This window comes from Pristis pectinata, chromosome 29 (assembly GCF_009764475.1).
Source record: "Pristis pectinata isolate sPriPec2 chromosome 29, sPriPec2.1.pri, whole genome shotgun sequence".
In the NCBI taxonomy this organism is placed as follows: domain Eukaryota; kingdom Metazoa; phylum Chordata; class Chondrichthyes; order Rhinopristiformes; family Pristidae; genus Pristis; species Pristis pectinata.
This window is the reverse complement of record NC_067433.1, coordinates 15,548,231-16,039,678: the sequence shown is the minus strand read 5'-3', so window position 1 is coordinate 16,039,678 and position 491,448 is coordinate 15,548,231. Positions and strand designations below refer to the sequence as shown.

General features: G+C 42.2%; 1 protein-coding gene across 3 annotated transcripts; it reads right to left on the bottom strand.

The window, feature by feature from the left end:
- Positions 1-70,705: 70,705 nt before the first annotated feature.
- On the bottom strand, positions 70,706-425,146 carry LOC127584425 (phosphatidylethanolamine-binding protein 4). Of its 3 annotated transcripts, none has more exons than XM_052041227.1 (7): positions 425,005-425,146; positions 422,501-422,626; positions 409,735-409,867; positions 309,144-309,242; positions 194,078-194,123; positions 170,673-170,789; positions 70,706-73,093 (listed from the first exon to the last, which is right to left on the bottom strand). In XM_052041227.1, the coding sequence occupies exons 1-7, from the start codon at positions 425,019-425,021 to the stop codon at positions 73,002-73,004; spliced, it is 630 nt and encodes a 209-aa protein (XP_051897187.1). In that variant the 5' UTR covers positions 425,022-425,146; the 3' UTR covers positions 70,706-73,001. The 3 variants fall into 3 exon arrangements, with proteins under 3 accessions (XP_051897187.1, XP_051897190.1, XP_051897188.1); XM_052041228.1 differs by lacking the exon at positions 70,706-73,093 and adding an exon at positions 147,004-147,118; XM_052041230.1 differs by lacking the exon at positions 170,673-170,789.
- Between the last annotated feature and the right edge of the window lie 66,302 nt (positions 425,147-491,448).

The following is a 491,448-nucleotide window of genomic DNA, read 5'->3' as shown; positions in this document are numbered from 1 at the left end:
ATAATGTGCAAATGGCTATAAACATATATATTTAAAAATATAAATAATTGCATATATATTTTAGACAAACATTTCAGGTGCAATACACCTGGTTGAGAGGTCATTTAACATGTGATATTAAAGGTTCCCCTTTCAACTTCAAGACACCCTCCCGCCCATCAACTCTCTCAGCCCCACAGTTTGGCAGTGGTTACCAATAGTTTAAGTAGTTTGCAAAAGATATGGCACAATCTTAATCGCCCCTTCATTAAAAGAGGAAAACAGGATTTTCACTTAATATTGAGATGATTGATTACACACAGGACTCGGTGCCACTGTTTCCACACCTTCCATCCCCTAATGGCCACACTGAAGCCAAAATGATCCAAAACAGTCTCTAAATATCGGCGATGCATTTCCGAGGCCTGATGCTGGCCGATGGGGCTACAGGTGTACGCGAGACCAGATGTACAGATGTACACAGTCGTCTTAACAAAGGCGATGAACTGAGGGTCCGTGCAAGCAGTGACTGTCCGCAGTAACCCAAAGGAGTTTGGTGTCGGATGCCACTTTCTCAACCTGGCCGGCAGTTCCCACACCCCCGCTGCTCCCAGTTGACGTTGTTCGGGCGAAAGGGAGTTGCCCTGGGGACCCGCTCGCTGTAGAGTGAACCACGATTTACTGAATGACCCTTCGCTGATATTGGCTTCCATGTGGCTACTGATTTCAAAACATTAACGTGCAGCGATAGAGCGAAGCCATTGGTCTACTTTTTCTGACTCTTAAGTATGTGGAACTCTATCAGCTGCAGGTAATGAAAGTTGTGGTAAAAGGTTTTGAATGAATGATTTTGCCAGAGTTGCAAAATGAAACGAAGCAAAATTGTACGGAAAGTGATACAAAATCAGAGAGTGCTGGAAATATTCAGTCAATCAACAGCGTCTGTGGCGAGAGAAACAGGTTTCAGATAGGATGAAAAGTGATCGACCTGAATGAAGTTCATGACAGAAATACCATTACATTGCAGATCACAACACATTGAATCTCCTGTTCCCGCGAAAGCTCTTTCAATAATAACAGCTGGAATATCCTACAATACCAGGAATTGTTTCAGATTTCCCAGTGTTTAGTTCCTAATTGTAAACTCACCCCTCTCCCTCCCTCCATGCGCTTTTGGTGGCTTGTGGGGCCCATAGATCTGCAAAGTCAACATCCACGCCAGGTAGTTTTCAAATGATGTGTCTTGTCCTCAGCCTCACTGCTGTAGTGTGAGATGGCTGAAGAGTCCTTATGTGGAGTCTACAGATGCTGCCACAGAGGGGGCAGGGAGTGTTTGACAGGACGGATGGGTGAGTGGTGTGGGATGCTGAGCACTGCTTCTCCTGTTGACACTCAAGGAGCCCCGTGCCTTCCCTGATGCCCCTTCACCAATGTGAAGGGTCTAGGGCCAGAGATGTCAATGAATGAGAGAACAGGGTATTTTTTTCAGGGAGACGTTAATAATGTTATTGAAGCTTTTACTATGCCCTGGGGAATTCAGAGTGCATGGGAGTGTGCCTGTTTTAGGAGTCTGATATGTAGCCTGCCCTCCAAAGGTGGAGACTCAATGCTGGCCCGGGAAAAGATGCTGACGTTGGCTTGACTATCTTGCCAATGGATCTGGAGGGTTTTGCAGAGATCTCCCCAGTGTCCGAGGTTCCTGCTGCAGACTGTCCATCAGTCCCAAGCACACACGAGAGCAGCGATCACTGCTGCTCAGTAGACTTTAGTGTCACCTGCTATCACCTGAAGACTGTGCTAGCACGCCTAAAGCAGTGGTCAATTTCAACATCAGTGTTGCTCTTTGCTGAGACCTGGCTCCTGAGATATGGAGAGCGATCCATATTTTGTAGGGTCTTCCTGTGGTATTGATTTTCAGAGCATTGGGGGAGGGTTGGGACAGGGCAGTGGGACAGATTCCAGATAATTATTACAAGGCACATCCTCTCCCCTGTTCAGTGAAGAGTCAACATTGACTTGGAGCCGAGCACCTGAGTGTGCGCATATCAGGTATTATCTTCATATTGTAAATCAGTAAGAGAGAATGGGGTGATCTTGGCTCTGGAGTGGACTGACAAAACTTGAAGATTTTCCTGTTAATCCCGCAGATTAACTCCACTTTTCACTTTATTGGAAATAATGTGCAATATTACAGCAAAGAAAATAGAGGAGGTTTACTGCAGTAATGCAGACTTATTGAACTCTATTTTCATTGGGTGTATGGTAGACCCATTGGCTGCACATCAGGATAACACATTTCTGAGGACAATTAACTATGAAAACTCCCTTTCCATTGACAGGGGCGAGGGTTTTTGTGATGTTGAAAGAGGCCTTGAGGTTGGTGATGTTCTCTGCAGTTTTCTTCGGTTCATCACACACTAAGTCCATGCAGCAGTGGCTGGTCTCTAATCACCTTGGACCTCCTTGCCATTAGACCAAGACCTCACTTTGTCGAATCCGTGACATCGTCCGTGTGACACCCAACAGAAATCACGATTAGGCATTTTTCCACTTCTTCAAATAAGCAACAAAACCAAGACAACAGAATGGATCTTCAGTGAAATCTCCCCGTTGCAAGTGGAATTTGCATCTCGTCAAGGGATTTGCTGCATTTTCATGCCTATGGTTTTGCCTTCCAACAGATTCAGGTGCATTCAATGTCCCCCTTTTTATAAATAGCAGAGCTCCCAATCTTACTGTAATGTTTGGTATTTCAACTGCATTTCATGGGATGTCTTATTGGTTTGATGCGTGCCCTGCACCCTTCCCATCATGGAACTAAGAAACGAGGGTTCAAGTCCCATCCCTTGAGGCTTGAACACAAAACTGTCGGCTGGGTCTTCAGCGCAGTACTGAGTAAGCACTGCATTGCCGAAGGAGCCAGAAATTTGCTGCACAAACACGAAAGAGGCTTCTGCTCGCCCTGGTCGATATTGACCCAACAATCAACTTCAGTGAAACAAATTCATTCTCACATTGCTGCTTGTGGGAGCTTGCTGTGCGCCAATTGACCGCCACGGCGAAGCTCAGTTTCCAAAGAGCTTCAAAGCGTCTTGGAAGAGCGTGGAAGTGCGCTGGAGGACTGCTGTTTGAAGAAGGTCGGCGTGGGGATCCCCTTGCAGCGCGCGTCAAGCTGGCCTGCAGAGGGCAGCACGTCAAGCTAAACTTGACCACGCTGGTGTCTCGAAGGAGCAGACGAGCACTGCACAGCGCGAAAGCAGGGATTCCCCCGAATGACGTCTGTGCTTGCGATGCTCACAGGTCGAGGCAGGATTCGGATACCTGACCTCCCACGCACTGCAATGGAAAGGTCTCCCAAAGCAGTCTGTCGGACCGCTTTGACTCTCACTCTTAAAAGGGCAATATCTGCTCGGTAAAAATTGAGGGCTTTACGTTAGGTTTTGCTTCACGGGATCTCGAGGTTAAAAACTAAAGCGAAAAGATGAGAAGAAAGCAATAGAGCTGAGTTCGGGAAAATGAACTATTCAGGGATTCAGTTAATGAATACTTCGAGATTCCAGTGATAATGTTGTCCCGGGAGGGATCTCCCCGGGTGTAGTTTAAATATAACTCATTTACCTATTTGTGTGACTGGGTAAGGTCCGCACGGAATCTGTACCAGCTCAGCCCCAGTTGGTACAATCTGGTGTGAGATCTGATTACTCACAGATGAACACACATTCAAATTCAAAACAGTCCACATTCTGTGAAATTTCTTCGCGACCTGCCAAGTGAAAGCTGGTGTTACCCATGTCTGACGGGTTCACTTTATAGATGCTGCTCTCTGGAAAGCAACGTGCTCGGAGCAGAATTAAAATTTATGAATCGTTTACCTTCAAAATACCAGTCTTAGTGCAAGGGCTGCGACGTGGAGAACTGACCTCCACCCCAGTTGAACTCAGAGATCAAGATACTCACCACTGAACGGCCATGGCTTACACTTGCTGTACTGAGTCAGAACAAATGCCCACACTGCTCAGTGTAGCTACTTTGTAAAGATCAGCATGATTACCTTACACCGACCAGTGTAACAAGCGTATTAATTATTATAACCTGGTAAAAGTTAGCTCTACTAATTGATAAATGATTATAACCAACCTATACCAATTAGTAGAGCTAACTTTTACCAGTTATTAATGCCAATTTATTACTGATCAATATATACCAATCTGGGCAACATTTTTACTAAACACCATTTACTAAAACAATTTATTCCATTTAGTATAACCAACAGTGCTGACCAGTATAATCACCTCATACTGATGAGTATGATGAACGGGATGAGTGCAGTCATATTTCATTCGAAGGTTGTACTGACACTGGCTCAAGTACAAGTCTGGGCAATTGTACAGCAAATTAAGTCAGTTTACTGAATAAAATGAGCATTTAAAAGCCAACTACAGCAACTATTCCTAATTTTAAAAAAAAATTCCAGGAATTGCAAGGAGACTAGAACAGTGGAGCGTATAAATTGTATGCACGTTATCAATCTCAATCACAGCAGCGCAGGTACCCGCTTTGATTGACAGGGGAAGTACCCAATCACCTCCAGCCTGGCAGGGAATAATCATGTCACCGTACACCGCCTTGATTTTCATGACTGTTAATGACATGTTTACATATTCCAAATACACGAGCATGTTCTGCATAACCGGCCCTCCTCTAATTTTCAGCATTGTAATGAACCAATTAACAACGGGAATGCAGAGTTGACAAAGATGAAAGTGGAAATACAAATAGTGACTATCTTAATTAGAGAGATCACGAATTGTTCAAAAGAATGTGAAAGTGGGTGTCCTGACAAGGAGAGATTTGCTTCTGATCCTGTGCATCACCCACTGATAAGACTGATTTGAATTTCTTTCGGTTCAATTTGCCTATCTGAAGGAAATACCCTTCACTTGTTAAATGCATAATTTCATCCGCATGGGTAATATTTGCAAATTAACGACTGTAATATCAAAGCACAGAAAGAGCTCATTTAGCTCTTCATGCCTGTGCTGTATCTGTTTCTTCCCAATAGCCCAGTGGCAGAGGACGATACAATTACAATGTTTAAAAGACATCTGGAGAGGTAAATGAATTAGGAAAGGTTCAGAGGGATGTGGGCCAAATGCAGGCAAATGTGACTAGCTCTGGTTGGCAACTTAGTTGGGCCAAAGGGCCAGCTTCCATGCTGTATAACTCTACCACTCTATAAAAGTTTCACTTTGGAGCATTTAAACAAATACCTTTGAAAGTTACCACTGAATCTGCTTCCACTACCTTTTCATACAACTTGTTGCATGATTGGGGGAATGTTGTGTAACAGAGAGTCCTTGGAGTTCAGGTACATGGTTCCCTGAAAGTAGTGTCACAGGTAGATAGAGTGATAAAGAAGGCATTTGGCACGCTGGCCTTCATCAGTCAGGGCACTGAGTACAGAAGTTGGGAGATTATATTGCACTTGTACAAGACACTGGTGAGGCTGCTCTTGAAGTATTATGTTCAGTTTTGGTCACCCTGTTATAGGAAAAATGTTATTAAACTGGAAAGAGTATAGAAAAGATTTACAAGGATGTTCCCAGGACTCGAGGGAGAGTTTGGACAGGCTAGGATTTTTTTTCTTGGAGCGTAGGAAACTGAGGGGTAATCTTGTAGAGGTGTATAAAATCATGAGTGGCATAGCTAGGGTGAATGCCTTCAGTATTTTTCCCAGGGTTGGGGAATCATGAACTAGTGGGCATAGATTTAAAGTGAGAGGGGAGAGATTTAATAGGAATCTGAGGGGCAACTTTTACCCACAGAAGGTGGTCCGTATGTGAAATGAGCTGCCAGAGGACGTGGTTGTGGCAGGTACAATAACAATTTTTGCTTCTTGGTAATTTTAGCACCCAAATAAATGTTAATTGCCTATAAATTGGGACTTGCATATTTAATGAAAAAAGCTCAAGATTTAATCTATAACCAGAGAAAACACTAAACTGAGCAACCAGTGATAATGCTGCAGGGATGGATTTCTCAGTGTTAGAGATATAAAGTAACAGGTCATCTGCATATAGTGATATCTTATGGGTCCCCTTTCCACAAGTGATGCCAAATATGTTAGAAGAGTCCCAAAAGGTTCCAAGGCAATATCAAATAATTAAAGGAATAAAGGGCAGCCCTGTCTAGTGCCTCGAGAAAGCCTGAAAAAGGGGGATCTCTGATTATTAGTAAGTATTGAAGCCAAACGAGTATGGTATATCAATTTAATCGTGGATACAAAATATTGGCTTCTAGAGTGGAAAAGGTACTTCCACAAATTATTTCTGATGACCAGACAGGATTTATCAAAAATAACAATTTTTAAAAGGCAGTTAGACAGGTACATGGATAGGAAAGATTTACAGGGATATGGGCCAAATGTGGGCAAATGAGACTAGCTTGGATGAACATCTTGGTCGATGTGGACCAGTTATGCTGAAGGGCCTGTTTCCACGCTGTATGACTCTATGATTCTATGTATTTATAAACCTCTCCTGTTAAATTTCTGTCCCCTGGTTACCAACACTCATGCCACTCCATTTAATCCCTCCTTAACCTTCAGTACTCGAAGGAGAATGTTCCCACCTTCTCCAATCTCTCATGTTATTGAAATCTCTCAAATCAAACCTTCCAGTAAATCTCTCACAGGCCTCCTTCACTGAATCTGAGCCAGTATCTCACCACTGTTTAGCACTACAGCCATTCAGTTGCAGACTTTCATGCAGATTCCAGATTATTCATGCTGCAGCTTTATCAAACGGAATAGGAGATGGTGGCACATCTTAAAACTTTACTTTCCAATTCAAAATATATCCTGCTGTGGAAACAATAATATGTCAGCACAAAATACAACATTTATATAACCAAACATATAGGCAAATCAGTTGAAACAATATATTTTGTACATCATTCATTGATGATTATTAATTTTTAAATTATAACCACAGGAATTTTTGTACACAACAAGGAAAGAGTTGCATTAAGAATTCTCAGTGTAGTTTAACCTCAAAGGAAAGAAAAGTGACAAATTAATCATAATTTCAAGCAATCTAGCCTCTCTCTGTATATAAAATATACAATTTCCCTGTAATCAATTGGAAATTATTTTTCAATAACCTTTGGCATGACGTTAGAAGACTGCTTAAGCCCTCCCATCAAGATTATACTGGTCTGTTCTCATATTGCAGTGATTAAAATAGCAACATTTCAACCGGCATTAGTGGCAATTAAGAACCTAATTAGATGCATAAACCTGTTCTGTATTTGTTATATAAAAAGAACATGCAACAGGCCCTCCTTCGAAGGCTTTAACTTAATCAATGGGTTCAGATCATGTCTGTAAATTGCTGAAAGTTTCCTTTGGAGGCAACATCTGATCAAATGATAACCTCGTCATTCATCTTCTGCTGATTTTCGTTTTAAAAAAGATAAAAAAATGTTCATATTTCTCTTGTGTCTTTAAGATTCTTTTCAGGCTGTTCCAGAATCATGCATTTTTCATGTGTAATTACTGGCGCCGTGTAGAAAATGCAGCTGCTTATTTGCGCACAGCAAGATCCACAAATCATCTATGTGTTATCACCCATGTAACCTGCTCTAGCCACTTTGACTGAGAGCTCAGCGTTGGCCCATTGAGCACCACAAGAGTTAATTGTATTGCTTTGCTTTGAAATATGCCATTGTGTTTTATACATCTCAGCCAAGAGCTGGCATCTCCCACAGTGCCTTCATACACATACAAAGTACGGTGTTGTACCTCCTGGAGCTCTGCATCAGTTTCACAACAGTGCTAGCACTTGTCCCGTTCCAGGATTTGAATGTATAACTCAAGAAATTCCACGGCATTAGCAAATACAAAAGCAGGAACACATTGGATAAGGCAAACAAAATCGTAGAATCGGAGTATCATTCAGCATAGAAACAGGCCATTCAGCCCAACTTGTCTACACTGCCCAGCGGGACCCAACTGTATTCACCCCATCGCCCAACACTTAGCCTATAGCCCTCTATGCCTAAGTAATTCAAGTGTTTACTTAGAGGCTTTTTAAATGTTGTCAGTAGCCCAGCTTCCACCAGTCTCTCAGGCAATGCGTTCCAGGTGCTCACCACTCTCTGGGTGAAGAAGGTCCCACTCACTTCCCCTCTCTTCCCCCTTATCCTCTACCAGTGTTCTCTAGCTTTATCTACCTCTGATATGGAGAAAAAGTTCCTAAAGTCTACCTTATCTACACCCCTCACAATTTTATATACCTCAGTCATGTCCCCTCTTAACCTCCTCCACTCCAGGAAGAACACACTTGGCCTCTCCAGTCTCTTCTTATAACTGAGCTGCTCCACCCTGGGCAACATCCTGGCAAATCTCCTCTGCACCCTCTCCAGTGCTATCAAATCTTTCCTATAGCATGGTGACCAGAACTGCATGCAGCACTCCAGCTGAGGTCCGACCAAGGTTTTATAAAGTTGGAGCATAACCTCCCTACTTCTGCATTCGAAGGCCAGTATCCCATATTCCTTCCTAACCACATTATTTAACTGTATTGCTGCCTTCAAGGATCTATGGACTTGTACTCCAAGCTCCCTCTGTTCCTCAATACTCCCTAAGACCCTACTATTCACAGTGTATGTCCTAGCCTCATTAGTGCTCCCAAAATGCACCACCTCACATTTGTCTGGATTAAACTCCATCTGCCATTTTTCAGCCCATTTCACCAAAGCATTGATATCTCTCTGCAGTGTAAAACCATCTTCCACACCATCAACAACTTCCTGTCCAGGTCCACATTGTACTCGCACAGATATCAAAAGTGTTGCTGCTGCGCTTGACCAGATATAAGACACTTTCTATGTCCAACAAGGAGCTTAAAGCCAGTTTGATTTCTCCCTTGGATTTATTTTCTCCCCAGTCCTGCCAATTTTGGGTTGGCTTGTTCAGTAAAATAGGCTTTGTCAGTGGTCCTTTAAGGAACAGTAACTGGTCACCACCAAAATTGGTAATTGGTTTATTATTGTCACATGTACCGAGGTACAGTGAAAAACTTTCTTTTGCATGCCATCCATACAGATCATTCCAAACATAAATACATCAAGTTAGTACATAGGGAAAATTGAATACAGAATGCAGAATGTAGTGTTAGAATTACAGAGAAAGTGCAGTGCAGCTAGACAAGAAGTTACAAGGGCCATGATAAGATAGATTGTGAGATCAAGAGTTCATCTTTGTTGTACGAAGCCCATTCAAGAGTATTATAACAGTAGGTTAGAAGCTGTTCTTGAGCCTAGTGGTATATTGAGGTCACAGAAGGTTATAGACTCAGCCAGCTTCATCATGGACTCAGCCCTCCCCGTCATTGAGGGCATTTTCACGAGGCGGTGCCTCAAGAAGGTGACATCCATCATTAAGGACTCTCAGCATCCGGGACATGCCCCCTTCTTGTTACTACCATCGGGAAGGATGTGCAGGAGCCTGAAGACCCACACTCAATAATTCAGGTGCAGCTTCTTCCCCTCCGCCATCAGATTTCTGAACGGACCATGAACCCATGAACACTACCTCGTTATTCCTTTTTGCTTGTGGCTATTTATTTACTTTTGTAATTTATAGTAATTTTATGTCTTTGCACTGTACTGCTGCCACAAAACAGCAAATTTTACGTCATATAAAGTTAGTGATAATAATTTTGATCATGTTTTCAAGCTTCAGGAAGCATTATGTGAAATATATTGATCTGTATCAGGAGGACCATGGTGTGTTCTGATAGGCTCCATTGCTAAGTTCAACCTCACCCCTCTCCAGTTCACTCCTTCTTTCACATAGAAACCAGAAGAGACTATTCATTCCTTGGTCCTTCTCCTCCATTCACTGTCATGGCTGAATGAACACCCAGTTCCACTGATCTGCCTCTTCCTCTTATTGTTTAATGGCTTAATCAATAACAATCTGTCAGTATCAGATTTAAGATTAATAAGTGACCCATCATCAATAGCCCTTTGTGGAAGAGAGTTCCAATTCCCACCACTCTTTCTGTATTGCAGAGTTTTCCAACTACACTTCAAAGGCTGGGCTCTGATTTATACACTTCCCCATCAGCTGGTATCATTTTGATCAACTGTATCAGTTCTATTTAATATCTTGAAAACCAGGATAAAGTTATAAATTGGCCTTATGTAGAGTAGGGACTGGAAGAATTGTTTGTCCCATCTCTTCAAAATGTAACCCTTGGAATCCACAGACTGTTTTGGTAAATCGACACCGCACTCCCTCCAAACACTCTCCTGGTCACACCCTGTCCTCTCACTTGTTGCCCCTCTCCCAGCACCCACCCAAGGCCACTGCCGGGGACAAGTGATCCTGAAAGTGGTTTGTCCTTTGTCGGACAGCTCCAGCTACCTTGGGTCAGTTCCGACTCTGAGCTACTTATGTGGAGTTTGCACATTTTCTCTGTGTCCAGCAGATGGTCTCAGGGAACTGAAATCCAAGGTCACACACAATGCCTTGGTTTTGGCCCCAGCACTTTGGTGCATGATGGAGGGAATGTTGCATCGCCTGAGATAATGGCTCTTAGCTGGCCTGTGAACCAAAGGCCCCATGTCTTTCTTACCTGGTTGAAGAACAGAAATGTTCCTCACCATGTCCTGGCTGAGACATCCCTAAAGCAACATCACTAGAAGAGTTTACTCCAGAACACTACCGCCTCCCAAGACATAGATCATGCTGACTTGGAAATAAATTCCCGCTCCTTCATTGTCACCGGATCGGAATTCTGGAACTCTCAAACCTGTAGCAGTATGTCCATCAGAAGGACTGGAGGTGCTCAAAGAGATGACTTACTACTCTCCGATGGGCAACTAGGGGTGGGCAATAAGTGCTGGCCTTCTCAGTGACCCCCACATCCCTTAAATATTTAAACATAACAATCTCCTTACTGTTTGTGGGATCTTGTTGTGTGAAGATTGGCTGCCATGTTTGCAACAGTGGCTACATTTTAAGATATCATTCATTAGCTTCGAAATCATGAGTGTGTGAAATACATTCCATAATGTAAGTTCCTTCCAGGTTTGACTTTTGCAACAACTGTTATTATTCATGGAATCTTTAATATTCATGAGAGAGAAGAGGAGAATAGTTTAAATCTCATCCAGCAGCTCCAAGAATGAGGCACAATCTTCTACTCATCGATACAAGGACAACTCAATGAGCCATGGCTTCCATACCTTTAACACCTGGGACCAGGAATAGATGCAGTTGCAATGACACATGTCAGGTGTTTACCCCGGCATTGACTGGTTGACCAGTCATGTTCATGACCGATGTCTTACACAAACAGTCAGCACTTTTTTTCTGCATCCTGATCTGAACAATTTGTACTTGAATAAATAGCATTACTTTATTAAAATAGAATTGTTCTATTTATTGAAATAAATATTGCAAACTATACAAGACTTCCGAGTCAAAATGAGTCCCTGGACATCCAGGGTCAGTTTGCCAAAATAAACCCAAATACAGACATTCTCACTTTATTTTCCAAATAGCCGAAAGGGCTTTTTATGTTAATAATGAGGAAACTGTGGGAACTGAAATGCAGGAGTGTGTGATTTGTGAGAATGGAAACCTTCAATGGCAGTGAGTAGACTGAGAAGCCAGGTGTGATGCAGCTGTAAAGATGATCTTTAAATGCTGTTCATGCAGGTCATGACTTTACTGATAGAAATATTGAAATGGCCAATAAGTTAAACATTGAATGGATAAGTGGTGGTAGACCTACAAACCTTGACTTAGAATGTTGCTTTACTTTAAATCACCTCAATGTTGGCTCCTTTGATCACAGTCTTTACCCAGGCCTATAATCAAGAAACATATTGAACTGGAGCTTGCTGGGAGATGCTGGCAGTCCTGAACTTGTTGGCCAAACTCCACTGGCAATCTCCTGGTTGCACTCTGATGTTGGACTAGGGGGAGCGGAGAACCTGGAGAATCTGCCTGCTTGTCTAGAACCTGCTTTAAAAGATCAGCAGCAGCTCAGTGTCAAACTTGCAGCCAGAAAACCAAGGTCAAATCCCACCTAGGTTTACTTGCTGGCTCACCCCAGTTTATTGGATAACGTTTACCTTTCAACCAACATCGGTAATAAATCAAAGTGTCTAACCATTGTCATACTACTCTATTTGGAGCTTCCTCTGAGCAAGCTGGCTGCTGTGCTTCAGTATATTGCCTCCAGATACTTCAATATTGGCCAAGTGTTTTTGAACATTCTGAGATATTGAGGGGGGCTCATTACCTTGGAAGAGAAACAACTCCGGTGAAGTTGGTAAATTGGTAATTGGTTTATTATTGCCACATACACAGTGAAAAGCTTTGTTTTGCGTGCCATCCATACAGATCATTTCACAACATCAGCACATTGAGGCAGTACAAGGGAAAAGCAATAACAGAATGCAGAATATAGTTTTACAGTTACCGTGAAAGTGCAGTGCAGGCAGACAATAAGGCGAGAGGTCATGACAAGTTGCTGGCTAATGTCACTTTTGAGTTCGACAGAATACCTGAAGGATGACCTCACTGGAAATCTTTAAATGATTTCTTTACTCTCAGACCTTCGATAATTGTTGCTTGAAGAGAAAGCTGTCATTCACAATGTAACAACATATCATCCTCTCTCTATTAAAGCCAAGAGTATCAAGGACTGTAAACCCTAATATTACACTCCCAGTCCTGCTCAAAGATACACCTGGGCATAAGCAACATTGGGCAAAGGATTCAAATGCAACATCTGTAGCTTGGAGATTCACATGAACACGTTAAACATGAATCCTCATAAAATTAGCCAGTGAAGAGGTAAGTGTTAATGGAAGATGAAGTTTGAAGGACAGATGTTGGGTTTGTTTGGGAATGTAGGATCTTCATCATGTCTTGGCCCCAGCTTATTGCTAATTAAGTCAGCCTTTAAGTTATCTGCTAAAGCCCAACAGTGCTGAGTGATCAGCATACAGTCAATTGCCAGTACTGCCAACATTTCATCTAACAGTTTAATTTTGATTAATATCATCAACACTACTTAAGTGTATATCACAAGGATTAATTCAGTAATCACCGAGTGTTCAAGTGCTGTACACACAGAGCACGCACAGGAGCTTCTGATTCTGCACTGGTAGTAAAGTCAGTGGAACATTTCGGTGAGCTTCATTAGTGCAGCTCCTCCACTGATATGTTGTGTAACTTACTCAGTAAGTTCCCTCACGTTGCCAACAATATTGTTTGAAAAGGATTGCTTCAAGAAACAGTGAGACGTTGAGAAGGACAATTGTTCATATTTAATTTATTTATATGAAAATATAATTCTGGTAACTGGACACTTACTGTCAATGTTTTTGAAGAATGTGGGTTTCTCAGTTTATGTTTGTCTAACTTGACTCATTTCTCCTGCATTGTGACCCCACATTATCAGCACTGTAATGAATGACTGATCTGTCGAACATCACTGTGCAATTATCCTCACAAGATGTGTTTGACAATTTTATTTTGTTCAGAGGGGAGAGAAGAAACACATATCATTTTCAACACTGACATCCCCTGAAAGTGATGGAATGATGCTGGAATTTACATTGTTCAGAAGCACCACAAAAAGATCTCTCAACTATTTTTTTCTTGAGAATAGAGTCTCTTCAAAGCTGATCAAAACTATCACTTAATGGAAGTTATTGACAGAAACCCATGAAAACTTTTCAAGCTATGGTTCAGTGTAGTACTCTTACTTACTTATGACACAGAAGGAGGCCATTTGGCCCATCAATCCATGCCAGCTCCCAACAGAGCAATTCCATCTGTCCCACTGCTCCTTCCTTACTTCCCTTGAACCCTCTAACTTACCCTCTCTCACATGGCCATCAGTTGCCATTTGATTCTTTAGCCACTCACCTATACCAGGGGTAGTTTGCAGTAGCTAAGTAACATATCAGCATGTCTTTGGGATGTGGGAGGGAACCAGAGCACCCGGGAGAAAAATCCATGAAGTCACAGGGAGAACGGGCAAACTCCACATAGACAGCACCGGAGGTCAGGCTCAAACCCAGGTCCCTGCAGCTGCAAGACAGTGGTGCTAGCTGTTGTGCCACTGTCTGATTCAGAGGGTCACTGAGTCTATTCTCACTCCAGATAATCTTGGCTGGTACTGGACTGTGGGAGCACTTCTGTGACAGAGGTGCCGTACAAGATCCCACAAACTACCTGCTATAGAGCAGAGAAGCTCCTCCAACGCACTGGCCTACATCTCATTCCTCCACGGGCTTCATCAGGAACTGGTCTGTTCTTTGTTTGATCCTGTAAGCTGACCAAATACAGAGAAAAGTGTAAAATGGAAGCACATTGACAAGAACTAACAGCCCCAGTGACTTTGCTTCACTTCTGACCTCCAAGCTACCTGTGTGGAGTTTGCAGGTTCTCCCTGTGACTGCGTGGGTTTCCTCCAGGTGCTCTGGTTTCCTCCCACATCCTAAAGGCATAGGGGTCGGTAGGGTAAATGACCACTGTAAATTGACCCAAGTAGGTGGATGAAAGTAGGAGAATCAGGGGGAATTGTTGGGCATGCAAGGGAGAATAGGTTACAGGGAAGTAATTGTCATATTGGGATTGGTGGGATTACTCTGAGGGTTGGCATAGATTCAATGGGCTGAATGACCTCTTTCTATACCCCCCAAGGAAATATAAACAAGAGGCATTATGTAATTTTATTGATTGGTTATGTTGCTCTGTCACTCATATTTGATTTAATAGAGAAATTGAGGGGCAAAGTTGAGGCAGATACATTAGGGACATTTAAGAGACTCTTAGATAGATGCATGAATGATAGAAAAATACGGGGCTATGTGGGAGGGAAGTGCTCAGCTTACAGGATCATACATCATAGAGCAGGATAAAACGTCGGCACAACATCGTGTGCCGAAAGGCCAGTACTGTGCTGTAGTGTTCTATGTTCTATGTTCTATGTTCAAAAGAAACAACTGATATTGAAGATAACAACAATTTGCATTTTTATAGAACCTTCAACGCTAAAATGATCCAAGGCGCTTGATCAAATGAACATTGACACAAGGCCTCATAAAAAGATAAGAACATAAGAAAGAGAAACAAGACTCAGCTAATTGGCCCCTTGAGTCTAGTCTGCCACTCAGTCAGGTTGTGACTGATTCAATCTTTGCCTCACCATTAGTGAGGCCGTATTTGGAACATTGTGTTTGGTTTTGGTCACCCTGCTGTACGAAAGATGCCATTAAACTAGAAAGAGTGCAAGGGAGATTTACGAGGATGTTGCTGGGACTCAAGGGACTGAGCTATGGAGACAGGATGAGCAGGTTGGGAATTTTTTTCATTGGAGTGTAGGAGAATGAGAGATGATCTTATAGAGGTGTATAAAATCATGAGGGGCATAGATAGAGTCAATGCACACAGTCTTTTTCCCAGGGCTGGGGAATCAAGGGCATAGGTTTAAGTTGAGAGGGGAGAGCTTTAATAGGAGCTTGAGGGGGAACTTCTATACACAGAGGGTGGTCTGTATATGGAATGAGCTGCCAGAGGAAGTGGTTGAGGCAGGTACATTAACAACATTTATAATGTACATGGACAGGTACATGGATAGGAAAGGCTTAGAGGGATATGGGCCAACTGTGGGCAATGGGACTAACTTAGATGGGGATCTTGGTTGGCATGGACCAGTTGGGCCGAAGGGCCTGTTTCCGTGCTGTATAACCCTATGACTGTAAAACACCAATTCCCCTCCCCCAATTTCTCTTGACTCCCTTGTATTTCAAATGTCTGTCCCTCTCCACCTCGAATATATTCAGCAACTTCACCTCCACAACCCTCGAAAATTCCTCCTTGTGTCTCTCTTAACTGGTGACCACTTGTTTTGCAACTATACCTCCTTGCTCTAGGTACCCTCACTCTCAACACCCACCTCGTCAATCGACACAGAACCTTACATGCTTCAATAAGATCACTTCTCATTCTTCTGAGCTCCCCTGACTATGGACCAAACATGCTTACCTTCCCTTCATACATCAACCCTTTCACTCCAGGAACTTTGTTCCACTGCCTTCAATACAAGTGTGTCCTTCACTAAATATGGAAATCAAAGCTGTTTGATCCAGACAATAGTGGAGGTGGTCAAATCTTTTTCCCATGGTAGGGGTGTCAGAAACAAGAGGGCATGGGTTTAAGGTGAGAGGTAGGAGTTTTAAGGGGTAATTATTTTCCACAGAGAGTGGTTGATATCTGGAATGTGCTGCCAGAGGAGGTGGTGGAATCAGATACAATTACTCCTTTTAAGAGGCATTTAGACAAACACTTAAATAGATTGAAGGATATAGTTCTAATGTGAACAAATGGGATTAGTGTCAGTGGGCAAAAAGGTTGGTGTGGACATGGTGGGCCAAAGGGCCTGTTTCTGTGCTGTATGACTGTAGCATGATAACTGTATTTAAGTAACTGAAATTAAACTCTCACCTTGAGAGGATTCAAGCTCAAGTTTTGTATCAATACTCAGGCTCTTGCTATTAGTCCAGTAAATTAACTGATGTGATATTGTGCCCAATAGCTCCACTACTGTTCCTTATGTTTAACCATATGGGGGTGTCTAGAGCATCAGCAGTGCCTCGTCACTTCTGTCGGAGAAATCTTTGTTTGTAAGGCAGAAGCGGTTGGTAATTAAATACAGGCTGGACTTCCCGGTACTTCTCTGTTCTGGAAGCGTGAATCAGACCCGGAGTGAATTATGCCAAAGTGCCTGTTCTGTATGCCAACGCACCCAGCCTTGGCACAAAGCAAACCCAACCTGAACACTATGGTGCTGAACAACATCTGAACAACAAAGACAAAACCCATGACCTTCAAGGTCCTCAGCTTTGTGCTTTATGGCTTAGAGTGAGTGAAGCTCAAGAGAGAGCTGAATTTCCATGAGGATGTACCAGTAATTGTACATTTTGGCTATCATCCAAAACTACGTTGGGTTGGGTGTGCCTGCCGATGTATAACCACTGGCAACCATAGCCCTGGAGTTCCCTCCCTTAACCTTTCCCTTTGTGAACTCTATCATCCCTTCAGACACTCCTTAAAAGCTGCATCATTGCTCAATCTTTGATCAACATCCACAGGGTGGATCAAGGGAAAACAGTGAATGTAGTGCATTTGGACTTGCAGAACACATTCGGTATGATCCCACATGAAAGGTTACTGCACAAGATCAGAGCAAACAGGGTCAACATTAATGCGTTGGCATCCATGGCGAATTGACTAACGGAAAATAGAGAATCAGGATAAATGGATCATTTTTCAATTGGTGATCTGTAACCAGTGAGGTGACTCAAGGATCAGTCTTGAAGCTTCCACTATTTGTGCACTGTGGCATAACCAGTACCAGTGACAGGCAATGCACCAAGCACATAAACGTTATTCTCTTCAGATATAGGAAACAGAGTTTCAAATCTTTAAATCAACATTCATTTCCTTTCTAATATATTTCTGATGATGTGTATCAGTAGGGCAGAGATGATAGTTGGTTCACTGGAAAAGGAGAGCTGACAGAAAATTTAAAAGGAACCTATGGCATTTGGGTGCAATGTGGGTAAACACTTTTATTGTAAAAAACCTACTCTGTGATTGCTTGGAACTGCCTTTCTCACCTTAATTGATGGCATAAGGCAGCAGGAACTGAGAAATAGTATTTCTTTTGATATTTGTATATTTTGGCAGAGTAATGAGTAAAAGCAGTGGATGGAAATTCAATTTTGGTCAGTTGTGTTAAACAGATAAAACAGAATTACAATTATCAGAAGATGTGTGCAATAGGTTTCTGATATTCCAGCACCAGTATCCCAAGATGAATTTCTATTCCATTCTCTGTTACAAATGATATAGATAATTGACAAATTTGTGAAGAAATAATTTGGCAACTTAAATAACACAGTAAAATTTATCCCTGATCATGGGAAGAAAGAACTATGGGCAATTCCTTCTTTGTGTTACTAAGTACATGTTGTTTTCTGAGACTAATTGTAGTGAGACTGCTATTGCCTGAATTGCAACATTGGCAAACTTGCAGCAACACTTTGAATTCTATCTAACTGGATTCAAATCCAGTGAACTGTTATGATTCTAAGCTGACATGCCTGCGGCAGCACAGGTAGACAGGGTGGTGAAGAAGCATTTGGCACGCTTGCCTTCATTGGTCAGAATATTGAGTACAGGCGTTGGGACATCATGTTACAGCTGTACAAAATGTCGGTGAGGTACTGACTACAGTTCTGGATGCCCTGTTATAGAAAGGCCGTCATTAAACTGGATGTCATTTATCTCTCTGGGATTGGAGGGTTTGAGAAGAGACTGAATAGGTTAGGGCTTTTTTCCCTGGAGCATAGGATGCTGAGGAATGACTTTATAGAGGATTATAAAATCATGAGGGGTGTGGATAAGGTGAATGGCCACAGTCTTTTCCCCAGGTTAGAGGAGTCCAAAACTAGAGGGCATAAGTTTAAAGTGAGAGGCTAAAAATTTAAAAGGCACTTGAGGGGTAAGTTTCTCACACAGAGGGTGGTGGTATGTGGAACGAGCTGCCAGGTGACGCTGTAGAGGCAGGTACAATTACAACATTTGAAAGACCTATGGACAGATACACGGATAGGAAAGGTTTAGAGTGATATGGGCCAAGCACAGGCAAATGGGACTAGATCAGTTAGGCAACTTGGTCAGCATGGACGAGTTGGGCCGAAGGGCCTGTTTTCTGTGCTGTATATCTCTATGACTTTACCAGGACAGGACTGAGGAAGTGCCACACCATTCAAGGTGCTGTTGTTCAGATGAGAGGTTAAACTGAAGCCCTGTTTGCTTTCCCAGGTGGACATAGAAGATCCCATGGAACTGTTTTGAAGACGATGGAGTTATCCCTGGTGTCCTGTGTATTTATCCCTCTCTCAAAACGGGTTCTACTGTTGAGCTGTGTAGCCTCCCCCGCTCTCATGTAAGATCATCATATTACCAATCCCAAGGGTTTAGATTGACTGAGTAAACAGACCAAGAATAGATTGGTAAGAGACTTTTTTATTCCAGAGAGAGTTCAAACAAAAGATACTTCTCAAGTCACAGAGATTTCTGGGGCTGTGTTCTATGATTCACGGTGCCTTACTCCGATTCTTTAAAGGGGGCAGGGAAGTCTCATTAACTGTGCACTATCTAAAAATAAAGATTTCCATTTTCACAGCACTTTCACCACGAGTTTATCCTGAAGCCTTTTATAGTAAGTGAAGTATAGTCACTGTAGGAAGGAGATCAGTGAGATTTTGAACAAGAGGATCCCAAGACTGAACAATACATTCACCTTGCAGGGCCTTTGGTTAAGGGCTAGCTATTGGCCAGCACAATGGGGGAAATTCCCCTAATTCCCCCCTGAGTAGAACAGCCAGATGCCACAAACCTAATTATGATGCTTCAAATAGGAGGTTTTTTGTAAATTAATTAATTTTTTACTGAATTAATGCACTGGTGTGAAGGAGACACTGATAGAGCAGAGAGTGAGGCATTGAGGGTTGACCATTGTGTCTATGTACCAGATCTTCCCCAGGTGAGTGAGATGATGTGTTCAAATGGCTCCTCACCAGAAGTATCACTGAAATGAGCTTGAGCGGTCTATAACCACCGTGAAACTGAGGACCAGTTGGCACTGAATTTGTCCGGGAATATTAAGACAGGGTGGAGAACGCTTTTCTTCTGTAGGGACAGGGATGTCAGCTCTGGAGACACATATTCCAAGAGCTTTCTATCTGCAACCCCCACCCCTCCCTCCCTCTCAACTCTTGCCACTGATTGTACAATATCTTCATCCTCTTGGCTCCTGTCTTCAGTGCCAGGTGAGCCTCTGTGGGAAGCACTCTCAGCCAATAGTGAAAAGGTTGTGGCTCCAAGTCTCACACTCAGGATTTGAGCAAAGGGACCTGCAAGTGGTGACGGAGAACTGGCTACTGGGATTATTCTGAACCATCCTCCCTGGCTATGATGGAGCGAGTGATTTCCTTCTGTGTGATTCAAGACTGACAGAGTAAAGCATTGATGAGGGATTGTACACTGCTGACTTTCAGATGAGATGTTAAACCGAGGCTCTTCTCACTGGACATATAAGGTCCCAAGGCACTACTTTGAAGTTATCTCTGATGTCAATATTACTATAACAGACTTTGTTGCTGTTTACACATTGATGTTGGTTGAGTTAGTTATGTCCAATTAGACCTGTGTTATGTCAGTGACTATATCTCAAAACAAACTTCACAGTTGTAAAGCACTTTATGAACGTGTGAAAGGGACACACATTTTGTCTAATTGCAAGTTTCTCTTCCTTTCATATCCAGGCCTGAAGGCTAAGGAAATTCAGCATATCCCCATTGACCTTTATCAATCTTTAGAGAGGCACCATAGAAAGCATCCTATCTGGATGCATCACGGCTTGGTACAGCAACTGCTCTGCCCGAGACCACAAGAAACTGCAGAGAGTTGTGGACACAGCTCAGCACATCACGGAAACCAGCCTCCCCTCCACAAACTCTGTCTACACTTCTTGCTGCCTTGGAAAAGCAGCCAACATAATCAAAGACCCCACGCACCCCAGACATTCTCTCTTCTCTCCTCTCCCATTGGGCAGAAGATACCAAAGCTTGAAAACACACTCAACCAGGCTCAAGGGCTGCTTCTATCCTGCTGTTATAAGACTCGTGAATGAACCTCTTGTACGTTAAAGATGAGCTCTTGACCTCACAATCTATCTCGTCATGGCCCTTGAACCTTTTGTCTACGATCATTACACTTTCTCTGTAACCGTAACACTATATTCTGCATTCTGCTATTGCTTTTCCCTCGTACCACTTTAAAGTATTTATGTTTTGAAATGACCTGTATGGATTGCTTTCAAAACTAAGATTTTCACTGTATCGTGATACATGTGACAATAATGAACCAACAAACCAATACATGGTATGAAAGCTAATAGCCATGGAAGAGATGAGGGAGTTGAAAGGGGAAGTGATGTATAGTGGCTGATGGATAGTGACCGAAGTGTAGCGGAGGTGGGATTATAATCACTACATTATTGGAGATTACTGAGGAGTTAAGGTTGCAGCATTAGGACCTGGTTGTTTGAATTATGGTAACAGACACTGACCAGCAATGAGACGTGCATCATGTGTTCTGACAACATTTCTACCTTAGCTACATGCTGATCCCTGCCAACATTTAGTGCTTCAGCAGATTAGGGATAAACAACTGGTGCCTCCAGAGGAAGGATATCAGTGCAGAGTTGTATATGTTTTGCATTGTGCCACAGTAATATTTCATTCTCCCATGGCCCCTGCCCCAATAAACTCATTGAGTCACTTGTCAGCATGTTTGTTTTGTGAAGTAAAATTGGATCATGATAGGCTGGTGTATTGGACCTGAGCGAATTCAGAGTTCCACTCCATCCAATGTGAAACAAATGTATAATTAGTGAAATCAGCTTTTGAAGGGAAATTGAAGATAAAAGATAATAAAGCTGAGTTATTAAGAGATATTCCCTTGCTCCCTATACTATAAGGTAGATTGCCTTGAGCAAACAAATATTGCTGTCCATATGGTGAAGGTGTTCCCACTTTCTGGTGGGTAGAGCGGTCCAGGATTTAGATCCGGTGGGCATGACACGGTGAGGGCACTAGGATTACATACCAGGATTACATGTACAATTGAGACAATGCTGAGTGTACCACATCATGCCAGCCAAAAGGCTAGAAGATCAGACAGACACAGCGTTGGTGCTGAGGATGTCTCAGGAGCTCCTTCGATACTTCTATCTAATTATCAGAGGCTAGAGCATAGAACCTAGAACATTACAGCACAGGAACAGGTCCTTCAGCCCACGATATCTGTGGAAACCACGATGCCAAATGAAACTGAAGTTATTTGCCTGTACATGATCCCTATTCCTCCATTCCTTCCATGATTATGTGCCTGTCCAAATGCTTTAAATGCCACTATTGTATCTGCTTCCACTTCAACTCCTGGCAGCGTGTTCCAGGCACCTACCACTCTCTGTAAAAATCTTAACCCATACATCTCCTTTAAATTTTCCCCTTCTCAGCTTTAAAGCTCTGCCCTCTAGTATTTGCTATTTCCACCTTGGGAGAAAGACTCTGACTCTCTACCTTTGATCTATGCCTCTCATAATTTTATAAACCTCTATCAGGTCTCCCTTCAGCCTCCAGAGAAAACAACCCAAGTTTTTTCCAACCTGTCCTCATAGCTAATACTTGATAATCTAGGCAACATCCTGGTGAATGTCTTCTGTACCTTCTCCAAAGCCTCCACATCCTTCCTGTAATGGAGCGACCAGAACTGCAAACAATGCTCCAAATGCAGCCTAAAGTTTTATATCGCTGCAATATGACTTTCTGACTCTCATACTCAACAACCTGACCAATGAAGGCAAGCGTGCCATAGGCCGTCTTTACCACCCTATCTACTTGTATTGCCACTTTCAGGGAGAAATTGTAACACCCAAAATTGCACATCAAAGCAGCCTTCATTGCAGGGAAGACCCTGGCTATTTACAGGCAAGACACACAGACCGGGATATTGTATTAAGAACGAACTGCAAAGTGTTGAGTGTGGTAAAGCAGTTCTTGTAGTAACGAGCGTGCACTAGGGCCCTTGGTCCACAGTCTGCCACAACTGTGAAAATCGGTGATCATGAGGGAACAGAGTTAAAGACTTTATTGATGTTGGGAGGGTGGGGGTGGGGGGGGATTTACTTCTGTGCTAGGTGGCTGGGGAATCGAGGAGTGAGAGAGCAGACCCTGGGGATTGTGGAGAAGGGGCAGGAGATGATTAGGGTGGAGGGAGGGGTGAGGCTGTGGAATGGGCAGATTGGGGCAGTCAGTTCTAATGAGGATTAGGTGTGGGTGGGGGCCAGTTAGAGAGATGATGGGGAGGAGGCCTGAGGGGTCGGCAGGGTGGCAAGGATCAGTACAATGAACAGTTAAGCAAGGACAGATCCGAAGGAAGATGGTGGTCTCGGATTTCCTGACAGTGACCCACATCAGGCTGGGCCAAGGCAGGACTGACCCTGAGTCGGGGCTGCAGGTAACATATACGGTTCTGTAGCTGCTGGAAGTCACTGGGAGAGGTGTGTGGTCACTTGGAGATGTCAGAGATCACAGGAAGAGATGGGAGGTTACAGGGAACAGTCGAGGTCACAGGAAAAGATGGGGTCATGGGGAGAGGTAGAGCTCACAAGGTAGGAGGTCACAGGGAGAGGTAGAGGTCACAGGAAGAATTGGGAGGTCAAAGGGAGAGGTGGGAGGTCACAGGGAGAATTGGGAGGTCACAGAGAGGTGAGAGTTCACAGGGAGGTCACAGGGAGAGGTGTGTGGTCACAGGGAGAGGCGAGAGCTCACAGGAAGAGGTGGGAGGTCACAAAAAGTGATAAGAGCTCACAGGGAGACGTGGATGCATTTGAAGCCAGCGATATAAATTTTAAATTCTCTGCTTCACTGGCCCACGTACCAGCACTGGTCAGTGAACACAGGGGTGAGGGTGAGATGGCGTGCACTAGGACCCCTGTGGCACACCTTTTGGACCACCTCATGCTAATGGCAGGCAGAGTATGGACAAGTGGACCAAGAGTGCATCAGCAACACTGGGGAAAGCAGATGCTGGAAAGTATAACAGCAGATGTTCATCGTTTGCTTATACCGGTGTAATATAAATATGTAAATTACCAATGCAATGCTAAAATAAATCCAGACTCTCTAATTTGTCTTGCTGTTCTGCTCAAGCCGTTTGCTGAGCTTGATGAGTCATGTTCTCCAACATTTAATGTGTAATTTGGAGGCTGTAATAAGCTTGTGGGCGGGTTTACCACTCCTTATTAATTTTTTCTTCAGTAATTTATTCTGAGTTCTGATCCACATTTGCCAAAAAACCAGTAGGTAAACACTGAGCAAGTAAGAAAGGGAGTGTGAGGGGGCGGCCAAGATAATTGAAGGCCATGGACTTCAGGTTTAAAGGTTGCACAGTGTTTTTTTTGCCACATGTTTGCAAGTCCCAATGAGACGAGGCTATATTGAGGTCTGATGGTCAGGAAGAAGGAATTATTGTATTGGTGAGAAATCAGTGCAAGAGAGAGGGATAAATATACAACGTGACACAGAAATATTCAGAGAATACTGGAGAAAAGCACGCTCTGACAAAAAACTGGCATAAATTCAGAAGCCTGGAGATTGTTACTTTCCACTGGATTATAAAAAGGAAGTAAAGGTATTCTTTTTCCTCTCAAGCAGGATTTGAAGGCATGGTTTTGCAGTGGCCACCCTTCTGATACCGCAGCCCAAGGAGACACTATCAGTGCATCATACTAATTGGTAATTGGTTTATTATTGTCACATGTATCAAGGTACAGTGAAAAGGTTTGGTTTGCATGCCCCCCAACAGCTCATTCCATACATAAGTACAAAAGGAAATAAAAGACTGATGAGCAAAAAGGGACTGCAGATGCTGAAAATCCAAAATAAAAACAGAAAATGGCAGAATCAGCCAAGGAAGTGAAGTCAGAGAGAGAAACAGAGTCAACAGTCAGGTCAACCAGCAGATGACAGTTCATTGACTTGGGGTGTATCCATGGATACTGCCTTACCTCCTGGTTGTTTCTGGCACTTTCTATTTTCGTTTCCAATCTAACCTTTATCAGATGTACAAAGAAAGTCAGGCTCTGATGACAATCAGTGAGTGGGAGTAAAATTTCTGGGAGATCTTGGTTTCTCTGTGTCAGAGATATGGTGATCAGTCCCAGCACCCTGAAGGCTGGGTGTGCCACAGTTTCCAGCAGTTTGCTGATTGAAGCAGGACCTTTGTTCACTACAAGAAAGAGGAGAAACATCTGAACTCTACGGAAGCAAAATACTGTGGTTGCTGCGGACAATATATGCAGGAAACTCACAGCTACCATCGTGCAGGAGGTACAGAAGCCTGAAATCCCACAATAATGGTTCAGGGACAGCTACTTGTCTTCAACCAGTGGGTTCTTGAACCAACCAGCACAACCCTGATCACTACCTGAGTATAGCAACACTATGACCACTTTGACCACTTTGCACTAAAGTGGACATTTTTTTATTCAAATTGCATTCTTTCCTGTATAATTTTGTATAATTAATGTCTGATTTATGTTTTTCTTGTGAATGTTGTGTCTAATGTTATGTGACTGTGGTACTGCTGCAAGTACATAAAACATAGAACATAGACCAGTACAGCACAGGAACAGGCCCTTCAGCCCACGATGTTGTGCCGAACTAATTAAACTAGTAATTAAACGCCTAACTAAACTAATCCCTTCTGCCTACACGATGTCCATATCCCTCCATTCTCTGCACATTCATGTGCCTTTCTAAGAGCCTCTTAAACGCCTCTATCGTATCTGCCTCCACCACCACCCCTGGCAGCGCATTCCAGGCACCCACCACTCTCTCTGTGTAAAAAACTTGCCCCACACATCTCCTTTGAACTTACCTCCTCTCACCTTAAATGCATGCCCTCTGGTACTGGACATTTCAACCCTGGGGAAAAGGTACAGGCTGTCCATCTTATAAACTTCTATCAGGTCAAGAAAGTTTTTCACTGCCCCTGTGCATACACGTACTTGTACATATGACAATAACCTCGACTTGACTTGAGGTCAGGCAAATTTGGTAGAAAGAGAAATGAGTTAATATTTCAGCTCAATGGCCCCCCATCAAAACAGATAGGATACTCCTGCACAGTAACAATCTGAAAAGTTGCTGGCAGCACATAATTTAGCGCTTAGTATATGTCAACCAGCATTAATGTTGATGTTTGAGTGAATTAACAGGAAGTTTAAACAGGAACTGATCCTTCAATTGCAGTCACTTTAGGTTCTGATTTCTCACTGAACGGACAGTTTTGCAACTATTCAGAACCTAAATGGAAGCTCATTGGTAAGTTTTAGTTTCCATGATATCAAGAACATCATTCGATTGTTTCACTGGCTCAGTCAGATGAGCAAAAACGTTACTCACTGCAGTGGCTCTTACTACAAAGGGCTTTATTTGAAAAGACATTTTCAAAATATCTGCCCCATTAATACCAAGTCAATATTCCATTTCGTCTGATTACTGTGCTATGGACTGTTCAGAGATACTTTATTATGTCACACACTATAAAAAGGGAGAGTTGTTATACTGGTAAAAGGCACACCCCTTCATCCACAGAGACACGAGAGATTCTGTGGATGCTGAAATCTGGAGCAACACACACACAAAATGCTGGAGGAACTCAGCAGGTCAGGAAGTGTCTATGGAGGGAAATAAACAGTCACCAGCTTGTGCTCCTCCACCCCCCCCCCCCCCCCCACCTTCTTATTCTGGACTCTTCCCTCTTCCTTTCCGGTCCTGATGAAGAGTCTCGACCCGAAACGTCGACTGTTTATTTTCCTCCATAGATGCTGCCTGACCTGCTGAGTTCCTGCAGCATTTTGTGTGTGTTACTCCTTCATCCAAGTGACTAAGTGCTGAGTACTGAGACACAATGGCTGCGACTCTACAACTCAACAACTCAACACTACTCTCCCTCGTAGAAATGTTCCTTTGACTACAAGTCCATCGGACAGTGGTCAGCACAGAACATCCTGCAGTCCCTGTGGGACAAGAACACGGTGGGTCCTGTGAGACGGTTCCCTGAGCAGGCTGTCAAAACCAGTTGGCAGAATGCCTCGTCACCAGAACTCACTAAAAGTCACCAAGACCTCACTTGGCTGGCAGTGAGAGAGGTCCTCCCTGTCAGATCCTGCCCGCATGGTCAGAGTCTCACTCCCAACACGGGACGGCTGTTATGAGGATGAGACAATCGCCCTCGTCTCGCAGACTGTGCGTTTGCAAAGAAGGTCTGGGAAAGGAAGCAAGGGGCCTCGTCGAGATTTGTCCCAACCAGCTGCCTGCCAGAGGCTGTTCCCCAGGGACACTCTCCGAGACAGACATCATCTCCTGCTGGAAGATCGTCAACTCAGTGAAAAGTGCACTTTGGTCTGCCTGAAACCTGTTGGTCTTCCAGCACAGCCAGACATCCATAAGGGAATGCTGCTGACTGGCACATTTCACGCTGCAGGAGTACATGTTTAGAGATGCACTGAAGCTCGGTGCAGACAATGCAAAGTCTCTGTGGGGAAAGATTGTAATCTACAATCCTGCCACCACTGGACTCCGAGGGGCTGGTCCCTGTGTAACAGCCTCTCAAACACTGGATGGGTGTATTGTTCAAAGAGGCCACATGAGTGGCAATAATTAGAATATATTAATTTGACGGCACTACAAATGTATTGGCTTGACGACGCGATGAATGTAAGACTGGACAACACTATAAATGTAAAGAAAGCATACACTGCTTTGTATTCCTTGTATATATATTTTTTCCGATAAAGTTTATTTTTAAAATAAAAAAGGGACATATATAAACCTCACTCTTGCTTTTTGGACTCACATTCCGAATGACATCAGATTCAATTCAGGCCAGTAAGAATGTTTATTCCAGTTGAGAATTTAAACCAGATTTCCTTTCTATGACCTGCTTCTTTTCAGTGTTAAATTATCCTAGTGAGTCAACTGGAGACAAGCTCATTTGATTCACATTCCCATTCTCTTGTTCACCAATTCCAAAATTTGGTTCTCTGACAGGTGTCAAAGAGAAGCAGTGTGTCGATGTGGGTTTCAGTTTCTATGGAGAAGTGGGATAAAAGATTACAGCAGTGGAAAATCATTTCTCACTCTCACTGGGAAAATACGGCTTCTATAGATATTGGAAAAAAATCCAACATAATTAAAAAGCATTTGCATAAAGGAAACATTTTGTTTTCAAATTAAGGGTTTATAACAAATGACAGGAACTGCTGTGATGCAACATCTGTTCACCCAGATGTTCTTGTTTAGTGGAGCCAGAAAATATATGGATACACCAGCATGAGTTGCGACAAAGTTCTTAATCAGGATATATCATCTCCTTTAAGTGACACCCTTCATCACAGGCACCTTCAGCCTTTCTGACGTTACTTCTAATTGTGGTTAATAACTAAGCATCCTTACAGAAAACAAGGCAAAAGAAATGAATACTAAATGAAAAAGAGCTGTTCATGTTAGAAAGAATAACTCTCAAGCAATTGAAACAATTGTAACCAGTAAAATATGTACATTTGATCGCATGTCTTTCTGAAATTGGGATTAATATTTGACAGGACTCTGCCCAGTGTTTGCGGCTGCAACATTTGGCCAGATAACTCCATTTTATTCAACCATATGGGCGTGGATTTGCTTCCAATTTTCTTTGTGAAATGAAAGCTTACATTTTTAGCACAAATCTTGCAACTTGGCAAATTGGCTGGCGCAAGTGTAGGCGCACACTCTCGAAGAGTGCGGAGCTGGCATTCCGTGACGTTAATGATTTGTGCAGTTGGGCTAATGTTGGACAGGAGCAGGAAGAGCCCACACCACCACTCCCGGGAATCTTCAATGACTTTCCATCTGTCTGGGATTAACTGAGAGGGGAGTTAGAACATAGAGCATGGAACAGTACAGCACAGGAACAGGCCCTTCGGCCCACGATGTTGTGCCGAATTAATTAAACTAGTAATGAAACGACTAACTGGACTAATCCCTTCTGCCTACACATGACCCGTGTGTAGGATCATGTGTAGGCAGAATGATCCATTCTCCCTCCATTCTCTGCCCTGTTGTATCTGCCTCCACCATCACCCCGGCAACACATTCCAGGCACCCACCACTCTCTGTGTAAAAAACCTGCCCCGCACATCTCCTTTGAACTTACCCCCTCTCACCCTAAATGCATGCCCTCTAGTGTTAGACATTTTGACCCTGGGAAAAAGTCACGGACTCTCTGCTCTATCTATGCCTTAGTTGGAGTGTGTTGTGATGGCTGAGTTTTTGGGGAAGGTTTGAGGTCTGAAGGTGCTGTGACTGGGGCTGAAAGGCCAGTGGTCATCTTTCTGGGGCAGAGGATGAGAGGGAGGAGGATTCTGGCCAGGGAGTATCTCCAGGACCTTCCAAAAGCAGGGACCCTGGGCCTATGTACTCAGGAAGCTAACCTAAGGGGACTGAGGTGGTTTCAGAAGGTGGTCAACAAGGTCCTCTGAGTTGTAGCCACAGAGGCATGCCTCATCTCTCTGCATGTGTACCTTCAACTGCCTCCAGAGGAAGCAGTGACAGACCAGCCACAATTCCCACTCTGCAGTGCTCAAGGGAAGTGGTAACCTCTCTACTTGGGGAGGGGATGAATACATCTCCTTCATCGCAGTATTGGTATTGGTATTGGTTTATTATTATCACTTGTACCGAGGTACAGTGAAAACTTGTCTTGCACACTGTACAAGTCAATTCATTACACAGTGCAGTGAGGTAGTGCAGGGTAAAACAAAAACAGAATACAGAGTACAGTGTCACAGCTACAGGGAAGTGTATTGCAAGTGGACAATAAGGTGCAAGGTCAAACAAGGTCAAGAGTCCATCTCATCATATAAGGGAACCGTTCAATAATCTTATCACCGTGGGATAGAAGCTGTCCTTGAGCCTGGTGGTACGTGCTCTCAGGATCCTGTATCTTCTGGCTGATGGGAGAGGAGAGAAGAGAGAATGACCCGGGTGGGCAGGGTCTTTGATTGTGCTGGCTGCTTCACCAAGGCCGCGAGAGGTATAGACAAGACTCCAAGGAGGGGAGGCTGGTTTCCATGATGTGCTGGGCTGTGTCCACAACTCTCTGCAGTTTCTTGCGGTCACAGGCAGAGCAGTTGCCATACCAAGCCATGATGCATCCAGATAGGATGCTTTCTATGGCGCATCTCTAAAAGTTGGTGAGTGTCAAAGGGGACAATCCAAATTTTTTTAGCCTCCTGAGGAACTAGAGGCACTGGTGAGCCTTCTTGGTTGTGGTGTTTACCTATTTGGACCAGGACAGTCTATTGGTGGTGTTCATTCCTAGGAACTTGAAGCTCCCAACCCTCTCGACCTCAGCACAGTTGATGTAGACAGGTGCATGTACACCACCCCCTTTCCTGAAGTCAATGACCTGCTCTTTTGTTTTGCTGACATTGAGGGAAAGGTTGTTGTCATGCTACCATGTCACTAAGCTCTCTATCTCCTTCCTGTACTCCAACTCATCATTACTTGAATACGGTCCACTACGGTGGTGTCATCTGCAAACTTGTGGATGGAGTTGGAGCAGAATCTGGCCACTATGACAGCATAGGTTCATGGGATCACTAACAAGGCAGGCTTCCCCGTGGTGAAGGGGATAAATGATTGTACCAACGTGGCATTGAGGAGTACACAAAATCACTCAGATCTTCACCAGAGTACAAATTGTGCACAACCACACATAGAAAGTCCCCACGGTCGATATGTTGGGAGGTTCTTTCACCTTGCAATAGATGCTGTGCCCTTCATATTCCAGTTATTGTGTCAGTATTGGAGAACAGGGGTTATCCCCTAAACACCTTGGGCTTTACTCCAGTGGTGTCTTCAATGTCGCAGGAATGGCTGCCCCAACTAGTCTGCAAGTGCACTTGGATCCACTGCAGAGAGAGGCCCTTTACCTTTGCTTGATACCCACTGCACCATCTTCCAGGTGTTCAAACTCAGCTCTTGTGCACAGCTGGAAGGAGAGACAGAGGAAGAGGGAGCTGCTACTGAGGAGACCCCCTCACTCGGTGTCATGTGAGGGACCAGCAATTCACCCTTCATGTCCCATGAGGGGCTCAGCAATATCAATAAAGGTTCATTTAATGTTGAGTCATAGAGTTAGACAACACAGGAACAGGCCCTTTGGCCCAACTCATCCATGCTGACCAAGTTACCTAGTCCCATTTACCTGTGTTTGGCCCATATCCCTTTAAACCTTTGCTGTTCACGTATCTGTCCGAATGTCTTTTAAATGTTATAATTGTACCCACCCCTACAGCTTCCTTTGGCAGCTCGTTCCACATGCCCACCACCCTCTGTGTGAAAAACTTACCCTTCAGAACCCCCTTAAATCTTTCCCCTCTCACCTTCAACCTAAGTGCTTTAGTTTTAGACTGCCCTATGCTGGGGAAAAGACAATGACCATTCACCTTATCTATGCAACTTTCAGACATGGACTGACAAATTGCGAGAAAATTCCACTCCTTCCAAGTTTCAGGCAACAGCCACCACCAACAAGAAAGAATCTGATCACTTCACCTTGACATTCAATGACATTATGGTTACCAAATTTCTCTACTATTTACAATCTGGAGATCAGCACTGACCTGGACCAAGCACCTAATTACTTCAGCTCAACCAAAGGCACATTATATCCCAAGACTAGCTATCCTATAGTAGGTAGCTCATTTCCTGATTTCTCGGAGTGTGGCAGAATACTCTCCACTTGCTTGGATGACTGCAGTCCTCATGCACTAAAAGATGTAATCTTGAACTTCTGATCTCCCAATCTACCTCATCATGACCCTTGCACTTTATTTGTCTACCTGCACTGCACTTTCTCCATAACTGCAACATCTAATCTGCATTATGTTTTCTCCTTACTACCTTGATGTAATTGTACATGGATGGCAGGCAAACAAAAGCTTTTCACTGTATCTCAGTACATGTCACCAACGCCTATATCTCAACACAATTGGCACCTTGACCAGTTTGCTGCAGTGGGAGCATCTGCAATACACATTACAGAAATTTGCTGAGGTTCTTTGCCATCACCTCCCAGACCCCCACAACCCCTTCCACCTGGAGGACAAGAGCATCAATCGCATGGACACACCACCACCCACAAACCTGCCTCCAAGTCACACAACATGGACACTTGCAAAACTATCTTCACTTCTTCCTAATTGGAGTGCAAACCCAGCAACTCCTACGTAACCGCACCACGGGAGCTCCACAAGGATTGAAGTATGTCAAGGAAGTGGTTCCCCTCCTCCTGCTCCAGGGATGATCTCTTAAGGCTGACCTCCCAGTGACATGCAAAAGGAAATTTCCTTCTATCACAGTCCCCGTGTTACGTTCCTTCTGATGCGGTTAACCTCAGGATTCACTTGACCACATGAATATGTGGCCCAAGAAAATTGCCCATCAAAGCTAATTTTTAAAATGTCACATCAAGATCAAAGCCATTGATCAGCAGCATGTTAAGCCCCCTCTGTGACCTCTTTCTACTGTTTTTGTCTTTATTACTGTGGGTGGACAGTTAGCTTGTGTTTGACTGACCTCTGTCACTTGCACAGGCAGCACCTCCTACTGGGGAACAGACTGAGGAAGTAGCACCACAGACTCAAAGTCCCGCCAGACAATGGAATCCAGAGCTCTGACAGCTGCAGTCTTATCTTGCACGCTGGAAGTCAGAGCTTCCTCTGTGGCCTCAGGAGAAGGGTGCAGTGAGAGCTATCAGAGACTGCTGTATGGGTCTGCAAGTAATGAGATGGACAGGTCACCAACTACAGACTGGGTCTAGGCTCTACCCAGAGCTGTGGACAATTGGGATCTCCACCCCACCATTCTCCTCAGCAGCTGAGCCCAGGTGTCGAGTCAGACATGGGTTCTGCTCCTGGGGTCTCCAAGGGGAACCTGGTAATGATTGAAGCTGGGCCCGTATCTCTTACCGAGGAGGTGCTGACTAACTCCAAATACTGGTAGAAGTCATTCCCAAGGTTTTCCATAAGATATAGGAGCATAAATAGGCCATTCGGCCCTTTGAGTCTGCTCTGCCACTTAATTTTTAACCCCATTGTCCTGACTTCTCTCCATAACCCTTAACCCCCTTTACCAATCAAGAACCCATCAATCTCTGCCTTAAATACACCCAATGACTTGGCCTCCACAGCCCTCTGTGGCAACGAATTCCACAGATTCACCACCCTCTGGCTGAAGAAATTCCTCCTCATCTCAGTTTTAAAGGAACCTCCCTTTATTTTGAGGCTGTGCCCTCGGATCCTCGAGTCTCCTACTGATGGGAACACCCTCTCCATGTCCACTCTATCCAGGCCTTTCATAGCTTGGTTTTCAGAGCTTGTTGAAGCAGCAAAGTCTCCCTGGTATTCTGACAAGTGTTCTGGGCAGTGAAGGAGCTAGAGTGGAGGAGAGTAGGCAGAGGACTTCCTGGAAAACCCAAACATATCCCACATCCTTAAACGGCCTCCTTAACGTTCTCAGTGGAAGCCTCAGGGCAGAACCCAGTCTCAGGAACTGATACCTGGGCTAGCTTTTCCCTCACTAGGCTGCAGTCAATTCAACCCATGTGGATCTCTCATGTAAACTACTTTCTATAGTACACAACTGCCAGCACTTGAACAAGTGGCCTCTTGCAGCAGATCAAATGGCTTCTTCGCTGCCTTGATATTCAGGGCCAACGGGAATTCATGGTTATCCGAAAAGGGGGGTATAATGTTGAGGGGAGAGGGCAAGTGGGAGGCTCACATCTACACCAAGGTGAGCAGTGTTATTGATGAGGATACGGATCTCTGCTCACTGGTCCAATAAGACCATCTCCTCCAGGCTGCCGAGCCACTGAACATGGGCTGTTCCCCACACTTGTCTACAGGAGGGAGGGAAGAGTTCCCGTGGGCTTGTCCAACGTGGCTGGGTGAAGTGCTTGTTACTGTTGAATAGTTGAATGTGTGAAGAAGGTGTGAGGTGTGGGTTGAGCCTTGACATAATGCTATTGTTAGGGTGAGGTGGGGAATTTGAAGAGGCGGTTGGTACAGTGTTACTAGACGTGTAGTAGAGGAAGCAGCATCCTCAGTGACGTCTCACAGTCACCTGGTGATTTGGATGCAGCTGGGTCCATGCACATCATGGACAGCTCTCCTCCTCTCCAGCTCCTTCATCGCCCAGAGCCCTGTCAGAACATTAAGGAGACTTTGCTGCTTCAACAAGCTCCAAAAACCTTTGGAATAACTTCTGCCAGTGTTTGGAGTTAATCAGCACCTCCTCAGTAAGAGATACAGACCCAGCTTCAATCATTACTAGGCTCCCCTTGGAGACCTATAAAACTTTGGTTAAGCCACATCTGGAGTATTTCATTCAATTATATGATAAGATTTCTCTATTAGTCACATGTACATTGAAACACACAGTGAAATGCATCTTTTGCGTAGAGTGTTCTGGGGGCAGCCCGCAAGTGTTACCACGCTTCCGGCGCCAACATAGCATGCCCACAACTTCCTAACCCGTACATCTTTGGAATGTGGGAGGAAACCGGAGCACACGGAGGAAACCCATGCAGACACGGGGAAAACGTACAAGCTCCTTACAGACAGCGGCCAGAATTGAACACCGGTCGCTGGCGCTGTAATAGCATTACGCTAGCCGTTACACTACCGTGCCTGCCCTAATTCTGGTCACACCATTAAAGGAAGGGTGGGGAGGCTTTGAAGAGGGAGCAGAAGAGGTTTACCAGGCTGCTGCCTGGATTTGAGGGCAGGTTTTATAAGGAGAGGTTTGTCAAACTGGCGTTGTTTTCTCTGAAGCGGCAGAGGCTGAGGGGAGACCTGATAGAAGTTCATAAAAATTAAGAGAGGCATAGATAGACAGCCAGTATCTCTTTCTCCCAGGATAAATATGTCTAATACTAGAGGGCAAGTATTAAAGGTGAGAGGGAGAAATTTCAAAGGAGATATGCGGGGCAAGTTTTTTTACACAGAGAGTGGTGGGTGCCTCAAACGCTCTTCCAGGAATGGTGGTGGAGGCAGATACGATAGGGGTGTTTAAGAGGTTCTTAGATAGGTATGTGAATATGCAGCAAATGGAGGGACATGGGCCATGTGCAGGCAGAAGGGATTCGTGTAATTAGGCATCAGTAGCTTAATTGGTTTGACACAACATTGTGGGCTGACGGGCCTGTTCCTCTGCTGTACTGTTCTATGTTTTATGTCCTACCTCAAAAGCAGAAGCCATGTCTGACCTGACTCACTGTGAGCCGACACCTGGGCTACTCTTTCCCCTGACTAAACTAGGCCATTCACACCCGATTCGACCGATGTTAGTTGTTTGTCAATAAACGCCCAAGGTCATTAACAGTGTGGTTGGGACTGGTTGGATACCACATTCAAGATAATAATGCAAACCTTACACTGGATCAGAACATCGTGGGTTAATTGAGTGTCAGTCCCAGCACATGCTCTCCAGTGCAATCCGAATACAGCCCCTGAATTCCAATCCTCTGCTGAGCCTGTTGACACGTCCTGTGTCACAGGGAGTTTATATTCAAACTGCGCTGGGGAATTAAGCACAGAAAGCTCATTCAGTTGTACACCTGTACTTCCACTGCTGTGAACAAACACATTCACCAGCCTGTCCTCAATTGCACTTCCAGTGAAATGGAGCAATATCAGAAAACACATCCCAACAAACACAGGCGAGTTATGGGGGGGTCCATTTGTAGAAATCCGTCCGAATCATGATTTCCTCTCACATCATCTGCACGTGCATCAAGAAACGAGAGTTGAAGCAAATACACTTTACTTTTATTTATTTATTTTTTTACATAACTTCCATGAGAGTGAATTTTATTCTGTATCTCAAATCTTTGGGTAGTGATTTGTGAATTCTGTAAGGGCAAATTTCCGTTACTCCATCAGCCATAACGTGGGGGTCGCCTGTATGGGACAAAACTGAACCAAATAGATCACAAATAAGTTTGAATTTCCAGAGTTTGTCTTTTTTTGGCCTTCTATTTTGATTTAAAGGGATATATTTTCAAATTTTGTAGTTGGTCTGAATTCCACTGACACACAAGTTGGCCTCAGAAGAGCTGCGATTGGTTAAGGTCTGCGGATTTTCAAAGCTGTGGTCTGGAAATTGCGGTGACCCGTGGAGTGAAGGTGATTGGGTTATCGCAGGGGCGTCCATCACTACCCTAGGCCTTGCTGTTGAACAGCTGTGGCCTGTTTTCCTGACATATAGTGGGACAAGTACAGACAAAAATCTGCATTTGGGACCAAGGCTGGGTCTGGGGGGATGGAAGAGGTCCAGGGGTAAGACAGGTCAGGGGCTGGAATGGGGCAAGGGGAGGAGAGTGTGGCAGGCCAGAGATCGAGGTCTGTCGGAGGGGTTGGAGGACGATCAGGACTGCAGTCAGAGGAGGGCAGTTTTTGGAAGGAGAGAACTGGAGTGGTTAGAGATCAGGGAGTCAGGCCATCGAGAAGCTGTGGACTGTGGTGACTGAACAGTGAGATTGGTTGGTGAGAAGTTGGTTACCACTGGCACTGGAGAGTGTTGAAGGAAAGGAGTTAATCAGTGGAACGTACCCGCCCAGAATTCACACTGTTATAATTTGCTTGTCCTAAAGGTGCCCAAAGGCAGATGCCCACAGGACAATGTGAACTAATCTCCATGGCAACACTCCAAAAGCAAACTATGTGCGCGAGGGTGATTCTCATCCGGAAACACCAGTCAAATTTCCTGAAGGGCGTGACTGGAGATGGAAATAGCGGCAGTCAAATTCCATTTTGTTTTAACCCCTCCCCCATTCCTTCCCCATTTGGGCTCTCACACCCTCGCCCATTTCCGAAAAGGCTTCCCTCTGAGTGGTGAAAACTCTGCTGCGGCCACAGAGTTTGGCTGGCTCACAAACCAGGAATGCCACAGCCAGTGTCTGCTCCCCAACCATGGACCAAAGGCATACCATCAGGTTGCGAGTTGGCAAGGTGACATGAGCTGGAGTCCAATGTGGGAAAGTGGGAGACTGATAGCAAGAATAGGAAAAACTGGCTTTTCTTGGCCTTTGAAGGCAAGAAAATTGAAAGCATCCATACAGAGGGACAGAGTAAAAACAGGAAGTAAACACATCGCTTCAGGAAGCAATTAGAAAGGTAAATGGGATGTTGACCTTTATTACGAAAGGAGTACAAAAGTGAGGAAGTCATGTTGAAATCATTCAGGCCTTTAACAAAACCTCATTTGGGGAAGAATGTTTGGTTTTGGTGTCTGTATCTGAAAGACGATGTCCTTGTTTGGTGAATTTAAATCATGTGAGAGTCTCTGCCTCCACATCCCCTCAGGGCAATGAGTTCCAGATTCCAACCACCCTCTGGGTGAAATAATTCGACCTCACATCCCTGCTAAACCTCTTACTCCTCTGGTCTTAGACACCTCAGGTTTAACTATCCCTTTCCCAGTGCACAAATGTACAAACTAGAGGCGGGAAGAGCAATTTGGCGCCTCAAGCCTGTTCCGCCATTTAGTAAGATCGTGGCTGATCTAATCCACAAAACTCCACTATTCCTCAAAAGCAAAGCTTCTCTGATGTCACCTTGTTCCCACTCTTCTGCATCCTTTCCGGCGTTAACACTGGGTAAGGCGTCTTCTACTCTTGGAACAGGTTCCTGAGTGTAGTCTTCCACAGGGATCTGGCTGCCAGCCAGTGAGAGGGCACGGTATCTCAAGCCTACCTGGTGTGCTCTCTGCCCCCAGTGGCCGGTGAAGCCTTGCCCCTAGCCCATCGGCTACCACATGGAGCAGACTCGACGGGCCCAATGGCCTACTTCTGCTCCTTTGTCTTGTGATCTTGTGATCTTGTTGAGATCGAATGGTTGTGAATGCCTTTGGTCATGACAACTGACAATAAACACCCAGGCACTATTACAACAACAAAGGTATTATAAAAGATTTGAAATGCTGAAGAACTCTGGAGCACAAACACACTTAATGCAGCTGAATTAAAGAAGAAATTAGCAACAGACAATCACCCCTGTCTCACCCCTCCCTCTCTGCTCTCAGTCCTGATGCAGGGTTTCCACCCAACACGTCACCCCCCCTCCCCTCCCCCGCAAGGATGAGTTCCTCCAGCAGAAAGTTTGTTCCTTCAGGTTCCAGCATCTGTGGTCTCCTGTGTCTCTAAAAAGGAAGTTAACTTGTACTTTCCATTCTCCCCCCGAGACACTTCTTCTATTGAAATCAGCGGGCCAGTTGAACATACCAGTTATCACGGCCTATGACTCGGGGAATGCGGTGTTGTGCACACGTTGGCTGTTGAGCAGCCAAGCGGAAGGCTGGATTACCGGCTGTGGTCAGGAGTCTCAACATCCGTCCAGTCTAAGTCAGGAAACGCTGGCAGTTCCAAGCAGAACTGTAAGGTGCAACAAACAAGATGCTGGAGGAACTCAAAGGGTCAGGCAGCATCTGTGGAGGGAAATGGACAGTAAACGTTCGGGTTGAGACCCTTCATCTGGACTGAAAGATAGAGGGGAGATGGCCGGTATGAAGAGGTGAGGGGGAAGGGGTGGGCAGGAGCTGGCAGGTGACAGGTGGATCGTGGTGAGGAGGGGTGATAGGCAGATGGAGGAGGGGGGAGTGGAGATAGCGACAGAGGCTGGGAGGTGACAGGTGGAGGCAACAGGGGGCTGCAGATGGTGGAATCCGATAGGACAGGACGGTGGAGCATGGAACCAAATGAGGGAGGTGGAGAAGGCAGATGGGGACAGTGGGGAGGGGAGTGGACCCTGTGAGGGGGGGTGTGGGTGACGGGTAGTTGGAGTGAGTGGAGGAGGGGAAAGAAACAGGGTGATGGGGGGCAGGGGTGGTGTAGGAGGAACTGGGTAGATCAGGAGGAGAGAGAAAAGGGACAGAGGGGGAGCGGGTCACCTGAACTTGGAGAATTCAACGTTCATGCTGTCAGGTTGTAGACTACCCAGCTGGAATATGAGGAGCCCTTCCACTCATCTGCACTCACCCTGGCAGTGGAGGAGGCTGAGGACAGACGGGTCGGTGTGGGAATGAGGAGGGGGATTAAAATGGCCGGCAGACTGGGAGCTTCAGAAGGCCACGGCAGACAGAGCTCAGGTGCTCGGCAAAGTGGTCTCCTCATCTGCAGGTGTGGAGAAGAAGATCTGCTGCATGGTTCCCATTTTAAAACTCATTCATGGAATGTGGAGTCAGGCCTGCTTTTAAGGCTCCTCTTTTTTTTGCTCTCTAAAGTACACCTTAAATATAACATTTGCAAACATACTGCAGAGGAGAATCATCTGTAGGTACTAGCATTGTGATGTGAGGTCAGCATGACATTGTTTTCCTTTCCCAAACGTTTCCTCAGTGGTGAATCCAGGAGGGCGTTCCACAGGTCCGTCTCCTCAGTCTTTGTGTGTGGGGAGGGAGTGGGGGATGGTTCTGAAAGTGTTGCCCTTCCACACAGACCGGCAGCTGCCTCGAACTCAATGCTTGTCCCAGCGCAACGTCCTGCAGCTGGGTAACTCCTGCGGTGGAAGTGGGGAGGGTGAGGGTGGGTGGGTGTTGGTGGGAGAGGGTGTGGGGGATTGGAGGGTGAGGGAGGTGGAAGGTGAGGGTGAAGGTTATTGGTGGGTGAGGGTGAGGTGGATGGAGGGTGAGGGTGTTGGATGGTGAGGGGATGGGTAGTGAGGGTAAGGAGTGTTGGAGGGGAGGGGGAAGGGGGTGAGTGAAGGTGTTGGAAGGTGAAGGCGAGGGTGTTGGAAGGTGAGGGTGTGGATGAGGGGGATGGTGAGGGTGAGGGGTGCTGGAGGATGAGGGGATGGAGAGTGAGTGAGGAGTGTTGGAGGGTGAGGGTGTGGAGGGTGAGGGGGTTGGAGGGTGAGGGTGAGAGGAAAGGTGAGGGGGATGGAGGGTGAGGGAGATGGAGGCTGAGGATGAGGGGGGTTGGAAGTTGAGGGTGAGTGGGATGGAAGGTTAAGGTGAGGGGTGTTGGCAGGTGAGGTTGAGGGGGTTGGAGGGTGAGGATGAGGGCAATGGAGTCTGAGGGTGAGGGGGATGGAAGGTTAGGGTGAGGAGAGTTGGAGGGTGTGGGCCACACACCCCTTCCATTGATTAGGACTGCACTACATTCTTCATTCACTTCACTGAGGGGTCAGCAGTGGAAAGCATGAGCAGCTTCAAAGTTCCTAGGCTTCAACATCTCAGAGGACCTACCTGATTCTGATTCTGATTCTGTGAGAACATGCACGTGTGCAACCGTCCATTAAAGGCCTTCAGCAGGTCCAACCTGCCTGAGGGGATTATAATCCCAAGATGTGGAAGCTGTCCTAGATCTTCCCGTTGGGATGGAGGGATGTGGACCTGGTAAATCACTGGCCCCAGAGCACACTTGAATCCACGGTGGGGGGCGACTGTGTAATCCTTATTATGTGGCGACTCACCGTCCGAGCAAGGGAACCGGCTTGGCGGTCAGGTCACGCGTCGTCAGAGCGGCGAGGCCCAAGATGGCGCTGGGCCCTCGTCTTCCCCGAGCGACGGGGAGAACCCGCGCGTGGGAAAAGTTTGATGACGTAGCGCATACGTCATTTCCGTTTTCGGTGGGCGGGAACCGTTCGCCTTCAAAGGCCCACACAATGCGGGAAAAAAAATCAGTTTTTGTTCTGTAACTCATCGACTAGTGTCTTACTTTCACATTGCGGTAGCAGCCGCTACAATTAAGCAACTTAATTAAAGAATCTTGGAACTGCATTAACCAGTGAAATTTCTGATCTCTTTGGGAAGTACAGTGGCACAGCTGGTAGAGCCACTACCTCACAGCTCCAGAGATGTAGGTTCGATCCTGACCTCGGGTGCTGTCTGTGTGGAGTTTGCACGTTGTCCTTGTGACTGCGTGGCTTTCCTTCGGGTGCTCCCAGAGAACACATGGGTTGGTAGTTTAATTGGCCGGTGTAAATCGCCCTTTGTGTGTAAGTGAGTGGTAAAATCTGGGCAAGGGGTGGCGTGGAAGATAATGGGAATGTGGGAAGAATAAAATGGGATTAATGTAGGATTCGTATAGATGGGTGGTTGGTGGTCAGCATGGACTCAGTGGGCAGAAGGGCCTGTTTCCCTGCTGTATGAATCAAGCCTCTACTCATTCTGTTTTTATTTCAAAAATAGACTTTATTCATAATAAAAATATATACAAAAGTGGAAACAGTGCAAAACTTTTACATTCATGGTCATTACATTTAGTCGTGTAAACTTATTTTTTTTTAAATCCATATCGTCACTGCCACTGATGTGGCCCCCTGGGTGATGCCCCTTTCATTGTTCGAGGGGCTTCCCCACCCGACTCTGCCCCTCCGTGTGTGGTAGCGGAAGGAGCCCAGACTGTGGTCCTTCCCCACAGAGCCTCAGCACTGGCTGCACTGAGCTTCAGTGCGTCCCTCAGCACGTACTCCTGCAGTCGGCAGCATTCCCTTACGGACATCTCACTGTGCTGGGAGACCAACAAGTTTTGGGCAGACCAAAGGGCATCCTTCACTGAGTTGATGACCTTCCAGCACCACTTGATGTCTGTCTCGGTGTGTGTCCCCGGGAGCAGCCCATAGATCAGAGAGTCCTCTGTCATGCAGCTGCTGGGGATGAACTGGGACACAGACCCTTGCATCCGTCTCCATACCCTCTCAGCAAATCCACAGTCTGCAAAGAGGTGGGTTACCGTCTCTTCCCCACCACAGCTGTCCCGAGGGCAGCGTGCATTGGGGGTGATATGTCATCTGTATCGGAAAGATCTGACTGTGAGGGCCCCTCTCACTGCCAACCAAGCGAGGTCTTGGTGCTTGTGGGTGAGTTCTGGCGATGAGACATTCTGCCAGATGGTCTGGACAGTCTGCTCAGGGAACCACCCCACAGTATCCATGCCCGTAGATCCTCTTTTTTTTATAAAATAAACTTTATTCATAATAAAAGACAAACTATATACAATTACAAAACAGTGCAAACCTTTACATTCTTGTACAAGTCATTCATTAGTGTTACCTCTTTATATAGAAAACAGCACCGATACCACACATGTGGCTCCCTGGAAGCTACCCGGTCCCGTATTTACAATATTTAGGGGCTTTCTCCCTGTCCCCGCCCCTCCCTCTCCAGTGGCAGAAGAACCCTAAACTGTAGTCCTTCCCCACCGAGCCTTTGTGTTGGCTGCGCCCAGCTTCAGTGCGTCCCTCAGCACGTACTCCTGCAGCCTGGAATGTGCCAGCCAGCAGCATTCCCCTGCAGACATCTCGCAGTGCTGGAAGACCAACAAGTTTTGGGCAGACCATGCCTGTAGATCCTCTGCCTTGGAAGAGAGTACCTTTCTGGGCCATCTCAGATAAAGATCTGTGAGCTAAACATTACTGTGAGCCTGCAATCACATCAAGGTCAGATCGGGTAATGAAGACAGATTTACTTCCCTGAAGGACATGGTGAACCTGTTTTGCTTTTGGGAAATCTGATCGATTCATGAAACCATCATTGAAAATAGACTTATTTTCCAATAGAGAGAATTTTAGTTCACCAAACTTGACTCATTTCCCTGTATCCATCAATTTAGGGATTGGGATTGTTAATCCAGTAATTTAAATACAAAGTACTCTATCTGAAGTATACAACCTTAGCAATGATTCACAAAGGCTTTTTGTAAAGATCTATTTTATAATTTCACCATCTGATTTATGCAACTTAGGATCACATATTTTCAATTTCAGCTCTATTATCTTTCCCTTTAAAGCTTATGTTTCTGATTTTAATAATTGGGATGAACTTGAAGACTAATTCAGAACAGGAGTTTGGTGTTTTAAAAGTGGTGATAAGATTCTAAATTTAAAATTAAACTCCCCTCAACAGACTTAAATATGATAAATATAACTGGCGTGTCAGAGCTATCAAGAAGGTGCATTAGCAGGCTGTGAGATTTGGCAATATTTACAATTCCCTTCATCCTCGTTAGCCATCAATGTGAATATTCACAACCTGTTTCATCAACACTCCTGTGGAAAATGAGCTTCCAACAAATTCATATCTGCCCAGGAAATCAAAAGGAAGACAGTGAGCAGCTGGTAAAGGGTGCTCTGGCGTTCAGATGCGGTGTGGTCTTCTTTATGAAATTGCAAGCCACTCGTGGCCACCACAATATCTCTAGAAGGAGACTCCTGAGTGACAGCAAATGCCTTGGCAACTGGATCCCTCACTGCCAACTGGTGCTCCGACACTGTGCAGAGGTGGTGTCCATTACACATTGTACAGCTAATAGAAAAATTAGAACAGTAAGGTACTTAAAAAGATGGGTCAGGAGGGAGAGCCAACTGGAGCTACCATTACCTCCGAGTGATGTTGCAAGAAGAAAGCTGACTTTAGGCTTCACTACCCACTTAAAGGGGCAGATATATAATTTCAGGGAAAGAAAGGAAGCTAGATTAACATTGCTATTGCACCTTTCAGGATATCATAAGGGGTTTACAGTTGATGAAGGACTTTAGTTGAAGTGCAGTCACTGTTATAATACATTGCACCCTGCAAGCAATATTAGTCATGGAGCCAATGCTGACCGTCAAGTTTTGTAGCACTACCAATTGTTCTTATTTCTTTTGATGGTGTTCGACTCCGCAACTTTGTAAGCTGCTTCAGAAAAATTAAAGGGTTTCCCACTGTTGCTAATAGAGTGGACATCGCAGGAGGCAGGAGCTCAGTTCTGTGGCATTCCATTCACAATGAATTGAGAAAGCCCAATGGTCCCAATGACTATATGGCCAGGACCACCAGCAGATCTGCTTGCTAATGTGCTGGTACTTCTGATTTCACCACTTGTGCGCTCCACACTTGGTGAGGAATAATGAGAAGCTGGGATTGCTGCCTATTCATTGGCAGAGCTCGAAGGATAACAATGTAGCTCTGTCTGTAATCAGCATTCAGGCATCCTTAATCGGGTCACCAACTCAGGTCAGATGTATTCCTGGAGATTTTACTCACAGGCCTTCCCCTCTCCCTCCCCCTGTCCTGCCACACAATCCCACTGTTGCTCACACTGAGTACAGGAGTTGGGACGTAACATTACAACTGTACAAGACGATGGTGAGATCACACTTTGGAGTATTGTGTGCAGTTCTGGTCGCCCAGCGATAGGAAGGGTGTCGTTAAGCTGGAAAGGGGGCAGAAGAGATTCATAAAAATGTTGCCGGGACTGGAGGGCTTGAGTTATAAGGAGACACTGGATAGGCTGGGATTTTTTTATCCCTGGAGTGTAGGAGGCTGAGGGGTGAGGTGCGGTCCTCATTGTGAGGTCTTTATTGAGGTGCATAAAATCATGAGGGGCATAGATAAGGTGGATGGTCACAGTCTGTTTCCCGGGTAGGGGAGTCTAAAACTAAAGGGCATTGGTTCAAGGTGAGAGGGGAAAGGTTTAAAAGGGGATGTGAGGGGCAAGCTTTTCTCACAGAGGGTGGTGGGTATATGGAACGAGCTGCCAGAGGAAGCTGCAGAGGTGGGTAAAATGAGGGGACGTAATTTTAAGGTGATTGGAGGAAGGTATGGGGGGGTGTCAGGGGTGTTTTTTACACAAAGAGTGATGGGTGCGTGGAATGCACTGCCTGCAGAGGTTGTGGGGGCAGATACATTAGGGACATTTAAGAGACACTTAGAAAGACACATGAGTGATAGAAAAATAGGGGGCTATGTGGGAGGGAAGGGTTAGATAGATCTTAGAGCAGGATAAAATGTCGACACAACATTGTGGGCTGAAGGGCCTGTACTGCGCTGTAGTGTTCTATGTTCTATGTTCTAAAATTACAGTGTTTAAATGACAGTTAGACTGGTACATGGACAGGAAAGATTTAGTGGGATATGGGCCAAATTCAAGCAAATGGAACTAGCTCCAATAGGCAACTTGGTCAGCATGGATGAGTTGGGCCGAAGGGCCTGTTTCCATGCTGTATGACCCCATGACTCCATATTATATACACATCAATGCAACACCCTGCCTCTCCTTTCCCCAGCCAATTGGAAAGTGTGGCCTCTTCTTGCTCTTTGATTAGAAGATCCTGGATTGTTAGTCAAGCAGCCCTTCCTTTCTCAATGCCCACATCTTTGTGACTAACATGCAAAGTGTTGATAGATTATGATTCACTTACTAACGCCTCCATGACTTTTCTGCTGGGTTGCCCTGGAGATTAATCTGCATGTCCTGAAGGTTACAGGTCTGTGCTGGGTAGAAACCTGACGATGGTTTCTCCACAGGTTCCAGGCAGCTAACTTTGGGAACCTGTCGCCATGAACACATTACCTCACTCAGTCAGGGATTAAGAACCAAAACTGAGATCACAGGCACTGACCCGTTACACATGTGTCTGAGATTAGCTTAGTTTCCAAAACTATTATTGGAAAAGGGAAGTGAGGCTTTGATGAATATGGCAGAAATAGAAAGACAGAAAAAAAAACAGATCTCAACCACTTCCCATGTCCCCACGTCACAGGTGTCATCACATAGTTCACAGCTAAAAACGAGACAATAGCAGCAGCCACTACAACAACTTCCTGCAATATTTTCCTATTTTCGAAAGTAAACATGCACGTCAAACCCACTGCAAACAATACATCCTCATAAGGCTCTGCTGTTACAAACAGCACTGTGAGCTATTGAGTAAAATCCACTTAACTCCTTTAGCAGTGATACAACATGCCAAGGTTCAAAACACTCACATAATTGAGGGCCCAGCTGAAAATGCAGCAATGCCCTGCTGTGTTGTTGCTGGATTGTGGAATGTTTGGTCGGAATTTGTTGTGGAAGTTCTCCAGCTGTGCCTAGTGTACAGCTGCAATAAGGCTGCACGGAAGGTAACTGTTTTTGAATTTAGTGGGAATCTCAGTAAACTACAGCACAGAAGGAAATTATTTTGTGTGCATGTCGGTCAGTGTACAGCCTAAGTCCATTCCCACCCTGGTTCCATTAGTGAAGCAACTCCCCACGCTGGAGTGCTGTGGATTATGTACAGGCTTACTAATGCTGGCATGGAGTTGTTTCTATTTTGATCTTCCTTTGGCATCCAGGATCTTTTGATTTCATTTCTCCTTTAAAGCAAGATTGTCCCAGGTTGGTTATAAGTGAGCCCTTGTACGTGGACCTAAGGTACCAGGAATCCTTTGTGAACAGTAACTAACATCAAATGGAAGAGGGCAAAGCACCGTCCTTCTAAACTCACATCGCATTAGTCTGAATGCTGCTGTCATTGGCTGAATGCACAGAGCTTCGCTAACCATCTCCCTCTCTGTTTTATAGGGGTATCGTGCTCTGGCAATATCGTCCTGCAGTCTCTGATCACACCTCCCAACCTTTGGCACAAGTTGCTTACATTAACAGGAGACATTAAATAGTTGTTTGGCATGTTTGCCTTTATTTGTTGAGGCATTGAGTTCAAGAGTCAGGAAGTTATAAAACTCTGGTTAGGCCGCATCTGGAGTCAATTTTGATCGCCCCATGTGTGGAGGCTTTGGAGAGGGTGCAGGAGAGGGTTATCAGGGTTAGGGGGCAAGTGCTAGAAGGAGAGGTTGGAAAAACTATGGTTGTTTTCTCTGGAGCGCTGGGTTAATTGTCCACTGCAAATTGTCCCTGGTGTGTAGGCGAGCATTGGGAGAACCAAGGTAGAGTAGGTGGGTCTGTGAGACAGAATGGGTTACAGGGAAATAAATGGGGGGATGGGACTGCCATGAGAGCCAGCAGGAACTGAAAGGACCGAAAGGCCTCCTATGTTGTAAAGAACAGTGGCTTAGCCAGTAGAGCCACTGCCTCACAGCTCCAGAGACCCGGGTTCAATCCTGACCTCAGCTGCTGTCTGTGTGGAGTTTGTACATTCTCCCTGTGACCATATAGGTTTCCCCCAGTGCTCCAGTTTCCCCCCCCACATCCCAAAGGTCTGCAGGTTCGGAGGTTAGCTGGCCACTGCAAATTGCCCCTAGTGTGTAGGATTAGTGTGAACAGGTGATTGAAGGTCCCCTGCAGCCTGTTTCTATGCTGCATGACTTCATCCATAACTCTAAATATCTGGCAACTGTTAATAAGCAAAAAAGACTTAAAACCCAAAAATTATCAGCAACTGCCCCAACACATAACATTTGGATGTGGTGAACAGAATCCATGATCTACACCCTCCTGTGAAAAGTATGCCTCTATTTTGGCAGATTTTGATTTGTGGCACTGTCTCTCATGTCCCTGTGACTCAATGAAAGCTTTCAACCCTTGATGAAGAACTTTGGCTTTGAAGTGATTATCTGGCAGACTCTGACAGAACAGGCTGCCCGAGTGTGATCTTTGGCCTGGCTGTCATGTGGCAGAAGCCATTCCTGGCAACATATTTACTCCTTGGGACCAACACCAAACAAAACAACTGAAATACTGGTGAGCTGGTCTGAGTGAGAATGTGCAAGAGTGTGTGAAACCTAGATTTTCCCTCCTTTCTGCTATTGAAGTTATATTTGGTTTATTTTATAAATTACAGCCTTATTAACAGTGTTGGGTTGAATTTATTTAGAGAAATAACTGTTGGCGAGATCTCTTAGTGCCTTCTTGCCAAAGCAAATCGTAAAATCATTCTGAGCCAGTGGTGTAGAGGAGGTGACAATGCAGGAAAAACACACACTAGAATGTTTTTGCATCGATGGTATTTTAGTTTGTGCATGAAAGAAGAGCCTTGCATTCTTATAACAACTTTCATGTCATCCGAAAGCACCTTACAGCTGTTTAAGGTTACGCTACCGTTAGAATGCACGCACTGTGGCAATGTATGAAACTTGGCAGCACGGTAAATTCCCACAAACAGCAGTGTGATAATGAGCAGATAATCTGTTTTAGTGATTTTGGTTGAGGGATAAATATTGGCAGAGTTCACTGGGGAGAACTCCCCTTCTCTTCTTCAAAATAGTGCCATAGGAGTGATCGCATCCAGCTGGCAGAGCAGATGGCATCTTGGTTGAGTGCCTCATTTGAAAGACAGCCCCTTTGAGGGTATGGTGCCCCCTGATTACTGCACTGGAGTGGGTTTTGAACCGAGGACTTGCTAGCAGAGGAGGGAGTGCTTCACAATGAACCACAATAAAGGTAAAGGGACGTCTGGCAAGTGGGGCGATCTTAAAGTGAGATAGGAAGAGTTCAGGGTCGGCATGTTCCTGTTAGAGTGAAGGGCAAGGCCAGCAAGATTAGGGAATCTTGGTTGATGAGGGATATTTAGGCTCTGGTTGGGAAAAAGGAGGCATGGCAGGTGTAGGAAGCTGGGATCGTGCAAGTCCTTTGAGAAGTCATAGAGTCATAGAGTTGTACAGCAGGGAAATAAGCCCTTTGGCCCAACTCGTCCAATCCCACCAAGTTGTCCACTTGAACCAGTCCCATTTTCCTGCATTTGGCCCATATCTTTCTAAATCTTCCTTTTCATGTACTTTCTAAATGTCTTTTAAACATCGCTGTTGTAAAAGCGATGTAGGGGTACACTTCAGAAGGAAATTAGGAGAGCAAAAAGGGGCCATGAGATCACCCAGGCAGATAAAGGAGAATCCTACAAGATTCTACAAGAATATTAAAGGTAAAAAGATTGCTGAAGCCACAGGGAATTGGGAAAGTCTTAAATGAACACTTGTTGACTTCATTAACCATGGAGAAAGACATGGAAGCTATTGAGTTCAGGGGAGGGAACAGTGATGTCCTGGAGCATATCAAAATTAGGAAGGAAGTGCTGTTGGAGGTGTTGAAATGCATAAAGGTGGGTAAATCCCCAAGGCCTGACCAGGTGTATCCATGGATGTTATGGGAAGCAAGGGAGGGGATTGCTGGGGCCATGGCAGAGATTTTAGTACTTTCCTTAGCCACAGGTGAGGTATCAGGTGACTGGAGAATGGCTGATGCCGTGTCTTTATTTAAGAAGAACAGTAGGGTTAAGCCAGGGAACTACAGGCCAGTGAGCCTTACGTCTGTGGCGGGAAAATTACTGGAAGGGATTCTGAGGGTCAGGATTAATTTGCATTTGAAAAGGCAAGGACTAATTAGGAATGGTGAGATGGCTTTGTATGTAGGAAATTGTGTTTCACCAATCTGATTGAGTTTTTTGAAGAGGTGACTGGATTGATGAGGGCAGGGTGGTGGGTGTTGTCTACATGGACTCTAGCAAGGCCTTTGACAAGATCCCACATGGCAGGCTGGTCTGGAAGTTTAGAACCTGTGGTCCAGTGTGAGCTGGAAAATTGGATAAAAGAATTGGCTCAGCGGTAGGAGGCAGAGTGTGGTGGTGGAGGGTTGTTTTTCAGATCAGAGGCCAGTGACCAGAGGAGTGCTGCAGGGATCGGTGCTGTTGGTCTGTTAGTTGTGGTCTACATTAACGACTTGGATGAGAATGAAGGTGGCATGGTTAGTAAGTCCGCAGATGACACCACATTTGGTGGTGCGGTGGACGGTGAAGAAGGTTGTCTAAGGTTACAACTGGATCCCGATCGACTGGGAAAGTGGGCATGGGAATGACAGATGGAATTTAACTCGGACAAGGGTAAAATGAGACACAAGAAAGACGGCAGATGCTGGAGATCTGCAGCAACACACAAAATGCTGGAGGAACTCAGCGGGTCAAGTGGGAACACAGTGGGTTGACCTGTTGAGTTCCTCCAGTGTTTTGTGCCTTGCTCCAAGTGTAAAATGATGCATTTTGGAAAGTTAAACCAGTCCACGACATACACAATGAATGGCAGGGCCTTGGGGAGTGTGGTTGAACAGAGGCCTTGAAGTACAAGTACATAGTTCCCCGAAGGTGGCGACACAGGTTGACAGGGTGGTGAGGAAGGTGTACGGTGTGCTTCCCTTCATCAGCTGAGGCACTAAGTGTAAGAGTTGGGACATCATGCTACAGTCGTACAAAATGTTAATTAGGCCGCACTTGGAGCACTGTGTGCAGTTCCGGTCGCCACCCTGTGGGGAGGGATGTGATTAAGCTGGAGAGGGTGCGGCAAAGATTCATAAGGATGTTGCAGGGAGTGGAGGGCTTGAGTTATAAGGAGAGACCGGAGAGGCCGGGTCTGATTTCCCTCGAGTGAAGGAGGATGAGGAGTGACATGTGTTCTATAAAGTTATGAGGCGGAGACAGGGGAGATAGCCAGAGTTGTTTTCCCATGGTAGGAGTGTAGAAAAATAGAGGACATAAATTTAAGGTGAGAGGGAGGAGATTTAAAGGGGATCTGAGGGGTAAATTTTTCACAGAAAGAGTAGCTGTTAGCTGGATTGAGCTGCCAGAGGAGGTGGTGGAGGCAAGAACAGTAACAAGATTTAAGAGGCATCTGGACAGGTATTTGAGTGAGCAGGGCATAGAGGGAGATGGAATTAATGCAGGCAGGTGGGATTAGTATAGATGGATATGATGGTCAGCATAGATGTGGTGGGCCAAAGGGCCTGTTTCTGTGCTGTACAACTCTATGACTCTATGACACAAGTTTGTAACACTCAATATATTCTTACAGTACAGCAGTGGTTTGTCCGTCAAGTAATACTCAATTAGTTCTAACTGTTTTGAGACATGAAGTGTGCAATAAAAATTAAAATGATTTCTTGTTATCCCTACTGACACATTCGTACAGTTTGCAATAATAGTGGCTGTACATGTTCAACTCGTGTTGTGTTTACAGCAACACCCATGCAATGGAAATAAATGCAAATGTCAAACACCAGTCCCTGTCAAAGGAAATATCACAGGACAATCTATTAAAAATCAATAAGTAATGTAACTGACAGAAATAGATTCAGAATAATCATTCACTAACACTGTTCCATTACAGAAGCAAGTTAACAGTCTGTGATGAAAGCTCGGCTGCCCACTTCCTCTCCAGAGTTGCGCATTTCCTTTAGACGTTCAACAAAATTAGCAGCAGAAGATTTCCACATTTAGCACCTAGTCATTGTGATCGTTGTATAAAAGGAAATTTTGATACAAAATAAATATCTGAAGCTATGTTTGATTTTCAGCAGGACTCTATGGTTTTGCATTAATTAGTATTTTTGAACAGCCTGGGGCACTGTGGCAGAGATGTTGCCTGTAAATGAAAGAGAAGCAAAAGGTGCGGTCTGCAGTCAGACAAAAGCACATGTGTTCTTATGTGGGCAGTGGAAGAGCAGAGGCCACCAGGTGCTCAGAATACACCACTATCTCATCACACAACCCTACCCAAATATACAACTATCCCCTCTCCTTTCACACCCACATCTTAATTAAAAACCTTGGATGAATTCCATTTACTATGTTTTTCCAACAACTGGCATCTGCACCTGTTCATTTACATTCAGATAAGTCTTTGTGTTATCACATTTCCTCTTTAGATTAATTCGTGCAGTAAACATCACATACATGCTGTATGAATTATATCAAGATGGACCAATTGGGATTGGGTCACGTTTTGGAATACACCACCTGCCCACCTGTCTCTAGATGGAAAACAATTGGGCTGCAGGGATTGGACAAGAATAAGGTATGTGCACTCGGCAAGGCAATACACAGGGCCCTGGTCGTAAAAATTCACCTGTTGCAAGCGTTTTTGATGGTACCATTGAGTTAGCCAGCAACGGAATGAAAGCTGATGAAGATGCCACCCAGGACATTTATTTATAAATTGCCCTCTCTTATCTCTCAGCGAGGTCCCAACGGGTTCCCCAGACAATGAATTGCTTCTGTAATGCAGTGGAGATTCTTATGTTGGGAAGATACTGGCAGCAATTTTATACAAAACTGAAAGATTATTAGTCCGTTGTGAGAATAAAAACAGAAAACGCTGGGAATCAGTGGATCAGCAGCACCAGTAGAAAGCGATACAGTTCACATTTCAGGTGTGGGACCTTCCATCAGAACTGAGAGAGAAGCAAGTTAGTCAGGGTAGCAGAGAAGGTGGGAGAAGGCAATGAGTGGATTTGGTTTTCATGAGTCTGTTGTTGTGTTTCTTGATGGAGGAAGACTCTCGCCAGTGCCTGAGAACTCCAGAACAAGCCAGCAACGCTTCAGTTTGAAGACTCCATATTGAATGGTGCCAGAAAACCCTAACTTAACACAAGCACACACACAAGGCAGTAACTGGCATCATGTGGCCAAACGTCAGAAAATGTGACAAGTTTTCTTCCTTGATTAAAGAAGCAGAGTGGCAGGAGGCAGCAGTGGTGAACTTAAAAGAATTTCTGTCAATGGATCAGGAAAGCAGTGACTCAGCACTCAACCATGACCCAGCAGTGGAACTGTTGGGAGCTGGAACGAGCTGGCAGCTGCCGTATTAGACAATAGAATTTTGGGCAGTTTCCATTGGATGTTTTTGTTCTGCTTTCTCTGCTCTGGGAGGGAGCTCAGTAGAATCCTCCAAATCACCAGGTGAGGACAGGTAGCTCTAGCCTTGTGCCCCCCAGCCCCCATCACCTGCCACCTGGCCAACACCGAGTGTGTGTGTGTGTGTGTGTGTGTGTGTGTGTGTTTGTGTGTGTGTGAGTGAGAGAGAGAGAGAGAGAGAGAGAGAATAAAAATGCCATAATTCTGACCTGCTCCAACTTGAACTTCATTTAAACTACAATTTGCCTATAACTTGAACCTCCAGAATGTTCTACACTTTTATCACACCCTAATCACCACCAGGGTTGTGCTTTAAAGGTCATTAAATAAATAATTTGCCGAAATTAAAATGCTCTTCCGTTCTTTATTTAACTCAGATTACATGTAGTCTTTGTTGCCCTGTGCTGTGGCACATTGCTTTGCCGACTTCCCTTATTATTATGCTTACAACATCCCGGTAATGACCATGCTCTTCATAGTGGGAATTTGTCCTGGTAATGCATCTCCAACTCTACTGCTGTACATTTATTACTGGGTTTGATAATCTGTCTCACTAGTACGTTGCCCTTCTCAGGACTTGTGTAGGGTAGGTGTTTAGTATTAAGATTTGCTATATTCCTAACTTTCTCTACTTGTATTAATCCACATACAGCTCACCATTCTACATCCAGCAAACTACAAACTCCATCTGCCGTTCCCTTACCCACTTTCCCAGTTGACCGAGATCCTGTTGTAACCTTAGTTAACATTCTTCACTGTCCACCACACTACCAAATGCGGTGTCACCCGCAAACTAATTCAGTTATCTTCTCCTGGGTGGGAACATTCTTACTTACGAGCAGCTCTCAGTAATGGGACCCCAGTGGTAACCTGGGGACTGCCTGTGATACAATATACATATTTTTTCAAACAAACACACATGTTCAAAGTCCAGCTTAAAAAGCCAGTTGCTTCATTGCTCTTCCTTCAAAGAAAACAAGACCTGTCTTTCTATAGTATCTTTGACACATAACCTTGTCCCAAAGTGTTTTTACACCCAATAGCGTGTAATGATTAGGGTTTAAATTATTGTTTATTTTTCTGGCTTAGTTCAGGGGTGTTCCCTCAATTACCATCACTATTCAGTTATTTTTTTTATAAATAAACTATCGTCAGCAGTTCAGCTTTTGGTCCTGACAATAAATGAGTAAATAGCTACAGATTCAGGCACGCTGAGTTCCTCCAACAGATTGTTTGTTGGGTCACGTTTTACATCCTGGTTATATTGCTTTTCAATGAAGTGGATTGGAAGGAAAACTGTGCAGAGTTTTTCATGGGAAGCCGATGTCATTACGCTCGATTCAGTAAGATCACTTCTGGTTCTTCTGATCTCCAGGGATACACATCCTCCTCGATCTTCCCTCTCATCCCAGAAATCTCTTGTATTGAGCAAAGACTAACTACGTCGAAAGAGGGACATTGACCAAGTGACTGAAAATATTCCATCATCTTTTTTCTTTGGTATTACATGGGTATCCTGGAATTAGGGGATGTCACTCAACTCTATTTGTACACATTTTGTGATGACAGTTCTTATAAAAATTACCACCTGAAATTTTTCCCTACTTCTGTTCATGGCCTTGAAATCTAATACCAGAATCTCCAACTAAGTGGCTGTAGTGAAGTTATAACACGCAAGTATTGGTGATTCAGGTGTACTTATGTAACAATGAACAACTTCTCAAATTAAGAAAAGGATATGAATTTTTAAAATCTCTCTGTCCTGCTACTTCATTGATCCCTGTAATCCTCACCAACCCTACAACAGCGAGCTATCTGTACTCTGCAGTTCATACCCTTGTCCGCCCCTGAATTTGATCACCCTGCCACTGGTGGCCGTACCTTCAACTGCCAAGGCCTGAAGATATGGCTTCCCAAACTATTTTCCAATACAACCACATTGTAATGCTTGAAATGTCTCACAGTACCAGAAGACAACCAAAACAAAGTGAAAATCAAGCAACAAAAGAATAGATATGAAGCAAGATCCCATAAACAGCAGGACTGTGATGACCAGATAATTTATCACAGTGATGTTTATTAATGGATAAATATTAGCCAGGACACCGAAGAACACTGGGTATGGTTTGAGTGGTGTATGGATCTTGTACAACTGTCCACGGGAGGAGTTCATACCTCGGCTTAAATCTAGACTTCTGCACTCAGATCTCTGCACTGCAACCCAAACCCTTATTCAGTGCAGAAGGGGGTTCCAACTCCAGACATATTTGGTAATGTTTGGATTCAGCTGACTCCATGATCTGTACATACAGATATAGTCAGACGCCCACGCATTGCAATTCTTGGCAAGGGACACCTCAGCCTAACAGAAGCCCTGGACTCCCAGCCAATGGGCAGGAAGTGGGAGCAACGCAGGGACTCTTTCTCTTGCTGTCCTATCTCCCTCTCTCCCTCAGAGACTCTCGCCACTCAGCAACACAGGTAGGCAGCACTTCAATCCAACTTCTTGCCCTCCCTTTCTCTCTCTCTCCTGCTTCTTCTCTCCTTTTCAAACTCATTCACTCGACCACCTTTCTGTGTCTCGCTCACTCGCTCCTTCCCTCATCCTATCTTTCTTTATCCATCTGCTTCTCTTTCTCCCTCTCCTCCTCACCCCCACCCCCCCCCCATTTCCTTTTCTCTTTCTCCCCCTGTATCCCACTCTCCCTCTCAGATGCCCCTGCCACTGACCAGATCAGGCAGGTGGCTCTTCAATCCCTCTCTCACCCTCAACAGCAGCTCTTGCTTCCCAGCAGATAACAAGGGGTAAGAGATTGAAGCAAGCTCATTGGTTCAACACCTCTAATTCAGAACTACCTCATGCTATCATGACCTGATCTCTCTCTCTCTTCTGATGGAGTAGGTCTTAGTGTAAGCAAAAACTGCTGAGTTTGTATCTGAATCTCTAACAACACAGCAATGAGAGAAGAATTCAGCTAATTAACCACTTACTAAGATTACTCAAACCATTTTGGTGTATTTATGAGGAGTGACATACATTGTAGCTGGCTGTGAAGACCAAAGTGGGTAAAAACCACACTTGACATCAAAATAAACCCAAGAGTTACACTGATTGGAACAAATTGGATGTTGTGTTATTTTTGGCCTGTTATTACTTTCTTCCTCTTTGTGTAATTAAATGTCATACAGTGTATGACCCTTCATGGCTTGCAAAAGAAATTTTTTCACAAGTGGGAACAACTCATGAGTCATGAATGATACAGGCACGAAACAGTTGTCACACCATTCTGTGCCCAGTAGGAGAAAGCTGGTAACACACAGACACTGACACTTTGATCATGCATTTTCAGTTTATAGATCACCTACAATAATGAATGAATCCATTTGATTTCATTGAGCTGAATGATCATTCCATTACACACTGAGTTTTGATCAGGCTGTAGGATGCTTTCCCAATTTATACTCTGGGTCAGGATTCCAAGAATTGGAAACTTGTCAAACTTGATCAGTTTGCAAATTAGTGGAAAGTTTCCTTGGCTGTTGCCCCTTCAGCTTCAGTAATTTGCATATTTATGACAATTAAAAAAGTAACATGGCATCACAAATATTTCTTAATCCAGGAACATTACTTGTGCTGACTCTCAGAGTCATAGAGTCATAGAGTCATACAGCGAGAAATGGGCCCCTTGGCTCAAGTCGTCCATGCTGACAAGATGCCTCTCTAAGCCAGTCTCATTTGCCTGTGTTTGGCCCATATCTCTCTGAACCTTTCCTATCCATGAACCTGTCCAAATGTCTTTTAAATGTTGCAGTCGTACCTGCCTCAACCACATCCTCTGGCAGCTTGTTCCATATACCCGCCACTCTCAGTGTGAAAAACTTGCCTCTCAGATCCACTTTAAATCTTTCCCCTCTCATCTTAAACCTATGCCCTCTAGTTTTAGACTCCCCTACCCTGGGAAAAAGGCTGTGACTACCTATCCTATCTATGCCCCTCATAACTTTATAAACCTTTTGTAGGATCAGATGCTGTTCTCACAGTTCCACTGTCAGGTATGGTAACAGCAGCATAAGGGGCTGTCTAGAGTCCATCTCCAGTGAGAGATTCCCATGTCTGAGCACTATTATACTGAGAACACTGAGCTTTACAGAGATAGGAATAGGTGCCAAGTATTGGAATCTCTGGGACAGAGGGTCAGGAGCATTGAGGGAGGAGGTTCCCTGGTTTGGGAGCATTGAGGGATTAGGCAATTTGGGGAATACAGTTTAAGGCATTTGGCAAAGTGGATTCCAAAGGAAAGGACCCCTAAAGTTCAGCTGGTGGTATGTATGTGGGGGAAGGAGAGAGGGCATGAGTGTGGGGTGGGGTGGGTTGCTAGGGGGCTCTGTATTGGTGTGAGCAGGTGCTGGAGAGAATAACCGAGGGCAAGTAGGGGCAATGGGAGGGTGTGAGAGGGTAAACAGGGCAGAGGGAATCTCCCTCACATCTAAACGACAGAGATTTTGTCACCAGTAGCAGATGTAGGAGCAGGGAAGTCCCCATCAGCTTTACTAAGGTCAAAGAGACACTGCAGAAAATACAAGGTAGCAAATGCCGACCTCTGGCCCAACAAGTTAATTGATTGCACAGAGTTTTAAACAAGGTAACGGTTAAAAAATTCCCAGTGGAGTCTAAAACCGATCCAGTAGAGAAAAGTACTTTACCCGAACCTTCACTTGTTCAACAGAGAAGAGAAATCCCGTCTCAAGGTAACAGTTAAACTAAAAGCACAGCTGATACTCCTCCCTTGGGTGTCCTAATCACACCTCTTAACTGCCTCACTACTTGTTCCTATTTTAAACAGACCCAGCTGACATCTTCTCTGGTTTGTTTCAAAATCTCTGGGGATTATAAGCAATTATTTCTCAAATCCTTGCAGAATGAGAAGTCATTTGTAATTGTTGGACTTTTTCTTTTCTTATATATGAGTTTTTCATATTGTAAATTTCAGAAGAGAAGGAAAAGTTACTGAATGAAAATCTTTATGATAAAACCTTTTGCAGGATTTCATTGGTTCATCAACAAAGAATTGTGGTGGTCATTGACCAAAGGTCCACTGCTATATATTGGCATTAAAAAGTATCACAAAGAATTAAAATGTGCTTGCAAGATTTTTAACAAAATTGAACATGTTACTTTCAGAGAATGGAGTAAGGTTTGGAAAATGATGTTTTGCAGTGAGTTTGACTCCAATATTAAGGGAATGTTACATTGTCAGAAGAATTTGAATGAAATATTCAAATACAGTCTTCCCAGGTAGATGAGACAACGCCCCAATACTTGAAGCAGGGCTGGGGATTTTGTTTCCCCTGTGTCCTGGCCAACATTAATTCTTCAACCAACATCACCAAATACACATTAGTTAGCCATGCCTGTGGGATCTCCCCACGTGCAACTTGGTTGCCTTATTTTCCTGTGTAACAACACTTCAAAAGTAACTCAGTGTTGTCCTGTTCTTTGGACTGAAAAAAACCCAGGATGTCGAGCTACATTTGGGCTTATGCAATAGAGCTAGCCAAATGGATATTTAACAGAGAGAGACAAAGAGGGATACGGCACAGAAACAGGCCCTTCAGCCCATCAAGTCCACACCAACCATCAACCACCCAGTTTTACACTAATCCTGCCCTAACCCATTTTATTCTCCCCACATTCCCATCAAACCTCCCTTTCCCTCAGATTAGACCACTTACCCACACACTGGGGCAATTTACAGTGGCCAATTAACCTACCAACCTGCTTCTTTGGAATGTGGGAGGAAACTGGGAAACTCACAGAGAACATGGAAACTCCACACAGACGTCACCGGAGGGCAGGATCAAATCCGGGTCACTGGAGCTGTGAGGTGGCAGCATTACTTGGTGTGCCAGTGTGCTGTCCCTGTGTCCATGAGTCAATGTCTCATGGGTCACCAGTTGCTGACACAGCCGAGTTTGGAGTAACCTGATCTGGAAGGTTAGGTGGAGGGAATGAAGAGCCGGAAGGGGTGATATAAGTCACCAGGTTCAGTCAGATGGTTTCACCTGGTCAACACTTAGTGAACACTCCAACTACAAGAGAACAGAGGATTGGCCAGGTAGAATTGTGGGGAGATTAGTACCGGAAGTTGGGAACTATGGAGAAAGGTCCATGTCATTCACTTGGTGCTCAGGATGGTGGTTGAGAACATTGGGCATTGGATGAGTTTGGGTTTGCATTACAATCGATCTCTGATGCAGCTGATGGTGGGCAGGACTTAGATCAGGAGGCACCAGAGACCCGAAATCAGGTAAATGACCCACCACCAGCAGGAGGGGGGACTTCATTGGGATGATGTCTAGAGTGGAGTAATGACAGAAACACCCTGGCAGTTGAAGGAATCAAGGAAACCTGTAGGTCGATGAAAATGTATAGCTGTGTAAGTATTTCTATGTATATATCTGATCCATATTTACAAATATATGTCAATAGTGGTGTAATATATGAAGACAATTATCATTAATACAGTTGCTACTTTTATGGGATGGAAGTAGTGATGTATATATTGAGTGTGTATGTACCCTTAACAATTATGTGCACCACATGGAACACTTTGGTATATAATTGCGTCAACCACCGTAGTTGGATGAGTGTTGCTTGCCTTCAATAAAGGATGTTTGGTTGAAAGTTCTATCCTCATTATTTGTCTTTCTAACTAGCAATATGGAAGAACCAAACAGATGTAACAATACTGCTAAAGCCTCATATGATTATGTAGAGTCAATTAATTCTGTATACTTCAGTGTGTAATTGAGTGTGGATTGAGAAACGCAAAACCTGGCATCATATATCACTAAAGCAAGGTCAAAGTGAAGAATTCAATGTTTGGCCACCTCAGAGTGGTGGATTGCAATAAGTGGCCTTTAAACGAACCTTCTCCATGACTGTCTGATTGAACTCTACAGTGAGTCTATATAGAGAGGGCAGTCATTTAGGGCTGGTCTTTATGTAACTGGACACAGTTGGTGCACTTGTTCACACCTCCAGCCCAGACTACCCTGGGGCACTAGAATGCAAAGTGTTGCACTGTTTCATTCATTGTTAGCAGCATTAATTTAAATATGTGGACAAAATTCATTTAAATATTGTGGAGCGGCCATTGTGTGAGTGGCTCAGTGTAAGAGTGGGATCTTGAGGCTTTGGCTCAAGAGGCTTCGGCATGAAGAGGCAGAGTAAGTGAGAAGAAGGTAAGGTGAGGCTCAGGTGAGGTCTTTTTTTTCTCTTATTGCATAGTTTAGAGCACTGGGAATGGCAGGCAGGGCAGTTGTTTGCTCCTCTTGCAGGATGTTGGAAATCAGGGAGACCTCCAGTGTCCCTGATGACTACACCTGCGAGGATTGCATTCAGCTGCAGCTAATGAATTGACCTGTATGATCAGCATGCAAGACAAGTTTTTCATTGTACCTCGATACAAGTGACAATAAATAACCAATACCAATACCTTACAGACCGTGTCAGGGAACTGGAGCTGGAGCTGGATGAACTCCAGATCATTCAGGAAACTGAGGAGATGATAGACAGGAGTTACCAGGAGGCAGTCACACCTAGGTTGCAGGATGCAGGCAGCTGGGTGACCATCAGGGGAGGGAAAGGAAATAGGCAGTCAGTGCAGGGTACCCCCGCAGTCGTTCCCCTCAATAACAAGTATATCATCTTGGATACTCTTGGTGGGGATGACCTACCAGGAGAAAGCCACAGCAGTCATGTCTCTGGCATTGAGTCTGACTCTGTGGCACAGAAGGGAAGGGTGGAGAAGAGGACTGTTGTAGTGATAGGGGGTTCATTGGTTAGGGGAACAGACAGGAGATTCTGTGGATGAGAACAAGAGTCCTAGATGGTATGTTGCCTCCTAGGTGCCAGGGTCAGGGACGTCTCGGATCGAGTCCACAGCATTCTTAAGGGGGAGGGACAGCAGTGAGAAGTCATGGTCCACATTGGTACCAACGACATAGAAAGGAAAAGGGATGAAATCCTGAAGAGGGAATATAGGGATGAAAAATACTATGATGTTGGAGGAACTCAGCAGGCCAGGCAACATCCGTGGAGAAAGGATGCTACCTGGCCTGCTGAGTTCCTCCAGCATCGTAGTGTTTTTCATCTCGATTCCAGCATCTGCAGTCCTTTGTTTCTCTAGGGAATACAGGGGATTAGGAAGGAAGTTAAAAAGCAGGACCTCAAGGGTGGTAATCTCTAGATTGCTGCCTGTGCCACATGCCAGTGAGGGTAAGAATAGGAAGATATGGCAGACAAATGCATGGCTGAAGAGTTGGTACAGAGGGCAGAGTTTCAGATTTGTGGATCACTGGGATCTCTTCTGGGGAGGTCTGACCTGTACATAAGGGATGGGTTACACCTGAACTCTAGAAGGACCAATGTCCTTGTGGGCAGGTTTGCTAGAGTTGTTGGGGAGGGTTTAAACTAGGATGGCAGGGGGATGAGAACCAGAGTGTCAGGTCAGGAGCAGTTGGTGGGAAGGTAGATGCATTATGCAAAGAGACTGTGAGGAAGGATAGGCAGTGGATAGGGCATAAACGCAGTCAGTTGGATGGCTTGAAATGTCTTTACTTTAATGCGAGAAATATTAAGAATAAGGGTGATGAACTCAGAGCACGGATCAGTAAGTGGAACTACGATGTTGTGGCCATTACAGAGACTTGGCTGTCGCAAGGGCAGCATTGGCTGCTCGATGCTCTGGGGTTTAGATGTTTCAAAAGGGATTGGGAAGGAGGTAAAAGAGGGTGAGGAGCGGCATTGCTAATCAGGGACAGTATCACAGCTGCAGAAAGGGAGGACGTCGGGGAGGGAACATCTACTGAGTCAGTGTGTGTGAAAGTTAGAAACAGGAAGGAAGCGATCACTCTATTGGGAGTATTCTATAGGCCCCCTAGTAGCCATCGGGGCACTGAGGATCAGATAAGTAGGCAGATTTTGGAAAGGTACAAAAATAACAGGGTTGTTGCCAGGGGAGCTTCAACTTCCCTAATATTGATTGGCACCTCCTTAGCGCAAAAGGTTTAGATGGGGCAGAATTTGTTAGGTGTGTCCAGGAAGGATTCCTGACACAGTATGTGGACAGGCCGACTAGAGGAGAGGCCATACTGGATCTAGCACTAGGCAATGAGCCTGGTCAGGTGACAGACCTCTCAGTGGGTGAGCATTTCGGAGATAGTGACCACAACTCCCTAACCTTTTGCATAGCCATGGACAAGGATAGGAGCAGGTGATATGAGAAAATTTTTAATTGGGGGAGGGCTAATTACGATGGAATTAGGCAGGATCTTGGGAGCATAAATTGGGAACAGATGTTCTCAGGGAAATGCACAGAAGAAATGTGGAGGCTGTTTAGGTAACACTTGCATGGGGTTCTGGATAGGTTTGTCTGACTGAGACAGGGAGAGGACGGCAGGGTAACGGAACCACGGTTAACAAGAGAGGTGAAACATTTATTCAAGAAGAAGGAAATGTACTTAAGGTTTAGGAAGCAGAAATCAGGTGGGGCTTGTGAGAATTATAAGGTAGCCAGGAAGGAGCTTAAGAAGGGACTTAGGAGAGCTAGAAGGGGACATGAGGAGGCCTTGGCGAGTAGCATAAAGGAAAATCCCAAGGGTTTCTACACATACGTGAGGAACAGGAGGATGACTAGAGTGAGGGTAGGACTACTCAGGGATAAAGGGGGAAACATGTCCTGGAGGTGGAGGAGGTCCTTAATGAATACTTTGCTTCAGTGCTCACTAGGGAGAGGGTCTTTGATGAATGTCAGATCAGTGTAGAACAGGCTAATGTGCTGGAGCATGTTGAGGTTAAGAAAGAGGCAGTGTTGGAGCTTCTGAAAAACATTAGGATAGATAAATCCCCAGGACCAGACGGAATATACCCCAGGTTATGACGGGAGGCGAGGGAAGAGATGCTGGGGCATTGACGATGATCTTTGCATCCTCCCTGGCCACAGGAGTGGTACCAGAGGATTGGAGGATGGTTAATGTCATTCCCTTGTTCAAGAAAGGTAATAAGGACAATCCTGGGAATTATAGACCAGGGAGTCTTAAGTCAGTGGTGGGCAAACTATTGGAGAGGATTCTTAGGAACAGGATTTATGAGAGTTTGGAGAAGCATTGTCTTATTAGAGATATTCAGCATGGGTTTGTGAGGGGCAGGTCGTGCCTCACGAGCCTAAATGAGTTTTTCAAGGAGGTGACAAAACAAATAGATGCAGGTAGAGTGGTGGATGTGGTGTACATGGACTTCAGCAAGGCGTTTGACAAGGTTCCCCACAGTAGGCTCATCCAGAAAGTCATGAGGCATTGGATCCATGGAGACTTGGCTGCATGGATTCGGAATTGGCTTGCCCACAGAGGGTGGTAGTAGATGGAGCGTATTCTGCCTGGAGGTCGGTGACCAGTGGTGTTCCACAGGGATCTGTTCTGGGACCCCTGCTCTTTGTGATTTTTATAAATGACTTGGATGAGGAAGTGGAGGGATGGGTAAGTAAGCCTGCAGATGACACGAAGGTTGGAAGGGTTGTGGATAGTGTAGAAGGTTGTCGTAGGTTACAACGGGATATAGACGGGATGCAGAGTTGGGCGGAGAAGTGCCAGATGGAGTTCAATCCGGAAAACTGAAGTGATGCACTTTGGAAGAATGAACATGAAGGCAGAGTACAAGGTTAATGGCAGGATTCTTAGCAGGGTGGAGGAACAGGAGGGTCTTGGGGTCCAAGTTCATAGATCCCTCAAAGTTGCCGCGCAAGTTGATAGGGTGGTTAAGAAGGCGTATGGAATGTTGGCCTTCGTTAGTCAGGGGATTGAGTTCAAGAGCCGCGAGGTAATGTGGCAGCTCTATAAAGTTCTGGTTAGACCACACATAGAGTATTGCGTTCAGTTCTGGTTGCCTCATTATAGGAAAGATGTGGAAGCTTTAGAGAGGGTGCAGAGGAGAGTTACCAGCATGCTGCCTGGATTAGAGAACATGTCTTATGAAGAAAGGTTTAGTGAGCTAGGGTTTTTCTCTTTGCAGCGACGCAGGATGAGAGGCAACTTGACAGAGGTGTGTAAGATTATGATGGAAAGAGACAGTGGACAGACAGCACCTTTTCCCCAGGGCAGCAGTGGCCAATGCCAGAGGACATCAGTTTAAGGTCAGAGGAGGAATGTTCAGGGGAGATGTCAGAGGTAGGTTTTTTACACAGAGAGTGGTAGGTTCCTGCAATGCACTGCCGGGGGTGGTGGTAGAGGCCAATACAACAGGGACATTTAAAAGGATCTTAGATAGGCACAGTGAAAGTAAGAAAAAATGGAGGGTTATGAGCTGTGCAGGAGGGAGGGTTAGATTGATTATGGAGGTGTACATATAGGTCGGCACAACATTGTGGGCCAAAGGGCCCGTATTGTGTTGTACTGTTCTATGTTCTATGTTATAAAAGTAATAGCATTGGGGGGGCGGGGGGGGGGGGGACATCTATGCAGCAATATTTAGCTCCATGCATTATTCCTAGCAGATTGAGATCCCAAACTCAGCCAGGGTATTAATGAGAGGCAATTAACATTTGCTAAGTGCTTCAAACTGTGAGGAAGAGTCAGCTTGACCCGGGTTTGGTATCCACTCAGACCAAACAGCAACTTACACCATTGCACAGGTTGAGGCTAAGGCCCAATATACCAACGAGTCTCCTGATCGGGAGACCTGTCCTTGTACGTTGCAGGAAAATTCCGAAACAGAAGGAGCCAGAGGAAACAATAGTGATGCAAACCATGAACACTGCTGTCTGATGTCCTTCACACTGCTACAGAAATGCTGACTAACTTCAGAAACAGCTGCTGCAAATTCACATCTGTAACACACATCTCTGGAAGCAGAAGGGGAAAGATCTGTGATGGGTGGAGGGTTCTTGGGGGCAGCAGTGGTGGGGGCTGGTCTGTTTATTTCAGTAGGAATTACAGTTGCAAAAGATTGGGTGCCTGAGAATGAGATAAACCAGGAGGATTAGAAAGTCAGTGGGAGTTGTAACTGGGCTTGCAAACAATGTGGAGGAGTGTAGTAATCTGAATAGATGTGGTTTGGATACTTTCCAACATGCATGATCAGACTATTACAGTACTGACTGAAAAGCTGGTTCCTCTGAAAGACAGATGAATGTTAATGAGTTTTTCACCATTGCTGGCCAGGTCTGATATTCCATGTAAAGTCAAACAGTTTCATCAGAAAATAAATCTGCATACAGAGATGAACCTATCTATTCATTAAAAAGTAGGAGTAATCTAGGAGGTTATGATGGGTAATGAGTTGGGTATGAGTAAGAGGTGAATATTCCTTGTGCAATCAATAAGGAGCAGCATTACAGCAACACTTCTTAGAAAAGAGATGCACATTACAGAGAATGGTGGACAATGATCGGGAATAGATGAGAGACTGAAGTTAAGGACATTTGGATGGGTTTTATTACTCATTTGTAAAAAGTAGTAAGGTTTATGGGGGGAACCTCAAGGAGACAAGCTTTGCTGATGTTCAGTGGTGGTGTGGAAGGAACGTTTTCAACAGGCGTTCAAGAACTGGAGCAAACATTATGGGATGGAGGGTTGCAGAAGCTTATTCAAGGAGCATAGAAGTGGAGGTCTGGGAAAACAAAGGCAGGTATACCAAAACTGAATCACCGGGGAATGGGAAGTAGTGGAGTTCAGCAAGGACAATGGTGATTAGTGATTGGAAAAACACTTCAAGTTTCAATACAGTGGGAGATTGGATTGGATTGTGCCAGGCTTTGTACATTACACAATTCAATTTCAATGCAAAATAACATACACAGGAACATTGGGGTCTCACTGAGACTTGAACAATTTTTATACTTCTGGAAAATCATGGACTTTGTGCAACCCTCTGTAAGTCCATGATTTATCCTTCACATTTTATTTTTCATTGAAGTTGAATCGATTTAATGTACAGGTATCCAATGTTGTACAAAACATACAGGACTTCTACGAATGTACGAGTGACCTGCTGATGGCATGGGTGATTTGTGCAGAAGTGGGACCTCATGGCATTTGCAGGACCTGATTCAGTGGTAATGAACAAAGGACCTCCCTGAGCAGCCTTGAGCCCCTGGAGTGTAGCATGGAAACTGGGCTGAGGTGAGTCCTGATTAAGTAATGGGTAAGAGTCTCATGACAAATGGGCCATTTTCAAATTGGTAAACAGTAACTAGTGCCACAAGAATATGCAGGGGCCTCAACTATTAATGAGAGGATGAACTTGCTAATAAAACATAAATAGATGGGAATCAAGTTATGAGGATTGCAAAAAGAATATTGATAACAGCTACGTATGGGCTAAACGTTCAGCAAATGGAAGACAGCAACGTTATCCACTTCAGTGGGAAGAATTGATCGGAGAAATATTGTTTAAGTGAAGCATTCATAATGTTGCTGTACAGAGGGAGAGCTATGGAGGCTGAAATATTTAATATATTCCAGGCGGAGATAGATTGTTGGACTGTAGGGGAGTCAATAGTTATGGGACGCAAGCAGGAGAGTGGAGTTGAGACCCGGATCAGATCAGACTTGAATGGCCATGTTTCTTAACCTTGCTCCTACTTCTTATGTTCTCAGTGCACTGAGCTGGCTTTCCCATGGGTAGAACTCTGTCCCCAGCTGGTGGCCCTTCCCCAACTCTCCACCAAACTGCTTATCTACTGATGTGTCCTACCAACTCCCCCCACCCTCCCTTCCAACTATCTCCCTTCCAATCTCCAGCAGCCAACCTCAGTCCGGAACCCCTATCACTATGCCAACCAAACCTTTCCAATACCTGGCCTAGTGTCTTTACCTTTACCACTGATCTGATGGCCCCCTCTCTGGCCCCCTCTCTGAATCCCAACTGTCCCAGTCACGGCCACAAACAACCCCCACCTCCACCAAACCTTCCAAAATGTCAGAGTGTACAAACTTTGCAAGTGGGGGGGCCACGTGCCCTATTAAAGCTGGCTACCTCTCTTCTTCCACCTTCTTTCATCTCACATGGCCTTCTTTCCCTTCTCTTACTTTCTCTTGTGCTCTGACCCTAACTTCTTCATTATATCTATACTTCCACTTTAACCAGTCCACAGACTAAAGCATTTAACATTTTATTCCCTCTCTGGATAAGGATGTTTCTCCAATGTTCTTTTCTGGATTTAAGTGTGATCTCCAGTTTTAAACTTCCCCCATAAGTGAAACATTTTCTTAGTGTCACTTTATAAAAAACCTTCAGCAAGTTAGGGACCTTTATGAGCTTAACCAAGGGTCTGTCTCTTTTCTTGAGGAATGAACCCCACAGTCTTCAACATTCAACTTCTTATCTAAGTTTGTAAAAGGAGGAGTGAGGAGGATAGCCAGGGAAGGAAGACATGAATTTCTATAGCACAATCACAAGGTATACCAAAGTGACAAAATCGGTTTTAAGAATTGTCACTGTTATAACGTAGGAATCATGGGTTTGTGTTTAGCAACATCTGGATAAGAATGAATGTGCTGGACACTGAATCTGTTTAATGAGCAGAAGATAAATATTGGCCAAGATATCATCGGCATTTCAGTGAAACAGTGCCTGGAAATCTTACAAATCCACCTGTAATGGTAAATGGGACCTCGTTTTCATGTCTCATCCAAGTCAGCACTCCTCTGGTATGGAGAATTAGCCAAGACTTCAGAACTCAAGCTTCTGGAGGGTGGGACTTAATCTCACGGCTTCTGACTTGTAAGCAGTTGTACTACAGTCTGAGCCATAGCTGACAGGAGACTGATTGGTTAAGTACTGACTACAATTGCAACATTGGTAGGGAAAGCTGAAGGATGGGAGGTATTGATCTTCAGTTTAGATTGGCTCTGGGCTAATAGACCCAGCCTTGTGTGAACTCTAATCCCAAAGCTGCCAGCAAACAATTTCAACCTGAACAGATTGTCAGGAAGCATGTTAAAATGGGGAACAAATGTACCAGCAAGAGCCAAAATGCTAAACTTTAAGTTTGTTGAAATTGAGTTAAGAGAGATTTTCACTTACTGTGGAGATAAGGGTAGACATTCTGTTGGAGACTGCTGAGCAACAGGAGTTACTTGTGGCAGCATAGAGAGAGACTTGAGTTCCATTGATACACATGTTTAACATCAGACCACACTTTGCTGACGATGTCAGTGATAAGTAGGATGTTGATGATAAATGGGTGTATTTTTAGGCCACAGTCATGGTGACTGTGCAAGGCCAGGAGCAGAAACAGCTGAGGACATTGCCAGAGGAAACAGTGCAGCCATGCATAAAGCAGTAACAGAAGGAAAACTCTCTCCAATTTACGTTGTTACTCACAGATAACTTTGAGATTTCCTCACATAAATTTGACAAAGGCATAGTGATGAAACCAGCAAAAGAAAAACACTCCAAGGAGGCCCTGTGCATGCTCTTGTGTATAATGTACAATCAGCAAAACCTGAGTTCAGGTCAGAACTATGCAGCCAGGTTTCCTGTTCAGTTATTGTACTGGCAACAGGACAGCGAGCCAGCACTACCTCTCTCTCATCCCCTGTCTCCAAGACCACTGCACTGAGGAAACAGCAGTTTTTTTCTATTTTCACATCTGTGCACTTCAATTTTTCTTGGTAGCATCTGTATGTAACTGGACTTTGGTGGTCTTTGCTCTGCCACCTCTTTTCTTGGTGGCTAAAAGAGCCTCATATAAAAATTTATCCTCTTCTGATTATCCAACATATCATGGTTTGAGCTTTGAATACCACTTCTGAAATTGATTCCCATTACTGGACTGTGCACTCAGGACATTCAACTGCAGTCGGTTGTCCATCTCCGTTCTGCTATCAGGTGTTACCCCATCTCCTGTCCCCCCTTCCCCCTCCCACATCTTCCTAGGATTGGAGCCACACAACCAGTGGGTAAGTTGGCAGAGGGCACAATCTGTCATTAACCTTCCAATCGATAAGCGATTGCCCACTCCAAGATGTGCCCATTCGCCAGCCCTGATTTGCTCTCCTGTAGAAAGATGGGATTGGATATAGGGGAGGGAAGGGTGTGGGTTGGTGCAATGCTTCCATAACTCCATTATTCCTGGACTAATGACCCAATGTCAGGAGTTCAAATCCCAGCATGGCAACTGGGGGAATTTTAAGTCATAGAGTCATACAGCACGGAAACAGGCCCTTCGGCCCGATTGGTCCATGCCGACCAAGATGCCCATCTAAACTTCTCCCTTGTGCCCTCATTTGGCCCTCTAAACCTTTCCTATCCATGTACCTGTCCAAGTGCCTTTTAAATGTTGTTAACGTACCTGCCTCAACCACTTCCTCTGGCAGCTCATTCCATATACAGACCACCTACTGCGTAAAAAAGTTCCCCAAAAATTCCTATTAAATCTCTCCCCTCTCACCTGAAACCTCTGCCCTCTAGTTCTTGGTTCTCCAACCTTGGGAAAAAGACTGAGTGCATTCACCCTCTCTATGCCCCTCATGATTTTATACACCTCCAGAAGATCACCTCTCGGTCTCCTATGCTCCAAGGAAAAACGTCCAACCCCCTGTCCAACCTCTCCCTGAAACTCAATCCCTTGAGTCCTAGCAATATCCTCGTAAATCTTTCTTGCACTCTTTCCAGCTTAATGGCATCTTTCCTATAATAGGGTGACCAAAACTGAACACAATACTCCAAATTGGCCTCACCAACGTCTTGTACTACTGCAACATAACGTCCCAACTTCTATATTCAATGCCGGACAGATGAAGGTCAGCGTGCCAAAAACCTTCTTCAAAAGCCTCTTTGAATGAAGTTAACCAACTACACCTTTGTGTGACCACAAAACTGCTGGATTGTCATAAAAAACTATTTGTTTGACCTTTGTCCTCCCTGATTCTGGGTCTATCTGTGACTCTGGATTCACCGCTATAGTTAACTCATCACTGCCCTCTTAAATAGACCAATGGGCAGTCAGTTCAAGCTAAGCTGGATAAGGGGAATAGACAGACCTTGTCAGCGATGGGCAAATTCCATGAATGAATAAATGGATTGTATTAGCTCAGCAGGTACTGGTGAGTCACATGCATTGCAAGGCTGCATGTGCTGATATTGTTGCACAGTCTGTTCCTTTTGTGTTTCCATTGGTGTCCCTGAAGAGCCAACACATTTGCATGCCCACAGGGCCTGAGCCTCCCACTTTATGACTCTCGAAGCACCTGCTACGGAGGAATACAGACACTGGGGAATCCCAACTGAGAATTGAGAAGGGAGCACTGAGCAAGTGAGGAGCAGGCTCAGGTTGGCAGCAGATGGACAGCGGTGGCCTGGGAGCCTGCCTCTCAGGCTGGGACTTCTGAAGTGGAGAGATCGTACACAAAATAATGCTGACTTCTAGGGTCACTGAAACTAGCTGGAATTCATTGCAGAGTATGGCGAGTCTTCTGGTCAATTAGTGATTGTTTTCACAAGAAAAAGAAGAGGATGGGGCAAAATCCTAGGAAGTATCTGATGTTTTTAGAACCAAAGTAGATAACCTCACGTTAATCCATTTCAAACTACATATTCCATGCATCTTCCTACTCACCCAATATATTTTAACTGCACTGGAGCCTCTTTGCATCCTCCTTACAGTACATATTCTACTCCCCCAGCCTTGTGTTGTCTGCAGACTTCGAGATGATACATTTAGTTCCATCATTCAGATCACTGATGCATATTGTAACTAGCTGGGGGCTAATCAATAATCCCTGTGGCACCCCACTAGTCACTGCCTGCCACCGGATAAAGACCTGTTTATTCCGACTCTCTGTTTTCTGTTTACTTCCTAACTTACTGACTGCACATCAAAACAGTTCCAAAAGACCTCTTGTGCCCACCTGGGAGACACAGAGCCTGAAGGTAATGTCTCATCCAGAGAGTGCTCCTTCCAATATCCAGTACAGGGGCTCCCTGGGTTACAGAGGACCTGGTGTACAAAAATGCAAATTCTCCCATACATTTTTAAAGCATTCTTCAAGCTGACAATAATACCATAAAACATTTTATAATTACTAACTGATGATTGGATACAATATATATTCCATTAGTTTAATTATGGGTAGTGATAGGGTGATTATTCAATGAAATGAAACAATTATAGCGAAAGAATGTGAAACAATATAACATGGGGAGCTATAGAAAATGGGTCTGACTTATGGAGAAATCAGTGTACAGACAATTCTCAGGAACAGAAGCCTCATGTAACCTGGGACTGCCCGCACTTCCTCAGTACCCATGGAGTGACAGGTGAGGATTTTGTGCCCCAGTCTCTGAAGTAGTATTTGAACCTGAAACTTTCTGACACAGAGGTAGGAGTGCTACCCACTGGGCCACAGCTGACGTAAAGGTGCAAACATGCTTCATTGAACTGCCAACACATCTTGAAGAAGAAGCACTGGATATGATGAGTTGTTTAACCACTGCATAATCATTCTGCAGACCCTGCTATGTTGGCACACTTGGCTGGTGATTGATAATGGCCATTCTGTACAGTGGCTACCCTGCCATTACTGACCCTTCAAAAGAACGTGTTTAAATTAAAGACAGTGGGAGTAGAGGAGGATTTTTATTTTATTCATTCAGTCACTGTCAAGGTGATTGCTCATCCCTTTGAACTGCCTTTGAACTGTTGGCTTGCTGGGTCATTTTCAAGGGCAATTAAGAGGCAATAGGTGGGGAGGTGGAGTCACACATAGGGCAGGCTGGGTTACAACAAATGACTTCCTTTTATAGAGGATAATATGAACCGCTATGATTTTTCAACAATTCAGTAGTTTCATGATTTCCAGTACTGATACTACCCCTCCCCCTTTCCCACCAAGTCCCGATCCTCAGTGAAAATCTCTCTCCTGGCACTGTGTTAACCTGACTCAGGCCCTGTCTTGTTCTCTGGGGAGTGGCCCTCTCTCCACCTTACCTCACCCACGGACTTGGCATTGGTCCATGGGGGCAGTTTCCACCGCAGAAAACTTGTATCTTATTCAATGTGTCCATTTCATCCTTTTGATAAGCTACACCAGAGTGGATATCCGGGTTGTGAGGTGGGAGGAAGATGAAATATATTTTGTCTGATTTAGTTACGTCTTTGTAATTAACAGGCTGGTGGCATTTTTACTCCATTAAGCGGAATTTTATTCATTGTTTTGACTAGGAACTATAGAGGGGGTCACAGAAAGGAAAAGTGAACCCAATTGAAACTCCATCAGCAGAATAAACTAAGAGCGGTTCAGTAGTTTGCATAAAGATCCCCCAGCTAAATCTATGATAGTATTTTCTCTTGTCAACTTTAAAAGTTTTATCAAAAGCCAAAGGAACTTACAAAATGCCTGAGTTTTGTTAACCAAATCTTGAAACTTATAAAATTATGTTCATTTATCACTTAATAGGCAATTAGTTTAGTGGCCTGATGAGCCAATCAGGTAGCTAAGCAACTTTCTCTGCAGCCTCAAACTTTGTTTAAAAAGCAAACTCGCAACTTTTCATTACTGAAAGAGCAAACAGGAAGTGAGATAGACTGGTATTCAGTTCCAGATATCATGCAGGTACTGAGGCTAAGGATGAGTGTTCACATTCTCAACTAACCTCATTTGCTACGATGAATGTGGAAATAGCATTCAAAACAGAGAATTCTTGGCTTTCCATTCTAGAATGGAGGCAGTTGAGATGTGGTCTTACTAAGGTATGTAATTGACAAGGGAAAGATAAAACCAGAAAATTAATATAACTAAATCGTGGGAGGGAACGAGGATGCAGAGATTCAAATAAGTGGAAGGTAATGTTTGGCCTGAAGTCAGGAAATTCTGTTCTTTATCACACTGAGGGTGAACAACATATAACATCAAATTCTAGGTATGATAATAAGGGCAATCATACAAACAGCAATCAGATGTTGCCATGGGAGAATTTCCTCATACAATGAACTAAGATAGAGTGAACACACTTCTTCACTGTAATTGTCTTACAATACGATCAGAGTTATGGCTAAAGAGACATATGTTCATCCTCACCTGTTGTGTGATAATTATCCCTTTTTTAAATACAAGTTTGACCTAAATTTTACCGCATGTGACAACACTGTTCAAGTGTATGGCCAAAACACAACAGAAACAGGAAATGTTATATTCTTAATACTTAGCATAAATTCATTGCAAAATCAAAGCAAACACAAAAACATTTCTCTACCCATCAAGCTAGTGATTTATCTAATGAAGATCTGATGGAATTAAATTTAATTAAACATCTCACCTCAACTTATCTCCCTAAAACATTTTTGTAACATTTCCTTATCAGCAAATATTTTTTCACATTAATATTGCCCAATGTTTTCTAATTAGTAACTATACTGAAATCTGTATGTCGTCACTGAACTCAGCTCAACCAGTATTCTTGGTAACATTGAGTCAGGAGACCTTCATCATCACAAGAGATCTATCTCATGATTTGATAATGTCTGGAAGAAAGTGCGATCTATCATTGTGTTTCAGTATGAACATGTAGAGATTTAATCTCCGAGTTACAGACTGTATATCTAAATATCATGGAAATTTCTGTTCTTGTTATTGATGGTAAAATATCTTCAATGCATCAAGTTCTAATTGCAATCATGACAAGGGTGTGGTATATACATTGTTTTTGGTAAAATCTGTGTGGTCAAACAGCAAAAAATACCATCTTATCAGGCCTTGTTATTTGTTAAGCAACAGCAGTGAAGAAGTAGTTCTGGCAGCAGGTGTTATTCAAAGATGAACTTCCTCTTTGCAAACTTTTGGAGAAACGCCCTCCTTTTAGTCTTTATAGTTCTGGGTCATGAATTGGGTTGATGCCACTGGTTTTCCAAGATTGGATCTGGTAATGAATGAATTCAAGTTCCAGTAACCTAGGCCAAAAAATAAAGCAGTATTAGTATAAATCAAGCATGAAGAGAAGAGTTTATGCCAACACTCTAAAATGGAATCCTGCACATTCATTTGTATGTTCATAGGCAAGTTATATCTCCTGCAGCATATAAAAGATATATTCCAACTTGCCTGTAAACATACAAATGACTGTGTCAGGATGAGCATATCAAGGGATTTGTAGATATTCTCCTGCATTCAGATTGTATGTAAAATGGAAGTTGCATAAGCTGTTAATAGATTAAAAATACTGAATGCTGGTTTAAGACGCCCTGAGGTTTCAGCAAATCTTCAAAAGGAATGTATGTGGCTCCACATGTACCTCCAAGATATGACTTCCACCTTCTTAAAATATCAGCTACTTAATGACATGTTGCTTTTGACTGGTGAGATTTCCTATGATTCCTGCTTGTAAAGTCACAATATATTCTTTATATGTGTCTTAACAATCTTGCTACGAGTGGTCAACAGGGCAAACGACTCAACCAAATCTGTTATTACTTAACTACTGCTACTCTGGTATTGTTGGCAAACATAGTGTTAAGCTTGGAACTAGCTTCATTAATACACTTCCAGCTAAGGTAAGGCTGGAGTTGTGGGTTGGTGGGGTAAGAAATGAGGGTAAGAAACGATCTAGAGGGAGCGAACAGTGGCCAGCAGGAGCTGGAGCTAGGAAGAGCACCCTGCTCCTCTGCATTCAATGAAAACACACGCTATGCACAGCTTTTAAAATACTTGTTGGGACTTCCATGCACTTGACATGCCAGAACACGAAGCACGTAGAGCGTGCATGGATGATGTAAATCATTGAGCAACAATCTCTTTGAGCCACCCTACTGGACCAGATCACGTGACTGATTACAAGGTAGCCTGAACTGGTCACAGCAAACCTGCTTTAACTGTGTTCCCATGCAAAGTACCCGGATTATTTAAAGGGGAAACCACTCACAATTCTCCTTGTTAGGAACTCAGTTACTCATCAGCTCAGAGCTTTGAGGGGCCAAAGTTCATCTTTTAAGGGGAGGAAATAAAATGTTCTCTGTTTTTTTTCCCCTTTTTGGGTTGGCGAAGAGGGGAAAAAGGTCCAAAGGGAATGCAGACTTGCCAGAGAGCCCCCAACGTGGGTGGGATGAGGGATTATTTCCCAGACACCCCACCCCTAAGAACCTACAGGGGTTGTGCCCCTACCAAAGACATACCTGCCCTGAAGGGAGTGCAGAAAGCCTCAAGATAATGGACCTCCATGTCAGTCTGTGATGAGGAGGAAATTCTTTTCTCACAGGTTTATGAATGCTGAGTCACTAAATATATACAATGCTGAGACAGATATTTAAATTTCAGGATAATCAAGGGTTAAACCAGCCATGACATGAATGAGTGGCAAGGTGATGTCGAGGGTATCTATGGCTCACTCCTGCTCCTGGTTCTTATATTCGTATATACTCCAGCTCTCCAGGGATCAATGTCTCCAGAAGATAAGTCATGGTGTCATCTTCTGCTAGCAGCGCCCCAGGCATGCCACCTTATCTCCATGCACAGAACCTTCCAGGTTACATTACTTCTAAAGTCATCTTGGAGCCAATCCAGGTGTAGACCAGCAATGTCAGCTGCAATTGAACTGATGTGATGCTTAACTTGGTTTTAACAGTCCTTGGCTGGGTCTGAATGTTGGACCTCCATTTTTACCAGGAATATAATCCTGACACTTTGCACGAAAGGTCAATGGATATATAAACAAAAATGTTTCTCTTTACAACAGGACTTCCTTTAAACGTTTGCCAGACAGGCAAGGTTTCCAGTGGAGTGGATCACTGTTATGTGCAAGCAGACATATTTGGTTTCATCTCGTTTTCTGCACAGGATATTGTTTTCCTATTAGATTTCTTACTAACCACTGTTTTTAATGCTGAACCATAGAACCATAGAACCATACAGCACAAAACAGGCCCTTCGGCCCACCATGTTGTGCCGTCCATCAGACCACCCTCACACTACCTAACCCCTTCCTCCCGCATATCCCTCTATCTCACGTTCCTCCATATGCCTATCCAACAAGCCCTTGAACCTGTTCAATGTATATGCCTCCACCACCACCCCAGGCAGTGCATTCCATGCACCAACCACTCTTTGGGTGAAAAACCTCCCTCTGACATCTCCCCTGAACCTCCCACCCATAACCTTAAAGCCATGACCTCACGTCTTGAGCATTGGTGCCCTGGGAAGGAGGCGCTGACTGTCTACTCTATCTATTCCTCTCAATATTTTATATACCTCTATCATGTCTCCTCTCATCCTCCTCCTTTCCAGTGAATAAAGCCCTAGCACCTTAAGCCTCTCCTCATATTCAATACTCTCCAATCCAGGCAGCATCCTGGTAAATCTCCTCTGCACCCTCTCCGACGCCTTCACATCCTTCCTATAATGAGGCGACCAGAACTGAACACAGTACTCTAAGTGTGGCCTAACTAGAGTTTTGTAAAGCTGCATCATCACCTCGCGGCTCTTAAACTCAATCCCACGACTTATGAAAGCCAACATCCCATTGGCCTTCTTAACTGCTCTTTCCACCTGTGAGGCAACTTTCAATGAACTGTGAATATGAACCCCCAGATCCCTCTGCTCCTCCACACTGCCAAGTACCTTGCCATTTACCCAGTACTCTGCCCTGGAGTTTGTCCTTCCAAAGTGTACCACCTCACACTTCTCTGGATTGAACTCCATCTGCCACTTGTCAGCCCAGCTCTACATCCTATCAATATCCCTCTGTAAGCTCCGACAGCCCTCCACACTATCCACAACACCGCCTATCTTAGTGTCGTCCACAAACTTACTAACCCAGCCCTCCACCCCCTCATCTAAGTCATCTATAAATATCACAAAAAGTAGAGGTCCCAGAACCGATCCCTGCGGGACACCACTAGTCACTGCCCTCCAATCCGAGGGCACTCCTTCCACCACAACCCTCTGCTTTCTACATGCAAGCCAATTCCTAATCCACACAGCCAAGCTTCCTTGGATCCATTGGCCTCTGACCTTCTGAAGAAGCCTACCATGAGGAACCTTATCAAATGCCTTACTAAAATCCATGTAAACCACATCCACCGCACTGCCCTCATCAATCTTCCTGGTCACCTCCTCAAAGAACTCTATCAGGCTTGTGAGGCAAGATCTTCCCCTCACAAAGCCATGCTGGCTGTCCCTAATCAGTCCATGATTCCCAAGGTGTTCATAAATCCTATCCCTTAGAATCCTTTCTAACAGCTTACCCACCACAGACGTGAGACTCACCAGTCTATAATTCCCTGGCCTATCCCTATTACCTTTTTTGAACAAGGGGACAACATTCGCAACCCTCCAATCCTCCGGCACCACCCCCGTAGACAATGAGGACTCAAAGATCCTTACCAGCGGTTCAGCAATCTCCTCCCTAGCCTCTCGAAGCAGCCTGGGGAAAATCCCGTCAGGCCCCAGAGATTTATCTGTCTTAATATTATTTAACAACTTCAACACATCCTCTCTCTTGATATCAACAACCTCGAGAACATTACCCCTACCAGCACTCCCTTCCGCATCATCAAGACCCCTCTCCCTGGTGAATACCGAAGAGAAGTACTCATTCAGAACTTCTCCCACTTCCGCCGCCTCCAGGCAAATTCTCCCACTTTTGTCCTTAATCGGACCTACCTTCACCCTAGCCATTCTCCTACCCTTCACGTACTTGAAAAAGGCCTTGGGATTTTCCTTAACCCTACCAGCCAAAGCCTTTTCATGTCCCCTTCTAGCTCTCCTCAGCCCTTTCTTAAGTTCCTTCCTCGCTACCCTATATTCCTCACGGGCCCTGTCTGAACCTTGCTGCTTATACCTCACGTATGCTACCTTCTTCTCCCTAACAAGTCGTTCCACCTCTCTCGTCACCCATGGTTCCTTCACCCTGCCATTCCTTCTCTGCCTCACCGGGACATATTTATCCCTAACATCCTGCATAGGATCCCTGAATATCGACCACATCCCCTGGTACATTTTCCTTCAAAAAGGACATCCCAATTTACACTCCCAAGTTCTCTCCTTATAGCCTCGTAGTTCGCCCTTCCCCAATTGAAAAACCTCTTGTCCTCTCTGCACCTGTCCCTGTCCATGACAATTTTAAAGGTTATGGAGCAATGGTCACTGTCCCCCAAATGCTCACCCACCAATAGATCCTTCACCTGCCCCTGTTCATTTCCTAAAACTAAATCTAACATGGCATTCCATCTAGATTATGATGAAGTTTGGATGTTTTACCATTGGAGTTGCTGCTTGTCTAATTGTTTAAATCCTGCCTAAAATTGCACGGTGTACTCTTGGGTGCACCCCTAATCTATGTTGTTCCTTACCTCCACTGGCTATTTTATAATAGAGTACAATCACATACGGCTTCTTATAAATGCATAAATGGGAGAAACAGCTAATATTCTCATTCCAATGATAGTCAGAATTTTTCCAACGAGGTCTCTCCAAGTTACATTTTGCTTTGTACATTTTGTTTCATTTTTCCACATCCTATGCCGTATTTCACAAATCATTCAAGTTAAATGCAAATTTTTTCACAGTAATTTTTCAATTTGCATGAAGAAATGTGTCTATTAACTGTTGAGGTGTGAATTCTTTTTCTTCCCATCCACTTCCTTTAATTAATTTTATTTTCATCCTCCTTTTGGGTTACTATGAAAGCTGAACTGACAGCCAGCTGTCGCATCCCTGTTTATTTTGACTTTGAGACAAGTTGTAATAGGTGTGTGAGACAGGTTGTGGGTGTTTCACCAAAGGATATTCCCTCTCCCACTGTAAGCATTTAGCACTGGTCTGACCTTTCACCCTCAGGCTCCTCCCACACTCACCTGGCTCAGAATCTAACATGAGGGAATGCTTCATCTTGCTGCAGACTGTCTAGTTGGAAAAAATGTCAACCACACCTTTTTTCTTTGTTGAGTTGCATTTGATCACCTCTTCCTTGCCAGTAAACATGAGCTTTCAGTTAGGATGGGAATAAACACTGCTTCTTTCCTAGGTCTTTGCCAAGGTCACGCAATGACATTTTGCAAAGACAAGTGCACGAGTAACTTCGGGTAATTCAACTGCTGATATCTCAACCTCACCTTTTTTTAAGGGCCCTTGTTTGTGTCACAGATTTTGTTAGAAATATTTTGTTTCAAAAATAAATTTTATACATAATATACTGTACATTGTAAATACAATCCAATCAGTAAATGTCTTCCTTTACATTCATTGTGCCATCAAACCAGTGGATTCTGCATACCAAGCTCCACTGCCGCACATGTGGCCTCTTTGAACAATCCAGTGTTTGAGAGGCTGTTACACAGGACCCAGCCCATGAGTATCCAGTGACAGATTGCAGTCCTTCCCCACACTGCCTTTGCGTTGGCTGTACTGAGTTTCAGTACATCACTTAGCACATATTCCTGAAGAATGTGCCAGTAGGCAGCATTCACTTATGGACATCTTGACACTCTGGAAGTCCAACGAGTTTTGAGCAGACCAAAATTTAAGGAATTTGAACAGTTCAATTGACATAACTTACATGGGTTCAGTGAAAGGCTGGGTATCTTATCACACAATGACCCCCTTCTCTAGTCTAAACTTCTCTGATTCTATCAAATATTTATCCTATAACTCCTTGGCACAGTATCCTTTAATACCAAGTGGCTGCATCTATAAAGATACTTATATAAAATTTACATAAGATATGTAAAATAATTCAGTACTAACTTGAGCTGAATGGCCTTGTTCTTTGCTTTACAATTCTATAAAAGTTTAAAATATAATTTTCCTTCTTGACTTTTATATTTATCCTTCGAATGATTTAAGAAGTTTTATGGCATTATTTATCTTAAATAATAAGAAGCTTTTCAGGGCCAAATTGCGAGGAGGTTTATTGCCTGTAGTTTAATAAATCACAGGGGACTAAATGTGCATTTTTGGACAGAGGTTCAATAGCAACAGTGGGTAAAAAAGCTTAGTCGGCACAAGTAGAAAGATAGGTGCATTTTCCACTCATTTCATCTCCAATATTAAAATAATAAAATTGACCCAAGTCTCAGCAAGAAATATAATAGTTAAAAACAAAATCCTACTCAAAAATTAGATGAAAAGATCTATAAACAGTCACTTTACCTACAAGTAAGCCAGTTGCTAGGAGATTCTCTTCTCCTGCTATGGTGATGTTTTTAGTTTCACATGCAAGGCTGGGGCACCATTTAAACAACCGACCACAGTAGAAGTGCTACATCTCCTAGCAACAGTAACAGATTGGTAAGCTGCTTTCGTGTGTTTTTTTTTCCCAATTCTATGACTATGGAAAAGTGAACAAGCTATCATGCATTAACTGTATGTTGTTATGTACTCAGAGATGGCGTGAGAAAGGTTGGGATCTGCAATGCACTGTCTGCAAGGGTGTTGAAAATGTATTCAATAATGGCCTTCAAAAGGAAACTGATATATCCTTGAAAAGAAAAAGAATTACAGAGCTCTGGCAAAAGAAGAAGGGAATGGGTCTAAAATAAAAGAAAGGCTGTGGATGCTGCAGCTCCCCTGGTCCTTATTTTCCACCCCACCAGCCTCTGCATTCAATGGATCTTGCAATTTCCGCCGGCTGTAACAAGATTCCACCACCAGACGCATCTTCCCTTCCCCTCCCCTCCCCTCCCCTCCCCTCCCCTCCCCATTTTGGAGGGACCAATCCTTTTGTGAGTTCCTGGCCTGCTCTTCCATCACAACCGATCGCTGGTCTTCGTACAGCACTCTCCCGTGCAACCACAGGAGATGTAACATCTGTCCTTTCACCTCTACCCTTCAGGGATCCAGATATTCCTTCCGGGATGAAAGTGATGCACTTGCATTTCTTCCACTCATGCGTGGTACAGTCTGCTTTCAAAATGTGGTCTCCTCTACAATGATTGGATAATCACTTTGTAGAGCACCTGCATTCAGTCCAGGGGTGGCCCTCAGCTTCTATTCCCTGACACTTCAATTCTCCATCCCACTCCCTCTCTGACCTCTCTATCTGTGCCCTCCTGCACTGTTACAGTGAGGCCCAATGCAAGCTTGAGGAACAGCACCTCATCTTCCATCTATCCATACCCCAACTTCCTCTGCAACTTAAAACCAACTTGTTTTTCTTTCTTTCCCAGTTCTGACGGTAGGACTTTGACCTAAAAGGTTAAACTCCATTTCTCTTTCCTCACTTGCTGCTTGGCCTGCTGAATGTTACCAGCATTTTCTGTTTTTTATAAGGGAGTGGAATAATTGGACAGCTTTTTCAAAGCATAAACAAAAGCATGATGGACCAAATTGCGTCCTGTAGTGTAACATTCTGGTGACTCTATTTATAGGCTGCTGTATAATATTCTAAAACCTTTAGTTGCTTACAATGGGACTGTGGAGACTTATGTTAGTTTTATTTAATTTTAAATCCTTAAGACAGAAGTTAAATGCATACTCCCCCCTATCTGTTTAATGGTCCTGTACTTTTAATTGGGTAAGGAACTGTTTGGGGTATATATAGTCTTCTTGGCATTAAACAGACAGGGGAATAAGTAAGCCAATAAATCAGAATCTAAATGGATAAATCAGTGAAGTATTGCAAGTAAGACCTTAAAGGACCCACTCTGTTCTCATGACATTGTTCATACCATTGTAAAGCTGATATACTGGTGTCCTGGCCAATAATTATTCCTCAACCAACCAAACTAAAACAATATTATTTGGTTATTGCCCTAGCTGTTGCTTGTGGGATCTGGTGTGCAGATTGGCAGCTACATTTGGCCTGCATTGAGTCTGCATATGGCAAATTGGAATGTGGTTCAGGTATTAAAACTGTCTTGTCAGGTTTACAGTGCTCTTGCTGCACGCATGGATTTATTGATGGGGGTCACTGTGTCACTGGTACAGGTCTAACGTCAATGCCTGCAGAATGTGCATCCACATCAGTACAATTTTATGACTTGGCATTTAAAACCACACTTATGCTAAGTAAAGGTGTCCACAATGAATATATCAAAATTACCTGCTTTCTTTTTATGACAATTTGAAGGAAATTTATTTTTCACTCTGCATGCTTCACTCAGCTATTTCTGATACAATCAGTATCCTCCAAAAATGCCACATGGTACCCATAGCTGGCCACCAGAACATGCTAAAGACCACTGCTGTACAGCCCATGTTGCCTCCCCTTCCCCTCCTCCCCCCTCCCTGTAGAGAAATACTCTGCTAGCCTTCATGAGGTGATTCAATACACTGGTTATAGTGGAAAATGTACATGCACCTTTTACCTTGCAACTTTGAACATTTTATGCATGTTACATCCCAAAATAAAACTGCTTAAAACATAAAGTAATTTAAAAAGCACAAACAGCAATTAATTTGAGTCTCCATTTGCCAAAATGACAGTTCAACAAAAAAGGCGGTTAAAGATCACTGAAAGTCATGCTGGGATCATGACAAGCACCATTTAATGACCTCGTGTACACATGATAAGCACCATTTAATGACCCCGTGTACATGGCCTCACATACATGCTCTTCAAGTTTATCCTTCAGGAGAAATGGCAAAAAAATGGCTTTCTACCAGTTTAGCTGCAACCCTGGAAGAGAATAACACTGGAAGAGTCTACAACATGCATTTATGATTTCCTTGTCAACAATAATTAAGGAAACTATTTCTGCATAGGAGCTCCCAATGCCAAAGGAACAATGCTGGTAATATAACAGAAGACCTCATAAGAATTCAATTTCCTATAGCACTGACATGTATTAGCCATTGTTCTTTTATATTTCATTGTCAAAACAATACAAGACATGTAATGAGATTCTTTGAAAGCTGTTAAAATATTAAAGGTTATAAAGATTTCTTATTTGTTACTTTTCCAATCACCTACCATCAATGACACTGATTCCAAATCAGCAATTCAAGCAATGGCAAGGATTTCACCACTAGAAACTGGTGAATAATTTGGTAAAAATAAATTGGTAGTCCTGAAAAAAATCGATTTATAATAATCACTGACATACCAGGATTAAATTATAGCCTGAACATCAGTGCAAATCTGTCACTTACTTGGTTTAATCTGTCTTGTCCCCCATTGCTTTAGCATGTTTGATTAGTGCCTAACACCATGCATCAGTACTTAGATGCTTGATGGTGGTTATGAAAAGGCATTAATGCTGCTCTTTGCCTTATCTGTATTATTGGCCTTTTATGTTGCAGCTGATTATCAGAATTTACTACCTTTGATATTGCAGTTGCAAAGTTTGAGTCACTCATTAGATATGCTTAAATATCAGACTGTGCTGCATGCAAAGATAAAATCACTTCCTTGACTCAATTAACAGCATTGTTCTTTTGACTAAAGAGAACAGGATTGCCCTATTTTGAGTGTTTGTATGCTCAATGTAGGTTGCAAATTATTCTCATCATCCTCTAGACATATTAGATAGTCACCATTATATTTGTGACCTTTGGTATACTATTGTTAATTGGAAGGACATAATTATATACAGAAATTGAAGAAAATAAGGCCTATGATTTTGCCACTGTGCTGTGGAAGCCAGATTTAATTGTGCAAAATTAGCAGATGGGTATCACTCACTCGGTTCCACAGTAATTCATATCAAGATGAAATGGAGGTTCTGCTGTAAGAATAGAACTGTACATGAGAACAAGTACCATGTGTTGCTGAGGGACACATTCCTCAGAATTACAACATGCCTACTAAAAAGAAGGCAGACCCATTCAAAAGTGTGTACACTAACCCCCTACAAGATGCACAGGAACATGTTATTCTTAAAGGAAGTTGCAAAAGCAAGCCTAACTGGTATCTCTATTTATCAGGTTCATAGCTTGTTATGTTACACAGGCAACTTGTTAATACTTATTGATGCAAGAAGCTCTCACTGACCAGAAGTCATCCTAGAGCAAATGTGTGAGCAGTCATGTAACTCAAATTTTACCTTTGTATATAAGAATGCAATAATCATAGAAACCATTGAAAAACTACAGCACAGAAAACAAGCCATTCGGCCCTTCTAGTCTGTGCCAAAACATTATTCAGCTAGTCCCATTTACCTGCCCCCAGCCCATACCCCTCCAGACTTCTCTCGTTCATGTATCTATCCAATTTACTCTTAAAAGTTAAGAGCGAGCCCGCATTTACCACATCAGATGGCAGCCCATTCCACACTCCCACCACTCTTTGAGTGAAGAAGTTCCCTCTAATGTTCCCCCTAAACCTTTCCCCTTTCGCCCTAAAGCCATGTCCTCTCGTACTTATCTCTCCTAATCTAGGTGGAAAGAGCCTACTTGCATTAACCCTGTCTATGCCCCTCATCATTTTATAAACCTCTATCATATCTCCCCTCATTCTTCTCTGCTCCAAGGAATAAAGTCCTAACATGCTCAATCTTTCCTTATAACTCAAATCCTGAAGACCCGGCAACATTCTTGTAAATCTCCTCTGCACTCTTTCAATCTTACTGACATCCTTCCTGTAGTTCGTCGACCAAAACTGCACACAATATTCTAAATTTGGTCTCACCAATGACTTATACAACCTCACTAAAACATTCCAATTCCTATACTCCATACTTTGATTTATAAATGCCAGGATTCCAAAAGCCTTTTTTACAACCCTGTCTACCTGTGACTCTACTTTCAAGGAATTATGTATCTGAACTCCCAGATCCCTTTGTTCCTCCGCACTCCTCAGTGCCCTACCATTTACTGTGTATGTCCTCCCTTGATTTGTCCTTCCAAAAAAGCAACACCTCACACTTGTCTGCATTAAATTCCATCTGCCATTTTCTGGACCATTTTTCCATTTGGTCCAGATCCCCCTGCAAGCTTTGAAAGCCTTCCTCACTGTCCACTACACCTCCAATCTTAGTGTCATGCACAAACTTACTAATCCAATTTACCACATTATCATCTAGATCATTGATATATACAACAAACAACAATGGCCCCAACACAGATCCCTGAGGCACACCACTAGTCACAGGCCTCCAATCTGAGAAACAACCATCCACAACCATTCTCTGTCTTCTCTCACTCAGCCAATTTCGAATCCAGTTTACAACCTTTCCATGGATACCCATTGACTGAACCTTCTGAACTAATCTCCCATGTGGGACCTTGTCAAAGGCCTTACTAAAGTCCATGTAGACAACATCCACAGCCTTACCTTCATCTACTTTCTTAGTGACCTCCTCAAAAAACTCCACAAGATTCGTTAAACATGATCTACCACGCACAAAGCCATGCTGACTATTCTTAATCAGCCCTTGGCTGTCCAAATACTTATATGTCCTATCTCTCAGAACACCTTCCAATAATTTACCTACTACTGATGTCAGGCTCACTGGCCTGTAATTACCTGGTTTACTCTTCGAGCCTTTCTTAAACAATGGAACAACATGAGCTATCCTCCAGTCCTCTGGCACCGCACCTGTGGCTAAGGACGTCTTAAATATATCTGCCAGGGCCCCTGCAATTTCTACACTAGTCTCTCTCAAGGTCCGAGGAAATATCTTGTCAGGCCCTGGGGATTTATCTACCTTTATTCGCTGCAAAGCATCAAGTACCTCCTCCTTTTTAACCTCTATATGTTCCATGACACTAGTGCTTGTTTCCCTTCCTTCCGTATCCACAATGCCAGTTTCCTGAGTAAATACTGATGCAAAAAAAACTGTTTAGGACCTCCCCTATCTCCTGAGGCTCCACGCATATATGGCCACTCTGATCTTCTAGGGGACCAAACGAGCACGTTTCCTTAATAATGCAATAGGCTGAATCTTAAGCAACATCTGTCACTATGCATTTGCCTCTTAAACTTCAAACACATCATGGCGATTTCCCTGCTTTGACAGCAGTTGGTACACCGAGTGTGCAGCAGACTCAAACTAAAAGAGAGCAAAAAATTGCAAGTCCATCATTTCTGCACAAACTAACTACAACAGTCTCTCAGGGGTAGGGGAAAGTGAAGCCACCGGCTTTTCCAGAGTAATGGGTCCGCACCATCCAGTGGTTATATTTTGTACCCATTCCCATACTCTTCCAGAGCATTTGCTTCAACATCACCATTTCCGAGGTGAGGTAAGCCACATTTTGGAGAATGCAGTGTAAATGTAGACAGAGTGAAAAAGTGAACAGTCAGTGGATCATTTTATCAAAGCACTACACAGCACCCTGCATTCCTCATCTCAAACTTTCCTACTTACAGCACCACACACATCTGACATGATTCAGATAGGAGGTGGCATCTGGTAAGGCAAAGGAACAGATCCACGGCAGTAAGTGGTGGTTCCTGCGGACTGCTAGTAAGGACATTCTGCAATTTGTTAAGTGCACTGCTTCTGGTAGTACCAATTTTATGCCAAAGTTTGGCTGAAGATATTCTTGCATACATAGATACGTTCCGAGATACGTTTCATGAAAATCTTGGACATTTCAACTGACCCAACATCCACGATGTTTTGGAGCAGCAACTTCTGTTTTCCACCACCCTCTGTGGGAAAAATATTTCCTGGATGTTTTGCATTTCAGACTATGTATAAAAACAATCCCTGGTTGGTGACTAAATAGTAACAGCACAGTGACTTCAATAGATTGGAGTTTCAGAAGTGGAATAGAAATGCAGTTGCAACCATTGACTAGGTGTGAATTTCCAGGCATTTGAAGGTATTACTTTAGTTTGTGAAATAATATTTAGGACTGTCTAAATAGTGATCAAGAACAGAGGCTTCAGTGACTTTTTACCTTTTTGGAATGAGACTGGAATACAATCACTCTGTTCCTACATTCACTCCAGTGACCTCATGAAAGATAGGACATGCAAACCTTACAATACATAATGTCATGGAAGTTCTGTGGCTGAAGGCTTAGATTCTTAGCAAAATGCCTGAGGTAACGAAGGATTGGACACCAAGGGGGAGAAACCTTACTTTTATTCTTTTAATTGTAAACAGTTGTGCACATAATTTCTATTTGACTCTTAACAGCTCATTAAATGGTTGTGATTTGCTAAGACATAAAAACAGGGGTTTATTAAAGACCTGAATATCAGATGGAAGTGTTCAAGTAAGAACAGTAGATGTGTCTGATGGTCCAGTCAGCTATGGTTCAATATGTTGACACATAACTCTGAGTTAAAAGGCTGTTGGTTCAGGTTCTGCTTCAGAAACTCCAGCACAAAATACAGGCTGCTACTCCAATGCAGCAATTGGGGCATATTTACTGACCTTGCAGGTAGATTTAAAAGAACCTTTGGCATTATTTTGATGAAGAGAAGGTGAGTTCCCCTAGGTATTCTCCCAATATTCATCCCTCAAACTAGACATCTGGTCACTATCTAACTGGTATTTGTGGGAGTTTGTTATGTGAAGACTAAACAGCCCAATTTGCCCCATTCCAACAGTGGTAATTGGTTTATTATTATTGTCACATGTACTGAGATACAGTGAAAAGCTTTTGCTTTGTGTGCCATCCAGGCAGATCATGCCATTCATAAGTACATCGAGGTGGTACAAAGAAAAAACAGAATGCAGTGTATAGTGTTGCAGTTACAGAGAAAACACAGTGCAGGTAGACAATAAAGTGCAACAAACTTCAAGTATTTCATTAGATGGAAAATGCTTTTGGAACATCCAAAGATTGTGAATGACAATATATCGCTAAGTTATTTTTTTACTTTGTCGTCACCAAAAAATATTAAATAGTGTTTTGTCAACAAAATGAGTTTGCTAATGTAACAACACACATTCTACATTAAAGTAATGCATATAGGTTTGCAAGGGCTGTTCATCCTTCTGGTTATTGTTTGCACAGCATCACTTTGATCTCCTGTCTCCTGAAACGCTGATCCACCTGGGCCCTTCTCTCTGGTCTCGGACCCTCTCGAGATATATTCACAGCTAACTGCCAAGTGACATTGAGCAGCTTGGTTTCTCCACTTCCCTCACTCACTCTTACTGACCACCTTCTAAACTTGCAGCACTTCACTCACTAAAATCCAATTAAGATATTTATTTATTAGTCACATGTACATCGAAACACACAGTGAAATGCGTCTTTTTGTGTTACTGAAAACATTCTGGGGGCAGCCCGCAAGCGTCGCCACTCTTCCGGCCCCAACAAAGCATGCCCACAACTTCCTAACCCGTACGTCTTTGGAATGTAGGAGGAAACCCACGCAGACACTGGGAGAACGTACAAACTCCTTACAGGCAGCGGTGGGAATTGAACCTGGGTCGCTGGCGCTGTAATAACATTATTCTGATTGCTATAATTGTCATCAAATGCACCATTAAAGGTGGTGTTGTAGTGCACTGAACTCCCCTCATCCCACAGAGGCCACATGTCAGCTCTCAGACACATCATCATACCTCCCTCTGAACCATGACCCCACCGCTAAATGTCAGGTTATTGTGTCCCACACAATCAGAGCCCTCATTCCTCAGAGATCTTCCCTCCACAGCTTCCACCATTCTAGTGTCCCAGCACTGCACGGTCATTTCTACCTCCTGCCCACGATCCACAAACATGACCCATTATTGCAGCCTGCTCTTGCCCCAGTGAACTCATACCCTCCTACCCTGATTCCATCTTTTTGCCCCTGGTCAAGTCCCTTCCCACTTACATCTCTGACACATCTGATGCCCTTTGACAGTTTCCAATTCCCAAATGGCTCACCTTTGCCATGGATCTACAACCTCTCTATATCTCCATTCCACATCAGGAGAATTCTTCTCTGAATGGAGACCTAGGCAGTTCCCCTCCACTCTCATTGACCTGGCCGGACTCATCCTCAGATCGAACAACTTCTCCTTCAACTACACTCACTTTCTCCAGATCAAAGGTGTGTGGGAAGTTGCATGGGACAAGCTACACCTGTCTTTTTTGTTGGACAAATGGGACAGATTTTGTTTCAATCCTACTTGGACCCCCTCCTTCAGTTCTCTGGCACATTGACGATTGCATTGGTGCTGTTTCCTGCACTCACAGAGAACTCGAAAAATTCATAACTTTTGCTGCCAATTTCATCCCTGCTCCCACCTTCATTCAGTCCCTTGCTGACCCTTCCCTTTCTGCACCTGCCTGTCTCCATCTTGGCAGATAAGCTAGCCATTACGTATCCAGAGATCACACAGCAATCAGTATACATCCTTCCACCCTGCCTCCTGTAAGGACTCTAATCCACTCTCGCAGTTCCTCAGTATTTGATCCATTGATGGTGCTTCAGAAATGTCTTCCTTCTTCCTGAACCACAGCTTCCCCTCTGCTGTAGTGGACAGAAGCCTTGACCACTTTCCGACATATTCCTCTCTCACCTCCTCTTCCTCTGGAACAAGTCAGAGAACCGTGAACCACGGTCCTCACCTTCCACCACACCAAGCTCTGCATTCAACAGACCATCTTTCGCAATTTCCGAGATTCCACCACCAGATATGTACTTCCCCCTCCCGTTCCCTTTTCGCATTTTGAAGGGTCTGCTTCCTTTGTAAGTCCTGGACCACTCTTCTGTCCCCACCTATCACTCCCCATCATGTGGCACTTTCCCAGGCAACCACATGAGATGCAACAACTGCCCCTTCACCTCTTCCCTTTCCACTATTCAGGGACTCGAACAGACTTTCCAGGAGCGGCAGTGGTTCTCTAGCACTTCTTCCAATCTGGTGTCCAGTATTCAGTGTTCATAATGTGGTCTCCTCATCACTGGCGGAACCAACCGCAAGATTGGGTGATCATTTGCAGGAGCAGCTGCATTCAGTCTGCAGGGGCAACACCGAGCTTCTGGTTCCCTGCCACTTTAATTCTCCATCCTGCTCCCACTCTGACTAATCTCTCTGTGGCCTTCTGTACTGACTCGCTAGTGATTCTCTGGCGATGATCAGATGGATAAGCATGAGGTGAGTGCCCCTCCACCCAGGCTGAACGATGGTGGTCAAAGTCATAGACAGATACAGCACGGAAACAGGTCCTTCAGTCCGCCGAGTCCGTGCCGACCGTCAGCCACCCATGTACACTAACCCTGCATTAATCCCATTCTCCTTACATTCCATCAACTCCTCCCAGATTCTACCACTCACTTACTTTTGAGGCTTTTGAGGAATGGGTGATGATGATAGTTTTGTAGGACAATGAGATATAAATGGTATGTATAATTTATATATGGACAAATTATACATATTATACATATGTATCATATATAATTTATGTTAACTTATGTTTGTCATGTTTGTAATATATTGTGTAATATACTGTCTAAAATATACTGTGTAAAATATACTGTGTAATATACATTGTAACATACTATGTAATATACTGTGTACTATACTGCGCTGTTGCTGCAAAAAGCTAATTTTCATGACACTTATATCCTGTGTATGTGTGCCTGTGACAGTAAACTTGAACTTGAGCCTGTTCTTGAGGAGAAATCTGTTAACAATATCAGTTACAGATTCAGGAAGAATGCTGAGTGGTCAGCAGTTTAATGGCAATAGGATTGAGGGAGCTGGAGGCAGGTCTCATGGACGGGACGAGTCTGGAGAGTGAGTGAAGGTTGAGAAACACAGATCTCAATCTTAGTGACGTTGAGTTCCTTACACTTATTGGATGTGAGGGTACAGGAGGTAAGCTTCAGAGGTTTAAGAAGATAATTAGCAGTTGAGATTAGCACTGCCAGGTGAGAGAAGATTATGGTTTTACTGGGAGGTTATATTATTAAAGGTAGCTTTTTTTATTATTAACAGATTAATAATAGTAGGAAAGAGGACAAAAATGGATTTGAGGCCAAAGATCAGATCAAACACGATCTTACTGATTGGAGGAGATACAGCTGATTCCTGCGACTGATGGCTTATGTTATAAAGGTTACTAGATGAGATTTTGAAAGAGGTGAGTGAAATGAGAAAGGGGTTTTTTTTCCATGAACAGACACAAAAAGAGGACGGAATGGGGTTTTGAGATTTCTCTGAGAAGAGCGATACAAATCATAAAAGAAGACCCACCAGCTACGAATCTTTTAGGAATGAAAGGTCTCCAGCCAGTGGTGATGACCAATATTTCAGGAAGATTCATAGTATCAGATTAACTATTAAGTATTCGTAAAGCTCTCAATTAGTTACAATTCATGATAGAGTCCAAGACAAATATGGTGTAACTCAGAGTGGTTCAATTTTCCGCATTAATGCAAGTGTTATAAAACTAATTGATTCCCAGGCAATGTTTGAAGACTCACTGATAATCTGTGTTATAAAAGAAATACCCATAATTTCACATAACAAAAACTGGGTAAGGCACTTGGTCATGCTGATTTTGTACAAAAGTATGCGCTCCTTTTGTATAGTAAGATCATACTAACTGTACAATTTCACATTTGTTTTAGCTTACCTCTTGGCAGTGAAGAGGCATAAGGCCTGATTATAACTGACAGCATGTGTCTTGCAGGTGGGGGTCTGGGGAGGATGGGAACTTATTTGCTCCCCCACACACACAGAGCTGAGGCCAGGAAAACTCAGATATCTGCACCTTATCTATACTGGGCCTTATCCATGTGGCGCACACGAACATCCGCAGGCTACCAGAGGGACTGTGATATTAGGACAAGAACAATGATACTTATAGCAACACACTTGTATGAAAAGCAATCAATTTCTTCATTTTGAAATCACAATTAAGTAGAAGGCACCAAACATGAATAAACATACAGTTACACAAAAAATATCTGCAGATGCTGAAATCTGGAGCAGTACACAAAAAGCATACAGTTAATTGTGATAAATATGGTTTTCAGAATATGACACAGCTGTTCCACTGAAGCTGAACACTACACTGCAGGGTGGGTTTGTGCATGAAACAATGGTTCTTGCATGTGTTACCATACTTCAGGATACAATTGCCTGGGAATTGGATCCCACCCCCACCCCACCCCGCCCCATGGTAGGAGTGGTAAATGGAAGCTGGAAATTTGGTTTATTATTGTCACATGTACTGAGGTACAGTAAAAAAACTTTGTTTTGCATGCCATCCATACAGATCATTTCATCACATCAGTCCATTGAGGTAGTACAAGGAAAAGCAATAACAGAATGTAGCATAAAGTGTTACAGTTACAGAGAAAGTGCAGTGCAAGCAGACAATAAGGTGAAGGCCATAACGAGGTAGATTGTGAGGTTAAGAGTCCACCTTACTGTACTAAGGAACCGTTCAATAATCTTATAATAGTGGGATAGAAGCTTTTCTATCTTCTGCCTGATGGGAGAGGGGAGAAGAGAGAATGTCTGGGGTGGGTGGGGTCTTTGATTATGTTGGCTGCTTTACCGAGGCAGCGAGAAGTTGCCTGGAGTGCTAAAGCCAAAGTGGAAGTCAACAAAGATATTGCAAAGTTGGGAATCCTTGGAGGAACAGAGGGATCTTGGGGTCCACGTCCATAGGACCCTCAAGGTTGCCGTGCAGGTCGATAGGGTTGTTAAGAAGGCATATGGTGTGCTGGCCTTCATTAGTCGGGGTATTGAGTTCAAGAGCTGCCAGGTAATGTTGCAGCTCTACAGAACTCTGGTTAGACCACACTTGGAGTATTGTGTTCAGTTCTGGTCACCTCATTATAGGAAGGATGTGGAAGCTTTAGAGAGGGTGCAGAGGAGATTTACCAGGATGCTGCCTGAATTGGAGATCATGTCTTATGAGGATAGGCTGAGTGAGCTAGCGCTTTTCTCTTTGGAGAGAAGGAGGATGAGAGGTGACTTGATAGAGGTGTACAAGATGATAAGAGGCATAGATTGAATGGACAGCCAGAGACTTTTTCCCAGGGCGACAATGGCTAACACAAGGGGGCATAACATAATTTTAACGTGATTAGAGAAAGATATAAGGGGGATGTTGGGGTAGGTTTTTTACACAGAGAGTGGTGGGTGCGTGGAACGCATTGAGGGCAGAGGTGTTGGAGGCAGATACATTAGGGACGTTTAAGAGACTCTTAGGTAGACACATGAATGATAGAGAAATAGGGGGCTATGTGGGAGGGAAGGGTCAGATAGATCTTAGAGCAGGATTGTGGGCCGAAGGGCTTGTACTGTGCTGTGATGTTCTATGGTCTATGTCCTAGTTCAACCCAGCTACCTGCTGGGCAGGCAGTAACAATGTCATTTGTGCACTAGCCCGTAGGAAATGGGCCGGCACAGTTACTGTTGGTGCCAACAAGTGGGGTGGGGATTCACAATAATGAAAGAAAGAGATGGGAGGCTAATTTGGGGAGGTGGGTGGAGGGACATGGGTCTCCCAGGAGGATCACTCCCTGAGCATGTACTGAGCAAATACCCGCAACATTGAGGCCATGTATTGAGGAAGCTGTGAATTGCAGTTACCAGCTCACAGAAGCCTTGCTTAATAACAAGTCCTGTACAAAATGAATTTTTATATGAAAAAATTACAGAGCATGAATTTTTTATAACATTAAAATGCTATCCTGGTGGTACACTTTAAATCATCTATAGTTTACTACTTCAAGCACTCCTTGTTGAACTGAGAGTTATTCTTTTGATAAGTAATGGTAATTTGGTAAGTAATGGAAATGTTGATAATGTCCTCATGGATCTCAGAGTGACCGCCTTTGACATCAAGGCAGCATTTGACCACATGTGGCATTAGAGAGCCCTGGTAAAAGTGAAGTTAATGGGAATCAAAGGGAAACGAGCCACTTGTTGGAGTCATACATAGCGCAAGAGAAGCTATTGGCAGTCAATCATCTCAGCCCCAGGATATTTCTCTATGGCCGTCCATTTTTAGTTATCAGTATATTTCCTTCCATGTTAAGATCATCAATGAATCTGTCCATGCCTGCATGCAGTAAGACAATGATATCATTCAGAAGAAGGACGGTAAGTAGGAAATAACATTTGCACCATACAAGTTATCAGGCCACTTCTACAGAGTGTCTAACCAGCTACCCTTCATGTTTAACAGCATAACCCCATCAACATCATGGGACTCACCACTGATTGGAAACAACTGGACATGCCACATGAATACTGTGATTACACGAGCAGGTCAGAGGCTGGATATTCAGCAGCCAGTGACTCCCCGAATTCTTTTAACATCAACACAATACAAGAGTGTGGTGAACTAATCTTCATTGGTCTTGATGAATGCAGCTCCATCAATACTCAAGAAGTTAGGCACCGTCTTGCAAAAAGCAGCACACTTACTTACTTTAACGTCCACCAGACTAAACATTCACTCTCTCACCACCGGTATAAATTAGTTGCACCACCATTTACTTCAGCTGCAGCTGCCAAACCCAGGACCTCTGTCACTGTGAAAAATGAGGACTACAGGTATTTGGGAATTACCTGGAGCTCCCCCTCTAAATCACACACGATCCTGACCAGGAGATATATTACCATTCCTTCATTGTCGCTGGGTCTAAATCCAGGGGCTCTCTCTCCAATAATACTGTCGAATAATCTTCACTGTACAGGCTGTAGTAGTTTACCATCTCTTTCTCGAGGACAATTTAGATGGTCAGTAAACACGCACATGTGGTAAATGAATAAGTGACCATGAAATTTATAGAAACATAGAACAGAACAGAACAGGAAGTATTTATTTGAGTCACTGGGCCTGTGTCAGCTCTTTCCAAGACTAATTGACCTGACTAATTCCTGCTTCTTCTTCCACACATTTTTTTCCCCTGAAGGGCTGAGTATTTCTAGCATTTTCTGTTTTAATTCTAATCCCACTCATCTGGATTTTCCCCATATCCTGTAATATTATTTTTCATTCATTTATTGAATTTCCTCTGGAAAGCTACTGCTGAATCTGTTAGGCAGTACATTTCACATTCTAACTACATGACGATTAAAGATAGTTCTTTTCCTAATGTCTGATTCATGTCTTTGCTTCTGATTTGTTATTTACTCACCCTAAATACACTGGCTTTCAGACTCTTTATTTAACCTATCTCAACCCTGCATGATTTTAAATGACTCTGCCCTCTTAACCTCCTCAGACTGAAGTGATGAACTGCAAACTTGATCCACATAATTGAATTCCCTCATCATTGAAACCATTCGCATAAATCTCTCCATATCCTTTTCATGGTCCGGTGCCCAGAAGCTAATCTCCAAACGTTATGAAATTTGAGCCTTTCTTGGGTTTGATACTTCATGCCTCTGCTCACAGAATCACATCAGCTGTGCTGTTAATCTATTCTGCAACCTTTCAAGATTTGTATACAAGTTCTTTTGTCTAGGAGTCACTTGAGTCCAACTTACATGCAAGAAATCTGATAGAATTTGGTTTTCCATCCTTCCTGATTTTGATCTGTCTCCACTGATCACAATAACTTGTGAAAAGGTTATTAGCCAGCAGATTCAGCTGCAAGGACATCTTGGGAAGAGAAAGATGACACAACACTTTCGGCACAACATCGTGGGCCAAAGGGCCTGTTCCTGTGCTGTACTGTTCTATGTTCTATGACAGTTGCCATTAAACTGAGAACAGTTGTGTCCATCTGAAAAATTTGGACCATTGTCAGTCATAGGGTTATACAACACGGAAACAGGCCCTTCAACCCAACTTGTCTATGCCAACCAAGATGTCAGGAAGAGACACAAGTTCCTTATTGATTTCAAACCAGTTTCATCTATTCTGTGCAAGAGATGGAATAACATCATGTTGTATTCTGGTTTTGTAATGACCATACAACAGGGTGGCAATTAACTGCTTCTGCACCAGTCTTCCTGCAGGGAGCTTCAGAGCAGAAAAGATTGCCGAGAATTATAGTTTTCTTTTAAATTCCTCTATAACAACAAAGCCTGAAATCTAAACTGAGATAAACTTTCAAAGCACCTTAGTTGTAGGAAACAAAGATGAATGCTTATGTTTAGGTATTTATAAAATAAAAGTTATATATTCAAACCCAGACACAGCAGCAGGAAACCATATCCTAATAATAAATGCTTATCTCTGTAACAATTTGCCTCAAATTTATTTTTTTCTGTGGTCTATGACATTGCAGCACAAATATAAAGGTTAAATAAAAAGTCTGAAATTTTGTGGAGGTGTCTTGAAAGCCTGTGGTATCCTGTTGAACTACTACAACCTACTTGTGACATTTTCTTGCTTTGCTGACTTCTGCCTTTCATGATCCAAGCAGTTTCTTCTCAGTCACCCTTGCAATGAGTAGATCAGTGAGACACACATACACACATCTACTAGGGTGACTCATACTCTAACGTACAGTACTGCCGTCTCCAGTCAGATGCTACACTGCTGGGTAGTTGGGGATTTCCAAATCTCTGCACTGGTGAATTCAACTTGGTGGGAACAAGATTTTTAAAACAAAAATGACTTTCCTGAGCCGATCTTGAAATGTGAAGATTTCTAATCTTTTAGTACTCTTTTGAAATTCAACTAGATGAGTCTCAGTTTTGGAACAATCAAATATCCAAGCTCTGATGAACAGGCCCAGACCTGAAACTGTAACTGTTTCATTTTCCATTGATGCTGCTGAACTTGCTGAGTGTTTTCAGCGTTTTCCGTTTTATTTCAGTTTTCCAGCATCCACATTTCTTGATATTTAAACATTCACGTTAGTTTTACAGCCACACTTGCTAGTGTTTGGTAACCCCTCCCACCTCCAATTTCCATATAAGAATTATATTTTTTTGTACTTGAACTGCCTGCAGCATATAATGTCACTGCTACACTAATAACACTATAAACTCATTTTTAAAACAAATCTTTGTGAAATGAAATTTGAAGAGTTACTGGGTGGCAGAGTAAGTAAGTACTTTAGCCTCTCAACCCCGCATAATAAGGTCTCAGTCTAACACAAGTGATTGGATTAGAAGTCATCTGTATCTGTTGTTTGGGTGAATTTGATGTCAATGACATCAGCAGTTTCAACCAAAAGGAGAAAGCTAATCTTAATTTATCACTAATCAGCAATTGCATTTAGACAAGTGGAAAGTGGTCTAATGCGGAGCATTCTGTTGGGGTTTGGGTCAAACCAGATTTATTTAGTCGGGTAGAGGTAATGTTACTTCACTCCTGAACAGTGTTCCCCACTTCTCCTTCTGCCCTTTCCTTTCTATGCTTCCTTCACAAAGAAAGATGCTGATTTCATCTCAAGTCACCTGAATGCAAGATCCTGACCATCAATGCCACAGGCTATTCAAATGTGGATGTATGGGAGGGGTGTCACAATCTTCAAATCCAATCTTATTCTTACCACAAGCATTTGCCGATCAAAATTGATGGACAGCGAGGGGGTTGAAACCAGACAGAAATGACCTTCCCAGAAATAATTTTGCTAATAGCAGCACATCGTCTACTGCAAAAGCTTAAGCTCAGGGTCAGAGAGAAATAGGTTGCATGCAAGCAGCCAACCTGTAATGAGACCCGACGCATTGGGTGACCGCTTCGTCGAGCACCTTCGCTCCATCCGCCACAACAGCCAGGACCTCCCGGTGGCCACCCTCTTCAATTCCACATCCCATTCCCATACTGACATGTCTATCCATGGCCTCCTCTACTGCCACGTTGAGGCCAGATGCAGGTTGGAGGAACAATACCTCAAATTCCGCCTTGCGAGTCTCCAACCTGACGGCCTCAACATCAATTTCTCCAACTTCTGGTAACCCCTCCCCTTCTTTTTCTTCCCTCCCCCACTCCTTTGTCTTCCCTTATTCCTTTGGCTCCCTTCCCCCGCCTTGATGACCTGCCCATCTCCTCTCCTCCCCTCTCCCATCCTTTATTCTATGGTCCACTGCCCTCTCCGACCGGATTCCTTCTTCTTGAGCCCTTTGCCTCTTCTACCAGTCACCTCTCAGCTTATAACATCTTCTCCCCCTCCCTCACCCATCTACCTTCCCCCTCTCACCTGGACTCGCCTACCACCTGCCTGTGGGTGCTCCTCCCCCTCTCCCCACCTTCTTATTTTGGCTTCTGCCCTCTTCCCTTCCAGTCCTGATGAAGGGTCTCGGCCCAAAACGTCAACTGTTTATTTCTCTCCATAGATGACGCCTGACTGCTGAGTTCCTCCAGCACTTTTTGTGTGTTGTAATATAGAGATGATCTATTAATGACAGTCAAGGGGCAGTGTGAAATTAAATACTGTAATCACTCCGTGATTTGTGGTATATACTCAGCAGCCTGAAGCATGGAACATACAGCATTGCAGCAGTTAACCATAGGGTACACTGTCTGCCCGTGTGTCCCTGGAGAAGGAGCACACGGTATCCACGGGTACATTGGGGTCTTCTGGGACCGGTGGGCACCTCAGGGGCTCGAGTGTGTTCTGGACAATGATGACCATGTTATAACTTGAAACTATAAATTGTGTGAATCACGGAATACTGTAATATTGTAATAATGTGATACAGTAATCACTGAATAAACCTCAGAGAGCCAGAGCACTACAGCACAGAAACAGGCCCTTTGGCTCATCTAGTCTATGCCCACCTGATCTTCTGTCTAGTCCCAACTACCTGCACCCGGACCATGTCCCTCCAAACCCCTCCCATCCATGCACCTACCAAAACTTCTCTTAAATGTTCTGCATCTACCACTACCGCTGGCAGCTCGTTCCACACTCGCACCAGCCTCTGAGTGAAGAAGTTTCCCCTCAGATTCCCCTTATATATTTCACCTTCCAAGCTTATTGATATCTTTCCTGTAGGTAGGTGACCAGAACAGTGCACAATACTCTAGATTCGGCCTCACCAACGCCTCACCAACAATAAGCTTGAAAGAGTGCGGGAAAAATTTACATGGATGTTGCCGGGACTTGAGGACCTGAGTTATAGAGAAAGGTTGTATAGGTTAGGACTTCATTCCCTGGAGTGCAGGAGAATGAGGGGAGATCTTATGGAGGTATACAGAATTATGAGGTATGGACAGGGAGAATGCATACAGGCTTTTTCCCCTCAGGTTGGGTGAGACTAGAACTAGAGGATATAGATTTAGGGTGAAAGGTGAAATATATAAGGGGAATCTGAGGGGAAACTTCTTCACTCAGAGGCTGGTGCGAGTGTGGAAAGATGCAGAACGTAACATCCCAACTCCTGTACTCAATGCCCTGATTTATTAAGGCCAAAGTCCAAAAACTCTCTGGAAAAAAAGAAAAAAAAAGGGCACACTGTCTTAAGGAACTAAAAGCAATTTTCATACTTTACACTAATATACATTTATCACACTACTTTCCCTTTAAAAAATGTAAACAGTACTGGGGCCAATGTTCTTGGGAGAGTGTTTGCTGTGCTGGTGCTGTTGGGGATGGTTTAAACCGAAATACCAGGAGGATGGAAACCTCTGCAGGGAGACAGAGGATGCGAAAACTCAGATAGAAATAAACGACAGGAAGGGGAAAAACAAAAGCAGAAGGCAGAAAATCAAGGATAAAAACACAAACAGAGCCACGGTGCAAAATAATGCTTAGAATGTTAAAAAGAAGGACCTAAAGATTTTGTGTCTGACTGTGCAGAGCATTTGAAATAAGGTGGATGAATTAATCATGCAAATCGATATATCTTTGCATTACAGAGGTACAGCTGCAGGGGGTCAAGGATAGGCACGGAACAGCTAAGGCTGTTCAATATTCAGGTAGGAAGGACAGGCAAAAGTGAAAAGGAGATGGCGGGAAGACAAAGAGTGACTTTGTTGATTCTGAGACTGGTTCCCCAATCTAAATAAAGGAACCTATGATAGTGTGATGCAAGAGTTGGCTAAAACATCACTTATCGGATACCACAGGCCCCCTGATAGTCAACGGGGATTAAAGGAACAAATATGCAGGGAAACTGCAGGAAGTTGCAAGAATAATACAGTTGTCATAATGACAGATTTAACTTTCCTAATATAGACTGGACTGCCATAGTGTTCAGGGTTTAGATGGGGTGGAATTTGTTAAGTGCATTTAGGAAAGTTTCCTCAGGCAATATACTGAAGGCCCTACCAGGGAGAGGACAAAGCTTGACCTGCTCTTGGGAAATGGGGGCAGGACATGTGACTGAGGTGTCAGTGGGGGAGCACTTTGGGACCAGTGACCATTAATTTTAAATGTGTTATGGAAAGGTACAGATCTGGTCCACAAGTTAAAGTACGAAATTTAGGCAAGGCAAATTTTGATGATATTAGATAGGAACTTGAAAAAGTTGATTGGAGAAGGTTGTTTGCTGGTAAAGGGATGTCTGGCAAGTGGGAGGCTTTTAAAAGTGAGATATCAAGAGTTCAAGATCTGCATGTTCCCGTTAGAGTGAAGGGCAAGGCTGGTAGGAGTAGGGGACCCTGGATGACGAGGGATATTGAGGCTGTGGTCGGAAAAAGAAGGCATGGGTCAGGTACAGGCAGCTGGGATCAAGTGAATCTGGGAGGAGTCTAGAGGGTTGCAGGAGTGTATTCAAGAAGGAAATCAGAAGGGCAAAAAAGGGGGCATGAGATAGCGTTGGCAGAGAAAATTAACGAGAATCCAACGACATTTTATGTATATTAAGGGAAAAAGAGTAACTAGGGTGAGAATAGGGCCCCCCAAAGACCAAAGTGGACATCCTTGTGTGGAGCCACAGGAGATGGGTGAAGTCCTCAATGAGTATTCCTCCTGCTTTTACTGTGAGGAAAGGCATGAAGACTTCGGACTTTGAGGTAGTTAATGGGGAGGTCATGGGGACAGTCTGCATGACAGCAGAGGAGGTATTAGGTGTCTTAAAACGTATGAAAGTAGATAAATCTTCAGGGCCTGATCAGACATATCCAAGAGCAGTGTGGGAAGCTAGAGAAGAAATTGCAGGAGCCCTGGCTGAGATATATCATCATTAGCAATGGGTGATGTGCTGGAAGACTTGAGGGTGGATAATGTTGTGCCTTTATTTAGGAAGGGCTGCAAAGCAAAACCTGGGAACTACAGAACAGTAAGCCTAACATCTGTGGTAGGTGGGTTATTAGAGGGAATTCTGAGGGATAAGATATACAAGCATTTGTAAAGACCGGTTGATTAGGGATAGTCAGCATGGCTTTGTGTGTGGGAGATCATGTCTCGCAAATTTGACTGAGATTTTTGAAGAAGTAACCAAGAAGGTCAATGAGGGCAGGGCAGTAGACGTGGTCTATAGGGACTTCAGTGAGGCCCTTGATAAAATTCCGCGTGGTTGGCTGCTACGGAAAGTTCGATCGCGTGGGATCCAGGGAGAGCCAGCTAATTGGATACAGAATTGGCTTGAAGGTAGGAAGCAGAGGGTGATGGTGGAAGGTTGTTTTTCAGATTGGAGGTCCATGAATAGTGGTGTTCCCCAAGGGTTGCTGCTGGGCCCATTGCTATTTGTCATCTATATAAATGATCTGGATGAGAGTGTACAGGGCATGGTTGGTAAGTTTGCAGATGACACTAAAATAGGAGGTGTCACTGACAGTGAAGATGGTTATCAGGATTTACAGAGGGATCTTGATCAGCTGGGTACATGCAGCGAGGAATGGCAAATGGACTTTAATTCGGATAAGTGTGGGGTGTTGCATTTTGGGAAGACAAATGAGGGTAGGACTTTCACAGTGAATGGTAGGACCCTGGGGAATGTTGTAGAACAGAAGGACCGAGGAGTACAACTACATGGTTTCCTGAGAGTGGCGTCGCAGATAGACAGGGTGGTGAAGAAGGCTTTTGGCACGCTGGCCTTCATCAGTCAGGGCACTGAATATGGAAGTTGGGGTGTGATGTTGCAGTTGTGGTGAGGCCACATTTGGAATATTGTGTTCCGTTTTGGTCACCCTGCTATAGGAAAGATGCCATTAAGCTGGCAAGAGTGCAAAGGAGATTAACGAGGATGTTGCCAGGACTCGAGGAACTGAGTTCTGGAGAGACGATAAGCAGGTTGAGACTTTTTTCACTGGAGCATGGGAGAATGAGGGGTGTTCTTACAGAGGTGTATAAAATTATGAGGGGCGTAGATAGGGTGAATGTGCACAGTCTTTTTCCCAGTGTTGGAAAATCAAGAACTAGAAGGCATAGGTTTAAGATGAGAGGGGAGAGATTTAATAGGAAACTGAGGGGCAACTTCTTCATGCCGAGGATGGTCAGTATATGGAACGAGCTGCCAGAGGAAGTGGTTGAGGCAGGTACTTTAACAACATTTAAAAGGTACTTGGACAAGTACATGGATTGGAAAGGTTCAGAGGGATACGGGCTAAACACAGGCAGATGGGACCAGCTTAGATGGGAATGTTGGTTGGCATGGACCAGTTGGGCTGAAGGGCCTGTTTCCATGCTGTATGACCCTATGATTCTGGATTAGCAATGGGAAATATTTACTGAGTTCACAGATGAACTACAACAATTGTTCATCCTTGTCCGACACAAAAATAAAACAGAAAGAATGACTCAACTGTGGTTAACAAGGGAAATTAAGGATAGTACTAGATCCAAGGAGGAGACATATCAATAGTCCTGAAAGCAGCAAACCTGAGGACTGGGAATAGTTTAGAAGTCAGCAAAGGAAGACCAAGAGATTAATTAAGAGGGCAAAAATAGTGTGAGGTAAGATTGCAGGGGACATAAAAACTGACTGTAAAAGCTGCTGGAGAAATGTGTGTTTGAGGGAGTGCAGGAATCAGTAACCAGTCAGCCAGTTGCAGAACCATTGGGATTTCCGACTATTTCCAAATAGCTGTACAGCAGATTATCAGAATCTTACTGTAGTCTGTGTCCCAGAACAAATGGCCCTAGAAATAGTAGATGCATTGGAGATCATTTTCCAAGGTATTTTCCACGTCTCTGGATTAGTTCCTATGGAATGGAGATATCGTACCCCACTATCTAGAAAAGGGGATAAGCAAGGAACTAACGACTGGTTAGTCTATAATGGGGAGATTGGTAGAGTGTAGCAGCTGTTACCGCGATGCAAAAGTAAGACACTAGTCGATGAGTTGCAGAACAAAACTGATTTATTTTCCCGCCTTACGTGGGCCTTTTAAGAGGAACGGTTCCCGCCCACCAAAAACGGAAATGATGTATGTGCTACATCATCAAACTTTTCCCGCGCGTGGGTTCTCCCTGTTGCTCGGGGAAGACGAAGGCCCAGCGCCATCTTGGGCCTCGCCGCTCCAACGACGCGTGACCCGACGGCCGAGCCGGTTCACTTGCTCGGACGGTGAGTCGCTACACAACCCCCCCCCCCCTCCAGAACTGGCGATACGGTCCCCAAGGTTCGCAGGCTGTGCTAGCCATTGCTTGGGAGGTCAGCCTCTGTGTCGCGGTGTTGGGACCTTGACCAGTTGTTGTAGATCTAAATGGGCCGGTTTGAGGCGGTCCGTCATGAAGACTTCTTCCTTGCCCCCAATGTCCAAAATAAAGGTGGACCTATTATTCCTGATGACCTGGAACAGCCCCTCATATGGTCATTGCAACGGTGCCCGGGGTGTGCCCCTGCGAACGAAAACGAACTTACAGTCTCGTAGTTCCTTGGGCTCACAGGATGGGGCTTGACCATGCCGCAAAGTGGGAATCAGTGCCAAGCTGCCGAGCCTCTCGCACAGTCTTTCCAGGACTGCCACATGTTGTTCCTCCTGCCCCCGAAGGGTGGGTAAGAACTCCCCTGGGACGACAAGGGGCGCACCATACACGAGTTCAGCTGATGAAGCATGGAGATCTTCCTTGGGGGCAGTGCATATGCCGAGCAGGACCCAACGCAGTTCGTCGACCCAGTTAGGACCTTTCAAGCAGGCCATCAGGGCTGATTTCAGATGGCAGTGGAAACGTTCTACCAACCTGTTTGACTGAAGGTGGTAGGCCGTGGTGGTGTGCAGCTGCATTCCTAGCATGTTCGCTAACGCAGACCATAGGCTGGAGGTAAACTGTGCGCCCCAGTCTGAAGTGATGTGGGCCGGAACACCAAAACGCGAGATCCAAGTTGTGAGCAGCGCCCAGGCGCAGGAATCAGTCGTGATGTCGGATAGAGGGGTTGCATCTGGCCACCTCGTGAACCGGTCCACGATGGTAAGGAGGTACCAGGCTCCTCTTGAAACTGGCAGAGGACCAACAAGGTTGACCTGGATGTGGTCGAACCTTCTATGGGTAGGCTCGAACTGCTGTGGTGGGACCTTGGTGTGTCGTTGGATTTTTGACGTCTGGTAGTGTGGACAAGTCCTGGCCCATCCACTGACCTGTTTGCGCAGTCCATGCCAGACGAACTTGCTGGCGACCAGTCGGACAGTTGATCTGATGGACAGGTGCGCCAACCCGTGTACCGAGTCGAAAACGCGTTTCTGCCAGGCTGCAGGAACTATAGGGCAGGGCTGACCTGTTGCAACGTCACAAAGGAGGGTCTGCTGACCTGGACTGACTAAGAAATCTTGGAGCTGCAGGCCCAAGAATGCGGTTCTGTAGCTAGGCAGCTCATCGTCGGCTTGCTGTGTGTCAGCCAGGGCCGCGTAGTCTACACCCAGGGACAGGCTGTGGATGGTTGGTCTGGAAAGCATGTCAGCAACGACATTGTCCTTTCCGGAGACATGTTGGATATCCATTGTGAATTCGGAAATGTAGGACAAATGTCGCTGCTGACGAGCCGACCAGGGATCGGAGACCTTGGAGAAGGCGAAAGACAAAGGCTTATGGTCAGTGAAAGCAGTGAAAAGCCCGCCTTCTAAAAAGTACCGGAAATGCCAGACCGCCAGGTACAGCGCTAGAAGTTCCCAATCAAAAGTGCTGTATTTCAGTTCAGGTGGTCTAAGGTGCCTGCTGAAAAACGGCAAGGGTTGCCAACGGCCTTCAATTAGTTGTTCCAGTACTCCACCAACCACGGTGTCGGATGCGTCCACCGTGAGGGCGGTTGGGATGTCTGTCCTAGGGTGTACCAGCATCGCGGTGTCTGCCAGGGCGTCCTTGGCCTTAACGAAGGCAGCCGCAGCCTTGTCGTTCCAAGCGATGTCCTTGCCCTTGCCAGACATCAGCGAGAACAAAAGGGTCATGATACGGGCTGCTGCAGGGATGAACCGATGGTAAAAGTTGACCATCCCCAGGAATTCTTGCAGGCCTTTGACCGTGTTGGGACAGGCAAAATGGCAGATAGCATCTACCTTGGCGGGTAGGCGTGTTGTTCCTTCACTGGTGATTCTGTGGCCGAGGAAATCGATAGAGTCGAGTCTGAATTGGCACTTGGCTGGGTTGATAGTGAGGCCGAAATCACTGAGACGGGAGTACAGTTGGCGGAGGTGGGAAAGGTGTTCTTGGCGATCATGGCTGGCGATTAGTATGTCATCTAAGTAAATGAACACGAAGTCCAGGTCGCAGCCTACCACGTCCATCAGGCGCTGGAAGATCTGCACGGCGTTCTTAAGGCCGAATGGCATTCGAAGGAATTAGAAGAGGACGAATGGAGTGATAAGCACAGTTTTGGGGACGTCGTCAGGGTGGACGGGATTTGGTGGTATCACCGGACGAGGTCCACCTTGGAGGAGATGTGGGCCACGTGTAGGTTCGCCGTGAAGTCCTGGATGTGAGGGACGGGGTAGCGGTCTGGGGCGGTGGCATCATTCAGCCTGCGGTAGTCGCTTCAGGGCCTCCACCTGCTGGTGGCTTTGGGGACCATGTGCAGGGGGGAGGCCCAGGGGCTATCTGACCTGCAAACGATCCTCAGCTCCTCCATGCGGCAGAACTCTTCCTTTGCCAGGCGGAGGTTGTCTGGAGGTAGTCGTTGTGCTCAGGCATGAAGGGGTGGCCCTGTAGTAATGATGTGATGCTGCACCCCCTGTTTGGGCATCGAATTTGTAAGCTGAGGTGCCAAAACCGATGGGAACTCGGCTAGGAGCTTGGTGAACTCGTTGCCAGACAGGGAAACGGAGTCCAGGCGCGGGGCTGGTAGGCTGGCTTCTCCCAGGGAGTAGGTTTGGAAAGCTCTGGAGTGCACTAGCCGCTTCCCTCGCAGGTCGACTAACAGGCTGTGGGCCCAAAGGAAATCGACTCCCAGGAGTGGCTGGGCGACGGCGGCAGGGGTAAAGTTCCAGGTAAAATGGCTGTCACCGAATTGTAATTGAACTGTACGGGTACCGAAAGTCCGTATTGTTGTGCCATTTGCGGCTTTGAGTGCGGGACCCGGTTGCCTGCTATGAGTGTCATGGCCGGTCGGGGACAAAACACTGACCTCTGTTCCAGTATCGATGAAGAAATGACGCCCGGACTGCTTGTCCCAAACGAATAGGAGGCTGTGTTGGTGGCCAGCCGCCGTAGCCATCAGCGGCGGTGGCTGGCCCTGGCGTTTCCCTGAAACCTGCAGGGTGGGCGGCATCGACGGGCCTCCGCGCCCCACCCCTGATGGTAGAAACACAGCTGGTCGCCAGTGTCGTCGTCTGTATTTCTGGGGTGCGGTCACTCGGTTGCTGGGACTGGTTTAGGTAGGCGTTGGGCCTGCGGTCTGGCAATTTGGCCAACAGACGACCCACTCTAGCGTTTGGCCTTCCACAGGACATCTGCCCGGGCGGTTACCTCACGTGGGTTGCTGAAATCGGCGTCGGCCAACAGCAGGTGAATGTCGTCGGGTAGTTGTTCGAGGAAGGTCTGTTCGAACATCAGGCAGGGCTTGTGTCCCTCAGCCAAAGCCAGCATCTTGTTCATCAGGGCTGATGGGGATCTGTCCCCCAGGCCGTTTAGATGAAGCAGGCGGGCAGCGTGCTCGCAACGGGAGAGGCCGAAGGTCCTAATAAGAAGGTCTTTGAAAGCTGGGTACTTGCCTTCCTCCAGAGGAGACTGCATGAAGTCTCCAACCTGGGCGGCTGTCTCCTGGTCCAGGGAGCTGACTACGTGGTAGTACCGTGTGGAGTCGGAGGTGATCTGCCAAAGTTGGAATTGTGCTTTGGCCAGGTTGAACCAGATGCGGGGCCGAAGCGTCCAAAAGGTGGGCAGCTTGAGTGCCACTGCGTTGGCTGCTGCGTTGTTGTCCATTGTGTGGGTCCAAAATCCGTTTGGACCATCGGGGTCACCAATGTAGCAGCTGCTACCGTGATGCGAAAGTAAGACACTAGTCGATGAGTTGCAGAACAAAACTGATTTATTTTCCCGCCTTGCGTGGGCCTTTTAAGAGGAACGGTTCCCGCCCACCGAAAACGGAAATGACGTATGCGCTACGTCATCAAACTTTTCCCACGCGCGGGTTCTCCCCTTCGCTTGGGGAAGACGAAGGCCCAGCGCCATATTGGGCCTCGCTGCTCCGACAACGCGTGACCTGACCGCCGAGCCAGTTCGCTTGCTCGGACGGTGAGTCGCTACAAGAGACTATTATTAAAAACGTATTCGCAGAGTATTTGGAAATCAATGACAGGCTCAGTCAAAGTCAGCAATGATTTACAATAGCAATTTTTTTTGATGTAACTGGTAGAATGGATGGGGAGAACAAGTGGATATGGTGACGTTCAGAAGACTTCTGATAAGGTCCCACATAAGACAATAGTGTGCAAAACTAAAGCACATGGGATTGGGGTTAATATACTAACATGGACAGAGAACTGGTTAGCAGATAGGAAACAAAGAGTAGGTATAACAATCATTTTCCCACCAGCAGGGAATAACAAGTGGGATATTGCGGGGTTCAGAATTAGGACCCCAGGTACTCACAATATATATGAATGATTTAGATGAAGGAATTGAATGTAATATTTTCAAGTTTGTGGACAATGCAAAGCTGGGCAGGAGTGTGAGCTATGAGGAAGATGCAGAGAGGTGTGATCCTGTGTGTGGACAGATTAAGGGAGTGGACATACACTTGGTAGATGCAGTATAATGTGTGCTGGTGAGGTTATCCATTTTGGTGGCAAAAGCAGGAAGGCAGATTATTGTCTGAAAGATGACAGACTAAGAAGTGTCCTTGTACACCAGTCAATGAAAGTAAGCATGCAGCTGCAACAGGCTGCTAGGAAAGCAAATGGCATGTTGGCCTTCATAGCGAGGGGATTTGAGCACAGGGGTAGGGACGACTTATTGCAATGTTACAGGACCTTAGCAAGACCACACATTGGTCTCTTTATCTGAGGAAGGATGTTCTTGTAGTTGAGAGATTGCACCAAAAGTTCTCCATTCAGAGCCTTGGAATGGCAGGATGGACAAATGAAGAGAGGGCGAATTGACTGGGGTTATATTCACTAGAGTTTAGAAGAATGAGAGGGGATCCCATTAAGACATATAAAATCCTTATGGGACTGAACAGACTAAATGCAAGAAGGACGTTCCTGTTGGTGGTGAAGTGCAGAACTGAGGGTCACTGCCTAAGGATACAGGGTAAGCCATTTAGGACAGAGGTGCAGAGAAATTCTCCACCCAAATAGTGGTGAAACTGTGGAATGCTCGATCACGGAAGACAAATCATTATATATATTCAAGGTGGAGCCGGGTACATTTCTCATGTCTAGAGAGATCAGGGGAAATGAGGAGAAAGCAGAAACAGGGTACTGAATGTGGATGAACAGCAATGATCATATTGAATTGGAGGATTGTGTTCAGTTCTGGTCGCCTCATTATAGGAAGGATGTGGAAGCTCTTGAGAGGGTGCAGAGGAGATTTACCAGGATGCTGCCTGGATTGGAGAGCATGTCTTATGAGGATAGGTTGAGCGAGCTGGGGCTTTTCTCTTTGGAGAGGAGGAGGATGAGAGGTGACTTGATAGAGGTGTACAGGATGATAAGAGGCATAGATCTAGTGGACAGTCAGAGACTTTTTCCCAGGGTGAAAATGGCTAACATGAGGGGGCGTAATTTTAAGGTGATTGGAGGAAGGTATAAGGGGGATGTCAGAGGTAAGTTTTTTTACACAGAGAGTGGTGGGTGCGTGGAACACACTGCCTGCAGAGGTTGTGGAGGCAGATACATTAGGGACATTTGAGAGACTCTTAGATAGACACATGAATGATAGAGAAATGGAGGGCTATGTGGGAGGGAAGGGTTAGATAGATCTTAGAGCAGGATAAAATGTCAGCACAACATCATGGGCCGAAGGGCCTGTACTGTGCTGTAATGTTCTATGAATGGTGCAGCCGACTCAAGGGCTGAATGACAAAGTACTTTCTATGTACCATAGGTAAACATACTTACATACCAGAACTAGTATGTACCATTACTAAGGCCCTACCTAAATTGTAATGCTGCAGAAATTTTGATTCCACAATATCAGGGCTCACCATAGTGCTCTCCATTTATACCAATTAATGCTGTCTAGAGCATAAAAGATAGTGAAAGATATAGAGACTGATTCCATTGCATGTTTCCCAGGTGTAAAATGGCACACCGTGAACCAACTTTGGGGCAGAGTCATGGAGTAATACAGCATGGAAACAGGCCCTTCGGCCCAACTCAACCATGCCAACCATGGTGCCCACCGAGCTAGTCTCACTTGCCTGCGTTTGGCCAATGTTCCTCTAACCCTCTCCTATCCATGTACGTATCCAGAGTGCAGATGCCAGATCTCTAACTAAGTTAACAGCAGCCTATGCAAAGGCCTTTATTGGCTGAAGGCTGGCAAAGGAAGGTTAAGTATAATTCTTTTGATATTACATAAATATTCCTTCCAGCTCAATGGTACCACAGTCTTACAGTACTTGGCCCTCTCCCCACTCCCATTTCCTTGCTCGCCAGAACTGATGGCAGCCTGTGATAGCAGGCAGCTGGATTTTATGACCAGGGAGGTGATAGAGACAACCACGGTTCACTGGCAATATTACCACATGGATAAAGACCAACTCGGTCTGTGCAAGGAATAAGCCTTGCCTGGAAATGAGCTGTAAGTTAGCTCTAAATAATCACAATGAATGTCAAGCCTTGAATTTTCAAAATGATACAGTGAACTGACTCACTTTTCATTAACAGCTCCACTGGTAAACTCACTTGCTCCTATTATAGATCACATTTCCATATTTCCTGGATTATTTCCATATGTTTTGAAAAGGCCATTTGGCCCTCTGAATCTATGCCAGCTCTCAGAGAAACCCATTCCCCCACTAATTTTTTCTCAAACTTATTCTCTCTCAATTCTATCACCCCCACTACACTAGGGGCAATTTACAGTGGGTAATTAACCTACCAACATTCATGTATTTGGGATGTGGGAGGAAATGGGAACGCCCAGAGGAAACACATGTGGTCAGAAGAAGAAGGTGCAAACTCCACACAGACGGCACCGGAGGTCAGGATTGAACCTGGGTCACTGTAGCTCTACTAGCTGCATCACTGTGGCACTCAAAGGCCCAAATCTGGCCTAAGTTCTGACATGATGATGTTTAACATGTACTCCCTGAAAATCCAGGCCTAGACAAGTCATTTAACCATTTATATTGTCTCAGGTGGAAGTAAAAAAAAATCCCATGACTCCTCTTCAAAGCAGAACAGGGGAGTTCTGCCCAAAGTCTTGTCAATATTTATCCATCAACCAACATGTAAAAATGGATTATCAATCAAAATGTTACCGTTGGTTGAAGCTTGATGAGCACAATATGTGTGTTATGTGTCCACGTGCCACATAGAAATGCAAGTCTTTTTTTTCTTTTAATGAATGTTTCACACATTCGTACAACCTCAATTTAAGAGAAAAGATTTATAATTCTATTGAAGAACAAATCAGGACTCAAATTGTGAGATCATTGTCTTTATCCCAGTGGTATACTTTTCTACCTATTTTTATTGCCAAGCCCTATATTAATCACTTCACCATTAGTGGATGTACTTTTATCTAGCTATGGAATTCCCTCCCTTAACCTCTCCAAACTAAATCTTATTTATTGGTTCTGCTCTTTTTTCTTTCTCCTTTTATTTAATTCTTACATTACAACAGTGACTAGTTATAGACCAGAACGGAACAAACACTTCATGTTGACCATCAAGAACCCACCAGTCCTACACTAATTCCATTTTATCCTCCCCACATTCCCATTAACTCTCTCCAGATTCTACCACTTACCTACAGACTCAGGGCAATCTACAGTGGCCAATTAATTTACCAGTCCATAGTTCAAAACTGGTTGCTAAGTGTTTTAGGTCATTAAAGATAGTAGATATTTCTGTATTATCACTTCCCTTTTTCCATTTACAATATGTAAAAAAATATCCTGTACATTGCTGTATATTTTTTATCTACAGCTTAGGCACGAAGCATTTAATTCTGCTCCAGGGTAGTGGAAGAGGATTGGGGGAGAGAAGAGAGGGGGCGAGTTATTTTCATGTGCTCATGGTTGACACTGTGAGTCAGCAAGGCATTCCTCTGGGGGTGGAATGCTGCCTGCCTAAATCTCCAAACATCCAATCAGAAAAGGCAGTGAAGGTGGTGGAGAATTCTGTGTTTAAGACCTCCCCCACGCAATCTCTGAAAGAAGGAATGCTAGTCAGAGAGTTACAAAGGGATAAAAATAGCAGTTTAGTGGTTGTACAACTGTATCATTGTGTAAACTGAGGGGGAATTTTTTGATATTAAGCTTCAATGTACATAAAATAATACTGGCCAGATGAAATGTTGGCATTGGATTCAAATTTTGCAATTATTTCAAACGTTCATCGTTCATTCTAGCTTTTTACTTTTAGCTACCAGACTGATTATCCACAAAGTTAACACTTCACAATATCAAGCTTACTTTAAATAAAATATCTGGAAGTAAATTGTTTCTCACTTTTGGTTGATTTCTTTCTTCTACCTGGCAGCTAATAAATGAGATGCCAGGAATGTCTCCAATATCTCTGGAAGGTGCTTGTGTCTGTCCATGGGAGCCCCTCCATCACCCAGTTTCGATTCAAGTACTTTGGACACATCAGAATTGACAAATATATCTGTATTGAAGTAGCAAGTACTAATAACACCTTTGCAAATTTAATGGCCTAGAAATTGTTTGGCCCCTGTTAAGGTGTATCGAATTGGCAGCATGTAACAAGCCAACAAATATTTATTTTGTAGGCTTATCACTGCCTGTTTTGCCTTTTGCTTTAGGACAGGCTTTACCTGCTTCATGCATTGAAAAGGTCTTTAGTCACTGAAATGAAAAGAAAAGATTGAAAGTCTGAGCAGCAGGTCTTTGGAGCTCACTGATGATGTTCAAAAGCCTGAGGCCTGCAAGAACTCTTTAATTGGTGACACAGCAGGCCACGTTGTTCTGTAAGGACTGCTTCTGTGTGGGTGAGCCATGCTGTCTGTGGACCTCAGAATGCACGTACATTGTATTACTTGCAGAAGAATGCCAGTGAACTAGTCTGGGCACCACTATGCTAATGACATGAAGACAGATAAAGAAGTGGTTGTGAAGAGGAAGCTGTAAAGGAAAATAGATAGGTTAGGTGAGTGGTTAACGGTCTGGCAAGTGGAGTATAGTGTTGGAAAATGTTAAATTATCCATTTTGCCAGGAAAATAAAGAAGCACATTATCTAAATGGTGAGAGATTGTAGAACTCTGACATGCAGAGGAATATGGGTATCCTAGTGTCAATTAGCCAGGAACAGCAAGCAATTAGGAAAACTAACAGAATGTCATTGTCCATTGCTAGAGGAATTGAATACAAAAAAAGGGAGATTATTCTTCAATTGCACAGGACATTGGTAAGACCACATCTGGAGTACTCTGTAGAGATTTGGTCTCCTTGTTTAAGGATGTAAATGTTTTGGAAGCTATTCAGACAAGGTTTATTAGACTAATATCTGGACTGGGTGGATACTGAGGAAGGATTGGACAGTCTATTCTTGTACCAGCTAGAGTTTATTAGAGTGAGTGGGGACTTGATTGAAACATAAAAGGTCATTGAAATACTTCTTAAATGTTGTGAGAGTCCCTGTCTCCACCATCCCCACAGGAAGTGTGTTCTAAGTTTCAACCACCAACTGGATGAAAAAATTCTTCCTCAAGCTCCCTTTAAATCTTATGTCCTCTGGTTATAAATACCTGTAACACAGATACCCTGCACTGTAGGGCGACTATGAATGTTGTAGTATGAGGTTGACTGCAGCTGAGGACTGGAGGTGAAGACTGTACCTCCACCTGCTGCAGGGCCGGTCCCACCTGCTGCAGGGCCGGTCCTCAAAGCCAACCCACTTCACCCAGTCCATGGACCCAGGATCAGAGACCAGAATCTGGGGGACCCACGCAGTGTCTGGCCACTGGGTCTCACTCACTGTACCTGGTTTGTGTCTCACTGAACTAGGTCTAGTCTCTGGGCCACACTCAACAGACCAGGATCACTCGACCTAAGTCTGTTACTGAGCTTGGTCCCTGGCCCACTCTTATGTAGGGCCCATCCAGATCCAGTCTGTATCCAACTCAACCCCAGTCTATATTATAGTAAGCACAGATCTGTCAACATAACACTGGAGTACAATACTGGTGGATATAGTGCCTGCAATTACATAACACTAGGATACAGCGTTGGTTGGTACAGATCTGTAACCTGCAACACATGTCCAGTATTAGTTGGCATAAGTTGTCACTGTAATACTGCAGCACAATACTGCAGGGGACTGATCTATCACTGCAACACCGGTGCACAGTACTAGTGGGACTAGGTCTATCTCTGAATATCACTGGGTTTGAGTACTCATGATACAGTAAAACTCTGATATCTGACACCTCTCACCCTGATCATTCCCTCTTTGACCAACTCCCATTGGGCAGGTTCAGAAAATTGAGAACACATATCACCAGGCTCAATGGCAGCTTCTATCTCACTGTTATCAGGCCCTTGAACAAACCTCTTAAACCCTGAAGGTGAACTCTTAATCTCTGAATCTACCTCGTCGTGGCCTTTGCACTTTATTTGTCCACCTGCACAGCACTTTCTCTATAACTGTAAGACTATATTCTGCATTCTGTTTTAGTTTTTGTACTACCTCGATGTACTTATGTATGGAATGATCTGTCTGGATGGCATGCAGACAAAAGCTTTTCACTGCACATGTGACAATAATAAACCAATCTCCTATTACTTGGGCGATTCTTTACGGTCAGATTTTCCAGACTACTGGATGTTCCTCATACTAATACCCCTGCCATTTTTAATTCACTTTTTTAAGATGTCGTATATGAGTACAATTTCAGTGAACCAGGTAAGTTCAAAGAGAGCGCAAGAAATGAGATCCAGTGAATTTAAAGGGAGTGCTGGTAACAGGGCCCTGGTGGGTTTGGGGAATGCATGAGAAACAAGGCCCCAGTGGGTTCAAAGACAGCGTGGGAACTGGGTCCCACTGAGTTTATATGGAGTAGGGAAAACAGACCAGTGAGTTTATAAATAGTGTGGGAATGGGGCCCTGGTGAGTGTAAGGGGAGTGTGGGAATGGGGCCCTGGTGTGTGTAAGGGGAGCGTGGGAATGGGGCCCTGGTGAGTGTAAGGGGAGTGTGGGAATGGGGCCCTGGTGTGTGTAAGGGGAGTGTGGGAATGGGGCCCTGGTGTGTGTAAGGGGAGTGTGGGAATGGGGCCCTGGTGTGTGTAAGGGGAGCGTGGGAATGGGGCCCTGGTGAGTGTAAGAGGAGTGTGGGAACGGGGCCCTGGTGTGTGCAAGGGGAGTGTGGAAATGGGGCCCTGGTGTGGGTATGGGGAGTGTAGGAATGGGGCCCTGGTGAGTTTAGATTAGCCAGATTTCAGAAACAGATAATTGACACGTCCTCTATTATATTTTTTCCATCTTTTTAAAAATTGCATACACTGTCCACAGGTACAGGGACCACATGTCCATTGAGCCTATGTTGCTCCTGAGATCCATTTAAGTGCACCCAACCCACCAAAAGCCCAGTCCACAAGCTGACCTTTATTGTCGAGATAAAATGTGGGCAATCCTTGGCCTGGTGCATGGAAGGATTTCACTCTGGACAGCCTCACATCAAACCATTACGGATCACCCCTGCACAGGTTGTGGTACATTTTTTAGCTCATTGACTCCAAAATCTTTTCTATAAACTGAACCAAGTCTCCTGGCAAAGATGCCCTTTGCATTTGGATTGTGATTTCCTCTTCTCCATTTTAATTTATTCCACAAATGCACGTTGGCTCTGAGGTCAGGACTTAGGCGTATAGTCCTGTGATCTCCACTTAATTATTAATGCCCTGATCTCATGTGCTACCCTCCTTCTGGATGAGATCACCTGCAGGAAAGTAAACAACATGCAGAAGGAAAGCACACAGACATGTTATTGAATTTGGACAACATATCTTAGTGCAGAAGTTCCATAAAGCTGTGCAGCTGAGGATTAGCTTAACCCAGAGGAGAGAAGTATTGTGTCCATTTCTGAGTGCCTTACAGCTCACCAGAAATTTGATCCCTGACTTGTTGTGGGATTTTTCATTGGCACCAGCATCTTTTTCCACTGTAGATGATGTCAACAATAACTCAACAACCAAATTTCTCCTCATCATGATGTTCAATCTCACTGATCTGAAAAAAAAGACTATTCTTGTTTACTCTCAGAATAATTAGGTACCTATCACTGGAGGAATTAATCCTTTAGTAGAGGCTCTCTCCAGTTGCTGCAGGGAGCCGCTTCTATTATGGCACATTCCTTTAAGGGCCACTGTTGAGGTCTTTGCTTCTAAGCAAAATGCTGGACTTGCAAATATTTGTAGTAGATTGGTAGTTATAGCATCATACAGCACAGAAACAGGCCCTCTCGACCCATTATGCCCATGCAGACCATCAAGTACAACCTGTACAAATGCCATTTACCAGCACTTGGTGTAGCCTTCTATTTCCTGGCGATTCAAGTGCTCATCCAGATGAGGACTGAAATGTTGTGAGAGTATCTGTCTTCACCACCTTCTCAGGCAGTCTGTTCCAGATTTCAACCAACCTCTTAGTGAAAAAAATCTTGCTCTGAACTTCTTACTCCTCACCTTAAACCTATGCCCTCAGGTCTTAGATACCCCTACCATGGGAAAAAGTTATGATCTACACTCTCTGTGCTTCTCATAATTTTGTGTGCCTCTCACAGTTAGTCTTTATTCCAAGGAAAACAAGCCCAACTTATCCAGTCTCTCCCCATAACTGAAACATTCCATCCCAGGCAGCACCCTGAATCACCTCTGCATCTTTCCAGTACAATGACATCCTTCCTAAAGTGTGTCAACCTGAACTCCAGACAGTATCCCAGCTGGAGCTTAACCAATCTTTTATAAAGTTGTACCAAGACCTTCCTGCTCATATACTCTATGCCCTGGTTAAATAAGGCAAGCATCCTGGATGCCTTCTTCACCACCCTATCTACCTGTGCTGGCACCTTCAGGGATTTTTGGACTTCAACACTAAGGTCCCTCTGTTCCTGAACAGTTCATTGGGCCCTACCATTCATGGTACATGTCCCTCCCTTATTTGACCCTCCATTACTTCACATTATCAGGATTAAATTCCATCTGCCATTGCCCTGCCCAATTTACCGGCTGATCAATATCATTCTGAAGCCTAAATCTATCCAACTCACTATCCACACCACCAATGTTTGTCACATGAAATGAAAGTGATACTGCGGAATGTTATATGGAAAAATCAACCACAAACAGTCTTGTGAACATTGCAATTGAAGGTTACACCTCTAATGATAAAAGTGACAGGGTGATAAACTATACCACTTTAATGCTACTAAAATACAGTAAAACAATTTTGAGTTGACTAAGTATATAATTATAAAGGAAATTCTTGTCACAGTTACACACACCTGCCCCTGTACTTGTTGAACAATTAATTTTTAGAGAAATCAGGACATTTGGAATTGGAAAACACTTTAATAAAACAAATTAGCAGGAAAATGTGAAAATTAAGCATGCCTTGAACTGGTAGGATTTTCAGTGTAAGTCAAAAATGTAAGCCATTATGGTCTGTCAGCTTCAACTAATCTTATAGTCTCAATAATGGGTACTTAAACTGAGAAAGGAAGATGCTGCTGTGAAGACACACTGATATGGAACTCCAATTAACCCAAAGTGAACACATTATATGTAGGTGTACTTTCAAATCATGAAGCAAATCTGAATGTACTGTATGTATATTGGAGTTTCCCTCTGACCCATTACCTCAGTGTAACCTCGGGAGAGTTAGTTAAATATGCAAAACAAAAATGACCCATCAGATCTCTGTAACGACTGAACATGCACAACATGGGTTTGTACATTATGTTACATGCTTTAGATTAGCTCCTCCTTAAAGCCTTTTCCTGTTATGATTGATATCATGACTGAATATAGTCTGCTGTTATTTAGCAAAATGATGAGTTGGAGATACAAGAGACTACAGATACTTGAACCTGGGAACGAAAAGCAAACTGCTGGAGGAAATTAGCAGGTCAAGCAGCAGCCGTGGAGGCAGAGGGATGGTTGATGTTTCAGGTCGAGATCCTGTATCAGGACTGGTGTCATGAGTCATGAGCAATGAGTCATTTGTTTGAACCTGCTAACCAAAATGATCAGCAGTTTTGGTTCCACATCTCAAAAATAATTACACACTACCGACATGTTCCATGAGGCATCAATTCATGCTTAAGCTGCAACCAGGAAGTATTTGTTAATGGAAAGTTAAATTTAGAAATTAAAAGAAAATAAATTTATGGAAAATAAATAACAGGAAGTAACAATGTTTCAGTTCCTAAACCTAGCTGACGTTATCTTGTGTAATCTCAGTATTAAATATGCTGTGCCAGAATAATAATCAACAATTACAATTTCTCCACACTATATTATCTTCTTGATGTGATGGAAGAGCAAAATTATGCTTTGCAACCTAAGAGAAATCTTAAAAGGCACTAGCCTAAAAATTCTTCATTGCTTGGAAAGGAACGTTAAATGACGGCAGCCAGTTGTTGTTTTCTATCCTCATTGTGTGGGAACATTTGGCTTTTGAACAGGACAGTTTGGACAAGACTGGAAGCTAATGTTCATGGGAATCATGACACATGAAGCAAGAGTTTCAATTAAACTGTGCTGCAGCAACATTGCCCCTGCTTCATTCTATTCATTTCAATAGTAACCAGGCAGCCAAACTTCAGGTTATTGGAAACTAGTCAAAAGTTAAAACTTCTCACTGCTCTAGAATTTTTGCTAGGACTGTGAAAACAAATTTCTGAAAATAATTTGGAATTAGGAAGTTTTACTTAAGTTTAAAGTCAAAGTATTTCCACAGAGTCCCTTTCGACCTTTGACCCACTCTCTCTCTTTCTCTCTCCCTCCATCTCTTTTTCACTTCCCTTCCTCAACCATCTCTCTCTCTCCACCTCTCCCCTTCCCTCTCTCCTCTCACTTTCTCTCCCCCCACTCTCTCTCTATCCCCTCTCATACCCTCTTCCCCCATCTTTTCTGTCCTCTTTAACTGTCCTCTCTTCCTTGAAGTGGGTAAGGAAGAAAACATAATGGGATGAAAGGCAGGACAGCACAGGGTAGAGGGGAGGTGAGAGGAGGGGAGGGAATAAAGGAGAGGGGAAGGGCAAAAGAGGAAAGAGAGAAAAGGAGAGGTAAGGAGGGAGACCAATAGGGAGAGGGAGAGAGGTGGAACGGTGGGAAGAGAAAGGAGGGAATGGGGGAGGGGAGGAGAGGAGGTGAGGGCATGAAGGGAAGGGAAGGGAGGGGAAGGGAAGGGAGGGGAAGGGAGGGGAAGGGAAGGGAGGGGAAGGGAAAGGGAAGGGAAGGGAGGGGAAGGGAAGGGAGGGGAAGGGAAGGGAGGGGAAGGGAAAGGGAAGGGAAGGGAGGGGAAGGGAGGGGAAGGGAAGGGAGGGGAAGGGAAGGGAGGGGAAGGGAGGGGAAGGGAAGGGAGGGGAAGGGAAGGGAGGGGAAGGGAAAGGGAAGGGAAGGGAGGGGAAGGGAGGGGAAGGGAAGGGAGGGGAAGGGAGGGGAAGGGAAGGGAGGGGAAGGGAAGGGAGGGGAAGGGAGGGGAAGGGGAAGGGAAGAGGAAGGGAGGGGAAGGGAGGGGAAGGGAAGGGAGGGGAAGGGAGGGGAAGGGGAAGGGAAGAGGAAGGGAGGGGAAGGGAGGGGAAGGGAAGGGAGGGGAAGGGAAGGGAAGGGAGGGGAAGGGAAAGGGAAGGGAAGGGAGGGGAAGGGAGGGGAAGGGAAGGGAGGGGAAGGGGAAGGGAAGAGGAAGGGAAGGGGAAAGGAAGGGAGGGGAAGGGAAGGGAGGGGAAGGGAAAGGGAAGGGAAGGGAGGGGAAGGGAAGGGAGGGCAAGGGAAGGGGAAGGGAAGGGAAGGGAAGGGAAGGGAGGGGAAGGGAAGGGGAAGGGTGACAGGGAGGGGAGGTGGGCAGACAGAATAGATTGGAGGAGGACCAAAGAAGGAGGAGAAAATTTGGAGCTGGCAGGAAGGGGGTGAGGAGGGAAAATGGAGGGATGAGGTGGAAAGGTGGAAAACAAGGTGACAGTGGAGGGAATGGAAAGGAGGAGGGGAGAGGAGTCAGAGGTAGATAAATAACAGAGAGATGGAGAGAGTGAGGTGGAGAGGTGAAGAACGAGCTGATGAGAACAAAAGGGAGAGAGAAAGGGAGGGGGAGAGTTGGAGGAGAAGAGTGGAAGAAATAAGGGGAAAGACAAGGAAGGAAAGAGGGGAAATCCCTCCCCCTTCGCTCCCTTTCTCTCTCCTCCACCCTCTCTATTTCCCTTCCCTCTTCTCTCTCTTCCCATCCAATGTTATAACCTCACTCTCTCTTTCCTCTCTATTTGTCCATCTCTCTCCTATCTGCTCTCTTTCTCCTCACTCCTCTCCCCATTCCTGTGCCTTTCTCATTTCCCCTCCTTCTCTCTCTGATATCTCCTCACACCCTGTTCTCCATCTCCCCTCACTTCTCCCCTCCCCCTCCCCCTCACTCTTCTACCCTCCACTGCCTCCCCCATTTTGTCCCTTTCCCTACCCCCTCCCTCCTTCCCTTCTTACTCCCTCTCCATTCCCTCCAGTTGCTCTCCCTGCCCTCACCCCTCCTCCTCCTCTCCCAGATTGTCCAATCTTCCCTACTCCTCTGGTCCTTCGCTCCACTCGCCTTCTCTCTCTCTCCTCACCGTTTCACTCTCTACTCCTCCTTGCCCCCCTCTCCCTCATCCGTCCTCCTCTGTACTTGCTTCAAATCCTCTCACTTTTTCCTCCCACCTCTCTCCTGTCCCTTCCACTTCCCCGTCCCCCTCCTAGTTACACCATTTAACCTGTCTCCTCCCCTCTCACTACCCCTCCTTTCCCTCTCCTTCTCTCCCTGTCATCTCTCCCTCTCACACTTTTCCCTTTCCTCTCTTCCCACCTCTGTCTCTCCTTCCTTCTCTTTATGCTGTTCTCCCCACACTTTCTCTGCCCTCTCTCCGTCCATCTCCCTTCTCCTCTTGCTCCTTCCATTTTTCTCTCTTCCTCCCCCATCATTTATGCCCCCAAACTCCTCCTCACTGCCCTCTCTGCTTGCTCTCTCCTCCTGTATTCTCCTTTGCCCCTCTCACTAACCCTCCTCCCTGTTCATTCTCCTCCTCTTCCAAATCATTTTTTCTCCTCCCATCCACTTCTCCACCTCTCTCCACCTCTTTCTCCCCTTTTCTCTTTCCTCCCCATCTCTTTATTATCTCAGCTCTCTCTCCTTCGCTCCTCCATCTCATCTACATTCCTTGTTTTCCCTCACCATCCTTCTCTCCAGTCTCCTGCATCTCTTCTCCTCTGTCTCCCCCTCTCTTTCTCTCCTTCACTCCTTTCATCATGCCCTGTCTCCTCCTGTTCCTTCATCCCCATCTCCCCCTCCCCTCCCTCTTCCCTCCCTCCTCCCTCTCTCCCACACTCTCAGCCTCCTTTCCCCCTTATCATTCCTTCATCCTTTCTTCTCATCTCCTGTTCCAACCTCCCTCCCTCCCTCCCTTTCTTACCTCACCTCATATTCTGTCCCCACTATTTTTTTCACCTTTCTCTCCCTCCCTCTCTCTCTTTACCCTGCCTCAAGAAGGTGGCATTCATTACTAGGACCCTCACCATCCAGGACACGCCCTCTTCTTGTTACTACCATCGGGGAGGAGGTACAGGAGCCTGAAGACCCACACTTAACGATTCAGGAACAGCTTCTTCCTCTCTGCCATCAGATTTCTGAACTCATGAACACTATCTCATTATTCCTTTTCTTGCACTATTTATTTTTGTAGTTTATAGTAATTTTATGTCCTTGCACTGTACAGCGGCTGCAAAACAACAAATCTCACGCCATATAAGTCCGTGATAATAAATCTGATTCTGATCGTCTTTGTTCCCCTATCTTCCTCCTCGTCACCTCTCTCATACCTTCCCTCTCTCCCCCCCGCTCCTCTCTCCATCTGTCCCTCCGCCCATCTCCCCATCACCCCTCACTTCATTCCCTCCCTTCACTTCCTTCCCTCTTTCTCCTGCACTGCCTTACATTCCTTTTTATTCTATTTTTTGTTCAAAATCTCAAACATGTCCTAAAAGGCCTCTGTCTGCAGTAGATGTACTGCATCTTCTTTTCACAACAAATAATATTTTCCAACAGTGCAGCACTTCCACAGTGCAATAAAAAAATCACTGAATGAGGAGTGAACACATGGTCTTCTGACTTTGTAGCTAAATGTTAACACGTGGACCATGGCTGAAAGCCCACATGACACCAGTTCTACAACTTGTTTGACTCTAATGTCCACAGGTTCTAAGTCACGGTCAATAAATACAGTCCCACAGGTGCAGACCCAGACACAGATTAAGTTAAATGGGACTCCCAATATTAGTGCTCAATCAAACATGCCTCCAGTTAAATTAACATGTTGATTATGCAATGTCGTCCATAGCTACTTGTATATAATTTTTGCTCTGTACTTTTTGTAAGCTGCAGCTAATATTCTAAACTTATCTTACTATCTTCAGGCCAGAGAGAAAGGAAACTCAACCACAATACTGAACATTGGAAAACTTGCACCTTCTTCCTGAGGTTGAGGATGACTTGTTTCCCCTCCACTTCTCCACTTGTGTAGATCCTGAAGCAGCTGATGAGGCTGATGTGGGATGCACAGACTCTGACACCACTGTGGCAGAAGTTGCTTGTTGGGGTGGATGGGTAGGATGGGGGTGGTGACTGGTGCCATCTGGGCTTCTGCATATTCCTAATGAAAATGGTTAAGGTTCAGTAACATCCTGGATGTTCCATCTCCATTTTCAACAGTGATTGGCCAGGAATTCCCAGAAGCTGGTGAGGATGTTTCCCAAGGTGGCTTTGAAAATATCCTTGAAACATTTCCTATATCTTCCTGAAAATGGCTTGCTGTGATGGATCTCTAAGTACAGTGCCTGCTTAGAGAGCCTGGTGTTGGGTACATGATTGATGTGGCTTGCCAATTAGAGCCTGCTAGGTTAGTTAGACCCTCAGTGTTGGGCATGTTGACTTCAGAGAGGATGCTGACATTGCTTCACTTACTCTGCCAATGGATTTCAAGGAATTTGTGAAAGCAGCATTGGTGATACCTCGTCAGTGTTCCGAATGTGTCTTTTGTCGGTGGACTATGTCTCTCAAGTATATGGAATGGATGGGATATCTGCTGCCCAGATCATGAGCTTTGTGCCAGGTTTAAGGTCTTGATCAGTGGACAATTTTTTTCCTCAGATGATCAGACTGGGCTGCTGCAACCTTGCAGATTTAACACACCACATCCCCACCCAATTCTACTTCATGAATTAGGCATTAACTTCTATTTGCAGGAAAGGACAATAAAGAGGTTGAGAAAACAAATAGACCTGGGAAGTCAATCATAGAGTACTGTTTGTTTCCGTGCCTCATGATTAAAAATGCAGTTTTGCAAGACTGAAATGAACTCATGAAAAATTCCAGGTTGTTTCACACCCTTTTGGAGCATTACCAAGACGGTTCGATCTCATTGTTCTAAGTCGGAACCACTATTGGTTACTTCTGAAAAAACTAGGGTTTTCTAATGCTCTCCTGGACAAGGACCATACCAAGGTCAATGCCATTATTTATCTATATGTTTCTCCCCACTGGACCATGGCACCGACAACCCCACCCATTGATGGCCCCAATCCTCAAACCCCATTCCCTTTAAAGGCCTGACCCCTTTTTGTCCTGAAAACTCCCATTCTTTAATACCCTGATCTGCAACCTTTGGACCTCCTGGACCTTCCTTTCCTGTTCTGGACTTCTAAAGGCCGAACCAACCCTTGTGAATTCAATGTCTTGATCCTTAGCCAACTGCCCATTGCCTGCCCTCAGTTGGCCTAGAAGGGGTGGCTCTCTCCCATCTTTCTTCATTGCCTTCCCTCAAACGGACCTCTGACCGGGATGGTGCATTTTCTTCCATTGATTCAGTCACACTCAATGCCTTGGGCCTCAGTCACACTCAATGCCTTGGGCCTCAATCACACTCAATGGCTTGGGCCTCAGTCACACTTAATGCCTTACGCCTCAGTCACACTCAATGCCTCAGGCCTCTGTCACTAATGAGATTTGAAATAAGAACAGAAAATGCTGGAAATTCTCAACGAGTCAGGCAGCATTTGTGGAAAGAGAAGCAGAGTTGATGTTTCAAGTCAAAGACCTTTCATTAGAACTGGAAAAGGGAGAAGGAGAGAATTAGTTTTAAGTTGCAGAGAGGGTGGGGAGGGATGGATATGATAAAGGAATATCTCTGACAGAGTGAGGTCAGGGTTGCGGCGGAGATAAGTTGTTGATGAAGTTGTCTGGTTAATAGGTTAACAATTTTCACTGCTAACATTTGCTATGACAAGCCCATAACAAAGCCGGTGCACCATAATTCAAGGCCATACTGTTGGTATGGAAATGGAAATGTGTGTACTCTGTGTTAGCAGTAAACAACCAAGAGACAAATTTTGAGTTTGTTCAACAGTTATAAACAATGCAGAATTAGTCAACATCCATTGAACAATAAGGAAAATTGGGGGAAATGCACAGGGTTTGATACTGCCCAAAGTCAAAGTAATCCTCAAAGAGTCACGAGGCTGCAGACTAGTAATCGGCGATTTCCCTAAGGGAGTGTATGCCTCTCTTCATACTTTCTTCACGGGAATTGAGGATGAATTGCTTGCGTCTGTGGGCTCTGGGTGACTGATGAGGTCAATGTAGTACCTGCGGTCTCTTCCACAGATGGGGCAGGAGACATCTGATAGGGCTGTATATGAGGCACACTCCTTCTGCTGTTTAAGCAGGTTTTCTGTGTTCTTCTGATCCAAGGTTGTCAAAACAATCCTAAATGTGTCTTCTTCTGGTTATCGATACTGGAAATTAGAGTCACAGAGCATGGAAACAGGTCCCTCAGCCCAAATCCTCCATGCCGACCAAGATGCCCCATCCAAGCTCGTCCCATTTGCCAGCGTTTGGCCCGTGACCTTCTAAACCCTTCAAATCCGTCTACCTGTCCAACTGTCTTTTAAAAGTTGTTATTGTACCTGCCTCAACCATTTCCTCTGGCAGCTCATTCCATATGGATAGAACCCTTTGTGTAAAAAAGTTGTCCCTCAAGTTCCTATTAAATTTTTCCCCTCTCACCTTAAACCTACGTCCTCTAGTTCTTGATTCCCCAACCCTGGCAAAAAGACTGACCAGGAGGTATGAGCTAAAGATGCCCAGGAGTGATAAGAACGTTACACTTTCTCAAGGAGGTTGTGAGCACATCCTTGAATCTTTTTCTCTCTCAGCCTGGTAATCTCTTCCCAAGACAGAGTTTGCAGTAGTGTCTGTTTTAGAAGTCTGAGAAGCACGTATCCTGTCCAATGGAGCCAAATGAATTTAATTAGGGCCTCAGTGATGGAGGTACTGGCTTGGAAGAGGACCCTGATGTTGGTATTGGTTTATTATTGTCACTTGTATTGAGGTACAGTGAAAAATTTGCCTTGCATACCGATCGTACAGGTCAATTCATTACACAGTGTAGTTGCATTGAGGTAGTACAGAGTGCATTGAGGTACTACAGGTAAAAAAGAATAACAGTACATAGTAAAGTGTCACAGCTACAGAGGAAGTGCAGTGCAGGTAGACTATAAGGTGCAAGGTCACGTCAAGGTAGATTGTGAGGTCAGAGTCCATCTCATTGTATAAGGGAACTGTTCGATAGTCTTATCACAGTGGGATAGAAGCTGTCCTTGAGCCTGGTGGTATGTGCCCTCAGGCTCCTGTATCTTCTGCCTGATGGGAGAGGGGAGAAGAGAGAATGACCCAGGTGGGGGGTCTTTGATTATGCTGGCTGCTTCACCAAGGCAGCGAGAGGTAAAGACAAAGTCCATGAAGGGGAGGCTGGTTTCCGTGACATGCTGGGCTGTGTCCACAACTCTCTGCAGTTTCTTGCGGTCCTGGGCAGAGCAGTTGCCATACCAAGCCGTGATGCATCCAGATAGGATGCTTTCTATGGTGCATCGACAACAGTTGGTGAGTGTCAAAGGGGCCATACCAAATTTTTTTAGCCTCCTGACGAAGTAGAGGCGCTGGTGAGCTTTCTTGGCTGTGGCATCTACGTGATTTGACCAGGACAGGCTGTTGGTTTGCTGATCCTTCCACTGATTTTAAAGGATTTTGCAGAGATAAGATTGGCAGCAACTTTCAAATGCCTTTAGGTAGGCCGGGCCTCTGAAGCATGTAGGAAGGATCTGTAATACCACAGTCTAATTAGCATAAGGTTACATCTGTGTTCAAAATTTGCCATTGCTGATAATCCCTTTCCATACAAGGAAATGATGAGTATGAAATGCAGAAGTTCATGTCTGGCAATCTAAAATAAAAGCAGAAAATACTGAAAATAATCAGCAAGTCAGGAGCATCCGTGAAGTGGGAAACAGAGTTAATGTTTCAGTGGAAGTTGTATTTAGAGTATCCGCACATTTTCTTTTGAAAATAGTCAGCAAGTCAGGAGCATCCGTGAAGTGGGGAACAGAGTTAATGTTTCAGTGGAAGTTGTATTTAGAGTATCCGCACATTTTCTTTTGGATTTCTGTGTGACAACATTTATCTGGATTTTTTTAATATCTTTGTGAGAGTTCTTTTCTTTTGTTTTTTCAAAGTTTTCTTCCTTCTTTTTGTCCTCAACGACACACAGGAATTGTTTTGCTTATGTCTGTGTGTCACACTAGTAGGTATAATCCATATGAAAGGGAGTTTCGTTCCTATAATAGTCCTCCATTCATTCATTTTGAGAGGACTAGAATATAAAAGCAAGGATGTACCGCTAAGGCTTTATAACGCATTGGTCAGACCACATTTGGAATATTGTGAGCAATTTTGGGCCCCGTATCTAAGGAAAGATGTGCTGGCCCTGAAGGGGGTCCAGAGGATGTTCACAAGCATAATCCCAGGAATGAAAGGCTTAACATATGAGGAGCGTTTGATGGCTCTGGACCTGTACTCGATAGAGTTCGGAAGGATGAGGGGGGGATCTCATTGAAACCTACCGGATTCTGAAAGGCCTAGATAGAATGGATGTGGAAAGGATGTTTCCATCAGTAAGAGAGTCTAGGGTCTGAGGACACAATCTTAGAATAAAGGGATGTCCCTTTGAAACTAAGATGAGGAGGAATTTTCTTCAGCCATGAGGGCGGTGAATCTGTGGAATTTGTTGCCACAGAGGGCTGTGGAGGCCAAGTTATTGGGTGTATTTAAGGCAGAGGTTGATAGGTTCTAGATTGGTAAGGAGTTTAAGGGGTTATGAGGAGAAGGTGGGACAATGGGGTTGCAAAAATCAGCCATGATTGAATGGTGGAGCAGATTTGATGGGCTGAATGGCCTAATTCTGCTCCTATATCTTATGATCTCCAATACTTTGGAGAAATAGTCATTTTCAAATAGGAGCCCATACTGATTGGTGATTCTTAGATCTTATCCATACTCACTTTCAGCACATGCACACTTTGTGACAGTGACGACAGGATTATGTACAGTTGAAAAAATATTGAGATTGACCAGTCCTCCCTTACAAAGTTATAGGATTAGACAAAGGAGACTGTAATAGAGTAGAACAGAATAACATGAAACAGCGTTACATCTTAGCAACTGTTCTCATATCTTACTGCCTGTGGGAAGAGTCCCTACCTGAGAAGTGGCCATGATAACAAGGTACCAAACACGAAGCAATGAAACATCAGTAACCTGTCATTGAGGCTTAGGTACTGTCACTTTTAGACCAACATGTAACCAACAGCATGAGTACAGAACTCAAACAATGAAGGGAAAAGCTGCCGTTCAGCTATAATCCTCAGTGGGAAGGAACCATTCAATGAGAAACAGCCCGGAAAACCATCACCTGCCTCACAGTCATCTAACAAACTTCCTGGACAAGGCACAGGGTCTGGGCAACTGTGCCAGCCCATCGTCTGTTACACCTCGCTGAAAACCGATGTAATCACCAAACAAAACAAGTCATTTCTCATTTGTACTTGTATTTTCACAGAAATTTATAACAAAGCCACTTGAATTTAAACAGGAAATTAGAAAGTCAATCCCACTTTAAGATAAAAATCCTCATGCCCTTGAGTTTTGTAACTTTGTGTGAGTTTATAGTTCGCAGCACTTTGTTTTGCGGTGTCTCCTGTGTGGCTGCAGGTCTGCTTTCTAGAAGGTGATTCCCTTAGTTGAAGTGTAAACAGATGGCCTTTGCAGACCTATGAGAAGCTCTTGCCCTGGAAGCCCAGTTTCCTACAGCCAACCTGAGGAAGCAGTCTGGAAAGGCTGGCTGCAGGGAACAGGTGAGCATGCTGATTCAGAGGTTGTTGTGCCAGGTGACTTTGTGCCTAGTCTTTGCTCCACACCTAATTCCTTATGCCTTCTGCTAGACTCTTAGTTCATCTGTCAGTGCTCGATCACCATGTGACACACCTCCCTTTCACGGATATTTTGATTCTTCACAGTGCTGACCCCTGAACAGGCGCTGTGGAGTGTCAGATGCAAGACGCAAAGAGGAAGCTTTCATTTTTCCCCTCGGTCTCCAACCTCTCTCCAGTGTCCCCTCAGGTTCCTCCCCTCCCTCTGGTGCCTCGTCCTGCTTATCCAGTGTCCCCTGTGGATCCCCCTGCTCATTTGTTCTTTCTCTTCTGAGGAGAAGGAAGAGGAGGGGGAGGTCACCTCAGGCCTCCACTTAAACTCTAAAAATAGAACAAGGGATAGTAGGGATTGGAATTGGTTTATTATTGTCACATGTACCTAGGGAGACTGTTCATACAGATCAATTCATTACACCGTGCATTGAGGTAGTACAAGGTAAAACAATAACAGAGTGCAGAACAAAGTGTTACAGTTACAGAGAAAGTGTAGTGCAAGTAGACAATAAGGTGCAAGGTCATAATAAGGTAGACTGTGAGGTCAAGAGTCCATCTTATCATATTATGGAACCGTTCAATAGTCTTATAACTTACAAGATGTGGCATCTATGCATTACGTAAATGCAGCATCCAGATGTCTGTGATGCTGTGCACTGCCCAGGAATTCAATACCAACTTTGACAACAATGGGGCAATAACCTGGCTTGTTTCAGGTCCTGTCTCCACTTCCAGTTGCCTTTGGCTCTGGGCATCTCTGCCCATCAGTCTCAGTATGTTGGTGAGACACTGCTCTTAGTGGGGCCACCCCTCTCACGCTTGTTGCCTCCCGCCTGTCTGAAGGTAATAATGGGAATGTCAATGGTGGTGAGAGGATGTGAGTTACCATGGAAATGATAGCGAGAGAGAGAGAGAGAGAGAGAGAGAGAGAGAGAGAGAGAGAGAGAGAGAGAGAGAGAGAGACATTGTGACCAGACATCACCCTTAGCCACCTGTTCTAAACTCTCCTAATGCTATTCTGCAGAGTGTCCTGGGGCCCCCTGTAGCAGAGGAACTGCCTCCTCACCTGGGTGAAGCAAGGGATCAAGGAGCACTGATCTTCTCTCATGCAGCCTGCCTGTCATCCCTTGTCGCCGTTGCGTATACTTCTGTCGTATGTGTTTCCTGGGGATCGTGCCTTAAAGCTGATGCCCTTGTGGGATTAGGACAAAGCAAAGTCTGTGCTGATCTGCTAAATTGTGCTGTGTATCTTGTAAAACAGTGCAGATCCCATTTTACCATGTAATTCCTGGTTTGAGAAACACCAGTGCTTTCAGTCAATTTTGGCAAGATTTTCTGAGAATAACTGATTGCACAGCAAATATGCCTTGTCCAATTTGATCTGGTTGCTGTTATATTTTCTCTTGTGTCTCCATTGTTTTATTGCTGTTTGTGGGAGCTTACTGTGTGCAAATTGACTTCTACGATTTCTATTTCACAACTGGTGACTAAAGTATCTGAAAGCTGTCAAGTACTTTGAGTCATCAAGGTTGTGAAAGGTGTTACATAAACTGAAGTATATATAACACGCATTGTGTTTAAATAACACTTCAGTGGCGCCAAGTGGTACAACAAGGAACTACAATAGAATTGCATCAAATCTGTCTGAGGTCTGATGGAGGAGTGGGAACACTTTCTTCTATTCTGCAATCCATCCAAATTGAGACAAAGAGTTTACAGTATTTAAGACTCCTGGTTCCTTCTTCCGTTATCGATATAATTACTTGTCAAAACTGAGATATGGGACAATTGGCAATGTAAAATGTAATATTGCTAGTCTTGTGCGAGCTTTAACAGCTGCACGATTACTTACTAAGAAATTTACTCAAGATGACCCTAGTTATTTACGATATGATTTATGATCAATGGTCACATTTAAACAGCCACAACCACTAATGGAGTAAACTTCAGTCAGAACATAAAAATGCACAGATGTATATTTACTTCAAGCTTGCCAAGGGTTTCATTTCTAAATGACCAGTTGTGGTGTAAGGTTATTGACCTATAACAGTTTTTCCCTCTCCATACAAGCTCCCTGGCTATTTCCAACATTTTCTTTTGTTCCAGATTTCAGGTGATAGCCATGTTCTGCATCTCACAGTTTACTTTCCCCTCTCTAAGCACCCTCATTTATCTATTAACTAGATGGCACTAACAGCTTTGTATAACCTAGACAATTTTGGTCTCCACACTACCATAGATGTTTCCTGTGTTCTCGCTATCCTTTAATCTCTCTCCAGTTTAGCACATCTTTGTTCTCACTTTTCCAGTTCTGATGAAGGTCATTTACCTGAAATGTTAACTTTGTTTCTCTCACCATAGATGCTGCCTGACCTGCTGAGTATTTCCAGCACATTATTTCAGGTTCCGGCATCTGCAGTTTTTTTTGCTGTATCATGCAACACGTGCTTTTTAATCACTATGTGATTTACAAACTTTCCCTATAGTGCATGCATCATGCAATCTTATTGAAACTGCTTTTTTTTTTGGAAAGAATGAAAAACTTCAAGCAGCAGTGATGGTGTAAATCGCCAGTCAGTACTCTTTTGAACCCCCTCACTGAATTGATATCATGTCTTCCCGATTAAGAAAATGCATGGCCCACTCACAAAAAACAAGCTTTTAACGGCAGTCCCAAGGGAAAATGAACCTTCGTTACAGAGTCAGGTGCAGATAACCTTGCAGGGCCCTCGTGAATCTTGTACCAATTGATTTCTGAACTTCTGCTGAACATATAAAATATTTCTTTTTTCTTGGGTTGTTTTCTCTGGAGCACTGGAGGCTGAGGGGCGACCTGATAGAAGTTTATAAAATTATGGGAGGCACAGACAGGGTAGATGGTCAGAGTCTTTTTCCCAGGGTGGAAATGTCAAATACTGAAGGACATAGATTTAAGGTGAGAGGGGGAAAGTTTAAAGGAGATTACAAGGCAAGTTTTTTTACACAGAGTGGTGGGTGCCTGTAACATGCTTTCAGGGGAGGTGGCGGAAGCAGATACAATAGTAACGTTTAAGAGGCACTTAGGCACATGAACAGGCAGGAAATTGAGGGATTTAGACCATGTGCAGGCAGATAGGATTAGTTTAATTGGCATCATGGCCGGCACAGACATCATGGGCCACAGGGCCTGCTCCTGTGCTGTACTGTTCTATGTTCTACATTCTAATTCTTTGCCCAGAGTATTTCAGTGATGGTCCTGCTGTTATGTTGGGAGTACTATTGCAGTAAATGGAGACAGTTTGAAGGCAACACAAACTTGCCTAATGACCCTAAATAAAGAGAGGATGAAGGAATAGTTTCCAAAGATCTCATTCTCCCAGCAGCACATAGGAAACCTTGCTCCATATCCAATACATCTGGCAATGGTTAAAGTGGAGGTGGGTAAATATTTGGCAGATGAAGGAATAGAGAGATGGCACAGAAGAGGAGTTGAGGCCAACATAGATCGGCCACGATCATATTAAATAGTGGGGCAGGTTTGAAGGGCCTGATATGCTCCTGCTTTCCAGGGCAGTGCTGACAGAGATCTATCACCCTCTGCAGACAGAGCTCCAGCCACACACCCATACCTGTAGCAGTTAGGGTCACTGTCAAGGCAAACAGCCCAGCCCCTGGTTGCTGGTCTGTGCTGCACAACACAGTGTTCAGCTCACTGCTGCATTAGGCAGATGACTGATGCTCTCCACTCAAGGGGATGGATCCATCTCCTTAACCTTGAGTACATAACAGCAAACCTTGTGGGCACTCAGATTTTGCAAGAATTGTTATTTCTTCAGAGTAAGGGAATGATAGAGCGTATTTATGTGGCCCTTGGGGCTCCCCTCATGAATCAATCTACGTCAATCACAATGCCATCGCCCTGAACATTCAGCTCCTCTGCAACCACAACATGTTAGTACACATCTTGTCTTCCCAGGGAGCTTGAATGATTAAGTCCTCCTTTATCAGTGGCATATCAGTGTCATATTTCAGTCCTTGCACTGTATGAAAACTGAGCTTTTGAGAGACAAGATATCCTCCCCTTTCTTGTCTCTTCATGTCTCCCAGATTCCTTGGTTATGTTGCAGAGCCACTGGGGTACTAAAGACAAGATAGTGCCTGGATGATCAGGGGGAACCCTGCTGTACTATCTGGAGCATGTGTCATTTCAACATTGTCAATAACCTCATCACTACGAAGACACAATGCTTACCTGCTAACCTGTAGTACAATGGCAATAGCAGGAGGCGGAGGAAGAGGGGCAGTATATCAGTAGATAGGTACAATATGGTGCTATAGTAGTCTTATACAGAGGCACCAACTCCACTGACTCTGCACCCAGTGGCACATCTGCTTAGGCAATAGCCTAGACATTGACACTGCAAGGCTTTAGGATCTTCAGGAACAAGCTGCCTTGGTGACATTCCAGTAGATGGTGAGCACCCACAACACCACAGCCACATAATTATCCATTGCATGGCAATGCCCAGACTCTACTAAGCAAGCATTTTGAAACATTACCATCAGGAATTAAAATCACCAGCAACAACAAAATGGTTTCTGCAGAGGTATATGGAATGTTTCAAGGTCAAGCTTTAACTGTGACAATTTACCTCTCCAACAAAAAGATTCATATCTGAGGGGCATAAATCTTGCCAAGAATCAAAGATGCTGACTTAAGTCCTGCATACATCAATGTAGCACACAGCGGAAAGAAGCTGGATAGGAAAATATCTACTTCCCCAAGTGTAGGATTCATCACAAAGAAGAAGGGCTTCCATACAATTGCCTTCTGAGGATTACATGCATCACTAAATCAACATCAACCCACTTGCTTCCCCAAATGCAGAGCTCCCCATTAGAGACAGCTGAATACCTGTTTGTCTAATTGGAAGCCTCGTTAGAAAGGAGATATAATAAAACACTTGGTTGCCTGAATGTAGCCCACACCAGAAAATGTAGGTGACAACAAGTTTACCAGCTACATCATCAGCTAGCTGCCTTGTTATTCAAATACAGCATGGCTACATCCAATGGCTATATTATTGAACATCGAGGTCTTGTTGAAGATCTATTTCAATCATAAGAAAATGCCTTGACCAGCTGTAGCTTTCAAGCGGGTATAATCTGTCAATATAGTACAGAAGCGACTGCAAGATGGACTTCACAGTTCTTGTTACACTTCCTGCATGTCCGTGATGCCATAAGGTCCAGAACCGCTGATGTGACCTGCTGTCCTGCTCAAACACACCTCTATATTCAGAAGACGACTGATCAGCAATCTCGTGTTGATTTAGCCACAATCACAGCCAGCTTGCTCCCCTGCTAAGGTCAATATCAAACCAAATCATTGAATAAAGGAACAAGTAATCTGTAGGTGAACTTTCCATTTTGTGCTGTCTCTGATGGTCCCTGTGACCCCTGTAAAACAAGGCATGAAAGTAGTATGCATTTCAGGATAAAAATCTTTCTCAGTCACATCCATTCAATGCTGTTGGTTACTGGGGAATTGGTGGTAGAATAAACCCTTGCAATGGAGGAGGTAGCAAGCCGGTGGCCCTGAAGGTCGATCAGAAGCAGCTCCAAGCCAAGACGTTTTGGTTAGGTACTCCACCTTCTCTGGGCTCCTGAGCTAAACGGCAAATAAAGAGTTAAAGGTGACATTAGAGAGAATCACATGGTATCTTTTGAAGAGACCAATGTATTTTTGTTCCAAAGAGCCATTAGCAATCTTCTGGACCAGGACATCAGATGACCTTGTGAGATTGCATCACTTCCATATTGCCTTGAGGCCAATGCCAATCGGTGATTCTAGTGCTTTGATGGCAGAAGACTGAACAGAAGGATTGGGTCTAGGCACTGGGTGACCTCCATCTGCACTGCCCTCAGCCACTGCAGTATGGCTGGATCTGTGCTTGATGGCAAAGAGGTTTCCCACATATAAGATTGGGCTCAAACCTCTGCTGAAAGCCCTGCAAAAAGTTGGAGAAAGATGGTTTTACGCTTCTTAAGGTCCCTAGCAGATCTGGCATCACACAGAACACCTCCATATGAATCTGCACCAGCCAGCTCCTGTTTTTGAGTCCTCATTTGAGACCTCCAGAGCCGAATTAGTATAAGACCTTACTCTCCTGGATTGACACACTAATCTCTCCTGCTCTCAAGCCAGGCTGTACTTTGCTTGTTCCAATGAGAAGCAACTTACTACCCTCTATATTGAGCAAGGTGCCAGGACTAAGCTGGAGTTTGGACATATCAAGCACAACTCCAGTCTTTTCCTCCTCTTGCTTACCTTGGTGAAGGTACAATTAAGAAGTGCCCTTCTGAAGCAGAAAGTACAATGAAGGAGGGATTTGAAGGATTAAATTAACCAAATGTGTGCTGTCCACTATGAAGAGAGGCTTTCCAGAGGTTACTGATTCTGAAGCACAGATAACCATAATTTCAAACACTCACACCTCCAGCCCAGTAAGGCAATGGAACTTGGATGAGCAACCAAAACTGAAATGCATGAATGTGTGAATATTGTAGTGTCGTTTCCCTCAGTTGGTACTTTTGGGTTAAAACAGTAGCCTGGATCAAATGAGTCAGCTTATGGAATTTTCTCAGCAGTGCAATAAGATTCATGGTCACTCACTCCTGGCAGCTACTGCCCTTGCTGCTTCTTACCAGCAGCACTGTTTCACTTCTGTACAGGGCTGTGTCTGGGAACCATTGATGCAAAGTGATGCTTCTGCTCTCTTTAAGGTTCATGTCCTTGACGGCTCATGCCCTGTCTGCTGAAGATCCAAGGCAGCCACAGAACTCCAAGATGATGTCCAACAGTGGTGAAAGTGTGTGGCTAGCCTCTTTTAAAAGCTGGAGCCCTGACATTAATTAGTATGTGATCAAGATGGGAGGATACTGGTTAGATAACAAGTGCCTTACATATGTCTGCCAAAAAATTGAGACACAATGCATTTTAGATGTGCACACCTTCTTGCTGTAAACCTTAGTCCAGTGGTACTGGAAGACAAAGCAGTGCATTCTGTTGCATGTCAGCACATTTATTTAAGGGCAAAAAAATTTCTTGGATGATGTACCAAAAGGTTTTAAGGTAATGGTAGAATATGGACATTTTGGGCTGTATGTGCATCTGAACTCCTGCAGGATTTCAAAATCAATTCAAGTGTTATACCAAGGTTACAATTTGATACAATTTGTGGGTAACCATGGAAACAGTGTATGTAGCCATTGCTACATTCTCCGAATGATTCTTTTGCCCAGACTCTGTCAATCACAATGAACTAAAATGTTCTGGCGATCGTAGCCAGGGGAACCTATCTGCTGACGGGCTTTTCTGAGGTGCACCTGACAAATTCTATGTTGGGACTCATGGATTTCACAAAAGCTCATGCCTTGCATTCTGCCATGGACCTTCATCTACAAACTTGTCGTGTTCTCATTGGAAGATTGAGTCTTTCCATTCTAGGGCCTTATATACATCAGTGATGTCAGTTGTCATCAGCCAAATCGCTTTGTTTGCTTCTGGTTTTCAATGCTCCCTGCTAAAATTGAAGATCCTGGTCTTGCACACAGAACTAAGGGTGGCACTTCTCAAAGTCATGGTCGCATGGGGCTCCATGAGCTACTAGGTTTCAAAAATGACAAGTATAAAGCACGTACACATCTTCTGCTGTAAGTGCTCCACTCAACATATTGGGAAAGGAAGCAGGTGTTCAGCTGGTGTAAATATGCAAATAAGGGGTTGAGCATCTATTTAAGGTCCCTGCTTCATGACTGAGACAGCCAGCGTCACTATGAGCTACACTCAGGGCCTGACTGACATCAGAGTAAACTATCTGAATGTGTGACCAGGAGGAGCAGTAGTGTTACTTCTGATCTCTCATTAAATGAACCACTTAGAGATACTCCTCTCACGACTCAGGCCTAATTTGTGACACCCAATCTCTTCCATTCCTAACCATAAACTTACTAACCCCTCCAATCCCAAGGACCCCTGCTTCAAGCTCGGCCCACTTATCTTACACCTAAGCTTAGATTATCCACTGCACTGTGCTGACAGGCTCCTTTGCCTCACTCCCCTCATTATAATGTGGCCTGAGGCCAATATCTGGAAAGCTTTTGGCCTTGTCAGTCAGGTGCTGGATGAAGGTTCTTCATGCAGGGAAGTGCTCAGATTTTTTGGTCTCCAATGCTAAGTCACTTCTCTTGGGCACAGTATAACCTCCGAGGACAGTACATTGATAAAGTCATCAGCAATCGCTGCTTACTAACCTCAGTATTTCAAGTTATCAGACGATAATTTATTATCGTTATCACTAATGTTTCTGATCATATTTTTAAAGATTCTTGGTGGCATGACTGCTTAATGCGGTTAACAATAAATATCTCAAAAATTTAAGACCTTTAATTCAACCACAACACAATTCTGAAAGTGACAATCGTTGAAGTGCGACCTTGTGCAAAATCCATACCAGTTATCATTGCGGCTTTAGCTCATCAGCTAAACAGGTACGCTGAAAGAATGAGTTGAGGTAGCAATCCACCTCCTACAAAAAGCTGCCACCTACAGTTGTGGTCACAGAAAATCCCACTGTTTCGGCATGAGCACAAGCAAATATCTCACTGATGTGTAAGTACACAATATATTACTACTTTCTAAATCTGTTTCAATGGGGATTTCCCCACCATTGAAAATGAGTTTGACTTAATGGAACAAAGTGTACACATTTAATGCAAGCTCCACCTGTCACTGCTCACTGATGTCCACATTCTTTATTTGCTGACACAATGACTTTTAATAATTATCATGAATCAATATTAGAAAAGGAATCCCCAACACATTATTACCATGAACCATGTGAATAAATTCTAGCACTACGATTAATTTTACCTTTTAAAAAACAAACGTAGAGCAAGGACCTTTTGAACAGAAAGATGAAAGACACTTAATACTTGCGAGATCAGGCTTTGTGAAATTTCACACACACTTTTGCTCCTACTTGCTTACAACCATACAGGTCCTCCCTGGGTTACAAACACCCAACTTATGTGCAGCTCATACATATGAGCGAGTGTTTGGGAGAGCAGTGGGATGGATTTGCCGGCTGCTGCGGGGCTGCAGGCATCTTCTGCCGCGTGGGGACTTGGTTCGCGGCTGCATTTTCAACTTGCGAACTGCTCGGGTTATGAATTCACGGGAAAAGAATGCTGCCATAACCTGGGGAGGATCTGAAATTAATGGTGCACACAGGAACTTGTAGATTTAGAGAAGAACGATTAGACCCAGTTCTCATTAAGCAGTGTATGTGGACTCCTTACACATAGTAGGTGTGGTGTATTGGCTGGTATGATGCAGGATGGATCATGATTGAGAAAGTGAGCACACGGCTTCTCAGACCCAGCACTGGAGGTTCTGGTGGAGAAGAAATAAAAGAGGAGCAACATCCTCCATCCACAGAGAGGAAGGATTTGCTATTTCTCCCACAGCTGTTGCTCTCTGCTTCCTTATCCAGGCAAGTGGATACTCCAGTGAGATACCAGTGACAAAGCATTGCCGTTCTCCTGGTGGCTTCTGTAAGAAATACAAATGAGGCAGAACAGCATAGCACTTGATCTTTATTAGGGGAAGTCTTCAGCAAATTATAGGAAAAAGTGCGAGAGTGTTGGTAAGTTCTTAACAAAATGTTCCAGAGTCTCTGATTGCGTTTCAACACAACAATAACAATGGCTTTAAGAATGAGTGTGTGTGCCCACATTCTAAGATACTGTTCAGGAAGCCTTCGTAAGTTGTGGTTCTGTTTTTTGTAAGGAATATGCACTGTGCTATAGCGTGCCACATTGGCTTATGGATGATGGTGCCATTCATGTGGTCTGCTTTCTAGGTTGATGTCAAGCTTCCTGATTGCTGGTGCAGTTCCACTCAATCATATAAATGGAGAGTATTTCACCACAGTGCTGATGTGAGTTGTATATGGTGAAAGGGCTTTATGGAATGAAGTGTTCAGTTTCTTGCCTCAAAATAACCAGACCCTAATGTGCTCTTCTGGCACAAGTGAAACTTACCATTATCAGTCCAAGCCTGAATACTGTACAAGGTCTAGCCTGTACTGGAGTGGCAGTCTGGATTTTTGTATTTAAGTTCCTGGGCTGTGCTCAAGTTGTACAGCATGCAGGCGAGACCGCACTTGGAATACTGTGTGCGGTTTTGGTCACCTGGGTATAAGAAGGATGTCATTAAGCTGGATATGGTGCCAAAAAGATTCACGAGGATGTTACTAAAATGGAAGGGCTTGAGGTAGGCTGGGACTTTTCCCCTTGGAGTGTAGGAGGCTGAGGGGTGACCATATAGAGGTTTATAAAATCATGAGGAGCATAGATGAGGTGAATGGACATAGTCTTTTTCCCAGGGTAGAGGACCCTAAATCCAGAGGGTATAGGTTTAAGGTGAGAGGGGAAGGAGTTAAAAAGGATCTGACGGGCAACCTTTTCCACACAGAAGGGCGGTGGGTATATGGAACGAGCAGCCAGAGTAAGTGGTAGAGGTGGGTAGAATTACGTTTAAAAGACATTTAGACAGTTACCTCTCAGGGAAGGTTCAGAGGGATATGGGCCAAACACGGCGAAATGGGACTAGCTCAACTACACAACTTGGTCGGTGTGGACAAGTTGGGCTGTAGGGCCTGCTTCCGTGCTGTATAACTCTTATGACTCTTTGAAATGAATCTACAATCTTCTGAATATAGGCAAGAATGCCACCAAATTAGCGATAATTAATCTCTACATGATTTATCTATGTCTCCTGTCATCACTCCCTGCCAAAAATAGTGGAAGGAAAACTCTTCCATCTCCCAGCATTACTGTTGTTTGCCTTGAAATATATACATAATGAATAAAAAAGATATTTATTTGCCAAATTCCCATATCGTGGTTCTGCATGAAAACAAGACCCATACTGAAATGGTGGATCAATAAAAGTTAATGTTGCCATTGCTGCTTTTGAAACCATTTCAGCCGGGCACTGGGTATGATTAAAATATTCTTCCGGCAGATGTTTCTGTGAAATAAAACACACTCGTGATTTTACTTGTTTCTCAGATGAAGAAATGAGATAACTATTGGATTATTCCCGAGGGCGATGAACTACAAAGATGTCCCATTTGCTTATTTACCATTGTTCCTGGCTTTGTTAAAGATGTTATTTTCAATTTAATTTCAAGCAGAGTTACTGTGCAACAGACCATGAGCACTCAGCCAGACAAATGCAGATGTCAAACTCAATGTGTGGTTCCTGGTCAGCAGATAATGCAGAAACAATGTACCAACTTGTACACAAAACAGTCAATTCAAAATTTCTTAATTTAAATACTAGCAATTTATTGTCAATTTGACAGTGCTTTAGACTGTTCCAGATATTGGATTGTTTATCTTGTGAATGTGGGCCAAGGTAGCTGCAGAATCAATGCTAACACTTGGAAAATTAAAGAGAATTCCATAGAATTTCCAGCATAGAACAGACAATTCAAACTACTCTATTTCACATGTCTCATCACACTTCAAATTATTTAACCCTATCACTAGAACAGTGAGAAAAGAAAATTGTAAAATGTGTTGGCAGACTCGTGTTGTTTGCAATTGTGTTTTTATGCGAGAAATGCACTTTGCTCACTATCGTTACGGCCAGCTTTGCTCACCTCTGTACATTCGTACGATTGTGCAGGCAACCAAACATTTCATCACAAGTGGCGTCACAGGTAGACTGGGTGGTGAAGGCGGCTTTTGGCATGGAGGCCTTCATCAGTCAGGGCATTGAGTATGGAAGTTGAGATCTTATGTTGCAGTTGTGCTAGATGTTGGTGACGCCACATTTGGAACACCGTGTTCAGTTTTGGTCACCCTGCTATAGGAAAGGTGCCATTAAGTTGGAAAGAGTGCAGAGGAGATTTACAAGGATGTTGCTGAGACTCGAGGGACTGAGTTACGGAGTGAGTTTGAGCAGGCTGGGACTCCATCATTGGATCATTGACCAAAATCCTTTTTTCCAGCTCTCCACCTCCCCTAATCGGTCACAAATGACTTCTTCAGATTCGTGCATCACAAGATACAGTAAACACTCCTGACAGATTGGTCTCCAGCAGGTCCAGACAAGAGTTAAAACAGTTCATCCTGAATACGTGGTCAAAATATACAGCAGCTCTTGCGAAGATCCCACCCAAAAGGTGAAACTCTTTATTCTTTTATTTCTGATTCCCAGCAATTCATAGGTTTGATTTATTTTCATCCTACCTTCCAAATAGAAAGTCGCTACTGAAAAATGATTAGTAAAAGGCAGGAAAGTCCATCTTCAAAAAGTGTTTAAAATAATGACCAACTTTTGATGAGAAATTTATGGATGGGCACACCTGAAAATTGTTAAATTGTCCAGTGAAATATAAAAAAAGGAAGGTAACCTGCTTCAGTAAACTAAAAAAGCCGGTTTGTGTTCATTAAATAATGAAAGGGCTGGACCTCGTGCCATTTGATAGCTTATTTCACATGGGGGAGAACCAGAAGGTATATATATGAACTATGCAGCTGTCGAAATGGGCCAAATGTAGTGATCCAAGGGGTCAGAGGGACCTGGACACGTTGGTGAAGGACAATGCCTGCAAGGTATGTTCTCTGTTCATGAAGGTCACAGAAACCCTCCAGAGCTGGAGGCCAGGTGCATCTGGCAGGAACTTGCCAGGGGAATCTCTGCAAGGACATGAATGCAATCTGTGAATGCCTGCCTAAACCTGGTCCTGTAGGGCCGAGAGGAAAATAAGATGAAGTCTTCTCTCCTTAGATATGGACTTTGGGAAACCTCCCTGATTAGTGAGCAACAAAATGGAGACGAGGCAGAGAACAGCATTAGAAACCTGGAATGATCCTAAGGCTGGAAAGTTGAGGGTGGTTGTGATCTGACATCCCCAGGCAGAACCAAATGAGGTTGTACCTGATGTTGTAGGTCAGAGATGTCAGGAGGACAAAGAATCCTGCTTGAGAGTTGGTCCTTCAAACAGCATGGTTTCAGAGGCAATGTGGTTAATTAAACTTGACTGGAGACACAGGAGACTGCAGATGCTAGAATCTGGAGCAACAAACAACCTGCTGGAGGAACTCTGTGGTTCTGATGCAGGGTTTTGACCTGAAACATCAACAATTCCATTCCTCCCACAGATGCTGCCCGACCTGCTGAGTTCCTCTAGCAGATTGTTAGTTGCTGAATAAAACTTGGTTGTTCTGTGAGCAAATACAATCTGTCATTTTTCAGAGCAGGCTGGCTGATAATCTCACTGCAGAAGAACTTTCCATGTTTCACTGCTGTTGACATCACTTAATTAGAGTTCTAAGCTGGTAGAAAGGTGCCAGGGGGAATGAAAATCCCACCTAAAAGTTTGGAGTCAAAGCGAAGATATCCAAAAAACTGTGCAAATTTTCCTTCTTTGTGATGTCAATTTTCAAATAAACAGCATTGATTTTTCTGGGAGTGGTGAGATCAAATTTCTAGGCCCTTGAAGGGTGCACAGGGGTGAGAGTATCAAGCAGACGTGTCAAATTTTACTAGTTACATTGCACCGGATATAAACATGATGGATGGACCAGCTGGCCTTTTTGTACCAGAACATATTCGCACAAAGACAAATGTTATCACTAAAACACTTAAGAGCTGGAACATCTGATACTTCATTGACAAACCAGCTTCTTTCTTTACTTTCTAGCTCCCTCTGGTCATATACTGATGCCTTCATCTCTACCATTCTCACTTATGTTGGTTTATTCTTCTGCATGATCCATTTTCCCAAATCTCACCTAAAAGCATTTCCAGAGGAAACAGCTTACTAAGTTTGAAATGTAAGAATGTAAAAAAGAGGCAGTAGGAGGCCATTTGGCCCCTCCAGTCTGTTCCACCATTCGGTGAGACCATGGCTGATTTATTACCTCAGCAACACTTTCAAGCATTTAATACATCTGAAATTTAATACTGGCACTTCCCTGAGTGTTGTAACTATACCAAACCAGTTCTGGTCTGATCAGTGGAAGTAAAAAATCTTGTTGTGTAGGGCACTTGTGAAATATTAATCGTTTTTGAATAGACTCTGCTGGTGAGTGCATTTCTGCACTGATAAATGATCCAAATAAGTTTTATTTTATGTTTTTATGCAGAGTAATTTTTTTAACTAATCACTTCCAATTGTCTTAAACAAACAATTCTTTTTTAAAATTTCCTTGATTTTCAGAATTTGGCCTCACAGGTGAGGTCATCATTTCTTGCTCATCCTTAACTGCCTTTAAGCTAAAGGTTACTAGGCCATTTCAGAGGGCATTTATTGGTATTGGTACTGATTTATTATTGTCACTTGTACCAAGGTACAGTGAAAAACTTGTCTTGCATACCAATCATACAGATCAATTCATTACACAGTGCATTGAGGTAGTGCAGGGTAAAAACAGTAACAGAATACAGAATACAGAGTCACAGCTACTGGGAAGTGCAGTGCAGGTAGACAATAAGGTGCAAGGTCAAACAAGGTAGATTGTGAGGCCAAGAGTCCCTCTCATCGTAGAAGGGAACCATTCAATAGTCTTATCACCGTGAGATAGAAGCTGTCCTTCAGCCTGGTGTTATGTGCCCTCAGTCTCCTGTATCTTCTGCCTGATGGGAGAGGGGAAAAGAGAGAATGACCCAGGTAAGTGGGGTCTTTGATTATGCTGGCTGTTTTACCAAGGCAGCGAGAGGTATAGATAGAGTCCAGGGAGGGGAGGCTGGTTTCCATAATGTGCTGGGCTGTGTCCACACCTCTCTGTAGTTTCTTGCAGTCTTGGGCAGAGCAGTCGGCGTACCAAGCCGTGATGATCACATTGGTGGGTTAGGAGTCACTTACAGGCAAGATCAGGTCAGGTTAACAGATTTTCTTCTCTGATTCAGGTGGGTTTTTATGACAATCCAGTAGTTACGTGGCCATCATTACCAATGACTAACTCTCTTTAGATTCCCACCAGCTTCCATGTTGGAATCTGAACTCAGATTGTGGATTATTTGTCTAGGCCTCTGAACTGCTCATCAAGGAACTTAAGCATTACACCACTGTCACAGACAAATTATTCTAACAGAAAAATGCAAATTTTTAGTATGCAAATCTAATACAAGTAAGTGGGTAAAGAATTTAAATGGTGTTGACTTTCCCTCTGACAATGAAGCAAAATGCTACTGTGCTCATTTCTGCTTTATACAAATCTGGCTACAAACAGCCTTGGTGCACCCAAGCACATACACAACATGAGATTTTGCTCTCATCGATTAAAATCAAAAGCAAAATGATTTTGTTGAAAAATGTACTGTGAACACATTACTAGTTGTAAAGAGTTAAAATAATAGATGTCCCAAAATCACACAGATAAATGATAATGATAAGTCTGTGTCTATGCATGGAAGTAATCATTAACGATCTTCATGAGTCACACAAGCGTCTTCAAAAGTTCTGCTGAGGGAGGGGGTGGTGGTGGGAAAGGGGAGTATTACAGAACTCTTATCTACTAATCAAATAAATGCTTTTTATATTGCTATACAGGGATTTTACGCCAAAATACAGGACACATAAGAAAGAAAATGACCTTTTCTGAGAGGTTTTATTTTCCACGGAAATTCAAGCTTTGGTTATAGTGAAATTGAGAACGTAGGATGGGGGAAGGAAAGATCTACTATCTCCACTCTTTTCCCCTAATTCTCATTTTTTAAAGTTTTGCCCTCAAGAAATTTTGCCTTCAGACAAGTAAGTCATGGATTTCATTAGATCTTTAATGCTAGTGGAAATCTAACTTCAGAAAATGCCACCTGTCTCATCAGACTTGCTGCTTCCAAAGGTCCATCATCCTACCATGGACCCTAATTATCACAGAGTCTGAAATAGGCAAACACAGAAACATCTAGGCCAGGAGCTCTACAGCTAATATTTAAAGGTCCAAGTGATTCATAGCAGACTACTTAGCCCTAATAAATTTCACTTTATGGTCTCACAGTACAAGAAACAACAAGTCCAAAGAATATTTTGTTATTGGTCCCAGTTTTTATGCCCTGAATCCCATATCCCAAGACCACCTAAAATTGACAATCTATTTATAGCTACCTATGGGCGATGCTTGTGTGAGAATTGCTTGCAACATTTTCTGACAACTGTAACTACTCTGTAGTTTGATTTAACTTGCTTCAAAGTGCTCTGTGATGTTTTGAGGATGTGAAAGGTGAAACATAAAAGCTAGTTTCTTACTGAATTATGACCCCTTGTTTTAGATGTTCACAAACTTTAATGTATTCTGGGACAACTTTGAGTTGCCAGATTTCTGAGTGCAAATGATCCATAATGAACAGGGTTCCATTCTCCCCAGAAAGTACATTTTGAATTTTAGGGTGCTAAACTGTTAAAACCTGGTCCGACAAGTGGTTTCCTGCAGAGATCATAAGTGCCATGCGAGGAAACATGGGACAAAGGATACTGCATTTAAAAACCTCTCTGTATGGCAGCCTCGATACAGCAGCATAAAGGGCTGTTCGGGAGGTGATGGACAATGTGTGGAAGGACAGGGATGGGGAAAGAAAATGTCTTCAGTGTGTGTGTGGCCACACCAGCACCTAACGTAATACAGTAAGACACAGAAGCAGAATTAGGCCATTTGGCCCATTGAGTCTGCTCCCCCATTCAATTATGGCTGATATTTTCAACTCCATTCTTCTCCCTGTAACCCTTAACCCCTTTACCAATCAAGAACCCATCAATCTCTGCCTTAAATACACCCGATAAGTTGGCCTCCACAGCCCTCTGTGGCAACGAATTCCACTGATCCACTACCCTCTGGCTGAAGAAATTCCTCCTCATCTCAGTTTTAAAGGGATGTCCCTTTATTCTGAGGCTGTGCCCTCAGATCTTAGACTTTCCTACTGATGGAAACATCCTCTCCATGTTCACTCTATCCAGGCCTTTCAGTATCCGGTAAGCTTCAATGAGATCCCCCTCATCCTTCTGAACTCCATCGAGTACAGGCCCAGAGACATCAAATGCTCTTCATATGTTAAGTTTTTCATTCCTGGGATCATTCTTGTAAACCTCCTCTGGACCCTCTCCAGGGCCAGCATATCCTTCCTGAGATAGAGGGCCCAAAATTGCTCACAATTTTGCCCTCACACTGTTCTGCCTTCCAAAGATCTCCCTCATACGTTGAATCCTGCCTTGTGAGTTGACCTCTGCCACAATGGGGCAAAGACTATAATTTAGACAGAGATCACAGTGTATCTGAGTTGTGCATGATTTTTCTCCTTATTTTACTGGAAGTTCTAAACAAAGATCTTAGGTCATCAAACACTGCTCCAATTCCTGTTGGTAAGGCAGAGGTGAGCACCACACACTTTGATGATACCATCACAGGCAAAGTAATGTTGGTGAAACGTAAACTGCACAAAGATGAATAATGCCCGAACGTCCCTGATGGATGGGGAATGGTCATTGAAAATGGGTGCAAATATCTTCTGTTTCTAGGCAACAACTTCATTTGTGGTTATTTAAAGGGAGTTTCACAATGGAATATATGGTCGATCTGCACCCTCTGACAGCATCAAAAATTCACAAATTAATCACACATGCACTGAACACTCATAATTTTTTTCTCATTCTGCCATATCCTCCGTAAAATCCACCCAAACGTGTTTGGTGCAAAAATAAAACTTGAATGAATACCAAATCTGACAATGCATTTCTCTGTCTATAATGCATCTTGATTCATTCCAAGATGCTGTATTAACTTGATGAAAAACACAATGATGCTGGAGGAACTCAGCAGGCCAGGCAGCATCCGTGGAGAAAAGAAGGCGGTCAATGTTTCGGGTCAGGATCCTTCTTCAGGACTGAAGATAGAAAAAGGGGAAGCCCAATATATAGGAGGGAAAAGCAGAGTAGTGATAGGTGGACAAAAGAGGGGAGGCGGGGTGGGCACAGGGTGGTGATAGGTAGATGCAGGTAAGAGATGGTGATGGGCAGGTGCAGGGGAGGAGGGGAGAGCAGATCCACCGGGGATGGGTCAAAGGTAAGAAGAGAGAGGAAAAAAACAAGGCTAGGAGAGGGAAGAAGGGAAGAAGCATCGTGGGGGGAGAGGATTGTGGGGAAGGGGGGTGGGGATTACCTAAAGTGGGAGAATTCGATATTCATGCCGTTAGGCTGCAAGGTTCCAAGACGGAAAATGAGGTGCTGTTCCTCCGGTTTGTGCTTGGAATTCTCCTGGCAGTGGAGGAGGCCGAGGACTGACATATCAGTGACAGTGTGGGAGGGGGAGTTGAAGTGACTGGCAATGGGAAGATGCAGGTGCTGTATTAACTTTCCCTTTAGACCAATTCTACCCCTCTTCAGCCAGGTTTGTAACACTTAATGCTTGGTTTCTGGCTGACTTCATTTGCTGTGTTCTAGCAGCAGTCATTTGCTGCTAATGTACACCTTCCTTAAAGCACAAATAACAGGCCAATTACCTGTTGTAGTGGCACCTGTGGAAGTTTGTGATTAGTGAACAGGAGATGGACCTGCAAATGAACATACAGCGGAATCCAAAACATTGTTATGTGCAATGTGTGGAATAGTCAGTCCTAATCCATGTACACCGACATATGAATAGCTCAACCACAAACCTACTGAAGCATCATATTATCCAGTGAACAACTTGGTGTTGAGATCAAATTGAGCTAATAAACTACTACACACTGACACTCTTATGCAGCCTCAGGCCAGCAACCATATCATACCAAAAACAAGTGTTCTTTTTTTATTTGTTAGAAGTCTGGTTTTGAGTTTTATTACCAGGCTCAAATTATAACTATTTTCATTTTTCAATTACTGCCTCTGCTCACCAGAACTCTTTCTCCAGCTCCTTCCAGCTTACAAAAGAAAATAAATCAGCAAAACATTTCTCTTTGACCCTTCTTCCTCCCAACTTTACTGTTTTATTTTTAGACAGGAGTCCAGAATCTTTATTTCATGTCAGAATTGTTTAGAGATCAATCTCTGCTAGAGGAGCAGGACATGAACACAAGGTGCTTCAGTTAAATTTTATTCTCAACAATGTCGGCACCATATAGAGGAACTGAGGCATTTATTGTGATGGAAACCAGTCAGCAAACTTTCAATGTGCATGAAACTAATTTCCCTGTTTATTTTAGTCAGCCTTTTTACAACCTACTTACAGTACTGCAGATATTCCAATCTGATTAATACATTGCAGTTGAATTTGCTAGTTCATAGTATTGAATCATTTACAATAATAGTTAATGATGAAATTTACTCAACTCAAAGCTGTAACATGGTATGCACTGGAACATTATTATCCTTCATTCAGGAAGCTTTATTACCACTTCCTTGACTCTGATAGTGGGAGAAAGACGATTTTTTTTCTCAAGATATTTCTAGACATTTGGCTCAATCACTACATTTTCAGAACAATCAAATGTTTGGAAACTGGAGGCAGAATAAGTTAATTATTAATTCAACATCAGTTGCACATATCCTTTACTTCTGTGTTTGTTCCCCTTATGATTGCTCAGCATCCCAATCCAATCTGCTCCACACTCTCTTTTTGTGGTAGCAGGCTGGGAATGAATATCCTTCTTCGACTCTACCAATACCCAGCCTCAACTCATCATTCTGCAGTCTGGCTTTATTTAACTGATGGCTGATACCCAGAATACAGCAAGTGTGGAATGGCAAAATAACCCTTGATTCAGAAAGCACTGTTGCTCACATAAGTATTATGGAAATCTAGAGCCAGAAAGCTGAGAGACTAGAGTCAACTGAAAATTTAAAAGCTGAGTTTGTAAGTTTTTTTTCAGGTTATTAAAGGTTAAGGAATTAATGTACAACTCAGGACAGGATCTCACAGAATTGCCTGAGGGAGTGAATTAATTACACCCACTTCCAATGTTCCTTTATAACATTCCTGACAAGACATCTCTGGGAACTTCCTGGCTCTGTGCAAGCCTCTCTACCGCTTGCGGCTCTTGAGCCAGTAACAATCCTTGAAGGATTCACTGTACCAAAGTACGTACGACTTGCAGAACTACAAACTAAACTGAAGTGATTGGGACAACATTAAAAAACAGGTGCAAGTGTAGATTACATGGTCTCTTGGACCTGCTCAATTATTCTATACGATCATGACTGATCTGATCTTCACCTTGGCTCCACCTTCTTGCCTGTTCCATTAACCTAAAAACCAAAAATATGTCTACCTCAGCCTTGAATATAATCATTGATATCATCATCAAAACAATCTGAAGAACCTCACATTTCCACACATTATACCCCATTTGTCAAATATTTTCCCACTGTCTTTCATTTTGAAGACACCTTGCATCCTCTTCACAATTTGAAAGGTGGATTATCATGTTATTCACTCATTTTTTACTTCTATTGGTTCTTTTCTTTTATCTCAATCAATTGTTTCTATTTTAATCTTTTTAAATGTAGGCAATAAGCATTTGACAAAAGTGAGACTAATCTGACTGTAATTTACATTTTTAACTGTATCATTGTCTTAGAGATGGGAAAGCCTCAAACTGACGTCTGCATAGGACCCTCTGCAAGGGAAATGTGTCCGCTGCCCCAAGTTAATAAAGGAATTCGCAAATATTCCATTTTGCACAAGGAAGAACTGTGATTTTACTGAGGAATATGCTGTCTCCTGGGAAGGAATCATGTAAATCATGTATCCATGGAAACAAGGCAGTTGAGAACAGATCTTTAAAGGCATTAAAGAGTTTGGCATAGTATATCAACCTACCTTCAAATTAGGCAATAATGAATAGGATGGTGTGGTTTTAACCCACTCAGGATCACTGTGACATAAGGCAAAATTAATTCAAGAGATAAACCTTTTTATAAATATATAACAACAGAATCTCAGTATATAAGCTCTAAGATTCATTATCTCATTAAGATCCATTTTTAGAGAATTCCTCAAAAGATTAGGAATATATAATATGCATTTCCAAAAAGCTGTAATTAGATTTGGAAAGGATTGCTGGAATTTTCAAATAAGAATTAGTAATAATGCAAAAACACAGTATCCTTGAGCATCTGAAGATAAAAGATAGCCCTGACACAAAATTCCTGATCAACCAGGCAGCAGTCACCTCTGCCCTCTCTTCAAATTCTGAAATTTGGACTACCTACGGCACTGGCAAGATCCTACCAACCCGTCCAAGCTCAATGAAAGGATAAGCATCCCAATGTCAGTATCCTCTTCTGGGTCAACATCCCCAGCACCAAAGGCCTGGATACACGCTGGCCAGGCTATGCTGTTCACATGCCTGACAGCAGCCTCCTGAAACAGACATTCTACAGACACAGGAAGATATTAGCAGGTGGACAGAGAAAAAGATTCAACAATGCACTAAAAACCTCCTTGAAGAAATGAAACATCCCCATTACCTGCCTCATGACCACTCAAGATGAAGAAGGAGAATTCAGGATAGCATTGAGAGGCTCGAGCACACAGAAGCTGTGCATAAGCAGTGGAAATGCCTCATAAATTACCCACTCATCTGCCCTGTCAGGAACATGCAATCCCCACGTCAGCCACCTCAGAACCCAAAAAACTGAAGTGGAAACAGGTCAGCCTCGATTTCAAGGGACTGCCTCAGAAGAAAATGAATTTCATTAAAAATACGAACTTTAGCAGATTTAGTTGCAAGTGGCAAGAGTAAGTGAGGTGGACACATCTGAAGATTCTAAATGAATTAAAATGGTAGCAATTCAAACAAGTCGCTTGAACCAAAATGGAAGTACTCTATAAAATTATAAATGACATTCAGAGAGCAACATAACTGACTCATCACTGCTGTTCCTATTTTTATGGTGTCCAAAAGAACTACCCTTGGTACACCCCTTCAAATCTTGTTTATAATTTTCTTACTTGACATCTTTCAGATTAAATGTATCACATCAGTCTGAAAATAATTGCATACACAGAATTGGAACAATGAATAATATTGAACACTGTGAAATACACAACTGAGATAATGTAACACAGACTTCACTTTTTCCACAGTGAAGACAACTTTCCTGGTGAATAAATCTGAATTTACTTTACTGTGTGGCATGAACAGCACCACATCTAGAACTTGAATGTGATATTGCAAGATGAAGTTACAGAAATTAAAATGTTTTTGTTACAATCTATTAATAATTTCACTTGTTTCATTAGGAAGTAATTTCATTGTTTCTACCAATAGTGCTGGAAAAGTTACATTGAGACAGGACTTCATGCCACCACTGCAAACTACACTGTTGATTGTCTTTTTATCTCATCAAGGGCCCGCTTCCAAGCAACTGATGAGTAGCAGTTCAAGCCAGCTGGTGCTGAACAAGTCCAGCTTGGGGCAGTGCAACTGCAACCAGTAACGGAAGTCAATCTAGACCGTGGCAATTTGTTGGAAGAGACAGCAGGACACAGCTGACATCAGACACCCAGATTTTCAGACACAAAAGAGATTGGTTGATCAGGTAGAAGAGATCTATAGTAGGTCCCTGGTCCATTTAGTCTCTACCCTCTAATTCACTTCTATCCCCCAATTTCCTCCATATCATCACCTATTTCTTTTGTAACTTTAAAAGATTGCTGTTGAGACATCAACTTCATTCCAAAGAGCGCTCCTTGGTACAGCCATTATAAAGAAGAGATTAAAAGCAGAAAGGGGGAAATATAACTTTACACAAAACATTCTAATCATGGCTGCCACATGGAGACACAAGAGATTCTGCAGATGCTGGAATTTGGAGCAACACACACAAAATGCTGGAGGAACTCAGCAGGTCAGGCAGCATCTATGGAGAACTGATGAAGGGTTTCGACCTGAAATGTCAACTGTTTCTTTCCCTCCATAGATGCTCCCTGACCTGCTGAGTTCCTCCAGCATTTTACATGTTTTGCTCCAATCACAGCTGGCATGAATGGAAAATTGGACTTCATCAAGTGAATGAGACAAGATGTGACAAAATCTGGTGAATGGTGGTAGACCATTGGCTGTAGAGCAGTTTGTCACAACTAAATGTAACACACAGAGACTATTTTAATGGAGTATATTATACTTATATCAATGCAACTTGTGACCCGTTCATAGTGCCACAAGAACCAAGGCAACATGCTCCCTCATGTTCGAGAAATATGTGTTGCTTTATATGGATCTTCCTCCAGATCACACACATTCAAAGACTCTTTCATATTTTTGACATTCTATCAAACACAGTGATAAAATCAACTGGCATTCTCTCAATGTCCATTGCCCCCAGTTACCTGGTAGTTTCTTCATTAAACAAAGCAAACTCTTCATATGATGAGGAAGTACTTCACCCATTCCAATAAAAAACAGCAATTGATCGTAAGTACGCTAACAGCAACACATTGAATGATTGCAATGAAAACCTGTTGGACAGATGCTATTGTACTTTTAAACAATGTTAGTTTTATTTTTAGCCTTAACAAAGGTGATTTTCCTTTCTAGTAATATTTAACAAAGTACACTGTCTCATTTCTGAGGCTGCATATCAAAAACTGGAATGCTTTTTAGCTGCATTAAACAATCGGCCCATGGCAGGCAAACAAATGTTTTATCTGAGTGCTTGCCATTGGGAAACTTAAGTAGCCCACTAAGGTCAACATTGGCACCACTGAACATGCTGTGCAGGACAAAACACCTCTACATTGCATGCTCCACCAATGCAGAACATGCAAAAGAAATCAGTTAACTTTGTGGTCAAGTCCTGAGGGGCTGGTGGGGGTCTGTGTGAGGCCACAGGTTGGGGGAAAGTGTCGGGGGGCTGTAGTGTGAGTCAGGCAGAGGTTCGGGGGGGGGGGGGGTCAGAATCGGTAAAGGAGTTAGACTGGAGGATGCCAGAGGGGTTGAGTGAGAGTTGGTTGGTGGAGGCATTGTCAGCATGCGAGTTCTCTGCCTGTGTAGGGAGATCCAGAAATTGGACTGGTGGTGGTGAGTTACAACTGTGAGCTTCAGGAGGTGCTGGTTAGTACTGGATGGGAGGCAAATGGGATGGCGTAGAGAAGAAGTGAGGGGCAGTTGCCAAGGGAGAGCTAGGTAAGTACCTCACTTAAAGTGGAACAAACCAAGGTGGGTTTCCAGTGCCAAACTTTAACCAAGCAGGTCCCCTTTAAACAACAGTAAAGTGGATGGTGTGGGCCACACATGGATGGATGGAAGGTTCCATAAGTGGTATCTGTTGGATTGCACTGCGCCTGTCCGGGTACTTAAGTGCATTGGTATGTCAGATGCATAGAGGATTCAGAAGGAAATAGCAGAATTTTTTATTAAAGGAATCATTGGATACAGGGTTAGTGCAGGAAAGTGATGTCAAAGTAAAAGATGAGCTATGCTCTGTCATTCTAAAAATAAAGATACTGCCCAGTTCAATTTCTTTGAATTCTGGTTTGCTTGCAGCCCAAGATCAGATATTCATTGAAGTTCTATTTTAAGATTTATAATTATAGTGTTTCTGGCTCTTACACTTTAAATGTGAAGCGTACACCTATGGCAGCTGATTGCTTGTTGAAGAAGGTTTCAGCTGAAGCTGGGTCAACTGGTGAAGCCACTGACAGTGTAGTACTCTCCACAGCAGAGGTTGAAAAATTGTCGAATAAGCCCTTTGCTTTTGGAGAAAAGAGCAATACCCTCTTCTAAAAGACACAAGAGAGGAATTTTAAAAAGAAACAAACTGTCATTGGGAATCTTAGTTTAAATATAAGAATAAAAGATGGGTAAATTATGTGAGACACAAGATGGCAGATGCTGGCAGCTGGAGCAACAAACAATCTGCTGGAAGAACGCAGCAGACAAGCAGCATCTGCGGGAGGAAAGGAACTATCAACGTTTCGGGTCGGAACCTTGCATCAGGACTGAGAGCAGAGAGGGGAGATGGCCAGTGTAAAGAGGAGAAGGGGAGTGGCGAGAAAGGACTCCGAGGTGATGGGTGGACTGAGGAGGGGTGTAAGACGGCAGGCAGGTAGTGCCAGGTAGGGGAGGTGAGCGGGGGTGGAGTTGGAAGAGAGTAGCAGGTGAATGATAGATGGAGGCAGACAAAAGGGGAATAAAACAGGAAGCAAGGTGAGGGGAGAGGAGGGTGAAGGTCGGAGGCAGCTGCTGGAGGGAGATAAGCAGGAACACAAAAGGGCTACCAGTGGTTTACAGCGGTTGTGGTAAATTATGGGAATTTATCATCTGGTTCTAACTGCTGTTCACCTCTCCCCCCATGGTTCACATTCTCACCTCCTCCACTGATCAGAATCCAGCTCTGGTAGAGCTTTGTATTCCTGCTTATCTCCCTCCAGCAGCTATCTCTGACCTTCACATTCCCCTCACCCCCACTTTGCTCAGTGTGCCCCAATTCTTGTGTCAAATATTTTAAGTGATGAACAATATGAAAATAACAAGACCAAATGCTCCAATGTAGCTGGTTGCACCTTTTTCTGGCTCCTTTGATGAACAGGAGGTACGACTGAAAGCAGATGTCTCTGAGATGTCCTATCAATTGGTCCCCTTTTATGGCAAGACACCATTTTTTTCTCTAAGAGGTCAAGCAAATAAAATATTGACTTTTTTTTCCACACATGAGGAAGCAAAATAAAAGTGGGCTAAATATTCCAGAGTGCCCCAAAGGGTGGAGCAAAGACCAGTTTAGTCGGGTCTGTGGTTGGTGGAGGTGGGTTTGCAGGGCTACTGGAGCCCAGCATGTGGTTGGGTCTCGGTATCAGGCTGGCTGCAGTTTGGATGGTTGGACAAGCAAGACATGGAGATGAGAGAGTCTGGAAATCTGGCCATACAGACTGCAGGGTCTCGGGAGGCTAGCCATAAACGTGAGAGTGCAGTTGACCATGGAAAACAGGGAGGGTTGACCGCCAGCAGTGGTGGAGGGCAGATAGGGAACCTCATCAGCAAGGACAGCAGCATGGTTGAACGAGGGAAGGGGGCTGAGATCTTGGATCAGGAGCATCTACATTAGGATGAGACTGGGAGCAGGAAGTGGCAGCAGGGAGGAGGGGAAGAGCACTGGAGGTCTGCACATCGCAGGGAGGGAAGTTGGAGATTAGAGGTGTTGGGGACAATTCAGTGAGACCATAAGACATAGGAGCAGAATTAGGCCATTCAGCCCATTGAGTCTGCTCCGCTATTCGATCATGGCTGATTTATTTTTCCCTCTCAACCCCATCCTCCTGCCTTCTCCCTGTAAGCTCTGACACCCTTACTAATCAGGAACCTATCAACCTCCACTTTAAGTATTCCTAATGACTTGGGCTCCATAGCCATCTGTGGAAATGGATTCCATAAATTCACCACCCTCTGGCTAAAGAAATTCCTCCTCATCTCTGTTCTGAAAGGATGTCCTCCCATTCTGAGGCTGTGCCCTCTGGTCCAAGACTCTTCCGCTACTGGAAACATCCTAACTAGCCTATAATTTCCTGTCTTTTGCCTTCCTCCCTTCTTAAAGAGTGGAGTGACATTTGCAATTTTCCAGTCCTCAGAACCATTCCTGAATCTAGTGATTCTTGAAAGATCACTGCTAATGCCTCCACAATCTCTTCAGCTACCTCCTTCGGAACCCTGGGGTGTAGTCCATCTGTCCAGCTGACTTATCTAACTTCAGACCTTTCAGCTTCCCAAGCATCTTCCCCTCAGTAATAGCGACTACACTCACTTCTACCTCCTGACTCTCTCGAATTTCTGGCACGTTGCTGGTGTCTTCCACATTGAAGACTGACGCAAAATACTTATTCAGTTTGTCTACCATTTCTTTGTTCCCCATTACCTCTCCAGCATCATTTACCAGCAGTCCAATGTCCACTCTTGCCTCTCTTTAACTCTTTATATATCTGAAAAAACTTTTGGTATCCTCTTTTATATTATTGGCTAGCTTACCTTCATATTTCATCTTTTCTCCCCTTATTGCTTTCTTTGTTGCCTTCTGTTGGTTTTCAAAAGCTTCCCAATCCTCTAGCTTCCCACTAAGTTTTGCGATATTGTATGCCCTCTCCCTTGCTTTTATGCTGTCTGACTTCCCTTGTCAGCCACGGTTGCCTCATCCTCCCTTTAGAATGCGAGGTACGGGGATGCAGGAAAAGACTATAATTTATGCAAGTTTCTTTTTTAAACTGCAGGTCAACCTGAGTGCTATGGGATCAAGAGCAAGCACTGGGGTTGCCAGAGTGAATCACAACCAGTAGCTTCCAGCTGAATTTCTTGATTGATATCACTTAACTCAGAAATGGCTGCAAATGTGGTTTAAACTCTGGGTTGATTTTCAATCACATAGTAGTGAAAAAAAATCTGTGTTATGCGATCATAATTCCAGGTAAATTTCTTTTAACTACTGAATTTAATTCCTAGAACTTTTCCACAAATCTACGCAACATCTAATGTTAAGAAGAAATCACATATAAGAGTTCCTCACCAAGCAAGATAAATCCAATGCATAGAGAGTTCAGATGACTACTTCATGCAAAATCTAATCCCAGTGAAGAATTTTTGATGGCAGGCATAAACAAAGGACATTTTAAATGTAATGCGAAGGCTGAGAATTTTCCTGGATCTGCTTCGTCAGATATATGGTAGATAATATAGTTATGACTGCAAACATTGGGCTGAATCAAGCCAACTGATGTTCAGTCACTCCCAGGTAAGTAAGACCCAGACTTACTGTAAGCCTGAGGCATACTGAATGAGAGATGGGACCAGCGTACCTGTCATTCTGCTCTGTTGCTGGACTCCACATGGAAGTTAACAGCGCAGCCTGATTGTGGAGGATTCCCTGACCGCTCCTGTGCCATGGGCCGCCACTGGGTTACGAATGCCCGACTTATTAAATTCAAAAATCCGATATACGTACGTAGATTCGTTCCTACGAAGAGCAGAACTAGTTTCCTCTCTCTCTCCATTTTTAGTAATTGTTTTTATTATCAGTCTTATATGTTCTTGATGTCATTCATTTCAACACTGTGTAGGTCTGGTTAACATATCGAGTGATTTTTGTGTGTTTTCTGACTTATGAATGAAATCAACTTATGGACATCTGTAAAAAAACAGAACCTGTTTGTTACATAGGGACAGCTTATGATGCAGCAGGACTTGGGGTGGAGTAGAACATCCCATTGACTGAATGACAATCCCTGGCCCAGTACATGGATGCAGAAAGTGAAATAAGTTCAGGTTTTTGTTATTTTCCTTTATTTTAATGTTTTATTAATGTCTTAGTTTTTTAATGTGTCCTAGTTGATTATCAATTTCTTAAGAAGTAACTTGTTTAAAAAAATATTTGAAGTAATCTTAATAGCTTTTACGTGCCTTTGAACACCAAAGGAATTTATTGCAGATAGTTTGGCAGAATGCGAGGCTGCCTCCCAACCCTGCCTCCTGTCAATGACTGACAGGAGGCTCCCAGCGAGATGCATCATGTGGGTTTATTCACTGTTTAGGCCACACTACGCCTCCTACATTCAGGCAGATCAGCTCATTTGCCACTCTGTGTCCAGTCCAGGTGAGCGCAGGTGTGCAAAAAAAAACAGAGCAAGTCCAGGTGGTGAATGCATTTAGAGGCAAAGCAAACAGTTTTGAGAAACTTCCCAGTCAAAGTTAGTTGTTAATATTAACGGACTCAGCCATACCAACCTACATAAAACTAAAGGCAAAAAGTTCCTAAGTTTGTCACAGCTCTGCATGTTTGCAAGTTTATTTTTTTCCCATCCTGCCTTTATCTTTGCCAACAGTAAAATGGTCTGACGGATCTAACAAGTGAGGAACATTGTCCTCAATCACTTCAGATGCATTTGTCCATGAGTGTATTGATAAGACCGATGAGCACACCAGCCTTGTGGAGGTGGATTCTCACCTTCACAATAAGAAGAAGGTCCATTGTTTCGGATGGCACCACTACCATGCTGAATGGGATAGGTTCGGAATGGATCCATCAGTTACAGCAGAAATATATTCCATCAAAATCCTTAATCTCATGCCAATATGCAACATACTCTACTATCAGGCCAAGGTGTGAACCCGAGACCAGAAGACCAGGCCAGCGACAGCATTAGCATACCAAAAATCATGTTGCCACTAAATCTAAGCTTTGCCAGCACTGTCCAATTGGCACGGATGAATTAAATTGTACACAATCTCCCTTCAGCAGACAGAATCCAAAGCAAACAGGAGGAAAATGCTGAGCTGCTAGAAGAAGATAAATACAATACTTAAAAATAGCCAGTGGAAAAACTTAGTTCACTGGAAACATTTTGCATTTGCCACTAATATTGGAGCCTCTGACATTGTTAGAAAGAGGAAGGAAATGAAGCATTTTCATTTTTACATTGACAAAACACCAAGAGAAGCCACATACTTGGAAAAGAATCTAGAAAATAAGGGAGACATGCTGGAGATCAGACTGTGACAAAGAAGCCTCATATTTTGCATTAAGAAAGTTACCATACTTGTTAAACTAGGCCTAGATTTAAACTTGAGTATTTGCTGTTCTTTCAGTGACTCTTTAAAATTTTTCACAAAACAAAACATGTTGATGCAATTCAGCAAATCACTACATCCTTGGTTTTAATTTCTGTGTTTGTGCTTTTGGACAATCTGTGAAATTATGAACTCTTTGTCAAATATTTCAGCAGGTTACAGAGATATTGAATAGTTTAGTAACTTAATTTTGCTAGTTCCATTTGTGAAAGGGACCATTATAAAAGAAACCAGCAAGAACTCAAAAACTTAGAAGAAATGTGAGCTCATTTTCCTTTTTGTTTCTTTCCTTGCACGGTAGTGTAGCGGTTAGCGTAACGCTTTACAGCGTCAGCGACCCGGGTTCAATTCTGGCCACTGTCTGGAAGGAATTTGTATACGTTCTCCCCGTGTCTGTGTGGGTTTCCTTTGGGTGCTCCAGTTTCCTCCCACATTCCAATGACGTACAGGTTAGGAAGTTGTGGGCATGCTATGTTAGCGCTGGAAGCGTGGCAACACTTGTGGGCTGCTCGAATAACACTCTACGCAAAGAGATGCATTTCACTGTGTGTTTCAATATACATGCAACTAATAAAGATGTGGCTAAGCTGTTTCCCTTGGTGAGTGAGTCCAGGACTAGAGGGCACAGTCTTAGAATTAGAGGGTACCCGTTTAGAACAGAACTGTGGAGAAATTTCTTTAGCCAGAGGGTCATGGATTTATGGAATTCTTTGTCACATACAGCTATGGAGGCCCGATCATTGGGGGTGTTTAAGGAGGAGATTGATACCTATCTAATTAGTCAGGATATCAAGGAATATGGGGAAAAGGCCGGAAATTGGGGCTAGATAGGAATAGTTTTGTTTAGCTCATGAAGCAGACTCGATGGGCTGAATGGCCTACTTCTGCTCCTTTGCCTTGTGACCGTGTGATCTTATCTTATCAAGTAACAACTGGGAACATGAGTGATGGGGGTTAGGGGCAGGTCACAAGGTTATGGTGGTGGCAGTGGAAGAGTTTCACTAAGAGTTACCAATGGATATAGCAAGGGCATCTGGAATAGAGAGGGGCAGAAGATCGGCTGCTGTTCTATGCACATTTGGGGAGATTCCATTGAAAGTACTGCATTCAGTTTGAGATTCCACAGCAGGAAAGATTGAAGAGATACAGTACAAATTTACCATTGTTATAAGACTATTGAACTGTTCCCTAGTACAATAAGATGGACTCTTAACCTCACAATCAATTATGCCCTTGCACCTTATTGTCGACCTGCACTGCACTTTCTCTGTAGCTGCTGCACTTTATTCTGCATTCTGTTATTGTTTTACCTTTTACCAGCTCGATGCACTGTGAAACATGATGAATTGACCTGTATGAACGGTATGCAAGACAAGTTTTTCACTGTACCTCGGTACATGTGACAATAATAAACCAATTCCAATTCCAAAATGATCCCAGGGCTAGAAGTTTTATTCTTATGTGTATTGGTGGTTAAGGGATGATCTTGTTGAGTTTCCAGGATGACTGAAGGATTTGATGGGGAGACAGAATATTTCATCTGGGAGGAGTCCCAAAAACAGAAGGTACATCCCTAAGGTTGTTATCAGGCTGTTCAGACAGGACGTGGAAAGCTGGAATTCCGTCCCCAAAATACTATAGATGCTAAGGCAAGGAGGGCTGTTGTGAAACTGTTAATACTGCAATATATAATGTTTTTATTTGGTAAAGGTATTTAGGGATATAGTGGCAGGCACGGTAGTGTAGCAGTTAATGTAACGCTATTACAGCACCAGTGACCTGGGTTCAATTCCGGCTACTGTCTGTAAGGAGCTTGTACGTTCTCCCCGTGCCTACATGGGTTTGCTCCGGGTGCTCCGGTTTCCTCCCACATTCCAAAGACGTACAGGTTAGGAAGCTGTGGTAATGCTATGTTGGCGCAGTAAGCGTGGTGACACTTGTGGGCTGTCCCCAGAACACTCTACACAAAAAGGATGCATTTCACTGTGTATTTCGATGTACATGTGACTAATAAAGATATCTCTCTTATCTTATTGTGAGCAATTTTGGGCCCTGTATCCAAGGAAGGATGTGCTGGCCCTGGAGAGGGTCCAGAGGTGGTTCACAAGAATGATCCCAGGAATGAAAGGCTTAACATATGAGGAGCGTTTGATGGCTCTGGACCTGTACTCGATGGAGTTCAGAAGGATGAGGGGAGATCTCCTTGAAACCTACCAGATACTGAAAGGCCTGGATAGAGTGGACGTGGAGAGGATGTTTCCATTGGTAGGAGAGTCTAGGTTCTGAGGACACAACCTTAGAATAAAGGGATGTCCCTTTAAAACTGAGATGAGGAGGTATTTCTTCAGCCAGAGTGCAGTGAATCTGTGGAATTCATTGCCATAGCGGGCTGTGAAGGCCAAGACATTGGTGTATTTAAGGCAGAGACTGATAGGTTCTCGATTGTTCACAATCTGTATCAATGATTTGGATAAAGGGACAAACTGTAATATATCCAAGTTGGTGGATGATACAGTGTGGATGGTAAGCAGGATGCAGAGAGGTTTTTGGGGGATGGTTACAGATAAGTGAATGGGTGAATATAAAATGGAAATAGGTGAGGTCATCAACTTTAGTGGAAAAAATAGAAAGGCAGGTGTTTTTCAAATGGTGAGAGACTGAAAACTGTTGATGTTCAGAAGGACTTGGGTGTCCTTGAACATAAACCATTTAAAGTTAGCATTCAGATACAGCAAGTAATTAGGAAAGCAATTAGAATTTTGACCTGTATTGCAAGAGCATAGGGCAGTCCAGTGGCACAGCTAACAGAGTTACTACCTCACAGCACCAGAGACACAGGCTTAGTTCTGACATCTGGTGCTGTCTGTGTGGAGTTTGCATATTCACTCTGTGACTGTGTTTCCTCCAGGTGCTCTGGTTTCCTCCTGCATCTCAAAGACATGCAGATTGGTAGGTTAAATGACCACCTTAAATTGCCGCTACTGTGTAGGTGAGTGGTAGAATCCGATGGGAGAATAAAATGGGATTAGTGTAGGATTAGAGGTGGGTGGGGCAAAGGGCCTGTTTTCAAGATGTGTCTCTCTATGACATTTGAGTACAAGCATTAGGGCTTCTTACCGGTAATACGTAGAGCTCTGGGAAGACCATACCAAGAATATTATGTACAGATTTGGTATCCCTACCTAAGGAAGGATGTACTTGGGTTGGAGAGATTGTAACGAAGGTTCATTGGATTGATTTCTGGGTGGCAGGATTGCTTTACAAGAGATGAAGCAGACTGAGAGGTGAGCTCATTGAAACCTACAAAACCCCTTACAGAGCTTTCCAAGTTAAATGCTGGGATGATGGATTGTCTAGAACCCAGGTGCCACTCTCTCAAAATAAGTGGATACCCTTTTGGCACTGAGAAGAAGTCTCTTCCTGCAGAAGTGGTGAATCTTTGCATTTCTCTATCTTAGAGAGTTGTTGAACTTCAGCTGATGAGTGTAGACAGAGTTTGACAGATTTCATAAATATTAGGGGAATCAAAAGATATGGGGTTTGTGAAAGAAAGTGGCACTGAAGTTAACAATTTCATTGAATGGCAGAACAAGCACGAGGGGCTGAACATCCCACTCCTGCTTCTAGTTCTTATGTTCTCATCGTCTTATCTAAGTGGCGACTAAGCAATAACTTCAGAGGTTAAAGGATCAGTAAATAATTGACAAAATCAAAATCTAAAACAAAAAATGATAAACACATTTATAGAGAATTTGTGCAAAGGAATTGAATGCCATTTCATGAATTTTTAAAATCTAATTACCAAGAGAAGGCTGTGTTCATATCTCAGATCAAAGAAGTTGTGAATGAATTATGCTCTACTCTGTAAGTGCAACAAAAACCGATTCCACTGGTAAACAGTAAACAGTGTTCACACCATTGTATTGTTAAATAGATGTTATTACACACTATGTCATTTCCCTTAGGCACAAAACTCGAATAACTGATGATTCCAGAGCTTTTCTGATGACACTTTTACTTACACATTCTTTAGGGCCATACATCTGTTGTAAAAGCACAAGTCAGTATTTTAGTTTTGAAAACTAATCATCACAGGTTAAATTTTCCAGGAACTCCATCTTCTATTTTTTGTGACTAGTTTCACTTATTACTAGTTATTCCATATGATTCTAATTATTTTGCTGTATTTTGTACATGTTGTTCTTCCTGTTCACCTGGCCTCAACTTGTTGACAACTGATCCAGTGGTCCTTCTGCATGTCAGCATGTTGAAGGAGGTGGGTAAGGAGTAGTGGATGCACTGCTTGTCATCATCCAAAATTTCATGGATTTTAGAACAGTGCCCACTGACTGGAAGGTAGCAAATGTAGCTTCACTATTTAAGAAAGGAAGGAGAGAGAATAGACAGTTGCCTGACATCAGTAGTAAGGAAAATGCTGATCTGAAATGCTGACTCTGTTTCTCTTCCCAAGATAATTTCCAGCATTTGTTGAGGAAAATGCTGAGGTCCATTAAGTAAATAATAGGGCATTCAGAATTCAATAATACAATTGGTGGAATCAATATGGATCTATGAAATGGAAATCATGGCTGATAAATCTGTTAGTTTTGGAGATTGTAGCTCGCCAAATAGTTAAGAATGAATTAGACTTTCCGAGGGCCTTCGACAACGTTATTATTATTATTATTGTCACTTGTACCGAGGTACAGTGAAAAACTTGTCTTGCATACTGATCGTACAGGTCAATTCATGTTGTGAGTTACACTGGTGTGGATTGAAAATTGGTCAATGGATAGAAAACAGAGAGTGGTAATAAGTGGATCATTTTCTGATAGTGAGGCTGTAGCAAGTAGGGTGTGCAGGGATTGATGCTGGAGTCCTGACTGATCACAATTTATTGCTATGCTTTGGATAGGGGAGAGGGGGTTTGCTCATGATATAAACCTGAATGTCAATGTGGGCTGTAAACAGGACGTACAGAGGCATCAGGGGATATAGACAGTTTAAATGGATAGTCAAGGAGATGATAGATGAAATATAATGTGACAAATATGAGGTTATGAGATGAAGAGGACTTACTAAATGGTAAGAGATTGAAAGGTCAGAGGAACCTGGGCTTCCCTGTACAAGCATCAGGGAGAGCTGTATCCAATTAGCCACCTTTCCCTGGATTCCATGCGATCTAACCTTCCACAGCAGCCTACCATGTGGCACATTATCAAAGACCTTACTGAAGTCCATATAAACCACATCTACTGCCCTGCCCTCATCAACTTTCTTAGTCACCTCATCAAAAAACTCAATCGTTCGTAAGACATGATCTCCCATGCACAGAGCCATGCTGACTACCCCCAATCAACCCGTCTTCCAGATGTACATATACAGTATATTATCCTTCAGAATCCTCTCCAGTAACCTAGCTACCACAGATGTTAGACTTACTAGCCTATAGTTCCCAGGATTTTCTTGGCCATCCCTCTTAAATAAAAGCACAACATTCACTACCCTCCAGTCTACCAATACCTCACCCGTGGCTAACAGTGATGCATAAAATGGGACGACGACAAAAAGGGATTTGGATTAGGCTGCATGGAAGGAAATGGCTCTCTAATAAATTCAGTCAATCATTGCTTATGGAAGTGCAATGGAAGATACTGGATTCAGCTGAATGGGCGGGGAAATATGTGTCACAAGTGTTCCATAATACTGTAGCCAATTTATATTCCATCAATAAATGGCTAAGAGCTTTTGGGAAAGCAAGCATTAGTGAAAAGGAATTAGGGATCCGGAAGCATTAGTCAAAAGAAGCCCAGAGTGGAGTAAAGCCATTCTGGAATAAGAGGACACAGCATATACCCGACACAAACACAACTGTGGGAGAATATCAACAGAAGAAGTGATAGTTGGGGGAGAGCCAATGAAAACGGAGCAGACATAATAAAATTTCTCTAAAAATGCAGACAGAGATTTAAAGCTAGCAGTAAAATCTCTCACAGCCCAAGTGGTTTTACAACCTGTGGTAACACGCATACATTCACAAATTTGGACTGTTAAGGAACTAGATGGGCCATGGAGAATGACAATTGATTATAGACAGTTAAACAAGAACACAGCAGCATGTATCCCACAGGTGGCTGCTGAGATAGATCTAATCAGCATCATACCAAGCTCAGCAGCAGTAGATGTAGTTCTAGGTATCTTAGCTGGTTTTGATCTATTCTGATGAGAAGAGATGATCAGTTTATAAATGTGGCTTTGCCTTTCAGGATGGTAGTACATCTGGACATGCCTGCCACAAGGGTTCCATGCCAGCCAATCTATGTTCCATCAGCAAATAGCTAAAAGCTTAGAAGGATTTTCCAGGAGCGACAGACTGATTCATTATGTGGATGGTTTGTTACTATTTACAGACAATGCTGAGGAACATATGGTGCTGCTAACATGATGTGAGCTAAAGGTAAACTCGAAAAACGCTCAGGTGGAGCAAAGGGAAGTACAGTTTTTGGGGCTCGTGTTGAAATCAGAAAAGAGGAGTGTGGATAAGACAATAAGTAAAGCAGCGCAGTACCAATACCAGAGGATGGTTTGGCTTTGAGGTCATTTTGGGAAATTATAGGTATTTGCCATTGGTTTTCAGGGGACTGTGTGAGTAAAGCTTGTCCTTTGTTTGTGCTAACATAGGATTCCAATTAATGGGAGTGGACAGAAGAGTATGAGAAAGCTTTCCATGCACTTAACGGAAGGTTGTAGATAGCTCCAGCTTTCAAAGCTACAAGCCTTTGACAGGATTTTTGTCTAATATATACAGCTACTTTAGTGTGATACTGTTACAATATGCCCTCAGGAGACTTAGCACAGTGCGTGCAGCTTGCAGAGCTGCTGCCGCACAGAACCAGTGACCCAGGTTCGAACCCGACCAGGTGCTGTCTGTGTGGAGTTTCCATGTTCTCCCTGCGCAGGTTTCCTGCTGATGCTCTAAGTTTCCTCCCACATCCCAAAGCCGTGCAGGTTGGCAGTTTAATTGGCCACTGTAAATTGCCCCTGATGTAGGTGAGTGGTAGAACCGGGGCAGGGTGGGGGGAATTGATGGGAATCTGGGGAGAATAAAATGGTTAAGGTAGGATTAGTAGACCCAGTTGACCATCAACCACAAAGGGAACTGCTTCTATGACTCTATGAGCATGTGCCTTTTGGACTTTATTTCCAGCAGAGATGGCATACTCATCATGAGAAAGACTTTTATTGGTATTGGTATTGGTTTATTATTGTCATTTGTACCGAGGTACAGTGAAAAGCTTGTCTTGCATACCGATCGTACAGGTCAATTCATTACACAGTGTAGTTACATTGGGTTAGTACAGAGTGCATTGATGTAGTACAGGTAAAAATAACAGTACAGAGTAAAGCGTCACAGCTACAGAGAAAGTACAGTGCAATAAGGTGCAAGGTCAGAACAAGGTAGATCGTGAGGTCATAGTCCATCTCATCATATAAGGGAAACGTTCAATAGTCTTATCACGGTGGGGTATAAGCTGTCCTTAAGTCTGGTGGTACGTGCCCTCAGGCTCCTGTATCTTCTACCCAATGGAAGGGAAGAGAGAATGTGCGGGGTGGGTGGGGTCTTTGATTATGCTGGCTGCTTCACCTTTATTAATTACTTATTGGGTGGTTAAGCATTTTGCTGTGTTTACAGGAACCAGCGTAGTAACCTTAATAATTAAGTTCATTCTGACGTGATAACTGACGAATGGAATGATCGAAGAAGGGGCAACATCCAGCATTACTTTCACTGAATGGATGATGTGATCTGAAGGTAGAGCCATTGACCTTGACCGTAGACATGGGGTATGTGGAGAAATCACAGAAACAAAGAGTAGAAGGGGCATGGGAAACAAAGAGTATTTTAAAAGAAGTCATTCACCTACAGGAGAGATAGATCTGTGTAGATGGATCCAGTTATGTGGAAAAGGGAGAAAGGAAAGGATGTGGAATTTGGAATTTGAGTAATGAAGTAATGGTGTCACTTGAATTACCGAGTCATCTGAGTGCACAGCAGGCAGAGTTGGCTGCTATTGCATATGAGATGACTCACCCAACTGAGTTCCCGCCTCCATATACTATCTGTTCAGATTCTATGTCTGTCTACAATTCACTGACAGACTTGTTGGTTATTTGGAAATAAGTGAGGATTTAAATCAGTAGCTGAGAAGCTGCTCTGTGGCATAGGAGCAGCACAAGGGAACAGTTAGTGGAGCTACCGCTTCACAGTTTCAGTCACCTGGGTTCGATCCTGACCTCTGGCGCTATCTGTGTGGGGTTTGCCCATTCTTCCTGTGGCTGTGTGCATTTCTCACTGATGCTCCAGCTTCCTCCCACATCTTAAAGGAGTGCAGGTTGGTAGATTAATTAGCCACTGTAACTTCCCCAGTGCGTAGGTGAGTCATAGAACCTGGGTGGGGGGGTGGAGAGTTGAGGAGAATGAGGGGAGAATAAAATGGGATTAGTGTAAATGGGTGTTTAACAGTCTGCATGGACGGTGGACTAAAGGCCTGTTCACATGCTGCATTACTCTATGACTCTAGGAAAATATTGGGAAGTGGATAGATTGGCAAAGGGAGGTGGTATTGAAGGGCTGCTTTGGGATAAATAACAACATTGACTATAGTGGGCCCGGTGAGGGTAACTGATCCCATGGACATACAAAAGGCAAATTCAGTTCAGAAAGTGTTGGACAAGCAGAAGAAAGACGAAGCCATTAAGGTACCCTATGGGAGATCCAAAGAGATTATAAACGAAGGGATGTTATTTACAGATGATAAATTAGTTGTATCCTCACTCCAGAGGGAGAATTTCCTCAGACTGGTATACAAAGGAATGGGGACAGGAATGTGTGGTGCAGGGAAAATGGGAAACAGGATCAATGAATGGAATGGTGGCCTTGAAGTTGGAAGATTTTTGTTGCAATTGTTTAATCTGAGCAGTTTATAATCCAGACTCTCAAATGGGAAAGCATCACTTAGGGACACCCCCAAGGATTGGAGGAGACCTGGTAGTGCACACAGATAGATCGTCTTGAACCTCTCCTAATTCCCAGCAGGAGGAATAAACACTAAATGGGTAAAGCCTGTTACATGCAAAGCAGTTATTGTGCTAACACAGCTAAAATCTTGTTGTAGGAGGTATTCGCTGGATGTGAATACTCAGGATTGTGGAGTTAGATCACTTTACCAGACAGGTAATGTATGTGACCTTGAAATTGTTGAGTATTGAAGGGAAGTCACATGAAAGTCATAATTCGCAGATTTCAGGAAATGTTGGGTACATAAGTAGAATAATACAACAAAGACTGGAGAGGACTAGATGATCAGAAGAAAAAACTGGGATGAAGTGATAAGGAAAATCAGAGGAAGCATCTACCACACAGGATACTCATCCCGTGACTTAATACAGAATAACCCATGAGAACATCAGCACAATTGTTCATACATACTGTGGCTAAAAGGCAGGAGAATGAAGCAATTTAGGACAAGTTTTGTAGGAGAGCTAAAAGGACAATGCAATGAGCTTTATAAATATTGGCAGAAAATATCAAGCCAATAAAATGAAATTAGATCCACACAAATCACAAGAATGGGAAATAGGGAGATTAGGTGATGGTGAGAAATTATGTTTGCATATAAATCACAGAGTCATTCAGCACAAAAACAGGCCCTTCAGCCCACCATTTACCAGCAGTTGGTCCACAGCTTTCTAAGGACTGATGATTCAGGTGCTTGTCTAGACACTTACTAAGTGTTGCAAGAGAATCTGGCTCCACCAATCACCAAGGAGTATTTGAACCACCATATTAGGGCCCATACAAAATCGTGGAAAACGCTATCCAATTACCCAAGGAGGTAAAATCAATCTGGTGAAACTACACAAACTCAACAGAAGCAAAAGAGAGAGAAATGGATTGTTATGAAGGTGGTGATATGGTGGACCTTAGGGAAAGATGCTTTGCCTGTGGCAGTACTAGCATTGTTTTCAATCACAGCTTCTCAGACCACGACCACAGGATCTAACTTAAGAAGTCATAAGTACTAAGGACCCATTTGCAAATTTTCTAAATAAATAAGTAGCTCTTCTAACCAGCCAAATCTCTATGTACTGGATCGTATAAACAGGGCCAATGCTGAGCAAACTTATATTTTAATTTCTATGGGGAGGATGAGATTATGACTGCCAGACTGACTGTTACTTAACAGGGGAGAGCATCTGAAGTTGGCACATATTCCAAACAGCTGTATTACACATATTGTTTTAACAATAATGTCAGTTCTGGGGAAGGGAAAACAGGATGTGAGGGCAATTTAGCTTTGATACATGTGATAGAATTAAATGAAGACCAATAAATTTGGGTAAAATGTACTTCTGAATCATCCGGGGCTATCCACCAGTGCCACAGTACCTAAATGAAAAAAATACCACATACATAATGCTGCCCACGTGTGAAACAGAAAAAACCCATATGGGAAAGTTGAATGCAGAACTAGCAGCATCTGTGAGAATGCACAAAATCAGCCATTCTGAAAGCAATGATATAGTGTACTATTGGCCAAACTGGAATAAACTCTATGAACGCCGATATTATTGTGAGAATAATGCATTTGGGAACAAGAAAGCAGGAATAATTACAAGGAAACATGAAGTAACTATCAAACTATAATCATGTTACAGTGAAAAATGGCATCAATGAAAAAACCTAAACAAATTCTTTAAGGTGTCAAAAAAGATAACAGGATCTAAAAATAGCTGGTTTTGATGTTATATTGGATTGTACTTTATCAGACAATTACATTTATTTGAAATTTGGCCAAGGTTAAATTGCTCAGCTGGTGTAAAAGAGACACCTGAAGGCTTACAGACAAAATGCAGCAACAAGTGGCTAAAGATTGCTGGGGAATCACCAGAGATTTGCGTGAACTAAACACTTGGAAGATCAGTTTGAAGAGGTAAAAGGATGATATACTTCACCTGCTGCTGTGGCTATGACCCTGAGCCCAGAGGGAAGAGTGGAGGAGCAGTTTGATTACTGGTGGGAGTCAATCTTTCAAGGATGGTTCATATTCAAATATATTAGTAACAATAATTAAAGAAAGCAAAATAGCTGATTAAATGTATCTTAAAGTAAAGCAATCGTTTAACATAGCAATAACAATGTGAAGATCTAAGGATGCCTATCAAGGCTTACAGATCCTTCTTTAGATGTGGCTAGGAAGGTAGATCAACTTATAAAGGGAGATCAAAATGCCTGTTATGAATGATGTATGCATGATGTATACTAATTGGTTAACAGAAGAAACCTGTTCTGTTTAGAGGGATTGGAGGAGGGATATGTACCTCAGTAGACTACTGATGAACTTCTAACACAATTGACAGATTATGAAATTTCATCTGAGTGAGTTTGTTCAAATTAAGTAAGCTAATTAAAGCTCCCATAGTCTATCATAACGTGATGATCCTTCCAATGATACAATGTTAGACACAATGTTGAGATGTCCTCTTATCACTCAAAACCTGCTGGATATATTAGAGAATCAAGGGTCTAGTGAGAATGAGGAACCGAAGAAACTATTGGGTCTAAAAATTGTACTAGAGAAGTTGGTGAGCTTGAAAGCTGAGTATTTTTTTAAAGTGTGAGAGATTAGCTATTGCTAATGTTCAACAGGACCTGAACATGCCTGCACACAAGTCACTAAGGGCCAACATGCAGAGGTAGCAGGCAATTAGGAGGGCAAATATTTTGTTATCCTTTATAACGGGTGGGTTTGAATACAGAAGTAAGAAATTCTTATTGCAATTGTATAGGGTCTTGGTAGCTTTTGTCTCCTTACCTAGGAAATGATGTACTTGCTATTGAGGGAGTGCAGTGAAGATTCACTCAACTGGTTCCAGGGATGGTGGGTTTACCTTCTGAGGAGAGATTGAGTAAACTGGGACTGTATTCTCCAGGGTTTAGAAGAATGAGAGGAAATGTCATTAAAATGTATAAACTTGGTAAAGAGCTTAACAGGCTAGATGCAGAGAGGGTATACCCCTGACTGAGGAGTTTATTATCACAGGAGAATGAGGGGCAGGTCATTTAGGACTGATGTGAGGAAAAATAAACCTTTGGAATTCTCTGACCAGGAGGGTTGTGGAGGCTCAGTCACTGAGTTCATTCAAAACACTACAAACCATCCATGCCCAGTTCCACACCCAATATTGTGTATACAGCTTACTCTGGTCGTATTGATAGGACACAGAATCTTATAAACACCCTTACAGCAAGGAAAAAAAATTATTGATATACTTGACCAAATGACTACCTTAAATCTGAAGGAAAATGTTAGATATTGACTTGCTTGAACCTGAAGCCTTGGCCATAATGACCAAATTACTTGAAGTCACACAGCATGTACTGTGGGAATTTAAGAAAAGACACATTGAAGTGCGTGAAACATGCAGAACATCAGTAATACTTCATGATAGCAGCAAGTATGGAACGGGGGGGAGCAACAACTGTAATAAATCTGAGGATAAGGATAACGTGTCCTATAATGGCAGTGATCCAGTTGGTCATTGTAATATATTCGCTATATTTAGCAATGACAGAGAAATAGTAGTGAAGGAAGAATCATTGGCAAAGGTTAATGCATGAGCTTTTAGCTCACCAACAATGGGAGAAGCTGGTTAGAAGTGACTGATAGAAGTCATGAGCAATCAGACGTCAGTCACTTGGGGGCAGACCCCTGAAGCCAAACCTGCAGCAAGAATGAATTTAACCAACACTCACTAAGAAAATGTCCAAAATTTCTATCCCAGCATGTCACGAGGAACCATGGGTCTTTTAAATAAATATTTTAAACAGGCTGTGAACAGAAGGAAATCAACTGTTTGTTTCCCTCTCTGAACTCTTGGGGATGGCTGTCCACAGGACTCAGATTCATACAGAAACAGCAACCTTTTCCCACCAAACCCAGAGTCATTCCCAAAGCCTTCGGAGATATTAATTGAGAAATAGGAAAAATAATTAAAAATCCATTTAACAACCAAAAAGTCTAAAAATATTAAAACATTTTTAAAAGTGGTAACACTTTAAAGATATCTAAATAAGTTCAATTAAAAAAAATATATAAATCACCCAACACTTATCTCTCATAGCTGTCCCTCTGCAGTGAAAGTAATTCAACCATATGGAGCAGGCTGAGTGGGTAGAACCCCCAGCTTAAGTACTGAAGAATTATCACAAATTCACAATCCAGACTCCATGAAGAGTCCAACCCTGGAGTGCAGCCAGCAATACCCTTCTGAAAATCAGGCCACATACACATCTGTAGAGGTATCCTGAACTTGGTGGCACTTGTGAAGAAATGTTGGCAATTTTAATGTAGTCCTGCCAAAATTTCCAGCATATTGTAGCCCAACAAAACTTTGCAAGTAGCTGCTACATCTTTGGCTGTACATCATTCATAAAAAAAACACAATTACATCATCAAGATATCTTTAGTCAAGCTGAAATTTAAAAAGAGCAATTTTCAAATGGGTTAATGGTAAATTTACAAATGTGAGAAATTCTGTGTAAAACAGTTACATCACTTTAGTTAAGTTTGGAAAAATTCATAAAGTTATTGAGATATGACCTGGACATCAGTGTATCGGTGATAAAGATAACACCAATGGGATATTTCTATTAGCCTCAGTGGTAAGGCTGTACTTACTTCCAGGACCAATGCAATCTACAAATGAATAAAGTCAAACTAGGACCATATAAAATAGTGTTATTTTCTCAAGAGCTGTACCTCCCCATTAGGTAAATGGGATGCTGAACAATTACTTGGTCTGGTGTATAAAACTCATCTTTAGTTTCCCCTTTTTATTCAGTTCTAGCAAATATTATTGTTCCAAAAGCTTCCCGAGGCAATAGCACTGCCTCATTCAAATTTGCCCACCTCCACAGAAGTTTTTGCTGCATTTGGCAATATCAATTTAATGCAAATGCATCACAAGGGCTTAGATTCAGCTTTGCAACTGGAGGCTTTGCTGCAGTTAAGTGCCCCACTATTTCAAAATCCAGTCAGAATCAGTAAAAATTTCTGTGTGCGTCTCCACAGTGTCGAGGAGTTCTCCAAACACTGTACACATCCACATTTTTAACAACTGCAGAAGACTCTGTCACCGCTAGATAAAACAAAATGTTGCTCCTCACCTTTTTTTAATAGACTTACCAAAGGATTTTGTTTCATGTTCGTTCAGTGCAATGACTGCATCATCTGGCTGCTCATAAAGGAAGAACTGGTAACGGTGGTACCCTGTGCCAGATGGAGGGGTGGGTGGCCTATACTCTGTGATACAATGAAACAAAATTAAAGTAATAAAAACCAACATTAAGGGTTCCTTCACTGAGAAAGCAATTGTACAACTTATTTTGTAAATTAGATATATTTATCAAGCACAGCCATTTCCTCAAATGTGTATTACATTTATTCTGCTCTCTATTGTAATCAGCATAAAAGACGTCAATTGGTGCAGAATTTGTAAATATCTTGATATGATAACAATACTCATTGTTCATATAAACAATACAAAGCTGTATTTGAATGATGTGGGAGAATGCTGAGCATTTACCTTGAGGACCAGAACACAACACTAATATGATGGAAATTGAAAATCTTTCTATAAAATCTATAAGCATTCCAAATGATTATTAATTCAAATAATCATGTTATACTAAAACCTGCCTTATAATATATAAGGACAGTAATGCTACTCCATTGAATCTCTTCATTTGATATTTATGAGAAGATCTATTCCAAAGTAACACTGTAAGCCATTTTGTTGGCATTCACATTAATGCATTAACTCAACAACACATTTGTTGCAACTAAATTTTATTCTTTGAAATAATTCTGCATCTTACTTTTAGAAATATCTGTATGTTAGTTTACTGTAGAAATTGCAATACAAGAAGGCCATTCAACAAAACGAGTCCTGGCTGCTGACACCATTTACCATTCATCTGAGCCAACAGTTCTACTCATATTATCTCACTAAAGTGAGAGTCATACATCAGAGAAATAGGTCGTTCAGACCACCATGTCCATGCCAGCCATCAGTATACATCTTTACTAACCTTAAATACTAGTGCATGCTCAGTAGTCTTCTATGCCTTGGCAATTCAAGTGCTTATCCAGGTATATATTACATATTGTGAGAGTACCTGTCTTCAACACCTTCTTAGGCAGTGTTCCAGATTCCAACTACCTTCTGGGATAAAAAAACATCCTCAGATCCCCCTAACCCTCTTACTCCTCACCTTAGGCTCTCTGGTATTAGACACCTCAGCCATGGGGAAAAGTTTCTTACTATCTACACTATCTATGTTTCTTATAATTTTGCTTATCTCTATGAGGTTCACCATCAGCTTGCTCTGCTCCAAGGAAAACAAATCCAGTCCATCTAGTCTCTCCTCTTAATTGAAGCACTGCATGCCAGGCAAAATCCTGGTAAATCTCCTCTGCACCTTCTCCAGCGCAATCACATCGTTCCTACAGTGTGGTGACCAGAACTGCATAGAATACTGTAAGTGTGGCCTGAGCAATATTTTATAAAGTTGTATCAAGATCTCCAACCTCTTAAATTCGATGCCCTGGCTAATGAAGGCAAGCATCCTGTGTGTCTTCATCGCCAGAGCTTCCACCTTTAAGGGATCTGTGGACTTTTACACCAAGGTTCTTCTGTTCCTCGATACTCCCTAGAGCCCAATCATTCATGGCACAAGTCCTACCCTTATTAGACCTCCCAAAATGCATCATCTTGCACTTATTAGGATTAAATTCTATCTGCCATTGTTCCACCCAATACCAGCTGGTTAATACAGCGTCGTAACCTAAGCTTATCCTCCTCATTGTCAAAAACACCACGCATTTTCATGTCATCTGTAAACTTACTAATCATACCCTCTGCATTCATACCCAAATCACTAATGTAAATGACAAACAGTATGGGTCCCATCACAGATCCCTGTGGTACACCAGTTCTGGGCTTCACATCACAAAAGCACCATCACTCCCTGTCTCCTATTACCCAGCCAATTTTGGATCCAATTTGCTAACTTGTCTTGGATCCCATGGGTTCCAACCTTTTGGACCAACCTTCTATGTGAGGCCTTACTGAAGTCCATGTAGACTCAACTGCACTGCCCTTATATTTTCCTACTTCTTCAAAAAACTCAATCAAATTAGTGAGACAAGATCTATCACCAACAAAGCCCTGCTGACTGTCCCTGATCAACCACTGCCTTTCCAAGATTAATCCTGCCCCTCAGAAATTTTTCCAATAATTTCCCTTCTTCTGCCAACTGTTCTAAAGCTCTTTACTTTAAACTTCTTTTTTGTGGATATCATTTAGAGAAGCTTAATTATTACTGCCAGATTACTGGGAAGAGGCTGATACCCTTTGATGAATGGTTCATTTGGATCCATTGCAGCTTTTTCACCATCTGTGAAGTTGAATTCAGAGGCGTGTTGGAAAATTCATTTTGATGGATGTAGCCACGTCAGCACTCAATATCAGCCAGAACTGAATAGGTTACTTGATCGACAAGTCAGCTGTTGAAACCAATAGCTATCCTTTTCATTACTAATGCCAGGATCCACAAAGTGCAGTGCAGCAAGATTGCAGCATTTTTCTGCTGTTTGATCTCTGTCCCTGCAGACAAAAACACTAAATATTGCAGGAACTTCCAACACTGCTCCAACTTAAATATTAACCATCAGTTTTAGTTCTGCACCAAAGTTTTTAAAATTCCTAACTTAGATTATTATGGGAGCATCAATGTTACTGGAACTGCAGTGGTTCAAGGAGACCCACTCCACCTACGCTGAGCAACTAGGAACAGGCAACAACTGAACATCTGTCAGTACTTTCCACTTCCTGAAAAAAAAGAGGTTGAGAAGTCAAGGTGGATGCTAACCTTTTCAAAGGCCTTTGCTAGCAGTAATAATTTAGTGACGAGCAAGTGCAAGGTGACCAAATCACAATGGGAAAGAACTGAACAGCAAATAATTTCTGAACTCTTTGCAAAGCAACACTGGTAGGTATTGGGAACGGATTGGGTGTTTGCCCAGGCAGTACAACATGCATTGTATTAGAATGAATGGTCTGTTATTTCTCTTCTAAGTTGTTTAACCGCAGTGCTATTTATTTCACCATAATTTTTCCCATGTTTTTGTTCCATAGGTGAAGAGCACCTTGCTGTAATTTCAAACATATTTATTCATTTACCTACACCGTAGCAGATCAGAATGTCTATTTTGTTTTTGATGAAGCAGTTTTACAACAATACCAGTTCCTCCTTAAAGTCATTTCATTAGAGTTAAATATCCAACATGTTTACAAAGGATCCCATGATTTGGATACAGTAAAACTCTACTAATCTGGCACACTCAGGACTTTGATGGTGCCTGATTAGCAGATTTTCTGGACCATTCATTCTCCAACACACTTTAAATGGAATTTTTTTCAAGATATTACACAGTAGAATAGTACATGTTCTGGTGAACCCAGTAACTTTGAAAGGTGAGTGAAAAGTAAGGGCCTGGTAAGTGGCAAGATAGTGTGGGAAGCAGAACTGGCGAATTACAAAAGAGTGCAGGAAATAACAGGAGCTGGGGTCCCGGTGAGTTAAAGGGAGCACAGGGACAGGGGCCCCAGTGGGTCAAATAGAGGATGGGAACCAGATCCCCAGTGTGTTAGAGGGACGATGGGAAATATTTCCATTTCCCTGTATGTTAGAGGGAGGACAGTAAACTGAGCTCCAGTCTGTAGGAACTGGGACCCCGGTGTGTTAGAGGGAGCATGGGAACTGGGGCCCGGGTGTGTTAGAGGAAATGTGGGAACTGGGGCCCTGGTATGTTAAAGGGAGCATGGGAACTGGGGCCCAGTGTGTTAGAGGGAATGTGGGAACTGGGCCCCGGTGTGTTAGAGGGAATGTGGGAACTGGGGCCCTGGTGTGTTAAAGGGAATGTGGGAACTGGGCCCCGGTGTGTTAGAGGGAATGTGGGAACTGGGGCCCTGGTGTGTTAGAGGGAATGTGGGAACTGGGGCCCGGTGTGTTAAAGGGAATGTGGGAACTGGGGCCCTGGTGTGTTAAAGGGAGCATGGGAACTGGGGCCCAGTGTGTTAGAGGGAATGTGGGAACTGGGGCCCTGGTGTGTTAAAGGGAGCATGGGAACTGGGGCCCCGGTGTGTTAGAGGGAATGTGGGAACTGGGGCCCAGTGTGTTAGAGGGAATGTGGGAACTGGGCCCCGGTGTGTTAGAGGGAATGTGGGAACTGGGGCCCCGGTGTGTTAGAGGGAATGTGGGAACTGGGCCCTGGTGCGTTAGAGGGAATGTGGGAACTGGGGCCCGGTGTGTTAAAGGGAATGTGGGAACTGGGGCCCCGGTGTGTTAAAGGGAATGTGGGAACTGGGCCCCGGTGCGTTAGAGGGAATGTGGGAACTGGGGCCCAGTGTGTTAGAGGGAATGTGGGAACTGGGCCCCGGTGTGTTAGAGGGAATGTGGGAACTGGGGCCCCGGTGTGTTAGAGGGAATGTGGGAACTGGGGCCCAGTGTGTTAGAGGGAATGTGGGAACTGGGGCCCAGTGTGTTAGAGGGAATGTGGGAACTGGGCCCCGGTGTGTTAGAGGGAATGTGGGAACTGGGGCCCAGTGTGTTAGAGGGAATGTGGGAACTGGGGCCCAGTGTGTTAGAGGGAATGTGGGAACTGGGGCCCTGGTGCGTTAGAGGGAATGTGGGAACTGGGCCCCGGTGTGTTAGAGGGAATGTGGGAACTGGGGCCCTGGTGTGTTAGAGGGAATGTGGGAACTGGGGCCCCGGTGTGTTAGAGGGAATGTGGGAACTGGGCCCCGGTGTGTTAGAGGGAATGTGGGAACTGGGGCCCGGTGTGTTAGAGGGAATGTGGGAACTGGGGCCCGGTGTGTTGGAGGGAATGTGGGAACTGGGGCTCCAGTGTGTAAGAGGGAGCACAGAAACCATGGCCCAGTAAGCCAGATGTTGAACCATTCAGATATCCAAAGAGTCAAACAGCAGATTATTGGAGATTTACTGTATACTGCAATAGCATCATTGGAAAGGATCTTTCCAGGCAATTAAGCTGTTAATGCTCTATCAAAGCCAATGAACCATTATACACATATCGAAGATATTGACAGGAACAATAAGTTACTGCTTCCACTATTGGCACACTAAACATTCACATAATATTTCTCAGTTCACCTTTTTAACAGATATATTAGGCTCATTAGTTTAAAAAAAGTTAATTCCTTTTGGAAAGTAACAAAGGAATGTCAAATTTAATAAGTGTTCATTATTTAATTCAAAACAACCATATTTCTCACACATATTGGATTGGTTTCATAAATTAATTATTCCAGATGCCTTGAATGATATATCAACATTTGCAACATGATGGTGATTGATGCACTTGGTGGCCCATACATTCTACCATGCAGCTCTTGGATCTTAAGAACTATGCAGATTGCACAAAGACATTTGTAAACTATGAAAGCAGACAGTTAGCATGTACTTCACTTCACAAAAACTAGCTATGGACAGCTTGTGAGCATAATAAAACTAGTAAAAGAGCATTTAGAGTGCATGTGAGTATTACTAATCTCTTACAATACTCAGCGGAGGCTCCCTGTGAAGTTATGTTATAGATATGTAATTATGACAATGTGGACATGCACAAGAAAGCAGGTTTCAATATCAGGTGCTATTTGAAGGGATAACCACATTCGTGTTGTTCAGGAGTCATGTGGAGCAAAGCTTGTTTCAGTCCAAGGTCAGAAGCATGCAGGTAGGAGTCATGTGGCAAGTTTTATAGAGTCACAAGAGACTTTAGATGCTGGAATCTGGACCAACAAACAAGATGCTGGAGGAACTCAGCAGGTCAGGCAGCATCTGTGGAGGGAAATGGACAGTCTCGCCTTATTCTTTTAGTCCAGATGAAGAGTCTTGACACAAAACGTCGTTGTCCATTTCCCTCCACAAGTTTTATAGAGTCTTGAGTTCGTATATCTTTCATGTCCCATTGTGATGGTTCCACTGGGACTGGAGCAAAGAAAAGGACCCAAAGACAAAAGCACATTGGCTGAGGAACTGAGGAAGAGGGGAAGAACTCCTGTCAGGACATCAGATGCAGGTATGAGACAGTGATAGGCAGGTGCGTTGGAGGAAGGGAAAGCAGATCCACCGGGGGATGGGTCAAAGGTAAGGAGGAAAAAAGGTGGAGAAAAGAGAGGTTGGTTAGGAAAGGGAAGAAAAGAAGACGCATGGTTGGGTGGTGTGTGTGTGTGTGTGTGTGTGTGTGTGTGTGTGTGTGTGTGTGTGTGTGTGTGTGTGTGTGTGTGTGTGTGTGTGGGGTGTGGTGGGGTGGGGGGTGGAGGTTGAGAGGATTACTTAAAGTGGGAGGATCCAATGTTCATGCCGTTAGGCTGCAAGGCTCCAAGATGGAAAATGAGGTTCTGTTCCTCCGGTTTGCGCTTGGAATTCTCCTGGCAGTGGAGAAGTCACTATCTCTTACCTGCGTCTACCTGTCATCACCTTGTGCCCAGCCCGCCTCTCCCCTCTTTTGTCCACCTATCACTGCTCTGCTTTTCCCTCCTATATATTGGGCTTCCCCTTTTCCCATCTTCAGTCCTGAAGAAGGGTCTTGACCCAAAACATTGACCGCCTGCTTTTCTCCACGGATGCTGCCTGGCCTGCTGAGTTCCTCCAGCATCATCGTGTTTTTCACCTAGATATTCCAACATCTGTAGTCCTTTGTTTCTCTCTCTCTCTTTCCCCAACAATGTATACCTGCTTGAGTGGGGGATGGCCACTGGAGATCATTGCACTACGTGACCATGCCTATGACTTTTCCTGGTGGTCAGTCACCGCTTTTCCACCTATGCAGCCATTGCTTGCATTGTGATGAGCTCGTTGAATGTGTTATCCACAATGTCCTCAGCATCGTGAACGCTACATAGTGATTTCACCCTCAGCTCCCGCCGTGCAATACAAGAAAGTGCTGTCTCTCTCCAGTCACACTGAGAGAAATATTATCCAAACAACCTTGCTCTCCACTGTCTCATATGTTCCCTCACTTCTCTCTACCCCTGCCCATCTCTGCATCTTAAAACACACATTTTTTCTCTCACTTTTCTAATTTTGATGAGCTGAAACATTAACTGTTTTATTCCCCATGATGAGTTTGTGGCATTTTTTACATTTTGTTTCAGATTTCCAGCATCTCCGTTTTGTTTGCTGTGGTGTGTTTTCCCAGCACTGCTTGTGCTTCACCCTGGTATCTCAAGTAAACCTGCTGCAATGTTTTCTCTCCTTTCTATGATCTCTTCTCTGCAAGATCCTAGCACCCTGCAATATCTCTCCTGTCCGTCCAAATCCTCTTGAATGTTAGGGTCTGCCCCCAGCTGCTACTTTATCACCAGAAGCCTCTTGCCACACCTCCCATCTCTCGCAATCAATCTGGCTGGGAGGCATGTGAGAAACAGAGTAACTTGACTGGAAATGTTTTATGCCATTAAATTCACAGTATTTCTAAGTTGCACACAGAGTGATCAACCTATGAATAGAATTCCAAATACATTATTAGAGGCAAAAGTCTTTGTGTCGATTTGTAAAGCACTGGATTGGGCTAGTGAGTAGAATTAGAGTGGATGAATTATGATAGACCAAATGGCCTTCCTCATCCATAATCATTTTGTGATCCCGCAAAGAAACTACCAGTTCTAACTACCCAAGTACTGCACAGCAACATCACATTTGCTTGCTTTCCGTTGAAGTGATCATTGTTTAACGCAGAATTTCATTGTCAGCAGGCAGCAAATGCATTTTACAGAAACATGCTCACTGTGAGAAAAATGACTGCAATTTCCATGCAACATCAGTTTTCATCCCACAGTTCATTAAATTCCACCTTGTATTAAAATGGTCAGCTATATAAACTCAACAGCTTTAGAGAACCAGATAATGTTCTGAAGTAAATCAAAGTACTGTATTCCCTCTGGATAAGTTTATTTAACAATGTTTCGAGTAACTTATTCCAAGTATGCAATCAGAAATATTGACATAAAACCAATGAACATATTCAGATAATAGTACTGCAAACGGGGATATTCAATAACAGCACCATGGCCAGACAATGTAGGATTGATCTCTCATTCTGCACTGCTTCTATTCTGAGCCATGCCACAAAGGAAGGACAGAGAGTTGTTACTCATTGTGTGAATGCGACAGAAAGAGTTAATCTGCATCTACACTGAATACAATAGCATACAGAAAAAGTATTAGTTTTGATTGCTAGACAAGTTATTGCTCGCATTTTATGCAATTTCATTTCAGTATTTTAACTATAATTCATTGTAAGCTTGGTGCAGTATCTCTGCCAACTATTTGTATTTTTCAAGCACATAAGAATATCAGTATTTCATCAGGGTGCTCTTACTTTGCTCACATAGTAATTTGCATGTCAAATGGACCATTTAATATGCCATGCCACAAACACAAAGCACATTCCCATCACAAAGCACTTGAATGCTTGATGCTTGCAAACCTGCATAAAAAAGCTGCAACAGAAACGTCTACCCATTTCCCCTTTACGTTCAATGGCAATCCCAGCATAAAATCCCCACTGTCAAACGCTGGGTGATTCAGCTGATTTAGAAACACAACTAGACCAGACCCAAAGTTCCGTGGCTACCAAAATATCTCTGGGGTAGAGGTGCCTTACTCCTCACTGCCAAAGGTCTACCATTTATGAGGCATGTTAGGAGGGATAGAGTGATTGATCTTGCCAGGATATTGGAGCTCTAATATCACCCAGAAAGTTTGACATGGTCTGGTACAAAGCAGTCACATTGTTTGATAACATATCTACTTCCACGAACACTCCCATTCTCTATCCATGGCACACCAAGGCTGCCAACTGTACACCAGTGACAAAATGCACCAAATGCCTGACTACCATGAAAAAGGATAATTCATAGTTGGGAACAGTATCACCACTTGTAGTTTGGTGCCAAAACATAAATCGTCCTGACTTGGAAATACATGTGCACTGCCGGGTGAAAATCCTGCAAATCCCTACCTAACTACACAAGTACTGCAGCAGGTCAAGGCAGGAGTAACCATCATCTTCTCATAATCGTTAAAAGCTGACCTGACAATGACGCCCATATCCCATGAGTAAATGAAAAAACTGCAATACATCAATCCCATGTTATCTTCCTTCTGTTACTGATCATTGCAATGTCCATGCGATGACAAATCTTTAAAAGCAATGATGTACCAAATCATTCTTCAAAATCATGTTCATATATCCAATCAAGACCAAACCATACAATCAATGGCCAATCATCCTTGTCCACATGTTGTACTGATCTTCTGCCCACCTCTGTTTCACCTGCTATCTGTAGCTTGGGATCAGTAAAGGTCAGCTTCAGGAAGCACCACATCACAATAAGCAGCAGCAATCTCAGCCCATCGGTTAGTTGGCAGAGGGGCAATAATGAGATTCTGTATGCTGTCATCAGTGTGAAGATAGCTGATTTACTCTTCAATTTCTCCAGAGGTAAACATCTGTTATCTGAGGAATGTGTTAGGGAAAAAAATAGCTGCAGTGCCTTGACACCCTCAAAACCTATTTAAATAATGGTATCCAGAGCTAAAATAGCAAATCTGAGCTTTCAAGTCCAATGTTTGATCTGCAGCGCTTTAACAGAAGATGAATTTTATTGCTGCTACATTGCAAGCTCGGACCTTGAACATCAGACACCATGTGATGATTCAGTACTGAAGTGGAACTAGCCATCATTTTCATCAAAAGGTTGGGCTTTGGGCTCCACTCAAAGCTTCTGGCACAGTTGTAACTGGTCCACAGATTGATTCTGCTGGTTGACTTCAACATCAGGATGGGAGGACATGCGAACTCTGGCAGGGCATAATTGGTAAGGAAGGCCATCTCGAATGGGGACGTTCTCCTGACATGCTTGGAGCACAACAGCATGACAAACACTGTATTCCATCAGAGGGGCAAGCACAAGACCTCACTACAATGCTCTCATCCAAGCACTGACGCATGTTAGATATCATTGTCTGAGTGAGGGTGTCTAAAGGTGTCCGTTTCACCCATGCCATCACAGGCATCGATAACTGCTGGACTGACCACTGCCTTATCCACTTCCTTAATTTCAACACGGTCCCAAAATATCAACATCAACAAGTGTTACTGCAAGAAACTCTCAATGATCCCACAAAGGCAGCTCTTTTTAGACAGTACCTCATAAACAATTTGTCTACAGAAGCTCCAAAGTGTCTACAGGAGCTCTAGTGTCTACTGCTCATGGACTGCTCTGAAGTCCGCTGTAATTCAAACCTGCAAAGGGATTTTTGGCTTCTTTATGAAGAAACAGAATTGTTTTGTTGAGAATTACCAGGATTCTGATTAGTCATTTGTTGTTTTGCAGCAGCAGTACAATGCAAGACATAAAACTACTATAAGTTACAAAATAAACAAATAGTGCAAAAAAGGAACAAGAAAGTAGTGTTCATGGGTTCATGAACCGTTCAGAAATCTGATGGTGGAGGGGAAGAAGCTGTCCCTAAGCCATTGAGTGTGGGTCTTCAGGTTCCTCCCCGATGGTAGTAGCGAGAAGAGGGCATGTCCTAGATGGTGAGGGTCCTTAGTGATGGATGCCACCTTCTTGAAGATGTCCTCTATGGTGGGGAGGATTGTGCCTGTGATGGAGCTGGCTGAGTCTGCAACCCTCTGCACCCTCTTCCGATCCTGTGCATTGGAGCCTCCATACCAGACTGAGATGTAGCCAGTCTGAATGCGCTCCACCATTCATCCATAGAAATTTGCAAGAGTCTTTGGTGACATACCAAATCTCCTCAAATCCCTAATGAAGTAGAGCCACTGGCATGCCTTCTTCATGATTGCATCAATGTGTTGGAACCAGGATAGATCCTCCAAGAAGTTGACGCCCAAGAACTTGAAGCTGCTCACCCTTTCCACCACTGACCCCTCAATGAGGACTAGCGTGTGTTCTCCCGACTTCCCTTTCCTGAAGTCCACAATCAGTTCCTTGGTCTTGCTGATGCTGAATGTGAGGATGTTGTTGCAACACTACTCAACGAGCTGATTTATTTCACTCCTGTACACCTCCTCATCGCCATCTGCAATTCTACCAACAACAGTGGTGCCATCAGCGAACTTTTTGATGGCATTTGAGCTGTGCTTAGCCTCATAGCCAAGAGGGTAGAGACAGTAGAGCAGTGGGCTAAGCACGCATCCTTGAGGTGCACCTGTAGCAAATGTAAAGCTTTCCTTGATTGAAAACTCCACCATTCCATGAGGAAAAAGAAACCACACCACAGGTTCCTGAAGGCAAAAGTCCAGCTGAAAACCTGTGGCCTAAAGAACAGATGGTGGATGGAGAGAGTGCAGAAGGCTCAGCCACTCACTGACAGACGTATTACGGGTGAGCTGTTCAGCAATGTCAAGGCTGTCTGTGCTCTGAACACCCGAGACCCCAACCGAGAGCCAAGAATGGAGATGAACTCAAAGGGACAGAGAAGCAGTCAACACCTTCTGGAAATCTCCTCAGCTGTGACATTGTCTTTGACGTGAGTGCTTGTGACTCAATCCCACAGCAATCTGTTTGGTCCAGTCTTGCTGGCAATCTGACTTACGAGTCATTGAAAAAGTTTTATCCTAACCAAAATTATCATGACCTTGGGAGCAGACAGCATCCCTGCTGAAGTTCTAAAATACAGCAGTGAAGAGCTTCAGTCGTAAATCCACAATCTCATCATCTGCTTCTGGGAAGAGGAGGATACAGCAGGTTACATCAGAGGTTCTATGATCATGACCATATTCCGCAGGAGACGAGTTTGACTGTAGCAACCACAGAGGGGTCTCACACACAAAATGTTGGAGGAACTCAGCAGGTCAGGCAGCATCTATGGAGAGGAATAAACAGTCGGCGTTTCAGGTCGAGACCCTTCATCCTGACTGGAAAGGAAGAGGGCAGAAGCCAGAATAAGAAGGTGGGGAGAGGGGGAGGAGCACGCACAGGCAGGTGATAGGTGAGTCCAGGTGAGGGGGGAAGGTAGGAGGGTGGGAGAGGGGGGAGATGTAAGAAGCTGAAAGGTGAGTAGAGGCAAAGGGCTGAAGAAGAAGGAATCCGGTAGGAGAGGGCAGTGGACCATGGAATAAAGGGAAGGAGGTGGGGAATAGATGAGCGGGTCATGAGGGCAGGGGAGGGGAAAGAGGAGGGTGGAGCAGGCCACAGGAATGAGGGAAGACAAAGAGGAGGGCAAAAAAAGGTGGGGAGAAGAGGGGAGGGGTTACCGGAAGTTAGAGAAATCAATGTTGAGGACGTCAGGTTGGAGACTATCAAGGCAGAAAATAAGGTGTTGCTCCTGCAACCTTCTGTCTGCCACAGCAAAAATCATCATCAGGATCCTTCTCAATCACCTCCTCCCAGTTGCCTACTGCTGTTGCCCAAATCATATTGAGGATCCTGTCCGTTTAGAAACACTGTGGACATGAACTTCATCACATAACAAGAAAAATGCAAGGAGCAGCACCAGATCATTTGACTCTATCAATTAGAAAATCCTCCTCAAATTTGGCTACCCACTAAAATTCATCTCCATTTTATGTTTTCTCCATAATGACATGCACACCATGATATTCACCAATGAGTCTACAACAGCGCCAGTATCAATGGAGACTGATATCAAATAAAGTAGAGTCATTGCCCCAATACTTTTCTAAATTCTTTTTGCTGAAATGTTTCATTTCACCTTCAATAAATTTCAACATGGGTCTTCAGAACTAATGGAAAACTGTTCAGTCCAGCTTCACTACACTCAAGAACCAAAGTCACCCAAACCTCAGATGTCAAGTTGCAGTATGTAGAAGATGCATGTGCCTGTATGCAATCAAAGCCGAGGTCAAGTCACTGTCGATGTTTTCACTAAAGGGATGGTCCTCTGTCAACCTGTCCCTGCTGAACCATGCTGCCCTTGACAATTAAGTTCACTGTAAGAAATGAAGAACATGGGCCATTTCCCATATATTGGGAAAGAAAGACATTGGGGATGAAATTAACCATCAGTGGCACAACTTTTGATTGATTGAGAAAAAGCATATTTGAAAATTGATACCTCAGACCTGGCTGAGTCAATAAAGACAACATCTACCACCACACTCTCATCAGTCTACTTGGTTACCTCCTCAAAAACTCAATCAAATTAGTGAGACAGGGTTTCCCCTGCACAAAGCCATGCTGCCTATCCCTAATCAGCCTCTGCTTTTCCAAATGTACATAAGTCCTATCACGTAGAATTTTCTCAAATAATTTTCTTACAACTGACATAAAACTCACCAGCTTATAGATACCTGGCTTATCCCTGCTGCCTTTCTCAAATATGGAAACAACATTAGCTATTCTCCAGACTACTGGTACTTCACCTGTGGCTAACAAAGATGGAAAAATCTCTATCATGGGCCCAGCTATCTCCTCTCTTGCTTCCCACAGAAACCTGGGATAGTTGTCATCCAGCTCTGGGGAATTTATCAACTCTTATGCATTCCATCACATCAAACACTTCTTCCTTCTTCATACTGACATGCTCCAGACTATCCATGTGCCCCTCCCTGAACTGACTATCTTCCTACTCCTTGGTGAATAAGATTTCTTTATTAGTCACATGTACATCGAAACACACAGTGAAATGCATCTTTTGCGTAGAGTTTTCTGGGGGCAGCCGCAAGTGTCACCACGCTTCCGGCGCCAGCATAGCATGCCCACAACTTCCTAACCTGTATGTCTTTGGAATGTGGGAGGAAACCGGAGCACCCGGAGGAAACCCACACAGTCACGAGGAGAACGTACAAACTCCTTACAGACAGCAGCAGGAACTGAACCCGGGTCACTGGTGCTGTAATAGCATTATGCTAAAAGTTACTCTGCCGTAATACAGATGAGAAGTATTCATTTCGAACCTCATTCACAACCCCTGGCTCCACACATAGATTACTCCTTTGGTCCCGAAGGGGACCCACTCTTTCCCTAGCTACCCTCTTGTCTCTTTGAATCTACTTTTCAGTGCAGTGTAGCTTGTGTGAATTGCCTGTTGAAACTGCACGTCAGGTGTTATGGTCTGAACTACAGAATCAACAAAAGAGGCAAGCTATTCCATTGAAGGATTGTATCTCCCTGTTACCTCTTCCAGAGGTTTCACTTACATGATTGAAAATTACACTTAACCTTTAGCTGGAAACACAAAATAAAGATTTCCACCTAGCATAATACAAGAATATATCATATCTTATCCATCTAATTACGTCAACTAACCATGCATACTAGTCATAAGAATGCTTTCATCTCTAATACTTCATTAGTATCTACGTCTGACTTTTCTAGAGAGCATCATTACATTTGCAAGTGCTAGGAAAAGCCCTGCACATGTGCTTTTTCTGAGTATTACTTTAGGGACAGACCCTTACAGAAAGGGAAGAAATTCATTGACTCAGATGACAACATGAAGTTAAAACTCCTTGCCCCTAATCTCTTTATACACATCAGTCAGAAAACATTTCACCCTGTACCAGTTCCATTTCATTGTTGAAGGGGAATGCCAAGATCCTTTTGACCTTTGCACACATTGAACAGAATAGTCTGCAATATGCCCATTCTTACGTGCATAGAATAAATGAAAGCTGAGGATTACACAAAGTCTATTGCAACAAGCAGTATTCTATTTTTCAGAAGCTTTCCCTCAACACCACATCTATACAACTTACTGAAGTGTTTAAGCGGGAATGATTTTGAGAAAAGATTTTAATTAACATGTATCCCAGAACATTAAGGTGAAGGGAAACTTACTAACTGCAGAGCTTTATGAGCTGTTTAACTTATGTTTAGTTTTAATGGCAATTTTCTAACTTGGTTTAATGGCCCTTTAACTAATCAATTCGTCCTGTTTAGCTCCAGCCAGATTGTGATAAGTGTCATAGAGCCATTGATTCTCTTTCAGTGGTTAATGACTGCAGGTGGCCACAATGGACAAGCAAAATCAAATCTAGACCTGGAAGATACAACTAGGGTTTGCACCATCTTGGCTTAAACTGTTTCAATCTGGGTGAGCTGGCTGGCCACATGCAAGGGCACTTTCAGAGAACCAGTGGTAAGATGAAAGATGTTGGTGTCCTGAGAGAGAACTGCACTTTCTAGTTCCACAATGTTACTGGCCTTTTCCTGAGACCAGACATCCAACAGGCTGTGTATCTGGTATAGCCCAGACTGCACCACTTCTTGTAGAACCTGCACCAGCATACAAGATGAACTCTAACATGGCAGCAGAGTGCACCCTGATGACAGCAGTATGCTCACAGTTCACACCTCTCTGTTCATGAAGAACGGCAGTTTACTCCTGGGTGACTGTAAGCACAGCACTGTTTGGCATGACCTGGAAGTCTAAAATGTTGTATGACCGCTGTCTCTGCCTAATGGAAGCAGAAACTTGCTCCACTACCCAATGGACTGGGAGAGTATCAATGCTGAGGCATTATTCCTGACACTGGAGAAAGTCCCATGAGAGGTTAGGTTTGGACTCATTCTCTTTGGCATCTCTTGCATACTGTCAGGCAAGTAGGACAAAGCATTTGCACATCCATCTGCAGGAGTCTTTCCAAGTTTTCTCCCCTATTGTAGTAGTTGCAAGTTTTCTGAACTGATGTGTAACTTCTGCTCTGGAGAACTTGCACAGCAGCTTCCGTATCCCTCTGCCCTAACTGCAGCTGCTAGTGCCAGGAATCTGCCATTATGAAACAAGTTGTTCTAATCCAGCCTGTTCAACCCTTGCAATGCCAGTATTTAGAGCTGCAGCTGCGTGACATTTGGACATTTCCTCTTTCACTGTGGAGGCTGCTCCTGTGCAGAACATTCATTGTTATGGGAGGAACAGGTATGTAACAAGTCCTGTACAATTTAGATATCTTTATTGGTCACATGTACATCGAAACACACAGTGAAATACATCTTTTGCGTAGAGTGTTCTGGGGGCAGCCTGCAAGTGTCGCCACACTTCCAGCGCCAACATAGCATGCCCACAACTTCCTAACGCCTACGTCTTTGGAATGTGGGAGGAAACCGGAGCACCCGGAGGAAACCCACGCAGTCACGGAAGGAACATATAAACTCCTTACAGACAGTGGCCAGAATTGAACCCGGGTTGCCGGTGCTGTAATACACTAACTACACTACTGTGCCTGCCCATGCCCCTGCCAATTTACATGCCTTCTTCACCAAAATCTTCAGCTTTAGCAGGGGTGGTGGCCTGTGTGACTCCAATATCCACCAATAGGTCCCTCTCCTTAATCACTAATCACGACAAAATGTCCAAGGTCATGGAATTCCTTCCTGCACTGTTTTTTCAGGCACGGGAGGAGGCGAGAGTGGCAAGACTTACTTCAACCAATCACTTCATTAGTCACTTCCTTTTCATAGCGAATCTACGTGCTCTCCTGACACACAAAAGATAGCAGACCCTCCTGACCTTGTCTACAAGGATATGAAGGTACTTGTTCGTGAAAAGGGAGACAACCTCCCTCATTTATATGCTAACCCCAGCAAATATACTTCCCGCAATGCTGTGCTAGAATGGATTGGTGCCCATTAAGGACTGGAGCCCTGATATCATTTAGCAGCTGAACAAGTTGGCAGGTGTGCGGTTTTATCCCGAATGGCGACTAAACTGAGAAACTAGGTGTCGTGCACTGAAAACATGCACAGAATACATGGAAAACCATATCAGTGTGAAGAGGCAAGAGCAAGGGTTTTGCACTCTTATTTCAGAGTGAATTAATTTTGAAGCAAATATTTAAAGATAACTATAAGTTTGGTGGGCAAACATCATTCTCTCCATCTATATCTTCCTCTCTCCAGCTACCCCTTGCTAACCATCTTCAATCTCGCCGAAGGTTTGTTTCTTCTTTGCTGGGCTAGGCAGGTGTGTACTGCTGCCATCATGATTGAACCATTCCTCATCTCATTAAATGAGAATTTGTTCCCAGCCAATAGTTTAGAGAGGCTAATAACATCAACAAAACCATGGCAGTTTTTGGCTCAGTTAACTCATTTACAGCCAAATGATGATCTGCTGATTTTTCCCTTAATTCCCGAAGAGAGATTTGCCAGCTTCTTGGCAATGATGGAGCCTCATTAGCAAGTCTCGTTATGATGCAGTTTCCTGCTGGGGTATCTTGTGGTTTGAGAGATGCTGAATGGAGCAAAGAAATTTAGTTGTGTGTGTGTGTGAATACACCAGGAACTCATCAGGATCTTTATCAAGCAGCACTATATTCTTCCACAGTTTGTAAGTTTGTTCACATATTTGTTGATCTCTGGCTGGCAGCATCTTTAAAAATCACTTTAAAGTCGGCACACTTCCATGGAATCCATTTGAGCTGAAACAATAATAATCTAAAAATAGGGCAGACGAAACCACCTGTTGAGACTTGATGAAAAAGGGTGAAGGAGGCATTTTTGCATGAATACAATCATGGACCAGTTGGGCCAAATACACTATTTCTGCATCTGTATGTTTATTTATTCTTTAACATTCTGCTTTTGTTTCTTTAACTATACCGCAACAAGCATAATTCCATGACCAAATTAATGATCAGAGGTGTTTATTTGAGAGTACACATGATGCAACCAGCAGGTTCTGGAGTCATGAGAATGAAATAGATTTTAATCTAAATTCTATCAAAAAATAACTAAAAAAAGTTAATAAACTCTCCAAAAATCAAGTTATACATTATGTAATTTCAATAATTCCATCAAATTCTAGTTCACTGACTTATTTTCCAAAGTTCTCAATTCTTTCCTGCAGTTCCATGCTCACGTGACCCTTGTTGTTGTCAGATTGTGTCTATAACTATAAGATCTTTACATAAAGAATTCATGTGTACACATGCTTTTCATTTCGTTCTTTTCTAACAATGCAGAAGCAAAGATCAACAGCTCCCTTGAAACAGGATTCATAATCAGACACTTCATAAACTTCAGTAACAATCATTGACAAAACTGCAACTTATTTCATAGTGGTCTAATTTTGCAATAACTCATCTTGAAGTAAAGGCTGGTATGAACTGTATTTGTTTTTGTGTGATAATAAAGCATTACAATTTGTCAGTGTGAATGCCTGTGATCAATCAGTGAAAGGGGCTGTAAAAGGTAGAAAGGGAAAGACCGGAGCCGCTGGAAAACAAGGACAAGGATTTTGAAATCAATGTGATGAAATTAGAGAACCCATTATAAGGTGATGGATGAGCAGGAATCGTACCAAGCTAAAGGAGCAATATAAATGCAATGTTTTGTTCATACGTTGCATCATGTGTAACAAATGCGTGAATTAGTATATATGTAAAATGGAGTCAGCAGATAGAGGCATAAATTAGGATTAATATTAGAAATATGAAAAGGACAGCTGGATTCTGTTTTCAGGCAAGCATTCTTAGAAAGAGCACCCAAGTTGGTTACTTATGGAATTAATTAATGGCATTTGAAACTGAATTAGAAAATGCATAAAAGAAGAAAATAGTTAAGAATATGAGAAAAGAGCTAGGAAGTCAGTCAGTTGCACTGGGCTGAATCTCTTGCAGAAAACTATCACAATGAAATTCAACAACATTGCTGCATTTCATCACATTTGTCACAATTTTTCTGTATGCTGCATTTGAGAGCATTATCCATTTCTTGCAATGTTGCACAAAGATACCATCAATGTTCGGAGACGGTTGCTACCTTATCTCATCACATAGACACGTAGTCACTGTTTTGCTGTAGATTATTCACAGGATGAGATTATCACTGGCAATGCCAGCATTTCTTGCTTATCCCTATTTGCTGGCTGAATTGAGGAAGCAGATAACGGTTACTTTGGTACAATTGGGAAGAATCAAAAATGAAAACATCCTTGCTATCAAAAAGTGATGGGAGGAACAAAATTCGACTGATTGATGTTTATCCCCATCTAAATTTCACATTATTTGTTACATTCCTGAGCAAACATAAAAAGCAAAATCTTGCCCTCTTTGTAGCGTAGTGTTATTTTACTATTCACTTATGGTATGTAGGCTTCACTGGCAAGGCGAGCATTTGATACCTATTCCTTATCGCTCTTGGGATTGTGGTAGGGAGACAACCAAAAAGGTCCCAGATTCAGTCCCTGGATCACGCTGTTAGTGGATCTGAGATGCTTGTGAAACAAACCCAAACTAGCTTTCCCCCAAAGTTACTCTCACCATAGACCTGTTCACTCTTTAAGAATGGAATTCTCTCATTATGGTTTAAAAATGAAATCTACTTTTGTGAATATCACTCTGAAAAATAAACATAGCTCCATATGTTTAAGTAGGTTACAATCTGTGTCAGTCTTACTATTTGGAAATGCTACCAGTAACAGCTCTCTGTTGTAGTTACATTGTGAACAGCACAATTCAGATGGCTGTAGAGTGTAAAGGATAGGCTGTATAGTACATGATAAAGTGTATTGCAGTAAAATTTGATGAAAAAAACTCAAAAGAAGAGGTAATTTTTAGTTTCTTGTCTTGAGGCGAGAGAACAATGCAAGCTCGTTACAAATGTAAATATTGAAATTTAGAGCAGTAAAATTGGCATGTATGACAATGGAAGTAGATGAGGACAGACAGGCAAGTGCATGTAGATTTATATTTTAATGAAATACAATTAGATATAGAAATGCAATCTCAAGGTGCTGTGGTATGCAACTTGGAAGTGACAAGAAATTGGTTTGCCACTAATGTGAAGTGGTGGAGAAGTTGTGTTGATGGAATGAGTCTCTCCTTAGATTCTTCTTATGCACATGATAGGCAGCTTGAATGAAACCTAAAGATGCCTGGAAAGCACAGTACATGTACAGCATGAGGTGATGTGGGGAGGAATTATGGAAGAAGAAAAGAACAACTGGAAGTGCGTAATGTACTAGATTTAAATTTTGCCTGACTGTATCTAATTTATGGATATTTTGGTACAGACTTTTACATTCTCATATTTCTGTTGCAGTAAATGTATTCATTATTTTCAAAAATTATAACCAAAGGAATTTTGTACAAATTTAATTCCAACATTTTACATGAATTCTTCCCCATGTTTCTTTCAAGTTTTGCTTTAATGAAACATGACAAAAAAGGCTATCTTAACATAGATAGTATTCATCTTTACACAAAGCTTGCTTTCAGTATTGTTAACAGAAGTGTGATAATTGTAAATACCATCACCGCAAAGCATGCTTTCAGTCACTAAAGTTGCTGGTATACAAAAGCTGTGTGGAAGTTTAATGTAATTGCAATCTGTTAGCAGCAATTAAAAGTATGTATTTTTTTGTTTCAATCAAATCAAGTCACAGTAACTGGCCAGACACACTCAGTGTGACATCTTGTGGTGATTTAGTACCGATTTCCAATAATAGGAAACAGATAGTCATACTGCAGTGAAGACTGTCCACTCGGGGAGTTTGAATACTCTTTTACATTGCATGCATGATACAGGGAGTTACAGGAGGCCTCAAACCTGTCTTGTCAATTGTGAGTGTACTTCAGACAGAGTTAAAATGTTCAAATCAAAGTCCCCATGTAGACGAGGTAACACTGGCCTTTGATTCATAACATACTGCTGCATATTTTTATGTATTCATTCCTTGGGATCTGGGCATTACTGGCAAGGCCAGCATTTACTGCACATCTCTAGTTGCCTTGAGAAAGTAGTGATGGGTCATCTTGTGAATCGCTTAGTGAAAGAACACTCACCCTATTTTTGGGAAGGAAATTTTTAGGTTTAGAGCCAGTGACAATGAAGGAATGGTGAGGTACTTCCAACACTGGATGGAATGCAGCTTGCAAGGGAACAAGTGAGTGGTGGTGGCACCTGAAGCCCTTTTCCTTCTTTGTGGTAGAAGTCGTGGGTTTGGAAGGTAGTATCATTGTGGCCTAGGTACATTCTGAAGATACTATACACTGCAGCCACAGTTTGCCATTGGAAAGAATGTTTGCTTAAGGCGATGGGTGGATTACCAACCACTTAGGCTTTTTGAACTGGATAGTGTCAATCTTTCTTAGTGTTGTTGATGTGTATTCACCCAGGAAAGTGGCGAATATTTCCTCACACACCTTACTTTGCCTTGTACATGTGGGAAAGGCTGAGAGGTATCAGGCAGTGCGTCATTTGCTCCAGGATACCTAGCCTCTGAGTTGCTCTTATGTTTAGGAGGCTAGTCCAGTTGTTTTTCTGGTCAATGGTGATCACTAGGATGCTTATGGTGGCGGATCCAGCAATTGTAATGCCATTGAATGTGTCAGACGCTGCCTTGTTGGAGATGATCATTGCCTGGCACTTCTGTGACGTGAAATGTTATTTCCCACTTATCTGCTCATGTCTAGGTCTTGCTCCCCATAGCACAGCTTTAATTGTGGAGGAGCAATGAGTGGAATTGAGCAGCGTCCAATCATCAATGAACATTCCCACTCCTTATGAATGAAGGAAGGGCATTAATGGAGCAGCTGAAGATGAGTGGGTCAAAGCCAGTGAGTGCCCTGAGGAATTCATACTAATGTCTAAGGGCTGGGATAATTGACTTCCAATAACCACAATCATCCTCCTTGTGTGAGGTATGACTCCAGCCTCTGGAGTGTTTTCCCCTTGATACCTGTTGACTTCAGTTTCTCTGGTGTTCCATGATGCCACACTAAGTTAAATGTGGCTTTAGGGTCAAGGGCAGCCAGTCCACCACACACCTGGAACTAAGTTCTATTGTCCATATGTGGATAAGGGTTTTGATGACATTGTCAGGTAACTGTACTGGAAGAGTTTAGAGGCAAGGCCGATTCTAGAGCTCACATATTCAGTGCTAAGCCATGATGCCATTTGGTCCCATATCCTTTGCTGCACCTAGCACATTCACTTGATTTTAGCTATCACTTGGAATTGGCTGAAGACTTGTTTACGTGTTTGGGAGGTTCTCAGGAAGAAGTTAAGTTTAATCATCTACTCAGCATTTCTGAATGAACACAGTTGCACGTGCTTCAGCCTGGTCATTCACAATGTGCTGGGCCCTGCCATCATTGAAGAGAGGATGTTCTTGACACATACTCCTCCCATTAGCTGCTTAATTGTCCACCTCCACTAATGAATTCATGTGAAAAGCAAGACTGCAGACCTTTGATCTGATCTGTTGGTTGTGAGATCTCTTAGCTCTGTCTACTGCATGATACCTTTGCTGCTTAACACACATACAATCCTGTTTTGTCACCAGGATGGCAATTTATTTTTAGGCATGCCTGTCACTTCTGGCATGCCCTTCTGCAGTTCCCACTGAACTAGGATTGATCCTCTAGCTTAAAAGTAATGCTCACAGATAGTCCATCTGGTTTTATTCTTTCTCTATTTCAACACTGCAGTAATGGTAAAACTGGGTGGCTTTTAGAGGACGTTTTACCTCATTGGTGGATCTGGAGTGTTCAGTATCAAATTTCAGAAACAAATGTTTAAAATTGTCTTCAGACCACATCCTCATTATCACCGAGATCACTACTTCCATTTCTGTTATATTGCCCGGATCTATTCTGCCTCAACTTGCATGTTATTGAAATCCTCACCTGAATCTTTGTTACCTCAAGAGTTGACTGTTGTAACATATTCCAGACCAGCCTCTCCCATTCTATTCTCCAAAACCTTGAAGTCATTTAAAACTCTACAACATGTGCCCTAAGTTGCACTTGTTCCTGTTCACCCTGCTTCCATTTCTGAATGTTTACTCCAATTTCTAAACTGTCCAATGGTCTCCCCTTTCCTGTTTCTGTAATCTTTCTCCACCCCAAAAAAACTTGATGATCTCTGATTTTAATTACTCCCCCATGCAATTCTATTCACAAACCCCCTTGCCTTTTATCTCTGTTTCCTCCTTATTAAAACCTAGCTTTTGACCAGTATTATCTCCTTTTCTGGGTTGTTGCCAAAGCTTGTCTGTTATTGCTTCTGTTAAGTGGTTTGGGATGCTTTGTTACCTGAAAGGCTTCATATAAATGCAAGTTGCTGGTTCCAGAATGTAAATAAGCAAAACACTGAGAGATTTTTGTTGTACCGGAAAAAGGTATATTCGGTGTCCTTAACTTCACCTTTCCAGTTACAACTGCACACTGCATGAGTCACTGAAGTTTTTGTTTAAGCTTTATTCATCCATCCATAATGGTATTCAGAAACTGTTGAGGGAAGTAAAGCTGACAACATTTATCAGTGGGAGAATATACCTTTAAGATCACCATAAACAGCTTAGTTACTTTCCTTATTCGGTGAGAATTAATAAGCACACCTCCTCTTCTGACTAAATCACTGAGCAATCCTTATGTCACAGGACTGGAGGAGTATTGTGCCAGCCCAGTACTTCGAGCTATAGGTGGCTGTGTAGGGGTTATTGGCTGTGACGTGGGTGGAAAATGGCACAATAAGGGAATGGTGATCAAACATTGCTTACCTGAGAGAACCGTGCCTTTAATATTTCCATCCAGGAGATCTCTACCCTGTCAGTGGAAAATGAGAAGGAATAGTAATATCCAAAAAAAATTCCTGAAACTTCTTGTTAGAGTACAAAATCCAATATTAATTATCCAACATGGATTCAGAATCTCCCCACAACTTAGCATTGGATTCATTCAACATTCATCAGCCTTCTGAAGTGAAGGCCCGATTTGTTACCCTATGAAAGCAGTAACAATTCTTGGTATTATGCACAGCAATAGAATAAAACTCGTTCTTTCCAGGCCCAACAAGGAGCCTAAATCCAACTCAGATGACCAGTAGTTAACCTTGCAGAAACCATATCTGCAGACAATATGCCATTTTGATCCATCAGAAGCCTTGGTACACCGTGTCCCACTGACAGCGCAGGTCCACCAGAGAAGACATTCTCAACATAGTTTCCAAACCCTATGAAGTCTCATATGTCAGGACAAATGTAGGCAAGGAAACCTCCTGGTTACCATCCTCCCTCACCAAAACTTGAAGCAGCATGAAATGTGCAGCGTAGAGAGGAATTTAACTTAAACTGTGGTTTCAAGTCAGCTTTTGCACCAAAATTATCTTACCAAATACCATTTATTTCAGAACAATGGATAGTAACTTAGGCAACAAAATTGAGCTGATGAACACCACATTTTGAATCTAATGTGCCGCTTTGCTTCCAATTCTGTTTGTGAATTGCGAGCAAATATTTTTAACACAGCTGAAACTGCTTGGCAGACTGAGTTATATATAGGTTATGCATAAGTTGAGTGTGCATGCAGGCCGTATATTTAGTCGGGAATCAGTAACATTCTGTAGTGCTGATTTGAATCCACCCTTGCCAAATTGGGCTGCAACCATCCAGCTAACCTTGTGTTAAATCATGCAGGGAGAACCGGCTGTTTAATTGCAGGGAGAACCCTATCCACCCATGAGATCCTCAATGATGTAGCGATTCAGTTAGAGTTGAGTTCTTGGAAAGATCTGCAGATATTCACTTGAGAGAGAAGGTAACATTCTGTTAGTGCTACTGAGAACTGCGTGACTAGGATTGAGCAGCCAATCTCAAGTTATACCTTAGGAGCTCCAGTTCCTGGCAGTAATGGGTGCATTAGTTGTTGCTGCTCTGAGCTTCCAGCATTAAGGGGCAATCAGGCTGTTGGGTTGATTGGCTGGTATAAGTTACTTCCAGTGTAGTTGGCTGGTGGAAGAATCAGGCTGAGGTTGGCGTTGGGGTTGGGTGGGGGATTGAGGTAGTGTTAATAGGCATTTGTGAGAAAATAGGTTCTAGGGGAATAAGTAGGAGAATGTGATTGCTCTGAGAGCAGGCACAGATGACGGGCCTCCTTCTATATCATGATGAAATATGAAAGTAAGAGGCAGGAGTGGGATGTTTTACATGTACCTGACTGAGGAACAATTCCTACAGACACTCCACTTTTCCGAGAAGCTGATGACCAAGATCTGGAGCTGTAACTACACTGCCAAACATCCCAAAATCACAAGTGTGACTGACTGCATCCATCAAAAAAGACTTCATCTCAGAATGCAGAACTATATTGTTACTGTAGGATCTATACGCCTTAAATGTTCAACTTGTCTATGATCACACCCAGAAAATCCTGACGCTCACTGCCAGATGCCCAGAGAGATTACATAGTGCCTTCATCTTGCACCAGTTCCTGTGCCTACTCTATTAAGCCATATCATAAAGTCATAGAGCTATACAGCAAGGAAACAGGCCCTTCAGCCCAACTCTTCCGTGCCAACCAAGGTGCCTTCCTGAGCTAGTCTCATTTGCCTGCATTTGGCCCATCTCCCTCTAAACCATTCCTATCCACCATGTACCCGTCCCAATGTCTTTTAAACACTGTCATTGTACCCACCTCCACCACTTTCTCCTGTAGCTCCTTCTATTTATCCAATACCCTCTGTGTGAAAAACTAGCCCCACAGAACTCCTTTAAATCTTTCCCCTCTCACCTTAAACCTAAGCCCTCGGGTTTTATGCTGGGAAAAAGACCATTCACCTTATCAATTCCCCTCATGATTTTATACACCTCTTTAAGGTCAGCCCTCAGCCTCCTACTCTCCAGAGAAAACAGTCCCAACCAATCCAATCTCTCTTTATAACTCAAGCCATCCAATCCAGGCAACATCCTTGTGAATCTTTTCTGCACCATCTCAAGCTTAATCACATCCTTCCTATAGTATGGTGATCACAACTACACACAATATTCTAAGTGCAGTCTCACCAGTGTCTTATACAGCTGTAACATGATGACCCATCTCCTCTACTCAGTGTTCCATCTGATGAAGGCACGTGTGCCATATGCCTTCTTTCACCACCTGTCGACCTGTGTCACCACTTTCAGGGAACTATGTACTTGTACCCCTCGGTCTCTCTGTTCTACAACATTCCCCAGGACTCTGCACTTCACTGTGTGTGCCGTGCCCTGGTTTAACTTCCCAAAACGCATCACTTCACGTGCTCGAGTTAAATTCCATCTGTCATTGCTTTGCCAACTTTCCCTGTTGATCTAGATCCTGTTATCATCTTACGCAACCTGTCCACCACACCCCCAATTTTGGTGTCATCTGCAAACTAGATTCCTAACAAAATGTCCATATGACAAATAACAGTGGACTCAGCACTGCTACCTGCGGCACACCTCTGGTCACAGGTCTCCAATCTGAAAAACATTTCAGGAACAGCTTCTTCCCCTCCACCATCAGATTTCCGAACGGTCGATGAACCCACGAACACTACCTCGTTACTCCTCTTTTGCACTATTTATTTAGTCGTGTAACTTATATTAATTTTTGTGTCTTTACGTCTTGCACTGTACTGCTGCCGCAAAACAACAAATTTCACAACATATGTCAGTGATTCTGATTCACTACCACTCTCTGACTCCTTCCACCAAGCCAATTTTGCATCCAATTGACCAGCTCACCCTGGATCCCATGTGATCTCACTTTCTGGACCAGTCTACCATGTAGGACCTTGTCAAAAGCCTTGCTAAAGTTCACATAGACAACGTCTACCGCCCTGATCTTCTTCTTAGCTCTTCAAAAAACTCAATCAAATTTGTGAGACATGATTTCCCATGGAAAAAGCCATGCTGACTATCTCTAATTACTCCTTGTCCTTCCAAATGGAGGTAGATCCTGTCTCCGAGAATCCCCTCCAGTAACTTTCCCACCACTGACATTTGGTTCACCAGCCTGCAGTTCTCTGGCTTGTCTTTGCAGCTCTTCATAAATAAAGGCACTAACATTAGCATTCTCCAGTCTTCCGGTACCTCACCCATGACTAAGGAAGATACAAAGATCTCTGCCAGCGCCCCAGCAATTCTTTCCCTTGCTTCCCACAACATCCTAGGAGATGCTCAGTTAGGCCCTGGGGATTTATCCACCTCAAGACTGCCAACACTTCCTCTTTTGTAATATTGATATGTTTCAGGACATCACTGTTCTCTTCCCTGAATTCCCTAGCTTCTATAACCTTCTCCATGGTCAATACAGACGTGAAGTATTCATTTGACCTTACCCACTTCCCGTGGCTTCACATATAGATGACCACACTGATCCTTAAGGGGACCTACTCTCTCCCAAGTTAACCTATTGGTCTAAATAAACATATAGAATCTCTTCAGATTCCACTTTACCTTATCTGCCAAGGATATCTCATGTCCCCTTTTTGCCCTCCTGATTTCCTTCTTAAGAGTACTCCTACATTCCTTACACTCCTCAAGGGAGCTTGATCCCAGCTGCCGATACCTAACATATGTCTCCTTTATTTTTCTTGACCAGAACCCCAATATCGATCATCAGTGGGGTTCTCTAATCCTGCCAGCCTTGCGTTTCAATTTAACAGGAACATGTTGGCCCTGAATTCTCCCTAACTCACTTTTACAAGCCTCCCACTTGCCAGACATCCCTTTACCTACTAACAGCCTCTCCCAATCAACTGGCTGGTAACTGACCTGGCTTCTATCTTGCATATGGGTTCTATGCAAAAGCAGAACACTCATATAATGAGAGTTATGACTGGTTCAAGGAGCAGTTTTGCTGTTGGATTCACAATAGTGCCACACTCCAGTGCATTGAAAGGAGGGTCTCTGGGCTTGTGATGGTTTATGATGGAGATAGTTATGATGGGTGATGTATGGAGAGACTTATGGCGTTTTCTTCCAGCAAGGAAAAGCGTTAGACAAATTGCCAAAGCCAAGTTAAAGAAATTCCTGCCTCATACAGCAAAATCTGCGCCTTGTTTATACTCTGGTTGACAAATAGCAGGTAACATTTGTGCAGTGTAACACAAAGAAATCACTACTTCAGCAAAAGTAAGTCTGACCTCTGCCCCTGATATTAAACAGTATTACTATTGCAACTACCCCAACCGATCTCCACTCTGCCTCCACCACTCAGCGTCAACATTCTGATGGTCAATGATGACCAAAAACTTAACTGGACCAACTACATAATTAGCATGAGGACAGAGACACATTTAAGACTGGGTATTCTGTGGTTAAGGAATCAACTCTTCTCCCACAATCTACAGGCACAACAGGATTGTGTTGGTCCGGATGAAAGCAGCCTGCCAAAATACTGTTGAAGTGGCAATAAAGAGATCACAAATGGAATCACCACCTCTGCTTGATTACTTACCTGCATGTACCACATTTTGTAGCCACAATGACTTCTCTGCCCATACAGGAATAGCCCTCTATGGGAGGTCTAGAGTATAAATCCCAGCAAATGAATTAATCACTCCCTTTTTTTTACATTATTACAAGGGCTAAAATCCAGTCTGTGATGTTGCAGAAAGAAAGTTTGAGGTTATTACCAGCCATGAGGTTATTAAATCTTTTTCAATTCTTTGCCTTAATTATATTCTCTGAATCTGTTTAACAAAGCATTGGTAAATCACTTTACCATGCAAGTCTCTGCTGAAAACAATAAGAGAAGTATCTTATTGTAACACATCCTCCCTTTTTTCATCCTCTATGTTTGTCACAGGAGACCAAGGCAGGAAAACATTTTTTCATCCTCTATGTTTGTCACAGGAGACCAAGGCAGGAAAACATTTCACTGAGAGGGACTATCCTTACATTTAACCATCTGCAAATGTAAAATGAATGATTGCTAAACCTGTATAATTTAGCATTGTATTTCACTGCTGAAAGAAAACAGGTCACAAAATATTTACTGGGGTAATGGATAAATTGAAGTATCAAGCAACCCCTCGCAATAAAGTGGAGTATATTTAACCAAGAAAATTCTTTGCCCAAGTCATGATATCAGAGAAAACATCAAAAACATCTGTCAATTTGATGTTTAGTATCAGTTTAATCTGGTTGCAGATCTGTTCTGAAGATGACTAATGTGTTGTGGAGAACCAATGCATTTTTCTTCTGTCAAGGCTCCCCATGATGCCACATATTTTTTTGTGCCTTAAGGATGGCAATTTTACTCCAACAATACACACACATCAATGATTATCAAAAAGAATCAAATAAACGTAATTTTCTCATGTATCTCCATCAAAATGAAATAATTTTAAGGTAGTTTATTTTGCCAATATTGGCTCCTGGTGGAAGACATCATATTCCCCAAATAGCACAAACACACAGATAAAAGGAAAAATAAGACAAGACTAGGATCATTGCTAAACACAAGGCTCCTGATTTCCCTTGAGCTGCATGATAGGATCTTCAAATTCCACACAAGGGCTTGATGCTTTGTGGGCCTGCTTCAGATCTCCTCCACTTTCCTCTGGTAGGTGACATATTTACCCGCATGCATGTTTAAAGGTTAAAGATGTCAAGAGGTAAATAGTTATTCTCAAGTCAATATAGGTACGATTGCAAGGACATACATTAAGTAGCAATTTCAGTGAACCTGCTTCCTCCTAAATTCACCAACACCTAGCAAACTGATTAAGTCTGGGTAAATCAGCAGCATCTTCAATGGTATTTGGCAACTAGATGAGTGAATTCCAGTTGCAGATATATTACATTTCTATTCTCATCAGGATTGTGATCAGAATTCATGGACAAAACCAAATGCACACATGACTTTTGGAAATGCCTCTTGTTCATTTTTCCATTTGAATTCAAGTTTCTACCTAGATAATGGGTAAACTGAAGTAAGAGGAAACCTCTCATGATAAAATGGAGTATATTTTATCCAGAAAATTCTTTTCCCAAGTCATCTAATGTTCCTTCTAAAAGTGTGCCCTAGTGCTTTAAAAGCTTACTGGGATAAAAGTGCAAAGTTAAAAGCCAGAGAAAGTCAAGATGAATAGCTTTAATCATATCCATTTGATTTTCCCTCAGCAAATATATAAAGTGCTGCATCAACCAAGCAGATTTTACCAGTGTTATTTATCATTCCAACTCTCCTATAGATCCCCAGCTAATGGTCAGTACAGTTTCAGCCTTTAACTGGGCAATAATCAAGGCTAAAGTCTGTGAAGTGAAGCCTCTGACAGAGTGTGCATATTGCAGCAAATACTTTCCATCAGTTCAACTTCTCTTCCTCTTTTTTTCCAAAATTGCCTTCATTCATACATGACTCCGTACTATAACCCAACCTTGCTACCCATGGCACAGTGATAGCAGTCACAACTAAGCCATAAGGTTGTGGTTTCAATCCCCCTGGAAAAATCCACTGCATAATTCCCACTATTCACCATTACCACTGCTTTCTGTCCCTCAGCCAACTTTTATATCAATGCTTCTACTGTCATTCCATAAAGGAGACATGACTATATCTGTTAGTCAATGGTGCTTGGCTTGGGAGAAGATCCAGTACCATAAGACCATAAGATATAGGAGCAGAATTAGGCCATTCAGCCCATCAAGTCTGCTCTACCATTCAATCATGGCTGATTAATTTCTTCCTCTCAACCCCATTCTCCTGCCATCTTCCCGTAATCTTTGACACCCTTATTAATCAAGAACCTATCAACGTCTGCATTAAATATACCCAATGACTTGGCCTCCACAGCCGTCTGTGGCAATGAATTCCACAGATTCACCACCCTCTGGCTACGTGAGCAGCATACCTTCTCATAGTGACTACAGCTCCACTGGCCAGATGGAAGTTGCAGCAGACTTTGCTTCCTGGCTCACCTCTGGTTCTCTGCTTGGTGTTTCTGCTGGTTCTTCATGGTAACTGTACCAAGCCTTGACCTGGTTTCTCCAGAATGGTTGGGGACAGGGTTCTCCCATCTGTCAATGTGAATGCTGAGTTCGTTGATATTTAACTCAACCTTGTAATTGTATTAGAGCTCTGGCCTTCCTCCTCATCCATGGTGATTCTTGAGATGACCCACAGACCCTTCAGCAGATGACCTTGAGAAATGTGCCCCATATCTCACAGTCAACATAGCCTATGAAGTATCCAAAGATGACAGAGAAGATGTCATCCACAGTACTCCTTATAGTTCTGGTCATGACACTATAGGAAGGTCATGAAAGCACTTGAAAAATTGCAGAAGAGATTGACTAGAATTATTCCAGGACTGGAGAATAATAGTTATTAGTAAGAATAGTTATTATAATAGTAGACAGTAGCAACAGAAAAGACCTTTTCCCCTCAGCAGAGAGCGGCAAATAACTGGGGCTATAGATTTTAGGTTAATTAGTTGAATGATCTGAGGAAAGCTGGGAAAAGTTATTTCACTCAACAAGTGTTGGAAGTCTAGAATTCACTGCCTGAATGGATGGCAGAGGCAGAAACACTCATTACTTTTACAACTACCTGGGTCAGCACATCAAGAACCATAACCTGTAGGCCTATGCACCAAGGGTTGGGATGTGGGATTAATCTAAAATCCATTTTAGCCAGCAGAGTCACGATGAGCCAAATGACCATATTTTGCACCATAAATTTTGATCCTTTATTTAAAGTGACTCACATTATCCAAAGCTTCATCACTAACATGATTTTAGTTGAGACATTGCTGACATGACAACTTGATACTGATTATTATGCTGGAATGGGTGCATGCAGAGGAGAACTTGTTCCTCATGATCCATCACTCATCAGGTAAATTAGATACAAGTACGGTGAATAATGAACTGGGTGACATGTATTTTGTTGTGAAATCATCTACTATTCAATAAGTTGCAGTCCATCCTTGAGTGAATTAGTTAGCCGGATCCATCATTTCCAGAAGCATACTTGAGAAGTATTGAGATGCCAAACCATTTCCCAGCTTCCATCAATAAAGGAGCTGGGCGAGAAATGAACTCCCAAGGTGTAGAAAAAGCAATCAAAAGGTTTGTGCCTCAGAAGGCAGGAGGTAATAAACAACAACAAATTCCTGCAGATGCGAAAAAAAGAATGCAAGATGCTGGAAATATTCAGCAGGGCAGGCAGCGTCTTCAGAGAGAGACCATTTCAGGTTGAGGACCCATCATCAGAATGATAATGATCAGCTCTTCTGGAGCCCTTACAAGTTGTGACATCCGTGGATTACTGTCTGTAAATAGTAAGGAGAAAGCCACATCCCCCAAGGTCTAAAAAATGCAAAGATAGTTCTCTATTTAAAAATAAAAGGGACAAACCAAACTTCAACAGGTCAGGGTGGCACAACAATGCAGCTGCTAGAGCTGCTGCCTCACAGTTCCGGCGACCTGGGTTTGAACCTGGCCTCTGGTGCTGTTGGCATGTTCTCCCTGTGACTGCGTGGGTTTCCTCAAGGTGCTCTGGTTTCCTCCCACATTTCAAAGATGTGCAGATTGGTAGGTTAATTGTCCACTGTACATTGCCCAGGTATGCAGGAGAGAGGCAGAGTGGGAACATGGGGAGAATAAAATGGGGATAAGTGCAGGATTAGCGTTAGTGAATTTAGTGGGTTGGGGGGTTTGTTTCCTTGCTGCATGACTCTATGTTCTTCTCTCATTAGCGTAGTTGGCAAGGTTGTTGCACCAGTCCTTCAAAAAGATTTCTTGCTTAGAAAGTCTACACTGAAAGCCAGAACAGATTCTGAACTGGACTTTTCCTAACTAAATACATGTTTCACTCTATGCTTGATTTGTAGAATGAAATATTAGGATTCACAAGGCTGTGCTCATATCCTGCCACAGAATCCCCTCACTAATAAACACCAATTATGTACTGAGGAAAGACATCCTGACATTAAATGTTACATTGCATATCCTTAGTTCAATGTCAGCTTTCCCAACCATCAGAATCGAGAGGTTATTTCATCTAGTGATGAAGTTTCTAAAATTCTCATTTTGTTGAGGGTTGGAAAATCAATGCCCGAGTTACTGGAGTTCTCTAAACGAAGCTATTAAACGAAGTTCGTGTTTTCCAGTTCATCCAATTAACATAGAACAAATGTTCCCACAGGCAATGTTTGGAGCGAGGAAGGAGGAAATTCAAAATCATCTTTTTAGCCCACCTTTTCTCTAGCCTTCCAGGATTGGGGCAAGCAAACCATCCCTATATTAGGTTGCTTCCCGAACAGGACAGATTGTTAATCCTCTTCCTTCTTCCTTTCTTCGTTCTAAGCCATTTGCCTCATCTCCCTTCTTCCTTTCTCCCACCCTCCCTGCCACAACCCTTACTCTTCACTGTGAACTCCAATGACAAGACAAAGATCAAAGGTCAAGATGACTGGACAGACCTGCTGTAACATCTAGCCAGAACACCACACCAGATTGAATGAAATGCCTGCCTTATTATAACTATATATCTCTGGATGTCCGTGGTCCCTGAAGCATCAGCACCAATGGTCAAAAACCTGATTAGCTTTTTAGCTAAGTAACAACCTTAGAAAAATACTGTGTAACAGTCATCTTATTTCATCAACTGGCTGACAATCTTGATATCATTCTGTGCTTTGTGGTGATAAACACGTGTTGTTTCTGGAAGCTGCAATTTAGATATTGCTAGCCCTGATTATGTTATAATAGGTCTGTTTTATATTGAAGTTTTGTATTTTCACTCTTAGGTGATGAGGTTCTGGGCCCAGTGCCACTGTAGTTAGATCACTGACAAAGCAAGAGTTCAAATCCCATACAGCAGCTGAGAAATTAAAATTCAATTAATTCAATGAATCTCAAATAAGAAGTTAGTTATTAATTATGGCGGCAGAAATAGTGATGATGAAAAGACTGGGTTATTATAATAATTCACAAATGTTCTTTGAGGAAGGAAATTTGCCTTGCTTGCTTGGGCTTACATGCGATTCCAAATCTACAGTAATATGGTTGGCTGAAGTGGTGTAGAAAGCCACTCAGCTCGAGGACAATGAGATGATGGGGGTTGATGAGATCTTTAAATGGGTAGTTCCTATGGAGAGAGGGAGCGTGAAGAAGAAAGATAATGGGATTTACTTTGGTGTGCTGCCAGAGCACAGCAATGCAAACCCAGTTATCATATGAGTGCTCAATAATAGGCATTCCTGGGACAATGTGGCCTAAATTTCCCTCAGAATGCTCCAAAAGAAGCCCCACACAGGGATCAATATCATTTGATGCATGGATCAAACAGGAAATACCCAGTCACATTTTCAGTGATGCAAAATCCCCCTGAAATTGATATCATGTTTCATTCTCAGGAATGTCCAACATTGTTAAATTAAACAGTGCTACAGAATAATACTTCTCATCAAAAATAACTTAGAAACTAAATTATACCAAGGTCAAGAAAAAGGATCAATATGTGAGAATGCTGCATTATTAATCATGTCAATCTTCAGCCAATCACTATTTAAACAAAACCTACGACAAATGTACAGAAATACATATATTAAAGGGATTCATACCTGAAAACAATTTTGTTCTGTGTAATTTCTTACAGAAGGAAATTACATAAAGGCACAAAAATATTTACTAAAATATGGCTAAATGACCTGCAACAAGGAGGTCCTATTAATATTAATAAATTTAATTTTTTTCCTATTCTACAATGGTCAGTATAGAGTAATAAACTAAACAATTTATTTCCGTACAGTGCGATGTTTGGCACTGAGTAGTGAGCTTTATAAAGACCAGAGCGCAGAAATTCTTCAGCTTCTCAAAAGGCTTGTTAAACTGTGAGGCCCCCGTCAACAGTAATATTCACTCATGCACATGAAAGGCCTTGCACAAGGAAACTCTCAATAAAGCATTTTCTCTTTTAGCTCCATGATAGCAGAGTTAGCTGAGGATATCTAACAAGTTGCAGATCATAGGGAATGGAGGTGGGTGAGGTTGTGATTGAGAGAGTCTCAGGGTAAGGTGGTAGAGAGATTCAGACCGGTTATCATATTGGGAGGCTTGTGTGTCAGGACTTTGATGGTTAGGTTGGGAATAGGGATTATAAGGCTTGATGCAATGAAGGATTGGGAGTGGGAATGCCAGGGAACTGATCAGATCAGAGAGACAGAAGTGATGCAGATCCTGGAATCTGGAGCAGCAAACAAACTTCTGCAGGAACTCAGCGGGTCAGGCAGCACCTGTGGAGACAGCGATATAGATCCAGGGTCCCTCTGTCACCACCGATATTGCCTGACACACTGAGGTCCTCCAGCAGTTTTTTTTTTGATCAGATCAGATTAGTGGTTGGTGTGACTTGGGTATACAATGGGGATAGGTCCTGTAGCTGAGTGGGGTGGAGAGACGGGAAGGGCAGGTGTTGGAAAAGATTTCATCTGAAGCAAGTAACATTGCCAACTAGATGGGATAATTAAGTAACAGTAAGAAAGAACCTTAACAAGGACTTACCTGTCCGAAGAAAGACTTATCAGACGTGTGGGCACACACTGGATAACCTTGTACCCCCTTAAGATATAAAAGCAGATCTTGACTGGCTTGTTAAGACCTGCTTCAATATCAGTGGCCCATGCTGTTCACAGGCCCTTGATGTGCAAATGAATTTTGCCTAACTGAGCCCAAATCTATGTGACACATTTTTGATCTTACTAAACATCCAACAGCTTCCATGCATATGCACATTGTGGACACAGTTGACCCAGAACAAATTTGATAAATCACACATAAAGGACCTGATCATGTCTGGTGTCTGAACATCAGATTAAATTCACATAAATGTCAGCAAAGTAATTTCTTGGCCCAGTTCTTTGGTATCAAGTCTGTATATAAAAATGCTCCAAGTTTTCTCAATTTAAAACTGGCAATACTGCAGAGTCTTCAGAAAATGCAATTGAAGATTATTGCTGGGGGACAATGGCATAACTTTACATCCCCTCATGGTTTATTTGACCTTGCTGTGCTTGATACTGATACTGCAATCTTATTTGGGAAGACTTCTGATCTCCAGACTAATTGATTTCAAACAAATAGTTACACTTTGGTAAATTCATAATTTTGCCTGTGGTACTTTCCAGTAATACGAGGCCAAAACAGTTGATGGTCGATAATTGAGAAAGATAGTCTCGAGTTTTCATGACAATTTTAAATTTCGCTCATTTGCTATTGAATAGAAACAGTGCTTTGGCCTCAAATTTGTAGTCCACAAGTACTCTTCCACTATCAGTAATAACTGTAAACAATTTATAGGTTTCTTCAACAAGTTGAAATGTATCGTTTATGGATGATGCAGTGCAGGATGAAAGTCAACTTTGGGGGTAGAGAGGGTAAAGTATGAAATTGTCTGGCTTTCATTATTGCTCACTTTGTACCACTTTTTGTGAATTATGTGGTGATTCTTGCTGAGTTGACTTATCTTAACCACAGCTGCAGTTGGAATGCTATTAATTGGCTCTGAAATTCCTGGCAAGGGATGAATATACCCACTTCAGGATCCGATGACTTTTCTGGATGGGGGCGAAACTGACACCCCATACAACCAGAAAGCTAGATGCCACTCAGACTTTGTACACACACGAGGGCAGCCATTAAGACAAAAGACCCAGTGAACCAAATATCTTGCAAGATATCAATACTTTGGTTATATTCTATAGGAGTTCTATAACCTATAGGAGCAGAAAAGTATCAGTAAAAATATGAGAATAAGATGCAATTCCATTGCATAGTGATTAAGAAACTGCTTTCATACATCACTGTTGAACTCTAACAGTTACCTAATACACTAATTTGCCAGCCACAAGTCAAAAATAAAACTTCAGACTAAATAAATGTTTACACAAATAATAAACTGCAAATGTAGGAAGTGAGAAATTGGATTATGATACTCCAATATACCTCAAGTCTAAATATGCTCAGTGCAACTATTTATGTAAAAATCCAGTGGAATTTCCCTCTGTATAGAAATATCATAGCTTACAGGTATTTACAGTACAATTATTGACCCTCTTTCAGAATTAAATGTTTGAGGGAAATATGATATGACATAGAAGGTGTCAAAACCAAGAGCACTGCTTTCAAATGCATATGAGTAGAGTTTTGTGGAACATTTATGATATGTATTTTGAATGTTTGGTAATAAGTTTATTCTATACATTTATAGTGTGAGCACAACTCAGTAAATGCAATGCAAGGGTGATGGCTTCCAATTTGATAATCACGCAAGTGTGACCCTGAAGTTTGTCGAAAATGCAGAATTTGAAATCAGAGAGGTCAGAGGCAGAAGACACCTTCAAGGATTATATCACCATGTCTCTGACAACAGTGTCCCCTCCAATTGTGGTGATAATTGAAGTTGCAAAGGGGATGATTGTCATTTATTAGTCACATGTACATCGAAACACACAGTGAAATGCATCTTTGCGAAGAATGTTCTGGGGGCAGCCCGCAATTGTCGCCACGCTTACGGCGCCAACATAGCATTCCCACAACTTCCTAACCCGTACGTCTTTGGAATGTGGGTGGAAACCAGAGCACCAGAAGAAACCCACGCAGACATGGGGAGAACGTACAAACTCCTTACAGACAGTGGCTGGAATTGAACCTGGGTCGCTGGCACTGTAATAGCGTTACGCTAACCGCTACACTACTGTGCAGGATACCCACTATGACCAACTTTTGCCATCACTGAGATCTGAAGCTTTTTATGGTGGGCTGTAATAAATTATAAATTTGTACAAGTCTGTATAAATTTTACAGGCTGGGCTGCTGAGATTTTGAAAGTACATGCATAAATGATCCAGGAGAGAAATTTTTCCGGGGTGAACTTTGGTTATTGACAGGTTAAAGCGGGGTGTAGGTGGAGAAATCTGTAAGGAAACGATTATTGAAGGCAGACTGAGGTTAACAAAGGAGCTCGGCCACATGAGAGAGCAAGGTCAAGAGGTGACTGTAAATATGAGGTGATGTTTATATGGAGGGAGAGATTAAGAGAGAATACCTCTTATTTCTCTTTCTGTCACATCACCCATCTCCACAACTGCCTCAGCTGATCAGCTACTAAAACCTTAATTCATGGCTTTGTTACCTCCAGATTTGACTATTCTGGTACTTTTGGCTGGCCCCCTTTATCATCCATCTGATGTTATCCAAAACCTTAGTGCCCATGCCCCAAATTACATGGTCCTTTTCACTTATCACTCCTGCCCTTGCTGAATAACATCAGGTTGTTGCTACACTCGGAGCCAATTTTAAAATTTGAATAATTTTCTCATCTCTCCATAGCCCTACCCAGCAGTTCTGTAATCTCTTGAGCTTGACAACCTTTGGCCATCTTGGTGCTCCTCCACTGAAATACAGAAGGTACACATGTAGCTGTAAACAAAGCTGCCTGGAGGAATTAGGTAAATGTGTATCTTTTAGTTAATTACTGGCATTAGATATGAGAATCAGAGAATTCTTATTTACAAATGGAACCATTTGGACATTTTCTATATCTATGAAACTGAAGACAGCTGCCCTGGTGTAAAATAATACAGAATAATAACGCTTTAATAGATAACTAGATTTTCATGGAGACAACTGATAGGTTGTTCTCTTCTATTTGATATTTTTTTTATCTAACAGAAGAACATGAATTATGAAGTTTGAATAATTACTTCTCTTAGGCTGCTATATGTTTTCTTTAAAAATCTTATTCTGAGACAATCCTGTCCTTACACCTCATATAGGCATATCAACAAAACCAGCAATTTTATAAATAAAGACAAGTAGAAACAATTTTCATTACTTTTAAATTAGTCTTGACAAAAAAAATCCATCATTCTCTTTACTTTGGATTTATACCAATTCAGGGTTGACTAGTTATCTATCTCTTTCTCACACACACACATACACACAAACATACACACACCATAGCCTTGTTTCCATGACAGCACAGATCATAATGACAAACTTAATTGGACGACTGCCATGACAGTCACCACCATGTGTTTGAAGTGGGAGAAGCTATGTTGATGAGGGAAAATTCTGTGTTTTGGAAAGTGATTTTGGTGACAGCCAAGCTGCATCCATTTATCCAGCACGATATAAATAGCATACCTATCTCAGGCACCTGCTTGTCATTGGCATACCAATGTTAACTTGAGAATTTCAAGGCCGAGAAATTCAATTCCATGTTGGATTTTTAAAGTGCTACACGATTGATTTTGTGTGTAATATCAATCATAAAATTCAACTGGTAACCAATACTGATCATAGTGCACAATGCTATCTTCAAATGGCAGTTTGTGTGCAAGTTAACACACTTAAGCATGAAACACATATGTCCATCTTGTATTGGTTATATCAATGTCCAGGAAACAGTGGGCCTACCTACAACATTGAATACTTGAAAAATAATTAATACTCAGAACTCACAGAAAGCAAACCTTGGCAGCAGGGACATGCTCTGTTGAAAGGGATTATGAATTACTTACAGGTTTGTTGAGATGTCATTTGGAGCAGAGGCCATTTCATCCTGAAGTTCAGTAGATGCAAATATATTATGGACAACATCTGGGCTGAAAGTTGCCTTTCTTTGATACTTGTGATGGGGGCTTTAAGCAGTGGACTCAAGGAGCTGAGGGCCCAAAAGGCAAGGATAACTCATTAGAGAGCCCAAAGAAAGAGAGGAAGAATGTATTCCGCACGGAGGACCTTGCCAATATGTGCCTTCCAGGAATTATGCTTGTTTCCATCTGTCTACAGAGCAAAGCATCCAAAATCTGAGCTTTTCTAAGGCGGTGGTAACAGAAATATAACAGCTTCAACAAGTGGAAAGTGGTTACTATTTCCTCATAGATTGGGAATAACACAAATTGTGAAGGCAGCAAATTTTAATGGAATACTTAAGTTAGCTTTGAGAACAGAAGTATTCTAGAATCAATAAAGGAATAAGCTGTCCTATATTTCAGAGACAGAAACTAGGAGCAGGAAAAGGCCATTTGGTCCTTTCAAGCCCGCTGCACCATTCAGCCTGATTTTGGCTGACCATCTATTGAAATTCTATATTCTCACTCTCTCTCTAAAGCCCCTTTGCATTGATTAACCAAGCTGGAACTAATTGAAATTCTGGCTGAACAGAAACATTTTGCACACTGACCAAAATAATGAAATTTGAAGAAAAACTGAAAAGAAGCAAGAGCCAATGTTTAAACTAAGGTAAAACTGACTTTGAAGAAATGAGAAGTCAACCGGGCTGAACTGTTAACAGGTAGACAGTGGGAATTATTCAATTAAGTACTTAGTACAATAGAAGATCTGCATATAGGAATACAAAGCACTCTTCTTGCGTAATTATGTACCTGTGGTCCACAAAGGAGGAAGGCAGCAATAATCTAAAAGATGCAACGTCCATAAAGGTGAAAATCCAGCTATTGAACGCGACAAGGCAAGACAAAGAAGTTCTTAATAAATTTGTGAAAAGGGCATTGTTATAATGAGAGATGCTGAGGGAAATATGGGAACAGAAAGAAGTGACACTGTAATTGATAGTAAAGGATTATTGACTTGTTTAACAAGTACTTGCATCTGTCTGAGCAAACGGGAGGAGAAAATGTACAAGCTTTGCACAAGAATTAGATATCAATCAAAGGTGTTTGTTAGATGTGGTAAAGGTTTGTAAAAATACCAATAGAGAAAATCCTGAGATGCAAGGCAGAGAAATCAGCAGGACCTGATACGTTTGACAAAAGGCTATTTAAAATAAATTATAAAACTTTCTTTTGCTCCTGAATTAGAAAACTGCAGATATCAGTCCACTACTTAAGAACAGTTGAAGACAGCAATCAGGGAACTATAGATGAATAATCTAATGTCTGACATTAAGAAAAGTGATAAAAAATGAATACATTTGAGCAAAGCAGACAATTAGCATGGTAAAGAGTAGGTAGAAGTCACATTTTATTGAATGTTTTGAGATTACTGTCACAGTGGCAGAACCTAAAAGTGAAGAAGCAATAATTCAGTTGAGCAGATCCCCAACTGGAATTCTCCATTCAGTTCTGTGCTCTGGGAATAGTGCATTAGCTCCAGAGAACAGATTCACTAGAATAACAGAGGGGCTAAAGGCAAAAATCATTAGGATATGGGATAAATTTGGTTTGCATTCAATACTGAAGATCCAAGAAATGATCAGATTGAAAGGTTTACGATGATAAAAGGATTTCATAAAATAATTGAAACAAAATGTTTTCTGCTGGTGGGAATACATTGAACAAAAGAGGCGAGCCTTAAAGTTAGATCCATATCATTCAGAATGAAATCTAGAAACAATTCATTTCACTCGAAAGGGCAGCTGAAATCTGAGAGTCTGTCTTAATTTACAAGCTTACAGAACTGTGATTGATTTTTTTTAAATCAAGGGATCCAAATCAAAAGTAAATAAATGAAATACAAATTAGTGATAATCTTACTGAACATGCAAAGCCACAGGGAAATGAATTCCCCAAGCCTGTTCCTAATTTACAATTGCTATCCCCATCTTTATCAAATAAATCTTGGATTGAGTAAGCACGTCCAAAACAGCACTGAGACCCAATATCATAAAATAGTTACTTTTTAATATAATGCTACTCATAAGCTATTCACTCAATATTTTTTTTCAGAGGTAATCAATAATGTGCTCAAATGTGGATCACTCAGTAATTGAACTACTTTTGTAAACTTTGGTCTCCAAAAGCAAAATTTGAAACTGAGAAACATATTTACAATTTCCCTCCCTGAAGCTCTACGAATGAAATAGTTTATAAAAATCTGCAGAGAGACTTCCAGGTTTAAAAGTTATTGTTTAGAAATCTGTTTACACAGAATGGACTTAATTTCCCCAACTTTCATGGATTTTCTTCGACAACATTATTTCTTTATGTATTCTTGGAATGAGGACACAGCTCATCATTAATTGTACGGATCTCCTGGTGCAGTACGGAGTCCTGGTGAGTATTCTCAAAGAATACAGACTGAAAAGTGCACTAAAACATGAAAAATTTCATACAATTGGAAAGAATAAATCCAATAATAAAAAAGCAAAATAACATTGAACTATTTAAAGGAATTCAAAAATTTAGGGGTGATGGCATTTCATGCTTGAAAATAAAATCTGATAATTTATGCCTTACAGGGTAAACCAATTATACTTGTACAGAAGGGAAAAGCACGGATAAATGAAACCATTAATTCTGAAATATGCCACATCTACCTGAATTTGTTTCATTGGTCATTATTTGACCACGAATTTACTACTCCCCTTTTGCAAATTTACTTTTAAATGATTACCCCAAACGTATGTTGTTAAAAAAATAAAATGTAATTCTTCAAACTTATTTATTAAAGAAACATTTCAAGAAATGTTGCTGTTGTGCAAGTTCTGGCCAAATATTTCTAAGTGAGAAGAAATGTGGGACACAAGTTACTTCTTTACGAGAATGTGAGTACAATTTTAAAGCCCGCAAATGAAACAAACTAATAGAGTACAGCTTTGACTGTGAAGCACTATGTAACATGCCTTTAATTTACCAAGGAACATAGAATGAAAAGCAAACAAGTAGAAATAACATTTCAAGAGTAAATTCTGTTTCATCTTTATGTTCACCTGAGTCACTGAGCATGAATCATTGTTTTCCTTCCTTGTGGCTCTCCAAGTAAATGATAAAATATAGAGAGCATAAAGCAGGCAGAGGGATTTAGTCTGGGCAGACAGCAGTGGTGGATGCACTGGAATAAATAAGGGTAGGCAAAACACCAACAAAAATATGTTGTGAAGCATACCATGGCCTTACTAGAGGATGGAATTTTCAATTTTACATTATTTGGACTCTGGTCTTAACATCAGATTTCCTAAAAATGCTGCCTCTCCTATTATGTAGTTTTGGCAATAAATTTTCAGAAGGGTATTGATGATAGAATACTCTATTGTTCCCATGTTATTTTCATTCCTCGGATGTGGGTGTTATTGGCAAGGCCAGTATTTATTATTCATCCCTAATTACCCACGTGAACTGAGTCTTAGACAATTGCGGTTGTATATTGGCCAAAAATGGCAGATTTACATTGGTGAACTTAATGGATTTTAACAACAACCTGGTAGTTGCACGTTCATCATTATTCATTTTTGTTTCAGAGTTATCTTGAATTACTTGAATTTTTTAATTCTTCTTGTCATGATGACATTTTAACTTAAGCCTCCAGATTAATTGTTCATGAGTTTGGATACTAGTCCGGTTGAATAACCACTCTATTGCTGTCAGCATTCATAAGGAATACTGAAGGATGATGGAATATTTCTGAAATAGATTAATAATTAATAATTAACTGTGAAGGCTAGAATGGATCAGAGACGTACTTTTGGACATCAATTTCCAGAAGAATCAGGTGAACATCTAACCTGTGACTGAAAGTTGCCTGCCCAACTGAGACAAAATCATCAGCTTCAGTTCAGGAAAAACAATGTTTAATTTTCAAGGTACTCCCAATGAATTGATTTGGTATTAAGGTCTAGCAACTAACGGACATGATGAACATTTACTCATTCTGACATCTTAACAGATATTAATAGTTCATTTGTTAAGTAACAGAGACAATCCTAAATCAAGTAAACCTTAAGAAAACAGGAATTTCAAACAGATTTTTAAAAGTTTAATAATTACTTTTCACTCATTAAAGACTGCAGTCAGTCGTGTCATCAGTGGTCAGTAGTTTTCAGCAGCTCTTATAGAGTCATAGAGTAAAACAGCATGGATACAGGCCCTTCGGCCCAACGAGTCCATGCCGACCATGGTGTCCACCCATCTCGTCCCAATGTCCTGTTTTCACTCTAAGCCCTACCCATGCATGTACCTAACCAAGTGATTAAGAAAACAGGAATTTCAAAAAGACCAAAAAGAAAAGAGAATGTGAATGCCACATTAACCAAGCCGCTATCTTAACACTTTACCTCTCGATCCTGACCAATTCTGCTTAATGGGCATGATAATGTCCCGGTCATCTCCATTTCACCATTATTCAAAGTCACATTTCAAACATGGCTTTTCGAGGATCCTTGAGTTGTAAAAATGTCAAAATCATCAGAAGGGACTGCAGACAGGCTGTAGCTCATGGTATGGGCTGTGAGGGATTGCAGAGATATCCTAATCCCTGGTGGGGGGAAGAAGCTAACAAGGTATATTTGGTCACTGACCCATAGATTCGATGTGCCAGTGGTTTAATGACTCATCACACCAGGAAAGGCATCTGCAGTGGGCCTTGTGTTGACATCCTGCTGTGCCCCATCAGCAGTAGTAGAACTGTATCCAACCATAATCTGTAACCTCAAGGCGGGCCAGATCCCAGAGTCAAAGAACTAAGGGGCAGCACAAGGCATACTAACAACAAGAGAAGCTCCAAAAGTTCCATCAAAGGACTATTTGTGTGCTAAGCATCAAGCAATAGATGGATCTTAGCAAATCACACAACTTCTGGACCAGGTAGGAGCTCTAGTCATGAATGTTAATTGAAAAATGAACAGCTAACAGGAGTAGGAAGCTCCAGGTGGCAAGGCTCAGTATCAGAGTGCCAAAGAGAGGGCTGAATCATTTGCAACTGTCTTCAGTCAGAAGTGCCGATGATTCAGTCAGATGATCTAGCTCTGCTTCCTCCTGAAATTACTACCACCACAGAATCTAGTCTTCAGTCAATTCAATTAACACTACACGTAACATCACAAAATGGCTGGCAGCATGGCTAAAACAAAGGATAAAGGGCAAGACTGTAGTTTTAAATACTTACATTCCAAGATCAGCCCACCTCCACCCAAGTTGTTCCAGTACAATTACAACACAAGAATCCAAAAATATAGAGAATTGCCAAGGTATTCCTGTACATAAAAAGGCAAATCTCATCTGGCTAATTACCACCCAATCAGCTGACTGCCAATTATCAATGAAGTGATGGAAGGTGTCGTTGACAGACTACCCAGTGGCATTGAATCTCTAATAATATTTTCAACAATGCTCCATTCAAGTTTCATAAGGATCACTCAGCTCTAGACTTCATCACAGCCTTGGTCAAAACATACACAAATGGTTAAATTCCTGAGATGAGTTGAGAATAAATGCCCCTGACGGAACTTGACCTAATGTGGCATTACAAAGTCCTGTTTAGACAGGTCATTGGGCATCAGGGTTGGAGTCATATCTTTTGTTGTAGTAGCTGGAGGTCAATCATCCAAATCCCAGGACAAAGTGGTAGGAATTCTTCTGCACTGTGTCCTAAACCCAACCATCTTCAACTGCTTCATGAATGGGTTTCCTTACTTTACAACGTCAGGTGTTTGCTGATATCGACACAATGTCTAACACATTTACAACAGAAAATTAAGCACTCTACAGCTGCTTGCAGGCATGCCTGAATAATAGTCAGGCATAAACTGATGTGGCAAATAACTGATGCTACCTAAGTGCCAGGCTCCAATGAGAGAGAGTCTAACTACCTCTCCTTTACATTCAATGCCATAACCTTTGGGAAGGGAAGATCATTCACTGGAAACTGAAAATGACAAGCTGCATAAATACTGGTGCAAAAGTGCAAGTTAGAGACTGGTACACCATGGAAAGTGACTCATCATTAACACTCCAAATTTTTCCCACCATCCACAAGACAAAAGTTAGGACTGTGATCGGATCTTCTCTACTTGCCTGGATGAATGCAGCTCCAAAAATAATAAAGAAGCTTAATACCATTTGGAACAAAGTAATTTGCCTGAATGATACCCTATCCATCATACTAAATGTTAACTCCCTCCACCATCAGGACACCATGGTCACATTGTATACCATCTGCAAAATGCACTGCAGTTATTTATCTTGGCTACTCTACCAGCATCTCCAAAACCCACAACTTCTATCATCAAGAAGGACAAGGACTGCGGGTGCAAAAGAACACTATGACATACCGATTTTCCTGCAAGTCGCACACTATCCTGAGTAACAATATATCAGCAAGGAGTCTAAATCATGGATGAGACAATGCGAGAGTACCTTCAGGAGAAGGACTCAAGGAGTTTCAAGGTAGTAGTGCACCACCAACCTCTCAGGGTGGTTAGAGATGGACAACGATTGCTGTCTTTGCCAACATCTGTAACTCACAGAAAGAATCACAGAGTCACACAGCACAGAAACAGGCCCTTTGGCCCTCCATATCCCTGCTGACCATCATGTACCATCTATACTAATCCATTTACCAACACTTGGTATGAGGCTTTCTGTGCCTTGGTGGTTCAAGTGCTTGTCCAGATACTTCTTAAATGCTGTGACAGTGCCTGCCTCCACCACCTTCTCTGGCAGTACATTCCAAATTCTGGGTCAAAAAAAACTTTCCTCAGATCCCCTCTAATCCTGTTGTTCCTCACCTTAAGCCATGCCCGCTGATGAGATGTCTTTGTTTTGGGGAATAGTTTCTCATCCTAGCTCTGCCCCTCATAATTTTGAATAACTTTATCGGGTTCCCCCTCAGCTTCCTCTGCTCCAAGGAAAACAACTTCAGCCTATCCAGTCTCTCCTCTTAATTGAAACACCCCATCCCATGCAATATCCTGGTGAATCTCTGCACCCCTTTCAAGGGCAATCACATCTTTCCTACAACATGATGACCAAAACTGCACACAATACTCCAGCTGTGCCCAAACCAGAGTTCTATAAGATTATACAGTGACCTTCATTCTTATTTGCTGTGCCCTGGTTAATGAAGGCCAGCATCCTATATGCTTTCTTATTCAGCTTATACACCTGTGCCACCACCTTTAGGGTCTATAGATGTACAAAGCAAGATCCCACTTTTCCTCAATACTCTGGAGGATCTACCATTTATGGTGTATGTCCTACTGTTATTAGATCTCCCAAATTACATCATCTTACAATTAATGGGATAATTTTTTTATCTGCCATTGTCCTGCCCAGCCTACCAGTTGATCAGTATCGTTCTGTAACCTAAGACTATCCTCCCCGCTATCAACAGCACCACCCATTTTCATGTCCTCTGCTAGCTTACTAATCATGTCTCTTACATTTATATCCAAGTTGTTACTGTATATGACAAACAGTGAGGGCCCCAGCACCAATCCAAATGGTATACCACTGATCACAGGCTTTCAATCACAAGAGCAACCCTCCACCATCACCCTAGGACTACTATTATCAATTCAACTTTGCATCCAAGTCGCCAACTTGCCTTGGCTCAAACAAACACTAACCTTTGGAACCAGCCTTCTATAGGGGATCTTGTCAAAGGGTTTACTGAAGTCTGTGAATAAAAAAAATCCAGTACATCATCCTCACACCATGAAACTTTGCAAGTACAGAAGATGGTGGAGGCAGTCAAGTAGTGAAAATGTAAGACTGTCAAAAATCTGCCCATCCAGACAAAGATTCTACACCTTGGGGGCCTCAATAAACAAGATAATGTTGGGGTAGCAGTTGCAAAGAATGCATTAGGTGCTCTCAGGTGCTCCAGCTGCACTACACTGGCTGGTAGAGAGATTGGAGGAACTCTTCTCAATGTCATGACATCAAAGGTGTTTGTCAATGTAAAGTGTGGTTACATCCATGGAGCATATGGCAATTCAGGTCATCACTTAGCAGCTCATTGCTGAGGGCAATGAGAAGAATGATAGTGACTGGCAACATGAAAGACAGAGTTTTAATCAAAGCTATTCTCCTTCTCACCATCTCCCATTCATTTAGTACCCAATGCATGTTGCTTAGTGTCTTGATGGATGACGGACCCTGACAAATGTAGGTGGATTAACTCATGGGTTCCAAACCCCTGAGAACATTGTCCAAGAGCATCTCAGCAATAGGGCAGGGATCGGAACTGCCTGCCTCTATCTCTGCTAAAGTCACAGAGGTCGTACAGTAAAAAATTACTGGACATCAGCACGGAGCATAGCGGTTAGCGTAATGCTATTACAGCGCCAGCGACCTGGGTTCAATTCCGCTGCTGCTTGTAAGGAGTTTGTACGTTCTCCCCATGACTGCGTGGGTTTCCTCTGGGTGCTCCGGTTTCCTCCCACATTTCAAAGACGTACAGGTTAGGAGCTGTGGGCATGCTATGTTGGCACCGGAGGAGTGGCGACACTTGCGGGCTGCCCCCAGAACATTCTTAGCAATGCAAAAAGACGTATTTCACTGTGTGTTTCGATGTACATGTGACTAGTAAATACCAATATCAAAAAATAAGGCGCATTGGTGATTGTAGTATTACTTCCTGCATGTGCTTCTTGGATTGCTATATATGATCTTCCATGCATGTGGTCACTCACTACATTGAAAAACACTCCTTCCATTAGAATTAATTCTGGCAAATTTAAGCTTCGTTCATCACCGCTTATTAACTTTGCACCAGGATTAAGACTACATCCAACTGAAAAAAAAGGATGGAAATGCATGTAGGCTGCATGAGGTGGAGGAATATTTATAAACTGAGCAGAGATGCTAAAGCACTAGGGGAGTACAATTCAGAAATCATTAAGAGTAAACAAACACCTGGGTTCAAATTTCAAAGCACAGAAGATACGCTAGTCTTGTATAGAAATTTTATTGGACCACATATGAAATATGGAATACAATTCTGGACTCCAAATCACAAAGCAATGCAGAAGTACTAGAGAAAGTGCAAACAGCATTTAAAAGAATGATAGCAGAACTGAGAGAACATGCTTTTCAGTAAAGACAGAACAATCTGGGGATTTTTTTAGCTAACTCTGAGATGAAAGGAAGGTGAATCCACAGATAAAATTATGATTTGAAATTATAAAATAGCTTGATAAAGCAAAGAGAAAGATGTTTTCACGTTAGCAAGTACAAAGATTGATGCATACATCTAACAGTTATTAATAAATCTGAAAGGTAAACCAAGGAAAACTGTTACTCTGTCAGAATTTCAGCCTCACCAACTGTATAACTGAGGTTAATTGAATCTAAGGGCAAGCTAGATAATTACATGGCAGAGAAAGAAACAGAAAGATATGTTGTTTGGGTGAGATGAAGTAGGGTGAGAGGAAGTCCATGTGAAGCATTGACATTGGCACTGCAACCAAATGGCTCATCTTTGAGCTGTAAAAGTTGTGGCCCTGACTGTGGTTGCAAAGGCAGTTCAGCAATTAATACATGTAAAACATGCAACAACTCCGGGAGTACACACAAGGGCAATCCTGAAATTGCCGCCAGTGATTCCCTGCTTTTCCATGTGCTGCAATGTTTTGCAACCTCCTTGAGCTAATTTTCAGATCTGATGAGGTTATCAAGTACTTGCAAACTACTGCCAGTGCAGGAAAAAAAAGAAAATGCAATGCTTTGTTGCATGTTAGTGAGCTTCTAAATGGTATACTGATCCATGATTACTACTTAGCTGTCACTTTCAGACGTGTGGATCCCTCAGACTAGCACTTAAAACAAAATGAGGTAGCAATTCACCAGTAGTAACGTGCACTAAAAACACTATGTTAGTTAATGGCATATCTTAAATTCAGTTCCACTGAATTTTTTTTTATGTAATTGGTGTTAAACCAGCTTCATGACATCACTATTCTGGGGGGAGGGGGATATCTAGAATTGATATCTGACAGCAATCAATATTGGGAAAGGGGAAGCTTGCACCACAGAAATCGTCAGATCTTTATGGCCATCTTTCTTCAAAGTCAGAAGTGAAGGACATTCCACTATCATTGACTGGAAAAATCTGACTTCTAAAAATTTTCCATGGGGATTGCAATTCCCAATAAAACATGGTCAAGATTTTGAATTTGTCAGTTTACTTTCAAATGTAATATTAACATATACTATAATCAACTCAAGAACTAATGTACAACTTGTCTGAAGAAAATTAATTGCATAATCTGGGTTTTGTTCAGTGTGACAACATGATGTTAATGTACAAAACTCTAAATTCATTCAACCAGAATGTTTTATAGCTTGATAATGATTTAATATGCAAGAATTGAAAAAATATTCCAAAATAGCTGGCTAGCACAACTTTTAATATTCTTAGTGCACTGTTTCAGTCTAAAACTATAAAGCCTGGCAGAAACCTATTAATATTCTGCAATATTAATGGATACATATACAAGGAAGTAATGGAAGGACAGAAGATTCGAGAATTTTCTGAAAACTCTGGCATCTGCCACTTGATTTAATCATTGGTTAACTAAAACTGTTCGAATCAATGGGTGGCCATTCAGCTGTTTTTTCATCGGATTTGTCTTCAGGTTATCGTTGAAGCTTGTTAGGGTTCACTTAACTCGCACTTTACTACATCACACACATTCCAGGCTGGGATAATGGGAATTAATAAATGGGATTCTCAAAGAATATACGAAACAGCAAAGAAGATTTGTTATGTCCTTTTATTGCTGCTAGATGCAACCACTTCCCATCCTATCACTTGGGTAGTTTGGGATTAAAACTGGACACTGAAATTTAAGGTCTGTTGGTATGATTTATATTGAGAAAGTACACTTTGCTGCATACAGAGCTGCTTCCAGAATAAATGTGGTCAACTTTAACTAACTCTTTGGTGCAAAACCTATGGGATCAGGTAGAATGTTAGCTAAATAATCTGTTAGTATTTCCGGAGCAAGGCACAAAATGCTGAAGGAACTCAGCGGGTCAGGCAGCATCTATGGAGGGAAATGGACAGTTGACGTTTCGGGCTGAGATAGCCAGTATAAAAAGGTGGGGGCAGGGGGTTAACATTGACTGCCCATTTCCCTCCATAGATGCTGCCTGACCCGCTGAGTTCCTCCAGCATTTTGTGTGTTGCTCCATATTTCCAGCATCTACAGTCTCTCACGTCTCCAGGTTAGTATTTCCGACAGTCTTTCAAAGGTAGTGGTGGTGCTGATTTTCTGTAATGCATCAAATCCCAACAGTTTCCAAAAGACACTCTAGATGAAAATGACCTCACACAAACATAGTGCAGAAAGAGGGGATATTCAACTTACCATGCATGTGTTTATTCTTTGAAAGAGATATTTAATGATCCTGAATTATCCTGCTTTCCAGCTCTTTCCTTTTCAAGAATATATGCAAATTCCTTTGAAAAGTTAATATGAAATCAGTTTCTGCAACCTTTTCTGACGCATTTGGACACATTCCGGATCATAACAATCATGGCATAAAACAAAAATCCTTCTGGTCTTTAAAATTATCTTGCTCTGCCCTTTGGTTACCTTGATCCAATGTTAGGGTCAAATAAAGGTAAGATTGACAAAGGAACTCCTTTCTTTATTCATACTTAGGATCTGGGCATCACAAGCAAGGCCAGTACTTGCCGTCTACTCCTAATTGCCCTTGAGAAGGTGGTGATGAGGCATGGCAGTCTTTCTGGTGAAGTTGCTGTTAAGGATGGGATTAAAGGATGCAAGACCCAGTGACAATGAAGATCCAGCAGTATATCACCAAGTCAAGATGGGGTGTGATTTTGAGGGAAATTGCAGGTCATGGTGTTTTCATGTGTCAGCTTCCCTTGTCCTTCTCCATGATGGAGGCTGTGAGTTTGGGACATACTGTTAGAGTAATCAGGCAAGGAGTTAACAAGGTTAGTAAGTTTGCAAATGACACCAAAATTGGTGGTACAGTGGACAGTGAAGAATGTTGTCTAAGATTACAACAGGATCTAGATCAACTGGGGAAGTAAGCTAAGGAATGGCAGATGGAAGTTAACTTGGACAGGTGCAAGCTGATGCACTTTGGGAAGTTAGAAAAACAAAAAACTGCAGATGCTGGAATCTAGATGAAAAACACGATGATGCTGGAGGAACTCAGCAGGCCAGGCAGCATCTGTGGAGAAAAGCAGGCGGTCAACGTTTCGGGTCAGGACCCTTCTTCAGGACTGAAGATAGGAAAAGGGAAGCCCAATATATAGGAGGGAAAAGCAGGGCAGTGATAGGTGGACAAAAGAGGGGAGGCAGGGTGGGCACAAGATGGTGATAGGTAGATGCGGGTGAGAGATAGTGATAGGCAGGTGCGGGGGAGGAGGGGAGAGCAGATCCACTGGGAGATGGGTCAAAGGTAAGGAGAGAGAAAAAAAAGTGGGTAGAAAAAATAGAGAGAGGTTCTATTTTATGAGGCTGTTCAGCACCTCATTTTCCTTCTTGGAACCTTGCAGCCCAACTGCATGAACATTGAATTCTCCCACTTTAGGTAATTCCCACACTCCTTCTCTACACCCCACCCCCAACTCATTTTCACTTCCCTTTCCTAGCCTCTCTCTCTTTTCTCTACCCCATTTTTTCTCTCTCCTTACCTTTGACCCATCTCCCGGTGGATCTGCTCTCCCCTCCTCCCCCGCACCTGCCCCATCACCATCTCTTACCTGCATCTACCTATCACCACCTTGTGCCCACCCCGCCTCCCCTCTTTTGTCCACCTATCACTGCTCTGCTTTTCCCTCCTATATACTGGGCTTCCCCTTTTCCTATCTTCAGTCCTGAAGAAGGGTCCTGACCCGAAACGTTGACCACCTGCTTTTCTCCACGGATGCTGCCTGACCTGCAGAGTTCCTCCAGCATCATCTTGTTTTTCACTTTGGGAAGTTAAACCAGGGCAGGACTTGCATAATAAATGACAGGACCCTGGAGAGAGTTGTAGAATAGAGACACCTCGGGGTACAAGTACATAGTTCCCTGAAAGAGGCGATACAGGTAGACAGAGTAGTGAATAAGGCATTTGACATGCTTGACTTCATGTGTACAAGAGTTGGGACATCATGTTACAACTGTACAAGATGTTGGTGAGACCACATTTGGGGTACTGTGTGCAGTTCTGGTCGCCCTGCTATAGGAAGGATGTCATTAAGCTGGCAAGGGTGCAGAAAAGATTCACAAGAACGTTGCCTGTACTGGCTTGAGTTACAACGAGAGACTGGATAGGCTGCGGGTTTTTTACCCTGTAGCGAAGGATGCTGAGGGGTGATCTTATACAGGTTTATAAAATCACGAGGGGCAGAGACAAGGTGAATGGTCACAGTCCTTTCCCCAGGGTAAGGAAGTCTAAAACTAGAGGGCATGGATTTAAGGTGAATGGAGACAGATTTAAAGGGGATGTGAGGGGCAAATATTTCCACACAGAGGGTAGTGGGTATGTGGAACAAGCTTCCAGAGGAAGTGGTAAAGGTGGGTACAATTACATTTAAAAGACATTTGGACAGGTACGTGGTTTTGAGGGCTATGGGCCAGACACAGGCAAATGGGACTAGCTCACATACACAACTTGGTCGGCAGTATAACTCTACGACTCTAACTGCAGTGCATTTTGTAGGTGGTACATTCAGTAGCCATTGGTGGAGGAAATGAGGGTGGTTGATGTGTTTTCAGAGCTGCATTCAATGGAGAGTAATTCATCTGACTGGTGCCTTGTAGCTATTGAAAGGCCTTGGTAGGTCACTCCCCACAGAATCTATGTGGCTCATCCAAATGAGTTTCTGATTAATGGTGACACCCAGGATTTTGGCAGGGGGTGGGGGAGGACACTCAAAGTTAATGGCATTGAAAGTCAAGAACAGGTGGACTCTCTCTTGTTGGAATACTCATTGCCTGGCACTTTTGCCATCTATCAGACCATGCCTGAATATTATCTGGGTCCTGCTGCATGTAAGCATGGCCTACTTCAGTTACTAAGGAGTTACAAAATGGAATTGAACATTGAGCAATCAACAGCAAACATCTGTACCTTTGACCTAATGATAGAATGTCATTGATGAAACATTTGAAGATGGTTGGGGCTAGGACCATGCTGCTGAACTCCTACAGTGTTAACCCAGCACTGCAACGATTGATCTCTGACAACTTCAACCACCTTCTTCTTTGCAAGGTATAATGCCAACCATTGGAGTATTTTCCTTCTGGTGCCCACTGATTCCAGTTTTACCAGGGCATTTTGATGCCACACTTGATCAAATGCTGCCTTTCTGTCATGGGCAGTCACTCTCACCTCGTCTCAGGAATTCGGCTCTTTGTTCCATGTCTGGACTAAGATTGTGGTGATGCTGAGGGTAGTAATACAGATGAAAATCAAATTGGGTGTCAGTGAGCGGGTTATTACTGAAATAAGAGCTGCTTGGTAGCACTGTTGACAATGGCTTCCGTCACTTTGCTGAAGATTGAAAAATGAATAAATGAGTGGGAATTAGCCAATTTTGACTTATTTTTGTGAAGAGGGCACATCTGGCCAATTTTCTTTGTTGTGAAGTAAACGCCAGTGTTGTAATTGCATTGGAACAGCTTGGCTAGAAGTGCAGCTAGTTCGGGAGCACAGGTCTTCTGTACGACAGCTGGGACATTGTCTGGTTCCAAAGGCTTTGCTGTGGTCAGTGCACTCAGTCATTTCATGTTATAACATGGATTGAATGAATTGGCTAAAGTCTGGTTTCTGTGATGATCTCAGGAGGCAGCCAAGGTGGATCATCTATTTGGCAGTGCTGGCTGAATGTGATTTTGAATGCTTCAATCTTTTCCTTAGCACTCAGATGTTGGACCCAGCCATTGTTGAGGATGTGGATGTTCTTGGAGGCTCTTCCTCCCTTTAGCTCTGTCCACCACACTTCATAATCAGATGTGGTAGGATTGCAGAGCTTTTCTCTGATCTGTTAGTTTGACATTGCTTAGTTCCATCTATTCTGCTTTTGCTGTTGAGAATGCAAGTAGTCCTGTGGTGCAGTTTCACTAGGCATCTGATCAGTCTTCGGTATGTCTGTTTGCTGCTCCTGGTATGCTCTTCTGCACCTCATTGAATCAGGTTGATCCCCTGGCTTATAGTCTTGCTAGGGTGAGGCATACACTGGGCTACGAGATTACAGGCTGTGGTTTCTGTTGCTGTGAATAGTCTTCAGCAACTCACAGATACCCAGTTTTGTGCTGTCATAACTGTTCTGAATCAATCCCATTTAGCAGATTTCTACTGATACAAAACATGCTGGAGGGAGTGTAAAGATGAGATTTTCGTTCTGCGGGTACTGTTCAGTGGTTACTTCTACCTATGCTACCACAGACAGAAGCATCTGCACAGGTGACTAGTGAGGATGAGATCAAGTGGATTTATCCTTCCTGTTGGTTTACTTATTATTTGCCACAGACCCAGTTTGGCAGCCATATCCCTCTGGACTTCGCCAGCTTGGTCTGTGGTTGTGCTACCAAGCCACTCTTTTCGACAGATACTTATGTCTCTTACAGAGTACAATCTTTGCCACTGCTATTTTTGATGTTTCTTCCAAGCATTGCTTAACTTGGAGGGGCACTGATTTATCTGGTGTGGGATGACGTTAGATGGTAATCAGGAGAAGGCTTCCTTGCCTGCATATGTCCTGATGACATGGGGTCTGGAGTCAATGTCGAGGACTCCAAAGGCTACTCCTTCCTTACTACTTACCACTGTGTCACCACCTCCAATGAATCTACCCTGTAAGTGGGACAAGATGTATCTTGGAATTGTGATGGAAGACACAATTTCTGTAAGATACAATCCTGTGAGGATGATTATGTCAGATTGTTTCTTGACTTGTCTGTGGGACAGCTCTCACAATCTGTGCACCTGTTCCCAAATACTTGTGAGGAAGACGTTTCAAGGTTTCCTAGGCTGGTATTGACTTTACAATGTTCAAATTCAGTGCCTCGGTCAATGCTAGTAGATCCATCCACGGCCAACTACATGGCCTGGGACCAGAGTCGCGTGCAGACCCCACCAGGAAAGGATGGCAAATGCCCTCCCCTGTAGGTGAGTTTTATGTCAGTCTGGTGGTTTTTCACACAATTACATCAGAATTAGAAGCAGGAGTACACAATGTAGCTCCTTATGGTTTATTGGTATTGGTTTATTACTGTCACTTGTACCGAGGTACAGTGAAAAACTTGTCTTGCATACTGTTCATACAGATCAATTCATTACACAGTGCATTGAGGTAGTACAGGGTAAAAATGGCTGCACCACTATTCAGCAAGAACACAAGTCCACTTTGCCACATAATTTCCACATCCTCTAATTCCTTCCTTTTCACTCACACAAACTCTCCATATCCTTTTACAAATTCTGTGAATCCTCCTTAAAGCTCAATTTCCCACTTACCTTTGTATCATCAGTCCAGGACTGAGCTCGGTGGACTGGTAACTGTCAACCTGAAAAGGACCAACGTTGTTCCTACTCTGCCTTCCATCCTTTAACCTATTCACTATCCTTGCATTGACACCACCAATCCAATGAGCCCTTAATTTATATAAAAAGAATCATATTATAAGAAGGAAAATTAAACGGGGTCCTAGTCCTTAAATATGTTTTACTACTAAAAAGAAATTAGTGACCATTTCTGATCACATCTTTACGAAGTAGGTAGTGTGGTCAATTGGTCTCACAACATCTGCAATCATCTGGCTGCAAGGGTGTGAAGTTGCCCCATTTTTTACATAAATATCCAAACAAAATAAATTAAATTAAATCATTTCCAGGTGACTGAACAGATAGTAGCTAGGATTAATATTCCTCCTATGTAATAAGGTGTAATTCAATTTGAAAACATGCTTATTTTAAATTATAAGAAGAAAATGAAAATGTTTTATGAGCAATTGTTTAATTAAAACCCATGTGACATGTCTATGTCTGTCCTACTTCATTGAAAAGATTTAATTTAGTTGATAGAAATTTGGGCATGTTTCATTAAAGGCAATTGTCTTAGGTTGTAGTTTCAATTCCCACTGGTGAGACTTGATTTGGAGACCAGGCAGAATCTGAGTGGTGATCTGCCAGAGGTGCTGGCTTTCTGATGAGAAGTTAAACTATGGCAAAGTCTTCCCTCTTAAGTGAAGATAAAATATCCCATTGCAATAACGGCACTACTGAAGGTGCACAACATTTCTCCCCAGTAGCTCACCAATTTTCATTCTTTTGTTGGACTTTGAAAGTGATTTTGGAACTCGCCTTGTTTTTTGTTCCTGGTCAAAAAGACAAGTAACTAACTTTCCAGTGGATATCCTGAATTAATATATTCCTTGAAAGAAATATTTAGGTCAGGAAAGGTGATCATTTTCTCACAAGTTTTCAAGTTAAGGGATATGACTTTGGCTGCCTATCTTAATTCATTACATCAACCTAATTCCATTATTCCCAAAAGGGGCACAGATAATAATTTGACAAAACAACAATATTAATTTTACTTTACAAATATAAATCTTGAGTGACATCAGCTTTGTTTTATTGGAAAAGATAATGACTTCTTTCTCTTTGCAAATGTGTAATACTGAAATCGTGCATAATTAGGCAAATCATTTGTAATGTGTTAATTTTACAGCCCATGATAGAAATATTGTTTCAAGTGGGTCTGGATAGTGGGACTTTGGCCTGGTGTTTATATTTGTAAAGTAAAATTAAACAAATATAAATACCAGGTCAAAGTCCCACTATCCAGACCCACTTGAAACAATATTTCTATCATGGGCTGTAAAATTAACACATTACAAATGATTTGCCTAATTATGTAAGATTTCAGTATTACACATTTGCAAAGAGAAAAAAGTCATTATCTTTTCCAATAAAACAAAGCTGATGTCACTCAGGACTGAATCTCCAATCTGAATTTGAAAATTATCAGAAATTAAAATCCTGCAGGTATCACACAGTAGGAATTAATAAATGCCAAGAGCCCTTCTGGCATGCAACCTGTCCTCTGTACCAGCTGTTTGATGCAGGTAGAGGCAGGACCTTGAATGTGTAGAGCTACAAACAATGAATACATTTTGATGATTGCTGGATAAACTATATATTGTTGTAAGAATAAAAAAATGTCAGATTAAGAAACAGTCAACTACTATGAAAAGGATAGAATACAAAGACAACATAAATTGGGGTTGTGGGGTAGTTAGGATTGTCTGGCTTTACAGGGAACAAAATAACACACCTACGAGATGAGAGGAAGCAAGCTTGCCTCCCCTACCTATAAGGCTGGAATTTCCCATCTTCTATCAGATTTCCTGAGAAACCCAACACAGAGCTGTTAAATCCAAAAATCGTGGCACGGAATCAGATTTAAATATTATGTTTACTGGCCCATGTCAGGAATGGATAACTTGTCCAACCCTAAATACACAACAGAATATAGACAGCTTTGAGTTGGGACCTGGTTTCCATTTTTAACAAATTAAGCACTTCACACCCCACCCCTACCATTCTCCTGCCCATCCGGGGGAGGAGTTATAATTACTACAAATGACACCATAATGTTTGCAAGCATTAAGAATGCAGAATTTTTATGCAAGACTGCTGTAATTATACAAGAAAGGTTGCACATCACTCTCTGCTCCTTCATTCTGCGTGAGATAGAATTTTGAAGTACGAAAGTATTTTCCTCTGGAGGCTTCAATGTCAAAACCAATGGGTTAAATGATTTCAAAGCAAACGCAGAATAAGTCAGTCACATTGAAGGAGAACAGCTGTGTTCTGGTGCACTTAACACATCATGGTAGAAATTGGTGTATGCTATGCTTGTTTTGCAGGTGTAAAACAGGCGCTAAGAATACCAATTTAGTAGTGGGATGATCTGTGCAGGTGTGAGTCACACTTTTAAATTAAGAAGGCCAATTTTCTTTTAAAGGTGCATCCAAACGGGATTTAAATCCTTTGAATATGTTAATGTAGAGTTTAGGCCTTTTACAAAATTAATATTGATGACATATTGATGATGTTTAAGAGGCAGTTAGACAGATCAGGGAATGGAGGGATACGGACCACGTGCAGGCAGATGTGCAATGTAAATTGGCATCATGGTCAGCACAGACTTTATGGACTGAAGGGCCTGTTCCTGTGCTGTGTGGGGCAGATATTGGCTCAAAAGTTTACTCACCTAGTACAGTTGTTGTGTAGTATATTGGTGAACTTTGATAGTTTGATACGGAAATTAAGGAGATATATTCATTCCACACAAATCATGCGGTGTGACAGATTGTAAAACACAGAAGAGTCAGAACCAGAGTCCACAAGAGGCAACTGGAAACCATCTCTCCCATGCTGGGAGTGATACACCATAACTGCTCCAGTTATTACCTCTTTGCTATGCATATTTTTGATGTGGTCATGCTGGATGTACTGCATGAGCTAGAGCTACAGGACAGCTCCCAGGAGGTCAGGCAGCCACTCTACGAGAGGAGTGAAAGATCTGGCTGTACATCTGTGGCTGCACTGCTCTGCCCCACAGAGGTCAAGACATCAACACCTTACATAGGTTGCACTTGGGTATTCCAAGGTGCACCAGCTGATTTCTGTAAGGCCTTCAATACAAAAGATTAGAGCACATAGAATTGGGGGTGACATACTGATGTGGATTGAGAACCAGATTTTGCACAGAAAATAAAGTGTGGGAATAAACAGCTCCTTCCCAGACCACAGCTGTTACCGTTGTGCTTGGATCCTAGCTATTCATGATCTATAACAGCAATCTGGCCAACAGGATGGTACACCAGACTTCCAAGTTCAAGACATCAAACTAGGGATGGTTGTGAGTACAGAGGAGGGTGTAAATTGGCTTCAAAGAAACATGGACAAGGTGAGTGAGTGGGTGAGAACGTTGCAGATGGAATATAATGTGTAAAATTGTGAGGTTATCCACTTTGGTGCACAACAAAAAACGGAGAATATGGAGAATAAGAGATAAGATGAGGAGAAATTTCTTCACTCAGACAGTGGTAGACCTTTGGAATTCTTTGCCATCAATGGCTCCAGAAGTTCAATCATTGTGTTCATTCTAAGCAGATACTTATAGATTTCTGGGCAGCAAAAGATATGTGGAAAATGATATAGTGACATAGATCTCGATCTTGATGAAAGGGGCAGAACAAGTTCAAAGGATGGTTGGCCTGCTCCTATTTTTTATGTTTTTATGATCCATGCCAATTTGCTGCATATTAAGTTATGGAGGTCATCAATGATCTCTATTAGTTTGCTTTTCCTTCAGAAGAGAATATCAAGTGGAATGGGTTCATGGTTCTGAGAGAATTGGTGCATTACACCTTACCAAGCTTGTGATTATATTGATTCAGTTCTCAGGTACTCACCAACAACACTTCCAGTAGTGCTGTTGTTTAGTGGTTAGGCCCCCTTTAAGAGAAAGAACCATGACGTTAATTAGCAAAAGGCAGGTGCATGGTATTGAATGATTAATAAGCACTTACTGCACCGTAACTAGATAAATAATAACAATGTGCATACACTTTTACACCATAAAGCCATGTCCCAGTAGCACCACCATAAACAGACACATGTAACCTGCACAGAGCAGGCTTAGCAGACTTACCTGGGGGTATAAGAATTCCTTACCCATCAAATCTGCTCTGTTTAGGTTTTCTTAGTAGTTATCAGGCAATTACTAAAAGCAATTTTAAAACAGCTTTTAAATCCTATCCTTTTTATGGTGTCAGGAGGAGCAGGATTTACACAACACAGCACCTTGAGCATGCTCCACCATTCAATAAAATTCTACATAAACTCCACTTTTCCGTACACTTCTATCCATTCACTCGATTCCTTTAGTGCCCTAAAATGTATCAATCAATCTGTCTTGAATATATTCTATGAATGAGCATCAACTGAACTCTTGAGCATGGAATTCCAAAGATGTGCAACCCATTTCATCTCTGTCTTAAATGGTTGCCCTTATACTGAGAGGACACCCTTAACTGTAGACTTTCTAATCTCTCAACATCTCCTGTCAATCCTGTCATTTCTCTAAACCTGATAATATGGGTTGATTCAAATCAATTGCTTCTCAGAGAAAATTGCTCTTAACCAGGAGTCAAATAAGTAAAACTGTACTCCAACATCTCTAAGTATATACTTCTGAATGAATGAAATTGTACAGATTAGTCTAGACAGGTTCCACCAAAGTTCCGCATTAATTCCAACAAGATTTCCTTACACTTGTACTCCAACCTTTTATCAAGAAAAGCTAACATGTCATTTGCCTTCCTAACTGCTTACATGTTAACTCTCAGCTTGAGGACGAGGAAGCTCAAAAATCAGTCTAAGCAATCAGTCATAGTTGTCCATTCTAGCTTTTCTCGAGGAGAACACCCTAGGTTTACTTCAGGAACAAACAGCCTAAATTAACTTTTTTGAAGGATACTGTTTATGAAGGAACTAGCAGCTTGCTTTGATGTATGATTTCCTGCAAACTGGCCTGGCACATTCTGCAAGATTAAATTCTACCCCACATGTTTAAATGGGAACTTAAAAGGAGCAACATGACAATAATGTGAAGCACTGGGAGAAAGGCAATACCAAGTAATAGAAGTCAATTGGATAAAGTTGCTACAGGTCTTCAACAAGCTATGAACAACAAAAATTACCTTAAACTTCTGCATTGCTTCCCTCAATCTCATTGTTCGGTTTATGGTTTAGTCAAGCAAAGGCTTGCTTGTAAGAACAAAGAAAAAGCCTGACTGCAGTACTGAAAGCCTTTATCCTATTACGAAGGAACACAAGAAAATAGGAGCAGGAGTAGGCCATCAGGCCCTTTGAGCCTGTCTCACCATTTAATATAATCGTGGCTGATCTATGCTGGCCTCAACTCCTCTTCTGTGCCATCTCTACATACCCCTCTATTCCTTGATCTTTCATTCAGAAACTTTGAGAACAAATGCTCTAGATTTGATTCTCAGAAAAATCATGCACAAGAAATTACAGAATGTGAGAAGTAGAAATAAATGTCCACTAATGCAGGAGAGGATATTCTACTGAAGTTTCGGCTGAGGAACTTTATTGGGTCATAGTTAATGGAGTTTTATCTTGCTTGTAGCTAGGTAGTAATTCATGTGCTAGTTTAGCACAGACTGCTTCGATCTTAACACCCGATACATTTGAATGGCCATTCACACAAAAAAGCCAACAAAATAGAATGGTGATCTGAAGAAAAAATGAAAAGACTTTAAATCAGCAGTGCAGGAATTCATGCGTGATCACATGCATTAAGTGCACAATCTAAAAGTGGAAGTAGATCTTAATGTATTTCCAAAATTCGATTCCATTGAGAGGAAGACAATGTTATTATGTCTTTAAGAGCATGCACCTAAGAATGAATTTCTTTTACTTCTTGTTCTGATTTCAATCAAGTATATAGGATAATTAAATTAACTACCAGTGGAATTGTGTTATCTCATAGGTATTTTGCTTCAGTTTCAATTAAAATGATTTAAAATTTGATCTTTAATGGTTCAGACCTGTTCAGTTAATTATTTTTTGTGCACCTTAAGCAAACTTTGCCACATTTTGTAATGATCATGAATCAGATTTGTGCAAGTTGAGATGCTATGATTGAACAAAGATTCTCTCTCTTTCCACTATTGGCAAACAACACCCTTGTACCTTCATCACTAAATGCCAACAAGCTGTTAAAAATGAGTCCAATATGTTACCTCCTGAGTATAGTACCTGTTGGACATATTATTGCAAACAGAGAAATTTATATTCAATGTCTGATAATATTCTCTTTATTAGCTTGTTTTGCCATAGTGATCGAGAGATTGAGAGACTTTGCTGCAATAAATCAGAGCAAGGTGCTCTGTAATTTTGTTCAACACATAAGTGTAAGAGGTAACTTAAACAGTGTAAATATAACGTGTAAATGTTTCTGATATAAGTTGCCTCTTAATTCTTAGTGATAAAAATAAATGTTTCAAAAGATTTTGAAAGGAGCTGTTATGCGTGTTAACGTGATACAAGGCTGAGAAACAAAGCATGATGGTTAATTCAGTCAAAGATAAGGTTAAATGCAAAGAGTGTGCTGAAGCAGAAATATCGTTGAAGTCTGCAGGTTTTAAACGTCAGGGTACCAGGAATGAGCTGAGCTGAAACAGTGTTAAGTTTGAAACAGACAGTTAACGAGGGGCAAGACATAATTAAATCTACAAGATATGCACTAATGAAAGACTGTTCTCAAAACAAATGAATTAGGAGTTAGAGGACAATGGAGGAATTAAAGGTCTTTGCACTGGGGCAAGGATGTCAGTCTGGTCTGTGAAAGTCCCACATCAAGGGTAGCTAAGCCTGAGAAAGAAGACATAAAAGGTTGGAAACACTCAGCAAGTCAGGCAGCATCTGTGGAGAGAGACACAGTGAGCACTTCAGGTCTAAGACCCTTCATCAAAATTAGGAAGGAGAGAAAATAAGTCAGCTTTGAGCAGGAGAGAAGGTGGGGGGGGGGGGGGGAAATGGGTAGGACAAGACAGATTTCTCCGATAGGGTGAGATCAAATGACAATGCGGCAATTATTAGCACATTATGCTTTTTTTTATCTGTTATGTGTTGCTAACAGCAACACAACGGTACATACCCTACAGGCCCAAACAAACTAACAGAGAGAGAAAAAACTAACCTGAACTGATGACTGGTGGACACAACCAGTTCTGATACAGACAGAGAGAAAGAGCAAATTACCTGCAGTTGGTGAATTCAATATTGAGTCGGAAGGCTCAATCATGCCCAGATGGAAGATGAGGTGCTGTCCCTCAAGCGTGTGTTGAGCCTTGTTGGAACATGTGATAGGTCAGAGTGGGATGGGGAATTGAAGTAGCAGGCAACTGAAAACTCAAGGTCACTCCTGGGGACTGAACACAGGTGCTCCGGAGAGTGATCAGCCGATCTGCTTTTGCTTTCTCCGGTGTAGAGCAGACTACATTGTTAATACTGAATGCAGTACACTAGATCGGAAGGAGTGCAAGTGAATTGCTGCTTCACCTGATTAATGGGAAGGGAAGAGGTGGGAATGTAATGTAGGATAGGGAGTGGTAAGTGGGGACCAACACACTGACTAGGAAGTTGTGAAGGGAGCAATCCCTATGAAATGCTGAAAGGAGAGAGGAGGAGAAGATGCATTTGGTGGTAGGATCTCGTTGGCAGAAATTGTGAATGATGATCTGTTTAAAGCAGACGCTGGTGGGGTGGGAGATGAGGGCCGAAGGGAATCTGTTCTTGCTCTGTCCAGGAGGAGATGGCTTAAGAGCAGAGGCACAAGAAGTAGGTGAGATGGGGCCAAGGGCTCTGTTCACTATGGTGAAGGGGAAGCCACAGTTTACGAAAAAGGAAAACATTTCAAAGACACCATCATTGGACCCAAATGCAGTGCAGATAGAGGAACTGAAAGAAGGGAAAGGAGTCCTTACAGGAGGTAGGGTGAGAGGAAGTATAACCAAGATAGCTGTGAGAGTTTGTGGGCTTGTATTGGATGTTTGTGTAACTTGTCCCTAAGATATGGAGAGATCCAGAAAGGGAAGGGAAGAGTCCGAGATGGACCATGTGAAGTTGAGAAATTGGCAGCACAGGTGATGATATTTTCAATTTGTGTATTATTGCAGGAAGCAGCACCAAAACAGAATATCTGACAGATGGCATTCATTGGGCCCATCAGTAACAGGAAGAGTAAATTATCAGATGTGGAACAGATCGAGTCCAGTATGCGAAAATAAACTTTACAATGTTTCATTCATGAAAATAATTAAAAACAAATATGCCTGGAAACTGGGAAAAGAACCGAGAGTGTGGTCCTAAGTAGGACTGAATCAACGACTGTTCCACATATGCCACAAAGAAGAAACAGGGCTGAAAGGTGTAGATGAAGTAACGTAGATAAAGAAGCAATGCTGGGATTAGATAGCAATGAAATCCATGACAAGATTAAAGAGAAAAAGGTTATAAAAGTAGTCAGAGAGAATAGGTGTGACCAGAACAAAGAGACAATGCAGTTAACTGACCACAGGAGGAGGAAAAGGTATGGTACAGCAGTCACCAAGGTTCTGCCAAGGAACAGACTATTGTTTTTGGTAAGCATTGCTTCTTTGTACTGGATGCACACAGTTAATTTGCTGGTCAATATACTTCTAATCACAGTGGATTGTTGCTGTTACATACAAATAGCCTCAATTAAATTAAAGTGTAGTTGGAAAACAAAATAAAACTAGAATCAGCAGAAATGGAAAACCATACCAAAGATATATTTAATTTCATATATTTTTATATTACACTGGTACATGATTGAAAATTTTGCATGGGATTAGTACTTTTTCATACCCTGTTCTAGCTCACAAAGCAACAAGCACTGAACCTGTACTAAAGTATCTTAAGTTTAATGAAGTAGCAATTAGTGAATTTAGTAAACTTATGGGTACATAGTTTAGAAACCACTGGCCTACAAAATTCTATTTTTTAAAAAATTATTTTGAGGGGGCAAGGCAAATACAATAGAAAATATTGATAAGTTGAAATCAAATGGGAAAATGAAAATATCTGAGAAGCTGGAATTTGACAAAATGCAGATCCCAGGATTGAAGCCGGGGCTGCGACACCAAAGTCTTTGTTTACCTGTGTGAGGTGTTGCATTCTGGAAGGACAAATCAAGGTAGGACATACACAGTAAATGGTAGGGCACTGGGGAGTGCGGAGGAACAAAGGGATCTGGGAGTTCAGATACATAATTCCCTGAAAGTGGCGTCGCAGGTAGACAGGGTTGCAAAGAAGGCATTTGGCATCCTGGCATTCTGGCATTCTTAAATCAAAGTATTGAGTATAGGAGTTGGGATGTTATGGTGAGGTTGTATAAGACATTGGTGAGGCCAAATTTGGAGTATTGTGTGCAGTTCTGGTCACCTAACTACAGGAAGGATATTTGTAAGATTGAAAGAGTGCAGAGGAGATTTACTAGAATGTTGCCGGGTCTTCAGGAGTTGAGTTACAGGAAAAGACTGAACAGGTTAGGACTTTATTCCTTGGAGCGCAGAAGAATGAGGGGAAATTTGATAGAGGTTTACAAAATTATGAGGGGTATAGACAGACTTAATGCGAGTAGGCTCTTTCCACCTAGATTAGGAGAGATAAGTACAAGAGGACATGGCTTTAGGGTGAAAGGGGAAAAGTTTAGGGGGAACATTAGGGGGAACTTCTTCACTCAAAGAGTGGTGGGAGTATGGAACAGGCTGCCATCTGATGTAGTGAATGTGGGCTCACTCTTGAGTTTTAAGAATAAATTGGATAGATACATGGACAGGAGAGGTCTGAAGGGTTATGGACTGGGTGCAGGTAAATGGGACTAGCGGAATACTGTTTTGGCACAGACTAGAAGGGCCGAATAGCCTGTTTTCTGTGCTGTAGTGTTCTATGGTACCTTCTCATGATCACAAATGACAGCTCTTGCTGATGCAGCTCAAGGTAGATCAGACCCACACAGTATGATGTCATGAAAATAATTGAAAACAAACACCCCTAGAAATTTCACTCTTTTTCAGCGTGCTAAGTATGTGCTGCAACAGTGCTAACATCACACCCTCTGCAAAAAATTGTGAAATTGGCCAAAATATATTAGAAACAGTGCTGCAGTAGCTTGTATCCTGAATTCCAATATTTTCTATTGTATTTGCCTTGCCCCCTCAAAATAATTTTTAAAAATAGAATTTTGGAGTTAAAACGGAACCTGTGCAGTAACTAATAGGACCTTACACAATTTAGCAGAGCTGGAAACAGGTTGGTGGACACCAATGACAGGTGTTATCCCATAAAGACACCTTTCCTATGGCAGCCAGACAGCAGCAACACACGTTATGGTAGTTGTGGAGGGGAAAAGGAGGGAGTTCACTCAAGGAGACATCCTGATGGCAGAGCGAAGCTGGGAGGAAGATCTTAGGAGGTGGGAAGTCAGGATTATTTAATTTTTTTTCTGTTATGAAGGATCTGACAGACTAGAACTTCTGGAATGCTTCCTCATTTAGAGAAATGAAATATTGCTGTGCAGAGGGAATTGGCAACTGCTGCAGACCCAGCCCAGCTTCAGATGGAAAGATTGCCCATGGAGTGCACTGCCAGCAGTGTCATTACGGAGGCATCTGTGGAACGAATATGTCAGCAATTACAGGCTGAAGAAAAGCACTTCCTTATAGTTTAAGTGTGTGCTGTATGTTCTGCCGCTCCCCACTGGGGTAATTGTTTAATTGTTATCACGTGTACTGAAATACAATGGAAAGCTTGTCTTTGTACACCATTCACACAGATCATTCCATACATTGTACATTGAGGTAGTACAAAAAAATAGAATGCAAAATAAAATGTTACATTTACAGAGGAAGTGCAGTGTAGGTTGACAAATAGATGGCTTGAGGTTTGCAAAGCATTGCTTTAAATGGACACAAATGCAACAATGCAGCACAATTTACTCCAAGTTGTACTCTGACTGAACTCAAAAACTCCCAATTTACTATGGCAGAAGAGGAACTGTGCATTGTACGACACATGATGTCATTGGGTCTGCAAGCGAGACGAGGAAAACCTCTGGCATACCAAGGTGAATTGTGCCCAGAAGTGCTCAGGAGAATTTCCTGATGGGTGCAATTTCAACAAGAAATGATTGTTTGAGCAACCTACCCCAGGTACGATCACTTTTATGTGAGATTTGGACATGAAAAGCAGGCACTGATGGATCTAATTTCTAGGCTGTATTACCTCTATCACATCTACTGACATTGGAATGATTTCTATAACCGAATTATTTTGTGTTTGGGCCGATTATAATACCAAGAGCATAAATGTCCCACTGCATCTCCATCATAATAATGATGTGTTAGATGTAAAAGAGAAAGACGAAAGCATATTAAAAAAATGGCTGAAATTCTGGTGTACTAGCATGTTTTTACTAGCATGCAGATAAGGTTGGATTGAAGCAGTGGATGGCTACTTACTCATGAATTATTCCACTAAAAGTGTTTCGTACATTTTATTTTGCACATTTTGAAACTATTGTATTAACAGAATTAGGGAATGTTTAACTCTGAACATTAATAAATGTTGGTTTAAATCAAGAGTCAAAAATCTGAATTACTGCTTTAATTTCATTAAAATGCCGGTGTTTTGCTTTTTTGGCACTTTCCACATCTCTCACCAACCCGTGTGAGGGGAGTGGGGTGAGGAGACAAGGCACGCGAAAATGCCCCATTCCCACCTGCCAGGAGATTCCTGCAGCCCCGCAGCAGCCAGCAAATCCATCCCACCAAACACTCATTCGTATGGATGGGGTGTCCATTCGTCGAGTGTTCATAACCTGGGCAGGACCTGTACTACAGATGCAAAAGTTCACTCCAGCTAACTTTAATAACAGTTAAACAGTCCTAAAGAGCAAATGAGAGGTTGTGCAATGTTACCAGCAAGTCAAGCGTAGATTTAAAAAGCACAAGATTCTTTCATAATATTTCACTGGTGCACAAATTCATTTTGCAACAAAAACAGAAAATGCTGGAGATATTCAGCAGGTCAGCCGGACTTGTGACAGTTTCCAACATGTTGTGTTTATTTCAGGTTTTCAGTATCTGCAAGTTTTTTTGTTATTTTTATTTTGTAACAGTTCATTTGTGCTTAGAAGCAAACCAGTCTCACCTTCTACCCACCCACAATAACATTAATTGTTGGACATCCTGCATCCAATGCATATATCAGTTCAGCCCACACTTACACAATTAAATAACAAAGCACACTAAATTACTTTTAATTCTGAAGGTTGAGACTTCAGCCGGAATACTGGTTCACAACATTCCTTCCAAAGCTCACCTTCGTATTCAATTCTGATGAGTAATCTTCAAAATCTGAACCACGAATTTGTTTGTCCCTTTGCTCCTACTAATGGACTTGCCCAGTGTTTCCAGGATTTTCTTTTCCCTAAACAAAGTTGGTGATCTGACAACTGCCCACCCTTCTCCACCCACCTTCCAAAAGAGCAAGTTGTGCATATAAATTCCTGCTGAGTAATTGATCTTAGTCAGCAATACTGATCTGCAGAAGGTTTGAGACTGGGAACAGAGCTGGACAAATACTAACAAATTGATTATTAAATACTAGTTGATAAAATGTTAAAATGCAAAGAAAATAATAAGCATACTGTTATTTAGAACTTAGGATACTGTAGCCGCACGCAACGTGCTACTCAAGGAACACACGGAGGCAGAGAGTGCTGAACTCAAAAAACCTTTACTGACTCCAAATCACGCACTTAAATCTCCCATCCCATGGGCCCCTGCTACCCGCAGGGTGGACGTGACGTCCAACTGTCCCCGGAGGGTCCGCCCCGAGCGGGTAGTTCAAAACGCGCTACCGCGTGTCTGCCCGCGGCTCCCGATGGCAGTTCAAGTCCCGCGTGCGCAGGCCGCCACACCACCCCCCTCAGAAACGTCCATCGGGGGAGTGGAGCCCCCAGTCTGTGTGGCTTGCCTGGGTGGCCGGCCTCACTGGCGCAGTGCGGGTACCCTCACTGGTTGCTCAATGTCCAAGTGCATCGGTTTGAGGCGGTCCACTGTAAAAGTCTCTTCCCGGCCACCCACCTCCATGACACACGTGGATCCATTGTGCCGGATCACCTTGAAGGGTCCCACATACGGCCGCTGTAGAGGTGACCTGTGCATGACCCTGCGAATAAAAACATACTCACAGAGGTCTTTAGGGGTGAAGGATGGCGTGGGACCATGCCTGGAGGTCAGGACTGTGCCAGGGTCCCTACCTTGTCCCGCAGCCTCGTTAGCACCGCTGCTGGAGTTTCTTCCGAACCTCGGACCTCTGGTATGAACTCGCCTGGGACCGTCAGGGGGGCGCTGTAGACCAATTCCACAGAGGAGGTGCCCAGGTCCTCCTTGGGGGCCGTACGGATGCCCAGTAGGACCCAGGGAAGCTCATTTGTCCAGTTGGGGCCCCTGAGGTGCGCCATCAAGGCCAACTTGAGATGCTGGTGGAATCGCTCTACCAAACCATTGGACTGGGGATGGTACGCTGTGGTGTGATGCAGCTGGATGCCCAGGAGCTGCTCCAGTGCTGTCCACAAACCAGACGCGAACTGCACCCCTCTGTCGGAGGTGACGTCTGTTGGGAGGCCGAACCTGGCAATCCAGTTTGCAATCAGCGTCCTAGTGCAGGACTCAGTGGATGTGTCTGTGAGCGGTATGGCTTCTGGCCATCTGGTGAACCTGTCTACCATGCTAAGGATATACCCGGCGCCCCGGGAGACTGGCAGGGGGCCGATGATGTCCACGTGCATGTGTTGGAATCTCCTGTGCATCGGTTGAAACTGCTGGAGGGGAGCCTTCACGTGCCACTGGGCTTTGGGGGTCTGGCAGTGTACGCAGGCCCTGGCCCAGTGTCCGACTTGTTTGCACAAACCATGCCAGACGAATCTGTCCGCTACCAGCTTGATGGATGCCCAGATCGACAGGTGGGCCAGGTCATGCAGCGTGTTGAAAACCCGGCGCCTCCATGCTGCTGGTACCACGGGTCGGGGTTTGCCGGTAGACACGTCGCACAGGAGTCGATCCGCTGCTGGGCCGATGGGGACGTCCTCCAACTGGAGCCCTGAAACGGTGGTGCGGTAAGCCGGGATCTCAGTGTCTGACCCTTGTGTTTCCGCCAGTGCTGCGTAGTCTATTCCTGAGGACAATAAGCCCGCTGGGTGGAGGCAGGGGCGAGTGTTGGTGACAACGTTGTTCTTCCCTGCGATGTGGCAGACGTCCGTGGTGAATTCTGAAATATAGGACAGGTGCCTCTGCTGCCGAGCCGACCATGGGTCCGATACCTTGGCCAGTGCGAAGGTGAGTGGCTTGTGGTCCGTATACACTGTGAACTCCCTTCCCTCGAGGAAGTACCAGAAATGCCGGACCGCCAGGTAGAGCGCTAGCAACTCTCTGTCGAAAGCGCTGTACTTCACCCTGGTGGCCGTAGGTGCCGGCTGAAGAAAGCGAGTCGTCGCCACTGGCCCTCGACGAGCTGCTCCAGGACTCCACCGACTGCCGTGTCAGAAGCGTCGACTGTGAGTGCCATGGGTACATCGACTCTTGGGTGCACTAGGAGGGCTGCCTTTGCCAGCACCTCCTTGACCTGCTCGAATGCCTCCGTGGACTCCGCGTCCCAAGCCACCTCTTTGGCCCTGCCGGCCATCAGGCTGAACAAGGGTCTCATGATGCGTGCCACCGCCGGCACGAACTGATGATAAAAGTTGACCATCCCTACAAACTCCTGCAGGCCCTTGACTGTGCTGGGCTTGGGGAACTGGCGGATGGCCTGGACCTTGTCCGGTAGGGGAACTGCGCCATGTCGGTTGACTCTGTGGTCCAAGAAGTCGATCTCCGTCAGCCTGAACTGGCCCTTCGCCGGATTGGTTGCCAGTCCGTGGTCGCTCAGGCATTGGCAGAGCTGGCGCAAATGTGCCACATGCCCTTGGTGCAAACTGCTGGCCACCAGGATATCATCCAAGTAAATGAAAACAAAATCCAGGCCGCATCCCACCGAGTCCATGAGCCTTTGGAAAACTTGGGCTGCATTCTTGAGACCGAATGGCATCCTCAGGAATTCAAACAAGCCGAACAGGGTGATGAGGGCTGTCTTGGGCACATCGTCGGGGTGCACTGGGATCTGATGGTATCCCCTGACCAGGTTGATTTTCGAGAAGATGGTCGCTCCGTGCAGGTCCGCTGTGAAGTCCAGGATGTGGGGTACCAGGTATCTGTCGGCAGTTGTGGCGTCGTTGAGCCTTCTGTAGTCTCCGCAGGACCTCCATCCTCCTGCAGACTTGGGCACCATGTGCAGTGGGGATGCCCACAGGCTGTCTGAGCGGCGTACGATTCCCATCCCTTCCATCTTACAGAACTCCTCCTTGGCGAGGTGGAACTTGTCGGGTGGGAGCCTACGAGCTCGGGCGTGCAGCGGTGGTCCTTGTGTGGGGATGTGGTGCTGCACGCCGTGCTTGGGGTCGGCTGTGGAGAACTGCAGGGTGACTATGGAGGGGAATTCCACCAACACCCTGGCGAATTTGTTACCCGAGAGGGTCACGGAATCCAGGTGGAGGGCCGGTAGCTTGGCTTCTCTGAGCTGGAAAATCTGGAACGTCTTGGCGTGGACCAAACGCCGGCGTTTTAGGTCAACCAGGAGGCTGTTGGCTCGTATGAAATATGCCCCTAGTAGTGGCTGTGACAACGCTGCCAACATGAAAGTCCAAGTAAAACAGCTGGACCCGAAACGCAGTGAGACAGTTCGCGTGCGAATACCGGTGCTACTTGCAGCAGTGAGTTCGGGGCCTGGGACCGCATTACAAGTGTCCATGTTCAAGGAGAGAAGTACGCTGACTTTGGCCCCGGTGTCTACCAGGAAGCGCTGCCCGGAGTATCAGTCCCAGAGGTACAGGAGGCTGTCTCGGTGGCCAGTTGTCATAGCCATTAGCGACGGCTGGCCCCGGCGTTTCCCGGAAAAGCACATGGTGGACAGCAGCCGCGCGTGCCTGAACCCCATCTTTGGTGATGGGAACACCATTGTTCTGAACTTTCGTCTTTTTCCCACGTTGGTCTCGACGGCTTCGGTTGCGGAGCCTGGGCTTTGGGGCGCGCGCTCGTGGCTAGGCCAATGGAGGCTGCTCCACGGTGCTTACTCTGCCAAAGGACGTCTGCTTTAGCCGCGACCCTGCGTGGGTTGGTGAAATCCTCACTCACGAGAAGGAGGCAAATGTCCTCTGGCATTTGCTCGAGGAACAACTGTTCAAATAAAAGGCACGGCTTATGGCCATCCATGAGCACCAGCATATCATTCAGGAGCTCGGATGGTGTGCGGTCGCCCAGACCGTCCACATGTAAGAGCCACGCAGCCCGTTCGCGGCGGGAGAGTCTGAAGGTACGGATCAGGAGCGCCTTAAGCTTAGTGTACCTGTCCTCCGTTGGTGGCTGGCGTAGGAAGTCGATGATCCGGCCTGCCGTGTCCTGGTTGAGCGTGCTGACCACGTAGTAGTACCGCTTGGCGTCGGCTATAATGTTGCTGATATTGAACTGGGCCTCAGCCTGCTCGAACCAAACGTGGGGCTGAGTGGCCCAGAAAGTCGGGAGCTTCAGAGAGACCGTGCTGTGCGAGTTGCTCAAACTCATGGCTGGTAGCTGAGTCGCCAGCTCCAGATGCCGCCTGGAATGTCAGGGGTCACCAATGTAGCCGCATGCAACGCGCTACCAAAGGAACACATGGAGGCAGAGAGTGCTGAACTCAAAAAAACCTTTACTGACTCCAAATCGCGCTTAAGTCTCCCATCCCATGGGCCCCTGCTACCCGCAGGGCAGACGTGACGTCCGACTGTCCCCGGAGGGTCCGCCCCGAGCGGGTAGTTCAAAACACGGCTCCCGATGGCGGTTCAAGTCCCGCATGTGCGGGCTGCCACAATACTGTTATTATAAGATAATTGATTAAAGAATCACAGAAATGAAGGGTTTTTTTATGCAGCAAGTTATAATCTAGTATTCATGGGCAAAATGAGTGGTGCAACCATACAGCAATAATTTACAAAGGGATTTGAATAAGTATTTCAAATTTGCAGGGCTTTGTAACTATACATGTAGTTCTTTCATTGGTGCAATAGGCCAATCTGTGTTTTTTATATGCTGTGATGTAATGAAACCAACCAACACTCAACAAAACACAGACACAGCAAGGGGATAAACTATCGTTAACTTTTTTATATATATTTGACAGAGGGAGTACTGACGAGCACATGTTTTTCAAAATACTGTCATACAATCTTGAACATCCTGAATATCTTGATACTATTTTATCAATGGAATCCTCTGTGAAAGGGCAACAGTATAAACCATTAAATAACAATAGAAATTAAATGTAGAAGTTTGCAGGGTAATTGTGGACTACAACGGGTTGTATAGCATTTAAATAGTCTAGATGAGATGATCCCAATGTACTGTTTTGAAATAAATGTAGAAAGTTGGAAGAGGTGAAGGAAATAGCAATGAGTTGAAAAAGAATCAGTTTGGAATGTTTGAAGCAGAAAATAATTACTGCTATAAAGTTATAAGTATGTGGATTTATCCACCAACCAAAGATAACAGAGGGAAATAGTTTTGTGGTTATTCAAAGCACAATGATAACTGAGTTAAAATTCCACAGAAATGAGTTTCAATGCACTTTGACATACTCTAATTGTAATTAGCATTAATATTGAAATGATAAACTGAGAAACTACGCTATACAAATTAAGCACTTAAAATAAATTAGATTGTTAATTGATGAAATACTCATCAGCCAACTTAACATTGGTGTCAACCAGCATGGATGGGATGGTGAAACTTTTTTCATCCAGTTTTACAGACTGGAACATTCAATAAGGATTCTAACACCTTTCTGGGATGTCCAGTTTGTTGCCTCCATGCATAATAATTTGTAGATTTGTAGATTTCATCTTGTGTAGAGTTAACATGTGGTAATACTTAACACAAAAGTTAGGCAAAAACATTTTTATAGTGGTTCACGCTGTCCAAAAATGTGCCAGAACTAATATGTAGATTAAAAATATTTCACAATTTTAGAAGTAGCAAAGCCAAAAAATAATCAATTTTACAGTATTTGAGTTTATTCTAATACAAGAAAAAAGTCAATTTACACATGAATGGACAACGATACAAGGGTGATACTGAAGGCTGATGCAGGCTAATTATTGGAAGCAAAGTGCTACAGCAGATCTCTCAATACCTGAATTGTCAATATCCATTTGTGTGCCGATGACATTGACCTCCACGTCACCATCAGCTTTCTTGACCCTCCCTGTACCATCCCTAAGTTTTGAGTCTGCTTGTTCAACGAGACCAGATGGTGAGAATTTCCTTCCAACTAAATACTGAAGAAATCAAAGTCATTATCTTCATTCCCACATTGAATGATATCTTCTTTAACTTCATTCATTTTGTCTAAATTAAAAAATATAGGTATGAAAACTGCACAAGTCCAAGCTAAGTCTCTCTCTTTTTGGAATATGTGGAACAATCCTTGTGTCAGTCCTTCTCAGGACCCTCTCCCTCACCTCTTTTTCCAATACACTGATGACTATTGGTGCTGCAAGTTCATTATCTTTGCTGCCGTCTTCCACCCTTCTCTCATTTTCACAAGGTCCATCACTGACTCTTCCTTTCCCTTTATCGAATTCCCTGATTCCATTTCAGGTATTAGGTCAGAAAGCTACATGCGATATTCACGGCTTGGTTCCTGGCCTCATCACAGCCTTGGACAAAGGACCCGGATTCCAGAGGTGAGGTGAGAGTGACTGCCATAGTGTCATAGAGTAATACTGCATGGAAACAGGCCCTTCAGCCCAGCTCGCCCATGCTGACCAAGGTGTCCACCAAGCTAGTTTCATATGCCCACACTTAGCCCATATCCCTCTAAACTCCTCCTATTCATGTACTTATCCAAATGTCTTTTTTAAAGTTGTTATTTTACCTGCACCAACCACTTTCAGTGACAGCTCATTCCATATACACACCACCTCCTGTGTGAAGAAGTTGTCCCTCAGGTCCCTTCTAGACCTTTTACCTCTCACCTTAAACCTATGCCCTCTAGGTTTTTGTTCCCCTTCCCTTGGAAAAAGACTGTGTGCTTCCACCCTATCCATGCCCCTCATGATTTTATACACCTCTATAAGGTCACCCCTCAGTCTCCTGCGCGCCAAAAAATAAAGTCCTAGCCTGCCCAACCTCTCTCTATAACTCAGGCCCTAGAGTCCTGGCAGCATCCTTGTAAACCTTCTCTGCACTCTTTCCAGTTTAATTATGTCTTTCCAATAACAGGGCAACCAAAACTGAAGACAATATTCCAGCTGCGGTCTCAGCAACATCTTGTGCAAATGCAATGTAATGTCCCAACTTCTTTACTCAGTGCCCTGACTGATGAAGGCCAGCATGCCAAATGCCTTCTTCGCCACCCTCTCCATATGTGACACCATTCTCAGCACACTATGTACTTGTACTCCTTGGTCCCACTGTTCCACAATGCTCCCCAGGGCCCAACCATTCACTGTATAAATCCTACCCTGATTTGACTTCCCAAAATGGAACACCTTGCACTTATCCAAATTGAAAGCCATTTGCCAATCCTCAGCCCACTTACCTAGCTGATCAAAATCCCCCTATAATCTCTGATAACCTTCTTCACTGTCTATAGTACAATCTATTTTACTATCATCAGCAAACTTACTAATCATGCCTTGTACATGTACATCCCAATCGTTTATATAAATAATGAACAACAATGTCCCAGCACCGATCTCTGTGGCACACTACTAGTCACAGGCCTCCAGTCCAAGAAACAACCTTCAACCATCACTCTCTGCTTCCTCCCGTCAAGCCAATTATGAATCCAATTAGCTTTCTCTCCCTGGATCCCATGCAATCTAACCTTCCAGAATACCCTGCCATATAGGACCTTGTCAAAGGCCTTAATAAAGTCCCTATGGATAACATCCACTGCCCCACCCTCATGTATCTCCTTGGTTACCTCTTCAAAAAACTCTTAAGAGATTTGTCAGACACAATTTCCCACGAACAAAACCGTGCTGACTATCCCTAATTATACTATGCCTATCTAAATGTTGATAGGTCCTGTCCCTAAGAATCCCCTTCAGTAACTTACCCACCACTGACGTCAGACTCACCAGCTTGTAGTTCCCTAGCTTGTTTTTGCTGCCCTTCTTAAATAATGGTACAACTCAGTCACCCTCCAGTCTTCTGAACTTCTCCTGTGGCTAAAGGTGATGCACATATCTCTGCAAAGTGCCTCCGCAATTTCTTCCCTAGCTTCCCATAAGGTTTGAGGATGCACTTGGGCAGGCCCTGGGAATTTATCCACCTTAATATGCTTTAAGGCCGCCAATACCACCTCCCTGGTAATTTGTATGTAGTCCAAGACATTTGTTGCCCTAGATGGTTGTGGAGGCTAAATCATTGGGGGTATTTAAAGAAGTAAATCTATGGCTGATGGTGGGGAGTGTGAAATTATCCACATTTTATCAATGAAAGTCAAATCAAGATATTGCTTAATGGTGTCAATGTTTACAAATCACCAAAGGCTGTGACAGAGTAAACAATAAAATGAAATGATGGTCATTATTGGACTGGGGCGGAATATAAAAATGAGGAAATGGGGCTTTAGTTCTACAAGAGCCCATCTGAAATTCTGAGTTCTGGCACTGTATTGTGGAGGGTCGTGGCTGTCACGTGACAGCACTGCCCCTACCTGGTCAGATGACGGCAGTGCCCCTACCTGGTCGGAAGACACACCACTGCCAATCAAGGTTTGGCCCCACCCCGCCCCACCCCACCCCACCCCACCCATCAGTGCACACCTGACCATTGGCCTTTGTGATTGATTAGTCCTTGCTGGCACCGGGCCAATGGCCTTTTTAAATTACCTGGGCTGGACCCCGCAGCCCTCCAGCACTATAAAGAATGCCACATGTGCTTGGCGCTCTCTCTCTCTTTTGTCTCCTGCTTTGCTCCAGGCCAAGCACTGTGAAATGGCACTGGAGAAATCATTGATGAGGTGTGCACTGTTAAAAGGGTTGGGGGCATCTTAGTTAGTATCCCTGGTAGCATAGACCCGTGCCTGGACTGAGTCAAGGAGTGGCGAGTATTGTATTGTTTTTCCTTGATTGTCTGTACCTAGTTTGTTTTGTGTGTGTGTGTGTGTGTGTGTGTGTGTGTGTGTGTGTGTGTGTGTGTGTGTGTGTGTGTGTGTGTGTGTGTGTATTCTACCCGTTGCAATTTTCCCACGCTCGCTATAAACTGTGTGCGTGAAACCTCAAGCAATCGTAACTTTGCAGAGGTGCAATGCAAATTCATTGTGATTTAAAGGATTAAAATACAAGGACAAATTGAATAACTACCATACTTTGCCTTTAGTTTAGATAATTGAGAAGTTAATTAAATGGTGTTTAAAACAATGAAGGGATTTAATAGGCTGGGTATGGATTAATTAGTTGCTGAGGTGGAGAATCCAAAATCAGAAGCCAAAATCTTAAAATGAGAACTTGGCCAATTGGTAATGACATCAGATATCATCAGATCTACAAAGAGTTTTGACCTTTTTTTTCAGGTAAGCAACAGCAGTCCTATTACTTTCTAAATTGTGGTCAATTGTTTTATAAACTAGTAATGGAGTGGGTTATTTGGCCCCTTTAGCTTGCTCCTCCATTCAATGAAATCAACCCCAACTCCATTTACCCACTTTTGCTCCATTTTCTTTGATGTGTGCACTTAATTAAAATCCATTGATTCTGTTCTTGAAAATGTTAATTAACATACAACCAGAGACTTTGGTGGAGAGAATGGTAGGTTGTTATCATTTAGATACCAGGGCCATCGCAGAGAAGTACTGTGACATCCCAGCTTAGGCAGCTCTCATGCCAGCTATTTAAAAAGTAGTTCAAGTGCCGGACTTTAAACTAGCCATGGACTTCTAATAGAACATGCATCAAAAATAGAATATGAATCAAAGGAAAATAATATTTTTTGTTAAGAGCTCCAGTTGATATTCTGGTAACTGGATTCATGACAAATTGGCCATTATTTTAATTTAATAACCTACTGCAGCAAGTATATAAATATCTTGTTAATTTTGAACATTGCCAACACACAAATAAATTGCAGCTAATTTAGTTTTCTTTTACCTTCAGGCTATTTGCTCAGAACCAACTATAGTCATTAATGACAATAAAAAGGAATCATAGCTGAACAGTTCTGACAGGTGAAAATGTACAGATTTTGCACTCTACATATTTGAATATGGGTGCATACTGCACTCCTGCACTAAACAATCCATTGAGTGACATGAGCTGTGGATATGAACTGACCTGCAGCTACAGCACAGCTATATTCCTTATTGTAAATTTCTACACTCTGCTTTAAAGAGCTGTTACTTCAGGAATACTGCAGAACAGTTTCTAATTTAACGCAAAAACGTCTCAATGATAACAATGACTACACAAATTCTTTTGAATATGTCATTTAATTTAACATCAGTGTCTGCCGTGAATAGCAAATTATCTTCAGTGATTTTGATCTTCATCTCAGTTCTCCCTGCTTTATCTCTTCTCATTTCACTACCTTCCATGCAACCCACCTGCCTCTCTTACACAAGGATACCTCTTCGACCTGATATTCTACCAAGGCCTTTATCACACACAAGGCATCTTAGAATCTTCACACATCTAACACCTTACCTTTCCATTCCATCTGCCTCTACATCTATGTGTTTATGTATATGATACATGTGGTTGTTTGCAATGAAGAATTTTTAGAACTGGCATAAGACGTTAATAGTGAAGGATACAAGGAAATGGATAGAGTTTGCCTTTTAAGAAACACAACTTCTTTGCCTTGACTTTTTATTGATCACAACTGAAGTTATTACCTGTCCACATCAAAAATTGTAACATCCTGCTTGATCCATGGAATCGATTTCATCTTTTGATTCTCCAAGGCCAAGGGTTACAGGCTTGTTTGTCTGGCAAAAGTTAAGCATCCATCATAGATCTAGTGGTTCATTGAATGCATTATTGGGTGTCAATCTGCTCTACCACAACTGCACACTGCTCCAGGATCTTAATCACCAACTTCTTTAGGTTATTACCAACCATCTCCTTAAATGCAGTTTTCCACACTTTCCTCCAACAATAAATGCAAGTTGCTTGTGTACTTCAATGAGATTGCTTCAGTTGCTTCCTCACTATACCAAACCTATCCTAGAGTCTCCCTCCCTTAATCTTTTTTCATTCCATTTTGTCTCCCATCTGCCTTTGTAGTCTCCATTAAGCTCAACCAATAACTGCATCCTGAACCATTAACAGCATCTCTATTGAACAGAAAACCAAGGTTTCTTTCCTGTCCATCATACAAATGTGTTTGCAAATAATTCCCTGTCCTTTGCCACTGAATTAGAATAGGTTGATTAAAACAAGAAAGAAATAGTGATTGTAAAGTAAAATGACAAGATAATTACCTTCTCACAGATCTGTCTACATTCACGTTACAACTCAAGACTCTCCTCCAAATATTCTTCAGTTGTACCTGGATCTCATTTCAGTACAATTATCTGTTTTTGATCAGCTGTTTGGATCAGAATGTACAGATGGGTTTCCCCTATGACATTTAAATTTCCAACTTTTCACTTTGAACATGGCTGAAAACATACCAGTTTTGTCTTTCAATCTTCTCTATATCAAAGAAAGCAAGATCCATTTCAATTTTTCAATAATTGAAATCCTAATACCTACAAAAACCTAGCTTCTCTAGTATCACATTGCATATATAATGCTGCAGAATATCATATAATAAGTGCAAGATCACAATTGAAAATGAACACAGGATAGCAATTTAAAAGGTTCCGTACAGATAATATTATTAAATATAGTCAAGATGAACAAATTATACTTAAACTCCAAGGTATGAGAGCTATGTTCTTTCTTCCAAGATCTTAACCTAATTTTCAACCTTATTCACACTACTTCTACATGCAATATTCTATTAAAAGGATGTCCTATTTTCCATCCATACAAATGTCCTTATATGCAGTCTACTCTTGTAACCAAATTTCACATTCTTCAAAACTCAACAGGAACTTTATTTGTTCTTTTAAAGGATAAACATTTTAAAAATTAAAACATTTATGGACTTTTTTTGTATTTCTGTTTATTGTTAATCAATTTTTGTAAGAAAAAAGTTCGTCAGGCTAACGTACTGCCTGAGTAAAATTCTACAAAAATTTCCCTTAGCTGCCGGCAGAGGTTGTGGGGGCAAGTATGTTAGGGACATTTAAGAGACTCTTAGAATAGACACATGAATGATAGAAAAAATAGGGGGCTCTGTGGGAGGAAAGGGTTAGATAGATCTTAGAGCAGGATAAAATGTCAGCACAACATTGTGGGCCGAAGGGCCTGTACTGTGCTGTAGTGTTCTATGTTCTAACAAGAATTTCACAGTAACTACTCTAACAACATCATCACATTTCAGCCCTGAAATGTAATTTGTAAAGATAACTTTTATCTGGTTTTATTATCACATAAACCACAGTGTTATGTAAATTATTTAATGCTTTTCTTCCAAAGTTATCCCTGCCGCGTCATACCTAACTTGTTCAATGTTTGAATTAAGTGACGAGTATCAATTGCACTCCACATATCTGCAACTGTTTTTAATGTGGATACCAACATGATCAACTCAACTCTTAAAATCTCTCTTCTTCAGTTCTACAATATCTAATTATACACATCTTATTTCTGCCTTTCAACATATTATATAATATTCCATCACACTCATCATTTCTCTAAGGAAAAAAATCCAACCATATTCATAATTTGCATCCTAAGTTAGAGCACTAAAAGTATTAAATGTACATTTTTTATTAATTCACAGGAGGTGGGTGTTGCTGACATAGTTGACAGCTATTGGCTGTCGTTGTTACCCTAGAGTAGTGCCAGGCTGCCTTTTTGAATCTCTGCAACCTGTAATGAAGGGGTCTGCAGCCATCTGATACCACTGGTAAGCTGTGAGGCCACCTCAGAGTCAAGAGAATCAACCACTTGGCTGATGTCAGGAATTATGGATTTCACCTTAGAAGAATTAATTTTTTTTCTTACAAAAGGTGATCACCTGACATTTAAATAAGCCAATAATATCAATTCCAATACTCCACAAGCTCAATCAACAGTACATGTATTGTCAATAGTTAAGTTGCTGGACTAGTATCTGGAGATCTACACTTTAGATCTGGAGACACAAACTCAAATCCTGTACAATGGCAGTTCAAAGAATTTAAAAATCTGAATGTTGTTATCAGTAATATTGATAACAATATGACAGGATTATAATAAAATTTTCATCTAGTTCTCAGGGAAGTCTATACATGACTTCAGACCCAGGGACATAGTTGACTCAAAAGGCTCAGCAAGTCACTAAGTTCAATAAATGCCAACTGATCTTCCGTAAGTGCCCACACTAAATAAAAAGCCCTTCTGCAAATTATTGATCAAGTACTCCCAAATGAGTACAGTTTCTAAGACACTTCATTCATGTTACATGATTAACTGAAAATATCCTCTTCAGAATTAACTGACAATTCTGCACTAACCCTTCAACCTCAATAATCCACACTGTTCCCCACAATTGCCTACTTTTCAAAAATAATTAAAACACACCCATCTCTAGACTTCATCATAGTCTTGGTTCTAATGGAACAAAAATCTGAATTCCAGAGATGAAGTGACATTAAGTGTCCTTGAGATTAGATGATATTAAAGAACATTGGGCATCAAGGGAAATATTCTCCAAAGGCTTTGTGTAAAGGGAAATGGTTGCAATAGAAAGAAAACCATCTGAATATGGAGCAGGGAAAGATACTCTGCCTCTCAAGCTGGCTCTGCCATTTTAAGATACAGTAGATTGGTACCCAATAAGCTAGGGGTTGTTCTGATTGCAAACTCAACTCTCACTCCTTGTGTTGAATTCAATTCTCTTCACAACAAATGATAACATTCACACGCTTGTTGAATATCAAGTAACCACCCATCTCTGCTTTAGAAATATTCAAAGACTCTGCTTCCATGACTTTTGAGGAAAAGAGTTCCAAAGATTTATGACCATCTGAGAGAAAAAGTTTCATCTTATCCCTGTCTTAAATAGGCAACTCTTATTTTGAAACTGTGACCCCTGGTTCTAGGTTCTCCCACAAGAGGAAACATTCTCTCCACACCAACCCCATCAAGACCCCTCAGAATCCTATATGTTTCAATCAAGTCCCCTCTTGCTCTTCTAAATTCCGGTGAATACTGTCCAACCTTTCCTCATAAGATAAACTACTCACTCCAAGGGGCTGGTCAAGTAAGTCTTCTCTGAACTGCCTCTCGTGCACTAACATCCTACTTTAAGTATGGAAGTTATGCTTCAGTTACATAGAACACTGATGAGCCAGATGTAGGCTCATCAATGCCCTCTGTAAGTGAAGCATAACTTCCATACCTTTGTATTTAATGTCCCTCACAACAAATGATCACATTTTGTTAGCTTCCCTAGTTATTTGCTCTCTCTGCACACTAGCCTTATGTGAATCATGCCTAAGGATACCCTAGTTAAAGGTTGCTGAAGGTCAATCATCAGGACATCACTGCAGGAGTTCCTAAGGGAAGTTGTTCAGGTGCAGTGGACATCAGTGATGTACCTAATAGAGCTCCAGTGACCCAGGTTCAACCCTGACCCCCAACTTTATCTGAGTGAAGTTCACTCATTCTGCCTAACACCAAGTGGGTTTCTTCTGAGTGCTCTATTTCCTCCCACGTCCCAAAGATGTGCGATTGGTGGGTTAATTGGCTACTGTAAGTTGCCCCTAGTGTACAGGTGAGTGCTAGAATCTGGGAAGAGTGGATGGAAATGTAGGGAGGAGGAATAGTATTCGTACAGAATTGGGTGCGATAGGTGGTGGACTAAAGCGCCTGTTTCTATGCTGTCTGACTTTATGGCTATAACAACCAACCTCAGCTGGTTCATCAATGACCTGTTTCCCATTATCAGAAATGAAGATGTTAATGGATGATTTCACATTGGTTAATTCCATTTGCAGCTTTTCAGTAAACGAGGCAATCTATGCCTTCCTGCAGCAAGGCTTAGATAATGTTCAGGCACAGTCTGATAAGTGACAAGAAACATTTGTGGCACAAAATTGCCAGGCAACGGTCATCCATAATGGGAGAGAATCTAACCACTCACATTACCGTTGTGGAATTCACCATCACCCCAAGGATCATGCTGACCAGTGACTGCACAGTGAGGCAGCTAGTAGGGCTGCTGTCTCACAGCTCCAGCAACCTAGATTCAATCCTGACTTCCAGTGGCTATCTGTGCAGAGTTTGCATGTTCTCCCTTTCCTCTAGGTGCTCCGGTTACCCCCATATCCCTGAAAATGCCAGTTGACAGCTGAATTGGCCACTAAATTGTCCCTAGTGTGTAGGTGAGTGGTAAAATCTGAGGCGGGCAGGGGGCAGTTGATGGGATTGTGTTGAGAACGAAATGGATTATGGTAGGATTACTGTAAAAATGGGTGGTCCTTGATAGTTGGCGGGAACTCAGTCAGCCAAAGCCCAGTTTCTGTGCTGTATCTCTCCACAACTTTAAAATTCAACTGGACCATCAGCGTAAACACAGTGGCTATAACTGCTGATTATCCTGCAGCATGTGACTTGAGATCCCAAAGCCTTTCCTGACTTGTGTCCTGTTGATGTGGAATGTAACAGAACATATTCAACTTGCCTGGATGAGTGCAGTTCCAATAGTATTCAAGAATCTTGAGAGCAGGACAAAGCAAACCATTAATCAATAGCCCATCGACCAACCCAAATATTCATCCCTCCACTACCAGCACATGTGGTTGTAATGCACTTTAGTCAGTCACCTAGGCTACTCTGACAGCAAAATGACCTTTGCCAGTACAAGAGCAGCAGGCATTTGAGAGTATGGTCACCTGCAGCTTCCCCTCTAATTTGCACACTGAGCTTACGTAAAAATATACTACCCTTCCTTTATTAACACTAAACCCGGTAAGTGCCCTGTGGGGACAGTGAAGGAGTACTTTCACCAGAAGTTCAAGCAGTTGGCTTACCACCACCTTCTCAGGGGCAACTAGGGATGGCCACTAAATGCTGGCCTTTCCAGTAACACCCACATCCCGAACATTATGCATTATCCATTTCCACCTCTACAGGGTAAAGGCAAACAACGAGTTTTACTCTCCATACGCAGGATGTTTCATAAATGCAGAAATGATGTGAAACCTTCCAAGGAGTTATTTCAAAAATGCAATGTCTGTAAATGCCAGTGTTAAATCAATGCCATGATTTACAGCCTATACTCAGTATTAATCTGTGAAATGCCAGTTACATCTGATCACACCGCCCCCACAAACATTGTATTTTGGTCCCAGAATCTAAAATATTGAAACCATACTGTCAGAAGTAAAAATATATTTTGTTTTAAAGTACTTTGGTTCTCAAAGGGTAAATGCAAGAATACATTTGTTAACTTTGGAAAATAAGAGTTGGCCTATTCTAGGATGGTTGATTTTCAAATATTTGGTGACATTTCTAAAACAGTGATGCCAAGGAGGTGTCAGGCAGTGAACAGAAGGAGAAGGCTATACCTTGTAGGTGGAAGGAAATCCAATTAGTTATGCAGCTTCAATGTGTCTGTGTGGGAGTAGTTGTGTGGGGTGGAGGAGGGAGTTCCTGGCTCATCCCAGTGACAAATCATTAGAACATAAATTAACTAGCCATCACCTTGGGAACAAGATAAAGGGCTTCCCTGAGTACTGACATACTCCCAAGCATGGCTTACTTTAAGGCTGTGAAATCATCATCCGAAAATTAACACAAGGGAACACTGTGACTAAGCAGCAAGTACACTATGTTTGTGAAAGTTCTAAATGCTTAAAATAAAAACTAGTTACCTCCCACAGCATTATTCATCTGTATGCTGGGCCTAAAGCCTTATATTGAATGCTCACTGCAGCTTGTTTGAAGGTCACAGATAGACAATTGCCCTGTGCCCTCTAACACCTCCTGTTTGGGGTCCGTCACACAATACTTGAAAATTCATTTTATTTTCTACGGATGCATTAAACACACTTCACAAATTCTCCTGCTTTACTTCAGCCAAAGCAGCTTTCAGAGCACTCAAATGTTCCTTGTATTATTCTCCTCTTAAAGCATGCTATCTCCCTCTGGGTCATTTTTCTTCATGTTGCTCTCCCAATCAGATCTACATTATATCCCCGTGCTGCTTCAGAGCACGATCAGAAGATTCAAGCAAGTGCATAGGAATCATTGTACAATAGTCACCAAGGTGTCCAATAAGGAATTTGGAGGAAACTTTTTCACCCAAAGATTGATAAATTGGTTTGTTATTGTCACATGTACAGTGAAGGTCTTTGTTTTGCATGCCGTCCATACAGATCATTTCATTACAACAGTGCATTGAGGGAGTTCGAGGGAAAGCAATAACAGAATGCAGAATAAGGTGTTACACAGAAAGTGCAGTGCAGGCAGACAATAAGGAGCAAGGTCACAATGAGGTAGATTGTGAAGTCAAGAGTCCATCATATCGTACCAGGGGACCGTTCAATACTCTTATAACAGTCTTATAACAAGCTGTCCTAGAGCCCGGTGGTAGAAGCTTTCAGGCTTTTGTAACTTCTGCTTGATGGGAGGGGGGAGAAGAGAGAATGGGTGGGTGGAGTCTTTGATTATGTTGGCTGCTTTTCTGAGGCAGTGAGAAGTGCGGATGGAGTCCATGGAGGGGAGGCTGGTTGCTGTGATGTGATGTGCTGAGCTGCATCCACAACTCTCTATGGTTTCTCTCGGTCTCGGGCAGCGCAATTGCCATACCAAGCCATGATGCATCCTGATAGGATGCTTTCAGTGATCCATCGATAAAAATTGGTGAGCATCAAAGGGGACATGCCAAATTTCTTATGTGGATCTAGGGAGTGAACGAAGTGAGTAATAACGATACATTCAAAGGAAGGTAGACAAGTATATGCAACTGAGAGTGGATGGCGGGAAGATCTAAATGAGTAGAGATGGGAGGAGGTTCGAGTGGAGCAGAAACACTGGCCTGGGCTACTTGAGCCAAATGGCTGTTTCTGTGCCTTGTGTCCTTTGGCTCAGTCTCATGATTGGCAAACTGGCTGATTTCCCAATCAGCACAGACTTGGGAATCAGGACCATTCCCCTGATTGGTTTAAGGGTCCAAATAAAGCGAGAATGGAAGCCCAACTGCCAGCTCATACTGGCAAGCACAGAGAGCAGGGAACAGACTGGGTGGCAAAGCATTATGTAAAGCCAAGCACAAGGTATGGGAGAACAGGGAGCAGAGCAAAAACCATGTACTTCTCAAATCCAAAAACGGGTAATAATATATGCAAATAAAGCTACCTAACAGGACCAAAATGAGACCAAACTACAACTCAGTTCATTCTTACAACAGGATTGTCTAATGCGATTGAGTAGGATTGACATTTCTTACAACTACATGATACTTATTTCTTTAACCTGCTACATCACATAAATTCCTCTCAATCCACACACATAAAATCTTGCAGAGCGTTATTTTGCACATTGACCAATGGTCCAATGCCTTCCCTCATTAGTTTAACTGCCTGTAGCTATGAGTGCCTTCTAATAGCTGACTCTCAGCAGCTAAGAGTTCATTTAAATGTAGTCAAGTACATTCAAGGAAGAGTACAGTTTTTACAACAACAAGTTAACATTCCAAGCTAAGAAATCCTTTATTCAATCCGCAGTGAGAAAATCCTCACGGAAGTCAGATTTAGTCATGAGAGTCAATGATCCAGTTGAACTCTCCGAGTAAAACAATGGCAACTAATGATCCAGGTCCAACATCTGGAGCATTAATTTTCACTTCCTTCATACAAATTAATATTCACTGACCAATAATCCTTGGGGCAGATATTCATTCTGTAACTCTGACATACATATCTATTTATTTTTCACTTCTGACTAGGCAGAACTAAAGCTGATCATGCACCGCATACCCATGAGGAGATGCAGTAAATGTGACTGAGGTCTTTTTCACTGCCCTCAGTCCCTCATAGGTGAGCCACTTTCAAACAGTACCACAGTTCTAGGTCAAGCCATAACAAAACACATCAGGCAGGGGAAGTTACTTCAGATAGATGAGACATCTAGAAATCAATGGTCACACTGTTGCATCAGCACAATTGCATGACAGGTATAGAAACTGTGCAAGCTTTAACACACGTGATTGTGGAGCAATAAGGTACAAGTCTTAACATTACAAAAGCACTTTTGAATGAACATTGAATGACAGCGATCACACTGATATTCTCTCATATCATATGCACTTTCTCCATTGCAAACACCTCCTTATAGTGTTGCAGCCAGAACTGTACATAATACTCCAGTTAGCGTAAGCAATGTTTTATAAAATTGGATCATAACCTCCATGCTCTTACATTCTATGCCCCATATAATGAAGGCGAATATTCCATATGCCTCCCTTACCACCTTATCTACCTCTGCTGCCACCTTCAGGAATCCTTGGACTTGTACAGCAAGGTTCCTGTGTTCCTCAATACTCCTTAGGGCCTTACCATTCACTGTGTATGTCATACCCTTATTAGTCCTTTCAAAGTGCATCACCTCACACTTTTCAGGACTAAACTGTATTTGCCATTGCTCTGCCCATCTTACTAACTGATCAATATCATCCTGTAGCCTGCAATTATCCTCCTCACAATCAACAACACCATTGATTTTTATGTTATATGCAAACTTATTAATTATACTTCATTCATATCTAAATTATTAATGTACATAACAAACAGTAAAGGTTCTTTCACTGATCCCTGTGGTACACCACTCGTCACAGGCTTCCAATCACAAAAACAACCCTCCACTTTCACCTTCTTTCTCCCATTACCCAGTCAATTTTGGATCTAATTTGCCAACTTGCCCTGGATCCCACAGGCTCTAACCTTTTGGACTAGTCTCCTACCTAGGACCTATCAAATGCCTTAGTAAAGTCCATGTAGTCCACACCAAACACACTGTCCTCATCAATCCATTGTTACCTCTTTGAAAAATTCAATCAGCGTCTCCCCTTAACACTGCCATGTCAACTCTTTGATTAATTCCTGCCTTTTCAAACGCACATGGTGTCTCAGAAATTTTTTCCAATAATTTCCCTTCTATTGACTGATAGTCCTGTAATTACCTGGTTTACCCTGCTGTCCTTTTTGAATAAGGGTACCACATTTTCTGTCTGTACATTTCACCCTCACAGGAACACAGTGGCCCTGAATTTTCAATATTTCGCTTTTGAACGACTCCCACTTGTCCAATATAGATCTACCTGGAAACAGCTGCTCCCAGTCTACTTTTGCCCAATCCTGACTTGCGGTATTGAAATCGGTCTTGCCCCAGTTCAGGGAATTAACTTCCAGACCATTTTTACCTCTTTCCACAACATCCTTGAAACTCAGAGTTACATTTACCATCTTCAAAATGTTCTCCCACTGACACTTCAACCACCTGCCTGGCTCACTCCCTAAGATTATGTCCAGGACTTCCCTTTCTCCAGTAGGACTATCCACACACTGGCTCAAAAAGCTCTTTTGGAGCTTTGCAAATTCAAATTCCCCACTCCCTTTATGCCTTTCTCACTAAAGCAATCCCAGTTAATTTTTGTGGAAGTTGAAATTTCCTACCACTATAAGCCTATTCCTCTTGCAACTTTCTGTGGTTTCCCTACATATCTGCTCTTCTATCTCCTGCTGCCTGGTAAAGGGCCTGTAGTATAGGTGACTGCCCCCTTTTTTGATCTTGAGCTCTACCATAATGGCCTCATTTGAAGAGCATTCTAGGATATCCTCCCACATTACCGCAGCAACAGACTCCTCGATCAAAATTGCAATGCCACCTCCTCTTTTGCATCTGCCCCAACATGTCTGAAGATTCTATATCCTGGAATGTTGAGTTGTCAGTCCTGCCCTTCTTTCAACTATTCCCTGATAGCAACAATATCATACTCACATGTGCTGATGGAAGCTCTAAGTTCAAATGCCTTACTAGTCAAATTTTGCTTCAATATGGGGCTGTTGCTCGAAGGCCAGTATTACTAAATACCACCTTGAAAGGGTGAACAAAAGAATTGTAATATGTGAAGTACTAGCAATTTTTTCAAAGGCTTAAACAGAACTTTTCCTTTTAAAATTACTCTAATGACATTTCCTTGAGACTGCCTTACAGGTGGACATTAGTTCTCTGGTCTGCTGCAACCAAGACCACACTACCATCACTTTAACCTCTAAACCAGTGGCAGGTGAGGCTGACGGATCCGAACAAACAGTTTCAGATTCTTTTGTCTTCTCCTGTGAATCAGCTCTCTGCTGAATGTGACTAGGGTTCCACTCCAAGAAAGTGAATTCTATGAATCTGGGGAATATCTCTGCTTCTTGAGAAAAGAGGAGAGTTTACGAATGGCATTTATCCGTTCACGTAGGCAGTGGCCTGTTCACAGGGGTCATCCCTCTGTTCCTATATGAGAGTGAGTTGCTCACATGGAGCATCTCTCTCCTGGGGAACAGTGATCTGTTCACACGTAGCATCTCTCTATCCATGGAGAGCAGCAATCTGCTCAAGGGTAACAGACCTCAGCTTGCTGAAGACAGCAAGCTGCTAATCAGTGGCACTTTGCCACCCAGAAGAGCAGCAAACTGCCCCTTCTTCGATGTGCAAGGCAATATGACATCAAATGGCCTCCACCAGTGCTTCCTTGGCAGCTCCCACCTGACCAAGGGCCACTGTATGACAGGATTGTCACCATGCCTTTGCAGAGAAGTATGTTTCACCTCCACGATGAATGGGAAGCTCTTTTAGCTCCATACAAGTTACCACGAGAGGTGGAAAAAGGACTCCTCAATCTCCTCAGCATCTGCTGCATTCAGTCAGGCAGACCTGACATCCACTAATCACCTGTCATCATCTGCACCAGCCTTCTTGTGAATGCCTTCCAAATGTAGTCCTCACTGAAGTCCTGCAGGACAGTATGAATATGGGTTTACTCCCCTCCAGTGAGCAGACTGACTATGCTTCCAGCCCATGCTGTCCTCCTGTTCCATGTGTAACCCTAACCTGCTTTGTACATACTTTGCAATGTTCTAATACAGCAGCAGAGGCAATGACATCCTGTGGTTCCTCTTCTCTCTCCCCTCCGTCCTGCTTTTGCTGCTGCTTCTCTCGTTATTCCCCTTCCATCTCTGGTGGTTGTAACGTGGGCCTCCCCCTATACCTTGGGAAGACAAAACAAGAAAAAGATGCACACATAATGACCAGGCCCCATTGCAGGAATGGAGAAGCAAACATGCTGATAAAGGTGCTCACAATCGATCAAAAAGAGAAGAATTTATGATGAGGACACACATTTCACATGCACACCATCAGGATTTCTGGTCTTAGCTGAGCCTGGCTTTCAGTGGCGCCTTACTCACATGCAGGAGGATCCTCTCCTCCATCCTGGAGATGCATTGAGCTCAAGAGGGTCTCCCTCCCATGCCTCTTCACTATCCTTGCTTAAAATGAGATGAAACATTGAGTCTATATCAAGAAATAGCATCGAAAATCAGATGGAAATAAAAACAAAGTGTTGGAAATAATCAGCAGGTCAGGCAGCATCCTGACGAGTGAAACAAAGTTAACATTCAGCTTAATGACTTTCCTGAGTGATGACAAGTCAATGACCTGAAACTAATTCTGTTGCACTCCTCACAGATTCTGCCCAACTTACCCAATATTTTCAGCACTTTCTGCTCTTACTTCAAGTCACAGCAGACTATATGATGTGTGTGTGTGTGTGTGTGTGTGTGTGTGTGCGTGCGCGCATGTGTATGTCACAATCCACGGCAGTTCAGGTGAATTGTATTTTAATACACTACAGAACTTATCTTGAGGTACCTGGTAAGGTCATGATATTTCTTTCTATATTGTTCCTCTGTCTACTCTTATGCGACTTGGAGGCAGCATGTCAGCCACCACTTCATCTATGGTGAATGGCTCCCTTAGTGGGTCCCCTAGGCACCTTTGCACAGAGGGCAGGCACCCTTTCTGGCATTTATCTCATCAATCAAAATCTCCAAATCCCTCCTTGAGAATCTGGTGACCCTCTCCTTTCCCATGCACACTCTCTGTGCTCATAGCAGCCATTTTATGTATTGCTACTGTCTGGTTGCCATGGGGACAGTGTTGATAAAGTCTGAAGCCCTGCTGTCTGTTGTACTTGCTGCACAGCAGACTGATGACAGCAGAATGAAATTCAGTGTGCATCTGTTGTGACTTGTGGTGGCCGTTATCTAAGGAAGTGTTCAGCCTCAAACATATACCTGTGCAATGGCACTTCCATTGAGAACCAATATCACAAGTTTTTTCAGAGGACCTCAAATCTGCAAAAGCACACCACATAACAATGATCTTGCATTCCAAAAATGGAGTGAAATTTTTATTTTTAGGTAACAGAATCTTTGTCCTTGATATCCTATTTAATCTAAATAGGACCAGAGTACTATCAATCAATCCAAAACAAAATCAAGTCCTGGTGACTTGCAACCAACAATACAACAACAGAAGTATCATGTTTGTATTGCTTGCCAAGACATCTTACTACCAACAGATTTTTATACTGGGCTACGTGAAAGATGATCAAAGGCTTGATCAAAGAGTTAGATATTAATGAATCTCTAAGGAGCAAAGAGATAGTGGTGCAGCAACTTCAGGAGGGAATTCTAAAACAAGATCTTGGCAGCTAAGTGCATGGCTGTCAATCACGCAGGGCTTGATATAGACATGGTGCCAGAAGACTGGAAAGTAATGAATGTTTAAAAATGGAAAAAGCAAAAGACCAAGTACTTTAGGCCAGTCAACCTGATATTGGAAAAAGTTCCAAGGAACAGCACAACTCCATTTTTAGAAAAGCACGGGTTACTTGTGGATAGTCAGCATTGATTTGTTCAGGGAAAGTTGTATATGATTAAATTTATTGAATTTTTTTGAAGAGTTAATAAGGAGTGTCAATGAAGGTAGTACACTCAATGCAGTATATATGGATTTCAGCAAAGCATTTCTGAAAGTTCCACAAGCAGCTTGGTCAAGAAAGTAAAAGCCAATAGGATCTAAAGGAAAGTAGCTCATTGAATTAAAAACTGGCTCAGTGGCAGAAATCAAAAAGTCAACAGAAATTTTGGTGATGGGAAGACAATATATGGAGGTGTTCTGCTCACCATCCCTCACTTTGGTGTTATGTTTAAATAAATTGGACTTAAACATGGGGGCCACAATTGAAAGTTGGCAGTATGGTTGGTAATGAGGAAGAAAGTTCCAAGTTGCAGTTAGATATGAATGAAGGGGCAAATGAAATACAAACTACAGAATTGTGAGGTAATGTATTTTGGAGGGGCAAATAACACACAGGAATAATAAACAATAACTGATGGGATACTAAAAGGACATCTTGGAGTAAATGCCCATAAATCCCTGAAGGTAGAAAGACAGGAAGAAAATTAAGAAGACATAAGAGCTTCTTATATTTTATGCTTCAGCCAATAAAAGTAAGAAAAGGGAAACCATGCTAGAACTCTATGAAACATCAGTTAAGCACCGACTAGGGTACTCTATACATACTGAGGAAGGGAATTGACAAATTTCTTGTGAATTGTTCATTGGTTTTATCACTGATTTATTACTGACTACCTTATATTTATGGTCTATCTTATGAGTCGGATTTGGTCTCCTTTTCTACATCTGAAGTCCTTAGCAAATTTAAAAACCTCTATTAAGTTACTTCTCAGCCTTCTTACAAAAATGGCTGAAAAGGATGTTCACCGTACAAGGATTACATGGGAATGAGAAATACAAGGCAAAGCATTTCAGGATGATTTGATATTAATGGGATTAAGGGATTTTGCATTTATCTAGTTCTGTCTCTTAAGCATCCCTGATTTTAAGATTTCTTTATCAGTCACACGTATATCGAAACACACAGTGAAATGCATCTTTTGCGTAGAGTGTTCTGGGAGCAGCCCGCAGGTGTCGCCACAGTTCCGGCACCAACATAGCAGGCCACAACTTCCCAACCTGTACGCCTTTGGAATGTGGGAGGAAACCGGAGCACCCGGAGGAAACCCACGCAGACACATGGGGAGAACGTACAAATTCCTTACAGACAGTGGCCAGAATTGAACCCGGGTCGCTGACACTGTAATAGCGTTACGCTAACTGCAACACTACCGTTTTAATCACTCTGCCATTGGCAGCAAAGCCTTTAGACACAAGGACCCCTTTTTCAAAAAAAATTACTTGTCCCTGGACAATGGGGGTAAAGGTGTCTCCAATGTCGCCCTCATCCTGATGACCACCTTCGTCTGCGGCTGCATCAGGCTCTGCGTGGAACCCAGGTACATGGGCACCAAGTGTCACTACGTACTGAGGTTCTACCTGTCCTGGCTGTTGCGAAGGATGGGCCTGGCCCCGTGGCCACACAGCGTCCCAGTCAGCTGGACGTTGCCGCACTACCTGTCCTTCGTGGAAAAGTTCTTCCGGACCAATCCCTTGGACCACAAGTCCATCAGGAAGTGGTCAGCACGGAACATCCTGCAGACAATGCAGGAGAAGGACTCGATGGGCACTGTGGGGTGGTTCCCTGAGCAGACTGTCCAGACCATCTGGCAGAATGCCTCATCGCCAGAACTCGCCAACAAGCACCAAGACCTTGCTTGGCTGGCGGTGAGAGGGGCCCTCCCAGTCAGATCCTTCCTGCACGGTTGGGGCATCACCCCAGTGCGCGCTGCCCCCGGAAGGACTGCGCTGGGGACGAGACGGTCGCCCACCTCTTTGCAGGCTGTGGGTTTGCAAGGAGGGTGTGGCGAAAGATGCAGGGGTCCTTGTCACGTTTCATCCCCAGCAGCAGTGTAACAGAGGATTCTCTGATCTACGGGCTGTTCCCAGGGACGCACACAGAGACGGACATTAACTCCTGCTGGAAGGTCATCAACTCGGTGAAAGATGCCCTTTGGTCTGCCCGAAAATTGTTGGTCTCCCAGCACTGCGAGATGTCCGTAGGGGAATGCTGCCGACTGGCACATTCCAGGCTGCAGGAGTACGTGCTGAGGGACGCACTGAAGCTGGGTGCAGCCAGCGCGAGGGCTCGGTGGGGTAGGACGACAGTATAGGGTTCTTCTGCCACAGGAGGAGGGGCGGGGGTCAGGCGAGGAAGCCCCTCAAATGTTGTAAATATGGGATTGGGGTATCACCCCAGGGAGCCACAAGTGTGGCATCGGTGCTGTGTTTTTTATATATAAAAAAGTAACACTAAGAATTGAACTGTACACGAATGTAAAGGTTTGAACAGTTTTATTATTGTATATAGTTTCTTTTATGAATAAAGTTTATTTTGATAAAAAAAATGTTTTAAATTATTTGTTATCGGGCTGCTGTTTATATGAGCAAGGCCATAATAACTGGTGAGGAAGTGGAGGAGGCCCTCCTGTTTTGTACTGATTACCAGCACAATTGACTGCCTTGCCAGACCACTTCCGATACCATTAGGAATTAATCACATTATTTGCAACTGGTGTCATGTGTTCCCTTTCCTGAGATAAAAGAAATTTGGAATGATCCAAACACATTTACAACCACTTGTCTGCTGCCAGCCCAAAAATTAGTATATTTATTGAATAATGTTTCAGAACCGGCCACATAGGAAATGCGGGTGCAATACTTACAAGGCTCAGAAAGCCCTGCATTTTCCACCAGAGCTGTGAAGTGATTGATAACCTCTGATGTGTTCCTCTAACATAAAGGCCTAGCCATGAATTCTCACAATGCTTGAAAAGCACTGTTCAGCTGAAAATAGGTTTAACCCAGAGAGCAAAATTTCATCTATATCTGGGACTCTTGGTGCCTGGAAGGAAATTCAATCTCTTAATTTCCATTAGGATTTTCATTAGCACCGGAAATAGAGCCCTAGAGCAGTACAGCACAGATACAGGCCCTTCGGCCCAATGAGTCTGTGCTGACCACGGTGCCCACCCATCTCGTCCCAATTTCCTGCCTTTGGCCCATATCCCTCCAAGCCCCGCCCGTGCATGTACCTATCCAAGTGCTTCTTAAATGACACTATTGTACCTGCCTCAACCACTTCCTCTGGCAGCTCGTTCCATAAACTCACCACCCTCTGCGTGAAAATGTTGCCCCTCAAGTTCCTTTTAAATCTTTCCCCTCTCACGCTAAATCTATGCCCCCTAGTTTTGGACTCCCCTACCCTGGGGAAAAGACTGTTACCATCCACCTTATCTTTGCCCCTTATGATGTTATAAACCTCCAGTAAGATCACCCCTCATTCTCCCACGCTCCAAAGAATAAAGACATAGCCTGACCAACCTTTCCCTATAGCTCAGGCCCTCTAGTCCTGGCAACGTCCTCATAAACCTTCTCTGGCACTCTTTCCAGTTTAACCATGTCTTTCCTGTAACAGGGTGACCAAAACTGTACACAGTGCAGCCTCACCAATGACTTGTACAACTGTAACATAATGTCCCAACTCCTATACTCAGTACCCTGACTGATGAAGGCCAGCACGCTAGACATCTTTTTCACCACCCTGTCTACCTGTGACACTGCCTTCAACAAACTATGCACTTGTACTCCTAGGTCCCTCTGTTCCATTACACTCCCTAGTCCACTACTGTTCATAGTATAAATCCTACGCTGGTTTGACTTTCCAAAATGCATTACTTCACACTTCTGTATTGAAATCCATTTGTCAGTCCTCGGCCCACTTCCCTAACTGATCAAGATGCCCCTGTAATCTACGATAACCTTCTTCACTATCGACAACACCTCCTAATTTTGTGTAATCTGCAACATCAAATGCTGTTGCAATGTGAAATGCATACCACACCATCACCAATAGTACACCAGCTTTTTGTTTGGCTTTCCCACATGACTCTTAACCACAGTGTCTTTAAAAAAAACAAAGGCTCTGGTTTAGTAACAGAACAGCAACTTTTACTAATATTTCTTCTCCTAAAATCCCCTTAAAAGGCAAATCTTTTCCTGGCTGCCACTACACTCTCCAGCTTCACTGCTTTTTCTACATACTACTCATGCTTAAAACTGACCCTTCCTTAGGCCTTCAACTGCATTCCTGGACAAAACATATTTCTAGTTAAGATTGAACACTCCTCATACTGAATGGCCTGGAAGTAGAACATGGACATCAGAGGAAACCAGGCAGCCACATGGGAGGAAACACAAGATTATAACTGAAGAACTTGCGCACACAGGGCTTCCAGAGTCAATGTTCCATGCCCGTATCTAGAGGAACAATGTTTGTGCAAATGAGGCTTTACCAAGACAATTTTCACTGAGATCTGAAAATTCAAGTGACCTTATAAGAACAGCTTCACACTTGCAAATAGACTTCTCTCACAGATGAAATCAAAGTCATGGTCACTCTCAGGTTTTTCCTTCAGGATCATTCCAGGCCTTTCAACAAACATATGCCACATCTCACAGCTTGCTAATCACCACTACAATATGGAGGGAACACCCAAGCTCTATATACAAAGCAGGGGGAAATTAAGCCCAGAGGATGAGACAGACCATGCATGAGGATTTGTTAGCATTGCAAGTTTTTCTAGAAAACAGTAATTCATAGACTTTGTAGACTTGAAGTTTCACTCCTAACAGAGATTTCCCAACACAAATCCCTGCTGTCATGGTCCCAGCTCCTGGGGAGAGGTGATCTCTAATGAATGCATAGTTTTCTGTTGGTAAAAGTGGATGAACACTCCTCCCATCTCCTACATCTGTCAGCCATTCACCATACTGCATCCTTCTATGCCAGCTTTTGCAGTGGTGCTTGTGAGGTGCAGTCTCTTCATGGTCTGCATACCGAGATTTCAGCTGCATGGCTATAGATAATTTCAATAGTGTGTGCTGAACCAGTGATACCGCAATGTTTGACTGCCGAACCCAATAACACTTCATGATAAAACTTACTTTAGAAGGTCATGACCATGCTGGCACGTTACAAAAATGTGCCATGCTGCACTATTTCCATGCTACCAAATCAGAGATGAAGAGTTTTAGGCTACACAGAAACCTCTTCCTTGACTAACTCCTCCGAACGTGATGCATCCCCTTCCATTTGTATTATTCTGTAAATTCAAATTCAGAATTTCATATCATTGACAGCAAAAATGCAATTACCAGGAAAAAAGGAAAGCACTAACCCACTGCACTGCATGAAAGCATTTCTGGGTAAAAAAACACCAACCAGTAGAGAATTATTTAAAGTGATAAAGTGGATAAAAATTATGACCTGCTCACTGTTTGACCATGAACAAAACTCTGCAGAAAAGAGTATAATAAAGAGAACTGCAAAACTAGAGATCTCAAAACTAGGCCACTCTCTGTGTGCAGATGCACGAAGAAACACATTCTGTGACAATGACACAAATCTGATATCTCACTGCAATGATGTAAGTTAGTTGACACTAATTGGTACTAAGGAGCTTTTTGACATTAGCACTGAAGCTTTCTTTCCTGTGATAATATTGTCTCACCACAAGTGGCATCTCTTTGCATTGAGGTCTTCCATGACACAACAACATGATGACTGCCAAGTACATCTGAGGTATATCTATTAATCACTGCTCATTACCAGTGACTATTCACTCAGCATATATCTGGCTGATATAGATAAGCTGCAGAGTTATTTCTAAAATTGACAATGATGATTGTCACAACATCCAGTGACAATACCAGTATATAAAATACAAAAGCAGAAGATCACATCAATAATGCCCAATATCATTAAGGCATGCATGTTCATGAACATCTCGAGGAGCTCTTGAAACTTTCCTAGTTGCTCACCTGGCTTAAGTTTAACAGGATATAAAATATAAGCAATAAACAAAAACTGAAATTTCAGAAAAATCAAATATTTGGTTTTCTTTTCCATTTAGAATTTAGTGGTACCACAGTAGTAACAGTAGGGGGAGCTCTGATTAACATTTCACACAATACTACCACAGAAGTTTGAAAAATGTCCACCAGCATCACATTGATTTATTGACTTTTACCAGTAACCCACTTTCTCACCAAGGAATTAATTAGTCCCCATCAAAGTTTAATGCCACAATATTCTTGAAAAACAAAGAGTACAATGGAATTTGACTTAATCACACAGTAAACTAGTGCCCCTGCCAACATATAATCGTAGAATGATTTGGCATATTTTGCATACAGCACTGTCAAACCAGCTCCGTTGCTATGAAACTGGGCAATAACATGTTAGTTAGAGCTTCTGGGTTAAGACTACAAAAGCCCGACAGAACAAACCCACAATTTCCAGCTATCTGGTACTGGTTTATCATGTTAATTCATCAAGTTATAGATAATTATCCATTTTCAATCCTCTGCACTTATAAAAACCAATTGAGGGAAAATTTCATTGTGCTGTAAAAAAAATACAGAAAATCAGGAAGATGCAGCATGTTCCTTGGTAACACAAGCCAGTAACGTGCTCAGGTCTCCGTGATATTTAGCCAGAATCACAGCCAGGCATTTTTTCAGTACTCAAAACAGACTTGTAAAACTCCAAGGACATGGAAAATTATAACTTAAATTGGCTTAAATATAACTGTCACACATTGGAGAAGACAAAATTGCGGTGCCTCAAATAGCACACACCTTTTAAAAAATGTTTAATTTATAACTGGAATGAATAGTGAAAATGTTGGTAAAATAAAAAAAATGCTCCCTGCTCATTCTGGCTTTCAGTAAGCCCTAATTATATTGACATTAATTAGCTAACCCTTAAGTAATGTTTAATTAGGTTGCTAATCAATTGCAGGTCAGTCAGTAAGTCTACAGAACTAATTCAGCACACTAAAATCCTGTCTATTTTGCTCAGTCATGTGTCAACACTTGGAAGTGTGTTAATTCAGCTAGATATTGAATGTGAAACTTTTAACACGTTTTATGAAGTCCTTGAATAAACAAAAATGTGTTGGAATGTAACACATATAGTGTTAAATTCAACACACTGTTATTCAGAAGGTATAAATATATAAATTGATAACAGAGTACATTCCGTTTAAAGAAACCGTAAATTCTTCAGTTAACTAAATATGGCAGTTAGGAATAGGAAATAGGAAACCAGTGCACATATGCAAGTGACTGCTTTACCCGGGCCCATTTGCAAGTGCCCAATTAAAACAAAACAATTTCTGCACCCAGACGGTTTCAGCTCGCCCCCTGCAGCACCCAGTCTAATTAGGAGAATGAGAATGTGGATGGAGTCCAAACAACGTTGTTGCCATTTTTCTGAGCAAGATGGAATGGCACAGCCTGTGTGGCCATGGCAATGAACAAAACAGATTGTAAACCAAAAATCTAGAGCATTCTGATATAGGTTGTAAAGGATCAATTGAATATGGAATCTGTTTGCCACAAGTAACATGGACAAATGATATGGCACTGGAAAATGTGCACTGCAATCACGATGCACAAACACAAGCACATTCGACCCAGTGAAATGCGTACACAAAATCCATGCTCTGACCTCATTATCATGATTTTGTATACAGTGAACAATAAACACGCTGGAGGTGGCCTGATTTTGCGAGCGGATGGAAACATTTGAAACCAGCAAATGTTAATTAAGTCATTCTTGCACCTCAAGGGAAGGTGCTTTGTTCCTTTAACTGGCAGTGGAAGCCTGCAGAAGCCATGAGAAAGCACAAATGAGAACTGACAGCCTGATTTATCAGTTACAACAAACACTGATCCAGCTGCAGTCTAGTCATTGAACTGCAGATATTTGGCAGGGTTTCCTTCCCTGTGTGCTCTGTGCTTCTCTTTGTGCAACCAAGGATTGGGTATGTTTTCTTAACTCATACTTCAACTTTCAAGGATGTGTGACTCGACACAAACACTTTAAAACTGTACCATTTTGTTCCTATTACTTATAACACCTTGCCAAATAAACCCCTACCCACAATACCAACCCTTCTCACACACACACACACACACACTGATTAAGCTGAAAAATCCAGGTTACTAAAGTTGTCTTTGACTTGATGCTTCGTCTCTCCATTTTAGACAAAGACCGCAAGCGATAAGAGAGAGGCCATCAGGGTGGGAGGGGACCCACTGATGCGCAGCACTTCATCGGGGTGGGTCTTCCTCCTCCTCGTGAATGGAGGCCCAAACTCAATCAATGGAGATACTGATCCCACACTGACCATCAAGCACCCATTTAACATTCATCCTATATTAATCCCATTTTATTCTCCCCACGCCTGTTAACTCCCCACCCCTTGATTCTACCATCTTATACATTAGGTCAAATTGACCCATCAACATGCACGTCTTTGGGATGTGGAGGAAACTGAAGCACCCAGAGGAAACCCAAGGGGTCACAGGGAGAACGTGAAAATTCCACACAAACAGCATCGGGAAGTCAGGATCAAACCAGCTCTACCAGCTGAACCACTGTGCCCCTAAGACACAACTATAATTTGGCATTTGATCAATGATATCTCAGCTTCTATTCTACAGTCGCTCAACGTCTGACAGGCAAACTCAGGGTACAACTGTTCAAAGGGGCTTAAAGAATGTCACAGCAGAGCAGAAATCCGTCCTCCAGCAGTTCTGGGATGACTTAGGTATTGCCATAGGTAAGTTACAGTGGCTTTTGGAGCATGGATCCGGAGTCCTCTCTGAGAATAACAACATTTGTAACCCCGACCCTACCACTATCATTACTCTTGCTGTTACATATCAGCTATCCAAGACACCTGCTGCTCATACCAAGAAAACGCAGCCCAATACTAGACCGACTATGCCCAGAGTTCCTGGTTGAAGTTGAGGTGAAGTATGTGCATGAGAAGAAAAGTGGACATAAAATGGAGTAGCAATGAACAGATCCTTTTCAGTTTTCCAGAATGCTAGCAGTGGGGTCCCTGATACAACTGCAATTTACATTATTGACTTGGATGTGAAAAGATGGTATAGAGCATATCCAGATTTGTTGTTGTAAAGCTAGGTAGGAATCTGCCATTAGGAGGATAAGTCTGCGAAGGGACACAGACAGGGGAAGCAAGTAGGAAAGAGGGCGTCAGATAACGAAGAGAAAGTGTGACATTGTACACTTTAGTAACAAGAATAGGAAAAGAAGACATTCAACAACATTGACATAATGCAAACTTTGGCATGTGGTATAAGCTGTCCATCAATCAAATTTCACAGCAGCTTCATGGCTGTGACTTGTTCTAGCCTGCCCATGTCACCTGATTGTGCCATGCAAAGACCCTTGCACAGAGAATTGCTGATGAGGTTCAGAAGGTTTCATTCAACACGTTCATCTTTCTGGAAGGCCTCAGTGTGGACCACTGAGTATCCAAGTGGTTCCAAGAGGTAGGCCTAACTCGATTAAATCAGGGCAATTTTATGATAGGGTTTATTCATTTATGTTTCCTCAAAAAAAATCATTTTAACATTTAGCTGACAGATTATTCATACTTTAGTCAAAATGTATATTGATCAATGTTAGAGGGACACCATTGTCCCCAGAGCTCATTCCAAAACACAATAGTCAAATGATGACACAACAAGTGTGCAGCCTATAATACGCCTGTCTATTTATTTGTTGTTACTGCGCTTCAGTCACATCCCTCAATCCTTCCAATGCACCAAAATTTCCAAGAACTGTAGCCAATGAACCATTTTGATTACATTGCTATAATTCTAGCAGAATTCAATAAAATAAGAACAAAAATCTTTTTTTTTATATAAGGTATAAAACATTGGCACTTCCAACTGCCACACTTTATGCTAGAAAATACATGAGAACAAAGAAACGGCAGGGATTTGACGTTTAACCCCTCAAATCTGCTCTGCCTTCCAATAAGGTCATCACCAATCTTGTTTCTCCAGCCAATTCTTGTTCAATTTTTATATCCCGATTCCAAAAATGCATCAATCTCAAAATGCATCAATCTCAATCCCAAATAGATTCAATAAGAGAGCTATCTGGTATGGAGAATTTCATTGATTTACAGCCCTCATCATGAAAGAAATTTCTCCTTCTCTTAGTCCTAAATAGCTGACTCCTCATCCTAATACAATGCCCGATAAGACTCAAATCAATAATCTGAGCACACAATTTTCTGGTATCTACCCTCTCTCTCTCTCAAAGTCTTGTATGTTTCAATCGGATCACCTCCCATTCATCTAAATGCCATACGTATAGGTCAATTTGGGGGTCAAAGCCACACACAGTACTCTATGTGGTGTCACTGCGAAGCCATGATAACTTCTCCAAGACCTCCTTACTCCAATCCCCTTGCGAGAAAGTCCAAAAGTCCTTTTGCTTTCCTACTTCCCTGTTGTACCCGTCTGTAAACTTCCTGTGTTCCATGAACCTGGACACCAAGATCTCTCTATGCACTGACATTTACTAGTTTCTTACTACTTAAAATGTACTTTGCTTTCCTCCCAACATGAATAACCTCACACTCTCCCATATTGTGCACCATCTGTCACCTTCTTGCCCACTCACTTTATCTGTCTATATATTTCCACACATTAGTGGTTTTCCAAGTTCATTTTTCTACCTGGGTTAGTATGATCAGCAAATCTGGATATGTGAGATACTGTCTTTTCATCTCTGCTATTAACATAGGCCATAAAAAGCTGGTACTGATGCGTGTGGTAATTTACTACTAAAAGGCTGCCAAGGTCAAAAAAGACCTATTCATTCCTATTCTGGGTTCTATGCCCTTCGACCAACCTCTCTCGTTGGTAACTACATTATCCCAATCCCATATACTATATATGTATCAACCCTGCATGGCACCATAGCAACTGCCTTTGGGATGCCCAGATAAACTACAACAACACATTCTCCCTTGTCTATACTGGTAGTTAAATTTTCTAAAAAAAAGCTCCATTAGATTTAGTAAAACACTATATACCTTTCAGGAGATTATTTTAACTCTAACTATTCATATTTGGTTTTTCTAATGATTATGATAGCAACATAACGTTATAATTTGAGGACAGACCAAATAAGATTTAATTATCAAAAATTCTGCTTGAGCTGCTGTAAGCCCAGTTTTGAACAAAATGGCAAAAGTGTGCTTGTGTTGACATGGGCTCGGACTCACTTCCACAAACACTGCACCATGCCAGACTTAAGCATGGGATATCCTCCTAATTTAAACAGGCAGCTGGCACACAAACAGATTGTTTATATAGGAGAGAAGGTGTAAAATTTGACAATAGAGTAGACTTTAAAGGGCTTTAACTAAAGCAAATTATTTTTATTTATTCCTTCCATTTTGATTGATCATAGAATATAGAACATAAAACAGTACAGCACAGAACAGGCCCTTCGGCCCACAATGTTGTGCCGACATAGCTAATCCCTTCTACCTACAGAATGCCCATATCCCTCTATTTTCCTCTTATTCATGTGCCCATCCAAGCCCTTGCTGACTTGGGTTTTGAGGAAAGCTGCGGTGGTGAAGTGGCCAGGAGAGCTGTGAAGCCCCGGATGAGATGTTGGCGTCGATTCTCTGGCTTTGCCTCTCCCCATTCCCAGTGCGCCGGCCTCTTTCATCGGTGCTGGGAGCAGTCAGAACTTGCTCATTCGTCACCGACTCCCGAGGCAGCTGCGGGGCTGGGATGGAGCCATGGAGAACAGACACCCTCGTGCTGTCCTGCGATCGGTCACTGGGTCCACGCCAGGGCACTGCCCATTGGGAATGGAAATATTTAATTAAAATATTTACATGCATATATTTTAGTATAAGGTGAAATATACATTTCCAATAGATCTTTTTTTTACTTTTATGCCTGCTTGGCTGTTAGACGAGAGGAATAAACTAAAATGAAAGGGAAAGTAAGGAAACAGAAGTTGATTCTTCAGCACAAACATGACTGAACTAATGTTCAATTGTCTCTACTAAGTTAATCACTCTGAAATGTAAAAAATAAATCTGATCATTAATTGCCAACCTAAAAATGCCCTTTTTGTACCTACAACTACACCTGCTCAGAGACTGAAGAGCCTCATAGTCAATTTGGTCAATTTGCCAGTTAATTGGGGAAGAGAAATTGTAAAGACACAAAAGGGAAGACTAGGAGAGCTCTGAATGGAACTGATAAAACAAAGGACACACTTTGTTAGAATCATGTACAAAATTAGCAGCTGTAGAATAGTCCAGGCAGGAAAAAGACAGTTTGAGACAAAGGGAAAGTAAATGCTGGCAGAGGGAAACCACATTCAACATCAGTTGGAATTTGCACTTTCTACGCAGAGAGTTGATTGGTAATATTACAACTGTAGTGTTGTAAACTATTGCTTAAATAGAACAAACCACTCTCACCAATAAGGTATCATACCAGAAAATGAAGGAAATATTCGGCAGATCAGGCAGCAACTGTGAAGGGAGAACAGAGTTAACACTTCAGGTTGGTGACCTTCCATCAGAACCCAGTTCAATTACTGTAATAGGGTCATAGTCCAGAGAGAGTATACGAGGTGTTAGAGTTGGTATTCAGCATTTGCAAGGTAGAGCCAGCAGTGTGACACAGCAGCGGCTCCAGGTTCAATCCTGATCTTGGGTACTGTGTACATTCTCTCCGTGACCATGTGGATTTTCTCCACGAGATCCTATTTCCTCCCAAATGCCAAAGACGTGCTGGTTAATTGGTTATTACGCCTTATTGTAGGTTGATGACAAAAAGAATCAAAGAGAGGTTGATGCCATGTGTGAATTGCAGGGGTACTGTGACATTAGGAGAAGGGGAATGGGATTAGCCCGTGAGCCAGCATGAACTCAATGGAATGGGAGGAAATAGCCTATTATTATAAGAAAAGATAAGGTGATTCAATCAAATAAAAACAGCAGCGTCTTTGTCAGCACATTTGATGACAGTGTTTAATCTGCACCTTGGTGAGGGGAGTGCTGAAAGTTCGGAGGATGGGGAATTGGTCAGAGTGAGTCAGTTGAAAAGTTGAGAAGATCAATGATACACTGGGGGTCTTTGAAGAATAAATCTAAGGAGTGTATAAAACCAGAAGGATCCAGATGGATTGGGAATTCAAACACAGGATAGCTGCCTAGAGTGAAGATTCTCTACCAAAGAAATGAGCATGAAGGGAATGGAAGCTCAACAGCATACTGGGCTCAGAATTCACTGAGATGAGTTCAAATGAAAAATCACAGACCTGAAGCATTAACTGCTTCTCTCTCCACAGACGCTAACTGACCTACTGAGTACTTCTTACAATGTTTTTCTTTTATTTCAGATTTCCAGCAGCTATTTTATTTTTTTTGTTCACTAAAAAGGTGTCATACAAAATCATTAGGGAAAGGAACTTTCTTACATCTCATAACCAAGACATAAAGAAACATTTTTCATTTTATTCTGAAAGCTGGTGGTTCTACTGCATTGGGTACAAGAAAGAAAGTTCCTTATTTGGGGATGAGTCCACTTTACAGCAAAATACCAAGTGCAAGCTACATGAAAAGAGGTCACAACTGAGTCAAAGCAATCAACACAAGTCCTTCATACTTGGTTGTAAACCTAGCTACATGTTTATTTTAATCCAAAGAAAGGCAAAGATACATGTTCTCTTGGTTTTGTACATCGCCTATGTAATCTTCTGAGAATAGCAACTTCATCTAGTAGGCAACATTTAAAGGCACTGCACGTAGCAATTGCCCTTTCTGCAATTGACTTCCATGGCAATGCTGAATATCACATAATAGCTGCAGGAAAAGGTGACACCAGAAGCCAAAGAACACAGAGTTCAGGTTTCATCCCAAAGCACCATTGTCAAAGTATTTCTTAGTTAAGTTCAGAACTCATCCACTCAGGTGGTGGACTGGTCTCCTTATAGATACAGCCCAAACCCCAGCATTTCTCCTCCTTTAAGTTTTATATCCATTGTGGGTGACAAATCATTAAGGAATCATCATTGCTCCTTGAATAATGGCAATGATAAAGTTCTGCTGGTCATATAGGCCAGAAGGTGGATATGGAACCCTAATGCTTTATGGCAGCTAACATGGAGGATACTTTATCATTGGGTGAAACCTCTGTCATATTCCAGTTGATATTCCTTTTATTCAGGGATTAAAAAGCACTAACATGCAAATATTATATAAATATATTACTGTAAATGCTTAATACCTTAATATGGCAGTTGTTCTTAACAGCTGTTTGAAAAATCCAATTGTTACAATCTCGACCTCGAGAGAGAGGAGAGGGAGAGGGAGACGGAGAGTTTATCTCATTCCAATTGTTGTCAGCACCATCCCAGTGCCAGATGGCATAACCACCTTTGTGGTAATCTCTCGTGAAATGGACATGGCAACAGTATTAAAAGACTTCTCTGATACACTTAGAAATCTGTGTTGGGGTCTATTGCTGCAAGACCCTAGTTGTGCCTAGTTTTGAACAAATAGCCAAATCTGTCAATGTAATTTTATCAGTAGTTCCCTCGTGAATACATTTTCCAACATTTACCTTTAAGAACACTTGCATTTTCTCAATCTTTTTCTGTCCCAGAAATCATTCTAAAACGTAGTGCGCAGAAATTTGGAACTGTCCAATTTTGCAGTGCCTGCCTAATAATAAAATCTTGTGAAATCAGAAGTGCAAAAGTACTTGTTCATTACTTTATTATTCTTCTGTCAAAGTCTGGTGAAATTGACCCGAATGTCTTAACTGCAAGGATGAATTTTTATCAAGCTGTATTAAATTATTTAGCAAGAAATAAAATTATCTTGTTTACTTCTACTACCTAATTTACCAACTCAAAAGTAATTAATTGCTTTGGCATGACAAGCAAAGAAGAACGACCCTGTATATAATGTGCTGTTTACAATCTCATTGCAGCTCAAAAGAGCTTAACAGCAAATGGATAACATTTTGAAACATAACTATAGTGTCCTAGGCAAATCAAGTAGCCATTTGAGACACAGGAAGATCCCAGAAAAGGTAAATTAGAGAAATGAACAGCTGTGAGTAAACAGCATGTACATTTGCACATAACATCCTGACCCAATTTCTGTCACTTGGAGGCCAAGAATGGAGCAACATACCTTGCAGCTCAGATACAAAGAAGCTGCCTTCCCTCAAGTAGAAAATGTGTGAAAAGGTCCTGCAATGTTTACTATTAGGCAGAAAACAACTTGGTCTGGATTTTGTGAGAAAAGTTGGCAAAATTGTCATCATCACCCCATTTTTGTGTCAGCAATAGCATTTCTATTAATGTGCAAATTGTGGCGACTCACCGTCTAGTCGGGCGAACCGGCTCGGCAGTCGGGTCGCGCGGCGTCGGAGCGACGAGGCCCAAGATGGCGGCGGGCCTCGTCTTTCCGAGCGACGGGGAGAACCCGCGCGCGGGAAAGTCCTGATGACGTAGGACTTACGTCATTGCCGGTTTTTTTTGGGCGGGAGTTTTTCTCCCTTAAAGGGCCCGCACAAGGCGGGAAAATAAACCAGTTCTGTTTGGCAATCCTCCGAGTAGAGTCTTGTTTTATTCCGCGGTAGCAACCGCTACATTGGTGACCCCGACGGTCCAAACGGCTTTTGGACCCGCGAAATGGACGACAGCGCAGCAGCCAACGCAGTGGCCCTCAAGCTGCCCACCTTTTGGACACTTCGGCCCAGCGTCTGGTTTGACCAGGCCGAAGCGCAATTCCACCTTCGGCAGATCACCTCCGACTCCACGAAGTACTACCATGTGGTTAGCTCTCTGGACCAGGAGACAGCCGCCCAGGTTGGAGACTTCATCCAGTCGCCTCCGGAGGAAGATAAGTACCCGGCTTTCAAAGATCTTTGATCCGGACCTTCGGCCTCTCCCGTCGTGAGCGCGCCGCCCGCCTGCTTCATCTGGATGGCCTGGGGGACAGATCCCCATCCGCCCTAATGAATGAGATGCTGGCATTGGCCGAGGGACACAAGCCATGCCTGATGTTCGAACAGGCCTTCCTCGAACAGCTCCCCGATGACATCCACTTGTTGTTAGCTGATGCCGACTTCAGCAACCCCCGTGAGGTGGCCGCCCGGGCAGATGTCCTGTGGAGGGCCAAGCGCGAGAGCGGTTCGTCCGTCAGTCAAATCACCAGGCCGCGAGCCCAACGCCTGCCTCGCCCGGCCCCAGCAACCGAGCAGCCACGCCCCAGGAACGCAGACGACACGGGTGACCAGCTGTGCTTCTACCATCAGAGGTGGGGTGCGGAGGCCCGTCGATGCCGCCCACCCTGCAAGTTTCAGGGAAACGCCAGGGCCAGCCGCCGCTGATGGCTACGGCGGCTGGCCGCCGACAGAGCCTCCTCTTCGTTCAGGACAAGAAATCTGGACGGCATTTCCTCGTTGATACTGGAGCGGAGGTCAGTATTTTGCCCCCGACAGGCCGCGACACTCGTGACAGGCCACCAGGTCCTCTACTCAATGCCGCCAACGGTACAACGATACGGTCTTTCGGCACCCGTACGCTTCAATTACACTTTGGCGGCAGCCGTTTTACCTGGACCTTTACCCTTGCCACCGTCGCCCGACCACTCCTAGGCGCCGATTTCCTTCGGGCCCACAACCTGTTAGTCGACCTGCGAAGGAAGCGGTTAGTCCACTCTAGCACTCTCCGGACCTATCCCCTGGGAGAAATCAGCCCACCAGCCCCGCGCCTGGACTCCATTACCCTTTCTGGCGACAATTTCGCCAAGCTCCTAGCCGAATTCCCATCGATTTTGGCACCTTCGTTTACAAATTCTCGGCCCGCACATGGGGTACGACACCACATCATTACCACAGGGCCACCCCTTCATGCCCGAGCACGACGATTACCTCCAGACAAGCTCCGCCTGGCAAAGGAAGAGTTCCATCACATGGAGGAGCTGGGGATTGTTCGCAGGTCAGACAGCCCCTGGGCCTCCCCCCTGCACATGGTCCCCAAAGCCACCGGAGGGTGGAGGCCCTGCGGCGACTACCGCAGGCTGAATGACGCCACCACCCCGGACCGCTATCCCATCCCTCACATCCAAGACTTCGCAGCGAACTTACACGGGGCCCGCATCTTTTCCAAAGTGGACCTCGTTAGGGGATACCACCAAATCCCGGTCCATCCGGATGACGTCCCCAAAACTGCGATTATCACCCCATTCGGCCTGTTCGAATTCCTTCGGATGCCGTTCGGCCTTAAGAACGCCGCGCAGACCTTCCAGCGGCTGATGGACGCGGTAGGCCGAGACCTGGACTTCGTGTTCATTTACTTGGACAACATACTGATCGCCAGCCGTAACCGCCAGGAACACCTTTCCCACCTCCGCCAGCTGTATTCCCGCCTCTGCGATTTCGGCCTCACGATTAACCCGTCCAAGTGCCAATTCGGACTTGACTCTATCGATTTCCTCGGCCACAAAATCACCAGCGACGGGGCAACACCCCTACCCGCCAAGGTGGATGCTATCCGCCATTTTGCCCGCCCCGACACAGTCAAAGGCCTACAGGAATTCCTTGGGATGGTCAACTTTTACCATCGTTTCATCCCTGCAGCAGCCCGTATCATGCGCCCTCTGTTCTCGCTGCTGGCTGGTAAGGGCAAGGACATCACCTGGACTGACGAGGCTGCGGCTGCTTTCGTTAAGGCCAAAGACGCCCTGGCAGACGCCACGATGCTGGTACACCCTAGGACTGACGTCCCGACTGCCCTCACGGTAGACGCGTCCAACACCGCGGTGGGTGGGGTACTGGAACAGCTACTCGAAGGCCGCTGGCAACCCTTGGCGTTTTTCAGCAAACACCTTAGACCGCCCGAACTGAAGTACAGCGCTTTTGATCGGGAACTTCTAGCGCTGTATCTGGCGGTCCGGCATTTCCGATACTTTCTAGAAGGCAGGCCTTTCACCGCTTTCACCGATCATAAGCCTCTGTCCTTTGCCTTCTCCAAAGTCTCCGATCCCTGGTCAGCTCGTCAGCAGAGACATTTATCCTACATTTCCGAGTTCACAACTGACATCCAACATGTCTCCGGAAAGGATAATGTCGTTGCTGATGCACTTTCCAGACCAACCATCCACAACCTATCCTTGGGTGTCGACTACACGGCCCTGGCTGACGCACAGCAAGCCGACGACGAACTGCCCAGCTACAGAACCGCAGTCTCGGGTCTGCAGCTCCAAGATTTCTTGGTCCAGGTCAGCGGACCCTACTTTGTGACGTTGCGACCGGTCAGCCCCGCCCTATTGTCCCTGCAGCCTGGCGGAGACGCGTTTTTGACTCGGTACATGGGTTGGCGCACCCATCCATCAGATCTACTGTCCGACTGGTCGCCAGCAAGTTTGTCTGGCATGGCCTGCGCAAACAGGTCAGTGAGTGGGCCAGGACTTGTCTGCACTGCCAGACGTCAAAAATCCAGCGACACACCAAGGTCCCACCACAGCAGTTCGAGCCTACCCGTAGGAGGTTCGACCACATACACGTCGACCTCGTGGGCCCTCTGCCGGTTTCAAGAGGAGCCCGGTACCTCCTTACCATCGTGGACCGGTTCACGAGGTGGCCTGAGGCAACCCCCCTGACTGACATCACAACTGATTCCTGCGCCCGAGCGCTGCTCACAACTTGGGTCTCACGTTTTGGCGTTCCGGCCCACATCACTTCAGACAGAGGCACCCAATTCACTTCCAGTCTCTGGGCTGCATTAGCGAACCTGCTAGGGACGCAGCTGCACACCACCACGGCCTACCATCCTCAATCAAACGGGTTGGTGGAACGTTTTCACCGCCATCTAAAATCGGCCTTGATGGCCCGCCTGAAGGGTCCTAACTGGGTTGACGAGCTGCCTTGGGTCCTGCTCGGCATACGCACTGCCCCCAAAGAAGACCTCCGCACTTCGTCAGCTGAGCTTGTATACGGGGCGCCACTAGTTGTCCCCGGGGATTTCATACCTGCCCTTCAGGACCAAGGGGAACAACCCCCAGCAGTTCTACAAAGACTGCGCGAGAAGCTCGGCGCCTTGGCCCCGATTCCCACCTTATGGCATGGTCAAGCCCCATCCTGCCAGCCCAAGTAACTACGGGACTGTAAGTTTGTTTTCGTTCGCAGGGGCACACCTCGGGCGCCATTGCAACGACCATATGAGGGACCGTTCCGAGTCATACGGAATAACGGATCCACTTTTATTTTGGACATTGGAGACAGGGAACAGGTTTTCACGGCGGACCGCCTCAAACCGGCCCATTTGGATCTGCAACAGCCTGTCGAGGTTGCCACGCCACGACGCAGAGGCCGCCCCCCTAAGCGGCAGCTGGCACAGCCCACGGACCTTGGGGACTGTCTCGCCGGTTCTGGGGGGGGTTGTGTGGCGACTCACCGTCTAGTCGGGCGAACTGGCTCGGCAGTCGGGTCGCGCGGCGTCGGAGCGACGAGGCCCAAGATGGCGGCGGGCCTTGTCTTTCCGAGCGACGGGGAGAACCCGCGCGCGGGAAAGTCCTGATGACGTAGGACTTACGTCATTGCCGGTTTTTTTTGGGCGGGAGTTTTTCTCCCTTAAAGGGCCCGCACAAGGCGGGAAAATAAACCAGTTCTGTTTGGCAATCCTCCGAGTAGAGTCTTGTTTTATTCCGCGGTAGCAACCGCTACAAAATGATAAAACAAATGCATTAATTTTAATTTGTAAGCATCTTTGTTATATTATCTGCAACAAAAGAATTAAATAAAAGTAATGTTTCATCACTGGAGCCCAAGAACCAATGTGTTAAGACCACTACCAGGTAGCTGACCTTGCTGCACTGTTGGACTCATGCAGTTCAATGTGACCAATGCACTCTGGTCAAGTACCCAGCCTTTTTCCTGGACATACCAAAGAATCCAATGAATAGAGCTGCACCCACATGTTCATGCCTTTAGTGGATGGCAATAGAGGACAGGTTCACTTTCAAGTTCATGTTTATTGTCATGGGCATACATACCCAGGGTGTAAATGCAATGAAAATTAGATTTTTGCAGCTGCAAACTACTTTACAAACATGACAAAACATAAATTAACATAAACTTAAATTAGCATAAATTATACACAACTTACACAACAAAATAAACAAAAATAAACATAACGACATTAGTGAAAGTTGAGGGAAGTGCTGTCCGAGGTAGTATTGGGGTTAGACCATTAGACCTAGGAGCAGAATTAGGCCACTTGACCCATCAAGTCTTCTCCACCATTCATTCATGGCTGATTTTTTTTTCAACCCCATTCTCCCACTTTCTCCACGTAACCCTTAACCCATTTACCAAAATAACCTATCAATCTCTTCCTTAAATACACCCAATGACTTGGCCTGAACAGCTGTCTGTGGCAACGAATTCCACACTCATCACCCTCTGGCCGAAGAAATTCCTCCTCCTCAGTTTTAAAGGGATACCCCTTTATTCTGAGGCTGTGCCCTCAGATCCTAGACTCTCTTACTGATGGAAACATCCTCTCCACGTCCATTCTATCCAGGCCTTTCAGTATCGAGTAGGTTTCAATGGGATTCCACCCCTCATTGGCCAGTTTTTCAGGGTGGTTCAAGAACCTGACAGCAGTGGGGGAGAAGCTGTTGTTGAACCCTGAGGTGTGGGTCTTCAGGCTCCTGTACCTCCTGCCTGATGGCAGCAATGAGAAGAGGGCATGGCCCAGATGGTGGGGGTCCTTAATGACGGATGTTGCCTTCCTGAGACATTATCTCTTGCAGATGTCCTTGATGGTGGGGAGATTTGTACCTGTGTTGGAACTGGCTGAGTCCACCACTCCCTGTAGCCTCATGTTCCTGTGCATTGGCATTTCCACACCAGATGGTGATGCAACCAGTTAGAATGCTTTCCACTGTACATCTGTGGAAGTTTGTCAGAGTCTTCAATGACATTCTGAATCTCCTTAAACTTCTAAGAAAGTAGAGACACTGGTGCGCCTTCTTCATGGTTGCATCTAAGTGCTGGGTCCAACTCTGAGATGTTGACACCCAGGAACTTGAAGCTGCTCACCCTTTTCACCACAGACCCTACAATGAGGACTGGTGCTTGTTCACCTGACTTCCACTTCCTAAAGTTCACAATCAATTCCTTGGTTTTGCTGACATTGAGCGCAAGGTTGTTGTTACGACATCACTCAACTGGCTGACCTATCTCACTCTTGTACACCTCCTCGTCACCATCCATGACTCTGCCAACAACGGTGGAGTCATTGGCAAATTTGTAGATGCATTGGAGCTCATGCTTAGCCACACAGTTGTAGGTATAGGGAGAGTAGAGCAGGGGGCCCTGAAGTGTGCCTGTGCTGGAGGTCAGTGAGGAGGAGATGAGGTTTCTGATCTGTACTGATTGTGATCTCCCAGTGAGGAACTTTCACACTAAACTTCCTGGCCTCAGGATCTTTCCAGGTGCGTGTGATTGATCTACGCCATGTTCCTCAGATTTCTGCAATCCAAGCCTTGTGGAAATCACAAGGACATTTCTTTCTTTCAGCAACCATCAGGCAGAGTAGGCACATCTATTTGTGAATACTGAGGTTCAGGAGACAATAGCCTGTAATGAATGCACTGCATCAGACTCCCTTTCAGAAGTCTACATGAAATTAAAAGGGCTCACACCTTCAAATTCTCATGGCCAGTGCTATGCATCTACTGAGACTGCACAACTCTTTTTTATTCTTAGCGAGTCTGAGTTGCCTACCTTATTTCAACCTCCACTCTATTAAAGTCTTGAGTAATAAAGGCTACTTTGGCTTCTAACCTGTCTTTGTTGTTTCTCATGAGTTCAGGTAGCCACTGACTCCATAAATGCTCCTCTTAAGGAAGAACAGGAAAACTCCACTTATCATATGGAGACACAAGAGACTGAAGATGCTGGAATCTGGAGCAACAAAAAAAATCTGCTGAAGGAACTCGGCAGATCAAGCAGCATCTGTGGAGGGAATGTCCTGATGCAGGGTTTCAGCCTGAAATATTGACAGTTCTTTCCCCTACTCTCCACCCCACCCACCCACCGATGCTGTTCGAACTGCCGAGTTCCTCCAGCAGATTGTTTGTTGCTCCATTTATTATATGCCAATCCTTGTGGATCATGAGAAAAGTGTCATCATGGAAAATGTCATGTTTTGGGAAGCACACAGCTCCTTCACCCAAGGGTATCGATGCTACTGGCTATTTTTAGTGGCCGATACAACCTGGAAGGATTGATCCTGCGGGAAAGCCCTGGTCACACCAAAGTACTCTCCAATTACAACAGGTAAGTGCAGATACAAAGAGAGACATGCAAGTTCCACAATCATTGTGGAAACCGCCATGCAGGTGAGATTTTATCTGAATTGTCCATGGAAGTCTTGCCGATGTCTCATCGGTTGCACACTATATAACCTTGCCAATTAAAGACAGCAGCCAATGCTGATGAATGAGCAACAAGGAGATTCAGATCCTACAGGCCATGTAACTAGGCCTGGAGAGCACCAGCAGCACAAGAATCAGGAGGAACCAGATGGATATCTTTGCTTAACATCCACAGTGTCGTCTCCCTACTCAGCATTGGCCCTACAGGATGTGGGCTTTTTTATTAAGTCCAGGATATTTTCATGAAGTACATGTCAAGTAAATTTTGCCAAGTGACCACTCAACAGTAAAATTGTTTACACCAGAGTACACCAATAATCATCAGGACAAGCCAGATGCCATGTAAAATCCCATCATCATCCTGCTATGCACAGAATACAACTTTTTAATAAATGATTCTCTGACCCTGTTAATAAATAAATTTTTACAAACCCTCTGTATTTCCTGATGAGCACCTTGCTTAAACAACTATGAGCTATGTATAAAGTACACTTTTCTTGGATCAGGTTACTCTACAGGTCTAAACATTGGGTGAGATCTTGAACCCTAGTGCTCAACATTGATGGTGGACAGCTAATATTGTCCCACAGTAGCAGAAAGTGGACCACCATTGCATACCATACTGTTATGAATAGGCAAAGGCTATCAACACAGCACAGGCATAAGGTTTTTTTTTTTGGGAGCAATCCGATTTCTGACTGCTGGTTTTTCATATAAATTGATTCAAATTCATTAGAACCAGTAACAATGGACAACTTCCACATCAATGTGAACTACAATTATTAAACCACTCTTGATTAAAAAGACGTATTGTAGCAATTGTAGAATTCTATTTATAGAAGATGTAACAACTTAGAAATTGGATCCATTAGTGCCAATTTGTGTTGAAGTGATTTACCTGTGTTAGATCTCACTTACAATCATTTCCTTTGAGAAAATAGTCCTTGCACTTTCATGCCCAATTCATCTGATGTTTTTCTGGTGTTGGTTGCACATCTAACAATATTGCAAACCATAAACCATTCATTTCCTCCATTACTAACATAAATTGGAGCTTCTGGACGTAACATACAACCACTGTTTAAGTCACATAAAAACTAGTACATCGATGAGAAATCAAAGGTTTCTCCTCTGATACTGATGTCTTTCAGACAGCATCTGTTAGCTTCAGTCTTCAATGCTCAATGAGGAATGCACTAGGCGGGTGGAAAAATCCTGAGATTCTGGCCCAGTGAAGCTGCAGCACAGGACAACTTGCATGCAAAATAGCAAAGACAGCATGCAATAGACAGAGCTAAGCAATCTCACTACCAAGGGATCAAATCAATGTTCTGCAGTCCCACCACATCTAGTTATGAATGATAGAGGACAATTAGAACATTATTAGGAGGAGGAGGAGGAGGCTCTCTAAAACAATCCCTTCCCCAATTATGCAGGACCCAACACATGAATACTAAAGTTGAGACTGAAGTATTTGCAACCACGTTCAGCCAGAAGTGTTGAATAGATGATCCACCTCTGTTTCCTCCTGAGATCCCACCATCAAAGTAGTCATTCTCTGGGCAATTTGATTCACTCAAAGTGGCATCAGGAAATGGTTAAGAGCACTGAATACAGCAAAGGCTGTGGGACAAGACAAGATCCCAATTGTAGCATTGAAGACCAGTGTTCCAGAACTAGTTGCACTTCTAGCCAAGTTACAAGCCAGCATCTACCCGAAGAATGTGGTAGATGTCCTGTTCACAAAAAGAGGGACAAATACAATCTATTTATCACTCATCAGTCTACTTAACTTCATCAGCAAGGTGATGGGAGCTATCTTTGACAGTGCTATCATGTAGTACTTACTCACTAATAACCTATTCACTGACGCCTAGATTACCCACTGTGCTCTGGACCACATCATAGCCAGATATATGAACCAAAGAGCTGAGTTCCTGGACTGAAAATTAGAGTGATCCATGACGGTATGCAACAAAACCTGGGCAACATTCAAGCAAGAGTTGTTAGTGGCAAGTACGTTATGCCACAAAAGTACCACTCAAAGAACATCTCTAACAAAGTCGGACACAAGAGACTGCAGATGCTGGAATCTGGAGCAAACACATAAAAGCTGGAGGAACTCAGCAGGTCAGCAGCATCTATGGAGGGAAATGAACAGTCGACATTACAGGTCGAGACCCTTCACCTGGACTGAAAGATAGAGGGCAGATAGCCAGTATAAAGAGGTGGAAGGAAGGGGTGGAGCAGAGCTGGCTGGCGATAGGTGGATCAAGGTGGAGAGGGGTGATAGGCAGGTGGGGGAGGGGAAAGTGGGAATCACACCAGAAACTGGGAAGAGACGGGTGGAAGCGACAAAATGCTGAAGACGATGGAATCTGATAGGAGTGGAAGGCGGAACATGGAATCAAAGGGTGGAGATGGGGAAGGCAGAGGGGAATAGTGAGGAAGGGGAGCCAGTGGGAGGAGTGTGTATGGGTGATGGGCAGAGGGAGACGGTGGAGGAGGGGGAAGAAACAGGGTGATGGAGGCTGGGCTGAATGTCAGAAGAACAGGTAGATCAAGAGGAGAGAGAAAAGGGACAAGGAAGAAGTGGTTTACCCGAAATTGGAGAATTCAATTTCCATGCTGCCAGGTTGTAGACTGGCCAGGCAGAATATGAGGTACTGTTCCTCTAGTTTGCAATTAGCCTCAGTCTGGCAGTAGAGGAGGCTGAGGACAGACATGCCAGTGTGGGAATGGAGAGCAGAATTAAAATGGCCAGCAACTGGGAGATTCAGACGGCTACAGCAGACAGAGTACAGGTGTTTGCCAAAGTGGTCGCCTAGTTAGCAGTTCAACAAAAGGGAGTCCAACCACCTACCCTTAACATTCAATGACATAACCACTGCCAAGACCTCTACCATCAAGATCCCGAGGATCACCACTGACCAGACACACAACTGGACCAGTCACATGCATATCATGGCTACGAGAGCAGGTCAGAGGCTGGGTGACCTTCAGCAAGTGACTCACCTTGTGATGCTCCCAACACTGCAAGGTACAAGTCAAGAGCATGGTGCAATACTCTCCACTTTTCTAGACGAGGGCAGCTCCAACAATTCTCAAGACAGTATCTTCCAAACCTGCAACCTCCACCACTAAGAAGGACAAGGTCATTTGATACTTGGGAATACTGCTACTGGCAGATTCCTCTCCACTTCACACATCATCCCGACTTAGAAATGTATTATTGGTATTTTATCTTCACCTGGTCTTAATTTTGGAATTCCCTACCTAACAGCACTATGTGAGTTCCTTTAACAGAAGGACTGTCGGATTTCAAGGCAGTGGCTGAAGAACAATTACGGATGGGCAACTAGTGCTAGCATTGCCAGCAATCCCCAGATCCAAAAAATGAATAAAAGAAAATTTGAAATCTCATCAGCAAGTTGTTCCACCGCAGATTGTAGCATTTTCATATTATGCACATTAGAGCCACATGCTACAATATCTGTCTCATTGATCATCTCTCACAAGTAGCACAAGTGTCAATAAGGACACATAATCGCCTGACGGATGCCCATGCAAGTTCTCTCCAACCGTGTTCTTCTCACCTCTGTGCACCAGCCTGTGGCTGCTGTGGGGCGAGTTCCTGTAAAGTATGATGCCTTCTCGGAGATTAATGCAGTAGAAACACAGTAGTTAGGAGCATCTTAGAGCAACTCCCTTCAGGAATTGCACAGGTCCTATTCAGCACATTGTTCTGGGTGTAACTCACTGAGAGTTTTAAATGTATTTTGGTCAATTTCCATATTTTTTTGTTAATCAGGACTGTAGTTGGGCATTAGTGCTATACACAACATATGTTTAGTGCAACAAAAAAAGGGTGAAATCCAATTCGAGGTAAACATTCTTGTTTAATTAATCAACGTGCTAATCAATACTACAGATATTTCACTGTGTTGTGCCTAATCCATGCGTGGAATTTCCTATGAACACAATTGTGTACCCGATAGTAAATGAGTGGTGACAGAAAGGAATGCAGCGTGAGTTATAAAAATTATACTCTTAAATGAGAATAGATGTGAAAATGAAACATTTATGCAAATGTTTAACATGATAAAATTTTATTCAACCCAAAGTCCATGCTGCCAATGGCAGATGAAGTAAATTCAAAAGAAGCTTTTCCTTTGTACCTCCGTTCTTATGTTCATCGACGTAGGCACAGTAAGTGTAAGGAAACAGAATGCTCTTCTAGTACTAGTAAGTGATTGGCAACAAACATTCCCAGGCAAGGAAAAGCACAGTGAAATTCCTAAAGTTGAGTCAAATCTCTCTATAATTATCCTAAATTACCCACTCCTCCAATGCAGCATTTCTCTTTTCATTTTATTTCAGCCATCTTGAAAGTTTACTTAATTTCTTAAGGAGGTCAAGGCAGAGCAACCATTAATTTCTTACTTTGAAGTCTGAACCTTAGGAATTATCTTGACAACAGTAGTTCAAAAAAGTGAAATAGTGAATACTTGGCACCTCAAGTATTGTACCCGAGAGCCCCTTGGACTGGTAAGAACCTGGAAATGTGTATCTGGAACTAGGTTTTTAACCAGACTTAGTCATCAAGTACAGAGTTTACAAAAGGGCACAGCTGAAACAGGACATCTGAGAAGGACATTTTATGAGGGCCCTATCTATTGGGCTAAATCAAACTGGCTGGATTGGCAGTTTCAAAAGATATGCAGCAGCTAAAGCCAGCAAATTCTATCACTGGACTCCACAGCGCACCCAGTGATGCAGTTTGATCACGCTCCACACCAAGAAATCTGCGTCACCTATCCTTAGGAATGGTCACCACATTCAAATGAATGGAGATTCTCAGCCTTTAGATTAGGTGGGGGAAAGGTAAATTCAATTATTTATTTTTTACTTACTTGATTTGTTTTTGATGTTTCAATTATTTCTTAACATTTTATTGTGTTTTTATCAACCTTTTTTATTTATTATTGTTTAGAAAATAAACTGTGGGTTTAGTCATTTAAAACAATCTTAGCAGATTTTATAGTCTCTGACATAAGATGGTTCCATGGTCAGGTGGTGACATTCTCCCACTGTGGGTAGATCAGGAACTTCCCACAGGCTTGGAGCATCACCTTCCAGTGCAAATGTTAATTCCAACTCAGTGTCAGTGACTAGGAACAACATTGTGTATATGCCCCCAGGCCAGTATAACAGTTGAGTAGAGAGTACTTGAGCTTGGATGGGGTTCAGATTTGAATTGGCTGTGATCTGGCTGGGCTTTAATTTGAAGTATCCTTTAAATGAGTTTCAAATGTCTTATAAACATTCTGATTTACAGCTTGTTTCTTTATTTCTACAAATTGTCCTGTTGACGTTAAGATTTTTTTAATTATGAGATCCAAAGCTGCTGACAAACTTTCAAATAGGACAGATGAATTCTACCTTGTCAATTTCCACCTCACCTCACTGCAGACTCAAAAGACATGAGTCTTTAAGATCATTTATTAATAGTACACTTCTTTCTCTTTCTGCCCACAAAAGGCTATTGTGTAGATACAGCAAGTAACTAGGAAAGCTAACAAAATGTCATCAATTATTCACAGGGGATCCAAAAAGGAGGGAGGTTCTGTTCAGTTATGTTCAGTTTTATAGGGAATTGATAAGACCACATCTGGAGTGCTGTTCATAGCACTGGTTTCCATATTAAGGAAGGATGCTGATGCTCTGGAAGCAATTCAGAGAAGGTTTACCAGATTAATACCTGAAATGAGAAGGTTGACTTATGAGGAAACATGGGACAGGCTAAACCTGTGTTCATTGTAGTTTAGAAGGGTGAGAGAGGACTTGATGGAAAGACGCAAGATCCTGAGAGTCCTTGACAGGGTGGATGTGGAGAGGAAGTCTTCCCTCCTATGAAAATCTGGAACCAGTGGCTTCCAGTTAAAAATAAGAAGTAGCTTATTAAAGGCAGAGATGAGACCTTTTTTTTCTATCACTAAGTCGTGAGTCTTTGGAACCCTTTTCTTCAGAGGGCAGTGGAAGCTGTCTTTGAATATTTATAATGCAGAAGTAGATAGACTCTTGATAAGCAAGAGAATGAAAGGTTACTGAAGCAGATGGGAATGCAAAGTTAAGGTTACGATCAATTCAACCATGATCTAATTAAATGGCGGAGTAGGCCTGAGGAGCAAAGAGGCCTACTCTTGCTCCTAATTCATATATTCATTTGCACTGCTTGAATTGTAAACTGACTTCAGAATGCACCCGAACCTGCCCAGCTGGATTCTTCTAGTGTTGAGCATTTCTGACATTATGAAATTCAGCCCAACAGTACAGAATTTTTCTGACCTACCCACCACTAAGCACAGAATTTTTCATAGCAACCTGATGACTACGGGACCTTAAAAAACCATATCTGAGCTGCATTCCCAACTTAATGCTGCTTTCCAAATATGAGGAAAATCATAACCAGCCATAAGACCAGGCTGAGGTTATTGCCCCACTATTTGCAATTAGCCATTGCATCATTTTTAAAAAATTAATTCTAACTAACATGGGACAACCTTGATTGGCAACCTTGTTTAGAACTGAGCTGGGGTAAAACTCAGGAAAGAAATAGATCAGCACATTGATTTAATTTGGCTTCGAAGATAAATTAATATTTCATCTCCACAACGTGACTATTTCAATTGATGGCACTCCTTAATTTCATCATTGCCTGAAACAGAGCCTAATGTTTACCTGCATTTATTGAATGCAACTTGCTGAATAAAATGTAACATCAAAGAATAAATATGCTAACCCAACTCCTGGCAGTTATATTAAATTGTAACCTGTTGATTGTGGTTTTGTTATTCAATATCTCTGTTATCTTCCACAATGAGTTTTGTAATGTAATGTTATGTAGAAATATGACTCACCAATGCTGCTCTTTATATTCTCAACCTCCTCTTCAATGTTCAAAGTTATTATCTTAGGCAGTGCCATTGTTAAAGGCATCAGGTGCAGAAAAATAAAACTCTGATCAGGAATATTCATTGTATAATACTCTACCACTTACCAGCCCAAGACTGATCTTGATCTAAACAAATCTTGATTTCAGGGTTCATTAGGTTGAGACTCACACCAAGAAAATCATTGGGACTCAGTCCTCGTAATATATGGAAGGCAGTTCAGAGTAAATAAACATGGAAAAGACTGTTCAAATCTGGAACAAGTTACTTTACTAGGTATTGTGTGCACCCTTAAAAGGGAGAAATATTTTGCAGTTGCTTCTCCCAAGGACAGTTTCTAAAGTGTTGTCAACAGATCAGGGAGAGTGCTATCTGTATAGGAGGGCAGAAAGTTTTCTCCAGCACTACTCTTAGGCCCTTGGACACTCATCTCAGGACCTTCTGTCAGTGCTGCTTCCTTCCTGCTCAAAGTGGCCAACAAACACCTCTGTACACTGCACCTACTCCACCTCTCAATTTCATTAACCAGGATACCAAGGTAATTTTATCTTCAAACACCTGCCCAGCTCAACACCCATCACTGCTATGTAAACACTAAACTCAGAATGACTTCTAACAGCTCTGTAATTTTGTGGTCAGATTTCCTTGAAAGGATGGAGTGTCAGCTAACCAACACTTGCTGCTGTCGTCAGGAGAACAATGCACAATGCAGTGAAAATGCATTCATGCTGCTACATGAAAAGTACAAGTGAAACTGGTATCACGGGCATTGGGATAGCAGCTTGTGGGGCACTCACACAGTGCCACGTTAGCATATCCATTTGATAATAGAAGAATTCTTAGCCCATTCAGTCCAAATGACATATAAGATGGCCATGATTAAATCCAACAAAATATTAAATAGGTATTCCTTTACCTGGAATCACCTGCTAGAGGAAGTGGTTGAGGCAGGTATAATAACAAGTTTTAAAAGACAGTTGGACAAGTACATTAATTGGAAAGGTTTATAATGTTATAGGTCAAACACTAACAAATGGGACTAGCTTGGATGGGGCATCTTGGTCAGCATGGACCAGTTGGGCCGAATGGCCTGTTTCCATGCTGTATAATTCTATTTACCTAAATTTGGCATGTCCCCTTTGACCCTCACCAATTTTTATAAATGCACCATAGAAAGCATCCTATCTGGATGCATCAGAGCTTGGTATGGCAACTGCTCCACCCAAGACCTTGAGGAACCACAGAGAGTTGTGGACATAGCTTAGCACATCTCCGAAACCTTCCCTCCATGGAGTCTGTCTACATTTCTCACTGCCTCGGTAAAGCAGCCAGCATAATCAAAGACTCCACCCACCCCGGACACGCTGTTCACTCCCCTCCCATCGGGTAGAAGATTCAAAAGCTTGAAAGCACGTACCACCAGGCTTAAGGACAGCTTCTATCCCGCTGTTGTAACACTATTGAACAGTCCCCTAGTACAGTAAGATGGACTCTTGATTCACAATCTACCTCGTCATGGCCTTGCACCTTATTGTCTGCCTGCACTGCACTTTCTCTGTAACGGTAACACTTTATTCTGCATTCTGTTGTTTTCCCTTGTTCTACCTCAGAGTACTGATGTCATAGAGTCAGAGCAGCATTTAAAATTATGAGAGGCATTGGTAAGGTGGAAGGCAACAGCCTTTTCCCTAGAGTAGGGGAGTTCAAAATTAGGAGGAATAGGATTACGGTGAGAGGGGAAAGATTTAAAAGGGATCTGAGGGGCAACTTTTTCACATAGAGGATGGTGAGTATGTTGAATGAGCTGCCAGAGGAAGTGGTTGAGGCAGGTACAATAGTATCATTTAAGAAGCACTTGGATAGGTACATGGAGGGGCAGGACTTATAGGGATATGGTCCAAACGCACAAAAATGGGGACTAGCTGGGTGGCACCATGGTCGGCATGGACTGGTTAGGCCAAAGGGCCTGTATCCGTGTGATGAAATGATCTGTATGGGTGGCATGTAAAAACAATGTAAAACTGTATCTCAGTGCATGTGACAATAATAAACCAATTTAGCAATATTTATCTGGAGAGTTGTTAAAATGTGGAACTTGCTACCAAAGGACTGACTGATGCACTTAGCATTGATGCATTTAAGATGAAGCTAGATAAGTGTATGAAGGAGACGGTTTACTTTTAAGATAAAGAAGACTAGAGGAAAATTTGTGGACTTTAAACTCTGTGATGGACTGGTTCTCCCGAACGGTCCATTTCTGTGCAAGATGTGGTGCCATTTACAAATAATTTCAACACCATCCTCCCATTTACCTTGTGATTTGAAGCCCCCGTTGTGCCTCAGTTTTAAATATGTAAACCTTCCCAAACATCAATGCAACTACCTTCTGGGATTTTAGTATGTGCTTGCTGATCTGTCTTTAAAAGTAAGGTGCAACATGGTTAAAAAAAAAACTAGTCAAATTTTGTGCTTTGTTGAACAGCACATATCCAAAGCTTAACGAGTATTAATAACTGCTCAAATTAACATCTGCGCATTAAGTACTTTAACCAGACTTTTCATCACTAATCATTGCTATATGACCTGTAATTATTCATGACAGTAAAAACAAGAACACCTGCCTCACTTATAGCAATGTTTACTCCATGCAACTGAAGCTTGGGAATCCATTTAGTCTGAGCTTTCATAGCTTACAACATATAATATTGGATCCACTTTTGCTTTTCAAAATGTTCTTGACTTTACTGGTGATAGAATAGTCAGCACAATCCTGCTCTATATTTGAAAAATGTAGAAGAACCCACAGACATCTCACTCCCAAAGAACAAACACTTTTTGCAACAGGCCAAGCAATTGTTATAAATTATCAGTTATCAAGTTTCCACAAGGACCAATCGCAAGTTAACTTACTAAAACATTACACAACTTCCACAACAGGACCACAGTCAATTCTTCAGCAAATGCACTTTTAATTCACAGTAAACCAAAATGGACCAAAAATTAGCCAAGATTTCTATCCTGGCATCCTACGAGGAACCAATCAGTTGAGAAGGAATCTTGAAGAAGCTGGAGTTACAAGCAGAAGCTGGATGTGTTTTGAATTTAACAATCTGTTCTTTTCTAAATTCCTGTGGCGGTGCTACTAATGAAAGTTACAAAGTCAACATATAAGTAACAAATATGGTTTCAGCAAGCCTGGTTTTGTCCCCAACAATCATTGAAAGTGGTAAATATCAGAGTCATTCCAAGAGTAAAACTTTTTCACAGTCTTTTCAGACTGCTGATACTGTATACTCAGACATATCCCCATTAAAATATTTTTGGTCAAACATCAAACAGAATGACATTATTAAATAGACTGGATCATCCACTCAAACAGAGTGGAAATGGTACAATCAAAGTGGGGAGCTCTGTCAATCAAATTGTCATGGGCATGAATTTTGTTTTATCACATGAGTGCTCAGGGCAAATGAGAGAAGCTGCAGATAGGACTGATTCCCTGTACCTAAGAACACATTCCTTCAAGTGATTGTCGATGTCATGTTCAAAATCATCTGCAGTTAAAGAGTAAGCAACATTTAAAGTTAAAGGGCAGCATGCAAGGGACAGAGGTGAACACCAGTACAAATGGGGACAATTGCGAGTAATTGCTGAAGTGAACTGCATTCAGAGGGTTACAGAGAAGTACCCATACAATAAAATTTAGCTAAGCTGTGTAAGATCATTGGAGTACAGAGATCATAATAGTGCGCAATATTTTTAAGTATTTTACATCATATAATCAAACTCAGAGGATAGGTGAAAGAGACAACAAGTTATAGGAGAAAGGTAACACTCTACATTGTCAGTGAGTTGGACAAGAGAGTAGTGGAATCAGCCCAATACATCACAGGCACATCCCTCCCCATCACTGATAGTATCTACAGGAGGCGCTGCCTCAAGAAGGCAACATCAATCAAAGATCCCCACCATTCAGGTCATACCATCTTCTTGCTGCTACCATCGGGCAGGAGGTGCAGAAGCCTGAAGTCCCAACCACCAGGTTCAAGAACAGCTACTTCCCTTCAACCATTCGGTTCTTGAACCAACTGGCACAACCCTAATCACTACAGTTTAGCAACACTATGATCACTTTGCATTAAAATGGATTTTGTTTTTTCTTGTTCTAATTGTGTTGTTTCTTGTAAAAATTGTGCACAATTTGTGTTTAATTTATGCTTTTCTTGTGAATGCTGCTTATATGATGCTATGTGCCTGCGATGCTGCTGTACGTTTTTCATTGCACCTGTGCACACATGTACTTGTGCATCTGACAATAAACTCGACTTTGGACTTTGAATTTTGAACAAGGAAGTTACTCCCCCCACTCATGTTCAATGGCTACAGGATGTTATGTCATATCTAAATTTAGAGAAGATCCATTGTTCAATTTCTGGATCTAATCTGGACTTTCAAATATTGTGGGGACCTTTTTTGAACTACTTTCAAAACCATTGATTTGGTGCTTAAAGTACAGATATTGGCTAATTTTATTATATCTTCAGAGCTGTTTGGTTTTTTTAAAAAGCCTCGGTCTTGGTAGTGGGTTTAGATTTTTTTAATAATAAAATTATTCCACTTTATTAATATTAATTAGTTATCATTTCTGTTTATCAATATGAGGTATTGTGATTTCAAGTGTGACTCAATACAATGTATTTTGTAACATTTTGTTTTTTCTTTTGTTTCATGTACTTTGTATTTTCTATCTGGAAGAAAAAATATTGTAGAAGGAAAGGAATTTTGAACAAGCATTTGTGCACTGAAGTAAATAAGGAACATATAACAAGACTGTCCACTTACACAATGTTGAGTTTCTGATTGCAAAGCTTGAAAAAAAAACATTGTATTTACAATTCAGAAACAGGCCAAGCTGGGCTTTACTGGTGTTAATGTTCCAGACGATCCATCCTTCAACCAACACTACTATATTCCTTTCTACCTTATGCACTAAAATCATGTGTTTATGACCTTGAATTTTTGTCCTTACCATGGGGAAATAGCTCAGTGCTCTTTTAGAACCTCTTCAGAATTTTAACGTCTTCCATTAATTCTGGGATGAAACTTCTGGTATAAACAAACAATGACCATGAAACTATCAGACTGTCATAAAAACATGTGTTTCATGAATATTCTTTAGGGAAATGATTAACGATTTCAGACCCCCTAATGTGGTGGTCTCTTCACTATTCTTTGAAATGGTCTGGCAAATGCACAATTCAGAGCCAGTGTTGGTTTAGCCAGATATCCATATGGAATATCCACATCCCATGATTGAATTTTTTTTTTAAATGTCTTTATCCTTTACCTTTTCCAACTCCTTTTTGTATTTTTTTCCTGACAGCTTTAACCTTTCACTTGAGGTTTCCTTTGTAAATCTTCGGTATTTTCTCCATATAATAGAGACCAGAAGAGTATACAATACTGAATTTGGCCTAACAAAAATTCCACATGGGTTTAAGACAACATCTCCAGTTTCCAGTTCTGTTCCTCTTATGACATTTAAATATATGTGACGGTTACTAGTCACTTGTTATGACAATGAACTTTCTAATCAATAGCAAGATATTGTAAGTAGATAGGTACTTTCAATTGATGCAGGACAGAGAAGATGGTCTTGGTTACTGTTATTTGAAGTGGACAGAATCAAAATTGTACTGCAGTTCTCTCCTTAGGCAGCTTCTCAATAATGAGGATGACCTGTTTCCATTCTGGATTTGTGAGAAATAGGGTGTTAACAAGGGCAAAATGGGATCCACGGACTCTTCTACAGATGGGGCCACAGGTAACTGATGGGTGAACAGTTTATGAGGTGATCACCACATCCACCATTTTGACAAGGCCTCCATGTGCTCCTGATACATGACCTCAAGATTCTCAGTACCATCCTGAATGTTCCTCCATTTTGCGCAATCATGAGTCAGCAGTTGCCAGGAATCAGTGGGGATGTTGCACATCTTCAAGGAAGCTTTGAGCACACCCTTTAATCTTCTCCCCCCACCCCACCCCCACCCAGTAATCTTCCATGACAGAGCTCAGAATAGAATGTCTAGTTTCCAGAGTCTGGTGTTGGGCATGCAAACAACGTGACCAGCCCAACATGGTCGACTAAGTGGGGCCTCAATGCTGGGAATGTTGGTCTGGGAGAGAATGCTCACATTAGCTTGCTTATCAGTCCAGTAAATTTGGAGAATTTTGCGGAGATGGCATTGGTTCCTTGAAATGCCAGGTCTCAGAAGCATATGGGAGGGAATGGGTCACTGCCTGCCTGGTAGACCATGACTTCAGAGCAAGTCTGAAATCTTGATCTTCAAATATCCTTTTCCTCAATCAACCAGTAACTGGTATTGGCCTAGCACCCCATACTACATGGCTACCAAAATATTTAAATGATAAACGGAGGTTAAGCATATTGGTTGTAAGTAACAAATCTTGACAGCTTCCTAAAACTTCAAATCTATATCAAGATGACAAAATCATTTCATATCACATTCCCTGGTGCAGTTATTTGTGTTGTTTTCTGTTGCTCCATTACAAATAAATGTAAAACATCTGTTCATGAGCACATTACTTTCTACAAATACTACTTCAATAGTTTCCAAATTCAATTTTATGAAGATGGTCTAAATGTTGTTAACTTGCTGTAGTTACTTTACGTTACATTTGCTTTAGTTCAGCTGCAGAGAACTTGAAACCAACAGCATGAAAAGCATCTCTTGACATCTTGCAGTGATCTACTGTGATGCACACATTGCAATATTCTCTGTACATAGCACAACATACTGTAAGACAAAGGACTGGGAGGAGGGAGTGGACTCATGGATGATATTTTCCTTTTTAGACATCACTACGAAAACAAGCTATCAAAATGACAGGAGGCATAATTACTCCCTTATTGTTCAGTTATCCCTTGCCTAGCATTAAGGATGGATTTTGGACAATTTTGAAATTGATTCCTCACTCTTCTATTACAGCTTTTCCTCCAAAAGTTTGTGTGCTACCTCTGATTTCCTTATCAGGAAAGTTGGGAGGCGTACATCTTTTACATCCTTCAAAAAGCTCACCGTGTCTATCATTGCTGCTCCTTATGAGTAGTAACTTCACTTGTTTTATCATGTTTTCTCCTCAGCACTCCAGTGTTACGCACCTGTCAGAAGCAAATATTGTCCACCTTCTTCACACTCCACTTACTGTTTCGATCTCTAACGCTCTAAAATTCACAATTACACATCAACTGCAGCATGTACTTTCACCTGCAAACAACCTTGCCATCCATGGACTCATCATGGATAATTACCTTAATGGAAATCAGGCAAATGGAAAGCACAGTCAGGCTTCCTCCCATGACTTTGCTTTTTTACCATTAAGAATCTAAAGCGTTTGTTGATATGCATTGGTAAGCCTCTCGCTTACATTGGAATGCTAACAACCTTTTCAATCATAATGGGATGACATAGTGGCACAGCTAATAGAACTGCTGCCTCGCAGTGCCAGACACTCAGGTTCAACGATGACCTTCAGTGCTGTCTGTGTGGAGTTGCACGTTCTCGTTGTGATGGCATGGGTTTCCTCCGGGAGCTCTGGATTCCTCCCACATTCCAAAGAGGCAAGGGTTGATAAGTTAATTGGCCACCATAAATTGCCCCTCGGTCAGGGGAATTAATGAAAATGTGGGGAGAATAAAAAAGATGGATTAGTGTAGAATTTACATGGGTGGTTGATGGCTGATGCAAACTCAGTGGGCCAAAAGGCCTGTTTTCATGCAGTAGCTGGTCATTGACTTCAGGAAAGGGGGCAGTGTACATGCACCTGTCTACATCAACGGTGCTGAAGTTGAGAGGGTTGAGAGCTTCAAGTTCCTGGGAGTGAACATCACCAATAGCCAAGAAAGCTCACCAGTGCCTCTACTTCCTCAGGAGGCTGAAGAAGTTCGGTATGTCCCCGTTGACACTCACCAACTTTTACCATTGCATTATAGAAAGCATCCTATCTGGATACATCACAGCTTGGTATGACAACTGTTCTGCTCAGGACCACAAGAAACTGCAGAGAGTTGTGGACACAGCCCAGCGCATCACGGAAACCAGCCTCCCCTCCTTGGACTCTGTCCTTACCTCTCGCTGCCTTGGCGAAGCAGCCAGCATAATCAAAGACCCCACCCACCTGAGTCATTCTCTCTTCTCTCCTCTTCCATCAGGTAGAAGATACACATGCCTGAGGAAACTTAAGCCAGGCTTAAGCATAGCTTCTACCCCACTGTGATAAGACTATTGAATGGTTCCCTTATATGATGAGATGGACTCTGATCTCACGATCTACCTTGTGACCTTGCACCTTATTGTCTACCTGCACTGCACTTTCTCTGTAGCTGTGACACTTTACTCTGTACTGTTATTGTTTTTACCTGTACTACCTGAATGCACCCTGCACTAACTCAATGTAACTGCACTGTGTAACGAATTGATCTGTACGATCAGTACGCAAGACAAGTTTTTCACTGTACCTCGGTACAAGTGACAATAATAAACCAATACCAACAGACTTCCATTTTTCCACTTTATATTCCATTTGCCATATTCTCATGGATCCCAGGTTGCAAACTTCAATTACACCTAATGTTTACCAGAGGCTGTGTTGGGGTTGGACTGTGGGTTAGAAAGGAAGGGAGGTAGGTGGACGGATGTTAAAAAGTCCCGGTGCCTCTAGTCCCCACCCTAGATGCTTCCCATGATATGTCATTCATTTCCTTTCCCTTACGTCCAAGCAACTTGGATTTGAATGACTTAGTGGAAAACTGCTTTAACGTCCATTACCTGGACCATTTTTAAGCAATATCTCTCCATGTTAAAACAGATAATTTTTCAAAGTTCATTTGGGAATGCAACAATAACTACCGGCTTCCCTGCAACACCACAAACCGTGCACTTAAACTTCCACCTGCTCCACCCTGACCTCCACAATGAAAAGAGCTCAAGGACTTCTTTTGTTCCAAAAATTGGCACTATTAGCTTGTCTGCTTTTCCTACTTACCTCCCTGCTCCATGCCCTCCAAAATCCATGCTTCCCCAAACACATGCTTGCTGCCCTGGTCCTAGAGTAATGTCTATTCTACCTCCTGTTTTTCTCTCTCTAAGCTCACTTTGCCCTTTGCCCCCTTCCTATTCTGACCAAACTGCAGATCAGCAAAATTCACTTTCTGAGCCTAATGTTAGATAATATTTTTAACGGTCCTCATCTCAGTTAATACTCCCCGGTTTATAATCTGGCATTGCCATACCTTCCTCAGCTATCCAACAAAGCCCCATTCATAGAGTTGTACAGCACAGAAATGGGCTGCTTGCCCAGCACATCCATGCCAACCTTTTTGCCATCTACACTAATCCCATTTGCCCACATTAGGACCTTATCCTTCTATGCCTTGCCTAATTTAAGTATCTGTTTAGACGCCTCTTAAACATAGTCATTGTAACTGATTCCATCACCTCCTCTGGTAGCGGATTCCAGATATCAACCAGTCTCTGCACAGAAACTTACCCCTCAGATTCCTTTATTTTTTTCTCCATCCAAAGTTCTCAAAACATGTTATCATCTCCCAAATCTGTCTAAATCTTTCCTTCCAGCCTATGTTTAACTTTCTCTAATCTGGTTTCCAGCCCCACCATTGCCCTGAAACTCCCACATTCTTTGTGATTTTGACTGTATAACTTAACTCTTCTCACATTGCCACCATTATGATTTACTGTGGGATCAGATGATCTGCCATGAAATGATGTGGAAAAGGAACAGGAGACAACTAACGTAGATACTTTGAGAACTCCATTGCTAATGGCTCAAAAGTGCAAAGAAAATAATTTGCTAAACAATGATGGATTCACTCAGGTGAACAGTGGAGACGTGTTGGAGGAGAATGCAGTGCTCAGCCGTCAAACCCTGCAAAAAGATGGTGATAAATAAGAAAGGTCAAAATCACAAAGTATGTGCATTGTGCATGTTTCAGGGCAGTGGTGGGGCTGGACAATGGTTAAGAGAGATTTAAACCTCATCTGGAGGAAAGATACTATGGATCTGGGAGACAACATGAACCTGAAGCACCCCTCCAGATCACCCCAGTGTCTCAGACTGTTACCCTGTTGAACCTATTTGCAATACTAATTGAGCAATAATCCCTATAACTAAATATGAGGAAAACTGAAGTACTGTCATCAGCCCTCACCACAAAATCTTCCCTGGCCATTATTGCTATCCCAGGAAATTGTCTCAATCTGAACTAAACTGTTGGAACCATCTTGCATTTGACACCGAGCTAGGTTTTAGTACATACATCTATTCTAATATTAAAACTGCATATTTCTGCCTTTATAACATTGGTTGCTTTTGGCCAGCCTCACCTCATATGGTGCCAGAAAGCCTGATTTAAGCCTTACCTGTTCTATTGACCCATTTGTCCATCCCCCCCAGCTTTGACCAGTTAAATCTTCCTATCCAGAACTTGAATGCTCATAATTTGATTTTGCTTTAGATTTTATTCACATTTTTCCTGTGTTTTCTGGCCTTTGCTGACTCTTGCTTCAAAAGTATCTCTTAAAATCTTATCCTTGTTTTTGGTATCTTCCTAATAGTCCAGTTCCCACCCGCTCTGAAACCTCCTCCAGTTCTACAAGCCATCGAGATTTCTGCAGTTCTGGCCTCTTGCACAGTCCCAATTGGTCCCTCCAGTATCTGTGACCATGAATTCCATTATAATAGAAGAATACATCTTTAATTTATAGCAGCTATATAAATGTAAGCTGCTTGTGTTTTTTGTTGTTATAGCCAAAAAAGATATTTTCTTTCGCTTTTTGTAATTGAGTGCCCAGTCTCACTTTGTTACCTATTCCAATGAGTCAGACATATAAAAAAAATCATTGTGTGGGAAATCATGGTCACAAATCTTTGTCTCACAAGTTTCTGCATCACCCACCTCAAGGTCTTATATATGTGCATACACACACATTATAAATACATTGTTTATGACTCCCCAACACAGCATTATAGAAAGGATGCTTCATCAGAAGACAGACTGACAGAATGACAGACTAGCTTTGATGTCACTTTACTAGTGTGATCTCTGTTGCTTGGATACAGAAGACTGTTTCAAATGAGGGTGCATGCTTACAGTCTTCTGATTGCATTTATACTGGAGTCAAGCTGGTTGCAGAAGAATCTATTTTCTGTTCAGAATTAATTTCCAATTTAAAAAAAAATAGGATAAACAATCCTGGATATTAAATGCATCTTTTAATACATTTTGAAAACAGTTCAAACAGGTGATATAAGAGTTTTAGTTGTCTGCCCCGTCACAATTTAGCACAGAGTAGATTTACTTTTAGTGGACCCATTTTATAACTAAATGTAGTTAATTAGCAATGAAACTAAACTGCATAGTGCTCAAGTAGATGAGTCCTTGCATCAGATTAGTGCTGACCACCACTAGGAATGGCAATACTCCAACAGTTTTGTTTTCTCTGAGAAATTCACTCACCATCAGAATTCAACTAATACAAAAAGGTTGAGAAAGGAGGTTGTCTGATATTTGATTTGTCCATTTGTTTCTCTAACACACCTATCATAACCTATGCATTAAAGTTTACCTTGCTGTTGCAAGTCTTACACTTTGTACATGTAGCTGATTATTATCAGACTGCCGTTCAAAAATACAAATCTAACTAAAACACAGATAACATCCATGGAAGAATATTGTGATACACCCAAAATGTACTAAGTAAAAAAATGCACTTTTAATAAATACTTATGCATCGAGTATTTTGAAATAGAAAACTGTAATTTCACAGTTCACTAAACCTGCTCGATTTAATACCAGGAATCTTAAGTAGGTCAGTCTTGTAGTTTATTCTGGAGAACCAAAGAACTACCTATGTGAACAGCTAAGAAGGTATGCCATATTCTAACAATTTGAATAGTTGTTATTGAAGTTCCTGTGGTCTGGTTACAATACTGTCAGATGGAGTTTTGTCAATTGCCGTCTGAGGGAGCAGGGTGTTGGAAAAGGGAGTGTGGATAGGAGAACTTTAAGGCCGAGTTTTCTTGTGGCATCAAGGAGAAAATGGCTCCTGTCTACATTTGTTGAGAACCAAGGAAGGGGAATAGATCTGAAACATGAATGCACTCATGTGGGATGAGGGTTGGGGCAGAGTTAGGAGAACAAAATAAACATAAAGGCAGAGTGAGTAAAATATATGTGCAGGATTAGCTAGCAACAAGCAAAATGGCAGAAGAATTCATTATTTTTTTTCTCAGAAATCTGATTAGCTTTGTTTCATACATGGATGTCACTGCCAAGACTAGTATTTAATGGCCATCATTAATTTCCTTTCAGAAAGTGGTCCTAGGGTGCCTTTTAAACCACTGTTTCCTCAGTGCTCTCAGGCAGGGAGTTCTACAACTTTGAGCCACAATGGTATATTTCCAAATCTGGATGATATGCACCTTGGAGGGAAACTTGCAAGGGCTGGCATTCCAATTATGCCCATTACCTTGATACTTCTAGATAACAGAGGTTGAAATTTTGGGAAACGCTGAAGAAGCCTTGCTGGGTTATTGCAGTACAACTTGTCATGGTAACCTCCAAGTCTACAGTGTATAGACGGAGAAGGGAATGAATGCTCAAGGTGAAGAACAGAGTTCCAATTAGTGAGATGCTTTACCCTAATGGTATCAAGTACCTTTAGTGTTGTTGGAGCTGCACTCATCCAGACCAGTGGAGGATATTCCATCACACTCCTGCCATGCCTTGTAAATAGTGGAAAGGCTTTGAGGAGCAGAAGGTTGAGTCATTTCCCAAAAAATCTGACCTGCCATTAAGTTTTTGATCAATATTAGATGAACATCCATGAGGGTGTTTGCTGCGCTATGGCAATGGATACAATGCTGTTGAATGTCAAGAAGAAGTAGATATTGGATATACACAATGCTTGTGTGGTACACATTTAACTTGTGAATTACTAACTCAAGTTCGAAAGTTGACCGAATCCTGGTGTATGCAGACACAGTTGCAAGTGGGATTAAACACAGTACAATCATCATTGAATAATCCCACTCCTAACATTAAGATGGGAAGGTCATTTGCAAAACCAATGAAGTGACCATTTTAACATTTTTGATGAAAATGCATTGACAGAGCTTTTTTCATCCCCATATCTATTCCAATGTTAAACTGCATATTTCTGCCCCTGTAACATTGCTCGCTTCTTGTTTGCCTCAGCTCACATGCTGCTGAAACCCCGATTTATGGCCTTGTTATCTGTTGACTTACCTGTTCCGGTACCATGAAAAAATTTTTTAAAATTAATATATACATGAAATCTATTCTTTTTTGGTTCCAGAGCTCAAATATTATATGTTAATTCTGTGAGTCATGCCAAAATTCCATGTGTGGTAACAGACATTCATAGTGTTGTAAACACAATATGCACAGGATATTTCTATGAAATGATTATCATATTATAGTAGCTTTTAGAGAAAATATTCACAGGAATAGAAATGTCCATATGCTCAACATGTTCCCTTTTTGAATACATTAATGATCCATATGATTAATCCACTTGAAACATGACATTTACAGAGAATCAAAAAATTGTCATTGAACAGGAGTTAATTTGCTCTACTGAAACCATTCTCACAAACCAGTTAGCACCATTATCCTTCCATCTCTGTAGCCCAGCTATTTTTATTTTGTTTAAGTACTAAAAGCCATGATTGAATTGGCTGCAATACACGTAAAGTGCTGGAGGAACTCAGCAGGTCAGGCAGAATCTATGGAGGGAAATAAACTTCCATCTCACTTTCATAAAGTAATTTCCAGATCATCACTACCATTGCATGATTGTTTTTCTTATGGCATTTTGTTTATTTTTGCCAAGCATCTTAACTCTGTATGATTTTTTTTCCATTGGAAGAAGACTCTTTTAATTTACTTTGCCCAGATCCTTTATGATTTTAAACCTTTCTACCAGTTTGCTTCTCTAGCTGCTCTTCACTGAAAATAACTTCAATCCCTTATTTCTACCATGGAGCCTTAAGCATGGACATCCACACCATAGCCCTGGGAAGCTTTCTGATTGCCAATCTACAATCACCATTCATTGAATTAAGCCTCCGATGGAATATTCATGAATTTGGTAGATCAATACAAGAAGAAGAAAATGGAGATGTCCCTGTAATTTCTTTACACATTCTAGTAAAACCTTAGTGTTGTTTGCACAGCTGAATGCCCGTCCTCCAGTTGGAAGTGGACCAATGTATTTTATAGTTTCAACATACTCTGCTGCTTTATACCCACACCTCTACTTATAATTGTCAGGATCCCATATGCCCTTATAACCACTTTCTCTGTTTGTCTAACCAATTCCCTTAACTTAGTCACATTGTAGCTGCACTCTCTTCAGAAATGTATCCTGTATTTATTTACTTACTTGATTTTTCAAGATCTGGACATCACCATCAAGGCCAGTATTCATTGCTAGTTCCTTTGTATTGTCCCCGCATCTTCCCACCGCTATGTATCACCTTACACTTAATATTAAATCGTACCTCTACTTCTCTGTCTATTCTACAAGATGCCTATGTCTTATTCAAGTCTATAAACTATGCTCTTCTCAAATTATTGTAACTGTGCCCTGTACATCTAAGTCTATGCCATAGGCATACATCAAGAAAAGCAGTAGTCCCAGAGGATTGTACTGGACATCCCATCTTGGAAAGGGAAGCTGTCTGTCCTCTACAGCATAGATAAGGTAAACCAATTTTCCAGTAAAAACAGCAGAAGCCCTGAGGTTCGGGCTAGGAAGACCCACAACTACCACAAGTCCTTAAAAGGAAGGATTTGTGATGTCATCATTCAGGGGCGACAGGGGCTGCAACTGAAGACTCCAGGGACATATCTGAATCCCCTTCATTGCCTGCCTGGTCCTCAAAGCACAGCCACTGCTGGGCCTGTGTTCTCACCTAATGCCCAGCACAGGGATCACCCAATGTCTGCACAAGGGGTTGACCAAAGTCAAGCCCAGACACCAGGAACCAGTCTGGTCTGGCCTGTCTCTCACTGCTACTCATTCCAATTTTGAAGAGCTCTTTAAAAGAGATGTTACAGGCGTGATGGGCTGTAAGATTCTTTGAACTACCACCTTTACCCCACCCTTCCTCCCAGATTTTACAGACACAATAACTTGAGAGATTCCGAGATAAAGCTGATGCTGGAAAGACCTGGGTTTTGAAGGCGGACAGATAAGAAATGTCTCAACTTCTTACCTCATGGGACTGGAAAATGTTTGCCCTCTGGGATTAAAGTGCGAACAGCTCATTTTTTGGGGAAAGAACTTTTCTCTTATATATTATTTTTCTGAGAAGACTACAGTATTCCCTTTGGGGTTTACTGGTCAGATTTCAAGAAAAAATACAGTGTATTAAACTTTATTTCTCCCTTTTCACTTACTTAATATCATTTCATACAACGTCAACAGTTACAGAAGACAATTTAGTCAAGTCTGTGCTGATCTCGGGACCTTCTGTTATAAAACTTTAACTTTTTAAAATATAAATAAAGTTTTAAATAAATACAGCACGGTAACAGGGCCTTACAGCCCAACAAGTCTGCGCCACCCATTTAAACCCATGTTAACTTACCCGTATGTCTTTTTTCGGATGTGGGAGGAAACCGGAGCACTCGGAGGAAACCCACACAGACACGGGGAGAACATACAAACTCCTTACAGACAGTAGTGGGAATTGAACCCTGATCGCTGGTGCTTTAATAGTGTCACGCTAACCGTTATGCTACGGTGCCGCCTTTTGTGGCCCAGCCAACAATAAGCTCTATCCACAAAAGTACTTGCATGAAACAAAATCTGTCCCTTATTGTTGGAATGCAATGTTGGCAACCCTGCCCAGGACGACCCCATGGTGAGCGGCAACATTTTTTTTACTAATCTAAAAAACAATCTCTAACCTCTGCTTTGTGTTGCAAAGCCTGTTTCTTATCCATGTAGCTACTCTCTCTTTCATTTCATGTTCTTCAGCTTTTCTGATGAGCCTACGTCATGCCATTTTACCCATACATTTCAACTTCTGCCGTAAGAAAATTGAATCAACTGGTCAAACGTGCTGTTTCATACATGAGCCAAAACAGAGATGTTTCTATAAACAGAAGTTGGATATCAGTTCATTATAACACACTTCATTCCAGAATTAAAACCACTTATGATGTTATATGCAGAGGAGTCCTAATATGGGTGTCTCAGTTAGTGGTGTCACCTGACTAGAAGAATCTTAACAATCACTATTTCTATCAGATTTATTAACAGTATCAAATAGATCACCCAGAATAAATGCATCATGCATTAAGACAAAATACAGGGACAAATTCACATTTCCTTACAACATAGGAGGAGCATTTGGCCCATCGAGGGTTATGTTAGCTCTGAGAGCTATCCCATTCCCCCACTAATTTTGCCTGTAACCTATATTCCTTTCAATTGCCCCCTTCCAATATTCTGCCACTTATCTCTCACTAGGGGCAATTTGCTTGCCAACCTGCATGTCTTTGGGATATGGAAGGAAACCAGTACACCCAGAGAAAACTCAAACGTCTTCCCTTTTCTTCTATATAAACTCCAACAGCACCAGGGGTTAGGATTGAACCTGGATCGCTCGCACCACGAGGCAGCAGCTCTGCTACCTGTGCCACAGGGATCAGAATTTGAGATTGCTATTTTGAAGTTTGGCCAAGAAGTCACCAAGTTGCTTTAAACTAATCAACATAAGAATAAAATCAAATATCAAAAGCAAATTTGCCAGGATATGACAAATTTAATTCACTGCATCCTCATCTTGGATGTCACTTACATGTATGTTAGTCACCAACCAATGTCTCCAGTAACGGAATTTAGGATTGCTTCTGCTTGGAGCATCAGGATCCACCATTATCAGCACATATATCATGTCCTGTTCAAGAAACATATGGGACACAGTGAAAAATACTGCTCTGTAACAAATACATTAATAATCACCAAGTTTTAATCATGTGACTTAAAATGTAATGTTAACAGGATAGAATGAATTCCCATCAGAGATGGAGGCTTAACATTATGTAGCAATTAAGTGATTTTTTTTAATGATCAAATCCTACAGTCTGAGAGGCAATATCAAAATAAATGCATGGATGTAGAAGTAAGAATATTTTTATATTGTAATATCAACTACAGAATTTGTTTGCAACTATTATAATCAATTATAAGCTTATCACTTTCCACCCCATAAGAATCTGTAGCCCCTGTCATCTTCCCAATTCACAACCCACTTTCTATCAGCCTGTCCAAGGGAAAAGTTAATCTTCGAATATCTAAGAAAATGAAGAAATTAGCAGTGTTTTCTAGCATATAATCCAATTCCAGATTCAGAAATTTAGTGGTTTAAAAATAATTATGCAATGCTCCTTACCAAGCCTGCAGTTCACTGTTCAAAGGAAGAAAAGTAATTAAAGATATTTCAATTTTATTTTGTTTGCAAAGATCTGAATGGCATCCTTTCACCATATTGCCATGTCTTTTTAAATACATTCTTTGTTTACTTTTTTGGTTTAGTTTTTATTTTCGTGAAATATTTTAATCTGAGACAACCAAACACATAAAACTCTGTGTGTCTGTTTCAATTTATCTGGGCCTATCCAAAATTTTGCCTACAACATCAAAATTCAGTGACGAGTCAAATCAAAATAATAAAAAGTGGAGTTCAAATTTAAATCACATTTCATGAACAGTCAAAGAATTTATATTTCAAGTTGGATCTTGTCAGCTTTACCTTCCCCCCACCCAATGATAAAATGCCTATCTTATATTTGGCAAGGCATCAAGGTGAAAAGCAAAGACTGTATCAACTGTACGTGCAACATCAGTACATTTCTTCATCTTTCTGATTCTTCTAGCCATGTTTCTCATGGTTCTGATCTTTGAAAGGCATCCTCAATCACATCAACCTTCTCTTTCCCTATTCGCTCCCTAACTGCATGTGGTAAGAAAAGAATGTATATTCTTTTTCAAGGTTGTTGAGTGAGACACTGATTTGAGTGAAAGAAAATTGTTGAAAACGCATCAAGCAGTGTGGAACATCAATCCAATTTTTTCTAGCGAAAGATGTCATAAGCCCAAAAGTATGCCAGTGTTGATTAATATTCAAATATAATTAGATCTGGCTAGTAACTACCCAGACTGGCATTTGATCATGATGTCATCTCTTACTAAAGTTTTCTTGCCCCAAAGTCACTTACTTAATCATGAACAATCCACTCTTTGTTCCCACAAAATAACACTTTAGTCAGCTGACTGCATTTCTGATGAAACAACATTTTTTGATCACAATTTACATGAAAGCAAATTAAAATGGAAGGTTCTATAATTTAATACATCATTAGTGATAAAACTAAGATTTTATTTCATTAAAACAGGTGGTCAATATTGGAGATTTGAACATTATTCCAATTTAGCATCAAACAACCCAGACTGTGTTTATCACTGAGATGCTGGGCAAATTGTATGTCTCCACTCTTTTCAAGAGAAATTTGGAAATTTTAGGTCAACCCAAAACTGATGCTGCAAACAAAACATCTCAAATGTACTACTCAGTGTTCTGCCTTGAGTGTTGGTGAATCATTAAGATTGGAGTATATAATGCAGGATTTTTCCCAAGGGAATTGTAAAATTCAGAAAACAACTCTTACAATGCTAAAACAATGCATTTTAGCTCTAAATTCGAAGGAACATTGCTTCAGTGATGCTTTCAATTGTACCAGCCTCAAAAACATGGTACTAGTCAACGTGACAATCTGAAACCCTGCTCCAGTCTAAGTGAATGAAGGTTCTGAATTTTTGTTTGACATCGAATGAATACGCATCACAGAGGAACCAAAAAAACCTCCTGCCATTGACAACCAACCAGCATTTGAGTAACACAAAAACGGTTGCCGCTAGAGAGGCTGTGTTCCTTCTGCGACCTCCTGAACTGTTAATCAGCCTGCAACTTTACAATGTTATGAAATATTTTTCAAGGGAAGAATATGGAAATGTGAAAACAACTGTCCAAAGGGTGCACATTTTATCCTAGTTATGAATAGTTATCTTCATAATTTGGAAGCTATTTTCATAGTAGATGTGCTTACGGATTTAAATATCTATTGTTTTTCAAATATAAATCTCAGACTAAAAGGTAAGGCACCTCTGTTTTTCTTTGCTTGACCAAACAGTCTTGCAACTGGCTATATGAATGATTCCAGGCTGCAACAACAAAGGCCAATAACACAATTTGTTTTCAAGTAAAACACTTTTCAATTGAGAGTAAGAATCTCCTCCTGGCAGTGAGAAAACACCAAATATTTTACCAGTATGGAATTCTGTTGTATGAAGTCAAAACATTTTGTGGGCACAACATATTGTGTTAGTAAAACTTCACAGTATTAATAACTGACTGTCAGCAATCTGTTAAACCATATGATGGGTTGATCATTTGACTTCAAACACTTAGTTTAGCTCTTCTTCTGCTAACAGGACTGTACAAGACTGAAAACCTCCCTTTCTGTCCTACCCTTAATTAATTAAAGCTTAATCATTCTCAGTTTAAATTTTTGGGAGGACCTTATATACAAAATTAAATTATTCTCAGTAATAATCTACCAAAAGAAATCATGTACGTTACACATCTTTGTGTATCTGAAGCACTTGATGGGAACCTTATTGACATCATATTGGCTTGTTGTTTAACAGAAAGTGATTTATCACCAAATATTAAAGTAGCAATGAAGTCCAGATTGTTGGGCACATCAAACTCATTTGTTCCACAAACCACAAGCAAACTATACTTCCCTCTACCTAATCCATCCGTCTTCAATTGCATGCAGTCTCTCACACCCAACCATATTCTAGAGTATTTATTATTCATCTCTTACAATATATAATGCTGACTCACTACTCTTTACTCCAACTCTGTCCCAGCAACCTTATACTCTGGCTGTCATGGTGGATTTGATTATTTCTTGTAACAAATTCTTTTATGTATTTCGATATTTGCTCACATGATATAAGCAAAGCTGGCATGATCACATGTTCTTGATGGTCTGAGGTACTGGTGCTCAGCATTCATTTGAAACTTTTGCCCAGAAATTAAACACTGTTTACAACACCTCATTAAAAGGCAAATGCCTAGCTGAACAACTGTTAAGCACACAAAGTCCAAGGCATCATATATGTCCAAGGAAAAATCCATCATGCATTCCTCCCACTGGACAGCCAGACCTAGGTTGTGAGAGTGGGTGAGGATCTTGAGAAGAAAGGCCGAGGGCTTCTTTTGGGGACAGTAGGAAATTTAAACATCAGAAAGGGTCAGTGAGGAAGGAGGTGGGTCATGTTCAGCTGCTGAAGCATGGTGAGTGACAATTGGAGACATATTCATCATGGCAAGCAGTGGCAGATGGAAAGGAGAGCACAAGAATCTATTTGGACGTTGCTTGAAAGAGTAGTGAGGAAATAGGCAGGATGTGAGGAGTGAGAGCTGCGATGGAGATTGATGGGGAATTAGGTCAGCCTTGGAGTCATGACTTTGCACTCAAAGATTCAAGAATAAACCACTACAAATTGTAGGTATTTTACGAAAGAAGGAACTACCTGAAATAGATTCCCTAAGCTGGGCTCAATGGACTCTATGTAAGCAGCCAATGCCACATGCATGGAGCCAAACCACAGAAGCATTGGTCCTCATCATTAGATGCCATACACATGCCCAAGGACGTCCATGCATTAGTAAGTCATGCATTAAGGACCACCAGGGAAAGTCATGGACTTTGTAGAGCTTTCACTAAGCTCCTGATTTACCTGACAATTGATTTACTACTGAAATTCAATTGCAACATGCGCAAAAATCCTAAACTATGCGATTTAATCTCTAGGCCAGTACCTTTGCTGATGGTGTTTGCATTATGATGCTAGGCAAGTAATAATCCAGCAATAATGTTGAAATGGCAATATAAATCCAAATCTAGGTGATATGTGATTTGTAAATGATTGTATTTGCATAACGTAACTACTGTTCCTCCTATGGTCAGAGGGTTTGCAGGAAAAATATTATGGAAATAAGCTTAGATGAGTTACGGTTGAAGAAAACTTGGTGACTTCCTCCCTGTCATCCATCCTAAGGACTGCACAGAGAGCAACTCCAATGCACCAATGACCACGGATATTAAGTAAAATGGCAAGAGTTACAATTAAGCAAAAAGCTCTGAACAAAATGCTGTTAATTTCTGCAGTATTGTTGCAACAGCAATCCAAACGTATAATCATATGGCTTTCTCGTGAATTAATTGGCATGACTGCAGCTCAGGCTTTGTTCTACAGAATAACTACTTTTTAAGTTAAATAGATATCTTAGAAGTAATAAGAAAAGTAAGCCATTCAGCCCCTTGAGCACTGCTACAACATTCCATTGAATGACAGCCATTTAATGCCATAACTTCCTTTACCTCTCTTGTGTCACTATTTTCTGAAATACTTGGATAACTAGAATCTATGTACATCATTCATTTAAACACCAGGTATTCTCTCGTCCAGAGTTTATTGAGAAGCCAAGCTAAGAAATTTTTACGAGCTTTTGTGTGGTGTAAGCATTTTCTGATTTCACTTCAAAATGGTCAGCTCTAATTTTAATATAGTTTCCCTTTACCTGATGTTCTTACCAAAGGAAATAGTTTCATCACGCCAACCTTTTAGCATTTTAAATGCTTCAATTACCCTATAAACCTCTCAGTATGCATTTGTCCTTGAAATTTATCTCCTTAAGCCCTGGTCCTATTCTGGCAAATCTGGGCTGTACATCTCTGAGTATGTCTTTCAGTGCATCTTTCCTGAGGTATGGGACACAAAATGGAACTCAGTATTCCGAGTGTTGATAGACTGAACTATAACTTGACCACACTTTGCATCCTAATTTCCTTGGGTTAATGACCAACATTCCATAAAGTCTAATTTGATTTTTATACCCATTTAATCATTTTAATGAATAGTGCCAATATTCTTTGATTACTTTCTTTTCCTAAATTCTCAGTTTTGGCAAATACTGGTATTTCTCATTTGGTCCAAAGTTAACAACCTCAAACCTCTTTCTTTAAAGTCCATTTGCCACTGTTATACCCACTCATTAATCTGGTTATATACCTTTGTAACTTTCTGCACTCATTTTCAAAACCTACTATCTCTACCAATTTAAGGTAACTCTTCACATCTTTTTTGAAATCTGTTAATTATAACCTTGTTTTCTCCATTGACACAGAGCAAGTACAGTAGACTGATATATTAACTAATATATCTAAGCCTCACAGCATTTGACTCAGATATCATGATCCAGTGCTTTCAACAGAAAAACTAATGAGGTAGAAAAAAGAACTGAATTTCTGATTGTAAAATTCATGGTTTTGTGCAAAAATGAGCTGCAACTTTTTCAAAAGAGAAAATCTATTTTTTTCATCCAAACACAAGTTCTTTGCTGAAATCGTCAGTTGAGTTCTTGACCTCAGTTCGAGAAATCTGTTTGGAAAGATGGGAAGCAGAGGCAAAATATCTCCCTTAAATGAGATATTACAATTTGAGTTTTCAGGGACAGGGGTTCAAGTGATTTCACAGAAGCATTGGTACTAGAGTGTTACACTGCAGAATTAATTCCTTGGGGGAAAATAGTATTGATTTTTTTTAGAAAGAGAATTTCACTAAACTCAAAGTTACAGTAGTTTAACTTCATCTACCTTTGTTTTGGATTTACCAAAGAAACTTGGTAAATATTTATACTTGTTTACATAATGAATGAATGGAGCCATTTCTATCAAAATCAGATATTATGAAATTCCAAAACATTAACCCTCTTCATTTCTATTTAACTGTACTTTAGCCCAGTACAATACAGCTTGTTTAATCATTTTACTCAACCTATTCTCCTTCACAACCATGTTTGATATTATCAATTGCAAAGAAGGGAGATGATCATGCATGGTTTCCTTATGATAAAAACCTAACTAATATTCAAATAAAAATTGGGACATTATTTGCCAGAAAAGATATGAAGATATCCTGGTGAAAATTATGACACTTTGCAATTTCATACCAATTTCGTATTTCATACAAATTTCAAACAATTCATACCAATCATGAAATTCAATTAAGTACTTCTGATCATGCTTGCATTGAAAATATGTTTTCTATGGCACATACCATGTAGTCACTCAATTCCTGTGCAATCCTTGTTTAGAGCTATCCAGGGAGTAATTTGTCCAAATGTTTCCAAAATGTACCTTCATCGGGCATTCTCAGCTCAACCAGGTTTTAACAATGCTGCTTTCTTCTCATTGGTTCAATTCAAAGGTAACCTCCATGAGCAGTACCAGCCTGGTACTTTGAACCTGACTCAGGGAGGTTCCTTTTAATCTATTTGCTTAATTGCTCTCTTTCAAGTCCTCTACCTCGCTTCATGTCGCCAACACAACTGACCCCCACCTCTTCAAACCTACCACTCTTGCCCAAACCTCCGAACTCCCACTAATCTCCCATTCTCAAAGATCTGATCTCCCAAGTTCAGCAATGATTGTAGGTCCCTGACTCAGCAACTCTGAATTCACATACAGACCTCTACCCAATTTAGCAGCCACCTCCTCCAGTTCACCAACCCTGCTCACTATTCAGCCCCAGTCTGTGGTTTCCATTCTTTCACTGATCATCTCCCAAATCATTGATTGCCGCATTTCACTGATCACTACACAATCCAGCAATCCCACCGCCACCCATCCTATCACATATCATCCACATTCATTCCCACCACAACAGAGAAGCAGCCAGGATTACAGAGAAATGAGTTCAATTCCCACCATGGCAGCTGGGGAATTTAGTTTCAAATAAATCTGGAATTTTGAACAAGTTATCCTCAGTAACAATGGGCACAAAACTACTGGATTGTCCCATGTAATTAAGGGGGATACAACACCTGATCTTTTACCTCTTCCCTTCCCAGAACCTAGGGGTCCAAACAGCCCTTCCATCAATTCGCTTGCACTTCTTCCAAATCAATGTGGTCTTCTGTGCATTGGGAAACTATTCTTCAGAATACCCCCATTCAGTTTGCCATGCTGACCAGGAGCTTCCAATTGCCTGTTACTTTCATTTTCCATCTCACTCCCACACTCACCTCTCCTTCTTTGGCCACCTGTAGTGGTCAAACAAACCCCAGCATAACCTCTAGGAACAGCACTTCATCTTCTGAGGATGCACACTGCAGTCTTTGGGTCTTAATATTAAATTCAACAATTTCACATAACCAGCCTTTCCTGTTTGTGTCAGAACTGACCAATTCTGATGCAAGGTCATTTATTAGCAACATTAACTCAGCTTTTCTCATGCCACAGATGACATTGGTTCTGCTGCACATTTCCAGCATTCTCTTTTAAATCAGATTTCCAGCAACTGCTATGTTCTACATCTCACAGTTCCAGCCGTGTTTGTTTTTTTTCTCTCTCTGTTGCCTATTCATCTCCTTCTATGCACATTCTTCCAGACAGATCAGCTATGACTAACAAGCATTCATCATCCTCTCCTACACAGCACCATTAGCATTGGTTACAGCTGGACAATCTTGGTCTCCACCTATCACAGATCTCTGCAAATTTAAAATACATTTTTTCTCCTACTTTTACAGTTGTAATAAAAGGTCACTGACACAAAATGTTAGCTCTGTTTATCTCTCCACAGATGCTGCCTGACCTGGTGATTATCTCCACCACTTTACTTTTTTTTCTATTTCACATTGTCGTCAAACTCATCTGGTTCACTAATGTCTTTCCGTGACACTGGCCTACATGTGATCCAAGACGCACCAATATAGTTGGCTCTTAATTGCCTCCTCAGTTCAGGGACAATTAGGGATGGACAATAGATACTTGCATTACCCGTGATGGTCACATCCCATGATCAAATACGTACCACTGACCATTGCCCTAACTCTGCAGACCACTGTCCTCACTGACCAATCACTCCTTAAATCAGTGATATCCAACTCAGCAATGACCTTCCACTCACTGATGGCCATCTGATTCAGCAGTACACCCTAACTGTGAACCCACTCCTCCACAACCAGCTATTGACACTAACTCAGAGACAGGCATCCATAGGCCTCACTACCACTGATCTTACCTAATCACTAACAATGGACCCTTGCCCAGAGCCTTCTCAGTCATGATGCCCAAGACCCACATGCTGATACAGCATGGAATGGAAATACCTTAGCCTCCTTTAGGGCCAATTCAGCCTTGGGCCTCTGGCACAACTGAGTTTTTGAGTGACAGGCCTGTAGTGATCAACCATCTCTATTTGATCAAAACATTCTTGAACTGCGAAAACTAGCCCCAATTCCTGCACTAAATTGAGGAACAGTGTTTGTCCACCACAGAAACAAACGACTGCAGATGCTGGAATCTAGATGAAAAACACAATGATGCTGGAGTTACTCAGCAGGCCAGGCAACATCCGTGGAGAAAAGCAGGCAGTCAATGTTTCGGGTCGGGACCCTTCTTCAGGACCTGAAAGAAGGGTCCTGAAGCAGGGTCCTGACCAGAAATGTTGACCACCTGCTTTCATCCACAGATGCTGCCTGGCCTCCTGAGTTCCTCCAGCATCATCGTGTTTTTCATCAGTGTTTGTCCACCAGTCCCCTAAATCCTGGTGGACACTTCCCTTCAGTAGCTTCCTGGAGGAGGCACAGCAGGAGGATCAGGAGGCCGGTAGCAGCAGTAGGAAGAGGGTCACAGTCATAATAGTAGTGGGGCTGAGTTCTAGAAGCACCAGCCAGGTCCTGGAGGTGGCAGAAGATAAATGGGACTTTCAACAATACTATCACACTGTGGGACTAGATTGGGTGGGATTTTGAAGCATGTGGAAAGGGAGACCAGGATTTGAAACTGAACGCTAATGTGCAGCAAGTGAAGTTTCAGACTGGTTGGGTATTAAAGGGGTGGGGAATGTGGAAAGGGGTATTAAGACCAAGAAAGATTTTAGTTAAGCCGAGGAAGCCTCTGTTGAAGGAACTTAGAAAACAATACATTATAGAAGGCACAGAACAGCTTTAGAGTTATTCTCAACGTCTCCTCTGAAACCTTTTAGATGAGGTCTGTGGCTGAAAAAGGGAGGAAAATCCCAACCTAAAAAGATCCAGTCCCTATCCTAACCTGGCTGACTGCCACACAACATTAGAACAGGGAAGCAGGATTTCAGAGACAAATATTGAGCCAAGTGGCCTGAGATGCTACAGGGAGTTGCTAGGGGTTGCTGTTCAACAGTGGGAACAGCAGTGGATGGAAACAACATCAGTGGAGAGTAGAGAGAGTATCAAAAGACCACAGAATCCATCATATACCCTGCTCAGCTCAAGCCTGAGTACTTGATTATGTGTTGCTGTGTCAGGATGATCACTTGATGTAGCTAATGCTGGAAGAGACTTTCCTATGGCCCAACAAACAGAGGCCTGCTCATCATCAGCATTAGTCACCAGCTACGGTGTAACGTGAGTATTCACTCCCATCCGGTCAGCTTCAAATATTATTGACAACACAGAGTTCGAGAGAAAAAGGTCTTACTTATTAGTACTTATTTATTCAATCCACTTTAAATTCAGACAGTCATTCACAAAACATAAACAACTTATGAATGCATCCACGATAAGTTTCACCCATCTCTCCCTTTTTACACCATACTCCCTTTTCAAATAGCATGGGTCCCACTTTATTATTTCGGAAAGATGTCAACATGGGTGGTTCCATACCCAAAATGGTCACTGCAGCATCTCTCTCTAATTGCCAATCAATTTTTAAGCCAAAACATACACTTCATACCAAGCACCATTTTCATTAAAACAGCCTTTTCAATGTCACAACCTTTGGGTGGCATATGGCTGTATTTACATACTTCTACGGGAGATGCATCCCATATGCTGAAAATGTGGTGTCATGAAAGATGGTTCATTGATAGAAAGAATTAACCTGCAAATGATGCACAGGCATATTCTAGATTTCTATTTCAGTTCAAACCTTAGGAAAGGATGAGGTTGAGAGGAAACAAGATGAAAAGGTACATGTTGTTCAAAAGAAAAAAAACATTGGATTTCCTGAGATCAAATTGAGCCATTTTTATTAAACAAGTTTTAGCTCATCTTCCAAAAGTACTGTGCAACTAAAATTGTTTATTGTTACTTTTTCTTGCAGAATTCAGCATCTTTCCAAGTTAATTGGATGATACTGTACAATATAATATAAAATTTAATTTTGTAGCTCATCACTTTCCAGCTAATAATTTATTCTCTGCTAAAACGTTAATTACGGTGGACACTTCCAATTAAGCACAAATTTACCAAATTGTCCCTAAAGTCTAAAAAAAAACTACCTATAATAGGATTACATGACAAAACCTTATTCTGCAAATGGTCTCCATGGGAACAACAAATACTGAACGTGCCTCAGTTAATAAACCCAATTTTAGTGACTGGGCTCCATCTGGATTCAAAATGGCTTTGGATAAAGCTGCATTATCCCTTTCAAATAATCTATTCCTTCAAAAATGATCTATTCATTTATTCAAAAATCAAGCCATTACTGAATTGTGCTATTTCACCTGACCTTTGGAGAACAGAGTACTGTAATCAAACTTAAATAACCGTTAAAAATTAATATAATCATGTCACAGCATTTTTTTAAATTGCATACTTCATATCATTATGTTTTAAAGTTGACTTTAAAAGTGTGAAGAAAGGTGGAATGTGATACTTTATAATTAAATTGGCTTTGCTCTTAAGTTCCAGAAGCATCGATGCTGTTCAACATATTAATAAAATGCAGACTTTATTCAAGTAAACTACTATTTCAAAAATCTTTCAGAGGCACTGCTGGTCGATGGGAACAATTCCATTCAGCATACAGTGAAAAAGAAATTATATTTACAATCTTGCATTGCCAGCCATAATAAAAGATAATGCAATGTCATTGAGAACCATCATATTACTATAACAATATAAATAAGAGATAAGGAAAATCTATGGTCAGAAAGTACCATACAGCACCACAGAGGAACTAACAAACTGCTAAACAGTGGTGGACCTCTCCAAGTGAAGACTTGGATCAAAAGAATTAGAACATTCAGAAAAAGTAGTCACATAGATAGACCACCACCATTCATGAGGTCTGATCTGCAATCTAGATTCTTTGGATCATATGTCTGCTTTGTCTTAGGCACTTGTCATAATATTCGACTAAAACTGGTCCCAAAGCTTTCTTTCACCAAGACAGTTTGCATTATGAGACATTCTAAAATCTAACATGTATGGTTTAATACATTATGAGCAAAAATGAAGTAACTGAGAGGTGCAGGATTAGCTAACATAAAATGTTAATTTTGGTGTTTTTTTCCAAGAAAATACATCCCTAATAACAATGACGGCATTGGCAAAACTGCTCATCATTTTATTATTTGTGATTCAATTATATCATCACTCCCAAAGCTTTAATGTCCCAAAACTTCAACTGAGCTGAAAGAAACAAATTTACAGTAAATTTCCAAATTAATTAATTTAAAGTTTTTTAATTATATTCTGGATCTTCATAAAGGTCATGCATCAGGAATTCATGGATTGGTATTCAGGAATAGAAGTGTACCTAAAAAAGCACATGGATAGTGGAATAGCAGTGTTTCAAGGAGGCTTCAGAAACTCTGTTGTATCAAGTAGCCTGGAATTCTGAACATATCCAGGTCCCATCCATCACTCTACTTGGTTTCCATTTCTTGAATTTAAAATGATCAGTAGAATAGTTTAATCTGTGCAATTTGAATATTTTAAAGGATCACTTTAGTATTACCAGAACAGCAGATGCCGAGGGAATGCTCTAAGAACACTTCATGAAATTATCTGTTGTATCATTGTGGAACATTTTTCTAACAGTGAAAAGCAATTAACAAACTGTCCCGAAAGTTACTAGAAGTAAAGTATTTGAAACAAGCCAAGTTGCAGTCAATTCAATCTTGCTGCAAAGACCAACCAGAAAATATATATTTTAATGAGCACATTTTTATCTGGTACCAATAAATGAATGAAGAATGAATATATAAAGTACATTTTATATATATAATGTACTTGGCAAGAAACTGGATTATATCCAAAGCAGAATGAGATCCCAGTGCCCCACGTCCTGTACATGACAGTGACAGGACCTTGGCAAATTAATTTGCTTGCCTCATTAAGACTGTGCAGGTGACCTGCCGGCACCGTTCAGGGTCCACCAGTCAATGCACTGGTCACGAGAAGAGGTCAATATATTTGCCTACTCTGACTCGTAAGAGCTACAGAGAGATCTAGGACAGTGAGGAAATCAACAGAAATACTACTTTTGACTCCACAATAAGCTACATCAATAATATGAAGAGGGAACTTCAACTTTCTAGTGTTCTTCACAACAAGGGAGGGAGGGAGGGATAGATGGATGGATGGATAGGTAGATAGATGGATGGATAGATATCTTTATTAGTAACATGTACATCGAAACACACAGTGAAATGCATCTTTTGCATAGAGTGTTCTGGGAGCAGCCCGCAAGTGTCGCCACGCTTCCGGCGCCAACAAAGCATGCCCACAGCTTCCTAACCTGTGCATTTTTGGAACGTGGGAGGAAACCAGAGCACCCAGAGGAAACCCACGCAGACATGGGGAGAACGCACAAACTCCTTACAGACAGCGGCCGGAATTGAACCAGTGTCACTGGCGCTGTAATAGTGTTATGCTAACCGCTACACTACCGTGCCTGCCAATCTCAAAGCCAATTAATTTCTTTAAAGTGTCTTCATTGTATTCATAAAGTTGTAATTAAGGAAACAGGATAGCCAATTTCTTCAAGATCCTACAAACATTTTTATTTAATAACGATGTTTGAAACTATCTTTTAACTAGGATGCTGGAACAAGAGCTCCCCTTTCTTCTAGATCCACGGAATCATCTCTGATTACTTCTGAGAGCAAATGGATAAATGTTTCAACTAAAAGCTGATACATTTGACAATGAAGAGCTCCTTCAGTACTGCTCTCAAGCTTCAGCCCTGGAGTGGCTCAAGCTTCAGCCAGTCCAGGGAAAATGATAATTTATGTAATAATAATGAGAAGATTAAAAATCATTGAGATTCTGAATATTTTCAACAACTTATATTTACAGGATTTACAAGATAATATTTATAAAAAGATGAATAGAAGTCAGGAGGATAGCACCAATCGTGCTCTAAGTCCAAGACATGAAAGCCTACAAATTAGTCTCATCTGCAACTATTTTCTATTTGATGCACATTTTAACATGGTAGTGACAATTTCCATCCCAAAATTGGACCAGGCACATCCAGTTGCTATTCACCTTAGAGTGCCTGATGTTTATTTACCGTTACTTGTACACATAATAACACCATTGTAGCGGCTGCTACCGCAATGTGAAAGCAAGACACTAGTCGGTGGGCTGCAGAACAAAAACTGATTTATTTTCCCGCCTTGCACGGGCCTTTTAAGAGGAACGGTTCCCGCCCACCGAGAAACAGAAATGATGTATGCGCTACGTCATCAAACTTTTCCCGCGCGCAGGTTCTCCCTGTCGCTCGGGGAAGACGAAGGCCCAACGCCATCTTGGGCCTCACTGCTACGACGGCACACGACCCGACCGCCGAGCCAGTTCGCTTGCTTGGACGGTGAGTCGCTACACAACCGCACCACCCACCCGCGCCCCCCGCCCCAGAGCCGGCCAATACGGTCCACAAGGTTCGCGGGCTGTGCTAGCCGTTGCTTAGGAGGTCGGCCTCTGCATCACAGTGTTGGGACCTCGACCAGTTGTTGTAGATCTAAATGGGCCGGTTTGAGGTGGTCAGTCGTGAAGACCTCTTCCTTGCCCCCAATGTCCAAAACAAAGGTGGAACCATTATTCCTGATGACCCAGAATGGCCCCTCGTATGGTCGTTGCAATGGTGCCGGGGGTGTGCCCCTGCGAACGAAAACGAACTTACAGTCTCATAGTTCCTTGGGCTCACAGGATGGGGCTTGACCATGCCGCGAAGTGGGAATTGGTGCCAAGCTGCCGAGCCTCTCGCGCAGTCTTTCCAGAACTGCCGTGGGTTGTTCCTCTTGGCCCCGAAGGATGGGTATGAAATCCCCTGGGACGACCAGGACCAGCTGATGAAGCATGGAGATCTTCCTTGGGGGCAGTGCGTATCCTGAGCAGGACCCAAGGTAGTTCATCAACCCAGTTAGGACCCTTCAGGCGGGCCATCGGGGCTGATTTTAGATGGCGGTGGAAACGTTCCACCAACCCGTTTGATTGAGGGTGGTAGGCCGTGGTGGTGTGCAGTTGCGTCCCTAGCACGTTTGCTAATGCAGACCAGAGGCTGGAGGTAAACTGGGTGCACCTGTCTGAAGTGATGTGGGCCAGAACACCAAAACGTGAGATCCAAGTTGTGAGCAGTGCCCGGGCGCAGGAATCAGTCATGATGTCGGATAGAGGGGTTGCCTCTGGCCACCTCATGAACCGGTCCATGATGGTAAGGAGGTACCGGGCTCCTCTTGAAACTGGCAGAGGACCAACGAGGTCGACGTGGATGTGGTCGAACTTTCTACGGGTAGGCTCAAACTGCTGTGGCGGGACCTTGGTGTGTCATTGGATTTTTGATGTCTGGCAGTGCAGATAAGTCCTGGCCCAGACGAACTTGCTGGCGACCAGTCAAACAGTTGATCTGATGGACAGGTGCGCCAACCCGTGTACCGAGTCAAAAACGCGTTTCTGCCAGGCTGCAGGAACTACAGGGCGGGGTTGACATGTTGCGACGTTGCAAAGGAGGGTCTGCTGACCTGGACCAACTAAGAAATCTTGGAGCTGCAGGCCCGAGACTGCGGTTCTATAGCTGGGCAGCTCGTCATCGGCTTGCTGTGCGTCAACCAGAGCCGTGTAGTCAACACCCAGGGACAGGCTGTGGATGGTCAGTCTGGAAAGCGCGTCAGCAACGACGTTGTCCTTTCCGGAGACATGTTGGATATCCATTGTGAATTCGGAAATGTAGGACAAATGGCGCTGCTGACGAGCCGACCAGGGATTGGAGACCTTGGAGAAGGCGAAAGACAAAGGCCTATGGTCAGTGAAAGCAGTGAAAAGCCTGCCTTCTAAAAAGTACCGGAAATGCCAGACCGCCAGGTACAGCGCTAGAAGTTCCTGATCAAAAGCGCTGTATTTCAGTTCGGGCGGTCTAAGGTGCCTGCTGAAAAATGCCAAGGGTTGCCGAGTCCACCGTGAGGGCGGTTGGGATGTCTGTCCTAGGGTGTACCAGCATCGCGGCATCTGCCAGGGCGTCCTTGGCCTTAACGAAGGCAGCCGCAGCCTCGTCGTTCCAGGTGATGTCCTTGCCCTTGCCAGACATCAGCGAGAACAAAGGGCGCATGATACAGGCTGCTGCAGGGATGAACCAATGGTAAAAGTTGACCATCCCCAGGAATTCCTGCAGGCCTTTGACCATGTTGGGACTGGGAAAATGGCAGCTAGCATCTACCTTGGCGGGTAGGGGTGTTACTCCTTCGCTGGTGATTCTGTGGCCGAGCAAGTCGATGGAGTCCAGTCCAAATTGGCACTTGGCCGGGTTGATAGTGAGGCCAAAATCACAGAGACGGGAGTCCAGTTGGCGGAGGTGGGAAAGGTGTTCTTGGCGGTCATGACTGGCGATTAGTATGTCATCTAAGTAAATGAACACGAAGTCCAGGTCTCAGCTTACCGCGTCCATCAGCAGCTGGAAGGTCTGCGCGGCGTTCTTAAGGCCGAATGGCATTCGAAGGAGTTCGAAGAGGCCGAATGGAGTGATAAGCACAGTTTTGGGGACGTCGTCAGGGTGGACCGGGATTTAGTGGTATCCCCGGACGAGGTCCACCTTGGAGAAGATGTGAGCCCCGTGTAGGTTCGCCGCAAAGTCCTGGATGTGAGGGACAGGGTAGTGGTCTGGGGTGGTGGATTCATTCAGCCTGCAGTTGTCGCCGCAGGGCCTCCACCCGCCAGTGGCTTTGGGGACCATGTGCAGGGGGGAGGCCCAGGGGCTGTCTGACCTGCGAACGATCCCCAGCTCCTCCATGCGGCAGAACTCTTCCTTTGCCAGGCGAAGGTTGTCTGGAGGTAGTTGTCGTGCTTGGGCATGAAGGGGTGGCCCTGTGGTAATGATATGGCGCTGCACCCCATGTTTGGGTATCGAATTTGTAAACTGAGGTGCCAAAACCGATGGGAACTCAGCTTGGAGCTTGGTGAACTCGTTGCCAGACAGGGAAACGGAGTCCAGGCGCGGAGCTGGTAGTCTGGCTTCTCCCAGGGGGTAAGTTTGGAAAGTTCTGGAGTGCACTAGCCGCTTCCCTCACAGGTCGACTAACAGGCTGTGGGCCTGAAGGAAATCGGCTCCCAGGAGTGGCCAGGCAATGGTAGCAAGGGTAAAGTCCCAGGTAAAACGGCCGTCGCTGTATTGTAATTGAACTGTACGGGTACCGAAAGTCCGTATCGTTGTGCCATTTGCGGCATTGAGTACAGGACCTTGTTGTCTGTTACAAGTGTCGCGGCCGGTCGGGGGCAAAATACTAACCTCTGCTCCAGTATCGACAAGGAAATGACACCCGGACTGCTTGTCCCGAACAAATAGGAGGCTGCGTTGGTGGCCAGCCGCCGTAACCATCGGCGGCAGCGGCTGGCCCTGGCGTTTCCCTGATACTTGCAGGGTGGGCGGCATCGATGGGCCTCCGCGCCCCACCTCTGATGGTGGGAACACAGATGGTCGTCAGTGTCGTCGTCTGCATTTCTGGGGTGTGGTCGCTGGGTTGCTGGGACTGGTTTAGGTAGGCGTTGGGCTCGCGGCTGGCGATTTAGCCAATGGACGACCCGCTCCCGCATTTGGCCTTCCACAGGACACCTGCCCGGGCAGCTACCTCACGTGGGTTGCTGAAATCGGCGTCGGCCAACAGCAGGTGAACGTCATCGGGTAGTTGTTCGAGGAAGGCCTGTTCGAACATTAGGCAAGGCTTGTGTCCCTCAGCCAAGGCCAGCATCTCATTCATTAGGACCAATGGGGATCTGTCCCCCATGCCATCGAGATGAAGCAGGCGGGCGGCGTGCTCACAACGGGAGAGGCCAAAGGTCCGAATAAGAAGGTCTTTGAAAGCCGGGTGCTTATCCTCCTCTGGAGGAGACTGGATGAAGTCGCCGACCTGGGCGGCTGTCTCCTGGTCCAGAGAGCTGACCACATGGTAGTACTTTGTGGAGTCGGAGGTGATCTGCCGAAGTTGGAATTGCGCTTCAGCCTGGTCGAACCAGACGCTGGGCCGAAGCGTCCAAAAGGTGGGCAGCTTGAGTGCCACAACGCACACAACGCAGCGGCTACCGCAATGTGAAAGCAAGACACTAGTCAGTGGGCTGCAGAACAAAAACTGATTTATTTTCCTGCCTTGCGCAGGCCTTCTAAGAGGAACGGTTCCCACCCACCAAAAACGGAAATGACATATGCACTATGTCATCAAACTTTTCCCACGCGCGGGTTCTCCCCATCGCTCAGGGGAGACGAAGGCCCAACGCCATCTTGGGCCTCGCCGCTCCGACGATGTGCAACCCGACCACTGAGCCGGTTCGCTTCCTCGGACGGTGAGTCACTACACCATCAATAAAACTTAATTGACAGAGATTGGAGCAGCTATGACCTTCATTTTTAACTCCTGAGTAAAACAAGGAGAAAACCCCACAGCAAGTCAGCATGGTGACTTCACTTTGGGATAGCGATGTGCAACTGACTACGTGACTGAGCTTTTAATGTCCTGGATATTTTACAAAACATTGCTGGGTCTTGTAGTACTTATTACAACAATGCAGGGCAGAGATACAGGCTGTGCTTTCTACAGAGTGATGAACTCAAGCTTTGCAGTGGCTCAGGGCCACTTGTGGAGCGGGATTCACCAACAACCATCAGGGGTTGGGGTGGGGTTGGGGGGGGGGGGGGGGGGGGGGGGATAACCTCTTCATTTTCCTTCAGGCCAAGACTCAATTCCAATGACGCCTCATAGCAAAGAGACCGGCAGCCTCTGTGCAATTTACATGATGTAACAATCAGAGCAAAATCCAACCAAAGAGAGGACATTTTTTTGCCACGAAAAGAAGCATCTATAAAAGTGAACTCCAATTCTAAGTAGAAAATTCAAATATACTTTTGACCAAACAGACCATAACTGCATATGAATGTGAACTCATGAAAATGAAACAATTGAAGGACCAGAATTATTATGAACACATTTGAGTCGTTCACTTCAACTTGTTTCAATCTTCCTACAATCATCCTTGTGGAGCATCCAACGTGCATATGGCAAAGAGAAATATTTAAAGGAAATATACAAACCACAGAAAATTTCATACAGTTAAATCTTTTCTTTAGTTAATGATTTTAGTCAAATAGGTCCTTTGTTGGGTTCATTTAAACCATTTATTTTGACCACAGATATTAATGGATTTGCTTAATTAGCATATTTCTATAGTGGCCAATATAACTAAATGATAATGGCTTCAATGCCAATCGACCCTTGATTTTGAATGGAACCACATACTAGATATAAATTTGCATTACAAGCAATGAAAGGAAAAAGATGAACATTTAACTATTTTGAAAATGAAACACCTTACAACTTGATTTTCATTAACTGAAACTTGATTAAAACTCTTTTCTGTAAGGTATTTACGATTGCCTTTACTCAATCACATTTAATAATTGTGTGGGTGATAGAATTCGTGGACATAGAAACAAAGAAACATGGTAAATTGGAGCAGACGCAAGACATCCATCCCTTTGAACCTGTTTCACATTGAATATCATGACTAATCATCCACTTTAGTATTCTGTTCATGCTTTCTCCCATATCACTTGATCAACATCCTTCTTAAATATAACGGCTCAGCCTCCACTGCCTTCTGTGATGGAGAATTCCAAAGATTCACTGTTCAGTGGGTGAAGAGATCTCTCCTGATCTCTGTTCAAAATGGCATAACCCACATTCTGAAGCTGTGACCCGTAATTCCGGACATCCCAGCCATTGGGAACATCTTGTCTGCATCTTATGTCTTGTTAAAATTTTATAGGTTTTGGGGTCATAAAGTCATACAGCACAGACACAGGCCCTTTGGCCCACCATGTCCAAACTGATCATCAAGTACTTATCTATACTAACCTCATCTACCAGCACTTAGTTCAGAGCCTATTATGCTTTGTCAATTCAAGTGCCACTCCAGATACTTCTTAGATTTGTGGGAGTACCTGCCTCCTCCATGTTCTCAGGAAGTGCATTCCAGATTGTAATCACCCTCTGGAAGAAAAATTTCTTCCTCAGATCCACTTTGAACTTCTTACTCCTTACCTTAAACCTATGCCCTCTGGCCTTCTTAAACATGTCTGCCATAGGCAAAAGTTTCTTACTATCTACCTTATCTACACCTCTCACAATTTTGTTTACTTCTATCAGGTGCCCCCTCAGCCTCTTCTGCTCCAAGGAAAAGAAGCCCAGCCTATCTGGTCGCTCCTCGTAACTGAAACATTCCATCCAAGGCAATATCCTAGTGAATCTACAATGCTAAGAACCCTTCTCATATATTATGAGATGCCCTCTGTCTTGCAAACTCCAGTGAAAGTAGGACCAATTAACCCAACCTCTTCTCATTTTTCAGTCCTGCCATCCCCATTTGCACCTCCCCATTTCCCAAACTATAATAATAATCCTTCTGTCTTTTGAACCAAAATGGATAGCCTCACATGTACTGAAGTTATGCTGCATCTGCCATGATTGACACACTCACCCAACTTATCTAAATCATATTGGAGCCTCGTTACGTCCTCCTCACATGTCACATCCCATCCCGCCCTCCTCCCCTCCCCCACCACCGACAGACTTATGCCACACATAGTTCATTCATCCAAATCATTGGCACATGTGAATATGTGAGGCCCAAGCACTGATTCCTGCATGGTGTTTCAAGTGCCCATCTATACATCTTTCATAAATGTTGTGAGGGTATGTACCTCCATCACCCTGACAAGCAGTATGTTCCAGATTTCAACCACCCTTTGGATGAAAAAATTCTTCCTGAAATCCCCTCTAAATTGTCCCCTTTCCCTCAAACCTACACCTCTGGTTATAAACACCTCTGCTCAGGGGAATCTTTATTATAGATTCCAGCATTTTCCAGACTACTAATGTCAAACTAACATTCCAGTAGTTCCTGTTTTCCCTCCTTCGCTTTTTTTTAAATGAACACATGAATATATTTCCAGAAGAAATCTTTTATTCAGTCTCACAAAATCCATTTTGCTTCTTCGATTTTATATCAGTAGCTATAAAGTTAAAAAAAAATCACAAGAACTATTCATTATCATGTTCAAAGGAAATGGGGAAAATTTTGCTGAAAACGGGACAAAAAAATTATCCTGTAGGTATCCTAAAAGGTTTACATTTCTCTTTTTAAACATGTTCTTCACAAAGGTAAAGTTTTCCAAGCGTGCATATTACCCATACTCAGTAGTCATGTTTTTCTCCAATCTCACATTTCCTTGGACTGCACTAGTCATTCCCAGCTTTAAAGAATATTTCTCTTTTCTTTTGGTAAGGACTAAGAGCTATGAAGTTAGCAGCATCATCACAGTTGCAGTGTTAAGGGAAAGAATGTGGGTAAAAGAAGCAATGTTGATTTTTTTTTCATCAAAACTTATGAATGGGATAATGACCAATTTAAATGTTTACTGTAGCTTAATTCTGAGATGAATGCCATTATCACCTACAAAAATTCTGGACAATACTTATACATTTCTGGCATCTCACTTCCAAATTTTGGAAACTAGAGCAAATGTCTCACCTGTTCATTTCCCCATGGGGAGAAATATTATTTAATTCAAGCAATCTGTAGTGTGGAGAACAAGTCTGCTTCAAATTACTTGAAGAAAATTCATTTCTCAAAGGATTAATTCAGCCAATATATGGTAAGGTACCATATAGGTCAGCTGGATGGATGAAAACAGTAGTCACAGGGGATAGGTTGGAGCAAGTTCAAACTTACTTTAATAGGAGGCTGTAATTGAATCTGGTGGTTAAAATTTGCTGAGTTATAGTTCTGTCATTAAAGTTAACTAGTTTAAGTATTGTCATGTACCTCAGACAGAATGGTGTTACAATCCATCCATTTCACTGAGCATTTTATCCTTTTCAGAGAAAGCCCCCTCACCTTCCTACCCAGTTAAACATATGTTCACAGAAAGTCACTGCTTCAGGGTCACTTGAAAAGATTGATTTTCCTCTGAGAATGTCAATCTCACTTATTTGGTCCACAGCCTCACTTACAGCAAGTAGAATGAAGCAATCAGTTTTTGAGAACTAGGCTTACTTTTTAGTGCTGACATGCCAAAATCTTTACTTTGTCTCCAAGAACTTTGGGTCGATGCTTTTCATTGAAGGTTTACTTCTTGAAAAAAATTTTGCTTCATTATATCATTCCCGGAAAAGGTAAATATATCAGGCCAAAAATCAGCATCACTTGAGAAATCAAGTGCTTAGTACAATATTGGTAAAATAGTCAAGTGTTTTGATAATAATTAACTGGAATTAATTCCACTGTTGATTAGTAGCTCACTTTATCTAGGTCTTTAACCTCTGTGTTGCTGCCCTGTTTAATAGTAATCTGTAAGAGCAGGCTCATTTTAGTTACAAGCAACCTGAAGGTAACTCAGGAAAGAGTAAAAGAAGCAGATTCTTCAAAAGTCTTTTCCTTTTCTCATACTGTCCCGAGGAAGACGACTAGCAGAAAGGAGGACATCAGCAGCGAGTGACAAACAAAATTAATACCAGAACTATCCAACATTCCTGGTTCAACATAGTGCTCGTAATTCTGATCTTGTATCACTCTCTGAATAGCCCCGTTAAGCCCTTCCAGCCCATTTAACTCCACTACCTGCTTTCAATGCCACACTCTACAGTGTTTTCCCCTCATTCATATTTCCTTAACCTTGCTCCTCAAACACCTATCATGCATCTGAATCGGTAACCTTTTAACTTTGAGCTCACAGGGTAGCTTGCTAAAGAACTTGTGCACAAGAATATGCAGCAGGAAGGAGTCCAAGTTTAATTGCATGGAGGCATCCTGCAAGGCATTCAGGCAAGAGGTCAGTTCTGTAAAATCGCTGTGGGGCCCACTGTTGAAAGTTCCAACAGTTCTGCTGCACATTCAGACTACCGCCATTGTAGCTGTGAGGTCCAGCATCACCATAATCTTTCGATCTATAAAGAAAAACATATATAGTAATGTGGAAAGCATGGATAGAGGCTTTCAGATCATTGTCATATTCCGTCACAGCTCTCACATAGAGCAAAGGCAGTGTAAAAATGCAACCTCATGATGGTGCTGTGAATCAGCAGTGGAGGCAGAGCTCACAATATTTCCAGCTCACATGTCCTCAGTGATTAAGCAGCAGCCTACCATCTCAGAGGAGCACTGGCATAGGTCAACAGAGATAAAACATTAAGCAGTTGATAACAACATGATGAGATGCAGATGACAAATAAACATGTAAATTTACAGTCTTACTGAAGGCACAATGACCAGCCAAATTTACCAGCCAGAAACTTTCATTATTCAGGCCTCACGCCAGCCAAATACTTGAGGGAACACATATCCAGTTGGAAAATGTGGCTGGTTTACAATAGGGAAAATTAAAAGCAACATGTGTGCAATCAAGGGGACCTTGCAACTGGGGTACCCAATTATGTGGGAAAATTTGAGGGCTTGCTCCTCCTTAGCAGATTGCAATATGAAGCCAATGCATTGTTCTCTTATTGCAAAGAGGACATCCATCACCTGACTGACTGCTGGGTGCACATCAAACTGACCAAGTTTGCCGATGTCGCCTGTTTGCAGACTGGAACATGGTTGCGACCAGCAAATGCGACCCACGCAGCAACAGCCAGTCGTTCAAAAAAAAAGATGGAATAAATTAAGTAATTAAAGGTCAGTTAGTTCAACATTAGTGATGGCAAAATTATTTGAATCAATTCTGAGGAATAGTGTAAACCGTAATTTAGAAAGGTAGAGATTAATCAAGGGTAGTCATCATGGATTTGTTAAGGGAAGATCATGTTTGACTCAGGACACAATTTTTTGAGGAAATAACAGGGAGGGTCTAAGCAGACAATACTTCTGATGTAGTTCACGGCTCCAGCAACCTGGATTCAATTCTGACATCTGGTGCCACCTGTGTGGGGTTTGCACCTTCTCCCTATGATTGCATGGATTTCCTCAGGGTGTGTTGGCTTCTTTCCACATCCCAAAAATGTGCAAGTTGGTTGTTTAATTGGCTGCTGAAAACTGCCACAAGTGTGCAGGTACCTTGTTGAACCTAGGGGGTAGCTGATGTGAGTGTGGGGAAAATAAAATGGAATTACTGTAGGATTTGTGCAAGTGATGCATGATGGCCCATGTGAACTCCACAGCCAAAGGTCTCGTTTCCATTCTGTATGACTCCATGGCTCTATGATTTTAGTAAAGCTTTTGACAAGCTTGGATACATATAGCTGGCCACAAGTTCCAAGGGAAAGTTAGATCCTAAATGGTTGGCAGGTGTTTTAGCAACCAAAGGGCTAGTTCCAATATGGTTCTGGAGGACTCTGTACTCAGTCTCTTGTTTGTAGTAGACATTAAATGATTCAGGCTTAAACATAGGAGAACGATATATTGCAGATGATAAAAAAAATTCAATCCAGAAAAGTGAGAGGTAATGCATTGTGGAGATGCCACAAAGCAAGGGCATGTACAATAAATGGAAGGACACCGAGACCTGTGAAGTGACAGAGGGACTTTAACAGGACATGTCAATAAGCTGGCTAAAAAGGGCATATAGGATGTTTCTCTTTAATGGCAAATGCACAGCACATAAGATCAAGGAGGTGATACTAAAACTGTATACAGCACCCATTAGACACAGCTTGATTACAGCGTACAGTCCTGATCACTGCATTACAAGAAAGGTGTAGTTCCACTAGTGTAGGTGTAGAGAGGATTTGTGATGATTTGTGTCAGGCTGCGGGGAGGAAGCGTCCATTTCTAACCCTAAGGCATGGTTAACGCTGGCCCTTTAAACGTCCCACTGCGGAGCGGGAGCCCTCGCTGTTTTCTTGGCTAACTTTCAGCAATGGTGAAATGGGCCCTGGCAAGGGTCGAGAAACGTGGTTTATTGTTGGTTGAGGGGGTTAGCGTTAGGGTTAGCGTTGTGAAACAAAACTGCAGATACTGGAGATCTGAAATAAAACAGAAAATGGTAGAAAGATTCAACAGGTCAAGCAGCAACTTTGATCTAAAATGTTAACTCTATCCCACAAATGCTGTCCAACCTGCCGATGATTTCCACCATTTTCTATTTTTATTTGCTAAGATGTTGCCAAGACTTGAACATTTTAGCTATGTAAAAAGATTGAACAAGTTTTCTTTTAAAAAGGAACAGAGGAGGCTGTGGGAAGACATAATTGATGTGCTAAAAAATTATGAGAAGTCTCGATGAACAGGAAGGACCCATTTCCCTTTGCAGAAGGATCAAAAAAAAATCAGGGAGCGTAAGTTTAGAGTAATCAATAAAAGAATTAGTGGCAGGAGTTTGGAATTCACTACCAAAAAAGATAAAAGAAATCCTTTCTCATTTAAACCACAGTTAAATATGTACTTAACCTGAAAGGATAGAAGGGGTGGGATTAGGCAAGTAGTTCTTTTTCACTTGGCACAGACACAATGAGTTAAATTATTTTCTTTTATATCATTAATCTTCTATGATTCTAATGTACGTGCTGTGGTATTTAGCTCCAGTTCCTGCTGCAAAAGCGACATAGGTCAGTGACTGCCTTCCAGCTGAAGCATAGTTTCCTCAAACACTAGTCATAAAATCATTCAGCACAGAAAGAGATCAATCATACCACGGTGCCTGAAAAATCGGGCAGAGTGTATTGCAGGAAGCCAACAGAATACGACTTGCTTTAGATCACCACCTAAAGATAAAATTCCTTTCCAACAATTGATCTTCTGTAGGCTTTTTTTCTGCAAACCTGCATCCTACAATTCTATACACAATGTATCTGTACATAAAACATTTTATCACTAAACCAGTGGCTTTCTTACTAATTGTCATTGTTAACTCAGGAATATCTAGTTCATGTCATTGTCCTTAGTTAACATCAATACTAGATTCAAGAAAACTGATTAAAATATTTAATAATTTGGAATAAAGAGATGGTAAATGCAGGGGTATTTAACTTTCAGTGTAAAGTATTCTCTCATCAATTTATTACAACTATTCTGCAGTTTTGCAAAATCATGTCATTTGGCCTCCAAACATGCCACAGAGCAGCAGATCAAAATATCCCATCAGTTCATAACTCATTAGACCCAGTCCCAATGTTTGACTATTTGAAGCTGGAAGTGATCAAGTAATAAAATATTGGGATGGAAATCATTTGTGACAATAGTCCAGCTAATCTAAATTTTCCCATCTTCATTGTCTGCATCTTTTGTTCCTTACCCAGTGCTGAACCTTTTGGTATCATTATCAAAACTTTACAAAGTGATGATAGTTAAATGTTAATCACATTACAGCAATATTGTAATGTAATTTAAGTATCAAACATCCTTTGGCAACAACTGTGTTGAAAGAACAGTTGCTTTAGCAATTAAGATTGTGCTAATGAGGGTTTACATAAAAAAATATTTATAACTGTCCCTCAGGCAAATAAAGACTCTTCAGTGTCAAATCTGTTGTTTTAGAGAAATTATTTCCCTTTCATGTAACAGATCACAACAATTTACATAGAGAATGTATGTGGGAAGTTTGTAAGGCATTCAACAGATTTACATTTTAAATGTACAGAACACAGCAGGTACACATCTCATACTAGTATGCAAGCATACAGACCAAAGTAATCCAATCAGCACCTCAAGCCTGTTGTGCTTTTCAATTAGATCACAGCTGATCTGTGTCAACTCCATTTTCTCTCATTTGTTTTATAGCCCCTCATTTCTTTGCCTAACAAAAATAAAAATAAGCATTACACCACACCTTGATAGTTTTCACATCTTATCTGGTTATTACTTTCTTCAGTTTAAATAGATGCAGATCTTCAATTGCCAGTTTGTCCTATACTTTATCCTAAAACTCTTGTGCTATGTGGAGCACACAGTACCCAATGTACTGTACATATCATACCAGCCAGACACAAGATGTGCAACAGTCATCAGAATTTGCTACCTTTCCTCTACTATTTGGACATAAATAGGGATTTCTTTTCATACATTAGATTTGAAAATCCAGTTCTGATACTTTTATAAAATCATTAGAATATCTTTAAGTTGTAGAAAAACAGCAGTCTGCAATGTGAAGTTACAGTCGACATCAGCCAATTCCAAAATGCTCTTCTAACACAATAACCAACAGCTAAATGGGGTGGGGGGGGCGGGGGGGGGGGGAAATAAAGCAGTTGATTTTGTGCAACTTGAAAAGGCTATTTTGTAACAATTAAACATAATCAAATACAAAAGAATTAATTTTGTTTTTGATTTGTATCGATTTAGCAATAAACTTAACTTTGAATTCCTAACTTCTAAAATATAAAATAAATCTTAATCTATTGAGGCAGATGTAATTGTGATAACAACCTATTAAAATAAATAAGAAATGAAAATGCTGGAAACAAGCAAGTCAAGGAACATCTGTGGAAAGAGAACATTTCATGGGATTTTATTTCAGATTTCCAGTATATACAGTTTTTTTTATTTTCATTTATTAAATGAAATAAATAATTTAGTGACACCAGTTTTACATTATTTTTCCTAAAGTTTGGTAAGTGAGTGAGAGACCGTGAAAGTTGAGATGTTGGTTTCCCAATTGGAAGTCTTTCTAAATGTACTAGTGCCAACCATCTAAAAGGACATTTCACATTTTATTTTTTCCCCGTCACATCAAAGGGCTCGTGTCAAATATTTACAAACAGTTTACTAAATAATGAGTTAGCTGCAGGCTCAGTGGAAACATTCTTGCTTCTGGGTGAGCTGGGGGTTTCAACTCCAGCCTAATCTGATCAATCAATACTAATTCGTTATCAGCAGGGATCATACATCTGTATTCATATTCACTAGCCTAATGTTACCATTCCCATTTCCAAGTTAGCAGAGTTGGTTTTGGGTCCTACACTTGACAGTACTGGAAAGAAGAGGCCAAGAGTGTTTGCTTCAAATACTTGGTTGACATCTATCATGCTGATTTATTTAGAACATTCCCTACTCTTTCCCCATGGCCCTGAAAATTATTTTCCTTCAAGTGTCCATCCAATTATCATCTGAAATCCCAGACTGACTCAGTTTCCACCATCTTATAATTTAGTATATTCCAGATGATCAAGATGCACCCATTCACTCCTCCCCATATCTTTTACCCATTTCATTAAATATATCTGGTTGCTGAATCACTTGCTAACGGAAACAGCCTCTTGAAAGGAAATTAGAGTATTCTCACAATGTCTCCACATCCAGCAACGAACAGCAATTTGCTGCATTGCACCTTTCTGTGATTTAGGTCATCACAGATGAAAACACCAACGCATGTCCATTTTATTGTTTCAAGATTGTTGGAATTAATGTACATTCCTTTTCATCATTGTGTCTTAGTCTTATGCTTTCTTGTCTCCTGGTTGTAGGATTCCCAAAAGAACATTGCTCCAGCTTTAACCTTTGGATATTTGACATATTGTTGCACCAACAAGCTGCAAGGCAGGATTTGACAATAATATTCTATCAGACTTTCAGTGCTAATCAAAGTACCAATTTGTATCTTCATAACTAAATACATTTTAAAACATACATATAAATGTAGACACACAGCAAAGTGCACAGAAAGGGGGGGGGGGGGCGGAATTCCTCCAATTATGCCTGTGCTGACTACTTTGAAAAGGAACAATCCAATCTGCCTCACTCTACCTTTCCTCCATATCCCCCCCACCCCCCTTCTCCCATCTGCAATTTTCTCCTTTTCAACTACACATCCAATTCCCTTTTGACTGTCACTACTGAATCTGGTTCACCTAATCTTTCAGAAAGTATTCCAGATCATAGCAACCTGCCACTAAATAAAGAGCTTCAGCTTACCACTGGTTCTTTTGCCAATCATCTTTAATCCATGTCTTCTGCTAGCTGACCCTTCTGCCACTGGAAACAATTTCACTTTATTTACTCTATCAAACATGTAGTCTGACAGTACAAGGTTAGGATCTCAACACCAATGAAATTCTCATCTGTGCTATTGTGTCAGTTGAATGCAACACAAGGCGTGTGTTGCTGAAAGCAATAAATGCTTCTTATTGTGTTACCATAGATACATCTGAAAACAGCAACTAGCAGAGTCAGAGGCTGTGGGGACATCTATTTCACACCACGCAGTGTGATTCACTGCACCTACAGCAAACATGAAACCCAGGAACATCACTCCATTCTACTCAGATGCAGACTGACAATGAGGAAGCACAATCTGAACCACACAGCCTGAGTAAGGATCAGCAAGTGCTAGCAGCAGTAAAAGGAGGAGAATGCTGATCGTAAGCAAGCTTACTGCCATGCCCGGATGCTGTGTTTCAGGTGAGACCACCAACCCTTCAGGACTGCCCTGGAGGTGCCAGAAATTAAGGAGTAATCTCCTGCACAGAATTGTTAACAAGTCAGGAGAAAAATCAAAAGCAGCACTGTATAAACTTTTTTTAAAAATTTAATCAATTTTTGAAAAGCTTTTTATTTGGGGAGTGACTGGATCCAGAGATCATGTGACTAAACCTCCAGAAGTGTGCCCAGTGTTAGGAAGTCCAGATGAAGTGGCAAATTAGTCAAAGATTCACATACAATATAATGCTACATTTTAAGTAACATTAATTCATTGACTGCATCGACATTGTGCAAACTAAAAGGGCTGTGTCAAATTGGATTTTGTAACCCTCATTCCTTTTCCAATTTGGCACAAATTTTATGTGCTACTCATACGCATTTCCTCAACACGCTATTCACCAGAGTGGAGGGGAGAGGGGGGAGGGGGGAGGGGGGAGAGGGGTGGCAATACCAGTATTCCCCAGTATTATCCTCCACCCCCCCACCACCTCCCCCCCCCCCCCAGTTTGTGACATCAATCCAAGGCAAAACAGAATTGATGTGGCACTGACAAACTGTACTTGAATAATTTATTGATACCATGTATTAAGGACCCAGCATTCAGTAGCTGAAAAATCACACTTATTTAAAATAATCATCAATTATTTACAGGATTATTGATTAATTGGAAAATTTAATTGCACTTGATATTCAGAAAACATTGCAGCTTGAGAGATCTGTGTGGAGTGATGTGACCAAAGAAACACTTGAGCTCTAGGCTAAACCTGTTGCTGCCAGAGAAGAGGTTATCAGTTTCCAAAAATCTGTTAATCAGCTTTGAGTATACTCAATGCATCGATAGTCCTCTGAACCTGAGAATTACGAAGGTTTTCAATGTTCTGAATAAAGAAATTTCTCATCTCAGTCCTAAATGGTTGATCACTAATGTTTCTTTCAGAGAACAATGTGATAGAGAGAATGAGGAGAGACATCACATAGCAGCGATACTGTCAGCTGAGGAAGAACAGGAAGAGAGTTTTCAGCAGGACAGGCATACAAATAATTTGTTGGAGCAGAAGTAATGTGCAAGGACTACATCAACTTACCTTGGACTACCTCAATTTGCCTAGAACTACCTCAATGAACAGTATACAAGACAAGTTTTTCCACTGTACCTCAGTACATGCGACAATAATAAACCAATTTACCAGTGATTTCTCACATGCTGCAACCAGAACCAGATCCAACAACAGTGAAGACTACGGTGACAATAAATTTCTATGCCTCTGGATCTTATTGGGCTAATGCTGGATAAAACGGTTACATTTCTTATTTCACGGCACAATTAGGAAAGTAAGAGTGAGCAGAATTTATCTCCATCTTCTTGGGCAGACAATACCAGGCAGAAACAGCAAGAGAGTTCCTAAGGACTACAGATTTCTTCAGTCCTTCTCTTTAAAATTATTAATGGTTCTTTACTGTCATTAGGAACTACATTACTCCCTATTTTGGCTGCAACTATTGTGCTTATTGTGTCCTTTGCATTTAATAAAGACACAAAATCCCTCAAATACATCTTTAGTCTCCACTTCAGGTTATCCAGTTATTGCTTCTTTGGGACCCACATTTATTTTTAGTACTCTCCTCTTTTTTTTAATCTCATTGTAAAAGGTGTTAACCACTTTATATGTTTTTGTAAATTTACCCTTGTAATCAATCATTTCTTTCAATTTTTTTTTAAGTTAAATGCTTCTGCTGCAGGGTATATTATGCCGTATTCTGCACAGTTGCTTCTTTATCAGCCTGGCAATAAAGCAGGTTCAAGCCTCTTCCAGAAGCTGGGCAGCAGGAAGGTGAAAGAAAACAAGGAAAATGATAAAGAGAGATACCGTCTAGAGCCCCTTCTTGTTCCAAAATTAGATGCAAGTGAACAACCTTTTTGGAGTCAAGAATTCACATCTGGAGGGGGTTGGCAACTTGAGTAGGAAGGAAGTGATGAAATAGCACCCTCCCATTCAATCAGACACTTCCAGCCACTAGATCAGATACCTTCTAGAGGTTTACTTTAAAGATTTCCTTGTAGTGAGTCACTAAGTCATTTACATGCTTAAAAGGCTCCAGGTTCCAGATTAGAGCTGGACTCCCTCATGCTACTTGATGTCTCATGCCTTCTAGTTAGGCATCAAATATTTCAGTATACATGCCCAATTATCTTCCTTGATAATGCTGCCCCTTTAAGGTCATCTAAACCCTCACTCATGTGACTTTTGGGGGGTGCTTTTCCTTTCCTCCTGCACTGGCTGAAGGCCACTTGGCTCAGTGACTCACTACATGGAAATCTTGCACATAAAGTAACCTCTATTAGAGTTTTAAGTATCTGAACTGGTGGCTGCAAACATCAGATTGAATGACAGATCTTCATCACTCCCTTCCAACCAAAATTCTAACTCCAAACCAAATGGAAATTCTTCACTCTGAAAGCAGAAAGGCACTTGGGTAAGTTTACAGTGAGTAAATGGAGACAGCAAAGAGGTGCATGCCTACACTGGTTACAGCCTGTAAATTAGAAGAATTTGTGGGATCACACCAAAAAAAAATGGGATTTTGAAAGTGAGGGCTAGAAATGAACATTCTGTCATCTCCAATGGTCCTTACACTGCAGCTAGCTATGGATCACTTCCATAATGGCCAGTAAATTTTCTTCTGTGGATTTGCTGTTTGAAGAGTGCTTGTCACTTTGCTGTGGGCACCGATTATGCTCCACCTTCATCTAAAAGGGAGTGAATGAATTACTATGTGCTTGCATAATGTACTTGGCATAGTTAGCAGATGTTAGTCTATGGAAGTTCAGTGTGTGCAACTTGGAATAGTCAAACAAATGTATTTTGATGTTCCTGTAGCCCTGATGCACAAAAAAAAACTAGGTAGGTAGGTAGTAATGGGCACATACGCAAGGAGCTGTGCATGGTGCAGATGATGGAAGATGGGATTTTATGGTACATTCATTGACTCTGACCTCAAAGGTAAGTCATTACATTTTTGCAGTACTGCATCCAAACGTTTGATGTGATATTTTGCAAGGTTCTCAACTGCTGTCTCCTCTGACTGCTCACTTGACTAACAAACACCACAAGAAGATTAATTGTCTTCTTTTCTCCAATTCTTCTACTAAAACCTGCAACATCAAGTTGAGAATTATCTCTTCCATGAATCTGCCAATGCCTCTGGAACAACTTCTACCACTAGTTGCAAACAAAAAGTACCCTTTCTTTAAGTGTTGCAGGCATGGATTCAATCAGCACTTGCTTTCTCGAATAGGTGCTGTCCCCTCAGGAAATTTACCCCAGGGATATACATTAAAACCACAAAGCTGTTGATTAACACAGCTAGGCATGATATCATATCAGTAAGTGGCAGTGCAAATTTTGTGGAACTCTGTTCCAGATCAAAAGGGCATGAGTTAATCATACTTCACAATCCCCAGTGCCCATTTTCCAGTGGTATTTAATTTAGCCTGCCAAGGAGTCGACAGACCTAATCCTTACAGCCCTTCGCTGTTTTGGGATCGTGCAATATCATCATTTGCATCGAGAGCGTGGTGCAACACTGTTCTGGGGCCTCAATTTTCAAATCACTAAGAAGCATAACACAAATCCTTGCAATGCCATTGCAGGAAATCAACTCAATCATGAACAAATGTTGTGGACTTTATCAAAGAAATCAGGGAAAATATAATAGTGACAAAGAAAATCTAGCTATAGAGCAACAAATATTTAGAATGCAGGATTTATATCGAAAGATTTCTTTAAACCAGCTGTTCCCACAAAGCCAGATTGGCAGTTACATTGCAATTAATCATAAATTGGATAGAAATTACAAAATGTATTGGAGGATACTAACACATTGAGCTACTTAATACAATCAACTGCAACAGGCAACCAGGGAGCAAGAGAAAGCTGCTTTTAAACATTATATAATCTATACTTTATCTGTTTTTGGAAAAAAAATTTATGAAGCTCTCATTATTAGTATCATAATAAAGATTATACCAATTTACAAAAAAAAGAAAGCTTACATCTGTCAATCTTATTAAATAACCTAAGTCTTAACTATCACTCCCAATATGCCATTGTAGAGTGACAATATCCAAAGAGGAAATTGTTCCTGACAATGAACATTTTTGATAATAGGGTAAATATTCAATGCAAGAATCAATGTTTCCTTCTGAACAAATAAAAAATAGGCACTAGACAACGAAACTCTTGGAAAGTAGGAAAGCTGAAGGTTTTTAGTTTTAATAATTGGCTATCCATCAAATATTCACTGTACCATTTTGCATTACATTCCAGTTTCCTGGGCAGGATGGGGGAAGGATTGAAATTTCATGCATAAATCAGGAAATGTGAAGTCAAGGCGAACAAAACTTTGAAATAAGCCAGCATACATCCTGATTGTCACTTTCAAACCAACTTACAGGAATTGTATTAGAAACACAGGACAGTGATATGATTCAGAGGACAGCATGAAATCTTACATTGAATAACTCTTTTAAAATACTTTTAATGAAAGTAGGGGGAAAGAATGCAGAATAAAGGAATAACCTGCCGTAATACTCGACAAGGACAGTTGGTATCCAAAAGTCATTCAAAAAATATCCTTAGAACATCCACAAGATAACATTTCTGATTGACATCAATTCATTAGTACAAAATCTTCTTGAATACATGTCTGACATTCATACTTAGAATTATTAGTATTAGCAGCAAAAAGAAAAGAAGAGCCTTTTGACTCTTAGATACACTGCCAGCTTTGGCACTACTCACATGACAAATTAAATGAACAAATGTGTCACAAGGCAACACCAATTAGCATCAACTGTAGCAATCTGCGAGCTGTGAAAGCCGTTTTATTACAGCAGGTATGCCAGGTCACGCTTTTGATCTAAAAAAATGTGGTCTTGTGCAATAATAATTTTCTACCTTCTGTTTCATTCTGGCACTATCTGACAAATACAAATGTTTATTCACATTTCTAGGAAGCTGTTCAAAAATTCACAATTTCAAAAGCAGAATAAGTTCATGGAGTCTTGAACATGCTTCTGAAGGCACAAACTGGACTTTGGTTTAACATCTTATTCAACAATGGTAACAAGGATTCCCAAATCTTTTGATTATCACATTATGTTCACATAGTAAGTGTATTTTGATGGAGTTTTATGAAATGATATGGATAAAATTCAGCTTGGCCTTGATTTCCTCAGAGGAACAGTCATACGAACAAGTGTGGGTTTAGTCTACTTCAGCCCCTGCAGTTCTGTTGCAGAATGGATTACTGTCTTGAGAAGAAGGAGAAAGTGAAGTGGAGGAGGATTGGTGGGGGGGGGGGGGGGGGGGGTGGTGGAAATACCTTCTAATCTTTTTGAAGGCAACTGAAAAAATATTATGTTTCCTAATTATAACTGCAAATAGACTGCAAACTGGTAAAAATTCCAAATGATGGTAAAGAGCCGATTATGTCTGATGACTGAAGAATACTCATGTAACTTGCTCAAAAAAATAAATTCATTTATAGAATATATAATGAATATACAATATATATACACATTCAAAAATAAACTATTTTTACATAATATATATTCATCCAAGAATGTAAGTTTATACCAGCAAGTTATTTGATTATTTCTTCAGTCATCAGACATAATCAGCTGTTTTTGTCCCAAAAAGAAAACATTTAATTGTGTTGTTCCTTGAATATGTCACAGTCCAATGTGCCTCAAAACCAGCTCAAGGAAATAAATGTGGCAGTTGTCAACAACCAAACCAATGAATGAATAGAAGAAAATTGTTCCTACCTGGAGAAGTGAAGGCAAAAATGAACAAAGGATTATAAGAAATTGTACTAACATTAATCCAAAGTCCAAAATTGCTCAATATTTGAAATCTGCCTAAGAATTTGAACACTATTAGTTGCTACTCATTTCCATCCTCAATATGAGCTACCTCTAAACTACATTATTTTAGCTTGTAATCACTATAAACAAGCCACTTCCACCACAACAGTATAAAAGCAAAATAAAAAAAACTGCAGATAATAGAAAGCTAAAATAAAAAAAACAGAAAATGCTGGAAATACTCAGCACATCAGCACAACCAAAAACAGAGTTAACCTTTCTGGTCGCTGACCTTTTAATCAGAACTAGGAAAAGTTAGAAATCAAAGATGTTTTGAATGGCAAATAGGGGGAGGGTTTGAGAGAACAAAGGGAATATCTGTGATAGGCTCTAACAAAGACAAAATGACACAGATGGTGTTACTGCCAGCTGAGAGAGAGTGCTGAAGGCTTGTTGATCTGTCTGGAGGAGTTGTAAATAGAAAGAGATGAATAAGGACGGGGCAAAAAGAAAGTACAGTGCTGCAACAGTGAGAAACGAAACACTGTATTTGCTGATAATCTGAATTAAAGGAGAATGCTGGAAATACCCAGCAGGTCAGGCAGCATTGGTTGAGAGGGCAAAAAAATGTTGATATGATATTTTAAGATGATATTTTATTAGAACTACCCAAACTTGATAAAATTTGGTAAGACTGGTTATGTGAAATTATTGAATTCAATCTCAAGTCCTGAGAATGTGATGAGTTTAGTCAGAGGATGAGAAGCTGTTTCTCCAGTTTACACAGGCTTTCACTGGAACAGTACAAGAGGCCAGGGAGTGGGATAGAGAATTAATGTGACAGACAACTGGAATCTCACTGCAACCCCTGCCAACTGCTTGGAGGTGTTCTGTAAAGCAATCTCACCCAATCTGCATTTGATTTCTCCAGTGTTGAGGAAACTACATTGTGAGCACTGAGTGCAGTACAGTAGAAGAAATGCATGTGAATCATTGCTTCACTGAAAGAAATGTTTGGGTCCCAGAATGGTGGGAAAGGAAGAAGTAAAAGGCAAGGTGTTGCATCTCCTGCAGTTATGAGTGAAGTTGCCTGAGAAGGGGGGTGGGATGGGGTTGGTATTGGTGGTGATGGAAGAATGAAGTGGGGAATGCTAAAAGTGAAGGAATCTGCTCACTGCATATGGAGGGGATATTTATAAAGGATATGGTCACCTACTTATCATCAAAGATGGGCATAAAAAACTCGAAAAAGAGATAGGTAGACTCAGGTGAAGTGAGTGAAGTCAAAGAAGTTGTTTATTGTGAGAAGATAAAGATAAGATAAAGATAAGATTTCTCATTAGTTACATGTACATCGAAACACACAGTGAAATGCATCTTTTGCGTAGAGTGTTCTGGGGGCAGCCCGCAAGTGTCGCCACACTTCCAGCGCCAACATAGCACGCCCACAACTTCCTAACCCGTACAGCTTTTTTGGAATGTGGGAGGAAACCGGAGCATCCAGAAGAAACCCAGGCAGACACGAGGAGAACGTACAAACTCCTTACAGACACCAGCCGGAATCGAACCCGGGTCGCTGGCACTGTAATAGTGTTACGCTAACCACTACACTACCGTGCCTGCCCCTACACTTATCTGGGTGAAGGAGAGTGATGATAGAGTCTAACCAGCTGGGATTCTGATCAATGGAGAAGCCATGCTGGTGTGGAGTGCAGGCATAGAGGAATTGGTCATCCACAGTAAAAATGAGTCACTTGGAACCAAGAAATTAGAAACTTTCATAGTGGTGAAGGTCAACAGAGGGGTCATAGATAAAAGCAGGAAGGGGATGGACAAAAGAGAAAGAATAAATTCAAGGTTGGCAGAAACAACTTCTCTGGGACAAGAAGAGGCAGAAATGATGGGTCTTCAGGACAGTCCTGCTTGTGGATCTTGCAGAGGAGTCAGAGACAGGTTGTGCGTGGTTGGGTGATTACAAGGCTGGAGGCTGAAGCATAAAGATCTCCAGAGGGAATTAGGTCAGTGACTTTCTGCAAAACATTGCCCTGATGTTCAGCAGTGGGCTGATGGCCCAGAAACATTTCTGATAATTTCTTCAATTATTAGATGACCATTTGTGCCCCTTCCTAAAACAAAATAATCACCACCCAAAATCACCAGAGAAAATCTGGTGGAATAAATATAAAGGAGGCAAGAACATCAAACAACTTACAGCAATTTAGCCAAACTGGTTTGCATTTTCAGCAATGAAAGTGAAACAACAGCAGCCGGAGTTATGATGTTTTGTAGCTCTAGTTATTTCTGGAATTTCCTTGCAAGTACACTGACAGGAACCAATGTACTAATTATATGGTGACTTACAGTTAGGGAAAACTGGGATTTAAAACTGTAAAGAGCTAGACCAGCCAGTTGTATGCATGAATCTCTAAGTCAGAAACTTTAATACTATAGGCTGTGTAGAAGTAATTTTGCTTCGGTGTTTATTTAACTCAGAGGATGAGGTGACAATGGTTGATTCAGAATTAAAGCCCTGACTTTACTTGCAGATGTGATGAGCTGATGCAAGGTCTAAATCAATTGAACCCCAGCTATTTTAACTTTATTTCATTGTAACTCTGGCTGAGCAGCAGGGAAAAGGATAGGAGAAGGTAACCTAGAAGACAGGCCAAAAACCTCTCAACCTCCCGATCCAAAATGAAACTTCTCTTCCAAGATAAAACAAAGTTTCCAGACCTCTCTTAGGCCAATTTCTCCTTTACACTGTTTTCTCCTTGTGGTCAGAACATCAAGTGACAATTTAAGTTGCAATTGAATTTACAACCAAATACACCCATCACATCCAAATCTGTATTTTCTTTTCTTTTTCAATCTTTTTATTAGTTTCCAAATTAATGCAGATTAATATATAACATTGATGATTGTACATGTAATACAAAGAGATCAAGAGAACAATCATGGCATAGATAATCAAAGAATAATAAAATATAAAAAAAATCTTTAGATCTTACGACCTCTTAGTAGATGAATATAATATAAAAAGGAAAAAGATTTATTGTGCATATAAAAGAAAAGAAAAAATATCCACACATCAATAAAAAAAGTTGTAAATAATACATCAAACCAAACTAAAAAGAAAATTTCAAAAAAAAAGACAAACAAAAAAAAAGAAAAAAAACTGGACTGAAATCTCTCAATAGAAACAGAGCGATATTATGTCGTCAACTCCATTCCTCTAAATTGAAAAGTTATTGTATTTTAATTAAATGACTCTTGAAACATGGAAGAGAAACTGTCAAGTTGCTGCTTCATCCCTGTTCACCATAATTATGGGGAGATGAATTTGGCCTTATAATGTGCAGCAAAATACATTCAAATTTTCCTGTTAGACTCACAATATAGTTCGTTTAAAACAAAATCTTTTGTAAAATAAGATAGAATATCCTGGTCCTTTTAAACGGAATTCAATTTCCACCAAGCAAACTTGGCGTTAATACAGTACCTTCAATCAAATATTAAACCAAGGTGGTTCACGAACAGGCAAAAGGAAATGGATGGTGAACCATGATGGGAAAAAGCATAAAAAGAGTTACCCAAAGGTTATCAAATATTTCAGGTAACGTTGCCTGGCAGATTCAAAAAGTGCAATACTGCAGATACTAGAAATCCAATGGAAAAACGTGAATGTTCTTGAAATACATCAGCCAATATCAGAGGAGAGAGAAACTGAGTTAGCATTCCATAACTAATTGTCAGAAGTGGAAACAAAATCTAAGACGAAATATTTAGCAGCAGAGGGAGGTGAAGAGAAGGGAAAAATGAACAAAAGGAAAGGTCTGTGATGGGTGAAAGGCAGAAAAGAATACTTGGTGAACAGTTGAAAATCCATGGATCCAATAATTCTATTATACAGCCCAATGCTTTGTTTTTAAACATATGGAAAATTACAGCAGTAGTAAATTATATTCAGATCCTCCGTGTCAATGATGCACACATATGCAAGATTGCAGGAAGGTCTATAGGTATGCAAAATATTGTCAAATGTATCATTTTGATGTCTTTTGTGTGAAATTGTACTTGCAGTTGAGGTCTGCAAATGGTGTGGGCCTTTGCTTACTAAAGTAGATCTAAACCAGAGGTTGAGGCCTGCTTTATCATTACTTGAAGCATCCAATCTTACCTGGAACACTGTCAGGGTATCCATAAAATCCAAAGTCCAGACAGTACTTTCTTTGATCTTTCTGATCTCTTTTCCTGCCTACTGTCCATCAACTGAGGTGGCCCTCTTTCCTAAGTCTCCCTAACTGACTCTTCCCGACAATCTCCCGAAAGGGATCCACCACTTGCCACAATTCTTTCTCCTCTCTGCAGTCTTCTCCTCTCTACATCAGTTCTTCTTCTTCTTCCAACATTCTCGGGTTCAACCTTCCTAAGTCTCCCAACATTAGCTTTCCACTTTAGATCATCTTGCTCCCAATCTGTGACCCAACTCAATTTCTCTCTGGGCTCCACTAACTACCCTGACAAGAGATCAATATGAAAGGTCTTTTTGTACAACTTCTTATATAACGAGTGCATGCACAAGCATACTATGCATGGCGTCTTAAGCGATATCGTTCACGATATTTTGAACCTTGTGTAGGATATAATGTGTTTGCCTGAAGGCTTCATAAAACCGGTGATAGCTTGTGATCTGCACTGCTTTAAGATAAGATCTTTATTAGTCACATGTACATCGAAACACACAGTGAAATACATCTTTTTGTATAACGTTCTGGGGGCAGCCCGCAAGTGTCTCCACGTTTCTGGCGCCGACATAGCATGCCCACAACTTCCTAACCTGTATGTCTTTGGAATGTGGGAGGAAACCGGAGCACCCGGAGGAAACCTACGCAGACACAGGGAGAACATACAAACTCCTTACAGACAGTGACCGGATTTGAACCCGGGTTGCTGGCACCATAAAGCGTTATGCTAACCGCTACACTACCGTGCCTGCAAACATGCAATTTCAGGGATGTTACTATTTCCAAGGCCTCCACTGCTAATACATTCAAATACAAATTACTTAACAACTGATTAAAGATGTCAAAACTTAAAAACTAACAGACATATTTTCATCTGTTCAGTGAGGCTGGGTTTAGTCTGCATCGCAGCAGCACATTTTCTCATTGTCAAACTGCAAGCTCCCATAGCAATGGCCAATCACAGCAGGACCGCTGATCATTGTCATGGAAATTGTCATGAGGAAATTCAACAAAAGTCTGATTTTTTGGATAACTGTTCCATTGTGTTTCTCCAAATATACATAAGGTAAGAAGGGCAGATTGGGGAGGAAGGGGATTTCTGTTTATAACTACTGTGTAAAAGATGATGTTCTATCAATGCTTCCAATGAATTTGCTGCTTGCTAAGTTCTGGATCTCATGGGAGAAAAAAATTTGAGAAAGATATTAGTCCCAGTATTAAATATTCAGGTATAAAAGCAAATGGTAATTGGTTTATTATTGTCACATATACCAAGATACAGCTATAAACCTTGTTTTACATGCCATCCATACAGATCATTCAAAAACATGTACTTATCAAGGTAGTACCAAGGGAAAAGCAATAACAGCATATAGAATATAGTGTTACAGTTACTGGTACCGAGGAAGTGCAGTGCAAGTTGTCAAATAAGATGCAAGGGCCACGGCAAGGTAGATTAAGAGATCAAGAGTTCATCTTTATTATAAAAGAGGTCAGTTTAAGAGTCTTCTGACAACAAAAATGTAAAATTGCACTAAAAGTGCTGCTTCTGGGGTTAGTTCAGTTTTGCCAAAAACTGCAGGTAGACTATGGAAGGTATGGGAATATAATGAGTATGTAACTAACATTTTCCATTAGCCTTTTATTAATATATTCTCAATATCCATAGATAACTAAAATGAGTCAAAGTCTCAAGCATCAGTGGAGGTTTTAATTGCATTAAATGGTTTAGTTAACAATGAAATGGTCATACTTAAGGTTGGAATATTGTTTCAGTAAAAGTAAGGAAAATGAAAATGGGTGAGGCTCTCAGAATTGATAATACCCACCCATGAATGCTCAAGGAGTTGATAGATGTTTCCACTGGAACTCATCCCAAAGATTGAATCCACATCCAATTTTTAAGGATACATTTTTATGAAGGGAAAACACAACTGGGTCATTAACTTGACATCATTAATAATGAAGATGCACAACACTGGTACAAAATTGATTTAGAACCCACTGTAAGTCACTGGTTTAATACTTCTTTTCAGACCAAGAACAATTTAAAGCTCAATGAGTAGATAAGATTTATTTATTAGTCACACATACATCGAAACATACAGTGAAATGCATCTTTTGCGTAGAGTGTTGTGGGGGTAGCCCGCAAGTGTCGCCACACTTCCGGCGCCAACATAGCATGCCCACAACTTCCTAACCCGTACGTCTTTGGAATGTGGGAGGAAACCAGAGCAACCGGAGGTGCTCTATGTAACTGAGATCTATGAAACTGAGGAAGATTTATGGCCAAACTGGGGATTGTGTATGGACTCCCCCATAGCAGCTGAAGTGGTGCACAGACACAGTAGTTTAAAGTGGAGATTTTAACTTTCATGCATTCTGGGATAAGCAGACCAGCTCATATAAGAAAGACAGTGAATTCCTCAACTGTGTTCAAGCAACAGGTCAAACAGGAAATAGCAATGAGGAACAAGACAGATTTAGATAACAGGTTAATGGCATTTGAATGTTTTGTTCCAGGTCTCTGGGTTACTGGTCTGATAATTGCTACCACCACCATCATACTCATACTCCCTTTCAAACATAGAACTAAAATCGATCATGTTATGATCCATGTTACATAATTAATATGAATCATAACATGATCAATTTTAGTTTTATGTTTGAAAGACAGTATGAATACAACAGTGGTGCAGCAGTCAAGTTAGTAGACCAGTAATCGAGAGACAAGGAACAATAAATTCAAATGCCACCAAGGTACTTGTGGAATTTAAATTCAGTTAACAATTCAGAATTAAAAATAAAATAGTTATACCATAAAACTACTGACTGGCATAAAAACAAAACAATCAAGTTGACAAAGGCCCTCCTGGGAAGGAAACCTACCACCCTTTTCCTGCAGAATCATCAATGTGGTTGACTCTTAAATGGGCTGGCAAGCCACTCAGTTGTACCACAGCCAGAGAAAGAATAAAACTAGATAGAACACCCACCAATGACCAGGGCACTGAATTCAGAGACAGCAAAGTTGCTTCCAACTCCAGTCAACTTGGCAAAGTCCTCTTGACAACCATCTGGGGATTACTGTCCAAAGTGGGCAAGTTGTCCTGTAGACTAGGCTAATCAAGGAACAGCCTGATGTAGATTGGAGACACAAGAGACTGCAGATGCTGGGACTTGGAGCAATAACCAACCTACTGTAGTGGTGGTGGGGTGGGGAAGAAATGGATGGAATTGTTGACACTTCAGGTTGAAACCCTGAATCAGGACTGAGAATGGAGAGGGGAGCTGGCCAGCATAAAGAGGAGAGTGGTGAGACAGGAGCCTGAGGTGATTGGTGGACTGAGGAGGGGCGAAATATGGCTGGCAGGTTGTACCACGTAGGGGAGGAGAGCCTGATGTAGCTGTCCTCACAAAATCATACCTTACAATGTGTCAGAGTCTTCCATCAGAATCCCTGGGTATGTTTTTTCTTACTGACAGGAAAAACTCACCAGAGGGAGCAGAATAATGGAAAAAGCACTGAAAGTAACAAGGGCACTCTGGGTAGGGGACTTCAATATCCATCATCAGGTGTGGCTTAGTAACATAACCCGCTGACTGAGATGGTCAGTCCTCAAGGTCAAATCTTACAGACTGCATCTGCAGCAAGCAGTGAGTGAACTGACCAGCAAATGAACCCACTGCACCTCATCCTCACTATCCTACCATGGCAAATGTATCTGTCCATGATAGCGCTGAAAGAAGTAACCACCACACAATAACTGTGGAGACAAAAAGCTATCTTCAGACTGGGGATACCCTCCATGTAGTGTGGCACTGCAATCATGCAAAATGGATTGGACAGGTCAGATCTGGCAGTTCAAAACTGGGTGTTCATGACTGACTATGGACCATCAGCAATGTACACTGCTACAATCTACTACCTCATGGCCTGGCCCATCCTTCATCCTACTATTACAATCAAACCAGAGGATTAACTATGTTTCAGTGAGAAATGTACAAGGCCCATGCTAGGAGTGGCATCAGGCATACCAAAAAATGAGGTGCCAAACTGATGAATCTGCAGAAAAGCAGTACGCAAATAGACATAGGTGATTTCACAAGCAATGGATCAGATCAAAGCTCTGCATTTTTGCCACACGTAAATCACAAATTGTGGTGCTAACTAACAGGAGAAGGCTTCAAGAACATCCCCATTCTCAACATTGGCAGCCCATCATTTGGTTGCTAAAGACAAGGCTGAAGCATTCACAACCACATTCAGCCGGAGGTGTTGAGTGGATGATCCTTCTTGGCTCCCTCCTGAGGTTCCCACCATCACTGAGACCAATCTTCAACCAGTTTGATTCATTCCACGCGATATCAAGAATTGATATAAACCAATGCATGTAGCAAGGGTATGGGAGAAAACATCATGGCTGTACAAAAGGGAAGCACTCCAAAATCACCTGCGCCTCTCCCCAAGCAGTTCTAGTACAATTTCAAAAATAACCTCCACCCAGCAACATAGAAAATTGACAGCTACTGTATGTCTTGTTCACAAAAGGACAGATAAATCAAATCTGGCAAATTGTTAATCAAATCAACAAACTGATGAAAGGTGTCATTGATGGTACCACCACTCACTCATTAGTAATGATGGCTGGTTTGGATTTTGCCAGGACCACTTAGCTACAGACCTCATCTCAGCCTTGGTCCAAACAAGGACCAAAGAGCTGCATTCCAGAAGTAGATGCGAGTAACTGTCCTTGATGTAAAGGTAACGTTTAAATGACTGTGACGTCATGAGCCTGGGTAAAACTGGTGTCAGTAACTGAGGCAGGATTGGGAATTGACGTCAGGAGATGGGGAAGTACAGGGTAACCCCATTCTCCCCACCCCACCTAACACATCCCCCTGGGCAATGCTAACCACAGAAAATATCTGTTTATTCAGTTTCCTTGAGGATGAGTGCATCATGTGCTCCTCCCAACAGGAAAGTCTTTTGATAATCCATAACCATTGGTATTGGTATATTATTGTCACTTGTACTGAGGTACAGTGAAAAACTTGTCTTGCATACCAATCATACGGGTCAATTCATTACACATTGCAGTTACATTGAGTTAGTATAGAGTGCATTGAGGTAGTTACAGGTAAAAACAATAACAGTACAGAGTAAAGTGTCACAGCCACAGAGAAAGTGCAGTGCAATAAGGTGCAAGGTCACAAGGTAGATCATGAGGTCAGAGTCCATCTCATTGTATAAGGGAACCGTTCAATAGTCTTATCAAACTTTGAGGAATTGGAAACCTTCATATTGATGAAAATGTCTGGATAGTTCATAGGAACCCTTATGGATACAAGGGTAGGTGATGGACATCTGATGAAACTCAGTCCTGTAGGTGCCACCTGGTCCTCACTGAAATCCATGTACATGGAATCATCTCTGCAAAAATACAGTGCCTGGGTGCTCACTCTGCTGCAATGGTGAGTAGCACAATAGGAGACACGGCAAAGATCTGCTGCAGCTGCTTAGAAGAATTCCTATAAGCTGAGAATCAACATGCCCTTACCTTTGGTGGAGAGAGTAATCCAGGCATTGAAGTATGGCTGAAGGTCTTCCCCCACACTAATATATCTGTGAGAATAATCTTGGAAAAATTGTGTCTATGAATCCCTTGTTCACCAGTGAAATCCAGGTAGGTTGTGATGTTTTGAAGAGCTCTAGGGGAGCAGAAAGATGGCCCCAACTTTGCCTCCTATCCCAAAGTCACTGACTCACCATGCAGTGCTGGTCACTATCACACCGACACCTCCTGTAATGGAGAGTTGCCAGCCGTATGATACTGAGGCAGCTGTTCAATGTATCTCAGCTGCTAAGTGCTGAAAAAGTAGTTCCTGCTGGTTTAAGCACTCTCTGCGCTTTGGAAAATATATGTATAGCCAGTATTGAACTCTGAAGCTGTCCATTCAGCTCTATTAATGTCAGCAGACCATCCCTTTGAATAGACACAAATGCTAGAAAGTAGTGCAACATACAAGTTGTACTTTGAGTGTTCAACAAAGGTTATAGGTTGCACTCAAAAGCTCCAATTTATGCCACAAGGGAAGAACTGTGTGGTGCGTGACTGGTGTGTGACAGACACCAGAAAAATGGCAGATGTGCTGAAGTAAACTTGAAGTGCATTGTTGCCTGCCTCACAGCTCCAGTGACCCAGCTTTGATCCCAACCTCCAGTACTGTCGGTGCAAAGTTTGTATGTTCTCCCTGTGTCCCTGGATGCTCTGGTTTCCTCACATGCCCAGTCACGTGCGTGTTAGGTTAATTGGCCACTGTAAAGTTGTCCCTAGTGTATGGGTGAATGGTAGAATCTGGGGAGAAGTTGATGAGAATAAAATGGAATGAGTGTAAATGAACATTGATGGTTGGTGTGGACTGTGCTTTATGACCTATGTATTCAGTTTCATTTCTCGATGAGCATGATTTCACCCAAAAATAAACACTAGTGCATTCTAACTATTAGAAAACTGCTTTTGGGTGCTAATGGATCCAATTTCTGGGCACATTTCTGGAGACTAAGAGGTAATTTTCCTTAGTAAACTGGGCATCTACATTAAAATGACAGATGATCAATGGGAGGCACTCAAGAGAAGAACTTAATCTTATGTGAACCAGCTTAGACCTCAAGGAACATCTGCTCTAATTGCCAAAATAATAAATGCCTTTGAGGGCTAAAGAGGTAAGAGGCAACATTATACAGAAGGTAAAGAATACAACATTGCAAAAACAAACAAGATGTAGACAAATCATGGAGGGTGCAAGAGGAATAGGTTTATAGTAATAGGGAACTTCAACTTCCCCATTATTCATTGGGATCAAGTGGATTTTTAAAAAATGCATCCAGAAGACCTTTCTGTGCCAGTATGAAGATAGTCCTACGAGGTACTGGATAGTGCACAACCCAATCCTAGTGGGCAAATGGATAAAGTGTCAGTGGGCTAACAGTAAGTTTCAAAGTAATTATGGAAAGAGAAAAGGATAAACCAAAAATTAAAATTCTGAATTGGGAGTTGGGGGGGGAGTCAGTTTTAATATCGTAGAGTCATAGGGTCATCGAACCTGTTTCTGTATTCTTCCACACACCATGCCCATGCCAACCTTTTGCACATCTACACTAATCCCATTTGCCTGCATTGGGACTGTATCCTTCTATGCCTATTTACGTGCATCTAAATGCCTCTTAAACATAATTGTATCTGATTCCACCACCTCCTCTAGCAGCACATTCCAGATAACAACCACTCTGTGTAATAAAAAACATCCCCAAGATCCCCCTTAAAACTCATTCTTTTCGCCTCAAACTGATGCTCTCCTTTTTTGATACCCCTACCATGGGAAAAGGATTGTGACTATCTACCCCATCTATGCCTCTCATAATCTAATATACTTCTATCAAGTGGCCCCTCAGCCTCCTTTGGTCCAGATAAAAGTACCCAGCCTATTCAATCTCTCCCCATAACTAAAGTCCTCCAAACCAGGCAGCATCCTGGCCAATCTCTTCTGCACTCTCTCCAGCACAACCGCATCCTTCCTAGTGTGGTGACCAGAAATGCGCACAATACTCCAATGTGGCCTAACCAGCGTTTTGTAACATTGCAAGGAAATGTCCCAACTCTTGTATTCTAGGCTAGACTTAGGATGGTAAAGAAGGCATATGACATGTTTACCTTCATATCAACCTGTGTTGCCACTTTCAGGGAACTATGGACATGGACCCCCCCCCCCCCCCCCCGGTCTCTCTGTTCACCAACATTTCACAGTGCCCTACCATTTACTGTACACATCCTAACCCTATCTGACTTCCCAAAAAGTATCACCTCACACTTGTTGGGAGCAAATTCCATCGGCCAATGCTCTGCCCAACTTTCCAACTGATCTATGTCCTGCTGTAGTCATTGACATGAAAATTCAGTGTTACTGAGAGCAAGGAGAGAGCCTTAGGCTACAGAATGATATTGATCAGCTGATAAATAGTCAGGACAATGGCAGATGGAATTTAATTCTAACAAGTGTGAGCTGATGCATTTGGCGGGGGTGGGGTCAGATAAGGGTAGGACATACACATTGAATGATAGTGCCCATGGGATTATTGAATGAACAAAGGGAACAGAGTCGGCCAATGAAGAATTTCTGAAATGTACTGATTGATGTAATATAGAGAACCAAACACAGATACCCAGATAGCATAAGAACATGCCAGAAAATAGGACCAAGAGTGGGCCTCCTGGTCCCTCAAGCCTTTTCTACCATTCAGCGTGATCACAACTGATATGCCCAGGCCTCAACTTCTCTTCCATGCCAATTACAAATTGCCCTCAATTCCCAATCTTTCAAAAATGTATACCTCCTTTTTAATACATCTAGCCTCCATAACCCTCTGGAGTAGAGAACTCCAGAGATTCACCACTCACTGTGACAAAAAATCTCTACACACCTTAGATTTAAATGACAGCCCCCTTATCTTGCAACTATGTGGCCATTGTCTTGATTTTAATTCACCATAATAGAAACCAGTGAAGTGTACTTCAAACAATTATTCAAACCAGAAAGATTATTTCCATTATTTTCCTTTTATTCCAGCAAATTATGTAACACTGCAAGTACAATGAATTCTATTATACATTAGGTAATGGCAATCCCAAACTTTCTCTCAATTGCTTCAGACAATCACTATTCTACTCCACTGCCTGAATAACAAGAATTAAATTAACTTTAAACAAGGGACTGGCAAACTCTCTGTACTTCACAATGTCCCAGTGGCATCACTAATCTTATTAATGTTGTCATGGAAACTGTCCAAAAGATGAAGAATCTAACTGCAAAGTTTAACAGTATAATCTGATACCATTAGACATCATCAGTTATTTCTGTGATTGATGATCACATCATGGGAAATAGCAAGAATCATTTTGTTATTATTACTAATGAGATGCTGCCTTCATTAGCCAGGACATAGAATACAAGAGCAGGGAAGTCTTGGTACAAGTTCTTAAAAACATTTGTTAGACCATAGATGGAATATTGAATGCAGCTTGGTCACCACACTATAGGAAGAACACAATTACCCTGGAGAAGGTGCAGCGGAGACTCACCAGAATGCTACCTGGACAGAATGTTTCATGAGCTGCTGAGCCACAGGGCCTGCTTCTGCGAATAGTACCAGAGAGCACTCTACATTATTTGCATGATTAAATAATATCAGTAAATAGTCTGGGTATTGTACAGAAAGACTACAAGCCAACCATACAACCAGAAATCCAGTTTCTGGATGAGATATCAGTGTCATGAACATCAATTACTATTGGATCCACCAAAGCTCTGTTAAAATAATCTCCCTATCCAAATATTTCTGGAAGAAATTTTTTTAAAAACTATGCTATGAAACTCTTTTAAAAATTCACTTGCATTAACTAGGGGCATACATTTTTTTTAAAGAAAGTACCTGGTAGAAAGAGTGGAAGAGAATGGAGGAGAAAATTTTTCACCTACAGAATGCCAGGGGTTTGGAATTCACAGGGAGGTAAAATTATTTTTTTTGTGCTCATGTTCAAATAATTAGAGCAGGCTTGGTGTAGTATAGATCATCCACAATTTGTACACGCTCTCACCTACTCACTCATCCCCCACAGTAACACCCTCGCATACCTCTTCTACTAGTCTCAAATCACTACTCACTCAGTGTTTACGGCAGATTAACTGAAGCCCTTCAGTTCAACTGGAAATTAGTTCAGTGTACCTTCAGACTCATCTGAGCAACTTTAATCTATAAATGTTTTCATCCAGTAAACTGCAATGAGGAAATCTTTCATTACATATCCAATTCTAGAAAATGACATAAGTAACTCAAAGGAACAAGTCACACCTAACTGGGCCCACTTCTCAGCAGATATTAATCTCACTGTCCTTCTACACCCTAAAGTGCAGTGGCACAGTGTCAGCGGCAACAGGACCACACGCAGTGCTGCAAAGAAGCCCCGCACCAAACCACCCTTGACAGCTCAAAACAGCTGGCAAAGATATCGGACATTAAAATGGAACCAAATAATTTCATCTCTTTTTAAAATAATTAAAAATTATGAATAATTTAAATCATTAAATTAAGCAAATAATTAAAAGCAAGCAGCTTACCCTCTGCCTCTAAAATCACCACTGTAAACAACATAACATTGCAGGACTAGGTTTCACCACTGAACTCCATATGCAAAGCAAACTGGCTGCACAACCTTCCAAATGTGACAATAAATCCTGGACTTTCATGACTCATGGTATATGTGTAAAAGTCTGGAATTTACAACTGTATAAATAGCCAAATAGCTGTAGTTCCAATTGGAACCACCAGCAAACACTGCACAATTCAGTCCAATAATTTAAATGGTATTATTTCACAACCAGGTAGATCAGAGTACAACTTCCTGAACATCCACTTTGTACTTCTCAATTATTAGAATGTAAATCTAGACCAAGTTGTAGAATCACAGAGTGAAGTAGCACAGAAACAGGCCCTTCAGAACACCACAGCAACTATCAGGTTCCTATTGATACCAATCCCATTTACCAGCACTTGATCTGTAGCCTTCCATACACTGGTGATTCAAGTACTCATCTAAATACTTTGTAAATGCTGTGAGTGTACCTGCTTCCACTGCACACTCAGACAGTGCATTCCAGACTCCAACTACCCTTTTGGGTGAAAATGGTTTTCCTCAGATCCCTGTAAACCTCTTACAGCTTATGCTAAACTTATGACCTATAGTTTTAGCTACTTGCACTATGGGAAAAATGTCCAACTATCTACCTTATCTATGCCCCTCAGGAATTTTGTATACCTTTATCATTTCCCCCTCTCAGCCTCCTCCACTCCAAGGAAAACAAACCCAGCCTATCCAGTCACTCCTCATAACTGAAATATTCCATCCCAGGCACCATCCTGGTGAATCTCCACGACACCCTCTATAATGCAACAGGTCCTTCCTATACTGTGGTGACCAGAATGTATACAATCTTCTGGATATGATATAATCAATGTTTCATAAAGTTGTGCCATGACCCCCCCTGTTCTTAGTCATATGCCTTCTTCACCACCACATCACACTTGTGTTACCACTTTTGGGGATCCTTGGACTCATACACCGTCCCTCTGTTCTTCCATTCTCCCCAAGACCCTACCCTTATTAGTCCTCCCAAAGTACATCAACTCTCACTTATCAGGATTAAATTCCTTCTCCCATTGCATTGCCCATCTAATTAACTGATTTATATCATCCTGCAGCCTATGACTATCCTCCTATCAATAATACCAGATTTTCATGTCAGCTGCAAACTTAGTTATCATACATCCTATATTCATATTCAAATCATTAATGTAAACAGTAAGGATACCAGCACTGATCCCTCTGGTAACAGATTTCCAACAACTTTATCAATACCCTCCATCTCCTATTAGAAAGCCATTTTAGATCCATTTTTCCCAATTCAGTCAAATTGGTCAGACAGGATCCTCCCCCTCCGCCGCCCTCCCCCCCCCCCCCATCAAAACCATGCTGACTGTCTTTAATAATCCCTGCCTTTCTGAGTGCAGATTTATCCTGTCCCTCAGAATATTTTCCAATAACTTCCTACCATTGACGTTAGACTCAGAAGCCTGTAATTACCTGTCTTAACCCTGCTGTCCTTCTTAAATAAGCATGTTGTCATAAAGTCATAGAATAGTACAGCATGGACTATTCTATGACCCAGCCCAACTGGTCCATGCTGACCACAACACCCTCCTTGCTAGTTCTAGTTGCCTGTGTTCAGCCCATAACCCTCCAAGCCTCTCCCCTCAACTTTGCAGATGATACCACCGTTGTAGGCCGTATCTCAAACAGCAATAAGTCGGAGTACAGGAAGGAGAAAAAGAGCTTAGTGGAATAGTCTCATGACAACAACCTTTCCCCCAATATCAACAAAACTAAAGAGCTGGTCATTGACTTCAGGAAAGGGGGCGGTGTACATGCACCTGTCCACATCAACGGTGCTGAGGTCAAGTGAATTGACAGCTTCAAGTTCCTGGGATTGAACATCACCAACAGCCTGTCCTGGTCAAATCACGTAGAAGCCACGGCCAAGAAAGCTCACCAGCGCCTCTACTTCCTCAGGAGGCTAAAGAAATTTGGTTTGTCCCCTTTGACTCTCACCAACTTTTACCGATGCACCATGGAAAGCATCCTATCTGGATGTATCACAGCTTGGTACAGCAACTGTTCTGCCCAGGACCGCAAGAAGCTGCAGAGAATGGTGGACACAGCCCAACGCATCACGGACACCAGCCTCCCCTACTTGGACTGTCTTTACCTCTCGTTGTCTTGGTGTCGCAGCCAGCATAATCAAAGACCCCACCCAACCGGGACATTCTCTCTTCTCTCCTCTTCCATCGGGTAGAAGATAAAGGAGCCTGAGGGCACGTACCACCAGACTTAAGGACAGCTTCTACCCCACTGTGATAAGACTATTGAACGGTTCCCTTATACAATGAGATGGACTCTGACCTCACGATCTACCTTGTTGTGACCTTGCACCTTATTGCACTACACTTTCTCTGTAGCTGTGACACTTTGTACTGTTATTGTTTTTACCTGTACTACATCAATGCATTCTGTACTAACTCAATGTAACTGCACTGCGTAATGAATTGACCTGTACGATCGGTTTGTAAGAAAAGCTTTTCATTGTACCTCGGTACAAGTGACAATAATAAACCAATACTTACCCAATTGCCTCTTAAATGATGCAATTGTACGCACCTCTGGCAGCTCATTCCAGGCACTCACTACCCTCTGTGTAAATTTGTTACCTCTCAGGTCTCTTTTAAATCCCTCCCCTGTTATCTTGTATCTGTGCCTTCTAGTTATGAACTGCCCAACCCTGGGGGAAAGATTTGGAGTATTGTGTGCAGTTCTGGTCACCTAACTATAGGAGAGATATCAGTAAGATTGAAAGAATGCAGAGATTTACTAGTATGTTGCCAGGTCTTCAGGAGTTGAGTTACAGGGAAAGATTGAACGTGGTACATGGTATTTCAGTGAATGATAATCCCTTTTAAACAATATTTGGATGAAAAACAATTATGAGACTCCTCAACCATATCGAACAATTCAACATGCATTAAAAAATGAAAATACAATATTTAGTTTCAAGAATTCATATTCTACAGGCAAAGTTAAATTGATTATCTTGCACAAGTAGTTTTATTCAATAGTTATTATCCCTTGTACAATCAACAGCAGCAACTATTTTTTTTTCCAAAGGTTAATTGTCCTACAATGTCATTTAAAAAGAAAAATTAGTTTGAGAGTGATAACTATCAATGTGCACATCAGTGAGTATTGCTAAATTCCTACACATCAAATATTTGTTCAGTAAAGGAAATTCTATCCAAATGTAGGCACACACACACATTACTGTTCTGCAGTGTGTCAGCACCAACAACAACCTTCATTTATAAAGCACTTTTAATTAAGCAAAAATGTTTCAAAGAGCCTCACAGGAACTTCATTAAACAAACTATAGCTGATGAGATACATTAGATATATGGGGAAATGATTGAAGCCATGGTCAAAGAGGTAGTTTTTAAGGAGCACCTTCAAGGAGTAGAGTGAGGCAGAAAGCACGAGAGGTTTCAGGAAAGAATTCCAAAGCTTTGGGCCTTAGCAACTGGAAGCACAACCACCAAGAATGCAGCTTTATGGTTGCTCAAGGAACCAGAATTGGAAGAGCAGAGATTATTCACCGGGTTATAATGCTGAAAGAGATTACTAAAACAGGGGAGGGAGAGACCATGGGCAGATTGAAAACAAAAAAAAATTTTAAAACACTTCACTCAACTGGGGGCCAGGGATGGTGATGAATGGGACTTAATGTATTACACCTTAACCCCTCCCCCACCCACCTACCTCCCCTCTATCAACTGAACTCACCTATCACCTGGCTGCATGTGCCCCTCCCCTTCCCCCCCACTTTCTTATTCTAGCTTCTGCCCTCTTCCTTTCCAGTCCTGACGAAGGGTCTCGACCCAAAACGTCGACTGTTTATTTCCCTCCATAGATGCTGCCTGACCTGCTGAGTTCCTCCAGCACTTTTTTTGTGTATTGCTCCAGATTCCAGCATCTGCAGAATTTCTTGTGTTTCCATTGTGCTGGAGGAACTCATTGGGTTGAGCAGCATCTGTGGGAAGAAAGGAATTGTCAATGCTTCAAGTCAAAACCCTGCATCAGGACGTGAATGTAATGTCCCTTTAAGGGGTTAATTTATAATTTAAAAAGGCACCCAAAATCCCACCCAGGAGTCATGTACACAGCCTCTTCCCTTTACAATTTGGTGAGAACCCACCAATCCTATTACTGAGGCCAAACTGTTAAAATTGGCTACATAGAACATAACAGCACTGTACAGGCCCTTCAGCCCACAATGTAGTGCCGACATTTTATCTTGCTCTAAGATCTATCTAACCATTCCCTCCTACATAGCCCTCCATTTTTCTATCATTCATGTGCCTACCTAAGAGTCTCTCAAATGTCCCTAATGTACCTTCCTCCACCACCTCTATTGGCAGTGTGTTCTACACACCCACCACTCTCTGTGTAAAAAAAAAACTTACCTCTGACATCCCCCCATACCTTCCTCCAATCACCTTAAAATTATGTCCCCTCATGTAAGCCATTTTCACCCTGGGAAAAAGTCTCTGACTGTCCACTAGATCTATGCCTCTTAAAATCTTGTACACCTCTGTCAAGGTACCTCTCATCCTCCTTTGCTCCAAAGAGAAAAGCCCCAGCTTGCTCAACCTATCCTCATAAGACATGCTCTCCCATCCAGGCAACATCCTGGTGAATCTCCTCTACACCCTCCCTAAAACTTCCACATCCTTCCTATAATGAGGTGACCAGAACTGAACACAATACTCCAAGTGTGATCTAACCAGAGTTTTATAGAGCTGCAACAATACCTCACAGCTCTTGAACTCAATACACCGACTAATGAAGGCCAACACTCCATACGCCTTCTTAACAACTCTATTGACCTGCGTGGCAACCTTGAGGGATCTATGGACGTGGACCCCAAGATCCCTCTGTTCCTCCACACTACTGAGACTCCTGCCATTAACCTTGTATTCGGCCTTCAAATTCAATCTTCCAAAGTGTATCACTTCACACTTTTCTGGGTTGAACTTCATCTGCCCAGCTGTGCATCCTATCAATGTCGTGTTATAACCTACAGCAATCTTCTACATTATCCACAACACCACCAACCTTCGTGTCACCTGCAAACTTACTAACCCACCCTTCCACATCCTCATCCAAGTTATTTATATAAAAAAAATCACAAAGAGCAGGGGTCCCAGAACAGATCCCTGCAGAACACCACTGGTCACCAACCTCCAGGCAGAATACACTCTGTCTAGAACCACCCTGTCTTCTATGGGCGAGCCAATTCAGAATTCACACAGCCACGTTTCCCTGGATCCCATGCCTCCCAACTTTCTGAATAAGCCTTCCATAGAGAACCTTATCAAATTCCTTACTAAAATCTATGTACACCACGTTCACTGCTCTACCTTCATCAATGTGCTTTGTCACATTCTCAAAGAATTCAAATCAGGCTCCTGAGGCACGACCTGCCCCTCACAAAGCCATGCTGACTGTCTCTAATCAGCCTATGCTTCTCCAAATACCCATAAATCCTGTCTCTAAGAATCTTCTCCGGTAATTTACCCACCACTGAAGACTCACTAGCCTGTAATTCCCAAGGTTGTCCCTACTCCCTTTCTTGAACAAAGGAACAACATTTTCCACCCTCCAATCATCTGGCACTACTCCTTTGGCCAGTGAGGACGCAAAGATCATCACCAAAGGCACAGCAATCTCTTCCCTTGCTTCCTGTAATAACCTTGGATATAACCCATCCGGCCCCAGTGACTTATCTATCTTAACGTTTTTCAAAAGTTCCAGCACATCGACATGCCCTAGCGTATCAGCCTGTTATACGCCATCCTCACAAATGTCAAGGTTTCTCTCACTGATGAATACTGAAGAATTCATTATGGACCTGCCCTGCCTCTTCTGACTCCAGGCACATTTCCTCTTATATCCCTGATCAGTCCTACCCTTATTCTAGTCATCCACCTATTCTTCACATACATGTAGAATGCCTTGGGGTTTTCCTTAATCCTACTCGCCAAGGCCTTCTCATGCCTCCTTCTAGCTAAGTCCATTCTTAAGCTCCCTCCTGGCTACCTTGTAACTCTCCAGAGCCCTGTCTGATCCTTGCTTTCTAAACCTTAGATATTCTACACCTCTTGTCAACCATGGTTCCTTCACTCTACCATCCTTACCCTGCCTCAATGGGACAAACCTATCCAGAACCCCATGCAAGTACTTCCTAAACAACCTCCACATTTCCGTTGTGCACTTCCCCAAGAACATCTGTTCCCAATTTATGCTCCCAAGTTCCTACCTAATAGCATCATAATTCCCCTCCCCCAGTTAAATATCAAATACTTTCCCATATCATCTGCTCCTATCCCTCTCCAAGGCTATGGTAAAGGTCAAGGAGTTATGGTCACTGTCCCCACCAAGAGATCTGAAACTCGATCAGTCTCATTGCCTAGTACCAGGTCCAGTATGACCTCTCCTCTCGTCATCCTGTCCACATACTGTGTCAGGAATCCTTCCTGGACACCCCTAATAAACTCTGCCCCTTCTATTCCCTTTACACGAAGGAGGTGCCAATCAATACTAGGGAAGTTGAAATCACCCATGACAACAACCCTGTTATTTTTGCACCTCTCCAAAATCTGCCTCCCAATCTGCTCTTCGGTGTCTCTGCTGCTATTGGAGGGGTCTGCAGAATACTCCCAATAGAGTGATCACTCCCTTCCCGTTTCTGACTTCCACCCACACTGACTCAGTTGACAATCCCTCCAGGACATCCTCCCTTTCTACAGCTGTGATACTGTCCCTGATCAGCAAAGTCACCCCCCCCCCCCACCTCTTTTACCTCCATCCCTGTCCCTTTTGAAACATCTAAACCCATAATATCCAGCAGCCATTCACGCCCTTGTGACAGCCAAGTCTCTGTAACGGCCATAACGTTGTAGTTCCATGTATTTACCCATGCTCCAAGTTCATCACCCTTGTTCCTAATACTTCTTGCATTAAAGTAGACACACTTCTGCCCATCCAACTGACTTCAATTTTGCTCTTTCAACTGCCTATTCTTCCTCAGAGTCTTTCTACACACTGTGTCTACTTGTACACTAAATGCACCAACCTCTGACCTGTCACTCGGGCTCCCATCCCCCTGCCAAACTAATTTAAACCCTCCCCAACAGCTCTAGCAAACCTGCCTGCAAGAATATTGCTCCCCCTCCAGTTCAGGTGTAACCCGTCCCTTTTGTACAGGTCTTACCTTCCCCAGAAGAATTCCCCAATGATCCACAAATCTGAAACCCTGCTCCCTGCACCAATTCCTCAGCCACGCATTCATCTGCCAACTCATCCTATTCTTACCCTCACTGGCACGTGGCACAGGCAGCAATCCAGAAATTACTACCCTTGAGGTCCTGCTTTTCGGCTTCCTACCTAGCTCTCTATATTCTGTCTTCAGGACATCTCTTTTCCTACCTATCTCATTGGTACCAATATGTACCACGACCTCTGGCTGTTCACTCTCCCCCTTCAGAATGCTGTTGACCTGATCCAAGACATCCCTGACCCTGGCACCCAGGAGGCAATATACCATCTGGGAGTCTCTTTCACATCCTCAGAATTTGCGGTCTGCCCCCCTTACTATGGAATCCCCTATCACTACCGCTCTCTTCTTTTCTCCCCTTCCCTTCTGCACCACACAACCAGGCTCAGTGCCAGAGACCTGCTCACTGCAGCTTTCCCCTTGTAGGTCGCTCCCCCCAACGGTATCCAAAGCGGTATACCTGTTATTGAGGGGAACGACCACAGGGATACTCTGCACTACCTGCCTGTTCTCTGTCCTTCTCCTGACAGTCACCCAGCTACCTGCCTCCTGCAGCTGAGGAGTGACTGCCTCCCTGTAGCTCTTATCTATGAACTCCTCATTCTCCCGTAGGAGCCAGAAGTCATCCAGCTGCAGCTAACAGTTCCCTAACACGGTCTGTAAGGAGCTACAGCTGGATGCATCTCGTGCAGATGTAGCTATCAGGCAGACTGGAGGTCTCCCAGAACTCCCACATCTCACAAGATGAACACACCACTAACCCTGGAGCCATTCTAACTACACTATTCTGGCACAAAAGGAAAAAAATCAGAGAGAAAGAATGGCAGAGAAAAACTTACCAGAGACTTACCTTAGCCTCTACTTCCTCTTGCCAAAGCCTCTTGGGCCAAAACCTCACATGCTCCACTCTAACCCTGGCCCACTCACACAATGGGCACTCTCCTTATACCTACCTTCCTTTTATTCGCTGCTGTTGATTAGCCAATCAACTAGTAACAATTTGCAAATGTGCCTCTTTTAGACTCTTGCAAGGTGAAACTCTCAAGCACACGCACAGAGACTCACCTCTTTTCAAAGCTCCCACTCCAAATCCCGACTCTTATTACAGTGTGTTACACACACTGCCCTCTACCTGCTTCAATTCTGTTTCAAATATTTCCTAGTCTGTTTGTTAGTAGCCCCTTTTTCATAACTGTAACCAGTTACCATGATTATCAAAGTTGTGCTGAAGTACTGTAAAATGTTTTCTGATGAAATTCTATTAAAAAAAATGACTTTAGATTTATACAGTGTGTGCCAAGATATACATTAAGCTTCCTCCTATATTAAGCTTTAAGTCTCACTTGTATTATTGAAGGGAAGTACCATAGAAAGAAAGTTTTGATTTCAGTCTGCTTAACTACGTTTCTAGCTGCTGACTCAGTCACATCTACAGACAACTGGAAGTAGGTCACATACCTAATCACTAGCCTCTCAGATAGAACTGGAAGCACCATCTAGGATTACTTCTGGAGGTAAGTTACAAAATTAAAGGAAAAGTGACTCAATTTTTTTTGTTTTATCAGCAGTTGGTTGAGAATTTGTTGTTCTGAATTTTATAGTGAAATGAATCAAATGCTTTTTATAATCATATTAAATATTTTACTTTGTGTAAAGAGATTAAAAACTGGAAAATCAGTCCAAATCATATAACACTGACAAATCTTCCCTGCAGTTGCTCATGCGAAGACATGAACCATTTTAAAACAACAGTGTTACTACAGAATACATTATGGATTATCAGTTTGGTGCCCATATGGAATGAGTAACTGTTTTTCTTATTTTTAGTTACCCCTTCTTCCACTTTGAATATTACGTGAGAAAATTGCGAGAAAAAGGGGGCTATCTGATCAGTTCATGTTTTATGCTAATCTTTTAGTGGAAGATTTTCATCACTTGTTACGGTTCTAATAATATTCCCATAGAGTTAGAAACAATAAGGTTCAGTCACATATGGAAAAACTGGAAGTACATGCAACACATTTGTATGTGGCTGTTTTAACATATTATAAATACAAATTACTATATTATTTCCAACTTTACCAACTACTTGACTTGAGCAGGCATGGTGAAAGCTTGCATGTATCAATTTCCAGTCCAGTATTATGTTTCCAGAGGGAGATATTGGTTCTAAACACAAAACGAAGAAGCCTGCCAGTAAAATTATAAAGTGTTACCTGAGAGAACTACAACATAAAAGCATAGGTGACAATAATGGTGACCACTGATTATTGTATAAGGACATCTGGTTCAGTAATAGCCTCTATGCTGAAATTGTCTATATGTAATGTCAATTTTGCAGCTACTTGGTTGACTACAACAAAACATTTGAATAAAACCAAACAAAACACTTGGCATTGACTGGGGCACCACAGCTGACAGAGTTACACCCAGGCCACTCAGACTTGTAATGTTTTCCTCAAACAACAAGCCAAAAATGGGAGAGTTCTCCTTCAGATTATTAAAGTACAGCCTGACACAGTCATACTTAACGAATCATCTTTCGGCCAATGACCCAAGGCTTCTATCACCATCCCTGTTCATATCCTGTGGCACTGGCAGCACAGATCCATTGAGATGGGAGCACAGTGAAATATGGTGGAGAGAGAAAACTAGATCAAATACTGGGTAGGAAACTTACTGCTGATATTTACCTCTCTCAACTGATGAGTCACTACTTCTTTATGTAGAACACAACTTGGAAGAAGCATTGAGCACGAGGAACATAGAAGTCTCCAGTACATTGTGTTCATCTTGGTAACACTATCTGGGTTCCAGCTGGCTTGAGACCTGAAGCACAGAAGCACGGCACCAGCCAGATGATTTAGATGGGAGCTGGAAGAAGATCACTGCAGAGTGTTATCACCAAGGTCATCCGCAGTGTTTTGTGTGGCACTTTCTTTGCGCTCATTAGGAGAGAGTCATAGAAGATCTAGTATTTAAAAGTTGATGTCCATAATGAAAAGAACTGTATATTCTGCCACAGTCTGAATCTTCATGGTGAAGAGCTTTCTTCACTAACAACATCACCAAACTCAATTCATGAGCACTTAGGGGAGGCAATGAATGCCAGCCTTGCTTGTTGGTGATGCCCATCTCAGAATAGATTTTTTAAAAAGCCCATTTTTTTCAAAAGACAACATTTTTTTTGATTATTCCTATGAGACTCATTAAGTCTACAGTCACATGTAACACAAGTGAAAATCTCATGATATTTTCTATTCTGTATCAAATGCCAAAACTGATGATTACAATATGAACTTGTCACCTTGCTCCTAAAGTACTTCAAGGTAAATTCAGTCAACTTCCTAGACACTCATAATCTGCCTTACGACTCTTTGGACTTAAACTCACGTCTTAAGTATGATTTATTCTTTTTCGTTCATATTCATTTTGTCACCATGGCTCAGTTGATTGCATTCTCTTATCTAAGTCGGAAGTTGTGGATTCAAACGACACTCAAGACACTTCAGCACAATAACTTAAGCTGGGATTCCATCAAGCGACAGAGGGACTCCCGCACTTCGGAGAAGCCATATTTCAGCTGAGACCTTAAATCAAGGACCTGTATGCTCTCTCGGGTGAACAGAGAAAACTGTATGACACAATTTCCTAGAAAAGCAGCAGAATTATTTCTCAGTCCAGGTGAAGGGTTTCAACCCAGAACATCGACTGTCCATTTCCCTCCACAGATGCTGCCTGACTCGCTGAGCTCCTCCAGCAATTTGTTTGTTTGCAACAAATTCCAACATCTGCAGTCGCTCGAGTCTCTGAATTATTTCTAACATTCTAGCCAATATTTATTCCTTAATCAACATTTCAAAAAGATTATTTGGTCATTAAAACATTGCAATTTGTGGAAACTTGCCACGCACCAATTCACCGCAACATTTCCTGCTTTACAGCAGTCAATATGCTGCCAAAGTACATATTTGTCTATGAGGTTGTGAAAGACAATATATTAATCAAAATCTTTTCTAGTTTTTTTATTATATCACCTCTTCTATATATATGAACTCCTTGCTGAGATAAGTGCCAAAGGCAACGGGCATCCTTCAATATCCTGTCCAAGTTATCATTACTCATTTTGAATTTTTGATGGCAAGTTTTGTCTGATGGTTCAAAACAGCAGTTGGAGACTGATTCTATTCTCATTCCAGCATCCACCAGTGCACTCTATTGGCAGCAAGTCCCAGATAGCAATTACAAGACCTCCAGATAATTTGCCGTTCCATAGCCCAAGCCACAAAGACCTAAAGGAGTGTTATTACACCTTCCCTGGCTAATACCAGCTGACAGCACAGAGTAGGAACTGAATCTGGGGCTTTACTAATGGGTTTATATGAATATCTGAAAAATGCTTAACTGATCCTCATGATTATTTTACAAACTTACTTTCTTTATGATTGAGATCGAAAGGTCATGTTTGTACTTACATCTTGAGCACTTAGTGACAAATTGAGTATTGCCTCGAATGTGTTATATTTTTGAATTATGCGGAATTGCATTACATTTACACCAGCCAAGGCTGTCCAACTGGTCGGTGCCTGTATTTATGCTCCACTGACTCTTCTCTCATCCCACTTTCCCATCGTGTCAGCAAATTCTTTTGTTCCTTCGTGTATTTGTATCAATCAAATTTGCTTTAACACCAGGTGGCAACAATTTTACATTGCAACCACTAGATGAAAATATGTTTTATGAATTTTTTTGATTTATTTAGCAAATATTTTATATTACAACCCACCACAGCAGCATTTTTGGATGCTCCCATAAGTTGAAATATTTTCTTTTCACCTGCCCTGTCAAATCATTTCCTAATTTAAAGGCCTTCGATTCAGACATTGTTGAGTCTTCTTTTTTCTAGAGAAGAGCCTTTAGCCTTGTCACTCTTAAAGATTTGCATGAAGAATTAAACAACTTTGCTAACCATGCTGGATGGATGAAAACAAACTGCAATTGTACTCAGTGTACAGGCACAAACACAATATTTTTTATATTTGATAGACTTTTTCTGGAAATAAAAGAATTACAGATCAGATCTAAAATACTAAGCTATTACCTTATGTAAGCACACAACCATAAAAACTAAGATAAGTATTCTGCTGTCTCTTAGGGGCTGAGGTTAGAATAAAACATTGTGCACTTCATCCATGTTTCACAGGGGATCCCCTTTGAAAAAAGAACTCTCTTCCAAAAAGGTTGGCAATTGCTGCTGAACTATTTGGCTGATCCTGTGTGGGCTGGCACGTGGGCTCTCCTCAAATGACAAGGCTCATCTCTGCTTAAAGCTGAGGCACAGCCCACTTACAGAAATGCCGGTACAAGGTGTGTGGGGGCTACAAAACTCCTCCTCCGAAGGGGGGTGATGACAGCTGGAGGCTTTGCTATCTCAAAGGCTTTAAAGTCAGTAACAGGCAGCTATGGCAACATTAAATATTTCCACCCCCAGATATAAAGCAATACAAATCACTACTTGAAAAAAGATGATTACTAAAATCTGCTTTTTAAAAATATTTCAAAATTGACAAGTGAAAGCCTTTGGAAAAAAAGACACTTCTTAAACTGACAGTAATTTTCCTAGTCTTTCACTTAGTGGATCTTACCATGAGATTTTTATCCTTTTCCTGTGATATGATAGTCTGTTTTTTCTGTTCCAATTCCAAAAATATTTAACCACAAAACACAAGCCTATTTATGTGATGTAGTTTCACTGTAATTATGTCCATAATTACAGTGAATCTTCAGCACAATAAAGTAGGTCACTTGATTCAACATGACTATTCTGGTGATAATACTCCATATATCCTTCTCTCACTCAAATTATTCTTCCCAATATATTGAGACATTCTTCCATTCCCTTCTCCCTCAAGTACACATTAGGCAATCTTTTAATTTCCTTCAGTGGTCTTCAATAACTATTGCACAAAGTAGCAAGTCACAAATCCTCACCAAACTGCCAAGGAAATTCCTCTTAAATTCTATATTTGATCCATTTGCAGTTTCTTATAATTACACTTCCTATTTCTGGATTTACCCACAACAGAAACAGGTTTGTCTTGTCCACTCTGCTGAACTTCTTTATCACTTCGAGCAATAAACATTGCTATCGTGTCTGCTCCCGCTACTTCCCCTGGCAGTGCATTCTAGGCACTTATCACTCTCTGTAAAAAAAAAACTTGTCTCATAAATCTCCATTAAACATTCCCCATTAATGTATAAAGAGCGTTTGATGGAGCATTTGATGGTTCTGGGCCTGTACTCGCTGGAGTTTGGAAGGATGAGGGGGGGATCTCATTGAAACCTACTGGATATTAAAAGGCCTGGATAAAGTGGATGTGGAGAGGCTGTTTGCAGTAGTGGGAGAATCTAGGACCAAAGGCACAGCCTCAGAATAGAAGGACATCCCTTTAGAACAGAGATGAGGAGGAATTTCTTTAGCCAGAGGGTGGTGAACCTGTGGAATTCAATGCCACAGACGGCTGTGGAGGCCAAGTCATTGGGTATACTTAAAGCAGAGGTTGATAGGTTCTTGATTAGTAGGGGTGTCAAAGGTTACAGTGAGAAGGCAGGAGAATGGGGTTGAGAAGGAACAATAAATCAGCCATGATCGAATGGCAGAGCAGACTTGATGGGCCAAATGGCTTAATTCTCCTCCCATGTTTTATGGTCTTATAGGAATGTGATACCCATGCTGTTCATTCTTTTCCAGTGGTTGGAGCCTCAAATCTGATTGCTCCTTTCCAAATGTTTTTTATATATGGTGTAGTGCAGTCATTCAGAGGCCTGGACTAACAATCGTCAGACTCAAATTCATTCCTGTCCTCCACAATTGTGGAATTTAAATTCAGGCAAATAAATACACCGGATGTTTGCTGTGAAAAAATACATCTAGTTCATGAGAGTCCTTCAGAAGAAGAAATTTGCTATTCTTACCTGAATAGCCCTAAATGGGACATCAGGCACAGGAACATGGTTGATCCTTACCTAATCTCTTATCTGAAATAGGCCAGCTTGCCATAACTTCTAGATTAAAACACATAAAAAATAAAACTAGAATCCACCTAAACAATGCATTTGGGCACAGCACCTGCCTTACAAATTCCTGCAGGGAACATCAAGGGCTGCTGTCTAAATTGTGAAAGTTGTCCAATAGACTAGCAACAGTCTGACCCGGTTACTCACAAAATTGTATCTTAGAGACAATATGTCAGACCCCTTCATCACAATCATTCGGTCCATCCCACCAGCAGGATACACCCACTGGAGGTGACTGTACAGTGGTAAACAGCAGGAGGAAGCACGCCTGGGAGTTCACAGCATTGAATCAGAGCCTATGAAGTCTCATGGCATCAAGTCTAATAGCAACATCTTCTTGATTTCCACCAACTGTCCTCCCTCAACTGATAAATCAGTGCTGCTCCATGTTGAAGATTGCTGGCATAAAGAATAGCTTGGCAGCATGAACACTGAGTGAGCTGGCTACTCCTGAAGGATACAGCTGCTGGTCTATGCCTATCGGATGCAGTGAGCAAACTAATATGAGGGATAAATCTATGACCTGTTCAAAGAGGACAGGTTGCACTTCAATCCCAGAGGGACCAACACACTGGCGGGGAGGTTTGCTAAGGCTACTGGGGAGAGTTTAAACTAGAATTGATGGGGGGGTGGGATCCATACTGGACAGATTGGGGAAGAGGTGTTTGGCTCTCAAATAGAGGAGGCTAGGAGTAAGTACCATAGGCAGGGGATAGAGAAGGTACGTGTTCAGACAGGCTTGAGATGTGTCTATTTTAACGCAAGGAGTGTTGTGAACAAGGCAGATGAGCTTAGAGCTTGGATCGATACTTGGAGCTATGATGTGATGGCCATTACGGAGACTTGGATGGCTCTGGGGCTGGAATGGTTGATTCAAATGCCGGGTTTTAGATGTTTCAGGAAGGACAGGGAGGGAGGCAAGAGAGGTGGGGGAGTGGCACTGTTGATCAGAGATAGTGTCACGGCTGCGGAAAAGGTGGACGTCGCGGAGGGATTGTCTATGGAGTCTCTGTGGGTGGAGGTTAGGAACAGGAAGGGGTCGATAACTTTGCTGTTTTTTTTTTATATAGGCCGCTCAATAGTGACAGGGTTATTGAGGAGCAGACAGGGAAACAGATCCTAGAAAGGTGTGAGAATAACAGAGTTGTTGTGATGGGGGATTTTAATTTCCCAAATATCGATTGACATCTCCAGACAGTGAGGGGTTTAGATGGGGTGGAGTTTGTTAGGTGTGTTCAGGAAGGGTTCTTGACAGTATGTAGATAGACCTACAAGAGAAGAGGCTGTGCTTGATTTGATATTGGGAAATGAACCTAGTCAGGTGTCAGATCTCTCAGTGGGCGAACATTTTGGTGATAGTGATCATAATTCTATCTCCTTTACGTTAGCACTGGAGAGGGATAGGAACAGACAGACTAGAAAGGTGTTTACTTGGAGTAAAGGGAATTATGAGGCGCTCAGGCCGGAAATTGTAAGATTACATTGGGAACAGATGTTCTCTGGGAAAAGTACGGAAGATATGTGGCAAATATTCAGGGGGTATTTGTGTGGAGCTCTGCATAGACATGTTCCGATGAGACAGGGGAGTCATGACAGAATACAGGAACTGTGGTGTACGAAGGCTTTAATAAATCTAGCCAAAAGGAAAAGAAAAGCATACAAAAGGTACAGAGAGCTAGGTAATGTTAGAGGTCTGGAGGAGTACAAGGCTAAAAGGAAGGAACTTAAGAAAGAGATTAGGAGAGCCAGAAGGGGGACATGAGAAGGCCTTGGCAGGCAGGATTAAGGAAAACCCCAAGACGTTCTACAAGTATGCGAAGAGTAAGAGGATGAGATGCGAAAGGATAGGGTCTATCAGGTGCAGCAGTGGGAAAGTGTGTATGGATCCAGAAGAAATAACAGGAGGTATTTAATGAATACTTTACGTCAGGATTCACCCTGGAAAAAGATCTGGGAGATTGTAGTGGGGACTTGCAGTGGCCTGAAAAGCTTGAGCATGTAGATATTAGAAAAGAGGTGGTGCTGAAACTTTTGGAAAGCATTAAGTTAGATAAGTCGCCGGGACCGGATGAGATGTACCCCAGGTTACTGTAGGGAGCAAGGGAGGAGATTGCAGAGCTTCTGACGATGATTTTTGCATTGTCGATAGAGACGGGAGAGATTCCGGAAGATTGGAGGGTTGCGGATGTTGTTCCCTTATTCAAGAAGGGGAGTAGGGATAGCCCAGGGAATTATAGGCCAGTGACTCTCACCTCAGTGGTTGGTAAGCTGATGGAGAAGATCCTGAGAGGCAGGATTTAGGAACATTTGGAGAGGTATAATATGATTAGGAATAGTCAGCATGGCTTTGTCAAGGGCAGCTCCTGTCTTACGAGCCTGATTGAATTTTTTGAGGATGAAGGGAGAGCAGTAGATGTAGTGCATATGGATTTCAGCAAGGCGTTTGATAAGGTACCCCATGCGAGGCTTATGGAGAAGGAGAGGAGACATGGGATCCAAGGGGACATTGCAGTGTGGATCCAGAACTGGCTGGCCCACAGAAGGCAAACAGTGACTGTTGAAGGGTCGTATTCTGAGTGGAGGTCAGTGACCAGTGGTGTACCTCAGAGATCTGTACTGGGACCCTTGCTCTGTGATTTTTATAAATGACCTGGATGAGGAAGTGGAGGGGTGGGTTAGTAAGTTTGCAGATGACACAAAGTTTGGGGGTGTTGTGGATAGTTTGGAGGGCTGTCAGAGGTTACAGAGGGACATAGATAGGATGCAGAGTTGGGGTGAGAAGTGGCAGATGCAGTTCAACCCAGATAAGTGTGAAGTGGTTCATTTTGGTAGGTCAAATATGTTGGTGGAATATAGTATTAATGGTAGGACTCTTGGCAGCGTGGAGGATCAGAGGAATCTTGGGGTCTGAGTCCATAGGACGCTCAAAGCAGCTGCACAGGTTGACTCTGTGGTTAAGAGGGCATATGGTGTATTGTCCTTCATCAATCGGGGAACTGAATTTAGGAGTCGAGGTATTGTTGCAGCTGTATAGGTCCCTGGTCAGACCCCACTTGGAGTATTGTGCTCAGTTCTGGTCGCCTCACTACAGGAAAGATGTGGAAGCCATAGAGAGGGTGCAGAGGAGATTTACAAGGATGCTGCCTGGAATGTGGAGCATGCCTTATGAAAGCAGGCTGAGGGAACTCGGCCTTTTCTCCTTGGAGAGATGGAGGATGAGGTGGGACCTGATAGAGGTGTATAAGATGAGAGGTATTGATAGGGTAGATAGTCAGAGGCTTTTCCCCAGGGCTGAATTGGTGGCCACAAGAAGACATAGGTTTAAGGTGCTGGGGAGTAGATATAGAGGAGATGTCAGGGGTACGTTTTTTTTTACTCAGAGAGTGGTGAGTGCGTGGAATGGGCTGCCAGAAACGGTGGTGGAGGCGGATATGATAGGGTCTTTCAAGAGACTGTTAGATAGGTTCATGGAGCTGAGTAAAATAGAGGGCTATGGGTAAGCCTAGTAATTTCTAGGGTACAGACATGTTCGGCACAGCTTTGTGGGCCGAAGGGCCTGAATTGTGCTGTAGTTTTTCTATGTTCTACTTATCTCACCCTCATTGGTTTACCTGTTCCAGATGCATTTGTCAATGGCAGCTTTAATAGGAGTCACCATTGTATAATTCTTATTGAGACAACGTTCCACTAAGCATGAAGATCACTGTCCATCATGCTAAATCAGATAGACTCAGAACAGCTCAGAGGTTAGCTATCCTGTACAAAATGATTAACCTTCTGACATTGCAAAGCCTTCCCACCATTTACAAAATATGAGGCAGGAGTGTAATAGAATACTTTCCACTCGCCTAATGAGTGCAGCTCCAACAGCTCTCAAGAAGATCAACACCATCTCGGACAAAGCAGGCTTTGTGACTGGCAACCCATTCACCGCCCTTATTTTAACAGCACAAGGAGGTCATTCGTCCCTCTTCGTGGAGTAATCACATTGATCCCATTCCCCTTCTTCTTATTTCCCTGTACCCCTGCAGTTTATTCTTTCTCACATATGCCCATTAACTCCTCTTTGATTATTTTTGCCATTATCCCACAGTAAGGAGCAATTTACAGGAGTCAATTGACCAGCACATCTTTGAGATGTGGGAGGAAACGGAGCACCTGGAGGAAATCAATATGGTCAGAGAGAGAATGAGAAAACTCACTCATCATAGACATCACCCCAGTCCCTGAAGCTGCAAGGCAGCAGCACGGACTCCTGTGCCACCATGCTACTCAAAACATCCAACTGTAGCTGTTCTGGTGGCTGAATACCTACCACCATTCTCAAATAATTGTTGCAGGGTACGAGTTTTACTGTGACCGTTGGGTGTTGGGGTATTTTGCTCTGTCTAAAGCCTGTGGATTTTGTTGATTAAGATGCTGACAATCAGCATCCACATTGCAATTGCTTACATCGGATCCCCCAACGCACAAACTCTGCCAACAAGGACAAGGGCAGCAGATTCAGGGAAACACTATCCCCTGCATGAACTCCTCCACGTCACGCTTCATCCTAATGTTCTGACATCATTCCTGGGTCTAACTCTTGGAACTCCATACCCAACAGCATTGTGGCTGTATCTTTACCAGAAACCCTGTAAAGATTTAAGTAAGTGGCCAACAAGTGGCCCACCAGTGCCTTCTCAAAGGCAATAGGGATGGGCAATAGATGCCGGCTTTGCCAGTAATGCTCAAATCCCAAAAAATCAATTAAAATCTGAGAAAGGGAGTGTCCACTGCCAAGCATGGCTCAAGCTTGCCTCCTCTTACAGATCTTGAAGGACATAGCTGTCAGACTGGGTATGCCAAAGGAAGCAACAGAACAATTCAATGAAGATAACTCAACGGAACATGTACTCATCTCACCTATCCAAGTTCATCTGTCTACAAAAGAGTTTACAAGAAGTGAGCACAGCACACTTTGTACAAAGGTAATATCCCATCTCCTCTATTTGGATGTCTTCCATCATGTACTGTGGTACTACTATCATGTTCGGTTGGACAGATAAAGGTTAGACCAAGCTGACAAAATATGAGCATCCATGAAAAATTTAGGTTAATCATTAGCATCACAATTATACTCACCACGTTCTATAATGCCATAGCTTGGCAAGTCCAGAAGACCTTGATGTTCATTAGGTTCCATAACCAATCTTAGTTCACTGCTAATTGTAGGTAAAGCGGCTGAATACACAGTAACAAAGAAATCCTGTCAAAATTCTGATTATGATGCTCAAGACACGAATTATACCTGGCATACAACAGAATGATGTATAAATTCTTAGGGAGCTACTTCACCTGGTTGTCAGCAATCTTAATCAACAAAATCCACAGGCTTTAGACAGAGCAAAATTCCCCAACACCCAATGGATCACAGTAAGGCTCATGCCCTGCAATAATTACTTGAGAATGGTAGGATATGATCAGCTAGCTGATGAAAGATCCAACAATACCTCCACATTCAACCACACTAATGCCAAATTTCAGATTTCTGAGACAAAGCTAAAGTGTCAGTTACTGCTTGAATCAAAAGAACTCTCTGAATTATTTTATGTGGGAGATCACCCAAAGTTCTGACTGTCAAAGAAACCAGTGTATAGTCCATTCAGTTCATTCCACGCAATATTAAAATGTGGCTGAAGGCACAGTAACAAAGCAACCCTGTCAAAAATCTGATTGTGGTGCTAAAGACCTGAGCACTAGAGATGATAATTCTTCAAGTTATGCTGTTCCTGCACTAATATCTTTTTGTCAATGTGAAACCAGTATGCAGTGCACAAAGAAGTAACCTTAACCTGTTCAATCACCACCCCATCAGCTTCCTCCTAATCATAGAAACAACCTCCCAGAATTCATATCCCAACCTCTTCATAACCTTGATATGGATACAGTGCATGATCCTTTATTATGGTTTGTAGTATTCCTATCAATATAATCCCATATAAAGTTATCTTGTAGCTTCTTATATTCTTGTAACATTAAAGTATTACACATATTTTACTTGTTGTTATGCTAGCTGCAATGTTACTTAGAACTGATTCAATTTAAAAGTTTATTGAAACTAAGTTGTGCTACTCTGCAAGTCTTGGCTAATTTTATCCCACCTAGACAGTTCAGCCTGAACTCAGATAATACTTAACTGGTGAATAGCAAAGGTAATTTCCCCAGGGTAAGGAGTCCAAAACTGGAGGGCATAGGTTTAAAGTGAGAGGGGAAAGATTCAAAAGCAACCTGAGGGGCAACTTTTTCCACACAGGGAGTGGGGGTATATGGAACAAGCTGTCAGAGGAAGTGGGAGAGGCAGGTACAATAATGACATTTAAACAGCATTTGGATAGTTACATGGATAGGAAAGGCTTATAGGGATATGGCCAAATGCAGGCAAATGGGACTAGCTCAGTTAGACAACTTGGTCGGTACAGATGAGTTGGGCCGAAGGGCCTATTTCTGCGCTGTTTAGCTCTATAACTTGAGAATAAGTAACAGTGAAAACTGCTTACAGTTCAAAATGGCTGTCAATATTTCAAGCCTCTAGAACTGATACTCCCCACAAATGGAAACTTTCTGTCTACTCTATCCAAAGCTTTTGTAATTTGAAGTCAGATAAAAGCAAGTGTGACCAGGTTGCAAAGAAGTTAACAGTCAATTTCATTATTTAATAAAATAAGATACTCTATTTCACAGCATCCTTAATACAACCCTTCACAAATAATTTACAGCTTTATGATACCATCAAGCCTAAATATAAACATATTCAATTATCCTCAGACCTCGAACAAGTTTAATCAGCTATCCAGAGAGTCTATTTTTTATTTAATTTTACTAAACTATTGCTAAACCAATTCTATAGATATCAGTTTAATGTGTGCAACAGAATAAAAATATTTCAGCATTTAGCAGGTCAGATGCAGGGTCTTTGACCTGAAATGTTAAGTCTGCTTCTTTTTCCACAAATGCCATCCTTCAGACAAGATGCCATGATGAGGTCAGTCTGCCACTTCTAGTGGGTCAGTTGAATGTCATGATTTCCATAGGATTATTCAAAGGAATCTCAAAGTTCACCCTTCGTCCCATCCAACTAAATTATCTGAAACATTTACAAGAAAGCAAATCAACCAGTTATTCATCTCACTGATGCTATTTCTGATTCTGCACAAGTTACGTTACTTCAATTAATTGTACATAAAGCAGTTTGAAACATTTGAGAGGAAAGTGATAAGATGCTTTTGCCTTTCTTTCCTATGCCTGTGCAGAAATTATTATCACCAAGAAACCTAATCTGGCTAAATCAGCAAAATGGTAAATACCTTCAAAGCAAAACTTACCATTGGGAACTATTTTTGTTCTTTCCTTCTGAAAATCTCATTTTCACACAATGGAGATATTTTGCATGACTGTGCCCAAAATGTGTAAAAATTGGTTCATTAAAGCTTGGTTCATTTCAGTTTAATCTCTCATTATCCTAGCAGTTAGCTGTGGCTCAGCAGTAATACTTGTTTCTGAGTTTCAAAGTACCAAATTCAAGTTGCTCCCAGGATTTTGTGCACAAAATTTAGATTGCCTCCCCGGAGCAACATTGAGAGGATTCTACACTGCCAAAAGCATCCCTTTTGGTTTAGACATTAAGCTAAGATTTCACCTGCTCCGTTGAAGTAAAATATTTGAAGTAGATACCTTGGCAATCTTTATTCCCCAACCAACACACTAAAACAAATACCTGTTCTGTGCTTCACATTTGGCTGTATCAGTCCTACATTAACAGTTGCTTCATTTCAAAACTACTTAATTGGATGAAAGGCTTTAGCCCATCCTGAAAGTTATAAAATAAACGAAAATTCTTCCATAAACAAAATATTCCACATCTTGGAATCATACAACTATTCTGTGTTTCTACTATTTTATCAGTGTATCTAAGAATATTTAACAGGATGGAATACTTTTTCTTCACTTAATTGACATACTAGATATTATTTTGGATTCAAAATTCTGCAGCCAAATAAAAAGAAAATAAAAATCCCAGGAACCTTTACTAAAAATGAAAATAAATCAATCAGTTATTGTATTAATGTGCAGCAACATGATTTACCATCAGTGATTTCATTCCCAAGGCTACACAGTACACTTCCCTTAGCTCATTTACTCACATTCTCTTTGAAGATATATAGACTCTATCTTTTCATCAGTAGCTGTGATACTTGGTCACTGCTTAATCCAATCACAGATCTGATTTCATGAAATTGGAAACTTATGTTTTGAGGAAGAAAATGAGAGCCAAGAAATAATTTGGACCAATAAAGAGAGTACACCCTTGGTTTGCACAAAGCTGAAACATCCCGCTATTGTCATTGCAATAAAAATGCTCTTACAATATATATGCTGTTTGGGCGTGGTGATTTTCAAGCAATAGTTTGTACTTTTAATAACTATCCATAAAAATCTCACATAATGGTCCACTTGCCTGCTAATTGCATGAACACAGTTATCTGAAAATGAATAATTAAGTTACAGAATGAACGGTGCATGTGCTACAATCGATTCACTGTCATAATATCAGTACAACCCCTAGTACAAACTCAAAATAATAACATCAAAAATGGGGAGAATACATCGCAGCTTTATAAACTGCAGAAGAATGATGCAGCAGACCAGACAGCCTATTTTACCTGACTCACAGGAACGTAGAACATTTTTGACATAGGAAGTCATCATTCAGTCGATCATGTTCTTGCTGGTCAATAGAATTCTACCCAGCCTAATCCCACTATCCAGTAATAGATCCATAGCCCTGCAAGTCACAGCTCTGCATTTACCATGATGAGACTTTTTCCTCTACCACACTTCAAGCAACAAGTTCCACATTTACCATCTTCTAAGTTGTTTCCTCATCTCCCCCCCAACCCAATTACCTGAAATCTATACTCCCTTTATTTTAGCTTTTGATCCCTCTGCTAAGGGAAATCCGATTTATTCTGAGTCCCTAATAATTTTATGCACCTCACTAAATCTCCACTCAGCTTGTTCTGTTTCCAAGTAAACAACTCCAGTGTATCCAGTCTCCTTTAATCCAAAGAAAACAACTAGGGTCTCCTCATAGCTATTTCTCCAGTCCTGGCAACATCTTTGTAAATCTCCACTGCACTCTCTCATATGCAATCACATCTTTGTGAGCACTCCACCCCTCGTCTCACTGTTGTATACAGTTGTAGTACAACCTCCTTGTTCTTAACCTGTGCTTCAGCTAAGGGAAAGGATTCCGATGCTTTCTTAAAAAAAGCATAAGAAATAGAAGCAGGAGTAAGCTTTTAACCACTTGTGCCCGCTCTGCCATTCAATAAGATCATGGCTGATTTTTAGCTCAGTGCTGCTTTCCTGCATAAACTTCATATCCCTCAATTCTCTTAGTATCTAAAAAAAATCTCCCTCTCTCTCCCTTGAATATACTCAGCAACTGAGTTTTCATAGTCCTACAAGGTAGAGAATTCCAAAAATTCACTTCCCTCTGACATGTAGAAATTTCTTCTCATCTCTGTCCTGAAAGACCAACCCCAATAACCACTTTCTGCCCTGGTATCTTGTTGCGCTTGCTGCATACTGCCTTATTAACCTGTCCTGCTACTTTTAAGTATCTGTAGATGTCTATTTGCCACTTTTCTGCCCAACTGACTAGACCATCTAAGTTTTTCTGCTGTCTTAAGATTTCCTTCTCACCATCAACCACATGGCCAATTTTTATTTTATTTGTGTATTCCCTGAATTTAAATCTGAATCATTACTATATATCACAAGATGAAAAAGACCCAGTAATGAGCATGGTGTAACAAGTTTCCAACTCTCAGCAACTATCTTTTGCTTTCTGGTACTGAGCCAGGTTTGAATCCAATCTGCCACAGTAGAATAGGTTTTTACCTTTTTAAACAAGTCGCATCCTTCTCAAAAAAGTAAATCAAGTTACTCATTTATGACCTTCCTTAATAAATCCATGTCAACTGCTCATGACTTAAATGTGCCTTCTAAATGTGGTTTATTCTGTTCCTTAGATCTGCCCACCTCCAAAATTAAACTAACTGGCAATTTAATTACTTGGTTTATTCCTTCCATCGCTTTAAAACAAGATTAGCAGTCCCCCAATCCTCCAGCATCACTATAGTCATGATGAATTAAAAAATTGTAGTGAGAGCCTTTGCAATTTTCTTCCTTCCTTTGATTATCAGCCTGGTCTCCTTTCAGTCTCATTTCTTTTATTTCATCTGGGATTGCCAATTATCCACTTTCAAAGAAACAAAACCCATGAATACCTTTTACTATGTTTATCCCATCCAAAACTTCTCACTTATCCTTCTTAAATATAGCATTGGCATCATTCTCTGCTTCTCTGAAGACAACTGCAGAGTATTCATTAAAAGTCTCCCCCATGCCCCCTGCCTCCAAACAGGTTGCCTTTTTAGTATTTAAAAACTTTACTTTCTTCAGCTTTCTTCTTGCTCTTTACGTACTTACAAAACATCTTTGGATTTCCTTAAGATTTTACCTGCCTGTAGTTTTTGATACTTCCCCCATGCTTTCTTAATTTCCCTTTTAATTTCATCCCTACATTTTCTATAATCTTCTAAGCTTTCTACTGCATTAAACTCTCAATATCTGATATAAGCTTTCCTCTTATTGTTTTATCTTATCCACTAAGCACTTTGTCATCCAGGTGTGCTCAAGTATGCCAACCTCCCACCCTTTTACTTCGCCCTGAACTCCTCGAATCACCTTCTTAAATACTCCCAATGTCTGACATTGATTTAACCTGAAGTTGCTATTTCCAGTCTACTTTTGCAAAATCATTTCTCAGTCTAATAAAATTAACCTTACTCCAATTTTAAATCTTTATTCCTACTTTATCTTTGTCCTTCTCCCTAATAATGCTAAATTCTCTCCCACCGATACTCCCTCCCCCTGTCCAGCTTCATTCCATAAAACCCAATACAGAATTGCCATCCCCCCTCCCCCACCATGTGCCCTGGAATCTTACTGAACGCTGCAAACTGCTTTAAAAACTTCTTCTGAATATAATTTAAGAATTTTGTGCTCTTTGTACTGTTTAGTGTGACTGGCTCCAGTTAATACTAGGGACATTGAAATCCCCTACAATTAATGACCTAGTGTTTTTGCATGTCAGAAATTTGCCTATAAATTTGTTTTCCAGTTAGAAGGTTCCATTGTATGATCCCAACAGTGTAATTATCCCATTTTTGATATTTATTTCAACCTGTCTCATTTTATGATCCTTTTAAAATGTCAATCCTTCTCACAGCTGTGATAGTTTATTGTCACTCTCCTCTCCCATTTAATCCCCTACCTTGCCAGAATCTGGTAATATCTAAAATACTCTACTTCCACAAGTCTGCCAATTTTTTCAAGTCATCTTCCCTGGTCACTAAACTGCTTGATACATACCATCATACACAGCCAGCCTCCTTTTTTCTCCATTTTCTAACCTTTGTTTGCTCTACCTTTCAAACTTTCTAGTTTTCTGCTTTTCACTTCAGTTCTGTTTTTCTCCCTTCTGAATGAATCTACACACAGCTTGCCATCTCCCAACCAAACCAGTTTAAACTCTGCCAAGCTCCAGCAAACCTGTCCATGAGGATACTGGGTTATTAGCCTGCCTTGATTGAGGAGCAATCCAGCTGTGTCACACACATCCCGCCTTCCCCATGACCAACCCCAATGCCCCAAGAGCCTAAAACCTTTTCTAGCATTTATCTGTAGTTTCCTATTTCTATGCTCACTGGCATAAGCCACAGTGTGAGTAAACCAGAGATTACTACCTTAGAAAAGGCTTTGGTTAAGTCAGAGAAGTCCAAGCATAGTGGCAGATGTACCAAGCCTTTGACTTCATTAATCAGGAGGCACTGTGGAATACCCTCCACAAATTTGGCTTCCCACAGAAATTAATCTCCACCTTAAGCCTGGAGACACAAGGGACTGCAGATACTGAAATCAAGCAAAAAAAAAACAGCTGGAAGAACTCAGCAGGTCAAACAGAATCTGTGGAGGGAAATGGACAGTTGACATTTTGGGCTGAGATGTTTCATCTGGACTGAAAGAATAGAGGGGAGATGGCCAATATAAAGAGGTGAGGAAAGGGGTGAAGGAAGAACTGGCAAGCAATAGATGGATCCAGGTGAGGAGGGGTGATAGGCAGATGGAGGAGGGAAGAGTGGAAATAGCAACAGAGGCTGGGAGGTGGGAGGTGAGAGGTGGAGGCAACAGATGATAGAATCTGATAGGAAAGGAAGGTGGAGCATGGAACTATTTTCGTAAATGGCATTTATATGTATTTGTTGGACCATGACCTCTAGTCGCTAATTCCTGCACCCCCTTGCCCCCAACCTTCGAATGTTCTGCAGCTGTTCAGTAATATTCTTGAACTTGGCAACTGGGAGGCAACAAATCATCTCAGAATCACATCAGTAACTGCAGAAATGTCTGCCTGCTTCCCAGCTGCAGAATCCATTACTGCTCTGCTCTTTTGACCTTCCTCCACCATCCATGGTGCTATAACTTTGGCTCTGAATGCAATCCCCAGGGGAACCCTCAACTCCATCAGTATTCATTACTGAATATTGTAGTAGTTAAGGAATAAGATGCTGTCAGGGATCTCCTGAGCTACATGCCTGTTTTTGTTTTATCCTTCTGCCAGTCACTCGGTTCTTCTCTTGAATACACTCTCTTGAAATCCAGGATGACCAACCCCTGAAATGTGGCATTCACAAAATTCTCAACTTTACAGATGGTCTGCAATAACATCAACTGCTGTTCAAACTCCAAAGACTGGGGTTTCCATAGGTCATGCTTCAATTTATTAGGTGAATTCACTAAGAAGAAATAAAGGACCAAAATAGTACCTCTTCCACTCACTGCACCAAGGTCCCCCCTTCCCAAAATCCTAAGTACTGTACTCTGTAGAAGCAGTACTGCATGGATTTGGACTCAGTGCTGCTTACTGCATGTGTTAGCAACACCTTCCTGCATCTATACCAGTTAATATTCCAAAAATTGTCATTCCTAACTGTCAATCTGAAAGAAACTACAAATTACTCCCAAATTAGTAAATGTAAGAGCTATCTAAATTCTAGAAAGTGATCAACACCTAAACACGTAAAATTCTCCCACTCACCAAAATTCCAATTTTAGCACACTTTCAGTGGAACTGGACTCTGCTTCTTACTGCTCAACTGTTGAACTGAGCAATTTGTCCCATCTCCCTACCCCTTACAAAAAAACCATACATTTTATCTCTTTCAAGTATCCCTTTAAGATCCCTTCTGAATCTGCTTTCTCCAAACTTCAGTGCAGGGCATTTTGGAGTTTAAAACCTAGCTCTGCAAATTATTTCATCCAGATTTTCCTTCTGTTAAATCTGTGCATCCTTGTAGTCCTTTGTCACTATTAGTAGGTTCCATATATTTTCTCCACCAGAATGCTTCACAACTTTGAATTTCAGTTGAGTCAAGTGGTCAAATGATTTCCCCTCAACTTTATTTGACTTAGTTGTTCCAATGCTTCTGCACTTGAAACTTAAGTTGCAAGTAACTTAAGTTTTACATCACTGCTTTCTTTCCAGTAAATGTCCTCTACATCCTTATAAATACCCTTCTTTCAAGATAGGTGCCAATTATTTAATGTGACCTGGGTTTTGAGCTTCCATTGTGGCATGGATTTTCTGTCTTCTGATGCTTACTGTTATCGGCTTTACGAAGATCCCTGACACCCAGGAGCTGCCAGGGACCACATTAAAGAATTCTCATCGTAAATAGGAAGGAAACCAAACAATTTTTAGTTCACTTTTTAACATTTTACAGAGTGATAAGTAAAAAGTAAAATACTAATTTTATTAAAGTAGAAGCTAAAATATCATAAACTGTTTTGACTTTTTTAAAACTTTAGAATCCATTGTATATTGAAATATTTAACTAATTGGCTTTGATTTACTTGGAAAAGGCAGCAGAAATTCTGCTGATATGAAATGCTTGAAGTTGCTGTCAGTTTCATTGGTAATTAGCGAAATATTGTTTTAACACAATGCATAAATTAAGTGACCACAGGAGAGATGTAATGACATTAGAGAGGGTAGAGAAGACTAATAAGGATATTGCCGGGAATGGAAAACTGAAGCTCTGAGAAAAGACTGAATAAGCTAGGACTGTTTACCATGGAACACAGTAAACTGAAGGGAGAATTAATTGAGGCACATAAAATTATGAGGGGCCTAGATAGAGTAAATTAGAAGGACCCAGTTGCTTTAGCTGAGGTCAAAAGACAGATCCACAGAACAATACAGGCCCTTCGGCCCACCATGTTGTGACGACCTTCAAACCACACCCAAGTCTATCCAACCCCTTCCTCCCACATATCCCTCTATTTTAAATTCCTCCATATGCTCATCTAACAATCTCTTGAACTTGACCAACGTATCAGCCTCCACCACCACCCCAGGCACCACATTCCATGCACCAACCACTCTCTGGGTGAAAAACCTCCCCCTGACATCCCCCTCGAACTTTCCTCCCATTACCTTAAAGCCATGCCCTCTTGTATTGAGCACTGGTGCCCTGGGGAAGAGGTGCTGGCTGTCTACTCTATCTATTCCTCTTAATATTTTGTACATGATAATGTCTCCCCTCTTCCTCCTTCTCTCCAATGAGTAAAGCCCTAGCTCCTTTAGTCTCTCCTCATAATCCACACTCTAATCCAGGCAGCATCCTGGTAAATCTCCTCTGCACCCTCTCCAATTTCTCCACATCCTTCCTATAATGAGGCGACCAGAACTGGATGCAGTACTCCAAGTGTGGTCTAACTAGAGTTTTGTGAAGCTGCAACATTACTTCGCGACTCTTAAACTCGATCCTACGATTTATGAAACCTAACATCCCATAAGCTTTCTTAAGTACCCTATCCACCTGTGAGGCAACTTTCAGTGATCTGTGGATATGGACCCCCAGATCCCTCTGCTCCTCCACACTGCCCAGAATCCTGCCATTAACCTTATACTCAGCCTTGGAGTTTGTCCTTCCAAAGTGTACCACCTCACACTTCTCCGGATTGAACTCCATCTGCCACTTCTCAGCCCAGCTCTGCATCCTATCAATATCCCTCTGTAAGCTTTGACAGCCCTCCACACTATCCACTACACCACCGATCTTTGTGTCATCTGCGAACTTGCTAACCCACCCTTCCACCCCCTCATCTAAGTCATTAATAAATATCACAAAAAGTACAGGTCCCAGAACTGATCCCTGTGGGACAGCACTAGTCACAGCCCTTCAATCCAAATGCACTCCCTCCACTACAACCCTCTGCTTTCTACAGGCAAGCCAATTCTGAATCCACATGGCCAAGCCTCCCTGGATCCCTTGGCCTCTGACCTTCTGAAGAAGTCTACCATGTGGAACCTTGTCAAACGCCTTACTAAAATCCATGTAGACCACATCTACTACACTACCCTCAATCTTCCTGGTCACCTCCTCAAAGAACCCCATCAGGCTTGTGAGGCAAGATCTTCCCTTCACAAAGCCATGTTGGCTGTCCCTAATCAGTCCATGATTCTCTAAATGCTCATAGATCCTATCTCTTAGAATCCTTTCTAACAGCTTACAGATGTAAGGCTCACTGGTCTGTAATTCCCTGGACCATCCCTACTACCTTTTTTGAATAAGGGGACAACATTCACTACCCTCCAATCTTCCGGTAGGATTCCCGTCACCAACGAGGACTCAAGATCCTAGCCAATGGTTCAGCAATCTTCTCCCTCACCTCACCTCACGAAGCAGCCTGGGGAATATTCTGTCAGGCCCTGGGGACTTATCTGTTCTAATATTTTCTAACAGCTCCAACACCACCTCTCTCTTGATATCTATATACTCTAGAACATTACCCTTACCAACACGGTCCTCAGCGTCATCAAGACTCCTCTCCTTTGTGAATACTGAAGAGAAGTATTCATTGAGAACCTCTCCCACTTCCACAGCTTCCAGGCACATCTTACCACCTGTGTCTTTAATCGGACCTACCTTTACCCTAGCCATCCTTCTGCTCTTCACGTACGAGAAAAAAGCCTTGGGATTCTCCTTAACCCTACTTGCTAAAGCCCTTTCATGCCCCCTTCTTGCTCTCCTCAGCCCCTTCTTAAGTTCCTTCCTTGCTACTCTATATTCCTCACGAGCCCTATCTGATCCTTGCTGCTTACACCTTATGTATGCTGCCTTCTTCTTCCTAACTAGTTGTTCCACCTCCCTTGTCACCCATGGTTCCTTCACCCTGCCATTCCTTCTCTGCCTCACCAGGACAAATTTATCCCTAACATCCTGCAAGAGATCCCTGAACATCGACTACATCTCCATAGTACATTTCCCTTCAAAAATGTCATCCCAATTTACAATCTCAAGTTCTCGCCTTATAGCCTCATAATTCGCCTTTCCCCAATTAAATATCTCCCTGTCCTCTTTGCTCCTATCCCTGTCCATGACAATGCTAAAGGTTATGGAGCAGTGGTCGCTGTCCCCCAAATGCTCACCCACCAAGAAATCTGTCACCTGACCCGGTTCATTACCTAAAACTAGATCTAATACGGCATTCCCTTTAGTCAGCCTGTCAACATACTGTGACAGGAACCAGTCCTGGACACACTTAAGCTCCGCCCCATCTAAAACTTTGGCCCTAAGCAGGTGCCAATCAGTATTTGGTAAGTTGAAATCTCCCACGATAATAAGATCCCACAGATCCAAAGACTAAAAGTAACGGTGGAATGATTAACAGGAAGGTGAGGAAAATTCTATCTACCCAGGTGATAGAGATCTGGAAATGGTACAGCAGCTTCCTTTTGTACCTGGCCTAGGAATTGCATTACTACATTTTAATGGCGTAAAAAAATGTTGTTTGAAAAAAACGTAAACAACACAATTTTCTATTGAGAGATTGCCTGAACAGAACGATTGACTTTCCCTGTGTCAGTTTCAGCTCATTGGAGGACTTTAGTTATAAAGAAAGATTGGATCGGCTAGGCTTGTTTTCCCTGGAGTAAAGAAGGCTGAGGGTGACCAGATAGAAGTATATAAGATTATGAGAGGCTTAGGTATATAAAAGGAAGATAAGATTATGAGAGGCAAAGAAGGAAGATAGATTTTTTACGCAGAGAGTGGTTGATATCTGGAGCACGCTGTCAGAGGAGGTGAGGTGGTGGAATTTAGACAGACACTGAAATAGGTAAGTCCTAATGTGGGCAAATGGGATTAGTGTTGACAGGCAAAAAGATCGGCATGGACATGGTGGGACAAAGGGTCCATTTCAATGCTGAACAACTCTGACTGTGACTCATACTGTTGTTTTGATTTATTACATTCACATATCTACTGCCATTTAGCCCAGCAATTGTGACTTTGCAAGCCAGCTCTTAAACCAACATCCACAATACAAGCAGGTCTCTTCTAACTAAGATCAATACCATCAACTTCCCTTTGGTTCTTTCACCATTAATAGAGTCATAGAGCACTACAGCACCAAAACAGGCCCTTCAGCCCAACCAGTCCATGATGACCTGATTTTCTGCCTAGTCCCATCTACCTGCACCCGGACAATATTCCTCCAAACCCCTCCCATCCATGTACCTATCCAAACTTCTCTTAAACATTACAACTGAACCCACATCTACCACTTCCGCTGGCAGCTTGTTCCACATTCGCACCACCTTCAGAGCAAAGAAGTTTCCCATCAGATTCCCCTTAAGTAGTTCACCCTTCACTCCCAGAACACCCTACGCAAAAGATGCATTTCACTGTGTGTTTCAATGTACATGTGACTAATAAAGATATCTCATCTTAAATCTATGACCTCTAGTTCTAACCTCACCCAACCTGAGGGGAAAAAGCCTGCATGAATTCACCCTATCTACATGCCTCATAATTCTATATACCTCTATAAAATCTCCCCTCATTCTCCTGTGCTCCAAGGAATATCCTAACCTATTCAACCCCTCCCTATAACTCAGGTCCTCAAGTCCCAGCAACAGTTGTAAATTTTCTCTACAGTCTTTCAAGCTTATTGATGTCTTTCCTGTAGGGAGGTGACCAGAACTGCACACAATACTCTAAATTCAGCCTCACTAACGTCTTGTACAACTTCAACATAACATCCCAACTCATGTCTTCAATGCCCTGATTTACGAAGGCCAATCCGACGCTATCTACCTGTGATGCCACTTTCAAGGAACCATGGAAATGTATTCCCAGGTCCCTTTATTCTACCGTACACCTCAGAGCCCTACCATTCACTGTGCAAGTCTTACCCTGGTTTGTCCTCCCAAAGTACAACCTCATACCTGTCTGCATTAAATCCCATCAGCCATTTTTCAGCCCATTTTCCTAGCTAGTCAAGATCACGCTGCAAGCTTTGATAGCATTCATCGCTGTCCACTACACCACCAAACTTGGTGTCACCTGAAAATTTGCTTATCCAGTTTACCACATTATCATCTAAATCAATAATATAGATAATAAACAACGGATCCAGCACCAATCCCTCCTCAAAAAACTCTACAAGATTGGTTAGACATGACCTACCACGCACAAAGCCATGTTGACTATCCCTAATCAGGCCCTGTCTATCCAAATTCTTATGTACCCTGTCCCTTAGAATACCTTCCAATAATTTACCCATGACTGACATCAGGCTCACTGGCCTATAATTTCCCAGCTTATTCTTAGAGCCTTTCTTGAACAACAGAACAACATTGGGTATCCTCCAGTCCTCTGGCACCTCATCTATGGCTAAGGACATTTTAAGTATCACTGCCAGGGCCCCTGTCATTTCTGCACTAGCCTCCCACAAGGTCCGAGGGGACACCTTATCAGGCCCTGGGGATTTATCTACCTTAATTCACCTCAAGACAGCCAGCACCTCCTCTTCTATAATCCGGATACAGTCCGTGACCTCACTACTCTTTTGCCTCAGTTCTATAGTCTTGTGTCTGTCTCCAGAGTAAATACAGATGCAAAAAATTCATTTAAGATTTTCCCCACCTCCTTTGGCTCCATGCATAGATGACCATGCTGATCTTCAAGAGGACTAATTTTGACTCTTGCTACCCTTTTGCTCTTAATATAGCTATAGAAACCCTTGGGATTCTTTCACCTTGTCAGCCAGAGCAACCTCATGTCCTCTTTTTGCCTCCTGATTTCTCTCTCAAGTGTTCTCTTGCATTTCTTACACTCGTCGAGCGCCTCATTTGATCCTAACTGCCTTTACCTGATATGCACCACCTTCTTTTTCTTTACCAGGGCCTCAATATCTCTCGATAACCAGGGTTCCCTAAATCTATTAGCCTTGCCTTTTATTCTAACAGGAACATACAGCTTCTGTACTCTCAATATTTCACTTTTGAAAGCCTCCCACTTACCAAGCACCTCTTTGCCGGAAAACAGCCTATCCCACTCCATGCCTGCCAGATCCCTTCTGATGCCATCAAAATTGGCCATACTCCAATTTGGAACCTCAACTCAAGGACCAGTCCTATCCCCCTCCGTAATTATCTTGAAACTAATGGAATTATGATCACTAGATCTAAAGTGTTCCCTACACACACTTCTGTCACTTGTCCTATCTCGTTCCCCAAGAGTGTAAAAGATAGCTGGGAATGCAAGGGTTAGTGACTGGCAGTGTAAGAGTTAATAGTATGCTTCTCATTGTAAATGGGTTCTCAAGGTAAAGAATGATCTCACATATAGTGTGATTTAGTTTTGTCTAGTTTCAATGCCAGATGCAAGTAGGAAAGAAGTAGTTTATTTTTATACATATCTTGTTATGCTAGAAACTTTATGTAAACAATTGCCTGTGTAATCGTAACATCTCACCTAGTTTTCCCATGAAAATGAGTATAAAGGTATACTGTAGCCGAGTCTTCTTTGAGTGGGTTTCAGTCTAGAGTTAGGGTTACATGGTTTACTCTCTCTCTGTATTCCCCCACTCCCGCTAGCGAAAGCTAATAAAGCATTTATCGTAAGTTCTTTGGTTTTGCTGTTGTCTGCTTTTTTTTTAAACAGGAGCACGGGTCGACTTTGACATTTGGCGTAAGTCGGCAGGATTTCACAGGGACCTGGATACCTTCGGACTGAGTAAGTGGCGGACAGCGCTCGGAAGGTCAACGGGAGAAAAAGGCACCTTCAAACCCCTTGTGTCTGACTCCTACATTGACATCCGGGAACACTGTGGTCCCTCATCTGAGGTTGATCTGGTTCCCCTGTCGAAATCCCAAAGAACCAGCAGAGAACAAAGAGATTCACAGGTAGGAGCATGTTATTTTTTAAGAGATAGTTGTATGGTGAAAGAAAAAGAGTTTGTTTTGTGTAACACTGGGGCACAGTGATACAGGGGCAGAGATCTAAGTACTTCGGTTCGGAATTAAAGTTCATTTGGTATTGGAGTTCGTATGGAATAAATAAGTTTGCTTGGAAGAATAAAGTAGTACTACTACAGAGTTTATTTGGGAAACAGAATTTCCTGTCGCTCCCCTGCAACACACCGATTTTCCTGGTTCCGAAGCCTGGACGCTCTGAGTGGCGCCTAGTGCAAGATTTACGTGCTATCAATGAATGATATTGTGATGCCGATGCAGCCTATTGTGCCAAATCCAGCTACTATATTGAGTCTCATTCCTGCAACATCTACGGTATTTACAGTAATTGATTTACAGCGTGCCTTCTTTGCAGTTCCTCTACACCCAGACAGCCAATATCTTTTTGCTTTCACTTATGAGGGACAGCAATATACATGGACGCGACTTCCATAAGGCTTTATTCATTCACCTACATTGTTCTCGCAGATCCTTCGGGAACAGCTGACATCATTAACTCTTCCTGGTGGTTCCACTGTCATTCAATATGTGGATGACCTGTTGCTGGCCAGCCCGGACAAAGAGACGAATGACAAGGATACTGAATTGCTTGTGAAGGCACTGCATGGATAGATAATATGACCATATATCACAGGCAGTTACAACAGCATTCAAGTGATCTATCATTTGATACAGTAACTGCTTAGGTGCAAATTTTACTGGCTATCTTTTACAAGAGGAGATCCAGTATTGCATTCTCTCTAGTTGGGACCTCTACGTATTGATTAAAGAAACTTTCCTGAACGCATTTGACAAACTCTATCCCATCCAATCCCTTTACTGTATGGAAGTCCTAGTCAACGTGTGGAAAATTAAAATCACCTACTATCACAATCTTATATTTCTTGCAACTGTCTGCTATCTCTCTACAAATTTGTTCCTCTAAATCTCGCTGACTATTGGGAGGTCTATAATATAGTCCCACTAATATGGTCGTCCTTTTTTTTTAAAAAGCTCCTCAGTTCCACCCATATTGCCTCAGTAGAGCAGCCCTCCAGTACGTCCTCTCTGAGCACTTCCGTGACATTTTCCCTGATGAGTAATGTCACCCCTTTCCCTTTAATACCTCCCTCTCTAAAACATCAGAACCTCCGAACATTGAGCTGCCAGTCCTGCCCCTCCTGCAACCAAGACTCACGAATGGCCACAACATCACAATTCCACATGCTGATCCATGCTCTAAGTTTATCTGCCTTACCTGCAATACTCCTTGCATTGAAATAGACACATCTCAAAACATTAGTCTCACCGTGCTCAACGATTTTTGTCTTTGCTTGTAGGCTTAACATCTACATTCCTCACAGCCCCTCCACTTGCTGCCCTGCCACTCTGGTTCCCACCCCCTGCAACTCTAGTTTAAATCCCCCCCCCACCCCCCCCCCCCCCCCAGCAGCACTAGCAAACCTTCCCACAAGGATATTGGTTCCCCCTTCCTTTCAGTTTGGGTGCAAACCGTCCCATTTATACAGTTCCCACCTGCCCTGTTAGAGAGCCCAATGATCCAAAAATCTGAAGCCCTGCTGCACCATCTCCTTGGTCACATGTTAAACTGAACTATCTTCCTATTTCTTGTCCCACTAGCACATGGCACAGGCAGAAATCCTGAGATCACCACCCTGGAGGTCCTGTCTTTTAACTTAGCACCTAACTCCCTGAACTCACTTTGCAGGACCTAGTCATCCTTCCTGCCTACGTCATTGGTACCGATGTGGACCACGACTTCTGGTTGTTCACCATCCCCCTTAAGAATGCTGTGGACTCAATTGGAAACATCTGACCCTGGCACCTGGGAGGCAACATACCATTCGGGAGTCTTGTTCTCACTCATAGAAGCTCCTATCTGTTCCCCTAACCAATGAATCCCCTATCACTATCGCTCTCCTCTTTCCCCCCTTCCCTCTTGAGCCACAGAGTCAGACTCTGTGCCAGACACCTGACCACTGTGGCTTTCCCCTGGTAGGTCATCTCTCCCAACAGTATCCAAAGTAGTATACTTGTTATTGAGGGGAATGGCCACAGGGGTACCCTGAACTGATTGCCTATCCCCTTTCCCTCTCCTAATGGTCACCCAGATACCTGCATCCTGCAACGGAGGTGTGACTGCCTCCCTGTAACTCTATCAATCCTCTAGCCTCCCGAATGATCTGGAGTTCATCCAGCTCCAGCTCCCTAATGTGGTCTGCAGGGAGCTGCAGCTGGATGCACTTCTCGCAGGTGTAGTCATCAGGGATGCCATGTGGAATTTACAGTATAATCTACATATTTACACCATAATCTACACCATGTGAAATTTACAGTAGCCATCAGCATACCAGCACATCTTTGGGTTGAGGGTTGAAACCACAGCACCCAGGGAAAACACAAGTCATTGCAGGGAAACTGTACAAACTCCTCACCAACAGCAACCAAAGTCAGGATCAATCCTGGATCCCTGGAGTTGTGAAACAGCAGCCCTGACTGCTGTGCCACCTGCTGTCCTCATTTGGCTTTTTCCAGATCTCCAATTCTATCCTTTAATGCAGGAAACCTCCCAAATTTCAGAAAGGTACCTTTCTCCCACTGCTGTGAACATACATTTAAAGATGTATTCAGTGATTGCATTACCTATACAAAAGGAATATTTTAATAAAATATGAAAAGATTGATATCAATTCAACAAGAAGTTAAAGGCCAAATACATTTTTGAAATGTGAGCAAAGGTTCTGTGGAGAGAACCTACAATATGTTTTCATATAAACTTAAAGTGTGTTTGAAAACTCAGTAAATGAAATACATATCGATTTGACCTAAAAAGTAATCTGTTTTCCTGACTGCCACCAACACTAGCAATAAAAAAAATCACATAACACAGTTTTGTAGATAATATGACCATATATCACAGGCAGTTACAATAGCATTCAAGTGATCTATCATTTGATACAGTAACTGCTTAGGTGCAAATTTTACAAATTTACTTTAACTGTAATTTGTCTATTTTCTTTTACCAATGTTCTTTTTTGGTTTAGCTGAGCAATATTCATAAATCAAGCAAAGAAACTGACCACAAACACAGCAGCTGTCAACCTGACAACTATACAAGGAGTAGATTTCCATCTGTTAAAACTCTTAACTGATTGTTTAAATGAGAACAATCATCCTTTGAACTTTGATATCTACTAAAGCAGTTTCCCAGTGAATTAGCTGTCAACTGGTATGTAGAAACCAATACTTAAGTCACTGCTAATTCATCATAACCTTTTACAAAGAGGATTAGGGAATGGGTGCCATGGATTTTAAAGGAATAAACACACTTTTATGCTGCAGCACACATATTTATGAAGATTCATTTTAAAAACACTGTGGATCACCTTAAATCTTCAGAAACAATAAAATTTTTAAAATGTGACACCTTTATCCTGCTTATACAACTTTTGATTATTTGTCATGTAAGCTGTAATACCCTCTTCTGATGTCTCTCACTATTTTGCAGAAGGTAAGAAGTTGTCGTGGAATATTTGTAGCTGAGACAAGAAGTTACCAAAAAGACAAGTGGCAGAAACACCATTTTTTTAAAAAAAAAACAAGGTAGGGTGTGAATTTGTCAGCTAGCTGCTCCAGAAATATGTGAGTATTCAGCTACAAAGGAAACATGTATATACAAAATTTATGGCAACAGATGAAGTGACATCAGAAAAAAGCAAGCAGTGTGGGCAATGTTTCAATGAGTGGGAGTGGCAAAGATTCCAAATACTAATAATGAAAAGAACAGTATTATGAAAAGTCTGAAACACAGCAGACAGAAATGAGTGGAGAGAGAAAACAAAAGCATTTTGCATATAAGTACTAGAATGAGAAAGGCTTCCAACTCAATGCATTTGTATGGCCTGATCTTTTAGTTCCAGTGTTTGGACTATCATTGATGATTTATTGCTCAAAGACGGACAGTCCAATTCCTGTCTAAATAGGAAAGGAGGAAAAACAAAGCAAGCAATATGGGCAGATCAAAATTAGTAAAAAAAAGTGCAACGCTGAAATGCTGAAGGTATATGTAGCAAGGAATGAGAAAGCACAAGAGAAAGAAAAAGAAGTTGAAATATGCCCAGTAATAGCAAATTCACAGGGTAATGATCTGAGTTTTTTGCTCACAGCTCACTCCATCAATTGCAACCCTTGCTGACGTTCAGCCTATGCTCACTTTCAATATGCCATTATCTTGGCATGCCTGCACAAGGCAAAAGGGAGGTACAGGGTTAAATGTCCATGGTGAAAGCTTACACAAAATAACCTAAGTTACAAATTACATTCAATATTTATAGTTTGATATTTATGCACAAGTATTAAATGAAATTCAGGCATATGGGTTATATTGTGATAGGATTTCTAATCCCATTTGTCATCTCTGTGAACTTATCATTCTCTTCTCACCCACAAACCAACCACCATTTAACTTCATATCTTTCTTAACAATCAAAGATCTCTCTCCCAATAAGTGCATTCCTCCTTCCCACTACTGTTTCTGTTACTTCTTCCTATATCTGGATTTCAAAGTTGTTCACTTCTGCCCCTTTCTCTAAAGCCCCATTATGGAGTAAAGCATTTTATTGCCTCTCCAGCAAGTTGTAAGGTTTATTTCCACCGATTGTTTAGATCACAACTGTGGGACCAAATACAGACCAGCTCCAGAGCAACAACAAAGCATCCAGCAAAAATACTCTTTATTGCAGAAGTCTATAACTAACAAATCCTCAACTGCAGAGGAAGCAAGTGCAAGAAGCAGTGGGGGGGCAGGGGGGGAAGGGGTGGGAAGTGCACTTATAGCAAAGATTTTGCCAAAATCAGTCATGCACTGCTATGACAGAGAAATTTGGATCATTTGATATTAATCTGTTGCAGATTAAAATGGAAAGCCACTGCAAAATCTGACATTGGTGCAGTTACTTCTGCCCACTCTTCCTGCAGATTCATTCATCTGAGCAATCAGCATCACATTTCTAACTGCCTAGATGCAATTTCCACGTTAATCTTTCAAAGCAAGACGGCAGGACAAGGAAACAATGGAGGGGTCAGCAGACCTCCATTAAATGCCACCCCACTGAAAACATTGTTTATTCCTGCTCCATACTGTTATTTTTATCAATCATCTATCCAAGCTAATATATCGAGCAACCTTTAATTCATTGATTTATGGGATCCGTCCATTGCTCAATAGGCTGGCATAAATTACCCATTCCTAAGAAGATGGCCGTGAGCTGCCTTGCCAAATCACAGCAGTCCTTCCGGTGGAGGTACACCCATGACGCTGTTGAGTTAGGTGTTTAAAGATTGAGACCGAGTACACTGAAAGAATGGCAATATATTTCCAAGTTGGGATTGTGGAAGACTTGGAGAATTTATGGGTAGTGACATCAACACACACAAAATGCTGGAGGAACTCAGCAGGTCAGGCAGCATCTATGGAGATAAATAAACAGTCGACATTTCGGGTTGAGACCCTTCATCAGGACTTTGCAAGTAATTTTGAGTGAAAAGCTTTGGCGAGTAATTTTTGTGCATTTTATAAATTGTATGTAGAGGATGCATCAATAGCAGTGGAATAAATGTCTACTGTGTGGTGGAAGGATACCAGTTTACTTAGGTAAATTTATCCTAGATAGCACTGAGCTAAACAAGCTGTCAAAGGTGGATACATTGGGCAAAGGAACAGTATACCATCACATTCTTGTCTTGTGCCTTCTAGATGGCGGAAATGCAAAGAGCAAGGTACACAGCTTCTGGCCTGGAGACACAAGAGACTACAGGTGAAGATGGTGGCAAACTGCCTTGATCCACTGAGTTCTTCCAGCAGTTGATTTTTTGCTCCAGCTTCTGGCCTACTCTTGTAGCCGCATTATTAATGTGGCTGGTCCACTTAGGTTTGTCAGACAGTGATAAACCATCCCACAAAATATTCTTACACATTCAACGACCTATGCACATATACCAGGTTCAAAGATGCCTCTGTTTTTGCATTTCTTTTGGAACTGTGTCATTAAGCAAATGACGTCTCCTCAACATTTCTGTTAAAATTTATTATTTCATGCTTCTCTACAACAAAGTTCATATACCACTTGTTTTCCTACTCCACCAACCTATACCCCTTGTACGATATTACTATCCTCCACCAAGCTCTTGTTATCTGCAAATTTTGAAATTTTGCCTTGCACATCTGTATCCAAACTAGCAGTATAAATAAATCCCAGCACGGACTCCTGAGGAACCACTGCCTATTATCTTCCAATCTGGAAAACAACCATCTACCCCTACCCTCTGTTTCTGTCCTTGAGACAATTTTTTTTTAATCTATACTGCCACCAACATCTTTACTTTATGGATTTCAACTTTACTAAAGAGCTTTTTTGTGGAACTATATCAAAGACCTATTGAAAATTCAAGCAGTCAAAACCCAATTCATTTATTTTCCTTAACCTCTAACACATCATCAAAAAATTCAATCAGATTTGCCTTTAAAAAGAATTCTAACTCTATTAACTAAAACTTCTCCAAATGCTATAATTTCCTGGATTATTGTTTGCAAAGGCTTCTTCCTGCAAGGCTAAATAGAACTGCCCTGTCACTACCAGGCACTTTCTAAACTGTCTTTTTGAACAATGGTATCACATTTGTCCCTCTAAAACCCTTGGGTACCTTAAATGACTCAGGCGTACAGTAAGTAGATGGGCCAGGTCCCCATCAACCCTCCTTTTCTATCTTCCTATCTTTTTAAAATGTCTCATTCCCTATGTGAGTTCAGTGTCAACCTTGAACTCACATCTCTGCAAGAGCCATTAAGCTCATTTATCACTACTTGTACCATTAATTTGTCTATCTTGTTATGAATGCTTCTTACATTCAGATAATATTTTTTGGCCTGGTAGAGCACACAAAGCATAGATCTTGAATGTGCAAAGCCTGTTCAGTAGTGCACAATGCTTCCAAAGCTTCCAATGAGTAAATGGCTCACTAGTCCACTATGAACAATTAAAAGGCACTGAACAATTTCTAGGCAACTCTCTTTTAAAAAGTGTGCTGTCAAGTGGATTTAAAAGATTTCATATAATTAGTTAATGGGTACTTAATGGTTGGTGAGATTTGATGTGCTAAAGAGTCTGTTTCCATGCTGTATGATTCTATGATTCTAGTTGTAAGAGCTAGAGAGCTATCATGGGGTAATGTTAAACTATTTTTCCGTGCGTGCCTCCCCCCCCACCGCCATGTCAGAGGTGCACAAAATGACATCCTTCCACATATAACATTGATTTTGAAGCAATGCAAGGAACTTGTAAACATTGCCAGAAGTCACTCATTGCTGGGCACTCCTGAGACAGCATTACATAACCTCAACTACACTGGGCATATGCCTTCCAGGTAAGTAAATTGTGTGCATTCATCCCTGTGCTCAGACCCACCCACACAAAACCAACAACACAAAACCTCTAAGCCAGCAGCACATCATGCAGGTTCCCCGACCACACAATCTACTTTGATTGAAAATGCTAGCCCTGATTCCAATCTCCCATCCCCACCAAAGTACTGCCAGTACCAATTTTCCTTCCTACTTTTTCCACAAAGATAAAGTGCCAACCCCCTGATCCTGATCCCACCCATCCATCCAAAAGCTGAGGTCTGAAGTCCCTTCTACCAGGCCACAATAAAATATAATATACCACTACCTGCCTCACCCAACATTCCATACCGTGATCCCAGCCTAAAAAATGGAGGGTTAACTATAAAAATGTACAGTATCCTGTCACTTGGGCCTTGGATACAAGTGACATTTTCAATAGATGGCCAATGACCAGAACAGTCCTTGGCAGCCCCAGGTGCACTAGAATTTCTAAGCAATTATCTCATCATTATAACCTTGTTATTGGGAGTTTGCTGTGCACAAACTGATTGCCATATTTTCTACATTTTAATGTAACTACACTTGAAAAGTATTTTAATGGCTGTGAATTGCTTTGGGGTGCCCCAAGCTTATGGATGGTTCTGTATAAATGAAGCTTTCCTTTCTCCAACATCATCAATAGGATAGAGTCACGCAGCATGGAAACAGGCCATTCGGCCCACCATGTCCATGCTGACCAGTGGGCACCCATTTGCATTAATTCCATCTTCCAGCACTTGGCCCACAGCCTTCAATGCCCAGGCGATTCAAGTGCTCACCTTGACACCTCTTAAATGCTGTCAGCAACTCTGCTTCCATCACTCCCTCCGGCAGTGCATTTCACGTACTCGCCACTCTGAGTGAAAAAGGACCCCCTCAAAATCCCTTACCCCTTACTCTAAGTCTGTGTCCTCTAATTTTATTCACCTCTAATTAAGGGAAAATATTCCTGCAGTCCACCCTATCTACACCCCTCATAATTTTATCTTCCTCAGTCATGTCCCTTCTAAACCTCCTCCGCTCCTGGGAAAACAGACTCAGCCTCTCCAGTCTCTTCACATAACTAAAATACTCCCTCCCAGGCAACATTCTGGTGAATCTCCTCTGCACCCTCTCCAGCCCTATCACATCTTTTATGTAGTGTGGTGACCTGCAGATGTACCTACGGCTTTCAATATGACTGCTTTTGTGAGACAAAACAGACAAATCTGGTGTAACTGGATTTCTCTGACAGCTCCTTCTGCCTTGTTCTTCCATTTCCATAAGCTCAAGGAGAAAAGACTACTGAATCCAACAACCAAACCTTTATTGTAAAATACAGCAACTGTTAATGAATTGGTCAATCTTAATTAAAATAATTCCTGGAAGCTGACTACTGTTGGCTGACCTTTGCATTTAAAATGGACATAATTTATTCTTGAAGGAGTTTCAGTGGAGCATAGTCAATGCCTTAGTTGTAACTAAGATGTCAACACAAATGAACAACAGCTTGTATTTATAAATTGCCTTTAATGCCGTAAGTGCCCTCGTTCAAACAAGCATTATCGAACAAAATAGGGCACTGGGCCACATAATAAGTCATTCAAGTGAACCTTGCATTAAGCCATTTGCAGGTACTTATTACCCAAGCTTTGGTGAGTCTTTCACAAATCAGGAATAAACTAAGTGACAGATGATGGTGAGTCATCCCTGAACTCCACAAATTTTCCAACAGTTGTGATTAGGCCCAAAATATTACACTTGAGAATCTTGCCTCCATGATCCTATATCACAGACCAGAGGGAAGATTGGCAACCCCATTTATATGGATGGGATTTGCATCCTGAAGATTATGAGGAATGTTATTTAATGTTTACATATTTACTTTAATGCTTTAATTATTTCTAAGTATTTTAATATGTTTAATCATTTTTTTATTTTGAAAATATGATTTTTGTGAATATGATTTTGAAAAATAACAATGAAACCAAACTCCATTCTCAGCATCCTCTGCCCAAGGTTGTCAAAACATTCTCAGGACAGAGCCTCAACCATATGCCAGTCACTAAGCGAGAGGAAGAAAGAGTCCCCTTGTTCATCCTCACCATCTGGCCTAGGTAACTGGGCAGACAGGAGCTACAGGTGGAAGTCTGGAAAGCAGGCCAAATTCAGCTCAAAAATATAAATAGACTGGGATATGGGGAGGATTAGGTGGGAAATTACTATGCTTGTTCCTTGTTGGTGAAAGCACTGCCACCCACAGTGGGAGCAATTAAATCCAAGGATACATTAGAGGACAGAAATGGAAGAGATAAAGAGGGGAGAGGCAATGGAGAAACCTGAAATCAAATGCATGCATTTTAATTGAAGCATTGCTTAATGGGAAGTCAATGTAGCTGAGCAAGTGTAGAAGTGATTGGTAGATAAGATTTTGTGCAATTGGGACTTAGGAAGCAGTTTTAAATGAACTCATGGAGAACAGGAAAAGGAAGCTTTAGAAAGGGTGCGGAGGAGATTTATCAGAATGCTACCTGGATTGAAGAGCACGTCTTATAGGCTGAGCAAGCTAGGGCTTTTCTCTTTGGAGCGAAGGAGGATGAGAGGTGACCTGATAGAGCTGTACAAGATGATAAGAGGCATAGATCGAGTGGACAGCCACAGACTTTCTCCCATGGCAGAATAGCTAATACAAAAGGGCATAACTATAAGGTGATTGAAGGCAAGTATGGGGGTGGGGGGGGGGGGTGGATATAAGAGATAAGATTTTTCTTCAGAGTGGTGGATGTGTGGAACACACAGCCAGGGGTGCTGGTAGAGGCAGATACATCAGGGACATTTAAGAGACTCTTAGAAAGACACATGGATGATAGAAAAATGGAGGGGTACGTGGGAGGGAATAGTTAGATTGATCTTAGTGTAGGCTAAAAGATCGACACAGCATCATGGGCCAAAGGTCCTTTACTGTGCTGTAATGTTCTATGTTCTATGTTCTATGAAAGCAGTTCAGGAGTGCATTGAAATGTCTAGAAGTAACTATGCATTGGATTGGATTTCCAACAACAAGCAAGTTGAGGCGGGGCAGGGTAAATTGAACTGAAAGAGATGGAAAAAATATGCCTTTACTCCCAGTACAGATATATGGTTAAAAAGCTCATCTCAGGGTCATAAAGGATATCAAGGTTGAGGATAGTCTGACACAGCCTCAGCCAATTGCTGAGGAACAGATGGCAGTCCACACCGAAACAGAGTTTGTAGCAGGGACCAAAGACAATAGTAACTCACCAACACACAAGAAGAAACTCTGTTCCTTCACAGCCTCAGATGTTCCATTACTATACATTTAGAAAACCAACAGTGGTTATATTAGATTAGGTTTGGTGATCCTGACCATGAAACAATCTCTATCCTGTAAATCCTGCTGGAAAGTGCAAATTTACAGGCACTGGGTACCTTTGCTGTTTATTCTTCTCATTAGAACAATCTGTTCACACCATTTATTCAGACTCGCATAAAGAATAACCTCCTGTAGAACCACTAAACAATGTATTGCCTTGAATAGGTAACCATAAGCTACACAAGACAGGAATGTACCTGCTACCTAAATTTATTGTATTCTCCCTCAAATAATAGCTTTTTATGCAGCATTCTTCATTTGACCAAACTTGCCTACAACATTGATAAAAGTAGAACAAAATGTTAGGATAATACATACATTATCAACCATATATTTCTTAAAACTGCTTGGCACTGTTATCATACAAAACCTACCACTGGACATAAAGGAGCGCAATCAGATAAGCAACGACTGAGTGATTATGATGGGTTATCAAGCACAATCATTACAACAATGTGCAAAACAGCTGAATCATTAATGGGCTAATATGTATTTACTTTTGTCCATCAGTTGCATGCAGAACTGCAGCTGATGCCCCTGTGAGTCAACTCTTCCCTGACTTCTTCACCTGTACGCTACAATGCACTGCTGGCTGCACCTGACCTCCTGCTCCACCGTTCACCTCAGCCTCGAGCCCAAGGGAGGTGCAAACATATACTGAGTTAAGGGGCCAGATGTACTTTACATCCATCCCCTCAGCTTTACGTCAAAGATAGCTGGAGTAAGTAGCACAACTTATTCATTTAAATGGAGTCACTAACTTTGATTAAAAATGTGAGTGCAGGTAGGTGTTTTTTTTAATTTAACTCTATCTTCATGTGCCCAATGAATTTACAGTAATTTAAATTTTCAGATTTGAATTATTCTAATCAATTTCTGTTTTAAATGCCCATGATTATTAGGTACATTAAAAAGTAGTTAGAAATGCCTTTGGCAGCAGCAAATTGCCAGTGCGTGCAAGGATATTCCAGGACAGTGAAGGGATGGAGGTACAGGGTGGTGGCCTCAGACTGAGCTTTTTTTTTGGGAAGGGCTTAAAGGATGGCAGTACATTCAGGCCTCAAACTTGATTAAAATTACATAACCATAAATGGTAAGAATGGCATCAGGAACAGTGCGAGCAGGTGGTAGGCCAGATTGACCACAATCTGCCTCCAGCTTCCTTACTTTACAACAGTGGTTACACACGAGAAGTACTTCACTAGCTGTGATATCCTGAAGTCATGAATGGTTCCATGGAAACACGAGACTCCTTTAACAAGCAATTTAATTTATTTAACCTTTCTGTCTTTTTAAAATTTTAACTGCTGTACCACATTTGCAAAAATTCTAACAACAGAATCAGAACTCGATTTACAGTGCAATAATAATTGATGTATAGTTGTTACAGATAATTAGAAACATATTAATGTAATTTGATACGACATGCACAGTGAAGAGCTGCACCAAAAATTTGACCTTATAAGGACAAGAATTTTTTTTCAAATCCCAGAATATCCTAACTAAAGATATTAAAAACAAATTAATCATATAAAGAGATATGGATGTAGCATTTCTATTAATCCAAGTGTGAGAGCTCCCAAAATAAATGGCGAGTCAGTGAGGGAGCAGGAGAGCCTGGCTACTTATGAGGAAAGCATTGCAGCTGTGCCTAGACCAATTGGAGGGTCAAAGAGAAGATCAGTTGGTGTGAAGGGTCAGAAGGAACAGCAGAGACCAGGTGAAGGTCGGTATCAAGAGGGTGCTAAAAGAGAACTTACCTTAGTTGAGTTCTCCCCATGTCTGTGTGTGTTTCCTCCAGGTGCTCCGGTTTCCTCCCACATTCCAAAGGCGTACGGGTTAGGAAGTTGTGGGCATGCTATGTTGGCACCGGAAGCGTGGCGACACTTGCGGGCTGCCCCCCAGAACATTCTACGCAAAAGATGCACCTCACTGTGTGTTTCAATGCACATGTTACTAATAAAGATATCTCATCTCTCTCATCTCTATGGGCTGAATGGCCACTTTGTGTTAAATGACTATGTATTTTGTGGGTTTAACTCTCCCAGAATTATAACATCCAAACATATTCAGATCCCTCTATCAGTTGCCCCAAGTGTAAAATGAACATCACAGTCCAATACATAAAAGCTGCCTTCAACAATGCTAAATTCAACTTAACTTTTGACTCCCAAAAATGTATTATTAGCATTCCCTTCGGTTGATACAATTCTTAACAACAAAGTTTACAAACAATGCTGGAATTAATTTTAAGCAACCTATCAAAACAAAATGCAATGTGATCTATTTCAAATATATTGCTTAAAATCTTAATAAATTTCAAATGCTGTCAAGCATTTTTATGAAATCTTAAATTTTCTGTCTTCAAAAATAAGCATTGGAACTATAGCATGACTAATATTTGACATTGTGTAACTTCATTATCCAACATCCTTTGTTGGTTGTCTCAAAGGACCAGAGAGGAAATATGTTGGCCATCAAAATGTTATCATGGAGCTCTTAAGAAAAGGAGTGATATGATTGCTACAATTTATTTGATTAACCATTCATTTTCAAACCAACAAAACAAATACAGACCAAATGGCAAACGCATGTCACAAATCATTTTACGTAACATGAACTGCATTATCATAAGCACATATTCTGGTGATTACTTGTTAACCTATCATGAATTATGTATTTCCACATTTAATTCAAATTTATGGTATTACTTCATAAAGTTAGTATATTTTTACATGACACTTTAATTTTTTTTATTAAAATACACTTGAAACAGAAAGACATCAGTAAAGACAACCAACATTCATCACTGATTCAATCAAATCATAAAGACCTAGTTATGCATCTGTTATATAAGTGCTATAAATAAATAGTTATTCGATTAGGAGTTAAAATAAATCCCATAGAACAGTCATTTAAGGAGATTCTAGACACAACTGCAGGTGTCCACAAACAATACTATTTGGAGATTCAGTCTAAAATGCATCCATTATTGAGAAAATAATGGATTTTTACAGATGATTTGAACACATTATCTGTTTACTATATTTATATATCATAAACTTTCAGAGTCAACCAAAGAGTAAATGAATTTAAATACAGATCTTTAACTAAAGTTTTAAGAGTTACTATTTGGCCTCCATTACTAATAATAGACTGCCCCAATGCAGTATGACATATCTACTGAGAAATTGGTTCCCACCCTCATTTGTTGATCTAAGCGTGTGCTAAACAAAGTGGTAGCGCCCAGTCTGGAAGTTTGGCAAGCATGCATTAAAAACAATGCCATAACAGTTTCACATAGTGTTATTGCTAAAACATGATCTGCACAATTTCAAATCAGGAGCTGCTAGAAAAGCTTGCAACGACTGCATGACTGCCATGTTAATCAATGGGAAGAGCATCAGACCTCAAGAAGTACTGTGCCCATGGCACCCACAGAACAGTTGCATAAAACGCTACCATAGCACTGAGGAAATCCACTGGGGAGGAGGAACGTGGCGAGCTCCTGCATATGTGGATACCACCTCCATCACCCTCCCCACGATGGCCTTCCCTAATTGTCACTTGCTCTAAGTGGCCCCAAAGCACTATAGGGTGCAGCATGCTCAAAGAGACAGGCAGCTCAGCATCCAACTCCGATATAATTTGGATAGAAGTCTGCAAATAGCAAAAGGGATAACAAGTGAGACAGACCTGAGCAATAAAAACGAGACTGGCAGATCCTGTATGTAAGACACCAATGTCGCAACATAGGTCCTTCAATTGACATCAGCACAATGTGCTCATCAGTTTTTGTGGCGCTCATCAAATGTTGCAGTTTGCATCCAAAAGCTCCAAATTATACCAGCAATTAAAGAAACATTCAGTGAGTGAATTATAATAGCATTAGGTGCATAAATTGTGCTGGGAAAAAAAGATATGCTGAGGTGAATTCCATAAAAAGTATCTTATTGATGTGATATCGCCTGGAAGTAATCGTTAGTGTGATCCAAACCAAGTAAAATCACTTATGCATAGTTTGCAAGTGAAAATCAACTGCTAATAAATCCATTTCCCAGGTTTTTATTTGTTATTATTACTACAGCTTACAACAAGGTGCTCCATGTCTACTATGTGTAATTGTATTCAATCAAGATCATTACATTCTTTGCACAAGTTATAATCTTAAATTGATTACTGCACAACATTTATACTCCATGCACTATGGACAACTGATAGGATGGCAAGAATTGCAAAGAAATCACATCAATATGTCCCGATGAACCTTGAGTGAAATTCAGTTCTGCTATTGCCATCTACTGTTACATTATTTTCCCTGTACATGGAATTGAAGAACTAATAATTCAAAACTAATCTGCTGAAAACAGAATTTTATCTCAGCCAATTATTGTTAATCTTCACATATATATTTAAAATCTTCCATATGTCTACTTTTCTGTAACTGTTGAACCTTGCAAATCAAATAATTATTTGATCGATCACCTGATGAGCAGGGGGCAATATAATGGCCAGTGCTTTGCATCAGTGACAACACAGATGAGAATAAGTAGCAATATCACAATTCAGTAGTTCAACTATATCCATGCAATCTTACCACATAAAGTTCACCCACAGAGTCTATTCAGTATCTGCAAGCTATTTGGTCTAAACAAGAAAAGCAATACATCCTTAAATACAGAAGGAACCAGTGTACCACCCAAGATGAGGTTTCAAACTTCTTCCTAACACAGATTCAACCCCAAGTTGTTTCTCACCACAGTCTTATTTCTTCCATGTTAGGATCAAGTGTCTTACAAACTTCCCAAGATTAATTTCCATTATCCATCACAGGTCTAAGATCTCCCACTACTTGCAACCTCAGATCTGGTCCACCTCTCCAAATTTGAAACACCTGCAGTAGATCCTCACTGAATTTTATTTTACTTACTTCTAATTAAATAAATTACTAATTTTATTTGCCTACAACATCACAAGTATGAAATGAATTAAGAAATCATTCCCTTACATTTTGAGGATAATTGCATCTCTCAATGGTATAATAAAGATAATGCTTATAGTAAATTTGTGTCACTTTGAATGCTTATTCTTAAATTGTGGCATTACAAATACTATGGCTGTAACATGTTTTGAGACCATCCAAGTTCTAGAAGGCATGTATGGTTAATTTACGGCACCAGAAACCCATAGTCCTGGACTAATAATCCAAAGAATCGAGTTCAAATCCTGCCAGGGTAGCTGTGGAACAAAAACAATTAGTCTTAGAAATAATGAGAACACAAAAGTATAGGATTGTTATAAAAAGACATCAAGTTCATTAATGCCCTTCAGGAGATGAAAACTTTCACCATTACCTGGTCTGGTTTACATGTGATTTCAGATCCACTACAGGGCAGTTGATTCTTAAAACATTCTACGAAAATGTTTGGCAAGCCACTCTTCAAGGCAATGACAGATGTGTACTAATTGGAGTACAATCTTACAACTAAATCTTCTGAAGAAATTTTTATATTAATTTTATGAAAGTGTTGCTTTTCAGTCAGATGTTTGCACAGAGAAGCCTTATAAAGCAATAGTAAGCTGGTATCCAAGCAAAGACCTTATGTATGTAAGCAATCCATCTAATGCTGCTCTTATTGCAACACTTTACCTCTTTGGCTTCAGGAAACTTAATATGTGGTTTGCCCCATTCTTCACTCAGGCGTCTTTGGAACTGATGGCATTTTGGGATGACGATACAGGCCGCATTTCCCAATTCTGGATATAACACTTGGAGCTCTCCCCTGGAAATTGACAGAATTTTTCTATAAATATAATTATCAATGTTATGCAAGATGCAGAACTACAAGGAAAACACATTTTTAATTTCGCTAAAGGGAGGATGGAATCTTGTATCTGAATCAGATGTCCTCCCTCAGTGAGGGTCTCCTGCAGTTCTATCCATAAATACACATTATTACGAATGGCATTGGCAAAGCAAAGGGAGGTGAATGACTTCCATCCAGGAATATGATGGCCCAAATTTTATTCGGGTTTGGCCAGCAGTTCTGGACTGCCAGCATTTCTCAGCATAACTGCCAGCATGTTTCAGGCCTTCCACACAAATGCAAAAGCTTGAACTTGCTGGGTAAATTTGGCCAGTGATTCCCAGTCTCACTCCTCTTTGGACTCCACATGGAGTCTGATGGCAGAGCAGAAGCTTACTGAGATCCCCCAAAACCTATCCTGGGGACTCTGCTCTTGGATCCTGCTCCAGGTAAAATTTAATGCACGATCCACAAGCCTGTTCATTTGAATGAGGATTATACAAATGTAGGACAAGATAAAATTAAGTTACTTTTTTCATTATTTGTATTCATTTTGATGTTTTTAATTATTTAGAGTGTTTCAAAATGTTTTAATACATCTGCTTTCATCTTCAAGGAAACTTATAATATTTTAAAATATTTATAACCACATTTCGTTTTAGTAGTTTTTGAATCCTTCTTAATGTCAGACACATTCAAAGACAATGAAAAATAATGAATGCCAGCAAAACTGGGGTCAGGGCTTTGTGGACTCTCTAAAAATTCCAGAAGAGCTTCGTGGTTGCTGCTCATTCTGCCCCATTCACATGGTTCCATTATATCAAGTGTTCTGCCACCACTTAACACTTTGCTGCACAAATCTAGGACCATCCGGGACAACGAGTTTTCAAGATACGGAGAAAAAAGTTGGAGGGAATAGGACCTCTACCTTGTCCTCTTTCCCACAACCTCTTACTGGATCTTTAATAGAGCAGAGTCAACCTGCAGAATGATTGGGAAACTGTATAACCTTCATCATGTCCATTCTAAAAGCAAAATTACTCCAACTTCAATCAGAGTTATAGTTCAAAGCTAACTCTTACACACAGAGATCAAGTGTCAAATTATCATTGCCTCTTTCACTGAGGCATATAAGAGAATGAGTCTTAAACTAAATACCCAAAAGTCAAAAGTCCACCACAAACCTGTTGCCAAACAACTTGATGCTCCCAACAATCAAGATCCAGGATAAGACCCTGCAAAACAGGGAGACTTTCCCTACCTCAGGAGTCACCTCTCAGTACCAGCGAACCCAATGATGAAATTCACAATCACCTCCATTGTGCCAATATAGCCTTCAGCTGAATGAGGGGGAGGAGTGTTGGAAGACCAATACTTCATCCCAATACTAAGCTCATATTATATCAAGCAGCAAAGATTCCCCACCATCCCCTATGTTTCAAAGGCATGGAAAATGTATGGGAGAATCATCAGTGCAATGGGGAAGCACTGCAAAGCTGTCTTTGCAAAATCCTCCAAATCCATTGGCCCCAGATGCAAACCAATGTCAGCAGCATCTCCCAATCCAACAAACTCCTGCATCAAGGGCCTGACTATGCTCAATCAACTCATGTGGGTGGGACACATTGTCCACAAGCCTGAAACCAGACTCCCAATATAATATCCCAAGAAACTCATGGGAATTGCATGCCCTGATCCAATCTAATTTAGGAGGTGTATCCAGGAAGACACGAAGCATACAACCTCCACAACAAGAGCACATGGATGCTACATGTAAAGAGCAGAAAGACTGCACAACATCCTAAACAACCCACCCACAACACTCTGCCAAGCATCACCTGGTCCACCTGTGACAGAATCTATGAATGCCATAGAGTTCATCGGACACCTCAGAACCCACAGAACTGGAGTAGAAGCATTTTATAACCCTGAGGGACTGCCTGGGGAGAAGACAATTAAGAATATGCACGTATGCCAACTCAAAATAGATTCTTTGAATCACAGAATGGTAACAGCACAACAGGAAGGTATCTAGCCTATGAGGGCGTACCAGCACTAAGGGAAAAGCAATCAAGCAAATCCCACTCCCACGCCTTCTCACTGCAGCCCTGCAAATTCTTTTCTTTCAGATACTTATTCAGCTCCTTTTTGAACGCTACAAATGAATCTGCCTCTGCTGCTGTTCCTGAAAGTAACCACTCATTATGTAAGAAAAAGTTTATCCTGAAGTCACTTTTTCTTCTTTTGCCAATTACCTCCATTCTACATTCCCTGGTTTTTGATCCTTCTGCCAATGGGCATCTACTCACTCTGTACCCTTTAGATACTTCTATCAGACCCCCTTGTAACTTCCTCTGTTCCAAGAATAACCCGAATTTCTCCAGTCAATCCATACAATTAAAGCCTATCATCTCTGGAATTATTTTTATAAAATCCCTTCTGCGCCCTCTCTGAAGCCTTTTCACCTTTCCTAAAATGTGGCACCCAGAAACATACGATATGTCTTCTTGATTGCTTGTTCCATTCACTTAAACTATGTTTCATAACAAACACTCCTTTTAATTTTTTTTTAAAAACCACTGGCCCAGAAATTCAACTGCATTTTGCTATTTCATTATTCAACTGAAAATCATGTTTTTCGTGAGTGAACATAATAGCAACCTTCTGGGCATGAGTCATCTTTGTGTCCCTGACACTCTTTCCACATTAGGAGTTCATGAGATGACATCATTCCCAGTGCAATGCTTCTTTTAGAGTATTATGAAGGAACTCAGATTACATTGGCTCTGGAGTGAGCCCCTCTGCGCATGCCTGAGATAACTGGAACTTTCCAACCTAATGCCTTTCATCTGTATGGTGCCTACCATACCATAATTCACCATTGACCTTCCCTACCCACCTACTTCCACCAAATCACCCTAGGCCTAGGTTCTGATTCCAAACCCTAGCACCCACCCCCGCCCCACCCCCCCCCCCCCCCCAAACACCTAATCCCAGGACCAAGTTAGACCCAGACTCCAAGTGAACAAACCTCTAAACTCACAATCCTCCAAGACCCTGATACGCATCCCACCATCCCTGCAACTTACCTCACCTCTGCCATCTTCCGCAGCCCTTCCAATGAATACATAGACCGATGCCTTCTTCCCCACAACCACCAACCTTCCCAGCTACCCCACCAGCCACTCTATGGTCATTGTCCATCCCAGCACTCACCAACCACCCCCTCACCCCAATCTAGCTTATGTCTCCATTATGAGGCAGGACATTTCTTAAGTAGTCAAAGATGCTCACTGCATAATTCATCTGGTGTACCCAGTTGGATACACAAGAATTTCTAGCCCATCTATTTTCCTTCTGTGTTTTCCCATGCAATAACCCATCTGCCCACTTCACATTTAACCTACCTATATCTCTTCACAAAACCTAGGCCTCGATAGCTCACTTCCCTCCAGTTTATTATGGCAAACAGGAAGAATGTAAAGTACCCGTCATTAATTTAAATAATGAATAATCAGGTCATTGTATTAATCCCTATGACAATCCACTGGTAACACCTTCCCAGCATGAGAAAGACGTGAGTACTCCTGTTTCCGTGACAATATGTTACCCACAAGCCCAAGACATTTGATATATGCAACAATCATTTGTGTGTTATTTTACTATTTGTTTTTTGAAAATCCAGAAAGTCTTCACCCTGTAACCTTTACACCCCAGCAACTCACCCCATCTCACCATTATCTGCTTTGCAGATTACATCCCCACAAAATGATTAGATTTGTCAAATATGTTTTACCTTCCAAAAAACAAATTGTGCTATGATTTTCTAACAACTTTAGTAAAAGATTCCAACGTTTTCTGGAAAATTGATGTCAGGCTAATTAGTCTACAAGATCACTTTTGTTACACTCCTTTCTTGAGTAACAGCATTACATTTGACACCTTGCAATCTGTTGGGGATTCCAGTAGACAGAAAATTTTGAAAGGCAATCAATGCATCCTATTCAGAATCCTGGATGCAAGCTTTAAGATCAAGGAGAACCATAAACCAACTTCTATGATACTTTCTCTTTATTAGTATTATCCAAGAACATAACAAAATAGGAGCAGGAATAGACTACCTGGCCCCTGAAGCCCACCCCACCATTCTATATGCTCATGGCTGATCTACCCCAGGCCTCAACTCCTCATCTGTGCCAGATTCCCCTTTCTGCCAATCCCCCCAATCTTTCAAAAGTTTATATACCTCCACTTTAAATACTTCCAATGAGCCAGCCTCCATAACCCTCTGGGGCAGAGAATTCCAGAGATTCACCTCCCTCTGTGAGAAGAGATTTCTACATACCTCAGTTTTAAGTGACCAACCCCTTATTCTTGAAACTAAGTCCCCTTGTTTGAGATTCTCCAATGACTGAAAACATCTCGAAATTGATTCTGCCATTTCCCCTTAGGATATTACATGTTTCAATAAGATCGCCCCTCATTCCTCTAAACTCTAAAGAATACTCTGTAGAAAGCAGAGGGTTGTGGTGGAGGGAGTGCATTCAGATTGGAGGACTGTGACTAGCGGTGTCCCACAAGGATCGGTTCTGGGACCTCTGCTTTTCGTGATTTTTATTAATGACTTGGATGAGCGGGTAGAAGGGTGCGTTGGCAAGTTTGCAGATGACAAAGGTTGGTGGTGCTGTCGATCGTGTGGAGGACTGTCGAAGATTGCAGAGGGACATTGATAGGATGCAGAGCTGGGCTGAGAAGTGGCAGATGGAGTTCAATCTGGAGAAGTGTGAGGTGGTACACTTTGGAAGGACAAACTCCAAGGCGGAGTACAAGGTTAATGGCAGGATTCTGGGTCGTGTGGAGAAGCAGAGGGATCTGGGGGTTCATATCCACAGATCCCTGAAAGTTGCCTCACAGGTAGATAGGGTAGTTAAGAAAGCTTATGGGATGTTAGCATTCATAAATCGTGGGATCGAGTTTAAGAGCCACGAGGTAATGATGCAACTCTGCAAAACTCTGGTTAGACCACACTTGGAGTACTTTGTCCAGTTCTGGTCACCTCATTATAGGAAGGATATGGAAGCATTGGAGAGGGTGCAGAGGAGATTTACCAGGATGCTGCCTGGTTTAGAGAGTATGCATTATGAGGAGAGACTAAGGGAGCTAGGGCTTTACTCTTTGGAGAGAAGGATGAGAGGATACATGATAGAGGTGTATAAAATATTAAGAGGAATAGATACAGTAGACAGCCAGCGCCTCTTTCCCAGGGCATGGATGCTCAACACAAGAGGGCATGGCTTTAAAGTAATGGGTGGGAAGTTCAAGGGAGATATCAGAGGAAGGTTTTTTACCCAGAGAGTGGTTGGGGCATGGAATGCGCTGCCTGGGGTGGTGGTGGAGGCAGGTACATTGGTCAAATTCAAAAGATTGGTAGATAAGCATATGAAGGAATTTAAAATAGAGGGATATGTGGGAGGAAAGGGTTAGATAGTCTTAGGCGAGGTTTAAAGGTCGGCACAACATTGTGAGCCAAAGGGCCTGTATTGTGCTGTACTGTTCTATGATCTATGAATACAAACCCAACCTGTTTGGTGTTTCTTGATAGGACAATCCTTTCAGAAGTTAGCCTGGTGAATATCTTTTGGATTGCCTCCAATACTACTATATCCTTTCTCAGGTAGGGAGGTTAAAGCTGTGTGTAGTAATCCAGGTGAGGCCTCACCAACACCCTGTACAATTGTATCAAACCCTCCTTATTTCTAAACACCAATCCCTTTGCATCAGCAAACTTAGATACCTTGCATTCAGCACCCTCCTACAGGTCATTAATATAAATAATAAATAACGAATAACTGAGGGCCAAGAAGAGATCACTGGAGTACTCCACTTGTTACATTCTTCCAACCTGTAAAAGGCCCATTTATTCCAACTCACTATGTGATAACCAGTTTTCAATCCATGCTAACTCACTTACTCCAAGACTATGAGCTCTTAGCTTGTGCACCAGCCTTTTATGTTGCAACTTGTCAAATGCTTTTTGGAAGTCCAAATACATTACATCACAAATTTGACTTAGTTTTTTTGAAGAGGTGACAAAGAGGATTGACAAGAGCAGAGCAATGGATGTTGTCTACACTGACTTTAGCAAGGTCCCGCGTGGCAGGTTAGTCTGGAAGGTTAGATCAGATGGGATCCATGAGCTAGCCAATTGGATACAAGATGGCTTGGTGGAAAGAGTTGGGGGTGGTAGGCGAGGGTTGTTTTTCCAGATTGGAGGTCTGCGGCAGTGGTGTGCCACAGGGATTGATGCTGGGTCCACTGTTGTTTGTGATCTACATTAATGACTTGGATGAGAATTAGTTAGCATGATTAGTAAGATTGTGGATGACACCAAAATTGGTGGTAGTGGACAGTGAAGTGGATTATCTAAGATTACAATGAGATCTAGATAAACTGGGGAAGTGGGCCAAACAACAGCAGATGGAATTTAACTTGGACAAGTGAGAGGTCCTACACTTTGGTAAGTTAAACCAGGGCCAGACTTGCATGGTAAATGATAGGGCCCTGGGGAGTGTTGTAGAACAGAGAGACGTAGGGGTACAGGTACATGGTTCCCTGAAAATAGAAACACGGGTAGACAGGTAGGGAAGAAGGCATTTGGTATGCTTGCCTTCATCAGTCAGGGCATTGAGTACAGGAATTAGGGCGCCATGTTACAACTGTACAAGTCATTGGTGAGATCACAGTTGGAGTATTGTGTGCAGTTCTGGTCGTTCAGCTACAGAAAGGATATTATTAAGCTGGAGATTGCAGAATAGATTCTCCAGGATGTTGCTGGGACTGGAGGGCTTGAGTTATATGGAGAGGCTGGGAATTTTTCCCAAGAATGTAGGAGGCTAAGGGGTGACCTTATGGAGGTATATAAAATCAAGAGGGCTATAAATTAGTTGATTGGCCACAGTCTTTTTCCCCCCACAGTAGGGGAGTCTAAAACTAGAGGGCATATGTTTAAGGTGAGAGGGATAGACCTGAAAAACTCTAACACTAGCTCAGACTATATTTTTTCTCTCTCTCAATGTTGCATTAGTGTCATTATGTTTACTTTGTTGTTTACGTTTGCGCATGTGTAAGTTATGTATGATTTATCTTAATTTAAATTTATGTTAACTTATGTTTATCATGTTTGTAATGTACTGTGCTGCTGCAAAAAGTTAATTTTCATGGCATTTATACCCAGTGTATGTATGCCTATGACAACAATAAACCTGAACTTAAAAGGAATCTGAGGGGCAACATTTTCGCAGAGGGTGGTGGGTATATTTAATGAACTGTCAGAGGAAGCCTGACAGTTCATACAATATACCCAATTACAATGTTTAAAAGACATTAGACAGGTACGTGAACAGGAAAGGTTTAGAAGGACATGGGCCAAAGGCAGGCAAATGGGACTAGCTCAGGTAGATAACCTCTTCAGCATGGACAAGCTGGGCTGAAGGGCCTGTTTCCATGCTGAATAACTCTATGACTCTATCTACAGGTTTCCCTCTATCTACTCTGCTTGTCACATCCTCAGAGAATTTAAGCAAGTTTGCCACACATGATTTGCCTTTCATTAAACCATGTTGATTTGATTAGATTAGATCAAGCTTTCCTCAATGATTAAATACCAATGGGTATTTAAAACCCTTATTAACATCCTTGATGAACTTCTCTGTTGTTAGACCCTTGATTTCCTGCTATCACTATCATAACAGGTACTACTGTTCTGTTTTCTATACTGAAGATACATAGAGAGTGTTTGTTTGATGTCTCAATCATAACTACATAATTGTTACTGCCTCTTATTGACCCACATTTAGTTTTGTTACTCATTTCTATTCACATGCTTGTTAAATTTCTTGTTAGTTTACTCCCTGCTCGCTACTTATCAATTTTTTGCTCAACTGTTCCGGTTCATAGAACTTTCCCAATCCTCAGCCTTATCTGCTTGACAATATTGTAAGCCTCTTCTTTTAGTTTAATTACATCTCAGGCACAAATTTACCTGTGGAGTTTTTGTATTCTGAATGTAACCTTCATTCTTTGAGAATATGAAATATTTCTTTGAATTAACAATGAAGGGTTTTGCACCTCACAAACCTTTAAATTTGATTTCCTATTCTTAACTATTATGCCCCTCACTCCTACATTGTTGGTTCTATTTAAACTCAAGAATAGTGTCCAACTGAATTTAAAAAAACTCCATCGAAATTTTGAATTAATCAACAAATTTGATTTCCTATTCTTAACTATTATGCCCCTCACTCCTACATTGTTGGTTCTATTTAAACTCAAGAATAGTGTCCAACTGAATTTTAAAAAACTCCATCGAAATTTTGAATTAATCAACAAGCTTTGCAGTTTCGCTCATCACGTCATCAAAACCATGACGCATGATGAATAGCACCTGGGTAAGGTAACAACAGAAGTTCGAAGCCTTTTGCTCAACAGCAGAAGGTCAAACAAAAATAATCCTTCCATCCCAGGGCAGGTCCATTTTCCTCTCTCAGGTTGAGTGCCTGTCTAACATAGCCACTACTAGTTGACAGCAACAGATCAGGAGGTGTCAACTTGGTACAAGTTCAAACCTCATTCAAGATTTGAGCACATGTTTTGTAATGTAATGTTGCATTCTCAAGGTGGATGATTTTTTTTTTAATGCTAGCCCACATAAAATAGTTTGTATTTGTCTTCAGTGTAGAAGATTACTCCTGTGTAGTTTGGTTGATGGTTAAAGATCATTAGACTGTTTGCAGAAGAGTAGAAAGCACTTCTTGTGTGTTGACCAACCTTCCACCTTCAATGAATACCTAAAAAAAAATCTCCAGTCGTTCATCTCATTGTTACTGGTTGATATTACTGTTGCCTGTCTTATAAATAACTATAAAAATTATAAAAGGTACTCAATAAATTATGCCATTCTTTTTACATCTTAAAGCCATTGTGAAACAAGGGAAGACAAAATATGTTAAAATATTTTTTTTTGTAATTGTAGTACACATGAAAAAGTTGTTGTGAATTGAATGTTCAATTAATCCTAACATAAAATCTTTATTGGCACTTGTAGACCAATCTATGTGGATAGTTCTTGATATGTAAGCCAAACTGCATTTGTACCGGAGAAAGCTAAAAGACACAAGTATAACTTACAAAATCCTTGGATTGAAACAAATCAGGATAACCACCCATCACACAACTGCCTAAAACAATGAATGTAAGTTAACTTATGAATTCAAAAACAGATTTCAAATTCAATAAATAAGGTAACACAGAATAAGTGCCAAGAGAAAATGATTATCGGCTAATTGACCTCTTATTACTAAATTATTTTTTTAATTGAGATTTATTCAGATATAAAATTAAAACTCAACCCAACCATGACCCATCCAATGCAAACCAAGCCCAAGGCCTTTTACATTTTCCTTACCCAACCTGAAGATATTTGCACAATATCACACCCAGACATCAGACCTGAAGAAGACACACCAAGCTCAGGTGAATTCCCTTCTCCACTCTTCAAGGGCAAATATCACTGCCTAGCTGTGACACCAAGGCAAACATGAAGTCAATGTCCAGAAAAGAACTTATCAATCCTAGGCAACATTCTCCATCCACTCCCATGCCGAGTATCACACCCTTATGATGACAGTAAGTTAAGCCTGATATCATCTGCTGAAAATAACCCTACAAAATTTAGGGTCAAGTCCCTGATCCACTCCTTGATGAAGTTTCTATCCTAGCATAGCTCCCACTCACTAGCACCATATTAAACTGACCTGACCAAAGTACTGACCTGGCCCAGAACAGCATATTGAAGCCAATCCAAAGCTGAAATGTTTTGGTGGAACAAGGACCTGTCCTAAACTGAACTGACATATGTAGTGCAGTCAGTCAGGTCAGTTAACCAAGCTCTATTTCTCAATAGACAATTATAGAATACAAACCAACAGCAAATTTTCAGGTTTTAGAGTATGAACGATGAAATGTGATGAACTATTAGCTTCAATGATTTTAACTCCAAGCATAATTCCGTTTATTTTTGCACCAACAGGCAGTGGACTTGCAACTTTTAAGGATGGAATATAAAAGCACATCTGTACCACCTAGTGGCACAAATGAGTTACTACCAGAACACTACCTCAGATTACAAAAGGAATACAAATGAATTTAAGGAGACAGTTCACTCAAAGTAGATTAGAGAGCACAAAGTGTCTTAAATAATGCAATTTCAAGGTTCGATGTCAACTTGTAATCCTTTTCCTAGGATGAAACTTGTAATCCCTTTCCTAGGATGAAATAGTGGACATCTGCAATGGTTTGCGAATTTATATGATGGATGCTGATTTCCTTCAAGTATGTGCTATACATGTCCTCCCCAGGTTACAACAGGGTTCTGTTCCAGTGAACTATTTGTAAACCAAACAGTTCACAAATCAGATATGCGGCCACAAACTGAGCAGAAGATGCCTGCAGTCCGGCAGCAGCTGGCAAATCCCTCCCGCCGGTCTCCCAAACACTCATTCATGTGTACGGGCTGAACACAAGTTGGCCATTTGTAAGCTGGGGAGAACCTAATGTGGAAGTCACCTTTTAGGACAGGTAGATACTATATGGGACTGGCTGCAAACATCTAAACAGGGTCAGGGTGGTGCAGTTGGAAAGGAATTTTCCAAATTTTATCTCCCAAATTGGCTTTAGATCTTTCTGGCTTTATACCTTACCCAGGAGGTCACATTAGGAGGGCATACTTTTTGACAGACAGGGAATCTCAATTGCTGAATCATTGTTGTTCAAACATAATAATTTATTATAATTTTTCCACATTGTCTTTCATGCCAGTGTTTATTAGCTATGCATTACCTTGAGTTTTGTTTTGTTAAAGTATGTTTAAGAACAAAACCTGAAAATAAAAAGAACCTATAAATCGTTACAAAGATATAAATGCAACTGTGAAGATGCTGTAAAGAATTACTAAGCTATTAACTGAGTGGACAAATCCAAGAACAGTTTTACCAGAGCTGAGATAATAGAACAAAAACCTAACATTACAAAGAGCTATGAAAAGTCAAAATTGGTAAGTTGTTTTTAATAGCTAGGGAGATAGAAACAAGGCAGCACAAATTTAAGAGAATCATAGTAAATGGAGATTTTAAAGGCTTTGCAAAAGAGAAATATTAAAGCATTATAGAAAATTAAACAAAATACATTAGATTTGGAGATAAGAACATCAATGCAGGCTTCTTGCACCTGATGGCCTATTTCTGTGCTGTGACAAATCCATGCATTTTTCTTCCTTTCCCTTCTTCCCAAAAGCATTATAATCAGGGTTTGTCAAGAGTTACTAATCAATGTAATAGTCAGGATTAATGAAGTGTGTCTATTGGTTTTTATGTAAATAAAACACCAGAAACATCTTTAATTTCATATTACATTATGAATATTGTTCGCAACTAGAAATGTGACATTACATCTAAAATGTTTGCAAATTATTTCTTTAAAATATCACAAATCTGTAAGAATATTTCTGCAGCAGATTTTAAAAACAGAATTCAAATTAATAACTGAAATCCAAATGAAGGCTAATCTATTGTATGAGAAAAAAATCAGTGCATTTGAGCTCTCCTATGTTTTTTTGGATATCGCAACTATAGGACATCTGTGTATGTGCACAGCTCAATGCATCTCACAATTGTTCTCTCCCACTCTGCACTTCATTATTCTGGGAACCCACCTGTCTTTAAGTTCACCATTCAGTCCCTTTTCTCTTCTCATCACTCTTCTGTTTTCTGTTTTAGTTTAGCACTTCTGAAAATAGCATGTCTCAGGTTTCTGAATGGTAATGCTGATGTTGGCTGGAAATGTCCCACCTGTTGGTTATGACAATGTCATTCTGTGCCACGCAGTGATGGAAAGGAAGAGAAATTTACCTAACAATGGTCAACCTAAGATCCAATTAGACATGTAGCTCTCTATTTGATCTATCTTCTTGTTAAAATCAAAGCGAAAACTAACATCAGAAATGAAAGTGGTACTCATTTTTGTGCTGGAAGTATACATGTGTTCTACTCCATTCTTACCCTTATTCCTCTGCAATTAGCACCTATGATTCCCATGTCATTCTATTCACCAGCATTCATTATTTATTCATTATCCAGTAAGAAATTTAATCATTTGTGTGACTAGAACTTGGCACCACATCAAGATTTACACCGATTCCTCATTTGGTTCATTTTCTGAATTTCATTGCCGCTACTCATTCAAAAAAAGAAACAAAATATCAAATAAGAATTGGGTTGGTGGGAGGACAAGAAATGAAACTTAAGGAGAACAATATCAAAATGTTTGTTTCACTGTAAAGATATAATTGAACTTGTATAAAGAAACAAAATAACTGAACCACACACTTGAATCACCTATAACTAAATTAAGACACTGGCATAATAGTTACAAAGCACTGTGCATGCACCATTTTCAATATGTTATGATTAATACAAGCCCGGCATTTAAGGAGTAAGTTTTAAATTGTGGCCACATGCACTATTCCAGAGGTAAGTTATCTTTGCTTGTGCTTGCCTGCAAATGCTGTTGTCACCACCGCTTTCAATAATACACATTGATTCTTCCTCATTCATTGAAGAATCTGCCTTCTGATGAGAAAGAATGTTCAGTCCAACCAGAAGATATACAAGCTGCTTCATCCTGAAAAATCAAATCAAATAAATGTATTAATAAATACCCATGAATCATTATGCCTTGATTTTAAAAAAACTTTCAGCTCTGATGTTAAAACCCCGAACCTAACTGCTTGTCTCAAATGGCACAATTCATTATACAACATATTCACTCACAATTTTCTTCAAAAGTACACTACTTTTTAAAAAAGAAAAATAAACTACTTCTCTCAGCGGCCCACGGTGTACTTTCTCCTGTCTTACTTCATTTTTTAAAAATAATATCTTTACTTTCCAATATTCCCTCTCATTAATATTCATATAATTGTTCCAAATTCTAACAATCTTATTAGTCTTATGGTTAGTCTTATCAGTTTTATGATTTATTGACAGAGCTCTAAATCAAAGCAGCACAGATAAGCAATGATTTCATCTTTCAGTTTATATCATAATGGCATGTTACTTTATGCTTTGTGTTACATTCTTTATGTAGTAATATATCACTGTTAAAACTCAGGACAATTTCAGGGAGAAGCAAATCTATGGAGGGATCCGAAAACAAGGATGGGAATTTTAAAACTGGCACACTATTAAACCGGAAGCTAATGTCAGTCAGTCAGGATTAGACTGTGACCAAAAAGAGTGGCAGATATAAAGAATACTTGACCAACCCTCACTCATTTCGGTTTGAAACAATAGCAAATAAACCACATCCCATATTTACATACCATCTTTAATGTAGTAAAACATTCCAATGAAGGCTTTTGAATTCAATGAGCCAAGCGAGATATATACACATATGGTGAAAGCTTGATTAAAGCAGCTGGTGTTGAGGCCAGTGTCGTAGTTAAGGCAAAGACAAAGAAACAAAAAGAGAGTTTGAAGGAAAGAATTCAAGAGGTGATGATAGTTGCACTGGATAAATGTTGTGGATATTTGTTCCCAGTGGATTACCAAAGGAGCTCAGAACTGTTTTTTCCAATTTATAACTTTATTTCAAAGCCTTTCTTTTCCATTGGAAATATAAGAGACTGCAGATGCTGGAATCTGGAGCAACAATCTGCTGGAGGAACTCAGCAGGTCGAGCAGCATCTGTGGAGGGGAGGGGAAAGAATTGTCGACATTTCAGGTCAAAACCCTGCATCAGGACTGAGCGCGGAGAGGAAAGAAAGCTAGTATAAAGAGGAGAAGAGGAGTGGTGAGACATGGTTTTGACCTGAAACATCAACAATTCCTTTCCCCTAGTGATGCTCCTCAGCCCACTGAGTTCCTCCAGCAGATTACTTATTGCTCCTTTTTTTGCAATCATCCATTCACAGGATATCATCCATCCCTAATTATCTTAGTAAAAATGGGTATTTGATGGTTATCATGGACATGGTGAGCTGAAGGACCTGTTTCTATATTGTATGGCTCTGTCCCCAAAGTAAGGTAGTAGTTATCAAACCATGTTGGTGAATCTGGAGTCACATATAGGCAAGATAGGGTAAGGACTCCAATTTTTCTTCCTGGAAACATTAGTAAATCCGATAGATTTTCAAACAATCCTGTAGTTTCACAGTCACCATTAATAACACTAGCTTTGAGATTCAGATTTACTTAATTCTATGAATTCCTTAGCTGCCATAATGGTTCAAATTCACATCTTTTGATCAATGTTCCAGGACCCTGAACACATGCAACTTAACTACGATGTGTCATACCAGCTCCCCCATCATCATTTTTTGCGTGGCTAGATTGCTTACACCCAGGTTGGCTCAATGAATTGTTTCAAATCCTCCATAACATGCGAGTTCAGGGCAGGAGGTTGCAATGCAGATCCACAACTGCACCTTGCCACATACTCACTTTTCTGCCATTAGTCTTCAATAACTAAGCACACTTTCTGTGTTCAATCCAAATGTGGTTGAGCATGGTTCAACAGTCACATTGCATGTGCAAATCTAAAAGCTTGACAGCCAAGTTTTTAACCAAATGTTTGCTGGTTACAGATCATGCTTGCAGCTATAATTTACCCTTAAATTCATTTCAACTCCCTCTTCCCTGGATCCTTGCTCTAATCACGTTCCCTTACTACTGCAAGCAAATGCAAACTCCCTTCCCATGTGGTTACAGAGCAAAACAATCCACATCTTTATTTTAAGAAAATAAAGCCACACAGAGTTGACAGCACTGCAAGTGGAGAGGAAACACACATTCCACCTTCACAAGACATTTCCAAAGGCCACTACTAACCTTCTCCCCCACCCCGCCCATTACTTTAAGAGCAAACGTGCAACTGACAGGAAAGAACAACAACAACTGGCGCAAAATACGCGCAGGCTAAACGCAAAAATCGCGCTCCCTTCACAGAAACTGGCGAACCTCATTGCATAATCTGGTCCACGGAATTGCAAAGGGGCTTACCTGTTGACAACAACCATACTTTTTAAAAAAAAATATGATAAATTTCAAGCAGAAGCGAGGCCGCCGCCAGCGACGGGGAACACGAGACCTCGGGCGAATCCAGTTATGTTTTGAATGCGAAAACGGACGAAATCCAGCGCGCGACACACCCGCCCACCCAAGGTCACGCCCCCGAGCCCTCCCTATTCGCCGGGACGCAGCACTGGGGAGACGTTGATTGGACCACTGTGGCGTCGGTCACATTACGTCATACCGCCGTGCTCGAAGGGCACCGTCCCCACGACCCCACTGGGAAGTTTTAGCCTGTTTGGAAAAACTGATGGAACTTATGGGTGATTTTACTTTTTGTTCTTTTTGCAGGTGGACTGGGGATAATGTGCTGACCTGGATTGAGAATTAGTGAACAGTTAAAGAGCAAAATTAGCAAGCTGTGACCGGTGGGGTTCTGCAGGAATGGATGGATGGGTCCCAACTATTTAGAATCAATGTCAAGCATTTGGCTGATGGAACCAAATATCATATTTCTAAATGTGATGATGTTGCAGATCGAGGTGGAATTGTGAGTGGGGAAGAGGCTGCAAGGGACAGGCTATGTGAGTAGGCAAGAACTTGGCAGGTGGAATACAATGTGTGAGATCATCTAGTTTGATACACAAAACAGTAAAGCAAATTGTTTCTTAAATGGTGAGAACTTGGGGACAGTTGATGTTCAAAAGCCAAACCAAGATCATACATATACTTCTCCTTTTTTTTGAGGATACATCGCTGCCAGAGGCGATGGAGTCAGACACAATCACTATATTTACAAGACATTTCAACAGGCACTTAAATAGGAAAGGCAGAGAAGGATATAGTCATAATGCAGACAAACAAAATTGGGTCAGATGGGCAAAAAGGTCACGGTGGATGTGCTGAGCAGAAGGACTGGCTTCTGTTCTGTATAGCTCTATGACCCAGTCCTACCCAAATCACTGCAGGTGCAACATATAGTTATGAAGGCAACAAGTATGTTGTCCTCTATTAGGAGAGGAGTGCAAGAGTAAAGATGCCTTACTGCAATTATACGGAGCCTTTGTGAGGCTGAACATGGAATATGCATACAGATTTGGTCCCATTAACTAAAAATGGAATATACTTGCCATGGAGCAAGTGCAATGAAAATCTGCTGAACTAATTCCTGGGAATGGTGAGTTTGTGGTATGGCAAGAAATTAAGGAGGCTAGGCCTGTAATCTCTGAAATTGGGAAAAATGAGAGGAGATTTAATTAAAACTTCTAAAATTCTTTAAGCACTCAGCAGGTTTGATGTGCTTGCTGATCAAGCAGGGAGTATCAAACCAGAGATTAACATCTCAGAATAAGTGGTAGTCCATTTAGGACTGAGATATGGGAACATTTCTTTCTGAGGTGGAATCCTTCACCCTAGAAGGGTGTTGAGACCCAATTATTGAGTTCATGCAAAACAGGTTGATAGTTTCTGAATATTCAGGGTACCTGGGGATGATTCAGAAAAATGGAGATGAAGTAGAAGATCAGCCACAATCTTGATGAATTGTGGAGCAAGCTCTTGAGACCCAATGGCCAAATCTTGCTCCTTCTTATCCACTTGTTTCAAAAGGACAGTTATTGGGGATTGTTCAGGGCTTAGCTTGCGTCTAAGAAAGTGACCTTTTTTTAAAAAAAAGTAGAGAGCACTTCCAAATGACAATTGCAATTTAATATTTGGAGCTACAAGTACCAGCTGTGACAGTCCATGTGCCTGCATGGATTCGAGTCCCAATCCAAGAGCTGTGCATTCAATAATTGAGGCTGCCACTCCAGTTTGTTAGGGGCTTGATGTTCTTTTGCAAATGTTAAAGCAAGGTTCTATCAATTTTTAATCTATCCATTCACTGGGCATGAACACCATTGACAGGGAAAAATTTATCACCTGTCCCTGATTGGCTCTGGGCCAGTAGGGAGGGCAGTTAAGAGATGGCTTCATGATGGCTTTGGAGTTTGCATATGGGCCTAACCAGGCATGGGACAGGACATTTCCTTCCATAGAGCAATTTATGTGAACTATTTGGTAATTATACCAACCTAATAGTTTCATGTTCACCATTATTAGTTCTGTTTTTTTTTAATTCCTGTTTTTTTAAAAAAAGTAAATGAACTCTGTAATACCCAGAGTCCCTCCAACACCTGATTTTGTTGCACTGCATCTGATCATTGCTTCTAGTTGCAGGGGCTCAGTTACAGAAGACCTGAATTAGGGAAATCTGACTTTACGCAAATTCTCCCATAACTTTTTAAAGCATTTTTTTCAGACAGGGAAGTTAATTACAGAAATGTAAATATCTTTGGGAGTTATGGAATAGGTGTAGCAGCTATTTAAGCCAAAAGACAGCCAGTCTTCAAAACAAAAACTCTTTACATGTAACCTCCCCACAGTAATCAAACAAATACATTATCTTTAAGAATGTAGCTGCCAGTTCACAGTGAGAGGCGACTTAAGAGATTTGCTTTGGAAACTGACGAGGCAAAATGCTTCTATAGACACTTGCAAAATACTTTGTCAATCAATGTAATGTACATTGATGCTTCAGGGCCATTTAAACTTGTCAGTGGATGTGGGACATTCTGATTCTGTACCATTGTAACTATGCAAGAGAAAACAGTAAATAAATATTCATGTTAATAGATCCTCATTGAAATTGTTCATTTCTGACTTAACAAAAAATTGGTTCACTGAAGTTTTCAGAAATTGAACCCTTGTGTAACCCAGGGACTGCCTGCATTTTCTTTTATAGTGTGCATATGAAAGTGTTAACTTGGTTGTGTTTTTTTTTTATCTTGCGTTTATGAGTGATAGTTCTCATATCCCAGATAAAAGGTACCTGTATTCCAATGGTGAAAGTATGCTGGTGTGGCACAAATGATTAAAAAGTGCGCAAAGCATTCAGTATATATGGTTAAAGTGCAGTAGAAAGTGTACGTGACCAAATCAAAAAGAAAAATCCCAATTTACAGTTCCAAATGTGCTTCTGTAAGCTAAAGAGCTGATTCTTCTGTTTTATTATTATAGGCTTCAGTGGGTCTTGCAGTTTATTGTACAATGCCTGAAGTGATCATTGGAACCCGTGATACGTTTCGGGGCCTGTTTTCTCTGGTTGGAACATGAATACTCCAAGCATATTTTACAACCTCACAACCTCAGTTTCTGCAGAAATTGAAACAAAGCCACCTAAGTGATATACAGCAGCAGTCTGAGGTGCCTTTAAGGGCAACTGTTCCCTAATCAGGTAAGAGACATTTCAAAACACAAGTATTCGGAAACAATGAAATAAAAAAACTGATTCTTTGCAATTAAACGTAGGAAGTACTGAGTGTGAGGCACAGTAAGGTTCCCAATCCTCTTGGATTGTCCTGAAATCTCCAACAATAGAATGTAAAACTCCAGAACCCTCTTGGGGAACAACCCATAAGAAATATCATAGGGACATCAGAGTAAATTGTGCATATTTTTCATTTTCATTCATTAGTTGCAACATATTTAAAGAATTATTTTTAAGAAGATCTCCATAACCTGGTGGCTGATTGGAGGTAAGGAGCCTTGTACTAAACCTTGAAGAATAAGATGAACAGAGTTGGCAAAGGTTTAAGCATTCCTCATATCAGCTGCATACAGTCATGAGCTGCTGGGTAAAGGTCTGTCAGTCTCCTTCTAAGTGGTAGGGATAACTGAAGGCCATCTTAGCGTACCTTTGCCCCGTGATGTTGGTCAACAAGCAGGTTGCACGGCAATCCTCTCAGCACCTGGAAGTACAAAAATTGTTAAACTCTGTATGAGTCAAAGAATGGAAAAAGCAAATTGCTTTTTGATATTTTTGTTTTCTGTTATGTTATTTAAATGAAATTTTTGATTTTTTTGGACATGGATATTGTAGGACTACATCCTCTTTTTTTTAAAAAATGAAAAATAATACCAAAAGCTATCTATAGCCCAAATTTCTTTCAAAATATATTCTTTGTCAATATAAAGAAATGTATTGATCAAGATAATAAAATATTGATTGTTAATTTATTCAACCACATTGTTTAGCCTATTCTTTCATTGGGCTATAAAATGTTCTTTGCTCTTGGGTATTCTTGCATTGAATGGAAACGTAATTACAAAGCATGAAAAAATTTCAGGTTTTTTTTGTCACCCCATATCCTTGGTATCATCTCAATAAAAAATTTTCTGCACCCTATGCATACTTTAAGCATCCTTCTCAAAGTACAATGCCCAAACATATTAACTACAACTTTACCAATGTTTGAATTAGTTCAATATTCTGTCTTGATTTTGCACTCTATAAAGGATTTTGTGTACAATATGCAATTTTTATTGTTTTGGGACTTCTCTAATCTTTTGAATGCTTTACCATTCAGAATAAACATCCTCTCTTTATTCTGAGATTAGTAGTGTTCAACTAACAGCATTGCTTTGACTTAATTATACCCAATTGAAAACGCATTGACAAAATATGAGAATGTTTCTTTCGAACACAACAAGCTCTTCGCAGACAAGTGCTCACGTAAGAGTCTCTGCATATAAGCCTTTTAGGTTGAATTCCCAGGTATCTATCATAGAAATCCATTTTGTTTACTTTTCTGCACTCTCAAGATGAAAATAGTCCTGAGCAAAAGAACATGAAGTTGCGTGCTGTATTACTCCATGATTCCATGATAAGTAAACAGTTCATTGTTTTTTTTTAAAGATCATCTTTTTTTAAAGTTGCTGGCAACTCAGGCATTTAGTTAAGTATTGGATTTTTTTTTTCCCAAATAGAACTAATCTCAATAAGTGACCATATAACCAGTAAATCTGGTTCACAAATATCCTTCAGAGAAGGAAATCTGCTTCCTAGAAGTGATCCTGAACCCACAGCAAAATAGTTGAATCTTAACTGCCCTCTGAAATGGCTAATCAAATCATTCAATTGTTAAGTCACAATAAGAACAAAAATTGGATGGACAACCTATTTAGCTTTAGATTCCCAGCCTAGTCAGCCTTGTACAAATGTCTAGACCTGGTGCCTAAACTGAGAGAGTTGACTCACTAACTAATCAAGCAATAGCCTGACAGTTTTTATGCTCACAGAATTGCATCCTTCTGACAATTTCCCAGAGACCTTCATCATGTTCTTGAATATGTCTGTCCTACCATCAAGTCAGATTCATCAAATAAGGTGGCCTGGTGGTATAAACTCAGGAAGGAGTGGCACAGGCATCCCTCAACATTGATCCTATACTCCATGAAGGCTCATGAAATCAGGTCAAGTAGTGGCGAGGCAATCTCTGACTGATTACCACTAACCACCCTCCCTTAACTAATGAGTCAGTATCCCTCCATGTTGAACAGCACTTGGAACAGCACTCCATGTTGAACAGTTTATACCACCAGGCCACTGATCAGTAAGGGTATAAAATGTACTCTGGCTAATATCTTCAATGACTATCACAAGACCGGATCACAGACAGGACTACTGATGTTGATGTCAGACAGGGTTATCAACAGGTGGTGACTCACCAATCTAGACAGTATATCTATGACAGCATTCATAAGAGTGACCACTGCACAGTCCTTTCATAAACAAGGCCCAGAATTCAGACCAAGACACTCTTCACAATATCAATTAGCATCATTATACACAATCAGAGAAGTTTAGAAAGATCTAGCAATTCACATGGGAGCCATGAGGTGCTGAGGATTTCCAAAGTATACCATTATGATCAAATCACAGGATTCAGTCTGTGGGAGTATAGATGAGCATGTTGCAATAGCTGTATTCGGTAAGCACCAGCAAAGATGTAACACAGGGCTACTTGCATGCTGAGCAACAAAAGCATCATCTAGTTGACAGAGCTAAGGTTCCACAACCAACGTATAAGCTCAAGATCAGATCAGCTCCTGTCAGGTCTGGTCAAAAATGGTGGTGAATAGTTCAACAGCTAAAGGGAGTCAGAGGCTCCAAAAACATCCCCATCTTCAACAATGGCAGAAACCAAAGACAAGGCTGAAGCATTTGCAGTCATCTTCAGCCTTAAGTGCTATATGGATGATCTAACTCAACTTTCTCCTGGTGCCAAATATCACTGACGCCAATTTGGTCAAAGTCAACTTTATTGTCATATGCACAAGTACATGTATGTACAGGTGCAATGAAAAACTTAATTGCAGCAGCATCACAGGCACGTAGCATCAGATGCACAACATTCACAAGGACAACATTAATTAAACATAAATTATACACAATTTTTACAAGAAAGAGCACAATTAGAACAAAAAAACAAAGCCCATTATAGTGCAAAGTTGTCATAGTGTTGCTATACTGAGGCAGTGATTAGGGTTGTGCAAGTTGGTTCAAGAACCGAGTGGTTGAATGGAAGTAGCTCTTCTTGTACCTGATGGTGTGGGACTCAGGCTCCTGTACCTCCTGTCTGATGGTAACTACTGTATGAGTAAATGGCATGGCCTGGATGGTTTAAGTGTTGTAGTGTAACAAACTCCAGAACTAGCTATACTTCTGGCCAAGCTATTCCATTATAGTTGCAACACTAGTGTCTATCCAACCTTATGGAAGACTGTACGTCTTGTCCCTAAAAGAAAGGATAAGTCCATTCTGCCTAATCATAACTCTCAATTGTCAGCAAAATAATCAATGCTATCAAAGATGCTATCAAGTGGCAGTTACTCAGCAATACCTGTTCAATATGGTTTTCGCTATTTCCTCAGAACTATTCCGCTGCAGACCTCATTACAGCTTTGGTCCAAACCTGGACAAAGGAACTGAATACTGGAAGAAAGAATGAAAGTCATTGCCTTTGACATCAAAACAGCATTAGAATGAGGCTGGCATTAAAGAGCCCTGGTAAAACTGAAAATGGTGAGAATCTAGGGGAACAACTCAGAAGTGACTGAAATCATATCTCCAATAAAGAAAGATGGTTGTAGTGTTAGAGATCAACCAGCACCTAGATATTTCAGGAGAAGGAAGAGCTCCTAGGCCTAACCTAGCTACATCATCAATGTCCTTTCTTATCACAGTCAGAAGTGGGCTGTTCACAGAAGTTGACACAATGTTCAATTCCTCTCACAGCCTCTGAGAAAAAGAACCAACCTACCCTCGACTGCATCAAGGCCTAAACAACATTCAGGCATTGGGAGAAATAAAGGACTGCAGATGCTGGAATCTAGATGAAAAACACTGCGATGCTGGAGGAACTCAGCAGGCCAGGCAGCATCCGTGGAGAAAAGCAGGCGGTCAATATTTCAGGTCAAGACCCTTCTTCAGGACTGAAGATAGGAAAAGGGGAAGCCCAATATATAGGAGGGAAAAGCAGAGCAGTGATAGGTGGACAAAAAAGGGGAGGCGGGGTGAGCACAAGCTGGTAGGATGAAATGTGAGGACAAGGGGGACCCTATCCTTGTTGGGTCTGGGAAGGGTAGGGGTGAGAGCAGAGGTGCAGGAAATGGCAGAGATGTGGGTGTGAGCTTTCTCGACCACAATAGGGGGGAAGCCACGGTTAGTAAAGAAGTTGGTCATCTCAGATGTCCTGGAGTAGAAAGCCTCATCATGGGAGCAGATGCGGCGGAGGTGGCGACATTGAGAAAAAGGGATAGCATCCTTGCAAGAGACAGGGTGGGAGGAGCTCTAATTGAGGTAGTTGTGAGTATCAGTGGGTTTGTAGAAGATGTCGGTGGATAAGGAATGTCCTGAGATGGAGATGGAAAGATCGAGGAAGGAGAGAACGATGTCAGAGATAGTCCAAATGAATTGGAGAACAGGGAGAAAAGGGGAACCCTATCCCTGTTGAGTCTCTTCAGTCACTTCAACTCCCTCCCCCACCCCATCACAGATATGTCAGTCCTCCACCTCCTCCACTGCCAGGAGAATTCCAAGCACCAACTGGAGGAACAGCACCTCATTTTCCATCTTGGAACTTTGCAGCCTAACGGCATGAACATTGAACTCTCCTGCTTTAAGTAATCCCCACAGCCCCCCCCCAACCATGCCTCTTCTTTTCTTCCCTTCTTTCTTCCTTACCTTTGATCCATCCCCCGATGGATCAGCTCTCCCCTCCTCCCCCGCACCTGCCTATCACTACCTCTCACCTGCATCTACCTATCACTACCTTGTGCCCACCCCACCTCCCCTCTTTTGTCCACCTATCACTACTCTGCTTTTCCCTCCCATATATTGAGCTTTGCCTTTTCCTATCTTCAGACCTGAAGAAGGGTCCTGACCCATAACGTTGACTGCCTGCTTTTCTCCATGGATGCTGCCTGGCCTGCTGAGTTCCTCCAGCATCATCGTGTTTTTCATCTTCAGCATTCAGGCATGGGCTGATAAACATTATAACATTTACAGCAAATAAATGCTGAGCAATGGCCATCTACGACAAGAAGTAATCTAACTACCTATCCGTGACAATCAACAACATTATAATTGCTACATCTCTCATCCAAAACATCCTGGGGATACTGTTGACCAGAAACTTAATTGGATCAGCCTTGTATGTGCCCTGACATAAGAAGCTGGCTATACTGCAGCAAGGAATAAACCTCCAGACTACACTACCAACTTCAAGACACAGGGCTACAGTGTGACAGAATACCCCGTGTGTGACTGGATGTGTGCAGCTCCAATTTTGGGAAGCTCAACATTAGCCAGGGCAAAGCACCCAGCTCAATCAGCAACCGATCCGCCAACCTAAACATATTCCTACCACCCCACCTACACAGTGTGGCTGCAGTCTGTACCACCTACAAAATGCACTACAATTATTTGCTAATATTTCCCAAACCTGAGACCTCTTCCACCCAGGAGGACAAAAGCAGCAAACACATGGAAGCATAACGACCTGCAGATGCCCCTCCAAGTAACACACCATCCTAATTTAGAAATAATTTGCCATTCATTCACCATCATCTAAATCTGGGATTCCTTAGCTAACAAAACCAGTAAGACTAATGTCCATAGATGAAAAGAAATAACAGGACTCACCATGCAAGAGAACTTTGTTATAAAGCAGGGAAAAGTGGACAGGATTACTGTAGTGAATTAATATAATCTGTCGATAAATTGAAAGGTTTAATCTGCTTTAAAGAAATGCTTCACAATAAAACACAATGCCCAGAGCTTTGCTGAAGAAGATTTACATTATTGTTGTACTTAATCCCCTTGATTATAAGATTAAAATTGTGTTAAGGTTAAATCTTTCCGTTCGTAATCAGAAAATGTGCCACCTGTTAGGGTCTGTCTATCTGCACATGAAATTATAATTCAAGTTGCTGAGTTCCCTTATGTGATTTAAAAGTATCTTAACAAATGTGTTTTAGCAGTGTTGTATATTAACTGCCTACATGTACATGGAAATTGCTTTTTTAGGGACATGAATTCTAAATTATGTTATCTGTGCTGAGTGGAATTTGCAGTTTAGTCATGCATTTTGACAGTAAATTTCACACTTAGCTCAAGCAGTGAAAGATCAATGTGCTCCTTTCACTTAAAACCTCTGAGAATTTCCCCTTCGTTTGGCACTCCCATCTGATTCAGTAAGCTTCTGCATATTTTTCAGATATAATTTTTAGCAGAACTCTAAACTAATTTAAATAAGCCAAAGATTATTTATAAAGTACAACCAGATTCACGACCATATTATACTGGGATTCACATGTTGAAATATTAATATTAACTTTATCATAAGGTAAGATAAGATGTCTTTATTATCGAAACACACAGTGAAATGCATCTTTTGCATAGAGTGTCCTGGGGGCAGCCGGCAAGTGTCGTCACGCTTCTGGCCCAACGTAGCATGCCCACAACTTCCTAACCTGTACGTCTTTGGAATGTGGGAGCACCCGGAGGAAACACACGCAGACACAGGGAGAACGTACAAACTCCTTACAGACAGTGGCTGGAATTGAACCCGGGTCGCTGGCACTGTAAAGCGTTACGCTAACCGCTACACTACCGTGCCCTAACGCTACCGTGCCCTATTATAAACCTGGCTGCTGAGGTATACAGTGTAGCTTAGTAGATGAAAATATTGCGTAGCATGTTGTTGGGCCAGACAGAGAAGGAAGATGCTGCATGTGATGCCTGATCTTTGCTTGTGAACCTATTTCAGCTGCAGCAACAATACATATATTGTTACATGAGTCCAATATTCCTTGACTGAGAAAGGGAAAAAAGCCGGTAAGTTGCAATCATTGCAAGCTAGAACCCCTTGATGGTTTCTTTGGGATGTGACTTGCAGAATAGATGAGGGGAACCTGTGGATGTGATATATTAATAGAATAGAATAATAGAATAGATAAAGGGAACCAGTAGATGTGATGTACCTAGATTTCCAGAAGGATTTAGTTGATGTCCCACACAGGAAGTTAGTCAACAAGGTTAGAGAAGGCAGAGTTGGGTGTACTGACATGGATGGAGAATTGGTTATCAGGCAGAAAGCAGAATGGGAATAAACAGATCTTTTCTCAGTTTGCAAGCTGTGACAAGTGGGGTACTGGAACAATTGGTGCTGAGTCTCCAGCTATTCACAATCCATCTCAACAAACTGTCAGGTTTCCAGGTTTGCTGATGATACAAAGCCAGGTGGGGTTGTTAATGGGGAGAAGGATTTAAAGAGGCTTCAAAGAGAGTGGGCAAAAACATGTCAGATATAATATCATATAGAAAAATGTGACATTATCCACTTCGGTGCACATAATTGAAATGAGTGTTTTTTTAAATTATGAAATATTGGGAAATGTTGTTGGTTGTTGCTTAATGGGACATAGGTGTCCTTGTACACAAGTCACAGCCAATATATAGGTGTAGCAAACAATTAGGAAGGCAAACAGTATGTTGGTGATAATTACTACAAGATTTGAGTACGGGGTAAAAATGCCTTACTGCAATTATATAGGGCCTTGCTGAGATGACACCTAGACTATTGTATTCTTACCTAAGAAAGGATGCACAGTCCACCCCCGTGTTACGGAGGCTTTGCGTTCCTAGAAAACCTTGCGTAGCATGATTTTCCGTAACTTAAGCGCTTGAGAAAAATTCACCAAATGTGTTGTTTCTTTCACATTTTGTGTTTATTTGGTTAACTTTTTTCTCATACAGGTTCCATAAGAGCATGTTTTTATTTCCATATCTCAAATATTTTGGTAGTGATTTGTGAATTCCGTAATGGCGAATTTCTATTACTCAAACTGCCATAATGCAGGGGTACACTGTGTTTGCCATTGAAGGAGTGCAGTGAGGATTCACTATACTGATTCCAAGCTCAAGGGGTTTGCCCCATGAAGAAAGACTGAGGAGACTAGATCTGTTTTCTCTATAATCTCAAAAAAACAAGAGATGTTATTGAAACTTAGAAAATTCTTCTATGCTTGACAGGTTGAATGCAAGTGGGGTGTTTCTCCTCACTGAGGAATCTAGAACCAGGGGCATAGTCTCAGATTAAGGACATTATGGAGAAATTTCTTTTGGGTAGAATTCTCTACCTGATATGGCTGTTGATGTCATTCAACAAAGTGTCATAGAAAATGCAGGAAACACTCAGCAGGTCAGATGGTGTTTGTGGAACACATTGAAGTAACCAAACACAAATTGCTTTGTGGAGCATCTATGTTAAGTCTACAAGGATGTCCCAGGCAGCTTCATGCTGCCTGCCACTTTAATTCTCCAACCCATTTCCACTTTGACCTATTTGCTTCCTTTTGCAATGTTATAACAAGACTCAACGTAAGCTTGAATAAATGCACCCAATCTTCCACCTGGCCGAGTGCTGCATTTTGAGCTGAATTTTTGAATTTTACACCTTCAGTTAGCTTGCTTTTTCTCTCTGTATTATTTGCTCGGGTCATCCATCTGTGATATTTGCTCGGTTTTCCTCTCTCCATTAGCAAAGCCTGACCTGTTGAGCATACCCTGCAGCCCTACATCTTGCAATTTTCACATTCCTTTGTGGACTCAGCTTATTTAACTGCCCTCATTTAATAGCTTTTATAAACAATGGACCATGTTCTCTCTCCCTAACTGCCCCCATTAACCCATTGGTTAGCTGACGCCATTTACAGCTTCCCAAGACGACCTGGCCTCATCATAAATTTGCCAATGACACCACTGTTGTTGGCAGAATCTCAGATGGATATGAGGAGGCATCCAGGTGTGAGATAGATTGACTGGTTTTGTGGTGTCGCAACAACAACCTCACACTCAATGTGAGCAAGACCAAGGGATTGATTATGGACTTCAGGAAGGGGAAGTCAGGAGAACACCCAACAGACTTCATTGAGGAGTCAGCGGTAGAAAGGGTGAGCAGCTTCAGGTTCCTGGCCGTCAAGATTTCAGAGGATCTATCTTGGGCCCAACACATTGATGCAATCATGAAGAAGGCACACTAGTGGCTCTACTTCATTAGGAGTTTGAGGATATTTGGTATGTCACCAAAGACTCTTGCAAATTTCTACAGATGTACAGTGGAGAGCATTCTGACTCAATTCTTGGTTGCATCACCGCCTGGTATGGAGGCTCCAATGCGCTGGATTGAAAGAGGTTGCAAAGGTTGCAGACACAGCCAGCTCCATCATGGACACAACCCTCCCCGCCATTGAGAACATCTTCAAGAGGTGGTGCCTCAAGAAGGTGGCATCCATCATTTAAGGACCTTCACCACCTGAGACACGCCCTCTTCATGTTACTACCATTGGGGAGGAGGTACAGGAGCCTGAAGACCCACATTCAACATTTCAGGAACAGCTTCTTCCCCTTCGCCATCAGGTTCTGACTGGTCCATGAACCCATGAGCACTACTTTGTTATTCCTATTTTGCACTATTTATTTATTTTTGTAACTTATTGTAATTTTTATGACTTCATGTCTTGCACTGTACTGCTGCCACAAAACATCAAATTTCACAACATGCCTCAGTGATAATAAATCTGATTCTGATTCTGATATTTTATCCCATCCATCCATTCCCCACCCACCCTTCAACTTATAGGAAACTTAAGGGAAATATCTTTGCTCCTGTCCAGTCCTGACAATGGCTCTTCAACCTAAAATGTGTTTTCAGCATTTTCTGATTTTCTGCATCTGCAGTTTTTTGATTTTCATTCAAAAATAGATTGATAAATTCCTGGATGTGAACAAAAGATATGGTGATATTGCAGGAAAATATCATTTAAGGGAGAAGATCAGCCATGATCTTGATGAATAGTGGAGCAGACTCAAAGGACAAATGGTCTCTTCTATTCTTATGAGAAAAGTATGGAGAAAGGTGAAGTCAATGTAGTATTGTGTTGTGATCTCTCCAAGGTGAAATGACCTGGTAATATTAAATGCTCTAAAGTTCCATACTGCTTTTAGCTTTTCTCCATCTTCAAATTAGGGAAATACAACAATCCAATCGTGTGCAGTTCTGGTCATCCAGCTATAGGAAGGATGTCATTAAGCTAGAAAGGGTGCAGAAAAGATTCACAAGGGTGTTACCAGGATTGGTGGACTCGAGTTATAGGAGAGACTGGATAGGCTGTGGCTTATTTTCACTGGAGCGTAGGAGGCTGAGGGGTGTCCTTACAGAAGTATATAAAATCATGAGGGGCATAGAAAAGGTGAATGGTCACAATCTTTTTCCCAGGGTAGGGGAGTCTAAAATTAGAGGGCATGGATTTAAAGTGAGAGGGGATAGATTTAAAGGAGACCTGTGGGACAATTTTTTCACACAGAGGGTAATGGGTATGTGGTGAGCTGCCAGAGGAAGTGGTAGACGTGGGTACAATTGCAACATTTAAAAGACATTTGGCAGATACATGGATAGGAAAGGTTCAGAGGGATATGGGCCGAACACAAGCATATGGGACGAGTTCGGGTAAGCATCTTGATCAGCATGGACAAGTTTGACTTAAGGGCCTGTTTCCATGTTGTATGACTCTGTAACTCCAGAATGAAATGTATGGGGAGCTTAAGGGAAAGATTTTATATTTATGAAAAGCAGTATAAATTTCTAGTATGGTCTGATGATCATAGATTGTGAGGTCAAGAGTCTATCTTATCATACAAGGAAACCATTCAATATTCTTATAACAGCAGGATAGAAGCTGTCCTTGAGCCTGGTTGTAAGTGCTTTCAAGCTTTTGTATCTTCCACTCAATGGGAGGGGGGAGAAGAAAGAATGTCTGAGATGGGTGGGATCTTTGAATATGCTGGCTGCTTTACAGATTCCATGGAGGGGAGGCTGGTTTCAGTGATGTGCTGAGCTGTGTCCACAACTCTCTGCAGTTTCTTGCGGTCACAGGCAGAGCAGTTGCCATACCAAGCCGTGATGCATCCAGATAGGATGCTTTCTATGGTACGTGATAAAAATTGGTGAGGGTCAAAGGGGGCATGCCAGATTTCTTTAGCCTCCCGAGGAAGTGGAAGTGCTGGTGAGCTTTCTTGGCCGTGATGTCAACTTGGTTAGACCAGGACAGGCTATTGGTAACCAATTACATTATTGTTGCTGAGTCCCCACTATCCAGAAACTCAACTGAGTGATACACATAAATACAATGGTTACAAGAGAAAGTAAAAGACTGGGTGTACTGTGGCAAATGACTCATCTCCTGACAGGAAAGCCTTTCCATCACTTACAAAGCACAGGTCAGAAGCACAATGGAATACTTTCCACTTGCCTGTATGAGTGCAACTCCAACAGCAATTAAGAACCTCAATCCCATCCAACACAAAACATGTACTTGACTGGCAACTCATCCATCATCCTAACATTTATTATCTCTGCTATGGCTGCTGTGCAATGCACTTCATTGATGGTACTTGCCTGGGCTACTCTGACAGCATTTCCCAAGCCTGCAACCTCCACCACCAAGAAGGACAAGGGCTACAGACACTACATGCAAGTTTCCCCTCAAGCAGCACATCATCTTGACTTAGAAATACATAGTTTTTCCTTTAAATTCTCTAAATCCTTGGAGTCTTTACAGGCACAGTTTCACCAGAATAACTGCAGCGATTCAGGATGGTGGCTCACCACCATCTTCTCAAGGACTGGTAATGAATGCTGGTCTTGCCGATGACACCCACATCCCAAAGAATGGAATATGAAAAATAAACTTTCAAGTCTGAAATTGACAGATTTTTGCTGGCGGGAGTGGAAAATCATATGGAGGCAGGGCAACATATGGAGTTCAGATATAATCAGCAATGACCTCAACAAGAACTTACACATATGCAGTGCCTTTAACATAACAAAAGCAGGCAAAGGGTTTAACTGAACAAAATTTGACACCACACCACATGCTGAGTTATTAGCATAGGTGACCAAAAATTTGGCAAGAAGCTAGGTTTTAAGCAGTATTTTAAAGGAGGAGTGAGAGAGCGTTAGAAACTGATGTGGAGTGCTGGCATTCTGAAGCTTAGGCAACTAAGTACTTAGCCTCCAATGGTAGAAAGATTAAACAAGGATGGGAAAAAGACAGTGATCTCAGAAGGATGAAAGGCTGAAAGAGATGAAAATGGACAAGGCCATGGAGAGATTTGAAAACATGGATGCAAACTTTAAAATTGAAGTGCTGCCAAACTGGGTGTCATTGTAGGTCACAAGCAAAGAAATGACAGGTGAACAGAGCTTGGTGAAAGTTTGAATATGAGCAGTAGATGAGGCATTCAGCAACAGCTGAGGCAGGCACAGAGTTAGGAAATGTAACAGAAGTACATAGCCCTTGTAATGGAACAATCATGTCATTGAATGTTGGTTCAGGTTTGGAGGACAGAAAAGTCAATTCTTGTGTTCCCTCATACTTATGTAACAATTAGGTGAGAAAATTATGGAATTGCTTTTTCTCTGTTTTACGGTTAACCTTTGGCAGTAAGAAGATAACATCAAATCAATGAGGTAAAAATGGAACTTTCATTTTCAAACCTGACTAAGTTGCAGAGCAAATGTAATGCTCATTTTCTGAGATTAAGCCATTAATCTGGAATTTGAAGTGAAAAGAGAATAGAACCTAGATATTTCTGCTGGCAATATTAGTAAATCAATGCTAAGTGTATTTGTGCAGCATTTCTTTTATCCACAAGTTCAAGCTAAATTTTATCTCTTCCAACATAGTGGTCAAAAGAAGCAAATTCATGCACATTGAGCATCTGCCTGCTAACATTGCTGGCAATACCTTACAGCGTTATGCACAGAAATGTAAAATAAACTGATACTTAATGAGTTTTTTCAGCTTTTCGTACAGGGGAAGATGTATATTCCAGTGTTTGAAGAATGTTATCTGCAGTAGAGGGCTCAGGAATTTTCCAGGGCAATCACTGGCCAGGGCAATCCCAGCAACTGTGCTGGGATCATTGTAACATTGTCATACCTCCCAACTGCCAGAGTGTAGGAGTAAAAGAGAGAATGCCTAATTCACACACGGGTTTCTGCAGAGGATGCAAGGAGGAGCATAGGATCCCAGTAATCATTAATCAAATTAAGGTCATGCATTTAACCATTCTGGTGCCTGCCAAACATGGCAAGAGGTGAGGATTGCCCAATGGATGACAACCCATTCATTCCCCAGAATTCAATGCATTGCCAAAAATGATTAACTGTTCAACCCCAGACTTATGTCCCCACCAATGGATACAAAGTCAGTAATTCAAGGCAGTAAATGGCTCAGGAAATCATTTCATCAGTATCAAGTTTACAGAACAGCTTTTATCGGGCTTGGTCACCGATAGCATGCCCTCCAGTATTAGACATTTTGACCCTAGTTTAGTTCAATCCTAGTTGATATGATCAACAATGTATAAATTATAAATCACCATTGCTAAGGCACATTGTAAGACCCAGTTGAGTTTTCTAACTTTAAATTTTATCAATTTTCTCTTCTGAATGCAGTAATCAGACAACAACAAAGCCTTCCTGCAGTAACTTCTCATAGGCACTGTCTTGGATGGTATGAAAAATCAGAACTGAACCCTATTCTATCCCAGCCTGTGTGTACGTAGCAGAAAACGAGCCACTGAAGGAACTCGGCGGGTCAGGCCACCTCTGACGAGGGAAATGGGCAGTGGACAGTTCAGGGCGAGACCCTTCATCTGATGAAAGAGTAGAGAGGAGATAGCCAGTATGAAGAAGTGAGGAGGAGGGCTGATGCAAGAGCTGGCAAGCGATAGGTAGATGCAGGTGAGGAGGGGTGGATTGGCAGATGGTGGGGGAGGGAAGGATGGAGAAAGTGATAGAGGCTGGGAGGTGATAGGTGGAGACGACAAAAGGGCTGCAGATTATGGAACCTGATAAGAAAGGAAGGTGAAGAATGGAACTAAGTAAGAAAGAGATGGTGAGCAGATGGGAACAGTGGGGGTGCGGATAGGGAATCCAGTGGGAGGAATGGGTGATGGGCAGATGGAGTAGATGGGGGAGAGGAAAGAAACTGGGTGATAAGGGGCTAGGGAAGGAAAGGGGGTGTGAGAGGACCTGGGTGGATGAGAAGGAGAGAGAAAGGGACAGAGGGGGAGCAGATTACCTAAAATTGGAGAATTCAATGTTCATGCTTTTGGGTTGTAGATGGGTATGTTTGCACTCCTTCTGTGAAGAAGCAAGTCCCATCTTTGAGAACCTTGGCAAACCCCTTGGATGCAATCCTCAGGTGCAGCAGATTTATAAGTATGAAACAAGGATTGAACCCAAAACTTTATTTTAATGACTTGGCAACAACATTTGACCATTGAGATGTCACAAAAAGTAGGGGGAGTTTCAGATTCTGCCTCCATAGAAAATCCAGGGTCCAACTTTTATAAGATAGCACTGTTGATATTATAACCAACTCAAGCTCTACCTTTCTCCATTGCACTACACACTGACCAAAAGCATCTACATTGTTTTCTGTGGCAAAGTCCTAATAGTTACCATTTAACAAATTAGAATAGAAACTGATCAAATCAACAAGTAAAGCATTGTTAATTTGATCTATGATTCTGAGATTGATTCTAAGCAACCTAGGTATGAGTTCAGTTGCTAAAAATATATTTGCATGCCTTAAAACAAAAATCTGGGTTGTCAGGGCAACACAGGAGGAGCTGTGCACAGCATCTGTCTTTGGCATACTGCACCTGAAGTATTTAATGCACGGTGAAAAGTGAAGAATAATTTGTTTCCCTGTGTTATCACATGTAAGAGAATTTTTCTCTGCTGATTACATTGTTCAGGTTAACATAAGTTACTACATTTATTTTAATGCTTTTTTTCTCAAAAAAGTTTCACTTGGTCCTTGTTGTTGTATTTGTTCAAAGGAGGCTTTATTTTGGCCAATTGCACTAATTCTGAAGATATTATATGAAAGACAAGTGCTGAAGATTCAAAACAACCAAAGGTTACTAATAACGCAATGGGTTTATTTGAACAAAGCAAGACATGCAGAAAAAGGCTGGAGGCATTGAGAAGGTTTATCATCTCAATATTTGATAAAAAGCAATAAAACACTCTTGCAGGTTACTGCAAGATTTATAGCAAGAATCCAAATTGAAAACTATCAATAATCCAGTAAATTAAAAATAAAAATGACAAAATAAACTCTACGTAGCAACTTCATCAGCACTAATAAGAAAAATAAAGATTATTGTTTCCATTGGAAATGGTTTTTGTCAAAATGGGCACATCCAAAATATTATCTTTACCTAGCCGTTCATTGTCATGCTGCAAACATATGAACAGGGGTAGGTTACTAGCCCACCAAACCTGTAACTCCATTTAATAAGATTGTGGCCGATCTCATTGTAAGCTTAATTCCATGTTCCTTTGCAATTGTGGTAACCTTTCTACCTCTGCCTTAAAATATTCAATCGATGGATTTGAACAGTGAAATTATTATTGCTCATTTTTAACAGATGAATATTAAATTCATGTTCACAAACGTCTGGATTATGACTGGAGACACAGATAAGTGCTGGAAAGATGTTTTAACTATTCATTGGCTGAAATTATCACCTGCAATTTTATGATTATAATTTGGCAGCATTAATCATGAAGTAATGACAAAAGTAATTAAAAATACAGATGTTGGACATCTGCAATAAAGAGCTGAAAATGAAAACCACTGGTGAAACTACTTACTAGGGAAATGTATACAGTATTGTCTCCTTATTTGAGGAAGGATTTTAATGGTCACAGAAGAATAATTAGACTGGTACCCAGAATGGATGAGTTGTCTTTTGTTGTGAAAAGGTACAAAATAGACGTGTGCCCTCCAGAGTTTAGATGAGTGAGAGGGAAAATCCTGAGGGGCCATGACATAGAGGATGTGGAGATGGTGCTTCCTCTTGTCAAAGAATCTAGAATTAGGTATGACTGTTTAAAACTAAGATGTCGCCCATTTAAGACAACAATGAGAGTTTTTTCTTCTCTCAGGGGGTAGTTAGCCTTCAGTTATTGCATCAAAGTTTTATTGTCCACATATGAAGCAGTCCTTCAGACTTCACAGTTATATCTGGCCCTGTTTTGCTGTTGGATTAATGGCAGTCAGACAACCCAGGCTTATGTGAAATGATTTTGTCTAGCAATGAGGTTAAAAGGAACAGTGATCCTGCCCCTCCTCCTGACACAAGGCTTGCTGTAAGGTACTTAAATAAATAATGCCCCTTTGAGAAAGAAAGCAGAAAGCACACAGTGCCCATGGAACTATACATCAAAGAGGAGTCAACAGTTTTTGAAGAGGTGGAAAAGTAAGTGGAGAAAAGTAGCAAGACAAATTACCAGTGATTAAGTAGCACCAATAAATGTAACCACTGAACATTTCCAAAACTCATAAAACTAAAGGCGCAAGAAGAAGCATTTGCAAACTGGTATGCTGCAATGAACAGTCAAGAAACATAGTTACACAGCTGTGTAAATTCTTTATAAGGACTGTTACTTGAAATATTACTAAGCACTCAGCATGGTTGCATTGGTTTTAAATAGTGTGGAATGTAAAATGAAGAACTTACATGGTCTGAGCTTATAGAGTCATAGAGTTATATAGCACAGAAATAGGTCCTTTGTCCCAGCTCATCCATGTCAACCAAGTTGACGACCTGAGCTAGTCCCATTTGATTGTGTTTGGCCCATATCCCTGTAAACCTTTCCTATCCATATACCTGTAAAAATGTCTTTTAAACATTGTAATTGTACCCGCCTCTACCACTTCCTCTGGCAGCTCGTTCCACATAGCTACCATCCTCTGTATGAGCAAGTTGACTCTCAGGTCCCCTTTAAATCTTTCCCCTCTCACCTTGAATCTATTTACTCCCCTACCCTGGGAAAAAGACAAAGAACATCACCTTATCTATGTCCCTCATGGTTTTATATACTCCTATAAGGACACCCCTCAGTCTCCTGCACTTCAGGAAAAAAAGTCCCAGCCTATCTAGTCTCTCCTTATACTATAACTCAAGCCGTCCAATCTCAGTAATATCCTTGTGAATCTTTTCTGTGTCCTTTCCAGCTTAATGACATCTTTCCAAGAGCTAGGTGACCAGAACTGCACACAATACTTCAAGTGTGGTCTCACCAATGTCTTGTACAGTTGTAACATGACGTCCCAACTTTTGAACTCAGTGCCCAACTGATGAAGAACAAGTATGCCAACAGCCTTCTTCACCACCCTGTCTACCTGTGTTTCCACTTTCATGGAACTATGTACTTGTAGCCCTTGGTCTCTCTGTTCTACAACACCGTCCAGGGCCCTGCCATTTACTGTGTAAGCTATTTAGCTTCCCTATTAGACGGTGAATAGCATGGGTATACTAAACTATGCTGGATTCCATTTCAGCAGAGGAATGTGACAAATTTGCCAAGCTGAACTGTGGACCATTTGCTGGAAGGCAGTTCCTTTGGGGGGCGGCGGGGGGGTGAACCTCTTGCTGTGATGGAATTCTATTCTGAGTATCTGTTTAAGAGCCCTGATGTCAGTCATTCAGCCCTTTGTGCCTGCTCCAGAACTGAATAAAACCATGGCTGATCTTTTACCCACAGCACCACTTTCCTGCATTAACCCTATATCCCTTGATTCCCTTAATATCTAAAAGTCTATCAATTTCTGCATTGAATTTACCAAATGACTGCCTTTTTGATTAGTGAATTCCAACGATTCACCATTCTCTGAGTGAAGAAAGTGTTGCTCACCTCTATCCTGATTGATAAAAGTAAATCAATTGGTTTGCTCTTACTTATCCTGCCAGCTTCAGTCTCAGAAAATTCTGTAAGGTTTTTGATAAGGTCCCACACAAGAGATTATTAAACAAAATTAGAGTGCATGCTATTGGAGGTAGTTTGCTGGTGTTTTTTGAGGATTGGTTAATGGACAGAAAACAAATTGTAGGAATAAATGTGTCATTCTTGTTGTGACTCATGGAATGCAAGAGGAATTGGTACTGGGCCTTCAACTGTTCATGATCTATGTCAGTGATATGGATGGTGGATGGGGAAAATCGATTGTAATAAATATGCTTCCTGAAAATGGACAGCTTGATGGTAACAAGACTGTGTGGAGGATACAGAAAGACTTCAGGGGGATATGGACAGGTTGAGTGAATGGACAAGGATACGGCAGATAAAACAAAAGGTAAAAAAATTGAGGTAGGATAAATATAAATGCAGACTTTTATTAAATAGTGAAGTAGATGGGCGTTAAGAAGACCTGGATATCCTTGCACATGACTCACAGAAAGTAAATACACAGGTACAGCAAGTAATTAGGAAGGCAAGTAAAAAGAGACATCTTGTTTCAATTACAAGCTGTCCCCAGGTAACAAATGAATTTCGTTTTTACAGACATCCATAAGTTGATTTCATATGTAAGTCAGAAAATACACAAAAATCACTCATTATGGTAACCTTACCTCCACAGTATTGTAATGAATGGCATCAAAAGCACATAAGACTGACAAGAAAGAACAATTTCTGAAAGTGGAGAGAGAGAGGAAACTAATTATGCCGTTTGTAGGAATGAATGTATGTGCATATGTTGGACTTCTGAATTTAATAATATTCTGGGGACATAACCCAAGGACAGTCTGTTAATAGGGCTCTGGTGAGACTGCACCTGAAATCCTGTATACAACTTTGCTCTCCCTGCCTAGGGAAGGATATACTTGCAACAAAAGGAGCACAGTGAAGGTCCGCCAGACTAATTCCTGGAATGGAGAATTTATCACATTGGAGAAATAAAGCAGACTGGCCTATACTCTCAGGGTTTAGAAAAATGAGTGGTGATCTTATTGAAACATTCAAAATTCTGAGGGGGTTTGACAGAGTAGAAGTAGGATTGATGTTTCCCCATGATAAGGGGTCTAAACCAGAATTCAAAATCTCAAAATAAGGAGCACTTTCTCTCCGTCTGCCGTAACAGCCAGGATCTCCCGGTTGCCAGCCATTTTAATTCCATTTCCCATTCCCACACACCGACGTGTCTGTCCGCAGCTTCCTCTACTGCTAGAAGCAGATTAGAGAAACAACACCTTATATTCCGTCTTGGTAGTCTCCAACCTGACAGCATCAACATCATTTTCCCTTAAGCTTCTGGCCCCATTACTCCTTCTCTTTCCCCTCTCCCACCCTTGCGACCTGCCCATCACCCACACCTTCCTCCCTCTGGTTCCCCACCTCCTTCCCTTTATTCCATGGTCCACTGTCCTCTCCTATCAGATTCCATCTTCTTCAGCACTTTGCCTCTTCCACCTATCACCTCCCAGCTTCTCACATCGTTCCTACTTCCACCCCCCTCCCCCACCTACCTACCTCTCCCCTCTCACCTGGATTCACCTATCATCCACCAGTTTATGCTCCTCCCCCTCCCCCCACCCTTTAATTCTGGCTTCTGCCCTCTTTCTTTCCAATCCCGATGAAGGGTCTCGGTCCGAAACGTCGACTATTCATTTCCCTCCATAGATGCTGCCTGACCTGCTGAGTTTCTGCAGGACTTTTGTGTGTTGCATTTATGTTAGAGGTGAAAATAAACTTTCTTTACCCAAAGGGTAGTATACTTTTGAACTTTCTACATATGGGGGCTGTAGATGCTCTGCTGCTGAGTATATTCAAGGCAGAGATCTATAACTTTTTAGTTATTAAGGGAATTGAAGGATATGGGGCTAGTGCAAGAAAGAGGGTCTGATACAAAAGATCAGCCGCAATGGGACGTGGCCTACTTCTGTTTCTATTTATGTTCTTGGGAACAAAGTTGAATAACTTTTGTATTCAACACAATCATCATTTATTCTTGGATAAGCTTCTACCCTCTCTTTTCAATTCTCCATTCCAAATAAAAAGAAACTGGGCTACATAAGAGCATACTTTTTCCATTTAAGCTATAGATTCTGCTTCTGTAACCTGCAGTGTACCATCCCCAGCAGCTGCAAGTATTTCTGTTTAATCTCCATGGCAATAAGGATATCATCATAATTATCCTTGGGGCTCCTTGCAATATTTCATCCATTATTAACTGGAAGATCTTTGGGGTGACAACCCCACATGAGAGTTTGGTGTGGGCAGACAGCTGTTAGTATGTATTGATTCTTCTGGGAAACTGCCCATCATCAACAACTATTTCATAGACCACATTTAATGACACTATTATCTAAATTGTAGACCCACACCAAAGAGTTGCACACTTAATGTGTTGGACTCTGACTGACACTCCTCTCTGTTATATCTTTCACAGCTTCTCCTCCACTGCAGCCTGACAATAAATGGGTTTGGCTTCCAGATGAATGTGCATGTGAGCCTTTACGCCTCTTGCAAGCTCACTGCAAGCTTACTAACACTGTGAATCACCACCCAATCGAGATGTATTACCCGTGGGCAGTCCCCATCAGTATCAGTAATCCCATGCAATTGGCCACAATTACTGGCAGCATTCTCTTCATCCTCTTGTACAGGACACTGCATAACATTTCTGCAGGTGTCTCCAAAATCTCCCCGGGTACTTTTTGAACAATACCACAGCTTATCATTGGAGTTGCGCTGAATAACTGCTCATATACACTGTGATCTATTAACAAGTGATCGACATTCATACTAATTATTGGATGACCATTTATTATAACTGTACCCTTATTGTTACCAAAGTGCTGTATGCCAATGCTCACAGTAATAAATGAAACCATTAATTCTTGGGGCTGCCTGGTGTGCCTGTGGAATGGCACTGCTCTTTCCTACCTCTTGCACCCTGTGACTCAAGAATTTCCTACCAAAGTCACTTCCTGTAAGTGCATGATCTGACACTGTGGACAAAGAAGGGAACCATGCCATTAATATCCTTTCTTTTACTTGTTCAATTCTCACATTCCAGAATCCTGAAACTGCCTCACATTCTTAATTTCCATACTGGTGGCCATGTAGCATACTCCCTCGTAAATTAAGTCCTCCATATTAAGTAGTTTAGCCAATTCTCACATTTGCCAGTCTTCACACAAAGAAATTCTGCAATGCTCAATCTATAAAGGTCTGTAAGTTTTTTTTGCCAGTGTCTTTTGCCTGACTGTGTAATAATCAACCATTTTCTATTGTCCTTTATTGCAAGTGCCAAACATGTAGCCCTCACAAGTCTCTGATGGAAAGTGTCCCTTCAAGGTTTTAATTATGATCTCTTACAAGACATATGTGGCACCAGCAGATTGACTACAGCCATCAGCAAGACCATGTTCCTCTCTTCTGTGCCCTCACCCAGGACATTAATGATATCACTTGCCCTCCAGAATATTTCTACTTGTTCTACATACAGGGAATGGGCTGAGTCTGCTCATATCTTTCAAGCTCACCAATGATTCTGACAAATTACCTACCATCATCATTTCTCTGTTTAAAGAATCCGTTCTCTATTTTCTTTGCATTCTGCTACATTATCCTGCTACTCCCTCATGCAGCAAATCCCAGACTCGATGCCAGTCATCGACTCATAGAGCAATACAGCATGGATACAGGCCCTTCGGCCCAACGAGTCCATGCCGACCATGGTGCCCACCCATCTAGTCCCAATTTCCTCTGTTCGGCCCATTATCGCTCTAAGCCTCACCCTGCATGTACCTATCTAAGTGCTTATTAAACGATAGTATTGTACCTGCTTCAATCACTTCCTCTGGCAGCTCGTTCCATATACTCACCATCCTCTGCGTGAAAAGTTGCCCCTCAAGTCCCTTTTAATTCTTTTCCCTCTCATCCTAAATCTATACCCTACCCTGGGGTTTTGGACTCCCCTACCCTGGGGAAAAGGCTGCTACCATTCACCTTATCTATGCCCCTCATGATTTTATAAACCTTTATAAGATCACCCCTCATTCTCCTATGCTCCAAGGAATAAAGCAAAAATTGCAGCCAACCTTTCCCTGTAACTCAGGCCCTCTAGTCCTGGCAGAATCCTTGTAACCCTTTTCTGCACTCTTTCCAGCTTAACCACATCTTTCCTATAACAGGGGATCAAAACAGTACACAGTACTCCAAGTGCAAGGATAGTATTTGAAGGCTCTTTTCTGTTGCACAGGTAAATAACAGAGCTAGCAACAGAACATTCCTTATTGAAAGTGGCAACGTTCAGCTAAACAGCAGTGTCTGGTACAATAATGTATCAAAGTTATACAGCGTGGTACATAGTTCCTAAAATACACTTATGCATATGTATGACAGGAATGGAATAGGAAGTAGGGTGGGAGAAAGTTTGTGAAGATAGCAGTCAGAATCCATGGTTTGTAATGGATACTGATTGCTGACCTACCTCTTGAAACTGCTATGAAGAAGTCAAAGAAGTGATGAGAAGAGTCAGGGTTGAACCATATGAAAGTGACAACATGATAGAAATTGACAGTGAAGGCAGGCTATGAGGTCAAATATCCAGCAATGTATCACAAGCCATGAGGAGTTGTGGTAGACTGTGTGTTAAATGGTAGACACGGGTAAATCTTGAAATGTTGGTCAGACAAAACTCATTTCTGTTGACAAGTTGATAGTGGCTTAAGATCTTTCGTACAGCTCCTTCCAAGTTCACTGTGTTACAGTTGATTGTTTCCTTAACCTGTTTTTACATCATCTGATGTGCCTTGCTTTATTACTTACAGTCCATTACAGAATTTGCAACACAAATACAATGATAACCATAAGACCATACGACATAGGAGCAGAATTAGGCCATCTGGCCCTTCGAGTCTGCTCCACCATTCGATCATGGCTGATTTATTTTTCCCCTCTCAACCCCATTCTCCTGCCTTCTCCCTGTTACCTTTGATGCCTTTACTAATCTAGAACCTATCAACCTCCACTTTAAATATACCCAATGACCTGGCCTCCACAGCCGTCTCTGGCAATGAATTCCACAGATTCACCACCTTCCAGCTAAAGAAATTCCTCCTCATCACTGTTCTAAAGGGACATCCTTCTACTCCGAGACTGTGCCCTCTGGTCCTAGACTCTCCCACTGTTGGAAAAATCCTCTTCACGTCCATTCTATCCAGGCCTTTCAATATTCGTAGATTTCAATGAGACCCGCCCCCCCCCCCCCATCCTTCTAAATTCCAGTGAGTACAGGCCCAGAGCCATCAAACACTCCTCATACCACAAACAGTAACCGCAGAAAAGCTACCCTATTAAGTGTTATTCCTGCTGAGTAATACCAATACTTTCTATTTTTATTAACAATTTAAGTATTCTCTGAGAGGGAAGTATATTTGTTTTCCAGTATATCCAGTGTTTTATGTAAAGAATGAACTACTTTAACTTTCCCCCTCTTTGCAGGGGGAAAATATAGCTCTGGAGGGTAAGATCAAAACTGATTGCCTCTTACTATTTGTCTTCTTGAAACATATTTCAGGACGTATTTTTACAGTTTTTGTTTCTGTTTATGCTCTTTTTATCCACTTTTGTAAAATTTTACTATTTTTCACAGGAGGATGACATTGCAGGTGTGAAGCTAAACACTGAGCTCACAGCAACACAGAATTTAATTTTATCAGTTGTATCAATTTCTTGGGGATGGGAAGAAGGAGTGAGGAAAAACTTCATGGCGCTTGAGAAGTAGGACGAGGGAGTGTTCATACCTTAAAAGCTACAGGCAAATCTTTCTTCTCAATACTTTGAGTCAGATAGCTTGGATACTGAGAGGTCATGAAGTAGTGATGGGCTGGATGGGGTTGAAGTTGGGTGGGTCGGGGGTGTGGTCTGAGGTGAGTTTCTGAGTCCAGACCCATCCATAACACCTGCATTTTCCTCCGATGTTTATCTCCTTAAGTTCACACCAATCAATTCTTGCTAGGAGGCAGATATTGTGGTTTTACGTTGAAATGCTCATCTCAGCATTCATAATCCCAACTGTGCCCAGTTCTGGTTTATTCATCAGGGTAGGGGCTTGAATTTATATCATAGTTAACAATAACAGGATAAATCAACTGGATAATTTTATTTCATTTTGACAGAAATTAAAATATTCAGTCAATGGCCATCACAAATTAACCACAGTGTTATCACTTACCATTAATGGACTCAAAATTATTTTCTCACCTCCAGTAATAGGTTTATTTTCAACAATGGAAATTCAGTACTTTTACAAAATTCTCTTCTGGCAAGTTAGCAGCAGGAATAATGCAGAGCTGGATGTTCTCCCAACTGGACCCAGACAGAATTTGTGCTTTTCCATTTAATTAAATATTGACAGTTATTGCATGCCCACTCAGCATCCTTCCTGTGGAGGAAGAATATTGTCGCATTGCTGCAGCTATTTAAAGGACTGCAATGTCTACTTGATGATAGAATCATAGAAGAAATTGTAAAGATAGTTACTTAACATCCTCAAATAATAAACTTAAGAAGTAGAACTGCAAGGTTTACTCATGAATCAGTGAGTTACTGCTCCATAAAATTGTTTGAAATAGATTTGTTAAGCTTAGTATTCCAGTGTAGCCTTCTATGAAGAAATCTATCCTGAATGCCTGTCAAATGATCACTAAATTAACCTTGTGCCCAACCTACAGAGAATAAAATACCTATTTATTCACAGACAGACAATGAAATGCAGGCACTGGAATTCAGTAACACAGACTGGGCACTTGCTGCACCAGCCTCTTAAAAATACTCCACAGCCTTCAGATAGAAGATCAAAAACTTTGGTGGAATGATTGAAACCCTATGTATGCATCAGGCACCAACAGCCTGTGATCATATCTCGGTGTGAGTAGAGACGACATTCCAACCTTTTCAGAATTCTCTTTTATTTCAGATTTCCAACAATTGCAATGTTCTTTATCTCATAGTTTCCGCATCTTTCTCTCCCTCTGCCCTCATTCAGTTCCCACTATTTACATCTTGTCCAGACAGTTCATTTGCAATTAACAAGCCTTCACCATGCTCTGTCAGCCAGCAGCACCACTATTTGCATTACTGTTTCTCTTTGTCTCCACCCTATCGGAAACATACCCTTTGTTCACCCCATTATCTGCTTCTCTGCAATTTTAAGCATGTTTGTTTTCTAACTACATGGTTCTGATGCTCTTGACCTCCCTCTCCAAAAGTACCAATCCACTCTATCTCAACTCTATTTTCAGTATTTCATCGGTAGATTTTTTCCAAAAGTTGCAAAGTTCAACTACTCTTGAATTGTAATACTTCTATAGACCTCCTACCCCCCCCCCCCGCCAAACTTTCCTCTGAATTTGTCTCTGACTCCAGTATGACCCTTGTAGTGTTTTCACTTTCTTTTCTGATCTTTCCCTCTCTAATCCAGAACGATCCTCAGCAGAGCCATCCATTTCATTTTTTTAATGACCCCATCCCAGTATGTCTTTATCTCCATGCCAATTTATTTTCCACAAGTTTTCACCCCAGTCTGTGAACTCTTTCTCCTATGTTCAGAATTTGCCATCAACCTGGACTCCTCCCTCTAGCTTCTTACCCACTCTAGATCTGCTTGACACTAACTGTCAATGTGATATTGACCATCTCAATTTTTCCACTAGGCTTCCTCATTGTAATCTGCCCCTTCTGAACTTGCTACATTCCCCCAAGCTGTCATCAAGCCTACTGACAAGGACAGTGCTGCTGTTGTTGTTTGGCAAACTGACAACTACCTTGCAGAGGTCGAAGACCAGCTCTTTAACACCTCCTCATACCTTCCTCGAAACCTTGATCCCACCACTGGTGATTGTCACCCAGACGGTCACTGACCTCATTTATTTGGTGATCTTGCTTCTACAGCATCCAGTTTCATAGTTCCCCAGCCATTCTTCTACCTTCTCCCCAGATCCACAATCAAGACTTTCCTGGTAGACCTATTGTTTCAGTCTGGTTTTGCCCCAAAGAACTTACTTCTTCTTGTGTTGGCTCTTGTTCTTTCTCCCCTTACCAGTATCTTCCCAGTTACATTTGTGACATCTCTGATGCCCTCCCCCATGTTGAAAGTTTCCAGTTTCCTGGCCTCAAGCTGCTTATTTTTACCAATCCCTTCATCTAAGACCAAAATAACCTGAGGGGCCTGCGGTTCTTCCTTGAACAAAGCCCAACCAGTCCTCCTATACCAACGTCCTCCTTCACCTGTCTGTTGTCTCAATTGACAACTTCTCTTTTAACTCCATACATTTTCTTCAAATCAATTCCCTAGCTATAGGAACCCACATACGACCAAACTATGCCTGTCTCTTTGTGGGATACATGGAATACTCCTTGCTTCAGTCCTACCCAGGGCTTCTTCCTCACTGTGCATTGATGACTGTGTTTCAACTTCACCCTGCATTCACTTTCACGTGATCCACCTTAGACTCTTCCTTCCCTTCTTCACTATCTCAATCTCAGGTAATAGCTTACAACAAGTTCCCATTACAAGCCTACATACTCCCACCTTATCTTGACTACACCTCCTCCTACTCTGTTTCCTGTGAGTATTCCATTTTTCTAGTTCCTCTGGTTCCATCATACTGTTCTAATGAAATGTTCCACACCAGTGCTTCCAAGATGTCTTCCCTTTACCTTAACCATGGTTTCCCTGCAACACAGATGACACAAGAGTGAATTCAACAATTTCACATCTCCTGCAGAGAGATCATTTGCACTTAAAAGCTTCCATCATTCTCTCACGCCAGCAGCTCTACTTCATTAAGAGTTTGACAAGAGTTGGTATGTCACCAAAGACTCTTGCGAATTTCTACAGATGTATGGTGGAGGACATGACTGGCTGCATCCTGGTATGGAGGCTCCAATGCACAGGATCAAAAGAGGCTGCAGAGGGTTGTAGACTCAGCCAGCTCCATCACGGACACAACCCCCCCCCCCCCCCCCCCCACCATCGAGTACATCTTCAAGAGCCAATGCATCAAGAAGATGGCATCCATTACTAAGGACCCTCACGTTCCAGAACATGCCCTCTTCACATTACTACCATTGGGGAGGAGGTACAGGAGCCTGAAGACCCACACTCAACGTTTCAGGAACAGCTTCTTCCCCTCTGCCTTCAGATTTCTGAATGGTCCTTGAACCCATGAGCACTACCTCATTATTCCTCTTTTGCACTATTCATTTTTTTTGGTAACTTACAGTAATTTTTAAGTCTTGTACTATACTGCTGCCACAAAACAACAAATCTCACGACATATGTCAGTGATAATAAACCTGATTCTGATTCTATCATAGACAAGGCTTTTGTTCTCTCTACCCTTCCTAGCTGATAAGGTCATCAGTCTGAAACTGTAACCCTGTTTCTCCCTCCACAGATGCTGCATAACCTATTGAGCATTTCTAGCATTTCCCTTTTTCTTTCAGATTTTCAGCGTCCGCAGATTTTTGCTTTATGACCAATGTCCTCCTAGTTGGAGGGCAAACCCACTTCATTGCTTAACTGCAAATTGTGATTTCAACCTTGCAGTTTGCTCATCAAAAACAATACTGCATCAGAGTCAGATCTGTCAATCACCAGGTTCAACAACCACTTTGTAAGGACTGAATGCAGATGTGGACTCCATTCCTGTGCTAATCAATCAAACCTTGCAGTGTTCAAATCCATCTGCTGTGGTTGGGAATTAATTATGTTATGGTTTTGCTCAAGCAAGTGCTGTTTTCTCAGTCTAAGAGGAGAAAGTGTAAACTCTGCATTTTTTTTAAGGAGAGAGTTGATGTGATTTAGATTAGATGCTGAAAATGTGGTAAATGATTGTTTAATATTAACTTTCAAAGCTGAATTGGATAATTACTTAGAGGAATAATTTGTAGGTTTCATGGGGAAAGAGCGTAATTGATTGAATGGATCTTTCCAAAGATTAAGACATGCACTCTGGGGTAAAGAGCACCCTTCTGTGTCCCATGGTTCTTTGAGACTTCCGTGTGCAGAACTTTTATGTGCTTTAAACTAAGGAAAAGTGTGTTTTACTTTGAGAAGTCTTGTGTCTCCAGTATCTCTAGTCAGAGGTTATAAGCAGATGATCCATACATTCCTCTGGCAATTTGTATCTAAAGTGTACCTCTACTGTATGAAATATCCAGAGCATCACCCTGTCCTGTGCATCTCCACTCTTTAGCATGTTCATTCTTTATACAACTCACACATCTCTTCCCAACCATGCATTGTGATATAACATGATCTTGCATGCACTAGTGCTAGATCAAAATATCTTCAATGCATTTCACATATAACTCTTACAGCATCAAAAAGGTATTTAATTTCATTACTTTTGGCTGAGTTTCAACCAGGTCTCAAAATTAAAACAGCATCTAACACACTGCACCACCTACTTTCCATACATTCTGGAAGGGTGGGTGTCATCCTCTGTCCTCAAGGTTGGGGCTCTTTTCCCCAAAACAAAGAAAATTGAAGATGGAAGCAAAAAGGGATTCGATTGAGTCAACATAGAAGGTTGTACAGTGTAAATGTGTAGGCGAGTTCTAAACCAGAGGTCATAAAATAAAAGAGTTGGAATGTAGAATTTCCTACCTTGTAAATCAGTTAAGGAAATAGCTAAGTTACATTTAAGAGAAATACGGAACTTAGGAGCTGAAGGCCCAGACAACTTAAGCTGTTCTATTTTGCATTAACCCAATCTATTCAGTTACGTCATTGATCACCTGTGCCAGCCTGGACTCATTTGATAATTTAGGCCCAAGAAACTCTGCCAAACATTGCCTGCAGGAGCGCAAGTAAACCAAGAAATTTGCAGAGTGCAAAGTAAACTATTCCCATTAACTGCTTTCTCTTCAGACAATTGCTGTATTTCTGGCTTCAGAAAGAAGAGGACATTTCAGGAGGCAGTTTAGTGAGTTTCTTTGCAAAGGACTTAATAAAGAGGTGAAGGAGGCTTTTGGCACACTGGCCTTCATCAGTCAGGACAATGAGTATAGATTTTGGGAGGTCATGGTGCAGTTGTACAAGATGCTGGTGAGGCCGCACTTGGAGCACTTGGATCAGTTTTGGTCACCTTGCTATAGGAAAGATGTTATTAAACTGGAAGGAGTGCAGAAAAGATTTACAAGGATTTTGCTAGGACTTGAGAGACTGGGTTATAGGGAGAGGTTGGACAGGCTTGGACTTTATTCCTTGGAGCATAGGAGACTGTGAGATGATCTTATAGAGGTGTATAAAATTATGAGGGGCATAGATAGGGGGAATGAACTCATCCTTTTCCCAGGACTGAGGATCAATAACAAGAGGGCATAGGTTTAAGATGAGAGGGGAAAGATCAATAGGAACTTGAGGGGCAACTTTTTTTACACAAAGGGTGGTATGTATGTGGAATGAGCTGCCAGAGGAAGTGGTTAAGCCAGGTGCTATGACAACTTTTAAAAGATGGTTGGACAGATACATGGATAGGATAGGTTTAGGTTATGGGCCAATCGCTGGCAAATGGGACTAGGTTGAATGGGCATCTTGGTTGGCGTGGACTGGTTGGGCCAAAGGACCAGTTGCTCTGCTGTATGACTCTGTAAATGATTTGTTGCACTTAAGAATTATTTGATTTCTATGGACTTTCTCAGAAATTATAGTCACTGATCTGTCAGTTCTCTGGAAAAGCTGGAAATTGATTCTCTGCCTAACCATGTTGCAATCGTGTTCTTCTTGGGACAATATGAAGATTGGTCTGTTTACTTTGCAGAATCAATAGATCCACATATTCCCTTGCTTAGGGCTGCAGCATTGTGGCATCCATTATTTCTTTCAGCTTGGTGACAAATAAGCCTTTCTGATTCTCTTTTGCTGTTCCTGTCACGGTGATATAAACTGCTTCCATCATAGCTTCTCGCATCTCAGCCCCCTCTGCATCTGAGGAGACACACACAACAGCTTCTGATGTTAATATCATCAGTTTAGCTGACAGGAGTGGATTGCCACAGGCCAAAGCAGTAATAATTTATTTCCTTCTAGGTACTTAAAACAAGTGAACTCGATGAGTATACATCTCAATTACAAGGCACTATATAGCAACACAAAGAGTTGTATTTATATAACTATTTGAATGACATCTGATCATTTGGGGGCCACTAAGTTAAGTAGTGGTTCCTGCTTCTTCCTTAGAAAATCACTTTCCACAAACCATCACTGAAAATGATGCAGACTGCCTTTAACTTGAGGTCATCCCACCTGATTTCTCATTCTTCCAATTCGGCCAGGAGTCAGAGGGGACCCTGATTTATGCTGCCTCTCTCTGGCTCAACTCATGAGAGTGCCTCAAACATTATGTTAACTGCCCTAGGAAGGTGAGTAGAGAAGACACTCAACCCACCATGGCTGACTTTATATAAGGTACAAATATTGACCCCATTGATTTTGTAGTTCTTGTTAAATGGTTATCTGAATTTCACCACCCCCACCAAGCCCCTCATTGCAAGTGTATGGGACTCTCCTTGCCTGTTTCTATTCTTGTCTATCCACATGACACTGCATGAGGGAAAGGAAAATCCATTTTACTTGCACCTCTATGTGCTGAGATACACACATTGATTTTAAAACATCCTTGTTTGCCTCCAGCCAAGTTAGGAGACAAGTCACATGAACTAGTTGAATAGCATGAGTGTCCCACCACTCCCAGCACTATAGTTCAAATGTACAAGTTTAACAGGCAGTAGACTTGAGTTATTGCAGACATAGGGGTCTATTTGCCATAATTGTGGTGTTAAAATAATATTTGTCAACAGTTTGCTTGAAAGCAAACCAAGAATATGGCAAACCTGAGTAACCAAACATTACAAAACCTTTTGGGAAGAATAATAAGGAGCAATAAACACATGAACTAGATGAAGAAAGTGGTGACCTAGATGGCTTTTACAGACTAAGTCAAAAGGCTACCAAATCTTTTTGTATGTTGGCATAGAAATTGACACTGATTCTGCAGTGTTGCTTATGTGTGAGCAGGATATAAGCAACATATAACCTTCCTTTCCTGTAAGATTCCATCATCTCAGTCCTTTGCGTCCACATCCATCACCACTCAGCCTATGTTTATTTCCACCCTTCCCTCTTCCATCTGCCAATCACCTCTCCTCACCTGGATCCACCTATCATTAGCCAGCTATTGCCCCACCCCTTCCCCTCACCTCTTTATACTGGCTATCTCCCCTCTACTCTTTCAGTCCAGGTGAAGGATCTTGACCCGAAATGTCAACTGTCCATTTCCCTCTGCAGATGCTGCCTGACCCGCTGAGTTCCTCCAGCAGTTTGTTTTTCTCTCTAGATTCCAGCATCTGCAGTTTCTTGTGTCTCCATATAAGCAACATTGGCTGGGTGTTCTGTGAAGCTCAAAGAGTTGTCTGCCTTGACTTGCATCTACCCTGGGGAAAGGATCAAGGCCACAAGGATAGAACAACCTGTACCTTACAGCATAAAGAAAAGTGTTGGGGAAGACCTGGAGGGATATCAAAAAGGTATTATTAATCTATTTGAGTTATTTGATTAGGCCACTTCAATCCTTCTTGTAGTGAAGACAGATGGCACCATAAGACTTATAAGATAACGATGAATGAAACAATAAACAGTGGTCCTGTAGACAGTGGACTGATGATTTATTTGCTCTTCATAGCCATGTCAAATACTAAGCAGCAGATCAAATCAAGCAAAGGTTCAAAATAAAACACAATGATTAATACTCACTCAGCCTGGACTGTTCCAATACAACACACTTGGATTTGGAATAGCATCAGCTCCAAACATTTTGCAGAGGTCAATGGATAAGTTTCGTGCTGTAGGAGGCTATTTAGATGACATCTCGTTGTCTGGACAGACAAAGCAGGAACAAAGGAGAATCCAGAAGGCATATTTTGCCTGTTCTGAGAATGGCTGAATGGCAACTCTGTCTTTGCTGCTGCAGAGAGAGTTTAGCTTGGTTATGATAGATGCTGAAGGACTTTACCTGGAGACCAAGGATAAAGCGATGTTGAGTGCATGTAATCCGACTAACCTGACAGAGGTGAAGGTCTATTTAGGACTCCTCAACTACTGTGAGCATTTCCTACCATCTTAATCAAAGTATTAGGACTTTTACAGGAGTTGTCAAATCACAGGACAAGTTGAAAGTAGACAAGGAAACAACAAGCTGTGTTCCAAGAAATGAAGCAGTTGCCATGGAGTTCTTGTTCAGCATCATCCAGCAAAGCTGTTGCTGCTGTCCTATGACGTGGTACCTTACAGCAGTAGTTTTCTCCCACCATATGGCGGATGAAGATAAGCAACTGGTTGGTTTTGCATCAAGTTCTCTTTCCAAACCACAGCATTGCTACTCACAACTGGACAAAGAAAGTCCTCTCTCTGTCTTTACCTCCCGCTGCCTTGGTGAAGCAGCCAGCATAATCAAAGACCCCACCCACCTGGGTCATTCTCTCTTCTCCCCTCTCCCATCAGGCAGAAGATACAGGAACCTGAGGGCACGTACCACCAGGCTCAAGAACAGCTTCTATCTCACTGTGGTAAGACTATTGAACGGTTCCCTTAGACGATGAGATGGACTCTTGACCTCACAATATAACTTGTTGTGACCTTGCACCTTATTGTCTGCCTGCAATGCACTTCCCTGTAGCTGTGACACTTCACTCTGTATTCTGTTATTGTTTTTACCCTGTGCTACCTCAATGAACTGTGTAATCAATTGATCTGTACGAACGGTATGCAAGACAGGTTTTTCACTATAGCTTGGTACAAGTGACAATAATAAACCAATACCAATACCAAAGTTTAGGTACAATCTACAGAGTGAAGAAATTCCACAATTATTTGTATGGCCAGAATTTTACTAAATTCATAGACCACAAACCCCTTCAGGCTATTTTTGGTGAATCCCAGGGAAACCTTAGACTGCTTCAGATAAAGTGAGGAGACAGACATTAACACCGTTTGCATACATCTGTGCCCTGGGCACAAGAGTGGATGGGACAATCAGAATGTGGATGTATTCAGTTGGTGCACGAATACCAAGTAAGATTATATTATTACTGAACTACATAGAAAGCACTCTAGTCATAACGCAATGGCTTGCCACCATAAAAAGACAAGGCCCTGCTCTTTTGGCAAGTATGTAACTGCAACTAGAATGGATGGGAATAAAAAAATAAAGATGACATATTGTTACCAGGTTACAAGAGAAGGAAGACTAAGCACCCAGAATGATGTGGTTCTTTGGAGATCTGGATACATTGTTCCATCACAAGGAAGAAGTTATTCTGAAGCAGTTTCATATACCTCACATCAAACAAGTTTTATCTGGTGAGCTCGAATAGACAAGCAGTTGCAAAGCCCCAGCCAGACAAACCAAGATCAAGCATAGACAGTCAAGGGCAGCACATTGGTGCAGCAACTGCCTCATAGCTCCAGCAAACCTGGTTCAATTCTGGCCTCCAAGGCTATCTATGTGGAGTTTGCACGTTCTCCCAGTGAGCCACCCGGCTTTTCCCCAGGTATAGAGTCGTAGAATTTTTCAGCACAGGAACAGGCCGTTTAGGCCCACCTCGTCCATGCCAACCGTGATGCCTTTCTATGCTAACCTCATTTCTCTCCATTAGGCCCATATCCCTCTAGGCCTTTCCTATCTAACTACCTGTCCAAATGCCTTTTAAACATAATTATATCTGCCTCTACTACCTCCTCTGGCAACTTGTTCCAGATAACCACCACCCTCTGTGAAAAACCTACCGCACAGATCTCCTTTAAATTTCTCCCCTCTCACTTTAAACCTGTGTCCTCTAGTTTTAGACTCTCCTGTCCTGGGAAAAAATGCTCTGACCATCTACCTTATCTACGTCTCTCATAATTTTATAAACCTCAGTAAGGTCACCCCTCAGCTTCCTACATTCCAGTGAGAATAAACCCAGCCTATCCAATCTCTGCCTATAACTACAGCCCCCTGTTCCAGGCAACATCCTGATGAATCTCTTTTGTACTCTCGGTATTGCTACTACATCCTTCCTGTAGTGTAGTGACCAGAACTGTAGACAATACTCCTCTCTGGTTTCCTCCCTGCATCCCAGAAACAAGCTAACTAGTAGGTTAATCGGCTACTGTAAATTGTCCATCAGGAAGGTTAATGGGCATGATAAGAGAGAATAAGTTACAGGGAGAACAGGTTGGAGAATGGGATTGATGGATTTCTCTGAGAGCAGGCATAAACTCAATGGCTGAGTGGTCTCCTTCTATGTCATAAGGAATTACGTGAATTTTGCAGAATCATTTACAAGAAAAATTATCATAGCAATCACCTGGACTGATTCCTAGGATGAGAGAATTGAACAGCTAAAGAAATTAGATCTATATTCTTTAGGGTTTAGAAGAACGAGGTGTAATCTTATTGAAACATAAGAACCTAAGGGGGCATGACAGGGTAGATGTTGAGATGTTTCTGTTAGTGGAAGAATCTTGAATGAAGGGACATAGTTACAAGATTAGGCAGCAGTTGTATAGGAACGTATAGCAGAGGAGGGGAATCCCTGGAATTCAACTCAAGAGGGTGTGGAGGCTGGATCACAGGGGGTATTTAAAGAGGAAGTAGATATACTTTTGAAAGGCCAGGAAATTGAGGGCTGTGGGGTCCTGGCACAGAAGAGAAGAGCCTGGAGTACACCAGCCATGATCATTGCTGGGTTTAAGGGGCTGAGTGGCGCACTCCTGCTTTTATTTTCTTGTGTTCATAGTAGACGCATGTTCAAAGTGGACAGAAATAATTGCTATGCATGCGTTTACAATGATTTCAGAGTTGAAAATGATCACAGCTTTCCAAAGTTACTTGTGATGAATAATGGAAGCAACTTTACTAGTTACTTCCATTATAATGGATTCCATTATAATGGATATCAAGTTCTTCAGAAGGAATGGAGCTGAGCATATGAGCAGAGTTCCATATCATCAGCCACAAACAATTTGGAAGAAAGGGCATTTCAGACTGTGAAAGGTGGAATGAGAAAGATAACAGGGGGTGAAATTGGTACACAATTGCAAGTTTCTTATTTTACTACCAGAACACACTACATTCAACTATAGGACTGACACTGATTTGCAGAACCCACAGAATATAGTGAAGCCAGAACTTAGGGCTACTGTATGCTCCAAACAAACAAAGCGGAAGGAACAACTCAGGACTGCTATTTCAAAGCAGATGATCCTGTACAAGACGTCGCACAAGGAATCTGATCATTGGGATGCATCATTGATTGCACTGGACCCCACTTCATTTGTGGTTTGGTTGATCATCACATGATGGACAATCATCAGGACCACCTAAGACATTATATATTATCCTTATGATACAGTTACATACTGTCTAATGATAACATCATCTTGTGACATATCAATGTTCAAATGTATGCTGATGACACCCAGCTCTATCTAACCAAAACTGAGATATCTATCTCTAAGTTGTCAAAGTACAGTAATGAATAAGTACTGCTTATTCGAAGTACAGTAAAGAATTAGCAAAAATATTCGGAAGACTTTGTCAGTGTCTTTGGTTCCTATCACTGACTCTGTTCCCTGGCTGTTAATTGCAGCCCTCTCCCTGGCAACTCTCAGAAACTGAAACAAACTACTTGACCTGCAATATGATCTTCAAACCTGTCATTCCTAAAATATTAGATTATGATTTTTCATTGAGGTGTTTGTTTCCTAATATTAAGTTATTGATGTGGGAATGAAAGTACAGGTGAAAATACTTCCCAATCGTTGGATGTCTAGCCACAAAGTTGGACGCACTATTAACCAAATTATTTGGGGTCAATGGTTCTCAAATGTATTGAAAAAGAAATAATTTGGTCGTTCTGTTCTGTTATGTGTTTTGAAATCTTCAGGAATTAAAGAATCTTTTTTACACGAGTCACAGAAAAATGTATTTTTGTCAGACTTAAATGGTAAAATTACACAATGGTTCAATAAAGTATAAGTGCGGACGTTTCCATTTGCAAGTGACTCCAAACCCAGGATCCATTCAGAGGAGACTCACTCATGGATACAAGAAATTCAGAAGAAACTCAGAGTTGAAAGAATGTGGGATTCACAATTAAATGGAATAGTTCAGATGAATGGGATCGATGTATTTTTGAGGAAGCCAGATAAGTACATGATGGAGAATGGAATAAAATATAATGGAATAGATTGTGATGAAGGCACAAAGAGGCTTGTAGAAGCACAAACACCAGCTTAGACCAGTTGGTCCCACAGCCAGATACCATGTTACAAGTTTAACTTCTCTAAATAAAAACAAGCGTTACCAAATCAGTGATTTGGGGACTTTGAAACCAGTGAAATCACGGAATTCTAGGCCAGAAAATTAATGCTTCTGCACATCACTGCGTCTGGCATGTCTTTTCACTTTATTTCAAGTAGAAGACATATCTCTTATTGCTACTTATTGTTTTCCCAGTGCTTCAGGTGTATTTACTTCTCTCATAAAAAGGGACTATTAGCCTTAAAACAGTTCTGTTTATTGTGAAATGTATTCTGTGAAATGTATTCTTACCACATTGAAATTTTACTTGTGCAACCCACTGTTGCATTACTCTATCAATGAATTACCTGTGGTTGCACTATCATGGTTGCGCTATCACTACCTTATTAACACCTGCAACTTGAGAAGCTGATCTGTAAATGTATTCTGTGAACTGTGACGTAATATTTTAGCATCAAAGGCAAAAAACTATGTATTCTTATTTTACACGAGTGGCTTTAAAATAGTCTGTTCTCAGTATTGCATTAAACCTATTATTTCATATTTATAAAGGTTAACAAAATTGTTTCCTGCCAATTTTGCTTTATCAGTGTGTCTATTCAACTAATGGACTACCAGATGATTTTACTTGCAAGCCATTTTCAGTTAGCACATACAACAAATTATTTTATGCATCTTTTCTCAACAAAAAAACATGAAAAAAATACATTTTGAGAAACTTCCTGTACTTTCTTGTAGTTCTACAACTGTAAATCACCAAATGCATCCTGTGTTGAAACAAAACCAAGTTGTTAATGTGGAATGTTCGGTTACACAGTTTCTATTATGACATATTTACACTACAACTTGAGTTCACTTTGTACAAACACTCCATTGTTGTCTAATTGCAGCGTGCAAACCATTGCCAGAAGCAAATCTGCTACTGCCACTGGGAGAAGAGCTTGATTTTCTAGATTTAATCATTATTTAGGTTTCACCCCGCTTGACACTCCAGAGATTTGGTGCTGATGCAATGCTATGCACTCCTATCAAATTTAAAGTATAAATGGATTGTTATTGAACTGACAACATCTGTTCAAATTACAAAAACTTAAATATGCATTAAAAGATGGATTTTCTTCACTACATCAAAGTGTGTCAGACTTACAAGGCCACCCAGCTCATCAACTCCATGCCATGCTAGCAACCTGGCTCGTAACATTAGCTTAATTTATGAAGAAGAAGCATCACTATCAGAATCAGATTTATTATCACTGTCATATGTGGTGAAATTTGTTGTTTTGCGGCAGCAGTACAGTATAAGACATAAAAATTACTATAAGTTACAAAAATAAACATAGTGCAAAAGAGGAATAATGAGGTAGTGCTCATGGGTTCATGGACCATTCAGAAATCTGATGGCGGAGGGGTAGAAGCTGTTCCTGGAATGCTAAGTGTGGGTCTTCAGGCTCCTGTACCTCCTCCCCAATGGTAATAACGTGAAGAGGGCATGTCCCGGGTGGTGAGGGTCCTTAATGATTGATGGATGCTGCCTTCTTGATGCACCACCTCTTGAAGATGTCCTCGATGGTGGGGACATGTGTGCCCGTGATGGAGCTGGCAGAGTCTACAACCCTCTGCAACCTCTTCATCCTGCACATTGGAGCGTCCATATCCGGCAGTGATGCAACCAGTCATAATGTTCTCCACCATACATCTGTAGAAATTTCCTACTCACTAATCACTAGTGTGATTTTCCAAAATTCTAAATCACAAGATAGCAAAAGATGTTTAATTTTATTGAACTATAGGAGATTTTTGAGGTGAATTAACATACCGTAGACCAGTTAGAACATAAGAACATAAGAAATAGGGGTAGGAGTAGGCCATCTGGCGTGTCGAGCCTGCACTGCTATTCAATAAGATCATGGCTGATCTGGCCATTGACTCAGCTCAATTTTTCGGCCTTTTCCCCATAACCCTTAATTCCCCTACTATGCAAAAATCTATCTAACTGTGTCTTAAATACATTTAATGAAGTAGCCTCTACTCTTCCTTTGGGCAGAGAATTCCACAGATATACTACTGTCTGGGAAAAGCAGTTCCTCATCTCCATCCTAAATCTACTCCCCCGAATCTCGAGACCATGCCTAGTTCTAGTCTCGCCTACCAGTGGAAACAACTTTCCTGCCTCTATCCCTTGCATAATTTTATATGTTTCGAGAAGATCCCCCCTCATTCTTCTAAATTCCAGCGAGCATAGTCCCAGGCAACTCAATCTCTCCTCATAGGCTAAACCTCTCATCTCTGTAATCAACCTGGTGAACCTCCTCTGCACCGCCTCCAAAACCTGTATATCTTTTCTCGTAAGGAGACCAGATCTGCATGCAGTACTCCAGGTGTGGCCTCACCAGTATCCTGTACAGTTGCAGCATAACCTCCCTGCCCTTAAATTCAATCCCTCTAGCAATGAAGACCAATGAAGGGACTTTAGCCACTCTTTTCTGCTTTATATAGTTATAGAAACTTTTACTATCTGTTTTTATATTTTGTGCTAGTTTACTTTCATAATCTGTCTTCCCTTTCTTTATTGCTTGCTTAGAGGTTCTTTATTGCTTTTTAAAGTTTTCCCAATCTTCCAGTTTCCCACTACCCTTGGCAACTCTGTATGCATGAGCTTTTAGCTTGATGCCTTGCTTTATTTCCTTAGTTATTCAAGGCTGGATTTCCCCATCCTTACCGTCTTTGCTTTTAACTAGAACATACTGCTGTTGAGCACTGTGAAAAATCTCTGAAAGCCTTCCACTGTTCCTCAACTGTCCCACCATATAGCCTGTGTTCCCAATCTATGCTAGCCAACTCCTCCCTCATCCCATTGCAGCCTCCCTTGTTTAGGCATAATACACTGGTTTTAGATCGAACTATTACACCCTCCAATTTTATGAGCAATTCAATCATACTGCGATTACTCTTTCCAAGAGGATCCCTAACTACAAGATCGTTACGTTTACCTGTCTCATTGCACAAGACCAGGTCTAAAATAGCTTGTTCCCTTGTAGGTTCAGTAACATGCTGTTCAAGAAAGCTATCACAGATGCATTCTATGAAGTCCTCCTCAAGATTGCCTCGACCAACTTGATTCGCCCAATCTATGTGCAAGTTAAAGTCCCCCATGACAACTGTCTTCCATTCTTAGATGCATCGGATGTTTCTTGGTTTATTGCCTGTGCTACTCGTAGCCGATAATCAACTCCCACCAGTGATTTTTTTCCCTTTACTATTCCTAATCTCTACCCATATGGATTCAACGTTCCGCTCCTTAGATCTTATATCGTCTCTCACTATCAGCCTGATCTCATCTTTAATTACAAGCACTACCCAACCTCCCTTACCTTCCTGCCTTTGCTTCTGTATTACCTGATACCCTTGGATATTTAATTCCCAATCATGTCCACCCTGCAACCATGTTTCTGTAATGGCCACTAAATCATATCCCTTTGTACTGATTTGTGCCACAAGTTTACTGACCTTGTTTCGAATACTATGGGCATTCAGATAAAGTGCTCTTGCACTTATTGTCCTTTTAGAATCTAGTAATCTTTGTGTCCTTTGCACTTGGCTTTTCTGTACTCCACTCTTACTTTTATCTTTTCTAACTTTTGCTCTGGTCTCTGCATTGCTTCCTTCTGTCTTTCTGCATGGATTCCCATCCCCCTGCCATACTAGTTTAAACCCTCCCCAACAGCACGAGCAAACAATCCCTCAAGGACGTTGATCCCAGTCTTGCCCAGGTGTAGACCAGTTTGTACTGGTCCCACCTCCCTCAGAACTGGTTCCAATGCCCCAGGAATCTGAAACCCTCCCTCCTGCACCACTGCTCAAGCCATATATTCATGCTAACTATTCTGCTATTCCTACTCTGACTAGAATGTGGCACAGGTAGCAATCCTGAGATTACTACCTTTGAGGTCCTACTTTTAAATTTATCTCTAAATTCAGCTTGTAGGACCTCATCCCGCTTTTTTCCTATATCGTTGGTACTCACATGCACCACGACAACTGGCTGATTACCCTCCCCTTCCAGAATGCCCTGCAGCCATTCTGAGACACCCCTGACCCCTGTACCCAGGAGGCAACATACCAACTGTGAGACCCATTTGCAGCCACAGAAGCTCCTGTCTACTCCCCTTACCATGGAATCCCCTACCACCATAGCTCTGCCGCTCTTTTTCCTGCCCTCCTGTGCAGCACAGCCATTCATGGTGCCATGATCTTGGCTACTGTTGCCTTCCCCTGATGAGTCATCTCCCCCAACAGTATCCAAAGTATTATGTCTGTTTTGGAGGGAGACTCCTGCACTACCTTCCTGCTCTGCCTGTTGGTCACCCATTCCCTATCTTTCTCTTTACCCTTAAACTGCAGTGTGACCAACTCACTAAACGTGTTATCCACAACATTCTCAGCATCATGGATGCTCCAAAGTGAATCCATAAGCAGCTCCAGTGCCGTCATGCGGTCTGTCAGGAGCTGCAGCTGGACACACTTCCTGCACACGTAGTCATCAGGGACTCTGGCAGCTTCCCTGAGTTCCCACATTGCACAGGAGGAGCAGAACATGGGTCTGAGCTCACCTGCCATGACTAAAAGCTTTGAGGAAAAAGTTTGACTAGCTTAAGTAGTAGAAAACTATGTTGTGTTGCCAGTAACCTCGCTAAGTCTCAACTACAAGCTTACTGAGCAATTAGTCCATCTAGGTAGTTTAGAGAGGAAAGGTTAAGGGTCTTACCTGATCTTACTTGGTTTCACCAGGTCCTCTCTGAAGCCTCTCAAGCTAAAGCCTCAAAGTCCCACTCTTACACTTACAGTTGGCATAAATGGCCTGTTTCCTTGCTGTAAAATCTATGTGATTCTATTTAGGCCAGCAATGATTTCCCATTCCTACTTACAGTTAAGAAAGTGGTGGTGGGCTGCAATTTTCTCTAACCATCGTGGTCTTTCAATTAAATTGCTACCACTGTGCTGTTAAATAGGGAGTCAAAGGTCTTATCAGTATCGTTAATGAAGGAATGGCAATACACTTCTGTCAGGGTGGTTCATAACTGGGTGGTAATGAAGTCCTATGCAGCTTGCTGCCCCAAGTGGTAGGGGTCAGTAGAGTTGGGAGATTCTGCTGAATTAGTCTTGACAAGTTGCTGCAGCACATCCTGGAGGGGTCAAACTGATACCATGTTGGGCTGGTAATTGAAGAAGTGGATGGTTCAGACTTAATGTCAGTATTTTCTTATAGTGTAAATTCACCATAATATCCATGCCACTGGCACGAACTAGAGACAGGAAAAGCTAATAAGTAATAGTCAGGAAAATCAAAATATTTTTACCTCTCTGACCCTTACGTATTTTTTACTAACTGATAAAATATTTTTAAAGTATTCATGAATGACTGTGCTCTGACCATGACTGACAAATAATATTTAGTGCAAATAAAACTGAGAAAATGAAAGAACAATACTAAACAAAAACAGAAAGTTAGCCAATGCAATATGATTATTATTTTTCTAGTCACATTTACTTCAAACAACTCCCAAAGCTTAGACATACTACACATGTAGTATGTCCAGTCAATGACATGCATTCACATGCTCAGACTGCTTTACAGCACCATTAACTGTTTGACTGCTGTAATCCTGAGAGGTATTTTGAAAAGTTCTAACTTTGCAAACATGCTTATAATACTTTACAATTATAACCTTTTGTTGAATTTCATACATTTGAAAGGTGCCAAGATATATGCAAAAATGAATCCTGTTATCAGATACATGGTTTCACTGGAATACAATAATAGCATGCAAGCTACTGCCAGTTGCATATTTAAAGCCAAGGATATACGACTTAAATAATAACTTTATATTCAAAAACAAATTTGACGTGGCATTTTAATTGAAATGTTATCTTCCAAACACTTACACGTAACATCTGAATTTATGTCAAAATATGCCATTGTTTTCAAAATTGCTGGTGTGTCACTTTAGCAAGATTGTGTGGTAAGAGTCCTGGCCATTTCCTTCTTAAAAATAGCCTGTTTTTCAAGAAGCATCAGCAGACTAGTTCTCTTTCCATATTTATTTTTAATGCCAATGAAAATGAGGTATCACAATGCATCATAGGTTCTCCAAAATACTTAATATAATTTCTACAGTATAAAAGTGACTACACTTTAAAATACCTAATCACTGTAAGGTGCTTTGAGATGTCCCGAGTTTGAGAAATGCAAGTTCCTACTTTTATAGATAGAAATACACCACAGGTAATAATACTTTATAATAACTACATCTTTAAAACAAAATACAGAACAAAGAGCAAGTGTAAAACATACAGTACCAATATCTTTTAGTTCTCCACATGCCAAATATTATGAAACAACCAGATTTTGCAGAGAACAGAAGACTCTCCAAGGTTAACTTTTGGAGAAACGATTGCTTCACACTGCAGCTTGTTAGTACATGAATATGCATTTAGTTACCCTGGAAACTATACCCAATTATAATATATAATCTACTTATAGTGGTCATGAGTTTAATAGTTGAATGTCACTAAGATTTCTTCTCCCAAATTCACTGGACCTTACTGTACTATGCAGTATTATTGCATTGCACAACATCTAATTGTGAATTCAAGATGAGGTCAGCGTTGGAGCAAAAATCTTAATTGATCACTTAAGGATGAGTAAGTGGCCTCTTATTCAATCTGGGCCTACTCCAAATCTGAAATTGCTACTTCCTACAATTTAGTGGCAAAGTGGAAACTTGGCCCCACTCCAAGTGCGCACTTTATCGCTAGATTAGGAAAATGGAATGTGCCAAAGAAACCAGCATTGGCTTTTCTCAGTTCAGATAAACCTGTACCTAAGATCTGATATGCCTTAAAGTTGTAATTATGCCAAACGCTACTGTGTTTTTTTTAATTATGGCTTTAAATTATGTAGAATGTTGAGCCCAGGAACAGTCCATTAATCCCAACTGGCCGATATCTGGGTTTATAATACACATGACCCTCCACCCACAATCTCACTTTCTGTTCTCCAATCATGGAACTCATCCAATGAATCATGAGGTTTAAGATCAGCTGCAATACGTGAAGAATAAGCAGAGATTTCAACTCTGCCACTCAATTCAATTACTTTATAAACATCAAATGAGCACCTGTGCTCCACAGTAATACCTCAGAGCTTCTTTTTAAAAAGGAATGTTAAGATGGAGTGCATTCTCATAGCCCTAATGTATTTTTAGAAAAATATGCACCTTGAGATTTCTTCGTAGCTCAGTGGAAACATCATCATATCAAGTCTTCTTGCTTCCAGGTTACCATGGTAACATTAGTGATTGTAAGGAGCTGCCTGTGTTAGAAATATACAGCAAACCAGCAAATTATCCAGCCACCCAGAGAATAAAAATCAAACAGGAAAAAAAGAAGCCAATTATTTAGAAAATGCACTATGTGCATATTTGAGTTTAGCTGTCCTGTTACTTTTTTTTTCAATTTTAAAGCCTAAAATGGAAGGAAAAACACTTGGAGAGAACCATGTCATTGATGTATGATTACGTTGTTGATGTTGATCAACCAATAGTGTCGCAAACTAACTCATTTTAAGGGAGACCTCAAGTTTGGACAAATCTGGGAACTGATTTGAACCTACCTAGCTCCAGAAAGACCATCTTGGTGTCAAAACAGTCAATGCTGGAAGTGCTCGGTAGGTCAACTAAATACAAAGTTAACATTTCTGATCAATGATCTTCCATCAGAACCGGGAAAAGTTAGGGAGGAAGTTGTTTTGAAAGATAGAGGAAGTGGGCAGGGGAGAAAAGAACCAAAGGAAAGGTCTATGATTAACTGAAATAAAGGAATGCTAGTATAAGATGAAAGAAAGTGATAACAGGATAAGTAAGTGATTGAAAGACCACCATAGAGGCAGGATAATTATCTGAAATTACTAAGGGAAGATGGAATGAATACTAGAAGTCTGAAGTTAAAATGCTTATTATCCGTAAATATTTAACTCAATATTTCTGTCTAGAAGCTTGTAATGTGTCTAGCCACTGTTCCTTAAGATTACATTATATATCACTGGATCAATGTTAGAATCTGAAGACAGAGAGTTTGGAGAGGGAATGAGACCTTGAATTAAACTAACAAGTAATTGGTGTTTGTGGGCCAATGCAGATGAGACCAATTTGTGAGCAGCAAAACTCTGCATAGAACCATAGCACCATCGAACAGTACAGCACAATACAGGCCCTTCGGCCCACAATGTTGTGCCAACCTTTAAACCTCGCCTAAGTCTATCTAACCCCTTCCTCCCACACAACCCCTATTTTAAATTCATCCATATGCTTATCTAACAATCTCTTGAATTTGACCAATATACCTGCCCCCACCACATCCCCAGGCAGCACATTCCATGGCCCAACCACTCTCTGGGTAAAAAACCTCCCCCTGATATCTCCCTTGAACTTCCTACCCATTACTTTAAAGCCATGCCCTCTTGTATTGAGCATTGGTGCCCTGGGAAAGAGGTGCTGGCTGTCTATCTATTCCTCTTAATATTTTGTATACCTCTATCATGTCTCCCCTCATCCTCCTCCTCTCCAAAGAGAAAAGCCCTAGCTCCCATACTCTCCTCATAATCCATACTCTCCAAACCAGGCAGCATCCTGGTAACTCTTCTCTGCACCCTTTCCAACGCTTCCACATCCTTCCTATAATGAGGTGACCAGAACTGGACACAGTACTCTAAGTGTGGTCTAACCAGAGTTTTGTAAAGCTGCATCATTACTTCATGGCTCTTAAACTCGATCCCACGACTTATGAAAGCTAACATCCCATAAGCTTTCTTAACTACCCTATCCACCTGTGAGGCAACTTTCAGGGATCTGTGGATATGAACCCCCAGATCCCTCTGCTCCTCCACACTACCCGGAATCCTGCCATTAACCTTGTACTCTGCCTTGGAGTTTGTCCTTCTACAGTGTACCACCTCACACTTCTCTGGATTGAACTCCATCTGCCACTTCTCAGCCCAGCTCTGCATCCTAACAATATCCCCCTGCAAGCTTCGACAGTCCTCCACACTATCCACAACACCACCAACCTTTGTGTCATCTGCAAACTTGCCAACCCACCCTTCTACCCCCTCATCCAAGTCATCAATAAAAATCACGAAAAGTAGAGGTCCCAGAACCGATCCTTGTGGGACACTGCTAGTCACAGCCCTCCACTCTGAATGCACTCCCTCCACCACAACCCTCTGCTTTCTGCATGCAAGCCAATTTTGAATCCACACAGCCAAGCCTCCCTGGATCCCATGCCTTCTGACCTTCTTAAGAAGCCTACCATGTGGAACCTTGTCAAATGCCTTACTAAAATCCATGTAGACCACATCTACTGCACTACCCTCATCAATCTGCCCGGTCACCTCCTCAAAGAATCCTATCAGGCTCGTGAGACATGATCTGCCCTTCACAAAGCCATGCTGGCTGTCCCTAATCAGACCATGATTCTCTAAATGCTCATAGACCCTATCTCTAAGAATCCTTTCCAACAGTTTGCCCACCACAGACGTAAGGCTCATCTCCAAATCTGCATCTCCAAATGTTTTATTTTTAACTTTTCTAATTCTGAGGAAAGGATATTGACCTGAAATATTAACTATCTTTCTCTTTTCACTACTACAGCAGAGGATTTCCAACATTAACTGTTTTTCTTTCAGATTTTCAATTGTCTGTGTCATTATTGAATGGCAGATCAAGTAAGGGTTAAATGGGCTACTCCTACTCCTATTTTTGACTTTCTCTATTCTTTCAATGCATCCAGCTATATTATATCTGACATAGAATCTGACTTCTTCTTGAATTATTCCAAGATTTGGCACTCTACTGCCCTGCTTTTCCGGGTATTGTGTTTTTCAACGATAAGATGCCTTTCACTATGTGATTGGGGCTTGTTTTAACTGCTGTTGGCACAATTGTCAAAGTTTGCACAATGAATACCATTAAAGATACAGAAACCATTTTGACCCTGGAATCAAAGAATAAAAAGCTGCAGATGCTGGAAATCTGGAAATAAAAGAGAAAGTGTTGGAAATACTCAGCAGGTCAGGCAACATCTGTGGAGAGAGGACCAGAGTCAATGTTTCCTATCAGTGACTTTAACAGCAGAACATTGGAAGGTATTCGACACTGAAATGCATGCTATGTTCAAACACAGGAGATTAAATGTTAACAAAGAGTTGACAGGATAATTAATTATTCATTGACATAAAAATTAAATTGAAGTAATTTTGAAATAATTAGTCTCAAATTATGAGGCATTCATGTGGGTGATTCATACAGATAAGCCACGATCAGTGAGCTTTGTGAAAAATAAATTGACCATACACTGGTAACATTAGGACTTAGTTGTTAAGATTCTTTTGGTTTTGTTGCAATAGAAATCTCCTGCTTTATTTTGAGCACTTTTCAGCTTGATTGAATCATGATTATCATTCTGGTGAAATTCAGGGGCACTTCACAGAGATGTGGCTCACCCCCAGACACAGCGCTCCAGCCCAAGGGCTTCATCATCCACCGGATGGACAGGACGGCGGCATCAGGTAAAGGCAGAGACGGCAGCGTTTGCTTCACGATTAACTCACTCTGGTGCACAGATGTGGCAGTTCTGTCTCAGTCCTGCTCCCCGACCTGGAACATCTGGCGGTCAAGCATCGCCCGTTCTATCTGCTGAAGGAGTTCTCCGCTGTCATCCTTGTAGTACATTCCACCCCTGGAAGACATCAAGCTGGCAGTGGAGGAACTGAGCACTGTGATCAGCAGTCATGAGACAGCACACCCTGATGCCTTCCCGATCATCGCAGGAGATTTCAACCAGGCCAGCTTGAAGAAGTCTCTGACAAACTACCACCAACGTGTCACCTGCAGAACCAACACACTCGATTGCTGTTACACCACCATCAAGAACACTCACCGTGCCATCCCACACTGTGGCAAGTCTGATTTTCTACTCCTGGCATATAGGCAGAGACAGAGGACTGCAGCAACAGTGGTGAGGACCACAGAGGTGTGGTCAAGGAAGGCAGAGGCGCGTTTACAGGACTGCTTTCAATCAGTGGACTGGACCACATTCAGGGATTCATCTTCGGATCTGAATGAATATGCCACAGCTGTCACCAACTTCATCAAGACCTGGATAGATGAGTGTCTGCCTTCAAGAACATACCGAGTCTTCCTAAACCAGAAGCCTTGGATGAACCAGGAGATTCACAGTCTGCTGAGGGATAGATCTGTGGTGCTCAAGACCGCCGATCCAGAAGCCTACAAGAAGTCCAGGTACGACCTATGGAAGGCCACTGTGAGAGCAAAAAGGCAATTCCATGTGAAGTTTAGAGACACAATTGGATGCACGACAGCTGTAGGCATTACTTCCTATAAGGCAAAACCTAAGAGCATAAAGGGCTAAGATGCTTCACTCCCTGATGAGCTCAATGCTTTTTGTGCATGCTTTGAACGAGAGAATAACACTAAGCCTGTGTAAATCCCCACAGCATCTGATGACCCTGTGATTTCCGTCTTGGAGACCGACATCAGAACATCCTTCAAGAGGGTGAACCCTCACAAGGCATCAGGCCCTGACGATGTACCTGGCAGGGTACTGACAATCTGTACTGATCAATTGGCTGGGGTGTTCAAGGACATCTTCAACCTCTGACTGCTGAAATCAGAGGTTCACACCTGCTTCAAAAGGGCATCAATCACACCGGTGCCCAAGAGGAGCAGGGTGAGCTGCCTTAATGACTATCGCCCGGTAGCACTCACATCTACTGCGATGAAGTGCTTTGAGAGGTTGGTCATGGCTAGAATTAACACCTGCCTGAAGAACAAGGACCTGAACCCACTGTAATTTTGCCTACCACCACAACAGGTCTACTGCGGACGCAATCTCACTGGCTCTCCACTCAGCTTTGGAGCACCTAGACAACAACAAAACATACGTCAGGCTGCTGTTTAGCGATTACAGCTCAGCGTTCAACACCATCATCCCCTCAGTACTCATCAGCAAGCTTCAAAATCTGGGCCTCTGTACATCCCTCTGCAACTGGATCCTCAACTTCTTATCGGGAGACCACAGTCAGTGCGGATCGGTAATAACACCTTCTCCTCGCCGACCATCAACACAGGCGCACTTCAAGGATGTGGGCTTAGCCCACTGCTCTACTCTCTATACACTCATGACAATGTGGCTAGGCACAACTCAAACGCCATCTACAAGTTTGCCGATGACACCACTATTGTTGGCAGAATCTCAGATGGCAATGAGGAGGCATACAGGAGTGAGATAGATCGGCTGGTTGAGTGGTCTCGCAACAACAACCTCGCACTCAACGTCAGCAAGACCAAGGAATTGATGGCAGACTTCAGGAAGGGGAAGTCAGGAGAACACACACCAGTCCTCATTGAGGGGTCAGCAGTGGAAAGGGTGAGCAGCTTCAAGTTCCTGGGCACCAACATCTCAGAGGATCTATCTTGGGCCCAACACATTGATGCAATCACGACAAAGGTGTACCAGCAGGTCTACTTTATTAGGAGTTTGAGGAGATTTGGTATGTCACCAAAGACTCTTGCAAATTTCCACAGGTGTACGGTGGAGAGCATTCTGACTGGTTGCATCATCGCCTGCTATGAAGGCTCCAATGCACAGGATCGAGAGAGGCTGCAGAGGGTTGTAGACTCAGCCAGCTCCATCACGGGCACAACCCTCCCCACCATCAAGGACATCTTCAAGATGTGGTGCCTCAAGAAGGCAGCATCCATCATTAAGGACCCTCACCATCCAGGACCTGCTCTCTTCGCGTTACTACCATCAGGGAGGAGGTACAGGATCCACACTCAACATTTTAGGAACAGCTTGTTCCCTCCGCCATCAGATTTCTGAACAGTCCATGAACTCATGGACACTATCTCATTATTCTTCTTTTGCACTATTTATTTATTTTTGTAACTTATGGTAATTTTTGTCTTGCACTGTACTGCTGCTGCAAAACAACAAATTTCATGACATATGTCAGTGATAATAAACCTGATTCTGATTCTGACTTATGAAATTGACTTGACACAGGGTCTCAAATTATACATTTTGAAAGCAAGCCAAAACAGGAATAATAATGATAATTATTTCAAATAATCAAAGAAAATGATTAATTGAAGAAAGTCTGAAGAATCTGAAAATCTTTTTAGTTTGACAAACTTTCCTTATCTGTGTTTTCAAATAATGCAATGGTTTTGTCACTCACCACCTCTGTAACCACTTCCATTTGTGGACTGCATTGGCACCCCATTAAATATCCTAAATATTCATTCCCTCCACCACCAGGGCACAGTGGCGACAGTGTGTACTGTATACAAAATGCACTCAAGCTACTCACCCAGGCTACTCAACAACACCTCACAAATTCACAACCTCTGTTTACCACCACGAAGGAAAAGAGCTACAGGTGCCTGGGCACACCACCACCTGCAGGTTCCCCGTAAAGGTGCGCACCATCCTGATGGAAATGTATCACTGGGTCTGAAATCCTGAAACTCCCTTCCCAACCTTCAACAGAGGACTGCAGCAGTTCAAGAGGACAGCTCACCACCTTCTCAAGGGCAGTGACGGATAGGCAATAAATGCTGGCATTGGCAGCATGCTCAAATCTCGAAAACGAAACAAAAACTCTGCATCATCTCTGTGCTTCTCTAATTCTGACTGCCAGGATATCCTGGATTTTCATTGCTTCATTATTGGGAGCCATCATTCTAAACCCACCTCTATGACTAAGCTTTTCTTCATCTGTCTGATAAGATTTGCTAGCTATCAAATTTTGTTTTTATTTATGTTCCTGTGAAGCATCGTAGATCTTTTACTGCATGAGGTACTATATAAATGAAAACTGTTGTTCTGGTGGCTCCTATTAATGCTGCACCTCATGCAATTTCATTGATCAGGAGCTGACCCTCGAGTTACACTGTTACCTTTGCATTGATGTATTCATGTTACAGCCTAAAGCAGTGCAGAAATAATATAACTGTAGGTTTAGAAAATGAACTGTTAGGTTAGTATCATGTTAATATTGAGCTGTATAAAATGCAGTTTCATTTTGGAAATATTTCTAAATCTTGTTTTATATAGTTAAGACCAATCAAAAGGTGTACAGACAATGGCTTCACCAATCACATTATTGTACTGCTATCTCCTTCTCAGATGAAATGTGCGACTCAATTTATCACAGATGACAGGTCATTTTTAAAACCCATAAGTGATCTGCATCAAGATTTAAGATGCTCATACAAATTACTCAAGGGGACAGTGAATGACAATGATTTATAATTAGATGTCTTCAAGTAAAATAAGAGGTTGTAGAAAAACAAATTCCAAAAGACTCAAAGCCAGCCAGAGATTCATTACCACCAGCCTGACGTCAATGATTGAAAATGATGTGTGATTTGCTGTGTATGTCCAGCATTTTGTTTACTTCAGATATCCCACTGACATCTCTGGCTTCCAAACGTTATGTAAAAGTCCTCTCAACAAGTCCTGAATGGGTTTGCAATTGCCCTACCTTCCCACTTGCAAGGAGTTTGTCCGTTCTCCCCGTGGCTGCGTGGGTTTCCTCCCACATTCCAAAGACGTAAGGGTTAGTGGGTTAACAATGGGTGTAATCGGGCGGCGTGGGTTTCGGCTGTATAAATAAAGTTTTAAAGTTTTTGGGAATTACAAAGTGCTTTCACTTCGGATGTCAGATTTGGCTCGGTGGGATTCATTTTCACCTCTGAGTCGGGAGACTGTTTATTCAAGTCTCACTCAAAAATTGAGCATAAAAATCTAGGTTAACATTCCACTGCAGCGCTGAGCAACTGCTCCACTGTGGGATATGTCATCTTCTTTGACGACTTCCTTTCTCGGGTGGATCCAATAACAGTATTCTGAAGGAGTTATCAGCTCCCGTGTCATGTTCAATATTTATCTCTCAAGCGACATCATTATAAGAGATATCGGGTTATTATTTTGGGAGCTTACTGTGCACAAATTGGCTTGGTATTTTCTACATTACAACGGTGACAACGATGGATGCACTTCAAAAGTATTTTATTGGTTTCAAGTAAAATGATTTTCGGATCATCCCGAAAGGGATGCCAAAAGAGCTGCAGCAATAAAAGATTGTTTATACCACTTCTGTCCATCTACAATCACAAGACGATTTTTGTGCTCCGAAGGAGTTAAATAAAGAGTCAGTGGTAATAGTTTGAAGGAAAAAAGGAAAATTTCTAGAAATTTTAGATGCGAGGAAAAGAAAAACAGTTATGGGAAACTGGATTTTTTTAAATGTCACGGTGGTTTTTAAAAACATTTTATTCCTCACAAGCAGGATCTGTCTGCTCCTCGCCCAACAGGAAATAAACTGTCGAAAAGATTGCCGTCATTCGCAGAAAAACGACAAATGTCATTTTTAATGTTTTGAGAAAACTGCGCTCCCTTTGGTAATCTCAGTTGTGTTTCAAAACCATATGGAAGCAATTGCTAAGATGCACTTGGATGGAACATTCACCCTGTTCCCTCGCCTTTTGCTGAACTACGTTTATTTCTGGGTCGCTTACATTTCACGCTCGCTCCTCGGACGAGGCGTTGTTTAGAAGGTCCTACCCTTCCGGTGTTGAAGCGCGTCAGATGATTGGCGTGAGCGAAGCACCAATCGAGAGTTGGGTTGTCGGAAAAACTATCCTGACGTATGGGTGGGTGGGGAGCGATTGGTCCAATGGCAAAGGACCGAGGAGGCGGGTGCTGCTCTTTCCTGCAACTTGCATTGTGCTCGCTGCAGAATCATTTCATTTTTATGAATGAAATAATAGCTGCGGCGTGAGCCGAATTAGCGGATGGTTTTGATGGGAAAAGATTGATCGTCTCTCTTTGCAGCTTTTTCCGACCTGATATTACATCTTCATCCAATATTTATAGAGAGGGTTTCTTATTTCTGCGGAAGCATGGTTTTCTCAGTGGTTATACTGATTTTCCATCCCGTTTTTGTTTTGATCTGCGAACGTTTTTATGTTTTTGCTTAACGGCGTAGACATTCATTCAGTTACGATGTCGAACTATTTATTTTTAATTGATACGCTCTTCAAATGGATACAATGACTAAGGTACCTGCGAATCCCTGAAGAACAAGGAGGAGAAAAAGGATCTACTTCCTCATTGGAGGGACATTGACTTCCAAAAACGGTGCGTTGTGAATTTCATGATATTTCTGATATTTCTGCCCGCTTCTATATTTGGAGAGGTGTGAGTGCGTCTGTTACCAATGTCAAGAGTCTGGTCGGGCGCACCAGTGGTGAAGTTGAGCTGGTTGTCCTGGAAACAGGAATCAGTACCAAAGCCGAGTGGGTACGGACTCTGTTCTTAGTTCGTCCCAGAATATCTGGGTTCACACCTCTGGGCAGGATTTACCCCCGAATAACTAGTGATGGATGGAGCTTTACACGTACGGCAGTCCTGGTGATGAACACAATCCCTGTTGGATACAGCGCATTGGCTACTTCTATTTTCTTAGTTTAGCCGAATTTCTCTTGCATGAGTGTAACTCTGTATCAGTCCTACTCTTGTCGGACCCGGCTGCTTTGTAGTTATGAACAGAACAGCTGCTTTTCATATTGGCTACTTCAGGATGAATATCCCACATATGAGCCTTACTCTTCTACCAGTGTTGCGGGAGAGATTAATAACAGTTTTTTTTTAAAGGAAATAAATCCACTAGCTCCTTTGTTTTTTATTTTATGCGGGGAAGGGAGATGCATTTAACGCTCATGAGTAATGCAATTTAGAGTTTCAGTCTCCATACCTAACTATGGCAGATAAGTAGAATCAAAGGTTATCGTAATTCAAACTAGGTTGATTAGGGCAGCAGTAAAATTTTGATTCCATCCTTACCGCCTACTAGTTATTTGCAATCTGCTATATTGTTTGCACAGATTGTGACTTTAACCTATCCCCGGAGCACTTAAATAACTGGACGAACCCCCTAACAAAATGCAATGTAGTTGGTTTACTTTCTTTATTGCAGTTTGCATACTTCAGACATTACGGAGTTCTGATGACGGATTATAAACCTGGATTATAAACTCCGTTTCCCTCTCCACAGATACTGCCTAGCTTGCTGAGTAGTTTTCTGATTTTATTTCAGGTTTCCAGCATTTGCAGTTTTCAGTTTTTCCATTACGAAAGTGGAACGGTTTCAGCACATAACACGTCGTTGTTCAACTGCTGCCACACAAAACTTCCATTGTAAATCTAGAGAATAAATAATCCTTAAGGATTAGGATTTAAACGCTAATTCAAATGCACTTTACCAGTCTGAGTGATGCCAAGGTGACTGAAATTTAAGGCATAAAATGAGCTACTGAACTAGAGAGATGAAGTTCGGACTCTAAATAAGGAAATACGTTTCAGAGGAGAGAGAAGGTGCTGATTGTCCCTATTCCTATATGTATGTAATGTTAATGTTGTAGATACTGGGAAATTTGCACTCTTCTCCCACCCTACCCCCATTAATTTTGGGAAGGCATTGGTTCCATTACTGGGAATCGGTTCAACTGGAAGTTCTGTATTGCTGTGGTCAAAAGGGCTGTGGGACCCTCACCAGTGAGTATTAGGGGGTGTACAAACATTATGTGTCTGATGCCTGATCCTGTTACTACACAACATTTGTCCTCCCTCTCTCCCCATATATGATTTACTCTACCCTATTCTACTTTATGCCAGGGGAGTTGTAAACTGTTACTTATTACACACCCCTTCAAGTATTAAGAGAACAAAGCCTATTGTGGAAGTTGCTTCAGATATAAGTAAAGGTAGCAGTTTGATTCTACTTAGGTGTGAAGTAGATTTTTATTTCTGAGCAAGGTTTAATGGATAAGTTGAGAAAAATGCTTAGTGTGATCTTCTTAGTGTTGCAAAAGAATGGAAAAATATTGCATTTCTATAGTACCGTTCATGACCTCAGAAAATCCCTGAGTGCCTTACAGTCAATGAAGCCTTTTTGAAGCGTAGGCATGTTTATAACACAGAGAATGCAAAAGCCATTTTAGAAAAAGCAAGATTCCACATCATGACTAGATAATGTCAATGAATGATGCTGGTTAAAGGGAAAATATTATCTAGGTCATCAGTATAATGGTCCTGTTCAGGCAGCTGAGTCCAGTTAAATTCCACCACCTAATCATAGAGTCATACAGCACAGAAGCAGCCTTCAGCCCAACTCATCCATGGTGACTAAGGTGCCCATCTGAGCTAGTCCCATTTGCCTGTGTTTTGGCCCATAGCCCTCTGGACCTTTTCTATCTATGTACCTGTCCAAATGTATTTCAAGTATTGTTATTGTACCTGCTTCAACCACTTTCTCTGGCAGCTCACTCCATATATGCAACACTCTCTGTGTGAAGAAGTTTCCCCTCAGGTCCCTTTTCAATCTTTCCCCTCTCACCCTAAATATATGCCCTCTAGTTTTTGATTCCCCTTCCCTAGGAATAAGACTGTGTCTATTCACCCTGTCTATGCCCTCGTTGTTTTCTACATGTCTAATATTATTTTATACGCATCTAATATTATTTGATATTTGAGACTAATATTTAATATTTGAGATAGCAAAGAAGATAGTAATCAATATTTAACTGACTTGTAACAAATATTTTATTTCAACCCATTATTTTCAGATGATGAATACTTTGTATCTGGCACAGCCACGCAGGCAAGAAAATTCCCAGATTTGATCCCTGTAGCTTTTTCATTTTTGTTTAATGATCATTTTTGCTTAATGAGGCAGTATTGAGTAAATCTAAGCTTTTTTGCAATCAGTATGTGATAAGCCTGTCTGTGATAGATCAAAGTGTAAGAAGCTGTTTTGGAAATTTTGTGTCTATAGAGCTGGTTGTAAACTGCAAGTCTGAGGCCACTATATTATTCATTTGGCCATGTGGTAAATCGCTTAGGTTCCTTAAATGCATTTAGCTGTGCAGTGATATCTTGCCATAGAGGGATTGCAGTGAAGGTTCACCAAACCGGTGCCTGGGATGGCAGGTCTGTCATATGACGAGAGATTGAATAGGTTAGGCCTCTATTCTCTAGAGTTTAGAAAAATGAGAGGTGACCTCATTGAAATGTACAAGACTCTTTGGAGGTTTCCACAGGGCAGATATAGGGAGGGTGTTTCCTAACACTAAGGAGCTTAAAGCTAGGAGTTAGTCTCAAAGTAAGGGGTAGGCTATTTAGAACTGAAATGTCTTCATTCAAAGTGTGAATGTCATTGCTATTGACATGCTACTTCATAATAGAAGACAAGATACGAATATTATGCTACTCTGCACCACATTAAATCTAAAAATAGTTTTGCAGACTTTGGCACCTTCCTCCATCACAAGTTCTGACGTGATCAAACATTTCACTCAAAATATCAAGCAGGAATAATTGTGCAAAGTAAAGTTGTGTTTGAAGCACTTGGCAGAATGTGAAAGCATAATCGTGTAACTTTAAGCTGTAGTTCTTTAAATAGAGCATTCTAAATGATATTTTTCCAAATGATGTTTTTGAAGTTAATTCAAGTTCATATTGATTTATAGGCATGGTTAGGCTACAGATGTGTTGATTCTAGAAATGGAAATCAACGTAAGAATCCTGCTGAGATTTTGTGTGTTTTCAGGTTCATTTGTGGTTGAAGCAAAGCTATGTGCTGCCACTTTTGTTTAGTCATGCAGTGAGTTGTAGCCTGAGGACTTGTTACATGAACAGTGACCCTCATTTGCTCACTGCATTGGAGATTATGTCAACCTAACACTCCAGATGGAGCAGACATGGGATTGGGAGTTGTGCAATGTTGCTCCAAATTTGGTAAGACCACAGCTAGAGTATAGTGTACAATTTTGGACTCCTTAAATATACTTCGGTAGAAGACGTGCAGCAAAGATTTACCGGACTGATTTTGGGTGGTGAGTGTGTCATGCGAGAAGAGATTGAATAGGCAAGGCCTCTAATCTCCTGTGCAATTTTCACTTCAGTGGGTTTGAAGTCAAACTATTTGCTGTCATGGACTTTGCTGTGTGGGATTTGGCATATTTGGTTTGAAAAATGAAGAGACAAAGGCAGGGATTGACACCTGTCATTGATGCCTGCACCACAGAGTGCTACTTCTACACCCACAATCGTTAAATTAGAATAGACTTACCCCTATGCTACTATTCAGGAAACATTAATTACTTCTACCAGAATTATTTTAGCCTGTTATATTAGTGGTACAAAGCTAGGAGAGATTTTAATGAACAAGCTGTTCTACAGCTAGATATTATTTTGAGCTACATAGATATTCTTTCTTTTACTTTGCAATTCAATTATCCAGTCCATTGAGAATGTGTTCAGGAGCATTGCTGGCACCCTCAGAGCCAAGGAAAATTTAAATCTACCACCAGCAATGGACAGGAAATGATCCTCTGCTCCATTCAGATAGTCCCACACATTGAATTATATCTTGTGTATCAGAGTATATTCACCTAACTAATCCACAAGCCATTCAATTTGATTGATGGAACTTAAAAAAAAAATGACCATTTTAAGTGTCTGAAATACATCCATGGCAATTATTTTTTTTACATGGTTTATTGAAATAAACACAGTATACTCCTGCTCTTATAAAAATAAAAGCAGGTAAGCTTATGTTGTTGGCAGACTTTCTTATTTGCTGGATCCTTCCCTCCTTTATCTCTTGCCTGGGTTTCCAATTCAACTCATTAGAAACCAAAGGAAGAGCATTTCATCTTGTAAGTACATATTTACAGTCTTCCAGCTCCAACGTTTTGCAGTGATTCCTGTTCCCTACACCACTACTACGTCTGTAATATTTTCCAGATCTGACAAAAGTGCTGAAAAATTACCTCTGACTCTCCCTCTCTCCACGGAAGCTACTCCAACCTGCTGAGCATTTCCACTGAAAGTAGGACCCTTACCTGAATTAACTTCTATGACTATAATGCCTTTCATGTTCAGAATGTCTCTGTCTGCTTAAATGAAGTTTTTTTTGATCAGTCGCCATTGTTGTTGGAAGAGCTGCAGCCAGTTTGATCACAGTAAGCTTCCATGAAGACCAATAAAGTTAATGACTAGATCATCTGTTTTAGAGATGTTAGAGGATGGATAACCATCTATAGCTTTGTGTTTAAGGGAGATTGTAAAATCAATCACAGCTTTCAGATCCAGAGGCACAAAGTTTATTAATGGGAATGACAGTTAAACCACTCAAAGAGAAGATACTACCTTTAAAAAGCCACTGCTCTGGGTATAAGCAAATGGGTATCTGAAGAGGAGGAATTTAATTTTGGATGACAACAGAAGGTGAGCAGTGTCCATGGGGAGTCCATTATAATGGCCTCTTGATATGTAGTTCTGCTACAATCATTAGAATGGATTATTGGTATAATGTGCCATCCATTTGATAATGCTGGCCAAGAAAAATAACTATCCCTATATCTTTTTTAATAAATTGCTGATCTCAGCCCATTTGGGGGAAAGTGTACTAGAATTTCAATGGAGTGAAAATGTCTCAAGCCTCCAGTCTAATGCAAAGCAAGAATATTTTTGTTTGAGGAAAGCTTTAGGTTCCAGATACATTGCTCTATTTATGATCTTATGATCCTGCATCTGAGCTTCCACATTGGTAAAATTCCAGAAAGCATTAGCCAATTGTGCAGTCCTTGCCTTTGAAAGAGGAAGGATGAGAATTGAAAGGGACATTGGGAGAAATGAGAGTCAATACATTTTTGCATAATATGAATCTGGTAAAATCAATATGGAAATGTAGCAAGGTATTAGGAAGGAGAACGGTATCTTCATTGGACAGGAGTTGGAGTTTAAGAGGAAAGAAATTTTCACTCCAGTGAGACCATTCCCATATGCAGTATGTCCCTTTACCAAAAGAAGGACATACCTGACTTGGATGGTTGCATCAAAGTTTCACTGGGAAGAATGGGCTGGCCCATGAGGGAGACTTCATGTAAAAGTGAAGTTGACGTAAAGGTTAAGCAGTCATCTTCCTGAATAATGGAGTGGCCTCAATGGGTTGTAGGGCCCTTGCTTCGTTTTCTAGTGCATCAGCTAATGATTGTATGGGTACCTTCCTGTGTGAATGTTTATGGAGCTGCGTTGATGCACTGGAATCAGTAGGTAGATCCTGACTATTCAGATCAAGTAACCTTATTTGTTTTGAACCTCGGTTGCAATGAATAATATTGATGAAGTGATGATTTATCAAAGATATCTGATGTACAAATGACTTGGTTCTTGATTATCCTTGAGTTCTTTTCCAGTGCAGACTCCTTGTGATAATTACTGTCAATGGTACAAATCAGATATAATTGGTTGTGCTACTGGACTAGTAGTCTAAAGGAGTAGACAAATAAGTAAGTTCATATTCTGTTATGACAGCTTAAGTTTAGTTTGTTTTAAAATCCTGAAATATATTAACAAAAGTGCCAATGAATTATCATTAAAACCTAACTTGTTCACTTGGGATGGGAACTACCCTCCTTATCCAGCTTGATCTGTATGTAACTGTGATGTAATTTACACCAACTTGATTCCTCTTAATTCTTTTCAGAAGTGTCCAGAAATCTACACTATTGCGTAAAATTTTTGGCAACAAGGAAAAGTTACTTAAACCCATCCTTGCCAGCTTTCTGATAATGAAGTAAAGAATGAATAACTCAAAGTTGACTAGTTTCATTTGGCTTCTCCTGGCAGCAAAAATTGATGAATAAGAATCTCAAGCCTACAAACCATTGTTTTTCAAATCTCTGTCAAGAACTAACTTGATGTCCTTATGTACTTCACATTGTCAGCCATGAGCTGCAATCATTTTGAAAACCTTGTGTTTAAATTGTCACATGTTTTACAAGTTAGAAGCTAAATATACATCGCAATGCCTTTAGACAACTACCCTCAGAGATCAGTAAGTGTTAAGTTAAGAAGGGAATCAAGGAATATGGGGTCAGTGTAGGACTGTGACACCTTCGTACAAGATCAGCCATGAGCTTACAGAATGGTGGAATAGGCACATAAGACTGAATGGCCTATTCCTGCTTCTATATCTAATGTGTTTAAAACAAAACAGTGATCTAAAACAACAAAGCATGATTTTTATTCCATTGCATTTTTGTTTTATAACAACTTGCAATAACTTAGAAGCCTCTTCTCCTGCTATGGCAGGACATTATTGTAATCCCATCATTAACACCTTGGACTCTACCTGAAGATAGTATTACAGAAGTAATAGACCAACCAATCAAATTTTTGATGCAAAAACACTAACATTGTTGCTGCCTGTCCTACTGATGTTTATATTCAACATTCTAGAAAATGACAGTGTTTCAATTTCAGATTTATAGAATCTGCAGTACCTTGCTTTGGAATTAATTAATCTATCTGTTTTTATATCTATCTACACAAGCGTTTTAAATATATTAAAGGTGCAGCAGTTTTGATCCCTTGTATGTTATTTGCATTCTTGGTGTAATTTTGATAAGCTCAAACATATTATTTTAAAATAACAAAATCAAATCTTCATACTGAATTATATGAAATTCTATCAATCAGAAAGTAACAAACTGTGTGTGACAAACCAAGGATGAACAATAAGGAAAGTATTTTTATTTTCTTCAGCTACTAAAAATTGCTGTCAACACTTGTTGGGCATCAGACTAATTCAATGTGACCGTGGTGAGTGGAAGACATGTATTGTAGTATCCACCTAGTCTCTATTGAGGTGATGTTGGTCACATTCGCAAACATACCTGTTCCCTTTTGAAGGCTGCCATGAATCTACTCACTGCATATTCGTGACTAGTTCCAGAAGTGGGAGGTTGTTTGTGAAATGAGTTGCTTTTGGCATTTAATCTAGTTCGAGTTCTATATTTAGATAACATCCACTCTTGTGTTTTATTTCTCCTGAACCGCTATGTCCTGAATAGCCTGTGCAAGTAGACTGAATCTCAAACCTGTCTTCACAAATATGTGCATCTCACAAATCTGTTAAAGTTTTTTGAAAAGCTAACCTAGAGGATTGATGAGGGCAGGGCACCGGATGTTGTCTTTAGCAAGGCCTTTGACAAGATCCCACATGAAAGGCTAGTCTGAAAGGTTAGATCACATGGGATCCAGGGAGAGCTAGCTAAGTGGATACATAATTGGCAGAGTGGGCAGAGTGTGATGGTGGAAGTTTGTTTTTTGGACTGGAGGCCTGTGACAAATGGTGTGCCACAGGGATTGGTGCTGGGCCCATTGTTGTTCATCATTTATATGAACGATTTGGATGAGAATATACAAAGTATGCTTGCCTTCATTGGTCAAAGTATTGAGTTGGGAAGTCATGTTACAGCTGTACAAGACACTGGTAAGGCCACATTTGGAGTACTGGATACAGTTCTGGTCACCTTGCTATGGGAAAGGCATCATTAAGCAAGAAAGAGTGCAAAGAAGATTTACGACAATGTTGCCAGGACTCGAGGTCCTGAGTTATAGGGAGAGGTTGGACAGGCTAGGACTTTATTCCTTGAAGCATAGGAGACTGAGAGGTGACGTTATAAAGGTGTATAAAATCATGAGGGGCATAGATAGGGTGAATGCACACAGTCTTATTCCCAGGGAAAGGGAATCAAAAACTGGAGGGCATAGGTTTAGGTTTATGTTTAAGTTCAAGTTCAAGTTACTTTATTGTCATTCATCCATGCTATAAAAACATATGGCAGAATGAAATGTCGTTTTCCCCCAAACTCTCACAACAGAAGACATACAATAAACACAAACAAAAATCAAAAAAAATAGTGCAAGTACAAATAGTGCAAAAAAAACGGTATATACAAAATACAAATTTAGTGCAGAGTTAGTGCAAAACCGAGTTGGACAAGAGAAATACAAGCTCAGTGTGTTGTACTCATTGTATAAACATGTTCAGCAGCAGCTAAAGTTCTTATACGCCGTTGTGCAAACCAGAACTTTTGACGCGGCATTTGTCTACCAGGGTATTCAGGAGCCTGGCAGCCTGGGGGAAAAAGCTGCTGTGCAATCTAGTAGTTCTGGCCCGGATGGTCCAGTACCGCATACCAGACGGCAGTGGGACAAATAGGTCGTGGGAGGGATGAGAAGGGTCGTCTATGATTCTATAAACCTTACGTGTGCATTGTGTATTGTAAATATCCGAGATGGAGGGAAGAGGTACTCCTATGATCTTTTTTTGCTGTACTTGCAATTCTCTGCAAAGACTTACGGTCAGAGATGTTACAGTTACCGTACCAGGCAGAGATGCAGCTGGTCAGGACACTCTCAATGCTACCCCTGTAGAATGTAGTGATGGTGGGGGAGGGCAGGTTTGCTCTTTTCAGCCGCCGTAAAAAGTGGAGATGCTGCTGTGCCTTCTTGGCGAGGGAAGAGATGTTAGTTGACCAGGACAGGTCGTCTGCTATATGTATTCCCAAGAATTTATAACAGCTGACGCTCTGTACAATGATGCCATTGATGCACAGGGGTAAGTGGTCAGCCTGAGCCTTAAATTTAAATTTAAACTTTAAATTTTAAATTAAATTTTTAAATTTTAAATTTTATTTACAGCGTGGTAACAGGCCCTTCCAGCCCAACGAGTCCGCGCCGCCCATTTTAAACCCAAATTAACCTACCCATATGTCTTTGCAATGTGGGAGGAAACCAGAGCACCCGGAGGAAACCCACGCAGACATGCGAGAACGTACAAACTCCTCACAGACAGCGACGGGAATCGAACCCCGATCGCTGGTGCTGTAATAGTGTCGCACTAACCGCTACGCTACAGTGCCGCCACAAAATCCACAATCGTCTTTATCACAATCACATCATCACAATACCTTTCTAAAATCCACAATCACCTCGCTTGTTTTGTCCATGTTCGAGGAGAGATTGTTGACTGAGCACCAATCCACCAGCCTCGCCACCTCCTCTCTGTGAGCTGTTTCATCTTTCCTGTTGATGAGGCCCACCACTGTTGTATCATCAGCAAACTTGATGATATGGTCGGAGCTTGAGTTGGCAGAACAGTCATGGGTCAGCAGCGTGAACAGCAGTGGACTGAGCACTCAACCCTCGGGGGCTGAGAGGTGAGAGGGGAAAGATTAAAAGGGACCTGAGGGGCAACTTCTTCATGCAAAGGGTGGCGCATATATAGAACAAGCTGTGAGAGGAAGTGGTTGAGGCAGGTAAAATAAACATTTAAAGGACAGTTGGACAGGTACATGGATAGGAAAGGTTTAGAAGGCTATGGGTCAAATGTGGGCAAATGGGACTAGCTTGGTCAGCATGGATGAGATGGGCTGAAGAGCTGGTTTTCATGCTGTATTACTCTATGACTCTGTGATCTTCAGCAATTCCTCAGTGCAGCATGGGAAGTGACAAATTAAGTTATATACTCAAATCTGCTGGATTGGCACTTGAACTTGGAACTTTCAGGTAGGAATACAATCATCTCAGCCAACATACAAGTTGTTGAGACTTCTTTTGGAGATCACGTTGCTTCTGTGTGGTGATTTATTCTAGACTGTCATGCATAGACCTAGATTTTAGTTCATGAGGAGGAACTATGAATGCAAAGTCAGACTATTGAAATCTTCATAAATGTATGCAAAACTAGCTGTAATGAATAATCTCAGATCTGAAACAGTAACTCTGTTTCTCTCTCTCCATAA

Excerpts from the sequence above, each read along its gene's own strand:
- LOC127584425 (XM_052041227.1), bottom strand. Across the intron at positions 194,124-309,143 it reads GGTTGGTGACTAACATACAT|GGTAGAGATCTCCTGGATGG; the intron begins GTAAGTGACATC and ends TTCCACTGACAG. Across the intron at positions 73,094-170,672 it reads ACATGAAACAAAATCCTTTG|GTTACTGGAACTTGAATTCA; the intron begins GTAAGTCTATTA and ends TTTTTGGCCTAG.